Source organism: Nycticebus coucang, chromosome 12 (assembly GCF_027406575.1).
Source record: "Nycticebus coucang isolate mNycCou1 chromosome 12, mNycCou1.pri, whole genome shotgun sequence".
In the NCBI taxonomy this organism is placed as follows: Eukaryota; Metazoa; Chordata; class Mammalia; order Primates; family Lorisidae; genus Nycticebus; species Nycticebus coucang.
The window spans coordinates 56041893-56618608 of record NC_069791.1 but is presented as its reverse complement, the minus strand read 5'-3'; the positions used below and the strand labels follow the sequence as shown (position 1 = coordinate 56618608).

General features: G+C 43.0%; 4 protein-coding genes, 1 long non-coding RNA gene and 1 other non-coding gene across 16 annotated transcripts; 2 read left to right on the top strand and 4 right to left on the bottom strand.

The window, feature by feature from the left end:
• Nucleotides 1-131398: 131398 nt before the first annotated feature.
• On the bottom strand, nt 131399-138603 carry LOC128561270 (uncharacterized). 2 transcript variants are annotated; one of them, XR_008373227.1, is made up of 3 exons: nt 138418-138603; nt 136815-137080; nt 131399-132980 (listed from the first exon to the last, which is right to left on the bottom strand). It is a non-coding gene; the product is annotated as an uncharacterized LOC128561270 (long non-coding RNA). The 2 variants fall into 2 exon arrangements; XR_008373228.1 differs by lacking the exon at nt 138418-138603 and adding an exon at nt 137859-138377.
• PRMT8 (protein arginine methyltransferase 8) lies at nt 133077-231665 on the top strand. 5 transcript variants are annotated; one of them, XM_053555252.1, is made up of 10 exons: nt 133077-135464; nt 182669-182854; nt 191918-192073; nt 195444-195507; nt 208754-208896; nt 209500-209587; nt 216732-216847; nt 222089-222176; nt 230044-230165; nt 230786-231665. In XM_053555252.1, exons 1-10 carry the CDS (start codon nt 135267-135269, stop codon nt 230867-230869), a joined length of 1245 nt encoding a protein of 414 aa, XP_053411227.1. In that variant the 5' UTR covers nt 133077-135266; the 3' UTR covers nt 230870-231665. The 5 variants fall into 5 exon arrangements, with proteins under 5 accessions (XP_053411227.1, XP_053411226.1, XP_053411229.1 ...); XM_053555251.1 differs by having other exon boundaries at nt 222026-222176; XM_053555253.1 differs by lacking the exon at nt 133077-135464 and adding an exon at nt 136956-137358 and having other exon boundaries at nt 222026-222176.
• A 14931-nt stretch (nt 231666-246596) lies between these two features.
• CRACR2A (calcium release activated channel regulator 2A) lies at nt 246597-441726 on the bottom strand. 4 transcript variants are annotated; one of them, XM_053555623.1, is made up of 20 exons: nt 441679-441726; nt 362132-362342; nt 361769-361943; nt 319553-319785; nt 310895-311006; nt 309638-309806; nt 304160-304306; nt 292852-292942; nt 289078-289173; nt 287041-287228; nt 281857-281928; nt 278808-278853; nt 276725-276831; nt 274005-274341; nt 269751-269883; nt 264403-264484; nt 264205-264319; nt 256203-256304; nt 253876-253952; nt 246597-252296 (listed from the first exon to the last, which is right to left on the bottom strand). In XM_053555623.1, exons 4-20 carry the CDS (start codon nt 319748-319750, stop codon nt 252212-252214), a joined length of 2157 nt encoding a protein of 718 aa, XP_053411598.1. In that variant the 5' UTR covers nt 319751-319785; nt 361769-361943; nt 362132-362342; nt 441679-441726; the 3' UTR covers nt 246597-252211. The 4 variants fall into 4 exon arrangements, with proteins under 4 accessions (XP_053411598.1, XP_053411596.1, XP_053411597.1 ...); XM_053555621.1 differs by lacking the exon at nt 361769-361943; XM_053555622.1 differs by lacking the exons at nt 361769-361943; nt 441679-441726 and adding an exon at nt 382361-382391.
• On the bottom strand, nt 412084-413133 carry LOC128561424 (14-3-3 protein sigma-like). Its single transcript, XM_053555628.1, has one exon. The coding sequence runs from the start codon at nt 413047-413049 to the stop codon at nt 412303-412305; it is 747 nt and encodes a 248-aa protein (XP_053411603.1). The 5' UTR covers nt 413050-413133; the 3' UTR covers nt 412084-412302.
• Nucleotides 441683-500204, bottom strand: PARP11 (poly(ADP-ribose) polymerase family member 11). Of its 3 annotated transcripts, XM_053555625.1 has the most exons (10): nt 500075-500204; nt 499326-499614; nt 466928-467056; nt 465975-466095; nt 463610-463685; nt 460586-460658; nt 460375-460505; nt 443679-443830; nt 441886-442151; nt 441683-441785 (listed from the first exon to the last, which is right to left on the bottom strand). In XM_053555625.1, exons 1-10 carry the CDS (start codon nt 500134-500136, stop codon nt 441732-441734), a joined length of 1353 nt encoding a protein of 450 aa, XP_053411600.1. In that variant the 5' UTR covers nt 500137-500204; the 3' UTR covers nt 441683-441731. The 3 variants fall into 3 exon arrangements, with proteins under 3 accessions (XP_053411600.1, XP_053411601.1, XP_053411602.1); XM_053555626.1 differs by having other exon boundaries at nt 441683-442151; XM_053555627.1 differs by lacking the exons at nt 465975-466095; nt 500075-500204 and having other exon boundaries at nt 441683-442151; nt 499326-499463.
• Nucleotides 500205-536403: 36199 nt separating this feature from the next.
• LOC128563045 (small nucleolar RNA U13) lies at nt 536404-536507 on the top strand. The gene has a single exon (XR_008373712.1). It is a non-coding gene; the product is annotated as a small nucleolar RNA U13 (small nucleolar RNA).
• The last annotated feature ends 40209 nt before the right edge of the window (nt 536508-576716 follow it).

Sequence of the window (576716 nt, the reverse complement as noted above, 5' to 3'; positions counted from 1 at the left end):
ATATTTTGGAAGAGTTTTAGTAATATAGGCACTAGTTGTTCTTTAAAGGTTTGGTAGAATTCTGATGTAAAGCCATCTGGTCCTGGGCTTTTCTTTTTGGGGAGATTTTGTATAGTTGATGCTATTTCAGAACTTGATATACGCCTGTTCAACATTTCCACTTCATTCTGGCTAAGTCTTGGTAGGTGGTGTACTTCCAGGTATTGGTCAATTTCTTTTAGACTTTCATATTTCTGAGAGTAGAGTTTCTTGTAGTATTCGTTAAGGATTTTTTGAATTTCTGAGGGGTCTGTTGTTATTTCGTCTTTGTCATTTCTGATTGATGAAATTAGAGATTTTACTCTTTTTTTCCTGGTTAGGGTGGCCAGAGGTTTATCTATTTTATTGATCTTTTCAAAAAACCAACTTTTGGATTTATTGATCTGTTGTATAATTCTTTTGTTTTCAATTTCATTTAATTCTGCTCTGATTTTGGTTATTTCTTTTCTTCTGCTGGGTTGGGGGTTGGCGTGTTCTTCCTTCTCCAGTTGCTTGAGATGTCCCATTAAGTTGTTAACTTCCTCTCTTTCCATTCTCTTGAGGAAGGCTTGCAATGCTATAAATTTCCCTCTTAGGACTGCCTTTGCGGTATCCCAGAGGTTCTGATAATTCGTGTCTTCATTGTCGTTTTGTTCCAAAAATTTGTCAATTTCCTTCTTAATCTCATCTCTGACCCAGCTATCCTTCAGCATAAGGTTGTTTAGCTTCCACGTTTTTTTATGGGTATGTAGGTTCTTGTTGTTATTGAGTTCAACTTTTATTCCATGATGGTCTGAGAAGATGCAAGGAATAATTTCTATTTTTTTAAATTTGCTGAGGTTAGATTTGTGGCCCAGGATGTGGTCGATTTTGGAGTATGTTCTGTAGGCTGATGAGAAGAATGTGTATTCAGTTTTGTTGGGATGAAATTTTCTGTTGATGTCTGTTAAGTCCAGATGTTGAATGGTTAATTTTAAATCTAAAATTCTTTGCTTAGCTTCCTTTTGGAGGATCTATCCAGCACTGCTAAAGGGGTGTTAAAATCTCCAACTACTGGCCGGGCATGGTGGTTCACAACTGTAGTCCCAGCGCTGTGGGAGGCCAAGGTGGATGGATTGTCTGAGCTCAGAGGTTCAAGACCACTATGAGCAGCAGTGAGCCAGAATAAGACCCCGTCTCTACTAACAACATCAAAAACAGCCAGCACTGCCAGAGGAAGAAGAAAATGAACTAAACAGGTGTACTTCAAACAAAGAAGAATGAACAAGCAAACTGAAATTAAAAAAAAAAATCGCCAACTACTATGGAACTGGAGGAAATCAAGTTGCTCATGTCTGTTAGAGTTTCTCTTATAAATTGAGGTGCATTCTGGTTGGGTGCATAAATATTAATAATTGAAATCTCATCATGTTGAGTATTACCTTTAACAAATATGAAGTGTCCATCCTTATCCTTCCTTATTTTGGTTGGTTTAAAGCCTATTGCGTCTGCAAATAGGATTGCAATGTCTGCTTTTTTCTGCTTTCCATTTGCCTGGAGTACAGATGACCATCCCTTTACCTTGAGTCTATATTTGTCTTTTAATGTAAGATGCGATTCTTGTATGCAGCAAACATCTGGCTTGAGTTTTTGTATCCAGTCAGCCAACCTGTGCCTCTTTAGAGGACAATTTAAACCATTTACATTAATTGAGAATATTGATAAGCCTTTTGAGAGTCCGGTGGACATTTTTAATCCTTTTGTGACTGTGGAAGTTGGAATTTGATCAAAATTTTCTGGATGGGGTTACTTTTGTGGTGGAGGATTACGCTGGTCTTTATGGAGGATAGGTCTGAGAATATTCTGGAGAGTTTAGTTGTGGCAAATTTCTTCAACATGTGAATGTCATTTAAGTATTTAATTTCTCCACATAAATGAAATTCAGTTTAGCTGGGTACAGGATCCTGGGTTGAAAGTTATTTTGTTTTAGGAGATTAAAAGTCAATAACCATCCTCTTCTAGCTTGAAAGGTTTCAGCAGAGAGATCTGCAGTTATTCTAATATTCTTGCCCTTGTAGGTGATGGTTTTCTTTCGTCTGGCTGCTTTCAGAATTTTCTCCTTCGTATTAACTTTAGTGAAATTGATTATGATGTGTCTGGGGGATGTCTTATTTGGGTTGAGTCATGCTGGAGTTCGGAAACTGTCTGTTATCTGAATTTCAGAATCTCTTGGCATGTCTGCAAAGTTCTCCTTCATATTCTCATGGAGAAGAGACTCTGTGCCTTGTGAAGCCACTTTGTCACTTTTGGGGATCCCTATAAGATGAATATTGGTTTTCTTTGAATTATCCCAGAGGTCTCTGAGAGAGTGATCTGTTTTTACCCTCCATTTCTCTTCCTCTTTGAGAGTTTGGGAGCGTTCGAAAGCTTTGTCTTCAATGTCAGAAATCCTTTCTTCTGCTTGTTCCATTCTGTTACTGAGGGATTCTACTGTGTTTCTCTGATCTTTGAGGGCTGCAACTTCTTGTCTCAATGTGTCAAAATCTTTGGTCATTTGGTCTTTGAATTCATTGAATTCTTGAGACATCTTTTGGGTTACTGCTTGGAATTCTAATTCTATCTTATTTGCTATCCAGATTCTGAATTCGATTTCTGACATCTCAGCTATTTGTTTGTGCATGGGATCTTGTGTTGTGTCTGCCCCATTGATCCTTGGTGGAGTTGATCTACTCTGATTATTCATATTGCCAGAGTTTTGCTGTTGATTTCGTCTCATGATTTTTTTCACCATTGCCTCTGGCCGTCCTCAGAGTTGGGGAGGTGTCTCTCCAAGATTAGACCCCAGCAAGATCACTCTATTGTTGCTGGATCTTTGCAGGGAGTGACCTTGTGTAGTTCCTCTGGGGCTGCACCAGCCAGGGAGTTCTGGTTGTGGAAGCAGCTCCGAAGTGTGACACACCCAGATCCACCAACAGGGCGGGAGGTGCTGTGCACGGTTCTGGGAGTGCCTGGTGCCCAGTGACTTTTGCACAGAGAGCCCAAGGCTCCAGCAGTCTCTGGCCAGAAGAAGGGCTCTGCGCAGAGACACAGTGGGCTCTGGAGGGCACGCAGCTACCAGAGTCCCTGGCCAGATGAGTGGGCCGGTGTGGAGGCACAGAGGGTACAGGAGGGAGGATGCAGGGTTGCGCGGCTCCCATAGTTCCTGGTCAGGGCATGCAGAGGCCCTGTGGGTGCGGGTCACGAGTTGGGGGTCGTGGTGCAGCTTTATGGAGGTCCAGGTGGTGCTAAGCCCAGGAGTTTGAGGTTGCTATGAGCTGTGACACCGCTGCACTCTACCCAGGGCAACAGCCAGTGTGCCAAAGCCGGTCTCACTCTGCCCTTGAGGGTTAAGGCTGTAAGGCAGCTCAGTCCCCGCCTTTAGGCTGCTCAGTCACTAGGTTACTAGCTCCTGCCTGATCCTTGCTCTATGACCCTGAGGGCAGAGCTTGCCAGGGCAGTTCTCTCACAATGGCTCCCTGCGGCTCACAGCTGAACACTATTAGCTCTGTTCGGCTCAGCAGCTCAGTCTGGGGCCCTAGACAATGTCCATAGTTCTCTGCACTCCTGGTCAAGTTCTCCCTAAGGCAGTTCAACTGAGTGCCAAGTCCAAAAACACTGAAACAGTTCACAGGTAAGGCCTTTCCGGTTTGCGGTCTCACTGCTGCTTGTACTTATGGCTGCCCCTGGGATTAGGTTGATCGAACACACGCAACCACTTGCCAGTTTTCCACTGTTTTTGTCCTTCTCTTGGGGTCCAGAAGTCCCTTGCTGACTTCCTGAATCCTAAAAGGGATGATTATAGGCAGATTCCACCAGCCAGAGATGTCTAGAGTCTTATCTCCCCAGATTCACCGTGCCCTGTTACAGGGAAGCTGTTACTTGGCCGCCTCTTGGATTGTTCTGAAAAAAATATTTTAGACATTGTTTGAAATTTGGCAGTCCACTGTGACCACCAGGATCAGTTGCATAGATTGCACACCTTTAGAAATTAGCACTCAGTGACAATCCAAAAATCTTAGAGCTGGAGGAAGGCTTAGACGTTCCTTGGTCTAGCATCATTTACCATCAGGAAAACGAGACCTGGAGAGGGCAGTGATGGTGTTTGTACCAGGGTGCTTGGTTGAAGGGGCAAAGGGGACCAATGCTCAGTTCTTATATCCTCACCAGACTGTGTGCCCACTGGACTGCATGTGCCCAGATCGATTTTCCTAAATTGTATAAAATGTATTATTTGGACAAATGGTGCTCCAGCTCAGGGCACCCTGGGTGCTGGGGCAGGTCAACTGGGAACTGCTGGAGGTCAAGGACTGGATCCTGTTCCTTTTTACTTTCCTAGCACTCAGTACAATGGACAAGTATAGACCTTAATAAATGTAGAATAAATTAGAAAGCAGTCAAGAGCCTCTGCCAATGGTGCATGACATGTTTTGTCTTGGTCTGTAATGTTATCAATATAAAATTTCCAACATGGTCTGCTGGTGCTCTTAAATTTGGTGTCAGATATACTGGTGTGTTGTGGTGACATCATAGCTGTCCCCTATCCTCTCTCTCCCAGCCCCCAGGAATCATACATAGCCCTGGATCCTTCACATCTGTGCTGACATCAACATCCCCGGGAACACGTCAAGCTCTCAGCCATTCATCACCCATGCTGTCGTGGAGAGAAAGGCTAGGATCTCTCACACGGACATGATTCCTTCTTATCAAGCAGGAATCCCTGTGGTCTCTCTCCCTCTCTTATTTCCTATAGAGCACATATGTGATAAGCATACCTTTAGAAATTAGCACTCAGTGACAATCCAAAAATCTTAGAGCTGGAGGAAGGCTTAGACGTTCCCTGGTCTAGCATCATTTACCATCAGGAAAATGAGACCTGGAGAGGGCAGTGATGGTGTTTGGCCAATGGCTGGCCCACTAGCAGCTGGAGCCCAGGCGGAGAAACCTTCCTCCTGTGGTCATGTGTGCACCTTATTCCTTCCTGTCACCAGGTCTTCAGCAGTTTCACTTCCCCATCTTCCCCCTGGGCTGCTCCCTAAGGCATTCCCCAATCCCAGTCTAAGAGGTGGCAGAGTGGGGCAGGTGGGAGTGGGAAATGACAGTAGGGTTTATCTTCTCAGCCAGCAGCACCAAGAACCAACCGGGGCTGTCTGGAGACATCACATTGGCACTGTTAGGTTTTGTGCTAATGAAGAGCGCTTTCAGCCTGCTGCTCACAGGACAGAGGCAGGTTGGCTGAGTGGGAGGCTGCCACTGAAGTAGTCAGTGACTTCTAAACATCTGGCCGTGTGTCAGGTGCAGCATCCAGAAGCAGAATCCACATTCTGTCCAGTCAGGGAATCCCCCTGCACTCCTGTGTCTCAAATATTTATTTCTGGAGTCTCAGGGAGCAATGTGGGACCAGCACATGTTCTGCAACAGAATCTTCCTGGAAACTATGGAGGGAGTCTGGCTCTGCCCTAGGTTCAGCATCTGCAGGGGGTCGTGCCCTTTGCCACTCCGTATTAGTCTGGCCCAGGGGTCTGCCAGCCTGCTGTGGGACACTCCAAGGACATCTGGGCAGCACAGTAGATCTCTGGAGGCCCATCTGGGACCCCAGAGACTGTGCCCTTCCTTCTACTTGGTAGATGAGAGATGTTGAGGTTTTTGGAGAGAGGACGTGATTGCCAAGAATCATAAAAGGAGTACACCCCTGTGTGAGAGCCAGACCAAGGGTTTCCTGCAGCTCCCTCTGGGGCCCAGGACTTCCCTGGCTCCTGTCTCTTCCGTGATCTGAAGATACCGGCTCTTAAGGTTATTGGCTTGTGCTCAGGGTCACAGACAGGAGGGCTGATCTTGGAGGGCATGGGTTGGGAGGGACTGATAGCAAGGCAAGACAGTGAGTCCTTGGGCAAGTAATTGTTTAAAGGTGGCGAGAGAGGAAAATGAGGTGGGAAAGCTATGATGTCTACAAACAGCTGTGGTGGCTCCGGGCCCTTCTAGAGACACCATCAGGGAGGGCTGATGCTGACTCTCACAGTCTAATGGACACTTTCCCCCCCACATTGTTTTCTCTGTTCTTTTCCATTATAGCCCTTATTACAACTTTTAACTACCTATTTCATTGTGTGTTTTTTCTTGTTTCATAGCTAACTAGCCCGCTATACTATAAACTACATAAGGGCAGGAAAGACAAAGTTCATTTGCCCCCAGACCCAGAAGTGCCCTGCATGAGGATTAATAATGATTTTTTTCCTAACATTCCTGATTCCTTCTGGACAATGCTATGAACCAAATACCCCTGAGCATTGAAGAGCTGCCATTTGTTTCTGTGAGTCGCTCACTCACCATTAGGTGCAAATTTAAAACAAATATGAATTGTCAAAATGATTTTTTGATCATTTATTTTTTTAATGCAGAGGCAGACAATAAAAAATTAACATATGCTCCAATGGACGTGGCTTAATTAAAAGTACAAGATTATTTTGAATGTGATTACTTCTCACATTTACTTCATGATATAATCAACACTAATGTGTAAGGCATAGTGATTTGCATTTATCTTACTTTTGTGTAGAAAAAGAATGTTAAAGTTGTTTTTATTTGGATCCTTTGATGAAGGTACATCAAAGGGTTGTAAACATCTCTGAGAATCATTGGGACCCCAAAACCAGGCCCACCAGGCACAGCTTTGGAGGGCGCTGTTCCTTTCATAGTTTGCGTGGAGACACCCCTTCAGTTGGGCAGTGCACAGCCCACACTGCCATGCAAGAGCAGCCTGGGGAAAACCCAGGCATAAAAACTCATCTGCCTGTTTTCCTTCTGTCCTTTGTATCCAGGGCAATCTTTACAAAGCTTAAGTAGAGCCTGGCACTTGTCTCCTAAAACCCTTCAGTGAACTTTCATCAAACTGAACCCCAAACCAAACCCCTCTCTCTGGCTCCCTGGCCCTGCAGGACCTGCCCTTGGCCTGTGACTCCCATCTTGCTGCATAGTAACCTCTCTCCCTTGCTCACTGAATGCAGGCCCCACTGACTTCCTTTCCCTTCCTCATTTAGTCAAGCCCACATTGGGCTCAGGGCCTTTGCATCTGCGTATCCTCTGACTGGAGCCATCTTCCTGCCTGGATTCCTACCTTTGACTGGCTATTCTCTTCTCATCATTCACGTCTCAACCTAAATCCCACCTCCAGCATAGTGCTTCCCTAACCCTGATTCTAAAATACCCCCCACCCACTCTTCATGTCAGCTCTGTCTAGTCTCACTACAGATCTCATCCCTATCTGAGGTGGGAGAGCCGTGATGTGGCTCCAGTCCTTTTTACAGACATCATCAGGGAGGCCTGACCCTCTGAGTTTAAAGGACCTCACAGTCTAAAAGGCACTCCCCCCTCCTATTGTTTTCTCTGTTCTTTTTTTTTTTAATCAAGTGATCAGCAATGAGTATTCTCTTGCTTTCTCTATTCTTTTCCATTATAGCACTGTTTACAACTTTTAACTACCTATTTCTTTGTGTGTGTTTCTTCTTGTTTCATATCTAACTAGCCCACTATACTATAAAATCCATACTTACCTTTGCTGTTGTTTTTTTTTTTTTTTTTTGGTTGAGACAGAGTCTCACTCTGTCATCCTAGGTACAGTGCCATGGTGTCATAGCTCACAGCAACCTCTAACTCTTGGGCTCAAGCGATCCTCTTGACTCAGGCTCCCAAGAGCTGGGACTATAGGTGCAAGCCAGCATGCTGTGCTAATTTTTCTATTTTCAGTAGAGACAGGGTTTTGCTCTTGCTCAGGCTGGTTTCAAACTCCTGTACGCAAGCAATCCTCCCAGAGTGCTAGGATTACAGGTGTGAATCATTGCACGTTGGTCCTGCACTTCTGGTGCCTAGGACGGTGCCGGGCCCACAGTAAAGCTCTCTAGAAATACTTGTTAAATAAATGAATGAAAATTCAGAAGGAGATTTGGTGGTGGTGGCTCTGCAGCCTGGCTTGCTGGCTGACAGGGAGAGTCCACCTGAAGACTTGAAACCAACAGGAGAAAGAGCTCTCAGAAAGAGCAATGGTCTAGAAGTCAGGAGTCCTGAGTCCGAGTGCCTTTTCATGTGGCTACCACTAGCCTCCCTCTCAGGGTCTCCCTTTCCTCACCTGTCCTGTGAGGAGATTGGGCTGGGAGGGCTCTGAAGTCGGATGCCAGAAGTCTTTGTGACTCCAGCGCTCTGCCCTCCAACTATGCATCAAGGGCCCGACTCTCCCCTGAGGACCAGAGGCTGGGGGTAGCTGGGCCTTGCAGCACCTCCACGTGCCATTGTCACTATGACAACCTTTCCATGGGATCCTGATGTTGGGGGAGATGCCTGCTGTTTTTTGGCCTGAAATTGAGAGTTAAACATAAAGCAATACTTCTGGAAGAAAGGAGATGGACTGGAAAGGGTTACTGGCATCGGGACACGCTGGGTTTGTGTCTCAGCCTTTTGCTTACCATCTCTGAGATGAAGTTTTGGCAAGTAGGTTTGCTTATGGATTTGCTATGAGAATTGCAGGAATGACTGTATATGCAACTTCATAGATGCCGGTTCCCTTCCCATCGTCTGAGAGAGCTTGAGCACGTCAGGACTGGCCCAATGCCTGGGGCACAGAACCCGGCCTGGAAATGGTTCCCACCGAGGCCGGCGGGAGCTGCTGGGCTGTGTCGGCTGCAGAGCTGAAGTGAGAGATGGGCTTCTCTTGGTGGAGGGAAACCCAAAAAAACCTCATTTGCAAAGATAGCAAAACAGTTTGTTTATTTTGTGCCAGATTCTTCTGGTGTGTAAGCAGAACTGGGAAGGCTAGAAGTGCATTTATCACTCTTTCCTGGGTAAACCTCATTTGCATTCCTAGAGAGTGTTGATTATAGAGTTCCAAGAAATGAAGTCCTTTGGTGGGCTGGCATACCTCATCCCCTGAACAAGTCACTTGCATTTTTATGTGTGTGGAGGCACAGGGCTGCTCTTGGTTAAGACTCTGCTATGTGCCAGAGATGGTGCTAGTAATTTTAAGTACTGTGGTAGACACAGTAGGTTGGCCCACTCAGCACCCTATGATCTACTTTCTCCCTTGCCTTCCTTCCTTTCAGGGCCTGGAAGTCTAACCACTCAACTTCCCAGCATTTTTCAGGTGGCCGTGTGACGTAGTTCTGCCCAGTCATGTGCACATGCAAACTATTAGAGAGGGCATCTTCCCAAGAAGAGACAACTCTTTGTCTCCTTCCTACTTCTCTCTTCCTCCTGCCAGGATATGGATGGGATGCTCAGAGATGCAGCAGCTGTGTTGCAACCAGGAGGCAAGTCAAGAGGATGAAACGAGGCATCCACCAGGGTGACGATGGAGAAGATCAAGGACAGAAAGAATCCAGCTCCTGATGACATGCTGTCTTTCACTGGAAATACAATATTGTGAGACGTACCATTATTTAATAAAGCACCATCGGGAAAGGCAAAATGCTGTGAATTAAACTACAACTTGATGTTGTTTTGAAGATGCATCCAGATTCCCAAGATGTTAAAATGTGAAAAACAAATGTGTTGGGAAATCCATGAGATTTGAACAGGTGCATGAGCCCTGGAATATCTACCTTTAGACTTCTTATGTAAGAACAACAAATCCCTAATTCTTTTAGGAGTAGTTGTTAGGCTGTTTTATTTGCAGCAAAACATATTCCTAACACTGACTGCTCACAATCACTTCCTAGTTGGGTATTAATATTTGTGTTTTACAAACAAGAAAACTGAGGTACAGATGGGCAATGGCTTGCTCTAGCATATCATCACACAGGTCACAAATGAGAGCTGAGCCCACAGTGGGCCTCCAACCCTGCTGTTCAGTCCATACCTCATCTGCCCCATTGCTCTTCCCATCTTAGGGCTATGAGGACCGATGAGTAACTGTAGCCACCCATTGCCCTCATCCCCTGCTTAGGAGGATACTTCCTGTAACGCACCAGGGTAAGAGATTTGGTCCTGTAGCTGGGAGCCAGGACCGAAGAGGTCAGTGTCCATTCTGGCAAGAGGTTTCTTTTCCTCCCTCCCTCCCTCCCTCCCTCCCTCCCTCCCTCCCTCCCTCCCTTCCTTCCTTCCTTCCTTCCTTCCTTCCTTCCTTCCTTCCTTCCTTCCTTCCTTCCTTTCTCTTTCTTTTCCTCAGTAGAATGCTATGGCGTCATAGCTCACAGCAACCTCAAACTCTTGGGCTCAAGTGATCCTCTTGCCCCAGCCTCCCAAGTAGCTAGGACTCAAAAATATCCTCCACAATTCCCGGCTAATTTTTAGAGACCGGGTCTTGCTCTAGCTCAGGTCGGTCTCAAACTCCTGAGCTCAGGCAATCCACTGTCCTTCCAGAGTGCTGGGATTATAGGTGTGACCCACTGCGCCTGGCCCACAAGAGGTTTCTTAGTCATTTGGACAGTTTGTTTCCTTGATCCTGCTGCTTGCTTTCCTTCTCTCTGTGCCCTTCCCCAGGCCCTGTTGAACAAAAGCTTAGTAAATGGGAAAGAACAATTTATATCCGGAACAAGTACATATTCATACTCTTCCTGGCTCCCTGCTGATTTCCTATCAGCCGATAGACTTCCAGTTTGTGGGGCTGCTGTGCTCAGGCATGGTGGCTCTGACCTGTAATTCTGGCACTTTGAGAGGCTGAGGTGGGAGGATTACTTGAGGCTAGGAGTTCAAGACCAGCTTGAGCAAGAACAAGACCCTATCTCTACAAAAGTAGAAAAATAAGCTGGACGTGGTGGTGCACATCTGCAGTCCCAGCTACTCAAGAGGCTGAGGCAGGAGGATCACTTGAGCTGGAGTTTGAGGTTGCTGGGTGCTAGGCTGATGCCTGAATGAGTGAGGTCCTATTACAGGAAAAAAAAAAAAAGAAAGAAAGAAAGAAATAGTTTGGGGAAAAGGAGTCCTTGGGTAAGAGCCTCTTGCCAACGATTCATTCAACTTTCCTTTGTCCCTGTGAACCTGGCCTTTGAGGACAGGCCTCCTGGAGACCCAGTCATGGGGAGAGGTTTAGGACTCCTCATCAAAAGTCATAGAGGTAGCGTTTTTTGTCTGTGGCTTAAGGCAGTGTTCCCTTCTCTGATTTTTGTTCCCTGAAGCAGGAGGAGATGAAACTGTTAGAAGGGTGTTCACGTTACTAAGTAACAAAGAATGGGCTTTCCAGATAAGTTGAAAACAGTTAAGGACAGATTAGATGTGATATTGGTCAAACTGACACATTAGAACGTTATTTTTTTAGTGTGTGGTTTACAGAATCACTTGAAATGCCTAAGCAGCACATTAGAAAGAGAATTGTTCCTTTTGGGAGTGACTCAGGCAGTGACAACACGCCCCTTGCAGAAGCCAGGGTGAGTGGGCGTGGCAGCTCTCCAAGGGGCCAGGAGGAAAGGCAGAGCCACTGCTCAGAGTGTAACCTGGGCTTTCTCCCAGGGTTGGCTTAGGAGAAATGGGGGTGGAGGGAGCCGTGGGGGTCCTGTGCTATCTCCTCTGCCTCCTATCAAAGGAAGGAGCAAAGTGGAAAAGTCCTGTGGGGCTTTTCTTCTCTGGTACAGGGGAAACACATGCAAATGATCTTTTTTTCTGAGAAAGACCCTTTGAGAGCAGTTTCCCCACCCACACTGCAGGTCCACACAGTCCAGCCTGCTGGCTGGGGAACTGACCTTTAAAACCCTTGCTTATGTACAACCACAACTTCAATTCAACTCTAGCCTTTCCTGGCATCTAAAATCAGAGAGTTCCCGTAAGAAATGTTATTAAGGGTCTGTGTACCTCACAGGAAGCCTTCAGATTGCAAACATATGTCCAAAGTGCTGACTTGGAGTAAAAGAATCAGATTACTCAGTGTGTGTTGGAGAGTGGGGATTTCTGCACCAGGAAGCCTTGCTATTTGAATGTGCGCCAGGTCGAATGGAGTCTCTGGCTTCAGATGGATTTGGACTGAAAGAGATTTCTTTTGTGAATCAGCTTATATGGTAATTTCTTTCCTTTCTTCTTTCAGCAAGTGAAATATCAGTGCACATTTATCTTGACCCCAGGTGGGGCTGTTGGCTCTTTTGCTTTCATTCACCTGCAAGGCCTGTTCTTGTCTCTGTGTCTAAGTCTGTACCACACTGCTCTGGGTTTCCTGGTTCAACAAACTTGTTGACTGCACTCTGGTACAAATGCAGATTAAACTTTTTATCTTGAGATAATTATAGATTCACATGCAGGGGTACAAAATAACACAGAGATCTTCCATGTGCCCTTTATCCAATTTCCCTTAACTGTATTGTCCTATAAAACTATAGCACAATAAGACAGCTAGTATATCTACATTAATACAGTCAAGACACAGAACGTTTCCAGTCCTGGGATCTTTAATGTTGCCCTTTTATCACCAGAGACACTTCTTCCCTCTTACCTCCTTTCCCCTTGGCAACTGTTAATCTGTTCTCCATTGCTATAATTTTGTCATTTCAAAAAAGCTACATAAATGGAACCATGTAGTACATAACCTTCTGGGACTAGCTTTTGCTTTTTTTGTTTCACACAGCATAATTCCCTAAAGATACATCAAGTTGTTGTATCACTTGTATGTTTATAGCAGCACAACTCACAGTCATAAAGAAATGGAAACCACCCAAGTGCCCATAAATACATGGATGGATTAATAAATTGTGGTAAATATATACACTATGGAATGCTACTCAGCCATAGAAAATGGCAATCTAGTATATTTTTAGACAACCTGGAGATCATTCTTTTTTTTTTTTTTTGAGACAGAGTCTCACTTTATATCACCCCTGGTGGAGTGCCATGGTGTCATAGCTGACAGCAACCTCAGACTCTTGAGTACAAGTGATCCTCTTGCCTCAGCCTCCTGGGTAGCTGGGACTATAGGTACCTGTCACAACACCTGGCTATATAATTTTTTTAGAGATGGGGTCTTGCTCTTGATCAAGCTTGTCTCCAACTCATGAGCTCAAATGATTCAACCACCTGGGATCCAGTCCTCCCAGAGTGCTAAGATGACAGGTGTGAGCCACCGCACCTAGCCTGGAAACCATTCTTCTAAGTGAAACATCATTAGAATGGAGAAACAAACACATGGACTCAATATCAGGTTGGAACTAATCAATCAACACTTAAGTGCACATACGGAAGAAAATCTCAATGAAAATCAAGCTGAGGGAAGAGGGGGGATGGGCAATTGCACACCTGTTGGGTACAGTGCACACTACCTGGGTGAAGGGCACACTTACGTGTGGAACTTTGACTCAATCTGCCCCCAAATAAAATATGTAAACAAAACATCTGTACCCTCTAACATTCTGAAATAAAAAAGAAAATAGTTCCTTCCTTTTTATTGTTGAATAATATTCCATTGTGTGGATGTATCACCGTGTGTTTAGCCATTCACTTAAGGAAGGGCATCAGGGCTAGCTCTAATGTTTTGCTTTTGTGAATAAAGCTGCTATGAGCAGATGTGTATAGGTTTTCCTGTGAATGTAAGTTTTCATTTCTCTGAGATGAGTGCCCAAGCATGTAACTGCTGGGTCATATGGTAGTTGCACATTTAGTTTTTTGAGAAACTGCCAAATAATTTTCCAGAGTGGCTGTACCCTTTTACATTTTCACCAGCAATGTAGCAGAGATCCAGTTTCTCTACATCTTCATCTGTGTTTGTTGGTATTACATTTAAGTAAGTGTATATAAGGCTTAAATTTGCATTCCCTAATTGCTCTGACCACTGAACGTCTTTTCATGTTCTTATTTGCTATCCGTACATCCTTTCAATGAAATGTTTGTTCATGTTTTTGCCCATTTTCTAACTGACTTTTTTTTTTTATTTTACTTTTGAGTTTTAAGAGTTCTTATACATTCTAGATACTAGTTATTTGTCAGGTATGTGGATAACATATATTTTATCTCTGTAGGTTGTTTTTTTCATCTTCTTAACAAGGTCTTTTGCAGAGCACAAGTTTCAATTTTTTCTTCTAAGCCAAACTGTATTCAGTTTTATTATACTTTGCATACCTATAGGACTTAGGGCAAGGTAAGTTTTTCCCCCCATAAATGTCCCTTTGTTCCAGCACCATTTGTTGAAAAGATTCTGTTTTTTCCATTGAATTGATTTTGCACCTTTTCCAAAAATCACTCATGCTTATTTGTGCGAGTCTATTTCTGGGTTCTCTATTTTGTTCCAGTGGGGTCTGTGTCTATCACTTCACCAATATCAGCCAGTCTTGGTTACTGTAGCTATATATTTTGATATAATAAGGTTTGAAATTGAGTACACTGATTCCTCCCACTTTATTCTTCTATTTCAAAATTGTTTTAGCTATTCTAGTTCCTTTGCCTTTCTATATATGTTTTAAAATAAACTGGTCTGTATCTATAAAAATCTTGCTGAGATTTTGATAGGAACTGTGTTAAACCTGCATATACATCTGAGGGGTAATTAACATCTTTCCTCTGCTGAGTCTTCTAAACTATGAACACAGTATGTCTCTACATTATTCAGATCTCTGATTTCTTGGCTTTCTAAACTATGAACACAGCATGTCTCTACATTATTTAGATCTTTGATTTCTTTCAATAATGTTTTCTAGCTTTCAGCACTCAAGTCTGCTATGGGCTTAATGTTGTGCCCTTGCAAAACATTCCCAATGCCCCACTGTGGTGGTATTAAGAGGTGAGGCCCCTGGGAGGTGATTAGATCTTGAGGATAGAGCCTTCACTAAAGGATTTAGTGGCCTTATAAAAGAGGTCTGAGGAAGCTTGTTTACTTGGATACAGTGAGAAGACGGATGCCACATCTGAAGCAGAGAGTGAGTGCTCACCGCACACTGCACCTGTTGATGCCTTGCTCTTGGACTTCCCAGCCTCCAGGACTGTGAGAAATACATGTCTGTTGTTTTTAAGTTACCCAGTCTAGGATATTTTGTTATGGAAGCCAGAATGGACTAAGATAAAGTTGTGTACATATTTTGTTAGATTCATACCCAAATGTTTCTTTTTTTCTTGAGTGATTATAAATAGTATTGTATTTTTAATTTTGGTATCTGTGTGTTCATTGCTAGTCTATGGAGATATAATTGACTTCTGTGTGTTCATTTTGTATCTTGCACCATTTCTAAATTCATCTTTTAGTTCTAGGAGGTTTTTTTTAGACTCTTTGGGATTTTCTACATAGCTATCATATGCAAATGGGGAGGGTTTTAGTCCTTTCTAATCTGCCTTCTATCATTTCCCCCCTGTTTTTGTCTTATTATACTGAATAGAACTTTCAGTACTATGTTGAATAAGAGTGGTGAGAGAGGATATATTTACCTTGCTTCTGATCTCAAGGAGAAAACATTCAGTCTTTTCCCACTAAGTATAATGTAATGTTAGCTATAAATATTTTTGTATGGTGGGTGGGTGCTCTTTATGAGATTATCCTTTATTCCCTTGGACTTTCCCATAAGAGTTCCTTTTTTAAAAACATCAAGAGTATAATAACAGCTGCGTGACACAGGGCAGATAGACAACATGCGTCTCATAAAAATTTGGCTGATGGGGCAACTGAGGTTCCTACCCAAGATCCCGGGTGGAAAAATCCACCTGGACAAGCAGGAGAGGCTGGCAGAGCAGCCAGGGATTACATACAAATCTGCCTTGTAGAAGGCATGCGGGTTATACAAGTATAGCCAGTTAACTTTTCCAAGTTCTGAGCTGACCCAATAGAAGGATAAAAATCCAGCATCTTTTAGTGCAGTGGTTCTCAACCTCCCCTAATGCTGCAGGAAGGTTAAAACTGTATATGCTGCAACCCTTTAATATAGTTCCTGTGGGTCACAACCCACAGGTCGAGAACTGTTGCTTTAGGGGAAGACTAGTGGAAGCAGTACACAAGAGTACCAGCTTGGACCCTGAATCAGCAGAAAGGAGAATTGTGCTTCTTACTCATTTTATTAAGCAATTGACCGCTGATATCTTTAGGAAATTTCAGCACGAGGCATCAGGACTCCAAAGTGACTCAAACAAGGTACTAAACTTGGCCACCTTGGTGTTTAACAACTTCAACCTGGAGGAGGCAAGTAAAGAATGCGAAAAGGTTAAATTGTTAGGAGCTGTCTTTAGGGCCAATCCCTGTGGTCCACTATGAGTCAAGTGAGAGAGACAGCTGTCCTCTGGCAGTTGTATGAAGTCTGGCCAGATGTGTTGCAACTGTGGCAAAGTGGGCCATCTGAGGAGAGAGTGTCACCAGAAGGGGCCTAACATGGATGGCAGAGGAGGTAGGGAATTCCCCCGCCCCACCTGCTTCCACTGTGGTAACTGGGACACCAGATCCCTGATTGTTCCAGGAAAGTAGCCAAGCAGACGATGGTGAAGGGATACCTGCCTTTAGAGTGATGGGGCCCAGGCTCTTCAAACAAGAAGGCCGTGGGTCACAGTGGACATTGCTGGTAAGCTTGTCAAATTCCTATTGGACACAGGAGCAGCTTTTTCAGTTTCAAAGCCTTTGGTGGTTACCTACCTGCTCCTCTCACTTTGTGGTTAGCATTCACGGGTACTTAACTTCTCCTTGGCTTTGTAGTTGGGACATTAGATGTTCCACCCAATTAATATGGACTGGACTCCCCTATGGATTCTGAGACAGTCCTGGAATTATGGGAATTCTCTGAGTAAACTTTTCAGAGAGCTGAACTAGGCTCCTCCAAGTGCCTTCATTCAATATGTAGATGACTTAGTAGTCAGTAGCCCTTCATATAAATCTTGTTGAGGACACTCCACAGGTGTTAATTTCCTTAGGAAGGGAGGATTTAAGGTGTCAAAGGAAAAGGATCAATTGTGCAAACCTGAAGTTACTTACTTGGGCTTTGTTCTTTCCTCTGGTGAGAGGAGGCTCTCAGATGAGAGAATCGAGACAGTTTGTTCCCTCACTAGCCCCTCTACAAAAAACAACTCAGGGAGCTCCTGGGAATGACAGGGTATTGTTGGAATGGATCCCTGATATGGAGACCTGGCTACGCCTCTGTATGAGCTTCTAAAGAGGGAAGAGATGGAAGCGCTAACGTGGGGTAGAGAACTAGAAAAAGCCTTTCAAATCTTACCTGGGGATACCTAATTCAGAGAAACCTTTCTTTCTAAATCCTTTCATTGGGCCTATAATTATGATCATCTTTTTCTTAATGTTTGGACCATGCCTGTTCAACCTGTTTAAGTTTCTGTCTTCTGGACTCCAGCATTTCCCAGTTAAGATGATGGTGATGCAGGGATTCCAGCAAATACTGATGGAACCTGTTGACCAAGTGGCCAGAAACCTCTGAATCCCAAAACCCTTTAGAGTAGGGAATCCGAGGAGAGTCCCTGATAGGTAGGCCAAGGCCCCTTTCTGACAGCAGGAAGTCGCTAAGAACAGTCATTGTCCATTTTCCCCTCAAGATTTCAGGACCGTATCTCCTCAGGGGAGAATGAGAAGCAAAACTAAGAAGGTGGTGGGAGGAAAGCCCAACCTGTGGAACCAGGAGGTCTGGAGGGTCCACAGAACGTAGATATGAAGTAACCTAGGTAACCAATGACTGACAGAAAGAAGTCATCAATGACCTATAGAAAAGGGCAATACTGCCTGGAGGCTCAGAGAGGCCAACGAAAGACTTAAAACTTATTTCAAATTGCGAGGAAGAGCCTTTTGGTCTCCATCGTTCTACCTTCTCTCCATCATGAGAGGGACCCACTTCCAACTGTCTTTGAAAGTGCTCTAAGCTTTCTTTGTTCTTCTTAAATGAAATTTATTTTTGTGTACACTGAAAAAAAAAAAACATCAAGGCTGAATGTTGTCAAATGCTTTTCTACATCAATTGACATGATCCCATGATTTTTTTTTCTTTTGCCTTCTTTAGGCCAGATAATGTATTATTGAGAATGCTTTGGGCTGCAAATAATAGATTCAACCAGACTAAAAATTGATTAAATTAAAAGAACTTTATTTTTTTCCCTGAACAAGACATCTGGCTGAGGGTTGGCAGTTCCAAGGCTGGCTAATGCAGCAGCTCAATCACGTCAGGCTCTGGGAGTTCTCTGTGATTCTCTAAGCTTTCCATTCATAGTTGCAACTCGGCTGCTGAGGCTCCAAATGCCTCAAGTAGACAGGAAGTAGGGGATGCACTCTCTTTTTTTAATTGTGAAGAAAATCTTTCTTAGATATCCAAAGAGCTTTTATATCTTGTTGACCAAAATAGGCCCATGTCCAAGCCTAAACCAGTCTGGAAAGGGGAGTGGAATTTCCATGAATAGTTTAGTCCAGTATTTCTCAATAGGGGTGCTTTTGTTGTTTTATATGAAAATTTGTTTTGTGCAGGATTGTCTTGCTCATTACAGGACATTTTGAATCCCTAGCTCTCATTTTTTAAATGCCAGAGGAGCCCGTTAGTCACTGTGACGATTTCCAACTTTTCAGGAATGGGATAGGGAGTGGGAGATGGGGTGCATGGGGTGAGTAGCGGGTGGAGAGTACAGGATGGGGACTGGGGTGGGGGGTGGGAATACCACTTCCCACTGAGAACCATTATGATCTACCCCAGGGGAATAGGCCCATTTTTGCCTTATAAGATTTCAAAGAAGGAGGAAATGGCTATTGAGTGGACATTCAGCAGTGTTATCCACTGTAGGGGAAAAACATTTTCAGGGGAAACAGAAACATAAATGGATGGGAGGAGGGTCTTAACACTCTCTCCCAGGGCCTTGAAATCCAGTGGGACTTACTTTTTCTGCCATCAGGTGCCTTCAAGGTAGCAAATGGGCCAGACTTCTACCAGCTCTGGCTGTATGGTGAGAGGAAGACTTCAGTGGGAGAGATAACTTGTTCTTAACCAGGCTTATCTCTCTTTCTTTCTGGTGTCTTCTTCTGGAAGTGAAAAATCTTAGCCTAGAAGGGATCTTGGAGATCATAAAAATTATTTTAGAGAGATGAAGACACTGAAGCCCAGAATGATGGAGTGATTACCTCAAGGTCAGCCCATAGAGTGACCAAGCCAGGACTGACGCAGTTGAACTTTGTCTTTTGAGTTCCCAGTCAGCTGCTTTCCTTTTCTTTTTAATTTCTCAGTGATGTCTAATATTTATTGAGTGTTTTCTATGAGATACAATGTGCTAAACTGTTACTGTCCAACCAGGTTCATCTACCATCTGCCCAGGAGGAAGCCAATATCCAGAGACAGCAGGGTTTACAGCAGAGAAAGAGTTTATTCCACTTAACACTAAGCAGGGAGATGGGAGAAATTTCTCAAATTCATCTCCCAGAGAATCAGAGGAGACAGTGTTTTTGAAGACAATTTGGTGGGCAGAAGATTAGGCAGTCAGGGTCTGCTAATTGGCTGGTTTGGAAGAGGAACCATTAGTGTTTTGGTATGGGCTGCTGTCTGGGTGGGTCAGCCGATCCACTGGAATGCAGTTCCTTGGGTTGGGGATGTGTGTCCCAGACCAGTTGAGTCAGTTCCTTGGTCTGGATGGGCTAGTCACTGGAATGCAGGAGCTGAAAGATATCTCAAAAACTACCCCCATAGGTTCCTAACAGGTGTTTTATAAGGAGAAAGTTCAGAATCTTTATAACCAACAACTATGCATGACTCCAGGGTAAAGAAGCAAATGAGGGAACAGAGATTTTATTTTTTTTTAAATCATAACTGTGTACATTTATACATTTATGGGGTACAATGTGCTGATTCGATACACAATGTGGAATGCTTACATCAAACTGATTAAAATAACCGTCACCTCACTTACTTATTTGTTGTGGTAAGACATTTATACTCTATTCTTAATAGTTTTGAAATGTGCCATTGCCTCCTTCCTTGTGCCTTCCCCCTCCCCCTCCCTCCTCTTCCCTCCTTCTTTCTGCACTATAGTTGGGTTTCATCGTTCATATGAATGTGTAGGTGATTATATACTGGTTTCAGAAGAGTATTGAGTACATTGGACACTTTTTACCTCCCCCCCACCTTCTTGAGATACTTCACTAAAAAGAATATGTTCCAGCTCTGTCCAGGTAAACGTAAAAGATGTAAAGTCTCCATCCTTTTTTTTAGTATTAAATCATAGCTGTGTACATTAATGCAATCATGGGGTACAATGTGATGGTTTATATATAATTTGAAATATTTTCATCTAACTGGTTAACATAACTTTCATGGTATTTTCTTAGTTGTTGTGTTAAGACATTTATATTCTACATTTAGTAAATTTCATATGTACCCTTGTAAGATGCACCATAGGTGTGGTCCCACTAATTACCCTCCCTCCACTCATCCTCTCTTCCCTATCCCCTTTCCCCATATTCTTGGGCTATCGCTTTCATATGAAAGCTATAACTTGATTTCATAGTAGGGCTGAATACATTGGATACTTTTTCTTCCATTCTTGAGATACTTTGCTAAGAAGAATATGTTCCAGCTCCATCCATGTAAACATGAAAGAGGTAAAATCTCCATCTTTCTTTAAGGCTGCATAATATTCCACGGTGTACATATACCACAATTTATTAATCCATTTGTGGGTCGATTGGCACATGGGCTTTTTCCATGACTTAGGAATAATTAATTGGGCTGCAATAAACATTCTGATACAAATATCTTTGTTATAATGTGATTTTTGGTCTGGAATTGTAGGATTGAATGGCAGGTCAATTTTTAGATCATTAAGTGTTCTCCAAACATCTTTCCAAAAGGAACGTATTAGTTTGCATTCCCACCAGCAGTGTAGAAGTGTTCCCTTTTCTCCACATCCACACCAACATCTCTGGTTTGGGGATTTTGTGATGTAGGCTAATCTTACTGGAGTTAGATGATATCTCAAAGTAGTTTTGATTTGCATTTCTCTGATGATTAAGGATGATGAGCATATTTTCATATGTCTGTAGGCCATGTGCCTGTCTTCTTCAGAGAAGTTTCTCTTCAAGTCCCTTGCCCACCCTGAGATGGGATCACTTGTTCTTTTCTTGCTACTACATTTGAGTTCTCTATGGATTCTGGTTATTAAACCTTTGTTGGAGACATAACCTGCAAATATCTTCTCCCATTCTGAGGGCTGTCTGCTTGCTTTACTTACTGTGTTCTTGGCTGTGCAGAAGCTTTTTAGTTTGATCAGGTCCCAGTAATGTATTTTTAGTGTTGCTTCTATTGCCCCGGAGGGGGTCCTCCTCATAAAATATTCGCTGAGGCCAATTTCTTCAAGTGTTTTGCCTGCACTTTCTTCTAATATTTTTATAGTTTCATGCCTTAAGTTTAAATCTTTAATCCAGTGAGAGTCTATGTTAGTTAATGGTGAAAGGTGTGGATCCAGTTTCAATCTTCTACAGGTCACCAGCTGGTTCACCCAGCACCATTGGTTAAATAGGGAATCTTTTCCCCATTGAATGTTTTTTAATTGGCTTGTCAAAGATCAAATAACAGTAAGTAGATGGGTTCATTTCTTGGTTCTCTATTCTGTTCCATACATCTGCCTCTCTGTTTTTGTGACAGTACCATGCTGTTTTGATCACTATCAATTTATAGTACAGTCTCAGGTCTGGTAGCATGATTCCTCCTGCTTTGTTTTTATTTCTGAGTAATGCCTTGGCTATTCGAGTTTTTTTTTTTTTTCTGATTTCATAGAAAATGAAGTATTATTTTTTTGAGATCTTTAAAGTATGACAGCGGAGCTTTAATAGGGATTGCATTAAAATTGTATATTGCTTTGGATAATATGGACATTTTAACAATGTCGATTCTTCCCAGCCATGAGATCTTTCACATCCTTTGTTAGGTATACTCCCAAATATTTCATCTTCTTTGGCACTACTGTGAATGGAATAGAGTCCTTGACTATTTTTTTTAGTGTGACTATTGTTGGTATATATAAAGGCTACAGATTTATGAGTGTTGATTTTGTAACCTGAGATGCTGCTGTATTCCTTGATCACTTCTAAGAGTTTTGTAGAAGAATACCTGGTGTTTTCAAGATATACAATCATATCCTCTGCGGAAAGTGAAAGTTTGATCTCTTCTGACCCTATGTGGATACCCTTGATTGCCTTTGCCTGCTGAATTCGGTGGCTTAGACTCCCATTACAATGTTAAAAAGCAGTGGAAACAATGGGCAACCTTGCCTGGTTCCTGATGTAAGTAGAAATGATTTCAATTTAATGCCACTCAATATGATATTGGCTGTGGGTTTGCTGTAGATGGCCTCTATCAGTTTAAGAGATATCCCTTCTATACCCATTTTCTTAAGTGTTCTGGTCATGAATGGATGGTGGATATTATCAAAAGCTTCTTCTGCATCAATTGAGAGAATCATATGGTCTTTGTTTTTTAATTTGGTTATGTGATGAATTATATTTATAGATTTACGTATATTGAACCAGCTTTGAGACCCTGGGATAAAGCCTACTTGGTCATGATGTATAATTTGTTTGATGTGTGGCTGGATTCTGTTTGTTAGGATCTTGTTGAATATTTTTGCATCATTATTCATTAGTGATATTGGTCTATAATTTTCTTTTCTTGTTGTGTCTTTTCCTGGTTTGGGGATCAAGGTGATTTTTGCTTCATAGAATGTGTTGGTTATATTCCTTCTTTTTCTATATTTTGGAAAAGGTTGAGTAATATAGGTTCTAGTTCCTCTTTAAAGGTTTGGTAGAATTCTGATGTGAAGCCATCTGGTCCTGGGCTTTTATTTTTAGGGAGATTTTGTATAGTTGATGCTATTTCAGAACTTGATATCTGCCTGTTCAAGATTTCAACTTCATTCTGGCTAAGTTTAGGAGGGTGGCTCTTCCAAGTATTGGTCTATTTCCTTCAGATTTTCGTATTTCTGAGAGTAGAGTTTCTTGTAATATTCATTCAGGATTTTTTGAATTTGTGAGGAGTCTGTTCTTATTTTGTCATTACCATTTCTGATTGATGAAATTAGAGATTTTACTCTTTTTTTCCTGGTTAGGTTAGCCAAAGGTTTATCTATTTTATTGACCTTTTCAAAAAACCAACTTCTTGATTTATTGATCTGTTGTATAATCCTTCTGTTTTTAATTTCCTTTAATTCTGCTCTAATTTTGGTTGATGTGTTGTATAATCCTTTTGTTTTCAATTTCCTTTAATTCTGCTCTAATTTTGGTTATTTCTTTTCTTCTGCTGGGTTTTGAATTGGAATGTTCTTGCTTTTCTAGTTGCATGAGATGTCCCATTAAGTTGTTAACTTCCTCTTTTTCTGTTCTCTTGAGGAAGGCTTGTAGTGCCATAAATTTCCCTCTTAGAACTGCCTTTCCAGTATCCCAGAGGTTCTGATAATTTGTGTCTTCATTTTCATTTTGTTCCGAAAATTTGGTAATTTTCTTCTTAATCTCATCTATGACCCAGCTATTATTCAGCATAAGGTTATTTAGTTTCCATGTTTTTGTATGCGTATGCAGATTCTTGTTGTTATGAAGTTCAACTTTTACTCCATGATGATCTGAGAAGATGCAAGGAATAATTTCTATTCTTTTAAATTTGCTGAGGTGAGACTTTTGACCTAATATGTGATCAATTTTGGAGGATGTTCCATGGGCTGATGAGAAGAATGTGTGTTCAGTTTTTTTAGGATGAAATGATCTGTAGATATCGATAAAGTCCAATTGTTGAATGGTTAAGTTTAAGTCTAAAATTTCTTTGCTTAGCTTCTTTTTTGGAGGATCTATCCAACACTGCCGAAGGAGTGTTAAATCTCTGACTATTATGGTGCTGGAGGAAATCATGATGCTCATGTAGGATAGAGTCTCTCTTATAAATTGAGGTGCATTCTGGTTGGGTGCATAAATGTTAATAATTGAAATCTCATCATGTTCAGTGTTCCCCTTAACAAATATGAAGTGACCATGCTTATCTTTCCTTACTTTTGTTGGTTTAAAGCCTATTGCATCTGCGAATAAAATTGCAACACCTGCTTTTTTCTTCTTCTTCTTTTTTTTTTTTTTTTTATTAAATCATAGTTGCGTACAATAATGCAATCATGAGGTACAATGTGCTGGTTCCATATGCAGTCTGAAATATTTTCACTGAACTGGTTAACATAGCCTTCATGGCATTTTTGTAATTATTGTGTTCAAACCCTTATACTCTACACTTAGTAAGCTTCACCTGCTCTCTTTGAGAGTTTGGGAGCATTCAAAAGCTTTGTCTTCAATGTCAAAAATCCTTTCTTCTGCTTGTTCCATTCTGTTACTGAGAAATTCTACTGTATTTCTCAGGTCTTTGAGGGCTGCAAATTCTTGTCTCTATGTGTCAAAAATCTTTGGTGAGTTTGTCTTTGAATTCATTGAATTCTTGAGACAACTTTTGAGATGCTCCTTGAATTTCTAATTCCAACTTTACCTCCATTCTATTAATCTTATTTTCAACCCAGATTCTGGATTCGATTTCTGACATCTCAGCCATTTGTTTATGAATGGGATCTTCAGTTGTGTCTACCATATTTTTCCTTGGGGGTGTTGATCTACTCTGGTTATTCATGTTATCAGAGTTTTTCTGCTGATTCCGTCCCATGATTATTTTACACCGTTTGGCTAGATGAGCAGATGATGTGAAGTTGGGTTGGGGGCTCCTGGAGTAGTGATTTAATGAGCCCTTTGCCTCAGAGCTGGGACTGGTATCTGTACCTTTTCCCATAGAGCTTTGCCAAGGACTCGTGCAGTGCTATGGCCTGAGACACTGGGGATTTACTTGGTGTGATGGGGCTAAGTGGCTCTGTCTTGTTTTCAGCTGGCCTCTGTCCTACCCTAGTGAATCAGTTACTCTGGGTTGAAGTCTCAGCTGTGGAGAAATATCAGCCATTAGGTCACCCTGTCCCCCACAGGCAACAACTGGAAAAGGAAAATCAAACCTTCCCACAACCACACACCCAGGGTAATACTTTGGGTAGTCCTCAGGTGATTGGCCCAGTTCAAGAGGTCCAAATCAATTGTCCCAGTTCAGCACTGGTCTCAGGTAGGAGAGTTCTAAAGGCCTCTGGCAACTAGATAGCAGGGGTCTGCTGGCAGCTCAAGTATGACTACCTCTAGTGCTCTGTGAGGTCAGAAGGAGCCACCCAGCAAATGAATTAGTCTGGGAAGGTTGATGCCTCCTTCACCTTCTGTCACACTCAGTCACTGGTAACCCCACAGGGCTGTGACTCAGTTCCCTCCAATGAGCAGGTGCTTCAGGGGTTTGTGACTGCCTGAGTCACAGGGAGATCTATGTCTCCTCAGCCAGGCCTCTATCCTCTGCCACCATCCAGCAGGGGGAAACTGAGGCCTCACAATCTCAGGTGCTTAATGGAGCCTGGGGCAGTTCACGCAATTCCAGCCCAGCCCCTGATCGATGTTGCTGACAGAACAGAACAATTTTGCAGAATTTGTTTCTGTTCCATCTATATTCCCCTATGCATCAGATGCTTTTTGAGTTCACAGAAACTGCTACTCAGCCCCAGTCTGTGCTGCTGCCCAGAGCTGTCTGTCTGTCTCAGCTGCAGTCTGCTGCCCAGAGCTGGCATGTCTGTCTCAGCTGCAGTCTGTGTTGGGGCAGGCGCAGTTAGAGCTTTCGGTTTCTGCCTCTTACCGCCTGCCTTTGTCTCAGCTATGATCTCCTGAGGGCTGGGTGCATCTTAGGCTCACTAAAGCAGTCCTCTGGCTCAGCTACCCACTGGGAGTATGCCGTCTCTGTGCACGTGTCTTCTTGTCTCCATCCCTGTTGCACCCTGTCCAGGCAGGTACCGCCTCAAGCATACCCTTTACTCACGGGGCCTGCATTTCCGTCCCAGATCTTCTCCACCAGTAGCTGCCACCAGAGAAGATGCCTGGCTTCGTCTGGTTGCCCAGAGAGTCAGAGAGTGTCTCTTCAGAATATCCCCAGGTGTGTGAGCCCCATTGTTCCCCCCACCCTCCACTGCTGCTCTGTGCCACTGGGGACCCCACCTCTCCCTCTTGCTTAGGGTTTCCTCAGCCTCAGTTCACCATCTTCTCCTTACTCCTGTGCTGAAGAATCAGCACAGACCAGCAACAGCCCATGCCCTGTTCACACCTCTCGAGAACATGCCCAAGAATCTGGACTCTATGGAGGACAAGCTTCCAGACCTCAGGGTGAGAGTGGAGGGGAGTTCTTGGAGTTTAGAATTGCAGGTAGAGAATATATACAGTTTTATTCCTGGTGGGAGAGTGCCATGGCACATTCGTAAGTCCTCTCTAGAGAAGGAGTTCTGGGTTTTAGAGGGTTTCTCCCATGGGATAAAATAGGAGGGGATCTGAACTCTGTTCACTTGTTTGTATAGAGTATACTGTAAGCGGTTCTCATGGGGGAGGGGACTCCTATCCTCTTGGCAATGGATTTTGTACCTATTGTTTGTTACCTTGGGGTCGCAGCTCACCTCAGCAGGGTTGATGTGCATTCTTCTACCTTCTCTCTTGGCTCAGCTCCAAATCATTGGCCTACTTGCTAAACTTCTGTCCTTTAAGTCCCCTTCTGGACAGGAACCATTGTAGAAAGCTGGCTCCAGTCGACCATCTTGCCTCTGCCCCCTCTCCATCCTTTTGTATGCTTCATAGTATTTCATGGTGTACATATACCACAATTTGTTAATCCATTCATAGGTGGATGGGCACTTGGGCTGTTTCCATGTCTTGGATATTATGAATTTGGCTGCAATAAGCATTCTGGTGCAAATGTCTTTGATGTAAAATGATTTTTGATCATCTGGGTATGTACCTAGTAGAGGAATTGCAGGATCAAATGGTAGATCTACTTTTAGTTCCTTGAGTATTCCCCAAACTTCTTTCCAAAAAGGTCATATTAGCTTGCATTCCCACCAGTAGTGTAGAAGTGTTCCCTTCTCTCTACATTCATGCCAACAACTGTAGTTTTGGGATTTTGTGATGTGGGATAATCTTACTGGAGTTAGATGATATCTCAAAGTGGTTTTGATTTACATTTCTCTGATGATTAAAGATGATGAGCAGTTTTTCATGTGTTTGTAGGTCATGCACCTATATTCAGAGAAGCTTCTGTTCAAGTTTCTTGCCCACACACACAAAAAGGGGGGGGGGATTATTTATTCTTTTCTTTTTTTTTCTTTTTTTTTTTATTGTTGGGGATTCATTGAGGGTACAATAAGCCAGTTACACTGATTACAATTGTTAGGTAAAGTCCCTCTTGCAATCATGTCTTGCCCCCATAAAGTGTGACACACACTAAGGCCCCACCCCCCTCCCTCCATCCCTCTTTCTGCTTCCCCCCCCATAACCTTAATTGTCATTAATTGTCCTCATATCAAGATTGAGTACATAGGATTCATGCTTCTCCATTCTTGTGATGCTTTACTAAGAATAATGTCTTCCACTTCCATCCAGATTAATACGAAGGATGTAAAGTCTCCATTTTTTTTAATGGCTGAATAGTATTCCATGGTATACATATACCACAGCTTGTTAATCCATTCCTGGGTTGGTGGGCATTTAGGCTGTTTCCACATTTTGGCGATTGTAAATTGAGCTGCAATAAACAGTCTAGTACAAGAGTCCTTATGATAAAAGGATTTTTTTCCTTCTGGGTAGATGCTCAGTAATGGGATTGCAGGATCGAATGGGAGGTCTAGGTTGAGTGCTTTGAGGTTTCTCCATACTTCCTTCCAGAAGGGTTGTACTAGTTTGCAGTCCCACCAGCAGTGTAAAAGTGTTCCCTTCTTTCCACATCCACGCCAGCATCTGCAGTTTTGAGATTTTGTGATGTGGGCCATTCTCAGTGGGGTTAGATGATATCTCAGGGATGTTTTGATTTACATTTCTCTAATATATAGAGATGATGAACATTTTTTCATGTGTTTGTTAGCTATTCGTCTGTCGTCTTTAGAGAAAGTTCTATTCATGTCTCTTGCCCATTGATATAAGGGATTGTTGGCTTTTTTCATGTGGATTAATTTGAGTTCTCTATAGATCCTGGTTATCAAGCTTTTGTCTGATTGAAAATATGCAAATATCCTTTCCCATTGTGTGGGTTGTCTCTTTGCTTTGGTTATTGTCTCCTTAGCTGTACAGAAGCTTTTCAGTTTAATGAAGTCCCATTTGTTTATTTTTGTTGTTGTTGCAATTGCCATGGCAGTCTTCTTCATGAAGTCTTCCCCCAGGCCAATATCTTCCAGTGTTTTTCCTATGCTTTCTTGGAGGATTTTTATTGTTTCATGCCTTAAATTTAAGTCCTTTATCCATCTTGAGTCAATTTTTGTGAGTGGGGAAAGGTGTGGGTCCAGTTTCAGTCTTTTACATGTAGACATCCAGTTCTCCCAACACCATTTATTGAATAGGGAGTCTTTCCCCCAAGGTATGTTCTTGTTTGGTTTATCGAAGATTAGGTGGTTGTAAGATGTTACTTTCATTTCTTGGTGTTCAATTCGATTCCAAGTGTCTATGTCTCTGTTTTTGTGCCAGTACCATGCTGTCTTGACCACTATGGCTTTGTAGTACAGACTAAAATCTGGTATGCTGATGCCCCCAGCTTTATTTTTGTTACTAAGAACTGCCTTAGCTATACGGGTTTTTTTCCGGTTCCATACAAAATGCAGAATCATTTTTTCCAAATCTTGAAAGTACGATGTAGGTACTTTGATAGGAATGGCATTGAATAGGTAGATTGCTTTGGGAAGTATAGACATTTTAACAATGTTGATTATTCCCATCCATGAGCATGGTATGTTCTTCCATTTGTTAATATCCTCTGCTATTTCCTTTCTGAGGAGTTCATAGTTTTCTTTATAGAGGTCCTTCACCTCCTTCGTTAGGTATATTCCTAGGTATTTCATTTTCTTTGAGACTATGGTGAAGGGAGTTGTGTCCTTAATTAGCTTCTCATCTTGACTGTTATTGGTGTACACAAAGGCTACTGACTTGTGGACATTGATTTTATATCCTGATACATTACTGTATTTTTTGATGACTTCTAGGAGTCTTGTGGTTGAGTCTTTGGGGTTCTCTAAGTATAAGATCATGTCGTCAGCAAAGAGGGAGAGTTTGACCTCCTCTGCTCCCATTTGGATTCCCTTTATTTCCTTGTCTTGCCTAATTGTATTGGCTAGAACTTCCAGCACTATGTTGAATAGTAAAGGTGACAGAGGACAACCTTGTCTGGTTCCAGTTCTAAGAGGAAAAGCTTTCAGTTTTAGTCCATTCAGTAAAATATTGGCTGTGGGTTTGTCATAGATAGCTTCAATCAGTTTTAGAAATGTGCCACCTATGCCTATACTCTTCAGTGTTCTAATTAGAAAAGGATGCTGGATTTTATCAAATGCTTTTTCTGCATCTATTGAGAGGATCATGTGATCTTTATTTTTGCCTCTGTTAATATGGTGGATAACGTTTATGGACTTGCGTATGTTAAACCAGCCTTGCATCCCTGGGATGAAGCCTACTTGATCATGGTGAATGACTTTTTTGATGATAAGCTGTAATCTATTGGCTAGGATTTTGTTGAGAATTTTTGCGTCTATATTCATGAGTGAGATTGGTCTGAAATTCTCCTTTTTGTTTGGGTCTTTTCCTGGTTTTGGTATCAGGGTGATGTTTGCTTCATAGAATGTGTTGGGGAAGATTCCTTCTTCCTCAGTTTTTTGGAATAATTTCTGCAGTACAGGAATAAGCTCTTCCTTGAAGGTTTGATAGAATTCTGGAGTGAAGCCATCTGGACCAGGGCAGTTTTTAGTTGGAAGCTTTTTTATTGTTTCTTTGATCTCAATGCTTGAAATTGGTCTGTTCAGGAGGTCTATTTCTTCCTGGCTAAGTCTAGGGAGAGGGTGTGATTCCAAATATTGATCCATTTCCTTCACATTGTCAAATTTCTGGGCATAGAGTTTCTGGTAGTATTCAGAGATGATCTCTTGTATCTCTGTGGGATCAGTTGTTATTTCCCCTTTATCATTTCTGATTGAGGTTACTAGATATTTTACTTTTCTATTTCTAGTTAGTCTGGCCAATGGTTTATCTATTTTATTTATTTTTTCAAAAAACCAACTCCTTGTTTCATTAATTTTCTGAATGATTCTTTTGTTTTCAATTTCATTGATCTCTGATTTGATTTTGGATATTTCTTTTCTTCTACTGAGTTTAGGCTTAGATTGTTCTTCTTTTTCCAATTCCATCAGATCTCTTGTGAGATTGTTGATGTGGTCTCTTTCTGTTTTTTGAATGTAGGCATCTAAAGCGATGAATTTTTCTCTCAAAACTGCTTTTGCAGTATCCCACAGGTTTTGGTAGCTTGTGTCTTCATTGTTGTTATGCTCAAGGAAGTTAATGATTTCCTGTTTTATTTCTTCCTTCACCCATCTGTTATTCAACAGAAGATTGTTTAGTTTCCATGCCTTTGGGTGGGGTCGAGCATTTTTGTTAGAGTTGAGTTCCACCTTTAGTGCCTTATGGTCTGAAAAGATACAAGGTAAAATTTCAATTCTTTTGATTCTGTTGATATTTGTTTTGTGTCCCAGGATATGATCAATTTTGGAGAATGTTCCATGGGGTGATGAGAAGAATGTATATTCTTTGTCTTTGGGGTGGAGTGTTCTATATGCGTCTATCAAGCACAGTTGTTCTAGGGTCTCATTTAAATCTCTTATATCTTTGTTTAATTTCTGTTTAGAGGATCTGTCCAGCTCTGTAAGAGGTGTGTTAAAGTCCCCTGTTATGATGGTATTATCAGATATCATATTGCTCAGACTGAGTAAGGTCTGCTTCAAGAATCTGGGAGCATTTAAATTGGGTGCAATAAATATTTAGAATTGAAATGTCTTCTTGTTGTAGTTTTCCCTTGACCAATATAAAGTGACCATCTTTGTCTTTTTTGACTTTAGTTGCTTTAAATCCACATGTATCTGAAAATAAGATTGCAACTCCTCTTTTCTTCTGAATTCCATTTGCCTGAAAAATTGTCTTCCAACCCTTGACTCGGAGCTTTAATTTGTCTTTTGAAGCCAGGTGTGTTTCTTGCAGACAGCAAATGGATGGCTTGTGTTTTTTAATCCAGTCAGCCAATCTATGTCTCTTCAGTGGGGAATTCAAGCCATTAACATTTATGGAGATAATTGATAAGCGTGGTAGTATTCTATTCGTCTTATTTGGTGAGAGTCCATTGCTTAGTTTTATCTTTTGCATCAGTGTGGAGGTTAGGTTTTGTCCTTTAATTTCTGAGTTCTTACTTTGCTGCTGATCCATTGTGGTGGTCAGTGTGCAGAACAGGTTGAAGTATTTCCTGTAGAGCTGGTCTTGTTGTGGCGAATTTCCTCAATGTTTGTATATCCGTAAATGATTTGATTTCTCCATCAATTTTGAAGCTTAGCTTAGCAGGGTACAGAATTCTGGGCTGAAAATTGTTCTGTTTAAGTAGATTAAAGGTAGATGACCATTGTCTTCTTGCTTGGAAAGTTTCATTAGAGAAGTCTGTGGTCAATCTGATGGATTTGCCCCTGTAGGTCAACTGGCGCTTACTCCTGGCACCTTGCAGAATCTTTTCTTTTGTCTTGCCTTTGGACAGGTTCATCACAATGTGTCTTGGAGAAGCTCGGTTAGAGTTGAGGCGACCTGGGGTCCGATATCCCTCTGAAAGCAGTGTGTCAGAATCTTTGGTGATGTTTGGGAAATTTTCTTTTATAATATTCTCTAGTATGGCTTCCATTCCTCTGGGGCATTCTTCTTCCCCTTCTGGAATTCCTATAACTCGTATGTTGGAACTCTTCATAAAGTCCCATAATTCTGACAGTGACCGTTCTGCTTTCTCTCTCTTCTTTTCTGCCTCTTTTACTATCTGAGTTATCTCAAGAACTTTGTCTTCTACCTCTGAAATTCTTTCTTCTGCATGGTCTAACCTGTTGCTGATACTTTGCATTGCATCTTTAATTTCCTGATTGACTGTTTCATTTCCTTCAGCTCTGCTATATCCTTTTTATATTCTTCATATCGTTCATCTCTGATTTGATTCTGTTTTTGGATTTCCTTTTGGTTATTTTCCACTTTATTAGCAGTTTCCTTCATTGTTTCCATCATTTCTTTCATTGTTTTCAACATGTGTATTCTAAATTCCCTTTCTGTCATTCCTAACATTTCTGTATAGGTGGAATCCTCTGCAGTAGCTACCTCATGGTCCCTTGGCGAGGTTGTTCTGGACTGGTTCTTCATGTTGCCTGGAGTTTTCTGCTGATTCTTCCTCATGAGTGATTTCTTTTATCTGTTTCCTTGCCCTAATTTTCCTTTCACTTCCTCTTGCTCTTTAAGTTCTTGTGCCTGTGGAAGTTGTGGGCGGGTTTAGACGGATTGAACACATGCGACCACTTGCCGGTTTTCTACTGTTTTAGTCCTCCTCTTGGGGTCCAGAAGTCTCTCGCTGACTCCCTGTATCCTCATAGGAGTGATGCTAGGCAGTTCCCACCAGCCGGAGATGCCTGGAGTCCTATCTCCCCAGACTCACGGTGCCCAGATGCAAGGAAGCTGTTACTCGGCTGCCATCCTCTTATTCTTTTCTTATTAGTTTGAGTTCTCTGTGGATTCTAGTTATCAGACCTTTGTTGGAAACATAACCTGCAAATATTTTCTCCCATTCTGAAGGTTGTCTGTTTGCTTTACTTACTGTGCTCTTGGCTGTGCAGAAGCTTTTTAGTTTGAGCAGATCCCAGTAATATATTTTTGGTGTTGCTTCAATTGCCAGGGGGGGCCTTCTCATAAAATATCTTCCCAGGCCAATTTCTTCAAGTGTTTTCTCTGCACTCTATTCTAGTATTTTTCCAGTTTCATGTCTTAAGTTTAAATCTTTTATTTGGTGAGATTCAATTTTTGTTAATGGTGAAAGGTAAGGGTTCATTTTCAGTCTTCTACAGGTTGCTAGCCATTTCACCCAGCACCATTTGTCAAATAGGGAATCTTTCCCTCAATGAATGTTTTTGATAGGCTTATCAAAGATCAAATGATGATAAGTGGCTGGGTTCATCTCTTGGTTTTCTATTCTGTTCCATATATCTATCTCTCTATTTTTGTACCAGTACCATGCTGTTTTGATCACTATAGATTTATAGTATAGCCTGAACTCTGGTAACATGATACCTCCTGATCCTATAACTGGAAAACCCTAGGGACTCAACAACATAACTCTTTCTTTTTTTTTGAGACAGAGTCTCATTTTGTCATTCTTGGTGGTAGAGTGCCATGGCATCACAGCTCATAGCAACCTCAAGCTCTTTGGCTACAGCGATCCTCTTATCTCAGCCTCCCAAGTAGCTGGGACTACAGGCGCCAGCCAAAACGCCCGGCTATGGCAATTTCCTTCTTAATCTCATCTCTGACCCAGCTATCATTCAGCATAAGGTTATTTAACTTCCATGTTTTTGTATGAGTATTCAGATTCCTGTTGTTACTGAGTTCAACCTTTATTCCATGGTGGTCCGAGAAGATGCAAGGAATAATTTCTATTCCTTTAAATTTACTGAGGTTAGACTTGTGACCTAAGATGTGATCGATTTTGGAGTATGTTCTGTGGGCTGAAGAGAAGTATGTGTATTCAGTTTTGTCGGGATGAAATGTTCTGGAGATGTCTGCTAAATCCAAATGTTGGATGGTTAGGTTTAAATCTAAAATTTTTTTGCTCAGCTTCTTATTGGAGGATCTATCCAACACTGCCAAAGGAGTGTTGAAATCTCCGACTATTATGGAGCTGGAGGAAATCAAGTTGCTCATGTCTGTTAGAGTTTCTCTTATAAATTGAGGCGCATTCTGCTTGAGTGTATAAATATTAATAATTGAAATCTCATCATATTGAGTGTTACCCTTAACAAATATGAAGTGACCATTCTTATCCTTCTTTACTTTTGTTGGTTTAAAGCCTATTGTGTGCTATTGTGTCGGAGGGGTAATGAAATAGAGTACTTTCATTAATAGTGTAAATTGTGACTAGGAAATCAAGTACTGTTCATAGGAACTTACAGGATTTTGTCAACCGTGGTTAGAAATGTTTCAAATTAGCCATGTAGTTTATGCCCTTAAGAAGTGAAAAGGACTGTCACTATGCTGAGCTCAGCACCTGCATTTCTTTACTAAGAGACTGAACAAAGGTATACAGGACATATAATCCTGTTTGGTATGGCTTTTATGTAAGTTGACTCCTTTAAATTAGGCACAATATTAGATTAGAAAAAGAAGAAATTGCTTTGAAAATGATGGTTTTATATTACAATCTAGCCCTATTTTTAAACTTAAAATCAAATAAGTTGATGTAGTTGACAAGAATTTGGATTGTGTCTGTCCCACATTTGCTAATTTGCCAAGGAAATTAAAGGCAACGTTCCACTATGTGAAAAAAAAATGATTTTTATCCTTTATCCTTTTCATCTTTATAGCAATGAGGTAGGCACTCTTATTACCCCCATTTTACAGATTAAGAAATTAAGGGCTAGAAAGATTAAAGAAGTTGTCTAAGGTCTGTTTTCAGAATCAGCATGATTAGCTGTTACATCATACTGCTCTCCCAGTAGAACAGCCACTGTTGTCTTCTGATGACATTTATTCTGGAGGGCAGCAAGACATCTTCACAGGGCAGGTAATTCCTCTTGGACTGTACCCACAAGCTCAGTGCCTCCCTACCAGTTGGAAGAATCATGGAGGGAAGATGAATAAATTTACTCTAGTTCTGTTTGACTGAGAAGGGGTAAGAGATCAAAAGCATGATTCAGCCATATTATTTTGCTTTTTCTAAAAAGAAAACTCCTTATTAGATCAACAGTTTAACTATTAGACTATGTCTTAATTATAACTTAGGTTTTGCAGTTCTTAAGAAAAGATATGATTAAGGCAAAATTAAAATATGGCAATGAGTATAAGTTGTCTTATGCAAGTGCTGTTTTCAATTACTCCTTATCTAAGCTTTGGCTTTCTTTCCTCTTTTACATTTTCTAAGTGATTCCAGGCATTAAAAAAACTCTTTTGCCTGTGCAGTGTTCCCAGAATCCAAAACTAGCCACTGGCAGCTTTGGCGTAGACACATTCTTTTTTTTTTTTTTTTTTTTTTTATTGTTGGGGATTCATTGAGGGTACAATAAGCCAGGTTACACTGATTGCAATTGTTAGGTAAAGTCCCTCTTGCAATCATGTGGCGTAGACACATTCTTAAAGAGACAATTCCCTGGGCATTTCTACTTTGCTTGTATTTGGAATTATTCATGACTGACATCTCCATCTTTTCTTCTGCTCTTCCATCCATCCATCCATCTATCCATCCATCCACACAGCTGTCCTTTCATTCAACAATGACTTACTGTGACCCTACTATATTTTACATGCCATACGATGCTTATGTAAGACTTTTACTTAAGAGCTGGTTTTTAGTTCTAGACTGCTTTTATCTTGTTCTTCAACTTTTATTTTTGTAAGTCAGAACAGAAAATCTATAGAAAAGATCTAGCTACCAAGATGTGGGCCGCTCTGGCCTATGGCAATGTCTTACTGCCTTTGTATCTTCAAGCTGACCCATGTGTGTCTGCAACATGGTGTGCGCTCACAGAACGAAACTGTGTTGTTTCTCTTCCAGAAAGTGCTATAATCTTCTCTTTTTGATTGAGAGTAGGTTTACCTAGGTGATTGTATCACCAACATTGTATTCTTCTGATTTCTTCCTCTCAGCCGAAAAGATTCATTGAAAAGCCAGATATTCTTCCTTACATTATAGTTTCCTTGAAGATGCTTTTCATCCCAGATGAAATATTTCTGGTCCTTCAACATCTACTTCAAACATCAATAAACAAATGGCCTTTTCCCCAACCTCTTAAAGTCTTCATGTGGAATTGGTTATTCTCTTTTGGTCTCCATGTCATCCTCTCCATTCTTTTGTCTGCCCACTCGTCCATCCATCCATCCCTCCATTCAGCTAGTCTTTCATCCATCAATGACTTAGTGAATATCTTCTTACTATGAACCTATGGTGCTTTCCATGTCACACAACGTTGAGCAGAGAGTTCATGTGGTTTGTCTGCTTCTTGATTATGTGTATTTTTTTTCTCCAATAGGTTATAAAGCCTTCAAGCAAAGACAGAAAAGAATCTTACTGCTCTTTTCATCCCAAGTTCCCAGAGGAAGATTCAATCATTGATCTGAGAATTGTATTATTCTTGCAATACAGCCTGCCTTCTCTTTAAGCCTTCTTAAACAGGCATTGCTTTCCCCCCGTTAAGCTGTATAGGACATTTAAAAAGCATGAAGCAACAATAATTTCATCAGAGCATGAAAGAGGATGCAAAAAGAGAAAAATAAACCAGGGCAGAGTTCCTGGGAATAATCAGAGGGTGTCACAATCATAATTACAGGACAGTGGATTGAGGTATCCCCACCCCATGGGAGTACTTTGATTTCCTCATTGTATGTGTAATCTTTATCATCCTCTCAGCATCCCTTCTGACATCTCTCTTGCTCTATAGATAGGAATACTTAACCCCAGAATGGGCCAGAGGCTTGAACCATCTCACATGGAAAGTCAGAAATTGAGATGTTGAGAATGGAAAAGGCATTGTTAGATTTCAATAGTTTCAATCAAATCAAGATATAATCAACAGCATATCACATCTACTGTTTATTGAGCGCTTATCATGTACCAAGAGCTTTATGTGCATTATCCTTTCGCCTCAATCTTTATTTTTAAAACATTAAAAACCTGCGAAAAATTTGCAAGAATATATAATGAAACATCATGTTGCTTTATTTCTTACGTTTCTTAGACCTAGTTTCACATTTTTGATTTACTTCTCCCTCTCTAGGTGAGCCATCTGAGGGTTATATGCAGACATTATGACACATCACTCCTAAATATTCTGTTATATATCTCTTCAGAATGAGAAAATTCTCCTATATGAGTAAAATACAATGATCACACTCAGAAAAGGTAACATTAAAACAATTCTACAATTATTATGTTAATATAATCCTTATTCAGTTTTACCCTATTTTTTCAATAGTCCTTCCTGCCTCCCTTCTTCCCTTCTTTCCTTCCTTCCTCAATTATTTCTTTCCATCTAGGATCTGATCAAGGATCACACATTGCATTTACTTTTCATGTTCTTTATGTCTCCTTTAGTTAGAATAGTTTCTCAGCCCCCACCCCCATGATATTTACAATTTTAAAGAGTACAAGATAATTGTCTTGCAAAATGCCCTTAGTTTAGATTTGTGTGGTCTCCATGGAGAGATTCAGGTTAGATGTTGTTGTCACGAATATAGCACATGGGATGTTGTGTCCTTCTTAGTTCATCACATTGGGGGACGTAAAATGTCAGTTTGTCTCATCACTGACGATGCTATGATCACCTGGCTAAGGCAGTGTTTGCCAGATTTCTACACTGGGGAGGTACCATTTTCCTTCGTAATTAATAAGTAATTTGTGGAGCAGTACTTTGTGATTGTGTGAATACCTCCCATCAGTCTTTCGTCCAGTGGTTTTAGCATCCACGGGTGGTAATGTTGCATTATTGTTTTAAACACCCACAGCAATCCTGTGAGGTCGCTACTATTATTACTCATATATTCACAATGAGGAAGCTGAATCTTAGAGAGATAAAGACACTTGCTTTAAGTTCCACAGCTAGGAAGGCACAGAACTGGGCTTTCAACCCACATCTAGCCACCTTTAAAGCCTGTACGTAACTCCTACTATATTGTACTAGCCGGAGGAAGAATTTTTCATCTCTTTTGCTCTAGGCAAGACAAGGAAAAAGTGGTATCTCTCAAGTCTTTTCCTTCTTACTCTTTATGTATTTTTTTTCCTCTGAAGCCCGATTCCTCTCAATTTACCCTTCTCTGACTGTTACCTGAAATGTGGTGAATAAATTGTGCTTTTGTCCAGTGGACTCTAAACTGTGGAGTTCTGCTTTGATTAGATCCCAGGGTGCCCGGGACTGTGCCTGGTGGACGGTAGTACACCATGAGAGAGGCAATTACGTTTAGTAATGGTGTGTGAGAGCGTGAGAAAGAACTCTCCTTAAATCCCCAGAGAAGATTTCAGAGAATTTCTTTCTGGGTTCTTTCATAAAAGGGGACTTGGGGAACTTGGAGATGGGGGTGAGAGATAGATTTTTCTATTAGTTTAAATTTGCCAGTCAGGAATTAGATTCAAAGTGATAATATATTAAGACTGGAAGAGATCACCAAGCCTGAATCCCTTCCTTTACAGATGAAGAAACTGAGCCCCAGAATGGTAAGCAGACTGCCCAGAGTTGTAGCTGTGGGCCCATAGATTTGGGACCGTAACTACGGATTTTATGCTTATGCTGAAAAATCACTAAGGTTATGCTCTTGTCCAACTCTTGCTGGGAGCCAAGAAAACCCACTCACTTGCCCAGAGTTTGCTCCTACTTCACCCTGTCCCTTCTTGGACTTGGCCTTTGAAAGCCATTTACTCATTCTTTTCTTCCTTCCTTCACTGTGTTGTTCATTCTTAAGCAACATTTATTATCCTCTTGCATGTGCAAGGCTCAGGGGGTATGAAACACAAAGAAACAGTGTCCACCTTGAAGGAGGTCACTGTTTAGGTGAGCAGGGAAATAGAACCTTACACCATGAAACAATACGCTAAGTACTAGAGTAATGCTCATCTACTGCTCCTGGGACGCTGGAAAGGAAGGATGCCTGGAAATTATGTGGCCACCTGGGAACTGGCTGGGGAAGGTGGGACCACAGAAGAACAGAAAGAAAAGCATGGGAAGCAAAACGGGGCAGGAGGGGCTTGTGGATGCGTGTGGAGGAGATTCTGGACGGGGGCTGGAGACACACCCCATCACAGACGCAGGATTCACTAGCACAGCTGGGGAGGCTGCGTCTGTCATTAACCCTTAGAAGCCTAAGGCTGGTTATTGGCTCAGCGCAGTTCGAAGAGCCTGAGCCTCCTCTGAGGCTGCCCAGTGTCCAGAGCTGCTTGTGCTTGTGGGCAAGGGGGAGAGCCCCAGGGGGAAGGAGTGACAAGGCTGCTGGGCAGCCAGGACATAAGTGTCCTAGGGCACTAACTGCAGCTCCGGCCACAGGAGGCCCTGTGATCTTCCTGCTGGCTGCTCGGTATACTGCATAACGGACATTTGGTTATAGGATCTAAGAGGCAATTTTTGGTTAGTGGGTAGAAGTGTGGGTTCAAAAATCGTATTGCCTGGTTTATCTCTGGTCCCTCTATTTATTAGCTGTGTGACCTTGGGTAAGTAACTTAGCTTCTCTGACCTTTGGTTTGTTCAGTTTCTTCCTGTGCAAAATAAGAACCTTATTTAAAAAAATATAGTCTCACTTTGTTGCCCCAGATTGAGTACCTTGGTGTCATAGCTCATAGAGGTGTCAACCTCTAACTCTTGGGCTCAAGTGATTTTCTTGCCTCAGCCTCCCAAGTAGCTGGGACTACAGGTGCCTGCCACAATGCCTGGCTATTTTATAGATGGGGTCTTGCTCTAGCTTAGGCTGGTCTTGAACCTGTGAGCTCCATCAATCTGCCCACTTTGGCCTGCCAAAGTGCTGAGATTACAGGCGCAAAGTAAGAATCTTATTAGTGGCGGGGCACAGTGGCCCAGCTCCTTGGGAGGTTGAGACAAGAGAATTGCTTGAGAATTGCTTGAGCCCAAATTATAGATATCATAAATTATAGATAGCAGTTTGAGGTTGTTGTGATCTATGACACCATGTCATTCTACTGAGGGCGACAAAGTGAGAGTCTGCCTCAAAAAATAAAAAAAATAAAAAAAAGAATCTTAATAGTACCTAATTATTGAAGTTACCATAAGGATGAAATAGGTAATCCATTAACAGACTGGCATTGTAAAATGTCATTTAATTGCCATTGTTGTTAGGGGAAGAAGGACTCACTTGGGAGGTCCAGCATAGTCCAAAGTATGAAGATGTTATCTGCTCACTAATAGGTAAGCAGATGTTTCCTAACTGGCCTGAATTGTGTTATTGGTCAGTGGCATGAACAGAAAAAAGCAGCCAGAACTTTTCACTGCCTTGGTCTAATTGGTCTATCAGTACAATATACACCTTCCTTCCAGCTTGTGATGTGATTATTCCCTGTGCAGAATAAGATTCCAGCTTTGTTTAGACCAGTGGTTCTCAAGCTTCCTAATGCCTCCTAATGCAGTGACCCTTTAATACAGTTCCTCAAATTGTGGTGACCCCCAACCATAAAATTATTTTCGTTGCTACTTCATAACTGTAATTTTGCTACTGTTATGAATCATAATGTAATTATCTGATATGCAGGATGTATTTTCATTGTTACAAAGGTGTCACAACCCACAGGTTGAGAACCACTGGTTTAGACTATAACCAAGGATCCATTACGCAGCGTACTGAGCAGCACGCAGGAAGATCACAGGGCCTCCTCTGGTGGGTCTTGTAGGTCCTTGACTTTTACACTGAATGAGATGGGAAACCACCAGGGGATTTCGGCGGAGGAGGGGGCATAATCTGTCATTCCACCTTATCCTGTAATGTAGCTAATTGCATGTCTGTCTGGGCCCATGCATATGTTCCTAATGCTGAATGTAGTGACTGGAGAGGTTCTCTGGGCCATAGTAATGTCTCAATACATGCCATTCAAGTAAATGAACACAAGTACAAAAGAAAAAAGTTCAATTGGGATGTAGATGGGGGCCTGAAGGACAGACTAACTGCACTCTGAATTGAGAAATGAGGAGCATTTTATGGAGCAGGTGTCTTTTAATCTAGGTCTAGAAGAATGAGAAGGAGAGAGAGAGAAAGAGAACAGGAGTGAAGGTTTGGAGACATGAAGGTGCAGGGCAAATTAAGAAAACACAGATGATTGTGGCCTGCAGGGTGAGAGGAGGCATGCCATGGTACTGGGATCCAGAGTTATAGATGGGGACCCAAGCATGGAGTGACTTGCCTGTTATGCCAAGAAGTCAGATCTCACACTACGGGCAATGGGAGCCATTGCAGGATTTTACAGGTGTGTTTCTGTTTTGGAGGGCAGGATGAAGCCCTGCTTTTGGCCAGTGAGGATGACTGGGAGGGCCAAGACTGGTCCTGAATAGGGCAGGTGGTATCTCTCAGTGCAGCTACAACATAGCACTGATTGCATATCAGTGAGGTCTCTAGAAATAGTGTTACGCTCAGAAGGAAAGAGTTGATCTGACACTTCACAGCAGCCATTGGGGATTCCCCTTCTTGGTGCTCCCTGACATGCACAATGAAAGATTGAACAGTACTCAGGCACACTCCAATAGGAACCTATCCCCAGCTCAGCAGCAGCAGTGATTTCATTATGCTGCTCATCCAACCTGTATGGCCCCATGTAAAGTCAATTAGCTGTAGGTTCCTGGGTTCATTTCATTTTTTCTTCCATGCTAGAGGGGACATGACCAGCTCTGCCCCTGCATGGCATGTAGCTCCACTACTGTCTAGTCAGGAATGACTCTGAGAGGCTTCTACAGCTCACCAGGTAGGGGAAATGCAGAGGCAATCATCTGATTAACCTGGTATTGAGCCATTCTGACTTCCATGTCTATGGTAGGGGTGCCAGTGGTGGCGGGGAAATGGCCTTCAGGAGGCCCTTTTAAAATGGAGATGAAAGTCCACAGCAAGATGTGAGCTGTCAGTCATTGCTTTGTTCCTGGGCTGGAGCCCAAGGCTCCCATCTTCCTGCCCTGAGTCAGCACTACTGGAGGCCACTCCACCCTGCTTTGTCACCATTCAGTCTAAGTTGACCCAAAGGGCTTGCTGGCATCTCTCAACAACTTCTGCTGCTCTGTGGTAAAGCAGGCCTGAGCACAACTCACAGGTGAGTTTCCAACCCAGGGTTACAGTCTCTGTAACTGTCCCTGGATTGTACACTTAGATTTCATGGATCCATAGGACACAGATGCAGATGAGTGCATAACTTGAAAGGGTGAGGAATAGGGGAACTAGGGCAGGGGTGAAACAGAGTGGCTTGGAGAAGCCCCACTGTCAAGCTTTCAGGAGGTTTAAATCAGAAATTAGCAATTTGGGGAGTAGAGGGAGTAACCTTTACCAGGAATTCTCAGTTTCCTTTCAATTGCATGCAGGTAAGGAAAATCAGTATTCTTCTGCTGAGAAGCAGGTTTGTTGGTAATTTAGTGAAACTGTGTGGTAGAAGGAAGCTGGGCCCCAGAGGCTTCATGAACTTTTCATGTACTTAAAACCTTATGAAGAGTAGAGCTCTACCCACAGTGACTCATCCAAGGACGAGTCAATGTTGTGAATCGTGCCCTCTCACACTGATGATAGTAACTACCTCTAAAGTATCTCCTCTCTCATTCCCTTGGGAGATTCTCTAATGACCCAGGCTTATTATCTTATTATCTATATGCAATTTGTACACATTCAAGGTTAGCTTAAGCTGGATGGGCCATTAGCAGAACTTTCAGACTGATTAGCTGTGCAGATTGGGGGAAGAGCACAGGCTAGAGTGGATATATGGGTCTGACTGAGAATAGATATATCCCAGGGCCAGATAGAAAAGATTATTTTTGATTTCCACTCTTCTGTAAGGGTTAATGAGTACAATGTTATTATGAGTGCCAATATCTATTAAAGGCTTTAAAAAATGCTCATAACTCTTGACTGAAGGAATTTAATATGTAGGAATGTCTCTGAAGAAATTATAGATATCATAAATATTTAAGTAATTATAATAATACTTATAGTAGTAAAAAAGTCATTAAAAGTTATTATTTCAGAATATCTGATGACATGATCACATATTTAAAACTTGAAAAAAACGAAGTGTTTTTGTATAGAAAATTACAGTAAATACAGCAAACATACACATGCCCTGAGGCCAAACTTAAAAAATGTTGACATTTTGTTATATTTACTTAAGATTGTTTTAAGCAGTGGAGCAAGATGGCCAACTGGAGCCAGCTTTCCACAGAGTCTCCTGTCCAGAAGGGGACTTAACAGACAGAAGTTTAGCAAGTAAGCCAATGGTTTGGAGCTGAGCCAGAGAGAAGGTTGAAGAACACACATCAACCCTGCTGAGGTGAGCTGCAACCCCAAGGAAACAAATAGGTACAAAATCCATTGCCAAGTGGACAGGAGTCCCCTCCCCCATGAGAACGGCTCACAGTATACTCTATACAAACAAGTGAGCAGAGTTCCGATCCCCTCCTATTTTATCCCATGGGAGAGACCTTCTAAAACCTGGAACTCCTTCTCTAGAGAGGAGCTACGAATGTGCCATGGCACTCTCCTGCCAGGCATAAAACTGTTTAAAACTGTATATATTCTCTACCTGCAATTTTGAACTCCCAGTACTCCCCTCCACTCTCACCCCGAGGTCTGGAGTCCTGTCCCCCATGGAGTCCAGATTCTTGGGCATTTTCTGGAGAGGTGTGGACAAGGTGTTGGCAGAATCTGTGCTGATTCTGTGGCACAGGAGTAAGGAGAAGATGGTCAATTGAGAGGGAACCATACAGGAGAGGGAGAGGTGGTGCCTTGAGGCACAGAGCAGCAACAGCAGTGGTGGGAACAATAGGGCTCACATTCCTGGGTATATTTTGGAGAGACACTCCCTGTCTCTCTGGGCACCCAGAGGAAGCTGGACATCTTTTCTGATGGCAGCCACTGGCGGAACAGATCTGGGATGGAAATGCAGGCCTCCTGAGTAAAGGGTTTGCTTGAGGTGGTACCTGCCTGGGTGGGGCACAGGGACTAGAATATGCATGCAGAGATGGCATACTCCCAGGGTGGAGCTGAGCCAGAGGACTGCTTTAGTGACCTTAACATGCACCCGGTTCTCAGGAGATCATAACTGAGACAAAGGCAGGCAGGAAGAAGCAGAAACTGAAAGCTGAGTGTGAGCTCAGCTGTGCCCTCCCCAACACAGACTGCAGTGGAGATAGACACACCAGCTCTGAGCAGCAGCACAGACAAGAGCTGAGTCGCAGTTTCTGTGAACTCAAACAGCATCTGATCCACAGGGGAATATAGCTGGGACAGAAACAAATTCTGCGAAGTGGTTCTGTTCTGTCAGTAACATCAATCAGGGGCAGGGCTAGAACTGAGTGAACCGCCCAGCCTCCATTAAGCACCTGAGGTTGTTCGGGACTCAGCTTCCCCTGTCAGATAGTGCCAGATAGTGCAAGAGAGTGGTGGACTGGCTGAGGAGGCATAGATCTCCCTGTGACTCAGGGAGGCACAAACCTCTAGAGCATCTGCTCATTGGAGGGAACTGGGTCACAGCCCTGCAGGGTTACCCGTGACTGGGTGTGACAGAGGTGCAAGGAAGGGAAGGAGGCATCAACCTTCCCAGACTAATTCATTTGCTGGGTGGGTCTTTCTGACCTCACGGAGCACTGGAGGTAGTCATACTTGAGCTTCCAGCAGACCCCTGATATCTAGTTGCCAGAGACCTTTTTACCTCTCCCATCTGAGACTGGTGCTGTCTGAGACAATTGATTTGGACCTCTTGAACTTAGCCAATTGCCTGAGGACTATCCAAAGTGGTACTCTGGGTGTGTGGTTGTGGGAAGGTTTGATTTTCCTTTTCCAGTTGTTGCCCTTGGGGGGCAGGGTGACTTAATTGCTGGTATTTCTCCATAGCTGAGACTTCAACCCAGAGTAACTGATTCACTAGGTTAGGACAGAGACCAGCTGAAAACAAGACAGAGACACTTAGCCCTACCACACCAAGTAAGTTCCCAGTGTCTCAGGCCATAGGACTATATGGGTCCTTGGCAAAGCTCTAGGGGAAAAGGTACAGACACCAGTCCCAGCTCTTGGGCAAAGGTTAATCACTACTCCTGCAGCCTCCAACCCAATTTCACCTTATCTGCTCATCTAGCCAAACAGTGTAAAATAATCATGGCATACGGAATCAGCAGAAAAACTCCAGTAACATAAATAACCAGAGTAGATCAATGCTCCCAGGACACAACTGAAGATCCCATTCATAAAAATATGGCTGAGATGTCAGAAATCGAATTCAGAATCTGGATTGAAAATAAGATTAATAGAATAGAGGTAAAGTTGGAATTAGAAATTCAAGGAGCATTTCAAAAGTTGTCTCAAGAATTCAATGAATTCAAAGACAAAATCACCAAAGATTTTGACACATTGAGACAAGAATTTGCAGCCCTCAAAGATCTGAGAAATACAGTAGAATTTCTCAGTAACAGAATGGAATAAGCAGAAGAAAGGATTTCTGACACTGAAGAGAAAGCTTTTGAATGCTCCCAAACTCTCAAAGAGGAAGCGAAAAGGAGACCAAAAATGGATCATTCTCCTAGAGAGCTATGGGATAATTTGAAGAAAATATTCACCATATAGGAATCCCTGAAGGCAATGAAGTTGATTCACAAGGCACAGAGGCTCTTCTTTGTGAGATAATGAAGGAGAACTTTCCAGACATGCCAAGAGATTCTGAAATTCAGATAGCAGATAGTTTCAGAACCCCAGCACAACTCAACCTAACTAAGACTTCTCCTAGGCACATTACAATTAACTTTGCCAAAGTTAAAATGAAGGAGAAAATTCTGCAAGCAGCCATAACCTACAAGGGGAAGAATATTAGAATGACTGCAGATCTCTCTGCTGAATCCTTTCAAGCTAGAAGAGGGTGGTCATTGACTTTTAATCCCCCCAAACAAAATAACTTTCAACCCAGGATCCTGTATACAGTGAAACTGAGTTTCATTTATGATGGAGAAATTAAACACTGTAATGACAGTCATATGTTGAAGAAATTTGCCATAACTAAACCAGCTCTCAACGATATTCTTACACCTATCCTCCATAACGACCAGCACTATCCTCCACCACAAAAGTAAACTCACTCACAAACTTTTGATCAAATTCCAACTTTCACGGTGGCAAAAGGATTAAAAATGTCCACTGGATCTTTGGAAAACTCTATACTCAAAATTCTACCAGGCTTATCTTTACAATTAATGTGAATGGCTTAAATTGCCCTCTAAAGAGGCACAGATTGGCTGACTGGATACAAAATTCAGGCCAGATATCTGCTGCGTACAAGAATCTCATCTTACCTTAAAAGATAAACATAGGCTCAGGGTGAAGGGATGGTCATCTATATTTCAGGCAAATGGCAATCAGAAAAAAGCAGGTGTTGCAGTTTTATTCACAGATGCAATAGGCTTTAAACCAACAAAAGTAAGGAAAGATAAGCATGGTCACTTCATATTTGTTAAGGGGAACACTCAACATGATGAGATTTCAAGTATTAACATTTATGCACCCAACCAGAATGTGCCTCAATTTATGAGAGACTCTAACAGACATGAGCAACGTGATTTCCTCCAGCACCATAATAGTCAAAGATTTTAACACTCCTTTGGCAGTGTTGGATAGATCCTCCAATAAGAAGCTAAGCAAAGAAATTTTAGACTTAAACTTAACCATTCAACAGTTGAATTTTACTGACATCTACAGAACATTTCATCCTAAAAAAACTGAACACACATTCTTCTCATCAGCCCATGGAACATCCTCCAAAATTGATCACATTTCAGGTCAAAAGTCTCACCTCAGCAAATTTAAAAGAATAGAAATTATTCCTTGCATCTTCTCAGACCATCATGGAATAAAAGTTGAACTCTATAACAACAAGAATCTGCATGCTCATACAAAAACATAGAAACTAAATAACCTTATGCTGAATAATAGCTGGGTCATAGACAAGGTTAATAAGGAAATTACCAATTCTTTGGAATAAAATGACAATGTACACATGAATTTTCAGAAGCTCTGGGATACAGCAAAGACAGTCCTAAGAGGGAAATTTATAGCACTGCAAGCCTTCCTCAAGAGAATGGAAAGAGAAGAAGTTAACAACTTAATGGGACATCTCAAGCAACTGGGAAAGGAAGAACATTCCAACCCCAAACCCACCAGAAGAAGAGAAATAACCAAAATTAGAGCAGAATTAAAGGAAATTGAAAACAAAAGGATTATACAACAGATCGATAAATCAAAAAGTTGGGTTTTTTTTTTTTTTTTGGTTGCAGTTGTCATTGTTTAGCTGGAACCCACCAGCCTCACTGTATGTGGCTGGCGCCCTACTCAGTGAGCCACAGGTGCTGCCCAATTAATTCTTGTCCCCATGAATGTGGGACACCAGCCTATAAATCAGCTGCCTCAGGCACATTTTCTCAGGACCCGTTGAGGCCATGCGCTTGGACTGGTCACACACATTCAGCTCAGTATGAAACTATTTGACAAATGTTGGGGCGTTTTCCATTAACACTGGTCATGATGGACAGGGAGGTTTTTTTTTTTTTTTTGCAGTTTTTGGCCAGGGCTGGGTTTGAACCCACCACCTCAGGCATATGGGGCCAGCGCCCTACTCCTTGAGCCACAGGTGCCGCCAAAAAGTTGGTTTTTTGAAACGGTCAATAAAATAGATAAACCTTTGGCTAACCTAACCAGGAAAAAAAAAGAGTAAAATCTCTAATTTCATCAGTCAGAAATGGTAATGATGAAATAACAACTGACTCCTCAGAAATTTAAAAAATCCTGAATGAATATTACAAGAAACTCTATTCCCAGAAATACGAAAATCTGAAGGAAAGAGATCAATACTTGGAAGCACGCCACCTCTCTAGACTTAGCCAGAATAAAGTGGCAATCTTGAACAGGCCCATATCATGTTCTAAAATAGCATCAACTATACAAAATCTCCCTAAAAATAAAAGCCCAGGACCAGATGGCTTCACATCAGAATTCTACCAAACCTTTAAGGAGGAACTAGAACCTATATTACTCAAACTTTTCCAAAATATAGAAAAAGAAAGTAATACTACCCAACACATTTTATGAAGCAAACATCACCTAGATCCCCCAACCAAGAAAAGACCCAACAAGAAAAGAAAATTATAGACCAATATCACTAATGAATATTGATGCAAAAATATTCAACAAGATCCTAACAAACAGAATCCAGCAACACATCAAACAAATTATACACCACGACCAAGTAGGTTTTATCCCAGGGTGTCAAGCCTGGTTCAATATATGTAAATCTATAAATATAATTCATCACATAAATAAATTATAAACAAAGACTATATGATTCTCTCAATTGATGCAGAAAAAGCTTTTGATAATATCCAGCACCCATTCATGATCAGAACACTTAAGAAAATGGGTATAGAAGGGACATCTCTTAAACTGATAGAGGCCATCTACAGCCCACAGCCAATATCATATTGAATGGAGTTAAATTGAAATCATTTCCACTCAGATCAGGAACCAGGCAAGGTTGCCCATTGTCTCCACTGCTTTTAACATTGTAATGGAAATCTTAGCCACCGCAATTTGGCAGGAAAAGGCGATCAAGGGTATCCACATAGGGTCAGAAGAGATGGAAAGTTCACTCTTTGCAGATGACATGATTGTATATCTTGAAAACACCAGGATTCTACTATAAAACTCTTAGAAGTAATCAAGGAATACAGCAGTGTCTCAGGCTACAAAATTAACACTCATTAACCTGTAGCTTTATATATAGCAACAATAGTAAAGCTGAAAAAACAGTCAAGGACTCTATTCCATTCACAGTAGTGCCAAAGAAGATGAACTGTTTGGGAGTTTACCTAACAAAGGACATGAAAGATCTTTATAAAGAGAACTATGAAATCTAAGAAAAGAAATAGCTGAAGATGTTAACAAATGGAAAAACATACCATGCTCATGGCTGGGAAGAATCAACATTGTTAAAATGTCCATATTACCCAAAGCAATATACAATTTTAATGCAATCTCTATTAAAGCTCCACTGTTATAAAGATCTCAAAAATATAATACTTTGTTTTGTATGGAATCAGAAAAAACCTTGAATAGCCAAGACATTATTCCGAAATAAAAACAAAGCAGGAGGAATTACACTACCAGACCTCGGACTACACTATAACTCACTAGTGATCAAAACTGCATGGTACTGGCACAAAAACAGAGAGGTAGGTGTATGGAACAAAATAGAGAACGAAGAGATGAACCCAGTTACTATTATTTGATCTTTGACAAGCCAACTAAAAACATTCAATGGGGAAAAGATTCCCTATCTAACAAATGGTGCTGGATGAACCGGCTGGCAATCTGTAGAAGACTGAAACTAGACCCACACTTTTCACAATTAACTAAGATAGACTCTCACTGTATTAAAGATTTAAACTTAAGGCACGAAACTATAAAAATACTCGAAGAAAGTGCAGGCAAAACACTTGAAGAAATCCGCCTGGGTCATATTTTATGTGGAGGATTCCACCCCTCAAACCTCCAACCCGGCAATTGAAGGAACACCAAAAACACACTACTGGGAATTGATCAAACTAAACAGCATCTGCACAGCCAAGAACACAGTAAGTAAAGCAAGCAGATAGCCCTCAGAATGGGAGAAGATATTTGCAGGTTATGTTTCCGACAAAGGTTTAATAACCAGAATCCACAGAGAACTCAAATGTAGTAGCAAGAAAAGAACAAGTGATCCCATCTCAGGGTGGGCAAGGGACTTGAAGACAAACTGCTCTGAAGAAGACAGGCACACGGCCTACAGACATATGAAAAATTGCTCATTATCCTTAATCATCAGAGAAATGCAAATCAAAATTACTTAGAGATACAATCTAACTCCAGTAAGATTAGCCCACATCACAAAATCCCCAAACCAGAGATGTTGGCATGGATGTGGAGAAAAGGGAACACTTCTACACTGCTGGTGGGAATGCAAACTAATACGTTACTTTTGGAAAGATGTTTGGAGAACACTTAGGGATCTAAAAATAGACCTGCCATTTGATCCTACAATTCCTCTACTAGGTATATATCCAGAAGGCCAAAAATCACATTATAAGAAAGATATTTGTATGAGAGTGTTTATTGCAACCCAATTCATAATTGCTAAGTCATGGAAGTGACCCACAGATGGATTAATAAGTTGTGGTATATGTACAGCATGGAATATTATGCAGCCTTAAAGAAAGATGACGACTTTACCTCTTTCATGTTTACATGGATGGAGCTGGAACATATTCTTTTTCACAACATATCTCAAGAATGGAAGAAAAAGTATCCAATGTATTCAGCCCTAGCATGAAACCAATTTATAGCTTTCATATAAAAGCTATAACCCAATTATAGCCTCAGAATATGGGGAAAGGGGATAGGGAGGAGAGGGGAGGGTTGGTGGAGGGAGGGTAATGGTGGGACCACACTTACGGTGCATCTTACAAAGGTACATGTGAAATATACTAAATGTAGAATATAAATGTCTTAACACAATAACTAAGAGGTTGCTGTGAAGGCTGTGTTAGCCAGTTTGATGAAAATATTTCAGATTGTATATAAAACCAGCACATTGTACACCATGATTGCATTAATGTACACACCTATGATTTAATAATAATAAAAAAGATTGTTTTAAGAGATAAAAGGTTGCAAGTATAGTTGAGGCCTCTTTTGTACTCCTCTCTTTCCTACTGCCCCATGAATAATAATTTTTCTGAAATTAAAATTTTCTCTTCCTGTTAAGAAGTTATATTTTACTACACATATTTATCTTCATTAAAATAACAGCATCTTTTATAATTTACACAAATTTTAACCTCCTTCAATGTGCTGTTTTCATTCAACACAATTTTCAAGTTTTACCCATTCTGATACATGTAGATAAAATTATTTATTCCTATATGTAGTATTCTAACTACACAAATATATTTAATAAAGTTTGAAAAATTGAATTTTAATGGTTTCATAAGTTATATCTAAGTGAACATACCCATCTAACTACTAGCCACATGAGGAAATAGTCCATTATAGAATATTACCCATATCCCAGAAACTTCCCTCATGCCCTTTTCCAACAATTATGCATTTTTTCCTGATAAGTAGTCATTGTCATGATTTCTAATAATGTCATTTCACCTGCTTTTTAATGTTAAATACAAGGAATTATGTGGTTTACTATATTTTCCAATTAGCTCATTTGATAATTGTATTGTTTAGTTCATTTCTTTCCTTATTGATTTTATGGGGTCCGTTATCAGCTATTGATGGAGATCTATTAAATTCTCCCACTGTGAATGCAGATTTATTGCTTCTCCTTTAAATACTGTTGGTTTTGCTTTATGTATTTTAAAAATAAATTGTTACATGTATATAGATACAGAATTGTGATAGCTTTCTGGTTAATTGACCCCTTTATGATTATGAAATATACCTCCTTATTTTTAGTAATATGTTTGTCTTAATGTGTATTACTCCTCTATTAGGATAGTCATACCAGTTTTTACTTGGTTAGTCTTTGGATATATTTTTCACTTTTTGGTTTTCTTTGGATATCTTTTCCATTCTGATTTATAGAAGATAGTTTTTCTTGGCTGCAGTTTTGTTTTGTTTTTGTTTTTCTTTTTTTCCCCTTTTATGCAACAGATGTTTATTGAATACCATCCATTTGCTAAGAACTATTGTAGATGCTGGAGATACAAAAGTGACAGGAAAGGCAAGGTACCTGCTGTTTTTTCTTTCAGCATTTTGAATATATCTTCTCATTCTCTCCTGGCTGGCAAGGAGGAAAATCCAAGAAATCTGCTGTTATCCTAGTGGAGATTCCCTAATATGTAACTTGATGCTTTTCTCATGCTGATTAATTAATTTTTTGAGACAGGGTCACACTTTGTCACACTTGGTAAAGTCCCATGGCATCATAGCTCACAGCAACCTCAAACTCTTGGGCTCAAGTGATTCTCTTGTCTCAGCCTCCCAAGTAGCTGGACTACAGGTACCCACCACAATGCCTGGCTATTTTTTCAGAGAGGGGCTCTTGCTCTGGGTTGGGCTGGTCTTGAACTCGTGAGCCTACCTGCCTGGGCATCCCAGAGTGCTAGAATTGCAGGCATGAGCCATCTTGTCCAGCCTCTCTTGATGATTTTAAAATGCTCATTTTGTCCTTCACTTTTGACAGTTTGATTATAATGTACCTTGAAAAGGAGCTCTTTGGGTTGAATATGTTTGAGGACCTTTGAGCTTGACCAGCCTGGATATATCTTTCTCTCTCAAGACTTGAGAAAATGTCAGCAATTATTTCATTAAATAAGCGTTTTTCCCTTTCTCTGTCCCTCCTCTGTTTGGAATATCCATCAGGCAAAAGTTTGTTTACTTAATGGGGTCCTAAGGGCCTGTAGGCTGTCTTCGCTTTTAAAATTCTCTTTTATTTCCGTCAGACTAGGTAATTTCAAAAAAAATTTCAAGTTTACAAATTGTTTCTTCTGCTTGATTTGTTCTACTTTTGAAGTTCTCTATTGTATTTATAATTTCATTCATTGAATTCTTCAGTTTCATGATTTGTTTGGTTCCTTTTATGATCTAGATCTTCATTGAGTTTTTCATTCAGATCACAAAGTGTTTCCTTGATTTTGTCAAATTGTCTATCTGTATCTTGGATCATGTATTTTATTTTATCAAGTTTTCTTAAGGACATTATTTTGAATTCCTTTTCTGGCATTCATACATTTTCTTTTCTTTTGGGTCAGTTGCTGGAGATTAGTGTGTTCCTTTGGTGATGCTATGTTTTATTGCTTTTTCTTTTTCTTTCTTTTTTTTTTTTTTTTTTGAGACAGAGTCTCACTTTCTTGCCCCTGGTAGAGTGCCATGGCATCACAGCTCATAGCAACCTCAGACTCTTGGGCTCAAGTGATTCTCTTGCCTCAGCCTCCCAAGTAGCTAGGACTACAGGTGCCAGCCATGACACCTGGCTATTTTTAGAGACAGACTCTCACTAGCTCCGGCTGGTCTGGAACCTGTGAGCTCAGGTGATCTGCCCACCTCAGCCTCCCAGAATGGTGGGATTACAGGCATGAGCCACTGTGCCTGGCCTATTTTATTGCTTTTTCATGTTTCTTTTATCCCTGTGTTGATGTCTGTTCATCTGGTGAAACAGTCGCTTCTTCCAAACTTTGCAGAAAGGTTTTTGTAGGGAAAGACTTTCATGTACAGTTGGGTCTTAAGGTGCTAGTTGAGCAGAATGTGGTTGCTCTGGGTCCAAGTGGATGCAGTAGTAAGGCCTCTGTGCAACTTCTTTAGCTGCAATCAATGTCCGTTATGATTGTAGGTACCTCAGTGGCTGCCTGAGCTGCAGGAGTTTGTGGCAACAATGACAGCAGTGTGAGCTGTTAAAGTTCTCAGTGGCAAGAGGGAGTCCTCCTGTTTTCATTTTCTCCATGAGAGGGAATCTTAGAAGAGGGTATCCTTTTTGGTTTGGGGTCTGACATGGTCCAGAAGCAGCTGCAGTGGTGCTGGGTACCAGGGCACTGGTGCTCAGAGTGGCTATGAAGCCTGAGTCCTGGGCTCAGGGTTTCACAAACATGTGGCACCTGGGTTCACTCTCTGAGCTAGGGTTAGATGCAGATTGACTACGGAGCTGGACACTCCTCCAGCAGGTTGGGCCCTAGGGACTGTATTGTATCTATGACTCTAACCCTGGGGGCCAGGACATAGTACTGGTAAAGCTTCAAGGAAGAAGGGGTGCTCTAGAGGTTTAGGTGCAGGAAGTGGAGCAAACTGTAATTTGAGAACCAGAGCCAATAGGTCACAGCAGCATTCAGGCCACATAGGACGAGGCATTATGTATGGTAACTCTGGGCCCTGAGAGTGTGAGACAGGGCATTAGCCTAGGCTCTGTGAAATAGCAAGGACCTAGGAGTGGTAGAGTTTAGGTTTGCTCAGGGGGATGGGCAGCAGCACAGCAATGACTCTACTCCCTAAGGGTATAGGATGTCTGAGCATCACAGAATCTGGGGGGCTAGTCCAGTTCCAGGGAGGGAGGGTTCTATAGTTGCTTGGCAGGGTGTCTCAGTTTGTCCATACTTTGTTTTCCTGGAATGCAGGATACCACATCAGCTCAGCTCTGGGAGGTGCAGATGTTCTGCTCATCAAGGCTCCAATTCCCTGGGAGGTAATACACAGCTTCAGCTCAAGTGCCAGGGCAGCCAAGGGAGGCACAGCTCCAGCCCTGGGGTGGGATGGGGTGTGTGATTGCTGTGAATAACCAAGGTATGGATTCCCCAAGAGAAGGGAATCTTCAGTTCTGCTTCAGTTCTGGCCATGAGGGGCAGAGTGTAGCAGCAACTGGGAGTGGTAGGTGGAGTGGCTTTGCCTCCCTGGCAGCTTGTTACCTCTGGTGAGCTCCTTACCCTGAGGTGTCCAGAGACCTGCAGATCCTAATTGTAATCATTGATGTCATGAAACTGCCAATCATTGATGTCATTAAACAGCCAAAATTCTCTGCTTAAAACTCCTTCTCTGGGAATTTACAGAATTGGGCAAATATATTGAGGTAAAACCAGACCATATTTTGGAGCCTCCTCAGGTGCCCAAGTTTTATCACTTATGCTTCTTGAAACTTCTGAAGCTCTGATGATTTCTCAGTCCCCTGGAGTTGACTCAGTGCCTGGGCAATGCCTTCTCAGCTTTTTACATATTCACAGACTTGACAGAGACCACCAGGGAAGGGGCAGCCACAGACCAGAGCTTCCTCATTGCTGTTCCTCCTCTCCGGAATCCTATTCCATGTAGTCCTCATTGATTCTCATGCTCTTTGGTGACTTTAAGCAGGATTTTTGCATTTTAATCTGATTTATTTTTGAGACAGGATCTTGCTCTGTCTACTGGGCTAGAGTGCAGTGGCAAAATCATAGCTCACCATAACCTCAGACTTCTGAGCTCAAGTGATCCTGTCTTAGCCTCTCAAGTAGTTGAGACTATAGGCATGTCTATCATGCTTTGCTTCTTTTTTTCTTTTTTTTGTAGAGAGGGGATCTTGACCTTGCTTGGGGTGGTCTTGAACTCCTGGCCTCAAGCAATACTCCAAACTGAGCTTCCCAGAGTGCTAGGGTTACAGGCATGAGCCACTGCACCTGGCCATTGCATTTTATCTGCTCTTCTGATTGCATTCTATAGGGCATTGGACTGCCATAGCTATTTCCCGCTAAACTTCTTTATTATACATCTTTGTGAGTGCCAAATATTGTGTTGGAAAAATTACAGAGACATTTTAATTGATGTTCTCTTGTTCTGTGGAGGATATGGTCTTGCTTCTAGATGTTAGCTAGTCCAAGGGAAGGTCATCTTGATTCAGGCAGGAATTAACATGATTTGAAGACTGGCTTCAGTCTTTGTGAGGTCTGGTTTATTCTAATAACTAGACCATAGCCCTTTGGAGGCCCCAGCATTGAATGTCTGGGGGTTTACTTGGCTTCCTCCTCCCCAGTGGACCCCGAGCACCACTTTGGTTGGTGCAGTCTCTCAGGATTGCTAAAAGCTCCCCAGTTTCTCCAGCTTTCAGCTCCTGTTCTTGTTTGGGGAATGTTTCTGTTGCTTTGAGGAGTAAAAAGGCCCCAAATTCTGGGTTCCTTTCTCTTGATCTTCTTCCTCTTTCGGACTGGAGCAGCACAAAATTTCACTGCCTTGGTAATCTTTCAGATGCCTTCAAGCACATTTTGTTAACTTGTGTATGTTGTTCAGCTTTTCTAGTTGTTGGTGGGAGCACTGATTCAAAGCTCAAACCAAGGTTGAAGCTAAAATGCTCAAAAATACATTTTCACCAGAAAGAAAAAAGCAGCCTTCAAAACAGTATTGCTGTATGGTACCAGTTTGGTTAGACGAAAAACTCATACAAGTAAATGTGTGCTACGGTTTGAATGTGTCCCCTACTTCAATGTGTTGGAAACTCAATCCCCAGATTCTTATGTTGATGATATTTGGAGCTGGGGCCTTTGGGAGGTAGTTGGGATTACATAAGGTCATCAGAGTGAGGTCCCCTGATTAACTGGTGGCATTATAAAAGGAGGAAGAGAGACCTGAGCTTGCCATCTTGCTGTGTGATTATGGGATGCCTTCGGCTGTGTTGTGACAGAGAAAGAAGGCCCTCCCCAGATGTTGGCATCTGGTATTAGACTTTCCAGCCTCCAGAACTTAATAAATTTATTTTCTTTGTAAATCACACACTTTGGGGTGTTTCATTGTAGCAACATAAAATGGACTTAGACAATATGTATGAGTATGACAATTAAGTTGGTGAAGTCATCCTAGAAAATGTGCTACATACCTCATTGCTGAGTATTGCTATGGCCGCCTTTGAGGCACTCCCCTTGGGAAGCTGTGCACTGATGCCAGCACCTAGTCCATCCTTCAAAGCAGTGTGGGAACTCTTCTTCTGAAATTACCAGAAAGAAAAAAGCAGGCTTCAAAACAGTATTGCTGTATGGTACCAGTTTGGTTAGAGAAAAAGCTCATACCACCAGAGATATGTTATATAAAGTCTGACAAGTTTGCAAACTTGCCAACATGCCCTTACATTGGCAGCACTGTACAAACAACTCAGATTTTATAACCTTGATACATCAGTGTCTCACAGTTGTGTTGGTGTCAATATGTGGTGTCTTGCTGAGTGTTCATTAGTGTTGTGTGTTTTTCTGTGACACACAATAGCTCTGATGGTCATCCCAGAAAAAGAGTTCTGAAATTGCTTTGAAGGGCGGAACAGGTGCTGAAGTTGGTGCAAAGCTTCTTTTTTTTTTTATTGTTGGAGATTCATTGAGGGTACAATAAGCCAGGTTACACTGATTGCAATTGTTAGGTAAAGTCCCTCTTGCAATCATGTCTTGCCCCCATAAAGTGTGACACACAACAAGGCCCCACCCACCTCCCTCCTTCCCTCTGTTTCCCCCCCCCATAACCATAATTGTCATTAATTGTCCTCATATCAAAATTGAGTACATAGGATTCATGCTTCTCCATTCTTGTGATGCTTTACTAAGAATAATGTCTTCCACGTCCATCCAGGTTAATACGAAGGATGTAAAGTCTCCATTTTTTTTAATGGCTGAATAGTATTCCATGGTATACATATACCACAGCTTGTTAATCCATTCCTGGGTTGGTGGGCATTTAGGCTGTTTCCACATTTTGGCGATTGTAAATTGAGCTGCAATAAACAGTCTAGTACAAGTGTCCTTATGATAAAAGGATTTCTTTCCTTCTGGGTAGATGCCCAGTAATGGGATTGCAGGATCAAATGGGAGGTCTAGCTTGAGTGCTTTGAGGTTTCTCCATACTTCCTTCCAGAAAGGTTGTATTAGTTTGCAGTCCCACCAGCAGTGTAAAAGTGTTCCCTTCTCTCCACATCCACGCCAGCATCTGCAGTTTTGAGATTTTGTGATGTGGGCCATTCTAACTGGGGTTAGATGATATCTCAGGGTTGTTTTGATTTGCATTTCTCTAATATATAGAGATGATGAACATTTTTTCACGTGTTTGTTAGCCATTCGTCTGTCATCTTTAGAGAAAGTTCTTTTCATGTCTCTTGCCCATTGATATAAGGGATTGTTGGCTTTTTTCATGTGGATTAATTTGAGTTCTCTATAGATCCTAGTTATCAAGCTTTTGTCTGATTGAAAATATGCAAATATCCTTTCCCATTGTGTAGGTTGTCTCTTTGCTTTGGTTATTGTCTCCTTAGCTGTACAGAAGCTTTTCAGTTTAATGAAGTCCCATTTGTTTATTTTTGTTGTTGTTGCAATTGCCATGGCAGTCTTCTTCATGAAGTCTTTCCCCAGGCCAATATCTTCCAGTGTTTTTCCTATGCTTTCTTGGAGGATTTTTATTGTTTCATGCCTTAAGTTTAAGTCCTTTATCCATCTTGAATCAATTTTTGTGAGTGGGGAAAGGTGTGGGTCCAGTTTCAGTCTTTTACATGTAGACATCCAGTTCTCCCAACACCATTTATTGAATAGGAAGTCTTTCCCCCAAGGTATGTTCTTGTTTGGTTTATCAAAGATTAGGTGGTTGTAAAATGTTAGTTTCATTTCTTGGTTTTCAATTCGATTCCAAGTGTCTATGTCTCTGTTTTTGTGCTAGTACCATGCTGTCTTGAGCACTATGGCTTTGTAGTACAGACTAAAATCTGGTATGCTGATGCCCCCAGCTTTATTTTTGTTACAGAGAACTGCCTTAGCTATATGGGGTTTTTTCTGGTTCCATACAAAATGCAGAATCATTTTTTCCAAATCTTGAAAGTACGATGTTGGTATTTTGATAGGAATGGCATTGAATAGGTAGATTGCTTTGGGAAGTATAGACATTTTAACAATGTTGATTCTTCCCATCCATGAGCATGGTATGTTCTTCCATTTGTTAATATCCTCTGCTATTTCCTTTCTGAGGATTTCACAGTTTTCTTTATAGAGGTCCTTCACCTCCTTCGTTAGGTTTATTCCTAGGTATTTCATTTTCTTTGAGACTATGGTGAAGGGAGTTGTGTCCTTAATTAGCTTCTCATCTTGACTGTTATTGGTGTACACAAAGGCTACTGACTTGTGGACATTGATTTTATATCCTGAAACATTACTGTATTTTTTGATGACTTCTAGGAGTCCTGTGGTTGAGTCTTTGGGGTTCTCTAAGTATAAGATCATGTCGTCAGCAAAGAGGGAGAGTTTGACCTCCTCTGCTCCCATTTGGATTCCCTTTATTTCCTTGTCTTGCCTAATTGTATTGGCTAGAACTTCCAGCACTATGTTGAATAGTAAAGGTGACAGAGGACAACCTTGTCTGGTTCCAGTTCTAAGAGGAAAAGCTTTCAGTTTTACTCCATTCAGTAAAATATTGGCTGTGGGTTTGTCATAGATAGCTTCAATCAGTTTTAGAAATGTGCCACCTATGCCTATACTCTTCAGTGTTCTAATTAGAAAAGGATGCTGGATTTTATCAAATGCTTTTTCTGCATCTATTGAGAGGATCATGTGATCTTTATTTTTGCCTCTGTTAATATGGTGGATAACGTTTATAGACTTGCGTATGTTAAACCAGCCTTGCATCCCTGGGATGAAGCCTACTTGATCATGATGAATGACTTTTTTGATGATAAGCTGTAATCTATTGGCTAGGATTTTGTTGAGAATTTTTGCGTCTATGTTCATGAGTGAGATTGGTCTGAAATTCTCCTTTTTGTTTGGGTCTTTTCCTGGTTTTGGTATCAGGGTGATGTTTGCTTCATAGAATGTGTTGGGGAAGATTCCTTCTTCCTCAATTTTTTGGAATAATTTCTGCACTACAGGAATAAGCTCTTCCTTGAAGATTTGATAGAATTCTGGAGTGAAGCCATCTGGACCAGGGCATTTTTTGGTTGGAAGATTTTTTCTTGTTTCTTTGATCTCAGTGCTTGAAATTGGTCTGTTCAGGAGCTCTATTTCTTCCTGGCTGAGTCTAGGGAGAGGGTGTGACTACAAATATTGATCCATTTCTTTCACATTGTCAAATTTCTGGGCATAGAGTTTCTGGTAGTATTCAGAGATGATCTCTTGTATCTCTATGGGATCAGTTATTTCCCCTTTATCATTTCTGATTGAGGTTACTAGAGATTTTACTTTTCTATTCCTCGTTAGTCTGGCCAATGGTTTATCTATTTTATTTATTTTTTCAAAAAACCAACTCCTTGTTTCATTAATTTTCTGAATGATTCTTTTGTTTTCAATTTCATTGATCTCTGATTTGATTTTGGATATTTCTTTTCTTCTACTGGGTTTAGGCTTAGATTGCTCTTCTTTTTCCAATTCCATAAGATCTCTTGTGATTGTTGATGTGGTCTCTTTCTGTTTTTTGAATGTAGGCATCTAAAGCAATGAATTTTCCTCTCAAAACTGCTTTTGCAGTATCCCACAGGTTTTGGTAGCTTGTGTCTTCATTGTTGTTATGCTCAAGGAAGTTAATGATTTCCTGTTTTATTTCTTCCTGCACCCATCTGTTATTCAACAGAAGATTGTTTAGTTTCCAGCCTTTGGGTGGGGTCGAGCATTTTTGTTAGAGTTGAGTTCCACCTTTAGTGCCTTGTGGTCTGAGAAGATACAAGGTAAAATTTCAATTCTTTTGATTCTGTTGATATTTGTTTTGTGTCCCAGGATATGATCAATTTTGGAGAATGTTCCATGGGGTGATGAGAAGAATGTATATTCTTTATCTTTGGGATGGAGTGTTCTATATGCATCTATCAAGCACAGTTGTTCTAGGGTCTCATTTAAGTCTCTTATATCCTTGTTTAATTTCTGTTTAGAGGATCTGTCCAGCTCTGTAAGAGGAGTGTTAAGGTCCCCTGTTATGATGGTATTATCAGATATCATATTGCTCAGACTGAGTAAGGTCTGTTTCAAGAATCTGGGAGCATTTAAATTGGGTGCATAGATATTTAGAATTGAAACGTCTTCTTGTTGTATTTTTCCCTTGACCAATATAAAGTGACCATCTTTATCTTTTTTGACTTTAGTTGCTTTAAATCCACATGTATCTGAAAATAAGATTGCAACTCCTCTTTTCTTCTGAATTCCATTTGCCTGAAAAATTGTCTTCCAACCCTTGACTCGGAGCTTTAATTTGTCTTTTGAAGCCAGGTGTGTTTCTTGCAGATAGCAAATGGATGGCTTGTGTTTTTCAATCCAGTCAGCCAATCTATGTCTCTTCAGTGGGGAATTCAAGCCATTAACATTTATTGAGATAATTGATAAGTGTGGTAGTATTCTATTCGTCTTATTTGGTGAGAGTCCATTGCTTAGTTTTATCTTTTGCATCAGTGTGGAGGTTAGGTTCTGTCCTTTAATTTCTGAGTTCTTACTTTGCTGCTGATCCATTGTGTGGTCAGTGTGCAGAACAGGTTGAAGTATTTCCTGTAGAGCTGGTCTTGTTGTGGCAAATTTCCTCAATGTTTGTATATCCATAAATGATTTGATTTCTCCGTCAATTTTGAAGCTTAGCTTAGCAGGGTACAGAATTCTGGGCTGGAAATTGTTCTGTTTAAGTAGATTAAAGGTAGATGGCCATTGTCTTCTTGCTTGAAAAGTTTCATTAGAGAAGTCTGCGGTCACTCTGATGGATTTGCCCCTGTAGGTCAACTGGCGCTTACTCCTGGCAGCTTGCAGAATCGTTTCTTTTGTCTTGACTTTGGACAGGTTCATCACAATGTGTCTTGGAGAAGCTCGGTTGGAGTTGAGGCGACCTGGGGTCCGATAGCCCTCTGAAAGCAGTGTGTCAGAATCTTTGGTGATATTTGGGAAATTTTCTTTTATAATATTCTCTAGTATGGCTTTCATTCCTCTGGGGCATTCTTCTTCCCCTTCTGGAATTCCTATAACTCGTATGTTGGAACGCTTCATAAAGTCCCATAATTCTGACAGTGACCGTTCTGCTTTCTCTCTCTTCTTTTCTGCCTCTTTTACTATCTGAGTTATCTCAAGAACTTTGTCTTCTACCTCTGAAATTCTTTCTTCTGCATGGTCTAACCTGTTGCTGATACTTTCCATTGCATCTTTAAGTTCCCTGATTGACTGTTTCATTTCCTTCAGCTCTGCTATATCCTTTTTATATTCTTCATATGGTTCATCTCTTATTTGATTCTGTTTTTGGATTTCCTTTTGGTTATTTTCCACTTTATTAGCAGTTTCCTTCATTGTTTCCATCATTTCTTTCATTGTTTTCAACATGTGTATTCTAAATTCCCTTTCTGTCATTCCTAACATTTCTGTATAGGTGGAATCCTCTGCAGTAGCTACCTCATGGTCCCTTGGCGGGGTTGTTCTGGACTGGTTCTTCATGTTGCCTGGAGTTTTCTGCTGATTCTTCCTCATGGGTGATTTCTTTTATCTGTTTCCTTGCCCTAATTTTCCTTTCACTTCCTCTTGCTCTTTAAGTTCTTGTGCCTGTGGACTAAGGGTTACAGGACCAAAAGGGTGAGATGGTTTAAGAGCAAAAAAGGGATGAAAGAAAGGAGGACCGAGTGATAAGGAAAAAAAAAGAAAAATAGAGAAAGGAGAGGGGGTGGGTAAAAGGAATATTGACAAAAGGAAGAGAGGCACAGAAAGAGGGAGACAGAGCAATATAGGTGTACAGTAGGGTACTTTGATACAACCCTAAAAAATAAAACCACCTTCTGGGGGTGCCCAGTTGGGTGGTTCCCTTGAGGTCAGCAGCTCTTTGCTAACCTGATCAGACACAGTACCCCACCTCCACCAAGTAGAGAGGAAAGACAAAAATGCTATAAATCAAACCAAAACAAGCAAACAGAAAACTTTACGGGATAAAATTGGCTGGAAAAACCAAATAATAGCGGTAGAAACACTAACAAAAATGAAGTTCTAATTATTGAAATAGGCAGCAATGGGAAATTATAATTAAACTAGAAAAATGGAGAAAGAAAAAGGATCTGTATGGAAAAGGTTGAACTTAAAAAGCAAAACAACAATCAACAAGATCAAAATAAACAAAAAAAACAACGAAACCAAAAAAAAAAAAAAAAAACAACCAAAAACAAAGCAGTATGTATATGTTATTGAATATTGTCTGGGCAACACGTGGTCTTCTGGGGTATGAGATGTTAATCACAGTTCTGATACGACTGGAGGCTGCTAGTTTCTCAAACCCCAGCAGGTAGACACCCTAAATCTCTCTTCAGCCCATTTAAAAGGCAATTTGAACTTGTTGACTTACTGAGCAGAAGCTTTCTCAGGGAAGTGCTTGTCGCTGGAATCACTGCTGAAGTGGCTATCCACTTACCCTGTGTGCCAAAACTGGTCTCACTCTGCCCCTGAGGGTTAGGGCTGCAAGGCAGCTCAGACCCCGCCCTTAGGCTACTTGGTCGTTGGGTTACCAGCTCCCACCCAATTCCAGCTCTGCGACCCTGAGGGCGGAGCTTGCCGGGGCATATCGCTCACAATGTCTGCCTGTGACCCAGAGCCAAACACTATTAGCTCCGTCTGGCTCAGCGGCTCAGACTGGGGCCCTAGACAAAGGCCAAAGTTCTCCGCACTCCCGCTCAGGCTCTTCCCAAGGCAGTTCAGCTGAGTGCCAAGTCCAAAGACACCAAAACAGTTCACAGGTAAGGCCTTTCTGGTTTGCAGTCTCGCTGCTACTGAACTTACAGTTGCGGGCGGGTTTAGATGGATTGAACACACGTGACCACTTGCCGGTTTTCCACTGTTTTAGTCCTCCTCTTGGGGTCCAGAAATCTCTTGCTGACTCCCTGTATCCTCTCAGGGGTGATGATAGGCAGATCCCACCAGCCAGAGATGCCTACAGTCCTATATCCCCAGACTCACGGTGCCCAGATGCAAGGAAGCTGTTACTCGGCTGCCATCTTGCTCCGCCTCCCTCCTGGTGCAAAGCTTCTGAAGGGGAGTACTTAGAAGGTGACTGTCATATTCGTTAATGAGGTATGTAGCATTTTTTCTAGGATGAGTTGTCAAACTTAATTGTCAGACTTCACACGTACAGTTGGCCTTTGTATCTGTGGGTTCTGCAACTGTGAATTCAACCATCTTTGTATTGAAAATACAATCACGCATTGCTTAATGAAGGGAATACATTCCGAGAAAGGCGTTATTAGGTAATTTTGTTGTTATGCAAACATCACAGAGTGTGCTTACATAGACCTAGATGGTGTAGCTTCTGAATACCTAAGTGACAGTGTACAGCCTGTTGCTCCTAGGCTATAAACCCGGACAGCATGTAACATGCTACAGAAAACTGTAACAGAATGATATTTGTGTATCTAAACATAGAAAAAGTACAGTAAAAATGTGATATAAAAGATAAAAAACAGTATACCTGTATATATTGGGCACTTACTATGAGTGGAAGTTGCAGGACTGGAAGTTGTTTTGGGGAGTAAGTGAGCAAGTGCTGAGTGAATGTGAAGGCCTAGGACATTATTGTACACTACTATAGACTTTATAAACACTGTGCATTTAGGCTACATTAGATTTCTAAAAGAAATTTTATTTCTTCAATAATAAATTTACCTTTGCTTACTGTAACTTTTTTATTTTGTAAAAGTAAAAATTTATTAAAACTTTTTGACACTCTTGTAATAAGACTTAGCTTAAAATGAACACACTGTACAGTTGCACAAAAATATTTTCTTTCTTTACATCATGTTTTATAAGCTAATAATGTTTTTTAAAAAACATTATTTATTTCTTATAAGACAGAGTCTCACTATGTCACCCTTGGTAGAGTATCCTGGCATCACAGCTCACAGCAACCTCCAACTCTTGGGCTTAGGCGATTCTCTTGCCTCAGCCTCCCAAGTAGCTGGGATTACAGGTGCCCGCCACAACATCCGGCTATTTTTTGGTTGTAGTTGTCATTGTTGTTTAGCAGGCCCAGGCTGGGTTTGAAGCTGCCAGCTCTGGTGTATGCGGCTGGCGCCCTAGCCACTGAGCCACGTTTTATAAGCTTTTTTCAATTAAAAATTATTTTTTATTTCTAAACTTTTTTATTAAACACTAAGTTGCAAACACACACATAAGCCTAGGCCTGCACAGGGTCAGGATCATGGGATCACTGTCTTCCACCTCCAAATGTTGTCTTACTGGAAGGTCTTTGGGGATGGTAACACACATGGACCTGTCATCTCCTATGACAATAATGCCTTCTTCAGGAATACCTCCAGAAAGACCACCAACACGAGTAATGTGTCGTAATGCGCTACACTGTTACTACTACAGCTATGGTGTTGCTAGGCAATAGGCAATTTTAGCTCCATTATTTATTTCTTTTAAACACTTTCTTTTCTTTATTCCTTTTTGTTGCAGTTTTGGCTGGGGCTGGGTTTGAATCCGCCACTCTTGGTATATGGGGCCAGCGCCCTATCCACTGAGCACAGGCACCACCCCTTTATCTCCATTATTATCTTATGGCACAACCATTGCATATGTGGTCTGGTGTTGACCAAGACATGATTATGAAATGCATAACAGCATTAAGAAAAAAAAATTAAAAGCAATACAAATTAAATAATACAGTGTTAACAACCATTTATATTATGTTCATGTAATGTAACTAAATTATACTAAATGAGTTAATGCATGTAAAAAAGAATGATAGCAACATAGAGATGATTTAAAATACACAGGAGGATTTATGGAAGTTATATGCAAATACTACACCTTTTTTTTTTGAGAAAGAGTCTCACTATGTTGCTTTCAGTAGTGTGCTATGGCATCACGGCTCACAGCAACCTCAAACTCTTGGGCTTAAGAGATTCTCTTGCCTCAGCCTCCCAAGCAGCTGGGACAACAGATGCTTGCCACAACACTTGGCTATTTTTTGTTGTTGTTGTCATTGTTGTTTTTAGCAGGCCTGGGCCATATTTGAACCTGCCAGCCCCGGTGTATGTGGCCGGCATCTTAACCACTGAGCTACGGGCGCCGAGCCAATACTACACCATTTTATGTAAGTGACTCAAGCCTTCACAGATGTTGCTATTTACAGGGATCCTGGAAACAATACCCCATAAATACTGAGAGACTCCTGTCTATGTGTAGAAAGACCAGAAAGATCCAGGTCAAATTGCTATTGGGGGTTCTCTTTCAATGACTGGTGGTAGGTGATTTTCTATGCTTCTGTGCTTCTTGTATTTTCCAAAATTGTCCATTATATATGAGTTTTTCATATTTAAAAAATGCTAACTTTGAAAAAGATCTTTGCCAGAAAAAGAGGAAGGAAGAAAGTTGAAGAAAAATGAGATGATACCTTCAGAGAATATAGGAATGACATGGTTAGTTTCTTCCTGTTGAAGAATGCTTCTTCCACCAGAGGTGTGAACTTCCTTCCCACTAATAAGCATGCAGTCCTCTGCAGTGGACCCCAGTTTGGTGTCCTCCAATTCGATTCTATTTGGAGATAGCATCAGATCCCACAGGTTGGGGGCTCAGTCCCTCAAGTCTTCCCTGGGGTTCTAGGTCATCTTTCTTGAGTTTCTGACACATCAGCTATAGATTGGTTTCCCATGACTCTCTCCTTGGGTTCAATTAATTTGCTAGAGTGGCTTACAGAACCCAGGGAAACACTTATATTTGCCATTTTTTTTTTTGTAAAAGATGTTACAAAAGATACGGATGAAGAGTTAAAAGGAAAGGTGAATGGGAAGGGGCACAGAGCTGCCACATCCTCCCTGGGTGCACCACCCTCCAGCAACAAGAATCTCCATGTGTTCAACTATCTGGAACCTCTCTAAATCTAGACTTTCCGAGTTTTTGGGGAACTTCATTATGTTGGTGTGCTTTACAAAACCATTGGCCATTGGTGATCAACTTAACCTGCAGCCTCTTTCCCCTCCCTGAGGTTTGGGGGTGGAGTTCAAAGTCCCAGCTCTTTAATCCTGTCTTGGTCTTGACTACCAGCCCCTTTCCAGAGCTATGGATGGGCAGCCAGCCACCAGTCAACCATTTGGATATTCCAAGGATTTTAGGACTATATGCCAAGAAACTGGATCAAGACCAAATATTTATTTCACAATATCACAAAACCCAAGAAACTGAAAAATAAGATCTCCTGTGAGACTCACAGTATAGCAGAGGAAAGAAGATGGGGCTACAGAGAGACCTAAGAGCTGGAAAGGAGTCAGGACGTCTTGCCCAGACCCCTCATTGTTGCCGTATGCCATAAGACACAGAAGCCTGTGGAGCAATATGGTAGTGACAGCACTGTGGCAGCAGGCATGATTCCTGGTTTCCAGGCTAGTGCTCTTCACAGAGGAGTTTGTGGGAGTCACAGGCAGGACTGGAGCCTTTGTCTGGGGTGAGGGTGTCAGGTACAGCCTGGTCCAGCTGCACCTTCTTGGGCAGCAGAATCACTAGAGTGTAACCTTATCATGCGGCCACATTACAGTTTCACCCCAACACCAGCCATGGCTGCTGGGGGTTGGCCTCGCCACCTTCCATAAGCAGTGGCACTGTCTACAAGATGCCTGTCCAGCATAGCACTCAAAGGCCTCCTCAGCCTGCTCAGGTATCCCCACTTCCATGCACTCATCTGGCTTCTACAACTCCTCTAAATTCCCACCACACTATTCTGTTCATTCCATGCTGAGTCATGAATTTACTGTCCCCAGATGTGTTTGTGTCTTTGCTCACATGATCCCTTATCAGGAGGACATTTCCCATCATGCTCTTTGACTTGAATTCTGTCTTAAACCCTTCAAGGTTTAAGCTCAACCCTTGACTTCTTCAGCTAATTGAGTCTGTGTCCTTTGGAAACGGTTATCCAGGCTTTGCATTTTATTTGCCTAGTGTCAAGTGTCCTTATAGAGACGACAAGGTCTGGAAGGCAAAAGTCAGCTCTCCTCGGTGGTGGCATGTTCTGAAGCACAGGGGACAATGTCTTGCATGAGGTGGACACTAAGTGAACACTTGTGGGGTGTTTGAAAGAAATGTGCTTGCGAGAGTCTGGGGCACATCTCCAAAGAGCCACCAGAGGGTTTTGAAAAGTGTCTGGGAGAGGCATGGGCAGCACAGAGCTCCTTACAGGAGCCTGGCAAAGGCTTTCTGTGGGCTTGCTTTTCTGTTTTCAGTTTCAGAAAGGTGTAAGAGGACCCCCAAGTCGGGAGGAAGCAGATATTGGAAAGAGAAAATCAAGCCATGCTGTTTGTGGTGGAGGCAACGTGAAGAAGTGGCCTGCGATGGAAGCCTGGGTCTAGAGAGACTGGGGACCACCCGGAGAGAGATGGGGCCTCTGCAGGTATAAGCATGTTTTCTTGGGCGTGGGGTGAGCCTGTTAGGGTGCTGCTAGGGGAGGAGGATGCCTAAGCAAGGAGGTGCATCAGAGCCAGAGTTTCCTGCACCCAGCAATGGTCAATGAAGCAAATTAAACAAATGACTCCATCGGATCAAACAATAAGAAAAGGAATGATTAACTACAATGGAAAGTTATGGTTAAGTGACTTTCCCTGGCACAAAGCACATACATTAGTAGGAGAAGTGTGATCTAGTGTAACCTTATGATGTGGCTACATTACAGTTTCACCCCAACCCCCAGTGGGTTTTCAGAAAGAAGTCTGAAAAACCGTGACACAGAGAGTGGTCTCCACCCCAGTAGCCAAAACATGTCCATCCATAGTAAAAAGAACAAACCCTGTATTCTGCGGGATTGTTCCCCACTCATGGGGATGAACCCGTCTCTTCTCCAGGACATACTTTCTCTTTGGAATGAAAGGTTGCTTGTGTGACTTGCGGGCTTGTGGCTTCCTAACTGCTCTGTCTATTGTACCTCTGGCCATGATTCTTTGGGTGGGAGGTTAAAAGTCAGTCATCACTATAACAAGCTGGCTTCAAGAACCAAAAACTGAAACGTGACTTTGGGCCAAGGACAAACAGTATGTGAGATTTTTGTTGGCAAATAATAATGACAAGCCAATGTGCTTGGACTTTGGGAAGAAAGGATACTCCAGTTCTTTAGCAGAGAGAGGCTTAGTGAGGGAACTGTTATATTGATCTCAGGCCAGAGGTTTTCAGGGTTTTAATGGCTTCTGCTAGGTGCCTGAACAGAGGCATGTAATTGAATGAGGAAGTCTAGGAGATTTATAAACCAAGGATGTTTGAATGGGAGAGCTGGAGTTCATAAATTTTGGAGTCTCTTCCTTGCAGCCCTGGCGTTTATTTGGGGGGAAGGATTTGAAGTCTATCATATTAGAATTAGCTGGCATAACAATCAAATGTCAGACAACAGCATAGGGGTGGGGTGGGTGAGGGAATCTCCGTTAGTAGATTCTCAGAGGCTAGACTCAGAGGAGTTAATTTTCAGAAAGTCATTGGACATAATCTAATTTAAGAAATTATTGGGAATTCAGAGGAGTGTACAGCTCCCACGTTACTCACCAAAAAATAAGCATCATATGGATTTTGGAAGGAGTTTCTAAAAGGCATCCAAAGTGTCTCATTTTGGTGATAGAAATGTTTGGGAAAGATGAGGGAAGAGGAGCTAAGTAGGGCAGGATGAACTTTTTTTGTTTTTAAGAGACAGAATCTCACTTTGTCATCCTTGGTAGAGTGCCGTGGCATCACAGTTCACAGTAACCTCCAGCTCTTGGGCTTAGGAATTCTCTTGTCTCAGCCTCCCAATTAGCTGGGACTACAGGCGCCCACAACAACGCCCGGCTATTTTTTTTGTTGTTGTTGTTGCAGTTTGGCCGGGGCTGGGTTTGAACCTGCCACCCTTGGTATATGGGGCCTGTGCCCTATTCACTGAGCCATAGGCGCCACCCAGGGCAGGATGAACTTTATGCATCATTTAAGTAGGGTGACATAATTTAAAGGGGAATAGTAATTTGGCCCAGCTTAAAATACAACCCCCTCTTAGGAGCCACAGTTCCTGGGACTTTACTGTCAGACATTCATTCGGCTTTGTCATTCAGACTTTTCTCTTCTTCTTGAAGGGGCTTAGAATGGCATCTGGGAAGCCGTGAGACAAAGATCCTACCTACTTGCCTTATTTTGTCTTGAGAGTGACCTTGGGTGTGCTTTGTCTTCAGAAAGATCTTATTTAGGGTAACCAGCCTGGTTTCAAATCCCAGCTCTGCTGGTTACTAGCTGGGGAACTTAGGGCCAGTTATTTAATGTCTTTGTACTTGGATTTCTTCATCTATAAAATGAAGAAGAATAATCGTGTCTACTTCACAGGGTTGTTGTGAGGATCAAATGAGTTAATGCATGTAAAATACTTAGAATAGTTCCTGGCACATAGTAAATGCTCAACAAACATTTCCCATCATGCTCATCCACCATCTCAAGATGGTGGCACTTGCTGTTTTCAAAGAATTTCCCATCTAAGCCCCATCCTAGTGCGGAATAACCTGTGGCCAAGGCTGCCAAGGGAGGCGATCATTTCTGAGTTCTCCATTCTCAGCTGCAAACACTTTGAAAGGCTCCCCAGCCTTTTCTTTAGCAACCCTCTTGGTGTGTTCCTCAGCCCTGTGATTAAGAACTTGGAGTTTCTAGATTTTTAAGAGGCAATTTTTGCTTTTTAAAGGTGGCATGAACTGAGTGTGGCTAAGGCAAATGCTTCCAACAGAGCAGTGTAAGCTATGCATGGTTCCAGACACTCCTTGATGAGCTTCTGGCCCTGAGGAGCAGGAGCACGGGCTGGGACTCCAAGCAGGTCCAGCCCCATGGCTGCTGATGCTAGTGTTCTAGCCAGCAACCAGAAAGGCCCTGCAACCCACTCTGCCATCAGCATCCTGCACCAATCTCCACACCCCGCACCCTCTAGGGCTTCAAGCACACCGTGTGTGGGTAGATGGGAAATTATTCTAACCATCCACTTGGCCTCTATTACTGGGTCCTAACTTCCCCTCTCCTCCCCTGCTGTGCTCTCCCTGCCCACCCCCATCCTGATATGTTCTGTGACTTCTCTTTTAGGACTTGGCTGGACCGGACCCAACAAGGCAGTGTCTCTGCTGGCTCCTGGCTTCTCTGGAGAAAGAGTGGGAGGGGCTGGGCTGGTTACTTGAAGAGGAAAACCATGATGGTGTGCTGGGCAAACAGGTGACAGAGAAATGGTGAAGTGGCTTGGAAGATGGAGGGTTTAAATGTTAAGGGGTGGGTAGAAAATGTACCAAGATATTTTGAGGGCTAAATTTGTTCTGGAAGTTAAATGCATAGAATGTGATGAATCAGAAGAACAAGAGCCACTTAAGATTTTTAAAGCCGTTGGGTTGCCCAGGCAATACATAGACATTTTGTAGATGGTTTGTTATTAGCAGTAAACATTTATATAGCACTTTACCTCCTCCAATATTCAACCATGAAACCCTGGAATGTTAGTGATGACCAGGAAACTGAGGCCCAGGGAGGATTTGCTCAAGATCACACAACTAGTTTGCTGCAGAGATGACAAGAGAGCCCAGGTTTCCTTGTTCAGTGTTGCTACCTGCCAGGGACCTGTGTCTTGCTCAGTTAGCTCGCTTCTCAGTACACAGCAAGGAAGGCTACAGGTGTGTGGCCATGGCCTGCAGCTGGGGAATCAGAGGTGAGGAGTTCCACACTGATTAAGCAAGAGGCTGGACATGACCTTTCTGCTGCCAAACCTCCTTTCTGAGCCCTCAACCCCAGAAGCCTCACCCTTTCTTCTACCTGTTCATCTCCCGGGGTCGTCTCTCCGGCAGCACGACACCACTGAGTTTCCAGCTGGAAACTTCCCCACCGCCCTCTGTCTAACCAATCACCAAGATCTTTAATACTGTCTCTTGAACATTTACCTCTCCCACTTTTCTCTGTCCCCACTATAGCCACCTGTCTACCTTACAGCCTCTTCACATTCCCTGTCTCCTGGTCATCCTCCTACTTCCTAAAACTTAATCAGGCCACTTTCATGCTGAAAACCTTTCCAAGGCTGACAGTGGCCTCTGGCTAAAAGAAGTCCAAACACCTTATCCCAAGGCTCCTGCCCACCTCTCCAAGCTTGTGTATTGCTTGGCCTCACACACAACTCCCCAGCCAGGAGGACATTCCATTCCCTGGCCTCTTTGTGCCGTGAGTACTTTGGCAGGGGGGCCCTAGGGAGACAGCAAGAGCATGGGAATGGGAAGAGAGAGGGAGAGGGAGAGGCTTAGCTTGGCTGCACTGAAACTTTTGCCCGCATGGGAGTAGTACCCTCTTCGGATACTCTTAACTTAGCATAGGCATCACACTCCATCAAAGCAAGACTGCAAACTCAAACCTTTCTCTCTCCACCCAGCATGTCCTGATTTGCTGAGCAAAGCACAGTGACCTTTAAGAGGCATGCCATTTCTTATTGGCTATGTGACACTGAGCAAGTCACTTCATGTAATGAAGCTGTGGGCCTGTTACTTTACCTGTGAAATGGGGACAGCAGCTGACCTCCCATGTGGGTATTTGGCCTTGTTCATTTTGGCCACACAGGGCACCATCTACTTACTATGCTGGGGACCCCACACTGTGTGATGCTCTGTGGGGGGCGGGGAGAGGGCTTTCTCCCACTGAGTAGCTGAAAAAGTGTCTGACAGTTTTTCAGGCCCAGGTGAGAGTCCTGCCAGCAGAGGTGGCAGTGACCATGACAGTGGTGGTGATTACTGTGGTGTCCAGATCAGACTCTTTTTGCAGCATGAACTTGGTTACTTTCTTCCATGTCTTCTAGTTAATTTTGGGAGCAGCTTGATTTCCTCCCCATAAAGTCCATTTGTGCTCTTAAGTCGACCAGAGTCAGTTTCCGTGGATGGAACCAAGCGTCTCAGCTCAAATATTCACTTCTTTCCAGGGCAGTTAGGGTGGAATGGGACATTTAGATGGGGCTGCGTCAGTGATGCTGGGGCGCAGCTCAGTGGGGAAGGGCAGTGTCCTGGGACTGGAATCACAGTGTCTTCTGCACGTAAGTTTTTACTAAAGCTGGAATTCTAATGCCTCAAAAGACTGAGTCAAAAAGCATACAAATATCAGGTATTGCTTTGTGAGGATGAGATACTGTGACTGTGCTTTGTAACGGACAAGGAAAATGTAAGGCATCCTCCTGATCTTCCCGATAGAGAGCCCTCCCACTCCTCCTCCTTCATAGCTTAAATTTAGCTTAAAAACATAATTTTTTTTTAAAAAAAATAGGGAAAGGCACATGTCCATTTCCATAGACTGTTAGCATGGAGGAGCAGACACTTATTTCCTGCACCCTCCCTCTTAGGTCTCCAAGTCCAGCTTTGGTAGCTCCCATGTCATTGTTATCTGGCGTGATATCAGGTCCTCCCCATCCCCGACCCCTGCCCCAGGCTCTTGTGCCTCAATGTTTCCTGAAGTGGCCAAATAACAGCACTTGGGCAACACAGGGACAGACAGACACGCCTATTAGCCAGGCTGCGGTGCAGGCTTCCTTTGGGGGTGGAAGCCTCCAAGCCAGGGCCTCACTTGGCATAGCAGCAGCAGATGAACTTGATCTCCTGCCCTGCCTGGGATTGTCACTGGGCTCACATCTGTCTAGATCCTCAGCCCTCAGGATGCTGGCGCCGGGGCCAGCAGGAGGCCAGGCTCCAGCCAGTCTGTCATGTTAACCAGTCTGGGCTGGTTATAAAAATTATGGCATTTTCATACCCTGTTGCTCCAGTGCTGTTATTTGGCCACTTCAGGAAACATTGAGGCACAAGAGCCTGAAAGGTGCACCTGGGGGTAGGAAGGATGTTTACATGCCTCACTCCCCCCCCACCCCCCCACCCCGTGCCTCCTCTGGGAAAGAGGCATTTTGAAGACACAGTATTTAGTTACAGCATTTGTTTCTAGGATGTTTTTTTTTTTTTAACACTTTGAAATAGCTAGTTGTCAGGCTGACTTCTGTGAAAGCAGAGCCATTAACCTCATGAAGAACCCAGAGCAATACACAAGGGACCAAGGCCCAGGTTGCTGAGGAAAGTTTGCGGGATCTCTCTCTTGTCTCTGCAGGGAAATGGACAGCCAAACTGCAGGCCTGTGCTGCAGGGGCTCCAGCTCAGGGGGCATTCTGAGGTCACCCTGTGGGCAGCCTGGTGGAGGCTTTGGGTGCCTGGGTACAGTTGGGGTGGGGGTGGGGAGGGCCTGAGCCGGGTTTCTGCACGTGATGTGTGCCCACCTGAGGTTAGGGAGCAGCCTGGCAGCCAGTGTTCCCTTCAGCATTCCTGACTTACAAAATGATCCCGAGCTCATTTCTAATTCTATATTTTCTCAGGTGTGTCTATATTCCCCATAAGCCTCTGAGGTGTCAGGCCGCTGGGCTGTTGTTCTGGGCTCCAGGCCACCGCCCTTCTCTCCTTTGTCAACCATTTCCATGGGCAAAAGCTGCAGTCCCCCCACGGACTTCAGAACAAGTTTCCCACCACCTCAAAGGAATTGCCTCTCTCAAATTGTATGGGTTTATCCTGGTAAGAACCAAGGTAAGCTGGAGGAACAGTTCCTTGGTATCTGTTCTACCTAGGAATTAACCAGCCACCTGCTGTGATGGAAGACTAGATGGAAGAGGGGACCTGAGCTTTGTTTTGTGACCCATTAGAGACCCATTCAAGTGGGTCAGCACCGAGGGCTTGCAGGGAGGGATGTGCCTGATGAGGCCCCTTCTGGAAGCTTCTATCTGGCTGTCCACGGTCCTGGACAAGGGGCAATGAACTGGTGCTGTCACTTTCTACCTCTTCAGGCATCCCCTTTCATCTTTGCCAGAAAGTTCTTCCTCATAGACAGCTGAAATGTGACTGCCTGTAATATCCTTCTAGAATACATTTAAAATAATCTTTGAAATGGCACCAAAAATAAAGGACTACCTTTGTCTACCCCATTGCCCCAGAAATCACCTTCACTCTTCCTCCTTTCATCTGCACATCCAACGGAACATTGGACTGCATAATGTTGCTTTAATGGAGCTTATACAATCTATGTCTGTCCCAGTGGTCCCCATGTCATTGTCCTGCTGAGGTTTTCTGAATTCCCATGACACTTTCACAGTAGCCTCAGCCCTGGCCTCTCTGCCTCCTCCTTCTGCTTTTCAACCTTTATGGTTACCTTGGTAGTCTTTTGGCATGGGGTAGTAGGAGAGGTTCTGAGGGGACATGGGATCCTCGGTGTTTCAGAGAAGGCTCAGACTGGAGAAAGGGGCTTTGGCAGAGGCCTGGCATGGCTGGGATGAAGGTGGTGGCAGGGATAGGGCTGCCCCAATAGGTGTCACTACCAGCTGGGGCTCCTGCCTTTCCTTTGGATTCATTTTCTGTCTTGCAGGAAGCAAGCTTGCAGGAACTTCAGCCTGTTGAGATGGACCCAACTCTATGACTCTGTGTTCTGGTGTGTTGGCCAACCGTGGAGTAAGACATGCTCTCAGAGAACTTAGTCTTGCTTATGCAGAATGGAAATAACTTTGAAGTAATGATTCAGAGATTTTCAATTGGAGAAAGAGAAAAATAGAGTCAGAATACAGAGGGCATTACATGCAAGTCCTGTTATCCAAAGGCAGTGGAGAGTACCTGAGATTCCAAAAAAGAGAAAGGGCTGGAAGGAAGGCCCAGAAAGGGCTGAAGAGAGATCACTTGAGAGGCTGGTGGGGCTGGAGAGCAGAGAGGATGAGGGAGGCTCTGCTGGGCACTCAGAGCTAACGTGGTGCTTTTCATTCTAGGCTCTCATTGATTTGAATTGGCTTCTAGCTATAGGAAAAGACTCTTCCTTTTTTTTTTTTTTAAAGTAGTATATCCACTTGGCATTCAACACATGGAAGTGGGGTGGTAAAAGGATGGAGATGGATTAAAAATAGAGCAGGAGTATTGAATCAACAGGTAGAAGGAATCATCCTACTCCCCAAAGAGATGGCTAATCAGTAGATACTGGCCCCTTGTCCCCAAACCAATCTGGAGATGCAGGACAAACCATGGGGAGGTTGGTGGGCCAGAGGAATTTGGGGTAAAACAGAAGAAAATCAGATCTCAGTTGGGTGAGAAATGGGAAATAGTATTTATAAAGGGGGCAGGACACACACCACTGATTGGGCCTCAGCTGGGGGAATAAAGGCCTTTCCAGGTGAGTCATGTTCTCTCCCTGTCTTTGCCCTGGCTGGAGCATTGCCCACTGCTTTTCACAAGGCAGGAAGACTGTAGACCCCACCCCATGGCAGCCAGAGCAGGGAGATTAACATTAGGACTGAGATGAAGCCAGGCTGGGCTGGAGTGAGGGCAGAAGAAACTGGTGATTGTTAAATCTTACCCATCTAGAGGGCCCTGAGGCTGGGCAGTCACAGCTAAGGGAAGAAGCACCTCAGAAAAAAAGAAATGCTTAACTGTGATATTCTTTGGGGGGCAAGGTCTCTGGGATGGGGGGAGGTAGGGCAGCTTAAGCCCAGATTGTCCCCCTGGAAGATCTTTGCCTGGGCAAGGCTCTCCTCCCTCCAATTCACAGCAAGAACACAGTCATGGCCTAGGATTTTACTTTTCCTCCTAAATCTCTATGACTTGCCTACATGGTTGATAGTCTAGGGGAAATAACTTCCAGGGAAAATTATCAGGGCATCTACAGAGAATAAATGTTGGAGGAAAAGGTTTAATAAGTCGAGTGAACTGTGTTAGATGGGGTAGAATTAAAGTATCAAGTAAATATGAATTCAAAATAAACATTATAATTATCTTGAAGGAAGTATGAGGAGATGTAAATATGAAGCATAAACAAGAAGTTATGAATAAACAACTATAAATATTGGGCTTAAAAATCATAGCAGCTATCTTATAGAAGCTATTGCAGAAAATAGAAAACTTATTTTTTATAATGCTGTGTACCGTTGACTCCAAGATCAGATAAAGAAAGTAAAATAAAAGAAAATTATAATTGTTTGGATTTCCTAAATAAATATAGTATAAACTCCATGGTTGAACACTTCCCTGTGTTGATTTAATTTTCATAGATCAGACATGCACCACCTGTATGTATTGGTACCCCAGGCGTAGGTCCTTCTGTTGACCACCACCATACGTTGACCAGTTTGTTATAGTTCCTGGGTGGCCGACTTAAAGTCAATGACCATAAAGCTAGAAATAGAATTTTTAAAAATTTGACAAAGTCTATGTACCAAGAATTCACTGTGAACTTACATATTAACAGAGAAACTATTAATTACTTCAAGATCTGGAGTAAGCCAAAGTGCCTACAAAACATTGTTACTTTTCAATATACTAATGGAGGTCCTGGCCAATGCAATACTCTATGAAAAGGGAATAAAAAGATTAAGGGTACAGAGGGAAGGATAAAAAATCATTTGCAAACGTGGGAAACCCAACAGAATCAAAAGACCAACCATTAGAACTAATAAGAGATCTCAGCAAAGCTATTGGATATAAAGGCAACTTACAAAAGTCAGTAGTGTTTTAAAAAACTGATTAGAATGTAGAATAGGAAACAAAGAATAGGCAAATTTTGTTGCCTTTTTCAGAGGCAACAAAAATTATGAAGTGCATGAGAAAATGTCTAACAAAGAATGTAAAAGACCTTTAAGGACAAAAATTTTGAACTGTATTAAAGATTATACAGAAAGATAGACCACTTAATGCTGAAAATGAATTCTCTGAAAATTAATTCATAAATTCAATGAAATTTCAACAAGAATCAAGGTAGAATTTGGGAGCTGTCTTAACAAAGGGATTCTAAAATGTATATGAAACAATAAAAGTCCATTAGTTCCTAAGACAATTTTGAAAAAGAGAAAATAGAGTAATGACATTATCATCTACTGTCGACATACTATAAATCCCCTACTAATACAATGACTGTGCTATTGGTGCAGAATCAATCAGGCCAATGCAGCCGAATAGAGTACAGAAATAAACCCATGACCTGACTGTATGTCAGTTTATATGAGAAGGGACATATATATCAGTGGGAAAAGGGTGGCACAGATATAGGTGACATTTGGAGAACTGGCTTACTATTGGAGAAAATTTTTCTATCATATGTAAAATCTAACTACAAATGTACACCTAAATATGAAAGGCAAAATTATTGAATTAAGAAGATGAAGAAGATTGTGTGTGCGCGTGTGTGTGTGTGTGTGTGTGAGTGACCTGGGGTGGGGAAAGATTTTTAAAGCGCTACTCATATAGCACAGGTCACAAGGGAAAAATTTGATCCACATGACCACATTAAAAATTTCTCTTTAATAAAGGATACTTTGGACAGATTGGTGATGCATTTGAAGATATTTGCAACTTTTAAAGTTAATGAGGAAATTTCTAGAATATACTGGGGAACTATTGCAAAGGAAAGACATGAGCCTTTCTAGAAAATAAGACAAAGGGAACCTGCTTGCCAGAACCAAAACCACAGGCACCGTCTTTGTGCACGGTGCCATTGGTGTCAGGCGCCTGGGCGATTCCCCATGAGGTAACCAGGCACACAGCTCTGCCTCTATCTGTTGGTCACCTTCCTGCTTTGCTGATCCTCTACACTGATGAGGCTCGGGCACCGGCATTCACCCCTGAGTGTGTGCACAAATGGTATCTACGGCATGATACCAGCGTTCAGAGAATTTTTCCCAGTAGCCGAATATCCGAAGGGGGTGATGGGACAAATGTTCCATGGAGTCCGAGGGGATATGGCACAGACTAATGGGCACAGTTCCTCGAGTTCCTGATGAGGGACCCCATTGTCTTGGCTTCTATCATGCTATCCAGCACATTATGATAGCGCTGTACCGTGATGCATGAGATGGCTCCCATGTATGTGCTGCAGAGAACAGGTGTGACTGGTGAGATTCCAAATTCAGAGAAGCGTGAAAGGTGCTTGAGAACAATGTAGGCCCACTGTGGCTTCCTTAAGCAAAAGCATCACGTCATCCTGATGCTATGAAGAGAGCCAGGTTAGCATTTCCACACTTAAATAGGCAGCACCATCTCACACATCTGAAACATCTACCACCATGAAGAATCGCCACCAGGGTGAGCCTGTGCTAGGTGGAATCCTGAGTCAAAACTCAGAGAAGCCTTTAAGAAGAAACTGAAGCATCTTTCAGGACAGAACAATGGGCCCTTCTGGAGTTACGTGGCTTGTCACGTGAAGCTGTAGCTGCCGTTCTCTCTCCAAAGAGATGTCACCACGAGCCTATTAGCTCTGGCATAGAATCTAAGAAATCCAACCTCCAAGGCAAAACAACCACCATGTCCAGTACACCCTAAATAAGCCCAAAGGCGGCTGCATCATTCACACCACACTCTGCCCCAGCGGCACCCAACCACAATCTACAAACACAATGTAGCTGACTCCTCCAGGCGTAAAGCCAATACCCAGGCACACTGTCTGAAAGCTCTTCACCAAAAGTTTGAATCGGGGATGTGGAGACTGAAGAACCAAAGTGTGCCGAGTTAACTACTGAACTACATAACCTTTGGAAACCCCTCCTGGATTTGAGTGTCTTATGACATTGAATAACGAAGATCCAGTCAAGGAAATTGAGAACTTAAGAGCTTCAACATGGATTTGAGACTATCAGTCGCACAATCAACAATCTTCAGTGATATCGTGAAAGTGAATTTGAACAACTCAAGGAGCAACTTAAAAAGCTTCAACTTGATGTTTCATTTATTCACTCTTGTTGTAGTCAAAAGAGCTGCACCAACAGCACATATCTGTTCCAACTTAACCTGTTAGAACCTGTTGGCAACTTCAGTCGTTGCCACACAAACAACCCAATCTAAGACCGAGTCTTCAACTGAGGTTGACAACTGACAGGCTGGTGGGACTCATCCGGATGGTTCCTAACGCAAGCAATCAGGCCCACACCATGGTCCACCACTGAGACCTCCCAATTCCCAACACTCCATGGTCACCCAAGCACAGAACACCCATAAAACCTTTATAGTCTAATTTTAGGTATAAATAACCTTATAGATTACAAAAAAGAAAATAAGACAAAGGCTATGAATTCAGAGGAGGCTAGGTGCTGTACAAAGAGATGCTCAACCTAACTAGTGATCAAAGATGCACGAAAGGAAATAAGATGCCACTTTCCATCCATCCATCAGATTAGCAGCCATCGGGAGGTTAGATACTACCGAGTATTGAAGAGGAAGTGGGGGATGAGACCTCTCCAGACTGCTGGTGGGACTGTTAGAAACTGGACATTGTGGAGAGCAGTCTGGCATTTCTTCATGAAATTATTTACATACTCTAAAAAGTTATTTAGGTATAACTCTATAAGGTTATTTAGGTATAACTTTTGTAATCTATACCGGCATTCAGAGAATTTTTCCCGGTAGCCAAATATCTGAAGAGGGGTGATGGGACAAACGTTCCAGGGAGTCCGAGGGGATATGGCACAGACTAATGCACACAGTTCCTCGAGTTCCTGATGAGGGACCCCATCGTCTTGGTCTCTATCATGCTATCCTGCACGTTATGATAGCACTGTACCGTGATGCATGAGATGGCTCCCATGAATGTCCCTGTGTATGAAAGAACAGGTGTGACTGGTGAGATTCCAAATTCAAAGAAGCATGAAAGGCACTTGAGAAAGATACATCTTTCTCAAGCCACCCACTGTGGCTTCCTTAAGCAAAAGCATCACGTCATCCTGATGCTATGAAGAGAGCCGCGTTAGCATTTCCACACTTAAATCGGCAGCACCATCTCACACATCTGAAACATCTACCACCATGAAGAATTGCCACCAGGGTGAGCCTGTGCTGGGCGGAATCCTGAGTCAAAACTCAGAGAAGCCTTTAAGAAGAAACTGAAGCATCTTTCAGGACAGAACAATGGTCCGTTCCCGAGTCACGGGAAGCCGTAGCTGCTGTTCCCTTTCCCAAGAGATGTCACCACGAGCCTATACCTAAATCACCTTATAGAGTTCTGCCTAAATCACCTTAGAGAGTATGAAAACCTTACGGAGTATTTACATACTCTGTAATTCAGCGATCCCATGGGTGGCTCTGTGTCCTGGAGAAATTCATGGGCAACGCTAAGAGCAAACATGAACAAGGATGATCGCTGCAGCAATGCTATGGTAGCAGAGAGCTGTCTGACCAATATCATATACCCTTCACCAGGAGAATGGAGAAGTAATAATAATGTTAGCTAGGTCTCTGTTTTCTTGAGCACTTAACTATGTGCTAAGCATTTTTCAAAGCTCTTTGGGTACATCATTTAATCCTCATAATCACCCAGTGATGGAGGCACCCAAGGCACAGAGCAGTTAAGTAATTTGCCCAAAATCACACAGCTAGTGAGTGGCAGAGCCAGGATGTGGTAGAGGTGGAACACTCTGTGCCAGTTACAAACCTTAAACTAGATTTAGAAATAAGATCTTAAAAAATGTGCACGAAAAAGTGAGATGCATAATCTTACACCACTCCTTTAAAAGCATGTATATTCATAAAAAATTAAGTATCCTTCAGTGAAAGGGTGTAATTACAAGTGCATTTGAGTGGGTCTCTGTAGATGGGAGCAGGAAGGGGGAATGAAAGAAAAAAGGAGGGGTCTTGCACACAACAATGACTGTCCTTTGCCGTGACCTGGAGAGGGTGATAGACTTTGTAAACTTGAGGTCCAGTCATTAATAAGGAAACCATCACCATTAACACCAAGGGTGAGGTAGCCCAGATAGGGGAAGGCTGACACCGAGGTGGCCAGAGTGGGCCCTACATGGATTCATTCACCAAGTGCTACTAGGTACGAGCAAGGAAAGATAGTAGGGGATGCAGATTTTGTCAATTCCCATTCACTTTGTGGTCTATCCCCATGCACAAAATTAAAAGCAGGCCAATATTCTCCTGTCTACAAAAGGTTTCTGGGCCACCCTTCTTCACTGCTATTTCCTGGACATACTAATTTTAACATAACCCTAAGGAACATGAAATTAGGGAGCAAATTCTATTTAAACACACACACCATAAAATGGCACTGTGTCCAGATCCCCCGCAGACTCTTTGGTAGCTCACGAGGGGACGTGGTTGGGAAGGTATGTGTTGGGGGGACGGTGAACGTATCTCCCATCTTTTTTCTATTTATTTATTTATTTACAGTACTCTTTTAGTTTTTACACCCATTATGCTGTGAATTCATAGGGAATAGGTTCCAGCAGCTCAGGCTCCTTTCCATGTGTTCTCACACAGTGTGCTTCTCCGGGTGGAGCCAGCTGGAGCTTCACATGAACCCAGGTACCTTTCTCTTCGGCTTCCTTCTTTCGATTATTTTTCCTCTGTGCATTTCAGGAAGCTTGTTTACCTCTTAGAGCGCGTAATATGCTCCATACGCACATTAGTCGCTTTGGCAAGAATCTTGCCCTTAACTTGTTTGTTTACAACAATGCCAACATTATGCTGTAGACTCTTCCAGTTTTGTCACGGTGAGATCTGTGCGGCATGCCTTTTTGAATAGTACACATTCCTTTCATGTCTGCAATATCACCTCTCTTGTAGATTGGCATGTATGTGGCCAAAGAAATACCTCCGAGTTGTTTTCTAAAAGGCCTAAAGCCTTTAGAAAGGGGTGCTTTTAGAAATGGGGTGCCTCTCCTCTCCCTTTTTGCTCATCATTTTATGAAGGTGGCATCTCTGGCTGAAAGGAAGGGTCTTTTTTCTTTTTAAACTCAGATTCCAGCTTAGACTCCCTCAGGGTGCGAGGGTTTACATGCAGCCACTATACAAGGGCAGGATTGGCTGGGGGCGGTGGCTCACATCTGTAATCTAGCACTTGGGAGACTGATGCAGATAGATTGCTTGAGCTCAGGAGTTCAAGACCAGCTTGAGCAAAAGCGAGACCCCTGTCTCTATATAGCTAGGGATTGTGGTGGGCTCCTTTGGTCCCATCTACTCAGGAGGCTGAGGCCAGAGAATCGCTTAAGCCCAAGAGTTTGAGGTTGCTGTGAGCTGTGACCCCACGACACTCTACCGAGGGTGACTTAGTGAGACTCTGTCTCATACACACACAAAAAGGGCAGGACTGATTGGACGGCCTCTAGGAGGACGCAGTGTCCCTGACATGGTGCTTGACTGTGAGATCTGTGCGGCATGCCTTTTTGAATAGTACACATTCCTTTCATGTCTGCTCTGTGGCTCTGTGGAATTCCTCACTCTCAGGCCAGGCAAAGGTCTCACAAGTAGAGGCATCTCAGAGAAGTTCTCTTTGCTTTGCCCTTTAAGTACTACAGAAAGACAATTGGGCTGGGGGAGAAAAGAGCTTCTAGGCTTGGCTCCACCCATTCCCAGCTGTTTGAGTCTCCTTGTGTATTAAACAGAAAAAATTGGGTCTGCTTACTCCTCAAGGGAAGAGGGGAGTGGCTGGTGAGGTTGATAAAAGTCCAACAGGCAGAAATGCTTTCAAAACTACCAAGTGCCGGATGAGATAGAAGTGACAAGGTTGCGTGTTTCTATCCGTAACTCCTCTGAACCTCACCGGTTTGTGGGTCCTTTCCTATGCTCATTATAGTTTGTCTATAGGAAATTGAGGGATTGGTCCAAGATGATACCTCATGTCAGCAAGGAAACAGAGGAGCAATCTGGGTGCTGGGGGAGAGGGTGCATGTTCAGGAGGGAGAGTTCACTCTTGTGGTGTGGTTGGCTAAGGCCTGGCCTCCAGTGACCCATGCCTTTGGGTGAACGTTACTGGGCCCCTCCTCTACCCACCTATGAAACAAGTCAACGAGCTCCCCTCCCACTTCGTGCTTTAGTGTGGATGATTAGGATCCAATTATGCACGGTGTCCACCTCCAAGCCCTAGAGAAATACTTTGCATTTCTTGTTGTTGTGTTTCCACCACATTCGTTTTTGATACACACTTGCTTTTAAAACACCTTAATACAGTTACCACAGAAACACTGGGTGACTTTCAAGTTCATGTCTTTGAAAGGCAAAAGCTCCCCATCTTTTTAGCACCAGCAGCCTCAAGTAAGCCAGGGACTGAGCTACTGTGATAAAATTCTGGTTTCATCCATCAGAACTCCGATAGCGGCTTTCATTTCTTTCATTTTTTAATTTTTTTTTTTCATGAGCTGCTATTGTCAGAGTGCAGGAGATCTCTATTAATAGACTAAAGATTTCATGCCACCACTGATTTTTTTTCCAGGAGGAGGCAGAAATGTATCCGGCTGGGCTCAGCTATCCCCTTTTGCGTTAAGAAGTTTCGGCTGGGTGCATGGCCATAATTGGGTTATGGGGCTGCAAATATGATTGTGCTGCCTGGAAATGCAAAAGCCATGAGTCAGTTAAACATCAAGGTGAAGTTATTTCCAGCCAATCGATTGCAGCATCTCCCCAGCAGCATCAAGGCCCCGGGTGATAGGGAAATGGATCCAGCAGGCAAGGCTGCCCTTTCTCTCTGCTGGTGCCCTTGCCTGGGTGGCAGAGGGACCCTTTATCTTTGGAAGCACAGTCTCCACATCCCTGCTCCTGAGCAGCCTGTCCAGCTGGTGGGGAGTCCCAGTGGGTGAGTAGAGTTTGGTAGGTTCAACTTGGCTCAATTCATTTATTCACCTCCTACTTTGTAACCAATGTACACAAAAACAAGGGTCTTCTTTCTTTTAAATTCTAAAAATGAAATATTCTTGTCTTAACAATTCAAATGGTAAACTGGAAGGTCATCCCCCCTGCCACCCCTCAACTTCATCTCCTTCATCTCAAAGTCAACATTGAATTTGCACTATAGCCTTCCATACGTTTTTGATGCTTCTACAAACATATTTGCATATGAAGGACATTTATCACAAGAAAAATGCAATATTATGATGTATATTTTCTGAAATTTCCTTCCCTCCATCCTTAACCATTTAACATTGAAAGTTTCTAGGCTAATCCAGTTCATTGAGCTCATCTCTTTATAATAGCTGTGTACAGTTCTATAGCCCGGGTGTCGTGGAACTTAATCATATTCTTTTTGATGTATGTTCAGGCTGTTTGTAGCTTTTTCTTTTCTTCTCAGCTACTCTTTCTGGGAGTGCAGTGTACTTAAAATGAGGCCTTCGGGAGTGGACAGATATGGATTAGAATCTCAGCTTTGGCCACTTCCCGTGTGACCCAGGGACATTCCGTAAGCTCCTCTCGCTTCAATGTCTTCAGCAGCAAAATGGAGGCACACGCAGTGCACAGTGACGCAGCGAGGCCAGACACACAGAGAGCGCCCGGTTAACTAACTCTAGTCTTTCTGCATCTTGCCAGAATGCTCCCTCCTGGAATTTAAGAATGGGACTCCACGGGGTCTGGGGCTCCAGGGTGGAAGTCATTGGAGAAATGTAGATCCAGCTTGTTCCACGTCTGAAACAGACATTAGCTGCAGACATTAGCAGGGGCTCCTTTGAGGGTGGCGCCTGAGGAAATCTTGGTGGTTCTGGGAAGGGGGTGGCTCCCTGCCTCTGCTCTGTCTGTGAGTGGCACACTTTGGAGGGCTCCTGCTTATCCTTGGTGGGGGCGCTGTGTTCAGAGAAGTGGAGGGCAGTGACTGTGATGGAGGGGCCTTAAGCAAGGTCCTCATGCAAGGACCCTGCCCAACTTAGTTGTGCTTTCAGACACCTTGCCCGTCCTCTGCCCTGTGGCTGGTGGGCAGCAGCCATTACCACCACTTGTGTGAAGAAACCACAGCCACTGACAGTTCTCCTTAAGGACTGTGATTGTCACTTTCCTAGATTGTCTCAGTGCTCTGCAATTATAACTCTCAAGTACCTTGGTCCATCTGCTTCCTCTGCCCTTGATGACAGTTTGCTGCCCTCCAAGGCAGGGCTTTTTTCTTACCACATCTGCTCTCACAGGCTGGCTTGGCCACCCACCAAGATCTTGGCTTGGCCTTCTGGTATAGCCTCGTTTTTCTAGGGTCCAGGGGTGGGGAACCCCACAGGCTTCTCACTCTTTCTCCTGGGAGGCTCCAAGGCCATCCCTTTGATGTCCTAGCGATCCTGAGTGTTTGAGATTAGGTCCCCTCAACCAGTTTGCACAGGCTTCTCTATTTACCCAGAATTTTATAGGTCAGTGGTTTAAATAGTGGTCCACAGAATGGTCAGATTAGTTATTGGTCCATGGTCAAATGAGAAACAATGAGAACAGAGTGGTTAATTTTCATAAAGCTAAGAATATTCGATTCATGGTGATGTCCTTTTCTTTTTTTGAGACAGAGTCTCACTATGTCACACTCAGTAGAGTGCTGTGGTGTCACAGCTCACAGCAACCTCAGACTCTTGGGCTAGCAATTCTCTTGCCTCAGCTTCCCAAGTAGCTGGGACTACAGGCACCCACTACAACACCTGGCTATTTTTTGTTGTTGTTGCAGTTGTCATTGTTGTTTAGCTGGCCTGGGCCGGGTTCCAACCCACCACTCTCAGTACTTGTGGCCGGCACCATAACCACTGTGCTACAGGCGCTGAGCTGATGGTGTTCAGCGATTTACCCTTTGGGGTTCAGAGATTACTTTTTTGGCATTAAGATGTCCTTTTAAAAAATAATGGTCATTTTCCTTAATTTCTTTTTTTTTTTCAAATGGAAGCATTTAATTTTCAGCAATATTTTAAATTAATTTCTCTGGTTTTTCTGCACGAGAACTTTGCTCCTATTTACACTGTACGTTAATGTTTTTCATATTGATTTGAAAGGTATTTTGTATTCTAAAAAATGCTGACCCCTAATGAAAATGCTTTTCCGGTTCCATTTTTATGTATTCATATTTAATTCTTCTTGCATCTAAGTAACAAAAGGGGTAAAAAATAAATCTAATTCTACATTTTTCCCCAAATCTGTTATGATTTGTTTTCACTTAAGCTTTAATACATGTAAGTCTTACATTTATGGGCTTCCTCCATCTATTTATCTTTATGTCCTTATTTGGACAGATTTAAGAATAGGCAACCCTATGTGGAGTCCCAAATTTTTAGAATTTTAATGATCTGTAAAATCCAAATGTCTGGTGAACGCTGCTCCAGATGGTCTTTTCCCTCCCTGTGACTCCCGGGTCCTGCTGGTCTCAGTGGAGAGGGCTCATGGGTGCCGCCGTTGACACGCCTCATGGCTGTGTTGCCTGCTATTCTGATTCACTGAAAACAAACAAAGCTAATGTCTCTTTTTTAATAGCGTCTTCATATCTCTAAAGCCTGAAACTTACCCTTTCTCAGCTTCTATCCCAGTGTCCTTCCTGGTGAACTCATTAGCACGGAACTCTTGTGCTAGCTCACCACTGCCCTGTTCAGCCTCAGCCATTACTGTCATCACATGTGCTTTTCAATAGTTACTAATTCATTGTTACAACCTCCCATTACAGCAACTAGTGTTACCTTTTGACTCAAGAGTGGTTCACCTGAGAGTCAAAGGTGGGGGTGATGCGATGGGCCCCAGCCTTAATCTGATGGCAGCCCCCAAATGATGCCTTCTACGTTGCCTTTACTGCTGGGTAAATTCACTCTCGCCCACCCGTTTGCTCCAAAGTGTGAAACTGTTGCCTTAATTCTGGAGCATTCATTGTATTCCGTGAATCAGGGGTTCTGAAGCAGGCTGGCAGTGGAGAGGACAGCCTTGGTCATGCGCCACGGGGGTATGGACCGAGCGTTAGGTCCCGGGGGCTCCAATCCCGGATGTAACGTTTATTTGATCATGGGACCTGAAGCAAGTCACCCCTTCTCTGTGCCTCCCTTTTCTGCCTCTGGAAAACAAATAGGTTGGTCTCTACATAAGGTGTCCATACAAACCATGGAGGAGCAAAATGAAGATATTACATGTTCTACTGATAATTATTTTATCTTTTAAAAAATCAATCTGGATAGTCTCTGGTGCCCTATGACAGCCAGTCACGTCAAATTCATGTTACTGAGTGTTGGGAAAGTTCACTGGGCAAAGGCGTTGACTGGGGTCTCCTGACTAGTTTGTTAGCGTTCGGTGTAAGGCCAGGTTTGCGACTGATTTACCTGTGTCCTATTAAAATGTATTATCTGGTTTGAACCAAACTGACTCTGGCAAAATGGATTCCTGTAAAGATATGGGTGGGTGGGAGGTAACAATAATTATGCAAGGACAGAGAGGCAGCAAGAAGATGGCAGAATCAACCCTCCTTCTGCACCGGGAAAAACCTGTCAGTCATCACTCCGTAAAACAATGAAGATCTAATTGGATCAGACAAGAATTTGCATTAAAACGCCCAGTCCTCTAAAGACGTGGGTTCGCTTCCTCTCGTCCCATTGTACCTTTCTGTGGTTAACTTTTTCAGCTCTGACAATCATTAAAAGCAAGCATAGAGATAAAGGAAACCTTTGGATTGATGTAGCAAAAGTCTGATCTTTGAATTATTTGAACTGATGTATAGTATAATTCCAAGATTTTAAAAAGTGGTATAAATTGTACCACATTGCTCTCACTAAAAATGTGATTATGGATAATATTTTAATAAGGGCAGACTTTTTAATATAATGAATAACTAAAGTTAAATATGTTAAGAACTTTATTTTCACATCACCTTTTAAAAGTATTTTGTTTGTTTTATGATGACTATGCAAGTAAGTACATATGTATAATTTATATATAAGGAAATATACAGCTATATGGGGGTGTGGTTTTATTATTTTTATGGGTGGAGATATCCAATCAGAGAAGGGTGAAGATGTGGTTCAGGTGGTTATTAAGCAGTCTTTTTGGGGTGATAGTCTCCCTGGAATCCTTTTCAGAAGTCCAGTAAAAGTTATAGAAAGAAGAATTTGGGGGTTCTTGAAGCTTGACTTTAATCACTGTTTCAGTTACTCTTTTTATCCTATTTGCAGCCCTCTGTCTGGGGATAATGAGGTTTCTTTTTGGCCTCCTGAGTTCTCAATAAATGATCAAGAGCTTTTAGTACCAGGGACAGAATCTGGCTTTGGGAAGAAGAAATGTTTTTTTTCCAGCTTTTCTCAAGTTCTTGAAATCACTTTCTGTAGGTCTCCAGCCTTCCTCTGCAAGGCTCATCTTATCACTTGCTCCTGAACCTCCCTTGCTCCAAGTCATGATCTGCTTTGACAGCTCATATCCTGAGAAGCTCCATTTCTTTCTCTTGAAAGTCACTTCATTTACTCTCTCCTGAGACGTCTGATCTGCACTTCTAATAGAGCCTTGCTCAGCCTCTATTAAAGAGGTGGCTTTTCTTTTTTCTAGCAGTGTCGGGGTAGAATTGATTTTTCTCTCCCTCTTGGGGGTTTAGATGGTGCCCTTGACTTTGCAACATCAGTCATTTTCCTCCTGGCTCCATCCTCAACATGGTTTCCATCTCCTGATTCCAAGTTGTCAGCCAGGGTCTGATCGCTCATGGATGCTGCCAGATCGCTTATCTTTAGCAAATGTTCTGACAGGGGTTTCATCTACCTTTCCAGATGGTCCTACAGACCAGAATGGAGACCTCAAGTATTTCTTCAGTTGCCTTTAATAAAGGTAATAACAGCTGCTGTAATTGGAAGTATGAGGCTGGGTGCAGTGGCTCACGCCTATAGTCACAGCACTCTGGAAGGCCGAAGCAGGTGGATTGCTTGACCTCTGGTGTTCTAGACCAGCCTGAGCAAGAGCAAGACCCTGTCTTTAAAAATAGCTAGGCATTGTAGTGGGTGCCTGTAGTCCCAACTTCTTGGGAGGCTGAGCCCAAGGGTTTGAGGTTGCTGTGAGCTGTGACACCAAAGCACTTAATCCCAGGGCAACCGAATGAGACTCTGTCTCTACACACACACACACAAAAGCAAACAACAACAACAAAAAAAACCCCAACAAAAATTAAAGTATGGTTTAGCCTCTCCCACTTGAGTGCTGAAGGATTTGCTTTCTTCTTTCAGAACTTGGATCTTTCTTGAAGTAACAGACATGTGCTCTTCTTCATCTGAGCCCCTGAAGTTCTTCTGTTCACAGCTCTTTGGCTGTGAACAGATATGATGCACCAGGTTGGGTGTGTCCAGGGCATTGGGCACTTCCGGGCTTTCATCTTTTTTCCATTTCAGGGTGAAACTTGGGAAGAGTTTAGCATTTTACTGGAACTATTGCTGAACTGACTGCTAACAACAAATTCATCTCCCTGTACAGAAAGTCTTTCACCAACGGAAAAGTTCTGTCTAAAATCAAAAACACTGTTAACACAAAAAGAATCATGACACACTCCACCATCTGTCATTGATATCTAAAGAGAAAGACTAGATGCCATTGTCAGGTACACGTATTCCACAAAACTGCAGTGTCTTTTGGGCTCACCAACAGAATGGGTTTATAGCATGACAGTTCCTCTGGAGGGCTCCGGGTTGCCACAGAGCACCTTCTAGCCACTATGGCGATCTGAATTACAACAGTCATGGAGATCACTCAGCAGAATTTCACCCAGAACCAAGCCTGTACCAAGCAACTAGGGCAGAACACCCCTGCAGAGAGTGTAGAGGACAGAAAACGATAAGGACTTGGAAGTCAACCAACTCTGCTCAGCATTCCCTATTTCCAGAGCAACCAACCTCCCCAGCCTCTGCATTTCCTGTTTCTTCTACCTGGAAAGCCTCTGTCCATGGCCCATGTGGCAAGCACACGTCAACCTATAAAAACTGGGCCTCATCACCCGTGTCTCCCCAGAGCCCAGTGAAGGGCAGGCGTTGAGTGGTGGGTGCTCAGTGCTCCACATGTCTGTGGAATGAATGAATGAATGAATGATAAAGGGATAAAGCCATCCAGTGACTCTTGACTTTCCCCCAATAGTCACACACACGATGCTTTGCTGCTCAGCAGATGGTTCCATTAAAAGAGTTTAAACCTCTGGTGGAAGTCGAATATCTGTGTAATGTAATGTAATCAAAATATTTAACAAAGGACCATTTCTCAAAATTCACCTTTGGACTACAAAGTAGACCTCAAAATTGTTTGAAATAGAAGATGTTCTGTTGAAGTTCATTTTCTATAATCACATTTCAGTAAATTTAGAAACAGGTAACAAAAATTAAAGTAAAAACAGCAACTGCAGAAATCACAAGGCTCCCCTCTACAAACTTTGGATCAGTGAATCCCCAAAACCCAAAGAGAACAATCATTTAGAAAATACTAACAATGAGAAACATGACACTTCAAAATCTTAGCGTGAATGTTACCCACAAGGAAAATTCATAGCGTTTAATTAACATAGCTAAAAATGAAAGTGTAAAAATGAATTGGACAATTCAACATCCAGCTAAAAAAGTTAGTGATAGAAAAAAAGGGACCCAAGGAAAGAGGAGCAATGGAAATAGTATGTATGGAAAAAAAGGGACCCAAGGAAAGAGGAGCAATGGAAATAGTATGGTAACAAAATGTTTTAGAATTCAGAAAATCTGAAGGCTTGGTAATGTAATCAAGAGGCTAATTATAGGGTGGCTACTATTTTCCCGCTGAACAGAAAAGGCAGGAACACAAAGTTGAAAATGAGAAAGAATTAAAAACCAAGACTAGAGGAAAATAGTTTTTCAGAGGCTCCCTTCCAGAACTCTGTGCAGGGAGGTGAAGAAAAGGAGACCTGGCTGGTTGGCAGCTCTGGCCTGGGCTCCTGTTCAGCCCCCTCTCACATCCTAACCTGTCACTCACCCTCCCATGTGAACAGCCAAACCCCTCCTGGTGTGGCCGCTTGGCTTCCTGGGACACAAAATACAAACTTCCCATCTAGACTGCAAGGGCGAGGTGATGCCGGGGCTGAGCCTGGAGCAGGGGTGAGGCCAGGGAGCCTGGGCTGGGGCCATCCTTAGATGCATTTGCTCAGGCCGCGGACTTATTTGTACTTTCCTGTGTCTATATCTAGTCAAAAGGTAGTTTTAAAAAGCAAAATGTCAGATTCTAGATCTACAGGCCTCTGTAGGTTGTTATTCTAGAACAGTGGTTTTCAACCTTCCTAATGCCGTGACCCTTTAATACAGTTCCTCATGTTGTGGTGACCCCCAACCATAAAATTATTTTCGTTGCTACGTCATAATGGTAATTTTGCTACTGTTGTGAATCGTAATGTAAATATCTGATATGCAGGATATATTTAGGCGACCCCTGTGAAAGGGTCGTTCAACCCCCAAAGGGGCCACAACCCACAGGTTGAGAACTGCTGTTCTAGAGATTGAAGGATGTGCACATCTTCCTTCTGGAATACATGTGTGTGTGTTTGTGGCATGAGCAGATCCATGAGCCACCCAAGGACAAAGCCACTGTTCGCTGACCTTGATAGCATATAACACTGTGGGTGCGGCTGATGTTTCAAGGCTTTTCCCAGTGGAGCTTGAAACCTCAGTGAAACGGCCAGTTCCTGACTGTAAGGGTTCTTTTCTTGCCTTTTTGTTTTTTTTTTTAAAACAAACAAGTTTCCAATAGTCCACTGCAGCCTCAAGCCTCAAACTCCTGAGCTCAGATGATCATCCTGCCTCAGCTGGGACTGTGGAACTATAGGCTCCAAAACGGCATTCTGAATGACTGTTTTACCTCCTTCTCTGATTAAATGGTCCCACCACCCACCCAGAGTCACTCAAGTCAAACCCTAGTGGTCCATCCTCAACTCTGTTCTCCTGTCTAACTTACACCCAGTCTTCCGTAAAGTCTGGTCAGGATGACACTCCCCGATCGATGCAGCTCCTTCCTCTCTGCTCCCTCTAGCCTGGTCACAGCCACCACCATTTCTGCCCTATCGCACTGCAGTTCAGCCCTCGTATCTGTGTTCTTTCCCACTCAGGGTGGGGTCCGTAGGCCATCTGGTGTTGTCTTTCTAAACGTAACTTGATCACATCATCTTCCTGGTTAAAACCTCCTAAGAGCCGTCCGTCAGATTTGTAACAAAATCCGACTTCTCTCGGTGGCAGTCTGCACAGGCCGGGCCCTTGATGACTTTGTCAGCCCTGCCCTCGCCCTGCCCCAACACGGTGTGCTTTGGGCGCAGTTGCTTTTGCGTCCGTTCCCCAAGTTTGTTGCTGCCTTACAGACTGCTCCTCCTTCTGCAAAACATGCCTCCCAAAAGATAATGAATTTCTTTTTGTTGAACTGTCTGATTTCAGCTTAAGCATCATCTCTTTGGACCTAATCTCGGGTTCCTCCCACTATTTCCTCTATTGCACCCCCCAATTATATTTTCCATATATAATGTACAAGGCGATCAAAGGGTTTTCACGAATTTCCGCATGCGTACTGAAATGGCCTGTAATGAGGTTCATTGCCCTATTTTCTCTTAGCCTGAAATGCAGATGAGGATTTGGGTTAATTTCCTTTTTTTATCAGATGAGTTATGGGGCTTTTGGTCAACTATTATAAACTAACTCACGTCCTATTCCCAGTTGCTTAGTAGACAGATACTCCTATCCTGTGGGCAATGTCTTGACCCTCATTCCTCTAAACAAGACATCGTTGCCATTCTCACTTTGCCATTTGCTTTCTGTACTAATTGGTCTGTAGGACTCTTAGGGAATGGGGACCGTGGGTAACTGCCTTGGGACCACTGTCTTCAGCATCCCTGGAACAAGCCTTGCTAAGGCAGGATTGGAAGGACAGGCCAAGTAGATTTCCTCCAAAGTCACCCACTTTCATTCTCTTTGCAAAACCTGATTTTCTAGATTTATTCTCAGTTCTTTCTTGGCATGTTTTGTGATCAGTAAATGTTCAGTGAAATTCTCGATCAGAGGAGACATTGAGAGGTCAAGTCTATATGACAGGGGAAGGGGGAGGCATCAGGGTCCTGCCTATTTAAGGAGCTGGGCTGGTACATTTAGGAGAAACTGTGCAGGTCACTAGCCATCATGAGACAAGAGCAGGGCAAAAGCCAGGCATTTCAGTGGTGGGTCTGCCGTCTGCCAAGAGTGCAGGGGCCCAGCATGGAGGGCCTCTGGCCAAGCCCAGCAAAGGGCACCTGGAATTGCCCTCAACATGCCCCTCTTTGTGGCCCAGAGCAGACAATGCTTGAGCTACAGCACTGCAGGGAAAAAACAGAGGGTAATCAGAGTCCCCGTCACTTGGAGCACAACCACCTGCGCACCTCCTGTTCCCTTTGGGAGAGGTTAGGGAAAGTGGGGGGAGGGAGGACTTTGTGCTACAGAAAGGAAGGACGGGTGGGAAGGAGAGATTGTGAGGGAAGCATGAAAGGTGATTTGGAACTGTGGTGTTGAGAGAGCCTGTCGGGATGGGGGTCCTCCCATTCCTGCTTTTATTCAGATCAAGAGAGCAAATAATAAATCCAGAGTCAATCTGCATTGTCTCATATGTCTGAGAGCAGGTGTCTGGGGCAGGTGGCCTGGTGCTGCCTCCCCCGGGAGGGTGGTGGGTTCATGCCATAACCTTTTTGTTTTATTATTAGTCACCAAACACAGGTCATTCACTTTATTGATATAAGTTGCTTATCAAATACCATATCAGCTATTGCTAGTTAAATGAGCTAATATTTGTAAAGAGCTTCGCACAGTGCCTGGCACAGTTAGCTTTATATCACCGGTTTGGTGTTGCAGCTGCTGACTTTCGGTGGCCTGTGTAAATAGCCAGCCTTCAGGGTTACTCCAGGGGGAGCAGGACAATGCTGATCAGCTCAGTTCACTTGCCTGATGGGCTTAAAAGGCATAAAAGAGAAAAGGCTGAGGGAACAGCTTCTGCACACAGTTGTTTGTTCTGACAAAATATCTGAAATGCTCTCCAGTGACATGCATATGTTACAGGATGTGTGCGGACTGCACATCAGCTGGTGGAGCAGGCACCTACTTGTTTGCAATGATGGACCGCACACCAGGGTAGGGTCACTGGGGTCAGCTGTGAGGCCATCTTGGAGGCATCTAGCTTGGAGCCCCTTTGATGCGCAGGGTGCCCATGTGATTCTACTTGGATTTAGAGATCTGATTGATGAGCCTTCACCATCAGACCTCCTACAGCATCCCGGCTGTGAGGAGAGGGAAAGCCTTGGCTCCCTCGGGGACATGTGGGCCACTTCCTCCCAGCCACCCTCCACTGCCTTCCCGTCCCTTGGCCCATTGATGTTCACAAGGCCCCTTGAGTGACCTAGACCACTGGATTACTGGCAAGAGGGTTTAAGCTCAGGTCCCTACTAAGAGTAAGATCCTTTATGTTTAGCTTGTGAGGATGGATTACCTCCCCTCTCTCCACTCTGTCACCTCTCCTGCACTATGTGTCCTGGTCTGCTCTGAGAGTTCCACCTCACCCCGAGCCTGAGCCCCCAGCTTCTCCTGACAGTGTCTTACTTCTGTTTGTAGCTCACCCTGACCCGCAGACTCCCAGGGCTGGCTGGGTGCTCTCCTGCCACCTCAGCCCCCAGGGTCTTGCCGGGCTGCACTGCCTCGGCTCGCCCTCTTCAACTGAGGTGGTTTCAATCAGACTTCCATCGGAAGTGCTGTGTGTCAGATGGGCTTCTTCTGCCACCTCCCAGTGCCTGCTGGAAAGGGCAGGTCCTCTCCAGGGGCCCTGGGCAAATGTCAGAGTGTCTTTGGATCAGTTCTACCTTTGATGAAGGCTGTCGGTGAAAGCGTGGGCATTGATTACTATCAGAAAATGTTCACCTTTTCTCTTCCCTGTCCTCTTCCATTTGACAAAACTAGCAGGGACTCCCCCGTCCCAGTGTGCTTTCAAATAGCGCGTGGCCTCTGGTATTCAGAGTGGTGCTGATCCGCTGCTTCTGATGTGAACATTCAACCACCCTGACCGACTCCTTTGGTGGGAAAAACAATTTCACATGCCGCCTCATGAGCTGGCCACTTAACCCTTTTCTGCACCACGCAGAGTGAAATCCTGGGGGTTCACTCAGATGAGCCTTAAGGGAGTGGCCTTTCCTCCTCTTCTGCCCCCCAAGGATTTGTTCACCCAAGATCATCATTCTGGGCAGTCCTTATAAGCCAGAGCAAAGGCAGAAAAGTGCCTAAAAGGAAAGAAGATGGCAGGAGCGTTGCACTTTATAAGATACAAGAGCAAAGCCTCATTTTCGTTTTCTAAAACAGGTACTTTGTACAGGTCTATTTAAATTACGAACTAGCTTATTTGCTTCTACAAACAGAACAGATATTTGTTGTTATCAGAGCTGCTATTTCTTAATTTTTTAAAAATATCAATTTTATTGGGTACATTACACTTATTTGTTTGGGGAAGGGCTGGCACATCTAGTCTGTTTTTCATTTTCTCAGCCGCCTTTCACATCTTCTGTTTCCTAACTGTGGGCCTTTGCATAAACTGCTCCCACTGGAGCAGTTTACCCTCTGTAATGCCACCCTCTGTAATGCCTCTCCCTGCTGGTCCTACAGACTTCCCTTTCTCCAGAAAGCCTTCCTCGGCCCTGTGCTCCATCCCAATCCTTTAGCCTGAGCTCCCCTCCCCAATATCTGGTGCATATATTTCCTTTTTTCCTACACATATTTTAAGTAGAATTTCAACCTTGTCTCTCTTCCCTTCTAGACAGTAAGCTTCCTGGGAATAGTGAACACATTTTCATCATGGTTGCATTCCTCGAAGTCATCACAAACCCTGACATGGAATCTGCGCCTGAGTTGGTGCCGTTTACCTCTGTGCTGGCCTCTATATACTCCACCTTCCTGCAGGCCCGCGGGCACACCAGCCATGACATTTATAGCATACAGCTATAAAACACTGCATCTTTGTACAGAGATATAGCTGGAAAAGGGAGAAGTGTTGTAGTAACTTCTTAAGGTGATGGTGCTCAGTACGTTCAGCCTTGCAGTCTCTGCTCTGTTGTCTTCCTCAGGACAATAAACTCTCCTAAAGTTTCTGGACTCTTTGTAAACTGCAAAGTTACTGAGGACACCAGAGAGCTTTTGTTTATGTGGGTTATAGCTATTGATAATTTTACAAATTAAAATGGGAATACTTTAAGAACTATTAAATCATTTAAAAATAACGATAATTTTTAACACATGCTAATACAAGTATCATGTATTTGTATCAGGACTTCTCAACCTTGGCATTATTGAAATTTTGGACTAGATAATTCTTTGTTGTAGGAAATCTCTCTAGTGCACTGCAGATAGTCACCTGCCTCGGTGGCCTCTGCACACGAGATGTTAGCAGTACCCCCTTCCTCCCAGGTAGGACAACTAAACAATTGCCTACTTCCCCTAGGCTGTGGGAGGGAGAGAACCACATCAATCCGGAATGAAAGCCACTGTTGTATTATTTCGCAAATATTTTAAATGTCTTATTAATCGAAGACAACTGGATTCTTACATCTGCTTATACCTGCAACATTCAATCTGTTGCAGTAAGTTATTTCGGTTGAAGCATATAAGGAAAATACAGCTTTGTACAGAGATACAGCCGGAAAAAGGAGAAGTGTTGTAATAACTTCTTAGGGTAATTGTGTATATTCTTCTTTGATACGACACCAAAACTCAGCAAGTGGTGGTTTCTTAAAGATTAGATGCAACGCAGAATTTGACACTGTGTCAAGAAAATTTATTGGTCTGTACATTAAAATGTACTGGTTTATCTTTGACCTTGAATGGATCTTTTATCCTGTGAGATTTTGTAACATCATACACCAGTCATCTGGAAAACAGGCGGATTTCTTAAGTGTTGATACAACATGTTATATGATATAAGAGAAATTATATTAATTCTATTAGAAACATTTTGAAGTTCTGAGATGCTATGAAGAGGTCACCATAGAAGGTGCAAGTTTTCTAAAATTCTCATTTCATCTTAAAAGCTCAGATTTTATCACCAGCAAAAAATGCTAATGACTGTCTTCCTTGAAGTGACCAGCTCACTTGGTTTTGAGAAAATGTCTCTCAAACACCAAAGTCTACACAAGTGTAGATTATAAATTGTTCTTCTGAGTAAAAATAACATTTCATGCAAAAAGTGGTTAGTTTATCCTGCAACTCAAACAAGTGCACCGTGCCTTTCCTCAAGACACCCACTCTTCTTTGATATGCAACCCAAGAGTTTTATGCATACTTCTTTTATTGTCGCAAGAGAATATTTTAATAAGTGTATTTAAGAGTTGAGATTCAATAAAGTTAAAAATGTTTCCTGCTTCACCAAGGACATTTTTATAAACCAGCTTTCTTTTCCTTCTGCAGCACTCGGCTATGAAGAATACTGTGCCCGCGAGGAAGACAGAACACTTTACCCACCTTTGCTTTTGCAACACGCGTGCAATGTCAACACAGTGGCAAAGGCAAATAACATCTTTATTATGAAAATAATTTTGATGGTGCTGGGCCCTGGAAGGGTTTGGGACCCTCTGGGGCCAAAGACCAAATTCTGATCTACACCAATGTCGTTTTATTAACAATTTCAAGTGGGAACCAAAACTCCTGTGGGAGTCAGCTGTGAGAGCTCAGGAGCTCTGTTTATGTGACTGGCTCACAAATTGCCAAGGAAATGGTCTTGGCTTCCGATTTTAGGCTGGAAGGGCCCTGAGAGACTGTCCATTCTAGCCCCTTCTTTTTGCAGACAGACAAGCATACTTAGACCAGAGGAAGGAGGGGACGAACCAAAGTCTCACAGCTAGTTGTGTCAGAAGCAGATCCAGAACTAAGGTCTTCTGACTCCCAGTCCAGTGCTCTTTCTCCCACCCCTGGATGTGCCCAGGTGCTCTGTGTGGTGTTTATAATAACACATGCCCCTTGTTGTGCTCAAAGTGAGCTGTTTTTTATTTTTGTTGGCACATTTCACTGTTGGTGAACTCCTCAGTCTAGTCCTGTCTCCCTTTTTTACAGGCATGATATGATTAAAGATCCTCTCTAGGACTTCTGGGGCCCCCTCCCGTGGTCTCAGGGGTCATTTAGGGAGCCCAGCAGCAGATCACCAAGGCTTGCAAATGCCAGCTGGGTGTCTGCAGGCAGCAGGCAAGGGAGCTCACGGGGAAACACAGACTCCTAGGCCAGCCCCTGGCAAGCCTAAGTGAGTCGTTTGGAGGCCCCTTCTGCAGGGACTGTCAAGGGGGTTTGGGACATGGCTTCTGGCCTCAAGGACACTACTTCCTGGGGAGAGAATCCAGACTGTCCCTTACACGCGCCAGTGTGAGCTGGACATCAGACTGGGAGTGATGTGTCAGGGCCAAGAGCTGGTGAGCACAGAGTCATGGGGCACCTTGGGAGCGGAATTCTCCAGCTCACCCCAAAAGCGCTGCCATGCCTTGTTCTAACTAGTCCAACAGCTGAGTCCCTGAACTTCCCCTGGGTGTTAGGGCCCAGCCACTCTGGCTTTGTCTCCCTCTCCACCCTACTGGCATAGTACATGTGTCCTGTGGTTTGTGTCCTGACGTGACCTAACTGTCCTCGTCCTGTTGTCTGTATGTCCATTTCTCAGCCCCATACGCAAGCCTGGGTTTTGGTGCCTTCCTTGGAGACTGAGTATTCTACCTCTGGTGGGGCTCTGTCTTAGGTGCTCCTTGTAAGGTGCCTCGGGCAACCCTCAGCACACTCCCCAGGGCCTCTTTCAGGTATCAAGAAGCAGTGATATCCTCAGGTCACCTCAAGGAATGGGGCCTATTGTAAGGATCTGGGAGGAAACAGGCAATGTGTAATGAGCTCCTGCTGCCAAATACCAGCTCCCACCATGACCTCTGGCACCTGCTGTCTCTTTCGCCTTTTAGTGCCTGCCCCAGTGCACCTTGTGACTTCTGCTTTGACCTCCTGTGAGTATCTCTTTAAATTTCCTTTTCTATGTAACCCGCTCTGAGGGAGGATGTGACTGGCTGGGGGCCTGGTCCGCAGCAGAGCTGCCATCAGAGGCTGCTGCTTAGCTTCAAGGTGGCTGCTGTCACTCAGGCTCTCGTCCCAAGTCCTGTCTGGACATTTGTGGCTAGGGTGGTGGTGTCGCAGGGTACAAAGCATGGTGACCTGTGTCTGAGGAATGGCCAGTGGCTGCTTTCTTTGGGTTGGGGAAGAGGTTTAAGCCTAGCCTGCTCAAAGGCATAGGAGGACAGCATCTCCTCAGGGCCGAGGCCACACAGTAGGCAGCAGCCCCGTCGGGGGGCAGAGCCTGTCGGAAGCATTTTCTGGTAATGTCCCTAAGTCCTGGGACATTGCCACAAATGTTCCTCTGCCTGTGTGTGGAGAAGCTCCCTGGATGCTCCCTCATGCTATTAGAGCTCTTCACATATGCCATCAAAGGCTCTGAATAGACTTGTCAAACTTGGAGTTAGAAGGGACCATTTGGGGCCCCAACAACCTACCCTGTGCTGACCTGCCTGCTTTAGCTGAGGATGCAGAGCTTCCTGCACCTGGAGGCCTGCACGGCACCCCCCCACTTCCTAGTCGCCCCAAGTCAGGCCTCTTCCACTTTTCCAGGGCCTTGTATGGGGAAAGGCAGGAGGCAGGGAGCTGCCCATGGCTCCCCTGAAGTCACAATTACTCACTTCAGAGTGGAACATTTAAAGTTTGATGGGAAATGAATCACATTTTAATGAAAGGCCACATTATGCGCCAGTGCTTTGGAGGAGAGGGTGTAGGGGGCTGGCAGGGAAGGGGAAGTGACCACAGAGGAAGTCATTCATTGCTTGGCACTTGCAGAGGACTCTGGTGCAGGGCCCAGGAAAACAGGGTGGAGCGGAGCAGAGGAGAGCAGCCCTGACAGTGATGCTTCTCAGATGGGAGGCTGAGTTCAGAGGGAGTGCCCCCTCCCACGGTCCTGGGAAGTGGAGGATGCAGGGCAGGGAAGGTGCCCTCTAGCCTGGAGGTGCCCCTAGGACAGAGGGAGGTGAGTGAGTTCAGAGGGGTGCTGCCTCCACTTCCATGCTGTCCTCCTTAGAATGATCTGACTCAGCCCTGTGTGCCTGCCACCCGCAACAAAGCCGCTGAGACACTGCTGTTGTCCTAGTGGTGAGTTGCAGGCAGGAGGGCCGGTGGCCTTGCCCTGCCCCAATGTGTACAGGACGGTGGCCCTGGCCTGCTCTCTGAGCTCCATCCTGAGGACAGGCTTGGCCAGCTGTGCTGTCCTCCAACCCCTCTCCTGATGCTGGAGGGTCGGCAAAGAGGGGAAGTGGGGTTGAGCCTGCTAAACTGAATTTGGCCAGGTCCTCCTGGCCTGTTTAATTGCTATTTAAAAAATAGCCAGACATGTGGAGGGAAGGATGGCAGACTGCATTTCCATTTTGAAGATATGAGACCCTGAATCTCCTAAGAGACACATCTGTGACCTGTTCCTGCCGGTTCTCCCAGTGACACGAGAGATGGGACGGGGCTGGAGCATATCTTAGAAAGAACACCCCCCGCCCTCTTGACCATGCAGTCCTAGTTCTAAAACCAGTTCTGTTCTGTCTCTGCTTGCTGTGTGACACAGAGGAAGTTCCTTAACTTCTCTGAGCCTGTTTCCTCATCTGTAAAATGAGGATAAAAAGTGCCACCTCACAGGGGAACTGGGAGGCTGGATAGAGATGCATATAAACTGTTCAGCAGAAGGCATTTAGTAACGGTTTAGCCCAACCTGGCCGTGAGCTGGGTGCTTTCCTTCCTTCTTTAAACCACACTTCCCAACGACCACATCCAAGTATACTGGGGCTGCCCCCCCATGCACCAGCCCCAAGGAGGAAGTGGCACCTTCCCCTTGGCTGCACTTTTTCTGGCCTCACAATTTTTGGGGGGATGATTAATTAAGGAGATAGAGCCATTAAATAAAGCGTTACGGCCATTTTTCTGGACCAGGAACCCTTTTGAGAATCTAATAATGAAAGCTATGGATCCTCCCAAGAAAAAAAAATCAGCATTCACACATCTGGCATCCATATTATTGTCTATAGACTTTCAGGGGACTTCCAGAAACTCTGAAACTGCAGGCAAAAATCCTCTGACAAGTGGAAGGTCAGGACACGAGAGCATGCACTTAGCATTAGGAGGGAATTGATGCATGGCCGACTCATTGCCCGGTTTTTCCTTGTGAAACGGCCAGGATGATCCTTCTGAATTACCTGACGGGGTTGAAGATAAAAGGTCAAGGGTGGTTGGGAAGCTGATCCCAGGTTGCAGACTTGAGCTGGGTTGGGCTGGAGGGGGGATGTCAGTGAGGGTGGGAAGGGAGAAGGCTGAGACACCTGGAGGGGCCGCTACCCTGTGATCCCTTGACGAAGGATTGAACGAGAGAAAAAAGAAATGTTATCAATAGAAAGAATCCAAACCCACTAGCAGGGAAATCAGGTGAACAACACAACAGAAGCTGTGGGCTCTGTCAACTCAAAGGCTCAAAAATGCAGGATAGGTTGAGACTTCCTTGGTGTGGCTGTGGTCCTCACAGAATAAGGGAGAGGGGGTGAAATGTCAGGTCTTGCTGGCCATATGTGCCATGAAATAGGCCAGAGAAATACAGTCCCAGTGGGACTGTGGCACCACCAGTTTTACAGGACAAAAGATTCCCCCCCTTTTTTCCCACAGAGGGCATGTCTCATAAAGATGAGATGCTCCTTGGTGTCTGAGTGAGGTCTGCACAGCCGTGCTCCCAGAGCTCTGGGACAGGCCTGTCCCACCCTGATGGTGCCCCAGGTTAGCCAGTGTGGGGCTGCCACATGCTCTGAATTCTCAATTCTTGTTCTGGGACAAAGTCCTTATGTTCCTAAGTATACCAAGTACACCATTGTCTTGACAGCCATCTCATTCTTGCTGCCTTAAATTAATATATATATGTATATATGATTTCAAAACGATACACAGTAGATAACTTGGAGACTACAGAACACCAATACAGAAACATAATAATATAGAAAACCAGTACAGAAAAGAAGAAAATAAAAAACATCACTTGCAACACTACCACCCAGATTTCCACACGAATGACTTTTGATTAGCTCTTTGTAGTTTGCCTCCCCCCTTATTCAGCAGTATTTTAATTATATATCCCCAAATTACTGGATTTGGGGCTCTGTGCCTTAGTTTCCCTGTTTAGAAAATAATGATAGCCACCTGCTAACTCAGTTACCCAGCTGCTTTCCTTCTCTGTGGCTAGGAGTTCTGCGGATCTGTCTGTAAGCGGCAGTGGGGATAAGAGAGAGTTGGAGCCAAGAAATCATTTTACCTCCACAAGGGGAGGCACACGTGCCAGGCTGCCAGAGTCACACACAGCAGATCAGGGTCTTCCTGAGAACTGTGCTGGTGTTTCTGCGGCTCCAAATCGGAACAGCAACCAATCCCCAGAGATTACAATTGGCTTTTTGAACCAATCAGAAGTGTGAACAAAACTTCCTCCTGTGCACACTGTATCAGCCTTGTTACCCCTCATTTCAGAGAGCCATCCTGACCTTCTCATGAAACAGAGCCCTCTCCTTGTTAGGCAGACGGCAAACTCAATGTCTGCTGTAGACTGCTTCAGTGGTCCGTATGTTTCCGCCCTGACATGGGTCTCATTCCAGCCCACCCTGGGTGCAGGGGACAGTTACTCCCTTTCAGAGTGCTGTTACTGAAATCCTCTTCATAGACGTTCATCAGGGGAGGTTTGCTCAGTCCTCCTGGGGGGAGGAAGGTGAGTCCTGCTTTCTCTTCCAGGTTGATCCTGCTCAGAGGGGTGCTACTCAGGACTGATTGGCCTCATTCAGTTGCTGCCCATTCCCTGGCTTTTCTAGTTGGAACTTTTCCTTCTCTTAAATTGTTTGTGGTTAGTAGGAACTGGCAGACAGCTGATAGAAGGGCAAACCTTCCAGCCTCTGTCTTTTAGCCAAGTACCTTCATTTCCTAAACTCTTCTGGATTTAGACTTATTTTGGAAATCAGATCCTGGTTTGGCTCACTAGAAATGTAAGAACTTCCAAGTACATTACTAAATATTCACCGTTTGGAGGGAACAACTCCGGACTCGGGCTTGTCCTCTGTCCTCCTTTCCCCCATCTTGGATGGAAAACATGGACCCAGACTGCTCCCGTCTCCCCTATCTTCCCCCATGGCTGAGAAAGTTTTTTTTTCTTCTGCCTATTAGTCATAACACAGAGTGCCCTTCTCAGCACTCTATAGCAGGTCAAGTGTGCTCTTCTGAAAGCCTTCCTTGACCACAAATGCAGTCGCTGTGTTTTCTCTTACATAATTGGAATCAGGGCCTCCTGAATCCTATCTGCAAATGCAAACAATACACCAAAAATAGTGACAAAAATTGGCAAAGGAAGAGCTTTTGCAGGTGAAGTGCAGCTAATAAGGGGCTGTTTGGAGGTGAGGGCACAGGAGGGAGCAGAGAGGGACTCTGTTGAATCTGCAGCAGTGATGGAGGATGTCGGACCTTCTTCCTACCTTGCCTTCCAACTGGAAGGTGGCCAGAGAAGAGCAGAGTCAGGGGCTCCCTGTTCCTCTCTTACTGTAGGGGCAATGTCAGAGCTGGGCTGACAGTGGAATCTATCAGCTTTCAAACTGCTCCAAATGCTGTGGCTGGCACAAAAATGAATTTGAGGGGCCCTCGAGCCCTCCCACCGCCCCGTGCTATGACATTTACAGCGTACTGTATATACCACACTGTCACTGGCTTTCACTGTCCAGTGAGAGGTCAAGCTTTGTGGATTTTTCTTTTCTTTGACCACTCTGATTCGTTTAAATGACTGGAGCCATTTAAACTTTAGGGTGGGGCTGGATGACGATTTTGTGAGGACTTTTTTTTTTTTTTGCTTACCTGTGGTGTAGGATATTACAAAAAGTATGCATGGACTTTTTTTTTTTTTTTTGCTAATCAGCTTTTGTTAGTGTTTGTGTATTTAATATGTGCCCAGGACAACGCCTATTCTTCCAATGTATGGTGGAGACAAAAAAAGAAAAAAGGGTTGGACACTCCTGCTTTATGTCTTAAACATGGAAGATTCTTCAGTGAATATCTGGTCTAGTCCCTTCATTTTGCACGAGAAGGGCCTAAGACACTGAGAAGAGCCTTGTTCCAGTTTGCAGACCTAGTGTCTCAGTCACACACCTCTCTGAGTCACATTACTCACTGGATAGCATGCCCTCACCAATCTAGGTGCCCTTTAAGTATCCTGGGGGAGAAAAACACTTATATTCTTTGAAAGGGTCAGGAGTTACTTCAGAAATGCCCCACCCCTGTCATTCCTTGGCAATTATCTGGGCTTATGGACATCACCAGCTTCCAACTGTGCTATTCTTTACTTTTTCTGGAGACAGAGTCTTCCTCTCTTGTCCCAGGCTAGAGTGCCACAGCATCAGCCTAGCTCACAGCAACCTCAAATTCCTGAGTTCAAGTGATCCTCCTGCCTCAGCCTCCTGAGCAGCTGCGATATAAGCGCCCACCATGAAGCCCAGCTAATTTTTCTTTCTACTTTTAGTAGAGGTGGGGTCTTGTTCTTGTTCAGGCTGGTCTCGAACTCCTGAGCTCAAGAGATCTGCCACCTTGGCCTTTCAGAATGCTAGATTACTAGGCGTGAGCCCAGTTGTGCTTTTCAAAAGTCCAGGCAAGTGGGGCAAACCACAGATGTTACTCTCAGACATAAATGACTTCTGGGCTGTCCCATTCTTCCATCTGGCTGTTCTTAGGCAGTGATAAGTTGGGGTTACAGGGAGGAAAAGAAAAGAAGGGAATTGTAGGGTGGGGTGTGAGAGTAAAAGATGAACATTCATTGAGTGCTAACTATATTCCGGACCTTATGCACAGTCCTCCACCCAATGATTCCCATTTTACAGATTGAGGAAACTGAGGTTTAGAGAGGTTAAGTAATTTGCCCAAAGTCTCACAGTGACTAGGAAGACTAGGAGTGTTCAGACTTGGGACTTTCTGACTTCAGAGCCCAAGCTTGTCACCACCATACCCATGGGGTGGTAAGAGAAAAAAACAGGCCAGATCCAAGAATGGCCTTGTTATATTCAGGATAACTGGCTTTGATGGGACTTTTAGCCATCACAGTGGAAGAGAAATCAGGCAAGAAGGAGGCAGTTCTCTGGATTGGCTAGGACTCCATCTTATCCACTTTTTTCCTGGGGCTGACAGGAATTTTTCTGCCAAGTGTGGCCTAAGGGTGTTAGAACTTTACTATTGTGCTAGTGAAGGCAGTTCTCAGGCTCAGATAAAATTTAATGAACTGTTTATTTATCCACCCAATAACCATTTCTTAGACACTTCCTCTGTCAATTCTTGAACCAGGGGGTAGGCACAGTCTGTGACCTGACAAGTCTAGCTCAGATTCAGAGGTCTAGAACTTAACTCCAACAAAGCTTTCTGTAGATGACCTAGGGCCATTTTTACAATCCCTTTTCTTTCCCTCTTCTCAGCTATTGCTTTACCCACAGGAACCTCTGCCACGGAGGGATGGGTAAGAGATGGAAAAGTTGGGTTGCTTAGCACCTGTGCTAAGGTTTTTGGGAAGGATATGGAAGCCAAAGACTAACAAGAAGCTTTGGCTTTCTTTGCGAATATCCCTTCTCCTTGCTACTCCATTTCCTTGGGCTCTTAACTGGACTCATAACTTAAGGGCCAACTCTTCACTTGAAAATCCATCCCAGCATCCTCTGCTCCAGCTAACTGCTAGGTGGCTGTCCCAACGGAACTAACGGAATCTGCCAACGGCCCTCCCCGATCTTACTGGACAGAACATGCCCCTAGCAGATGTGAGCTCCTCTATCTTCTGAGATAGTTCCCTCCACTCATGTGGAGTCTGAGCTCCAGACAGAGAAGAAGTGAGGCCGTTAATTTATTACCATCAGGAACCCCATAGTTTGTTTCAGTATGAGTGTCAGGATTGTTCCTTTGAGGAGCTGCTGGGAGGGACAGATGGAAGCCAAGGAGAAGCTGTGCAAGGAAATGAAAGTACTTGGAAAGGGCCAGTAGTCCCCTTACTGCTACCATCATTAAAAATCACTAACTTCAGGCTGAAAGTGATAGAAACCAATTTGTGAACTTACACAAGCTTGTATTAGAACTGGCTGGCCTTTTCCCTATAGATCCTGTCACTTGGCTGCAAGCAGATGGAAAAGACACAGAAAACATTAATTGTTGCACCAGTTTAGGGACCCAGTCCCTTTGGGACGATGGTGACGCCCGAGAGAGACACATTGAAAGGGTGGATTTGGCAGAAGGAAGGCCCCCAGGTTTAGCGTTTGGTTAGGGTAAGATCACCACCACCATCTGTGACAGTGGAGACATAAACCCCAAACATGACTGGTCCTGGAAGTGAGACTTCATGACTGACAAAACAAAAGCATTACCCTGAGAATTTCTTTCTAGTTCCTGGCTTCAGATTTAAGGTTTTGACTGATGTGTGAGTGCATACATGTTTAGGCAGGCACGTGGGCCCATCTTGGACTTTTGGAAGATTGTCTCTGAGCTGAAGATTTTTGTTAGCTAGGTTAAAATATCAAGGAAGGTTATAGTTGCTTTTTCTTCCTATTGTCAAGAAGTTGGACTTTCCTACATCTCTAAGTGGAGGTTCTCTGTAGCACAGAGAGAAAAACATTGGGTTGAAAGTTCACTCTTGGCCCAGCTCCAGACAAGCTTGTGTGTTCCAGGACAAGCCATTTAACCTTTCAGTTGTGCCCTAGAAAGATTCACACCTATCTTGCAGGATTCTTTTAATGATTAAGAGGGAGAATAACCTGGAAAAAGATGTGAACAGTAAAGAGCTGTCATCACCTTACCCCTAGGATAGTTGGTGCACATTCCTGCCCAGAGTAATAGGATCCTCTCCATCTTCACGATTCTCCAGTAAAGCTAAAGGATACTGATATTTCCTGATATTTAACATAACCAGACTCACCATCTACTGCTTAATATGGGAAGATTAGGGGGTACTGAGGATCTTGTTTACAAATGAGTGGAATCCATAAGGGGGGCGGGGAGGTCTTCAGAAACCTTGGAGAGCAATGTGAACTGCAAGTTATTTTTGTTCTGAAACACAAAGCAAACCACATTAGCAGCAAAAGGGATGCAAACCACATCTTGCCTATTTAGAGCAATAAAGGAAGGGAACAAAATTATACAGGCAATGAGGTTCTTTTGTTTCCCCAGCCATGAATGCTGCTTACAAAGTGCACACACACCACAAAGATAGTCGATAGCTATCATTTCAACTCCTAATATAATGTTTCTTAGTGTGTTCCTTTAAGAAAAAAAAAAATCCTAAAAATAAAGCAGCGTCACACTTTCTTCAACTCACTGTCTTATTTGAGCATTATGTTTATATCCTGTTGAGAAAAATCTCAAAAGACACTACCCATTTTCTCTTCAGTAGTAGTTGATTCTTCCCAGGCAAGGAGTAAGGGAGGGGAAATGTAATTTTTCCAAGCACACACTCATTCATTTACTTGGCATTTATTAAGACCTACCATGTGCCAGGTGAGGATAACAAAAATAAACCAAAGAGGTTCTGCCCTAAAGGGAAGAAAAGACGCATCCCCTGCGTTTGGGTAGAGGGCTTTGTCAAGAGAGACATAAGAGGTTTGGGGCTCTGAAGAAGTAGCAGTCACTCCTAAGAAATTTGACCTTGGAGGTTGAATGAGCATCTGATGAGAAAATAGTGGGCAATGCAACTAGACATAGTTTTAAACCAGATTCCATGTGGCCGTGGATGATGGGGGACAGGGATTTGAGACTTCATTTTGAAGTCACAGGGAGTAATTGAAGTATTTTGAGCAAGGGAAAGAGATGATGATCTGGCTGTAAGCAGATCCTGAAATTTGGAATCTCTTTTTGAGAACGAACTGAAAAGTATAATGACCCGGGTGGATTTAAGGATGACTGAAGAACGTTTCAAATGGCACGGATTTCAGTTTGCCTCTGCTGGTGTCCGCCATGTTGCTTCTCACTCTGCTGCCATTCAGCACGGAGGACTGTGCCCACATACATAGGAGAACTCAGTTTCCCTGCTTCATCTCTGTGACACTTAAGAAATCTAGATGACACTCCTGACTGAAATGGCAAGAGTGGAATTCAGCATGTCTGAAAGGGAGAGGCCACAGATGTTTCTTGCTAAGAGGAAGGGGAGTAAAGCAGAAAACGGCAACATGCTTCTGTGATAGGATCATCTGCCTCTGCCAACCTCTGGCAATCTCAGTTCAAGTCTGGGCATTTCCACCAATTTGTTGTGTGACCTTGAACAAGTTGCCTTCTTTTCTGAGCCTGTACATTGACAAATGAGGCTGGGTGGTCTCCAGAGTCCCTCTGAGCTCTGATGTCCTGTGGGCTTACAGGACTGAGTGAAACTGTTGGCAGCTCTGGCACCACGAGTCTGATGGTTCCTGTTTCTCTTCTCCTTGGGGCAGAGAGGCAACACAACTAGATGTATTTTGCTCAGACTCCCCCAGTCCCAGAGCTCTCGGAGTGCAAGTCCTGGTCCTGATCCATACCAGCAGTGTGAACTCGGGCAAGTCACTTAACCACTCTGAGCATCAGTTTCCTTTTCTAAAAAATAAATTCATGTGCGAATGGCATCCAGACCAAGGCCTTTCCTTCTGGCCGATAAATACAAAGTCTAACTGTGGACTTTGTGGTCCAGATCTTGACCACTGCTGAATTTCTGTTGATCAGGATCAGGTGGTGGGGGCGTCCAGAGAACGTGATGTGTAGCTGGACTAGGGTCGGTATCTTCTAGCCCAGCAATAGAGATCTTGGGCAGAATACCCCAACCAACTGCCACACACACAGAGGCAATTATTTAGAAATAAAAGAATTATTCGTGCCTGTAACAGGCCTGAAAGGCGGGGGGCCTAGATTATGAAACTCAGACAATGAAAGCTTGCTCCAGAATCCATCTGGGTCTGCTTTAGAGAGCCAGGTGGCTTTTACCCTTACCGACTCACATACTTGTCTGGTACCACTGACATAGAGATGGCAAAGTGTGTTGTTGTAACACGAGACAAAATTAAGGGCCATCCGTGATTAGCCGACTCTGGCTAATGAAGTCTGAACCGATTTGCTGTGTCTCTACAACAGACGCTGTGTCATTTATGATGTCTGTTAGCATCACAGACAAACTTGGACTACCCTTTTCAGTTGTGTTAATGCCTACTGTGGGAACATTACCCTCAGAATTAGGACGTTCTCCCCAAGTACTCTACACTGCCCCTTGTGGAGGTTCTGAGTATTCTTTTCAGGGAAACTTGATCCAGTGGAGGGACTGCAATTTGAAACATCTGATCTCAAACAACAATCCTCAGGCACAGGATAAATAATGTGTCAGCAGATGTGTTTAAGCCTGATGTCTGTATAAGGAGTAACGTCCTCATGGGGCACAGAATGTTTAGGGAGAATATGCCGCATTTGCCTCAATAGGAGTCAGCTTTTTTTCCTCCCTTGAAGTGAGTAGATTCCTTGAGTAGAGTAAAACAGTTTCTGCAAAGCAAGAGATTGACTAGTATAGCTAGGAGAGCTATATTCCTGATGGGCTAGGTTTGGCCAACCTCAGTAGAAGCATATTGTTGATGTGGGGTTGGAGTTCAATTTTGTCAGACTCAAGTTTGGAATTATTATGTGAGGGAAATTTAAGAAGCAGAAGGGATCTGGAGAAGGTAGTCTGCCTTATGTGCTTAACGACGAGTTGCTAAATGTTGTCAACAATCAGTTAAATTTAGAAAAGCAGCTAAGGTTGGAGAAAAACACACGTGATTTTTGCTTTTTCTTGAGTGGCAGAAGACCATAGAGAGTGACAAATAACAGGATGAATGAAGGGAGATCTTACTGAGGAAACAGAGGATGTCGAAGTACAATAAGAGGCAATGGGTGACCTTGAACCCAAACCCCCAGGCCCTCTGAACACCCTCCATATAAGTCATCATTATTATTACCTTTAGTTGAATATATTTTGTATGTATATTTATAATTTTTATTTTTAAACGTATTATGGGAACTGTATAACTTAAATCATAATAGCAATGTAGGAAACTTAAGTTCAAATGGTGAGAACTTTAACTGTGGTCTTGTTCAAAGCAAGAGATTGTGCTGACATTATTTGTGTACAATAAATTAATCTTTTAAAGTTTTGAGTGAAGCCAAAATCTTGCACGTTGGAGCTAAAACATTTTATTATTTCCTACACAGGGTAAAAAGATTGTTATGTGAGTATCCTTTCAAAGTTCACAAAAAGAAAAGCAGTTTCTTTTTAGACATTTTTGACTGTTTACCGAGACTCGATGGTTCCAGAATGAACACATAGCAGCTAAATGATGATTTTGACCCATTATCCTTAAAGGTTTCCAAGAGAGGGGGAAATTGAGTGATAGAAAATAAACATATTAGAGGGAGCTGGTGTCCAAGAAATTTGGAATTATTACTATCAGGCTAATTAGATTCCTTTTGCAAAAAGAAGAAAAGCTAGATATAGAAAAATGGATTTTGATACATATGCTCGAGGGCTAGTGACTTTATATTGTTTTTGACAATATCTTGGACCTTTGACAGTTTCACCAAGCTGTTTGATAAAAAGCCAGCTCTCATTAATTTCTGAAATATGGAAACAAAGGAAGAGGGATTGTGTGTCTCCTACGTTGAGTAAAATGATGTCCCTTTTTGATGAGACAAGCTCTTTAAGGGGGTGCTTTACTTTCTGCTTGACCGCATCAGGTGAACAATCTTGTTCATGTCAAAATTCCTCAGAGTGGCCACGGCGATTCCAAATTGTCTCTTAAGAAATTGTGTCAGAGGAACACGATAGTGAGAAAATCTGAAAGCAACAGGTGTTTGGCTCAGAAAAGTGCCTTTTTAGATTAATCAGGTCCTATGAGAACTCAGCAGGCTGTAAGGAGACTTCATGTCTCTGGACCTTGATCAAAGGCCAGAGGCTGACCATCCCCAGTCCTGAATCCAAGCAGATAGAACTCTAAAGATGGCCATCTTAGGAGCAATGTGAAAACACGATTGAGGAGATTCTTCCCTTCATCAGGTTTTGAAATGGTGACCTGGAGGAAAATGTGTCCTCACAGAGGCTGGTCTGAGGAGCCTACTGAATGCCATAGCTGGAAACCTGTTCAATGACCAACTTCTTAGGCCTATGTCTGCGCTCTTTCCTGTCAACTTTCCCATATGTAGACAACGCTTAAGTCATTAGACAAGCAGATAGAAATGGGAGCTGCCGTTAGGAGGCTAGACAGCAATTTCACAAAGGAACAATGCAAACCCGATTAGTTAACCAAGAACAACCTTGTAGCACCTCATTTCTTGAACAAAATAAACCAAAAGCTGAAGAGCCTCAAGGAATGTCACGACTCAATTTGGCCCAAACTTATTGACTCCCAGCTATGGGCCATGTGGTGCTCAAAGAGGCATAGACACCTGAGGCTTCAGATGTGAACACCACGACTGAGGGGAGGGGTTCTTCGTCAAGGAGTGGGGGCTGCAGGGGGCTCAGTGGAACCTCTACGTTTGCCAGTGCTCCTCAGTTAAAAACCAGGAACATAATCTTCAGTTGAACCAAGTTGGGTTTATCGACTTGTTGCAAAAAAGGCAGAGGGTATGAGAAAGAACTTATTACAGGTTTGACCTTGCCTTGCATCTGTTGGTTTGGGGGAGGGTTTGGAAGGGGGGCCTTTTTCTGTGTTAGATATTACCAGTAAGCAGGTGCAATGCTATGATTATGTATCTGAATTATTCTTATCTAGATGGTGAGAAGGATGAAGCAAGGCTGGGAAAAAAGCCAGCAAAGGGCTTCTTAATATTAGCCAGGATGGGGAGATGTTTGCTATTTTTGTGATTTGCACAATCTTGTCTGTGCTTAGACAAGATTATGAAGTGGTCTCTTTTTTTTGTCTCATATTGTAGTCACTTGGTGACTACATCTCTTGGTGTTGACCTATGAGACTTGTGTCCAACAGAACATCATGGTCAGGTGCCTATGCTGGCTCCTCCCAACACTGAGGCCCAGTTTTTGTCATTGGGTCAGTTCCTGAATATTAGAAGCTGCCTTTTTCCTTTCCTACATACCAGTTCTTGAGTACTGATGGGAAATTCAAAACAGAAAATAGTTATGAAAGGCTTTATAAAGACATACAGAATAAGGAAGATGAAATGAATGATTCTTAGTTTGATACTTTTATCTCAGAGCCACTTGTCCAGAACCTTTAGTCACTGAGAAAATAGCGAAATTAAGAGCAAGCAAGCAAGGTTTCTGAGCACTTGAAATAAAAGTCCCTTGTTGCCCCACATTTTTATAAGAAGTCACAGTTTTACACAGGATCTATATAGGCCGTTTATACTCATTTCTTGCAAATTTTGTTGTTATGGTCGCAGAACATTGGAAATGGAGGAGTACTCAGAAGTGGGGGCCTCCAGGGCTAGTGTCTGCTGTAGCACAGGCCTTGAAGACGTTATGCCAAACGAAGAAGCCAGGCGCAGCGGACTGCAAAGCGCACGGTTCCATTTCTGTGAGAAAGCATTTGAGAGAAATCCGAGGTTTAATCTCCAGAAGGTGGATTAGTGGCACCAGGGCCTAGGGAAAGGAAGAATGGGATGTGACGATGAATGAGCATGGGATTTCCTTTTGGAAGTGATGAAATTATCTGGAATTAGACAGTAGTGAAGTTTGCACAACTTTGTGAAAATATAAAAACCACTTTAACAAATCGTGCTTGATTTGTTAGCTACATAGATAGTACATGTGGAAGGGCTCCTCTCCCAGAGAAGCTGAGGAAGGGGATGCCACTGTATTGGTAGAAAGGCAAACACCCTACACATGTACCCCAGGAACCCCGGGAGTGGGTGAGTCTGAGGGTTTCAACCCCGTTAGTCCTCATCGCGCCTGCGTCAGCTGTCCCGGCTTACTCAGGGTCTCTGTGCTGAGCCAGGGCAGAGGGAGAGGGGTGGGATGGGAGGCTGTGGTGTGGGAGCTTCCCTCTCTCCAGGCTCTTTATCATTTTTTTCCTCAGTAAATCGGAGGTCCACAGGCTGGCATGGATCTATTCACTGGAGTTTGGCAGGTGGGGACACAGGGCACAGTGCAGGAGCTGTGTGCCCTCCAGACAGTGTGTCTTGAGGATCCTAAATGGGAGCCCCAGGGATAGAGAGAACTGAAGCCCTCATCAGCTAAACAGCATTCTTGCTGTTAGGCTGTAAAGCACCATTTCTATACCCAGACGATTTTAAGGAACCCTAGGTTCTCGGTTGGCACAGGCTTTGGGACAAAGGGCCTGCTTTTTAAAATAAACATTCTGGGATTTTTAAAGACATAAATTCAGACCTGCTATTGGAAAAGATAGGTTTAAAGGGACAGCTCCCATTCTGCTATTGTGGCTTTTCACGGGGGCCATGCATGGTAGAACCCAGGCCTTGAAAATGGATGGTGACCGGAGTCTTGAGTTCGGGGAGACTTGGAACCGAGCCCAGCAGGGGTCAGAAGAGCAGAACCAGGTGGTGGTCTCTTCATGAAGAAGCAGGTGGCACTTGTTTCAGTGGTTGCGATTTAGGGGATTGGCCAGCAAACCAGAACCCTGGCCCCAGGCTTCTGCCTGGGCTGCTGCAGTTTGCTGCTATTTTGGCCGAAGTGAGAAGGGCAGAGTGGAGTGAAAAAAGTGAATAGTGTGAATTGCGTGGCTCACCTGTGTCTCCCTTACCCCCGCCCTGGCCCCCAGCCACCATACCCTGGCGTTTAGTGCCGGTGTCTTAGCCAGGCTCTCTGAGGGCTGCAGAAACCCTCTCGGGTTACCTTAAGCACGGGTGATTTATTGTAAGGCTATCTCTGGAAATTGGGAGGCCAACAAGTCCCAGGGTTACAGAGACATTGATGGAAGACTGACTTCTCAGGAACAGGACTCCAGTTCTCCTTCGGCTCCCAAGATGACATTCTTCAGCCACTCCACCTGCCAGCGAGGGGAGAGATGCTTGTTACCTGTGATTTTGCTCTTGTGTCTTTTAGCTTCTAGTCACTACAGCTGCCTTTTCGGTCACGTTCAAACTTAAGAGAATTCTGTAGGTGCCAGATGGTTGTCACGACTCATGCTAATAGCCAGTTGTACACCAGGCCACCACAGACTGGCTGAGAAACAGGCTGTCCTCATGGCAGGCACCACCTCTGGTCCAATCGGCTGCATGTGTGGGACAGCAGGTGGCAAAGAACAGCCTCATTTCCTGTGGGGAAGGGACTGTTGGCAGTGATGCGGGGTGTGGGGGGTGTGCAAGGAGGGAGACGGTGAATAAGGGAATAGCAGGGTTCCAGAGACTTAGCCTGTCTGAACTTTGGTTCTAGCAATACAAGTTATGCAGCACTCTGGGTGTGTGTGTAGGGGGGTGGCTTTGAAAAAACTCCAGAGGCTTCTACAGCGTGCGTGGGAGAGAGACATCAATGCCCATAGTATTGTTTCCTGAGTCAGATCTCCCCGTCAGCCTGCAGCAAGTGTTAGGCTTGGAAAGTACTGCCTCATCCCCATCCCTCTTTTTCCCTTTCTGTGGTTCTGTAAATGAGAATAAGAAACGGTGCTTGGGAAGGTGTATGGCGTGCTTTCTGGCTCCAGGAGCTGATGCACAGATTGCCCTCAGAAATGGGCGCCATGTGCCCCTGCTTGTCTGACCCTGCAGCTCATCCAAACCTTTCCCTAGTTACGCCAACCTTGATATTTCCAAATTTCAAGGTAATATTTGGAGGATTGTAAATGCTTAAATGTTTGATAAATAAACAAGCTAATGGATGAATGAATGAAAACGTGAATTTGCTTTCAGCTTTCCAAGAAAGGCCAGACAGGAGAAGGTTGAGGTGCTTGGCTTTGGTGTAAGAAAGGCCTAGGTTTGAATCCCAGCTTTGTCCCTTGTAAGCCATGTGGCATAGGGACAAGTTACTTAACTTCTCTGAGCCTCCCTTTCCTCAACTGTAAGGTTACAATAATGCCTACTTCAAAGTTCTTTGGGAAGTCCAAGTGACTTTATATTTCCTAGCACAGGGCCTGACACGGTGTGCTTTAGTTTTGATAACTATGATTATTAGGCTGGTTCAAGGGGATAGGCTGGTAGGAGCAGCTCAGCCCCAAATGTGGCCATAGGTGCACAGGCATGGTGGAAACACAACTGCTTGACCGTGGTCATGGAGAGAGGAAAATGAAGCGGAGGCCCACCCCGTAGCTGCATATCTGTCTTCACCACCCTGGGAGTCAGGGAGGCTGCAGGGCCAGGACTGAAATGCCAGTGACAGCCAGGGCAAGGCTGGGGAGTCTGGCAGGCAGGGGCTGTGTTCCCTGGAAGCCAGGCTTTGGGGAAGAGGAATGGAGGGAGGACGGGGATCCAATATAAGGGTGATTTCACCAGTGGTGTCAAAATCTACACAGTGTAAATGAAGGCTTAGGGTCAGAGTCTGAGTCTGTGTGTCAATTTGGGCACAAAAGCCAAAAACCAAGAGCTAGCAGGACCTCCCCTGCTAGGGGTGGTGAGAGGGGAAGGAAACCACTCTGCTGGGGAGGGTGGCCTCTGGTTGGAGGCCAGGAAGGTCACTTTGGTAAACCTCAGCCATCTTCAAGACGCAGCCCTGGAGTCCGATGTGCACCAGCCCACTGCCAAGCTGGTGCTTGCAGTCTGAGTGCAGGCAGGGGTGCAGCGGTGAGGAAGAGGGGTTCTGGGCATGAAGAAGCCACTGGGTATCCAGGGAGGCGCTGCTTATGGTCTTTTGCTAATGGGACTGTGGCATGCTTCCAAGCCACGGCAATCACCCTCTTCCCACTTGACACCTAGAACTGCCTCACTTCCTGAAGTGGGCATGCCACTGCCTCTTCCACGCCAATTTCTTGTTCTTGCATTTCTCTGCCTGGTTGCTTCAAGGCCCTGTCGGATGTCAAGGACCCAGCCTTCCCTTTCCCTCCCCAGACTCCCTGTGGGTCCCGGAGCCTTTGCACTTGTTTCTCCAGGGGCCTCAGCCACTTCCACCAGCCCTTGGCCCCTTCACCTAAGCTTGGCCCTGTCAGTGGTCAGAGAAGAACTGATCTTGACTCACCTTGACCCAGCCATCTTCTCTGCTCCTGAGTGGGGAGGCCCACATGGGCTCTCAGCCTTTGCTTAGTCCTCAGAGTTGCCAAGAAGTCCTTCTGTGGTCTCTGGCCAGCTGTGTGTCCTGCTCCCCACAATAGCTATTCCAAATCCTCACCAGTATCCTTCAAATCCAGTTCATCCCTCCCCAATCTCACTTCACCCTCAAGGCGAAATTCGCTGTGTGGGAAGGACCTTTCCCCCTCTCTGGCACCTGCTACACTTTGTTGGCCCCCCCACCCCGCAGCCCTGCTTCTTAGGAAAGGTAATACATCCAAGGGCTCTGAGCCAGCCCCTCCGTTTCTCAGGGAGCTGACTCCATCTCCTGTCTTTCTCTCCTATTTTAAATCTTTTCCTCACCACCAGCTCTTTCCCATTGGCATCTGAACATGTTCCTGCTCTTCTGTTAGAAATGACAAGACCCTGGGTCCCTGTGAAACTGGCTGCGTGTCACCTCCTCTACAGACAAAGTTCTTGAAAGTATTGTCTGCATGTATGTCTCCATAGTGCCCTTCCCACTCATGTCTCAACCCTCCAATCCACCTGTCCCCCTCCCCCTGCCCACCCTCAAAGAACACTCTGCACAACCCCTTGGGCTGAAATCACTGCTGACCTCTGGATCATGAAGCCCAACAGACACTATTTCTTAGGCCTCATGGATCTTGCAGACTCCTCCATCACCCCCCACCTGCACTGCCTGCCTTTCCTGCCCTGATGGTGCTGCCTCCTGCTTCTCTGCCTCTCTAGCTGGTCTTCTTCGGCTTCCTCCTGAGATCTTCTTCCTCTGTCTATCCCACTTAGAGGTCGGGGATTTGCAGAGTTCTGTGGTCTGCTCAGTCCCCAGCCAACACTTTGTCCTGGGGTGAGCTGACTGTCTTTGAAGGTTAACTACCACCCAATGCTGGTGGCTGACTCCCAACCGGGATCTAGAGCCCAGGTCTGTCGTGAGGCCCAGATCTGTATAACTAGCCATCACCTGGGCTTCTACCCTTGGCTACACACTCCCTTATATCTGTCCCTTCAGCTCTATTCTCTATCTGGGCAAACATTGTCTTCGACCACGCAGTTGGCCAAGTCAGCTGTGTGCCTTCTCGGCTGCCACCCCTCCCCCACCCCTCGGCAGCTCTGATTCCATTATGGCCGCCCCCAGCTCGTCTCTAATCCCGCTGGTCTGCCTTTTTGCCATTTGTAGAGCTCATCCTTCTCTCATCCCTGCCGCTCCCATTGTACCCTAGACCCTACCATCTCCTGCTGGGGCTAGCACGGCCGCCCACAAACCTCTCCTTTCCCCAGGCCCATGGTTTCTTCCCATGCATTCTCCACGCAGCTCTGGAATCAGCTTCCAAAGGTGCAAATCTGCTCTTGCCCTCTCCCTGCTTAAAATCCTTCAGGGTTTCCCCCGACGACTTCAGGATAAAGTCCAAACTCCTTAGCGGGGTGTCCAAGGCCCTTCACATCACAGTGACCATGAAAATGAAGGGTGGGACAGACTGACCCAGGTTCAAATCCCAGCAGCATTTTTGCTGTGTGACTTTGAGTAAGTTACTTAACCTCTATGAGCCTCTGTGTTCTTATGTATATAATGAGGGCAATACCTCTCCTGCTTCGTGGGGCTGCGTGTGTATACATCTTTGTTCTTGTACTTGCCTTTTTACCTCTGGCAAAGGGCCTCATTTATTGCGGACTCGCTGTTTCTGCTTCCCCAGTAGGAGAAGCTCTTTCCCCCAAGCTCTCTGCTCCAGCCATCCTGAGGGCCTCGACCTCCCCAGGCTCCTAATCTCCACCAGGTGACACTCTGCAGCCCTGCCTTCTGCTCACCCCAGCGCCTTCTTCCTCTTTACCTGGGTAGCTCCTCACGATTGTTGAAGGTTCTCAGGAATCATCTGCGGGAAGTTTCTCCTAAGCACAGAAAGACCAGTTGCTGCTCCCATGTTTCCATAGCAGTCTTCGCATGCTGCCCTGGGCCCTGGCTTTCTTATCTTGCAACTGCCTTCCTTCTCCCTGTGCCAGGAGCCTCCTTGAGGGTAGGGATCGTGTCTTATTTATCTTTATAACCCTGGTACCTAGCAGAGCACCTCAGACGTACTAGGCTGTGAAAAAATATTTGCAGAATGAACAAAGAACAATCCTAAACGTGGAGTTGTGTCTAGGTGGCCTTCAAATGCTTGCTTTCACTGTTTCTCGTTCACTCTTCTGCTCCTCTGCAGAGCAGTGGCTTTCAGCCCATCATCAGATTGTAAGATCCCGAGGGTGGGCTCCCCAGCCTCGAGGGGTCCTGTAGAGTTAGCAGGCATGGGACTTTCATCACATATCCTGTTGCTGACTGCCTGACCCCTCCAGGACGGATGTCTTAATGTGAGGGGACTGGGTTCTCATCTCCTCTCACCTTGTATAAGTCAAACCCAGCGGCCATGGAGTGTCCTGTCCTGGTGTGGTGGTGGTCACGAGGGAAGAGGAGACTTCAGTGATGGCAGGCAGAGGAAAGTTGTAGCAGAAACGCATGGTCTCCCATTCTGGTTGGCTGGGAGAACTGCAGACATTTGCCCCAGGGACTGCCAGACAACGACTGACTTTTACTAGCAAACTCGTTTTTAGATTTTGTTTTTTAAATCAATTTCCAGGCAGATCGGAGGGTCTCTGAATGTCACTGTCCATCAGTTCAGGGGGTGAGCCTGCCTGTTTTTTGTTAGAGGGATGCTGTGGATTTCTTCTGCCTTGTGCGCGGGGTCAAGTCTGCTGGCCCTGTGCCTGCAGCGACCTCACGGCTCTAGTACTCTGCCACCTCCTGAGTCGTTAGAGATTCCCGGGGTAGTCATTGCCGTTGGCCTCTAACAGAAGTGGAGACAGATGACAAGAGTTCTGCAAACAGCCTCCCCTGCCTGTCATCCTGCCCTCCAGAACGCTGGTAAAGCAAGACCACCTTCTGCCCTCCCAGGACCAGTAGTTAGGGCCGCGGAGGTGCAGAGGCTGCCTGGTGTCTCCAGAACACTCTTGTTTGTTACGCTCACTCTCTTCTATGTCCTGTGGGTGTACGAATGATGTATATGGAGAACAAGGGGCCAGTGAAGAAAGAACTTTGTGCCTCGAGTTCTCTTTTTAGGCACTGTGTTCCACGTCAGAGCTTTTAAAGTTGTCTTTCTTATAATTTGCCAAGAAATGGGGATGGGCTGGACACTTGGCAGGTTCCTTAGGCTCTAGGCATCTTTACAGAGGGCAGGCTTTGCTCAGGTAACTGGTCCTAACACTGACTTTAATAAAAATTGCTTCATCCTTCCTCCCAACCCTGTGAGTTTCTGGGCCAGAGACCCCAACGCTTTCTAGTGGGAGCCACATAATGTGGAGTGGGCTGTGGCTGCACGTGGGAGTGGTGTGGACACACCCCAGCACTTCCCAGTAGGAGTCAGGATGTTTGGGGGCAAGGTGGGAAGATGTGGCCTTTCCCCCTGGAGGTCTTTGTGGGGTGACAGGCACGTGGGCTTGTAGGGTGTTTGGGGGATGGAGTCTACTGGTTTCAGGCAGAGCATTTTCTTCCATGGGGTCTGAGTCTCTGCTTGAATTAGCTTCTGTTATTGGCAGGTACATAAACAGTGAACCAGGGAAGTGCCGGTGAGCTGATCTGAACCTAGATGAAAGATTAGTGGGTGCTCCAGTCCTCTCCATAAGAGCCCCTTCCCTGGCTCATTAGCACACACATGTTCCCTCTCCATCTCCTGTCTCTCTCTTGGGGCGGGGTTTTTGCATATCGCTGTGCAGAAAGGTCAGGAGACCAGGGAGACTGATGAATCCTTGCAAGAAAGCTTTCTCAGCCAGAATCCTTGATGGGCTGGGCGAGTCAGAATGGCCAGATGAGTGATGCCTTCCCTGACAGTACAGACAGTAACTCCTGTATTCTTTTCTCCCTTCTGGCCAACAAGGGTCTGCTGCTAAGTTTGTGGGCTCTAGACATGAGCACCCAAGCGTGCGGCAGGACTGGTAGCTAAACAGGCACTCCTGGTTAGGCTACCCAGGTGATGGCAGGTGGAGGGATGAGGCCCCTCAGGAGCTGGGTCTGCAATCTCAGGCCTTGGAGAAATCAGGCAGCATTTTAAAGAGGAGGGGTATCCTGCGGTGTTTTGTTCAAGGACTTACATTTGTAGGGTCTGCCTGGCGGTGAGACCTGGCTTTCCTCATCATCATGCTAGAAGTGAGGAGGGCCAGGAGGGTGGGGGCAATGAGGACCATGGGCTCCAGCCCAGCTGATGCTCTTAAACTGTGGTTCAGTAACAAAGCTTCCTAGTTCAGACTTTATTTTTTGAAATCCACTCCCTAGTTTTTCTCTAGAATAATGAAAGTCAGTGGGGCTAGAATAAAAGTTGGAGGAAAGAATCAGAACTGAGGTGTGTTCATTCATTCACTCATTCATTCATTCCTTTAACCAGTATGTATGCTCAGCACTGGGCTGGGTGTTGAGACCTCTGGCGTTCATGGCTGAGAAACCAATCATGAAATGACTGAGCCCCTGTGCAGGATGGCAGGGGGAGAGGGTTTGAGTTTCTTTTAATTGAACTTGGTTTGGGGGCCTAGGTTGCTCCTGTGGTGGGTGTTCCTCCTTGGATTTTCCTAGAGTGAACACACTTAACTGCCTTCACATTCTGAAACACTTTATTGTGAACACTTCTGACAGAGATCTTTAAAAAGATATCCCTTTGCTGTAGAAAACAATTCACAGAACCCAATTTTACCTCTTTTTTTGATGGTTTGGGCCTGATTTACCCTTTCCTTGAGCATTCCTCAGCCTTTTATGGTTGTTGATGCTTCTGTCCTCCAAACCACTGGCGCTCATTTTTTTGCTGTTTTCAAGTTCTCGCTGCCAAGGACCCCTAATTGGCTGTAGCCATTAGGTGAAGAGTGACTTGGATGAACAGGTAAAGGGCTTTTGTTTAATGAACAAACTTTATATCAAAGTCAAGGTTAACAAGCTTTGGTTTGGGGGGTGGGTGTTTCACGGATGATGTGACTGACAACTATTCTCCTGAACTTTCTGAGAGTTTTACCCTCCTTTCTCTTAAGGTGTGTTCTCTAGGTCACAGTCATTGGATGTAACCTTTGGCTAACAGAGGACAATACGCTATAAGATGCGTCAAAGCCAGTGGCACTATCTATAAAATACTGTAAGAGTGGAAAACAATAAAACAATTCCCTACAGGCTAGGAGGCCCCAGGAAAGGTTTTATGCAAATAAAACTTAACTGGGCCTGAGGATAAGACAGGGAGAGCCTGATTGGGTTGAGAGGAAGTGACCACATCATTATTGAGACTGGCAGGTTGAATTCTCTGGTGGAATCCGATGGAGTTGTAGCTGTCTCTGTGTAGCTGTTTACGTCTTCATGAGGCTACGTGTGATGCTATGTCACCTGTCCTGCCAGCCACTGCAGGGATTTGTTGCACAGAACCTTGGCTTGGTCCCCCCTACATGCTGTGGGAAGCCATGATTGACTTGCCAGATGTGACACCTTCCTGGATGGTGAGGACAAATGGCAAAATAGAACCTTGCACCCTGGCCTTTACTCAGATGACCAAAAGTGAGACAGTGTCGTTGCGCTTCAGCGTGTCCTTCACAGGAGGCAGAGGAAGAAGATTGGTTCTGTCTTCTTGTGCTGGCAAAGGCCCAGCTCGTTCCCTAGAATCTGAATTTTCCTACAACTTCAGAAGCGTCATAGAGATTAATTTGAGCCAACGGTGGGTGTTAGCTCCTGGGGGCATCTGTTATTAATGAAACATAGTAGGGTCGTTTTCCAACTTGTCAATCCTTGGGAAATCTGGAGTAGCAAAGAGGGGTGAGTGAGAGCCACTCACCTCGGCCTAAGATCCTACCATCCGAGCCAGTTCTGCATTGACCTGATGTGGTGGTGGGGGGAGCATGTTGAAATCAGTCACTAAGTCAACAATGATTTTTTAAATGTAAACAGTTTTAAAGTAAAAGTTCCAGGGAGGCATTAGAATCCATTCATTCATTGAACAACTATTGGGAACATGTCATGTCTTTTGGCTCAAGATGAGGCCTTGAGAAAAACTGGCAAGCCCACCTTCCATCCAAAGTCCCCAGGAATGACAGAATGTATACTTTGAAAATACAAACAGTGCTAGGGTGGTGCCTGTGACTCAAAGGAGTAGGGCACTAGCCCCATATACTGGTGATGGGGGGTTCAAACCCAGCCCTGGCCAAAACTGCAAGAAAAAAAAAAGAAAGAAAGAAAAGTTGATAAAAAAAAAATACAAACAGTGCTAGAAAACAAAAGTTATCTTTGGTGCATCAAAACTGTGAGGAATCCCTGAAAGATGGAAAGTAGGTGAGATCAGATTGATAAAGGAAGCCATTGTTCCAAATGCTCCTGTAGAAGGATCCTTGGGAAACGTGTTACAGGTGTGTGAGGGATGGATGTGGGGCAGAAGGGGCCCCAGGGTGCATTGCAGGACAAGTAGTTTGGGTTACCAGGAAGATCAGACAGGCAGGTGAATCCCTCCATAACCCTACATTTGACCCTCTTGGGCACAGGCCATGGGCAAGAGAGATTGTTGGTTGCTTGCGTCAGAGAGCCAGTTCTATAGGCAGCCAAACACAACCCAGGAGAAGGTCTCCACTCTACATTCCCTCCAGGTTCACTCTACCAACAGCAGGTGCCTTCTCTTGAGTATGTAGGACAGGCTCAAGTACAAGCTGCCCTTAGGACATCCCACTCTCTCCCTCTGCTGCCAGGTTAGCAGGGATCATCTAACACACGAATAAGCACGCATCTAGGAGTCACTAAGGATGTGTGAAAAACCAACATTGAATAAAGCAGTACTGATTTCTGTAAGCACAAATTCCCACCAGAGGAAATGTTAATAGTGTAAGATGAATAGGACTTTCAAACAAGGACTGCTGTCGGATTCATAGAGAATCAGTCAGAGATGTTGGGAACTGAATTGTTCAAAACAAAATTTAAAAACCATACTATGCAGCCTTAAAAAAAGATAAAAAAAAAAAAAAACCTCTTTTATGTTTACATGGAGGGACCTGGAACATATTCTCCTGAGTAAAGTATCTCAAGAATGGAGGAAAAAGTATCCAATGTACTCAGTACTTCTATGAAACCTACTCATATTTACTCACACTTTGTTATGAAAGATAGGACACAACTATAGCCCAGAATAAGGAGAGAAATGGAGTGGGAAGGGAGGGGTGGGGGGGGTCTGATAGAGGGAAGGTAAAAGGTGGGACCACACCTATGGAGCACATAGCAAGCGTACAAGCCAAATCTGTCAAATGTAGAACATAAATGTCTTAACAGAATAATCAGGTAAATGAGGTGAAAGCTATGTTGATTAGTTTGATGTAAACACGTCAGATTGTATAAAAAAAATCAACACATTGTATCCCACATATGTATAAATGTATTCACAATCTATGTGCATTTGACTTAATAATAAAAAAAAAGAATGAAAAACCAACGGGTGGGGTAGGCTGGCAGAGTGGACCTATCTGAAGAGTAAATTGGTGATATGGAAGGCGAAGCTGAGGAATTCTCTTAAATATGCAGTCTAAAATGATTGTAAGATTGAAATGTGGAAAGAAAAGTTGAGATATGGAGAATATATTCTCACATTCCAGCTTCCATCTGCAAAAAGTTTCAGAGAATAGAATGGGTGAAATGGAGAGAATAAAATATAAATAGTACAAGCAAATTTGATAGACAGTAGAAAAGAAATAATACAAGACAAAATCCCAAGATTAAATAGGATGACCAAGTGCTAAATAGAATGAATGAGAAAAGACTTAAGACTTCACGGTACCACAGAAAAAGGAAAATTATTAAAAGCATACAAAACTTCCAAGAGAAAGGAGGAAAAAGATTATCCTAGAAAGGAATAAGACTAAGTAACAAAAGACCTCTCAATGACAGTATGAGAAGCAAAAAGGCAATGGAGCTCTGTGCTCAAAACTCTGGGTGTGGGGAGATACTGTACACCCAGTAAAATCATTCAAGTGTGTGTGTGTGGGGGGGGGGAAGAGCCACTTTAGACATCATAGATTCAGAGAATTTACCATCCACAGGCTCCCACTAAGAAAATTAGTGAGGTCATAATAAAAAGCAAAAGAAAACAAAAGAAGTGAGAGTCAAGAACCTATTTTTTTGCTAACTGTACACACTTCTGCCTTAAAGAGAGCTGATCAGTTTACTCTTGGTTGAGGAGCAGTGAACTAATCTGTCATCTCCCCAGGACGAATGGCTAGGGAGAAGCCAGAGCCCACAGAAAAGGTCTCTTAGTCTTGAGCTGCCCCTGTGGGTTCATTGTACCACAGTGTGGAATGGCATGACGTCTTAGCTCAGAGCCCCAGCTTTTCCCTTTGTCAACTAAAGAGCTATGGCTACCTAACTGGGGTTGCCACCATCCCACTAAATGTTTCCTGGCCCCCAAATGCAAATGCTCAAATCCATCCCGTGAGCATTCAGAGGAGATGAGGCTGGAGCAATTATCACTCTCCCCAGACTGACATTCTGGACTACAATAAACACACCTCTGTGACTTTTTCTAATTGAAAGCAGCACGATGGCAGACGTCGATTGCTTGGAACAATAGGTGGTATGTCCAGCTGGTCAGGGAAGCATGGCCTGGACCTCTGGGAACTCTGCCCAGTGGTCTGGCCTCTTGGGATAGTGCCAGCCCTGCTGGGTGGGGAGGGAAGGCCAACCAGGAGGAGGCCCTCACAACCTTGGGAAGGGAGAAAATAAAAGTTGTTATAGGAGGCTGCAGGTGTTGAAAGTGGAGTGGTGAATCCACGAAGTGATGCTTTATTAAACCTCCTGGGCAGGTGTGAGAGGAGGCTCACGGGGCTGCCCCACAGGTCACCAGAGTCTGAGCTGTGGCCCAACAGGCTCTGAATGGACAATGGCCTGGATTCTGAGCAGGCCTCTCCACAGAGGAGGGCTTCAGAGCTCTGTTAAAATTCATGTTATTAAAGTAATTCTTCCCCCTCAAATTTCTATCCTCTGTCTAATTGGGTTTGGGAAAACCAAGTGGGGCTAATGTTCCCAGCACAAGTCCATGCTTTCCTTGTGGCTCCTCCAGTTCTTAGGACTGGTCCTCCTTCACCTAGGTGGGCACTGGTCCCTAGCTCTGCAGGTGGGAGGAAGGCTGGACACCATGCTGAACTGATTATGTCAAAAGGGCCCATGAAGTTGACTAATGCTTTTCAGGCCTCTAATTATAATCATAGGCTGTGCGATCTTAAAAAGGCCTATCTCCTGGTTCTAGGATAGCTTCAGATATAACCGTCTTCTCAACATTTAATAAAAAACTACTTCCAAAGAAGCAGCTTCTGTAGTATGTCTTGGGAAGGGTTTCCTGCATTTCTTGCTGTTGGCCAAGAGCGGTTAAGACATTCCCCTGTAGACTCACTATAACCTGTCCTTAAAGAGACGACCAGCTTGAGAATTCTCCCCATACCCCAAGAGCACTGAATACACATGGCCTTACTCCATCTTTTCCAGGGAATAAGAAGTCCTCTTGGTTTTTAAATTTGCTGCAGAGAGCTTTTATTTTTTCTTCATGCTTCAGGCAGCATATACCCATTTAAAGGCATCTGAGCAAACAGAGTAAACTACAGTAGAGGGGACAAGGAATGAGATGAGCAAAGGGAGGATGGGAGAGAGTAGGCTTTGCCCAGGGCTGGCTTCCTTTGAAGATACTCAGAAGCAGCAGTCCACAGATGCATCTCACCACACGTCTCTTCACGGACATGGGTAATGGATGAACCCTAGTGGGCATATTTCTCCAAAAAATCTCCCAGCTGGAGAGATCTTCTCTGCAAGCCTGACTTGAACACAATTATTTTGAAATGGTTGATTTCTACCAGAAGACCACAGACCTTTGAGCTCCTCAAAGGGAGGAGGTGGCAGTGAAAGCTCGTCTTTTTTTTTAAGAAAACCAACTTTGGAGATAGGTAGGGTTGAGTATTCTTGAGACCCAAATGCCCAAGCCTTCACTGCACAAACTTTCCCAATACTTTTTCCATCTTCCCCTCCACTCGTTCAGATTGTTGGGGACAGTATCTCAACTCTGCCAGTCACAGGGTTCATAATAGCAGAAAGGAAGAGTTGAAAGTGACCCACAAATTCAGCTTGTCCAAATTCCTCATGTCACAGAGGAGGAAATGAAAATCAGGAACACAAAGGACTTTAAGGACAGGAACAGACAGCTATTCTCTGCCCCCACTTCTCAGGGTCTCTGTCTTTTTTTTTTTTTTTGTGGATTTTGGCCAGGTCTGGGTTTGAACCTGCCACCTCTGGCATATGGGACCGGCGCCCTACTCCTTGAGCCACAGGCGCCGCCCAGGGTCTCTGTCTTGACACTCCCTTGCCCTGGGGTCATCAGTAAAGCTTTATGTGTTCTCTGAAGGTTGTAGACCAGGGCACAACTTAGTGGCAGACATAAGAATTAAATACCAGTGTGATGTGATTTTACAGCATGCCAGGAGAACTTCTTTTTCCAAATTATGCTCCTCCAGCCTGCAATGGATGCTTGACTTCCCACCATTAGAGATTCATTCTTTTGTAACTTGGAGGTTTAGGCAAACTTCCTGAGTCTCCTTGAAATGCAAATAACTCTGTGAAGGCCACCAACAGCCATAGTTGGAAACCCAGAGGGAAAGACAGGGCTGCACACCCATGTGCCATTGGAGATCAGCCAGCCCAGTGTTTTTTGTGTGACCAGTGTCCTCTCTTCTCCCCCAAGGCTTCATGTGTGTGAATTGGCCTGTATGGGCACTTTTAACTACTACTAAAGAAGGGAGAAGTTCATCTTATTATTCCATGAGTGGGAGACAGGGAAAGAGACTCAGATAATAGCAGTGATAGTGCATCATCTGCATTCTATCCTGACCCTGGGTTTTGTGCCCTTCCAGGGGAATGGAAGACTTAGGGACAAACTGAAAGGGCATTTCTCTAAGAGACTTGACGAGACTCTGAACACAAGGAGTGAGACTTGGGGGCTCATCTGATTTACCCAGAACTCTGCATAACATCCAGCTTTGCTGGGAGACAGCCACCACGGCACAGCCCACGGCCATCTCGTGAGGGACATTGTCAATGTGGGCAAGAGCAAGGCTCCTGAAAGCAACCTCAAGGTTACTGGACAATGACTATGTGAGGCCAAAGATGAAGAAGAAGATGAATAAACGTGAGTCCATACGATGGGGCCCTGGAGTCCCTTGGGGGAGGGCTTTTACAGGGGACTAGTGGTAAAAAATTCTCTGTCACAAGAGAAGTCAAGAAGAGGAACTTGAACAATTGTTACATAGGTGACACTCATGGTAGCAGCCTGGTGAAACCTGAGTTCCTTTCAGGTTATTAGAGCTCTGCCTGAAATGCTGATGAACAGAAATGGTCCAGTAGCTCATTGGTCCAATCTCCTTCCTTTCTACCCACCCACATTTAGAGTACAGATCTACAGGACCAGAAAGACTGTTTCAAACTGTGTCTGGGGAAAGGTAGTGACAAGAATAGTCTCAGGGACTCCATTATCCAATCAGGAGAAGGGAGACGCCTAGTCTTTGTCTTAACTTGAGATAAAATGAGGCAGAAGGAAGAGGGCAAGGTTCTCTCAGAGCTGTTCAGCTGGACATCACGACTCCTACCTTCTAGGGCCTGCTTTATGGCCCAGGAGGAAAATGTACATATATTCCATTTAATTAATCTCAATGTAGCATAAACTATCCTGTGGGGGATGGCAATAGATTGATTTAAAAGAAAAAGAAGAAAAAAAGAAACAAAGGACCATCTTTGCAGGTTGGAAAAAGAGCATATTTGCAAAGTCCTTCTGGTACCATTCTCCTTCACCATCCACTTGCAAAAGTGCTGACTCTTTCTTTCCTTCTTGTGATTAATCCCACATTTGCTCAGGATGCATTAACTAAGTCCTGATGTGGTGGTATGAAGGGCTTAGGCACTGTGTAAGCTGAGTTTTCCAGAAGGTTAAAACAAAACAAAACAAAAAAAAGCAGTGTCTTCCTGCCTACAAATATGGTATGCAACCCAGAGTGACACCACTTAGAGAAGTCACTAAGTGAATGTGACAGAAAGAGCTACAGAAAGAACACAGGTTGATAGGTGTCATTTAGGTGGAGTTGGCCTGTCTAGAACCGTTGCCACACTGACAGATACACTCTGGCCTTGGTGGCGGGGTGTACTTTTTATATTTGTGTGTGTGCCTGAGAGTCTATCAGCAGATGCAGTTTTGCCGAGTTAAGCCCAACATGTCCAGCCATATGTCATATGTCACTGCTCCTATTTATTGAGGATTATAGGGAGCCTAATTCTGGGTTAGGCACTTTACAACAGCCTAGAATAGTAGGTTTTACAGGAGCCGTCCCTTTTTGCAGGTGGGAATTTGGGGGCTCAGAGAAGTTAAATAGTGTGCCCAGGTTCACAGAGTTAGTTAAATGTCAAGAGTCTGGACTTAAAACCAGGTCTCTGTGGCTCTAGGTCTAAGGTCTGTGTCTTTTCATTGGTGGAGTTGGGAAGACTTGGGGTTAAGCAGGGTTCAATCCCCATTCAGTGTGCTACCCCAGCAAGTTCTGTAACATTTGTGAGCCATCCTTTCCTCATCTATGAAATGGGCGCAACAAGGCAACTGACTTCAGGGGCTGGTGTGAGGATTCGGTGCACAATGTGTGGAGCACACTTAGCACTGTGCCTGGTCCATCATGACTAGTTGGCCTGCAGTCACCATTCTGATGACACCAGGCTCCCTTTGCCTTCTGCGAAGCTCTAGGAGGCAAGAACCGCAGCCTGGGATACATCTCTCAGATCTGCCAGTAGGATTTCCAGCGTAGGAGAAGGAAGCCCTTTCTTCTGGAAACCACCCCTCTATTTGAATTAAATGGATACCTGGAAGGTAGGAGAAATGGCAACCGCTCTTCTCTTGCTGTGTGATTTTAAAATGTCCCCTAACTATTATATAGTTTTTTTTTTTCCTGTCCAATAACTTGAACACTCCTTTACCCTACTTTATTTAGACCTCAGGTTGAGAGTTATGCTAGGATGATAACTGATTTTTGTTTCTCTCCCTGCAGGTGAATTAGCCACAGAGTGGACCAAGCCTAGCAAGGTGAGGACTCTGCCTGTCTTCTCCAGCAACCCAGCTGGCTGCTTTTAGGACCTTTGTCTAGGGCCATCACTGTGTACTTCAGAGAAGCACGGTAATTTAAATATGTTTTGAAATCAAGACTCATTAGGCAGGGAAATTCTATTTGCATGTATCTAGATATGTGAAATGAGTCAAAGAGTGTTTTTTAAAATAACCTAACTTGCATTATTTGTGTGTCGACATGGATCTCTGAGAGCTGATGGGGTTAAGCTGACTTATATTCAACAGCCTGTATTATGGAGAAATTCATTGGTGTCCCATCAAGCTCTGCCCCCTGCCAAGCAATGAGGAAACCAAGTGATGACTATTTATAATGGCGAGTCAGTCACTGTCTTTGAGGCTGCTGGAGTCAAAGAGAACTCTTTAAAAAAAAAAAAGGAACTCCTGTTGATCTCAGGAAAACCCAAACCACAGCCCAGAGGTGGAGCGAACACTGTTATCAACGCTACCCACAGGCCTCCTTTGTCAGCCTAGGGCCCTGCCTCGAGGGAAGGATAACTTTTTTTAATCACTCTTACAAGTGGGGGAAAGAGGGTGCTCTACTCTTCCACTTTTGTTTTGGCCACCAGAATTGAGTTTTGGTTTGAGATGCATCTGGTTAGCCCTATTATCATTTGGATGTGATTGGAATCATAATCCACACCATGCATAAAAAGGCAAGGCAGAAAAGAGATGTAGGGCTTGTCCGAGGCAAATGCCTTCTTTTAAAGAGGAGGAAATGGGCCCAGAGAGGTAAAATGACTTTCCCAGGCCACTCAGCTATTGAATGACAGGCCTGTGACTAGTGCACAGGTGCAGTATGACCCATGCTGTGGCTCTCTGTCTCCACTTTACACTCTGTCTCCATCTCCTGGGGATTGATGTGGTCATCCATGAAGAGGTGCTGAGAAGGAAACTCACCTGTGTTAGAACACGACATCCCAGGAGCTGTGCTCGGTGCTTCATTCTGCACTGGCTCATTTTATCCTCATAACCCTCTGCCAGGCAGTGATCACCACTAAGCCATTTGTACATGGATGGAGAGGTTCCCCGTAGGAGTCACTACAAGTCCTTTCTCCCAGACTCTGTTAAATGTCTCCTTCCTCTCATCTGCTTCCTGCCTTGGCCTTTCTCACACGCTGAAACACCCATTGATAAGACTCAGTTGGTAAGGTTTCTTTGAGTCAACGGGTGATGAGGGGTCACATCAGACGGGTAAGTCTGAATACAGAAAATACTATTTTAAAATTGGATCAAACAAGACTCTTATGAGAAGTAGAGACTGTGTTTCCAAAGTAGTGGGGTTTCTTTTAGGCACTGGGTACAAGCAGAGGTGGCATGCTCCTAGCAACCCAGTCTCTCCTTCAGCCACAGGCTTCCAGAAGAAAAGGGAACTGAAGGTGCCCCCTCAGCTCCAAGTATTCTTTGTGGCAGCTCTACTGAGGAGACAAGTAATTGATGCCTTAAAAAAAAATCTTTATTGTTTTTCAGATCCTAGAACTTCTTGGTGACATCAAATTCATGTTCTGTTGCACACCACTTGGTTTCTGTAAAGACCTCAAGGGGAATTGCCCCATGTCTCAGTATCTCACATGAACTTTCCCCCAGGCATTGGAAGGCTCTTGGTATAGAAATGCATTTGAAACAAGATTGTGTCTTTTATTTCATGGATCTTACTATTCAAGTGCCTGACCCTGGGCTTTGAATTCAGTAGGTGTTTTTGCATTGATGTTGAGTAAGAAAGGGAAGGAAGGTTGGATTTTTCCCTTCCAAGTGTTCGGGCAATAATTCTAGAAATCACAGTTTAGTAAGGAATGGGAAATATATACCTATGTTAATATCATTTTTGGAAAATTATCATATGGAAATAAAAGCCCCTGTTCATATGGGTACATGTAAAATAATTTATTGTGTTATTTTATTATATTATTTGTAGTAGTTTATGGTAATATTGCTTAGTCACAAGAAACTAGGAATGGCTTGAAAACACATCAAAGGGGCAGTTTGTTAAAAACTAAAGTTTATCCATACAATAGAATGTTATATTGCTTTTAAAAACAACTTGGATCTACATATAACAACCTGGAAAGAGGCCTATAATACACTGTTTAATGAAAAAAGAAAATGTACCAGTAATGTAAATAACATGATTCCATTTATATACAACATATACCCATAGCACACACTTGTATATATATATATATATATATATATATATATATATATATAAAACTTATGTCTTATATATATTTGCATGAGAAAAAATAGAGGAATATACAGCAGAATGTTAACTTTACCTTCAAGAAGTGAAATTTTAAGTTTATTAACTTTTTTAAGTTTAAATTAAAAAAAAAAATCCTCTGGACAGGGAAGAGAGCAGAGTGGTTGTCTAGAAAGGAATCAGAATGAACGACAACTTCGTTCAGCCACCTCCATTCCTTGTGCACTTTCAGGTGGGGCTACCCCTGAAGCACAAGAGATCAGCCCTGTGCTAGGATAGATCACAGTGTGGTGTGCCCCAAGTGATAACAATAAACAGTAAACTTGGAGAGTCAAGGCTGAGAAACTTCTCATCTGTAAAAGTTTCAGAGCACATCAGAATTTTGGTATGTTGATAAAGAACGTGTCCAAATCCATACTGTAAGCTACAATGCTTCTGGTCCAGGCCTTATAGCCTCCAGGGTCTCCCTGTCCACATGAAATAGATACTTCTTACAAGACTGCACCTGACTGTAAGTCATTGATTATAGTTACATTTAACCTATCAGAATCAATCCATAAGGCCCCTGATAGTATCTGAATTTACTATAGCCTCATCACATTAGTCATTTCCCCAACTCTTCATGGAAAACAAGCATGATGAGGCAGGGATATCATTTTTCATCTTTTAGTCCAGAATATCTAGCACGTGGCCGGCCCACAGTCATTGCTATGTAAGGGTTTATAGGGGGGAAAATGTATTGGGTTGAAATACTAGATAGATTGGTTTCTAGCTGAGTTATTATATTAGATGGCAGAATGGTTTCCAGCTGGCTTGGGGTGGGGGATTCAGGAGAGATTTTCCATGAAAAGGTAAACCTTTATGAAAGATTTGAAAAGGAGGAGAGAAATGGAGTGTACGACCTCCACCAAGTAGAAAAAGCGAATCGTGTTGTGGCAGCCTTTTAGAATATTTTAGAACCTTTAGGGATCTGCTACTGAATCCATTTTCCCTCTTCTCCAGGGAAGTTTGGGTTCCCTTATAGGACACGGAGAAAATGTCTGTATGTCTCTGGGTCGTTCTTATCCTTAAAGAAAGGTAAGTAACAAGAGTATTCAATTTTTTAGGAGAATAAACCACCAAGGATTAAGCTGTTAATGCAGAACTACTAAGGAAATTTCTCCCAAATATTGTTAGAATAAATAAACAAATGAAATAGCATCATATCCAGCACAAAACCACAATGAATTCATTTAATCAGGCATTATCAGAGCAAGAAAGAAATAACATTCTGGTTGTAATGGCAAAAACAAACCAAAACAAAAACTCTCAAATTGCCTTGCAGGCACTGATCACTCTGTAAGCAAGTTGTTGTTTGGAATATAGTTTAAGAAATATTGAGCCTTGGGTTAGGGAGGAATAGGACTGCAAAAGCTTTTGTACAGGAGAACTGTTCGGGTGTGGGGCTGTCTGGATGCTCAGCCAGGTAGCTGGCTACGCGGTCTTGGCTTGGCTCCCATCTGGTCCTGAAGAGCACTGCTGGATTACCTGCCACGAGGTGGTGATGGATCATGGCTGCAGCCTGATGCCCGAGGAGCTGTGGATACAGTGCGGTATGCCATGGGCACATGTGATCACCGGCCATGTGTGAGGTCACCTGGGAGGATGAGAAAACCACATGACCCACCTTCTACGTCTCCCCTTATTGCAGCAATCAGATTGGAGCAAGTCAGAGCCAGGGCTTTCCCAGGCAGCATGGTCTGCATGTTAGAAATGCTGCATCCTGATTCCAGGGGCACTGGATTTGGGAAGCAGCAAAGGAAGTGCTGGTGGGCCCCAGAGACCACCCAGTCTTCACCTCCTGGGGTTGCAGCGTGGGTTCACAGATGAAAGGAGAATAACATGGTCCCAGTACCAGGTGGGTAGAACCTGAGAGGCCTTGCTCAACTTTCTAGTGTTTGTAGCTCCTCTACAACATTTTTGCCAAATAGTCTAACTGAACACTTTCAGTGACAGAAAACTCATTTCTTCTATGGCATCTCATAAAGCTGGATAACATTTCCAATTATAGCCCTCCCCAAGAGTCTCATTCCAACCTTTGTGCACTAACTAGTTCAGCCATCAACATAGCTGCCCTCCACTCCGCAGTCCCCAAGAACCTCTGTGTTAGAGATGGACCTTTCTACAGTGTGGGGGGTTTATAGTTTTGGGGGCCTGTTTCTGTAACTTAGGGAATCTCTTTCCCCTGTAGATCTTTTTTAGCTCCAAATATCCTTATGCAGTCATCTTTAACCGTGACTATCTACTAGAATTAGGGACTTTGAAAAATCCTGAGGCTCAAACCTCCTTGAATCATACCCTCTGGGGGTGGAACCAAAGCACTATTATTTTTCAACCTCCCTAGGTGATCCTTTTTTTTAGCCAAGCTCAAGAACCACTGTCCTACTCCCTGAACCTGGTTAATTTCTTGAGGGTTATGGCATAGAATTGGAAATCATTGAATTCTGACTCTACCATTTAAGCGATTCTCTGTTCTTTTATCTGCTTTGTGGGGTAATAGTACTTACCTCAAAGAGTTGTTGAAAGAACTACATGAAAACATATGTAGGTCTGGAAGAGTCTCTGGAATGTAGTAGGTTTAACCCATGTGCCCAGGACAGGGCTTGGCAAGGGTTAATGTTTGTGTTCTTGCCATGAGATAGGCAGCAATCTAATTTACATGTGCAATTTGATATATTCTGTGGCATTGAAGAGCTAATGTAAGAAAAATGACACGAATAGAATGTGTCTTCAGGATCTCTTTAGCTGGTAGAATCTATGTTCCAAACTACCCACTGAATTCACACCCTGGTGAACTCTCCAGACCTCTTGTCATCTCATGTGTCTTCTTGCCTCCTCTCAAAATCTTTTCCAAAGCTCTATAAAAGTTCCGTACATGTCAAAGCAGGGGACTAAATTAAGCCTCAATGGTCGGTCCAATATCTTGTTGCCTCTTGTCAAACCTAGTGCCTTTTAATGAGTTACGCTGATAAAAGATGCCCACTTAAGTTCTTTGTGGAATGACTAAACCGATTAATCTGGTAAAAGACTATGCTAATATGTTTGTAGGAAGGAGATAAAGACTGAGCTTATATGAATGGTGGGGATGTGAGAAAATTATTTTACAGTCAGAGGTGGGGAACCTGCGATCTTCTGATGTCAAGAGGGTTCTTTTTTAAGCATCAAAGGATGGAAGAAAAGCTTCATACTTCTTTGCCGAACCCCTTTTAATAAAAGGATTTGTTCTATAAAATTTGGGTTAAGTCAAAAGGCTGAAGTCAAGGATCCAGATGACCACGTGTGGCCCCTAGGCTAAAGGTTCCATCACTGTTCACGCCTCGTGATCATAGGCGGTGGATACTCAGCTAACACCTGACTGAATGACAAATCGTCCCAAACTTAGCCTCTTAAAGTAACAATTATTTTGCTTTTGAATTTGTCATTAGGTGGTTGCACAGTAGGGACAGCACCTCTCTGTTCCAAGGTGGCTCAATGGAGTATCCACGGTTGAGATGGTTCAATCTTGTCCTCCCAGCCTTAAGGAACCACACAGGTAGCGTAGGTTCCTCACTCCCAGCCCCAGGCTGGCTCTGGGTTGGACAGGGTAGAATGGAAAACTCTTGCCATGAAAATACAGTTCTCCATCTCAGCCTCTCCACTCCCTATTCTAAGGGGAGCCGTGTCTGTGCTTGGGGAGAAGCCAAGCCAAGCAAAAGATTTCAACAGCAAACGGAGGAAACACACCCACTGAGGTTCTCATAGCAACATAATCACGCACAGGCAGCAGCCTATTTCGGTGGGAGCTTGTTTCAGTTCCCCTCCTCCCCAGTTAGTCACGGAGTGGATGCAGAAGCTGTGTGGGGTGGGGGCAGAGGGTTGGACCGAAAGTCGGAGGCTGGGAAGCAAGCTGAGGACCACGGACAAATGTCCTCTTGTCTCTGATTTTGGGGTCCTTATCTGTAAAAGAAGAGGATTGGACCAAAGACCTGGGAGGATTCTTTCTTCTCTGATTTTCCTTGTACACACACTGAGCCTCTTTATGGTAGGAGATCAGACATCTTTCAGAATCTTTTGTCTCTGAGAAGATGCTTAGCGAAAAGGGGTTTTGAGAGGGTAAAAGTCGTTCTTTAAGTTTCTTGCTATGTTTTCTTTGATCCTCTCACCCTTCATCCTCTCTTCTCTCCCCACCCCTCCCTTTTCACCTCCACTTAGTAAAACGTATCCTCTCTAAGGACCAAGGGATGGGTGCATCTTTAGCACTGAGCACTATCCCGGCCCTTTCCTTCAACGGACTCTGGGGTTAGTCCAGGACAGTCAGGCTCCCACTTCCTGGATGTCAAAGGTGATGATGAAATCAAAGAGGGCGTTTAGACTGATTTCCCCAAATAGGTGCAGAGATGAAGTGACAGAGGGAGGTTGCTCAAGGAGCGTCTTTTAGGTCCCTGTCCTTGCCTTGTAGGTTGAAAGCTCTGAAGTCCAGCTGTTTGAAGGAGTGAGGCTGAGTGTCCTCATGCAACAGGAGAGGCAGAGTAGGGGTCCCCCCCCCCTTTGTTCTATCTCCCCCTGACAGATGGTCGGTAAGACAGAGAATCGGGAGCTTTCAAAGTGAAGATAGGAATGCATTGTATAAAAATTCACACCCCCTGCTGCCGCCCAAACTCCCTTAAAAAAGGATCAAGAGAATCCTAATGGGTATGCGACATCCTCCCTTTCTCCCATAAAAGGGACTTCAAAATCTGGTGTGTGGGGGGAGGGGTGAGGAGAGAGAAATGTGTGGGCAGGGGGCTACCGGGGAAGACTGGTAGGGGAGCACGACTTCAGTCTCAGCCATTTGGCTGCCTCCCACCCCCTTTCCCAAGCCACCTCTGGCCGCCACCTTTGCCCCACCCTCTCATCCTGACAGGGGCTTAGAGTCCCCAGAGCCTTGGACAGGGAGAGCGGGAGAAGAGGATCGATAATGATACCATACATGGTCCTCGGATGGAAGGAGTTGAGGACCCTCCCCCATCCAGACACCCGTCCCTCCGTTCCCCCGAACGGTAATTCGCCAAGGAAGGATCCAGGAGCGAACTAGGGGCAGGAGAGTTGGGGTGAGGAGGTTTGGGGTGGGAGCGAGGTAACCGTGGCCCAGTCGTGCCCAGAGGTTGCCCCAAGTTGGGAGGACGCAGACTAGGTCTACACCTACAGAAGCCTTGTCCCGGCACCTGCTGTCTCCGAGCCTCCCGCGCGTCCCCGCAGCGTCGGCACAAGTTGTGCGTGGCGCCAGGGAGTGGAGGCGGCCCCGAGACCCTCGGAGACTGGGGGAGGGGGCGGGCCCGGGGGCGCTGGGGGCCCTCGGTCCGCTCCCGGCAGCCGCCTGCTCCGCCGAACCTCCTACCCCGCCCCCACTCACCCGGCTCAGCCCCTAGGAGAGACGCGCAGGAAGCGTGTTGCTTCGCCCAGCCGATCGGCAGAAGTTGAGAGGAGTTGGTGGCTGCCTCCAGCCGGCCGGACTTTGCAAGCAGCCGGGAGAGGAGCCGCCGCGCCGCCGCCGCCGCCGCCGCCGCCGCCGCGGAGCCTTCGGGGCTGCTTGCCTCCAGCTCAGCACGCAGCGCGGGTGGAGAGGGGCGGGGAGGGGGTCGGGGTACGCCAGAAGAACTTGAAACTGTGTGAAGGAATCTGAAGCAGATGAGAAGGGAGGAAAATAAAACAAAGTGGAGACTGCAGAAAAGACTCAACCGTGGTTGATTGTATCGGCTGACGCTCCAGCAGAGGGGCTGGGTTGGATTTTTTTTCTCCCATTCTCTCGCTCTCTCTTTTAAAGCTACACCAGCTCTCTCTCTTTCTCTACTATCTCTATCACCAAACCCTTGCTGGCTCTTATGGGCATGAAACACTCCTCCCGCTGCCTGCTCCTAAGGAGGAAAATGGCGGAGAACGCTGCTGAGAACACCGAGGTAAGGAGGCGAGAAAGCCGGGGCTCTCGGCGACCCCGCCACCCACCCGGACCACCGCGCTGTCTCCGCCGCCGCCGCCACCGCTGCTGCTGCTCAGCGCCTAGTGCCGAACTTTCCCCAGCTCCATCCCGCTTGCTTCAGCCGGCCGAGCGTGTGTGTGTGTGTGTGTGTGTGTGTGTGTGTGTGTGTGTGTGTGTACGTGGTGGTGGTGGTGGTGGTGGCTGGGGGGGGGAGTGCATGTCTCAGGTCCCCTCCCTCTTGAAAACGCACAAGAGTCGCTCTCACTCCCACCACCCTTTCCTGCCACCCGCTGCTCCCTTCTCCACCCCACCCCCCCACCAAGTCCCAAACCCTGGGCAGCCGCGCTCCCCTGCCCTCTCCTCTGGGCTCCGTTAGGGCTCCCGGGTCCAGGCTTTGTGCAGAGCTGGGGAGGACGATCCTGGGGCCAGGTCTGCGCCCTGCAGAGCCTGGACCATCTCCTGCCGTTGCCTCACATTTACCCTTCAGGCTCGAGTCAGTCCCTGAGCTCTCAGTCCCAGCAGCAGCGCTGAGAGCTCCTGGCCGCGGGGGCCGAGCCAGTGGTAGGACTTGGGCACCTCCAAAAGACCTCCATGCCCCAGATCCGAGCTGGGGAGAAGTCTGCAATCCTCGGATGTTAGAGCCGCCTCGGGGGCGCTAAACCTGCGTAGGGCGCACTGGCCGCGGCCACTTTCAGCACCAGGGACAGCGCCCGCTCTTGCCGCAGCCAAGCCTGCGCGGGTGGTGGGGGCTGCACTCCGCCGGCTGCGGAGAGAAATGGGTCTGCAGCTTCTTGTCTCGCAGGAGGAGAGGAGGTGGTTCTAGCTCCGCAAATTGGGCTCTTGCCCCTCCGCCGTCGGCAGTCCAATAGCTGCCCTTTCTCTACTCTCCAGCTGGCCCTGAGCCTCAGAGAGCCCTACTGGGCTTTGCCGCTGTGTTTCCTCGCCTCGCACTGACCCTGGCTGTCTTTACTACTGGACGATTCCGTAGGCTCTGGGCACCTGTAGTCACGAAAGGGATCGGCGTGGGCAGCCCCCTTACCTTCCTGGAAAAACGGTGCGCCGAGGTGGGGGCGGAGTGGGGTATGTGTGTGAAGATCATCCCTTACTCGGTGGCAGGAAAAAGACACAGAGAGCAAACTCCCAGGCTCTATTAATAGCTGGGAGTCTGGCGTGGCTGCCGTACATTTCACATATGTTTCCCCTTATGCAGCAGGCGGGTGGGGGATGGGGGCGGCGCGGGGACTGACCCTCCGTGTTGCCGGAATACCAGAGGGTGTAGAGACCCTGATCTTCTTTGGAGATCTTAAGTCTGCAGCTAACCCCTACTCCACAGCGTAGTCAGCAAAGCTTTAAACATCTCTATTCTCTGAGAGACTAGAAGCAACATGCAACTGTCGATTTCGAAACATACACGCTCTGGGACGTGAAAGCAGGGGGGCATTCAGTAACTACTGCTGTCTCCTTGAGTTAGGGCAAAGGCAGAACACGTGCCGTCCCCTCAGCACTTCGTCTTCCCCACCCCCCACCCGAGAACAGACGTTCAGAGGATCGTAGTGCAAGGCGCCTGGCTTCCCGGCAGAGAGCCAACCTTACCAATCCCCTCGCCCTCCGCCCTTGGATAACCCTTAGGCAGAAAAGATTTCTAAAAATAGCTCAGTCTCAAGGCCGAGCTTGTGTAAAGTGTTGGGCGAGCGGCACGCAGCAGTCCCTGCAGCCAAGTGGCTGGAGCTCTGGAAGCGAGAAGGCACTTCCCCCTTTATCACCTCCCTCCAACCCCAGCTTGTTTTCTTAAAAAAAGTTTCTGTGGGTCCCTTCCCACCGTACCCCCGCGGTGGTGCGGGATCAGGTGCAGACCCTTGCCGGGTTCCGCAGTGTGCAGGGGCGGCTGCTGGGCTCCCAGTCTCAGCGAGGGTTCAAGGCGTCCGGAGCAGGCAGAGCGACCAGCGCCAGGCTATTTTTACCTGCTTCCCCCGCCGCTCCGCGCTCCCCCCTTCTCAGCAGTTGCACATGCCAGCTCTGCTCAAGGCATCAATGAAAACAGCAGTAGAGGCGGCCCAGCTCTAGCAAGAAAAAAAAACAAAAAACCGCCACGCGCTGTGCTGGGCACAAAAGAGGGGGAGGGGAACAAACCTAGCTGGGGATCCTTGCAGAGGAGTGAGTCCGGGTGAGGGGTTCAGTTCTTGGCAACTTCCTTTGAGAAGTGGTGGCACCCCAGACTTGGTCAAACGTGCCCAGAGGAGGCATCCAGGCAGCGTGACAAACACTTGGTTTTCCTCCAGGAACTGGCTGTTTTTGGAATAAGCCAGGACTAGAGCAGTACTTCCAAAAGTGGGGTATTGTGGGTTTGCCTGCATTTATGGGGGGAGGAAAGAGGCAAGAGCCCGCCTCTGTGTCCGTGTGGGTGAGTGGTGCTGATGGTGGTAATGGTCCTTGTTCTTAATTCAACACATTTTTATCAAGCACTGACTCTGTACCAGGAATAACTGGTACCCTAAATCCCAACATGAGGACCAACTGGTCTCTGCCCTCAAGGGACTCACAGTCTGGTGGACAATTGTGTGAGATAATCCTGTAGCCACCTTTTCCTGCCTTCTGTTGCTGTTGTTTGCAAGCTCTGAATCTCATTTCATTCTCACAGTAATCCTGTGAGGTAAGAAAAGGCTAGTATTTATTTCTTATCATCATTTTATGTTTATCCTACACCCGAGGCTGAGGCCAGGGCTGAGGTCAAGCAATGCCTGAAAGTCATCTTGTCAGTCAAGTCTGCCTTGAAACCGATTCCCCCCACCTTCTGATTCCTTGCTCTTAGTGCTACCCTTGCTATTTCCAAAAAGATGCCATGTGTGAATGGGAGTAGATGAGGGGTGGGAGGAGAGGACTACTTTGGAAGGGAGCGATGCAGTGACAGGGTAGGCAGGCGGGTGGAGGAGGTGCTCTTTCACAAGGTAAAGATTGGGAAAGATATTCCAGCCTTTGGGCAGGATGGAGAAAGTGAGGAATAAGAGTACTTTTATTGCTACCAAAGGTTCCCTTCACAAAGTGAAGGATCAAGCTAGGCGGCAGGGGTATCAAGGTCGCAGGCTTGGTGGGCACAGGTGGGTGCACTCTTTAACTGCTTTGACTTCAGTTTCCTTCTTTGTCAACTGGAGTTGACTCTCCTTATGGAATAGGGTAGGGGTGCGGTATCAGGAAATGCCAGGACAGCCCCTGACACATGGTAAACACACGGTAGTGTCAGTTCCATGTGGTGTTAGTTCCAGATGTGCTTCTCTTCCTTGGCAAAGGGCCTCACCCCTTCCCTCCCCACCTCACTGTCGGCCTTTTCTTCTCCCCTGCTCCCAGGTGCCATCTGAAACCTCCTGTGTCTTCAGAAATGTGTGAAAGCCTCTAGTCCCACTCTCCTTTCCAGCCCACTCCAGTGCCTGAGCTGGTCATCTCCCCTCTGCCCTCTGTGGTTAGTGCTTGTCAACTGCTGGTCTTCCTCTATAATCCAGCCTCATCATCACTATTGTACTGGATTGGGCTTTCAGAAGCATAAATCTGCTCATGATCAGACATGTCTAAAAACTTGGGATGTTGCCCTATTGCCACAGAATGAAGCCTGATTTCCTTACCATACCTTACAAGGCTCTTTAATAACCAGCCCCATGCAATTTTCTGAAGAGATCACTAACTTCATACCTGAACACCTTTGTGTACCCTTTAATGGTGTTGCTCTTTTTCTCTGGAAAAAATCTTCCTCAGCCTGCAAGACCCAGCTCAAATGTCACTTCCTCTGGGCAGTCTTCCCAGATCTGCCACATATCCTCTCTTCCCGGGGAGACTGATGGCTCCTTCTTACACTTTTCTATCACCCGTCCCTCACTTTCCCTGTTGGAAGATAATTGGCTTTTTATATGTCTGCTTCTCCAGTTAGATAATGAACTCTGTTTTTGCTATTGCCTGTTCTAACACACAGTAAATAATAAATGTAAATAAATGTTGGCTCAATTGATTCGTGTGATTGTGAGTAGGTTCTTAAGGCTTCTGCGTTTTAGTTACTCACGGCTTTCTGAAAATTTGGATTTCTGTCTTCCACCCCTCTGCTGCGCTTATGTTACTGTGAACCTTTAAAACTCAAAATGGGTAAAGATTCTGGGACTCAAGGTGCTGTAGCCACTCAAAGCATGGGTACCTTTCAGTAATTCGTGAACCCTATTCAATGCTCAGTAATTGCTGACTCTTGCTATGGAGTGTTCATCTGGATAGCAGTTAAAGGGATTAATCACAATGCCCAATTATGAACTAGCGGGGATGATGGACTCTGCTGCACTGTTGCTTGCTTTACTGATTCATGGTGAAACGCATTATTTATGGGGATGAATCTCTGATTGGGGTTTTAGCACCTCAAAGGAGAGCCTCTAGGGGTGGGAAAACAGTTTTAGCTAAGAGTCATTTTTGGAGACTGGTTTTTGAATGTTTTGTTGACTTGCTGGCCAGGGAGAGGGAAGAATTATGGGTTGGGAAAAATTCTGTGATACGGCAGCGGCATTAGGGTTGCAATGAGTTAAAGGGATAACTAAGTAGACTTCCTTCACAGTATATCTTGGGGGTTTGGGCTAATGGATCCTTCTTCTTAGGAAAGTTAATTTCAGTTGACTGTGTGGTCCAGTTACATAAAAGTTGAGGACTTAAGGAGGAGGGGCAAGCAGAGGCAGGACTCAGGCCCACTTGTCTGAGGATGGTCTGCAACTGTGTCTCTTTCTGAAGAGTCTGGACACTAACTAACAACACAGGCTCTGGTGGCAGACTGCCCAGCTGTAAATTCAGCTCTGGTTTTACTAGATGTATTGCTCTGTTGAACAGTTGCTTAACTTTCTGAGCCTCATAAAATTGTTGATGATTAAATGAATCAATTCATACAAAGGAATGAGGACATTGCTTTGTACGTGATGAGCACTCAATAGGCATTTATAAAAATTATCCTGCTGACTTTTAGGAGTCTTGCCAATAAAGTGCGAACTGGATGAATTCTCCCACTTCCTCATTTCTCCAGCTCCAAGGACCCTCAAAACCTTAGTCCTCCCTTGGTGAACACTGATTTCTGTCCCTAAGTGAGCTCAGGAGAATTAAGAAAACATCCACATTTTTCTCCCCCCTGGAAAATTTGGCTTTTCAGAGAGTCCTAAATTGGCTTTTGGCTGTCAAAGAGGGTGAAGCACAACACTCCTGTCTCCAATTCAGGAGTGGGTTTCATTTCCTCCTCTTTGCTAACTGCAATGTGAAGTGATTATCACATACCAGTGTGGAACATGCAAAAATCTGTAAAAACAGTCCTTACACCTTGGAGTTGATGCTGCCAACAGGGGGAAAATGGGCAGCATGAAAATATATGAACTGCCAAGGTAATTGCAAGCAGCTACTGCGTGTGTGAGAAGGAGGCAGGTGGTGCTGTTGTGAACTGGCTTGGTCACAGGATAGAGGGAGCCCAGGCAAGAAGGAGACTCCAAAAGGTCGTCCTTCCGTCTATGCTTCTGCCTCTGAGCACACTTGACCCAGGTGTGTAGTTGGCCACTTGGTCTCTTGTTAAACAGCGTCAGAGAAGGCAGGTTCCCCAAACTTCTCAGGCATTTCATAGTCAGAAAATTCTTCTTGAAGTCTGAGCTTAATCTCTTCTATTGCAATTAGAGTCATCTCTGTTTACATTCTTCTAAAAGGAGATGAAAACTGGCTGGTTACCTTTCCATTTTGGGTTGTATTAGGCTATCTTATTCTCTTTATTAGTTGTCTTTGTTCCAAATGATTCCAATCCCTTTCTCTGGTATTCTGGTATTATCCTTTTAATAGGAGTATTTAGGAGAGGAGTGTTTGAGAAAATTTGCCTTGAATATTATTCAGCCAAAAATATACAAAATATCCGCTGGGATATTTCACACATCAAATGTCTTTTCTTACTTCACTTGTTATAAGAATTCCCTCAAGCATCACAGCTCTTCCCAGATTTGTAATGGGTAACCCAGAAGAACAGATCTCTTTTTAAAGTGTAATTTTATAAGAGCAAACAGCTTGGTATGCATATTTTCATAAAGTCATAGAATTTTAGAGCTGGGTTGAAATTCAAATCATTTAAACCAGGAGATAGGGACACTTGTCCAAGGTCACAGAACCCTTTAGTGTTGGTGTCGAGACCCTAGGAACCCCTAGGACTGTGTTATTTATACCTCTTTTACATGGAGCATCTGATCCTTCCCTCCCTTCCTTCCTTCCTTCCTTCCTTCCTTCCTTCCTTCCTTCCTTCCTTCCTTCCTTCCTTCCTTCCTTCCTTCCTTCCTTTCTTTTTTTGTGCTGACTTTCTGGTGTATCCTGATATAGATCATCTAAAACCATTGTTTCTCTACATGAAAGCTAGAAATTGTGTATAGTGAGAGCTCCCTCTTTTTCATAGCTAAAATGCTCATTTAATATATATTGTCACACGGAACACCATGAGTTGCTTAGTGTCCCATGTACAGATCAATTAACGGGAGCATAGAGAGTTAGTGTTCCTTGCTCAAGATCCCACTGCTGGTAAGTAATAGAGTCTGGGACTCAAATGCTGGTTTTCTAGCCACCTAATCCCTTCTTTTCCCAGTCCTCTAGGCAGGAGAAGAAGCAGAATAGAACTTAAAATGTGAAGAGAAAGAATGGAGAAATTAACAGGAGAAATGTGGGGTGGTGAATTTTCAAGAAACCTAAGAAGACAAACCAAACTCACTTTCCTTTTCCCAGACTTCTGCCACCATCTTGCCCGATGACAGGCTCCTCACTTCTCCTTCCCCTCTAAGACATCCCCATGCCTGGAGTCCCAGCTGGCCGGCCAGGGAAAAACACTTTTGTCTAACATGTATACCCCTTCTGGAAGCTTGACCCAAGGCCATCCATGTTAAATTTGGATTCTCATCCAGCTCCTTTGTTGGGATAAAATCAACACTAAAGACTTCAGCACAGGAATTTCATTTTTAAAATTTATTTTTGTAGTCTCATCACCTGTATTACTTTTCCTAATGTTGCTCTTAATAAAATTACCACAAACTGGGTAGCTTAAAACAACAGAAATTTATTCTTTTCCAATGCCGGAAGCCAGAAGTCTGAAATCCAGGAGTCAGCAGGGTTGGTTCCTTCTGTTGGTTCTGGGGGAAAATCTGTTCCTTGCCTCTCTCCCAGCTTTGGGCAGTTGCCAGTTATGCTTAGCATTCCGTGGCTTGTAGACGCAGCCTCCCGGTATCTGCCCTCCTCTTCACATGGCATTCTTCCCTGTGTGCACGTGTGTCTCTGTGTCTTCTCTTACACAGCCAGCCGTCATGTGGTATTAGGGGCACCCTAATCCAGCATGACTTCCCTTTAACTCAACTGTACTATAAAGATCCTCTTTCCAAACCAGGTCACAATCACAGGAACCAGGGGTTAGGACTTCAACACATCTTTTTAGGTGACACAATTAAACTCACAAATCACCCCAAATAGCACCTGTTACACAGACGATGGCTGACATATAACTGAATGAGAACACAAATAGACCTCAGAATAGTTGTGAAGCCAACCACGGTGTCTGTCCATCCCTTCCTCTTTCCTGTTGCTCTCTCTGCTGTACAGCTGCCCACTGCCTTCCCAGGTCTGTAGCATGGCCTTTTCCTTAAGCAGGAGCAATAATTATAACAAAAATTATCATTTTTCATGTCCATATTATGGGGTGGGCACAGTGTTAGCCACTTCATAAGCATTGCCTTATTTCATTTACACAGCAACACTACAAAGCAACTCTTATTAATTCCATTTTGCAGTTGAGGGAACTAACATTATCTTACCGAGATAGTAAGTAGCAGAGTTGGAATGTTCTCAGCTGTCGATGTGGCCTCTCTCCTCTCTTTTATCCATACTCCTAACCTCAGTCTTTTTTTGCTCCATCCCAGCTCCTTTCCACTGGGAGATGTGGGGAGGCGCTGATAAGCTTCCATCTGTGGGGAATGGCCCAGAAACCACTGGAGCTTGTGGCCCTGTTGTAGCAGGGCGCTCCTCCCAGGGAATTTGCTTTGTAGTTGTCAGAGGAATTATTTTAGTGGTAGAATTGTGAGCCTACCACCAGCTTATTTGAAGGGCTATCCTGGAGGACAAGAGGGACACTGAACAATTAAGCTGGGATGGGTGCAGACTTCTTGGCCTAAGGCAGTTTCGTGCAGAGGTTAAGTGTGCAGGTTCCAGGACTGCTATGCTGGGCTCCTGGCTCAACTGTGCTGCTTACTTGCTTACTGAATTTATCTGTGTCTGGGTTTTATCATCTATGACACAGGTAAGGGTGCATTGTCCTGTAAGGATATTGTGAGGATTAAGTGGGTTATTTCACATCCAGCATACATCTGGCGAATGGTAAATACTCACAGAAGATTAGCTACTATTAATAATCTGGGTTTATCTGGCAGTGTCCTAAAGGGAGAACAGATAAATGAAGGGGCTTTTTGGTGGCATAATGTCCCTGGAAGAGGCCAGAGCAGAGCAGCCAAGGGAAGGCCTATTTGATTGGGGCAATTCATTCTCAGTCAGCCCAGAAAGAGCCAAGGAAACAGCTGAGGACAGGGCCCTGTAGCACCCCTGCCCAGGGGGCCACTTGTCCCCTGGTGAAGGGCTGCAGTTACAGGAGGGACAGGGATTCTCTGTGACTTATAGGCTCCCTACCCCAGCTCACACTTAGCTCTGGGATTTGCAACTCAGGTGTCTGGCAACTTGTATAGAATGGAAGTGAAACCTGCTGAGTCCTTACAAAGGTGAGAACCCTGGGTCAGCTGTGCTAGACCACAGACTTCCTAAGTGCAGGCTCGGTGTCGCAGGCTTCTTGTCCCCCCAACCTCCCATCCTTGTTCCTGGAGAGAGCTCAAGTCCTACTTGTTGATTATTGGATTGGTTGGTGACTTTTCCCACATTCCTACTGAGAGAAACTGAGGTGATGGGGAAGAAGAGAGAGAAAGAGAGGGAGAGAGGGAGGAGGGAGACAGAGGGACATGCCTGGGCTGACATGACAAATTGGGTGTTTAATTACCAAGTTAAACTCCCTGCCCTCTTGGCCTTAAATCCTGCAGAATGTGTACTTGGGTGAGTAGTACAACTGAGATTGGATGCCACTAGGAATGGATTGGCCATTAGCAAATTCACCAATTAAGGCCCTATTTGTCCCTGTATTGTGAAAGATAATCTCTTGTTAGCTGAAGTAAAGTAAAGTGGTGGCCTTTCAAGGAGGGGCCTCCCAGAAACTGAAAGACTGTAATTCCCACCAGATGCATTAAATTCAAGGAGTTCATCTCTCCCTGACAAGCAGTTATGACAGCAATTCTCAGAGGAGGATCAATCTGAGAGTTCCGCAGATGATTATCACTCATCAGGAGTGCAGGCACATCATTAAGGCACGTCCTCTATTAACATGCATGAGTTCAACTTTTGCCTACAGATTCATAGTAGAAACTTGATGACTGTTTATTGAATGAATAAAGAAAACAAACCTGTAGATTGTATATACCATACTAATTTCCTTTTGTTAGAGGCCCTTTCTACTACTCCTTCCCCCAAGTTAAAGTTGTTGATCTCGTATGGTATAGGGAAGAGTTTTGGAATCAGATCTGAGTTTGAATCCATTTTCACCCCTGTGGGATTATAAAATCCATTGTTTGGGGCCATGAGGATTAAATTCAATAATGGCTTAAGACCGACAAATGTTTTCTTCTTTTTCCTACTGTTATAACTTCACTTGCCAGCTTTTGTTTTGCTTTTAGGAGAAAATTTATAGTTTGAAGCAGGAACAGTCGCTTCGGATGTTCAATGAAAGTAGATATAAATGACCTTGCCCAGGCAGACCGCAGGGTGTGTGGAGATGCTGTGTGTGGGAACGTGTGCACACACATCTGAGTGGGTAGGCACAGAGACATGTGCTTATGTACTTATTCTATGTGGTTTGCGATTCATATCATGCAATTCATAACGTATGAATTTTTTATGTTATTTATTGGAGATGGAGTTTCATTCTGTCACCCCAGGGTAGAGGGTAGAGTGCTCTGGCATCTCAGCTTATAGCAACCTCAAACTCTTGGGCTCAAGAGATCCTTTTGACTCAAACTCCCAAGTAGCTGGGATTACAGGTGCCCAGCATGATGCCTTGGCTAGTTTTCCTATTTTTCTTTCTTTTTTTTTTTTTTTATTAAATCATAGCTGTGTACATTGATATGATCATGGGGCATCATTCACTAGCTTAGTTTTCCTATTTTTAGTAGAGATGGGGTCTTGCTCTAGCTCAGGCCGCTCTCAAACTCTTGAACTCAGACAATCCACCCACCTGTCTTAGCCTCCCAGAATGCTAGCTAGGATTATAGGTGTGAGCCACTGCTCCCAGCTCATATGATATGAATTCAATTATTGGCCTAGAACTTCTGAGATAAGCACAGGGTCTAATGTCTCAATATAAAGGAGGATATTGCATGTAGGACAGACGTGAGGGTGAGGCCTGGTGTAGGATCAGTTGAAGGAGAGTCTTGTAGAGTAGATCCTTATTTCAGGGTCAGCGGTGTGCATCATTTACCACATGACTCCTGGTGCTGTGGTCTTCCTTGGGCTGGGCTCTAGGTCCCTGTCTTCTCCACATACTCTTTCTAGGAGATGCCATCCACTCGCTCAGCTTCTTCACTAGTTCATATGCCAGTGATTCTCGAGCTCTCCAGAGCCTGACCCCACACATCTGACTGCCGCTTGGATATCTCATAGGCACCTTGGGGCCTCTGCATCCTCTGGAGTCCTCACCTCTTGCCCCCTCCTGCCAGTAGCCAAGGTGACAAACCTGAGCTCTGCGCTCTCCTTTCTCCACAACAAGGCCCGGTGATTCAGCGTTGTGAGTGTCTGTCCTCTTTGTCCTGACTGTCCTTCTCCTGCCCCACCCCCTGTGGTGTCCTGGTCTGTGTCTCTTCATCACTTGCCTGGATCTTTGAGGTGAACTTCCAGGTGTTCTCCACACACCCTCCCTTTCCTTGCTTTGATCTGTTCTCAGAGCAGCACAAATGCACGTTCTCAAATGGAAATCGGATTATACTTCTCCCCTGCTTAAACCACGTCAGTGGCTTTTCCATTATTCTTAGGATAATGACCCACCTCCTTAACATAGCTCATGGAAAAATTATGCCCCTGAATACTTTAGCATCTTCATTTCTTAGGAATCCTTCCTTTCAGAAGATCAAAGCTCCAGCCATGCTGCTCAGCTGCTCACCTCCCTTCCTTACCATACAGCCCACTTCTTCCAGGAAGCATTCCCTGACACCACTCCCTTAATCCAAGTCTGGGTTAGTTCTCCCCCCATGGTATCCTGTAGTACTCATGCTGCTTCTGTGACAGTGACAGTGACAGCACAAACCACACCGTATTTACTTCCACATTTCCTTGTTTATGAACCAACCATAAGCTCTTCTTTCTTCCTCCCATTCCCTGGCCCATCTGTGTTGTTCACCATTGAATCTCCAGTATCTACCACTGTGTTAGGGGACTGATGAACCATTTCTTCAATGAACAATCTTTGCTACATGTATCTTTCCTGCATGAAAAGTGCTCTATGAATAGCTGGGCGTTGTGGCGGGCGCCTGTAGTCCCAGCTACTCCGGAGGCTGAGGCAAGAGAATCGCTTAAGCCCAGGAGTTGGAGGTTGCTGTGAGCCGTGTGATGCCACGGCACTCTACCCGAGGGTGGTACAGTGAGACTCTGTCTCTACAAAAAAAAAAAAAAGAAAAGTGCTCTATGGATGCTAATAATGAAATGAATGTCTATTGCTTTCTACCCTTTCCAGTATGCTGGTTGAGATGATATTGGTCATGTACTTCTCTCACCAGCAGAGTAAATCTCTGAGGTCATAGCCATCCGTCCCTGACCTAAAGTATGGCTGTAGTTAAGCTGTCCCAGTTAGAAGAACTGAGTCAGAGCTGCAGGGAGAAGGCTCATAGTCAATGCAAACTCAGTAAGGGAAGATTTTCAGATAGATAAGAGTAGCTGGCATGATGTAAGACTTAGAAAGGGCTGGAAAATCAGGGTTTTGCCTGGGGAAGTTGGGAATTACCTGGACCTTGGCACTGTTGAGAAGCAGCAGAGATGTCTTAGAGGCTTCCCTGAAAAAGCTAGGTTCAGGTAGAAGGTTGAGTTTTTAGATCAGCCAACATTTTCCCCCTTCTTGATCCAATCCATCATCATTGGATGGTCCAGGAAGAGATCCAGTAGGGGATGTCCCTAGACCAAGAGCAGGTATCTAAACTACACTGGGGCCCGGCCTTAACCACGGGGCTCAGGGGCCCAGGCTCCTGCTCTGGGGAGCGCCCTGCATTGCAGACCCAAAACACTCCCAGCCTGGCCCAGGCTCCTTTCTCCTGAGTGCTCTTGGTCCAGCCCTGCTGTGTACTCTTCCATTGTAAGGTTAAACCTAAGTTCAAGTGTTCTTTACCATCACAGGATGACTAGAATTAGCAGTAACATAGTATACATTTTCAATTAGCTAGAGAGAGGATAGTGAATGTTCCCAACACAAAGAAATAATGAACATTTGAGATGAAGAGTGTGCTAATTACCTTCATCTGATCACCATACATTATATGTATTGAAAATCACTATATATCCTATGAATTCACACAGTTGTTATTTTTCAACTACGAAGAGAAAACAATGTTTTCAATATATAAAAATAAAATGCTTTGTCCTTCAGGTGATAAAGAAAATGAAACCAAAGGCTTGGGCTGCTAGTAACACAGGGCTTGGGGCTTTGTCCGCACTGCTGCCTCTGGTGACTTTTCTTGGAGGCTTACCTGAAGCTCTGCCAAACCCTTTCTTTCTTTCTTTCTTTTTTTAAAATTGTTCTTTATTAAATCATAACCTTGTACATTGATGCATTTATGGGGTTCAGTGTACTGCTTCAATATACAACAAACCCTTTCTTCTTCCAACTTCTCTTCAACATCAGAGATCTGGAGTCTGAGAGCTCTTACGGTGTCGCCTCCACCACTGGAGTGTACTCTGTGTGATCCAGTCAAGACAGCGGAGATCCCTCTGAGCCCCAAAGAGGGACTTGCTCAACTCTCCTTGGTCATTCCTGCCAGTTCCTCAGGCCCTCAGCCGATGCCACATAACACAGCAACAGTTGAGAATCAAGGGCCAGGATCCATGATCCTGACTCTGCTGTCAATGGGGCAGCTGACAGCTCCCCACCTGAAAAGTGGATCAGACGGGGCTGCCCCTGACGGAAATGGGGACAGTGGGTGTAGGGCACAAGGAGAAGGCAGGAGGTGCCCCACAAGTCTGAAACCCGGCCATCATTAACTTGCCATCTCCAGTGCTCCCAGGGTGGCTTCCTGGCTCTCCCCCGCCGTGTTCAGTGGAGTTGGAGGCTGGCACCATGTGGCTGCCTCTTCCACACTAGTCCATGTGTGCTACATTTATGCTAGGAAAACATCTAGGAGGCAAACAGCAAAAAACGCAGAGGTCTGGGGAAAAGCAGGAAAGGAATCAATCCGGGCTCTGGCTCAGTGGGGCACTGAACTCCTCTGGGGCCCTGACCTGGACAGGGGATGGAAGGGTAGGCAGCCTGCAGGCAGTTACTTTTCTGGAGAAGAAGAACCTTGCTCCAGAAATCTCCGCCTTCATTTTTGCTTCCTGCCTGCCAGCTCAGTCTTCTCCTTTCTTTCTCCCATTCTCAGGCCTGGGCATCTGTACTTGCAGGAGAAAGAGTGCTTTCTGTATCAGGCAGGAGAGACTCTGCAGGGCTCACTGTCCAGGTGGCAGCCCCAGGTTCTCTGCCCTGGGCCCCGCGAACCCAGGTGTTGGAGAGAATCCAGTCTCTGGCAGTCGTTCATTTGGTGCCTGCTTCACCGGGCAGCTGATGCATAACCTCACAGGTTTCAAGGCTCTCGCCTGTTCTGAATGTGAAAAGGGCTAAAAGAAAAACAAAAACAGGAAGATCTGAATTTCCTATCTGTTAAAGCCATTCTTCTCTGGCCTTCATCAGTGTGTCTTGCTGGGTCATTATTTCTAAAGTGCTAAGGCCTGGCTTATTTCCCAGGACATAGGGTGTTGTATTCTTCTGGGTCCCCTGGCTGGTGCCAGCAACTGAGCTCCGCACTGGGACCTTGGTGGTGGTGATTCTGTGGCCATCCCTGCAATTGCCCTCCTCTCACCTGGCTCTTGCCACCTGACTTGGAGATCCCCTGTGATTCACACAATGGACTCTCTCTGGTCTCATCTCATCTGGCCAGTCAACAGCATTGGACCCTGTAGGTTGTTGCTTTTGAACTGATCTTGTCTGCTGTTTGGTCTTCTAAGCCTACTTTGTCCTGCATCTCCCACTGCTCTGACTGTTCTCTCTTGAGATCTCAGGTGGATTCTTCTTCCTTGCCTCCCCGGATGATCTCATGATCTTCCATGAGTTGGTACATCCAGACTATACTTCTGGCTGAATTTCTCTTCCCCAGTGTTCTGCAGGCACCTCAAATTCAGCGTGACCCAGGCTGAACTCTCTGCCTCTCCTCTCAATTTGTTCATTGCTCTAGCTGTCTGCCTGACGGTATGAAGGGCACTGCATTCTCCCCTTATGCTGGCCAGAAGTCAGGATTCTGGCCAGAGGCCTCGCTTACTCTTCCCTCCCCTCACCCAATCCCAGTCAACTTATATGCAAATCCTGCCATTTCTTAACATCATTTACTTCCATCTTCTATCCATCCACACTGTCTTAGATCAGCCCTTTGGTCTGGGCCACTGCAGGTGGGTCTGCCCCTTCTCCACACTGTACGCAGCACAATGCCTGTGCCACAGGAAGACTCAGTAGATGTTGGTCTCAGAGTGAATGAAGGAGTAAGTGGATGAGTTATGGGTAGCAATTCCTTGCTCAGAGGAGTAATGCAGGGCGGCTGTTCTGCAGCGGGTTGGTACTGTGAGTTACCGTCAGGGATCGCCATTCTCCTTCTCAGTTAGTCTTAGGGGTGATGCTTGGGCATTAATTTCTTTTTTTTTTTTTATTGTTGGGGATTCATTGAGGGTATAAGAAACCAGTTTACACTGATTGCATTAGTTAGGCAAAGTCCCTCTTGCAATCGCGTCTTGCCCCCAAAAGGTGTAGCACACACCAAGGCCCCACCCCCCTCCCTCCTTCCCTCTCTCTGCTCTTCCTTTCCCCACCCCTCCCTCCTTCTTTCTCTCTCTGCTCTCCACTGGGTATTAAATTCTTTTAGCATGAGACTCATGTGATTCTGGAGCCTGAGGTTATAGTTCAGCCCTTACAACTTGCTTACCATGTAAAAGGTCTTTTCTGAGACCATTTCCGTCCCCAAGAGCACTGCAAAACCAGGGACCAAGGAGGCTGAGGTGTTCATTTGCTCTGCATCTGCCGTGCAGCTTTCTTCTTGGGGAGGGAGAAGGACCAGGATGATGATGGGTTCTGCAGAAGGGCCAAAATCCATACATGGTATCTTAGTAGTTTTTTTTTTTTTATTAAATCCTAGCTGTGTACGTTAATGCAATCATGGGGCACCATACACTTGTTTTATAGAGCGTTTGACACATTTTCATCTCACTGGTTAACATAGCCTTCCTGGCATTTTCTTAGTTATTGTGTTAAGACATTTACATTCTACATTGGTAGTTTTTTAATGTAAAACGTTGTTCAATCCTCCCATCATCACTCAGTCCCCCCAGAAAGTTCTAATGTGGACCTCCAGGCCTCTCTGTTACTCTTTCCCTCATTGCAAAATGGACTTGGTCTTGGGGATTCTGAAAGCCCCTTTGGAGAGCCCTGACACCTAAACCAAAGGTAGTAAGTACCCGCTCAACAGATGACTCCTATCTCACTTTCCCTTATATTTTGGATTGACTAGAAATTCTATATTCAGGTTGAGTAGCTGACTGGGTGACCCCAGCGGGTTCCTTGGGATCTTTGGACCTGCTTTATGACAACTTACCTGGAGATAGGGTCAGGGTCACATTAGTTCCTTCTGCTAATTCTACTCTTCCAATTGTAGCTTTCAGTGAGTGTAGGTGTACCCTGTGATAAGGTAGCCCTGTCTTTCCTTGGTAAATACCTGGACATATCTCCTATTCTCTCTTGTACCTGGATCTTTTTGGAAAACCAGCTATGTGCCTCTTCTATGTCACCTTTCCCATCCCCTGTCCCTTGTAGATGTTCTGGAGACGAGAACCAGCATACGAATAAGGATAGCCTCGGAAGTTAGCAGTCTTGGACAAACGTTCAATAGCAACTATTTTAGCTCAGTTCCTTGCCTCAGCAGATTCATTCCCCACAGCATATTATTTTGCAGCACTTTATCCTGTCCAATTTTAGACAATGAATAATAACAATTATACCAGGTGTTGCTCTAGTGATTTCCTCTAAGGAGCCAAAGGTGACTTAGCACATCTTGGAATCCTTCTCCAGCGTTCTAATCCTGAGAGATCAAGAGGATCCAGGGAGAGTAGGGGCCAGGAGTGATCATGACTGGGGAGGGAAGCCCTGGGGAGGGAGACTTTGTCAGGGTCAGAGAGTTGGCTTCAGGGCCAAGGCCAGGCCTAAGCCCCGGTCATCCTGTGCCTTAGGTTGCTGTGTTGATTTTCCAGTTCCTGCTAAATTCATCATGATTTTCTGTCCCCTGAGGTGCTCTGTTGTCCCCTACAGAATGCCAAGGAGTTCCATTTCCTCTAGGGTTGGTGTCTTTTTGGCTCAGTGGCACAGCCTTGGCTGGTCTGGCAGCCAGACCTTGTAGTTCGCCTTGCTGGGAGTGCCAGGACCAGATTGCGGTTGGGTGTGGCCTGCATTTCAGGCTGCAGGACGTGGCTTAAAGAGGGGCTGCTCACCCATGCCTATGGAGCTTTTCTGAATCCATCTGTTCTTTCATTAAAGATCACCAAAATAAACGGGTCATGGGTCACCATGCCCCCACCTGGAGGCAGGGAAGTCATATGCAGTGTTTTCTAAGTGTGCTGGCACCTCACATTTTCACCTTCAATTTGCTCTCTGCCCTTCTGCAGCCTGCTCTGTGGAGCTTTCCTTGGAAAGGTGACATTCCTGGCTGACTGAGTCCCCCTGTGGGGAGTGCATACAGGTGCATCAGCAGGAGGTCAGAGAAGGGAGAAGGGAGATAGAGAATGAGGTCAGAGTGTTTATTTCTCCAGCTCTTTCTCTACAAGGTCACTGTCAACTGGCTCCTCCTCTGAACTGTAGCTTTCATGTAGCGCATCCCACTCAGCGTTCACCATCTCTAGGTTCCCCTGATACTTAGGGATCATTGAGGAGCTCTTCTATTGCCAGTCCTGGGCAACTTCCACTGTAGCTTCCACTGAGCTACTCGGACAAACAGAAATTACTGATATCATTCACTGAGCACTTGCTATGTGCCAAACATCAACTATCTCATTTAAGTCTTAAACAGTCTGCTGAGCAGATCTGATAAATATCCCCAATTTATAGGGGAAACCAAGACACAGACAGGCTCGGTAAATTTCCCTAGGTCACAGGTGACGTAGGTGGGTAGGTGGTTTCAAATGTAAGCAGCCCCCTTCCAGAACTCAGACTCCCCTTAGTTACTAATGTCCCTAAACCAGTCACCTTAGCATCACTTAGGAACTTGTCAGAACACAAATTCTTGCCTCATCCCAGACCTGTGGAATCAGAAATTCTGGGAGTGGGGCCAAAAATCTGATGCCCAGGTGATTCTGAAGGACACTTGCTTATGTCACCACACTACAACAAACCCCAGCATGTGCTTTGTGAATTCTGCACCCCCTGAGCCTTGTGTGGCTGAGCCAGCATGAATGATTCCATTCTCTATGGACTGATTCCATTCTAGTAAACAGGCTGCTTGTAGCACCCATGCATTGCCCTTGGCTTTGGAGTCCCTCTTTCCTAGCACCCATGCATTGCCCTTCCTTTGGAGTCCCTCGATCTGGTGATCGAGACTAGCCAGAAGCCCAGATTCTCACGATTGCTTTCCTGGGCCTGTGCACCATTTCCCTGGCTTTGCCTTTCACTAATCTTTTTCTGGACCTTGGTTCCCTAGTTGTGAGCACATGGATATATTCTATTTGGCCTCATAGAGGCTGACATGTAATAATTAGGAAATGCCCGATCAGAGACAGCTGCATGGGACATTGGCCCCCTCTCAGAGGAGGTGTCACTCTCCACCTGGCACAACCACCCTGCTGGCACCCGGATGTCACCATCACCTGCATCCCCACTCCATGGGCTCACATCACCTGCAAGGTCCCCTTAGACATGCTGGCCTGATCCTTGGGATCAACAGCATCTTATCCAGTTCCTCCTTTTTCTATACATTGGAGTCCAAGGCCAGAGAGGGTAGAGGTTGAGTCAGGGACACCCAGCAAGTTAATGACAAAGCAGGGACTAGAAGTAAGAACTCCTGGGGCCGTGTGTGGGCCTGTTTACCTCTGAGCTGTCACAGACTGCACAGTTAGAAGCTTTCCTCTTCAAGATCTTTTTGTAAGTCTAGAGAGAAAGAAAAGTTCTCTCTAATTTGTTGGCGATGGGTTCCAGTGTGGGGTGATTCATGACTAGGGCCAAATATTTGTGTTCAATTGGGAAAATGACAAGGCACTTAAGAGCAAGTTCAGAACACTACACCATGGGACCCAAAAGGATGACTTTTAACTGGAAAACATTCTAGCCAGGAACTGCTATCATTGACCACTTACACCTCATGGTCTTGACCCTGGAGTGTCTCTGACTCTTGCGAATCTGTGTTAAAATATGGGAGGCAGTTCCTTCAGGCCTGAGTCCATGTTCTTCCAGTCTCTAACTCTATCACCTGAACCAGTTACCTATTTTCCCTGGGCCTCATTTTTCTTGTCTATAAAGTGGGAATCATACACGTGTAATTCTTTCTTCAAAAGATTAGTGTGAAGATCAAATGAAATAGTAGTAAAAATGCACTCAGCATAGAGCCTGGTCAACAAACGGTGACTGTTGTTTTGTTTGTGATGGTGACTGTTGATTTGGATTGCTAACTACTCATCCATTTGGGATGAATTCAGAAAAGCAGACCTGGTTTGCATGTTAAAGTTAAGATCAGAGAAAGCAGAGAGCGACTTATGGGCCCGGGTCTTCTGGGAAGATGCCTGGGGGACGGAAAGGAAGCTGGACCCTGAAGAAGCACTCTGAGTGCTCTGCAATCCGGCCATGTGAAGCCATGAGTGCTGTCATTTATTGACATAATGGACTTGAGGTGAAGCCACCTAAACTCTCTGGGTTTCAGTCTCCTTTGCGGGCTGTTTGTCCATCCAGCCATCTATCTATTCATTTAATCCGTTGTTCCTCCAACAGAGAACGTGCTACATTGCCATCCTAAGCTGTGCGTTAGTGTAAGCCCTGGGGATGCAGTCGGGGTCAGAAAGGGTCCTTGCTTTAGCAGGGGAGTTGGGCAAGGGCACCAGCTGTGACAGGGTGCAGGAAGGACTCCAAGGGAGGACTTTCAGAAGAGGGTGATTGGGAGGAAAAGCTAAGACTCCGAATTGAAAGTAAGACTTCACCTTTTACTAGGAATAGCAAGGCAGGAAGAAGGGAGGCAAAGACATACCCCTTGAAGGCTGCAAGCTTCAATTCTTTAACATTTCTTAATAAGCAAAACTGCAATCTTTCTTTAGACAGAGAGAAAACTTAAGAATTGCCTGTGGTTAGCTAGGGAGAAGGAATTTCAGGAAACTCCCCATGAGGAAGGGACTAATAATGCTCATGGAAGAGGAAAACCCATGGTATCTAATAAGAAATCTTGAGACCCTCTGACTAGCAAATTCAAAAGGCTTGCCCTAAGAAAGGAGCCTGGTAGACACGGAGGACCTGCCGTTCTTTTGGGATTTGCCTTTATCCCAATGGCAGAATACATGTGTTGTGATTGATTTCTTCATGAGGGTGCTTGACTTGGGTGGGGGGAAGGCGATTGAAGCAGACTTGCCAGAGGGAGTGACACCTGAGGAAAGAAGCCTGAGAGGGAACCCAAGGAGCAGGCAGGGGTTTAGACCATGGTTGGCAGTGGAGGACTTTCAGTAAGTCTTGCTAAAGAATTGGACTTTGTCTGGAAGGACTCTGGTAGCTACAGTTAATGCTTTGGCCTCAGGGATAAAGTGTCTGCAAATAGCTGGCCCACGTTCCTAGGCTCTGAAGTACCCAGCCTCATTCTGAGATAAAGCAAGGCAGAGTGGGGGCTTTATGTAGGGGGGCATCTCAGACCAGCACCCAGCGGGCCAGAGTCAAGCTTGGTGGTTGAAGAAATGCCTTGCTTCACTGTGGGTCCTAGGGGCTCTCTGGTGTGCACTTGCCTGGTAGGAGGTTGAGAGTGGGTCTCCAGGAGGGGCCCCCAGCTGCTCTGTCGCTGTGCTTCTCAGCCCTTTTCTCTGTATAGACCCCCTCCCCCCATGCGCACATACCTTGGCAATTTGTTACGGGATTCATCCATCCATTCCTTCTCTTGCTCATTCATTCATGCACTTGACAAATATTTATTGAATACCTGCCAGGAGCAAAGCACAGTTCTATAAACTGGGATTATCGTGGTGAGAAGCCTGGCACTGCCAGCAGGTACAGAGGAGGAGGCAGACAATAGACACCGTGTGAGGCATTGGTAGGAACCAAAGAGAGTGCTGAAGAGATAAAGCAAGTAAGGGGCTAGATGGAGGTGCTGGGGGTGGGGTGTTTGCAGAGAGGGTGGTCTGGAGGGGGCACTCTGAGAAGGTGACATTTGTGTGAAGACCTGAGTGAGAGGGAAGAGTGAACTATTCAAATGTTAGAGGAAACAACTGGTGTGTAGTCCCCAGGCGGGAACCCCTAATTTGGTGGTGTATAAGGAGCAGAATGAAGGCCAAGGTGACGGAGGCTGAATAGCAGGAGGAGGGTCGGAAAGGGTGCAGTCATCAGGGGATGCAGATTATTGGGGGTTAAAGTTTAGAGCCCCGGAACACGGAAGGGATGGCAACTGGGACTTCCTATGTCTCTTTTTAGCACATGGCTTTCCTTTGCTTCTATGTATTACCTTTTCAAGGCTTCATGACCCATACAAATTCCAGGGAAAATGACCTTTTGGACTTGTCTTTTTTCTCTCTCTTTCCTATCATTACTAAAGTGTACTTCCCCCTCCTTTTAGGAGTGAGGGGACCTGATAAGTGAGTTCTCACTAAAGTGTTAATTTGACAAGTATATTCTTAAGAGTCTTTGATTTGGGAGTTTTGGAAGTGATAGGACAGATAGAAAGGGAAATACTGCATCTAGATTTTGTAGGCTTTAGGTCCAAGGATTGCTTATTTTAGAAATAATAGGATTTGTCTATTATCTTTCTAAATTTTCTCTCTGTGATGCCATCAGATATTTTTTTCCTTTTAAAAATTTTTATAAAATACACATACTGTAAAATTTACCTTATTAACTATTCTCAAGTGTACATACAATTCATTGGTATGGAGCACATTTGTGTTGCCGTGCAACCATCAACACCATCCATCTCCAGAACTCTTTCTTTTCATCTTGCAATACCAAAACTCTGTACCCATTAAACAATTACTCCTCATTCCTTAGTCTTCTCAGTTCCTAGCTGACAAATGTAATTTTTGACTACTCTATCTCATATAGGTATAATTGTACAGTCTGTCTTTTTGTAACTGGCTTGTTTCATTTAGCGTAATTTTTTTGAGGTTATTCCACATTGTAGCACATGCCAGAATTTCCTTCTTTGTTAAGGCTGAATAATGTCTCATTTTATGTATAATTGATATTTTGTTTGTCCATCATCCATCAGTGGAGGCCAGGTTTTTGTTCATGTTTTAACTATTGTGAAAAATATTGTAGTGAATATGGTAGTACAAATATCCCTGTGAGAACATGCTTCCAATTATTTTGAGTATATACCCTGGGTGTTATGGTAATTCTGTTTTTAATTGTTAAGGAACCACCATGCTGTTTTCCACAACAGCTATACCATTTTATGTTCCCACAAACAGTGCACAAGGGTTTCAATTTCTTCACATTCTTGTCAAAATTTGTTCTTTTTCATTCTTTTAAATAATATATATTAGCTCTCCTCTGAGTGCAAGGTAGTGTCTCATTGTAGTTTTGATTTGCATTATTCTAATGGTTGGGTCTATCAGTTTTTGCTTCATCTATTTGTTTCTTTTATTAGGTAAATAAACATTTAGAATTATGAGCCCTTTATCACTAAGGGCTCTTAAGTGAGCCCTTTATCATTATGAAATGATACTATTTGTACTAATGATATTATTTGACCTGAAATATATATTGTTTGATGTTAATACAGCCATTTCAGCTTTCCTTTCATTAGTTAGAATTAACATGATATCTTTTTTATCATTTTACATTTAAACATTTTTATATGGAGAGTAAATTTCAAATAGAGTGGTATATGTATGTTTTTTAAATCTAATATATTAACCTGTATCTTTTAATTGAGGTGTTTAGACTGTTTACATTTAATGTAATTATTGATGCAGTGGGGTACAAACCTACCATCTTGGTATTTATTTCTATATTACTTATCTATTCTTTGTTACCTTTATCTTATTTTTCTGCATTTTGGGGGTTCTTATAAAGTAGCCACTTTAGGTCTTAAGATATATGTATTGAACTTATAGTCTACCTTCAAGTGATATTATAGCATTTCACATACATTAGTCCCCCCCCCTTAACTGCAGGAGAACCATTTCAAGACCTCCAGTAGATGCCTGAAACCAAGAATAGTACTGAATTTTATGTATACTATATATTTTTTGGCATAACAACCAAGACAGCTACTAAATGACTAACGGGCAGGTAGCATATATAGCATGGATACACTGGACAAAGGGATGATTCACTTCTTGGGTAGAGGGAAAGTGGGACAGCACAAGTTTTCATCTTACTGCTAAGAACATCTTACTATTCAGTGTGCAATTTAAAACTTACCAATTGTTTATTTCTGGAGTTTTCCATTTAGTATTTTCAAACCATAGTTAACCTTAGGTAAATAAAACCATGGAAAGCAAAACCATGGGTATACTTACAACATGGGTATACTTTCTCTCCTTCGGGCCTTTCTACTATTGCTGTTATACATTTTGATTCCTACATATGTTATAATTCCCACAAGATGTTTTTAAAATTTAAATAGTTAATGATCTTCTAAAGAGATTTAAATAATAAGAAAAAGGTCTTTTGTATTTACCACATAGTTACCATTTCCAGAACACTTCATTCTTGGTGTAGAAACACATTTCCATCTGGTATCATTTTCCTTCTGTAGTGATGAATGATGCAATCTTTCAGTTTTTGTATGTCTTCAAAAGTCTTAACTTTGTCTTTATTTTGAAAGATATTTTCACTGGGTATAGAATTTAAGTTGGTAATTTTTCATTTTTCCTTTGGAAAAGATGTTGTCACCTTGTCTTCTGACTTGTGTTGTTTTTTTGTATGAATTTGACTGTTATTGTTATCTTAGTTCCTTTGTGTGTAAAATGTCCTCTGCATCCCTGCTTCCTGCCATTTTTAATATTTTCTATTTATCAGTAGTTTATTTTTTATTTATTTATTTTTTACTAAATCATAGCTGTGTACATTAATGCAGTCATGGGGTACAATGTGCTGGTTTTATATACAATTTGAAATAGTTTTATCAAACTGGTTAACATAGCCTTCATGGCATTTTCTTAGTTATTGTGTTAAGACATTTACATTCTGGTGGCGCCTGTGGCTCAGTGAGTAGGGCGCCGGCCCCATATGCCAAGGGTGGTGGGTTTAAATCCAGCCCCGGCCAAAACTGCAACAACAAAAAAATAGCCGGGCGTTGTGGCGGGCGCCTGTAGTCCCAGCTGCTCGGGAGGCTGAGGCAAGAGAATCACATAAGCCCAAGAGCTGGAGGTTGCTGTGAGCCGTGTGATGCCACGGCACTCTACTGAGGGCAGTAAAGTGAGACTCTGTCTCTACAAAAAAAAAAAAAAAAGACATTTACATTCTACATTTAGTAAGTTTCACATGTACCCTTGTAAGATGCACCATAGGTGTAGTCCCACCAATCATCCTCCCTCCACCCATCCTCCCGCCTCCCCTACCCTCTCTTTCCTCTTTCCCCATATTCTTGGGCTATAATTGGGTTACAGCTGAAAGCTATAAATTAGTTTCATAGTAGGGCTGAACACATTGGATACTTTTTCTTCCATTCTTGAGATACTTTGCTAAGAAGAATATGTTCCAGCTCCATTCATGTAAACACGAAAGAGGTAAAGTCTCCATCTTTCTTTAAGGCTGCATAGTATTCCAGGGTGTACATATACCACAATTTGTTCATCCTTTAGTGGGTCTATTTATCAGTAGTTTAAAACAATTTAACCATCACGTAACGTTGGTGCAGTTCTTTTTTTTGTTTTTAACTCATATTTCTTGTTCTCAGGGTTTGTTGGGGTTTTTGACTCTGTGGGTTTATGATTTTCATCAATTTGGAAGATTTCAACCTTCATTTTAATATTTCTTAAGATTTTTTTTCTGTCTCTTCCTCTTTTGCATACTACGATTACGTGCATACTTGGGCTACTTGAAGCTGTCCCACAGCTCACTGATACTCTGCTTAACTTTTTGGTCAGTATTTTTTCTTTCTGGCTTTTATTTTGGCTAGTCTTTATTGTCTTGCATCAAGTTCACTAGTCTTTCCTTTTGTAATGTCTAATCTTCTGAGAACCTTATTCAGAGTATTTTTAAAAATCTCATACAGTTTTTATCTCTAGAAGTTCGATTTGAGTTTTTTTTTGCAGTTTTTGGCTGGGGCCAGGTTTGAACCCTCCACCTCTGGTATACGGGGCCGGCACCCTACTCCTTGAGCCACAGGCACCACCCAATTTGGGTCATTTTTATATTTTTTGTGTCTCTACTTAATAGGCTCAGTGCTTCCTCTAGCTTCCTGAAAACATGAAAGGAAGTTATAATAACTATTTTAATGTCCTTGTCTACTAACATTATCAGCTGTGCTACTTCTGGTTTAAGTTTTAAATGACTAGTTTTTCTCCCCCTTAGAGGTAGTATTTTCCTGCTTCTTTCAAGCTTAGTTATTTTGGACTGGATGCCAGCCATTGTGAATTTTACCTTTTTGGTTGCTAGGTATTTGTTGTTGTTGTCATTGCTGTTTAGCAGGCCCGGACTGGGTTCAAACCCACCAGCCCCAGGGCATGCGGCTAGTGCCCTAGCCACTGAGCTATGGGTGCTGAGCCACTCGCTAGGTTTTTTTTTTTTTATTTTTACTGTTTGTTGTTTGATGACCTCATCTTTGTTTTATTTTTATTTTTATTTTTTTCCTTTTATTAAATCCTATACACATAGATCATGAATATGTTTATACTTTTGTGGGGTATAATGTGTTGTTGTTTTTTTAATACAAATTGGAATGGTTACATCAAACTAATTAATGTAGCTTTCACCTCATTAACTTAATTATTGTGTTAAGACATTTATGTTCTGGGCGGCGCCTGTGGCTCAACGGGTGGGGCGCTGGTCCCATATGCCGGAGGTGGCGGGTTCAAGCCCAGCCCCGGCCAAAAATAAAAAAAAAAAAAAAAAAAAAAAGACATTTATGTTCTATACTTGGTGGATTTGACTTATACCCTTACAATATGCTCCATGGGTGTGGTTCCACTGTTCCTCTCCCTCTATCGAATCGCTCCCCTTCCTCTTCTTCCCCTCTATTTCTCTCCTTCATCCTAGCCTATTGTTGTGATCTTTCATAAGAAAATGTGAGAAATTATAAATTGGTTTCATAAAAGTATTGAGTACATAGGATACTTTTTCTTTCATTCTTGAGATACTTTACTAAGAATATTTTCCAGCTCCATCTATGTAAACATAAAAAAAGTAAAGTCCCCATCTTTTTTTAATGCTGCATAGTCTTCCATGGTATACATATACCACAATTTATTAATCCATTCATGGGTCAGTTGAGATGCAATGAGCAATCTGGTGCAAATACCTTTATTGCAAAGTGATCTTTGGGTCTTTTGGATATACACCTAGTAGAGGAATTGCACAAACAGCAGGTCTACTTTTAGATCCCTGAATTCTCTAAATTTTTTTCCAAAAGGAACATATTAGCTTGCATTCCCACCAGCAGTGCAGAATTATTTCCTTTTCTCCACATCCATGCCAACATCTGTAGTTTGGGGATTTTGTTATGTGGGCTACTCTTACTGGAGTTAGATGATGTCTCAAGGTAGTTTTGATTTGCATTTCTCTGATGATTAAAGATGAAGCAATTTTTCATGTGCCTGTAGACCATGCGCCTGTCTTCTTCAGAGAAGCTTCTGTTCAAGTCTCTTGCCCACAATGAAACGGGATCACTTGTTCTTTTCTTTTTGATAAGTTTAAGTTCTCTGTGGATTCTGGTTATCAAACCTTTGTCAGATAACCTGCAAATATCCTCTCCCATTCTGAGGGCTGCCTACTTGCTTTACTTACTGTGTTCTTGGCAATGCAGAAGCTTTTTAGTTTGATCAGGTCCCAGTAATGTATTTTTGGTATAGCTTCAATTGCCCAGGGGGTCCTTCTCATAAAGTGTTCTCCCAATTTCTTCAAGGCTAATTTCTTCAAGTGTTTTCCCTTGCACTCTCTCCAAGAATCTTTATAGTTTTATGTCTTAAATTTAAGTCTTTTATCCAGTGAGAGTCAATTTCTGTTAGAGGTGAAAGGTGTGGGTCCACTTTTAGTCTTCTACAAGTCACAAGCCAGTTCAACCAGCACCATTTGTTAAATAGGGAATCTTCCCCCAATTTATATTTTTGATAGGCTTATCAAAGATCAAATGATGATAAGTGTCTGGGTTCATCTCTTGGTTCTCAATTCTGTTCCATACATCTACCTCTCTATTTTTGTGCCAGTACCATGCTGTTTTGATCACTATAGATTTATAGTATAGTCTGAGGTCTGGTAGTGTGATTCCTCCTGATTTGTTTTTATTTCTGAGTAATGTCTTGGCTACTCGAGGTTTTTTCTGTTTCCATATAAAATGAAGTACTAATTTTTCCAGATCTTAAAGGTATGACAGAAGTGCTTTAATAGGGATTGCATTAAATCTGTAGATTGCTTTGGGTAGCATGGACATTTTAACAATGTTGATTCTTCCTAGCCTTGAGCATGGTATGTTTTTCCATTTGTTAACATCTTCAGCTATTTATTCTCTCAGTCTTTCATAGTTCTCTTTATAGATATCTTTCACATCCTTTGTTAGGTACACTCCTAGATTAGATTTTTTTATGTATTTTGTATTTCTAAGCTTTGTTTTGGGGTGGACTTAAATTACTTGGATAATTTAATCCTTTTAGGTGTTACTTTTAAGCTCTGTTTGGTGGTATCTTTGGTCTAGGGTTAATTGTCCACTATTGAGGGAAAAAAACAATAACAAAACATCTCTTCTGAGTATTCACTAATTATGAAGTTTCCCACGCTGGCCTAAGGGGGTCAAGAACTCTTCCTGGTTCTGTGAGTGCCACAGATTAGTCCCTCTTTCTTTTCAGTAACTTTTTTTTTCTTTTGCAGTTTTGGCCAGGGCTGGCTTCGAACCCGCCACCTCCGGCATATGGGACTGGCACTCTACTCCGTTGAGCCACAGGTGCTGCCTTCAGTAATTTTTTTTTTTCTGGATTTAGGTAGCTTTTTTCCATACTCGTGGTTTGATTAATGTCAGCTGAAAACTTGAGGGAACTCTCTAAAGACCTCCAAAGTCCCCTCTCTGTATACTATGGTATGCAGTATTCTAATCTCCAAGACTGTGACTTGCAAACTTTTGCTGCCTTGCTGGCCTCAGGCTCCCACTTCCATCTCTTCCACTGAGAGGTATTACTGGGTCTGCTTGGGTTTACTAGGTGGAAGCCTGCTTGGATCCTCTCCATAGGCACAAGCTGGGACAATCACAGGTTTCATCTTATTCATTTTCCATCTCTTGGGGATCTTGGTTTTTTATTGCCTGATGTGCAATGTCTCAAAACTGTATTTTGCCTGGCTTTTTAATGATTTTTGGGATTGCCTGAGGGTGCTTAAAAAAATCCAGATTCCTGGAATGTCTATTGGCTAATGTGAGGCCATCTTTGGTAAAGACCTGGAAATTACCCTGTGGCTAATGTTATTCCCTTTCTAGCTGAAATGCTGGTAATTTCTGTGTTCGCACTGGAATCTCTGATGAGTCAGTGACTTCTGCTGAGAGTCTGAGTGGAAATATATTTATTTGGAGTAAATGGGTTTACTAGAACTAGGTGGAAAGTATCTGGAGGAGTCTGTGGACACCAGGCGAGAATCTAGATTAAGCTGGTGTGGCTGTGGTCTTTGCAGAAACTTGTGATTTTCTTTCTGTCTTATAACATGACTTTCAGCTTGTTTTCTCCAACTATCATCTTAATAGCCAGATGAAGGGCCCCAGGCTTTCTGAGGGGTCAGCTCCCAGCTACTCACCCGTCACGCTGTGTGGGCTGAATCAGTCAGCTTCTTGGAGCCATGGCAGTATTACCTACAGAGAGGCCTGGTACTGCCTGGGTGTAAAGAGATTGTTGGGAAAATGTCTAACAAGTACCATTGAATCTGCACTTGAAGCTACTTGTCGTCTACATGGATGGAATTATGGGTGCTTAGTAATTGTATTCTATATTTGCAAGGTACTTTCTTCTCCTAGGATTATCCTTATCTCCTGGGAGATAAGGCACTTCTTGGTAAAGACTTTCAGAGTGCCATCGAACCCTCCAGGAGTATGGAGTATTATTAGGATTCTGATGCTTATTCTTCTCAATTTCGTCTTTCTTCTTGCCACCTCTCTACCCTCTGAAGGGGAGTGAAAAATCTCTGATAGTGTGGCGAAAAGAAGCCTTCTTCACTCTACTTTCATGATATACATAGGGTGCCCCCAAATGTATACACATTTAAAGAAAAAAAAGCTACTAAAATTACAATACTTAATGTATAGCGATAACGTTTTGTTATCTTATATATTGTTTCTTGTGTCCCTTGTAATTGCAGAAGTCAAATGTGACTTGAATATTACAATTTTTTTCTTGTCTCAGGTTTATTTGTACAAATAGCACAGGAGGACCCCAGCCCCATGTGGACGGCAGCCCAGAGGTCACACCAGTTCTTTTGCCTTCATGTGAGCAGACACATGCCTTCACTCTGGAGCCTTCGAGAGGGTCTGGCACCTTTGGGAGCCTGAGCTGGAACTAAAGCTGGAGCTGCAGATGAAGCTGCAGATTGAGTTTTGGTTTGATTCATGGCATTGGCCTTTGGCTGGCAGAGCCTGAGACCCTTGGCAATGCGTGCACGAGCACGCTTCCCAAGTGGGGGTTGGGAGAGAACATAGGCACGTCGACCGAGCTTGTGGCTGGCACCCTTTGGGGCCTTGGTCTTACCCTCCTTGGGCTTTCTGAGGGCCTTGATAGCTTCAGCACATGTCCTCATGGCCTTGGCATTGTCAGCCCGCATCTTCTTCAGGCCCTTCTTGTTGTCCTTCTTGGTAAAGTGCACATTCCTCAGGAACTTGAGAGTCACCCCCTTAAGAGATTCTTGTCTTTGTGATCGGGGTTTCTTGATGCTGTTTCTGTGCCACTTTGGGAACTGGTTGTGTGCGGTGTGGCTCTTAGACTTGGCCAGGTCTGCACTATGACCCATGGCTGCTGAAGCACTTGGGGCTGGACAATCTTACAATTTTAAAACAGTTTTTTTCCCTTCTTAAAATGTGTATACATTTTGGGGGCACCCTCTGTATTTATGAAGGGCTGTGTTGATCCAGGCGAAGTGTAAGGGTACTGTAATCCACACATCTTTATTGAGTACTAAGCTTTTTTTTTTTTTTTTTTGAGTACTAAGCTTTATACCAAGCATAAAGGTATACAGGGAAACAAAGATATATGTGATCTGATTATTGGTCTGAAGGAATTTACTTCTTGTTGTAGAAGTAGCACCTACAACTGCGAGACATAACACAATTTGCTGATAAAACAGTCATAACCAGTAGCATCAGAGCAGCAGGTGCCGTGAGTGGTCAAAATAGAAGAAGAGACCTGGGTGTCAGTGGCTGGAAAAAAATGACAGATTTCCAGTGATGGCCGGCTTTCTGGAGATGTCAATCCTGTCACACTCAGAAATCTGGGAGGAAGAGGGACAGAGCCAAAGCCTAGAATGTAGACAATGTGTAATGTGTGGAGGCAAGATCAAGCCGTCACCAGAAGTCTAAGATCAGCCAAAGCCACCGTGTCCAGGGCCAGCAAAAGACCCAGGGAGCATTTGATGAACGAAGGTGAGCTAGCCAGGGATCCCTGGAGCCTGTGCATAAGATGACAACTGTCCTGCAAGGCCACCTGCCCTAGAACAGAAGATTATAGTACCCTTACACTTCGCCTGGATCAACACAGCCCTGGCACAGGGTCAGACAGCGAGTGCTGGACTCCTTATACTCCTGAACCACACCTGAGAGGGTCCTCTGAATGTTTACACATGCGCCGTCTTGCAGTCATCACCATAGCCCCACAGAGGAAGCAGCACACAAAATTATTGCCATCAGTAGAAGAGGAAACTGAGGGTGGGGAAGGTTTAGCATTTTGCATAGTGGCAGGTGAGTGCAGAGGAAAGAAGCGAGCACGCGGCCAGCAAGTGCTCTGTCTGTGTAGCCGCCAAGGGGGTGCAGAAGAGGCTCCTCCGCTGATGACCCCGGCCTGGAGCAAAGATAGTCATGAACTTAGCTCAGATCCCACAGCAATGGTTTGACCCAAATCTGAGACTAAAACCGTAGTCTAACTCCAGACGCAGAGAAGGTGTGAGAGGACTCTGGCTGTGTCTTTCTGCTGGTAAAGCAGAGCAGAGAGGGAAGCCAAGAGCTCATTCATTTCCTTCAAGATGAAAGAGAGAAAGAGCCTCCCTTGCCTCTGGGAGGGAAGCGGGAGGAAGAGGAGGGTAACGCACAGGGACTCTGCTTTTAAGCCCATTAAGGAGGAAGAGCTAGGCGCCAAGCATCCAATTAACCTGACATCTCTTGTAGCCAAAATATCTGAGGATATAAGAAGAGAATTTAATATGTGGAGGCTTGGGAGACAAGTGACTAATAGTAGAAAACAGCCTTAGTTTATTTAAATAATAGGCCAGGCCCAACAAATCCAATGGATTCCTTTCTAGCAGTTGCTGATCCAGGAGGCAGAGGGAGTGGTGTGTGGGTGCACTGCCATTTTGATTTGAAGCAGGCATCGCTGTTGCACCATAAAGAAACAGCCAGGGCTGCAGGAAGGTCCAGCACATGGTACACTGCTGCCCAGGGCTGGGGGCCTTTAGTGGAGCCACACAGGGCCCTAGTACTGACTATGAGTCAGGGCTTGCTCAAGATCGCAGAACGTACACCCAATCCCAGCTCTTTCACAGAGTGGAGGTGCTCTCTGTGACCTTTGGCTGTCTCTCTTTGGGTGTCCCTGCCCGGTTCTGGGAATCGCAATAGTACCCAGACAACAGCTCAGGGGGTGAGAGGAGACTGGAGAGGGCAGTAGTTGTCCTTAGCACTGTCATAACCAGGGTCCTAGGCATGACCCGGGGAGCTTGTTGGACATGCAGATTTTGGGTCTTACCCTACAGGTCCTGGTTCTGTTGGTCTGAGGTGGGCCTAAGATCCACTAGCAATGGTTGACACAGATTATAAAACAGAAATCCTGTTCTAAATCAGAATCCAGATTGTTTTCCTCAGAATATTAATTCCTAGAGATGTTTATAGAATTCCCAGGAAAAAGGGTGCCACAGCCATAAATTTGCTAGCACTAGACACTCTAATTCTCTTTTGGAGATTCCTGATTTATTTTTGCATATTAAAGGCTTTAAAGTATTACAATTAAGAAGTCTCTTTAGCTTATCTGCCTAAACTTAATTGACAATGGAACTTTTTTCTAGGAGTGCCAATTCTGTGGAAGACAATGTGAAAAACATTCAACTTTAGACCAGTGGTTTTCAAAATTCATGATGGATCAGAATCTCTCACTGGCCCCCACCCCAGAGTTTCTGGGAAGCCCTAGGAATCTGTATTTCTTATAACCCACAGGTAATGCTGATGCTGGTGGTTTGGGAAACACATGTTGAGAACACTGCCCTAGACCCCTCTTAAGCCCCTGGCTCAGCTGAAGGTCTTGGCAGGCCTCCCTGGCAGCAGCCCCCATGCAGTACATTGAGGAGAGGGGTGGTGAGGGACTGACTGTAGTTGGTGGCAGAACCTAAGGGAGGGAGCTTCTAGGGGGCACAGCCTCTAAGGGAACAAAGCTGTGAGAAGGGGCTCTGCCACGATCCCACAGTGATAGAGAGACTACATATGGGGACACAGTGGGAGGGGAAGGCCTAGTGGGGCACAGCAGACACTCTGTGACAGGTGTCAGAGGCTGGCCTTGTGGCCCACATTTAGTGCAGATGGCCACATTAGAAAGGGCAGATGTAGACAGCATCTGTGCTAAGAAGCCAGCTTTTGTGACGGGCATGAGGTTAACTATTGATGAACGAAGGCGAGCTAGCCAGGGATCCCTGGAGCCTGTGCATAAGATGACAACTGTCCTGCAAGGCCAACAGCATCCACCTCCTTCCCTGTGCCCCCAGACTCTGTGTTTTTGGCACCCAGGCTAAGAGGCAGTGAGCAAGGGCCACCTGCCCTAGAACAGGACTTCCCTCTGAGGAGGCGGCTTCAACATTCAGCCCAGATGATAAGATGCGCGGGTGTAGGACAGTAGGTGGAGAGTAGACCGAGGGCCATCTTCAGCCAAAGGCAGACATGACAACTGTGCAGTTGGAGTGAAATCATAGGCGACAGGTGAGGTCTAAATGCCCAGCAGAGCCTTGTGTGCCCTGTGGCCACCTGACATTCCACATTAGAATGTTTTCTCTCTATGTAAAATTCGGGTTCCTATCTAAAAGCAGATAGATGGTGCTAGAAGAGCTAACTCTCTGTGTGATCACCAACTACGTGGATCATGGTTTAGCTCCTAGATGGAATGGAGAAAGGCGTGGTGAGTGTCTAGCAGTGACCCTGGGTGGAGGGGCGAGTGTGAAGTTGGGCAAGGCGGGACATGGGTGAAGGTGGGGTGTGAGTGGCCGGGGTGGAGTGACCTGATGAGGCCTGGGCAGGAAGCCACCCTGCCCCTGTCCCTCCTGCTGCTGTCCAGTCCTCTTTTCTCCCACCCTGGGCCCTCCAGGCCAGGCAGGCAGCTGCTGAGGACAGACGACTCAGGTTAGAAAAAGCTCTCTTGACATTTGGAGAACAGAGCAGGATTTGGCTCCTCTAGTGGAGCCTCTTGTTCTTGGGAAAATGGTTTTAAAGCTTGGGCTGGAGCCAGCAGGAGCCATTTATAGCCCAAAGGGCCTGGGCTGTTTCAGCTGCCTGGTGCAGAGCTCTGGCGCCTCCCTGCCCTGTGTGGCCTACTGTCCCTCCCTGTGTCCAGCACCTTCCCTCTCCTGCCCTAAAGCCTCTTCCTCCTCTCATCACCTCCCTGCTCCTATTTTCTTGGAGGTTCCCATTCTAGATCCACGTCTGGCTTGCTGGTAGGACCCTAGACAAGTTCCTTTCTTCTGTTGGCCTCAATTTCTCCATCCATGGTCTGGAACCGAGTGGGGAGGTGCCTGCCTGTGCCGACCTCCACTGAGGCACTTTCCTCCATCCAGTCACTACCTGTCGGCCCTCTTTCTGTCCCCAGGACTGGCCCCACCATGCCACCGACTTTGAGCACAGGGCCTGGCTCCTGGTTGTAGCTCAGAGAGGCTTATTTGGATGGAGCTGAGCTGCTTGTAGCATCAGTATTTAGATCATGGGCTTCGCCATCAGATGTTGATAGCGATTGACATCCTGGCTGTGTCACTTGCTAGCTGACTGACCACCTTGAGCTTTGGTTTCCTCTTCGACTTATTATGAGGATTTTATGAAAGGGTATTTGTAAAGTGCTTAGCACTATGCCTGGAGGGCAGTAGGCTCGCAGTCAATGGTAGATCTCGTCACCATCATCATCGTCTGTCACCTACTTTGTTTTCAGCTAGATGTGGGGTTAAACCAGATGTGCTCTCCCTGAAGCCCGACTCCTGTCTGTGGAAATCCTCCCCTGCCTCCCAGGACCAGCTCATGTGCCCCTTCCTCAGGAAGCCATGCTTCCTCCTAACCCCCAGCCCTGGTGCTGCTACTTCAGCCCTTGCCTTCAGAAATTGTGGGGGGACCTAGGCCTGCTCAGCTCAGCAGCGAGCACAGACTAGGAAGACCACAAATTATTGGAGGGAAGAAGCGTGCTGAAGACACCCTTGGAAAGGCCAGCCAGCAGGCAGGAGGCAGTGTGGGCAGCGTCCTGATCAGCAGCTGGCAGTAAGAGCAGAAGACAAATCATAGACCCTGACCCGTGGAAGGAGACTCTCAGCAGATCAGGGAAGCAGACAGCATCAGGAGATGTCCAGCAGGTGGCAGCGCCCTGAGTTTGGGCCCATGAGCAGAGGTGGCAGAGAGCAGGGCAGCTGTTCCCAGTGCTGGATCCCAAGGCACCCCCACAGGAAAGGCTGGAGGCCTCAGTGCATAAGCAGGTACCAGAGCTGGACTCCAGGGCATAGCAGGCAGGCCTAAAGCCTAGAGCTCCAGGGTGATGCAGGCACAGTTCATGGAGGGGTAGGGCCTGGGGAGGGACTGACATGTCCAGGAGAAAGCAATTTGGGTACAAGGAGCCAACTACAGGGAGCTGCTATAGCTGCAGCTGATGGGGAGACCAAGATGCTAAAGTTGGGGGTCAGTCTGAGTCCTAGTCCTTTTGCTGACTTCTCAGCCTATAGACACAAGATTGGCGTTGGAAGGCTGCCATCCTCTGGCTGAGCCACTGGCTATCCACTGTGGCCTAGGGAGGAGTTTGGCCTTCTGCCTTTACAGAGAAGACCACCATCCTCCCCCGAGACCCATCCCCTGATGCTCTCAGGTCTCTTCAGGGCCACAGATGGGAGGCAGATGGACCAAAGGCCAAGTGTTCAGATCTCCTCTCAGCTGTGGCTGAACTATCTATTATAGCTCTCAAGAGACACATCTGAGTTCCTGTAGGAGTTTCTATTTGCCTATGGAGTTTCTCTCATAGGACCAGCCTGATGACTTGCTATCATTGATGCTGAGTAAGTAGTTGTGGAATTAAAAAGCATGTAGCTGGATATGCAGGGACCGTGGGCCACTGCCACTTTCCACTCATTCCCGGCCTCCTGGGAGAGGGTGCACCTGTTGGCAAATGGGCAGAGTGTAAGCCCCATCTGCAGGAGGTGGAGCTGGGCTGGCAGCCTTCAGGGACTGGGCTATAGTAGCCTCTTTGTTGATCCTGTGACCTATGGCTATTGAAGTGAAAGGCCCCCAAATCCATTCACCCCTTTGCCTCACAGTAGACACTTCATACATTGGCTGTTGGGGAAAGACTTGTAGGGAGCCCCATGGAAAAGCAGACCTTGGAATCAGAGAATAAGAAAGCTCAGGGGTGCTGGAGGAGACCCTTGTGACTTTGACCATGCACAATGCCCAGACCAGCTAGGACTTTTTCATCTCCTTAATATATTTAAATAGAGTCAATATTGAGGTCGGCTTGAAGCACAAAGCTTTCTTCAGCCCTAGAGGCCACTCTGCACAACTTCCCAAGCCCAGTGTCCTGGATAGCTGAGGCTCAGAGGGCTCTGGCCAGGCTGCATGGAGGTTGGCTCGGTTCTGGAGCCTGTGCTCAGACACCAGAGTGTAATACTTGGTTCACACATCCTCTGAGGATGAGCAGTGGCAGACCTGGGGTGAAGGAGTGAGGACAAATCCTCCCTTCTTTGTTGTTTGTTTCCCTGTCCCCAAATCTCTCTCCCTGGTTCTCTGGTGCCTCCAAGATCCTCAGGGGAGGATGTCTCTGGCTCTTCTTCCAGGCCCAGCTTCACTCCCCTCTCCCTCCTTCCCTTGGGGTCTCCCCAGCTGAAGCCCTTTGGCAGTCCCACCCCCTCAGATGATTCCCAAATCGGAGTACCAGCTTTGACTTCTCTCCAGAGGTGTGGGATTATCCTTCATCACCTTTTTTCAATATTACTACTTTCTGTTACTCGCAAAACTGGTACATGTTAAAGGCATGAATTTTAGAAAATATAAACAAACGCAAGAAAGAAAAAAATTAATTCTTCACAACCCATCACCCTGCAACAATCACTGACAATTCCTTCCCTGAGACTTTCTTGCCTCTTGACACACAGGCATGAATATGTTTTAGTTTCTAAAATGTGGTTCCACTTTCCTTTCTTCTCCCATTTGTCCTCCTCAACAACAATTTATCACCATCTTGTCTTTCTGTTACTAAATGTCATTACTCTCCATGACATTTTACATGGCTGCATAGCATTCTATCAGGTGGATAAGCCATAGCATCTTTATTCACTTTGGTTTTGTGGACCATGTAAGTTAACACCTATTGTTTGGTCATTTTAAACAGTGTTGTCCTAAAATTCTTATAGCTACATACTTACAATTATCCATGATTCCCTTCTTCTGGTAAATTACAAAAAAACTTTGATTGCTGGGCTAAAGGACTTGTGCTCTTTAACATTTTTGATGTGTTTTGCCAAGCTGCTTTTCAAAAAGTCTTGACCTTTTAACCTTCCCATTAAAAATGCAGGTAGTTTGGGGAAGAGAGGGGCTTATCTGATGTTTAATAATTATAAGGTTTTTAAATTTGCATTTACCAGATTTCTAGTGAGGTTAAACATTTTCACTGTGTATTAGTTTTCTATTTGCATTCGTTCTCATGGAAATAGATTATAAATGAGATCTTTTGTCCAGCATTACGTGGGGGATGTTCTCTTTCTTATAGGTTTATAAGAGCTCTGTCCATAACTGTTGTCTACCATATATGTTAGAACACACTTCTTGGTTTTTCACTTGCCTCTCACATTTGTTTATGGTATTTATTGACAGGAAGTGCGTTAATGTCTGCTTGCTAGATATCTTGTCATATATGACTCAATGGCATTTCAGACTCCGCAGATCCAAATTGAAATTCATTATTTCCCCCCACCCCAACCTGTGCTTCCTGCTGACTGGCTTATTTTTGTTAATGTCATCACCATTTCCCTAGTCACCCAAGCTTGAGATGTTGCAGTCATCTTAGATTCCAGCTCCTCTCCCTTCCCCTACAATTTGTCAACTGCCAACGCCTGTATCTTCTATTTCTGCAATTTCTCTGGCAGACAGCCCCTCTGACACCCCGGGAGTCCAGGCTTTCATTATTTCTTGATTGGACTTTGAAAACAGACTCTGAATTGCCTTGCTTCCCCTATCCTAGTGCCCGCACTCTTTTCTCCTCCCTGACCCCACCTGGACCACAATTCATCTTCCAAAAGCAGAGCTCAAACACAGAAATCCCTGCCTACAGCCTGGAGACAGCTCCCCATTTTCTTTTGTATTTAATGATAATCTCTTAGCACGGCCACAATCTCCTTTCAGCTCAATCTCCCACTATCTCAGCCAAACTGCTCCCAAACAAACTTACTGCTTTCCCGCTTCTTCACTCTGTTGCTCGAGACATCCCTTCCTGGTAGGATTCCATCCCACCATCTGCACCTACCAAAAGCCAATCAACCCACCCACCCTCACCCCCCAACCTTACCCCACTGCCAGCTGTTGGGGCTTCCTGACTCTTTGTATTGAATTCTCTCTCCTTTGAATCCCCAGAACAATTGGCTTGAACTTCTCTTGTGGGACAAGCATCGTTCTAACCTCTAGTGGAGCTGTGGAGGGTCTTAGGGTCTAGAAAGCAGTGTCCTTGTAGGGCACAGTTCCTATATGTCTCTGTTTCTTCCACAGGCTCTGCACAGTCCCTTGCTGTCATAGACATTGAGTAGGTGCTTTTGGAATTAAATGCAACACCCCACATAACCAAATGTGCAGAGATCATGGACCACCACTGCTTCCCGCCCATTCCCAGCCTGCTGGGAGAGGGTGCACCCGTCAGCCTTTGGGCAGAGTGTCAGCCCCATCTGTAGGATGGAGCTGGGCTGGCAGCCTTCAGGATGGGAGACTGGGCTACCATCACCTCTTTGTTCCTGAGACCTGTAGCTGTTGAAGTGAAAGGCCCCCAACTCCATTCTCCCCTTTGCCTCATATAGTGCATGGCTAATGGCAGCCGCTTCATAAAGTGGCTGTTGGAGAAAGTCTCAAGGAGCCTGTGGAAAAGGGGACCTTGGGGGAGAAGACAGGTCAGGGGTGCTGGAGACCCTTCTGACCTTGACTATGCATGATGCCTGGACCAACTAGGACTTTTTCCTTTCCTTAATGTATTTAAATAGAGTCAATATTGGGGTCAGCTTCATGCAGAGAGCCTTCCTTGGTTTTAGAGGTGATTCTGCAGCCTGAATGGGAATGTGCAATTGACACAATCTATTTTTAGCCTCCCAGAAACCGTGACCAACATCCAAGCTGAGGGTGGGCACACCTGCTGCATTCTAATGAGACATACATCCCTGCCTGCCTCTGCCAGCCTGCCCGGGATCTTGCCGACCTGAAATCTGATGTTGCTAAACTGGGAAGTCTGCTTATTTCCCAGGGGTGGTAGCCTAGATACACTGGGAAATGGGACCATCAAACTCCCCCCACCACCCCCAGCTCACTTCTCTCCAGTCCTGGACACAGGATGGTCTTGGGTCTGTGCCCACAGCATGATGGAGGCAATGGGATCACATGGATTTCTTGATCTTGCTTCATCCTAGGATTTCCCTGTTTCCCTTCCTAGAAAGGAGATAGTAAGTCTGAGCTGACCCAGTTCACAGATAAGGAAACTGAGACATAGAATAAAACCATAATTTATTAGCAATCATAAAGTACTTACTATGTGCCAGCGTTCTAAAGTCTTTCTGTATATTAGTTCACCCAAATTTCTTGACAATTATTTCAGGTAAGTTTTACTTTGGTCTGTGTTTTACAGAGGAGGAAACTGCCAAGTGACTTCCCAAGGTCACACAGCCAACTAGTAGCAGAGTCGTAAGTTCTAAGTCAAGCAATGTGGCCTCAGGGTGTGCTCTCTCAATCACTCTGCTCTCTGCCTCTCAGTGTCTATTTTTAATTTTCCTAGAGTCAGGATAGGATCCAGGAGCCCCGACTTCCAGCCCCAGAGGACCAATGACTAGATAATACTCCTTTAATTTTTAAAATTCTGCCCTGCTTTGAGACCTTTCCCCTGCCTTGCACACTTGGGTCTCCTGCACACTAGGGAGACTCTTCTCCCTGGCATAACTATGCTTCTGCAGTGGTGTTCAAACTTCTGGGCTCCAGGAGCTCTCTGGGCCTCCATCCCCTTCTCTCCATAACCTGTGGAGGAGCAGGGGGCAGGGAGGGGCAGCAGCCGTGGGTCTAGAGCTGGGCTGGGTATCAGGATTGGCACAGAGGCAGGAGGTCAGCCTTCAGTGTGAGTATCCACAGTGCTGAAGTTCAGGGTAAAACTGTGAGTCAGAGACCAGGCAGGTGAGACAACAGATGGGAGACCCCAGCACCTGTGACCCCCGCAGTTTGGAGGCCCAGTCCTATGTTAGCTGGATGCTACCTGTTGAGTGAAGAGAAGCCCACAGGCTTGATCTTCCTAAGAATGCAGGTGGGACTTATTTTAGCATAATAAACACTATGTGCCTCGCCCTTTTCTAAACACTTTAAAAATATTAACATGTCTAACCCTCAGGACAACTCTAGGAGATAGGGACTGTTTTATTCCCATTTTTATTTTATGTTATTAATTAATTAATTAATTTAGAGAGGGTCTCTCTCTGTCCCCCAGACTGGAGTGTTGTGGCATCATCATAACTCTCTCTCTCTTTTTTAAAAATTTATTTATTTATTTATTGTTAAATCATAGCTGTATACATTTGTGCAATCAAGGGGTACAATGTGCTGGTTTCATATACAATCTGAAATATGTTTTTCCATTTGTTAACATCTTCAGCTATTTCTTTTCTTAAAGTTTCATAGTTCTCTGTATAGAGATCTTTCATGTCCTTTGTTAGATAAACTCCCAAATATTTCATCTTCTTTGGCACTACTGTGAAAGGAATAGAGTCCTTGACTGTTTTTTCGGCTTGGCTATTGTTGGTATATATAAAGGCTACAGATGTATGGGTGTTGATTTTGTAGCCTGAGCCATTGCTGTATTCCTTGATCACTTCTAAAAGTTTTGTAGTAGAATCCCTAGTGTTTTCCAGATACACAATCATGTCATCTACCAAGAGTGAAAGTTTGATCTCTTCTGACTCTATGTGGATACCCTTGATTGCTTTTTCTTCCCTAACTGCAATGGCTAAAACTTCCATTACAACGTTAAAGAGCAATGGAGACAATGGGCAACCTTGCCTGGGTCCTGATCTGAGTGGAAATGATTTCAATTTAACATTCAATACGATATTGGCTGTGGGTTTGCTGTAGATGGTCTCTATTTAAGAAATAAATGTTTCTTAAGAAATGTCCCTTCTGGAACACTTTTACACTGCTGGTGGGACTGCAAACTAGTACAACCTTTTTGGAAGGAAGTATGGAGAAACCTCAAAGCACTCAAGCTAGACCTCCCATTTGATCTTGCAATCCCATTACTGGGCATCTACACAGAAGGAAAAAAATCCTTTTATCATAAGGACACTTGTACTAGACTGTTTATTGCAGCTCAATTTACAATCGCCAAAATGTGGAAACAGCCTAAATGCCCACCAACCCAGGAATGGATTAACAAGCTGTAGTATATGTATACCATGGAATACTACTCAGCCATTAAAAAAAATGGAGACTTTACATCCTTCGTATTAACCTGGATGGACGTGGAAGACATTATTCTTAGTAAAGCATCACAAGAATGGAGAAGCATGAATCCTATGTACTCAATTTTGCTATGAGGACAATTAATGACAATTAAGGTTATGGGGGGGGGAAGCAGAAAGAGGGACGGAGGGAGGGGGGTGGGGCCTTGGTGTGTGTCACACTTTATGGGGGCAAGACATGATTGCAAGAGGGACTTTACCTAACAATTGCAATCAGTGTAACCTGGCTTATTGTACCCTCAATGAATCCCCAACAATAAAAAAAAGAAAAAAAAAGAAATGTCCCTTCTTAAGTGTTCTGATCATGAAGGGATGTTGGATATCATCAAACGCTTTTTCTGCATCAATTGAGAGAATCATATGGTCTTTATTTTTTAGTTTGTTTATGTGCTGAATTACATTTATAGATTTACGTATGTTGAACCAGCCTTGAGAGCCTGGAATAAATCCCACTTGGTCATGGTGTATAATTTTTTTGATGTGTTGTTGGATTCTGTTCTTTAGGATCTTATTGAGTACTTTTGAATCAATATTCATTAGTGATATTGGTCTATAATTTTCTTTTCTTGTTGGGTCTTTCCTGGGTTTAGGGATCAAGGTGATGTTTGCTTCACAGAATGTGTTGGGTAGTATTCCTTCTTTTTCCATATTTTGGAAGAGGTTTAGTAATATAGGTACTAGTTGTTCTTTAAAGGTTTGGTAGGATTCTGACATAAAGCCATCTGGTCCTGGGCTTTTCTTTTTAAGGAGATTTTGTATAGTTGATGCTATTTCAGAACTTGATATAGGCCTGTTCAACATTTCCACTTCGTTCTGGCTAAGTCTTGGTAGGTGGCGTACTTCCAAGTATTGGTTGATTTCCTTCAGATTTTTATATTTCTGAGAGTAAAGTTTCTTGTAATATTCGTTAAGGATTTTTTTTAATTTTTGAGGGGTCTGTTGTTATTTCATCTTTACCATTTCTGATTAATGAAATTAGAGATTTTACTCTTTATTTCCTGGTTAGGTTGGTCAAAGATTTATCTATTTTATTGACCTTTTCAAAAAACCAACTTTTGGATTTATTGATCTGTTGTATAATTCTTTTGTTTTCAATTTCATTTAATTCTGCTCTGATTTTGGTTATTTCTTTTCTTCTGCTGGGTTTGGCGTTGGAATGTTCTTCCTTCTCCAGTTGCTTGAGATGTCCCATTAAGTTATTAACTTCCTCTCTTTCTGTTTTCTTGAGGAAGGCTTGCAGTGCTATAAATTTCCCTCTTAGGACTGCCTTTGCAGCATCCCAGAGGTTCTGATAATTTGTGTCTTCATTGTTGTTTTGTTCCAAAAATTTGGTGATTTCCTTCTTAATCTCATCTATAACCCATCTATCCTTCAGCATAAGGTCATTTAGCTTTCATGTTCTTGTATGGGTATGCAGATTCCTGTTGTTATTGAGTTCAACTTTTATTCCATTATGGTCTGAGAAGATGCAAGGAATAATGTCTATTTTTTAAAAATTTGCTGAGGTTAGATTTGTGGCCCAGGATGTGGTTGATTTTGGAGTGTGTTCCGTGGACTGATGAGAAGAATGTGTATTCAGTTTTGTTGGGATGAAATGTTCTGTAGATGTCTGTTAAGTCCAGATGTTGAATGGTTAAATTTAAATCTAAGATTTCTTTGCTTAGCTTCTTTTTGGAAGATCTATCCAGCACTGCTAAAGGGGTGTTAAAATCTCCAACTACTATGGAACTGGAGGAAATCAAGTTGCTCATGTCTGTTAGAGTTTCTCTTATAAATTGAGGTGCGTTCTGGTTGGGTGCATGAATATTAATAATTGAAATCTCATCATATTGAGTATTACCTTTAACAAATATGAAGTGTCCATCCTTATCCTTCCTTATTTTGGTTGGTTTAAAGCCTATTGCATCTGCGAATAGGATTCCAACGCCTGCTTTTTTCTGCTTTCCATTTGCCTGGAGTATAGATCACCATCCCTTTATCTTGAGTCTATATTTTGTCTTTTAATGTAAGATGAGATTCTTGTATGCAGCAGATATCTGGCTTGAGTTTTTGTATCCAGTCAGCCAATCTGTGCCTCTTTAGAGGACAATTTAAGCCATTCACATTAATTGAGAATATTGATAAGCCTTTCAAGAGTCCGGTGGACATTTTTAATCCTTTTGCGACTGTGGAAGTTGGAATTTGATCAGAATTTTCTGGGTGGGTTTACTTTTGTGGTGGAGGATTATGCTGGTCTTTATGGAGGATAGGTCTGGAGAACTGGTTTAGTTGTGGCAAATTTCTTCAAAATGTGAATGTCATTGAAGTACTTAATTTCTCCGTCATAAATGAAACTCAGTTTAGCTGGGTACAGGATCCTGGGTTGGAAGTCATTATGTTTTAGGAGATTAAAAGTTGATGACCATCCTCTTCTAGCTTGAAAGGTTTCAGCAGAGAGATCTGCAGTTATTCTAATATTCTTCCCCTTGTAGGTCATGGTTTTCTTTCATCTGGCTGCTTTCAGAATTTTCTCCTTCATATTAACTTTAGTGAAATTGATTATGATGTGTCTGGGGGATGTCTTATTTGGGTTGAGTCATGCTGGATTTCTGAAACTGTCAGCTATCTGAAATTCAGAATCTCTTGGCATGTCTGGAAAGTTCTCTTTCATAATCTCATGGAGAAGAAACTCTGTGCCTTGTGAAGCCACTTCATTGCTTCGGGGGATCTCTATAAGACAAATATTGGTTTTCTTAGAATTATCCCAGAGCTCTCTGAGACAGTGATTTGTTTTTGCCCTCCATTTCTCCTCCTCTTTGAGAGTTTGGGAGTGTTCAAAACTTTGTCTTCAAGGTCAGAAATCCTTTCTTCTGCTTGCTCCATTCTGTTACTGAGGGATTCGACTATGTTTCTCAGATCTTTGAGGGCTGCAACTTCTTGTGTCAATGTGTCAAAATCTTTGGTCATTTGGTGTTTGAATTCGTTGAATTCTTGAGACATCTTTTGGGTTACTGCTTGGAATTCTAATTTGATCTTATTTGTTATCCAGATTCTGAATTTGATTTCTGACATGTCAGCTATTTGTTTGTGCATGGGATCTTGTGCTGTGTCTGCCCCATTTTTCCTTGGGGGGAATTGATCTACTCTGATTATTCATATTGCCAGTTTTTCCTTTGATATCGTCTCATGATTGTTTTTCACCATTGCCTCTGGCCGTCCTCAGAGTTGGGGTGGTGTTTCTCCAAGATTAGACCCCAGGGGGATCACTCTATTGTTGCTGGATCTTTGTAGGGAGTGATCCTATGTAGCTCTACTGGGGCTGCCCCAGCCAGGGAGTTCTGGTTGTGAGAGCAGCTCTGGAGTGTGACACCCCCGATCCAGCAACAGGGCAGGGGGTGGTGCACACGCTTCTGGGAGTGCCTGGTGCCCAGTGACTTTGGCACAGCCAATGCCTGGTGCCCAGTGACTTTGGCACAGAGAGCCCAAGGCTCTAGCAGTCTGTGGCCAGGAGAAGGGTTCTGCGCAGAGGCAGGGAGAGCTCCAGAGGGCACGTGGCTATCAGAGTCCCTGGCCAGATGAGCAGGCAGTGTAGAGGCAGGGAGGGTATAGGAGGGAGGATGTGGGGTTGTGGGGCTCTCGGAGTTCCTGGTCAGGGTGTGGGGAGGCCTGGCGGATGGGGTAGCGGGTCAGCACAGCTCTTACTGGGGTCCAGGAGGGTGCCGATTGTGGGTTGTGGCGCAGCTCTTCTGGAGGTCTGGGAGGGTCCCGGCACAGCTCTTCCAGAGGTCCAGGAAGGTCCCAGCGCAGCTCTTGCTGGGGTCCGGGAGGGTGCCGATGACAGGTCCTGGCACAGCTCTTCTGGAGGTCCAGGAGGGTGCTGATCACGAGTCCCGGTGCAGCTCTTCCCATCATAGCTCTCTTGTCTCAAGTGATCCTTCCACCTTGGCCTTCAGAAATGCTGGCATTACAGACACGAACCACCACATCTGGCCTTTATCCCCATTTTAGAGATGGGGAAACTGAGGCCCTGAGAAGTTAATAACTCAGCCCAAGATTGTACAACTAGTAAGTGGAGATCTGGGGCTCAAGACTCAAGGAGACTGACTCTGGATTCCATACTCTCCCTCCATGCTGTGCTATGCATCTTTACCTTTGTTAAGTGCTTCTTGTTTGCTTCTAAAGGAAGATGTTACCCTCCCCATTTGACAGATATGGAGACAGAAGCCTAGATTGCTGAGATCACCCAGCCAGTAAGAGCTGGAACTGGGTGAAATTCAGGTCGACATGGCTCCTAGAAGCCTGCCACCTCCCCACAAACCATAGCCGTCAGCCTGGCTGCAGGGGGTTAGAAACTCACCTACCCTGCAGGAAGGGCTGCTGCAGCTGGCCAGGGCCAGGCTCAGGGAGCGAAATCTCGGTGGGTGGGACCTCATCGCCTCTGCTAACATGGGCCCCCCATTCCTTCTCTTCCCCTCAGGTGAGCAGTCCCCCCTCCCACCCCCCTCAGCCTGTCGCCCCACCCAAGCCTGTGCAATGCGTCCACCATGTGTCCACTCAACCCAGCTGCCCAGGGCGAGGCAAGATGTCCAAGCTGCTGAACCCAGAGGAGATGACCTCGAGAGATTATTACTTCGACTCCTATGCCCACTTTGGAATCCATGAGGTAAACTAAGGCATCCAGAGTGGGTGGCCACATGGGCGAGGTTGACCCTGCTGTCTTGTTGTTTCAACTCCTTATCATCATCATGTGAATTCTCCCAGTGCTCCAAGATCACTGACCCTTTCACCAACTCACAGGCCCCTCTGGGAGGGGGTCTGGCCAGTCCTGGGCAGGTGAGCAGGTGAGTCACAGCCAGAGAAAGAGCAAGCGGTGCTTATGGTTTATTAGTTTTGCATTCCAGCACTGTTGGCTGTTCCTGACCATACACCCCGCTCTCCAGTGTGGGCTAGATGGAGTTGGTCCTTGCATCAGGAGCTCCAATGCTTATAGCCAGAGTCTCGAGGCTGCAAGATCTTTTGCAGGGTCAGGATGCCTATTCTTTAGACCAGTGATCACCTCCAGGGGAAGAGCTGCAGGAAGCTTCCTTGAGGTCCTGGCCTAGCTCTGACACCCTGATTGATTCTCTGGAAATTCTCATGTCTAAATGCTTATCTGACATCAAAGCAGGGAACAGAACAGAGCTTTGTAACCTGAGCTTCCTCCAGCACTCTCGAGCTACCCCAAACAACTAGCATTTACTGAATGCTTGCTGAGTGCCAGGCACGCGCCGAGCACATTACATGTATCATTTCATTTGATCTTAGTAAGAACTCTCTGAAGAAAATATTTCCACCATCCCCTTATAGTGTGAAGAAAATATTGAAAAAGGGAAAAAAATTTGCTTGCTGTGCAAATGCATTTTCCAAAGAAGTCTTGAAGCCCAGCCTTCTAATCAGATGCAGATGCTGCCGTCAACTCTTCCTGTATCAAAATAACCACAAAGCCATTGCCGAAGGGTGTTTAATAGTAATGACCAGCTCTTTTATTTTTATTTTTTAGTGATTACTATCTGTTGGATGTTGTTCCAAGCATTCCATATTATTGGCTCATTTATTCTTCATGTCAACCTTGTGAGGTATTGGTATATTGGTATTATTGGTTGTCCCCATTTTACAGGTGATCTGGGCCTTTAAGAATCAGATTCTTGCTGTTTCCTTTGCACAAGGCCCTGGAGCTTGTAGACAGCAGAGCCAGAAATTAAACTTTCCTCACCTTTTGGCTCCAGGAGCTTCATTCCTAACCATCATGACATACAGCCTTTAAAACAAGATTCCTCTTTTTTTTTTTTTAATTTCTGGGAACCTTCAGAATCAAATTGCCTTATTTGTTCCTGTTGGTTCTTTTGTTGTCCACATAGAGGTAGAGGGTGGAAGAGGGGCCCCTCAGTTACTTTTTGACTTCGGGGCTCAGCTTTATTTAATCCAGGGAGACTCAAGATTTGGTACCCCGAGGACTGCTCTCTGAATAAAAGCACCAGGTCTGGGGCCTGCAGGGGTGGGACCCTGGGGTCTGTGCTCTGTTCTGAGGATCCTGGCCCAGGGGGGCCTAGGCAGCCACGCCTGTAGCTCTTAGGAGACCGAATGCCATCTTGCCTCCTTGACCAACTCCCCACTGGGGTGGGTGTCGGGATGGTGGGAGGAGTTCTATCCTTGGCCTGTGAGATGCTCTGGGAGGCAGAAGAGACTCCTCCTTCTCAAGATCCTTCTCCTAATTGAAGAGCATGTCATCCATGTGACAAGCTCTAATGGACCTGTGGCTCTGGGTACCCATTTTAGGGAAGATTCCTAGGAATAGAGAACAGTTCCAGGGACCCTCAAAATGCCTCTCCTTGGGTCTGTATGAAAACTAACCCTTTAGAAACCAGACTACCCATGATGTGCACTTCAAGCCTGGCCTTCCCTAGACTTGACACTCACCTTCTCACATGGAGCCCGCCACAGATTGCTTCTCCAACACCTCCCTCTGAGATGCTAAGTACTTACTGAGCCACACCTTTGGCTTAGAATGTGTTTGCCTGTGTTGTCATTGATCTCTGTAATTTCTTCAGGACTTAATGTCCCCAGCCTGTAACCGAGGCATTGGCACATTGCCCGGTTTGCAAAGGCCTGTTGATATGGCAGCTAATATAGGTCAGCGCCATCACCCAGCCCCCAGAAGGGCACGATTTTCACTTGGTGGAGGATACCAAGGACCACCAAATAAACACTAGGCCAGGTTCCCTTGATATTGTGTATTGGTAGAAAAGTCAGATTTGTGCTCAAACATATATAAACAGGACAGATCGAGCAGGAGACTTAGAGTGAAAATCTGTGAATCATAGATGATATTCCCGTCCTATGAGAGTGCTTAGCAACCTTCTCATTGGGAAGTACTTCTGGATACCGAGCTTAAATCTCTGCTGCTGCTGCTGCTGCTGCTGCTATAGGCCATCTTATAGGTCCTTTAATACAGGGGCAGCTAGATAACATTTCCTTCACTCCTAGGTCTCCCTCCACCAGGTCATCTGGCATGAAAGAGGGTAGGGCATGTGGATGGACTCTTAACACTGTTCTTTGCAGAGAAAGGGCTGCTCACTCCTCATTATCAAGCACCAGGGATCTCTGTTCTGAGCCAGACGGCTTGCAGTGATGCCTCTGCCTCCCTGGTCCAGTTGAGACCCCTTTCTCACCATCAGGAGCTGAGCTGTCCATTTGGCAGGCTTGTCCCCATCATTAACAAGATGCTCACATGGGCAGGCAGCAGCACTGCCAGCTTGCTGGTTAATAGTGATCAGTAAGTGTTGAGGAAACATGGCAAGGTGGGGTTGGGTTCAATTAGTCTGTAAATACAAATAGGCAGTGCTGAGTAGGGGGAAGGATCTGCAGAGCATGGCAGAAGACAATTCTGGATACTTCTGTTCTTCCCAGACCTTGGCCTACCCAGAGATCATTGCATACAGAGGGCAGGGGCTGGGAGAAGCAGACCGGGGCTTGTAACCTAGGCCTCTCTAAGGAGACAGAATCTTGGAGAGGAGCCGAAGTGATGATATGTCCTTCCCAAGCTCTCCTCCCAGAGATGAGGGGGTGGGCTCTATGACCCTTGGATTCCAGCTCTGAATTCTCAGCTTCTCTGACAAGGGCACTGGGCTTGGTGCCTCGGCCACAAGAAGAATCCCTGTTGAGGTGTCTGTACTGCCAGGCCCTGAGCCCTGGGTGCCGAACCTCACTCTGGCCAGCTCCTTTCTTCTGATGACCTTGCTGCAGGTTCTTTTGAAATAGATCCTTCAGGGCTCATTTCCCAGCTTTGAGTTAATGTGCTGTCATGTGTTTAACAGGCAAGAAAAGTGGGAGACCAAAATGGCTAGGGGCTGGGAATTGTTTTCAATAGAATGGCCAGTTCTTATGTGAAATGTTTTTAGAATTCTTTGGGCTATTCTTCCAGAAATGCTTCAAGCAGCAGAGGAGGAAGGGGAGAGAGAGAGCTTTTTCTTTTGACAGGCTGGGTAGGAGAAGTCTTGCTAAGCCACAACTTCTGTTCTCCCAGATGTGTTCTTCTGACCTAACTCTGAGGTCTGGGACCTTAGGAAAGGAGGGATTGGCCAAAGAAGTAACAAAAGGCAATTGAATGAGAGGCAATGCAAGAAATGCAAGACCTTTGTACTGGGAGAGCTCCCCAATAGCAAAAACTGGATCTCCAGAGGTAGTCGGTCAATCTGATTCCATCCAAAATAGGCAATTAGGACTTTTCACTGTGGTTATGACTAAGTGATTTCTTAAACTGTTGTCATTATTTTGCCTCCATTCCCTGCTCACTCTCAACCATTTCTTTGCATGGATGAAGAAAAAGGGTTGAAGTTATCACAATTTCATTCAGAGCTAACATTTTTGTGAAACTTACTACACTATATAATCATACACAAACCCCATTTTCCAGATGAAGAAATTGAGGACTGAAGGCAAAAAGATGGTCTGGAGTCCGAGAGCTCAAAAGCAGTGGAGGTATGATCTGAACGCAGGACTTCAGGAATTGAATGCTCTGGGGTCTGGGTGTATAAACCCCATGCTGTGCTGTTTTCCTATTTATGGAGAACCTACTATGCACCATGCCCCATGTCTGGTTCTGGGAAACTTTCAGTCTTGTGGGGTTTGGTCCCAGAGATCTCCTGGAAGGAGAGGCTTAAGCTCACTTACAAAGTATTTAGAATGAGAATAGAACTCAATATAACCAAACTCCCACTTTATTCAACTTCAAATAAGGTAAAGGCTATCAGCTCTAGGACAGTACAGGAAGTCATGACTTGGCTTCAAAATGGCTCCTGCCTCCAATTCAACTTATGTATCTCACCAGAGTCTCCCCTGTGATCTATTCTAACTGGAAACATAAGAGAGAGAGAGAATTCTGAGAAATGTAGCCCAGCCTGACCAAGTTACAACATATTTGCCCAGAACTCCAAAGAACATGAAGCAAATTCTACAAAACTAAAGGGAGAATTGTAATGAAATATTTTTAGAACTTATCGCTTGGTAATTGATCAGGCAAATACACAAAACATCAGTAAGAATGTAAAAATTTTGAATGATACAACCAAATAACCTGAGCTAATTGACATTTATAGACTGTGGTTTTGTATCTCAAAACCATGGAAAACATGTTCTTTTCAAGTGCATGTAGAAACATTCACTAAGATCAGATCTTGAGCTGGGTCACAAAATAATTTTAATAAACTTTACAAGGTTAAAATCATGCAGATTTTTTTTTTGTTGTTTATAATTAATTAAATTAGAAAGAAAAAAACAATAAGTTATTCAGAAAATCTCCAAATATTTGGAAAGTAAGCAACACTCTTCCAAATAAGCCATGGATCAGAGAATAAATCACAAGAGGAATGAGAAAATATTCCAAACTAAATGATAGCAAAAGCACAACATATTAAAATTTGTGGGATGCAGTTAAAGCAATATTTGGAAGAAAATTTATAGTTGCAAATAATTACATAAAGAAAAAGAAAGTCATAAAATCAATGATGAAAGCTTCCACCTTATGAAGCTAGAGAAAGAAGAACAAAGAAAACCTAAGTCAAGGAAAGGAAATATGTGTAGTAAAGATGAAAGCAGAAGTCAATGAAATAGAAGACAAACCAACAAAGTTGGTTGTTGAAAAGACTAAATTGATAACACCTAGCTAGGCTGATGGAGGACAAAAAGAAAACAGAGAAAACACAAGTTGTAGTAGCATAAATGGAGGCAGGGACACTTTTACAGATTGTTCAGACATTTAACAAGTAATGAGAGAATATTCTGACAATTTTATGCCTAAACATTTGACATTTTATTTAAATTGGATAAATTATTTGAAAAAATACCTTGTCAAAATTGACAAAAAATGCATAAAATTTAAAAAACTCTTTATCGACTAAATAAATTGAATTCATAGTTAAAAGTCTGTTCATAAAAAGAAGTCCAAGCCCATATGGTTTTATTGGTGAATTATCACAAAAATTTAAAGAAGGGAAATACCAATCTCACCCAAACTTTTGCAGAAAATATATGAGGAGAGAATATTTCCTAACTTATGTGATAAGCCCAACAAAACCTTGATTACCAGAGAAGGTAAGAGAAAGTTACAGACTAACATTCTTCATAAATATAAATACTGATATGTGTGATAAAATAAATAAATAAAATACAGTAATATATATTTTTTTTTTGTAGAGACAGAGTCTCACTTTATGGCCCTCAGTAGAGTGCCGTGGCCTCACACAGCTCACAGCAACCTCCAACTCCTGGGCTTAAGCGATTCTCTTGCCTCAGCCTCCCGAGTAGCTGGGACTACAGGCACCAGCCACAACGCCCGGCTATTTTTTGGTTACAGTTCAGCCAGGGCCAGGTTTGAACCTGCCACCCTCGGTATATGGGGCCGACGCCTTACCGACTGAGCCGCAGATGCCGCCCAAAATTCAGTAATATTTAAAAAAGAGAATACATCATGATAGAGTGTTGGGTAAACATTTAAAACCAACCTATGGGGTTCAACACCTTAACAAAATAAAGGAGAAAAGTCATATATCATCTCAATAAATGTAAGAAAAGCATGTGACAAAATTCAGTACCAATTCGTGATACACATAAAAGCTCTTTCCAACTTAAACACAGAAGGGAACTTCTTCAGACTAATAAAAGGCATTTATAAAAAGCTTAAATTACATTTAATGGACACATTATTGGAACAAAGGAAAGATTTCTGTCTTCTACAGTTCTATTCAGGATTTTACTTATAGTCTTTGCTAGTACAAAAAAGCAAGAAGAACAAACAAAAAAATACAAGGCATAAATACAAGGAAAAAAGAAATAAAATTGTCTCTATTCATAAGTAATAAGGTTTTCCACATAGAAAAATAGAAGAATGTGCAAAAAGAAAAACCCTGCTAGAATTAATATGTAAAGTGAGCAAGGCTACAAGACACAAGGTCAATATACATGTCAACCAACATGTTGTAAAATGAAAATTTTTAAATGCCATATATAGTACCATAAAATAAAATAGTCAAGAATAAATTTTAAAAAAAGTGCAAGGCCTTTGTACTGAAATCTATATAAGATTTCAGAGAGAAATTGAAGGATACCTAAATAAATGGAGAGATATTCTTGGATTGTTAAACTCGATGTTGCTAAGATGTCAATTCTTCCCAAATTGATCTATAGGTTCAACACAATTGCAATCAACCTCAGGAGGCTATTCTGAATGAATTCATAAGGTAGTTCTAAAGTGTATGCGGAAATACAAAGGATCCAGAAAAGCCAAAATGACCTTGTTAAAGACAAACTATGTTGGAAGACTCACTAGTTTATTTCAAAGTTAATATACAGCTATGGTAATCAAGTCAATGTTGAACTGGAACAGACCAGAGAAGCTGCATGTGTACTGTTGATTGATTTTTGACAAAGGTGGCAAGGTAGTTAGTTTAATGGGGGAAATGTTTGTCTGCTTAGCAAATGGTGCTTACAGTGTTTATTTTTATGGCAAAAAATGAGCTCAAACTTCTAAGCTACATCATACACGAAAATTAATTTGACTTGTAAAAGTCACGGCTATAAAACTTTCAGAAGAAAACATTCAATATCTTTGTGATCTTAGGGTAGACAGGATACAAAAAGCACTAAGCCTAAATTAAAAAGAAACTGAAAAAATCATCTTTATCAAAATTAAAAACTGCTTTTCAAAAGATAACATTAAGAAATGAAAGGCCAGGTGGAGGGTGGTGGCTCATACTTGTAATCCTAGCATTCTGGGAGGCTGAAGTGGGAGGATTGCTTGAGCTCAGGAATTTGAAACCAGCCTGAGTAAGAGTGAGACTTCATTTCTACTAAAAATAGAAAAATTAGTTGGGCATTGCGGTGGGCACTTGTAGTCCTAGCTACTTGGGAGGCTGAGGCAGAAGGGTCACTTGAACCCAGGAGTTTGTGGTTGCCATGAGCTAGGCTGAGGCCACAGCATTCTAGCCTGGGAAAACAGAGTGAGACTCTGTTTAAAAAAAAAAAAAGAAAGAAAAGAAAATGAAAAGGCAAACCATCGGAAAAGTTATTCACTATACACACATACATGATATTTCCAACAAAAGACTTCTTTCCCAGAATGAATAAACTCCTACAATTCGATTAAGATGAGACAAATAATTCAAGAAAAAAATTGGCAAAGGACTTTAATAGACACATCACAAAAAAGATAATATAGCCAATGTTTATTTCAATAAAACTATTTACATAAGTTTATTGAATAGCCAATAGCCCTATGAAAAATTATCTGTATCAATAATCATCAGAGAAATGCAATTAAAACCACAATGAGACACCAGTTCATATCTGCTGGAATGGCTACAGTTAAAAAGGTGAGTAATACTAAGTTGCCAAGATGTGAAGCAACTTGAACTCATACATTGCTAGTTGGACCATAAAATGGTACAACTATTTTGGAAAATATTTTGGCAATTTCTGATGGAGTTAAATATATACCTACCCTAAGCAAGTAAGAAAACTTATTTCTAGGCATTTACCCAAGGGAAATGAAAATGTAATCCTCAAAAATACTATGTGAGAATGTTTACAGCAGTCTTGTTCATAATAGCAAAAAACTGGAAACAATCAGCACCAGCAAGTGAAAGGATAAATAAAATGCACTGTGGTATGTTCATACAGTGGGATGGTATTGAACAAGAACAACCAAAAGAACAAATCTTGTACCCAGGCAATAACATGAATGAATCTCAAAAACTTCATGTTGCACTAAAGAAGTCTGATGCACAAGTGTACACACTGTATGATTCAGTTTATCTGAAGTTCTAGAATGGACAGAAGGAAGCTTTGGTGATAAAAATCAGATCATTTGTATTATGGGGTGGGATCAAGTACAAAGGAGCATGAAGAACTTTCTGGGATGATGGAACTATTCTGTGTCTTGGTTATGGTGTTGGTTACACAAGTGTATGTTTGTCAAAAACCTTGCACTGCACAGAACCACACACTTAATATCTGTGCTTTTAGTTGTATGCAAATTATACTTTGATAAAATTGATTTCTAAAAAAAAATCACCCCAACACTTTTGGTGATGAGTTAGTCAAAAGTGTTCTCTAACACCCTGAATGGCCAAAGATCCCTACCTTACAGCCATACACAGATTAATCATGCTTTCCTTGGGTTGCTGAAGACAAGAATAATATGTAATCTGGTTTCGCTCTCACTACAAAGCATTTATACTGGACAGAGGAATATATTTTCTAGTCTTACAAACAAGCAAACGAAACAAAAAGTACACTCACAAAAGCCTCCTTTAATGACCTGTTCAATGGCAAGTCTCTCACCATGACAGAAGGTTCTGCTTCAGGTATAACTTAAATCTTTCATGTTGTATTGTACTGATCTTTCCTTTTGTTCTTTGCTAAGTTGGAGCTTTCCCAGGTTTGGACTTGAGTTTCTCTTCACACAGTACATAGTCATCTTTCTGGGCAGAGTTTTAAGGTTGAGGTACTTTGGAGTGACACATGAAGCCCCTGGTCTAGCTGCCCCACAATACCCCTCCGTGGCTCTGCCTAATGGTATCATTGAAATTCTTGAAAAATTTGCTGGCATGATCCAGGGGCTCATGACCCCTATGTACTTGCCTCCAGGTGCCTTGAATATAGTGACATTCCCTGTCCTTTCCTTCCATCACAGGAAATGCTGAAGGATGAGGTGCGAACGCTCACTTATCGGAACTCCATGTACCACAACAAGCACGTGTTCAAGGACAAAGTGGTGCTGGACGTTGGGAGTGGTACTGGAATCCTTTCCATGTTTGCTGCTAAAGCAGGGGCCAAGAAGGTGTTTGGGGTAAGCATGCCCCTCCCTTACTCACTTTGGCTTCTGCAGAGTCGGCCCCTTGCCTTCTGTCTTCCCCAGTCCATCCCGAAGTTCAAGCCCAGATCATCCCTTTGCTTGGGTCATACCTTTTGAGGAGCAGCAGAGAAAATCAAGTGTGTCTCTTAGGAGGCAGGGCAGGCTCCCTGTCACCTAGGCGTTGCTCCTGGATCCTTGCCCTGGCGACCGTCAACATTTGCAGAGGATTTTGGCTTTCCTGAGATCACTCCTGAGGGCATGATTACCTTACAGTGCTCAGCCCTGCTGTCAGCTTGAGAGGCAGTGCAGTGTGGTCACATGTGGGAGTTCATCCACTTATTAGATGTGTCACCTTGGGCAGCTTACTTCTCTGTACCTCAATTTCTCCATCTGAAAAATGGGTATAATAACAGTCCCTTGCCCATAGGGTGATTGTGAGAACTGAACAGTTTTAATACACATGTAAATGGATGCTTAAGTCAGTGCCCAGTATATGGCAAATGTTTGGTGTCTGTTCTTACAGTTGAGATGGGGTTACTTAGAAGGTAACCGGTAAGTCCCCTTCCTATTTTCTTTAAATATTTATTTATTTATTTTTTGAGACAGTGTCACTCTGTTGCCCAGGATAGAGTGCCAGGACATCAGCCTAGCTCACTGCAATCTCAAACTCCTGGGCTCCAGTGATCCTCTTGCCTTAGCCTCCCATGTAGCTGGGATTATAGGCACCTGCCACAAGGTCCAGCTAATTTTTCTATTTTTGGTAGACACAGGGTCTTGCTCTTGCTCAGGCTGGTCTTGAACTCCTGAGCTCGAGCAATCTTCTTGCCTTAGCCTCCCAGAGTACTAGATTACAGGCATGAGCCACCATGCCCACCTTACCTTTCTGTTTTTGTTAAAGGAAAAGTTGGTAGACTTAAATTTGACTGCTGTGACTGCTGCAGCCTCTCCAGGCTAGATGTGGAGGATGACCTTCTACGAGGCCTCCCAGCTGTCCCTTGGCAAGGCAGCTGTGTGCAGCCTGATGACAGAGGGTCTGGGAGAGTCTAGAGCTAGAAAGAAACTGTTAAAAAGAACTCTGAGCTGCTGGCTGACATTTGAAAAATGCAGTGGGGTCAGGGCTGGGAAATAGACATTAATCCTAGTCCAGAGGAAAAGCAAACTGCAGTTAGACTCCCAGCGTATACACGAGCTGGCCCATTTGCAGAGGCCTCATGGCTTGGACATACCGCAACCTGCCCTGAGAAGCCCCAGGCTCCTGGGTTGGCAAGAGCCCTCCAAATGTCCATGGCTACCTTCTGTCTCTATACACTTGCCCCTAAGTTTCCCCCCAAAGAGAGCATTCCTCCTCCATGCCTGACTTGGGAAGCACTTAGCCATGGCTATTGAGGGTCTTCTGGAGGCCTGGGCTGTCCACAAGCTGCTGTAGACACAGCCTTGTCTGGGAAACTCTGAGCCTTTCTTTCTCAGAAACATTCTTTCTCAGTGACATTCTCAGCTGAGGCACTATTGAGGGGAGGGTCCATCCCAATGCCCAAAGGCAAGCCACACTGTCATCACTGATACCATTGCTGGTCCACAGGGATGGAGGCCTCAGGCAAGGGACAGAAAACTCTCAGTGAGTTCACAGGGCAGCAGAGCTGGACTTTGGGCCACCCAGCGACCCATGTGCTTTCTCTTCTAGTGCTGAGCGTAGTGTCCCTGGAGCCCAAGTCTTCCAGCCAAGCTCCAGCCAAGGAGCTGTTAGGAGCTCCCACTCAGCACCTTCCAGCTGCGGTGACTTGGCTATCTGTCTGCCTCCCGCCCTTCTCTCTAACAGCTCTCTTATAAATGGCTCCGCCACCCTTGGCTGGCTGCCTTTCCGGATGGATCATTTCACAGGGCCCCCCTCCACCCACCCCTGTCCTTCAGTGGGGAGGAGCAATGACAGGAGAGAGAGAGAGAGAGAGAGGAAGACCATCGTTGGCGATAGAACATGGAGGTAGAAACAGAGAAAGAGGCAGAAAGAAAGGCTCAGAGAAAAGCTAGAGAAATGAGAGAGCGGTTCAGAAAAAAAGAAAGAAAACAAAGTAGAAAGTACTAAAGAAAAGAATGGGAAAAATGAAGTGGGGGGGGGAAAAGGTGAAGATGGGAGGCAGAAAAGAGGAGGGAATGATTTAGCCCGGCACCCCGGGCGACTCTGGGGAGTCAGTGCTCTGGTGCTGTGCACGGGGACACGGTTCACCCAGCACGGCCACAGGGGACGGGGACTACAGCTTCGTCCAAGGAGCACTGAGCCACAGTTAGACAGCTGCAGAGGCCAGGTGTGAACCTGGGCTGCTCTTGCAGGTGGGGTGACAGCACAGGAAGAGGAGAGACGAGGAGACACACCCCCACAGTCAGTGGGACCTCAAGACAAAGGGCCTGCACCCTGGCCAGGGTCTGCCTCCTTAGTGACCCCTTCCCGACCTTGCGGGTGCCCTCGCCCTTCCTCAAGGCAGTGTCATCAGCAGCTCCCTCGGTGCCCCTGTGTGACCGTTTCTCAGGGAACGCTCCATGTACAGGTCCCAGAGGAGCCTGAGGGGGCCCCCAAACGTGAATGTGTGTGGAGCCCGGGGCCATAGCACAGGCCGGCCTCTGTGGAAGGCCGGCTGAGGGGACAGCTGTCCCCCTCACTTCCAGCGTCCCTTAGTCCTCCCCTCACAGCACCCTCTAGGTCTCCCTCCCAGGATAGGGCTTGGGCTCCCACCATTCCCAAGAGGACTTCCTCTTAGCAAAAGTCGGCTGATCTCTCAACTCCCCTGGCCCTTTGCTTAGGAGATTTTGGGAGCCTGGAAAAACTTTCAGATGAAAAGGAGTAAGTTCTTTCAAAGGTGGAGCCCATGGTAGCAGTGAGACTGAATTTTGTATGTGTGGGGGTGAGGGGGCGGATCTTAGGACCAGCCTTGGGATCCTGATTTGGCATTTTCTAGATGTTCTCATCCTGGAAGTTGCCCAGTTTACTGTGGGAGGGTTGGGGTGTGGAGAAGAGTGTTGTGAGAGGCTCACACGGTGCTGGCCTGGCTCTGCCCTCTCATACCACCCCGGGAGGACAGGGGCAGTGCCGCTCTCCCCACCTCGCCTGCCAGCCCCTCCTGAATCTATGGCACGGAGATCCAGTCCTCATCACGGGGTGGCAGCTGGGCCCCATCTCTTGGCACAGGCTACACTGTTTTGTGGAAGGCGACTGGCCTTCTGTTGGGAGGGCTGGGTCTTTGTGCAGAGTCTGCCGTGATGTTTTTTGTGGCCACGGCCCAGTCACCGCTCCTCTCTATCCATTCCCTTGGTGTTGGATGTGCTGTGACCTTTCTTGATGCTTTGCTCCTTCTCTGTTCTGTGCCCTTTCTAGATCGAATGCTCCAGCATCTCTGACTACTCAGAGAAGATCATTAAGGCCAACCACTTGGACAACAGTAAGACATACCTCCGAGTATTTTCCCATGGACGGAGGGGGTGAGGGGCTTGTACTTTCTTGTTGGGGTACACAGGGGGAAGAGTGTGGAGCCCTGGGGCTTGGGAGGTGCAGCATCCAGCTGAGTTCCCTGGGTGGGACTGTGGTCATGGGTGCTGAGGTTCCCCCTACACCATGCCAGCCAAGGGGTACGTTTGTGCCCCTCAGCTCTCAGGGAGCCCTGCCTGTGGCTAAATTCTTAGCTGCCATGGCCTACTGCCTGGGCTCTGACTCACTGGGCCCGGCCATTCCTGCCCACACTTCAGCACTCTGTGCCGACCTCAGCAGGTCCAGGTGGTGCCTGCCTTCACACACTCCTTCAAACCCAGGCCATGTGGCCTGGGCCCTGCTCCTGGCCTGTGTGCTACTTGACACACTTGCTGCCGACCCTTTGAAAAGGCAGGAACATGACTCGCTCGGCAAACTTCTTTGCCTGCTGCGTGAGCCAGACTCTGGGGACAAGACAGGTAAAGCCCCTGACCTCATGGAGTCCACATTCTAGCTGGGGGAACAGGGGCTACAGGTAACGAACCAAGAAGTAGATGCTCAAAGGAAAATGTCGGATGGTGGTAAGCGCTTTGCAGTTCACAAAGGAGGCTGATAAGACAGAGAAGGACAGAGTAGCAACTGTCAGGGCACATGCTCTCTGAGCAGGTCACATTCAAGCTTAAATTTGAATGACATGAAGGAGACAGGCTGACAAAGTGGGGAGGAGAGAATCCCAGGCAGGAATCACAGCCAGTGCAGAGGCCTCTGGGCAGGATGGAGCTCAGTATGTCCAAGGCCTGTGTCCAGAGTGTCAAGGGCAAAGGGATCAGAGGGCCACAGGGGCTGGATCCCATAAGGTTTATAAACCAGGATAGCAAGGTTGGATTTTATTCTCTGGGTGCTGACGTTTTGGGATAAATTTAAGCAAGGGAGGTGTCTTCTCCATGGAGAATGGGCGGGAATGAGTCCCAGCCAGAGCCGCCAAGGAGCAACCGTGGGAGGAGAGAAGTGACCACTGTGGGACAGGCTTGGAGATGGAGGCTTGAAGACCTGCTGGCGCATCGGGTGTGGGGATGAGAAGAAAGAGAGGGCGAGCCCTAACTCTTTCTGGCTTGAGTGACTGGGTGTTGGTGGCTTGCTGAAGGCCACTCACGGGGTGGCAGAAGAGAGAAAGAGTCAAGAGCTCCCTTCTGATGTGCTAGTCTGAGATGGCCACTGGCCATCCAGGTAGAGGTGTGGAGTCAGATTGGGATGTGTAAGTCTAGAGTTTCAAGGAGACTCAGCAGGAGATCCATTGGTGGGAGTCATCAATATGTAGATGTCAGTTAAAGCTGCAGAGTGAGGTCACTTAGGGGCAATGTGTAGCTAGAAGAAAGGAATGAGCCAGAGATAGGGCTCTCAAGCATTTCAACACTCAGAGGTCAAGCCCAGGAAAAGGGCCAGTGAGGGGGCTGAGAACATGCAGTCAGCAAGGCTGGTGGCTGTTTAGGAGCATGATGACCACCAAGCCCGGGAAGGAAGGAGTGGCCAGCGGCTCCTTCCTGGGGAATGCTATGAGCCCAAGCAAGGTATGAACAGAGAAGTGCCACCTAGAGTTCACAGGAGCAGGCTCATTGTAGGGGTGGGGATAAAAGTCCAGTTAGAGTAGGTTCAGAAGAGACTGAGGCAAGGGCCGTAACTCTTCTTGCTGTGACGAAGAGCAGAAAGATGGAACATTAGCAATTGGGGATATGGTATGAAGGTGGGGTGTGGTTAAAGATAGGAGATGAAGAAAGGTGTGTATGATTCAATGGCACAGTAAGAGAGAAATTGCAGATACAAGAAAGAGTAAATTCAGAAGCAAAGACCGTAAGGGGGTTGACAGGTTCCTTTGCTTTGCACAGGAGGGGGGGGTGGCCCTTGCCCTGGAGTAGGGACAGTTCCACCACAGCAACGGAGGGAAAGTGGGAAGTAGGGTCCAGATGAAGGTGGCTGGTGGTGGGAAGGCCCTGGTTTGCTGCTTCCATTTGCTCTCTGAAGGTGAGATGGAGGGCCTGCTGGGGTAGTGAGGACTGCTGAGAAGCACCCTGCGTCAGTAGACAGTCCTAGACCAAGTCCAGTCCTGATCGTTCCCTTCCCACGCTCAGTGGCTGGGGTGTGAGTGGAGTGGAAGGTTGCCTGGGTCGGGACTTTGCTGGGAGGACATGACAGGGGAAGGGAGAGCCAGAATTGATGAAAATGACGGTTAGAGAATCTAATCTGGGTGGGGAAGGGTTGAGAAAGGGGGGCTGGGATTGTGGTGCAAAGGCCAGGATGTGATGACAGGCAGCATCTGTAGGTGGCCGAAAGCAGAGCACAGTCCCCAGGTCCCCGCAGGGAATGCGGCTCAGATACCTCCGACCTCTGGCTTGGTTTCTAGCCTCTCTGCGCTCACTTCGGGACCCAGGGCTCTCCTGTGCCCTCGTCAGAAAAGCGCTTGAGCTGGGCTCCCTGTCTGCCTAGTAAAGATGGACGAACAAGACCATTGGACTTTCTCCACGTCCTCATGTTTTCATCTGACCTCCTCCCTGGCTCAGACGTGGACACTGAGACTAGAGAGGCCAGTAGCTGAGCTGGGGTGGAGTCCTTGGGTCGGCCCTGGTCCCTGTACTCTTTCCTCACTTTTTCCTATGGACACAGAAGGGCCACTACTGCCTGGCGATCCAGAAAATAAACCTCGTAGGCAGGTGTCCTCTTGGGGGTACTGAGTCCCATCCCTGAGTTCTGAGGGGCTTCCAAACAACACTTTGCCCATTTTCCTCCCAACCTACACCTGAGCAGTATTGCCTGCTCACTGAGGTGCTAGCCAGCCCCCTAACACGGTCTCTCTCTCTTTCTATCTCCTGTTGATGACTTATCCCACACTCAGTGGGATAAGCGTTTGGGGGCTGTTTGGGGTCTACAGGCGTTCCTAGCAGAGTGTGGGCCAGGCCTGGAGGGGGCCTGGAGCTGTGGGGCAGGAGGTGGCTAATGCCTGATGAGGAATCCCTGACCGTCAGGCTCCATCCAATTTCCATCCATCTATCCACTCATTCATTCATTCATTCATTCATTTCACTATGGATTCCTATTTTATTTAATAGGTTACACCTGTTATCACTATTTACTCTGACACTCAAATTGTGCTTCATTCGGTAGCTGGGAGCCCCTGGCTTCTGTCTCCCTTTGACATACCTCTGTCCTTTTGTATGAGTTTTCTGACTTTCTGGCATAAGACGTTCCAGGCATATCCTGAGCTTTCCATGCCTCTGTTCTGGAATTGGCCACTTTTCCCAATTCCATTTAATGGACAATAGCATTTAGAAACTAAGATTGGGACTAGATATGCTCACCGATTTTAGGGTGTTGACGCTCCCGGGCTGTTTCTCTGGAGAAAGCTGGGGAGTATATGTGTCTGTTTGTGTGTATACATTTACATAATCTTTATTTCTGTATCTACGTATGGTGAAGTAGGAACTCACACGGCGCCTTCGTTGCTAACCAACACCACCGGGTTCCCTCTAATTCTCTCCTTTCCATGTTTGCGCCTCGTTTCTCTCACGCTGAAAAGCCAGGCCTCCCTGTACTCCTTCCTCACTTTTTCCTTCTGACAGTTGTGTTTACTACTCACCTGGGTATGGTTCCACCCCCCTGTATGAAATCAATCTCCCGTTGTCACCACCTCCTGTCCCTACGGATGCCATGCCACTTAGTATTGGGCTCCATGCTGGGCAGCCTTCACCATCCCCCACCAGACTGCCCTTCGGGGGCTGCCCTTCCTACTGCCTGGGCTCTGACTCGCTGGGCCCGGCCGTTCCTGCCCACACTTCAGCACTCTGTGCCGACCTCAGCCCTTCCCTGGGCAGCAGGGCTGTCCGGTTTGCTCAGGCATTCCTAGCAGAGTGTGGGCCAGGCCTGGAGGGGGCCTGGAGTTGTAGGGGAGGAGGTGGCTAACTCCTGCTGAGGAATCCCTGACCCTGGCTCGGCCCCACCTCATGGCTTCAGAATGGAGTCATCCTGTGCTCTGACTTTTGATAGTGCAGGGTCGATTTTGTGTATTGAGACACAGGCCCTAAAAGGGCCAACCACTGTCCCCCAGAGACTAGCTACCCCTGTGCCCTGTGCCTGTTCCTCCCCCTCACACACACACACTTTACCAGAGAGGAGGAGCCCCAAGACCAGGGGCCTTCATAAAGCAAACCTGTTTTTATTTCTTCCTTCCTGGGGGTCACAGCAAGTAGGAGCCGGTGAGGCCGCCCATGGCCCTCCACTGCTGCCCCAGGCGCCTCAGCCCTGGCACGTGTACTCAAAAGAGGACAGCTTGGCTACACAGACGCTTCCACAGAAATGCTTTTGAAATGCTGTAACAGCCAGTTGTGTGGGTCTTGGGAGTGTAGGTGTAGCGACATAAATAACAACACGGACATAAAATACCTGCTTCCCAGAATCAATCCATCTCTCTTCCTCTCCACCTCCACCCGGCCTTGGATGGAGTTATTCACAGGTAGACACACACCCACAAGAAGCATCCACAGCAGACGTGCCGGCTTCACATGGCTCCGTCCACGCGCGTGGCTCACTCACACGCATGGCTCACACACACGCTTCCATGACTCTTCTTTGACTTAAGCCCTAGCAACTATGATTTCCTCTCCTTAAGATGAGGAAACTAGTGGGCTGCCAAGACGCTTAAAAAGGTAGGTTCATTGTGAAAGTTGACATAGGAGCTCAGAGATTGATAGAATTTTTATACTTCTAGAAACAAAAAATTATAACCCATTTTCTTCTCAGAAAACTAAAGGAAAAAGTATACCCTTCCTTCCTCTTCTCCTGCTTGGGCATGACCTAAAGCACAAATAGCATGGGTGGGACAGACCTAACAATTGCCTGACATGAGGCAGTGACAAAGGACAGAGGAGCCTCTGCAACTTAAAGGTGGGAGGACTTGGTCAAATAAGCTCACTGTTCTGCGCTGCTTCGTGCTCCCCTGTAGAGGAGCTAAGCCGGTGCCCAGCTTGCAGGGTCACTGGGGGGTTAGAGAAAATGCAGGTCAAGGGCCTAACCCAGGGCCTCACATGTAGTAGGTGCTCAGGGAGCTACGGTCATGCCAGGTGCAGTGGTCTAGTCCTTGATGATTCCTCCACATCGTGCAGCCTCCCAGGCCTGGCAGCTATGGGGGCCCCAGGACAGCCGGGATTGTCAGAAGGCGCTTCTTGCCACCAAGGTGGACTCTGCTTCCCTCCCACATTCCCAGCGCTCCCTACTGAGTGAGGGGACTCCCGCTCCCACATCTCGGGTGGCACATGCCCAGTTCCTTCCCTTTGGCTCAGAAGGGCTTTGGTTGGCACCTTCTATTCTGTTCATGTTTTAGTATCTCTCTCACCCACAGAGAACCAGGCTAAGAAATAAATACTGTCAGTTGATGGGAGGGTTCAGATGCTGCACTTCTGACAAGGCAGCTTGTGGAAAACGCCATGTCACATGACCTGACCGGGAGATCGGCTACGATCTGTCATGTAGCCCTGGACGGCCGCCAGGCTATATACCTCCTAACCTGCATCTGCTGGTGGATATTTTACATCTGAACTGAGAGTCTTATTTTCTATTTGCATTCCACATCATCTTGTGGATTTGGTCCTTCATTACAAACGACTAAGACTTCCTAGCTCATTGCTCTCCAGGGGTCATTGTTCCTGGCCTTGCCTTGCCTTATCTACGCAGGTGCTCTGTAGTGGGTGTGGACATCCAGTAGGTTGGTCTACATTCAGTTCTTAATCAGCTCCCTGGAATTTGCTCATGTAGTTGGTCATGAATCCACATTTTGTCATTCCTGTAAGGATGCCATGGAGGTGGGGCCGCATCCAAGTCTCCACGGGCTGCATTGCACACGCTAGCTCTGCAGGCACACTTTCTGGTTCATACCCAGCTCTGCCAGATTTTGCTTGTGATCTTGGGTGACTTACTTTATGTGCCTTAGTTTTCTCACCTGTGAAATGGGAATAATAGTGATTCACATTCATAGGGCTACTGAGGATTATGGCATGTAAAAGTGAAGCATTCTGGAGCAGGCTCCTTCTAGGATCCTGAGAGCTGATTAGGAAATTTTTGGTGAATGTGTAGAATACATGCAGCCACTTTGGTGGCTTGAAATTGACCACAGTGGAAATCAGCAAAGACTACTGGCCAGGACTTCTATCCTCGGGAGAGCTTGTTAAGTGTCTGCAGCACACCCCTGTATAAAACACAATAGTATCCAGCATGTGATGTGCAGCCCGTAAGTGTTAGCAATTGTTATTTTTATTATTTCATTTATTAACTTGACTAACAACCGAGTCAAAAGAAGAAATGAGACTAATCATACATAATTGCTTTTAATGAGCTTGTACTAGTGACTCCTGGCAATTGCCACTTCTTTTCCTAACTGCTCGTGAAATGACCCATTAATAATCCCAGAAGTGAGTTTCATTTATCCATTCCTTCAAGTACTATTGTACCACATCCTAGGCCCTGTGCCAGGTACGGGGGCATCAGCGGTGTAGCCGACACAGACAAAATCTTTGCTGTCATAAAGCTTACAATCTCACAGGGAAGACACGTAAAGGAAAAGGAACAAACAAAATCATAATGTAATCACAAGTAGTGAGAGTGGAGTTGTTGAGAAGGCCGGGGCTTGCCCTTCAATCCCATGGTCATAGGTGTGTGGAGCCGGCTCTGCCTACTTGTCACGAGCCAATTCTGCACATGCTGTCTTCTTAACCCCACCTGGAGTGACATTGTATGTGTCAATGGCTTCACATTGGCCATGGTGGAAGTATTTACATTACAGACATCAGTAAACATGACAGATCAGAGTTTTCTTTCTAGAGCTGGTGTTAAACATTTAGCAGCACAACAGTGGTGCTGTAAGTGAGAGGACACTTTTCTGAGGGGAGGGCATTGAAGCTGAGACCTGGAGAATTAGGAGCTAACCATGCTGAGAGTGGGGAAGGGTGTTTCACCTGCCTATACAAATTCCCCGGAGGTGGGAGGACTGTCCCGTGTGAGTGAGAATGAAACCCGGAAGGGTCTGAACACCCATGCCTAGGGAAGCTTTGCCTTTTACATTCCCACTGATCTCGCTCACTCCACCTGGTACCACTCTCTTCTTCATCATCCCTGCCCCCTTGGCTGAGCCTGTGCAATCACCGGCCTGTGCGCATGGTGTCAGGTATCTGCCAGGCTGGACCGTGCAGAGGGTTCTAAGTGATGGGTGATGATTTGGGGTGGGGGGAGAGTCCTGGTAGGGCTCTGATTAACTGAGCCTTATTCCCATCAGTGCCTCAGGGAGAGAGGGGAGAGTCCCTGGTAGGGCTCCGATTAACTGAGCCTTATTCCCATCAGTGCCTCAGGGAGAGAGGGGAGAGTCCCTGGTAGGGCTGCGATTAACTGAGCCTTATTCGCATCAGTGCCTCAGGGAAGAGAGGGGCCAGGGAAGGTCACTGGCAAAGCTGGCGGGGCTTTAGAGCTCCAGCTAAGCAGAAGGTGCTCTGAGCCATCAAGGGAGCCAGAGCAGACGAAGGCATGAAGCCAGAAAGAGTATGTGCTGAGGACCAGGCAGACCTTGAAGCACTCTGTGAATAGGGGGATTTGGGGAAGGAGAAGGGTACGATGCTGTGGGACCTACTATATTGAGGATCCCTGGCCTGCAGGGTCCCACCTGATACTGAAGGCAGAGATATTGATATTAATGTTCTCTTTCTCCCATCACCACTGGTTTCCAGATGGGCTGATTCTGATGTTGTGAAAGAGGTCTATCCATGTATCTGGGTCCTAGAAAAGACAAGGCAGGGGCTGACGTCGGAAACGATCGACAGGTTTTGGTCTCACCCTGGAGGCTCTTGATCATTCTGTCTCTCCACTTCCTACCACTTCCTACCAACCAACATCCTTCAGAGGAAGGATGGCTTGGGTCTTTTTTTTTTTTTTCGCAGTTTTTGGCTGGAGCCAGGTTTGAACCCACCACCTCTGGTATATGGGGCCGGCACCCTACTCCTTGAGCCACAGGCACCACCCGATGACCTGGGTCTTTGCCTTCTCTGATTTCTTTTCTCTCAATATCCCGTGTGGTTGCTTGCTGTGCACAACAATCCCAAGTGGCAGGGAGATTGGGCATTATGATGTCTGTTCACCGGTGGAGGAAAGGAACCTCAGGGAGGCTGAGGGACTCGAGCAAGTTTACCTAACAGGCCTGGGTTTGGGCTCCGTGATTGACTTCTCTAAGTCTAGTTCTCTCAGGAGGCAAAATGGACCATCCACCAATCACACCTGCCCCAAAGGAGGATTATTGCCATATATATAAAATCACCCTGCAAGTTCTTATTCAAATGCTAGTAGTTTTTTACTACCATAATTAGGATCTTCTAGTTGGAAGATCTTTTGTCTCTTAACCGAATGCTCTTTTCTTCAAAATTGCCTACTCATCCATCCATTCATTCACTAATGACTTTTGAATGTTTGTGAGGAGTCAGGTGCTCTGCTAGATCCTGGAGATAGGAAACTAAAATAGACAGCCAAGAGGAGGAATTCATAGGCTGGAGGTGAATCAAGTCCTCCGAAGGTATGTGGCAGCTGGTGTGGGTGTCACCAAAATAAGTGTGTGAGCAAAGCGCCAAGGGGGTAGAGAGAGGCAAGGGAGGGGCTTGGCTGTGGAGCGGGTGGCACTGGGGGCCTCCCTGGTTCATAAGGTGCTCCTGTCCCCATACGTGTGACCCTCATGTCCACTCTTCTGTGGGACAGGGTCTGCTCTCGGCAGCAGTGAGGATTCTAAGGTGGAGAAGTCACTAACTTCAGAGCCCATGGGGTCAGTGACTCTGATGGACACGCTAGAGCAGCAGTTCTCAACCTGTGGGTCATGACCCACAGGAACTGTGTTAAAGGGCCGCAGCATTAGGGAGGTTGAGAACCACCGTGCTAGAGGCTCAAACGAGGTTTTACTGGCCTGATTTGTTAAAAAATTAAAAAGCCAACTAAAATGATTTTAAACCAGAGTGACCATATTTCTGTAATATCCACTTAAAACTCAAACCAAAAAAAAGAAAAAGAAAACTGCACTCAAAATAATTTTAAAAACCCAGGATGTCTCATTTGCAAACTTGAAAGCTACAGGGGCAATTTTCCCAATGTCGAGTTTATTGCTCCCTGTGGTGCATTTAGTTATGATTAATCGTTCTAAAATTTACGAACCATGGTCCTGTCATCATTAGTTGAACAAACTTTCCATCATCCTTACGGAATAAAGACAGTTTCAGATAGCGACCTCCATGCAACCTTGAGTGGTTACGGTCTTAGGGATGCAGCGTTCAGATGGGGCATGGACTTGTGCAGTCTGTAGCTGCCCACAGCCTTAGCATCCGTGCCTCTCCCTCCTGCAAACCTCGACGTGGATGTGATGGGAGGACCCGGGTGGCGCATGCCCACACAGCTCCTTGAGCCAGGCTAACAGCGAATGTCACCAATAGCCCTTAATGAATTGGCATAAACCCTGGCATGAGAGGCAGCATTTTGCAGACTGGAATACTGAATCTGTAATGGTGGTGACTACAGACCACGGGAAGTCTATCTTAGTTGATTCGACTGAACAATTGTATTAGGGGGCCCACAGGAAAAAAGTGCCCTCTTAAAACAAAACAAACAAACAAACAACAACAAAAAACACGCTCCAGAAATTGTTGCAAATTAGAGCCAAAATGGACATTGCAGCAGCACTTCTTTATTGGTGTCAGCTGCCCCTGCCAATAACCCCCACAGAATGCGTTAAGTATAGCAAGTGCCCAGTACATATTTGAAGAATCACAGTATTTTGGCGTTTTGGTGCTGCAAGATCAAGGTTAGTCTGTCAGCTGGAACAAGAGCATAAAGTTGTGCAGGTTGGGCACTGCACAAAAGTACCTGGGCAAGAGGATGAACGGGGTGTGAAATCTAGTCCACCACTGGACTGAAGGGAGGGGTGTCTTTTAACTTTCACAAAGGGCCCATCTAGTCACCAAGCCAAGTGTGAGGATACATCTGCTCTGAGATCTGTTTGCACTTGAATAGATGTAGAAGGGTGATGTTAAGTGAACAGAAGTCCAGACTGTCAAGGATTTTATAGGCTTAACTGATTCCTTCTGCCTTTTTGCAAGCAGAAACAGTGTGATATCTGCTGTTCTGTAACTCACTGTATGTATGTATGTATGTATGTATGTATCATAATCCATATTGGCTGGGATCCAGCAGCTAATAGATAAGCTGGCCGGCACAGAGGCAATCACTCACTCTGGGAGGTACCTGATGAAAACACAACAAAAGCAGACAAACACTTCAAGTCTATTTGTTTCCTACAGCTCCTAATGGAGTCGTGTCCATGAAATCATCATGGGTGGAGACTTGTGCTAAACACCCATGGTGAAGGTCGTGGGGCCCAGAGGCAGAAGAAGGCTGCAGCAAAGCCATGTGTTCCGCATAACACAGGAAGAGGAACTGACCCATAGTTGCACGGATACATGCAGACCTAGGAAAGGGCCTTCAAGAAACGAGCAAAGAATAAAAAAAAAAGCAAGGCCATTAAAGATGTTTTTTAAAAGTTTACAAAAATAGGGCGGCACCTGTGGCTCAAGGAGTAGGGTGTCGACCCCATATACTGGGGGTGGTAGGTTCAAGCCCTGCCCTGGCCAAAACTGGAAAAAAAAAAAGAAAAAAGAGTTTACAAAAATAAGACAAGCCAGGCTTTGCATGCAAATGATCAGGCAGGTAAGTCAGGAGCATATTTGTCTGTTCTTTTTTAGAAATAAATCAGGCTCTATATTTGCATTTTTAAAAATCCTTTTCTTTGTCCTCTTATGAATTCTCTTAATGTATCCCGGACCCTAGGCCTTGAGAAATAGAGCTTTAACACCTACTACCCTCATCCCCTCCAAACCTTTTGAGAAGACGAGCCCCTCTTGCTTTTACTTTTTGGTGATAGGGACTCATGAACAGTAACCAGGAGGGCCACACAAGCCTGGGCCTCACTCCAGAGTGATCGGGGTCAATACATGTGTACAAAGTGTCTGACTCCCTATAAAGGAGGCTCTATCTGATTAAACCTCGATTAAATACCAGATGGTGGAGAGTCAGCCGTCATTAGAAGTTGCTAATGGGCACCCCATCACCTGCATTATCCAGTGTGCAGCCACTAAATAAAGCCAGTGAATAGCTTGCTCTTTGCCGTCTAGGAGCCTCCAGTCCAAATTAATTTTCATGACACTCAGATTCAAGACAGATGAGGAGTTTTTTGCTTGTTTTTTTACTCCTAAGTATAGGCCATTGTTCAATTTTCCCAGCAAAGGTCAGGCATTGTGTAAATTTTCAGAGGATGTTACAGAATGAGAGTTTATGAACATGAATATATGTAACCTTTCTGAAGAAATGTTCAGAAGGAACCAGCTGACCAATACATCACCCTGTCAGTTTATCAGCAGTGTCTAAGATGGCTTTTGTTCTGATCTTTACAGCAAACGAATGCAGAGAAAGATTCCAAAATTATGTGTACAACTATGTTAATTGGTCCAAAACTCATGTAAGAAGTTCCTCCTGCCTGGGGACACCTGAAGTTCTTGGAAATGACCTGTGAGCAAGGCTAGCTGCCCAGGGGCTTTATCCCAGCCCTATCCCCTTCTCCTCTCCATCTCCCAGTCAACAAGGAGGAATATGTCAGGCGATCTCTCCCTTCTGCTGAGTCTCAGCAATGGGCCTGACACTTTACATGTATTATTTCATTTAACCATTACAACCATCCTCTAAGTCAGTGGTTTTCAGCTTTTTAAATCTCATGGCACACTCGAACCTATAGTTAAACTTCCACGGCACACTTAAATTATGTTGATAAAAAAAAAAGAGTAAAATAAAAATAATATATTTACTGTGCTTTGAACTTCTTTTGAAAATAATTTAATTAATGATCTTTAGAAATTTTTCATGGCACACCTAAGATCCTCCCACTACACACCGGTTGAAAATCACTGGTTTAAGTAGATGCTTTCCATGGTTGTTCTCTGGAGAATTAGAGTCTTGTTCAAAGGTCAAATAACTTGTGTAAAGTCATATAGCTAACAGTTAGAAGATCCAAAACTTAAACCCAGGTTTCTCTGACTGTAGAACCCATGCTCTTGTCAAAACCCCGATTTGCCTCCTTCACAGACACCAGAAGGGAACCCAGTGGGTGCTGAGCCCTGGCTGAGCTCAGATGCAAGAGCAACAGAGGAGGCATCTCTGCTTTCTCTGGGTTTGAATCTTCTTGGTAACCTAACACAGGGTGAGGAACCATGATAGGAGTATTAGACTCATATCATATCAGATCTGGGCTGTTTCCACGGCTGCTATTTACCCTCTTTAAATCTCAGTTTCCTTAGCTGTAAATGAAAATAATAATATAGTTCACCTTTGAACATTGTGGAGGTTATGGGCACTGACTCCATGTGCAGTTGAAAATCCATGCAGAACTTTTGACTTTTCCAAAACTAAGCTACCAATGGCCTACTGTCAACTGGAAACCATATCAATAACAAACAATCAATTAATACATATTTTGTATGCTATGTTTAATTACATACTGTATTTTTACAGTAGAGGAAAGAAAATATTACTAAGACAATCCTAAGGAAGAGAAAATATATTTACTCTTTTCTAAGTGGAAGTGGACCATTATGAAAGTCTTCGTCCTCAATGTCTTCAAATTGAGTAGGGTAGGGAGAAGGAGGAGGACGAGGAGGGGTTGGGTTTGCTGTCTCGGGGTGACAAAGGCAGGGGGGCAGAGGAGGTGGGCAGGGATGCAGGAGAGGCAGGAACACTCACTAGGTGTAACTTTTACTGAAAAAAAAAAAATCCTTATATAAGTGGACCCAGGCAGTTCGAACTCGTGTTGTTCAAGGGTCAGCCGTAAGGGGCTTACTTGGCCGGGGTGTTGGAGGCATGGCATGATGCTGTGCACGTGATGGGCTCAGCACAGTGCTGGGCACATCGCACGGCTCAATACGTTTTAGAGGGAAAACACCCCAGCAGGTTTCAACTATCTCCGTATGCATTGGCTTGGCAAACAGTCAGCTATGCCACATCCTAAAAGTAGAATTGGAACAGAGCTGAAGCCTAGAGATGGCCCTGACATGGGGTGCTCGTGGTTCCTGGGTGGGGTCCCTGCAAAGCATGGCCTCGGGGTTCTTATTTTCCAGTCATCACCATCTTTAAGGGTAAAGTGGAGGAGGTGGAGCTGCCCGTGGAGAAGGTGGACATCATCATCAGCGAGTGGATGGGCTACTGTCTGTTCTATGAATCCATGCTCAACACGGTGATCTTTGCCAGGGACAAGTGGCTGGTAAGTGTCCTGCGTGCTGTGCTCGCGGTGCTCTGCTGGCTGTCTTGCTGCTCCACTCATGGCTTACAGACCAGGACGAGTAGGAGGACTTGGGAGAGGACTAGGGCTAGGAGGTCACCACTCCCAGGCCCCTCTCTTTAAAGCAGATCTGCTCCCGGGGATGGAACAACCACCATGGGCCCTCCATGTCTAATGCTGGACTGTGCATCTGCAGATCTAACCTCAGCCTCTTCTGGGATAGTTGACACCCATTCTCCCTTGTCAACATAAAAGTCCATTCAGGTCAACAAGTCCTTAGGAGCCGTGTACGCTACTCACCTTGGCTTCTCCAGGCTAAGAGAGCCTCATATCTTTCTCTGCTCCTCATCGGATTGAACTTCACACTGATTCATTTATTTTATTGACTCCATCCACCTAATCCCTAAAATTCTCCTGCTCCAAAATAAAAACTGAGCATTGCCATCCTAGCCCTAAGGTGAGAGTCCACTGTGAGAAACGCTGGCAAGGGGGTGCTTGTCTGGTGACTCTATGTGCAGTTCAAAATGTGATGTCTTTGTCAGGTGAATAGATTACGAGACCCATTTCCCCACAATTCATCAACAGAAACCTGGAGGGCTTATGTTTCCAGACCGGGCGGCTTTGTACGTGGTAGCAATTGAAGACAGACAGTACAAGGACTTCAAAATCCACTGTAAGTCCCCTTTTGATTCTCCCATGGGCTTCTAGCGCACATTTGAGGTGGGAGGCACTTGGATGGGACTGAGACAAGCGGGCAGAATCATGAACACAGGTGCCGTCCCTGTGGAGGAGTTCACCCTTTCTGACTTCTTCTTTCTGACTGCCAAGGGCGGGAGGTCTACAGAAAGAAAATAAGCAAAATGGTTTGTATGAGATAAATGTCCTGGGGTGAGGGAAGGACTGCAATGTGAATAAAAAAATGGATGGAAGCAGCAGAAGCTGAGATTTTGCAGAGAAAAGCAGGACAAGAGGCTAAAAACCCTGTCAAGTTTCAGTCATCCGAGAAGTTCAGAGCTAGGTTCAAAGGCATGTCACTAGCTGGCCGAATCATTTTGAGTCTTGCCTTCAGGCCACTCAAATGGATCAAAATAATATTGATTCTTTTTCACATTAAGTAAAATATGTATTTTCTGAGGTTCTTTGGGGGAACGGATAGCAGTGGGGGTTGGAGGAGTGGAAACTTTGCTTTGAACAGTTAAACACGTGGTCCGCGCACAGGTGTATGTGTGTGAGAGAGAGAGACAGATACTGGGGCTCAGAGTTAATGTGTATTCATTCATAATGCCTATCGGTTCCCTTAGAAAAAATAAAGCTGAGGCGACGCCAATGTTTTGCTGGGTCTGAAAAGGGTTGTTTTATTCTATTTCACTTAAAGGGTAACGTGTCTCTGTGACATGTATAATGAGATTATACCAAATGTGTTTTCATAAGGTTGGACGTGGCTGTGTCTCCTTAATCAGAACTGAATATACATAAGAGAAAAGAACCCCTGAAATCAGCAAGCACACCAAACAATTGAAACAAAAACCAGAGGCAGGAGCTCCAAACTGGCTCAAAGACTCAGGAAATCCTAGGGTCCTGACCCAATAGAGGTTGTCAATTCTTACTTATCCAGATGACCATGGAGGTGTTCACAGATGGAATCGGTGAATAAATACCTCCTGTCCTGAAGGGCTAAGACTCCGTCCGCAGTTCCACGATTGTTGTTCCACTGATTGAAACAATTGCCATCTAACTGCCCTGCGTGGCCCTGGTGATAGATCCCTGGACTGACTTAGCTTGGAACGTGTGTATTTATGTACGTGTGTTCTCCTTTCTGGGAAGGTAAGAGTGTGAAGTTCAGAGCTAGGTTCAGAAAAAGACAGAACTGGGACAGTTGTTTGAGGTTCTGTGGCCTGGAAACCCTCTCTGAATGCCGTCTGCCTCCAGCCAGTCTGGTGTGATTTCTACACCTTGATTCCTAGGGAGGTGGAGGCAAAATTCCAAATGAGAGTCATGAGAGGTAGAGTGGCCTACATGAAATGCTTAGCAGTCTTCCAGCCCTGGGTTTAAATCCTAGCCCTGCTGTTTCCTAACTGGGTAACCTATCTAACAACTTTGAGCCTCAGTTAAGGGATCATCTCCTCAATCCCACAGGCTTGTCGTGAGGATTAAATGAGATGACGTATGTTAAAAAAAATTTAGTAGTCTGGGTGCTACAATGGGACTAGATAGGGTCTGGTCTCTGACTGTGTGACTAAGCACTTCTCTGCCTGTGAGTCTGGGGAGGGATCAAGACTGCCAAGCTCCTGGTCATCCAGAATCTAGGACAGAAGTACTCACAGAACATTACATACCCCACCCAACAGCATGTGGCGTATTGATCAAATGCATGTGTAAATAGGACATGCTTTGCCCTGGAGCTGCAGTTTGGAGTTGTGGCCATGCAATTGTAATAAATAATGTATCCAGGAGAACGTTCAGGTACATTCTTCATTCTCACATCCGCTTGTATATTTACTGAGCTCCAACCCAAGGCACAGCTCTTTAGAAACTTCCTCATGGTTTCCAGAGCAAACATAGCTTGTTCCTGGGAACTTCTGGGGGTATGCATGTACCATTGAGCCAGGCTGCCACCAGCACAGCAAGGGGTGTGGTGGTCCTTGCTGCCACTCAGCCACTAGCCCAGAACTGGAGATCGTGTCATTTATTCTTGTGATTCTCACTGCAATTTCACAGCTTTTGGTAAAGAAAAGAATTTTAAGTCAGCCCCATTTGTTCTTGCAGTGTATGCTTGCTCTGAAGTCTCTGTCAAAAACTGATCTGAAAAAAACCTCACATAAAGAAACAAAAATAAAACAAATGCTTAGAATTAAAAAGTATACACTGTCAGGTTTTCTATTTATTTATTTACTTTTAGTAAAGGAAACAAACCCACTTAGAAATACATTTCAAATATTGATGCTCTGCCTTTTGGCTAAGATCAAGTGACATCCATTTCAAACAGAGATTTACTGTGAGTTTTAAATCAAAAGTAAAGCCCAAAGGTTGCTGGTTGCTAAGGGAACAATTGTAAGCAAATTTTTATTGGCTTAGGAACAAGCTAAGAAGGAAAAATCGTAAAGTGGGGCAGGAGAGTGAAACACGCCAAGCTGTTTCGGAAAGTAAATTGTTAGGGAAAAGCTTCCTGTCCTGTCCTCTCCGCTCTTTTTCCTGCTTTTCGGGCCACCTCCCTTTTCTCTCTTAATCACTTTCAACGGGAGAGTAGGAGAACGTGGTCAATGCAGAACCTGCCTTCGATCTGTTCCCCAACTAATAGAGACCACATAGAAAGAGAGATAAAATGAATGGCATGGACAAGGCTCACAATGCATATTTTTGTTGAATGAAGGAATAAAAGTAAACCAGCAGAGGAAGGTACAGGTGTGGTGCTTAACTCTGAGAGAGGAGCAATCATTTAAACACATTTTTGAGTATTCAGGAGTTTTCCAGAATTCAGACACAAGGAAGGAAACTTGGTGGGTATTCTATTCAATTTCAAGAACAATACATGAATCTACAGCCTGTTACCCTTGAGAGTCAATGGGATGGGCGCCAGCTTCCTAGCTGCTGAGAAGAGACAAAGAGAGACCTCCTGTGGAGGCAGCTGCACCCACAGCCGGACAGGCCGCCTCGGAAGGCTCGGGTGCTGTCAATGGGATTCTCCTTTGCCTGCACCCTAACATCTAGAGTCTACCTCTGGCTCTAGTCCATTTTATCCAAGGGGCCAACCTTGTTCTTGAGAGCCTAAAATGTACAAAGCTCTTGTAAACACCTGCCCTTGTGCACAGAGAAGAAAGTGTAAGTGGCATGGGTGGTACTTCTTATTTTCCTGTGACCACCTTCTAAGGCAGTCCCATGAACCCTAGCGGAGAGACTCATATCTTTGGGGCTAATGCAGCAAGGGAGGTCATAGCTACAGCTCTGTCCAATAAAAAGTCAAATTTGTTCCCTGGTATTTAATATTTCTTTTTCCTCAAGCTATTTTTTCATATTTTTTTCTTTATTTTAATTTTTAGCAGTTTGACTCTTACACAACTAGGTGTGTTTTTCTTTTTGTTTAGCCTACTTGGAGTTATATAGAATTATTAAATCTGTGAGTTAATTATTTCATTAGTTTAGGAAAAAATTTCAGACAGTATCTCTATAAATATTTTTCTTTGCCTGATGTTTTTCTTCTTTTTCTTCTTCTTCTTTTTTTTTTTTTTACATTTTCTTGCCAGGGCTGGGTTTGAATCCGCCACCTCCAGCATATGGGGCTGGCACCCTACTCCTTTGAGCCACAGGCGCCACCTCACTCTGCCTGATCTTCTTTCTCCTTTTCCTTCAAGAACTTCTTTTGCACATTTATTGGATATTGACCCATGAATCTTGAATATTCTTTTTTCCATAGTTTTTTATCTTTGTATTTAAGTTTGGATCATTTTTACTGATCTGTTTCCAAGTCCATAGATTATTTCCTCTGATAAATCTATTTGAAAATCCTTCGTTTTTGATATTGTGATTTTGATTTCTAGCATTTCTATTGCCTTTAAAAAAACAGTTTCTATCTCACTAATGAAATTCTCCATCCATTCATGCAGGGGTTGTCCACCTATTTACTAGATTCCTTAACGTATTTATTACAGTTAGTTTTAAGTTTCTGTTGGATAATTCTAACATCTGGGCTATCTCTGAGTCTGGTTTTATGACTTTTTTCTTTCAATGAAGAGGTCATACTTTTTTCCTTTTTCACGTGTCTTTTAATTTTTTATTAATGCTGGGCATGGTGAGTAAAAGAACAATAGAGACAGGTGAATAGTATTTCTGCCCAGAAAAGAGCCTTTTCCTTTTCCAGTTTATTACAATGGGAGTTTGAGTCAATCTGGTTCATACTTGTATAATAGCTTTGGACTTTGTTTTTGCTTTAGTTTAATTCATTGCACCATAGTGCAATGCTTTTTTTTTTTTTTAATTCAGAAGTGTTTTTTAATCCATAAACAAAAGATTTATAGTCCCTTCTGATGTTATCCCTAGATAATTAATAATATTTCTTGATGGCCAATGGTCTTTACTTCACATTTACTTATTTAATAGATAATACATGATTGCAACAACAAAAAAATTATGTGTTTAGTTTGCATCCTCTCTCATTTTTGCTCCACTTCTGGTAAAAGGGTCTAGGGGTAAATGAATGGTTAGCAGAAAGGAGAAAAAAGTCTAATACCTTGAATGATCTGTCCTCTGAATAACTGAAGGTGGGCCAGTCTAGCTGAGGCGATAAGGCCTGAATAAAGTCCTAGAAAGGTAACTAAAACACCAGGCATTGCAAAGATGCACAGGCATTAAATATTTGGAAATAAATTCCAATTAAAAAAAACATCAATGGCCAGTGCAGGTGGTTCATGCCTATAGTCCTAGCACTTTGGGAGGCCAAGGTGGGAGGATTGCTTGGGCTCAGAGTTTAAAACCAGCCTGAGCAAGACAGAGACCCTGTCTCTACTAAAAATAGAAAAATTAGCTGAGTGTGGTGGTGTGCACCTTTAGTCCCAGATACTCAGGAGGCCAAAGCAGGAGGATCACTGAGTCTAGGAGTTTCAAGTTGCTGTGAGCTGTGATGATGCCACTGCACTCTATCCAGAACAACAGAGAAACTCTGTAAAAAAAAAAAAGAAAGAAAAAGAAAGAAAGAAAAGCAAGCAAACAAGCAAGCATTATCCGGAGACCTACACTGTGGCAAATGCTATGCTAAAGGCACTGAGGATATAGAAGCAGAGGTCATATGGTCAGGGGTGGCTGCAGAAGCTTCCACAAGGCCTTGAATCTTTAAGGTCACTGTATCAGGACTTTAAAGATAATATATCCAAAGATTTCCAAACTCTGATTGAAACTGCTGTACTATACAGATTTGGGAAAATCCAGCTCCCCAGGTCTGGCTTGGGCCCAGGAGTCTGCATTTTTAAGTGTCTTAGATGATTCTAGAACATAGACCCACTGAACCAAACTCTCCATTTTACAAATAAGCCCAGAGAAGGGCACTGATCTGCACGTGGTCACACAGCTTGGACGACTGCAAAGCCAGAGCTCAGATCTCATAAGGATACAACTATTATGTATCAAGTGCTTTCTGTGTGCCAGGCCCTGTCTTATGCTCTTTATAAACATTATCACATTTAATTCTTATAACCACCCTGTGGATTAGCCGTCATTATCATCAGCTCCATTTCAAAGAACTCTCAGACACCAAGGCTTAGAAAGTGTTACATTCTTGCTTAAGATTACACAGTAAATAAATGGCAGAGCTCAGATTTGAACTCTCAAACCTAGGTCTTTAACCATTATACACATTGACTCTCATATTTTTGCCCAACGCTGGCGTTGAACTTAAGTTGGGGCCCAGGGGTGGAGAAGAGCATGTTCATAGCTGCAGGTCTCTTAATGAAGAGTTTTCTACTGAAGGCAATGTGTTTTAGTATGTATATTACTGGGGAGTACATAGATACACAGTATCATATATATACAGAGCAGGATGGAAGCATGGATAGTTCTTTCCAGATTCTAGAAGGGGGTCTTCTCTGTAGCCTGTCCTGAGCAGCTTCCTCTCCCCTGTGTGGGTTTCAAGTGGGAATTCAGCATCAGTCTCAGATGATTTAATGGGATATAATGGCCGTCTCATCTTTAAGCCAGAATTTTGCAAGTACTCATCCTCTGGGAGATGATTACTTTCTTTGCTTTCTTTTTCCAAGGAAGGTCTTTGTGTACCTTAGGAAAGAACTTAAGCTAAAGGAGCCCAGTTTGCACTCACCATTCACACTTCCCTCCTCACACACCTGCTGTCCTCAGTGCACACACAGGGATGTAAGTTCCTTAAGGAACCTTTCGTTTGGTGAATTTTTTAAAAGAAAATTTAATCCCGAAAGATTTTAGATACAAACATTTCTATCCTTCAAGGTATTTATAAATCCATCTGAATAAACAAATAAATGAGATTCAGCTGCCCAGTAACTGAAATCTCTGCGAAGTCCATCCTCTCTATGGTGGGGACAGAAAGATGGCATTCTGGGTTGCTGTCACAGCTGGGGCAATGCAGGTGAGGGGTTAGGGGCTTGGGCTGGGCTTGAGCCCACACTGTTCCCCTGGTGTGTAATAATGGGCCAGATACTGTGTGTGAGCCAGATGCCAACTTCTCCCCGCCACAGTTTTCTCATCTGTAGTATAGCAAAGTCCTCATGTGGTTTCCAGATAGATGAAATAAAGAGTCTGCTCTGGGCGAGATGACTAATCAATGAAAGCAATTATCACCATCCTTTAAGGACAGTCTTGAGCTATCAGACTTGAATTCAAACCATAGTCTGTTTCACGTTAAAAGTTTAGCAGGTGGGAGAAGGAAAGACATCGGCCTTCTAGGTGTGGAGAACAGCTTGGGCAAAGGTACAGAAGGAGGAGCGCAGATGGTGTTCATAGAAGAGCCCTCTGGCTTGGAGAAGGGACAGGAAGGCAGATGCTAGGACTAGTCGGACAGTTTGGCTTCTATCTCGCCAGCCCTCCTGTACTCCAGCTGTGTGAACATGGAGAAGTCTCTCAGCCTCTCTGAGCTCTAGTTCATCTAATCATAAAGTGAGATCCGCCTTTTCTAGAGCTACAGATAGAAAACATGAGTGAGAATTTGGCACATGGCAAAGCTCCCCACCCAAGTAAGTAATTCTTACCCTCTTCTCAGGCAGAGGAGCATGAGCTGCCCTTCCCTCTCTCAGGCAGGAGGGTCAGCGAGTTTTGGGGGGCCCTGCTGCCTGCCCTCATGCTTCGCTCTATTTCCGCAGGGTGGGAGAATGTCTATGGCTTTGACATGACCTGTATCCGGGATGTTGCCATGAAGGAGCCCTTGGTGGATATCGTGGATCCAAAGCAAGTGGTGACCAATGCCTGTTTAATAAAGGTCTGGAGACTTGTCCTGGTTGGGCCTGGGCATGCTGGGAACCCAGCTGTGCCACCCTGGAAAGCCAGGCCGGGGTGGGCCTGGAGTCTTGTGAGGCAAGGCCACCCTGGCTAGAGCCTGTGGTGCTCCATGGCAATAACTCAAAAGCTGGCACTGTCACTGGGCAGAGCCGCTGAGAGAATGACTCCCTGGTGGCACAGCTGAGGGCAGGGGGCCCAGAGCAGGGCCGTTGGTGGTGTGAGGGAGACCGGGGATGGAGGGCGGGGGGGGACATCGGAGGAGAAACACCTGGAGGCAGAAAGATGTGCTCAGGTTGGGCAGGCTGATGTGTTCAGAGGTAGCTGTCCTTAATAAGTCGTGTAATCATCATTGCACTCCTGCCTCCAAGCACACACGTGGCCTGGCAGACAGGGCTGCCAGTGACCCCTGCCTGAGTGTCCTTGTTTGTACAGGCTCTAAACACCTTTTCTTCCAAGGCTTTCTACTGTGCAGATGAAGGACGGCTGTTCAGCACAGCCTCGCCACGCCAATCCCTGAGGCATTCTTATTATTGAACACTCAAGCACACCCAGTTAGATAAGGCACAACTCCCCTCCCAACCCATCCTCCTGCAGACAGAACCCCTGCTTGGATTGTTCTTTCCAGTCCCTTTTCTCTGCATTTGCATTTATATATGCTAACAGAGTACGTTGAACCCCATCAAACTACTGATAATTTGACCTTTTTTCAGTGTAGAAAGACATCAAAGTCATATGGTTCAAGCTAATTTTTTAATTTAAAAATGTGGGCTCATTATGTAAGTATTCATCAGCCCACCCACCTCTCGTCTTGCTAAAACATACTTGCCTACTCTGGTCTTGTACAGATCACTTTTTTCCCCCAGAAGTATTGGGGCAGGGGACTGGGCTATTTTATAGTAGGGTAAAGGGGGAAGAGCCCTGGACACTGAGGATGAGGGCAAGTTCTGAAAGACTGATACAAACTGCTTCTTTGCCCGTGTGAGAACTGTCCTTTGTCCCTGGGCAAAAACATTCTTAGGAAGTATCACTGTGGGATTTAGAAGGGATCTTGGGCAAATAAAACTGGGAAAGCCTCACAGAGGTCTCATCAGACATCTTCTCCTTTGGTGACATCCTGCCTAAGAGGTTTGGCTCTCCATTTTCAAGGCTCTCACTGCTTTATTCAGCCTATTCTGGGTCCAGGCAGGATAAATTATCAGCAAAAGTGTCCCTTGATTTCTTTCTCCTAGCCCTCTCTCTCCAAAGCCTCTGGTCCCCCAAACAAGAAGAGAAGTGTACCCCCAACAAGAAGTTCACCCATAGTGCAAAACATTTCTGTAAATATTATAAAACAGATGGATGTCAACTGGTGCAACTGAATTTGCCAATAGGCCAAAGTACGGTTATCTAGGACACTAGGCGTCTGCGTGTAATGGCTTCAGCTTGGGGGTAAAATTCCTTCATTGTTCTTGGACCCTAGGTCACTTTCTTCCTTGACTCTGGCCCCAATTTGCAGGTATGATGCTTGTGCTTCTGTCCATCTGTACTGCTGGAGCTGACAGAGACTGGCCTGGCTCTGTCCCCCCATGTCATACTAGTCTCCTTCCTCTTCCCACCACCAGACAGGAGCTAGCAGGATCCTTTCCCTAAGGGTGCATGGAAGGGCCACAGCAGCCCAGTTAATCAAGTAGGGACAGGATGGGTGTGTATAGCACTCTCCTCATGAGAACTCCCAAGGGCTCTGATCAGGTCGTTGCAGAAGGCCTGCCTCTCCTCCACCCGTAAACTTTCTCCTTCCCGTTTCTGAGAAGGATGGGGATTGTCTGTGTTTGCTCCTGAAACCAGGAGAGCCTTTCCATCAGCTCTCTCCCAAATGTGCTCAGCAACATCTTGCTGAGCCTGTTGGGAAAACACTTGCCCTTCTTCACACACTTAATTGCTGTTTTCATCGCTATTAACGTCGTGGAGTGTGACACTTTATTATAATTAAGACTCTGTTTTGACCAGACTTCTTGCTCAGAGACATTCATTTGTAACATTATTTAGTGGTGGGGATGGCAGTGGCCAGGGGCTCTTCTGAGTAATTTCTGCAGCAGCAGTAAAGCCCTGGGCTCCATGCATGTCACCTGAGGCCAAGCCAGGGCGTCTCCTGGAGGTCTGAGAGCTGGAAGAAGCCTTCCAGAAAAGGGATCTGGCCTCTGGGGCATCAGGATAATTGGAGCTGATCTGTAGGCTTCTTTGGGTCTGGGAGGCAGGGAGCTGAGCCTAGAGGGCCTTTGCTCTAAAGCCTGGCCACAGCTGACCCCATTCTCACAGATGGCCCAGGGACCCTCATTCTAAGAGACAAACTGTCCTCATTGGTGCATTATAATGTATGGCTTTTGTTCAGTCAGAGGGCCCTGTTAGCATGCAAATGTCTCAAAGACCTATTGAACACTGTTGGTCAACACAAGAGTTGTTAGCTGACATTTGGTTGCTGGACATCTGAGAGCAAGACCCTCTCAAGATGGAATTCCTGCTAGATGGAGGGGGCAGGTGTGTTGCACACACAGATGCTGAAAGTAGTGAAGAAGCGAGGGCCACATTAGAAGTAACCAGGTCCAAGGTGGCAGACCACAGGGAGTCACTGAAGGTTGTAGATCCAGGGAGTGAGACAGTCTAGATCAGCGGTTCTCAACCTGTGGGTCGCAACCCACAAGAACTGTATTAAAGGGACGCGGCATTAGGAAAGTTGAGAACCACTGGTCTAGATAAATTGTAAAGTGATTAGTCAGTTGGTGGTTACGAAGGAGAGGCCTTGGAAAAGAACTAAGTCTTCAAGCAGGAAGAGCTGTCTGAGAAGACTGATGAGTCAGACACACAACGCTGCGTATCAGGTGCTATGTTATACCCTGAGGACACACAGACCCACAAGGGGCAGCACTGGCCCCTGGAGGCAGGGGCAAGGATGGAGGTGGCGAGGCTGCTGAGACTAGAAAGAAGTGGGCGAGGCTGGGCTGGTGGCAGAGAGGGGAGCTGGAGGGTTGGAGTCTGGCTGGCCCTGACTGAGAAAGAGAAGGACAAGTCCTTGAGTCACAGTGATGCTTTTAATAAAAATATAAATAACACTGGCTTGCTCTAACTTTTTTCGAGCTGGGGGGAACCTGTGGACAACATGTGAATATTACATAGGCTGACAGATACCAGGTCAAGAACAGTTTCTCAGACCGGAGCAGTGGCCCAAACAAATGAACCGATAACATGTATTGGAGGCTACTTACGGGAGGTGGTAGAGGGAGGGACTGGGGGGCTGACGTGCAGTCTGAGCCGGCAGGTGCTCTCTGATATCCCAGGCTGCTAGACATCAGCCCTATCTGGAGGGTGCAGGACCTGGTGTGGTCAGCATTACACTCAGCTTTGAAAGTGAACCATCCAGAAGAGAAGGGCCAGGATAATGAGAAGTCAGAAATCATGACTGAGGAGAAATGGATGAAAAGCCTGAGGCAGTTTACACTGGAGAAGGAAAGGTTTAGGGGACCTATGTGAGATGGAACAGGCCTTTTGGCTGCTTCTGTGGTGAAAGTTAGAGACATGGGAGTGGGCTGTCTGCATTAGCTTTGAATACAGACCTAGTGGCTGGAGGTGCTGGGAGCTGGGTGGAGCTGCCTGGTACCAGCTGAGCGCTCAGCAAGTGCTAGCTGGCCACTGCAGAGGGGATTCTTGCCTTAGATAAAAGGCTCAACACGAGGGGGCGGACTTTATAATCCCATCAAATTCTGCATGCTTGACCCAAGGCTTCTCACCAATTAGTTCTTGTTCCCCATCTTTGGGCTCTAGGAACACAGTGTAACTGGACTTTGGCCTTTGATAGTGACCTTACTAAGGGGCTCCCACAGTCCCCTGGACCTGTAATTCCACCCTCTTCTGAGTTAACGGTCAGAGAGCTTCATTCAGCATTGCCAGAGAAAGTGATGGCTGCTAACCCTGGACCCCAGCTGGACTCTGATCTGATGGCTCCCTTGACCACTGCTTCTTCTCTCCACCCCTGTGGAACCAAGACTTCCCTTTGAAGGCCCCAGGACACTTGGCACTCCTAGAAATATAGAGAGATAAAATCCATTTCTGCAATGCCACTTTATCTCTCTGCTGTTCTTGTTTTCCTATCCTCAGAGCCCTCCCTCTCAGACGACTGACATATTCAGTCTTCCAAGGCTCCAGAGGACCCTCTGGGCTGTCCAGACACACAAGCATCTGTCTGGCTCTTATGGAGTTTTCAGGGAAGAGGTCCTTGCTGATCAACCCTGAAAAATGAGAAATTCTTCCTTGGGCCTCACTGGAACTGGGGACCCCCCCGGGCTCTGAGCAGGTTTGCCCTGCCCCAAGGGAGCCAGCAGACAGCAGGTTGGCAAGTCTTCACATGGAAAAGAACAGCTCGGTGCAATTAGACTTGGTCCCCACGCAGGGTTGATTTTCAGCCACTTTCCAGCTGAAATTGTGAGTGTTATTAGTTCTTCATGTTCTACATTCCCCAGCCAGAACTGAAAATTCTCACTCGTATCTTCCCCTCTTTTTTATTTTTATGAACTGTCCAGCCTTGTTACAAATGGCCAGCAGAACGCCCCTAAGTCAGTCTGTGACTTTGCCGCCTCAGGTCCTTACTCCTGAGATAAGGCTTGATGCCTCTTATTGCCGGGAACTGAAATGTCAAAATTTTTTTTTTCGTTGAAATGAGTAGTCTGGTTTATCCAAAGCCCTGGGAGGGCCTGATAAAACACAGATGGCTGTTTGATTTGGTAGGTCTGGCCCCCTCCGAGTCCGCTCTGGACGATGTTGTTGCCGGTCATCTGGGGACCACACTGTGAGAATCACTAGAGGAAGGCAGCCGTGCTTCAGGACCACCCCGAGGGATCAGGAGCACGTCCTCATCTCTTCCCTGCTACCCCACTCGCCCCCGCCCCCACAGATTGGCCTTCCTAGGTCTGTTCCCCTTTGGGTTGTGATTCAGATCTGTTTGCTCCTGTCTGAGCACACTCCAGGCTAGAGAGGATGGAGAGGAAATTGTGAGTGTGGTAGGCAGGCCTGGGAAGTCACCCCCAGAGTGATGATGATCCCCCAGGGAGTCTGCCCACCCCAGGCTCTCCTGGGCCCCAGGGCAGTGGAGGTGCTGAGTCCCCAGCATTCTCTCTTCTCTGGGCTGCAGGAGGTGGACATTTACACAGTGAAGACGGAAGAGCTGTCGTTCACATCTGCGTTCTGCCTGCAGATACAGCGCAATGACTACGTGCACGCCCTGGTCACCTACTTCAATATTGAATTTACCAAGTGCCACAAGAAGATGGGGTTTTCTACAGGTGAGCTGTGAGTTGGATTCTCAGAGCCTCTGCTCCTGTGCTTCCTGGAGGCTTTGCAGGAAGTGACTGGGGCCGGTCTCAACTTGGGGAGAAGGTTCTGGACTTAAATTGTGGATGCTGCAGTGTGAGCTGAGAGAATGCGGGGGGTGAGGGAGAGGTAGGTGGTAGGGACCCCCAGGCCCTTCAAATGCATATTTGTTCAAGTTGATTTCCTGAGCAGATTCGGTGCAAGGGGACTAAGAATAGAGTGGAGGAGGTCTTTCCTCTCTCCACGGGCACGCCTCTTAGTGGACTGCAATCTGGTCTCTACGTTCCTTGCTTCCACCCCAATCCCTCCTTCATTAAATCCCGGCCAGTGTTCCCCAAAGCTCAGCCCACTCCCACTTCCCAGCTACATCCCAAGGTGCCTCATTGCCTCTGGTTCTGAGCCAGCAAATGGGGACTCTGTGAGCTGGACTAGCCCACGCTTCCTCCTGTCCAGCCTTGTTCCTCATCCTGTTGCTGCCACCCAACGCACAGCCTGGCTACCCCAAGCTCCTGCTGGGCCCTGAGCTCAGCGAGGCTTCTTCAGTCTCTGGGCCTCCACTCACAGCAAACACCCCGGGTCTATGCAGGGAGTGCCGTGGGGCAGGGGGGACCTTTGTCAGAGGCTGTCATCATCTCCTCTCCTCCTGCATCATTAGCTAGGCCTGCCAGAACAAAGTGCCACAGGCCCGGAACCTTAGCAACAGAAATTTATTTTCTCACAGTCCAAGATCAAGGTCTCAGTGGGTTTGGGTTTGGGTTCTCCTTGGTGTGTAGATGGCCACCTTCTCGCTGTGACAGGTCTTCTCTCTGTGCTGTTGTGCCCCTGGTGTCTCTCCATATGTCCTAATCTCCTTGTCTTATAAGGACACCAGTCAGCTTGGGTGGGGCCTGCTGTATAGACCTCATTTCAACCAAACTCCCTCATTTAAGGCCCTATCTCCAAATACAATCACTGTCTGAAGTACTGCAGTTTGGGACTTCCGTGTGACAATTCAGCTGACAAACCATCCTGTCCCCACGTGCTCACCTGCCAGGTGTCATCTCTCAGCTCAGATATTACCTAATCCTCTGTTTCCTTGGGTCAAGGTTAGGTCTCCCTCTCAGGGCTCCCTCACTTCCTGTGCATATGTCTATCACGGTGACATTTAAAGTGACATCTATGCACAATAACAAGAAAAAATCAGTACCAAAGGGTGTAAAAAGTCAAGGAGAGGGTGGTGCCTGTGGCTCAAAGGAGAGGGGGCCGGGCCCATATAACAGAGGTGGTGGGTTCAAAACCGACCCCAGCCAAAAACTGAAAAAAAAATATAAAAAGTCAAGGAGAAATTTCTCTGTGCCCCAATCCATCCCAGTTCCACTCTTCAGAGACAAATAATGATTTCTTTTGTAGCCTTCCAGAAAATTTCAGTAGGTGCACAAGCACATACCTACCTATATACACCTCTTTTTTTTTCTTTTTGGCTTTTTATTTTGAAATAATTATAGACTCACAGGAAGTTGCAAAAATAGTAGACAGAGTTCCATGAACCTTTTACCCAGTTCCCCCCATTGGTGGCATCTTATATAATTGTAGTACAATATCAAGACTACACCTTCAAAAAAAAAAGGTGGATCATACTATCCACACTGCCCTGTGCTACCCTTCCTTTATTGAATAACATGGCTTAGAGATACTTTCATAGCCTTGCAAAGATACCTATTTCCTTTTTTTAAACAACTATGCAGAGTCTGATGCAGAGAGTGCAACGTTTCTACTCTTTTTGTTCAACGTTTCTACTCTTTTTTGCAATCATCAGTCTCCTCTCTGAGTAGGGATCACATCTCATTGATCTTCACATTCTTGGCTTCTAAAACAGAAATTCTAAAGAAATCGTATGATAAGCACAGGATGATGGATGATGTGACCCCTGCCCTCAGGAACGTGCTCGTGCTGAGTCTTCCCGGGCACTGGGAGCGTGGCACGGGCAGAGGTGGTGTGCATGGCAGCAGGTGTGGTGAGCTTTGCCAGTGTTCGAGGGTAGGAGTCTTCACGTCCTGAAGTCATGATGGCTATGCTCTTTTTTTTGCTTGTGGGCAGAGAGGGCAAGAGATTTATCTAATCTCTCACAGAAAGGTGTTTTCCAGAGCCAGTGTCTCCTGACTACGAAAGCCAGGGTCTTCTGGTCTCCACTGGCCAGGCCAGGGTTGGTGCCTCCTACCCCGGGCAAAACTTAGAACTGTGATCTGGGTTGTTATCAGCTGCTACTCTCCTAAGAAGGGCTGTAGGTGAGGTCATCATCCCATGGGCAGGAGCAGCCAGGAGGTGAAGGGAGATGATTTCACTTTGACCTTGAAGGATGGGTAAGACCCAGACTAGCAATGATGAGAGTGGGGGTAGCAAGGGAGCTAAGGAGAGGCCTGCTCAACTGGAAGCTGAGGATGGAGCCTCGCGATGGTGTCTAACCCAGGGCCTTCCTTGCTGCCATGGGCAATGGTGCTCCAGACAAAATTCTGGGTTTCTCAGAGTTCTCAGCCAGGGTTTTCTCTTCTTTGAGATGCTCTATTTCCAGTCCTCAGAGCTAAGTAGATGGCCTGATGAAGCCCTGTGTAGAGATGGCAGGGATTGCGTTCTTGATGGCCCCAGGTGGACTAGGTTAAACTCAATTCCATAATCAGAACGTGGGCTCTAGGCTTCCTGAAAGGTGGGAAGGTCAAGTGCTGGCGACTCTAACCCAGTGCAGAGCTTGTTTCCTTCCTAGTCCTTGGTCCCCATCGCCTCCCGCCCCCTCTCCCTGTCCCCCACCCACAGTGACAGTCCCACACAGCTCAGCCCAAGTCCAGGTGTGAGCCTGCTACCCCACGTTTTTGCAAGCTTGTGTTATGTCCCCCTTTCCTTGTGCACAAAATTCACAAACTTAGGTTCTGAAAGGGCACTGGGGGCCCTGCAGGCCCCGCAACCCCTGAAGCTTGTTAGCTTGGATTCTCAAGCCTCACTCCAGGCCGTCTGAATCAGAAACCCCAGGGCTGGGGCCCAGCACTTGGTGTCTTGTTTTTTTTTTTTAATTTAAGGTTAATGTGAAGGTACAAACAACCAGGTCACAGTAATTGAATTTGTTAAGTAGAATCCCTCTTACAGTTGTGTTCCCCACCCAAAAGGTATGCCACATACCCCTACCTTGTGTGGTGTTTTGTTTTGTTTTGTTTTGGAGACAGAAACTCACTCTATCACCCTGGGTAAAGCACAGTGGTGTCATCATAGCTCACAGCAAATTCTTAGGCTGAAGTGCTCCTGCCTTAGCTTCCCAAGTGGCTGGGACTACAGGTGCCTGCCACCATGCCCAGCTAGTTTTTCCTTTTTTTGAAGTAGAGTCTTATTCTGTCACCCTGGGTAAAGTGCTATGGCATGAAAGCTCACAGCAACTTCAAACGCTTGGGCTCAAGTGATCCCCCCCTGCCTTAGCCTTCCAAATAGCTGGGACTACAGGTGCCCGCCACAACACTTGGCTAGTTTTTCTATATTTAGTAGAGACGGGGTCTGTCTCTTGCTCAGGCTGATCTTAAACTCCTGAGCACAAGGGATCCTCCCTCCTCAGCCTCCCAGAGTGCTAGGACTACAGGTGTGAGCCACTACTCCTGGCTAGCACTCAGTGTCGCTACAAACTTCCAGGTGACCGTGATGCATGCTGAAGTTTGAGAACTCCTGCCCAGAGCCAGAGGGCGGAGAATTTGACCAATGCTGACTTCTTTCTGGAAAGGAAATTCCATTTCTTCATGGACTGTGCCCTCTGGTCTCATCCATACTCTGTGCCTTCCGGCTGGCACACTTCCCTCTTCCCTGCAGCTCTTGCCTGACTCTGCATGGTGAAAGGGAACTGGGCTTCTTGTTTAATGCAGGAAAGCTGATGAGTGAGTGGAAGGGCAGGCACCCCGGTAGAAGCAGGCCTGGGTGCAAGTCCTAGTGTTTCCAGGCATCGCAGGTCGTGTGGCCAGATGTTAGAGATGACCTTGAGTGACTTACTTTCTGGGCCTTTGGGCTTAGGCAGCCCTTTTCTGGCTTTGACATCCTGGGACATTGAATCATTTTCTCAGGTTAAAGAAACCTCTTGGTGCCTAGTCTTTAATTCTCCAAAAAGCTTGTGAACTCCCTATGGAATATGATTCCAAATTTTCAGCTAGAAAAATTACTGTATCTCAGAAAGGAATACCAGCCACTTAGCCTTTGGGAAATGAAATAGGAAGCAGGATTCCATTCCCTTTCTGAAAGCACCAGGAAAAATGTTCCCGTGAGAGACCCCAGTCATCTGTTCCCACAGCTCCCTGTGGTCCCAACCCCATCCTTGGTTACAGCTCACACCGTGCTCTGTCACTATTTACCTGTGTGTCTCCTCACTGAGGCTGTAGGATCTGGGCAGGGGCACGAGCTGTGCTCATCTCTGAACACAACAGGCATTCTAAATAGAAGTTTGTTGAATGAATGAATGAGCGAATGAATGAGGAATGAATGTACTTGCACTTGGAATGCTGTGGGCAGTACTGGTTGTGCTCACTTCAAAAACACAGAACAAAAGCTGTCTGTAATCTGGAGCCCAGCAGTGTTGTGATGGGGGGTGCTTGAGGAGGGAGGCAGGTGCGGTAAGAGCAGGGAGGTGTCTTCACAAAAGGGAGAGCCGAGAGCCACTTGTACAATCCTGGGCCAGGGGAGGGGAAAACTAGTTCATGGATAAGGAGTACTCTGGATGCCGTCCACAGCCTTTTGTTGAGTGTGCACCTTTGGACACAGCACATTCTAGACTCCAGGACATTCTAGACCACTAGAGCACCTTTGCAGACCAGAGTCAGAGTTTAGGGATAAATAAAACCATGCACCACTTTATATAATGATTAAAGAACTTCCTGATGCAATGGTTTAGCAATACCCTAACATGGGCCTCATGCACTATAGGCAGGGTGACCACATCATTTATCTTTCCATTAAGGACACTTCCGTGAGGGAAGGGGAGAGCTATCGATAATTTTGCCAGGAAAACAGATATGAACTGGAACAGTCCTGAGCACATCAGAAGGTTTGGTCACTCCATATATGATGCCCACCCACCCCCATCTCATCTCCTCCTCAAAATACCTCAGGAGATAATACTGCAGGACCTCATGCTACAGAGGTAGAAAGTGAGCCCAGAGTGGACACTGGGCCTCTGGTGGTTTATTTATCTACTTATTTTTATTTTTTATCTTTTGCAACACAGTCTCACTTTTTCTACCCTGGGTAGAATGCTGTGGTATCATAGCTCAAGCTCACAGCAACCTCAAACTCTTGGGCTCAAGCAATCCTCCTGCCTCCGCCTCCCAAGTAGCTAGGATTACAGGTGCCTGCTACAACGCCTGGCTAATTTTTCTATTTTTAGTAAAGATAGAGTCTTGCTCTTGTTCAGGCTAGTCTCAAACTCTTGAGCTTCAGAAATCCACCTGCCTCAACATCCACTGCACCCGATGGCTGCCTATTTAAATGCCTTTCCCTCTATAGCTACCCAAGAGATGTCATGAGCAGCACAGCCATTTTAGCTACGGCTATGTTTCTGTGTTACCTGGAAGAGACCTGAAGTCTTGGCAGGCCTGCCCCTACCTGACTCTCCAAAAATACTAAATTTAAATCTCTTGGAGTAGAGACAAAACACTGGATTTTGATAAATTCTCCTCAGCACTTTGGTGGAGAACTAGGATTGAGAAAACTGGTTTAGACAATTAGTCCATGGCTAATGCATCCGTCACGGAAATGGGATGTTCGCAGAAGTTCTTAACATTTTGTTGTTGATATCCAGGAAATAAGTCATCTTCTTCCGACTTAGAACAGACTCCCGGGTTTGATGGCCAGCAAATTTGAAACCGTGAAGCCGCTGGGATCCCCACAGAGCACTTGATTAGATGACAGAGCAAGGCTTCTTGGATCCACTTGCCTGAAGGCCTTCAGGAAAGGAGAGATACCTGTCTGAGCTGCTGTAGGTGGCCATGGAGGCGAGAGTGCTGTCAGTCATCCACTGACATTCTCCACACACAACCAGAAACTATCTTTTGACAATTTATTTAGAGGTAGTTGGCAGGGAAGATGCCGGGAGCAGGTGGACTTTGTCTGCAGACAGCTGCCTGCCTGGGAGGTCTGGAAGGCTGGATGTGTTTAGGGACCCAGACTCTGAACAACAGAGATTGCACATTCATGATCCCCTTCTCCCCGTGACCTTGAGTTTGCAGCGATTTCCCAAATGCACACACTGAAGGCTACTTGATCCTCTGCCCAAACCACTGATATTTGATCAGTCTAATTCATTGCAAAGGGCAGAGAAAGATAGACTCCTCACCACTATTAGAATAGATCTTGGGGTTTTGAAAGATCCTAGAGACCATGTGGTCTCTAGAGCTGGTGCGTGATAACCTTCCATCAGTGGTGTGGGAATACCTGTAAGGGTGGGCCTCAGGCGGCTCGTACAATTTCAGGGAAGCTTTTATTCTTCCTGGTTAATTAAAAATCTGCCTTCTAGTAATCCCTGGTAACAACACTTTGTGCCCCTAAATCCATGTATAAGTCCACTTGCGTAGTATAAAGCCTTTCCCTGTGACAATGTTTGAAAGACCCCTATCATCTTCTCCCCAAGTCTTCCCATCTCTAGCACCGGTCCTGAGCACAGAGGAAACCCAGGTGGAGGCAAGCAAGAGGTCGAGCCAAGAGGAACTTACTATAAAATATAAAAATGGATTCTTCTGCAATCTATAGATCCCAAAGGCCCAATGTGATTATATGTCTATGGGTACATTACCCATATACCTGCTCTTTGAGTTCTCACTGTCATTCATGCGTTCAACACTTACAGACCTACCAGGTGCAGTAGTGGGCACTGGGGCTGCGCTGGTGCAAGGCTGGCATGATCCTGCCCGCCCAGAGATTGCAGTCTTGAGGAGGACACAAGCAGGCAAGGGGAGGGCATTTATTTATATTGTGGTGTGATACACACCACGGCAGCAGGAGCTCAGGGTCTGTGGGAGCCCTCAGTCCAGGTTGGGTGGTCAGGTGAGGCTTCTCAGAAGATGAGGAAGACAAAGGCTGGGGAGGATGACAGCTCGTAAGGCAAGACCCCTCATTCAGCCAGGAAGCAAGTCACGGGCTAGAGGGAAAGGAAGGGATTCAGGGGCAAAGACTGGGGAGACACAAGCATCACTGTGGCATAGGCTCACTCAGCACTTGCGAGGGGTGGGCCAACATTGGGGGCCGCAGAACAAGAGCATTCCTTATTTCTTCCAGGTTTAGTTAGGAAGGCACAGCTGAAACCCTCTAGCCGGACTGGACTGAGGTGCTGGGGGTCAGCTCCCTGGCACAGAGAAGCAGGCAGGGGAAACGATTTGCAGGATTGAGGAGTACCTGCAGTACCAGCGAACTGCGGAGACAGGTTTAGCTGTGGACTTTGCACAAATAAGGCCATTCAAGGGGAGATAAGAGGACCCCCTTTACAAATCTCTCCCCCACACTGCTTGCAAGTCTTCGCTCTGTTGAACTGATGGTAGACAGTCGTATTTTGAGATCCATTTGTGCTAGTGGTGGGAGAGCATTCACCACCCCACCTCTTGGTATGAGTATCAGCTCTTTTCCTTCTGATCTCCAGGGAAGGGGCATAGGGACGTGATGGGAGGAGGGGTCCTTGGGGTTGAGCTGGAGGTCTGGTCAGGGCTGGGGGGTCAGGCTACAAGGACTGGGCATCTGACCCATGCGAGTGTTGGGGTGGGTGGATGCAGAGAGTCCTACGCAGAGTCCCAGCCTCTGCCTTCTGGAGACATCCTCTCCGACTCCTCCTCTCCCTCTCCTGCTCTGTACCCTCAGCCCCTGACGCCCCCTACACCCACTGGAAGCAGACTGTCTTCTACTTGGAAGACTACCTCACTGTCCGGAGAGGGGAAGAAATCTACGGGACCATATCCATGAAGCCAAATGCCAAAAATGTGGTGAGTGCTGAGACCGAGTCTGTGTGGCCAGGGTCACAGAGAAGGGACGCACGGAGCAGCTGCTAGGGAGCCTGGGCACCCACTCGCCCCATTCCTACATGTGACTAGGTGTAATCAAAGGGCTCCACTTGTGGGCCCCCCCAAAGCTCAACAAGCAGAGACTTCTCTGGGTTCCCTCTGGGTTCTTAAGAGAGCTCCTCCTGTGAGGGGCTTTGAAATCAGAGGCTGTTGAGGAAATGGGTTCTACCTCAGGGAACTGGCAGCCTGGTTGGCATGTGGCAGGCACTTCTCTGGCAGGGTGGAGGCTGTCTGGTTCTTAGCAGCCCCAAGTGGGGTCACACGTGCTCAGAGTCTGCGGAGTGCTTGGGGAGTGGGGGTGTTGAACCACCTTGCTTTATTTTCTCCCAGGGTGAAAGCAGAGGGAACATTAGAAAAGGCAGGATTTAGGTTAGAAATCAGAAAGCTTTCTGGGACATTAAGGAGGAAGCAGTACAGGCTCCTGAAGGCTGTTCATGGGACCCCTTTGCTAGAAAACCTCGACCACGCCTGTGGCGACAGGAGGATGGGGCTGCAGCCACCTCCCCAGACTAATGCCCATGTCCTCCAACCCCTCTCTGCAGCGGGACCTCGATTTCACAGTAGACTTGGATTTTAAGGGACAGCTGTGTGAAACATCTGTATCTAATGACTACAAAATGCGTTAGCACACGTGGGAAGCTGCAGAGAGCGAGCGAGAAAAGGAACTCTCACCTCGATCTGCCGCGCCGTCCCAAAGAATACTGTTTGTAGGACTACACACTTGAAAACCAGAGTTTCTGACTCTGCCTTGAAGATTGGTGGACTCGCCAGGGCCCCCATGGGCCCCGCCACTGGACAGGGGGCCTCCAGTTACTCCGCTGCCCCTGGGAGCCCTTCACGAAGGCTTTGTTGTCGCCAACAAAGAGCAACCTCGTGTGCTGTGGCTGGGACCCTGAGGATGGAAAAGCACCCATGTCTCCCCGTCGTCCTCCCTAACTGTGACTCTCTGGATCTTCCAAGTTTTGCATGCTGCAGGCGTCTAGGACAGATCGCTTCCACTAGAACCTGGAGACATAGTGTCTTTGATAGCATAAGCCAGATTGCCTGTCTGTGCAGTGGTGTGTGCGTGTGTGTGCGTGTGGGCAGCATAGATACTAGTTTATTCACTCACAAACACCTGTATATGCATGCATATACAACCGAGTGGGTGCACCTGCGTGTTCACTCAGAGGGGTGTGTGCGTGTGTGCGCGTGTGTGTGTGTGCGTAGAATACATATTACTCTCAGAGGAGATTCTGTTGCTTTTGAATAGGAATTTGTTTTGTGATTAGTTCGCCCCTTCCCCCTCCCTTACCAGATGTTAAGCAGCTATGAAGCATCCTCTGTACTAGCTCTGGTCTTCTTTTGACTAGACCGTGGCTCTGAAACCTGAGCACAGCACCACGGACTCCGTGGGCACTCAATAAACACACATGAGAACAAGGCGAGGGGATGTCTGTGTTCCTGGGGCTCTGAAGTGGGAGGGCTGGGGGTGGAAGTCAGAGGCCACACCTGGGCAGAAACTCAGGCCCGGGCCCTGGTTGTGTTCACCTTTGCTCCTGGGCAGTAAGCACCTCCGTAGAAGCTGCGGGGAAGTCAGGGCAGCTCTGAGAGCATCCCCACTGCAGACTCGCAGCGGTGCTGCCCTTGGGGGTCATGGAGCTGGGGTGAGGGACAAGAGCTAGCAGAATGGGATGCCGTGCATAGCCTGGGAGCTACACATAGTCTGGAGACCTGTCAGGAAAATGTTTAGCCTTGGTGGGAGCGTGGTCATCGCCTCGATAGGATGGAAATACAACGTGCCTTGACAAACTTGGTGAGTGTTGTGTTTTGGTTTAGGCTTAGATTACTCTTTAGTTTCCAAGATCATCTATATCATATTCCCTGGAACAGGTATGTCCCGGGTGCTTGGAAGGATGAGGGGCCATTTAGAAGAGGTGGGTGGAGCCGATGGGGCCAAGAAAGGGGAGGAGGCAGAGGGTGCCTCGGGGCTGACTGTGCATGGCTGGGCAGTATGGGCCACAGCAGGGGCTCTGGCTGGTGGAGATCCAGCAGCAGTGGCCCCTTCCCCTCCATACCCTTCTGGTGTCTGTGTACTTTGTCAACTTCCCCAAAGCGCAAGAAGTTTGACACAGAGGTGTTACCCCAGGCACTCAGTAGCTGAGACAAGGTGGACCAAGACCTCAAACCCCAGGTCAACATGTCTCCCTTTCTCTGCTCTGATTCTTTTGAGCCTATGGCCCTGAGGGTCAGACTTTCTGTACCTGGAGAAAAACACAGGGAAAGTTACTCAATGTTTTCTGTGTACTTGTGTCAGATAAGAAAGATGGAGAAACTTCAGAGGGGATTAGATTAAACATTTTGGAAGAGGAAAGAGGATTGAAGAAGGACATTGGGGTGGGCCCCCTCAGAGGCATTTGAGGGGAACTCTCGTATGAGTTTCTGTGGTGGGAGTAGTTGGGAGCCTGTGGCAGGGAGCCCATCTAGCCTAGTCCAGGGGTTCACCCCCAGTAAGTAGGTAAAGTCCCACTTTGCTGGGAGCTCAGGGAGCAGTGAGGTGATGACCTTCTGGGAGCTCCAGGCATTTGGTGCCTGCAGGAATCCCTGACACCCCAGGGTCCAGGGAAGGGGCTGGGGAAGCCTTCTGGCCCCCTAAGCCATTAGAGGAGAGGAGGGTTCCCCAGGGGCCTGATCTGGTCTTCAGCCTTCTGGAGCTGCCCAGCCACTGTCCTGCCTGCCACCGGCCCCTCTCGGCTCCTGGGCTGCAGAGGGAAGCCTGGGAGGTACGAGGAACAATCGCCCAACACCTCCTCCCTCCTGCTCGGGGAATGCGCCAGTGGGAACTGTAATTTCCTTCTGATTCAGTGGGAAATAGGCAATATTTGCTTCAAGCAGGCTCTGAATGGAGTCCATGTATGAGAGGAGGTGTCAGTGTGACTTCACTCCTGAAAACTATTTTTTTTCCCTGACTCCTTGCCTTTTTTTTTTTCCCTTTCAGGACAGTATAAAACCTGTTAGAGACTTTCTTTCCTGTCACTCCTCTCCTTCTTTGGGAAGCTCACCCTCCCATTCCCAATCCATTCTCCCCATACGTGCAGCCGTGAGTGTACACGGCCACTCCGTGCTTGTTCTGAAGTCCCTTGCTAGACTACAAGTGCCATGGATAGACACCTGCCTGAACAGAGTGGGGTGCAGTTGGCCAGTGACAGGGCAACAGCTGACCCCAGCACTACCTCAAGTACCATGGAATGTGCCCAAGAGACCCCCAGGACTGGCAGGCTCCAGCCCCTTCTATCTGGGCTCCTCAGGAGATGCCAAATTTTCTTGCCTCTCACAAAAGCCACCCCATGGAGACTTTTTCCCTTAGATAGCCACAAGCCTCCATAAACTGTATGGGCAGAAACAAGGCCTTAGCCAGGCCCTCCCTGGCCCCCTGTCTCTGAAGCCTTCCTCTCTTCTTGGCACTATACCTGGCACCCCACTTATAGGCTCAGCATGGCCACAGACCTCAGTAGCATCATGAAATAAAGCAGACATCTCAGCCCATCCCTGTGCTGTGCTCTCCCTGCCTGGAGTCTATCGCTGGCCCAGTGGCAGTTCTGATCACTGGGTATCTACCCTGTTGTGAACTCTCATCTTAAGCCACATCCATCCACGTCCCATATAGTGTGTGAGAGTGCCGTCTTATTCTTCCCTACTATGCCTAGGGTCCCCAGCCTGGCTTCTGGGGACCTCTTCCTGAAGAAACGTTTTCCGGGATCCTGCTATCTGCCTGTGGTCTTGCACATCACCTCCTTGGAGAGCTTGTTTCTGAGTGAGCCCTTCCCGTGGGACGTTCTCTCCATGGAGACTCTTGGGCTGTTGCATGTTATAGCCGCCCCTCGGGCTGTTGTCTAGCAACTCTCAGGATAAGCCTGGCATCCTGAGCACAGTGAGCTCTGCAGTCCCTGTCTAACCACATGGATATGCTGGCTCCAGGCCTGGAGCCTCCAGTGTCCCCATCACGACATCACCAGTGATCAGAAAACCAGGAGTGGGTACTTCATAGGCCCAGGAACACAGCCTACTTCATAGGCAGGAACAGGCCCTACTTCATAGGCCCAGGAACAGGCAGCAGCGATACAGTCGAGCCAGTGGACATCGCCCCACCTGCCTGGACCTCACGGGTTGCTAGTCTCCGGGTAGGCTGGGCCTGCTTTTGTCCGAGTCCTGAGAAATGAGGTCCTTCTGCCTCCTGTATCACCAGCTCCAGTTTTGTCCATCCCTGCGTTCTTGGCCCAGCTTTGCAATCTGACCTCTGTCAGGGGGTGGTGAGGTGTGTTGTCCTCAGCATGTCCCATCACTAAACCCTAAAACGGAAAGAGAGCGTGCTTGAATATCATACTATTCCATGGGAAGGCCCTGCCTGTCATTTTCAGAATGACAGTGTTCCAGGAAGCCTAGGACCCTTTTAAGGGGCAATAGGTCATCTCTCACAACACAAGTGTCAAAGGAACTTGACCGAGCATTAGCTAATGCCTAAGCTTCAAGGGCAGCCAAAGCAGACTGGACAGAGAAAACTCCTAGCCTGATGGCTCACTAGACCCAGGCCCCTGCTATGCTATTTCCAATGGCAGCAATCAGCCACTGGACAGCTCCGCCACATGTTGTGAGTTTGGAGCCAAAGGATCTAGTCAAATCCCAGCACTGCTGCTTACTAACGATGCGACTATGGGCAAGTTATTGGGTGCCTCTGAGACTCAGTATTGTCATTTGCCAAAAGGGAGATAACTCAGAATGAAAAGGACAACTATGAAACCTGTTGGGGAACTGCAAAGCACAATGGGAATTCCATGGTAACTGCCGATTCAGTCGATGCTCTGCCCTGCTATTGTTCAAGTTCCATCATCCAGAAGTGCAGCTGTGTGCCAGGGCTGAGGCCTGTGCAGCCAGACCCTGGGGCTGCAGGCTTTGGCTCAGAGTCTGGAGGAAGCACTTTGAGTGACACATGTGCAGAGTTTTCCAAAAGCCCTGGGCAAATGTGGCCTGCTTCATCACTCTGCTTCATTAGCTCTTTAAAGGCTTCAAAAGTAGCTTATGGAGATCTTAAAATCCATCTCCCAGCCTCCTCTGGCAGGGAGTGACTAAGTGGCACCGATAGCCACAGGCCCACCTGGGCACTTGGAGGAGGGTCTCACCTTCCACCTCCACATCTACTCTGATTACAAGACTTCCTGGTGACCTTGAGACTGAGTCTAGGGTGCTAAGTCTAGTGGAAGTTGACACATGCTGCTTTTCCCATGAGAGCTTCCTCTGGCCATATTTAGTTTGGGTTAGTGATATAATGAATTTGTGTACTCAGAGTACCTATTCTCTTTGATGGCAAGAATTGGTGGCTTGGAGGCACATTCTGGGGAATGTTGGAGAAAGGGGAGCAGGATGGGTACCAGGCAGAGAACCTAATCTTGGTCACTAAAATACCCACATTGGTGCTTGGCTACATTTAATTGGAAATAGCCAGCCACTCACCACTGTCATGAACTGTCATTAATATGCCAGAGGCATGTGCCACTATGGCATTGTGAGTCGGAAGGCACTAGAAGAACAGAACTATAAGGATCCTTCTTGGTGCCTAGGGGAGGATTGCACCCCCACCCCCAAGAGAACATCTGTGCAGGAAAGAAAAGCGAAACCTAGAGGTCTGGAAATAGCGTGCTGCACACACTGCTCTGTGTTCTGGGAATAGTTTGTCACCTCGAAACACGGAAGATCTATTTGGAGGCAGAGGGGAGACACACAGCCTATTCCCTGGATGCTGGGCACAGCTAGCAGATAAAGCGTGGGGTGCTATTTCATTTTCAGCTCAAAGGCCCCAGTTTCAGCCCCAGTTGGAATCAGGAGAGCTGTGCGAGTGGTCCATTCAATAACTATTTCTTGCATGTGTGGCAGACTCTATGTCAGGCACTGGGAATACAGCACTGAACAGAGAAGACCTCAGACTCTCCTTTTGGAATTCACAGGCTGCAGGAGAAGACGACGCTAAACAAGAGTGGTAAATATTATGAAAGAGGAAGTGCGGAAGCCGAGGGAGTAAGAGAGTATTATTTAGGACATGCAGTCACGGGAGCCTCCCTGATGATATGACTTTAAACAAAAACTTGAAAAATCAAAAGAGGAGGGGACGGTGGTGGGGTGGGAGGGTGGCGGGAGGAGGAGGAAGCATCTAGAGGAAACAGCCAGCACCAGGGCCCATCCCGGAGGAGCCCCGAGAGAGCCTGACACATGTAGAAAGGAAGAGAAAACAGGGGCTTTGGGGAATGCAGCGAGAAGGGAGGCTTTGAGATGCAGTCTGGGCCCCATGGTCAAGGGCCACCTTAAGGACACTTTTTTCTTAGTCAATGAATGAGAAGACACTTGAGGGATTTTAATCAGGAAAGTGACAGGACAAGATTTGCATGCCACACATGCTCACCATCTAATGAGCTCAATTTGGCAGTCTTTCCCTTGGAAGATGGTAACAGACTTAACCCGTTGCCTACTTCAGAAAATCAACCACAGAACAGGTCGCTGTAAAACCAGCAGCATCTCTAGGAACCACGAGTGGAAGCTGAGGGTCGATGCTTCTCCGGGTTGCTGTTGTTGAAGACGGCTTGAAAATAGATGGCTTCGTTTTAAGAATAGCCTCATTCACCCATAGGGAATCTGCAGCGGGCCAATCTGGGCAACTCAGAGATCATTGCATTGTCCTCTCTGGCGTTGTGTCATGCTGTTCCTCCCACGAGGACGGCTTCCTCTCAGCCCAGAGAATGTCATCATCTCAGGGGCAGAAGCGGCTGCTGGTGTCTGTGCAAGGCTGGTTCTGCTGTCTTCAAGCCCCCGGCAGGGCCATGATGCTTGGCATCACTTTCAGCTTGTGGAATGCATTCTCGAAGCATCTTTCAGAGGCTCCGTGGGTCGTAATGGGTTTCTGATATTATGACAATTGCTTTCTGGCTGTGGTTGGTTAGCTCAGCTGGATAGAGCACAGTAGTACTTGAAGCCAAAGGCACAGGCTTCTCTGGACGCACAGCCCAGTATCATGGGCATGGATGATGCCTTGCCGCTGCCAGCCTTGGAGATGAACAGGCCTGGGGTGGAAGCCTGGCTGCCGCAGTGAATAGCCGTGACACCTGCAGTGAGTTACTTGGATTGTCTGCACCTCTGCAAACTCTTTCCCTGTCAGATGGGGATAATGACAACTTTTGTTCTAGGGCAGTTACCAGTGTCAAATGAGATCTCTGTGGCAACGCACCCTGGGGCTGAGGCAGTTGTTACACATGGTAGCTCTCCTGCTCTTGGATCTGAGGGCCCCAGACAAAATGTGCAGATGACACTGAGCTCTCCCAGGGAAAGAGGGAGAAATGACTCCAAGTAGAGGCCCTCTTCACGGTGGGTCAGAGTGTTAGCTTCATGCGGCCCACGAAAGGGAGGCATATGCAATAGTTCTGAAGGTGACCTTGGAGATGCCTAGATTAGAGATGCCACGAGAATTCAGAACAAGGCCAGGACTTGCCGGGGTCTGTGGTCATTAAACATGGCTCGGGACTTAGGGCGACTTGTTGCATAGTGTGAAATTGGCCAACTGGCAAGAGCTTGCCCGGGGCGTCTTAGACCCAGAGTCGCCCGAGATGAGAGACAGCATGTGGCAGCGGTTAGTGGACTCTGGAGCTGTAGGGCCTCCTTCAAACCCTAGTTCTCCTACTGCAGGCTGTGCCATCTTGAATAACTTATTTTTCCTCTCCGTACAGACCTTTCCTGTACACCGTTGTAACCATATTGTCTACCCATAGAGCTGTGGAAAGGATTAAATGAGAAATGTGCCAGGCATGTGATAAGCAGTACGTGTCCTATAATAATTACTATAATCACGTGCAACTACCATGAGTCATGCTAGTCTTTGGATTCCTCCAGGACTTGGGCCCTGTCTGAGCACCAGAGCTTTGATTCCCATGCTCTCTGGGCCTTTCTGTGTGCCCACGCTAACGGGGCCGCGCTGTCAGCATCTGTCTTTGTGTCTGTCTCCCGACCAGACTACATCTCCTTGAGGGCAGGCTCTGCATCTCATTTATGTTTGCATTTTAGAGTCAAGTGCAGTCCCTGGCCCATCATAGATGTTCAGTAAATATTTGTCAAATGAGCAGAAGACGACTTGTTGCCATGATGGCCATGGCCATTGCCAACATGCCCGTTGCTCCTAATCTCAAAACCTGTTGTGTGACCTTGGGCTATTCACTCTCCTTTTCTGGGCCTCAGTTTTCTTATTTATGAAGTGAGGATATTAGCTTAGAATCATCTTCAGGTCCCTGCCTGGCTTGAAGAATCTGTGATTTTCTGATTCTATAGCTCTTATTTTGTGAGCTTGGGCGCAGAGCCTCCCAAGAAGATCTTGCCCCCAATTTTTAGCAGAGGAGAGAAGAATGGCTGCTTGAGCTTTTTGAGGGGGCAGGTTGGAGGTTGTGGGGATGGGTGAGAAAGCAAGGTTCAAGGAGGAAATGAAGGTCTTGTTAGGGGCTGCTGCGGGAAGAACGCGTGGAGGTTTTGGCGACGAGAAGCAGGAGGAAATGGAAATGTAAGCCAAGGTTTGAGTTCGGTCCCAGCGCTTGACAGTAGGGAGTCTATGACTCCCCTGAGATGGGCTATCTCTTGGAAAATCATTTTAATAACTGAGAGGAAAAGGAATTAAGGGTACTGGCTGGCAGCTGGCCAGGATGGGTGACCAGGCAGGGAGTTAATTTGTCTCTGCTAATGCTGCCTACTGATTATCTCTGATTAGAGTAGAGTCTCTGTCAGGTGTCACTCTGCAGAGGGTTTCTACTGAGGTGGCCTCTGGCTATGTGGCTTCTGACAGGCTTTGTGGGGGGAAGTGGAGGGAGCAGAGCCGGGAGGTGTCCGGATCAGGGGAGGCCTTGTGAGCCATTGCCAAGAAGCTGATGGAAACTGAGGACAAACTACGTGGTGCATCTGGCCGCAGTGACCATGGCCGTGACCCGAGGGTCTTAGGGCAGGTAAGTCTTGGCTCTACCGCCTGCTAGTCTTGTTCTGGGGGAGGTCCTCACTGTCACTGGGGCTTCTGCAGTGCTGTCTGGATGGGGGTTCTCTCATTATCCCTTCTAGTCCACAAACCACAGCTTTTTAATTCTTCACATTCACGGAGAAAACTATGGCCCGGAGAATTCAAAATAATGAATGACACAAAACTTAATTTGGCTTGAGGTTTGTAGCAGGTAATCCCCTGCCCCACCTCCTTCTGAGAAATCCCCTTCTCTGAAGCTCTCTGGATTTAATTTTTTAAAATTCATCATGTGAGATTTAAGGACCTGAAGTATAGAGTGGGGGAAGTACCATTGGGCAGCCTGGTTGGCCCAGGGGAAGGCTGAGGTTAATGATGTGCCCTCACTCATAGGCAAAAAACATAGGCCAACCCTGCCCCCTCAAAAAGCTGAAACACAGAACACGTGGAAAGTAGAGGCTGGTTGGTCACAAGGGTCCCCACTCTCGTGAGTGTCCCTGCTGTCTACCACCCTAGGGTGATGTTCCATCACCTCTCCCTGGCCCCCATCCTTCTACTCCACGTTCATCTGACCCTGTAACTCTCTGGTTTAAAACCCTTCAATGGCTCTTTGTTACTGACAGGCCGGTATTGAAACTCCTTCTGGCTTAGCAGAGGCTCCTCGGTTCTGGTTTCCTGTATTCTCCCATTCAAACTCTTGAAGACCCAGCTCCCTTCTACCCTGGGACCCTCACCCTACGCATTGCTGGTTTGCATGAGGCGCACGTCCAGTACTTGTGATGCCCCCATCAGTTTCCGCTCTCTTGCTTTCCCTCCATTATTTCCAGGGACCAGTTGTTGAATCCTTTGTTGGAACAGGCTGCCTCCAGCCCTCCTCCATCTCCATCCAGGGGCAGCTGAGTCCTGTTCAAGTCTCACTGCCCAGAAAACAGGCTGAGTCCTCTTATCTGAAACAGCTGGGATGAAAAGTGTTTCAGATTTGGGAATTTTTTTACTGGATTTTGGGATATTTGCATAAATATAATGAAATATCATAGGGTTGGAACTCACGTCTAAACATGAATTATTTATGTTTACTATATGCATAATCTGAAGGTAATTTTTTTTTTTTGCAGTTTTTGTCCAGGGCTGGGCTTGAACCCACTGCCTCTGGGATATGGGGCTGGCACCGTACTCCTTTGAGCCACAGGCGCCGCCCCACTGAAGGTAATTTTGTATAATATTTGAAATAATTTTGTGCATGAAACAAAGTTTTGCCGGTGACCCATCACAGGAGGTCAAGGTGTGGAATTTTCTACTTGTGGCATCATAAAAGATGCTCAAAAGGTTTCAGACTTTGGAGCATGTGGTAGTTTGGATTTTTAGATTAGGGATGCCCAGCCTAATCTATGCAGTCCCTCTCTGGTTCTTTACCTGTTGCTAGTACGGCTCCTTCACTGACTTTGAGCTCCTTCAGCCTTGATTTCTTTGTTTTCATAGGTAACTCAGCACCTCAGCATATACTCAAACTTGGGTGGGAAATATTTTAGACCCTGGATGGCAGGGCTGTCAGCGATGACACTGGCACGGGTAGTGTATGTGCTCTCATCAGTCTGTGTGTGTGTGTGTTATGCACCACAGACACAGGCACAGGCAGCCCCCGAGCCTACCCACCTCCCTCCTGAGTGTGGGCAATTGGACGCTGACCATTGTCCCAGCCTGGCCTCCGAGAGGGTCTGGCAGGACTTGGGAAGCCTCGGCTCCCTGTGGGGCCATCTGCCTTTCTAGTAACCTGCTTTGTGGCCATAGGCAAGTCACTGAAATGCTCCTAAAGAGAGAGCTGCGTGGGTAAAAGCACAGAGGCACCAGAGAGCAGAGCCAAGGTCAAGAGTGTGTTCACATGTGCCAGCGGTGGTGGCTTATGCCTATAATCCTAGCACTCGAGGAGGCTGCAGCAGGAGGACTGCCTGAGCTCACAAGAGACCTCATCTCTACTAAAAATAGAAAAACTAGCCAGGCATAGTGCCAGTACCTGTAGTCCCAGCTACTCACAAAGCTGAGGCAGGTGGGACCCCTTGAGCCCAGAAGTTTGAGGTTGCTGTGAGCGGGGCTGATATCATGGCACTGTTGCTTGGGCAACAGAGTGAGACTGTCTAAAAAAAAAATGGGCAGCACCTGTGGCTCAAAGGAGTAGAGCACTGGCCCCATATACTGGAGGTGGTGGGTTCAAACCCAGCACCAGCCAAAAACTGCAAAAAAAAAGGATGTGTTCATACACTTGTGTTTTCACTATTGTTCTATTCTATTAATGTTATTGCTAATAATAATACTGTTAAACAATTGAAAAAGAAAAAAGGTTTTCCAGCTTCTAATTAAATCAGAATTTCTAGCAGTAGTGGGGGGGAACAAGGCTGGATATTATGTTTTTGAAAAATAATAAAATGATAAAAAGTAAATAAATAAAAATAAACTAGTGAGAAGAGCTCCTCAGGGGATTGAACCTGCATCCCAGGTTGAAAGCCCAGAGCTGGCCCATCTCAGAGGCTTGGGAAGGTGGCGGGGGTGCAGCCCTGCTGTGGCGGGGCCTCTAGTGCCATTTCCAGGGGTAAAAAGCTCTCCTGATTTTAATGACTGCAGTGCTGGCCAGGCAGCTGACCACCTGCCCATAGGTGAAGGATGTGTTGTGGATCACTTATCAACCCTTGAAGGCAGGGTGCTCATCTATAGCTGGAGAAAATTGGGTTAGGTCAAAGGAAGTGGAGCAAGGCCTTTGTGAGGAGAGGCACCTGGGAGCCCTGCTGCATCCGGGGCTGTGAAACTCTCACAGATAACCTTATCTGAAGCTGTAGGACTCTGGGGGCAGTGACCCCCCTCCCCAAACCCTAAATAGAAAGACTTTGGAAAGCTTTCATGGCAAAGGTGGTGGGCCAGGAGATAACTGGCTGCAGTGCTGCAGTGTTGGCCAGGAGATCACTGACCATGGACCCCGGATGGCTCCCTCATCTTACCTGGGTCTGCGTCACAGTCCCCTTCCTATCAGTGAACTGAGGGAGGGAGTATGGTGAGCCTGCAGAAGACCCTGTCTGTCACGTGGGGAGCAGCGGGATGTGAGGGTCCAAGGTTTGCACTGGGGAGGGGGTTTGCTATTCTCCTGCTGAGTTGGGGAGGGAACCCAGACCTCCTGCCCAGGCTACAGGTTTCCAGTGTCAGGAAGAGGGTGAAGAGAACAGCAGAGTGTAGGGGTGGGCAGGGCAGGGCAGGGCGGAGGGGCCTCATGAATGGAAGCTGCTCAGGGAGGGGGAAGGTGGGACAGGGAGGGATGGGGAGGGCACAGAGAAAGGAAAAATGCAGCTTCATCTGCTTGTTTGTGTTTCCTGTATTTAAGATGCCGACTTCTAGCATATTTTTAAATCCATCAGACATGAAAGGCTGATTTAAATAGACCCGCAGTGTGGAGCTGGTAATTTCACTTGCCACAATAGGGAAGCTGGCAGGGCTCTGGCCAGGATCCAGCACCTTTCCCCACCAGGGAAGCTGGAAGCTGGAAGCATGAATCTCTCCCTGGACTAGACTTTAAGGCCAGGTGCTTCCACTCCTTGATGGGGAGAGAGGGTGCTGCAGAGAGAGGAGAAGGGACAGGGATGGTAGGGGAAGCAGAGGAAAAGAACGGCAGAGAAGAAAGTGAAGGAGAAAGGTTAAAGGAGGGAAACCGAGCTAGAGAAATGAATTCCCGGGGCCAGGAGCCTTCCTGGATTGGCCCATCTTAACTCCCCATGCCCCTGCATCCTCTTACTCGCTCTCAGGTCTCAGGTTAGGGTGGAGGTAGGGGCCTTGTAACCCCCTGCACCCAGTTTCTCACTGCCATTCCAAAGGGCAGAGCGCCCGGGAGCTCACTACCTATGGGGCGCTTTCCCTTGCTGGACAGTGATCTCTGAGATAAACGTCTTGGGATAAATTGAAATCCTATGCTCTGCCTTCACCTGTTCTAATCCTACCTCCTGAATCACTCAGAACAATCTCACAGCAAAGCTGGCCCTTCATCCTTGCCGAAACAGCCTTCTCAGGTTCCATCTTCCTCTCCCATCCTTCCATGCAGAGCTTCTCACCCTCACTGTACCTTAACACAAGGTAAATCTCTGTAAAGCCATCCTATTCTTGGGTGCTAATTAATGTACTTACTGGCTAGAGTCAATGCAAGGAAATTCCAGGAACAACAAAAGGATGACAAAAGACTTTTGCCATTTGTTTTTATTGTTGCCATTCGACACCTTCTTTCTCTATGGGATCTGGGGCCAGGCCGGTGCTCCTGCTGCCACACAGGACTTGGAGGCCCCCAGCAGGAAGCACAGGGCAGCCACACTCACAGAAAGGAGGGGCTCATGGGCAGGTGGGGAAGGGCAGAGGCACTGAGGACCCTCCCAGCAGGGTCCATGGTGTGGGGCGTGGTGGGGTCCTGGGGAAGGAGGCCAGGGCATCACAATGTGTAGCTGCATTTGTTTGGCATATTAATTTATACTGTGGATTTCTAGGTGTTTCTTCCCCTCAAGTACCTTGAAGCCCTAAAGGCTATAGTGCGTTTGCCTCCTTTTCAGCTCCCCCAATCTCTTGGTATAATCTGAGACCATTGCTAAGCATCTTGGAGCCTCAGTTCTTGGGGAGCAAAGACAATCAAATCCTTTATTTATTCGTGGAACATGAATGTTGGTGAAAGTGGTTTTTAAAATAAATTTTATTATGGTAAAATGTATATAACATAAAATTTACAATTTTAACCATTTTAAAATATGCAATTCAATGAAATCAAATACATTCACAGTGTGTGTGCAACCATCACCACTGTCCATCTCCCGATTTTTTTTATCATTCCAATGTAAAAGTGTTTTATGAACCCAGTGTGTAAAGGTTGGTCAAGGAGGAATATACTCTCTGAAGTCTTGACAGAGCAAAAAAATTCATGCACCCATCCACTTAGGGTCTGTTATGTATTGAACCTCAGTAAATGCAAAAATGCATGAGACCAGAACCCTGCTGCTAAGAACTGTGCAGCCTGCGATGCTGCCACCTGTCCAACTGCAAAGCAGAATGGAAAGATGCAAGGAACACAAGTTTTACTTATTTTTCTTTTCTGAGGGAATGGGAGGTGCTCTTACTGTTGACCCCAATTTCCCCAGTTACCAATAAGTATGGGATTTTCTTGTTCTTTCCTATTTTATTTTGTTTTGGTCTCTTGCATGTAAAGACAGATGATGATGTAATAACTATTATTGGTTTAGAGCCTTTCAGCTGACTAAGCTCTTTCCCCAGAGTTGTCATTTGACCTTCACACTCCCCTGCAAGGAAGGCAGAGAGATTATTTCACAGATTTAGAAACAGGCTCAGAGCATCAAGCAGTTGTAGGCTTTGCCTAGACCTACACAGCTGTGTGCAGGCTCTCGTTCTGAGCAGGTCTTTGGGGGCTAGAGGAAGCTTTGGGAGGGCAGCCAGGTAAGGGTAAGGGTGACTGGTTTCACACCAAGAAGGAGAACAGCATAGGAAAGAATTTTTTATGCACAGAAGCATGGAGCCCAAGTCAAATTGAGTTGTTGAGCCACCTGCAGGTAATGGAATGCTACTAGCGACAGCTGGGGAGGCCACAGGGTGCTCAGATGGATGCTTTGATGGGCATCACAGCGTCTAAAAGGCAATTGAGTTGTAGCAGCTGGAACATGCCAGCACTTTGTTTTAAAAGCCAGAAGCAGCACCTCATTTGAACCAGCGAGGCAAACCCTATGGATCTTCCTAGGCCACATGGGCCAGTTGTCCAGCCTCTGGAACCTTGGGCTCCAGAGGAGTGGCTTACCAGGGGGTGGACCTTGTTCTTGAGGAATGATGCTCTGATCAACCACTCCCACAAAGCAAACATTGTTTGCCAGGCATTGTACCAAACATGAATGCTCCTAGCCTTGGCTCCATCCAGTATGTTTAGCTCATTAAAGTCCTATGAGCAGTGTGTATAAATAAGTACCACCCAGAATGGTGCAGTTAGCATCACTGCAGAGCAGTCTGGGGGAGCCCATGCATCTGATATTGGGGCACATTCTGACACTTTGGCCTTGACCTAGGGCTACACATGCTCAGGGAATCCAGGTTCCTATCACATTTCCCAAATTCATTTTGAGTTCCACATATTTCAATTACTATTTCCAATTTAAAAAAATATCATTTTCACTGTCCGTGTTCTTTGGGCATTTTTGCTTAGCATGGCAGTGTTGTTTATGGGGTGGTATTTATTAATATAGGTCAGATGGATCCAGTCACAATTCATTATCATAGCATAGGCCTCCCTGGTACTACAAGTCCTCATTTGTTGGAAGAAGAGTGTCCTGGTGCTATGACAAGGTCTCCAAATACCACTTCTGAACCATAGCCAAAGGCTTCAAGAAGCCCCAGCTTTGTGAGGAGGTCAGTTCTTGGCACTGACTCAGCTCTAGACCCAGGATGATAAATGACACACCTCCCTCGCACTCCTTTCCACATCGATTTCAGGTCCTCTGCCAAACACCATATGGTTTTGAAATCCCCATCATTTCCAGCAATGTTCTCCCTAAGTAGGGCACTTTGATTAAATTGGCTCCACTGAATTGTGTAGAAGGTGGAGTTATTGTGTTCTTTGTCACTGTTATTGCAGGCAATTAATCTATTAGTGGAAACATCCAGTTAGGAAGTGGGGGAGAAGGTTTAGAAAGTATCTTTGTATCCTGTCATCCACCCCACCACCACCAGATAAAAAGGGAAGGAATAACCAATAAAGTAAAATCCTATGGATTTTGGCTAAACTTGGTTGGAGTTTGTGCAATCTTTCTGTTCCCCAGATGAAGGGAGTGACAGTACTCCCAGGGCCAACCCCAGGAGCCAAGTTGTGGCTCTCATCACAACCAGCAGCAAAAGGCCACTTAAGCTTGGTTTTTGTATGCATGTATGCTATAATTTCATTACTTTGATGTAATTAAACTATCTTTAAAAAAAGCTTCGGATTTGCCCATTTACAGTCTTTCTCCTGGCTTTATTTTTGAGTGAAGCTTTGCAGGAGATCTGGATTCTTGACAGAACATGGAACATTGGATGAGGAAATCCAGCCTCTCTTCATTTCCCCAAGGAACTGGACACCTCTTTGGCAGCTCATCTCCAGTGGACCTTCTAGAAACTCAGGTAGAGGGCAGGGTTTTTCAAATCTAAGGTCTCCTTCCTCTTACGATTCAAAAGAAAGGAAATACTTTTGGGGAGAAGATTAGAGGTAGAGCTAAGGAATGAGAACAGAGTGTGTGTTCTCTAGTTGTGATGTGTGGGGTGTGAGGAAGGAAGCAGGGATGGCAAGCAGGGATGGAAGCAGGGATGGCAAGAACTTGATTTGTGTACAAGGGCAGATGACTACCAATTGGATGTCTTAGAAACCGTAAATCTAAACCATTTTACATATGTTTAAAGGAAATCAATCATATCTAAAGAACTAAAGGAAAGTATGATAAAATGTCTCACTAAACAGAATCAAGAACGGGAAATTAAAGAATCAGATAGAAATTCTGGAGCTGAAAAGTACAATAATGGAAATGAAGGTCCAAAAATATATTTGAGCAGGCAGAAGAAGGAATCAGTGGACTTGAAGATAGGTCAATTGAGATGATTGACCTATTTTGTGTGAGGAATACACACAAAAATGGAAAAATAATAGTGAATAGAGCCCCAGAAACCTGTGAGACACTATTACACATGCGAAATACACATAATGAGAGTCCCGGAAGGAAAGAAGAAGAAGAAAGAGGTATTATAGAAAGCATATTTACAGAAATAATGACCAAAAACTTCCCAAATTTGATGAAAATGATTAACCTATTTACCCAAGAAGCTCAATAAAGCCCAAGTAGGATAAACTCAAAGAGATTCATAGCTGGACACATCACATTCAAACTGCTCAAAGCCAAAGAATGTTGAAAGCACAAAGAGAAAAGCAGTGCAAGAGACACGAGGGATCCTCAATAAGCTGAACAGCTGACTTCATGTTAGAAACTACAAAGGCCAGGGAGGCAGCACAAAGTGCTGAAAGAAAAGACCCTCTCAACCAAAAATTCTGTATCTGGCAAAACTATCTATTAAAAATGAAGGTTAAATACCTGGATGGAAGTGGAACACATTATTCTTAGTAAAGCATCACAAGAATGGAGAAGCATGAATCCTATGTACTCAATTTTGATATGAAGACAATTAACGACAATTAAGGACACGGTGGGGTGGGGGAAGGGGAGAGCAGAGAGAGAAAGAAGGAGGGAGGAGTGGGGAAAGGAAGAGCAGAGAGAGGGAAGGAGGGAGGGGCTGGGGCCTTGGTGTGTGCCACACCTTTTGGGGCCAAGACAGGATTGCAAGAGGGACTTTGCCTAACAAATACAATCAGTGTTACCTGGTTTCTTGTACCCCAATGAATCCCCAACAATAAAAAAAAAGAAGGTTAAATGAAGACATTTCTAGATAAACAGACACTGAGGGTTTTTCACAGGCCTGCCTTATAAAGTATTCTCTATATTAAAGAGATACTTCAGACTAAAATGAAAAAGCATGAGATAGTAATCTGAATTAATAAGAAGAAACAAAGAGCACTGGTAAAGGAATTACATAGCTAAATATAAAAGACAATGTGAATTTATTTTTTGTTTATAGCTTCCTTTGTTTCTATCTGGTTTACAGGACAACTGTGTAAAGCAATAATCATAAATGTAAGTTGGTAAGAACAAAGTATATAAAAACATATTAGTAATTTGTGACATAACATCAGGGAAGGGAGAATTGAACTACATAGGAGTGATCTTTTTGTATACCATTAAATTGGTATTACTCCAGATTATTATAAATTGAGATATTGGTAATCCCCAAGGCAACTGCCAAAACAAACAAACAAAAAGAAGGTATATAGTACAACTGGCAGGATCTCACCTAATGTGCACAATGTGAAGATGTTCAGCATATCTCCTGGATGAAGGGCTCAACTACAACTTCAACTTTACCTTAGAATTGAAAACAATGTAACCTAAAAATTTGTACCCTTGTACTAATTTGAACTAAAAAAAAAAAAGGTATATAGTAAATGAAATAAGAGGACTAAAATGGTAATCTATAAAATATTTAACATAAAAGGCAGTAATGAAAGGAATAAAAGGAGGAATAAAAAAGATAAAGCTGTATAGAAAAGAAATAGCAAAATGGCATACAAATCTTACTTTAATTATATTAAATATAAACGGATTAAATTTTCCAACTAAAAGAGATTGGAAAAATAGATTTTAAAACATGACCCAACAATTTTCTGTCTACAAGAGACTCATTTTAGATTCTTAGGCACAGATAGCTTGAAAGTAAAAGGATGCAATAGATACACAATGCAAATAGCAAGAAAAAGAGGGCTGGAGCAGCTATACTAATGATGGACTTTAAGGCAAAAATTGTTACTACACACAAAGGACATTTTATAGTGATAAAAAGTCAATCTATAGAGAATACATCACAATTATAAATATACTTGAACCTAGCAATAAAGCCCATAAATACATGAAGAAAATTGAGGTCTCTGAGGGGAATAGAGGAGAAGGCAGCTCTGTCCTAAATATTTTATCTCATGACCCATTTTGGTGCTTAATATCCTACCAGTAGGGACTAATTCCTGTGGGTTAAAGGCTTACCTCCCTTAGTGTCCTTTTTTAAGGTGTAAATATGGCCCCAAAGCTGCCATTTTTATTAATACTTTAGCTGAAATTGGCTTAAAACTCCTTTGGAGCAGTGACTGCTAGTGACAGACAATGAGTTGAGCCATTTTTGATAAAGTGTACAGCTATGACCTGGACTGGGCCCAGGGGCTTGGAGGAGAGAAGTCCAAGAAGAGAGGTGGGGAGTTCAAGCATTGGGTGGAGGTTTTAAGAACAGAGTAGGCTACAGGAGAGATAAAGCTAGGGTATCACAGGGCAATAAAAAGATCCCCAAAGAGACTGAGAAGGGAAACAAATGCTCGATAAGGAGCAGAGTGACTAGGGCATTGGTTGGGTGATGAGGTTCCTGATTTGGCAGCTTGGGGATGAGAGCAGCAGCTGACTCCAGAAGAAGTAGAAGGAGTCAGAACAGGGGAGCAGGTGGGGGACAGGCATGGCAACAATTATGGTCATTCATAGGGAATACCCAGGAGCTGTGACCTAGTCTGAGCTACTGTATGAGTCCTGGAGAACCGTAGAGAGGGAGGGAGAGTGGATGGGGGCTGAGGTCTGGCAATAGGCACTGGAAGGAAACAGGCACTGATCAGGAAACCAGGGAAAAAAGATGGCAAGGCTGGAAATGAGCTCAGAACCCAGGTGAATGGGCTGGGCAAACAGATGCATAAACAAGGTGTGTTTGTCCAAGTGCCCAGTTCTGGGTAGATGCTTAGTAAATGTTAACTGTTTCTAAATATGAAAGTGAAACCAGGCAAGTGGTCTGGGAAGCAACTTAAGTGTTGACAACTAAAACAATCCTTACTATTTACACCTCTTAGGTTCTGGGCACTGTACTAACTACTTTATCTACACGACTTTATTTAATACTTAAACTGTCCTTGTGAAGCAGATATTGAATGCTCCAATCTACAGAAGAACATGAAACCTGGTGAAGGACCTGCTCAAGGTCTCTGCAGCAATGTCAATGGGACAGAGCCAGGTTTCTGTGCAAGCCTCTGTGCCAGGGTGACAGCCACTGGGATGGCTCTCTGATCAACATGGCAGCTTAAAAGGAACAGGAGGGGCCCTCAGAAGTTCCCATGCTGGGTTCTTTTTTAAGTGTGGAGAAGAGAGCTGCAGAGGCCTAAAGGCCCTTCCTGCCTGGCCCTATTAAGAACAATGGGATTTACTCCACATGCCCGAAGCCAGGCACCAGGGTCATCCCACCTGCCCTAAACCTTGCATGCCTTGCTTCTGTAGGAAAAATGTGGCCCCAAGCCAGGGACAAGGTGCTGGGTATAAAGGCACCTGTGGGATTAGGTACCCCAAGGGATAGTCAATTGCCATTTCTTTACATGTCAGAAGCAGGAGAGCTGGTTTACTTTTTGCATGGCCATCCCTGCCTTCCACTCTGCTCTTAACACACTCATGGAGATTGGGGGGTCACCTCTGGGTGACCCATGCATACCCTCTTCCTGCCACACCCTACTAATGAGACCACCACCACTGCCCTTTCCTAGGGGAAAGGAGTTTCCTTGAAGTTCTCTTTCACTTTGGGCTGGAGTTCAGGAGCTAGCCTTCCTTAGAAAGTGAATACGTCCTCACAAACATCTCAGCAGGAAAAGCCTGAAGAATTAAAAACCCACCTTCACTCTACTGGTTATTTGGAAGCCCAGGAAGGAGCTGGCTTGTTCTAGCACTGCGTGCCTCCTGGTGCCTCATCCTTGTTTTCATTCAGCATCCTCCAGGGGCCCCCTGGTCCCTGCAAGTGCTGGATGAGAGAGAGAAGTCTGTAACAAGGAGGCGGGCCCTTGCCTGGTGACCTGTAGGGGCTCTGACTCTTTTGGGAAGAGCTCTGGCAAGTGGCTTCTCCCGTCATTTAGTTATGCATGGGTTGTCTTCAAGAATCTTCTTGGGGGCCTGTGGACATTTTCTGCCCCTCTCCCTCTCTGCATACCCCACTTGGGTGTGGACTTCCATTTTCCTGCGGGAGCTGGGTCAGCAGTCCTAGAATTTGTAATTAGCAGTGATCTTGTGATATTTTCCTCCAACCTATCACCCAGGGCAAGAAAGCCCTGACAGCCAGTGTGGTGCCAGAACTGGCTGGGAACTCATCACCGCCTGCTATAGGGAGCCCCCGGGGACCCAGATCTTGCTCTCTGTCCAAGTGCCCTGTGCTGCTGCTGTTACAGGGGTGCTGCAGACAGTGGCTACTCTCCATTCACTTTTCAAGCAAAAGCACCATCACAGCCCCACTTTTAAAAAAACACACAATTTTCTGGAATAAAGGAAAATAAAATAAAATGAAGTCGGTAACTGTGGACCTCGTGTTGGGCCTCACTGCCTGCATGTCAATCTACCCCGTTAATCATCATGTATGATTTTTCGAAGAGCTATTTTGAGAAACATTTAGAAAATGGCTTTATATGGCTATATATACCTTATTTATCCCCTCCAGAAATGGTTGCTCTGTTTAGCAGCAGATGGTTTTTTCCACCAGTTTTCTTTTCATCTCTTAGTCAAAGTTAAGTAGGAAGTAAGCCTACTCCCTAACCCCAGGCATACATTTTTCACTCACCATCCACCTTGGAGTCTGGGTTGAAGGTGGGGGTGAGGAGGAAGGGCTGTGGGTTCTCTGTAAGGCACCATTGCAGAGAACCCAAGGGGTGAAATACAGTGGGCCTGGTGCTGCAGAGAGGGTGGGAGGAGGGTGGACTAGAATGTGGCTGCCCTGGTTTGCCTCACTGAATGATTCAGGTGTCTCAAGGTCCATGAAACATGTATCAAGAGCAGCCATTTGGCTTCCAGAGAACAGGAGCCAAAGCTAGACAAGCCGTGCCTGCATCACCTGAGTGGTGTATCTTTGGCCTACAGGAAGCAGCAAGTCAGGCTTTGCATCGTTGCCATGGCAACGGCAGTGCTCCTGAGGGCAAGGGAAGGAGAAGAGAGATGGAAAAGACACATGGTAGCTTTTCTAGAAAAACCCACCTGTTTCTTTGCCCCAGGAAACCAAGCTGGAGAAAAAAAAAAAAAAAAAAAACAATAAAAAAAGGGATAGGCATCTGGGGTCTAGACAGAGAAGAGTGAGACAAGACTCCAAGGTGCCCCAAGAGCAGCTCTCCTGACTGAATGTGTTTCCCTTCCTTTTTTGGGGAGGTGAGTGACCAACAAGGACAAAGGTCTGGGCAGGCCTTGGTGGGTGGCATCCATTCAGGGGCCTGTGCGCAGGTCACCTTGTGACCTCAGGCTTGGGTGGGGACAGTCCTGGAGGCTTTCTGTCAGCCACAGCAGGATTTCTTCTTGGCAGGGTGGCCGACCTGAATGGTGTCCTTCCTTGCTGTGTCTTCTTGCTCCTTGAGAAACCTGGGAAGGGGAAGGGATAGTGTCATTAGTGGAGAGGCTGCTACTCCTGGGAGATGACCAGCTGGAGCAGCCACTCTCCGTTTGGGCAAGATGGAGAGAAAAACAACCCACCACGGCATCAGGGAGAGTACTGAGCATCGCCCCCTGGGCAGGGCAGGTGCATGGCTCTGACCGTAAAGCCAGAGAGCTTCGTCAGCCTAGATCCTTCAAGACACCTCCTCTGGGGAGCCTCCCCTGATCCTCTGGGTTGGCCTAAGTGCCCCTGACACAGCACTCCAACCACATCCCTCTGTCATAACCCATGACCCAAGTCATAATGTGCTGCGTTAGGTAATTGCCCCCAGAGAAAGCTCCTCTCCCAGAAAGCCCCTTCCTGTTTTCTACAAAGTTACAGCTCCATTACCCACTGAAAATTTCAAACTTATGGCCTCTCCCTCCTGGCTTTCCCCCGCCTTTCACGCTGTGTCCTTGGCCAACGGGCTGCCCGGGGACAGAGACTGTCTTCTGTCTCTGTGTCTCTGCAGCCTACTGCAGGAACTGGCACAGAGGAGAGGCCCCAAAATACATTAGTTAACTCCACTCAGGGCTATGATGTGTGGCCACAGCTCCAGATTAAATGTAGGAGGTGAGGGACTAAAAATGATGGTAAGCAAGCCCCTCCGCTCTGCTTTCTCCTTGCAGCGTTTCACCACAGGCCTCTCCTTTGATTCTCACGACCACCTGTGAGTGGGCAGGGAAGGAAGGTACTATTGATGTTTCCAGGTAACCAACAAAGCTTAGAGAGGTAGGATGACTCGCCCAGGAAGTCAGTGGCAAAGAAAAGCCTAGAACTTTTCCTCAGGGTACCCCACAAGCCCATAACCTCTCTCATGCACAGAGGAGTTGTTCTTAATTACTAAACTAAAAATATTTAAATGCCCTAGAACAAGTGCTGAGCATAAACCAGGCGCTGTTAAGTATTAGATGCATGGATGAAATGAAATGAATGCAAAGCACTGACAGTGGGTCCCAGTGTGTTTCTGTAGTCTTAACTTCTGGTGTAGGCAGTCTCAAGGAGCCAGTCTTTGCACATGACTGGTCTTTTCAGCACCATTACCTTGGTTACCTCTGACAGACTCCCCATCACAGCCCTTCTCACTTTTCCTGCCCCCCTCCCCCAATCCATATTATAACCCATTCTTGCTCCCAGCTGCCTGCCACAGAATCCCTGCTAAGGTATTTAGCTAGTGTCAAGCCCTGTGATCTGACCTTTCCCAAGACAATTTGCATTTAAAAAGAGAATCCCTGGGAAAAGGCAGCCTGCCTTTATAACTCAGAAGACGGCAGTTGGGGGGGTGGGGAGGGGGTGGCGACAGGCAGGGATGCTTTCTTTCTTATTATCACTATGTTTCAGAAGGTTGCCCCTGATCACTGAAATCCCACACAAAGGCCTAGGCCCCCACGGCCTATGCTCAGAGTGCTTCGGCAGACAGGGAGAAAGGGGGCCCAGAGGCGAGGTCTGGGTGAGGGAAACACTGGGCCCACCCAGCTGGCCTGGCTGGATCAGACAGAGCCTTTACTGGTCAGTGTGTCTCTTTACCTGGCTAGATGGAGCAGGGACTCCTTGGTGTTGTGACCTGAATAGGCACTGCATTCATAGAAGATCAGATTGTTCTCCTAGAATCACGAAACAGAGGGAATAAAACAACAGCCCTGGGAGCAAGAGGGGGCTGTGGGGGTGGGGTGGTGGGAAACCCTGTCTGCATCTGCCTGCAGGCCCCCAGCCCTCCTGGGGCCCCTCCTCACTCTATGCATGGCTGATTTCTATCTAACCCCCTCCCAGGTGAGCTGTAACAACTGTTAGACAACAAAACCACACACTGTCTCAGTGCCTCTTGAATGTGTAAGCGTGTGCGAATTCTTATTCCCTGTTTACACAGCCTGTGATGTGCTCAAAGACACAAAGGCGGGCCAGTTAATATCTTCCCACTTCATAGGCAGGGAAACTGAGGCTAGAGAGGGCACACGTTTAGTCAATGGCAGAGCTTTCTAGTGGTATCCTTTCCCCAGGACACTAGCATTGTGTGGGCCTTCGGGGCTGTAGCTGCCCAGGCTGTCAGCAGCAGTGCCCAGGATGACTGTCCATCACCTCATTAGGATGAGGCTGTGCTGTGTGCACGGTGGGGGTGCCCTAGGCTCAGACTCATCCTATGCCATTTATCACTTCCATTAAAAGATCACTGGCTTCACTGCCCACCGTGCTGACGGCAGGGAGCCCTTGCTTTTAGATGGTCTCTCCTGGAGGCCGTTGCCCTGTGGGGAGTGGGGCTGCTGTGGCGGGCTCAGGAGACTCTGCTAGCTTCCCTATCCCGCATTGCAGGCCCAGCACCATACTCCCTCTCTACCCTGCCCCCCAGGCTCATCTCTCCCTGTCCACACTCTATTGGGCCTAGATTCCAGTTCAGTCTGTCAAAGAGTAGAGGCTGCATTGGTGGGGGAAGAGGATGGAGAGAAGGGCATAGGACTTAGAACTGGAAGACAGGGCTTGCTTTCAGCTTCAAGTTCTGCCCTCACCACGGATGAGCTCTGGGATCATTGAATGTATCACCTAACTCCTGAATTTCAGTTTTTTTCACTGGCCCCATTCAAAAAAAGAAAAAAAAAAAGAAATGAAAAATAAAATGGGAAAGTAATAATATAGATCTTCAATTCCTTAGCCAAAGACTTTGGTTCCAGATGTATTTTGGAATTCAGAATTTTTTTTTTTTTTTTTTTTTGTAGAGACAGAATCTCACCTTATCGCCCTCGGTAGAGTGCCGTGGCATCACACAGCTCACAGCAACCTCCAAATCCTTGGGCTTAGGCAATTCTCTTGACTCAGCCTCCCAAGTAGCTGGGACTACAGGCGCCTGCCACAACGCCCAGCTAGGAATTCAGAATTTTTTGAATTTGAGAGAAGTAATACATGTGTATGCTACATATGATATAATACTCTCAGTGAATTTAGGACAGCATTCCATGACCAAACATATTAGTCTTTCTTCAGTGAGACATCTGAATAGTCTCTCAAAGTGAGGTAAAGGCCATCGGTTGCCTCATGTCATTTCTGGTCAGATTTTTCTGCCATATGTAGAGCAAACACCCTTTTTGTTTTCATAGCTTGTTGGACTTTGGAATTGTGGACATGGAACAGTTTAGGGACCTTCCACAAAGAAACCTGGCAGGCCCGTCTTGCTCCTTTTTCCTTGAATCTTACCAGCCGTGCTCATTTTCCCAGGGTCTGAGCTCAGCAGCGGCTGTTTAGGGGTAGAACATTAAGAATTACAGAGCCATAGAGCTGGTAAGAATCCCCTCCTCCCACACATACAGTTCCATGAAAACCAAACGCTGAGGCGATGAAGGAGCCTGGGAGCCCCTGCTTTGTTGTCTGATTTCCATTAAGTACGCAGATTCCATTCCCAGGCAAGGGGACTGATGCTTATTTTAACAGTAGGCTTTCTAGTGTATCTCCTGCACTTATCTTGAGTTAAAGGCTTTGAGGCTCAATCTTGATGGAAAGGATAAACTCTTTAACAGAGTGGGCCAAAAAAGAACACGCTGCCTTGCGGAAAGGGAGTGCTTCATCCCTGAGGGCGATCAAGGAGAAATACAGATGGTGGGATTCAAGTGTCAGAAGGGGGATTGAAATAAACAACCTCTTACTGTCTCAGAATGTACAATTCTGAGTTCTAAGGAAGAGGGTTCAGGATAATCCCCTGTACCCTGGTTGTCCCTGACCAACTCCATCCTGCAGTCTGTGGCTTTCTATTGGAGGACCAATGTGCGCAGGAGCTGGGCCATTCCCGTGGTGCTGGGACACCCAGCTTGCCCAGGTGCTTCCTCCCCACACGGCTTCCAGAGAAGGTTCCGGGCTCATCTGCTCTTTACCTTGGCGAGCTGCTCTCCGAGGCCCCGGGGCACTTCCCGCTCCTTCTCGTTGTCCAGTTTGTTGCCCAGCAGAAGAACAGGAACCTGGTCTCCCACAGCCTCCTGCAGAACAGATGATGCTGCAGCTGAGAGGAACAGCCGTAGTGCAGCCCAGAGGGCAGAACTATGGTGGTGGCTGGACAGATGCCATCCGGCCTGAGTTAACTCCTGCTGCCACAATAGGCCAGACCATAATAGAGTTACCCCCAAAGCTGAGAGGGATGGCCACCTTCTCTGGGAGCCTCCATTAACTATGCTTCTGCAAGGTGCCAGAGGCTTGCCCCAGGTGTCTCCTTGTCCTCTGCTGTGGCATGATTGACACCTCCCCCCACCCCCACCCCCGCACAGAACAGCAAGCCCACAGGGTGTACGGTAAGCAGGTAGCAGGGACAGGTGACGCTGATGGACTGTGTGTCCTTTGCCAGGGCTTACAGCACCCTGAAGGCATTCCTAAGTGACCAGATTTCATCTGACAGACCGAGGGTGTTAACGCACCGTGCTTTGGAAGCTGCTTTGTTAGCAACAGCATCTCCAGAGGCCTCACATTGGCACATAAGCTCCCAGTGGGTTGAACCCGAATCTGCTGCACAGTCCTGAGCCCACAGTGCTCCCCACATGACTGTCATGTGCCTGGCTGGACGTGGGCACCACAGATCCCTGCCACTGGATGCTTCGGCTCTGAAGAAAGCCCTGTGCGAGGAAGAATTGTGTGGCCAGAGCAGCTGTGGTTTTGGGGCCAATAGTCAGAGGCTTATTCAAAGTGTCACCCCATTTATTCCTCCAATGTCTACAGAATATTAGCCAGGGGCCTGCATCCTGGTCTCCTCCCCTCCCCTGTGACAGGGGACCCAACACACGCTTCCCTTGAGTGTGGTCAAAGGGCCCGGGGTGCACGGATATTCAGCGAGTAGATAAGGAAATGTTCACATGTAGGAAAGCTTTTATTTTCACTTTTGAAATATTTAATTAGGGGCTTTTAATCATAATTTGGTAACAAATAGTTACTCATTGCAGCTAAGGCAAGAGGGGGCCGTGGGCTAACAGAAGCTGTAATAAACAGCAGTCATGCTTCTGCCAACACTTCAGCTACTTTACCGCCGCAGTTCAAATGCCTACAGTCCATCTGATGGGGACACCTATTTTAAGTTTATATGAAGTTACATCTGAAATGAAGCCTTCATGTTTCCTTAATCTGCACATTCATTTAAATTACAGTTCAGTAGTGGAAAAAAATTCTCCTTCATTAAATGAGAAAGTTAAGGCTCAGAGAATCCAAAAGAACATTCATCAACAAAGGCACTGAATTCTGAGGACTCTTTAGCATGTGAGCCCCTGGTTTTCTAATCCTTTTCTCTAGATTCCTTTTTCCAGTCAAATCTCTGCTACTTTGTATCTTATTAACTAGAACTCTGTAACGATGATATCTCTTGGTAAGACGGTAATTAATGTTCGTAATGATGACTTGAAGGCCCTATAAGTTGATCTTCCAATGTTTTCCGACCCATCAAAAATAGATTAAATTCTGGACACTAGTTGATGTATACTAACTGGATTGTGTCATATTGCAATTACTTGAAAGTGAGAAACCCCCTTGAGGGGGTTTCTACAGAATTCTGTGGCTCCCTATTAGCCACAGCACTAGTTAATGAGAATACCCCCTTGTCTGTGCTGTGCCACGAAATACTCATGTGAAGAGTTTTTCACAGAAAAGGAAGAAAAGAGGAGGAAGCAGGGAAATGGGCCAAACAGCTTGCTGTTTAGAGCACAGCAGAGAGAGATATTTGTAGACTTATGTGTGAGGAATGACTAAGCCTTGTGGGATTTCTTGACATGGAAACTCTGAAAATATGAGCATCAGACTTGAAATCCCAGAGCAGAATTCTAACCCGGATTTTGTTGTTATTTGGAATGGGTGGATGGTGGATATGGGTGGATGGTGGATGAGGTAGGAAATGAGTCATAAGCCCAACATCTGGACCCTATGTACCACAAACGGCGGTGCTGTCCCTGGGGAAAGAAGGGGCAGTCTTCTTTCTTTCATTATTTTTTTTTTTAAAGCAATTCCTGGATATACAAATAAAGGAGCTTAGAAGGAGCCAGTCTGGAGAATGTGCTCACTTGCATGGGCCCTGGCCTGCCGCTGATAAAGGAGAGTTAGGCCCATCTCCTAAGATTTGACCCAAGAGAGAGAAAGAAAGAAAAAAGAAAAAAAAAAAATGAGAACAGAGGGAGTGAGCTATCAGGGGCAGTCAATCATCGTCACTCTGGCCCAAGATTAGCCTCTGACATCTTGCAGTCTTTTCTGACTTTGGCACCATGAAGTCTTGAACCATTGCCCAAACTTGTCCCTTCCTCATACCTAGCTAGGTTTTTAGCCTGTGTACTACATGGCACAAAGATGCTCATAATTAGCCACCATATGAAGCAACTCTTCCTTTTCAAAGTCCAAAGTGCACCTCCTTCAAGCCACTGGGGATGGTGAACAAGTCTCAGGTCCAGCAACCTCCTTGGTTAATATTGCTAAAAATCCCACAGGCATGACAGGTAAGGGTGACGACATCTCAGCTTCTTTGCTGGGCACACAATCTCTCCTTCGGAGAAGTGAGCTGTGCCCTGGTTCTGCCTCCATCTTTCCACGTGACTTAGCTTGGATGAGCCTCCTCTCTGTGTCTCTCGTCTAAAGCCAGTTTCTGTTCTGCGATCCTTTAACAGAGAACTCTCCCTAGATCTTTAATCATCTTAGCTGCCTTTCTCTGAACTTGAGCTTGTTGGGAGACAGACTTGTTGAAATTCAAAAGATCACCCATCTCTGACTTTAAATAACAAGAGCTGTCAACTTGGAGCAGAGGATTGGCATTCAGCTCAGAATGTGCAGCTGTAGGGTTTGGTTGGTTGTGTGTGTGTGTCTGTGTGTTTTAATATCTATTTGCTGGGAGGCATGAAAAAGCACTTAGCTGGGATAGTGCTGCTATTTCTCTGGAGCCAGAACAAAAAAATTTCTCAGCACATTAAAGCATGCAGTTATGCTAAGAAAAAAATGACTGCAAAATTATATCTTGGGGGTTTCCATATTTATCCACCCCCTGGACTATGAGTCAAAACAAGATTTATTTGTGTAGTTCGTTTTAAACTGCCAGCACTTCAAGCTCAACTTGGAACATGGGAAAAAAAAAAATCAAACTGCTATTTTTTGCTCCATGCTGCACATTGTCACCAATGACAAAGATCACAGAAAGAGATTTAGCTAGCAGCCCAGGAAGGAAGAGGGAAGTGGGCCAGCCCCCCTTGAGCTGAAGAACTATTCTGCTTTGAGACAGAAGCAAGAAGGACTGAAAAAGAATTGAACACCTATTTTTCAGTAGCAGATCCCAGTCATGGAGCCTGGGATAAGACAGAAGCACCATGCAGTGGCAAAGCCCTAGATTCTAGATCTGGCTGCGTTACTGACAAACTGTGGGTTCCTTCAGACAAGTCACTTCCTCCTTTTCTATCTTAGCTTTTCTTATCTATGAAACAAAGTGTTGCATTAGCTTCATCTCCAAGTTTTTTTCCAGCTCAGAGACTGGTCCTTTACTTCCCTGACTTCCAGGCTAACAGTGTAGTGCTATCAGAATGACAAAAGGATTTAAACAAGAAGTGCAGTGTCCCAGGACTACAGATATTGAGGACCAACAGTCTACATCTGGGGGAAATACCAGCCCATACAGGCTGGTATCAAATTCTCTTTTCTCTTCCTGATATAGGTGCCAAATCTTCCAATGTCCAGTTGCCCTATGGTCAAACATGGGGCCCTGAGAACTTGACTAGTTTCTTCTCCAGATTGCAGTGGTTAAACCAGTTTCACTCAATGGAAGTGGTTAAAAGGGAGTACAGGGAAGGATTGGGAATGCTGAATTGGCAGGAATGACTAACTTTGATCGCTCTCCATAAGGTACCTGGGAGAAACAGCTCAGAGTGAGTCTGGGCCCTGTGTGAGCCCCAGATGCGGAAGGCCTGCAGGCAAGGTAAAGCAGCTCAGCTGGGAGGGGTAGAGGACATGGTGACAGCAGGACTTTCCATCTCATCAGGCAGGGCAGATGTTCTCTTATACCAAAGAGTTTTGGTTCTCTCTGGGCTAGAAGGGATCCCCCAGGGTCCACCCATCCATACGCACTCCTGCTCCATCCTGGCCCTGCTGGGAGAGTCAAATGCCATACACTGTAGAACTGAGGGCTTTGGTCCACTTTCAGAGCGTTTGGTCCACTCCTTCATTGAGCAGTTGGCCAAAGTGTTACCACCAGGAAGTGGCTGAACTGGGATGGTAAGAAATTCTTTTCAGGGAGCTCCACTGCCTCCCCCCAGCATGCACTCCTGTCCCACACACCCCCTTCCCCAGTCCATCCTTCCCGGGTACTGCAGAGGGCACGTATGCAAAGCCCTGTTGTCTTGTGTTGCTTCTCAGATGGAGGGAGGAAGGGGCGCTGAGAACAGCTGGCCACCACACACCTAATGAAAAGACTGAACCTTGAAGTCTGTTATTAAAGCTCCCCCTCCACCCTCCCTTCTCCAGGCGAGGGAGTTGGTAAAGTACTCAGAGCTCTTTGGAAAAATAAGGCGCTCCGCAAATATAAAGTACTTATTATTTTCAGTTCTCTTCAGATCAAATTAGGTGTCAAGTTTTAATCTATCACCTGACACCTCTGATTGCTGGTTGCCAAGGCAGAATGACTTAGCTTTTCAAGAATCTGGAGAATGACTGCATTCATGATACCACTCTTCCACACCTTTAGCACACACGCGGCCGTTTGGCGCAGCCTCCTGCACGTGCTCCTGACACCCTCTGCCACTGAACTGCACACATTTCCTGGTGAACCACACGGAGTCCTCCAGAGGGCCTACTGTGCGCCGGATGTGCCGTAGATGCTTATTAAGTTCTTGGTGAAGGATTACAGATGTCCTTGAAAATGATGCAGGGCCTTGCTACTGAAAGGGTGGTCCCCGGGATAGCAGCATCAGCATCCCTGAAAACTTGTTAGACATGCAGAATCTCAGACCCCAGCTCAGCCCTGCTGGATCTCAGCCTGCACTTTAACAGGATCTGGAGGCTGCCTCCTGTGGTAAGAGTTTGAGAAGCACTTGTTTAGTCTGGGAACTCTGGTGGTTGAGAATCAAACCCTCTCCTGGGAAGCTGTTGATTTTTTTCCCCATGCCTTGCATCATTATATCTGAGAGCGAAGACTTGGCCTCTGTTTTGTTTAGAGCTCTACAGATGATCCTGAAGTTCATTTAGGTTTAGAGTCATCATTTATAGTTTAACTGTATCTTCTGCTAAAATTGTAAAAAAAGAAAAAACCCAAACTACAAATTATACAGAAAAGTCCCGTCTACACACAGACAATTCTGAGTTAACCACATATGGATTCACCATCTCATCCCAGCCTTCTGAGCCCACAGATACACCAAGGCCTCCATGGGCACCTTACCAGCCACCTGCTATGATGCTTTTCAGCCCCATCCCACAGAGGAACATATCTGGAGCCTGACTCATACTTCAAGCTGCGATGATAGCCTTCTGCAATTTCTGCACCTCCACCTCCAAATTCAACCTGAAGTTCCACCTCTCCTGCTAGATCTAAGGCTATCTGTGCAAAACAAGAGCCTTAGAAATTACACTCCTTAATGATGGCAGGGAGCATAGTACCATAAAATTATCTCCATCCATTCGCATTAATCCCAGACCACTTGGACTTCTGCTGCCCAGCTCTGGTATACACCAAAATTGGGATATTTGGGCATAATTAAATGTCTGTGGCAGGGAAAAGAGCAGGTGACCCTGGAGAAGTTAAGGCTTTGATCTCTTCACTTTTGAATGAGATGACTGCACTAGATGGGTAGTTTTCTTTTTTCTTTCTTTTTTGAGACAGAGTCTCACTCTGTCGCCCTTGGTAGAGTGCCATGGCGTCACAGTGAACAGCAACCTTCAACTCTTGGGCTTAAGCGATTCTCTTGCCTCAGCCTCCCGAGTAGCTGGGACCACAGGTGCCCACCACAACGCCCGGCTATTTTTTGTTGCAGTTGCCACTGCTGTTTTTTAGCTGGCTGGGGCCGGGTTTGAACCTACCACCCTCGGTATACGGGGCCGGTGCCCTACCCACTGAGTCACAGGCACTGCCCTAGCTGGGTGATTTTCAAAGGGAAACCCTTTTGTCCAACAAAATTGTACCTGGACCCCCAAAATATAAAGCCGAAATGAGCAGGACAGCTCTGACTGAGACAGTGGGGTGAGGGACCCAGAACTGTGACCACCATACCTTTCCCTGTCCACTCCAATCCCCGGGGAATATCAATTTGATTCCAGGGCTCCAAGGAAGGAACTCTAGATACCACTGAAATAGGTAATCTCTAAAGTGTCTCCTGGTCCTTAACCTCTGTAAGGAAGACAAATCAGCTGTTGCTGCTGCTAACAACAACAAAACGGAAATAAAGAAAAAAAATCAGATCATAAATTCTGAAGTTTAAATAAGAATTATCGTCAGATTTACTCATACCGTTTAGTTCCATTACCAGGTTGGTGTACAGATAATCCACTAGGCTTCAAAACTTACATTTTCTCAGTTGCGAATTAGTCACGGTAAATTTTGTGTAATAATTTGGATTAAATAAATTTTATGTAATACTTTGGATTAAGCAAATTTCTGAGAACCCCTTGAATCTGGCTTGCATTCTGTTCTGTATTTTTCTTGGTAATTAGAAGGATGCAGATTAACAGTGGCGAAAGGGAGTGGTTTAGGCAGTAAAATTCTAAGAGAAACAGATTTGAATGGAAGGAATCATAGCTTTTAGGGCCAAAAGGGATGAGGAAATTGACAGGTCTAGTGTTCTGCCTCCACAGAGACATGGTATCCACGCGTCCACCCAACAGCTGCCAAGCACGGGGTTACAGTGACAAAGATGCAACTTCTGTTCTCAGGAGGCGCAGAGTTCAACAGGGCACACAGGCTGGTAAACATGTGATTTGCAGCAGTGTGATAAGTAAGTGACGGGAGGATGCTAGATCTTATGGGCACGGAGCAGAGGGTTGAGTGTCAGCTCCGTGAGAGCAGGAGCTTTGGCTCTTTTATTCACTACTATTATAGAATCCCAGGCCCTAGGATTGTGCCCGGCAGCATTTTGAACCAATCTATGAACAGATGATGAATCCTGCTGGCAGAAGGGGTTGGGACATCCTACTCAATTGTTTTGTGAGAGAATCAGCTGAGGGCCTGTGAAAAGCAGTAAGTGGCTTGTCCACACTGCCCTTGTCCTTGAGAAGCCTGCATCAGAGTGGCAGAAGAACAGGCAGGTAGCAGCAGTAAAAAGTACTTGCAAAGCAAAATATTGCCAGTAGGATTCAAGAATGTAGAGTCTTAGAGATAATTCAGAAGGCAAAGGGAACCCAGTTGCTCTTGGGCCCTGCTAAGACCCTTGGTCTTGGGGTGAGCTTGGAGCCCTCACATTGGTGGATCAACCCCACCTTGCGAGAAAGGCTGTGACAGGAGCCCCCAGACCCTGCATGGTGTGGCTCCTAAGCAGGGCACAGCTGAGCCCACTGGGGCTAGAAAGCTCCATGGGATAGGGAAGTGGTGGCGAGACTGAGGTTAGAATTCAGTGGGGACTCATTCTAGATAATTATTTCTCTTGACATTCCACTTGGTGCCCTTTTCCCCACCCAAACTCACTCACTCATAAAATACCATTGTGACACAATTACTAGTGTAATCTATATTTTTCATGTCCCCTCTTCCTATGAGGGTAGGGACAGTGTCTGTCTTGTTTACTTCCGGATGTGCAGTAACTGGCCTGGTGCTCGGAACTCAGCTGAATTGGTTGTTTGGAGAAGGTGAGTTCTGAATGAGGTTTGAGAGTGCAGAGGCCTGGGTGGGAACGGGCCGAGAAGAAGAGGTAAGCAACGGTTAAGCACAAGCGTCCCAGGAAGCCAGCTCACCTCCACACTGCTCAGCCACTGCCGCACAGACAGGAACGACTGCTTGGCTGTGAGGTCATACATGACGATGACACCATCGACCTTTCTGAAGAACTGCTGGGTGATGCAACGATACCTGCCACCAAAGGGCCAGGGGTCAGGGGTCAGGGGTGGGTGGCCTTCCCTCTGCAGCCCAGGAGTTCAGGGGCAGCTCCTCACCTCTCTTGGCCAGCCGTGTCCCACAGCTGCAGGGCTACCTGAGAGTCATCTACATTCACTGTCTTCACTTGGTAATCGATGCCTGTAAGGTGGAATGGGCCTGTCAGGGCCGCCCTGGGCCAGAGGCACCTCATTTCTAAGTTGGGAAATGATGCTTGCAACATGTCTGGAATCACATCAGGCCCAGGGTAACAGCCCTCCCTGTGCAGCTCCTGGGAGGGAACGTGGGGACACAGACAGAGAACTAGACAGAGACGTGTTAGACCTGAGTTCTGATCCCGTCTCTGCCATTTATTGGCTGTGGGACCTTAATCAAATCACTTAGCTTTGTTGAACTACCGCCTCTTCACTGTAAGGTAATCCATACTTCTCCTACACTACATGAGGCATACTATAGTGTAAAAGGATCAGCTCAGATCACACACATAAAGCAACACACTAACACCAAGATGATTGTTACTATTCATGAATTTATTCTTCACTGGGAAGATGGAGGAAGAGGAAAGACTGTCCTCAGATTTCTTTATTCCCTCCCTCCTTCCCTCCTTCTTTCCTTCTCTCCTTCACCCTTTCTTTCCTTTCTCTCTCTCTCTATCCTTTCAAAATTCCCCTAATAAAATTCAAATTTCCTGAGGGGGTGGGTCATACATCAGCCAATTCAAAAGCATGTGGAGGAGGAGGGGGAACCAAGAAGGGGAGGAGCAACCAGAGTGGGGGAGGTGCAGAGGAAGGGTTAGAGCAGAACGGGGAGCGCGGGAAGGAAAGGCCAGGCTCACTTGAGATGGGTTTAAAACTCCTAATCTACCCCTGGGCCCATCAGCCCCAGAGAGCTGAAACAGTGAAATGCATTCTGTGCCCCACGGCAGCCCTCAGAGACGAGGCCCCTAAAGCAGGTGTTTTGATGCAGACATTCCTCTCTCTGGCATTCTGTAAGAATGTTCACAAATGCATAAAGATGCTGCAAAATCCTCCCTCCTTAACACATTGGACCTGAGAACTTTAGGGCATCTCCTCCGACCTTCAGAAAGGCCTCTGAGGTCCTTGCCCTGGAGGGCTGAGGACGGGGAGCAGCACCAGCAGCGTGGACAGATGGAGACGGAGGAGACCGAGCAGATAACCAAGAGGCGGGAAGTGGAGAAGGTCGTTTCAGCCACTGCAGCCAGGCAAAGGCTAGTGCATTAAGGACCTGGGAGTGGAGGAGAGGTGGGAGGATCATCCATTTCTAGAATGTCAGGACCAGAAGGGAGTCAAGAGGCCCTTTGCTTCACAGGCAAGGGCAGAGAGAGGAGTGGATAAAAGGAGTGATTTCTCTCATTGGTTGACACTTTATATTTCCTTCTTCAGTGTCCCCATGACATCCAGGAGAAATGTTATCTGTGCGCACAAGCACGCACACACAGACACAAACACACCACTGAGAGATGAGGAAGCAGGAGTTGAGAGTGGTCACTAGCAGCCGTGGGCACTGCAAAGCCAGCTCTGAGCTCCCTGCCCCTGGTATGACAGTACACACAACACCGGACATCAGCAGTTTCATTTCACCTAGAAAGCCCAGGCCAAGTGCTCTCAGCTAAACAGATTATAACAGCTGGGAGCTGAACCTGAGCGTGCGTTTTCTTCCCGGCTAAAAGCAGAGGGGCTTCCCTGATCTGTGCTCCAGGAGACAAAAGGGGATGCCTGTTTTGTTAACAACTCAGGAAAAAGTCCACCATGGTCAATCCCTCCAGGTCCAGATCTGAAACCAGCCAGTGGGGCCCAATCTCCTGAGGACATAGCCCTTTGCTTCTGGCACGGCTTGCAGACAGAGGGGCAGGGGTGCTGCTGGGGTGGCTGGGTCCTGACTGTCTTCAGCATTCCTGTCTACCTTACTGGCGAGGTGCTTTGCTGGAGGATGGATAGCTGAGTCTTGCAGGGAGCCTTGCGGGCACAGGAATGCTGGAAAAATGTGTTCTGGGCTGTGATGCTCTTGGCGAGACTCCCCATTGCACACGCTGACGGGGGCTGGGTGTGAAGGACATCAGGAGAACACAGGGCGGAGAGGAGGGAGAGGCAGCACGTGGAAACACGAGGTCGGGAAACACCAGGGTCCAGCAGAAGCAGCAGCAGCACAGAATAATGTGGCTGGAATGAAATTGGTTTTCAGATCACCAGTTTTAAAATCCCAGGAGTCAGGAAGCTGGTGTTCTATGTCCCTGTCTGAGCTCTGCTACTGACCAGCCACATGGCCTTGATGACATTACTTCCTTTAATTTTGGGGTTCACTTCCCTTATCTCTAGACCAGCAGTTCTCAACCTGTGGGTCGCAACCCCTTTGTAAAAATGAAAATACATCATGGCATTAGGAAGGTTGAGAACCACTGCCCCAGACTGAAGTGAGGTTGGAGCTTTCAAGGGGCTAAGCTGGGTGCTTCTGCTCTCTAAGCTCCCATAGCATTCACAGATCACACGAGGTGACCCTTCTCTTGCATCCTAACTGGCTCCTGAGTGATGGCTAAGTTAAGGGCCACCACCCCTGGGGACTGTTTGGGGGCCATGGTATGGGTTAGAGCTGGGCTGCTGGTCTCCAGGAAGGTGATGTTAACCTTCCCCTAGAAGATAGGCCCATGCTGTCAGGAGGGATGTGGGGGCAGGAAGTGCGACCAAGCTGTCCTGGAGAAAATCCCTTGGGGTCTCTGCAGAACTCAGACTAGTGGTCAAGAAAGGACAGAGGCCATTCTTTTGAGAACAGCCTTGGAAGAAACATCTTGGGTTCTGGCCTGAGGTTTAAAGTTGGGGTGGTGGTGATGGTGGTGTTGTGAACCACTGTGTAGTAGTGAAAAGAGCACTGGATTTGGAGTCCTGGGTTCTAGAGAACTTTACTTAACTCTACTAGTCAGGCTCATTGTAGACCTCAATTTTCTCACTCATAAAATGAGAGGATGTGAATAGACTATTTCCAAGGTTCCTTCCAGCTCCAGTGTTCATCAGAAACCATCATGTGATATTTCCAGAATGCCCAAGGACCTGCTTGTGAAGGAGCAGGCTTGTAAGAGGGGGCAGGCAGCACACCCCGAGTCCACAGTGGCAGTGCAGCAACTCACGTAACACACAAGCCAAGGGTCCAGCACAAACCATATACTTGTGAGGGAGCAGGAGCCAGGAAGTTAGTGAGGCCCTCTGATGATGGAGCCCTGCCTCTGGGGTCCAGGGGCTGCTGCCCTCCACCACAGACTGGGCAGAGCCCTGATCTGGGGCTGGGCTGCTTTGGGCTCAGGGGGCTGTGACTCTGTGGCTGTTATATAGAGGGAGAGATTTGCAGGCTGGTGTGATATCCGCTTACTGACATGTGTCCCAGAGCAAGGCCAGTTGCATGGCAAGGAAGCTAATATGATCTGCTGCTCCAGCGAGTGTTGAGCGTGTGATGAAGGGCATCCTGATTTGGAACCTTTGGGTTATTTTTTCTTCTTCTAAATTGTAGGTGTTTCATAATTGGCCTCCTGGGAAGTGCAAATTAGTCTGATTTTCAGAGCCCTGAATCTCAGGGGCACAAACTGGAAATGTGAACGGACCCTGATCTCATTGTCAGGAGAAGCACACCACATGCACGAACTTTGGGGACACGCTTTGAGGGCCTGAGGTCTGGGCATCAGTGCCACTGACGCCTGCAGGCCTGTGCTAGAGCTGTGACTGAGGGCCTCCAGGGAAGTGAGTCTCCCTCCTGTGCCACCAGAATCACCATGCTCAGCTCGCTCCCAGCTGCTGCTCACTCACGCCACACAAGGCCAGGCTCTTCTGGCCTTGGTTCACAGGTCCTGTCCTTGTTCCCATCAGGGTCCCATTTTTTTTTTTTTTTTTTGTCTTGGAATGCTCTCAGTCTTTGGGTGGAGTGGGGAAGAGGGAGGGCATGGAAGGATGTTCCCGATGGTAAGGATGGGACACCTGACACATGTGGGGGAGACCCATGAAAGGAGAAATGTTGATAGGGCAGTTTAGGATAAGAGAAAGGAAATGGAGATTCCCCAGGCAGCACTCTGAGCATGGGAAGTTTGTCCTGTAGAAGCAGCTGGTCAGACAGCCAAAGGTCAAAGATGGTCTGGTCAGAGACCTGAGTTTGGAAGCAATCTTGGGGTATGCAATCCAACTCTCTCATTCCTTATATTAGAGAAAACTAGAGCCCAAAGAAAAATCATATTCTCTTGAGGTTACACAGCTGGTCAGTGGTGGGGCTGGGATGAAGAGCCAGGATTTCTGATGATATAAGGCACTTCTACAACCTCCTCTCCTGCACCAACCTGGGCCCACCTCCCATTGGGCATTACGTGTATACAACTCAGTGTTCTTAGGGATACTGTGGGATGGGCGGCAGGAGTCAGCTCTAGCCAGCTGATGGGAGGGTGGACAAGCCCCTTAACCTCAGCTGCCTGATCTATTAGGCTAATAACAACACCTGTTCCCCAGGATTATGAATATAAATTGAAATGATTACTATGAAAGCTCTTGGGAAATACTCAGATTATATCAGCGGTTCTCAACCTGTGGGTCGTGATCCCTCTGTAACAATGACAATATATCGCGGCATTAGGAAGGTTGAGAACCACTGGATTATATGTTTTCAAGTATAGTTGACTTATCAGCTGGGTGAAATAGGCACTCACTGTGTTTATTTTTGGTTGAGTGATTCAACTTGGTTGAAGTGAAAAGATCCATCTGCTCTTGGTCTTGCCTCATATTCCAGTGCAATGTGCAACTCTAGGTGAAGGGATCAAATAAAATATCCTCCAAGATTGAGAACACATTAAGCCATGATTGTCATTTATCTCTGAGCCTGATGAGCTTCTGTGATTAACTCCAGCTGTCATCCAGCAGGCTTAGGACAGGTAAAACTTGATGGGGAAAAGAAGCTGTTCAGAGAACTATCCCCATACCTCCCTACCCTGAATGGCCCCAGAGAGAGGGGCAAGGGAGGAAGTAGCAGGCCATGAGGAAGGCAGGGGGATGTAGTAGCCAGCCGGGAGGCTCAGGAGGAGTCCTACTCAGTCCTGGGGGAGCATAAGGATCCAGGGCCCTGCAGACAGTGGAGAGGAGTGAGTGGGGGAGGGGAGTGCAAGTGGAGGAAAGGCTTCAAATCTACCTCTGCCAACTTTAGCTCTATAAACCCAGTGCTGGCTTGACAAAGCAATCAGGGGTCCCACCACACAAAGAATGAGCTTAGCAACTAGGGGTGTGCCGGAAAGTGAGCTTCTCCTGCCTTTCCCAGGCTCCCTCATGAACGAAGCAGATACGAGTGTCTGTACCAGCCTGGGCCTCTTACTTCCCATCTTCCCTTCCCAGAGGTGGGCCTAGGACCAACTTGAGGGACAAGGACTTACCCACAGTGGCCACCATGCCAGGAGAGAACCGGTCCTCACAGAACCTCCTCAGGAAGGATGTCTTCCCCACCGCAGAATTGCCCACGAACACAATCTTGAAGAGCCGGTCAGGGGTGGAGGGAGCGCTCTCCTCCTAAGGATAGCAGACAGTTTGGCCAACCCCTGGGCATGGTCACGAGCCCCGGCTCTGGCCACAGGAGGGTGGGGACAGGCCTCCAGACTAACATCAAGGAGGTGACAGCAGCCGCAGAAGGCGATTAGTATGGCTGGGTGTTGAGGCTGCTTCTAGCACCTGTAGGATGGGAGGAATAGCCTCCCTGGGCATCTGCTGCCCACCTGCTGTGGCCCAGGGCTGAGGAAGCCAGGCTAGCCCTGGTGTGTGGCGGGGTGGAGGAGACAGGCACAGTAAGGACAGCACCAGGTTCCAGGTGCTGCGGGGCATGGGGAGGAGCCAAGGATGCACAGGGGCTCTGAAGTGGGGCTTCAGGAGGAGGCAGGAACTCCCCATGTGGGTCAGGACAAGTTGGGTGTTGGCAGGAAGCAGGGAAGAATGACAAAAGACTTGTCTGTATCCCAGGGTCAAAGACCTCCCAGGTTGGGACATGGAGCCGCTTATTCCTGCCCTGTCACTGGAAGCCTGGATTGCATGGAGGGTGTGCTCTGTCTCATCCCCTCAGCTTCCATGTAGGTGTTGCCATCTTCCATGGGCCATGGAGGCAAGACAGTCTCCACTCAGTAAGCTGGGAAATAGGTGATGCAAGAACCTTGGGGCAGAGCTGCCCAGCCAGCCGGTTACTGTTGCTCTGTCTTCTGGCCTGGACCACTAACATCCAGGACAGAGTGAGCGTGGCCTAGGGCACAATGCACCCCAAGGTGGACTAAGGAGCCCCAGGCAGCACAGGCTCCTTTCCGCAGAATGACTGTTCCTTCCAGTGAGCTGCTTGCTCCCCAGAATCTTGCCTTCATGCCCAGCTCAGCGCTGCCTGGTCAAATGAGGAGGCTCTTTTGAATCTATTTTAAAGTGGATTTGAGGGAATTAGCTCCTCTCATTGAGCAAATACTATAATGGAGTGGCAGCTGATATTAGCAGTACTTGAGTTTCAGAGAAAAGCCATTAACAGCCTTTTGGGGAGAAATCAATTCCACGCAATACTTAGGGGGAATTCAAGGTCAACTACAGGAATTTAAACTAAAAGTAAAAAAGAGCCAAACCCACACTCCAAGACTATGCTTCTGCTCCATTTTCTTTATCCAGGCGATGAACAGAGCATTGCTTCTCTGCTGGTCTCTTGTCTCTGTACCTTTAATTGTCATTTGTTTGAGATTAAAACCCAGTGCCCTAATCCATTATCCCCAGGCACAGGTGCAGGATGGGGAAGGTGGAGCCCAGGATAGGAGGAGGTGGTCCTGGTGCTGGAGGTGTTGCCTGACTCTTAGCCCTTTGGCCACTTCCTCCTCAGAGAAGTAGAGGTTTTTTTTTTTTTTGCAGGCAAAAACCCATAAACACATCAATAGCTCTGCTCTACCAGGACCTACCTCCCAAGAGCAGCAAACTCTTAAGTTCATGCACTTAACCCTGTGTCCCCTCTGAAGGACAGCCCACCAGTTGCCTGCACGGTGTAACTCAACTGGATTGTGATGAGGAGGCTGGAGAGGGAGCCCTTGGCTGGCACGTCAGGAGATCTCTGCTTGTCCTCCCTCCCTCCATACCTTTTTGTTTAAAAAACAAGCTTGTGAAAAGTAAAATATATGCTAATTTTTATAATTAGGAAATATAGAAAAGTAGAGAGGAAAATAATTCTTCCTAATTTACCCTGCCACCCTGAAATGATCATGATTCATATCTTTTTTTTTTTTTTTTTTTGAGACAGAGTCTCACTATGTTGCCCTCGGTAGAGTGCCATAGTGTCCCAGCTCACAGCAACCTCAAACTCTTGGGCTTAAGTGATTCTCTTTCCTCAGCCTCCCAAGTAGCTGGGACTACCACAGTGCCTGGCTATTTTTTTGTTTGTTTCGGTTGTCATTGTTGTTTAGCTGGCCTGGGCCAGGTTTGAACCTGCCAGCCTCGATGCATGTGGCGGGCACCATAACCACTATGTTATGGGTGCCAAGCCCATGATTCATATCTTGATGCATTTTCTTCAAGTCTTTTCTATACAAGTATATGAGTGTATTATTTGTTTATAGAGATTTGAGATATGTATATACGGTTTTATCCTACCAAAGTAGGATATGTATTATTAAATTATAAATATTTATGAGTCACTAAAGTCTTTTGAAAGAGTGATTTTTAACAGCTGTATACTATTCTACTGAATTAATAAAGTATGATTTATGTCACTATTGTTAGACTTTTTTTTTTTTTTTAACTGTTTGCTATTATAAATAGTTCTCTCATTCTGAAGTTAAATCTTTGTCTGGCTTTGGTTATTTTCTTAGGAAAAACTGTTAGAAGTGGAAGTACTGGTTGAAAGGATATGGTACTTTTTTTTTTTTTTTTTTACTCATCCTTACTATGAAACTAATGTAGGACCTTCACATGAAAGCTATAACCCAGTTACAACCTAAGAATAGGGAGAAGGGGGAGAGGGAGGGGAGGGAGGGGGGAGGTAGGTGGAGGGAGGGGGATTAATGGGATTATACCTGCAGTGCATCTTACAAGGGTATATGTGAATCCTAGTACATGTGGAATGTAAAGGTCTCAGCAAAATAACTAAGAAAATGCTATGAAAGCTATGTTAACTAGTGTGATGAAAATGTGTCAAACGATCTATGAACCAAGTGTATGGTGCCCCATGATCATATTAATGTACACAGCTATGATTTAATAAAAAAAAAAAAAAAGGAAAAAAAAGTAAAAAAAAAAGAAAGGGTATGGTATTTTAAAGGCCCAGATTCATATTGTCAAATGACTTCCTGGAAGGGTGGTACTAATTCATGCCTCTCCTGCCTTATATGGCAGGGCCTGGCTCAAAGCAGCCTTCAAAGAAAGCAGACCCTCTTTTGGAGTTGTGATGTGGCTGCTAGTAAATCATATTTGCTTTCTGCTACAATTTCTGTCCCAGTACAATGGCAGTACAGCCTTGTAGAGAGATCAGTGAGAGGGCTGGGCCTGTGGCACTGTGGGGCCAGGCCTCTCCCCTCTGGGCTGCAACTTTCCCATCTGTCAGTGGGAGAACAAATGCCTGGCATGGCCCATCAGACCACTGTGAGGATAAAATGCCTAGCATATAGGAATGCTCGGCCTTTTTTCTTTACCATTTTTCTCAACACTTTCACATTTTAAAGGGGCAGCTTGGGGTACGTAGGACGCCCTTTGCGCCCCCTGCTAGCAAGTGTAGGTCTGTGCCTTGCAGAGGATATGGAAGGGCATGTGGGGGGCGTCACATTTGTGCTACCCAGGCCCCGACTTGTCCCTTGTACTAGGGACTTCCCAAGGAGTGATATGTAGAGATGAATCTCAGTCCTGGCCCAAGACTGATAACCTTCACCAAGAAGCTGGGGTCCTAGCACATGTACTAATATAGCCCCTGGGTGAAATTCAAGGTGGCAACCACTCATTTCTCAATGGCTGCCAGAGAGTGCAGGAAAGAGCCTCTTTCACATTGTCCTGGGCATTCTGAAGCTGATTTAGAGGGCTAAGTAGAGGATAGGGGCTTGAGGATACTATTCCAAAGCCTGGGTCACATACAAGGTGGAGAGCATCATTACCATGAGCAAGAGGACTTTTATATGGTCTCCTGTCTCCCCACAGAATTTGGCCAGAAGACCTAGTGAGGAGTGAGGGGTCACGCTGAAGGGAAGAGGAGGCAGGGAATTTGGGAATGCAAGGGTGACTAGCTGATTAAGAACCAAGAGAAAAATGATGGTATTCAAGCTTTTAAAGCAGGGACAAAAGGTTTTTACAAAAAAGACAACCTTAAAAGAATGTGGAAATTTATGCTAAGAGCCTAGCATACAGCTTATCTTAAGTAGGTGCTCAGGTAATGCTCTTGAATCTGAGTCAGGAGTGCACAGGGAAGTGATGGGGGCAACCAACAAAGGTTATAAGGGGAATTTATGAGAACCTCTGGGTCTCTCCCCAAGACATTCTGCTAAGTAGAGGAAGGTGTTATTAGGAGGACACAAGTATGGTGACTCACAAGACCTGTAGCATCTGACCTCCTGAGCTCCTTCTTGGGGCTCTTGGGCTCAAAAGCAAGGGGGCAAATCACAGGAGTGAAGTCCATACAACAATATGGGGCGTGCCCTTACCTTAGATAGGGCTTCTTTCCCAACAGGCTGCCCTCGCGGCGAAACAGGTGTGAGTTTCAAGTGTGGGGCTCCCTGGATGTATCCTTCTGCCCTCTGACTGGAAACCTCTTCCTCCTCTGGGCATTTGGTCAGTGGCTGCTCGAAGCCACCCTCCAGGAGCTGGGGCAGAGGGTCTTCTTCAATGGAGATGATTCTGGGGAGGGGTCGGTGGGATGGGCCTCCAGCTCCAGGCTCCCCAGTCGTCTCCAGCTCCTCTTCTGTCAGAGGATATCCATTCAGGCCCAGGGAACTTCTCCTCCTTGGAGGGCCAAACACATCTTCCTCCTCCTCTGACTGGCTATTGGGGTGGGGAAGAAGAGTGGGGAGAATATGGTAAAATCTATCAGTATGGAGGCTGGAGGGCTGCCTGACAGTGCTGTCACAGTCATCCATGACTAACAGATAACTGAAGAGCATCGTGCCTTCAGAGAAGAGAGCTCCAGGAAAGGGAGAAACAAAGCAGAGGCAGCATCGTTCAGCTCGTTCATTCAACATGCTCACCAAGAGCCAGGAGAAGACGTGGGAGATTGAGGGAAGTGGGTACCTGGAGGGAGGACCAAGGCACAGGCTGGATTTTCAGAAGGGTTGGGGAGCAGAGGCCTTCCAGATACTCTGAGCACAGAAATTTCTCTTGGGTGTTTGTGAGCAATTCAAGAGGAGAATTGTCTTAAGGGGGTGGAAGTTTGATAAGGGAGGACTTTAAGTCTTCAACTGAAAAACACACATAAACACTAGGTGTGCATGGATTAGAAAAGAAAATGAACAGGATGAAGAAGTGGGGCCACAGGGCCGAATGAGAAGGGCACTGTGCAGGCCGGAGAGGCGCCCTTGCTTCCTGGCCTATAACATTCATTACTCCTAAAAACCAACAGGAGGAAGGAAAATGAAAAGCCAATGTGTGTACCGCCATTCTGAAGATACCTGCAGTTCTATAAATTGGGATAAATAAGAAAGACAAATTAAAACACAGTGCTTGCTCACAAAAATGGTGAATTTGTTTGGATCCCTTGATAGAAAAGAAAGGGTTTCTAGCAATTCAAGCACCTTTCTCTTGACTTATAAAAAAAATAATTTTTTAAAAAAGCTGAATATCTTCTTTCCAACAAACTTCCTATCTATCATTTAGAGTCTATTAACTTTAACTGCTTGTCTGCTTTAAAACACAATTAGTGTTCCCATCCACTTTCATTCTGCTTATCTACACAGGATGAACACTGTGTGCATGTGTGAGCAAGTGTACACACATGCACAGCATGTTTTTCAAAGGCTTTGCAACCAGAAAAGAAATGGTCACTTAAATTAGGTCTTAAAAGGAAGCATTTCTTGGAAAAAGCTTTTTATTGGGGGAAATTCTCCAGCACTACTGACATCCTGTAACACCCTCATCTTAGCATGACTAAGTTCATTTGTGGTTTCACCAGCAAGTGGTCTCCACCAGCAGTAGAGAGAGCAGTTACTTTTGCCAAAGTCAGTATTAGAATGCTGGGTTCATAATGTGCGGCTTCCTCTGCTCAACTGTGAGCCCCGAGGGACAGAGATAGGTCTATTTTGTCCACCACTGTATGTCAGCAAAGCACAGTACCTCATTGTAGACACTCAATAAATATTTATTAAGTGAGCTTTTAATAATTTGGATATTACTGGTATGATCTGTGTCTAATTTATCTTTGGAGCCTTCAAAGAACTCAAAAGAATGTCTGGTACAGAGTAGGTAATCAGTAAATGCTGTTGAATCAATCAATGAATGAATACATTCAGTTCTAAGGAATCAACAGGCCAGGTACTATCGCAGACACTCAGCCCTCAAATTGTATCTCATTACTCAGCTATTTAGAAAAGGAATTCATGATGATCAGGCCCAAAGATTTTACTGATGAGCTGATTGACATCCCTAGAGTCTCTTTCCCTCTACGTGTCTTCCTGTGTGATACTTGCAGTCTTCAGGGTCTCCTCATGAGCAAGTTTACACACTTTCTCCACCAGTCTAATACTGAAGGATCTGGATGCCCCTCTCTACGTGGATAGAGCACCTGCCAAAATGAAGAGGGGCCAGGGGACTGGCCTGTCTGTCTGAATGAGCAATGAGCCAACCCTTTGGGTATGCAAACTCAATCATGTGCTGTCCAACAGCAACAAAAAGATGTTATCTTTCAGTTAATGAAATATGAATCACTGAAATGATCTGTCAAGCACAGGCCCCTGTCTTGTCTACCAAGGGAGTTCAATTATTGGAGATTGCATATGACACTTTAATTAACCTTCATAGCCTATGCAGTCATGTTCCTATAAAACCAAGCATGCCCATTCTGCCCTGCAGACAACAGAACGTTGTCCAGTCATGCCCTCCACCTCTCTCCCCCTTGACCCCACTCCTTCTCTCTCTCCTCTGCTGACCCACAGCACCCCTCTGCAGTCCTTTCCTCTCTGCAGACACACATGGGTGAGGTGGCCTGAGAAGACAATGGCTGTCCTAGTGGTTTGCTCTGCATAGTCCACCTCTGGCTTAGATGTCAGAAAAAGGAGGGGCATGTCCTCCAAGACTCAGGGGAGTGGGTGCAGCTGACCTCAGCTTCCCCAGCAGAGGCACATCGCAAAAGGCCGGCATGCACGGAGCCTGATCCCAGAGTGGGCGCGAGATGAATGAACCGAATGAGTGCATGAACCAGTGAATAAGGACTCACCTTCTAAGAATCCCTCTGCCGTCCACATATTTGCCTATCACAGAGCCAGATCTCCTTTTCCAGCTTGCCTTGGAAGCAGCTGTGTTTGCCTTGGCTGCCTTATCTTTCTGTAGAAACACAAAATGCCCTCAGATCCACACCTGCTGATTCACCTTAATGTTTGAGGAAAAAAGGGCTCACTGTTTCCACCTCACAGGTCAGGCTGTAAACAGACTTTGAAGTAAGCAAGCAGTGTTCTGTTAGCCTTCCTCTATTAACCTTCACCTACTCTTCCCTTTTGCCATCATCCCTCACCAGAATCCCTCTGCCGCCTTTCCCATAATCGAATCAAATGAACGCACACGGGCTCCACCATGTTTTTCTCTATATGAGCCCTGATAATTTGCAAGAGGAGAAAGAAGAAGAGAGAAATGTTTAACACCTAGGAAAAATATTTATGGGTATAAAACACTACTGTGCATCTTTCATGTGTACTCTTTTGTGGGGGTCTAATCTGTCTGTATTTCCAAAGCCCTGATGTAATAAGAAAGGGACCAGCCCAGAGGATCAATTAGCCCAGGGCCCTGTCCCTACCTCCTGAGCTAGCATGAGGTATTTCAGAACTTTTGTGGAAGTAGACTGGGTGTAGATAAATTGCTCAAACATCTGCATCAGAGAACTCAGGCAGTGGGAACTCAATGCTCCCTAACAGATGTCTTCTGGGCGATGAGGGGGAGTTAGATCACAGGAAGAAGCTCTGGTAATCAGCCATCCCATGATTCCTAATGATGCTTAATGAGGGGAGGAGGAGCTGCAAGCTCCCAGAGCCCCTGCAGGTACGTGGCTACAATGATTCAAATTAATTATGATTCAGCATCAGCATGATCTTTGATTCCCCATTACAGTTCTAATTCCATCCCCCTTTCAAAGCAGAATGAGTTCAGCAGGTAAAGGGAGTAGAGGTGAAGGCATTCGGGTGATATTTGGCTGGGAGTTTTAAAATAAATTCAGTGTTACTTCTAAAACAATTAGAACCATTATCATCATCAAACAAACATGTGTAGGCTTATGCCTTGCTCTAATAGCACACAGAGGTGGGTGGAAGAGATGCTTGCTGCCAGTCAGGGACATAAAATACATGATGCTAGAACAGGGTCCCTCAGGGCTTTGCAGTTCTAACCCAGATGGGACCTAATTCAGGGTAAACAAGCTCCCTGCTCTGACTATATTTAGGTCACTGTTCAGCTAAGGGTCCAGGCACATCACCCTCGTTCCAATAATTTTTCTCCAAAATCTCTCTCTCTCTGTGTGTGTGTCTGTGTGTGTATGATAGGAATTCCCTTTCCTTGTGTGACCGCTGGGGTCATGGTCCATGTGGCTAATGACTTGCCATGGACACTTATGAAATTCATTTTGTGACAATCACGACAGTTAGGAAGTCACACCAATCAATCCTGCCTCTATCTCCCTTCCTTTCAGAGTACCAAAGGATCCTCTTTACAGGGGAGAGTGAGCAAGGCAACACGGAATCCTATGTTTTATTTAGAGTCACCCATAGCAAAACACACTATTTGGAAAGTATATAGACACAGTGCTCAGGTATGGAGGACTAGGGCTCCCCACAGGGTAGAAAAAAATGTTCATAAGATCAACTGTGTAAATAGTAAGATACCCATTTTTTAATTTGTTCTATGACGGTGTAAAAATGCAAAATTTTCAAGAGATAGAAATTTAAATGATGAAGAAACTGTGAGCACTGTGATTTAAAAGTGGTAATGACATTTCAACTGCGCCATCTCATGGATACAACTATCATTTCTGCATCCAAGAAATGTGTGACCCTCCCAAATATTTTTGTTTTGTTGTGCCAAAAGGAAAGTATGTTACTTCATGGAAGATCAATGTACTGTTACCTAGGAGGCCACCCTGCATTTTTATTATTTGAAAAAAAAAAAAAAAAAAAAAAGGTCTTATGCTATTGTCCTGCCCAAATAGATCCCAAGTGTTAGGATATTCTTGGGCCAATCCCAGCATGGATCTGGCTGTTCCTGGGACCACAGTCCTTGTCTTCCCCACTCTACATAAGGGAGAACCAGCCAAATACCTGAAAACATAAGTCCCGTTCATCCTGAAGGTGCTTGTTCCTTTCCCTGTGGATGACAAAGAGAAATCTATTCAATCATGGGGTCTGCAGTGGACAGATCCAACAGCAGCCGATTTGCTAGTCAGATGGATACAGGGAAAGGCTTGGTGGAAAACGCCCAGGGAGTGTGTGAACTCTCTTCCCTTAGGGATGAGACTAAGGGCAGAGGATCATTTGTATGCACATTAACTCAGAGGCTGGGGAAGAATGAAGCACCCCTGACACCCACAGGTTTCAGGATCATTCACAACCTCTCCAGTCACGGGGGCGGGGTGGGGTGGTGCCTACCCTGTGACCTGGTCATTCGTTCCCACGTGCATCCTCTCAAATGTCTCCTGAGCACCTGCTACATACCCGGCTCTGTTCTAGTGTTATAGCTGTCAAGGTCACACTGATAGAACAAATACTTCCTACCTCAGGGAACTCATATTTTAGTATGTGTGTGTTAGATAATTACGCTGAGAAAATAAAGCAAAAAGTAGAATAAGGAGAGCCCAAAGGTCCAGTGGCATTTCACCCAGATTGGTTGGAAGGCTTCACTGACCAGGCAGCATCTGAGCAGACTTGGACAGGGGGAAATTGCAGTCTCAGGGAGAGCATTTCAGGCAGAGAAGACAGCAAGGGCAAAGCCTTGAGTTGGGACATGCCTGGTATGTGTGAGAAGTACAGAAAGGAAACAGAAGAGTGCTCAAAGGGAGAGCAGTCAGGAGATGAGATCAGAGAAAAAATCAGGGGTGAGTGGGAACCTGTCCCTTCACAGCCTTGTGGGCCACCGTACAAACTTGGGACGGGTGGGTGGGAGATGGAGGCATGTTGAGACCTGACTCCAGTTTTCAAACTATGCCTCTAGATGTGGTGCTCAGAATAGATTGCTGGGGACAAGGGTAGGCCTGAGACTCACCCAACTGTTTTAGCAACATGGAGGTCATTGGCGACATGGACAGAAACTGTTTCCATGGAACAATGGTAGAAAAAGCCTGACTGCAGGGTTGGGAATGTGAAGACAAGGAGTGGAGACAGTGAGTGTGAACAACTGTTTTGAATAGTTTTTGTTGTAAAGGGACCAAAGAAATAGCAAGTAGGTGGATGGGGCAGTGAGGACCAGAGATATTAGACGAGGAATATTCGAGTGAATTTGTAGGTCTCTGCAAAGGAGACAAAACTGACCGTGGAGAAAAGGGGACAAATGCTAGAAAAGTCCCAGGGGAGGCAAAAGGGCATGGGATCTCCTTCCAGAACGATAGCTGGGAACAGTGGGGCCGGGGTGGCCACTGCCAGGAGCCTGCGGAGGCCGTCCACCACGGCAGAGAAGAAGGCAGGACACGGACACAGAGGGGCGCAGGAGGAGGGGCCTGGGTAGGAGCTCTGGTTGTCTCTGTGACACTGGAGCCAAGCGTGAGGATGGAAAAGGAAGAGGTTTGAAGAAGGAGCAGACTACAGAAGTGAGTGCCTCCGACATGGACTTGAGAAAACTAGGTTTCAAATTGGTTACAGCAACCGCCCAAGGTCACACAAGCTAATGAAGGGCAGTGCTGGGTCTTGAACCAGATCCAGCTCCACAGTGCACATTCCTTACTGAGTGTCCCAAAATTGATTCTGTTTACCCCCCTTTGTGGTAGGATGGCGACCCTCCTCACCCAGTCCCATTCACCACTGCCCTGATCTCACCACCGTCCCCCTCATGCCTCCTTCCACCTTCTCACCACCCTCCCCACTCCAACCCAGTATCATTGCTCCCTTGATCTGCCACAGGGCCTTCCCTCTGCCTCTCAGCTTTCAGCAGCTGGCAGGGCTCAGGCTTGGTAATGCCGCAGTCTATGGTACAGAAGGGCCTCAGGCATGTGATTCTGCACAGATGCTGGTATCCATTAAGAAGACCTGCAGGATTTACAGAGAGCTGCCTTGCTATTCTCCCTTGCTCATTCTCTTTGGATCTGCCTTTTAATTTTTTTTTTCTAAACACAATAGAAAAAAAAAGAAGAAAAGACTCAAAAACTTGTCCTTGTACATCTTGTTCTCTTCCTTGGACTAAAGCCTTCCAAAGTATCAAGACCTTCTCTCAAATGGATCAGAGCTGGGCCGGAGACGCACTCCCTTGCATCTTCCCACTCTGGGGTCCCGCCTGAATCACAGCTAAGTTCGGTCAATGTGAAATGCATGCTGGCTATAGTACTTTTCAATTTGGTAGCATCCTGGATGCCAGAAGAGTGACCTTGTCTTGCTCTCATGAAGACAAAACCAAAACCAAACCAAAAAACTTAAGGTGGCTGGGAAGTGATTCAAACCCACGTGCCTTTTAAAAACCAGATCCCAAAGTCCTTCTGTTTCATTCCTATTCCCCAAGAGGTGGGCAGCAGGCAGCCAGAACAGTCACCTAGACACCTCATGGGCAGAACTAAAACTCCATCTTTCCTCACGCAGGTGTGTTTGGGGACCCCATTCTAGACCAGTGAACTTTGAGTTTGTTGCAGTGAGTTTCAGAAGGCTAAAGAAACTCCATTCTTGGTGCTCTGTTTGTGACTCCACTACTCATTCAACAAACATGAAGAGAATATGGCCAAGCAAAATGAATCAGCCAGATATGGATCTCAATTCGGGCTCCATCAGTGAGTAGCTGTGTCACGGGTGGTAAATTACTTCATTTCTCTAACATCTACTTCCTCATCAGTTCATTCTGAATTAACAACGGCCCTTCTTAACAGTTTGTTGAAGATGAAAGAGATAACTTATCTGAATAGGTTATATGTGCAGTAACTCGACTTTCACTTCTCTTGAGTGAGTACCAGACACAGTACTGTGAGAGACGTAAGTAGAAACGAGGCAGAGCTTACGCAGGAGGAGGAGGAGAGGGAGGTGGGTAATCAGTGCTCTGAACACTACCTTAGGACCAAGGGAGTAAGGGCCCTTCCAGCACCCACATGTAGGCAGAGAAGACACTCTCAGACCAGCCCTTCCAACCCTAGGCTTCTGGAAAGCGGCCTCAGAACTCTTCCAGGGCCCACCCACACACCTTAGGAAGTCCAGCTGCTTCAGGAGCCCGGCCTTCTCCCGCTGCATGCTCTCCGTCACGCGGTACACCTCCCTGAGGAGGAGGCAAACACAGCCAGGTGAGTGTGGTGAGGCACCGGGTGGTCTGATGCCTGGGACCCTCATGCTTGAAGCCAGCAGGAGAGGCTCACGGAGGACAGAAGGGAATAGAGGAATATGGCCTTCCTCCGGCACCCACCTGCATGTAGGTGCTTAGAGCCACTATTTCAGTCATCACAGATGCCCTGTATGGGAGGTGAAATTGTCCCTGTGTTACCGAGCCTGGAGTCAAAAAAGCTCCACGGCGCCTTCCAGGTCACACAGACAATTTGTGACTGAACCTCGGTCCTCGCCTACACCTCCAAAGCCAGTGCATCCCACAGCTACTTCAAGATGCCGCCTGGGGTATCGCGGGATGATAACTGTACCATTTTCCCAGGCTCCAAACCACCCTGCCCTGCCCAGACTTCAGGGAATTAGAATCAATATTCTTCTTCAGCTGGATCCTGGAAGATGAGAACAGAACTTGAATTACTTCTCCCCAACACCCCCACCCAGATGCTTGTTCAGTTTGTTTCCAGGAGCTCTGGAAGAGGTCATTTCCCCTTTCCCACCTTCCCCCCAAAGTCTCCAATCTGTTTCCAGATTGGAATTCCCACCGTTGAACATTCATTTCTTTGACTTAGGATTTCACCTCTCTGCCTCTAATGCAATGATGGAATGAATGAATGACTCAGTCATTTCTAATAGTTTATATCAGGCTGTGAATGTATCAATTGTCATGAATTTGAGGAATAGAAGAGAGAAGCAGAGAGGCTATGGCCCAGGGTGACTGAGGGCAACTCGGCTGCAGGGGCAGGGGCTGTGCCCGACTTGTTTATAACTGTGTCCTCAACACAGTGCCTGCTACAGAGTCAGCAAACAGTGTCAGGAAGAAAGAAAAGAGAGAGGGAGTAAAGGAGCCGAGGAGGAAGGAAGAAGGGAGAAAGGGATGGGGGAGGAGGGAAGCAGAGAGGAAGGGAGGAAGAAAGGCAAGCAGGCAGGTGTGAGTTGGGATGGTCTTCAGCACCACTCAGAGAAGAAGTTAAAGAAAGAAAAAACAAAGCAGAATTAGGGGAGCTAGGAAACTTGCTTAACTTCACAATTCCATCTCAGTCTTTTCCTCTGTGCTCTATACCATGCTTTAGAAATTTCAAAATCACCCTCCAATCTTACTGTAAAGGGTCCCTAGTTCCACGTTTCTAAACCACAGCACAGCTTTTAGTGTAGGGAGCACCTTGCACCCTGATCACTCTGTCTCTTTCTGTGGGCTATCCTGGCTGTGCATACGCCGGGCTGGGCAAGGGCAGCCACCCCTCTGCCACTCCAGTGACACCATCACCGAGCTGGTGTAAACAGAACCAGGATGCCGGGTCCATGGGACTCTCCTGGCAGGATCCTAACAACCTGATTCCTTAAATGCTATCTGTGTTTCTCCGCCCCCCCCATAGAATAATTATAAAGTCAATTTATGGCGATAACAGGCTGAATCAAATTCCAAGTTCACCTCAGACAATCCTAATTAAGCAACAAAAGTTCTCTCGCTCCTGCAGAGCTGTAAATTCCTAACATTTTATTACCAATTATATTTAATTTCAACTTGAGGAAAACAATGTATTTCCCATTATCCAAACTGGGTCCCCAAGCCCCTGTCTAGGACTCTGATAAGGGCTGGGGGAGCACCCTGCTGGGAGCTGGAGGTCTCTTGCACTGTGCTTTAGGCTGCTCCAACCCCCACCACCCCCTCCCGCCACATCCTGCTTCTCTCTGGGAGTGGTGGGAGTATACAGCTTCGCTCTGCTGAGGAGAATCATTCGCTGGGGACTACAGGCCAGGTTTCACACAGTGTTTGACTGAGCAGCCAGCCCCTGCCTTCTGGGTCTTCTCCACTTCCCTTGCCTGCACAGCACCAGCTGACCATGGGCACTACACAAATAAATACACATATACTGGGTTTTACACAGTGTATCTGTGATACATATCAGTGTATCACAGATACATAGAAGAAATAGATGTGACGTACCCATTTGTCCAAGAAATATGTCTACGAGGATATTTGTGCATATGTATATACACACCTATATGTATAGGTATCATGCATATCTATCTATCTATATATATATTTGTGTCAACAAAAAGAAAGGCATTTCTGAAAAAAAAACAAATGACTCTTGGGTATTTGAGTAAATGACCTCCAAATGCCTTCTAACCTAGAGGTTCTAAAAGGCTATACATTAAAAAAAAGTCTATACGTGAGTCATATATGAACTGAAAGGTAAAAACCTGATGGGTTTTTGGAGTGGTAACTGGTGAGAATTTCACGGTTACCTTTAGAAACAGCTATTGGCTTTGACTTTAGGAGAGGGATGAGTTATGGAGCACTTTGTAGGACATGCTGTCAGGTGATAAATTCAAGGTAAATGCAGGACTGTATGGTTAGTATGCTGTATGGTTAGTATGGTTAGTATGCTTAAAATAAGACAGTGTCTTATTTTAAGGTGTGCTCCCAAAGATGCTCTAGGTCTTATTTTCAGGGACATCTTATCTTTCCTGTAAGTAGGTCTTATTTTCAGAGGATGTCTTATTTTCGGGGAAACAGGGTAGTGTTTTGTCGAGGAAAATAGTGAGTGTGCATATGTGTGTGTGGGTGTGCTTGGGAGTGTGTGTGTGCGTGCACACCCAAGCACATGCATACTTTGGAAAGAAACTGACTGGTGGCTTCTGGGCGACGAGACTGGGCAAATGCTGGGGAGACAGACTGCTTTTTGACTGTATGTCCTTTTGTTCCTTTTGAATTTTGTGCCTCGTCATAACTACCTACTCAAAATAAGAGTTAATTAAAAAATAAATAGAGAGGTATGGTTTCTCGGCTGACTGTTATCTTTATATTATCTCTTGATTGATAGTTCTTTATCCCATTTTAAAATCTAGTTCTCCTACCTTGTGCATCTTCAGAGAACAGAAAAATTAATTTTGCCTGTTCGGAACTTTTGCTGATAAATGACTGAGTCTGTTTATCTCCTAGATCCACTGTCTGCCTCCCCACTGCTCCGCGGCAGCAGAGGGAACAGGGCCCCGTCAGGGAAGCACAGGAGCACCAGGAGAACTAAGGCTGTGCTCCTGTTTTCTGGCACTAACCAGCTGTGTGGCTTTGGGCTATTCCCCACACCTCTCAAGCTTCAGTTTCTTATGTATTAAATGAAGGGGGTGGCTCAGAGCATTGAGGTGCTCTCAGTCTGTGAAGCTGAGCTCTTGCTGCATTTCCCTCCTGGCCTCTCTGGACAGGATACACTGTCCTGGGCCTTGGCCCCGTGCTATCCTGCTCCATGAGATACTGTAAGCTTCTTGAAAACAAGTCATGAAGGCTCTGGACTCATATTTCTCTCTTCCTCCCAACCCTCCTTCCCTCCCTCTTTTTCAATTCCCAGCCCCCAGAGATTGTGTCTCTGGCTTGGTTAATTAAGATAAGACTTCAGAAAGCTTTGAATCCTCATGCTGCGATGTGCTACTCCAGCACTGGGTGTTTATTTCCATTTGCTGTTCTAATGCTTGTGCTTTCAGATGTTTATTGCTTTTAGAACTTGATTGAATTTTAAGAGCCTGAATCTTTAATTCTGTTTGTAAAGTTAAGTGCCTATACCTTGTTGACCGGTTCTCAATGAGGAGGAACTGATTTTGCTTGTTTGCAATGAAATACACTGTCCTTCCACAACTGGTCATCCAGGAATTGGAATGAATGGGATTTGTTTTGTTTTGCCATCAGTTTTTTGGGAGACTTTTTTTTTTTTTAAGGTGGAAAGATCTTACTAGGGTAAAATCCCCAATCCAATCACATGTTCTCCCTTTCTTACCAGGCAGGTGGTACAGGATTCCTTACATGAGCCAAACTGGCAGACTAAGTTTACTTAGATGGAAAGACCAAAGTGTCACTGGTGATCACACAGTTAGGGCTTTCTTTTACTTTTGAACAAGGAAAGTTAACATCTGTCAAACATCAAGCACTGGTAAGTAACACTGCTCCTTCCCCTGAAGTCAGACATGCAGCACTACCTGGTACCTTTCAGGATCAGACACACAATTACTTTTTGCAGAATGAATGAATGAATGGAGAGTACATGAATCAATGAGTATGTGAATGGTGGCCAGTCCCACTCTTGTGAAAATATTTTCTGGCTGCCTCATGATTCTCTGGAGGGAGTCAGCAAAATGTGTCTAGGACTTAGCATCTTGGGACGGTTACTTAAACCTCTGAGTCTCAGTTTCCTCATCTATAAATTAGAGTATCTGCCTTATCAGGATTCTTTAAAGGTCAAAGGAGACAATGTTGAATTATCTACGTACATGAGATATGTCGAATGCCCCAAATAGTACCTAGCACAAAAAAAGTTCCAATGAATGTTTGTCAAATGAACAAGTTAATGAATGTATGGATAAATGAGTGAGCAAATGAACAAGTGATGTTCTTTGCCATGTGCATTTGTTTTCAAACCTAAGACTCCAAGACAAGATAAATGGCTAATTCCTCAGTGACTCCTCCAGCTCAAGGTACAGACCCAGTCTTGAGTCTTCATCAGGTGTGCCTCTACCTAGCAAGCTGAACCCAAGGGCTGGACATCAAAAGCAGTTCACTGGGAAGTCAGACCCTATGGGATGTGGGGTTTCCCCAACTGGGCCCACACAGCCTAATCTGAGTAATGCTAGTGAAAATAATGGGCACAGCGGCAGAGAAGATTCCAGGGCACTGCCCCATGCCCCGTCAGATTGCATGCTGACCTCTGAAGCCTTCCTGTTTCCCTCCAGTCCACCTAGGCTTCCTATGACAGCCACCGAGGGTTTGTCTGCTCAAACCCATCTATCTGCTCACAGACTGCCTCATATTTGTTAGTGGAATAACATGTCTCTCTAATCACATAATAAATTTTCCAAGAACAGGGTGGCAGATTTCTTGCCAATCCTAAGCAATGCTTGGCAGAGTACTAACGAGTCTGTTCAATAGTGCTAGAAGGTGTCTCAGGGAGCAGTGAGCCCAAATCCCCCACTTTACAGGGTCTCCAAGAGGGAAAGGAACAGCTCACAATGGAGGATGGGGCTGGAGGATAGCACAGGGGTGGACAAAGGCTGGACTCACATCTCCTTCTCCTGGTGGAGTTTGCAGGCCTCCTTCTGGAGGCCCTCCAGCTGCTGCTGAGCATCCTGGAGCTCCCGGGAGGTCCGCTCCAGCTCCCGGGCCAGTTCCTGGTTAGTGAGCTTCAGCTTGGTATTCTCAGCCTTGGTTTCATGCTTGTCACTATGCAGGGCTGTGCACTGACCTTCCAGCTGAGAAGAAATGGGGAGCAGAGGGAATGAGGACCAACCACCGCCATCATGCTGGCCCTGGCCTCTGTGGAGGGCAGGAACTGTCACTGCCGCCTCTTACCACCCTCAAGCCAAAACCAGCATTTTCCTGCTCCTTAATTTGTACGTATATACTTCTGTAGCACATCTCATCTCTACTGTTTCCACACAGGACCACTGAACAGTCTAGAAGGAGCCACCCTCTGCAGAAAGATCACCCAGCAAAGGAAATTCCACAATTCATTTGTGTCTCCCATCCCAAAGTCAGGACAGTCTTGAGACCTAACCTCAATCTATCTTATTGTCCTTTAAGCCAATTTCTTTTCCTTGGTCCTTGATGGAGATGGGGAACAGATAAGTGGTTTTTTCATAAAACCACCCTTCCCAATTTTGCATGCTGATAAGTCTATTTATTCTCTTTTATCCTATAACTAAGTCCATTTTTTTTTTTTAAATCTAGAGAAGCATTTTAGGGTTGCCAGAAGCCATGGAAATTCTTAGGGAATACTAAAACAGGTCAAATAGAACATGGACCTTTTCTATGTCCCTAAAGCAATCAAAATCCCTGCATTTTTATAACTTGAGCTTTCCTTGGCTGGCGATTATGCTCTGCAGAGCTTTTGCCCTCCAAGTACATATATCATAATAAATTTGGTTTAATGAATGTGGCCAGTAAGGGGAGGAAAAAGCAACAACAAGGGATTGCATGTGACTCTCGAGAGGCCCCTGTGTAATCAGCAAGAATGCAGTAATTAAATCGAGTGGCAGTCATTCATTGAGGGATAAATCTAACTGGCAAGAACTTAATGCAGAATAGTGGGGAGGAGAGAGAGTAGAAGCGAGAGTGACTGGGGATGGGGGGAATGGAAAGGAAACTGGCAGTTACTGGTGTGGACATCACCCCGCTACAGAAGGAAAGAGACCCCAATCCAAAGCTTGGCTAGTGGCAGCAGAGGAACAGTCTCTAGTCTTAGCAGGGGAGTCAGCAAGCACATTTTGACAAGTTCCTAAAAATAGCTCTCTCTATTCAAATGGAAGCAATGTGTCTGAGTCTGTCTAGGGCTGGATTCCCTCCGGGACCAGGCAAAAGAAACTAGGAGGCCAGTGGTGTCTTGGCCTCTCTCCTCCATGAGCCTTGCTAGGAAGAGCAGGCTGCTGATAGGAGGTTTGCCTGGATGATCAATCTTTTGGGCATTCCCAGCCACAGAGGCATGGGCCTGCAGAGCTCACCACCCAACTTGCCTCCTGGAGGCTTAGGACATTAGAGAGGAGTGTTGGGTGTCTACACTCTTCCTGGTTATGGGGAATGGTTATGGGGTTATGGGGACAGTCACCAAAGAGGGCAACAAATTTCATCCAGGTCTTGCGCAGACAGCGGAGGGAGAGATTGACCTTCGAAGGGGCTTTTCCAGTTGGAGACTTCCATGGTCATCCTGGAAGGAATAAACTTGTCTGCAGTCTCCCCCAAAATATCAGTGGTTGACAACGTCCTTTGAACCTCAGCATTTCCCTCCTGTCTTATACAGGAGGCTGGAAACAAATTAAGTTTTGGCTTTCTGGTGGCTCTTGGGTATAATTGTATGAAAATGTTTGCAGACACCTTGTAGGGAAATGCTTGGCAACTTTTCCAAGTTTAAAACCTGGCATTGGAGAAGTAAAGGCTTTATCTGAGGATCACTTGTGATTTTCAGTGCTATCCTTTGTACACCTAAATGGTTCCTCTCAGATGAAAAAAAAAATCCTTAAGTGAATGGCAGGGAAAGTGGGCAAGAGCCAGAGAAGAGAACGGGGCGAAGAGCCAGGTACTCTGAGGACATTGCCAACAACATACCCTTTTCTGCTTCTGGGTGAGCTGTTCCAGCTCCTGCTCCTTAGATAACAGTTTCTGTTCCAGCTCCTGACTGCGGGCCTGAAACCTCTCCGTATCCTGCCAAGTAGGAAAGAGCGATACATAGGACCCAAATGTACCACACACGCGGATTATAGATTTCTCCCCACCTTGAGCCTACTCAACAGCAGGGACATCCTTTTGGACCTCAGGGCTCTTCCTGTAACATTCCAGTCTCTGGTGACCTACCTGTCCAGTTAGGGAGGATGAAATGAGTCAGAGATAGTGCAGGTACTCAGTGAGGCACAATGTGACGCCCACCAAGTGTGACCATGTCTGATGGCCATATGCTACCACCCTATACCCCACCAAAAACAGGGTCAGCCAGTGGTGGAGTGTTGAGCAGGGAGAACAGGGGTCTGAGTTCCAGTCTCAGGCCTCAGTGTCCCCCTCTGTAAATTGAAGGTGGAAGGGGAAGGCAGATGACCGGCCTCACTCTGGATGCACAGGGGTATTGCTTCTTGCTCTTGAGAGTCCACATGCTCGGTATTTTCTCATGGTGCCCAAGGTTTCATAGGCCCTGGTCCTTACCATGCCTCTGCCCCTATGCTTTATACCCCTCCTCTCCTCCCCTGGACTGGCTTCTCTATGCAGATATGCTGAGCCCACATATGCAGGTGTGAAGGGAGCCAGCAATGGGATGAAGAGGAAAGTGTGTGGGCTGTTGGATGTCTGATACTTTCAGTAGAGCTGGGTCTGGCACAAGGGCCCTGAACCAGGCAGCACAAGACTTGGGTTCTAGACCCACATCACCCAGAACAGAAACAAAAATGCCCATACCACCTGCAGTACTCCACTTGCCTGGAGGCACACAGGAAGTATAGAATATGCAGGAAGAGAGGAAGAGAGGATCACGGCTAGAGATCCCCAGGCTTCTTTGTGATATGGAATGACTCCTTCCCAAGGACAGCTGAGGAGGGCTGCACTGGAGGGGTATCTTGGCTAGGTTTGGATGACAGTGTCAGCAGCACAGCCGTAGATCACAGCTGCTCTCCAGTCAGAGGCCTTTAGACACCTCCATTCAAAGACTCAGGATGTTTCTACCTCTTTGCAATTGTGAATTGTGCTGCTAAAAACATTGGAGTGCAGGTATTCTTTTTAATAAAGAGTCTTATTTCCCTTCGGAAACAACTCAAATACCTATCAATAGATGAACAGATTAACAAAATGCGGTGTATTTATACCACGGAGTACTACTCAACCATAAAAAGGTGACCTAATACATTTTATAACAACCCAAATAGAACTGGAGACCATTCTTCTAAGTGATAGAAAAACAAACACCATATGTACTCACTATTAAATTGGAACTGATTAGCACTTACGTGCACGTACAGAAATAACACTCACCAAATTCAAACAGGTGGAAAGAGGGGGAGGAGGGGATGTTTAAATTCACACCTAATGGGCACCACGCACACTGCCTGGCTGATGGACACACTTATAACTTTGACTCACATAGTACAAAAGCAATTTATGTAAATAAATTGTTTGTACCCCAGTAATATTCCCAAATAAAAATAAAAACCAGTATTTGTCCAAATGTGGAGTAAAAATGAATGTCTACTACATAAAAACGATTATGTCCTGGTGTTGGAGTATCATATGTTTTAATGCATTCTAGCATCATGTTAAGCTTTCAATACTGTGATTTCCACATATTCACTCATGTTAAACTCTTTTCTATTTTGATTTTTTTTTTTAAAAACCCGCAAGTATTATCCTTCAAACGTAGCAGGCTATATCCCTGTAATCATTTAGACCCATGCACCTGTCTTTTCAGTATAATTTAGTTTACCTGTTTGAAATCCATTTTATAATGCTTACCTGTTTGTGTTATATAAGTGTTTTGGATTTTATTCTTTTTCATTAGAATAAATCCATATATATATATATTTATTCAGACAGTTCCTGCTCCCAGTGTTTGTTTCTGGAGAATTAGCACCAGGAATCTGCCTCATTCTGCTTCACTGTTGGTCACAGAGCTGTGACCAATGCTGGGAATGGCAAGCAGCTCCAGAATTCCCATGGGAATGCTGCCAACCCTACAAAGGCCTGTGGAGTATCTTACTCCTCCCCTGCCAGGACAGAACACGGCAGGGGCTGGGAGGGTGCAAGTGATGAGGTTCTTCCTTCACGGCCAGACAAACTGGTAAGTGTCAAGCCAGGATCCAAACCCTGGCCAGGGGGTTCAGCCTTTTCCATGATGTCATAAATTGTAATGCCACTATCCTCACTCCCTTGCCAGGGAAAATCTTGTGTATCCAAAGGCTTAACAGTGCTGCCAAAGACATCTTAGCAGTTTCCCTGGTCACACAAAGGAAATCTGAGCACTGAGCTTTAGAGGAGAGAAAGGAGGAGAGAGCAGAAGGGCATAGGTGGGCCTGGTCACCTTCAGTGATGCTAATTTGTCCTTCAAGTTTTTCCTCTGATCTCTGCCCACTTCTAGCCCCATGCCTTGGCCCACCTTTTGCTTCTGGAATCATGCTTCTTTCTTTAGCTAAGACCTTTGACCTGTAGTCTGGGTCCAGGCAGAAGGGACAAAATCAGCCTTTCTTTGGCTGATGTCATATGGGATAAAGGGGGTGGCTCTCCTACGGCAGGGGAAAAAGCTGCTGTTCTCAGAAACTGTTTTAGGGTCTGCTGGTGAGAAATGCTAGTTCTGTCTGCCATGGGCTCATTGAACTGTGAGGGTCGGGTCAGCCTGGATGTTTTAAGGTTATACAATGGAATGGGGGAGGGTGGGAAAAGCTGACAAGCCTCCAGAGGGCACTATTTGGAGAAAAGCATCTGAATCCCTCTCTGAATGACATCCGTGGTGTGGGAAATCTGAAGCAGCATAAAACTAAAATTTGGTTCAAGGGAAGGAGCTGAGACTATAGTCCAAGCTTAGCACTGACAGGCAGGGAGCCCTCACCCAAGATCAAAGGCCTTTTGCTGAGAGCCCAAGTGGACAGTCCAAAAATGGTAATAGAGTTCCCTGTAGACTTTTTTTTTCTTTCTTTTTATGAACATATTCCACAAAGGATCCTGCTTAGCTTGGCAGTAAAAAGGGTTTCACCAGTCCTGACCTCCCAAGACAGATGGCAGGCCTTGGTAAGGGGCTGAGGAAGGGCCAGACTGGAATCAGGGATGGGTGTTTTATGTTTCCCCCACGGTATCTGAGGAGGGTGGAATTTATTTTTTTCTTAACTATTAAATTTTCTACATGTCTAGGAGGGAAGGATGGGTAGCACAGGCTCTACCAATCACCTCCTTAGGGGAGCTGCTGGGCATGGGGTGAACTGGGCTGGAGCTTTTGGGTGAGGCTGCTGACCAGCCAGTGTCAGGGCCCCCTTTCCAGGGAAAGCATGAACCTTCATCCTATCATTCCATTAGTCCCTTATTCATTCATTCACTAACTCAACAATATTTGCGAAGCATCTGTTATGTTCCAGGCATGGTCAAAACACTAAGGATACCTTACTAATTAAAAGATAAAGATTCTTGCTCTTGTGGAGTGTATGTCTACTACAAGGAGATAGACAAGCATCAATGAACATTACGTGCTATGTGTGAAGGTGACAAATGCCAGTAAAACAATTAAGCAGAGAAAGAGGGACTCGATAGTGTAGTGCCAGGGGTGTGGGCATTGTAATCCTTAAGTTGGGGGAGGAAGTGAGAGCAGACAGGCCAACCCAGCCTTCCGAGCCAGGCCTGGGGAGGGCACACACTTACTTTCAGGAGAAACCGCTCCTTCTCGCTTTTGATCTGTTGTTCCATCTCTTCATACAGATGCTGGATTTCTTCATCATAAGCAGCAATTTTCCTACAGAGGTGGCAAAAGAAGAGTCTGTTGGGGTCTGCCTTGAGGTTCCCCTGCTCCATATAGCTGCTCCTGGAGCTCAGGCATGAGCACCCCCTCTGGAGCTGTGGGTGGAGAGATGCCCATTGAATCAGCTCATCTACGCCTTCAGGATGAGCCCTTCAGGATCAGCCGACCTGGCAGGAATGCAGGCCACAGAGGGCCAGCTAGACCTGCCTGGCTGCTGGGAGGTTTCTTGTGTCCTCTCCTCCCATCCTCCAACCATCACTCCCCAGTGGTCCATATGCTCTGGTAGAAGCTTCCCTGGCCCATCATCCTTTACTCTGCTTTATTTCCACACCCCATGCTCCAACAGACGCAGTCCCTATTCCCTGGACCATCATGCAAAGGTTCCTTCCCTGTCTGTTTCTTGGTTTATCTTGTCCCTCTTGGATGCTCTTGCTCTGCTTGCCTCCATCAGCACTGCCTGCTGCTGCTGTCAGAAGACTTTCCCAGACACCATGTGCTGGAGTTTGAGTGATCTGTTTTCCTTTTGTTTTTCATTATTTTTTATTTTTAAATTTTTTTCTTTTGGGTGCCAAATCCAAAGAAAGATCTGTGTTTCTTTTAAGATTCTCAAGAGATTCCATGACAATGACAACAGCTATGGCACCTAAGTGCCTGTGCCATCCCAGGCGCGGGGCTGCAGGCAGAGTGTGAGAAGGGCAAGGCTGGTTAGGGGATGGCAAGGACAAGGTGTTTTCCTCCTCAGTCTCCCTTTCAGTATCCTCTTCCCACACTGCAGAGCCCCATGGGACAGGAAGTGCATACCCAGGCACTCTCTTCTGTACAAAGATTAAGCTATGGGGACCAGGTTTGTAGGTTATCCTCAGGGATGACCCTATTCCGTTCCTCCTTCCCTCTCTGTACTAAATCTCCCTTCCATTGCTCCTTCAAATTCAAAGAGAAGGCTCTAGTGTTAGTATTTGAACTGAAACTGGAAGGTATCATGCCTAAGGGTTAACATTTCCAGGTAATTGTATTTTTAAACCATTTCTCTGACCCTCTCTCTGCCCCTTGCCCTTGTCCTCTCGCCCTTCCTGTTAAGGAACTCCAGCCTCTGTGAGCAGGTAGATGTGGCTCTAAAGCAACATAACATGCAACATAACCACACCCTCCCCCCCAATTTTGGCCCCTGCCATTCTTGACTCAAATGATAGCAAACTCACCCTGCCTTTTATTCAAAAGATTTCAATAATTGACCTAACAGCCATGGTTCTCAGGTTCTCTATTGAGGACATTTCTGAACAAAACATAAAGAATGAGAATATATTTACTTTCCTGACCCCTCCCCTACCTCCCATTGAGGATTCCAATCCAGGGCCAGACTTTCCCTGCTATTGGAGAATTGGCTGCAGCCCAAGCCATGTTCCTTCCTCACTTGCTACCTACTGGGGGAGCATTTTCACCCTGTGCACAGGAGAAATGTCTCCAAACAAGGAGACATTTTGATTAGTGTCGTCCCTATTTTACAAAAACCACCAATCCAACCACCCAGGCAAAGAAAATGGCGGGAGACTCCATGGTTATGGTCATTTGTAACAAAGCACCAGCCTCTGCGTTCTCTTTCTTGGCTTTACTCCCAAGACCAAGAAACTTGACTTTGAACAATTATAGAACAAAGGGCCCAGGCTGTGCTCAGCAAAACGTATCTTCTGTGAGCCTTGGTCATCTTTATGAATGTGTTCTGTGCCTCTGTCTAACAGATATCTTTTTGGCTAAGAGGAAGAAATCTCATCTTAAACGACAGCTGTTTGGGATTATTACTTTTGTTCTCAACTAACAATTAACAATTAAGAGAAAATCTTGGAGGGAAAGTAAGGAAAAAATGCCCATGCTGTTGAAGAAAGACACACCTCAGGGACTAAAATAGGTACAGTTTGAAGGAACTTTTAGAAAGCAAGATGGTTTTCTCTTGGTATCTGGAATTATCTTTCTGTGTTTGAAAAAATTCAGATGCTATATGGCAAATGGTATCAAAAACTTTAGACAGTGATTCCACGTATATAAATACTTGAAAACTAATAAAGTAAGATGAGAGACACTTTAAAATTGATTTACTCTGTTAAAGCAATACTAATTACAGTCATTCATACAAATTGTTTACTGTTTATGCCCAATAACCATGCAGGGCATTAATTCTATAGTATTATTTAAATGTGTTATATTAACTTTGCTCTAAGTTTTAATTGATTAAATTAATACATTGTATGTCCTTCGTGTGCACATGTCAGTTTGTTAGTTATGAATTAAGTTGTTTTACAAACCACTTATAACTGGAGGGAAGACAGATACAGCCTCTGAAAGTGCCTATTCTAGTTTTCACCCACAAAGGCAAGATGGACTGCACGGAAGTCTTGGGTGGGCCCGACCAGACTTTGGAAATTCTGGCCTCCTGGGAGACTCCCTAGGCCTGAATGACATTCAGGGTCAGAACATACCAGTCCGAGGAACAGGGAGCATTAGATGCTATTCACACCAATCACATGGCCAAGTCTCATGGATCAGAAGGCCTGGCCTCTGATCCCAGAACCAGCTCGTTTCCTCAGTGTTATCTTGGGCAAGTGCTTTGACCTCTTCGTGCCCAGGGGTAGCACCTGCCTTATGCTCCTCACATGGTTGTCATAATGAATAACAAGAAAGTAGATGTCAAAAAGTGTTCAGAAACCCAGAACCCTAAATACCTGTAAGGGATTATTTATTATTGTAATTATGATCACAGGTAATGCTCCCTGAGGTGAAGAGAGTTTGGGTTTCAAGGATAAAGAGTTCCTTGGGTTTGCAAAGGCCCAGAGGCAACCAGGAAGATGAAGATGAGATAGCTCAGCCTCTAGAAACTCCTACTGGACCAATCCATGAGAGATGCAGGCTGTGTGTGAGTAGGATCTTCAGCGCTCCCAGCCTGTGTCTGTAGGAGCCCCATGGTGGCTGTGTGGGCAGTGGTGACAAGAGATGGTCTAAAAAGATCTGCACATATGGCATGGCATGTTCCAGCAAGTCTTGCCATATTCTGCCATCAAAGGAAAGAGACAACTTATCATGTTTGCTTATCATATACATCTTGGTTGCTAAAATTTCTAAAACCACTCCTATTGCCTAATGCCCACAATCTGACTTTGAAGTTTTCTCTCTGAGAATTTTCCCATCTATTCCACTTCTCACTGACCTCTTCTCTGAACTCTGATGACAGGACATGCCTTCATCTGACCACTCTACGTTCAACCTTAAACAGTCCTGCACGACTATTTCATTTGGGTCCACGTTGTCTCAACTAGGTTATGAACACTTAGCAGACATTTATGCTACCCACAGGGCCTATGCTGAAAATGTTAATGCTGAAAACCTATAAACACTCAATTTACAACTTTGGGTACAAAACTTGGAGGCTCATGGACCATATTAAAGGAACAGTAGATTCCATGGGAATTGAACAATTTCAGGATTAGAAGTTTTATCTGAGCCAGCCACCTATTTTTCCAAGGTTAAAATTCTAACCACGATAGCTGCATCAAGTATTTACCTAGTATAGGTTAGATCTCTGTCTCTCTAAGCCATTTTCTTCATATTTGGAATAGTCTGGCTCACAGAAGTCTGCCTTTCTATGGCCTTACCCCTCTCCTGCAAAAAAGTCCTCCATATGTACATATTTGAGAACTGATTGAGACTTTCAGCAGCAGCCTTGGGTTCAGGTCAAGCTTCTCCACTTCCTCTAACTCTGTCTTACGTGGTAGAGACAGGGTCTCGCTCCGGCTCAGACTAGTCTTGAACTCCTGAGCCCAGGCAATCTACCAGCCTCGGGCTCCCAGAGTGCTAGGATTACAGCCGTGAGCCACTGTGCCCAGCCAATTTTTTTTTTTTTTTTTTTTGATAGGACCCTTGGCAATTCCCTTCATTCTTCTCTGGCTCTAATTGTCTTCTTCAAGCCATGAAGCTCCAAACCAAATACCCAGCGTATGAGTCTGATTAGAGCAGATTAGAACTGACTATTGTCTCTCTTATCCTAGATGCTGAGTATCTAGTCAAGCAGCCAAAAAATCACATTAATGTTTCCTGGCACCCCCATCATAGTTGAGGAATACTAAAGCCATTTGTCAACTGAAACCACTAAATCTTGTGTCTGTGATTGTTTTTGTTTTAAAGATAGTATTATGGAATCGTATCTCTCCCACTTTGTGCTTCTGCCATTGGCTTTTTGGACACAGAATAAGATCTCAAATGTAATTCTATTAGATTTCATGTTTCTAGTCATCCTGTGTACTCAATGACCTTTAAGTTGTGTTGATATTTTAAATTTCTAATTAGAATGTAAACTAACTAATCTATAATGTTGGTTTTTAGGATTTAATTCATCTGAGAATATTTAGAAGATTGTTTTTAAAATATACAAACTATTGGTTTCTAGTTTTATCCTATTAGAATAAGGGAGTGTAGTGGTAATATATTTGGTCTTTGGAATCTATTAACCTTTTCTCTACAGATAAAAATATTGTCGATTTTTATATAACTTCTATGAGAAGAATGCATATTTGATGTGTAAGGCACAGAATTCTATATTCATCTCATGGATGGTTTCAAATACTTTATAGCCTTCATGTACTTTTGCCTGACTAATGTGTCAAATCTGAGATGTCCGTTAGTCTTCTAAACTCTGATTTTTATCAGAGTTTCTTCTCTTTCTAAAAGCTTCTGTCTTATGTAGCTTGCTGCTATTTTCTTTGGTGTGTAGAGCTTTATATGTGTTATATCTTCTTTATGGATACATTATTTTTATTACTACAAAATATTTCCTCTCATCTTCCTTTATTCATACCATTGGTAAAAATGGTGAACAAAACAAGGACAGTAGCCTGTAGTGGAGCTCTCTGAGCTATTAATAACACGAGCACATGACTATTCAATCTATCTTACATTAGCCATTCTTAAAATAGTTCTCCTCCCCCCAACCCCAGACAATGTCTATTTAATTATTCCATTTTCTGTTCTCTGACCCTAGCCATTTTGAGCTCTATGAGGAAGGGGAGACAGAGAAGAGGTAAATGAAAGAGAAGGGAGGGAAAGAGACATGAGTTCTCAGTGGGAGAAGAGGACAAATGTGCGGAGGAGCCAGAGTCAGCAACAGTCGTGAGCACTAATGTCTATCCTCTTCTCTTTCTTCCCTCAAGACGGCTGGCTGGTTCCTTTAGCATGCTCCAGGGTGATCTAGGTCATAAACCCCTTGCTGACTCAGAGTTCATCGGACCTGAGCTAGAAGGCCTGAGTTCAAATCCTGGTTCTGATATTTACAAGCTTTCTGGCCCTGGGGAATTCATATCACCTGAGTAAGCTAGAAGTTTTCTAAATCTGAAAAATCAGTTGGTAATACCTATTTTAGGGAAAACATTGTGAAGATTTAAAAAGATACTGCATGTGGAAGTATGCAATGTGTTTCTGCCTCCTGTAGTGGATAGAATGCACTTAATACATTCTAAATAAGTAAGTTCCCTGATTCTCTGGTGGTTGAGGACCCCATTTCGAGAGTCACTGCTTCAGACCAGGCCAAGGAGCAAGTGGAAACAGGAGGGGAGCCTGTAGCAGCTTGGAGTACAGGGGGAAGAAACGTGTGCCGGAATTGTGAAGCATTATGGGCAGAAGACACAGGATGGACGAAACCTGAAGTGGCTTGGTAGGGAAGGGCTAAACGTGGGAAGAGATCCAGACGCGACCACTGACATTAACAGGTGTCGATGAAGCCCTTCTTAAAGTGTCACTCTGGGCAAAATAATTCAGACTTCAGTTACATGCATGCTCCCTGTATACCAGGAAGTTGGCATCGAAAGAACCAAGTCCATTGCTATAGCGGAAGGGAGGAAGGGACAGGCAGGAGAAGAAACCAGGAAATAGATCCCAAAGTACCTTCCGGGGCTCTGGCTGACAGTGACCCTGTAACCTGCTGGAGGAAAGTGGAGGAGGCTGCCTGCCCTGGGAAGTAGGAGGATGGTTGAGTTCCCGGGGGAAAAATTAAGAAAGGCTGAGTCCAGACGAGGAGAAGGAATAAGAAGATGCCATAAGGGCAGTGATGGATCTGAATGAATTAGCCCTGTTGAGAGCTAGGATGAAAAACCCAGGGAATTAAATGCTACCCAGGATGTCCAGCACTGGCATCCTCTCTAAGGATGACCATAAGCACGTGGGGGGTGTGTGTGCGCTGCTGGGATACTGGGGTACTGAGGACTGGAGGAGAATGGGATAGGTGGGAGGAAGTAGGGGTAGAGAAATCATGATTCTCATGTAAATACAAGGCTTAGGTTCTGAGAGGCTTTCCAGATAATTTGCAGGCTACTGGAAGGTGAGATGTAGTTAGCAGTAACTTATCCTGCTAGCCTCCCACAGAAACTGTGAAAATTAATTAACCTTCACGAAGAGCGCTGCACACCGAGAGTGAAGGCCCTTCACTGGATTAAAGCATTAATACTCAACACGACCGGAGCTCAGCTAATGGCACACCGGCCAACACCTTCCTGCTACAGCACACTGCTTGGTCGAAAAAGTTTTTTTCCTGTTCTTGCTCTTCTTTGCCTTCACTTTTGAATAAAATATGTTGGTATTTCAGAGGGTCTTAGCATATCTAGGATATGCTGAAATCGTTCTAAGAAAAAAGTAAGTAGCTTCTTCCTTTCCTAAGTGAGAGTATAGTCCTGACCTTAGAGAGAGGAAATGGCATTTCTGTACATTTTACATATGCTTCAGGAGCTTGAACTCAAGGCAGAGTTTCAGAAATGGCCACTGGCTTTGGACACCTGCTGTTCTGATTTCATGTGTGTCTTAGTTGGTGGTCAGTGGTCTGATCAACGTGTCTCCTCCTGAAAAGCAAATGCAAAGGAAGAGAGATTCTCCCTTCCCCATCACAGACTGAGAGCTTTAAAAGCTCATGTGGAATGTAAAGGTCTTAGCAAAATAACTAAGAAAATGCCAGGAAGGCTATGTTAACTAGTGTGATGAAAATGTGTCAAACGGTCTATGAACCAAGTGTATGGTGCCCCATGATCACACTAATGTACATAGCTATGATTTAATAAAAAAAAAAAAAAAGCCCTTTGTAAAGCCCTTTGTTTTTGATTTTTTTAGTGTTAAGATTTTTAAATTCTTTTCCTTTATTAAATCATAACTGTGTTCATTGATGCATTTATGGGGTACACTGTACTGATTTGATATACAATGTGAAATGTTTACATCGAACTGTTTAACACAACCATCACCTCACTTACTTATTTGTTGTGGTAAGACATTTATACTCTATTCTTACTAGTTTTAAAATATACCATTGCATTATGCACAGTAGGTGAGGTCCCTCCCTCCAAATACCCTCCTTCCTTTGCAAGTAAAGAAAATGAGAGTCCAAACAACAAAGTGACCAAATGGCCAAGGGTCAGAGTAGGGGCAGGGCCCAGGCTTTGACTCTAGTTCCCACAGTTCCATCCACAATACCACAAGGTCTTCCCAAGCGGTCCATGCTATCAAACTGACAACTCCGAGCAGCTGCACTTAAGATTGTCAACATTCCACGTTCCATCTGGACTCTTGTCAGTGGGAAATAAATATGAACTAGAGCAAGGAGGGGGCTGGCTGACTACAGGGGGGAGTTGTACCCTCTACCCCAAAGCACTGATTACAGAGTGAAGATCTTGGACTGGCAAAGTCTCAAACAGTCTGCCATCTGCGGAAGAAGAAAATGGAAGTACGTTCAGCCTCAGCCAGCCCTGTGCTTGGGATGAGAACAGCTAAGTAGGGATTCGGACTCCCCACTGCCCTCTGCCACCTCCTTCAGGCAGCTGCAAGCCCCTGACAGCAAACAGCAGCTCTCGCTAGGAAAATCCTGCCTAGCGTTTTCCTATTCTTCTGAAGTAAATCTCTCTGTAGCTCTGTACTTGTCTGTCTCTGTTTCTCTCTCTCTCTTACGATTAGAGTTCTCTCTCTCTACTCCATAGAGTAGAGCTGAGTGAAAGGAAAATATAAGAGTTTGTAGAAAATTCTGCAAAGGCTGTTAAATCACCAATTGGATTTTCAAGATGGATAGTTTCTTCCAAATTAGATTCTGCTGCCTAGTATAAACCAACTTTGCAGCTTTATCCCATCCTATACAGCAAATCATTTTTCATTACTCATGCCCATGGAGCTCACAGAGCACAAACTGTCCTCACCTTTCCATTTATTCTTGGTGCGATGTTAACAATGTGCTTCTGCCTCCAGTAATAACATACCCATAAAATACATGCATTTTATTAAGCCATAGACTCATCTCGTAGAGCCCTCACTGAGAACTTCTTCATCCTAGGAACAGGACTAACGTTACAGATTGCAATGGCACCCTGGGGTGTCCCTTTTGTGGGCTGATACATTCTGGAGGAACTGAGTAAAACAGCATTTCTTGAGCATGGTCTGCAGCCTGCCTGCATCAGAACCACCTGGGATGTGTGCTAAGACGCACATTCCTGGGCCCCTCACTAAGACGCACCAATGCACCTGTAGTCCTAGCTACATGGGAGGCTGAGGCAAGAGAATTGCTTAAGCCCAAGAGCTGGAGGTTGCTGTAAGCTGTGACACCACGGCACTCCACCAAGGGCGACAAAGGGAGACTCCGCCTCTAAAAACAAACAAAAAAAGAAACCAGTGGAACTTATTTGCTTCCTGATCTAGAGGAAAGGTCAAGGAATTGATGACATCCCTTCCCTGCAAAGGTTTCCCTGGCCCCTAAGCTGTACTCCATGCAATGCCAATTCTTAGGCTTGTGTTGGGCTGTTGGCTATCATAGTTGGGGCTGCCTGTCAGGCTGAAAGACACATTCATTCCTGCTTTGGACACCCTGCCAGAGCTCAGGGAAATCACTCTAGACAGGAAGTGCCTAGATAATCGCTACCTACATGGTGCAACGTAAGGGGCCCTCTGAGCTCCAAAAAAACAGTGAAAAGCCTGATTCAAATGGACAAGGTAAGACGTGCTGATGAGGAACCGATTCCAAGGAAGGCGTGGGGCGTGTGCTAAGCTTGTCAAGGCCAAGGGTGGTCTGCTAGTGATGCTAAACAGGCAGCCAGGGAGGCATTCCAAGGCTGCTGAGCTGCTCCCAAAGCACAGCCTATGCTGGGCCTTTGATCTAGAAAGTTCTTTCCTTCAAAGAGCTCAAAGCACTCCCCAGACACTGCCTTACCACATAGTTTGCAAGGATAAAGAGATCCTTAAACTTCACCTCTGATAATATCAAGGCTCAAACTCTCCACTTCAGTCAGACTAATCTCCAAGACTGACAAAGATATTTAAAATAATAATTATTATTATGACATTGGTTGAAAACTTAAGTGCCAGCACTATTCCAAGTACTTACATGCATTATCACACTTAATCCTCGCAACTTTGTCAGATGGATACTACTACCCTCCCTAACTTACAGGTGAGAAACTGAGACTCGGGTTAAGTAACATGGTGCAAGTTGCACAGCTAGTGAGTGGCAGAATCAAGATTCAGACTCCACTCTGTCTGATTCCATGGCTTAACAGCTAAAGGCTACCTAGAAGTATAACCCTCAACCTTTCCATTCTCTGACCTTTGAGAGCCTCTTCCCAGACCCAGAATGTTCTTAACAGTCCTCCAGCTAAGCCACATTTTCTTCAGCAATACTTGGTCTCAATTTCTTCATAATGCACAGTCCTAAAGGTCCTTTTATTCAGACCTGTGTATACCCATTGGACATCAATGAGCTATTTCTAGAATTGATGTTGGGGAGGCACAAGATGAAAAGGAGCTGGGGTTCAGAGCAATGTGCAGGTGGATGATCTACACAGCAAGGCTGTGTGCTTTCTCTGAGACCGGCTCAGCATAGTCTCTAAAATGCTGCCATCTGGGAGGCAGCCCTAAGGTTTTCTGGAAGCATCTGAATGGCAGGGCAAGGTGCTCTGTGGAATCATGTGGCCATGGAATTGCTGAGCATTCCTACAGAATATGAGCAAATCTCCAGGTGTGGACAAGAGTGCGTGGCAGAGGCACAAAGGAGGGGCCCGGGTTCTCCCTGAACTCACCCTGTGTTTTGGCCTCACCTCCAGGTTAGGTTACATCACTCTAACTCCATGTGTCATGAAATGCAAGCTTGTGGCTGTGCCTGTATGTTAACGGACTGTGAGCAGCTCAGTCCTAATAATCACATGCCAATTCCATGAAGAGACTAGGGTCTGTTGGGTTTACCCCCAGTTTTGTGATATACCTTCCTGTGCTGACTCGGGTTCGGGTCTGCAGCAGTTTCTTTCTGTGCTGCTGTTTAACTTGTCTGGTCCTGTCTCCTGAAGAGGCCTTGGAGGCAAAGAAGGCAGCAGAGGAGATATGAGGCTATGGTGAGAGGGAGTGGCCAGGAGGGGGAAATTCAGCAGGGCTACGGAGAATAGAAACAATACCTCTATAAGGTGGGCCAATTAGAGTTGGGGGAGACCCAGTATGCAAGGGCCTCACTTCCCAGAGGCAGGCACAGTGATTTCCCTTCTGGTTACAGGCACCAGGCTATCTTGCGCTGAGTCCTGGCTCTACTATTTACAAGCTGTGTCTTCTGGAGCCACTGAATCTTTCAGGTATCAATTCTCTCATCTGCAGAACATGCACAGTGATAAACAATCCCTACCTTAGAGGGCTGTGGTGAGAATTAAATGAGCTAGTGTATTTAGAACAGTGCCTGGCCTATGGTGAGTGCTCATCAAGGTGGGCAAGGACTTAAAAACAGATGCATGGCCTGGCATGCTGGCTCACATCTGTAATCCTGGCACTCTGCGAGGCCCAGGTAGGCAGGTCAGTTGAGCTCATGAGTTCAAGACCAGTTTGAGCAAGAGAGAGACCCCATCTCTAAAAATGGCCAGGTGTTGCAGCAGGCACCTGTAGTCCCAGCTACTCAGGAGGCTGAGGCAGGAGGATCACTTGAGCCCAGGAGTTGAGTTTGCTGTGAGCAGTAATACCCTGGCACTCAACCCCAGGGTGACTGAGTGAAACTTTGTCTTAGAAAAAAATAAAAATAAAAACAGATGCATCATGACAGCATAGGGCCCAGCCCCACGGTGGCAGACAGTGGTACGGTGCCATCACAGGAAGCTGTAGCATAAGATACAGAGAAAGTGCACTTTGTGGTTCTATTTTTTACACTGGTACAGACAGTGGCTGACATCAGATACCCACTTTTTTAGGGCGCACTCCAATTCATTCTTCTCCTCGTGAGCTTCTTGGAGCTGGGAGAAGATTCTAGTCAGGAAATCTTCAAAGTTGGACAATAAGTGAGGTTCGTCCTTCTTCAGCTTCAGCCAGAGCTGTCTGACATCGTTTTCACTGCAAGAGAAGGCACGTCAGTGTGGGAGAGTGGAAATGAGGCTTACTGGGAAACACAGAGGTTCCTGGGTGGAAACCAACAGCCAGAAACGGCACCGCTGGGATCAGGATACGGATGACAGTAGCTAACAGGAAACAAGGGCTTTCAGCTGGGTAAGCACTTCACGCATGCCAGCTCAATTCATCCTCACAGCAACCCTCTCAGGCAGGTGCTGTGATTAGCCCCTTTACAGATGCGGAACCAGGCTAAGAGAGGTGCAGTGAACTAAGATCACTCAGCAGTAAAGGATGGAGTGGGGGGTCCAACTCAGGGCCGCCTCACTCCTGTGCTGGTCACTTCCCTCTGCTGCATCTGTTCTCCTGTGTCTTCCAACATGGGCTAGTGGCGCTGAGCTGAGCGTGCACAGCAACGTGCTCGGGCGCATCTCAAAATGCCAGGAGGGAGAGAGGAGACCGGGAGCCCAGTGCACATGAAGACAAAAGCTATGGAGAGAAAGGAGAGAGCTTGTCGCCCCCAGGAAGGCTGGTCCTCACTGCTGAGAGGTAAAGACATGCCTCTGATGGATGGCAGAAAGCAATTGTCACTGCAGGAATGGAAGCAAATATGCATCACCCCACGAGGGCCCAGTGACACGGGGGATGACTGACAGGCAAAAGAAAGAGAAGAAGCAAGTCTGAAAGATGTGTGTGCACAGGGAAAGACAAGTGGAGTTGGAGACGCGGAGGCAGGCGGACAAAGACACAGAATGACCTGCTCAGAAACATCCCCCTGGAAACAGGCACGCTGGGGCATGTGTGTGCACAGCACAGTGGCAGAAACACGTGGGCTCAGGCCGACCCCAGGGCAGGAAGGAAGAGCCACACACCATGGACCCCATTCGCCCTTTCTGGAGAAACTGAAAAAATCTACAGCCAGTGAACAAACTAAGTCAAACATTAAACTGAGAGAGAATAGGGTTAATGATTTATTGCAAAGACAGAATGAAAATTAATTGCTCACAGCTAACAGGCTGTGAGAACGCTGTGGCAGGAAGTTTGAAAGTTATATAACAATAAATAAGTAGTGCTAAAGGGAAATCTTACGGTCATTTATTACAAATAACCAGTTCAACTTTATTCTAGCAATGTGGAGGATAAATATAAATCTTACCCCCCTCAAACAACCAGCCTTTTGATTATTTTAATATATAATCACATATATTTTTTCTAACACTTCATTCATACAACAGAGGTTTGTTCACTGTCTTCTCAAGTCTTGTGTTAAAAATTCAATTTCTTAATCTTTCTGATTTCTAGTTATTGATAATATAAATCCTTCCCCTCCTTCCATCCTTTCAATATATAGTAATCACATTTTGATTTTCAGTTTTGTTAAACTCTGAGAATATATTTAATGTACATTTCACATTGAATTAGTTTAACTTAATTACAGAAAATATCTTATGACCTCTGTTCTATGACAATAAAGATATCTGTGTACCTACACTTCTCTAGAAATTGTAACATTTGCTTTCCTGTTTCAGTTACCTTGTATCCATTCCTTTTTGCTCTGTAATTATTTTTTATTTCGATACATTTAGGGGATATAAGTGTTTTTTGTTACATGGATGAACTATATCATGCTGAAGTCAGAGCCTTCAGTGTATCTGATACTAGAATAGTATACATTATACCCAATAGGTAGATTTTTATTCCTTGTTCTCCTCCCACTCTCCCCCCTTCTTAGTTTTTAATGTCTATTACACCACTTCATGACCACATATACCCGTCACTTAGCTCCAACTTAAAATCAGAACATGTGATATTTAGTTCTCCATTCCTGAGATACTTCACTTAATGGTCTCCAATTCCACCCACATTGCTGCAAAAATCATTACTTCATTCCTTTTTTATGGATAATACTCCATGGTGTGTGTGTATGTGTGTGTGTGTGTGTGTGTGTGTGTGCGTGCGCCATATTTTCTTTATCTACTCATCAATTGATGGGCACTTGGCAGTTGATTCCATATCTTTGTAGCTGTGAGTTTGTACTGCATTAAACATTCGCGTGCAGGTATCTTTTTTCTAAAATGACTTCTTTTCCTTTAGGTGGATATCTAGTCATGGGATTGCTGGATCAAATGGTAGGTCTACTTTTAATTCTTTGAGAAATCCCCATACTGTTTTCCATAGAGGTTGTACGTTCCCACCAACAGGGCATGAACACTCCCATTTCACTGTATCCACAACAGTTTTTTAAAGTTTCTTTCAATGTTTTCTAAATTTATTTTTATTTTAATAGAGTTAGGGATGTACTCTGTAATTAGTGCTAAGTTTCAAAAACTCTGTACGCTGATTCCAAAATATGACAGTAAATAAAATGTTTATGCTATCTTGACTATACAAATAATATCCACTGGAGAAGCAGGGCTTTTCCTGAAACTGCACACATCTTTGCTTTACTTTCTTTCCTTATCCTGCCTCCCCAAATCCATTACCAGTTTCTCCTGGGTGAACTACCTTAAATAAATCACTTTAAAGCAACAAACAAAAACATAAATCTGATTTGTCCTCCACTGAACTCTAAAATCGGGCAGGGCAGCTACGACCAGGAACCCTCAAGATAAAGAATGAAATCCTCTGTGCTTGTGTAATAAGCACTGTATTTGAGAACTTTCCTCAGGAGTGGTATTTGATGGTGCTGTGTTAGCAATGTTCTTGGGGGCATGGACATTACTTTCCGCACCCAGCAGAGAAGAGGCCAACTGAGAGATGGACCTACCTCTAATTAGTTATCGAGTCATCTCTCCAGCCCTCTCTCTGTTCCTCTCCCCCTCTCTCTTTCTCTCCTTTTTTTTTTTTTTGGCTCCATTTCTTCCACTCAATCCAAACATTAACCTACTCATTTGGTCCATCCATCCATCCACCCACTCCCCAGTTCACCCAACAAGTATTTATTATGATCTCTAATAAACCCACCACTGTACTGGATGGCAGGAATAAATCTGGGAAACAAGAAAATGGGAGGTAAGGAGCCTCTCTGTTTCCCAGAATGAATTCTATTTCCCCACACAGAACATGGCCTGAGTGTCCACTTCATCATATAGGTAGAATACAGATGTCACCAAAGGTTCCAGAGGCACCATGATGACTTCCCATCCCTGTGGCAGGTTGCCATCTAATGTGGTCTGAATGTCCTTGTCTCCCGCTCCCACCACCAAATTCATATGTTGAAACCAACTCCACAAGGTGATGGTATCAGGAGGTGGAGGTATTTGAGATCACAAAGGCAGAGTGCTCATGAATGTTCTTAGCGCTCTTATAAAAGAGGCCGGAGGAAGCTTGTCCATCCTTTCTTCCACATGAGGACACAGCGAGAAGATTGTTTATGAATCAGGATAAGTGACCATACCAGACGCTAAATCCAAATCTGCTGGCACCTGATCTTAGACTTCCCAGCCTCAAGAACTATGATAATTAACCTTTTGTTATTTATAAGGAACCCCATCTATGGTAGTTTGTTACAGCAGCCCAAATGGATTGAGAAGCCCCCTCATGAAGTAAACACATTATAAAATCCAGTCCACCTTGCTAGCCTAGGTCTGCCCATCCCGGTGGAGCCTGGCAGAGGCCAACTGAGCTAAAGTCCTCAGTGAGACCAGCAGATGCTCTGGTCCTCCTCCAGTGCTCTTTGAAATACTTAGTCTTGGCCATTTCACCTCTTCCCCAGATTTCTGGAGAAGGAAAAATTCTCTCAACTTTTTGATGAAACACAAGCCAAAGCCCACTAAGCTGCCAAGTCGCTTAGCCAATCAGACCACCAAGAAGAGCAGGGAGGCCCGATGTCCAGTCTACTACTTCTAGACCACACTGAGGCAGCCCCTCATGAAAGGATAGGCTGGGAAGCTGGAATTATAAGCTAGAAGGGATTCTGAGAGGTCAGTCTATCCATCTCTCTTCTGCTTCTAGAACAACACATAAACCATTTGGTGAGCAAAGTTTTTAAAGACCTCTGAAGTTCTCACAGCTTCCTCACAAACCATTTTGATGAGCAAAGTCTTTAAAAACCTCTGAAGTCCTCACAGCCTCAACACTCACGAATGCGTCCCTCATGCTGCAACATAATAAGCCCACTTCAGCGAGAACAGAAACCACTGGTCACACCATCTTCTGTATATCAGTTTCTAGACCACTCTTGAAACTTCCCCAAAGTCTTTCCTTCTCCAGGATATCTCATTTTGGCCCATTTCTGTACAGGACTTTGACATAGATTCTCAGAGCAACATTTGGTGAACTCTCATTTGAGACCCCTGCCGGGAAGGTGGCTGCACACCATCACTGCCGTGATCACTGTGTTTTGGGGTTCTGTCCTCGGAGAAGCTAAGTCAGGCACCTGATAACGAGCTTCCCACTCCCCTGTGCTCCATCCCTGCCCACCCTCTGCTGACCCTGCCTGCCCAGGTGCTTTCTTCCGCCACCGCCATTGATACTGGTCAGCAGCTACACACGCAACCCAAGACCTAGAGACTCCAAATTGAAAAGGCCAAAGGCGATAGGAAAAGGGGCAGAAGGTAGTACATGTTTTTCATGCCCACTGTTTGGTTTCTATGAGCTATAAGATCACTTATTTTATTTTTGTTTATTTATTTTGTTTTGTTTTGCTTTACCTTACTTTAAGTACCAGGGCTTAGATCCATGTGTTTCTTCATAACAGAGCACTTTTTGGAAAAAAAAAAAAAGTGTTGTGATATTATATTTTGTTTGAAGTTCCAGCCATCTAAAATTTCAGCTGAGCCACTGATTATCCAAGTGGTGGGCTGGTAGAAGCTGGTTAATTTCTCACTTCGTCCTCCTGGCAGGTTTGGTTTGCTCAAGGATACAAAGTCCCACATGTGGGGACTTTGCCAGGAATGCACATGTGGCTGGGGGCAGCTGGGATGCACTGCGGTCCTAGACACCCAGCTTTTACCGGGGTGAAAGGACTCTCAGGGAGAGATCCCTGAAAGCCCCTGAGGGCCTGGTATAGACCCCTGATGTGTGAGCACACCCAGTGTGTGTGTGTGTGTGTGTCAAGCCTGAGCCAGGGACTGTGAGGAAAACCCAGCAGGAAGAGGAGAGTGGAGAGAACGGGAGAGGAGAATAGGAGTGTTTCCCAAGGAAAAACTGTGAAGGCAGAGACAGAGCCCAGCACAGAGACAGGTCACTGTAAAGGGAAGGCTGTGAGGAGCAGTGCTCCTGGCTGGCAGCACCACTCTCTGGTGCTCCGTGTTTAACAGAAGCTAACTATTGAATGGGCACTAAAAGCCTCTTCCCAGGCTAGACTCCATCCTCCAAATCTCTGTCACTACTTACTCTTCCAAAACCTTTTGGGCTCCAAGTCTGTCCATTAGCATCTGGAACTGGGCTTCCCCATCTTCCTCTGTGCTTCCCATGGACTGATACACCTGCTCTTCTTGGAACAGGGCCACCTGCTCGCCTGCATCTTCTTGACCTGGGTTATTCTGGCTGAAGAAGAAGTGACCTGCAGGGTGTGAGGCACAAGGCCTGGATTAGACCATACTCACCTGGGAAGAGCTCAGCTTTCTCAGTTGCCTGGGATCATCTGAGAGTCCTCTGAGAGAAGATCAAGGGAAAATCCTAACAAACATCCATGGATACCACGTTCTGGATTTGATGTCTTTTCCACTTCCACAAGCAACCTGCCACAGAGAACCTGGGGAAGGCAGAAGGCATGGCAGGTACAGTGGCTCCTCTGTGGTCCTCGACCTGTGACAACCTGGCTTACAGTGCATCTTTCTGTTGGTTTCCCCCCAGGGCCCCTAGCCACCTGATTGCCAAGGCTCTGTGTTACATCCTTTTTGGTCCTCACTAGCCTAGGCTTCACATTTACACGTTCCTGAACAGTTTCCAGTGTTCTTTCTCCATGTTCAAACTCCTAGTATTAAAGCAATACATCTTATCCTCCCAAGTTAATTATAAGCTCTTGGAGGTCAGAGAAGGATCAGATACTCCTAAGAAAATTATATGCTCCTTTTCATGAGGCAAATGTATGATAAAATTTGCCTGTTGATTTATCTGATCTGACAGTGCGTCTGGTTTCTTTATCTTGTTCCACAATCTCAGTTCTCCGTCGTCCTCATTACTTTGAGAATAAATGGTCTGTTCAAACCCTCTAGAAACTTCTGTGATGGCTAGAATCCTGCAAACTGGAAGATGCAACCAGACTCGGGTTGGAGTGGCCACCCAGACATCCCATGATTTCTCCATGTTTTTGTCTATCAAGGCAGAAAAGGAGGGGCTGCAATCTCATCACAGCTCCCTTTTTTGCTAAGCCTCTGCCAGATCTCTCATCTCTCCCCCTTGCCAGTTTTGGGTGGCAGGGGTCCCGGCAGTGACAGTACAGGCTGCAGTGCGAGAGCAGTGATGTAAGCAGGTGAATTAGCCAAAACAATCCAGAGCCTAGAGACCTCAAGCTCTGGATCTCTGAAAGGAGGGCAGGAAAGCTTGTACTACTACATGGTCCCCCAGATCCAGAGGGGGCAGGAATGTACATTACACAGCTTTAGGTAGATCCCTGACCTTGGGTCCCCAGTATCTATCCGAACTTACTAAATCCAGTAGTGAACTCCTCTGGGGTCAGAAAGCCGTTGCCATCAGCATCCAGGGCATCAAACACATCCTCCAGTTCTTCCAGGCTGAGCGGCAACTCCTTATGAAGCCTCTGAAACAACCCAGACTGCCCTAGTTAACAAAGCCACGCACAGGAGGCTGACCTGGGATTTGCACAGACTCATGCCAAAAAATCTCTAGAGTTTACAAAATCCAGGAGCAAACTTCTGCATCCAGACTGCTTCACACCCCTTCTCCTCCTGTGCATATGACAACAGCTGCCACTGGTTGGGTGCCTATTGATGTGGTAGGCAGCTTGCTGGGTGATTTATAAAGAAATAAATATATTAGTATCATTTGTATTTAATTCTTATGACAATCCTTTGATGTAGGCATTATTATTCCAATTTTACAGATGACATTTGAGGTTAAATTAGTGGCCACAAAGTTGCATGGCTAGTAATGACACAGCCAGGAGTCACATCCAGGTCTGATTCCAAAGCCAGCGGGATCAACATCTGTAAAAGACAAAGCTTTACAGGAGCAAATATTTGCAGGCTAATAACCACACGGTGTGGGGTTGGAAAATTAAATGAGATAATGAGTAGAAAGCATATGACATAGTGCCTGGCAGGGAGACAGAATTCAATAAAAAGGAGTAGGGCAGGAGGAGGGGAGAGAGAGAGAGAAGTTCACTGATTCTCAAGGCCACTCAGGGAGAAAGGGAAGAGCTAAGTTCCATATCCAGTCTTCCTGGGTTTTCCCAGGCCCCTTTCCTCTGCTGTGCTGCCCCCTGCCAGGATGCAGGTATGGGTGACTGACTCTCACAGGTCTTCCCTGCTGGGGGCCCCTCCTGCCCTGCTGCACTTACATGTTTCTGTGGATACATCTTTTGGTCCTTCAGCTCTGAAGGGATGCTGAATCACCCCAGTGACCCACATCCAGGCCCTAGTCTGTGCCTGCTCCCTGCAGGCTGATAACTAATTCCTGATAAAATGCCAACTGCCCGTGGCTTAAGGTATCAGGCCCCCAAAATCGTGTCTTAATGGACTGGACAAGATGATGTGAGCAGGTCATAGATAAACACAGAACTTGAGTCCTGGGCTGACGGGGACCCTCCAAGGAGGGATGGGCAGAGGCCAGTAATAAGGACAAAGAGCAAAGTGGCTGAGTGGTGGATGCTTGCCTCTGGCCTTCTGCCAATGTGCAATGGCCCCAGACTATGGCTAATTTGAATTGCTGAAACAAGCATCCTTTGTACCCTAATTATCTAAGTCTCCAGATGAGGGCTCCCCGAGGGAGTTCATTATATCTCAGTTGACCACTCCCTTCCTCCCAGGTACCCACAGAGTATCTGCACAAACACATCTGTGTGGAAGTGACAGACAGCTGAAGACAATGAACGTGGGGCTTTATAGGAAGGAAGGTATATAGCTGTCTGAACAATCAAAAAAGCTGGCAGGTGTGAAAGCCCAGACCTAACCGGCAAGAGCACTTGGCTTGATCAGATGGAAGGTACATGCATTAAGAAGACCGTGATGCATTACAAAGGGAGAAGACAGGATGATGTGGAGGCCACCTGGAAGCAGTGAATTAAATATGAATGGGCTTTTCAAAAAAGGAAGGAGAGCAAGGGAGTGTGCAACAATGCTAGAAGGGCGTCTGCTTAGCATTCAGCAGAATCTCTGGCTTATCAACAATCCATAAACCAGCTGTCTCAACAGCCACAGAAAGAACAGTGGGTGAGGAGGGAGTCCATTTTGCAAGCAGGAAGTTCATTAGCTCCGTTGGAAACAAAGGCATCACCTGGGAGGTAGGGTGAAAACCGGAGCTCCTGCAGTGCCTAGATTCTAGTCCTTTCCTTGGGATAATCCTTCCTCCTTTCCCACCCTCAGCCTGAGATTGCTGGACTAAAACGTGGTGGTGTAGCTACTGTGGAAATGAGCTGGAAGGAAATTCTAGATGTCAGAGGTCAGTGGGACCTTCAATTTGCCTTTCACCCAAACTACCCAACACACTTTTCACCTGTTAGTGTGAGCCAAGAAAGGCTACCTCCTACCTCACCGTGGGCACCATTCCTGAACCTAACAACACTTCTAACCACAAATGCCCCCTCTTATCTAATCCCAAGCCTTCTTTTCCATCTCTCAAGCTAGTTACCTTTTTTTTGGTAGTGATGAGGAAAACAATATTATATGTTCCCAGGACTTCTTACTCCACTTGTGCTGGTAAATTAGCTCTGCCTGCTTCCTCAACCTCCTCTGCAAGCTGTGCAGCACAAGACTCTTGAACCTTCTTTTGTTGGCCCTACTTGAAAAGTCTTTTAGTCTTAATAACCATAATTATCTTTTATTTTTTATTTTATTTTATTTATTTATCTCTCTCCTCGGGCCTGCAGAGCCATGTAAAACCAACTTATCGGAATGTGGTTGGTCTTCTGGGCGCCTGGTGCTGTCTATATTGTGAACTAAGTTACATCAGCAGGGTAGAGGGCAACCAGATTATTGCTTCCACTGTGCAACAGGCCCGTAAGGCTCTGAGACGTGCCTGAAGTCACTGTGGAGACCAGAGCTAGGAAAAGAACCAAATGGGCTTGAGCAGCAGTCCAGCATGTTCATTCTACAATCCCTTGCCCTTCCTCACCTCTCCGCACCTGCTCCCACCCACCACCGGCACCACCACCATCAAAACAAACCATTGAGAACCAGCCTTCCAGAGATCCTGTTTCTTTCACAGCATTTCCACGTGTCTGGAGGGCAGGCAGCAGCAGCAGAGACACGGGAGACAGCTTGCCCAGTTCCTACTGCCCGTGGCTGGAGGAGCTCTGCCAGCCCCAGAACTCCATGACTTCTTTTAACACCAGCTATCCCTCTCTGTCCTCAACTCCCAATTCCTTCTTCATTCTCCGCTTCCACATCACTTCCTGGGTAAGGCCTTTGCAACTCCCTAGGCTAGGGGTCAGGTTACAGAGGCTCCCCAAACTACATTTCTCTCATTCGTAAGTCTTATTTCAGTTTGCATTTTGAATTTGGATAGATGCATTAACTAATGAATGTCTGCTCCCTCAGTGCTCTGACGACAGCCACCTCACTTGTTACTTCCCACTGTGTCCCCAGGACCTAGCCCAAGGCTGCCACACACAGAGCATTTAGGTAGTGCTGAATGAAGGCTTAAATACTAAGTGCATGCTTAAGAGTGACCGTGGGAGATCCTGACCCTGTCTACAGAGCAACTCTATCTACAGAGTATGGTGACACCTCACACACACTAGGTCCCCACCAGCCCACCTGCTAATTCCTGGCAAGGGCTGATGGACTGGGGACCTTCTAGGTCCTGGAGCAGGAGACCTCCTGTAGCAGCAGTGTTGAGGTCTCAGGCTCTAGACCAGGCGTCCTCAAACTTTTTAAACAGGGGGCCAATTCACTGTCCCTCAGACCGTTAGAGGGCCAGACTATAGTTTAAAAAAAAAAAAACAAACTATTAACAAATTCCTATGCACACTGCACATATCTTATTTTTAAATAAAAAACAAAATGGGTGAACAAATACAATTCACACGGCTTCATGTGGCCCGTGGGCCGCAGTTTGAGGACGCCTGCTCTAGACCCATGGAAAAATAATTTTTTCCTTGTGCTCTAGCCAGACCTTTTTACCTTCTTGGTCACCAGCCCAGTAACATACCCCATATAGCTTAAAGCATATGGTTGCACAGTTTAAAACATGCTCAGGTGAAATTTTCACTAAAGAGATAACCAGAGGAGATCCATCTTTATGGCCAGAATTGAATTCTCTCTCTTTGTGAAGCATCTACACCAGACGACTCTCCTCCCTCACATTTAGCTCGACTATACCAAATATTTTCAGAATGTGTGTGGGGTCTGGGAGGTCCAGGACTACCTTTATCTTGCTTTGTGTATTGACGTGCTCAGCTTGGGTTGATTGCTTGATATAGACCAGGGTTTCTCAATCTCTGCATACTGACATTTTGAAATGGATAGTTTTTGTTTGGGGAGTGCAGGAGAGGGGAAGGCAGCGGAAGGACCGTCCTGTGCATTGTAGGATATTTAGAGGCACCCCTAGCCTTTACCTACTAGGTGCCAGCAGCACCTCCCTCTCTAGTCATTTCAGTTACAAATGTCTCAGACATTGCCAAATGTCCTCTAGGAGGCAAAACTGCTGCCACTCATGTAGACTGGACACAAACAGGAATAGCAGCGGGTGCAAGGTGCCCCTTTCAGCAAAAATGCCCTTTAGCTGTAAGGCAGGAAAGATGACTCACACTTAAAATCACAGTGGCTACTGTGGAAAATAGTATAGTATTTCTTTAAAAAATTTTAAAAATAGAATTACTATGTGATCCATTAATTTCACTTCTGGGCATATTATATGCTTAGAAGAATTTCAAGCAAAGACTTGAACAGATATTTGTATACCCATGTCCATAACAGCATTATTCATCAATAGCCAAGGTCTCCCCAGCAAGTGTCTATCAGCAGATGAGTAAGTAAACAAATTATGGTCTGAACATACAATGGATTATTCAGCCCTAAAAGAAGAAAAATGCTGCCACATGCTACAACATGGATGAAACTTGAGGACATTGAAGTGAGCCAGTCATGAAAGGACAAATATTGCATGAATCCATGTACATGAGGTGCGTAGGGTAATCAGATTCATAAAGATGGGAAGTGGAATGATGGTTGCCAGGGGCTGAGGGGAGGGGTCTGGGGAGCTGACTTTAAGGATGTTTATAAGTTTCTGTGTTGCAATGAAAAGAGCTCTGGAGATGGATAATGAAGTTACACAACATAGTGTACTTAATGCCACTGAGCCGTACACTTAAGAGGGATTGTGATGGCAAATTTGGTGTTATTTATATTTTACCACAATTAAAGAAAATCGCGGCGCAGAGGACACCAGGGACTGGGCTGAGATGTGGTACGGGCATGGTGTGTTCATGGAGGGATTTCCCGGTCTGTCTTAGAGCTAAGTTCTCTACATGCTTAAGCTCATTTAATTCTCTTCTAAGCTGGGAGGTAGCTATTAATAATTCACAGCTGAGAAACTATGGCCCAGAGGGGTTAAGAGCCTTACACAAATCCACATCACTCGTAAATTACAGTTTCAGGATTAAAGCCCAAGTCAGTTTACTACAAAAATCTTTCAAAATTTTCTAGTTAATCTAAGTCAGGAGCCAGGTAGCTTCTTCTGTAAAGAGCCAGAGAATATAGAGAGTCCCTGAGTTGCAAACATCCAACTTATATAAAACTTGTACTTACCCAACAGAGGCTATTACATTACGTCCCTTAGTTACAAACATCTGACACACAACTCGTGCTTATGATTGGAGGCTATTACAGGTAATAGGTAAATGTCCAACTTACATACAAATTCAACTTAAGAGCAAACCTACAGAACCAACCTTGTTTGTAACCTGGGGCCTGCCTGTACATATTTTGGCTTTGTGGCCATTTGGTCTCGGTCACCATTACTCAACTCTGCCACTGCTGGGTGCAAGCAGCCACGGGCAATGTGTAAGGAAAGAGCACAGCTGTGTCCAATTAAACTTTACTTATGAAGCAGGTCGAGGGCCAGATGTGGTTACTTTGCCAACCCCCAAGTCAGGAATCCTAGGCAGTGTTGGAGTTGGTAGACAGCCATTTTATTCTTCAAAAAATCAGGGAAGCAGGGTTTTGAGGATATAGCCTGTTGCAAAGCCATCTCCTGCCCATCCTTTCTCCACCTCCCCCTCCCAGCTGACAGAGTCCCTTTGTGCTCTATCCAGCCTGGTCCACTCATGTCCTTCTTTCCCTCTGAGGCAGGCCCCATGTGAAGCCCCATGTGAAGGCCCCATGTGAAGCCTTTGGGGTACTGTACCAGTCCCAACTCGCAAAGCAACACCTACTCCAATTCTGCTGGAGTGGTCCCATGAAACCCAGAGAGGTTTCTCATAGAGGCTGGTGTGAGACTTGAGGGGCCACTAGTGAAGCCAAGGCCTCTGTGAACCACCACCTAAATTTCGTTCACTCGGGGCCACAGCCACCATCTGCCTCCCTGGAGCAGAATGTCTGCATGTGGAGCCCAAGCGCAGGGCTCATTCAGTGCAGCTCACTTTTGGTTCTTCCAGGGTTTCTCAGGGAATTCCAATTAAAAACAGCTCCTGGACCCTGCTCTTTCTTTCCTGTGGACCCTGCTCTATTTGGGTGGGAGAGCACCAGGGCAGGAGGGTCCCTCCCTCACTCCTTGTTCAGCACAATCACAAGCTCTCCCTGATTTTCTCCCAATGCTGCTTTTCTGCCAGCTCCTCAGCCCCGTGACCTCTCTCCCACTTGGCCTTAGCCTCTCCTTCCTTGAGGTCCTTCCTCGGCAGTAAAGAATTTTCCTGGTTGCTAAGTTTGTGTGTATGTGAAAAATGTGAGCTCCTCTCTTTCTAGTTCCCACAAGGTATAAAAGGTGGAGGTGGTCTGGTCCAAAGAGCTGGACACCAATCAAAAGGGGTGATTGTACCCACAAAACAGCTGCATATGCAAGTGATAAGCCAATGCTCAGATGGCTGGAGGACCTGGCCCAGGAGACCCGAGAGGGATGGGGCTTTTCACAGAAAGCCGGCAGTGGCTGTGAGAGGGCCACTTCTCTTCTCATGCCTCTCCTATCAGCCCATCTTTCTCCAGACACAGCCAGTGAAAGGAGCCGGAGAGATGGCACTTAAATGATGTGCTCTGTTCCTGCTCTTGACAGAACTTTCTTAGCCTGGGAACTGAATATTTCAAATGCTTCCTTATCCACAGGTTCAGGAAAACTTTAGAAACTTAAGCAGACGGAGGAAATAAATACCTCAATACACAAGTGTCTGCTTGGTGGCTTGTCCATACCCTCGTCCTCCTGCCTGCATCAGGAGTGAGGACTGGGGAGGATGCTGACTAGGAATCTCTGGGACTTGAGATTTCCAACCACATTCCAATTCAAATGCAAATGATTTCTTTAAACATTTACACTTGACTGTTTTAAGTTCACCATAGTCCTTCCTGCCTTCATTAAAGAGTAGAGCTCAGTGAGTTGGGGTATGCATGGCGGGAGAGTGTGAATTGTGCAGTGCATGTGGCCCATAGCTGACCCTCGATAAATGTGAATGACCTTTTTTTTCTTTTTAGAGGGGATAATCAAAAGTTAAGCATGCTATTAAAACCACTTCCAACGACCACTGAGACTCCAGACCTGTGAATAACAATTATGAAGTTCATAGACAGGGGTCTGTCAGTGGTTTCCTAAAATCACATTGCATCTGACCTTCCACGTAGAGGGGGCCTTTGGGAATGGGTTGCAGCCACAGAAACTTACTGAGGAGTCAATTACCACAAATAAGGATGGGCCAAGCTAACTTGCAGGCTGAGCTGGTGCTATTCCTGACGTTTTTTTCCTCAATTCATACAACTGGACAGTGGACTAGCTCTAGCAGATGCATGGGAATACCCTCCCACGGGGCCATGGAGAGAAAGAATGGCCCTGTTTTTTCCTGGTGACAAGGCCCTCAGCCTCCACACCTTACAGCTTACATCTGTGAGCAGAGATAACACTGATACTAATGAGGGACTATATTTCATTGCCCAATTTTAGTGTACTCTGAAAACCTAGACTTATAGAGTTAGTGGCTGGCCATGGCAGGGCTTCCCCCAGCAGCACAGGTGTACATCCCAACAATTCATGCTCTTGAGGGAGTGACAGAAAGGCTTGGGGGAAGGAGTTGCTTTCAGAGTACTCTTATGGAGTCTGAGTTTTATATATCTGTGTTTGGGTTGCAGCATGAGAGGTTTAAGTAAGACACTGAGAAACCTTTGACACTAATGGCAGAAAGGCACCAGAACAGGGTTGGGCAAATTCTGTGCCCAGGCTAACCCTAGCCATCACTTGTTTTGCATGGCCAGTGAGCTAAGAATGGTTTTAATACATTTTTAAATGGTTGAGATAAATACCATAAAAGGATTAATATTTGCTGATATGTGAAAAGTATATACAATTTAAATTTTATTGTCCATAAATATTTATTGGAACACAATAGGATTGTTGGTTTACACATTGCCTATGGTTGCACAGTTGTATAGCTGCACAGTTGTAATAGAGACTGTATAGCCCCCAAAGTCAGAAATAATTATTCTCTGGACATTTATGGAAGAGCTGCTGAGCCCTAAGGTAAGCAATAGTGTGCACTGAGGTGCTATACACCATCTCTCTCGCTGGACGTGTTTTGAGTGGGTTCAATGTGGTTGGATTTGAGAGAGAGAAGACGACCTCCAGAAATGTCTTCCTCCCAGGTGTTACACCTGATACTATAGCTGTTTCTAAGGCATACCCAGCAGGAATGATGTATCTTGCTTAAATTCCTCATGTTATTAACATAATTTCCCATAATCCTGAGGGGTTACTGAGTCAGAGTTGGGAAACAAACCCTGAGTCTGACAGCAAGTAAAAGCGAGAAATAGAAGGAACCTAGGAGCTCTGTTCCCCAGTAGTGTTTTATAAAATGCTTACTTCTGGGGCAGAAATGACAGTATCTTTTCTGTTAAGGATATCACTTGCAATGGGGCAAGCCCTAACCCAAGACAAAGAGACCCATGCCATTTGACATTTCAGGTGGAAAAGCCTTCCTGGGCCACCTCTTACCTGCATATCCCTCTTGGCAATGAAGCCCTTGCCTTCAGCATCACAGGTCTGGAAGAATTCTTGGGCCTTCTTCAGCATGGCCAGCTGGCCTGGTCCCTGTTCCTGGGTCTCCTTCTGCTCCAGGCTGTCCAGGGGTGCCTTTGGACCTGGGCTAGGTCTCTGGGGTCTGGAGACCATCCTTCTATCAGGGGTAGCCATCCAGATTTGTCAGTTTCCTCAAGTCTTTTCAGAACCTGATCATGGAAGATGGGAGAGAGAAGTGAGTGTTTTGGAGATGGAGTAAGATTCAGGAATAACAAGAGCAGACAAGAGTGGCTCATAGCCACTCACCCCTGTGTCCAGACATCTCTCAGCACCCACGTCTTAGTCAGAAGAAGCTCAGTACTTCACTAATAGATTAGCCAGCCCATCAAGGGAAGAAGAGTGTAGAAAGAACAGTCATTTCTGGATTGAAAGAAGATAGAGTAGGGGAAGACTGAAAACCATTTCTCCAATTTAAACAACCAAACAACAACAAACGTATCTTGTTAGATTAGCAGCCATTTATTATTGACTTAGAGGCAGGCACCATCCCATCTCCTCTTCTCCATATTTGCTCATGTACTCTTCACATCCCTGGAGATAGAGATTTTCATCTCCATTTCACCGATGAGAAAATTCAGGTTCAATGAGGTTAAATGACTTGCCCAACATCACATCAAAAGCTAAGATTTAAAATTAAGCTCTCATAATTTGTATTTGACCTAAATCTCACCCTGTTCTGACTCCTCAACATTGTCAAGGATGGAGAACTCCCCTCAAGTAGATGTATTCTCCATCAGGCACAATCAACAAGTTCTTGGTGAGCTCTCACTGGAAGGCAAAGACCTATGCCAGGAATGTGAACTCTGCAGTTCATGCAGGAGAAAGTGTGCCCCATCCTCAAGGAGCTTCCACGTTGTAGAGGACTTGCCAGGTCTGGGTTGGTGACAGTCTTAGCCAAAACTGAGTCACAAATCATATACCTCCATCAGATACTTAAAAGCCGTGGAGAAGTGTTTTCAGAGGGTGTCTTGTAACATGTTGTGTTACACTCCATTACACTTAGAGGACCTTGAAACAAGTCAGTACCTGCCTGGACCTCAGTGTCCTTATCTGTACAGGGAGAAGGCTAGATTTGTTTGTCTTTAAGGTCCCTTCTAGCTCTGACAGTCTGTAAGTGTGAAATCCTCAAACCATAACATTTTATTAATAAAAAATTGGGTTAATGTGATAAAAAAGAAATAAAAAATATCCTTGAATTTTTGCACTTGAAGATTTTATGGAAGTAGAATAGGTCTGAATTTTAAATAAGTTTTAAATAATGTTTTAATATAAAAATATAGATATGACCTGTAATGTATTCTGTGAAGTGCTATAGAATGTGATAGCTTAGACCATATCTCCTGTGTCTACGTGAGCAAAAAAGGTGCAAACCACTATTCCAATAGGCAGGTTTCCTGATTACAAGGCCCTGGGTCTCTGGCTCAGCCATACCATGTCTAAAACAATCTAAAATCTGTTGATTTCAGTCAACATCTTCCACCTACCATATCTGTCAAGAGCCATGAGCCACAGTTGGAAGACCTGCTGCCATCGGGAATGAACTCCATATAACAGTGCCGTGACAGAATGGGGCAAGCTGCACCTCTTGCTCTATGAGGCTGGCATGCAATTTCCACTCTGGCTCCTTTGATCCATCCTACACTGGGGAAATGCTCTTTCTAGTCATTGCTGTGTGGAGTGTGCTGAGGTGAGCTGACCATCACTAATCCTATGCAGGTTTAACATTTTTATTCTGTCTTCCCCAGAGGGAGCAGCCTTGGGTATAAGTCCTGAGAGGCAGGGCTATGTCTTTAAGACTTTTATGGGCCGTGCCCAGCACACCTACACCCAGGACTGACTTTGGAAGGGCTTTTAGATAATGACGGTGGTAACATGTGAGCCCCTGTAAATACACTACGGAAGCACAGCAGACTGCTATCTTCCTGGTGCCAAGCAGGACTGTCTGCAAGGTCTCTGCACCATATAGGCCCCGCCCCACTCCCACCTGCTGCTCCCAGGAGACCAGACTAATAATACCTGACATTCCCTGAGGGCTTTCTCTTGCCAGGCTCCTAGCATACATCATCCTATTAGAACCTGATATTCTCCTATAAGGCAAGTATAATTAGGATTCTCATCATACAAATGAGGAAACTGAGTTTTGGAGAGGTTATGTGACTTAGATCAAGGTCTAGCACAGAGATCTAGAACAAGCCCACAACTGAGAATCATGAATCATGATCAATTGCCTTTCTATCATGATTCCCAGTTGTGGGCTGGTTCTCAATAGTCTACTCATCCTCAAATGATAATAATGTAAGTCCCCTCCCAGGCACATCTTTAATTCACTCCTATATTCATTTCCATCCTATCCATCACATAGCAGGGTGTGAGTTAACACTGAGAAATACAAATATGAATAGAATATGGCTCCTGCCCTTACTGAATGGATCACTGATGGTGGTATTTCAATAATGGTGACTGACAATGAGGGGAAGTTGTTTTGGATTGAGTCTTAAATAGACTACCTAGCAATCAACTACTACTTACTACTTGTGTGAGCTTAAGTGAGTCATTGAGCCACGATGGGCCTGAGAACAAGTAGAGATGATGTCCCAGTTTCAGATCTGACTTTTGATGGCTTTCTACCTTCCCTCGACCACTTTACTTCTGCCCACCTGGTTGCAGGTGATGCATGGTATGAAAGAGCCGATCTGTTAGTTCTAAGGAAACCAGCTATGAGCAACTGGTAGACAAGTACCATGTCTTATTTGATTTTAACTCCTGTTTCTAGCCTAGAAAATGATATACAGTAGGTGCTCAGATCATTTCTGGGCCTACTGGCTAAGATTAAGTGTAGTAGGTGTTCAGGTAGCAACCTCAGGTAGTTCATTATGTGTGATTTTTATCTCAGAACAAGTATGTACAAGTTTCTGTTTCCAGAAAAGATGGAGTAACAGGGACTGAACTGACCCTCCTAGTTGACATAACCAATAATCCAGACAGAATATATTCTTAAAAATGGTTTTTAAGAAACTACCCAATAGGCAATGAAGGACAGTGATCTTTAAGCAGGGTCAACACTATAGTGAGCTGAGAGAGGTCCTTATGGTGCAAAATTAAAAGAAGCATTTACTCTCAGGTGCTAAACCTGCACAACTCTAAGAATGAATGCCTTCTTAAGAATGAGGTTTCTAGGGTACAAAGTCTAAGGAGGAGGTATTCCCTCCTAAGTTATACATTGGATAGTGATTATTGTCTTAATTTTTTAATTCTATATAAAGTCCTGTTTCTGAGAGATTGGAAACAAACAAAATTTGCTCCATCTTGTCCCATTTTATTGTCTGAAGAATTTTTAGGTCATAATATAGGGAGGGAAGCCCCAGGCAGAGAATGGCAGACTATCTATGTTGAAGAAACCTCAAAATATACTGCCTACAAGAAATGTACTTTAAATATAAAGACACAAACAGGTTAAAAGCAAAAAGTTGGAAAAGATATACCACATTAACATTAGTTAAGAAAATGCTGTATAGTAATATCAGGCAAAGTAGACTACAGAACAAAGAATATTAATAGTCATAAAGAAAATCATTTATGATGATAAAGAGGTAAATCCAACAATAAGGTTTAGTAATCCCAAAACATTTATGAACCTGATCATAGAGCTTCAAAATACATAAAGCAAAAACTGATAGAACTACAAGGAGAAATAGACAAATACACAATCATATTCAAAGATTTCAATAAACCTTTCTTAATAATAAAAGTAGACATAAATCAACAAAGAGAAGATTTGAATAACACTATCAATCATCTTGACTTACTTGACGTTTATAGTATACTCAACAACAGCTGAATATACTTTCTTTTAAAGCATACAGTATGGAGTATTTACCAAGATAATCCATATTCTGTGTCATAAAATAAGCCTTAGCAAATTCAAAAGAATTCAGTTTGTGCAAAGCATGTACTCTGACCACAATGGAATTATATTAGAAACCAATGATCTGGAAAATTCCAAATATTTGTAAATAAAACAACACACTTTTAAATAATCCATGTGTCAAAGGAAAAAAATGAAAGGGCAAATGAGCTAAAAAGTAATAGCATAATATATCAAATTTTGTTTGACACTGCTAAAACAGTATTCAAGAAAAAAATTACATTTAGGTATTTATGCATATTTAATTGCCTTCTTTCCTGTATTAGGAAAGAAGAAAGGTCTCAAATCAATGACCTCAGAATCTACCTTAAGAAACTACATGTTAAATTTACTAAATGTAGAACATAAATGTCTAACACAATAACTAAGAAAATGCGGTGAAGGCTATGTTAACCAATTTCATGAAAGTATTTCAAATTGTATATAAAACCAGCACATTGTACCCCATAATTGCATTAATGTACACAGCTATGATTTAATAAAAAAAAAATTTAAAAAGTAAAGAAACCAGATAAAGAAGTGCATATTAAACCCAAAGTAAAGTAAAGAAAAGAAATAAGATCAGAGAAGAAATAATTGAAATGGAAAACAGACATAGAGAAAATCAACAGAACCAAAAACTGGTTCTTTAAGAAGCTCAACAAAGAGATAAGACACTAATTACAATATTAGGAATGTAAGAGGTGACACCATTACAAATTCTACAGACATTAAAAGGCTAAGAAGAGAATGTGGAGGGAGCCAAGATGATAGTCAAGCAGCAGCCCCTTGCAGCCCCTGACGTAAGTGGGGAGAAATGTGTGCAAACACCTCCATTTGGACCACACTGCTTAGAGACAAAGCTGTGAGGGAACTGAAGTGACCGCATGGGACACCAGGAAGGGAAGACAGGTGAAGGAGAGGTGAGAGAAACAGGAGGGGAAAACAGGCAGAGACTCAATTTGGGTATTGCAGTGCTGTGTGGGCTGCTGGAAGCCCAGTGCCACTCCCTGCAAGCTCCTGCTAGAAGGTGAGGGGAGGGATGGACCTGAATCCCGGACAGATCAGCTCTACCACATGGTGAGCACAGAGGGGAATGGGGGAAGCTATTGGATACATCCTGCTGATCTAATTGGGGTGGGTATTATGCCAGTCTTGGGGTAGCATAACCCATGGCCAGTGATCTGTTGCTGTGTGCTTCCCTCATGGAGCATGGGTGGATCTGAGTGCAGAAATAGGGGAGGAGGGGACACTGTGGGAGACCTTGCACTGGGGAGTCAGTGGCTCATGGTCCCACCTCAGTGGGGTGCAAGTGGGCTGTGGGGATCACAGTAGCCCTGTGATTGTTGTTGTAGGTGTTGACCCTGCCTCTGCCCTCCAGGCTTGCCCAGCTGCCACCAAACTGGTCCTGCTCTCCCCACCTCTGTTAGGTCTCCAGGCACTACTCAGGCCACTGAGTCTTGGTCCTTGCTCCAGTGCAAACTCTGGTGCCTCCTAACCTCAGTGGAGTTCAATGGCTGTCCCAGAATGTTTGGCACTTCCCCCATAGGCCTGCAGCAACAACCCCTGAAACTTCAGTTCTGTCCCTGGCCCCTAAGTCAGCCCCAAATCCTCCTCTTTCAGAGCAGGGCAGTAAATCCCACCTCCAAATTTGAAGTTAACAGGGCAACAAAAACCTCAGAGAATAGAAAACTCAGCAGATCACTGCATCCAACAGCTGCTGTTATTTCTAATCCTAGAGCACCACCTACTGATCCTTTTCTTCTTTCCCCCCCTACTTCTTTTCCAAGGCAACAAAGCAGGTTTTAATAATTATAGTCAAAAATTGTTTTCTTTCTTTTTCTTCTTTTTCTCTATTATACTTTAGGGCCAGCTCAACCCAAATAGCCTAGGGTTAAGGTGAGAAAAGGTAAAGAGGAAGGAGGGATAGAGAAAAATGGAAAAGAAAGAAATAAAAAAGAAATTACACCTGAGGAAGAACAGCAAAAAGAACTCTGGCTACATAAAAACCAGATCAACTCCCCCAAAGGGTCACAGAAAATTTCAACCATAAAGAAACTGTTGAAATGACAGATATGGAATTCAGAATATGGATGGAAAATAGGACGAATGGAATTGAAGATAAAAGATAAACAGAATTGATGAACCCTTGCCCAGATTAACCAGAAACAGAAAAGTAAGTTCTCTGATAAGCTCACTCAAAAACAAAAAAGGGGAAATAACAAGTACCACAGAAATACAAAATATCATTAGTAAAAACTGTAAAAATCTCTATACCCAAATTTCTATACCCAGAAATTTGAAAATGTGGAGAAAATGGACAAATTCCTGAAATCACATTACCTTCCTTGACTCAACCAGGAAGAAACAGACCAATATCAAGCACTGAAACTGACTAAACAACAACAAAAAGTCCCAGACAAGATAGTTTCGTACCAAATTGTACCAAAACTTCAAAGAAGAGCTTGTACCTATATTGCAGAATCTATTGTAAGACATTGAGAAGGAAGGAACCCTCCCCAACTCTTTCTATGAAGCAAATGTCATCCTGGTAACCAAACCAGGAAGATACAACAAAAAAAAAAGGGAAAATTACAGATCAATGTCATTAATGAATATCGACACAAAAATCTTAGAAAACAGAATTCAGTTACTCATCAAAAAATAATTCAGCGGGGTGGCGCCTGTGGCTCAAGGAGTAGGGCGCCGGTCCCATATGCCAGAGGTGGTGAGTTCAAACCCAGCCCTGGCCAAAAAACCAAAAAAAAAAAAAAATAAAAAAATAATTCAGCTACTCATCAAAAATAATTCAGCACAACAAAGTGGGCTTCATCCCAGAGATACAAGGCTAGTTCAACATAATGCAAACTGATAAATGTAATTAATTCACCATATAAACAAAAGTAAAAACAAAGACCATATGATCTCTCAATAGGTGCAGAAAAAGCATTTGACAAAATTCAGCACCTTTTTTTCATAATAGCATTGACAAAAATTGGCATAGATAGGACATTCCTTAAGCTGACAGAAGCCATCTATAACAAACCCACAGTGATCACCTTAATGAATGGAGAAAACTGCATTCCTACTTAGAACTGGAACCAGATAAGGATGTCCACTATCACCAGTACTATCAACATAAAGCTGGAAGTCCTTGCCAACGCAATCAGACAAGAGAAGGATACCAAGGGCATCCAAATGGGGACAGAGGAAGACAAACTATTGTTCTTTGCTGATGATATGATCTTGTACTTAGAAAACCCCAAGGATTCAGCCATGAGATTCCAGGAAGTGATCAAGAAATACAGAATCGTCTCAGGATATAAAATTAATGTCTTAAATCAGTAGCTTTAGTATATGCCAACAATAGTCAAGCTGGGAATCAAATCAAGATACAATACTTTTCACAATAACATCAAAGAAAAATTGAAATACCTTGGAATTTTGTATTTAACAAAGGATGTGAAGGAGCTCTACAGAGAGAACCATCAAACACTGAGAAAAGAAGTAGGAGAGGATGTTAACAGGTGGAAGACTATGTTGTGCTTGTGGCTTAGAAGAATTGACATTGTTAAAATGTTTATACTACCCAAAACAATCTATAGACTTAATACATTCTCCATTAAAATACCAATATCATACTTTGAAGATGCTGAAAAAAATAGTTCTATATTTTGTGGGTAACCAGAAAATAAATCCAAATAGCCAATGCAATTCTTGAAATAAGAACAAATCTATAGACATCGCTTTACCAGACTTTAGGTTACACTACAAGTTTATAGTGATTAAACGAAGGAGGAAGCAAACTCCCCCATTCCACATTCTCATTTCTGAGTTGGGCCCTTTCCTCTTGGGTGGGTCAGTCCTAGTTGATGGTTTACACAAGAAGGCATATTTTCCCACTTTAGTAAACCTTGAGTCTGGGATGACAAGATAGGACTGGTCTTGAGAACAGACCTTGGCTACAACCACCTGGGACCTCTCAGTTCCCTCTTGGAGAACCTCTGTCTTCCGCCGGCTCTAGCCTGGCTCTGGGGAGACACCCATGTGGATTCACAGGCCTCCCTTTCAGGGCCCCCTGCCTTCCCTATATGTTTAAGTTGGGTATATACAGCACAGCCAAGTGTTATTTTTCTTTTGTTAGTGATTTTATAAAGTAAATTTTTTAAACCAAGAAAAATAACAGATTACTAAGTCCAGAAAGAGTATATAAGTAGGCAGCCAAAATCACCCTACTTCAAACAAAGCAAGTGTTATTTTTTTAAATTTCAGTTCTAAGTGAATTTTTAAAATGCTTTACTAATAAACTTTAAACTGTGTAAAGAAAAAGAATATTATAAACTACTTTATGCTAACCAAATTGACAATTTAGATGAGATGGAAAAAATTCCTTGAAAAACAAAGCTTACTCAAAGAGAAACAGATACCATAAATAACCCCAGCTCTATTAAAGAATTTGAACTGAAAAAAAAAAATCTTTATACAAGAAAATTAGGCTCACATAGTTAAACTAATGAATTCTACCCAAAATTTAAAGAAAATTACTACCTATTCTATACATACTATTCCAGAAATTTACAGAATAGGAAATGCTTCCAAATAGATCACATGAAGTTAATGTTACCCTGACAACAAAACTGAACATAGACATTATGAGAAAGGAAAAATAGAGGCCAATATCCCTTATGAACATAGATGCAAAACTTCTTAAGGAAATCTTAGCAGATTGAACCCAATATAATGTATAAAAAGGATGATACATCCTGACCAAGCAGGATTTAAGCCAGAAATGCAAGAATGGTTTAACATTTGAAAATCAATAATGTAATTCACCATAATTATAAATTTAAAAAGATAGAACTTATGCTCATCTCAGTAGGTGCAGAAAAAGCATTTGAAAAAAATTCACTCTTTATAAGAACTAGGAATATGAATAAACTTGCTCAACATAAAAGAAAGCATTTACCAAACAAACAACAACAACAACAACAACAAAAAACACCAACAGTTAACATCATACTTAACGGTAAAAGACCAAATATTTTTTTCCTAGGGTCCAGGAAAAAACAAGAATGTCTGCTCCTTCCACTTCTATTCAACACTTTGTTGGAGATTTAATGAGGCAAGAAAAAGAAAAAAAAATTCAAATTGGAAAGAAAGTAATAAAACTGTCTTTATTTCCAGAAAACATGATTATCTATGTAAAAAAGTCTGATGAAATTCACAAAAAGTTACTAGAACTAATACAGTGGTTTGATAAGGTTGCAGGACATTTCTACATAAACATCAACTGTATTTCCATATTCTAGAAATAAAAAGTTGAAATTGAGGATAAAAATATCCTTTACAATAGCATCAAGAATATGAGACACTCAGGTATATATCTGACAAAGGACATGTAATACTTGCACACTGAATGCTATAAAATATTGATAAGAGAATTTAAAGAAGACCTGAAAAAATGGAGAGATATGTTATGTTCATAGATTGAGAGACTCAATATTATTAAGATGTCATGTCTTCCTAAATTTACCAGCTTCATTTCAATCCCAGTCAAAATCCCAGCAGGCTTTCTTGTAGAAATTGACTAGATGATTTAAAATTCATACAGAAATATAAAGAACCTAGCTCTTTATACTGTTGCCAAACGAAATTGCCAGAACACCTTTGAAAAGAAGAACAAAATTAGAGGACAAAATTCATGTCTTGTACTATTTACAAAAATTAGCTCAAAAGGTATGATAGACCTAAGTGTAAAACTTGAAAGTATAAAACTTCAAAAAGAAAATATCTGTGTTTTAAGACCTTAGTTTAAGTAAAGATTTCTCTGATACAATAATAATAATACAATCCATTTTTTTGACCTGGTAAATTGTACTTCACCAAAATTTACAACTTTTGTTCCTTGAAATACATCACTTAAGGTAATGAGAAGCAAGCCACAGACTAGGACAAAGTATTTACAAAACACATATCTGATCCAGGTTTTCAAAAATATATACATTTTATTATATTCATGTATGCATCTTTGGAGCGCTATTTAATCTCTCAAATCCTAGAATCATTTATGATGCTGCCACTCTTGCTTTCTATTCTACATTGATTTTCACATGGTATTTTCTTTTCATCACAATAACTATAGAAAACCCAGCTTTGCAAAGATGTAATATTATTGAAAGAGAATAATAATCTTGTCAAAACTGTGAACCACCTTGTGCAAGCAGCTTTCCTGATGTGTGAGTTATGTTGAGTATCACTTTGTTGCCCTCAAAAATTAAAAATATCACATGATGCCTTGTGAGTTCACTGAGGTACCCCAGGGTTTCTTGGTGCAGTTTGAGAACTGGGAGACTATCAAGAATTTTAAAACTCCTTAGAAAACTATACAAAGTTTTAATACATGCAGTGCTAAACTGGATGGCCACATGGAAATATGGTAGGATTTCAGAAATGCCTGGAATAATCTAAGAAGTCTTCAAGGAAAAAGTAAAATTTAAGTTTAGCTTTGAAAAAAATAGTTTCACTAGGTGGCAGAAAGAAAGAATGATACTCTACATGCATGTTTGTAAACAAATTCTTGGAAATAATCTATTAAACAATTGATATACATATCAAGTTTCAGTTGCATTTCTCGTAATTAATGATACTGAACATCTCTTCCCGTAGTTGTTTGATATCCTTATGACTTTGTAGAAAAGTGGTGGTGGCATGGTGGAGGTAAAGAAAGAAATCAAGCTTATATCAATTTAACAGTCAAGTAAGCTTGATTTCTGTCTTCGCCTCCACCATACCACCACCACTTTTCCTCATAAGTAATGACATCCGCATTGCTGGACCAATGGTGACGTCTCCGTTCTCATTTGTTCAACCCATCTGCAACATCTGTTGGGAACTTTCCTCTCTTTGAAATGCTTGTCTTTTTTCCACGTGGCTTCCTGCATACCACAAGTGGTTGCTTGTTTTCTTCCCACCTTCCACTCCTTCTCAGTCTGTCCTAGTTCTTCATCTCCCCAGTCTTTAAATGTGGGCAGGCCCAAGGACTTGATTCTTGGACCTCTTCTGTCTTTGTTTCCTAAAAGATCTCATCTAGTATCATGTCTTAAAGACCATCTGTATTCTGAAGCTTCCCTAGTGAAAGATTTGCCGATTTAGAATTTTCCAATATTCTCCTTCATGAACAAATGTTCTTTCATTTTTCTCCATGGTAACTGCATTCCTCAAGTTATTTTCCCCTAAAATGCTGGTGATGCCTTTGAACTGTCTCTTTATTTCAAGAGCAACGTATAAGACTTTGATCCAGAACACTTCAAGAACTTTCAAAACTCATTAATAAGAAAACAATTTAGTTTTTTAAAATGGGCAAAACATTTGAACAGGCACTTCACCAGAAAAGATGTCTGGATATCAAACAACTACGGGAAGAGATGTTCAGTATCATTAGTTATAAGGAAAATGCAACTGAAAACCACTTGAGAGACTATTAAACACTTAGTAGAATGGCAAACATTAAAAAGATTGACTATAACAGGTCTTGGCAAGGAGGAGAAGCACTTGGAACTCTCACACATTGCTGCTGAAAATGTAAAACAGTACAAACCCTTTGGAAAACATTTGGTAATTTCTTATAAAGTCAAACAAACTTTTACCATATATATGATTTAGAAATTCCAGTTCTGTGTATTTATCCAAGAGAATAAAACCACATGTAGATACAAAGGCTTATACATGAATGCACAGTGCTTTTATTTGTAATAGTCAAAAACAACAACCCTTATAAATGTTCATCAACATTTATTTGAATGAATAAACAAATTATAGTATATATATACACTATGGAAAGCTACCCCGCATTAAAAGGAATGAACTATTGATCTTAAGCAACAGAATGTATGAATCTTAAAACAATCATGTGCATGAAAGAAACCAGACAAAAAATATTGACTACATGATTTCATCAAATTCTAAAAAATAAAAGTTAATCTATAGTGACAAAAAGAAAATAGGGGAGGTTATGGAGGGATGAGAAGAAAATATGACAGAAGGGAAAGAGGAAATGTTTGAGGGACTATTTTAATTTCAAGAATATGATATATGGTACCATGACAGTTTCATGGGTTATTTATTTATTCATTCATATATACACACACATATACATGGTGTACCAAAAGTCACCATACATAGAGAAAATTAACAAATTCATATATTACACCTTTAATTTTACATTCGTATGCATTTATATACTTGTGGAGCCACTTAAAAGCCATCATAGAAGGAAAAGATTAGAAACATGGATCATTTAAAAGAATGCATTCAAAATGCAATTACTTGCAGAACAACAGATACCTTGGAATGTTTTCACCATAAGTGGAGAGAAAACTGTGTGTATATGTAGAAAGAGGTGGCCAACACGCACAGAATATTTTGTAAATAGAGGTCCGTCTTGCTACAACATCCCATTTTTTCTAGGTATGGTGACTTTGGGGATACCCGAAATTTATTAGATTGTACACTTTAGTTATGTGTAATTGACTAGATGCCAATAGCTCAATAAATCCTTTTTTCTTTTAATAAAGAATAGATTGAACCTTCCTCTGTCTTCAGGGCCTTGCAAATCCAGACCGTATTATTGGAGCCTAATTTTACCTTTTACATTCAACTCTGGAAAGCAAAAAATATCTGAAAATTAATCAATTTCCCTGTGACAACCTTCAGTCTGTTTGCGCAGGGAGACAAATGAACCCTACAGATAAAGAAAGAAGGCAGAACCCCTCCTGAAGACCACTGACCTATGGTGAGTTCAGCTTCCTCTCTCTTTCCCTGTCTCCCTGGCGCGGACTGCAATCTCTGCAGAGCATCTGCGGCTTTTTCAAAGGCAATGGAAAACAGAACAACAGATGCGCTTCTTTTATTTCAAAATAAAATGGAAGCCCTGTCCTTAGTTCTGCTGCCTCACATTTGGATGGAGCCCAAGGATGCCTTAATCTTGGGCCTAGACAGCTTTTTGTTTCAGAGATTTTCCATTAGACCAGCAGACAGTACATGCATAAAGGGGGAAGGCAGAGGTGTACAAAGGCATAGGGGAAAGGCCATCACAAGGGGAAAAGAGAAAATACTTTTCACTGTCTCTGTGAGAGTTTCCAAACCACTTTTCTCCCTCCAGAATAGTTCCATAAAAGCCTTTGCATGCAGGTGGAAATTATCCAGCTCGCAAACGTTTCCAGGAAGATTTCCCAGATATCCAAAGTAATTCTAGCAACTTAATAACTGCTGTAAGGAGTAAGTTCATAGATAAACCTAAATCCCTCCTAAGGGTTCTAGGTTAATTTTCCCCTTACTCTAGGCTCAGTGGAGATAGAGAACAGCTGGTACCTCCTTCCACACCACACTGGTTACAAACTTGAAAGTAGCCACTAAGTCAACCTTATTTCCCTTGAATCCCTCCTTAAGCACACAGTTAGGAAATCAAAGGCCCCTAAAGCATCTCCAGAATCCATTCAAAGCTCTTTAATTACTCAGGCTTCAGTGGGAGGAATACTCCATCTTCTGGAGCACCCCAAAGTCTCAGTTGTTAGCTCTGAGCTGGCAATGCCTAATGAAGGTAAAGAGCTAGGTGGGTCTTGCCAAACTGCAGAGGGGTGGGGCAGGAGGGGGTTGCTGAGCAAAGAGTTTCATAGGCAGCTCTAAAGCAAATGGATGTGGGATGCTTGTCAGGGAATGGTCCCTGGGAAGCAGCAGGTTAAGGAAGAATCAATGCCTCTGATGTAAGGTGTATTAGTTCCCTAGGACTGCTGTTAACAAAGGACCACAAACTGGGGGTCCTTTCTTAAAACAACAGAAATTTATTCTCTCCCAATTCTCTCCCAATTTCAGACCAGACAACTGAAATCAAGGTGTCAGCAAGGCCATGCTCTGAGACTCTCGGTGGGATCCTTCCTTGCGTTGTCCCAGTGTTTGGTGGTGGCATCAATCCTTGGCATCCCCTGGCTTGCAGCTGAATCATTCTAATGTCTGTTTCTTTTGTCACATGGTGCTCTCCCCTCATGTGTTTGCCTCTCTTCACATCCTTTTTCTGTTAAAGAAAAGATTAAAGGCCCACCCTAATGACCTCATCTTAACTTGATTACATCTGCAATGACTCAATGTTGAAAGAAGGTCACATTCTGAGGTACTGGAGTCTAGGACTTCAACATGATCTTCTTTTGCAATATGATTCAACATATAACAAAGACAAAGATACCAATGGAAGTGGTTTTCTTGGAAGGGACAGGAAACACTGTACAGGGAACAAGAAGTGAAACGGAGAAGGGTAGGCAACCAGTACCAGGTATCATATCCAGCCAGCTCCCAGATAACCACCTATGGGTTATTAGAGCTTCATATCTCTGCAGAACTCTACAACTCCATGGAGAAAAGTTATCTTAGTCACCCAATCCAAGAGGCAAACAGCTGGGGTGCTTATATATCAACTCCTGTCAGTCACCAGGTAACAGTGCCCCTAAGGGGTGTTAACTTCACAGCACTCCAGCTTGCCATGTGTGGTACAGCTCTGGAGAAATCCCCTGGCAGAGGGACAGATAGACACTGGCAGCTGGAAGTCGCCAAAGGAACCAAGGACACTGACGTGGTCAGGCCCTAGGGACATGTGTCTTATCTCTTTCTTGAAGGCTCTCTGCCACATCACAATAAATCTTAGCAGGTATAAAATTGATATTTGACCATTTAAATAAACAAATGTCCTGCTGATTCCCAGCCTGGTACCTTGTGTGCAACTGGCACTCAATATATGTGTGCTGACTTCTTAACTGACCCTTGAGAATGAGGGCTGAGACTGGCCGATATTAGTGGTATAATGAAAAACATCTATTTGATTTTTTTTTTTTTTTGCAATGTAGTGCAGTGGTGTCATAACTCCTAGTAACCTCAGACTCTCAGGCTCAATTGATCCTCTTGCTTCAGCCTCTCTATTTGATCTTTGTCCCTGGTTCTTGACACAGCTCCTTGAATCCTTGGAATTTGCTGAGTAATATGAGTGCCTTTTTTTTTTTTATTCATAATGAATCCTTTTCAACTACATCTGAGTACGCTCATGAGATGAGTCAGGGTGGGATCCTAGATGGCTTCAGGATGGGGGCTGATTGCCAGAGTAAATCAAACAATGCGATTAGGAGGTTGGAAGTCAGCTTCACCCTCTGAACTCTGGGGAGAGTGGAGAGGCTGGAGCTAGTCACTAATGGCCAATGATATTGTTACTACCTAATCGGGCTCACCTGTCCACTGCTCATGAGGAAGCCAATACCTAGAGACAGCAGGGTTTATGACAGAGAAAGAATTTATTCCATATAGCACTAAGTGGGGAAATGGAAGGAATTCCTAAATCCACCTCCCTGAGAATTGGGGAGAAAGGGCATTTAAAGGCAGTTTGGTGGGCACAGGATTAGGCAATCAGGGTCTGCTAATTGGCTGGTTTCAGGGTGGAACCATCAGTCTTTGGTTGTGGGCTGCTGTCTAGGTGGGTTAATTATTGGAATGCAGGACCTGGAAGATATCTCAAAAACTACTCCACGCAAAAAAGCAAACAGAGGAAACAGTGATTATTATCAAGCAAACAAGGGGACAATGGCTGGTTATTATCACTACTTCAGCTGAGCTTGCTCCTTTGCAGAATTCTGGGGGCCCTTACTCTAGTTCTTGTCTTGTACACTTTCATCAATTTGTAAGGGCAGTTTCAACATAAACTCTCAAAGGTCTTCCTGATATGTGAACATGCAGAAGCATGGTATGCCTGAAGCACACAGGAATTCCACCCCTCATCCCCTTGCCTTGTGAGGGGCAGTTGGCTGTTTCTGAGTTTAATCCTTTATAATAAAGCAGTAATAGTAAGTATAGCACTTCTCTGAGTTCTGTGAGTCATTCTAGCAAAATACACTAAAATACACTATATATTCTAGCAATATAAACTAAAAATAAAATCCTCAGCACCCTGTCAAATAAACAGACCCCCTCTTGGCTAAGGGGATTCCAGAAAAACCTTAAAACTGGGTTCTTACCCATGAAATGAAGGGATGTTGAACACTTCTTGTGATACATCTCTCTTTTAGAGTTTAGTCTAATTGCAAACAGGGCATAAGGTCATGCAAGGTGAAGGTTAAGCATTCCCGTAGGTCATCAATTTGCTTAGCAGACAACCGAATCAATATATTGTGGCTTGCTTTATCATTAACAGAATTCCTCATCTTAAAACAGTCCTTTCTACTGATTCCAAGCCTTTATAGAAAGCTTTCTTTTTAGCCACTTATAAATCAAAGAATCTCTAAAACCACCTATAAACTATAGACCTGCCCCCCATTCAGAAGTCATGCCTTTTCAGGCCAAACCAATGTATACCTTCCCTGTATTGATTTATGATTTTACCTGCAATTCTTGTCTCTCTAAAATGTATAAAAGCAAACTGTAACCCCAATGCCTTAGGCACATTTTCTTAGGACCTCTTGAGATATGTTTCCTTCGCCGAGGTCACTCATATTCATATCAAAACAAACCTCTTTAAAATTATTTTTCACAGTTTGGGTTTTTTCCATTAACATATGGAATATGAGGAGGGGATTGTGGGAACCCCTAATTTTATAGCTAGTCAGTTCAGTGGATGGGTAGCCACTCAGGACTTATGATTAGTGTCTGACATGGGAGTCCTGACTGAGCCTTCCACCTGCGGGATCTACACTAACTCTAGATAGCATCCAAGTTGAAGTGAATGATAGGACACAGAAGGGGAACCAGAAAAAAAGACACTGCAATATTTAACAACCAATTTTCTGAAGTGGAAGGAGTTGGGGAAAACCCTGATTTACAGCATCTGCCTATTTCTGTAGTGTCAATATTCCCACCATGGCCAATTTCAACCATCAATATTCAACTGGCTCTCACCAAGAAAGAAACTGTGAGGCTGACATGAGACGGGAATCTCTGTATCTCCAGTACTGTGTGCAGAGGCAATAGTAGTTATATATTTTAGATGGTATCCCCTTAACCCTAAACTTATAGGGCAGAATCCACTATTAATACATCCGAGTACTTGGGGGAGATGTGTCTTAACAAAACCCCACAGGTGGACCTAACTCTTTGTGTGCATGCCTCTCCTATACTCCCCATGGCCTAGCCAGCCCCTTGAGCAGGACAGGGAGATGAGGCAGATGTAAAGATCCTGTCAAGGAAGAATGAAAATGCTGAGCTGCTTCTCACAGGGTTCCTTTCACTACCCACTGCCCAGGATAAAAAGTATTCAGCACAGGAAGCAAACCAGACCAGAATGAGATTTTTCCCTGTTCTGTATGAGATTGATATTTCTTTGACACATCATGAAAGAGCTGAACAAATATCACCCCTTCTCTGATAGGCCTCTTACCATGGTGGATAAGAACACAAATTCCAAGGCCAGAGGGCTGGAGCCACTAGCTGTGTGACTACAGACAGGTTTCGTAAGCTTTATGAACTTTCCTTTCCTCATCTGTAAGATGAAGAGCCAAAGTAGTTCCCTCAGAGTGTTAGCTAATGTTTATTACATAGTATAATTGGCTTCCTCCATCTCAGATTATATTACATATAATAATAAAAACAAATGAAAGAACAAAATACTCACACAAAATGACATGAAAAGATAGTTAAGAGGCCCATAAATCTGCCACTGACCCCTCAGTTGGACGGGACTTCATGGTGTGATCTCACCTACCCTGGCCACCCAGGAAGGCAGATACACCCACTGCTTCATGTAAAGGGGCAGGTGTGTGGAGTTGCCTTTGATTGCCTTTGCGAAGGGCAATCTTTCCACTCTGCAGTCAGCTGTAACTTCTGCAATGCTCCATCCAGCATCCTCTCCACTCAAATTAGGTCTAATTTCCTTGTTCTAGCCTCAAGGGAAATAGGGAACAGCTGTCTCTTACGTCTATAAACTAACTCTTCCAGGTCTGGACAACCATTATTAAATATCCCCCTTCACACTTACCTTGCTCTATTATAAGATACATTAAAGGCTTGATAATGGTCTCAGGTCTCCATGAGATGGTTGCCCTTCACCCTAATTCCTCTCATAATTAGTAGTTGTAAACCACTTTGAAGATAAAAGGCATTTTATAAGAACCAAGTCCTATTATGATTAGCTTTTCAATATTTCCTTGCTGAAGCTGATGAGAACATCAAAGCCCAACATAGCCACAGCATGATATCTGGTGGTTAATTAGACGTATTTCAAGGCAGCTGGTATATATTAAAGAAACTGCTGCAAAATTTATCAACGTTAAAAAAGCGTCTGCTTTCTTCCCAACATGAACAAGCTCCTTTCAAAGGCTGTCACTGCTGATTCCTGCAAGACAAGTGCCTGGAGAGGATCAAGAACTAATGTATACTCTGGGCCTGGAAGAAGACACAATAATAACACCTGGCTTTCTACAATGTCTTATCGTTGTCTACATGATTCTGTACACCACATCTTATTTTGTTTTGTTTTTCCAATCATGCCGTGATATAACCACGTAAAGTCACACTATCCCTCCTTTACAGATGGGGAAATTGCATAAGATCATTCATGATTTTTAGAGGCATGTGGTACCTGGACACAGAGTTGTAGATCTGTTATCATGGTGACATTATCAATACTTTGTCCAGATACCCTGGGGCATTTGTGCACCTTCCCCCAGCTTCTGGGTGCCTTTGCTTCTAACTCTCTATACCTGTGATTTTTAGAAGGTGGACCATTGGGCTATTGCAGACACTTTGTCCACCTGGACAGAGCCAAAAGTCCCTGGAAGTTTCTCCCATCCCTCTAAATAGCCCATAACCAATGATGGACTGGGGCAGGATTATGAACACCCCGCATTCTTGCCTCCAGTGGGGACAAATTCTGTGTTGTGATTTACACTTCAGAATACTTTTGTGGAACCAAAGGCTGGAACTTTGCTGAGATTTCACTCTGTCTAGCTTCTTTCTCTCCCCTGTCCTGCTTCCCCACACTTACCAGGTTCTTCTGGGACTATTTACTTCCTTAATAAATCACCTGCATATGAATCTTCTTCTCTGAGTTGGCTTCTGGGGACCCAATCTGAGACAACTCTTCTGACTCAGCACTAATGGGAACACTATATATTTTCTACAGATCCAGATTCTCCCAGATCCCATTAGTTCCAAATCTTCCCTTTCAAGTCTCCAGCCCTAAATATCTATCTTTTCTGTGTCTGCCCCATGCTCTTAACTTATAGCCAAGTATTCTCAAAACCCCCTTTTTTCCTTAACACATGATGTTTCAGCTGCTTCTGGAAAAACTAGTCTTTGCATTCTCCCCAACCACATGGATAGCACTAAGCCAGGTAGTGCTGTGGAGGATACAGAGATGTATTTACAACCAACATTTTCTCAATGAACTTATGATCGATCTAGTAGTGGGACAAGGTATAAACAGTGGAGATAAAGGATATGATAAGAGCCACATGTACCCAGTAAAAACTACAGGAGCAAACAACTCTCAGAGTGGACCCCAAAATGAAGCCACTCTCCAGTAGCTCTTCATACCATGTGGTTCTGACTCATTTACTTAATTTTTTGAAGCAGAAGCTACTCTCAAATATTTAAAGAGAATGAAGGTTAGCTATGGCAGAGATAATCCAAATGAGTGGATAATTCAATAAAGAGGAGCTTTTATTTAAATCTGGTTAGAATTTTAATTTTTTAAATCAGGAAGGTGTTTCAGGAAAGTTAAATATTTTTCATAAGCAAACAGCTAACTAATGACAGTGTGGGATATAACCTTAAGTCTGCCTGACTCTTTAAAACCTCAATTCTTTATTTGTAAAACAGGGCTAATGATTCTCACTTTGGAGAACTGTTGTAAGGCTTACAAAAAATGATGTGCACAACATATCAAAAATACCTGGTATAATAAGCACTGTGTGGTAGGCGATTGTTATTATTATCCCCAGGTGTAATATTATGATCCAAAACATATTTTGTATGCACATTTTAAAGGCTCTTAAGACATATTACCAAACTGCTCTCTGGATAACGGTTAAACAAAGCTGTGACAACATCTATCTGAAATGCAGACCTGATAAGGCCTCCCCATTGCTTTCAGGATAAATCTTGAACATACAGGACCACTTCTTCCATCTCTTAGAGTCATCTCCCATCTCCCCTACCACATTCTCTTCATTCCAAATTAATTCCTATTCTCTCAGCTGTTCATGCCTTGACATCTTTAAACATATCATTGCTCACTCATCTGGCACGCCCTTTCCCTCTGACTATGCTAAGTCTTACTAGTAATGTCTTAGTCCATTTGGGCTGATATAAAAAAATACCATGGACTGGGTGGTCTATGAACAATAGAAAATTTAATTCTCACAGTTCTAGGGGCTTGAAGTCTGAGATCATGGTTGGGCTGTGATGAGAGCACCCTTCTGAGTTTGCAGACTGGGCCTTCTCGCAGGCTTCTCATATAGTGGAAGGGAGCTAGGGAGTTAACCAGGACCTCTTTTATAAGAGGCCCTATTCCGGGGGTTCTCCTCTCACAACCTCCTAATTGCCTCTCAAAATCCTCACTTCCTAACACCATCCACCTTGGGGTTTAGGTTTCAGTAGAGTTTTACAGTGACACAATTATTCAGTCCACAGTATTCCACCCCTTGTCTTCCCAAGTTCATGTCCTTCTCAGGTGCAAAATATACTTAATTCACCCCAATAGCCCCAAAAGTTTTAACATGTTCCAGCATCAACTCAAAAGTCTTACATCCAAAATCTCATTTAAATATCACCTAAATCAGACACGGGTGAGACTCAAGGTATTAGTCATTCTGAGACAAATTGCTTGCTAGCTATGACCTATGAAATCTAACAAGTTACGTGCTTCTAGAATACAATTGGTGGCACAGGTTCCAAATCTTTAAGTTCTTCTTCTCTTTTGACTAACAATTCCTTCTTTAAGTCTTTTCCCTCTTCCTATATTTTACTGTAAGTAACTTCTTCAACTTTGCTTCAATTTCATCACTCACAAGTTCTACCTTTCACAAAACACTAGGAAATGAACACAATTCAGTCATGTTCTTTGCCACTTTATGACAAGGAGGGCCTTTCCTCCAGTGTCTAATAACATGTTCCTCCTTTCCATCTGAGACCTCATCAGAATGGCCTCTATCATCCATATTCCTATCAGTGTACTGCCCAGGATCACTCAGGGATTCTCTAGGAAGTTTGAAACCTTCTCTGCAGTTCTCTTCCTCTCCTTCTCCTCTGAGCCCTCAGCAGAAGCTCATGGTAATATAGGCTTTTTCCAGCATGCACTTCAAAACTCTTCCAGCCTCTACCCCATTAGCAAGTTCCAAATCCACTTCCACATTTTAAGGTATTTGTTACAATAGCATCCCAATTCCTGGTACAAGAATTATAATTTAACATGCAAGGTGCTAAGTTGAGGTGGGGTAGAGGAGCCACCCAGAGGGCTAGAGTCTAACATTTTCTCCCAAGTCATAGTCTTGTACAAACCACTGTAAGTTTGGAGAGTATATGCTTATCATGAATTTTTGTAGGTGGTAGAAAATGAAAGAAAAGCAAGGAAAGCAATGAATCTAGCCTGCAGAGAAAACCCCACATGGTATCTTTCCAAGTTCCCCACCATTTCTCCATCCATCCTCTAGTTGGCATTCCTTCTTCCTTCCCTATGCTTGTTCTATTACATCTTGCTCTGTCAAGAAGCCAGCAGGAACACAGTACTCTAGAAAGGTTCTGGCCAGGCATAAAAAAATCAGGTTCAAATGCAACTTTACCACATTGTCACCGTGGGGAGTTGGCCACTTTTCTGAAAAAGTAGGGACATCAGTTTCCTCCCTGCCTGTCCCAGTGGAGGCCTAGATGACACTGGATGTGAAAGTGAAGAGTGACATATACATCAAACATCAAAGCAGACACACCTCCTCATTGCCATGGGAGAGTCTGGGGAGCAGGGAAAGGAAGGCAGAGAGGGGGCACGCTCCACAGCGGAATCAGCTCCATCAGTGACAGAGGCTGCAGAGTGGATCTTCCCAGAGAGAGGCCAGCAAAGTTCCAGGCTCTTCAGCACGCACGTAAAAGAGCTGGGTAAAGTGCCAAACCCCTCTTCCAGAGGTCTCCCTTAAAAGGACCAACTCCCTGGCATCTATTGTAGAATTTAAAAAATTGTCTTTCTTAAGAAAGGACAAGGCTTAAGGCTGGGAAAAATGGCCAGTCTGGTAAAAACTATTCTTCTTAAGGAAGGACAAGTCTTAAGGCTTGGAAAAATGGCCAGTCTGGTAAATTCTGTTGCTCACATCCAAGGGCCCACTGCTGATGCTCATGGCCATGAGAAATGACTTCGGCGGTGCTGACACAGGCAGGGCCTGCAGCCAAGAGGCCTTGGGGGCAGATTCAATGCTCACAGCCTATCTACCTTTTGTTCTCTCACTCACCTCTCAGTTTTTGTCTCCTTAAAGGACCTGTGATTCTTCACACATAGAAGATACTTTTACCACTAGTGATTTGAACCCACTTAGGAAATGTACAAGAGATGAATTGTACCTTGTTTTCTGCTGAGGGCCAGAGTGAAGGCGCTGTATGGAAACATCCCTCCTCCCAGGTCTCAATATTCTAAAAGAAAACAGGTCTAGTCTCATCCTTTTCTGGATGTTAGAGAAGAGGGGAAACGGAGAGATAGCAGCGGTAAGTCTGCTTAGTGACCCAAGTCCAGAGATAGTGTCCAGCCTTAGAAGCAGACTTTTGTCTGTATGAGTGTAGGGTGGCCTCAGGGCTAACTGGACACCCCTTTCCAGAAGCCCCAGGTCTCAGCAGTGCTCTTGAAATTCTTTCCATCCACAGATGTTATCTGCAACATGGAAGCTCACCTTTGAGGACAGAGATGCAGAATTGTGGCTACAGTCCCTGCCCTCCCTAAGGAAGAAATGCAGTAGCATTTGTAAGAAAGCCTAAGGGCCCCATAAGGAAAGTAAGCTGAAAGGCCCTGAGGGTGGGGAGCAGGCTTTGGGACGGGGAGAATGGGGGCCTCCTTGCACAGGGCAGTTTGGGAGTGTCAAGACTGAAACTGGAAAGGAACGCTGCAAAATGTTTTGGCTACATACTAAGTAGCGCAGTCTGAGAGCATACTTGAAATGACCAGAGGTAGCAGAAGTGATTGCAAAGGAGCTTGGGATTGTCTGTTGTCCGAAGTGATTGCAGAGGAGCTTGGGACTGTCTGTTGTCCTTTTTGATGAGACCAAAGCTCTAAGTATAGATAATAGATGTGTATATTAGTAATGAACCTGGCCTCTGTGATTCTCATACGCGTAATACATCAGAGGCAAATATTCATCATGTACTTCCTATTCTATAGGAGGTAATACAGTGCTTGGGTGTTCCTATATTCATCTGTTCAACCAATCTTCACTATGTGCAGGGGACTCTTTTAGGTGCTAAAGGAAGCCATAGGCAAATCCAGCAAGCTTTGTCCTCATGGAGCTTATATTCCACTGGGGAGAGACATGGACCAAGTGAGCACTTTCGGATACTGAAGAGTTCTGGGTAAGATAACCCCTCTCTAAGCCACCTACTGGGTCCCCATCCCCTGTCCCACTGGCACTGCTATTGGGATACTGAAAGTAAACAGAGTGGGGAGACTCTGCCCTCTGGCAGTTTCTCAGGCAGCAGCCTTCAGCAAGGCCAGTGCAGAGGGAAAAACAGGAGAGGGAAGCTGCTCTATTCCTCCCCCAGGCTGCTGACACCTTGAAAACTCACTTAGAAAAAATTGATTTAGGCTATAAGTAAGATATAAGCAGTATCAGTTCTAGGTGGTAATCTTAGGAGATGATTTTGATTTTCTTTTGAATGCTCTAATATTTTTCTTACTACAATGTATTGTTTATGCAATAAAGAGAGCAGGTTAGCCTAGCTGAATTAAATTAATAAGAAATATATTTGGATAAATAGGCAGGGAACAGATCTTAGGGTGATGATGAACATCTAACCATGTCATTGTATGGTTTACAAAGCAATCTCACGAAAAATATCTCCTTCAAGCCATTACAAGACTTTCTCAAGGTTATATAGAAAATAAACCTTAGTGCAGAAAAATGCCTGACCTTCAGGTCCCCGACTTCTTAGCAAATGCATTTTCCATTATCCCACAGCCCATGGGCAGCTGACCTCACTTCTCTTCACAGCTAAAGCATTCAGAAAACTGCTGAGCCTCAGACCCTAACTCTCTTGTCCTCCAGTGACCAAGCTGATACCCTGAAGCATAACTAGTCTGTACTAAGCCCCACAAAGTTCTAGGCACTGTGTATGGGGAATACAGTGAAGAACAAAATAGGTTGCCCAGCCAAGGGGATGAGGCTTTAACAAATGAGTGAACTGCCTAGCGCTCTGGGAGGCAAAAGTGAGTGTATTGCTTGAGCTCAGGAGTTCAAGACCAGCCTGAGCAAAAGTGAGACCCCGTCTCTAAATACAGCCGGGCATTGTGGCAGGCGCCTGTAGTACCAGCTACTTGGGAGGCTGAGGCAAGAGGACAGCTTGAACCCAAGAGTTTGAGGTTGTTGTGAGCTATGAAGCCATAGCAGTCTACCAAGGGTGACAAAGTGAGACTCTGTCTCAGAAAAAAAAAAAAAAAAAAAATGAGCGAACATGTGATATAAATCATGGTAACTGCAGTAAAAGAAAAGTAAAGGGTATTATGCAAATGACTCCATGAGAGGGAGCTAATTTGCATTAGGGCAGCAGTCCTTCACTCAGTATCCAGCAATACACTGTCCCTGAGCACACCCAAGGTTAAATCAGGAAGATTCTAAGATATAGGCTGAGGCCTATAAGACAGCAGGCTTCAATCTCAAAGGACATGCTCTGGATGGCGAGGCAGCTTGCAAAGCCAAATGAAAAGTTAATTAAGAATACCACCTGCAGTTATAATAATGGAAGAGGTCCCTGAAACCCTGTCTGGAACAAGGTGGGGTTTATCAACCAGATCATCAGAGATATTCCACAAATGTCCACAAATGACTGTCAGGAGGAGAGGTCATAGAAAGCTGAGAATGGGCGAGAAAGGGCATAGCCAAACAAAAAATATGTAACTAATAATATAAGGGGACTTCAGAAAGTTTGTAGAAAATGGAATTAAAAGATAAAAATTAAGGCTCAGTGCCTGTAGCTCAAGTGGCTAAGGCGCCAGCCACATACACCAGAGCTGGCAGGTTCGAATCCAGCCCGGGCCTGCCAAACAACAATGACAACTACAACCAAAAAATAGCTGCGTCTGTGGCGGGCACCTGCAGTCCCAGCTACTTGGGAGGCTGAGGCAAGAGAATCACTTAAGCCCAAGAGTTGGAAGTTGCTGTGAGCTGTGACGCCACAGCTCTCTACCCAGGGCAACAGCTTGAGGCCCTGTCTCAAAAAAAAAAAAAAAAAGATAAAAATTAAAATGTATAAACTTTATTTCTCAGCATATGCTCTATCAAGTTCAAGCCATTTTTGTAAATGATGATACCAGCCATTTAGTTCATCCCTAAAGAACAGAGGGTCCTGGGAATTTAACCGTATCAATACAGTCTTTTTTGCATTATTTGCTGAAGAAAAAAATGAGATCCATTTAAAGATTTTTTTTATGATTAGGAAACAAAAAGAAATTAGAAGGAGTAAAATCAGAACCATTAAGGTGGATGTCTAATGATTTCCCATCAAAACTCTGAACAAATTACATTTGTCTGATGGGAGAAATGAACAGGAGCATCGTCATGGTGGAGAAGGACTCTCTGGTAAAGCCTTTCCAGGTGTCTGTCTGTTAAAGCATTGGCTTACTCTCTCAAGCCTGTCTCATTATAAGCAGATGATATGTTCTTTGGCCCTCCAGAAATTCGCATAAAAAATGCTTCGAGCATCTCCCCAAACTGCTGTCATGACCTTTGGTCTTGATCAAGCTACTTTTGCTCCGACTGAACCACTTCTACCTGTTGGTAGCCACTACTTTGATTGTGTGTTGTTTTCAGGATCATACTGATAAAGCCATGTTTCATCTCCTGTTACAATTCTTTGAAGAAATGCTTCTAGATCTTAATCCCATTTCTTTAAAATTTCCATTGAAGGCTCTGCTCTTGGCCGGGGGTGGTGGCTCATGCCTGTAATCCTAGTATTCTGGGAGGCCGAGGTTGGTGGATTCCCTGAGCTCACAGGTTCAAGAACAGTCTGAGCCAGAGAGAGACCCTATCTCTAAAAATAGCTGGGTGTTGTGGCAGACACCGGTAATCCCATCTAATTGGGAGGCTGAAGCAAGAGAATCGCTTCAGCCTGAGAGTTTGAGGTTGCTGTGAGCTGTGATGCCATGGCACTCTACTGAGGGTGACAAATTGATACTGTCTCAAAAAAAAAAAAAAAGGAAAGAAAAGAAAAGAAAATAGAAAAGAAAAGAAAGCTCTGCTCTTGTCTGCAGCTAACCTCGGCATAACAGTTTTTTCACCCATTGAGCGGAATATTTGATCAACTTGAATTTGCAGTGAGAATTGTGTAAACTGAAGCAATTGAGATGTCTAAGGTGCTGGCTATTGTTTCCCGTTAATTGATGAATTATTTGATCAAGGATTGATGTGGATGATCTGCTGTGGGCTTCACCTTTAACATTGTTTCATACTGTTTTAGAATGAGTTATCTATTTGTAAACTACTAGTTTCTTTGTGGCATTGTCTCCATAAAAGTTTTTTTTTTTTTTGTAGAGCCAGAGTCTTACTTTATGGCCCTCGGTAGAGTGCTATGGCGTCACACAGCTCAAAGCAACCTCCAACTCCTGGGCTTAAGCAATTCTCCTGCCCCAGCCTCCCGAGTAGCAGGGACTACAGGTGCCCTCCACAACGCCCAGCTATTTCCTGGTTGCAGTTCAGCCGGGGCCAGGTTCAAACCCACCACCCTCGGCATATGGGGCCAGCGCCCCACCAACTGAGCCACAGGCGCCGTCCATAAAAGTTTTGTAAAGCATTCATGTTTTCACCACTCTTCCACGCTCCACACGAGCTCCACCACAAATTTTATGCTCGCTCAGTTTTAGCAGAATTCATGTTGCTCTGATGGGGGATTTCTCAAAGTGATATCTTATCCCTTTTAGTGTCTCAAACTAGATCCTGTTCAGACATTTTGTAATAAGTTAGCGTGAGTTTATTTGGATGCAAAAAAAATTGACATCCATGCGCATTCTTTTCATAATACATATCTCCATGAACTTTTTGAAGTCCCTTCCTACAAGGCAGGGTACTTCAGTATTTAAGTGGGTGGCACAGGCATTCAATACCACAGGACTTCAGAGGTGGTACAGGACAGGAGTACACAGCTAGGCGTCAGGAAAGGCTTCTGTGGAGAGGTGGGACTCGCTCAGGGTGAGTGGATTTAGATGTCCTGGAGGTACTCCCATTTGGCAAGGTCCCGAGGAACACCCAGGAGACACACAATATGGCCTGTGTGCTCTTTATCTGCCAGGTGCTGGTGGCTGGCTTCCTGGCCTCTCCCCTGTCCTGGGACTTGAGAGAGGGAGCCAGAGCCCCTTCTATCATGTCTGTGGGTTTCCAAGTGTCCCTCCAACAATGGTCTGAAGAACCAGGAGTGATGTTTGCCAGCAAGGCTAACATGAAGCCTGATTTCAGTACCAGGCAAATCGGCAACACCTACCTAAACAGCTGACCTGCACATTGGGTTTTGCTGCCATATAACCATAAGTGAAGCTCAAAAACTCCAGGTGCTGGGACACAGAGGAGGCAGGAAATCCAGGTCAGGTTAGGGTTTCAATTGCCATTTGACATTACAGGCACCACCGCTGTGATCTGAGCTAGCTAGGGTGAGCTTTCCAGACACACCACCCACTGAATGATAACAAGAGTAATAACCATATTTTGAAGAGTGCAAACTTTTACATGGTGCTTCAGAGTCTACAAAGATTTTTGTAATCTTCCTCTACCACTTACGAGTTCATATTTGCAACACACAAACATTATCATATGGCTTTCAAAGATTATGCTATCTTATTTGTAATAAGAATATATCAATAGTTATATATCCTGGTTGACAGCTGGTGAAGGGCTGGGCCTGGGGTCGCTAGACGTCCTTCATATAATCCTCCTCGTGACACTTAGTCATCCTCAATGAGACCTTCATCTCCAAACCATTCGGACTTGGCAGTGTGGCCTTTGAATAGGTGAAGAGAGCTCTACAGGGAGGCTGGGGAGCTGAACTCAGTTCTGGTGTTATCCCCAGTGCTTTCTCTGTTTTAAAAGCACAAACCTTTAGCTTTAGACAACCCTGGGTTCAAATCCCAGGTTCACCACTTACTAGCTTTGTGACTCTTGGTTCCTCTTCCGTTAAACATGGACAGTTGTTGTGCTGTTGTTGTGAAGACAGTAAGAGGCACAGCACATGAAGAGCTTAATCACAGGGCTTGGTACTTAGTGCTCACCAAGTGCTAACTATTTTCTTATCATCACAGAGGACATCTCAGTTTTGCTCCCTTGCTTGAACCCACAGACAAGGTCAGAACCCAAGCGTGGGCGCTCTTCCTTTCTGCATGGATTAGTGTGCTGCAGCAGGATGGGGCTGAGGGTCCTGAAGAGGCCACCTTTGTTGGGCAGGCAGCACTCCCCACAAGTTGCTGAGCTTGCAGTGAAGTGCTTCCCCCAGCTTCTGTCATTGGATCACAGGGACAGAGGGTGGAATCTTGCTTCCAAGCCTTCGAAATGCACTGTCCAATACAGGAGCCAAAAGCTGCGTGTGCCTATGGAGCACTTGAAATGTGGCAGGTCTGAATTGAGATTTCAAAGACCGAGTTCACAAGAAAGGAATACAAAATATCTCATTAGTCATTTTTTTAGATTGAATACATGCTGAAAGAATGTGTTGAGTATATTTGGTTAAATAAAATGTTAGTGAATTTCACCTATCTTTTTTGCTTTTTCTTTTTTAATGTGGCTACTAGAAAATCAAAAATTATACACGTGGCTTATATTGTATTTCCATTGCACAGTGCAATGTAAGCTCCATGAAGACAAGGACTTTGTCTCTTTCATTCATGCCTGTGTCCCTGGTACCCAGAGCAGCACCTGAATGAGTGAGTGAGCCAGCGAGTGCATGAGGTCAGAGGTCATTCTAAAGTGGGGTCATGCTTGAGCAGATGGGGACAATGCCTGGGCAGCCTGGGTCATGTGCAGATGAGGAAACCAAAGCTGAAAAGATATTAAACACTTGCAATGGAAGTAAGATCACTGATCTAAGAAAATGTGGGACTCATGAGCGAAATTGAAGCAAAGGCTTAGGCTCACATCAGAAGAACATATCCTAGTCACTGGAACTGGGACACAAGACAGATACTTGTTTTAGAAACAAAGCACCAATTCAAGGGCAATAGATCATAGCAATAAATAGGCAGACGTTCAGGCTCCATATTGCATCTTTGGAGCTACTAATCATAATTTCTGGTCAAGAGGCAAGTTAAGAGCCCTAGATACCCTGAGGCAGGCTAATAGCTGGAAAAAAAAAATAAAAAAGATATTAAACACTTGTCCCCAAACAGCCAGGACTCAAGCCAAGTGCATCCCAGACCTATGCTTTCCTTTGAGTCTACCTCCCACAGGCAATGTCAAAGTGCAGAAAGAAAACTAGATTTGGAATTGTTTTACAAGCAAATTCCTACAAGTTACCACTAATGTCTTAATCTCAGGCAAGTCACTGGACCTCCCTGGGCCTCAGGCCCTCTTGTCGTCATTTGTACTATGTCAATCCCCAGACTCCAGTGCTTTCCTTTTTTTCTAATGGCGTATAGAAATAAGAAGTCCCATTCTGGGATGTATTCTCCAGGGCTGAGCCCTACACAGTTCCCCACTCCCCTCTCCTCTTCTCCGTCCAAAGGAGGCTCCCTGACTGAGCTGTCCTTGCATCACCCAAATCAATGCTTTGTTTGTTTAAGGGTTCTCTTTGATTTAACTTGGTTTTAGACGCTTTTCATCAGAAGCCAAAACCTTGCAGCCTTTTTCCTTGATCTTGTAATGAAATTCCCTCAGAGATATTTAATCCTAGAAACAGCCTCTGCTATCTCATATTCTCTTTAAAGAAAAAAAGACATCTAAATAAGAAACATCCCGCCATATTCAAATAAAAATCTCAGATGGCAAATGGGCTTGTCTCCCTCATGTCTGCATTCATTATTCTGTTGCCATCCATACCAATGAATTTCCTACATTTTGTTACAAAAATGAAAGGTACTTAATACACCACCTGCCTCTTGTGTCTTCCACGTGAATCTTGAAGGGATCCTGGTGCTTTATTAACATTTTCCGTTGTGTTTACTCTACTAAAACATTCTCTCTCGTGTTCCCCTTTTCCTTAACCTGCCAATTGAATGCCCCTCCTGACCTGGTCCCAGCCTCCCCACCCTGAGCTTTTTGAAAAAGAGCCTGTGTTATTCCCACTTCCAACCCCAGCTCAAGAGCCTCTTGATTTTTAATCTAAGCAAAGACTATTTTAGAGCCAAAACTGACTTCTCAAAGATGAAAATCTCACCCACTCCTGCCTGGGTGAAATGCCAGCACTATTTTTGATCAGAAGGGATAAAGAAAGATTTGCCAGAATCAACTGTGTCATTCTAAAGCGCGACAAAGTCGAATAAAGGGTAGAGCTGCTTTCCAACCACCCCGGTGTGGGATGCAGAACCCACTAATCACCCTCCTATAGCTCAGCCACTTGTGGATGTGGAGTCCCTTCCCTCAGCAGAATGGTTCACTGGCCAGGAGCGACTGTTCAAGGACGCCTACGAGTTTTAAACAGGCAGCAAAGCTCCAGTGGCAGGACAACAAATCTACTTTCTCAAAAATAATCACACGCTAAATTCCAAAGCCAAACCAATTCACTTATGGTGCTAATCAGCTGGCATTGACAGAGTGACTCCTAGTACAAGACGCTGTGCTAGGTGACACAGATAAAAAGCCAGAGGTGCACTGTCCTTGCCCTCACATAGCTTACAGTCTAATGGAAACAGACGCATGTGACAAACTAAAACGTAAGGGAGAGTGAGGACAGGGCAGGAAGAAGGGAAGTCTGAGTGTGCGAATACACCGTAGAAAGACCAGGAGGGAAACACTATGATGTTAATGGTGGTTATCTTGGTTTATTGCGTTTTGGGGAATTTTATTCTCTTGATTCTCTTTAATGGTTTCCAAATTCTTGGTGTATTTTTTTTTTTTTACAATAAATAGATATTGCTTTTATGTTTACCTGGATAGAGTTGAAATATATTCTTCTTAGTAAAGTATCATAAGAATGGAAAAATAAATTTCTAATGTACTCCATACTATTACGAAATCAATATATAAAGAATTACATGCTCATAAGAACAATAAAATATAGTCCAGTTTGGGGGTTGAAGGAAGTGGGAGGGGAGGAGGGAGGAGGGGAAGGCTGATTGGCAGAAGGAGGGACGGCAGGAGGCGGGATCTCACCTACTGTGCGCATCGTGAGGGTGTGTAACACGCCCCCTGGGTGAGGGGCTCTTCTACAAAGGGAACTTTGCCCTGGAAGTGAGAACAATGTAACCCCAAAGTTTGTACTCTCATATTAATTTGAAATAAAAAATAAAATAAATATATATTGCTTTTAGGATAAAATATTTTTGTAAGAAAAATAGAACAAATGATAAAGGACACTGATTTGGGTGATAAAATCAGACTCTGTGGAGTAAGGAGTATGTAAACATGGTAAAACTGGACAGTGAGGAGAGGAAGAAGGTGATTCTAAGCAAAAGAAACAGCATGAAAGGGCCCCAGACTGCAGGGAGGGAAAAGATGATGGAAGAAGTTCAGGATGTGTGTGTGGGAAGTCTGGGTAGACAGCAGTGTACACTGGCACTGGGACAGAGTGAGAGGCAGGCAGGAGGGCTAGAGAGCCTTGAACGCCAGGCCAAGCAGACGTGGAAGCTCGCTCCCTGTGTTCCCCTGGCCCATTGTGACAGTTGCTAATACAGCAGTCCTCACACTGCATTACACTTGGCTGCACACACGTCTACCTCACTACCCAGTTAGCTCCCTGAGGTCAGGGATCACGGCTCATTCATTCTCCAACCATAGTACCCAGCATAATGACTAGCACATAACAAAAATCAACAAAATCTTCTTGCATGACTTGAACTTTCACAGGCTTGTTCCTTACCTTGTAAGTAATAAGGAGTCATCATGGGGTCCAGGACCTAACATGCTTTAGGGAGCTAATATGTGAGTATGTGCTAGGCACTATGCTAGGTGGCTCTCTGAATTGACCCTACCTAAAACCCTGTGTGGTGTCGTACACACTCAATTTACACTTGCCTAAGGTCATACAGCCAGTAATCAGAGATGCCAGGACGGTCTGAAGACGTGTGGAGACTGGAGTCAAAGGGAAAGAAGGACAGAGACTAGACCATGAGAGCTGCGGGGCCCTCGGCCAGCACAGCCACGTGGAGGATGGGAAGGAGGAGCAGGGCGGAAGGGGCCTGTGGAGGCAACGCTGACAGCCGAGGACGGAAAGGTCCCTTAGCCACGGTATCAAGCACACTTATCATTTCTGATGTCAGAAGGGGACACACAGCATCAGCAGGGACTTGCCCTTTCCTTATTAGATAGTATCAAAAGCAGGACCTACGGAAAGAGCCCTCCCCCATGCTGGGATCAGCCCCCTTCCCATTCTCTTAGCCACTGGATTTCTATAAAAACTCTTAGACCCACAAAGGGCTAAAAGTACACCTTCCATTTGATCCTGCAATCCCATTACTAGGTTTCTACATAAAAGAAAAGAAAATCATTTTTCCATCAGGACATTTGCACTCAAATGTTTATAGGAGCTCAATTCATAACCTCAGAGATGTGAAAACAACCCAAGTGCCCATCAACCCATGCATGGATTAATAAACTGTGGTATTTGTATACCATGGAATACTGTTCAGCCATAAAAAGATGGAGACTTTGCATCTTTTGTGTTTACTGGATGGAACTGAAGAACATTCTCCTTAGTAAAGTGTCTCAAGTATGGAAGACAAGCAGCCCATGTACTCAACACTAATTTGAACCAGTAGATGAACAACAACAGGCCCACATGAAAGGAAAAACACAATTAAATTCAAGTGGGGGGGAGCGGGGAAAGGAGGGAAGGGGCTCAGTAAGTTCCCACCTAACATGTACAGTGTAGGGGTATTTGGGACACTTCCTGGGTGAAGGACTCACATACAACTCAGACTTTTCCTAACAAATGCAAACAATGTAACCTAATCATGTGTACCTTTCTTGCATTATAAAAAAAAAACAACAAAAAACTCTTAGACCCAGACATTTCCATGAACTGTTGATACAACTGGCCCTGTCCACAAATACAAATCAATATCCCCAGACCCAACGAAAACAGAACTGAGAGTCAGAAATGGTTTCCCATCCTGTCTCAGTCTCTGCCTAAATAGGCAATCTTCATCCACGTCCTTCCCCTCGCTGAGCCTCGGTTTTCTCATCTGTGAATTAATGGAGCTAGATGAGATGATCTTTTAAGATGCCCAGACTAAGTCCGCAAGCATTTTTGTGGATTTTGTACTCCTCCTCAGCATTTATGCTCATTGTTATTAAATAATTCCTTATGTAATCAGTTAATATCTGTTTTTCCTGCTGGACTGTGAGTTTCCCGAGGCCAGGGCTGCCTATCTTGTTCCCAGTAGAATTTCCAGTGCTTTACTAGAGTGCTGGGCAGGAAGCAACACTTCACGTCTTTGGCCAGCTCCATGCCCTTCCTCTGGGTTGGAACCACGCATAAACAGCAGCTGAACTTAAGACTTCTCATCCTGGCAGGACTTCTCTAAAGATACTTGCTTCCTAGACTTAGAAACACCAGTAATGGTCCTCCATCCTGCTCCCTAGCCTTGGCCCTGCATCTTGCTTTACGCTGCCCAGGGCCTCTCCCTCACAGCCCATGATGGGCAAGGATGCTAGAGCTCCTAGATGCAGGGGATAACTGGAATGACCTCTACCAGGTTGCCCTGTCCAGAGGACCCGAAAGCTAGTCCTTGGGGTTAACAGCTACTTTTTGGCATGTGCTCAGCAATTTATAACATCTTCATCAATATTGAAACAGTAGCCACTGATCTAACAGTGTCACACGGTGGTGCCCATGGGAGGAAGACACCTTCTTTGAAACATGTTTAGTCTCAGAAAATGAAATGAAGGTGTTCCTACCCTCTTCATTCATTTCAAGGCCAATGGGTCCCTGACAGATCTGATGACTGAAGACAGAGAATAACCGGGCTTCAGTTGTTCCCCTCTGTTTCCTCTTCTCTCTCCATCCAGTCCAGGCCTCGCTCCTCCCTCCCTGTGCTCAGTGCACTGCGGGCCCTAAATGCTTCCTGTCAGGCAGCAGTGAATCTCTTCTCCCCCACCCATATGGCAATATCATACTCAGGTGACCTCTCTGCTCCCACTCTATTGGCCCTTTCTGAGTTAGCTGTTCAGAACAACACCTGGGAAATGCATACAAAAGATCCACTAGGGAGGTTAGTGAGTTCTTGTACAAGCACTCTAACACCTTCTCAGCTCCTGCTGAGCCTTCTGGGAAACTCAGGGAGGACTCTGCTTTCATGGGCATTGTTAATGACAGTGTTGCTTGCCTAAGTTGCAGAAAGTAGGGCCTGGATGTGCATTTCCTCACGCAGTGCCCCATGAGATGATTCCACGACACAACTGGCTGGTTATTAATTAAGTGCAGTTGGCATCATGTGTGTTTCCATGATGGCTCCTCCAATGTGATGCTTTCAGAATGGCATAAAACCGTCCCTTTGGAGGTGTTTATCAGAAGTGATGGGACTTAGGTTAGGGATCTGCTGACTGGGTTACCTTCCAAGACCTGGACAGAGCCACCCAATGATGTCAGCAACATTACCCAGACCTTTCAGAGGTGGAAACCCACGGCTTAGCTCCCACTCCTGAAACCACCACTACAAGGTGGGACTGCTGTTATAAAGGAGGGGCTGGACACAATGCAATCGAATAACAGGGTTCACACACATGGCCTCAAGCCTCGCAGGCCTCCTTGGCACCCTTCATTAGTTTCACTGCTGTCGAATGGTTTGCAAACTCCCTTCACAGGCTTCTCGGGCCTTTTGTGATCTAAAGACGTGCAGCAAATGCTATTTTATGAAGTAAGACAGGACAGAATGGAGAAGCATTCACCTTTCCTAGAAAGAAGAAATTATTTGTAGCCAGAGGTCTTCTGGTGGGTTATCTACAGAATTAGTCTCCACTGCACTTGGAAAATCACTCCCTACTCTAGTTAGTCCTGCCTTCTATTTCCCCTCCAGACTTTTTGCTTTCACTGATGTTGCTTCCGTATCTGAAAGACTCTCCTGTATTCTTCCCATCTTGTCAAATCTTATCCACCTTTTAGGCAGTCTATTAGACACCAGGGTTGCTGCAAGAAATTATCAAAAACTAGGTGTCTTAAAACAAGAAGAATTTCTTCCCTCACAGTTCTGGAGTCCAGAGGTCCTCAGTCAAGGTGACTACTGGGCTGTGCTCCTTCCAATTCCCTCTGAAATCTGTTCCTTGCTTCTTCTGGCCTCTGGTGCCCTCAGGTACTCCTTGGCTTGTGGCTACATCACTCTAGTCTCTGTCTGTCCTCAGATGACCTTGTTCTCTCTGCATCTCTTTTAAAGACAATTGTTACTAATTTGAGTGACCACCTGGACAACCCACAATGATCTCATCTCAAGATCTATAACTTCATGACATCTGCAAAGACCCTTTTCCAAATAAGGTCTGGCACTGAGGACACGGACCTGTCTTTTTAGCATTCACACACTATAGACAGTGATTCTCAATCCTCACACTGCATCAGATCATCTGGGGATAGTTTGAAACACTCCAGATGTTTGGGCCTCGCTTCAAAAATTTGATTTCAAGTGATCCTGGGTAAGTATTTTTTTAGTCCTGGAAAGATTTTTTTTTTTTTTTTAATTTCCCAGTTTCTAAATTGCAGCTAGGAGGATAGGGTGGGGGATAAAGGGACCCACGTCTCTAAGATGATAACAGCTTTCACTAATCACTTTTTCCTCCAGGATTCTTTTTTCCAAGAATCAGACTGTCATCATGAATCAGACTGTCATCTGCCAGAGTGTCAGAGACCTCGAAGATCATTTCATTCAGGGGGTACTCCATCCGATCAAAGCCCCGTTTTTATAACCAAATATTTAGAAACACCCTCATTCCCACCTGAAATACATTTCCTAGATATGCATAAATCAGCTCTAATTATAAAGGAGAAAAAATGTAATTTTAATAAAATAATATATGTTTCAATATGGAAGTGCTCACGCACGGCTGCACAGGAATGTACAAGGAAGCAGTCAGTGTTCACCCTCCTCGTCCTGGGCAAGTTTAGACTTAACAGAAGACAAAGGGAAGCCCCTCTGGATAAGAAGTACAAGGAAACAAGTGAGCAGGGGGATATACGAGGACAATAGAATAAAGTGATGTTAGGGTAAGAAACACAAACTCACTTTCTTTGATGTATATAATAACAGGAGGAAGGAAACGGCCTTCGCTGAGCACAGATAACAAGCCCAATCAAATAGCAAATGTGGAAGCAGAGAAAACAAGGAAGCACATTATTCTTGCGAATGAGCTAAGCCTCACGTGTGAGGTGTAGTGTCTTAATAATTTATTAGGCTGTGACATGGGCCAGGGTAGTGACACAGTAGCATGCAAGATTTGTCTCCAATCTGGAAAGCCCACCCACAGTGCTGGGGCTTACTTTCCGTCTCTAACATTGGAAAAAAGCCTTGAAAATTGTATCTTTTCATTTGAGGAAGTGGGGAGAGGTGGATAGATTGGAAAAAGTTGTTTGACAGATCTTGAAGGAGATTATCAGGTTAAGGGAAAAGAACAAGAGGAAACCTCAAAGTAAATAATCGTGATATCTAACTTTCACTTCTTATCATTGTGCCATGAATGTAAAGGTATCTGTATATACATAAAAATACAAACTATTTTAAAAGCAGCTTTTACAAAGGTGTTCATTGATACTTCACGTGCCTCTGCTAACTTAATAGCATTGAATTCTGTGTCTGTTAGATGAAGTCTCAAATCTCTTCTTTCAGATCTGCAAATGGTTTCTTTGCTTTGCAGCAACTGCATGCTGCACTGGAACCCATTTCAGTTAAATGTATGTTAGGAGATGCCCTGATCTAGACGCATGAATTGGGAAAATAGTCTCATCAGTTCAAGGCTTTGTCTTTATTTCATTTAGGTGTCTCTTCCCTTTCCAAACAACTGTTTCTTAAATCGCTGGGGTTTGGGCATAACTCTTTGAAAGTTTGTGAAGCCTTACTCCAAGAGACAGCACTCATCCCGTTAGGACTACTGACCAAACCCAACCCTATTCGTTTTTCTAATGAGGAAACAGGCCCAGGAGGGTAGGTCAATTGTAAATTTTGCTCCTCTTCCTGTCACTAAGTTCCTTTAGGACAAGGAGGGTATGAGATGTGTCCCTTTTACCTTTACACAGCTGTCAGACAGAGAAGCACACACACAGAGTGTGTGTATGAAGACTGGATTCTCCTTTCCAACCTGAAAGCCAGTCACTTCTAATTACTCATCCACAGAAGCACAAGTGACATGTTCCCAGCAGTCACTTGGGACTGAATTTCAACACCTCAGTTTTGTATAATTTCACCACTTGCACCAGCTGCAACTGAAGACCACAGCATTAGCATGAAAAGCAACTGGCTCTCTCCGCAGCCCCCTCTGCTGTAGGCTGCTGTGTTAACATCACAGAGAAATAACAAATGAAAAAGCAAAAGCCGCAGTTGTCCTAAGATAACCACAGAGATGACAGATGCTGCTGCGTGCAAACTTAGGGGAGGAGAAAGATAAACAGCAATGATCATAAGCCAAGAAAGCACGATGATAAGAAGCCTCGGGCTCCAAATCCTTCTGCTGAGGTGTGATTTCAGAACGAAAGGGATGACCTATGAACTGTGTCCTCCTGGTCCTGTCTTTCCCCCACCCCTGCACGCTCCCCCCTCAGCGGGCTGCTTTGGAAATCCTTCACTGGGAAAGAGGATTCTGCCCCTCTGGTGGAACATTAACTCCCTGCGTGTGTGCCCCTCTGGGAGACCACCTGGCTTAGAAGTGAAACAGATGGCCAGGAACGAGAAAAGCTGAGGCGGAAGCAACAAAGGGAGAGGCGGTTTCCTCAGCCCACCTTCAAGCCTGACTGGACTCCTCTCCAGAGAGCTGCAGCTGCTGTCACGTTCACCCTGGGCTGTGGGCAGAAGGATGGCTCAATCCCTCAGCTCACAGCCTCCACTTCCGGGCCTTGCTTCCTTTCTTTGTGAAGCAGTACAAAATGATGAGGACCCAAATGAGCTGAAACCACCCACCTTGTTGCTCCATCATGAATTTGTCTCTTTTGTCACGTTCAGGGCCTGGCCCAACACATCCATGTCACTAATGGCGCACCTGCCCAGTGCACTGCAGCTTTCTGTTGACATCTCAGAGCTGGTGGGCTCCAGGCACCAAATGTGGCTCCTTCATCTTATCGCTCACAACTGGCACAGTGCCCAGCATTCAGAAGTTACTCAGTAAATCTTTAGGGGCTGAAAGAGCAAAGGGCACAGGGGAGCCAATTCTACTCTATAAAACAGGAAAGGCCATCAAGGAGGAGTCATCAGTTTGTTAGGAGAACCAACATGCACTGTCATCAGCCTGTTTTGGGTTAGGCAGCCTGTCGCCCATCTTCGGAGATGCCCTTATCTTCATCATGACCGTCACCCCCATGGCATTAGCAACGACAAACTTAACTGGTGAGTGGTGTAACTATAAACCACATCTGTTTTTAAAGACTTTAGAAGTAGCATAACATATCATCTAAAATGTCAGGTTCTAGAGCCAGAAAAACCTGGGTTCAGAGCCTACTTTTACTACGCAGGCGTTATGAATCTTGGTGAAACTTCTACATTCTGTCACTGTTTCCTCATCTATAAAATGGTGACAGTAATGCTTCTTCCTTTAGGGGTCCTGGTGAGATAATACATGTGACTCTCTTTTCCTTCATCTTTATTGCTAATCTCCAAGTGGTTACACAGACAGTGCTAAAGCCGGCAAGAGAGCAGCATTCCTTCCCTTCCATTTTTGAGAGGTGAGAAAGGCCTGGCAAAGCAGAGGCTGCAAACTCAGTGTCCAAGCAAAGAACAGGACGAGCCAAGGACGAGGGAGGAACAAGGATGAGTAAGTGAAGCAGAATGGTGGCCATACAGAAATCTGCCCGCTCCCTTCTGCTGGAAAGAGAAAGCCCTTGGCTTTCACTTTTCACATTGAAGAGATGTGAGTCCAGGAGTGATTTCTCCTTCCTCCTTAATCTCCAAAAAACCCCCCAAAACCCAGCATAATTGTGATGACAAATGGAGGTCTATACCCAGGTTCAATGGAGAATCAGTGCGACGTGGTGGGGAAGGCGTCAGGTAGGAGCAGGTCACCCTCCTTAGACAGACATCTGCCACTCAGTCCAACCAGCTGCCAACATACAATGATTAGAAGCCAGTTATTCCAGTCTTCTGATAATTCAAAGATGTATCAGAATTTTTAAATGCTTTACACATTCAGGGACAATACAAAATGACAGGCTTATTCCCTGCAGCATTCTTGTAATAAAGAGCAAATAACCGAGAACAACTTATGTTTGTTTAAATAAATAATGGCACACCCATAGAATGGGATAGTATGTCCTTATAACAAAAAGAGTGGAGAAGCTCTCAATATATTGATAAGATTGCCAAGATAAATGAAGCAAAAAAAGGAAGGTTAAAAAAAAGTGTGAATAGTATGCTAGACATAGGGATGGAGAAAAAGGAAAAAAGATATGCTAAAAATAGAATATTTATTTAGTGACCAGTATTTGCAAAAAGAAACACTGGGAAGATACATAGGAAACTAATAAAAGTGGTTATGGAGGAGGGTAGGGCCGAGCAGGCAGATACAGGCAGGAGTAAGATTTCTCTAGGGATTTGATTTTTGAACCATGTGAATGTATTGCCTATTCAAAAATAACATGAAAACACTGTAAACCACCTGTCAGCCTCCAGTTTGCAACCTGTGCAATAAAGGCTTTGAGACTGGACAGGTAGAAAAAGTTGGTAGCAAAGGGTCCAAGTTTTACTAGGTTTAGAGACAAGCAAGTTGTTCAATATCCAGCATCTGGAGTTCTTTCTGGATTGCCTGGCAATGAGCTAGTTGGGCCCAGCAGCTCCCCGTCTCCCAGGAGAAAGGGGTGCTACTCTCATCCTCTTGTGTGAGAGGCTGTCCCCAAACTCTCAGCTTCCCCTGAAACTGAGGTCTCCAGGTGCTGATAGATGGAATTTCCCTGCGTTCTTCCACAGTTAAGGCTGTCAGGAACCGAAACGGTCAGTGTGTTCCCCTTTGTCAAGGCTCTGTCCCACTCATCCCATACAAAAGAGAGTGACAGGTGGGTGCAACTCCCCCACTAAAGCACAGCACCGTGGCGTGCCCAGCCGGGCCCAGCTCTCAGCACGCTTCCCTGGGGAATGCTGAGAACAGAAGCCATACAGCCCTGCTCACCTCCCCCACCAATTAGAGGCAGCACCAAGGGATGCTGTTTGTATTCACCCCAGCCCTGCGTATGAATTCTGACAATTTGTTTGCGAATTCATCCCAGAAACAATGCTACATACCTCATTGTTGAATATCACTACGGCCAGCCTCACAGTCCTCCTCTTGGGAAGCTGTGCACTGACACCAGCACCTAGTCCACCCTTCAAAGCAATTCTGGAACTCTGTTTCTGGAACGACCATCAGAGCTGTCATTGAACAGGCCTGACGATTAAGTTCGCAAACTTCCTACTATGTGCTTATGTTGGCAGCATAGCACAACAACTCGGTAAGGTTTCATAACCTTGGTATAGCAGGGTCTCACAGCTGTGTCTGTGTTGACATGTGACGGTGTCTTGCTGAGTGTGTTTATTATCGTTACCGAGTGTTGTTTTTATGTGCTGTATGATGACAGCTCTGATGATCATTCCAGAAAAATTCAAAATTGCTTTGAAGGGTGGACTGGGCGCTGGCATCAGTGCATAGCTTCCCAAGGGGAGTAACTTAGAAAGTGACTGTTGTGATAATCAATGAGGTATGCAGCACTTTTTCTAGAATGAGTTTGTGAACTTAACGATTCCTAGGCTTACACGGGCATGAGCTCACTTAGTGTTACGGATTGAACTGTGATCTCCAAAACAAGATCTATTGAAGTCCTAACCCCTAGTACCTCAGAATATGACCTTGTTTGGAAAATAGATTCCTCCAGTCTGAGGTCAAACTGGAGCAGGGTGGGTCCTTAATCCAATATAAGTGATGTCCTTATAAAATGGGGAAATGTGGGGACAGACACGCACAGGGAATGCCATGGAATGATCATGGCAGAGACGGAAATTACACGCTGCAAGCCGAGGAATACCAAAGCTGGCCAGAAACTAGGGAGAGGCACAGAGGAGCCTCCTACATATCAGAGAGGGGGCGTGATCCTGCTGACACCTTCATTTCAGACCTCCAGTCTCCAGAGCTGAGAACCACAATTCTGTGGTTTTAATCACCCAGTTTGTGGTACTTTGTGACAGAAACCAATACATACGTAGTACCAGTGGGCCAACTCAACTGGCAAAAGTACCTGATGCTGCTCCTCTTTGTACATGTCCACAGATACTGATGACAACTCTACCCAAAGGAGTGAAAATTCTTGGATCTTGTCTAGTCAAGTTTATTGGTCAAATCAACCCAAAAGCAAAGACTGAGTGCTGAGAAATAAAATAGTCTATTATTGCCCTCAAGGACCTGACAATCAAATGGAAGAATCAGGAAAGACACATGAAATGTAACAACACATATCATTACGGCCAAAGCATTATCTCCCCACCCTCTGTGGATGCCATAGAGGTCACGCTTAACTAAATCCCGCTGTGCCACCGGCCAGATTCAACCTTCTACTGCATGTCACTTTACTGCTCCTGATGTGCGTGTCTGGAAGGACCACTTTCCTGGTTCTTTAGGACATTCTTTACAATGTCAGGCTACTAGAAAACTTCTAGCAGCTGTTACCACTGCCCCTGCCATGGAGTATGAGCTTCCTGGCTACTGGGGCTGCCCGCTCCTGGCCATAATCTTTACCTGTCACCCTTGGTGATGCCTCTCCCATCAGTTTCTTATCAGCTCTCTTTCCCCTGTATGAGGGGCAGATACTGGTGGGATGGTGCAGTTCTCAATGAACCTGACAAGCCAAAACCATAAGATCCGGTGGTCTTTGAAGTGCCTTTGGTGAGCTGACAGAGTTTTGAAGAAGGAACTAGAGAAAATCAGACACTCTTAGTAGAGATGGTGCTTTCCTTATCCTCACTGAGAACATCTGTTTATCTGGCCCAGCCTTCTTGCAGGAGGCTGTTCCCTATACACCCTACATCTAGGAAGCTCTGGTTCTTATCCAGGCTAGTGTCATGTCCAGTCATATCCCCAGGGGAAGAGAAGGGAGCCTACCTTGAGGAGTCCTCCTGGAGCTCCCTCTGGATTCCAGTAGTGCTCTAGAGTGTGGCTTGCCAGCATGTACTAAGTGCCCAGTGGAGGCTCAGGCTGGGCTCACAGAGGAAGAGTGGCAGGTTGCTGCTGCCCCACCCTTGACAAGCAGCCTGATGATCTGGCTATGGCTCTGTGCCAGCCTCCTGAAAGACAGCTGTAGTCAAGGCATGACCTGTGGGAGGAAGAGAGAGAGGAAAGGGCTCCTCATCTTGACTTCAAGCAATGCATTATAGATTCTCTGGGTCAGGTTTTGAGGCAGACACTGCCACCTGCTTAAGCAACATCTGCTTATCCCTCCTTTCTAGTACAGGTCCAGTTTTCTTTACCACTTGTGATCTTATCTCCAGCTCCAGGAGGCTCATCTGGTCAAAACAAATGCAGGCCCCCTTGCCAGTGGAGAGGTTGAGGTAGGCTCTAATCCACCTTGGCTATTGATATATTGGAGGGGGACTTCAGGGGGTGCTCCTGGAAGTGTTTTCCTGGCTCTTTTCCTCTGCTGATGTTGTGCTGTCTAATACGTTGACTAGAATTTCTGTGGCCAGGTTGTGACCATGAACAGGAAGCCTGAGGGCAGAGCAAGAAGAAAGATCACAGGTTCTTGAGGGCATCACTGACTACTAGATTAGACAGTGGTCTAATAATAGTAATTACAAATTATTATGCCTGTAATAAATATCCTTATTGAAATCCTCTGAGTTGGGGTTTTTGCTACCTACAGCTAAGATTATCCTAAGTGATGTGCACTCAGGTGTTCCTAAGACCACAAAACCATATTCCTGAATCACAATCCCACTATCCTAAGGACAACATACCATCCTTCCATGTCATGTATATGTAAACACTCTTCTCTCCCTTCCTCTTCCTGGTATGTACCCAGAGGGCACACATTTGACCATATTTTCAATAGATTCATAAATTCTACAACATATGCCAATTCTGTCATTTAATCGAGGAATTTTTTTTTTTTTTGAGACAGAGTCTCTTTGTCACCCTCAGTAGAGTGCCATGGTGTCATAGCTCACAGGAACCTCAAACTCCTGCGCTCAAGCGATTCTTTTGCCTCAGCCTCCCAAGTAGCTGGGATGACGGGCACCCACCACAACACCTGACTATTTTTTAGAGATGGGGTCTCGCACTTGCTCAGGCTGGTCTTGAACCTGTGAGCTCAGGCAATCCACCTGCCTTGGCCTCCCAGAGTGCTAGGATTACACCATGGTGCCTGGCCAAATTAAGGAATATTTTTGACCTCTCCTGATATATCAGACCCTTTACTGGGCTCTGCAGACTCGAAAATGAAAACAGTATGAATATTCATCAAAAAATTAAAAATAACACTACCATATGATTCAGTAATCTTACTTCTGGGTATATATCAAAAGGAAATGCAATCAGTAGCTCAGAGAGATGTCTGCACTACCATGCTCACTGCAGCATTATTCACAATCACCAAGACATGAAAACAGCCTAAGTGTCCATCATCAGATGAATGGAGAACTTCTAGTGTGTATATGTGTGTATCCACATACACATGGAATGTTATTCATCCATAAAAGAAGGAAATCCTGCCATTGGCAACAACACAGATGACCTTTCAAGGTAAAGAAAGACAAATAGCACATGATCTCACTTGCAGAGTGAGAATCTAAAAAGTTGAACTCAGAGAAATAGAGAGTAGAATGGTGATACCCAGAGGTTGGTGGGGGCAGTGGAGGAGATGGGGAGATGTTGCTCAAAGGGTACAAAATTACTGCTTTAAGGTGAATAAGTCCAGGGGATCCCTGAATGTGCATCATGGCAAATATAGTTAACAATGCTATACTGTATACTCAAAATTTTCTAGAATGTAGATCTTAAATACTCTCACCACAAAAATGGTAACTAGGTGGGGTGATGGAAGCTTCAACTATTACAACTTAATTGTAGTAATCATTTCACTATACATACATACATACACACACACACATATATATAAATTCATATGGAACATCTTAAATTTATATAATTTTATTTGTCAATTACACCTTAATGGAGCTGAAAGAAAATGATGGCTTGAGGAGGGAATAGAGTTGATATTCAGCAGTTATTTTCTTTTCATCTTTCCTGAGCTTTAAAAATATTTATGTTTTCTCCATCTAAGAAATGTGGTATGTGTACAAACAAGTCTCAGGAATATGCCCTGGATTCCAGTTTGCCTCACAGTTTTAAAATAATTTGTGGCCATTTTTATGGGATCATAAAATATGGGCTGGCCCATCAGTAGTGCCAGCTGACCTGTCCTGTCCAGCCTCCTTCCCCACACCCTAGGCTTGCCCAGGGCTCTCCCTCCATCTAGGAGATAGTGACACACATATGACCCCCTTGCACCTTCTGCCACCCCAAACTCTTCAAGCTGGAGGTACCCGCCCCCCAACACCTTCCATGACCTTACTCTTAATTTCATTAAGAACTTAAAAAGAGAGGGGGAGGAGACAAGATGGCTGACTGAAGCCAGCTTTCCACAGAGGCTCCTGTCCAGTAGGAGAGTTAAAGGACAAAAATTCAGTAAGTAACCTGGTGGATTTGAGTTGCACTAAGAGAGAAGGTTGAAGAGCGCACGTCAACCCTGCTGAGGCGAGCTGCGACCACAAGGATACAAACAAAAGGTACAAAATCCATCGCCAAGCGGATGGGAGTCCCCTCCCCCATGAGAACGGCTCAGAGTGCCCCACAAACAATCGGGCAGAGTTCAAAGGTCCTCCCACTACACTCCACGGGACAGACCCTCTAAAAACAGGACCTACCTCCCCTACTAGGGTGCCACGGCATCCTCCTGCCAGGCATAAAACTGTATAAATGGTATATAGTCTCTACCTGGAATTCTGAGCTCCCAGGACTCCCCTCCACTCACACTGAGGTCTGGAGGCCAGTCCCCCAGGAGTTCAGAGTCTTGGGAGATTTCTCGAGGGGTGTGAACGGGGCCTCGACTGCAGCTGGTTGGCGCCAGCTCCGGGGCATGGGAGTGAGGAGAGGACAGTAGGCAGAGAGGGGGCCGCACCGGAGCGGCAGTTCCCTGAGGCACAGTGCGACAGCAGTCTTTTGGTGACAATATGTCCAGGCATAAAACTGTAAAACTGTGTGTGTTCTCTGCCCGCAACCCCAGGCTCCCAGTGCTCCCTGCGCTCCCCTCTGCTCTCGCTCCAAGGTCTGGAGGCCTGTCCCCCGGGGGTCCAGACCCTTGGGCGATTGCTCGAGAGGTGTAGACAGTGGTGGGCTGCAGCCGGTGGGTGCAGACTCTGGGGCATGGGAGCGGAGAGAGGACAGTTGGCCGGAAGGGAGCTGCACCAGAGCAGTGGTTGCCTGAGGCATAAAACAGCAGCCCTCTTTTGCTAGCAATACGGCTCACTACCAAATATTCTGAAGCCACACCCCCTGTCTCCCTGAGCAACCAGAGACTCTGAGTATAGGATTTGCCTGAGGCAACTCCAACTTGCAAACGGGGGAAACTCCAGGGTGGGGCTGACCCAGAGGTCCGCTTTACTGAACCTAAGACACATCTGGCCCTCAGGGGATTGTCAGCCTATAGACAATACAAGAGCAAAGACAAGCTGATTTGGAACTCAATTCAGCTTCTCTTCTGGAGGGGAACCGCAAAGTTATTCTGTTCTGTTCTGTCAGTAACATTAATCAGGGGCGAGACTGGACCTGAGTGAAAACCCCCCAACCTTCATCAAACGCCCGAGGTTGTCAGGCCTCACCTCCTCCTGCTAGAGAGAGGCAGAGAGCAGCGGCCTGGCAGACTTCCTTGTGATTCAGGCAAGTGCAAACTCCTGGAGTACTACAGGCAACTGGGTCAGCCAACTGCAGGGCTATCAGTGACTGGGTATGACAGCGGTGCAAGGTGGGAAGGAGGCATCAACCTTCCCAGACTGATCTATTGGCTGGGTGGCTCCTCCTGACTCCACGCAGCACTGGAGCAAGCCACACCAGAGTAGTCACCAGACCCCTGTGATCCAGTTCCCAGAGACCTCTTAAACTCTCTCACCCAAGACAGGTGCAGACTGAGACAAGTGATTTGGACCTTTTGAATTGAACCAATCGCCTGAGGACAAATCCGGTGGTGCCCTGGGTGCATGGTGGTAGGAAGGTTTGATTTTCCTTTTCCAGTTGTTTGCTGGTGGGGGGCGGGGTGACTTAATTGCTGATATTTCTCCACAGCTGAGACTTCAATCCAGAGTATCTGTTTCACTAGGGTGGAACAGAAACCAGCTGAAAACAAGACAGAACCACTTAGCCCCACCACACCAGACAGGGCCCCAGTTTCTCAGGCCACAACATTGTACAGGCCCTCGACAAAGCCCCAGGGGAAAAAAAATAAAAGGGAGTAAAACAACCATGGGGTGGAATCAGCGGAAAAACTCTGGTAACATGAATAACCAGAATAGATCAACCCCCACAAGGAAAGATATGGCAGATGTAATTGAAGATCCCATTCATAAACAACTGGCTGAGATGTCAGAAATCGAATTCAGAATTTGGATTGCAGACAAGATTAACAAAGTGGAATTAGGAATTCGAGGAGAAATTCAAAAGTTGTCTCAAGAATTTAATGAATTTAAAGACAAAACTACCAGACACACTGAAGCAAGAATTTGCAGCCTTCAAAGATATGAAAAATACAGTAGAATCCCTCAGCAACAGAATGGAGCAAGCAGAAGAAAGGATTTCTGACATTGAAGATAAAGCCTTTGAACGCTCCCAAACTCTCAAAGAGGAAGAGAAATGGAGAGCAAAAACGGATCATTCTCTCAGAGAGCTCTGGGATAATTAGAAGAAGGCAAATATCCGAATTATTGGAGTTCCAGAAACAGATGAAGTGGCCTCGCTGGGCACAGAGTCCCTTCTGCATGAAATTATGAAAGAGAATTTTCCAGACATGCCTAGAGATTCTGAAATTCAGATAGCGACAGCTTCAGAACCCCAGCACGACTCAACCCCAATAAGACATCCCCCAGGCATATCATAATTAACTTCACTAAAGTTAATATGAAGGAGAAAATCCTCAAAGCTGCCAGGAGAAAGAAAACCATTACCTTCAAAGGGAAGAATATTAGAATGACTGCAGATCTCCCTGCTGAAACTTTTCAAGCCAGAAGAGGGTGGTCACCAACTTTTAATCTCCTAAAGCAAAATAACTTTCAACCCCGGATCTTGTATCCAGCTAAACTGAGTTTCATTTATGATGGAGAAATTAAATACTTTAATGACATTCATATGTTGAAGAAATTTGCCATAACCAAACCAGCTCTTCAGGATATTCTCAGACCTATCTTCCATAATGACCAACCCAATCCTATACCACAAAAGTAAACTCACTCAGAAACTTTGGATCAAACTCCCAATTTCCACACTGGTGAAAGGATTAAAAATGCCCACTGGACTTTTGAAAAACTTGATACCCAAAACTTCACCAGACTGATCAATATTCTCCATTAATGTGAATGGCTTAAACTGTCCTCTAAAGAGGCATAGGTCAGCTGACTGGATACAAAAACTCAGGACAGTTATTTGTTGCATACAAGAGTCACATCTTAACTTAAAAGACAAATACAGACTCAGGGTGAAAGGATGGTCATCCATATTTCAGGCAAATGGTAATCGGAAAAAAGCAGGTGTTGCAATTTTATTTGCAGATACAATAGGCTTTAAACCAACAAAAGTAAGGAAGGACAAGAATGGTCACTTCATATTTGTTAAGGATAATACTCAATATGATGAGATCTCAATTATTAATATCTATGCACCCAACCAGAATGCACCTCAATTTATAAGAGAAACTCTAACAGACATGAGCAACTTGATTTCCTCCAGCTCCATAATCGTCGGAGATTTCAACACTCCTTTGGCAGTGTTGGATCGATCCTCCAACAAAAAGCTGAGCAAAGAAATCTTAGATTTAAACCTAACCATCCAACATTTGGATTTAGCAGACATCTACAGAACATTTCATCCCAACAAAACTGAATACACATACTTCTCATTAGCCCATGGAACTTACTCCAAAATTGATCACATCTTAGGTCACAAGCCTAACCTCAGTAAATTTAAAGGAATAGAAATTATTCCATGCATCTTCTCGGACCACCATGGAATAAAACTTGAGCTGAGTAACAATAGGAATCTGCATACTCATACAAAAACATGGAAGTTAAATAACCTTATGCTGAATGATAGCTGGGTCAGAGATGAGATTAAGAAAGAAATCGCCAATTTTTTGGAACAAAACAACAATGAAGATACGAACTATCAGAACCTCTGGGACACCGCAAAGGCAGTTGTAAGAGGGAAATTTATAGCACTGCAAGCCTTCCTCAAGAGAACAGAAAGAGAGGAAGTTAGCAACTTAATGGGACATCTCAAGCAACTGGAAAAGGAAGAACATTCCAACCCCAAACCCAGTAGAAGAAAAGAAATAACCAAAATGAGAGCAGAATTAAATGAAATTGAAAACAAAAGAATAATACAACAGATCAATAAATCAAAAAGCTGGTTTTTCGAAAAGGTCAATAAAATAGATAAACCTTTGGCCAACCTAATCAGGAAAAAAAGAGTAAAATCTCTAATCTCATCAATCAGAAACAACGAAGACGAAATAACAACAGACTCCTCAGAAATCCAAAAAATCCTCAATGAATATTACAAGAAACTTTATTCCCAGAAATACGAAAATCTGAAGGAAATTGACTGATACCTGGAAGCACCTCACCTTCCAAGACTTAGCCAGAATCAAGTGGAAATGTTGAACAGGCCCATATCAAGTTCGGAAATAGTATCAACCATTCAAAACCTCCCTAAAAAGAAAAGCCCTGGACCAGATGGCTTCACATCAGAATTCTACCAAACCTTTAAAGAGGAATTAGTACCTATATTACTCAACCTGTTCCAAAAGGTAGAAAAAGAAGGAAGACTACCCAACACATTCTATGAAGCAAACATCACCCTGATCCCCAAACGAGGAAAAGACCCAACAAGAAAAGAAAATTATAGACCAATATCACTAATAAATATAGATGCAAAAATATTCAACAAGATCCTAACAAACAGAATCCAACAACACATCAAACAAATTATACATCATGACCAAGTCAGTTTTATCCCAGGGTCTCAAGACTGGTTCAATATACGTAAATCTATAAATGTAATTCAGCACATAAACAAATTAAAAAACAAAGACCATATGATTCTCTCAATCGATGCAGAGAAAGCTTTTGATAATATCCAGCATCCCTTCATGATCAGAACACTTAAGAAAATCGGTATAGAAGGGACATTTCTTTTTTTTTTTTTTCAGTTTTTGGCCGGGGCTGGGTTTGAACCCACCACCTCCGGTATATGGGGCTGGTGCCCTACTCCTTTGAGCCACAGGCGCCGCCCTAGAAGGGACATTTCTTAAACTGATAGAGATCATCTACAGCAAACCCACAGACAATATCATATTGAATGGAGTTAAATTGGAATCATTTCCACTCAGATCAGGAAGCAGACAAGGTTGCCCATTGTCTCCACTGCTCTTTAACATTGTAATGGAAGTTTTAGCCACAGCAATTAGGGAAGAAAAGGCGATCAAGGGTATCCATTTAGGGTCAGAAGAGATCAAACTTTCGTTCTTCGCAGATGATATGATTGTATATCTGGAAAACACTAGAGACTCTACTACAAAACTCTTAGAAGTTATTTGATCTTTGACAAGCCATCTAAAAACATTCAGTGGGGAAAAGAGTCCCTATTTAACAAATGGTGCTGGGTGAACTGGCTGGCAACCTGTTGAAGATTGAAACTGGACCCACACCTTTCACCATTAACTCTCACTGGATCAAAGATTTAAACTTAAGACAGACTCTCACTGGATCAAAGATTTAAACTTAAGACATGAAACTATAAAAATACTAGAGGAGAGTGCAGGGAAAACCCTTGAAGAAATCGGTCTGGGCGAGTATTTTATGAGGAGGACCCCCCGGGCAATTGAAGCAGCTTCAAAAATACACTACTGGGACTTGATCAAACTAAAAAGCTTCTGCACAGCCAAGAACACAGTAAGTAAAGCAAGCAAACAGCCCTCAGAATGGAAGAAGATATTTGCAGGTTATGTCTCCGACAAAGGTTTAATAACCAGAATCCACAGAGAACTCAAATCCATTAGCAAGAATAGAACAAGGGATCCCATCGCAGGCTGGGCAAGGGATCCTATCGCAGGCTGGGCAAGGGATTTGAAGAGAAACTTCTCTGAAGAAGACAGGTGCGCGGCCTTCAGACATATGAAAAAATGCTCATCATCTTTAATCATCAGAGAAATGCAAATCAAAACTACTTTGAGATACCATCTAACTCCAGTGAGACTAGCCTATATCACAAAATCCCAAGACCAGAGATGTTGGTGCGGATGTGGAGAAAAGGGAACACTTCTGCACTGCTGGTGGGAATGCAAATTAACACATTCCTTTTGGAAAGAGATATGGAGAACACTTAGAGATCTAAAAATAGATCTGCCATTCAATCCTGTAATCCCTCTACTGGGCATATACCCAGAAGACCAAAAATCCCATCATAACAAAGATATTTGTACCAGATGTTTATTGCAGCCCAATTCATAATTGCTAAGTCATGGAAAAAGCCCAAGTGCCCATCGATCCACGAATGGATTAATAAATTGTGGTATATGTACACCATGGAATATTATGCAGCCTTAAAGAAAGATGGAGACTTTACCTCTTTAATGTTTACATGGATGGAGCTAGAACATATTCTTCCTAGTAAAGTATCTCAAGAATGGAAGAAAAAGTACCCAATGTACTCAGCCCTACTATGAAACTAATTTAGGGTTTTCACATGAAAGCTATAACCCAGTTACAATCTAAGAATAGGGGGAAGGGGAAAAGGGAGGGGAGGGAGGGGGGAGGTGGGTAGAGGGAAGGGGATTGGTGAGATTACACCAGCGGTGCATCTTACAAGGGTATATGTGAAACTTGGTAAATGTGGAATGTAAGTGTCTTGGCACAGTAACTGAGAGAATGCCAGGAAGGCTATGTTAACCAGTGTGATGAAAGTGTGTCAAATGGTCTGTAAAGCTAGTGAATGATGCCCTATGATCTTATCAATGCACACAGCTATGATTTAATAAAAAAAAAAAGAAAGAAAGGAAAAAAAAGAACTTAAAAAGAAGAAAAAATGCCAAATCAATAAAAGGTGGCTAAAAAAAATTAATTTATTCCGTTTTAAGGTCACTGCCCAGTTTTCATTTGGAAACAATTTTTCCAAATTGTTTCCTCCAATTGGGGGGGACAGATAAACCCAGACCCAGCCTTCCCTTTATGGCATCAAGGGAATAAAAAGCAGTGGTCCTGAAGTTCTAAGACCTGAGATGTGTCCTTACTCTGTCCTTTGCAACTTACACATCCTCTGATTTTATTTATGAGACAATAATTATATCATATGTGTAGAGCATTTTACAATTCACTAAGTGCCTATATAGTTATAATTTATTTAATAATTGAGTATATAATACTCAGTATTAATTATTATGCTGCTATAAAGATTCGAAAGCAGAGTCTGAGGCTGCAAGGTGAACTGCAAACAGCTTCTTCACCACGAAGGATTATCACCAGGATACCACATCTAACCCTCTTATTAGAGTGGGCTTTGCAGTCCAAGTACCTGGATTTGAATTCTAATTCTATAGAATTAGCACTACTGATGGGCCAGCCCATATTTTATAGTTATGTAACCTCAAGCAAGCTGCTTAGCTACTATAAGCTTGAGTTTCCTCACCTCTGAATTAAGGAAAATCATAATTCAAGTAGCTCATAGTGCAGGGCTTTGCATATGATGGGCACTCAGTGAATGAGAGTTGACATGAATCTACACCATGTTGAGTGGACACGTGTCTGTCCACACATGCCTATTCATGGACAGACATTCTCCTCCTTCCTTTCTTTTTGGTGGTTGCCTCCACCCTCCACACCCCTGGGCAAATATTTGCAAAGGGAGGACAGAAGCTCCAGATAGCAGGACACACCATGGATTATTGTTTCTTGGAAACGACAAAGCCTCATGTTAGCATTATGCAGGCTTTAATTCCCAGTCTGTTTCAGGGGTGTCTCCAAGCTTGGGAGGAAACACAGCCCAGGCTTCCCAGGGTTCCAGTTCACCAGGACCCCTTTCCACTTCCACCAGAGAGTCTTGATTTGACTGGCTGGCAACTTCTGTCCTGTGGGGCAGTGGCTGAGCCTGAATCCCCTAACTCTACTGTACAGTTTGCTTTATTGATAGAAGTTACTGCATTGACTATAGAGTTGGTCTATAAATGGATTTGTCATAATGACCTAAGAAGAAAATGGCTAATTGAGGCCAGCATGATGAAAGGATAGAAACTACTCAGCAGCAAATAATATAAGCAACTCCCATTTAAAAGGCTTTATCTTCATGAAGGACTTCCCCATGTCCACTGTTTATCCTATCTTTCTAAAACCCCAAAGAGACATGAAAGGCAGCTCTTTTATAGATGAGGCAACCAAGACTCCCAGAGAACTGGTGAACCTGACCTAGAACATGCCATTCCTGCTATGCACGTTACGCTGCTGCCTAGAGCAATGTCTCCACCTGAGCTTTCTCAGCTGCTCACTTGTCTGTCTTGCTTCTGTGGACCCAGATCTAAGAGAACAGTATCAGGACTTGCATTACATTGACATTTGCATTCAGAACGAGACAAGAGGATACAAGACATGACTTAGTCACTTGTGCCCCCAGGAGTGCTCATTAGGCTCAGTCAGCCTGAAGTTCACAGGCTGTCATCAGCAGTGGAGCAGGCACATATGTAAGGGCAAGACCGTCAGCTGGGACTGTCAGTGTGCTAGTTAACATGTCTTCCTGAAGCACCTCTAGAACAGCCCAGCTCCAGGAATTTCAGGGCTACAGAGCCCTTATTGCTGCTTGGGTTGTATGCACAAGTAAGGCTGGGGTAGTGAGGGCTGGACTAAGCTCATTATCAGGCCTAGAACATGGCCAAATTGTGAACTGCTGCCTTTGGCCCTGTAACCAGGGCTGAAAAGAAATCAGGCAGCAGGCATGAAAGAATTCAAAAGAGTTACCAGAGTATGTGTGGCGGGCTTCTCCTCCTGTTCTGTTTTGATTGGCTTTTCCTTATGGATAACTAGAATGAGTCTCCGAGGGGGTCACACTTGGGTCCACCATAGCTCTACAGCATCTTCTGCATAGTTCTGAACACCATCTCCAGCCTGATGGAACATGCTCCCTACATATACACACCCAAACCCGTGCTGATTCCAGAAACCTTCCACAGTATGCACATAGGCAGGGCCAGCTATGCTGGTGTCTACACAAATCCCGTGTCTGGATGAAGGAGGAAGCATCAGAGAATCCAGAAATGAATCCTAGCTTCCTGCTGGGAGAAGTCTCACATCCTTTTAGATTGCAAATTGAGTCAGTGAAGGCCAGCAGGGGAGGGCATGACCCTTAGAAATACAGGTAGGGTTAAGGCACATTTTATGGCCTGGGCAGAACTTCACTGGTTTAGTTTCCAAGCAGAATAGTTCTTTGACACTGTCTATTAAGATGGACTAAAGGATCCTCAGGGAACATTCCTCCCTGGGCTTCCTGCCACCACCTACCTGCTAAACTTTACCTTTCTATGCTGAGACTCAACTCAGTTCCTGCTTACTTAGTTAAGCCCTCTCCAAAGCCCAGTTTCTTTCTAGAGCGTATACAGTCTGTTTCATCCCCTTGGCAAAATTCACATATGTGGTCTGGGGTGGCCAGCTCTCTTTGCCTGGTAGGTGCTCAAAACAAGTATTGTGTCCTTTGTTCTTTCTCCCAGTACAGTACGTTGCCCACAATAGGTGTTCAATAAGTACCCACTGATCTGTTCTGTTTTTGTTTTCTTGGCATTAACATTCAATAAAATTACACCCACTTAATCCCCAAAGTGTCAGAAAATTTAGATGTGGTGTGTATTGTAAACTGATTGCCATTCAGTACAAATTAGAATTTCTCATTCTATTTCTAACTCCAGTAAATAGGGCTCATGTGTTAAAAAAAAACACTTTTACTTTGCAATGTGTGATTACATAATGGGAGACTAATAATTTTTCTTTTTCCATTAGTACTTCTTTTACCTGGTGGCTCCTTTTTGTGTGTTTGTTTCTGATTCAAATTGTGGTTCAATGTGTTAAAATTTAATCCCATAAACAAAAAGTTCCATATTAGGCTTTTTAACTGGCCTTTCTAACCGCTGTATTTCTAGATGACCTGTGCGTTGGGTAGCTCACCTAGCATGGAGTCAAGGGATGCTTGCTTCCATTTTCCAGATGTATTAACAGAGCTTCATTATCAAGCAGACTCTGCAATCCAAGGAGTCAGCCCTTGGAAGGCAGCCAATCTGGGGCCAGGGAATCAGCAGCCCGGGTGAGGCACCCATGATGCAGACATCTATCCCAGGACCTAACATGTGAAAAGGGTCAAGTTGTTGATCCTCTTTGAGCTTTAGTTTCCTCATTTATAAAATGGGGGTGCTAAGACCTAGATGGGAAACAGTGCCTGGCACATGGAAGGCACACAATAAATCATCTTACTATTTAGCATAGGGCATCATGAAAGTCTATTGGGTGCCTTGCTGGTTCCCAGCTGACTTTATTCCCAGAACCATCTACTAGAGTCAGAATCTTGAGGCCCAAGCAAAGTTGAACCCTAAAAACCTAGAGTACTGAGAGACATAGCAGGGTCCCCCATGAAGGTAAGGACAAGTAAAAGAAAATGCATCAGAGGACACATCACAGAAGATGCAGATTCTAGAAAGAATACCTGCTGAGGAAACAGGAAATACAGACGTACATTCAGCAGAATCTGTAGCCAGAACAGCCATGGCCCAGGAACAAACTGCCTGTACCCTGAGTAAATGCAGAATCAAGCTACAGTGAGACACCAAGAGGTAAAAGAAAAGCAAAAGTGATCATGATCAAGAATAAGAACGGACACAGTGACCAAGCCCCGCTGGCCAGAGAAGATACACCAACACTTTGCCTTGAGAGGGACCCACAGTCAAAGCCAAACTCACAATTTTACAGTATGTGTGGAATTAGTTGAAAAGCTTAATTTAGAAGTTTAGTAAATTCCATTAGCAGTTTATCTATGGTATGTAACTAAGCTATTTCCAAGCAAATCCTTTTTGGCTAAAGACGCTTAAAAATCCTAATGGAACATGGTTCACATAAGACATGCCCATATCCATACAGATTCTAGAAACTTTCTAGAGTAGACACTAATGGGCCCAGGCAGGGTAGCTGTGCTTGACTTTACAAAGATACCCCTACCTGGATGAAGAAGGAAGAATCAGGGAATTCAGAATGGAATCTGACTCTGAAGCAATACGGCCTTGGATCTGTTACATCTGTGATGCTCAGTCTCCTCATTTGGAAAGACAGGGTAGCAATAACTACCTTATAAGACCTTGGGAGAAATATAGGAGGTCCTGTACAAGGTGCTTTGTCCACAGGAGGGCAGTCTCACAGAAGCTTTTGATTGAAACAGAGAATTAAAAACACAGATGTTAACACAAAATGGCAGCAGAAAGATGACCCAAGTGGAGAGGACTTCTGATAGCGAGGCGTTGGTGCAGAGAGGGAAGCAGAGGCAGAGTATGCTGCTGTAGGACTTCCTGGAGCCAAGGTTAAAACCAAACCCTCTGAGCCTGAGAAGATGGAAAAATCCACAATGTGAATGTGGAGGTCATGCCACTGAACTATATGCTTAAAAATGATTAAAATGGTAAATTTTCTGTTATGCATATTTTATCACAATAAAAAACACAAAAAACCCCCAAAACTCCAAATCCCAACTTTTAGACACTAAAATAAAAATAATGTAAAGGAGAGTTGGGATGACTTTCTCTCTGTGGGATTCTTTAGGAAAGGCAGTCTCCACGCACCCAGGTACCACACTGAAGGCCTTGTGAGTGAATATCTACATCCTATAGATATGACCTTTATCCAGGGTGTCTATTCAACCCGAGTTCCCAAAAAGCCACCACGGGCCGAGGCATCACAGAAAAATCTAGAGGTTCTTAAGCTGAACAATTTCTCTTTCCTGATGGTATCTCAGCATTTTCTGACCACAACTCAGAAGATGCCATCCACAGAAGTGAAACTCCCCCAAACCTCCTCCTCCTCCCTCACCTCCACCATGTCCTCATCTGGGAACAGCAGAGCTGCTGTTTTGCTCAGAAAACCTTTGTCTGGGAAAGAAGGCCTCTAAAATTTCAGTACTGCTCAGGTCATAGAAAGAGTAGCACTGACAAACCACCTCCTCCTTCCCCCAGGAAAACAAAATCAGGCTGAAGACAAGGAAAAATCATTCTAGACAGCATCTGTAATCCCCTTCCCCCTGACTTCCCTAACCCAGTCATGTCCCCAGAAGGCCATGCCAACCTGGCATGGCCATGATGGAGGGGCAAAAGTCTGCCTCTATGCCTCAGGAAACTCCTGTTGCAAATGCCTCTCAGCCTGGGGTGTACTTCTAGGTCCAGCTCAAATACCACCTCCTCTGTGAAACCATGAGAAATACACTTGACTCACTTTCCCACAAACACCAACATCACTGGCTGCCTTTTTAGGTCACCCCTTGCTATGGGCCCCAAATTCATATGTTGAAGCCCTAAATTCAATGTAATGGTATTTGTGGTATTTGAAGTGGGGCCTTTAGGATTGTGATTAGAGGAGATTATGGGGGAGGGGGGCTCACAATGCATTAGTGACCTTATAAGAAGAGACACCAAAGAGCTTCTCTCTCTTTCTCTTTCCTCTCTTCACCCTTTCCCTCCTCTACTCCCTGTCATGTGAGGACACAGCAAGAACATGTCTGTCTGCATGCCAAGGAGAGCAGGGAAAGAACCCTCACCAAGAAAAACAGTACTGTGATCAGAGACTTCCAGCCTCCAGAACTGTGACAGAATAAATTTCTGTTGTTTAAACCCAGTCTATGGTATTTCCCTCCAACAGCCCAAGCAGACAAAGACATTCCCCCAAGGGCAGTGTGCATGCCTGTTACAGGGACCACCCTTCTCTTCTTAAACCAGACCTCCTGTAGGATGGTTAAGATTCTGCTTCTCCTGGGAAATTTCAGTCCATGACGGGCACACTGAGAAGAACCAAGAAGGGGGAGAGTATACTCCCACACAGAACTCAACAGCAAGCTCTCAAAAGAGGTAAACGCACCACAACAGGTGGGGGTCATGCAAGCCTTGACCATGTGCCTTCTCATAGCCCTTAGTTTACCTGGATGGACCAGCAGGTAACTGCTGTTCTTATTTTAATGAAGAGGAAAGAAACTCACGTTTAGAGGGCTAATCCTGAGGACACATGCCTGGTTAGAGTCAGAATTGGGCCCTGATAAGCATTCAGAGAAGACAGGCTGTGCAGTAGTTCAGGACGTGACCTTGGAGCCAGGCTCTCTGGGTTCAAATCCTAGCTCGGCCTCTTATAAGGTGTGTGTACTTATAAGTACTCAGCCTCTCAGAACCTTGGCTTCCTCATCTGTAAAATGGAGGGAATGATGATAACAGTGCCTGTCTCATAAGGCTGTTATAAGCATTGAATGAGTCTAATGCCAAGCTCTTGGCCATGCCTGGTGCATTTCTGCCCATTAAGCTCAAGGTGCAGTGGGACGAAGGTCACTGGCCTTTTGTGTTTGGTCAGGGTGGGGCTTCAGGCAGTTGGTCTCCCTCCCACGTCAGCACCAATCCAACCTTCCGTCTCTGTGGGTGAGGATGCCTGGTTACGTGGGGTAGATGCTTTCTCCAGCTGCTTACCAGGAGAACTCTGGCCTGCTGCAAATCCCAGAGCTCAATGCTGAGCAATCTCCAAAGTAAATAAAATGAAAATAAGCCAATAGCCCAGGTAATAGGAGATTTTCCTCTTGTCTGCACTGGTAATTGGGCCACTGCAGGCTACCTCCTATTTCCTCTGGTGAGTTAAAAAGGGAGCAAAAGAAGCTGCCTGGCCAGAAACACAAGCGCAGGTTCCGGGAGGAGGGCAGCCACACCCGCTGGGTCCTGTGTGTCTTGGCGCACCTACAGCATGTGTGCTAAGTCTCACCCTTCTCACCTTTACTCTAACTAAGCCCGTGAAGGCACAGAGCTCCTTGGACCAGTGGTGCACTGAGAGCAAGGGCCGAGGGCTAAGCCAATCCAGCCTCCCTGCCCAACTTCCCTTGGGCAAGGCACCATTTTCACCTTCCCACAAGTTCTTAGGCTCAGCCTCATATTTTTCCAGACCCAGGTAGAGCAGCTCCATTACATGGCTAAGGGATCTTCCACACAGATGTGGTGGGGACAGAGGCCATTGGGGTATGAACTACATGGAAAGCCTGCCTGTTCCTACCACCCTGCACCTCCTGGAACCTCCTGGAGCTTCACCTGCCACTGAGCCTGCTGCCCCGTAAATGCCTCCCAGGCCAGCCCTGTCCGGTATGTGTCAATAACAGGTAAAGGAAGAAAGAGTCCCACCATCATTCTGAGAAAGCTGAGGCTGGGAGCCAAAACACGTTGACAAGGGGGATGCACTGTTTCTGGAAGGATCTGTCACAAAAGAGAATTCTACACTCCTTGAGCTGACAGAGGCCCCTGAGTGTATGCTGGAACTTTCTAGGTGGCCCAGGCAGATGAGGTCCCTAAGGAACCCATTCCTAACATTGAACTTCAAGACGTCCTTCCTCCATGTAACCTGGCCTCAGTGACCTAGTCTGAAAGGGCAGAGCAGTGACAAGGCATGGATGAGCTAAAATTCCAGACCTGTTGCCAAGAGCAGCAGACAACCCCACCGACTGCTTCCTCCCTATCACCTCCACCTTGGCTGCAGACCTGCTTTATTTTTACGGGTTTTTTTATTTCTCTCTTTTTCTTTTTGTAGACTTGTTTTCGTCTGACCAGATTGCCTAGAACACTTACTTCACTTACACCTCTTGTCCCAGCATGATTATTAACCTCCCCTTTTCACTCTCATAAGTGTCCTAGGTTGGAGGATATTTATAAGGCCAACTAGCTTGTGTCTTTCTTATGATTACGTAGTCATCGTCTTGCTTCATATTGCCTCTCTGAGCTTTGGGGAGTCCAGATCCCTAGGGTATAGATCCCCATATATGCCTCTGGGCAACCACTGAGGTGTCCACACCATGAACTCAGTTTCTGTTCTTTCCTTTTTTCTCCTCACTTTGCCTCTCCTTCCTCACCTCCCACATCTCATCTCTCCTCTCCTCTCCTCTATTCCCCTCCCTACCTTCACTCCACTCTCCTCTCTCCTCTCCTCTCCTCTATTCCCCTCCCTACCTCCACTCCACTCTCCTCTCTCCTCTCCTCTCCTCTATTCCCCTCCCCACCTCCACTCTCCTCTCCTCTCCTCTTCCTCTCTGTGCCTCAGTACACAGAGTACCTTTTGACTTTACTGGAGGTGCCCCTAAACCCTGTCCTTGGATGGGACACTTTCTAGCTCTCTAACTACACTGTGCCTTATCAAATTTTTCTTCAAGCAAAGGAAACAATTTGAGAAGTCAAAGAAATAGCCAATAGATGGATGAGTAGAAATAATCCACTGTTGTGTGAGTATGTGTGCATACTGTGTTGCATAAAGGGGTCAAAAAGAGTCAAAAAGAGCATACCAGTTTGAAACAGTCTATCCAGTACCAGAACCTGTCTATAAAACAGCCCCTGGGGACAGCCTAGAAGCTCCTCCCCGGGTCAGCCGCCTCACTGTGTGTTGGTAGAGAAAGCAAACTCTGAGAGTCAGGAGCATCAGGAGCACCAGGGCCTGGACTCATTTCTGCCACTCACTAATAACTGACAAAGATCATGATTTTCCAGATACTCAGTTTCCCTATCTGCAAAATAGGGCAGACCTGTCCTTAGAATACCTTGATTCTATAGCACCATGAGGCCCTGGACCTGCTCTTAGGATCTTGAATTCTATAATATTCTGTAATATTCTACAACCACACCTTTTGAGTTTTCTATGTGGAACACATAAGAGGGAACCAAGGCCTGGAAAATACAATGACCTGAACTAATTCTCACCGAAGGTGTCATGCCAAATGCTTGAGTCCTCTGTACATCACAATAGAATACACACTGTTCTGTGTAGAAGAAAAGCAAGAGATGTGAACTCAGGAACTGACTCACCAGGCCCTGGAGACCCTCCTTCCCCAGAGCAGGCCCAACAAACTGTCACAACATGGAGCCACAGGGCAGAATGGATGCTACTGTGGCCCTGTCCCAGTGCTGTGGCCTGCCTTTTGCAGGTTCGCCACAGGCTAACGCATCTCCAATCACCTGCCACCCAAGCACTGGGAGCTAAATCTCCATTATATCTCCTCCTCTGCTCTGTTTCTTGACATTTATTCAGTTACCAGACTGGATCTATTCCGTCCTTCCTTGGGTTCAAAGCCCTGTTCCACCACTTATTTCCGGTGTGATCGTGGACAATTTGCTTAATCTCTTTGACTCTCATTTTCCTCCTCTATATAAAGGGGACAATAATAGTAATCTCATAAAGTTGTCAGGAGGATTAAATAGGATCAGATGTGAAAATCCCCAACCACATATCCGAGCACAGAGCAGATGACTTTTCCTTCACCCTCATGTCATGCCTTACAGCAGCATCTCTGGTCATGCCTCTTCCTCTCCATTCCCACCAGCCCTGCTCAGTCCCACGTGGCCACTACAATTGTCTCCTTCCCTGATTTTCCTCCTCATGCTTCCTTCGCTGATGACAAGTTCTTCTGAACCCAGCTCCAAAAAAATATCACTTTCTCACAAACCATCAGAATATTCCCAGGCCTAACAATGAAGTTCAAGTTCCCAAGCCTGACACTCAAGGCCTTCTGCCTTCTGATTCCAGGCAACACACCTCACAGGATTGTCCACTTTGTCTTTGACCCACGGAGCATTCTACCCCGCTGAGTTTGCTCAGATGACCCTTCCCTTTAAGTACCCAGCCCCAGCCTCCTGCTGAAGGCCTGGCCTCGGTGCCTCTTCTGATCTTCTCCTTACAGAAGTAACCTCCCTCCTCTCCCTGAATTTCTTACAGTATAGTACTAAGAAGTGAAGGGACCTCAGAGGTCATACAAGAAGCCTCTCAATTATCACAAAAAATATGTGTAAAGTGGCTCTTATGGGCAAATACTACCCTAGGAGGTCATGCATGTCAATTTTGCCTATAAGGGGCATCAGCCCTGGATCGTCCAACTAAACTTCTGATTCTCTGTGGAGCAAGCTGCTGTGGTATGTGCTGGTTTCTTCCAGAGACAAGGAACCCACTACCTCTTGAATTAGATCACTCCTCCTGTTCTCTCCCCACCCTGGGTACTCCACTGAATGGGCCTTCCTGCCCCAGGAGCCACACATGGATAATTCACTGGGGACTCCTGGTATCCTCTGCAGAGCCAAATGGCAGGTTCCCAACAAGTGTACTGTGTCCACCTGGAGGATACATGGATTCAGAGACCTTTCCCCTGTGCGAGGACAGAGGCATGGTGTCTGGTGCGTGCATGTTTTCACTCTCTCTCTCACACACCTGGGCCAAGTCAGCACAAGGCTGCTGAGCCACCCAGCCCGACCGCAGCACATGAGAGGCCGGGAGGAAGCCAAGCCCCAGCAGCCGCCCATTTCCTGACCATCTTCCTTTGCTCTGGGAGGTTCTCTTTCTCTTCGTGACTCTCTTAGTTTTGTTTCTACACTGACAAAAGTCATGGCCACCGTCTTGCCACATGGACAAGGGTTCTAGCAGCCTTGACTGGCAAGGCAGAAGTTTTGGTTTGTAGATCTGTGTCCTTCATTCACCTCTCTGGGTCTCAGTTTCCTTATCTGTGAAATGAAGAGGCTGGATGTGGCCAGAAGGTTCCTGAGGTCCCTTCCTGATCAAAACTCTAGTGCTTTTTGGACCCCCTCCAGTTCCCCTCGGGCTCCTCGGGTTAATTGAGCAGAGACACAAAGGCCTGCGGGGCCTGGGGCCCCAGCGACGCCCAGCTCCAGCCAGGCTCCCTTTGAACTCCACGTGTGCTCACACTTCGCCGCCGGGGGCGCAGACAGGAAGCGCCAGACCCGGGCCGCCCAGGGCAAAGAGGGTAGGGGGAGCGCCCGCCCGCAACCCGCCTCATTACCTTGGGCGTCGCCCTCCCTTGGACCTGCTCGGCTCACAGCTGTCAGGCAGCCGGAGGCCCCGCTCGCTGCTCCGCCCCGACCCGCGGGCCGCACCGGCCCCCCAGCAGCGCTGAGGGGGGAAGTGGCGCCCCCTGGGCGCTCTCCTGGATCTGCGGCGCTGCCGCCGCCGCCCCCTGGGCGCCCTCCGGGATGTGTGCCGGCCGCCCGGTGGGGTCGGAGCCCGCCAGACGCGACCCGAGACATCCAGGGAGCCTGGGTGGTGAGGGCGGGGCTGCTGCTGACATCCTGCCTGACTGGTCGGGCGTCTTGGGCCCCTCTGTTCTCTAGTCCCCCTAAGCCCCTAGCCCTGACTCCCGAGTGTTTACAGGTTCCAAAGGCGAGTGCCAGTCGGGGGCCTTGCTGGCCCACCGGAGATAGATGGCGTCTAGGTGTACACCCTTGAAAACCACGCAACAAGCATGCTTAACTTGACAAGTTATCTCCGGGGACAGAAACTAAAGGGGATTTTGCCCTTTATACTTTTTGACTCTTTCTTCTGTATGTTCTACTGCAGGCACGAATGCCTGTATAACTTTTAAAAATCCAATACATATGTATTAATAAAGCACTAAGCAAATCTTCAAAGGCCTCCCAAGGTGTTCGGACCACAGGATAACCCCGCAGTCTCCCTGCACACTTGCTGGCCACAGATAATTATCCAGCCTTGCATCTTCTTCCCCTAAAACACGCACATACCCCTGCTCTGGGCACAGTGGCTGCTGCCAAATCCCATCTGGGCTTTGTGACCACTGGGAGCCCTTGCTCTGCCTGTAATGTCCCTCCTCCTTCATCTCTGCCTGTTGAAATCCTGCTCATACCTTGAGGCCCCTCTGAAATGCTGCCTTCTCAGGGAACCCTTCCCCAGCCAGTCCCTTCTTGGTGAGCCCATTGTTCTTCTACCGGTGTTCATTGGAGCATTCCCTCTCACACACGCACTTAGCCCTACTCAAGATGGACAGAAACTAACACTGAGCAGCTATCACATAACCTGCTATGTAGTGTCCTTTCTTGTCCGTGCAGCCCAGCTAGCCACTAGCCCACGACCGTCCTCGTCCCCACCAGAGTTTCAGAAGGGTATTGGTGGGCTCCCTGGCCCTCCCTCTGGAGTGCCCCCACCCTGTGCCTTGGCTTTTCCATTTCTGTTCTGGGGCATGCTTGCTTGTGTCAGTCCCCAAGGTCTGTGAGCTGGTGTCTTGCCCTTCTCTCAGCCCTATTTGAGCACGGGAGGGCCATTCATTATCATAATCCAAGAAGTGGTAGGACCCTCAAAGACGATCTGATGTGAAGCCCACCCAGCTAGTGCCAGTTTACAGAAGAGAAAACTGAGGGCAGAAAGTTCAAGTCAGAGGCATCAGAGGTACCTCCCATTGTTGCTGTCGTTGCTAAATTAATACAACCTTGTGGGTTGAGATCATCTTTCACTTCTACAGCAATTCCACATGTTGTCACTCATTTGCCCCTCACAGTCGCACGAGGATTAAGCTATTCGACTCGGGTCTTGCCATTCTGAGTTTGAATCTCCGTGTTCCAACTTGTCAGCTCTAGCTTTGGAGTGTTACTAAACCCTTTTTCACTGGTAAAACATGGAGAGTAATAGTTCCTCTGTCCATGGAATTGTTCTGTAAGAATCTAAACACGTGTGTTATCTTTAAAAGGCTTAGAACATCATGAAAATGCCAAATGTGTTTGCTCTTATTGATGCTTTTGTTTTGTTAATCATATCATTTCACAGATGGAGTAACTGAGGTTTGCAAACGCTGAGACTTATCGAAGGAATTGTTGCGATAGGGGCTGGTTTTCTCACCAAACTCCCTGCAGTCTTTATCTCTAAACGACATTCTGATCTCTGTTCCCATGTCTCTGGCTCTCATTACACCTATTTCACAGGGCAGAAAAACAACTATATTTTAGTCAATCTTATAACATCTAGACATTTCACGGTACAAATATCAACCAAAAGTCTTCTGGCTCTTATGTTAGTGTCCCTGAGTGGCTGGAACTTTTCTTTCACATAACATCATACCTCGTGACTTTCCTGGGAATCACAGAACTATCACATGTAAGAGCTGAAAGGTCAGCTTGTGTACTTGCACCTCTTTTACTGTCAGCCCACAGCAGAGAAGAGATGGGTCAAAGATAATTGTTCCCATTTTTGGATGCAGGGAATTGAGGCACAGTATTCACTGATTAGCCCCAGGCTACGTAGCCAGCCTGAACCACAGGGAGGATAAGAATCTGTATTTCCTGTTCCCCCAGCTACTTGGCTTCCTGATCCAGTGATGCAGGAAAAACTCAGACTCATTTATTTAATGAATATTTGCTGAGTACCTATAAGATTTAGGCAAGGTTGGCTTCACAGGTGTGTGACCTATCGAAGTTGCATGGACCCCACACTTAGAAGGGCTTCATGCTTGGTTTAAGGCACTGCTGTCACCTTCTCAAAATCTTTAATAATTTTTAAACAAGGGACCATGTGAATTGTATTTTGCACTGGAATATGCAAATTGCACACCTGGTTCTGGACCTAGGCTCTTCCCCAGGAGCTCTCAGTCTGCAGGGAGTCAGCCAGGGAGCTGACAATTGCAGCGCAGAAGGATGAAGGCTATGACAGAAGCAGGGAAGCTGTGGGGGATAGGATGGAACCTTGGCCAATACTCAGCGCACTTGGCCATGTTCCGTTGGCTGTGCAGCCTACTCAGCTGCCAGTCACATCTCACGGTGCTCCTGCTGGAAGAGTGGCCTTAGTTTAGTCCCAGGGTCTGCAGCTCCATACAGCTGCTGCAAACCCTGTCACTCTGGCAGGCTACCGCTAGTTCTTGGGGATACCAGGAAATGGGTGTTGTTAGAGCCCTAAGCCTTCCTCATGTCCCCCGCCCCTACATCCTTGATCAGCAGATTCCCACTGGCCTCTGGTTCTCCCTGCCGGCTCAGACCAGCTGACTCCAGGCAAAGGGCAGATAAAGTCACCCACACTGAAAAGCAAGTTACAGACAAACTGTCATGGCTATCCATACAAAGGATACTGGATTTTATGAGGGGTATATGTGCCTGACATGTAAAAGGCATTTAAGTCATCATAGTTGAAAGAACCTACGAAAGGTAAACACATATGGCAAAGCCTGGAATTGGTGGTTCAAAGGTCATTGGCCCAAGAAAAAGATATTTTTGGTTGTGTTGTATTTTTTTTTTTTTTTTGCATTTCTGTTTTGGAGGAGCGCTGGAAGCTCCAATACAGTGGTTTGGTAGTGAACAGAAAATGAGGAAATGGGGGCATAAGGAAGTATGGCTCTTAAGGAGCCTGGCAGCAAAGGGGGGAATAGCATAAGAGCAAAAGGGGGGGGAACTCCAAGATGTTTGCAGAACATCTGATGAAGAGAGAAAGGATGCAAAGTGAGGAGTGGGTCAATGGCCCTGGATCAAGAGGCTGCAGGGTGGACTGGAGGTCACTTAGGTCTCAGAAGCAGGGAAGAGATAAAGATGGGTGCAGATGGGAAGTGAAGTAACAGGAGGAAAGTGGATGAAGCTCCCAGATGATGGTCCCTGTTTTCTCTATGACACAGGAAAGCAGGTAATCCTGGAGGGTCTGGGCAGGCCAGTGTTGCCCTGAGTTGTTGTCTCCTCTGGGACAGGGTGCCTGGTACTCAGTGGGGGAGAGAAGTAAGTCATAAGTAGGCTTAAGGGGCACAAGGCCATTTCCCAGGAAGTGTGCTACTCTCTTCAGAACCACCTTTATGGTTCATGGCATCCTTCCTCTTGGCATCTCTGAGTTTCTTTGTTTTTTCTTGCTCACTTGCTGCTCTCAACTGTAACTTAAAGCTGACTCTTATTACTTGGTCCTTTCAGAAGGACAGTGGAAACATTCACTGTTCCAGTACTGGAATTCCCTTACTGCCCTATCTACCTTATTATAAATGTCAATGATTATAGAGTTTCCAATAGGTGGAGGCCAAGAAAAACAAACAGATCTTTCAATGTTGACTTTCCCGGGCTCCATGCGTAATGTCAGCACCTGCCCCACCTCCCAGACTCACAGCCTCACCTACAAAGGCCAAGTCAAACAGCATCTGAGGGTTAGAGGGCTGGGCAGTAGGCAAAGCAAGCAAATTCCAGTGGGGAAGTAGCTCTGGATCCACATCTTCCATCTTTTCCCCCTATTAACACATTAGGCTTGGTTGGAGCTGATTCAGGCCACATGCTCATAACTATTTTTGAAAAATTAGCCTAGAATGTAGGGCCTCTTTGACAATATTTACGAAAGTTGTGTACTTCATGGATTCACAAACCTGGAGTCCTTCAGAAGCAGAATGAGTAAGGTATGTGCAGGGACTTTCTATTCCCCATCCAGCAGTGAGAGTGAACTTACTTCCTCATTCAGATGTAGTTAGAGAACTAGAAGTCCCAGAGCCATTCCCATGGAACTATGGCTTGAGTGACTTAAGACAACAGGACCCCTCTAGGCTTTGAATGCAGGATTTCATCCCCTCCACCACAAGTGGCCTTTGAGTGATGGGGTACCTTATTTTGCTACTTTATGTAAGATATTGATTTTGCTATAACAAATCTCTGAATCCCATGTTTTATGACACAGGGAAATAAAAGGCACCAAAAGAGTAGCAGCTAAATAAGCCATATCATTACTTGACCTAAAAAAAAAAAAAAAAAGTAAAAACTTTCCAATGAGTAGTAAGTTGCCCCCAAAGTATAGGAAAACAGGGGAAGAGTTAGCTCCCCTGGCAGTGATGAAATTAATATTTTTTATCTACTATTTTTCAGTTTATAGAAAGGAAAATACAGATCCTTACAATTTTTCCTTATAATTTTTTCCTTATAATTTTGCTTTCTCACGCTTGCACGTGCATATACAAGACCCAAACCAATATCCTTAATGTAATAAATAAGAAGTAAAGGAAGGTAAAAAAGAGGGAGCTTAAGTCAAAGAATCTTCCAGGCCTAGAGTTTGGTGGAGCAAACCAGCACCTCTAAGTAATTATGACAAAGAAAAGCTGCTGGAAGTTGCATTATGGGATGGTTCCCAATGAGCTAATTTTCCACCATCAAAACCTTGTGAGAGAACATCACCATTTTTAGGAAGATACTTTATTTTGGTAGAACAACATTTCCAAGCTTGTGTCTCACTACTCACCCACAAATAGTCTATAAAGAGCCCAGCATTTACTTTCTTGTATCTGAGTCTTACTAACTTTGTTTTCTCTCCCTGGCTGTCATCTCTATTCAAAGCCTAGGGCCAGAGCCAGTTCTAAGGCTGCCTACTGCAGAAAGACGTGCCTGGTGTCTCCCAGCCAGGAGGAGCCTTCTCAACTCCCGACCACTTCTCTGAGAGACATGACGGCATGCTGCCATATATCCAACTTATCTGTGGAGGTGACACCGTAGAGTAGGAGATTGACTAAATATTTAACTTTAAACAAGCCAAGAAGTTTCTCTGTTCTTCGGTTTCCTTAAGGAAAGTACCTATCTCATAAGGTTGCTGTGAGAAGTAAATGAAATGATTCATGTCAAAAGCACTTAGTACAGTGCCTGGTACATAGTCAGAGCTCATAATGTCATGAAGGAAAAAAGGAAAGGAGAGAGGAGGAAAGGAGAGAAACATGCAAAAGATACCCAAAGAGAAAAAGAAAGAAAAAGTAAACAATATTCTTTTCTTTGTACTGGAGTCAAAAGCACCATGCCTCTTCTTAGATGGAACATACATAACCTTCCCTAGAGACAAAATTTTATATAAAAATGGCACCAAGATCATGGGAAGGGTAAGACCAATTAATTTTTAAGATACCCTATGTCAAGTTATTTGCTGAATTCTGAATTCTATTAGAAACTCAACATTTTCAAGATGGAAGCAAATGCAGAAATCAACATGTCTAACTCCCATTTCTCTTCAGCTACGTAAATTGACATCGGCAAAGAGCCAGTGAACAGCTGAGTCTTGACTGGAAAGCTCCTCCCCTCCTGCACATGTCCTCTCTGAGCTGGGAAAAGACATCATAAAAACTTGATGCTCAGAGAGGAACTTCTGGCATGAGAGTGTGAAGAGGTCGATAAACTGTTTCCTTAAAAAGCCACTATGAGGCTTGCTCAAAACTGTCGACAGCAACCAGTTTGTTTCTTTGGAAATTGACTGAAGGGATGCAACAAGCTGAGAAGTGTTTGTTCATGAAAACAGCTGAATTTAGAGTAAAGATCAGCATGCATCTGTAGTGTTCTTGCCTGGAGCTGTTTCTGCCCACCCCCGGTTCTGCTGTTGGATAGTTCAATCAGAGTGAGTCAGGTTGTAAAAACCAGTGGTTTTCTATCACTGCTCAATTGATTCGGAGCAGTATTAGTTTAATTAATAATCTCAGAGGCAAGTAAACAGATAGGGCCAGCAGTTCCTCTATGAAACTGCAGAGGAAGCAATGGACTGGTGATTATCTTGACACTAGTTCCAGGAGGTGAGGCAGCACAGGGAGGACGATTTTTAAACTTCTTTCACTTTATCATAGGTTGACCAAAGGCTGTATGCATGTGCTGCATACAGGAGCAGACTAAGCTGCCCTCATATCCCTGGCCAATGGAGCCTCCCACCGTGTGCAGGGGAGATGGAAGGGCTCAAGGACAAGCAGAAACCTGAGCAGATTTGGTGGGTGAGAGATTGAAAATTGGATGGCCTCTCCATTTCATTCACAGATTTACCAGCAAAGATTGGAGGTCTTACTGGCCTTTGAACACTAATCCAGGCAGACACCAGGTGACTCTAGGAAGCCATGTTTAAGAATAAATAACAAGTAAAACAAAGCAGGAGAGACATTCACCTATGTGCATTGCAGAGGAGGTAAACATCACAGATTTAGTATAGACAAGTTATTAAATAAACACACAAAACAAAAAAAACAATAATTACATTCAGGAGAAAATGAAAATCCATTGTTAGAATATACTGGGTAAAAATATCCAGTTTTCAACAAAGAAATGAGAAAACAGGCAAAGCAACAAGAAAGTATGATTATATTCAGGAAAAAAGCAGTCAGTAGAAACTATCTCCGAGTGTACCTAGATATCAGGTTCAATAAAGTCTTCAAAGCAGCTACTAGAACTTTTTTCAAGCATCTAAAGGAAAGGATGTCTAAAAATTTATGGAAAGTAGGGCAATGATGAATTAAAAAACTCAATAAAAAGAAATCACACAAATGAATTAATTCTGAGACAATGGGATGCCACAGGGCAGTGAAATTATATACTCAAATGGTGAAAAATATCTATCAACAAAGGATTTATATCTAGTAAAACTATCTTTCACAAAATGAAGGCAAAGTAAAGACATTTCTAGATAACAAAAGACGGGGTGAATGTTTTGCCAGGAGATGCACCTCACAAGAAATGTTAAAGGATTTCCTTTGGGCTGAACTAGAAGATATTTAAATCCACAATATAAAATGAAGCATTCTAGAAATGACAAATATGTGAGTAAATATAAAGCTCTGTAAACATATTTTTCTCATCTTTTCTCTTAATTTCTTGAAAAGGCATAACATTTTATACAGCAAAACTTATAACACTGTATTGTTAGGTATATAATACACATAAAAATTGATATGTTAATAGTGGAACAAAGAAGGGTAAAGGAAAGGATGATACATTGCAATGAATATCTAGAATTAATATAGTCTTATGATGAATTAGCTTGCAGTAAGTTAAGATACATACTGTCATAACTAGAACAGCCACCAAGAAAATAACTCAAAAATATGGCAAAAAAATCAATAGAGAAATTAAATACTACACTAAAAATACTCATTTAACATAAAAGAAGAAAATAAAGAATGAGCAAAGAAATGAGAAAAATTGCAAATGCAAAATTTGCAAATGCAAATTTGCAGATGCAAATCCAACCATGACAGTAATAACACAAAATATAAATGGACTAAACCACCCCACTCAAAAGGCACAGATTTCCAGACTGGATAAAAAATAACAAGACTAAATTTATATATGCTTGTATATGCTGTCTACAAGAAACACAGCTCAGATTCAAATAAAGACATTAAAAGTATAAAGATGGTGCTTGCTTTGGCAGCACATGTACTACTAAAAGTAAAAGAATGGAGGATTTTCAGTTTCAGCTGTGACATGTAAAAAATGTAGAAGTCATCACTCCCATTCTTATAAGAGAAAAGCTGAAAAAATTGAAAATAAATGACTTTTCCTTAGACTTATCAGAAAATTGACATCAGAGAGCAAAGAATCACCTTGAAATTTAGAGAGAGAGGTAAATGCAAAAAAAAATCACAGCTTAGATCAGGTATCCTCAAACTTTTTAAACAGGGGACTAGTTCCTGTCCCTCAGACTGTTGGAGGGCCGTACTGTAGTTACAAAAAAAACAACTATGAACAAATTCCTATGTGCACTGGACATATCTTATTTTGAAGTAAAAAAAACAAAACAAAACAGGAACAAATACAATCACAGCTCTGCATGTGGCCCACGGGCTGTAGTTTGAGGACCCCTGGGTTAGAGCAATTCTTCTTGAGCAGAAGTCTCTACAGCCATAAACTGATAGGAACACTTCAATGGTAATTTTAATGGATTGCTGGAGGCTGTGTGGATTTGCTTGAGAGTAAGAAACTCCTGGAAATGCAATTTTAGCCACACCCCCCCCATGGATTTTATCTTCAGAAACTTACCAGATTCTCAAAGCGAAGATACAACAACAACAACAACAACACCCTTCATACCTCATACAGAGGTGAGGGGAAAACCAATCATTTAAAAATATGCCCAAAGCATTCTCCATAACAAAGCCCTGCTTTTCAATGGAACTAACTTTATCAGAGAAGCATCTACCTGAGGAAGGCTAGTTAACTCTATCATTTCTATCTCATTTAAAGAATGAAGAAAAAAAGAATAAGAAAAACTTCTGAAGGTTACTATCCAGAGACTCAAGCCTACTAAAAGACTGAGATTTAATCATAAGATTATAGGTCACATCACCTCATCAATACCTTACCACATCCACAGAACTCCAGTATGACAATAGTAGATTATAATTGAAAGAGCTAAAAAACACAAATTCTATTTGAGAAGGGTTTCTTAGGGAAGCCTAAAGACAATCAGAGAGGGAGGGAAAAAAAATAAGGATGCTAAAGAGAATTGAAGCCCTGGCATCTCCACCCCCAATACATGTTAAACATAGCCCAGCTCCTAATCAGATAACATAAAAACTCATACAAAAGGTTTATTTATTTTAGTTGCTACTATCTAATATACCATGTCTACTTTCAACATAAAATTACAAACCATGCTAAAAGGTTAAAAAAAAAAAAAAAAAAGCAGCCCGAAGAGACAAGTTTTAGAACCAGACTGAGATATAACACTGATTTGGGAATTATCAGATAAGGAATTTAAAATGACTGTGATTAATATGTTAAGGGCTATAATGGAAAAAGTAGACAACAGGCAATAACAGATGAATAATGTGAGCAGAAAAATGGAGATTCTAAGAAAAAATCAAAAAAGAAGTGCTAGTAAGTAATATACTGTAGCATAAATGGAGATTATCTTTGATGGGATCTCAGTAGACTGGACAGAGCAGAGAAGAGAATCAACGGGGTTGAAGACATGACAGTAGAAACTTCTGAAATGGAGATGCAAAAAGTAAAACAAAAAGAGCAGAAAAAAAGAAAAAGAATATCCAAGAACTGTGGGAAAATTACAAAAAGCGATTGTCAGTTACAAAAAAGTAATTACAAATTACAAAAGGAATACAAAAGGGAAAAGAGAGAATTGAATGGAAGAAATTTGAATAATAAAGGCTGAGAATTTTTCAAAGTTAATGACCAATACCAAATTACAGGAAGCTCAGAGAACATCAACCAGGAAAAACCCCCCAAAAGTCTAAACCTAGGTATATCATATACATACTACAGAAAACCAAATGCAAAGAAAATTTTGAAAGAAGCCACGAGGGGTAGAGGAGAGGGCTGGACACCTTGCCTATAGAAGGACAAAGATAAAAATTACATTGAACTTTGTATTAACTCGGGTTCTCCAGAGAAATAGAATCAATAAGACACACATAAAATCATTATCTCTCTCTCTCTCTACACACACACACACATACACACACACGCGCGCGCGCGCGAAGGTGGGGGGGATTTATTATGAGGAATTAGCTCATGTAACTATGGAGACCGTGAAGTCCCAAGGTCTGTAGTCAATAACCTAAGATTCAGGAGAGCTGATGTTATAGTTCCAGTCCAAGTCTGAAGGTCTAAAAACCACAAAGCAAAGGCAGAAGACCAATGCTCCATCTCAAAGACAGGCAGAGAGATAATTATTCTCTCTTACAAACTTTTCGTTCTATTTAACCTTCAATGAATTGGATGAGGTTCACCCATGCTGGGGAGAGAAGTCTGTTTTACTCAGTCTACAGACTCAAATTATAACTTCATCCAGAAACACCCTCATAGACACATGCAGAACAATATTTAACCAAATATCTGGGCACCCCATGACCCATGGCCCTGATAAGTTAACATCAAATTAACCATCACAGACTTCTCATTAGAAACCACACAAGCAAAAGAGTGAAGCGAAATACTTAAAGCATTGAAAACGAAAACCCTCCATCACTCTAGAATTATATATCCAGTAAAAGTATTGTTCAAAAGACAAGGGGCAATAAAGACTTTATTTGACAAACAATTAATTGGCATAGAACTGCCCTACAAAAAATGTTAAAATACAGTTTTCAGAGAGAAGGAAAATGACATATTGCACCTATATAATAAAAGGAAGAGCATTGGAGATGGAATAACTGAAGCAAAATAAAATCTTTTACTTTTCTTGGAGATAAGACTCCAGGCATCTCTGGCTGGTGGGATCTGCCTATAATCATCCCTTGGAGGATACAGGGAATCAGCAAGGGACTTCTGAACCCCAAGAGGAGGACAAAAATAGTGGAAAACTGGCAAGTGGTTGTGTGTGTTCAATCGACCTAATCTCGCCGGCAGCCATAAGAACAAGCAGCAGTGAGACTGAAAACCAGAAAGGCCTTACCTGTGAACTGTTTGGGTGTTTTTGGACTTGGCACTCAGTTGAACTGCCTTGGGGAGAGCTTGCGCAGGAGTGCAGAGAACTTTGGATATTGTCTATGGCCCCAGACTGAGCTACTGAGACGGACAGAGCTAATAGTGTTCAGCTGTGGGTCACAGGGAGTCATTGTGAGAGAACTGTCCCAGCAAGCTCCACCCTCAGGGTCGCAGCGCAAGGATCGGGCAGGAGCTAGTAACCTAGTGAATGAGCAGCCTAAAGGCGGGACTGAGCTGCCTTACAGCCTTAACCCTCAGGGGCAGAGTGAGACCCGTTTTGGCACACTGGAGCCTCATGCTATTGCCCTGGGTGGAGTGCCGTGGCGTCACAGCTCATAGCAACCTCAAACTCCTGGGCTTGGCGTGGCCTGGACCTCCATAAGAGGTGTGCTGCAACCCCCGACCAGTGCCCCGTACCCTCCAGGCCTCCACATGCCCTGACCAGGAACTGCCAGAGCCACGCAACCCTGCGTCCTCCCTCCTGTACCCTCACTGCCTCCACACTAGCCCTCTCATCTGGCCAGGGACTCTGGTAGCTGCGTGCCCTCTGGAGCCCTCCCTGCCTCTGCACAGAGACCTTTTCCTGGCCAGAGACTACTGGAGCCTTGGGTTCTCTGTGCAAAAGTCACTGGACACCAGGCACTCCCAGAACTGTGTGCACCACCTCCCGCCCTGTTGCTGGATCCAGGTGTGTCACACTCTGGAGCTGCTTCCACAACCAGAACTCCCCGGCTGGGGCAGCCCCAGAGGAACTACACAGGGTCACTCCCTACAAAGATCCAGCAACAATAGAGTGATCCCGCTGGGGTCTAATCTTGGAGAGACACCTCCCCAACTCTGAGGACAGCCAGAGGCAACAGTGAAAAACAATCGTGAGGCAAAATGAACAGAAAAACTCTGGAAATATGAATAATCGGAGTAGATCAACTCCCCCAAGGATCAATGGGGCAGACACAACACAAGATCCCATGCACAAACAAATAGCTGAGATGTCAGAAATCGAATTCAGAATCTGGATAGCAAATAAGATAGAATTAGAATCCCAAGCAGTAACCCTAAAGATATCTCAAGAATTCAACGAATTCAAAGACCAAATGACCAAAGATTTTAACACATCGAGACAAGAAGTTGCAGCCCTCAAAGATCTGAGAAACACCGTAGAATCCCTCAGTAACTGAATGTAGCAAAGACAAGAAAGGATTTCTGACATTGAAGACAAAGTTTTCTAAAGATCCCAAACTCTCAAAGAGGAGGAGAAATGGAGGGCAAAAACAGATCACTCTCTCAGAGAGCTCTGGGATAATTAAAAGAAAACCAATATTCGTCTTATAAGGATCCCTGAAAGCGACAAAGTGGCTTCACAAGGCACAGAGTCTCTTCTCCATGAGATTATGAAGGAGAACTTTCCAGACATGCCAAGAGATTCTGAAATTCAGATAGCAGACAGTTTCAGAACTGCAGCACGACTCAACACAAATAAGACATCCCCCAGACACATCATAATCAATTTCACTAAAGTTAATATGAAGGAGAAAATTCTGAAAGCAGCCAGACGAAAGAAAACCATCACCTACAAGGGCAAGAATATTAGAATAACTGCAGATATCTCTGCTGAAACCTTTCAAGCTAGAAGAGGATGGTCATCGACTTTTAATCCCCTAAAACAAAATAACTTTCAACCCAGGATCCTGTACCCAGCTAAACTGAGTTTCATTTATGATGGAGAAATTAAATACTTCAATGACATTCACATGTTGAAGAAATTTGCCATAACTAAACGAGCTTTCCAGGATATTCTCAGACCTATCCTCCATAAAGACCAGTGTAACCCTCCACCACAAAAGTAAACCCACCCAGAAAATTTTGATCAAATTCCAACTTCCACAGTTGCGAAGGATTAAAAATGTCCTCCAGACTCTCAAAAGGCTTATCAATATTCTCAATTAATGTGAATGGTTTAAATTGTCCTCCAAAGAAGCACAGGTTGGCTGACTGGATACAAAAACTCAAGCCAGATATCTGCTGCATACTAATTGCACCTTACATTAAAAGACAAATGTAGACTCAAGGTAAAGGGATGGTCATCTATATCTATACTCCAGGCAAATGGAAAGCAGAAAAAAGCAGGCGTTGCAATCCTATTCACAGATTCAATAGGCTTTAAAACAACCAAAATAAGGAAGGATATGGATGGATACTTCATATTTGTTAAAGGTAAAACTCAATATAATGAGATTTCAATTATTAATATTTATGCACCCAACCAGAACACACCTCAATTTATAAGAGAAACTCTAACAGACATGAGGAACTTGATTTCCTCCAGTTCCATAGTAGTTGGAGATTTTAACACCCCTTTAGCAGTGCTGGACAGATCCTCCAAAAAGAAGCTAAGCAAAGAAATTTTAGATTTAAACTTAACCATTCAACACCTGGACTTAACAGACATCTACAGAACATTTCATCCCAACAAAACTGAATACACATTCTTCTCATCAGCCCATGGAACATAGCTCCAAAATTGACCACATCCTAGGCCACAAATGTAACCTCAGCAAATTTAAAAAAATAGAAATTATTCCTTGCATCTTCTCAGACCATCATGAAATAAAAGTTGAACTCAATAACAACAGGAAACTGCATACCCATACAAAAACATGGAAGCTAAATAATCTTATGCTGAAGGATACATGGGTTATAAATGAGATTAAGAAGGAAATCACCAAATATTTGGAACAAAACAACAATCAAGACACGAATTACCAGAACCTCTGAGATACTGCAAAGGCAGTCCTAAGAGGGAAATTTATAGCACTGCAAGCCTTCCTCAAGAAAACAGAAAGAGAGGAAGTTAATAACTTAATGGGACATCTCAAGCAACTGGAGAAGGAAGAACATTCTAACCCCAAACCCAGCAGAAGAAAAGAAATAACCAAAATCAAAGCAGAATTAAATGAAATTGAAAACAAAACAATTATACAACAGATCAATAAATTCAAAAGTTGGTTTTTTGAAAAGATCAATAAAATAGATAAACCTTTGGCCAACCTAACCAGGAAAAAAAAGAGTAAAATCTCTAATTTCATCAATCAGAAATGGCAATGATGAAATAACAACAGACCCCTCAGAAATTCAAAAAATCCTTAATGAATACTACAAGAAACTCTACTCTCAGAAATATGAAAATCTGAAAGAAATTGATGAATACCTGGAAGTACCCCACCTACCAAGACTTAGCCAGAATGAAGTGGAAATGTTGAAGAGGCCTATATTAAGTTCTGAAATAGCCTGTGGCTCAGTGAGTAGGGCACCGGCCCCATATACTGAGGGTGGCGGGTTCAAACCCAGCTCCGGCCAAACTGCAACAACAACAACAACAAAAAATGAAATAGCATCAACTATACAAAATTCTCCCTAAAAAGAAAAGCCCAGGACCAGATGGCTTTATGTCAGAATTCTACCAAACCTTTAAAGAACAACTAGTACCTACATTACCAAACCTCTTCCAAAATACAGAAAAAGAAGGAATATTACCAACACATTCTATGAAGCAAACATCACCTTGATCCCCAAACCAGGGAAAGACCAAACAAGAACAGAAAATTATAGACCAATATCCCTAATGAATATTGATGCTAAAATACTCAATAAGACCCTAACAAACAGAATCCAACAACACATCAAAAAAATTATACACCATGACCAAGTGGGATTTATTCCAGGCTCTCAAGGCTGGTTCAATATACGTAAATCTATAAATGTAATTCAGCACATAAACAAACTAAAAAATAAACACCATATTATTCTCTCAATTGACGCAAAAAAGCTTTTGATAATATCCAGCATCCCTTCATGATCAGAACAATTAAGAAAATTGGTATAGAAGGGACATTTCTTAAACTAATAGAGGCCATCTACAGCAAACCCACAGCCAATATCATATTGAATGGAGTTAAATTGAAATCATTTCCACTTAGATCAGGAACCAGGCAAGGTTGCCCATTGTCTCCATTGCTCTTTAACATTGTAATGGAAGTTTTAGCCATTGCAATTAGGGAAGAAAAGGCGATCAAGGGTATCCACATAGGGTCGGAAGAGATCAAACTTTCACTCTTTGCAGATGATATGATCGTATATCTGGAAAACACTAGGGATTCTACTACAAAACTTTTAGAAGTGATCAAGGAATACAGCAATGTCTCAGGCTACAAAATCAATACCCATAAATCTATAGCCTTTATATATACCAACAATAGCCAAGCCGAAAAAACAGTCAAGGACTCTATTCCTTTCACAGTAGTGCCAAAGAAGATCAAATATTTGGGAGTACACCTAACAAAGGATGTGAAAGATCTCTACGAAGAGAACTATGAAACTTTAAGAAAAGAAATAGCTGAAGATGTTAACAAATGGAAAAACATACCATGCTGATGGCTGGGAAGAATCAACATTGTTAAAATGTCTATACTACCCAAAGCAATACATAATTTTAATGCAATTCCTATTAAAGGTCCATTGTCATATTTTAAAGATCTTGAAAAAATAGTACTTCGTTTTATGTGGAATCAGAAAAAAACCTCGAATAGCCAAAACATTACTCAGCAATAAAAACACAGCAGGAGGAATCATGCTACCAGACTTGAGACTGTACTATACATCGATAGTGATCAAAACAGCATGGTATTGGCAGAAAAACAGAGAAGTAGATGTCTGGAACAGAATAGAGAACCAAGAGATGAATCCAGCTACTTACTGTTATTTGATCTTTGACAAGCCAATTAAAAACATTCAGTGGGGAAAAGATTCCCTATTTAACAAATGGTGCTGGGTGAACTGGCTGGCAACCTGTAGAAGATTGAAACTGGACCCGCACCTTTCACCATTAACTAAGACAGACTCTCACTGGATAAAAGATTTAAACTTAAGATATGAAACTATAAAAATACTTGAAGAAAGTGCAGGAAAAACTCTTGAAGGAATCGGCCTGGGTGAATATTTTATGAGGCGGACTCCCCAGGCAATTGAAGCAGTATCAAAAATACCCTACTGGGACCTCATCAAACTAAAAAGCTTCTGCACAGCCAAGAATATAGTAAGTAAAGCAAGCAGACAGCCCTCAGAATGGGAGAAAATATTTGCAGGTTATGCCTCCAATAAAGGTCTAATAACCAGAATCCACAGAGAACTCAAACGTATTAGCAAGAAAAGAACACGTGATCCCATCTCAGGGTGGGCAAAGGACTTGAAGAGAAACTTCTCTAAAGAAGACAGATGCACGATCTACAAACACATGAACAAAAGCTCATCATCCTTAATCATCAGAGAAATGCAAATCAAAACTACTTTGAGATATCACCTAACCCCAGTAAGAGTAGCCCGCATAACAAAATCCCAAAACCAGAGATGTTGGTGCGGATGTTGAGAAAAGGGCACACTTCTACACTGCTGGTGGGAATGCACACTAATATGTTGCTTCTGGAAGGATGTTTGGAGAATACTTAGAGATCTAAAAATAGACCTGTCATTTGATCCTATAATTCCTTTACTAGGTATATACCCAGAAGACCAAAAATCACAATATAACAAAGACATCTGTACCAGAATATTTATTGCAGCCCAATTCATAATTGCTAAGTCATGGAAGAAGCCCAAATGCCCATCAACCCACGAATGGACTAGCAAATTGTGGTACATGTATACCATGGAATATTATGCAGCCTTAAAGAAAGATGGAGACTGTACCTCTTTCATGTTTACATGGATGGAGCTGGAACATATTCTTCTTAGCAAAGTATCTCAGGAATGGAAGAAAAAGTATCCAATATACTCAGCCCTACTATGAAGCTAAATTATAGCTTTCACATGAAGGCTATAACCCAACTATAGCACAAGACTATAAGCAAAAGGCCAAGGAAGGGGAAAGGAGGTGGGAGGTTAGGGTGCAGGGAGGGTAGTGGGTGGGGCCACACCTAAGGTGCATCTTAGAATGGGTACAGGCAAAACTTACTAAAGGCAGAATACAAATGTCTACATACAATAACTAAGAAAATGCCATGAAGGCTACGTTGAACAGTTTGATAAGAATATTTGAGATTGTATATGAAACCAGCACATTGTACCCATTGATAGCACTAATGTACACAGCTATGATTTAACAATAAAAAAAAAAATCTTTTACTTTTCTTATTCCTTTTTTTTTTTAAGACAGAGTTTCACTTTTTCACCCTCAATAGAGTGCTGTGAGGCTTACAGCAACTTCCAACTTTTGGGTCCAAGCAATTCTCTTGCCCCAGCCTCCTGAGTAGCTAGGATTACAGGTGCCCACCACAACACCCAGCTATCTTTAAAGATGGGGGTCTTGCTCTTACTCAGGCTGGTCTCGTGAGCTCAGGTGATCCACCCACCTCAGCCTCCTCAAGTGCTAGGATTACAGGCATGAGCCACCACACCTGGCTTTCTTTTCTTATTCTTAATTGATCAAATTGATAATTATTTGTTCAAAGAAACAATAGTAACAATATATTGGGTAATTATAGCATATAGATAAGTGAGTAACAGCAATGTAACAAGGGGATGAGAGGGAGGAATTGAAACTATATAAATATAGATAAATATTTGAAAGTTGTAAACATTTATAATTAACTCTAGACCAACCACTAAAATATTTTTTAAAACATAATTGACATTCATATAGGAGTGAAAATGGAATCACATAAAATGATCAATAAAAACCAGAGAAGTTGAGAAAAAAGGGAAAAATTTTAAAAGGAAATAAAGAATAAGTAAAAAAACTATAAGGCAGTTATAAATGTGGTATATACTAACCCAACTATGCAAAAAAATCACTTTAAATATGAATGATCTAAATAAAATAGACAGAGATTACTCATTCTGGGTAAAAAGTACAAGACTCAACCATATGTTGAAAAAAAGAAACCCACTTTAACTATAAAGACACAGATTTTAGTAAAGGGGTGGAGAAAGAGATAGCATGGTAATTGTAAACAAAAGAAATTAATTATTTTAATTTCAAGTAAATGAAAACACAGTGAGATACTATGTTGCCACTATCAGCATGGGCATTATTAAAAAGTCAAAAAACAACAGATGCTAGTGTAGATGCAAAGAAAAACGCATGCTTATACACTATTGCTGGGACTGCAAATCAGCACAACCTCTATGGAGACCAGTATGGAGATTCCTCCAAGAGCTAAAAGTAGACCTACCAGTTGATCCAGCAATCCCACTGCTGGGTATCTACTCAAAGGAAAAGCGATCATTTTATCGAAAAGATACCTGCATTCCTATGTTTATGAGGCACAATTCACAGTTACAAAGATATGAAATCAAGCAAAGTACCTATCAATATATGAATAAAGAAAATGTGCAAAAAAAAAAAAAAAGAAAATGTGGCGCGCACGCACGTGCGCACGCACACACACACACACACACACCGTGGAATACTACTCAGCCATAAAAAGGAATAAAATAATCTTTTCTGTAGCAACTTGGGTGGAATTGGAGACCATTCTGTTCCTTAGTGAAATTTCTTAGGAACAGAAAACCAGATACCGCATGTTCTCACTTTTAAGTGGGAGCTAAACAATAGATGCACACAGGCACAAAAAGATGTAAAAGACGTTGAAAACTAAGAAGGGGGAAAAGCAGAAGGGAGTAAGTGATAAAGACTTACCTATTGTGTATAATAAACACTGTCCTTATGGTGTGCACACTGAAATCCCGGATTTCAGCATTATAGAGTGCATCTAAGTAACAAAAAACTTTGGTATCCCCTTAATATTTTAGATTTTAAAAAAGTATATTGATTTCAGATAAAGCATACTTCAGAATAAGAAAAATTAGTAGGGATAAGGAGGAGCATTACACAGTGAGAAAGGGATCAACTCTCAAAGGAGACTACCATCCTTGATATGTATGCATCTAACAACAGAGGGCCAAAATATGTGAGGCAAAAACGAACAAAAATTCGAGGAGAAATGGGCAAGTCCGCTAATACAGTTGCAGATTGCAACCCCCCTTTCAGTGATTGATAGATTGAGCAGGCAGAAAATCAATAAGGATATAGTTGAACTGAATAGCGTCATTAATCAACTGATCTAATTAACATTCATAGACTATTTCGTCCAACAAAAGTAAAATATACATTGCTATCAAATTGACATGGTACATTCATCAAGACAGACCATAGTCTGGGCCATTAAACAAACCTTAACAAATTTAAAAGGATAGAAATCATACAAAGTATGTACTCACCACCATGAAATTAAACTGGGAATCAATAACACAACAATAGCTAGAAAATGCCAAAATATTTATTTATTTGCTTATTTATTTTGAGACAGGCTTTTTCTATGTTGCCTGACTCTCATGATCCTCCTGTCTTAGCCTCCTGAGTAGGGATGCCTGGTGTGCACCACCATGCTTGGTGAATTTTTAAATTTTTTGTATATACAGCATTTTCTATGTTTCTCAGACTGCTCTTGAACTCCTGGCCTCAGCAATCCTCCCACCTTGGCCTCCAAAAGTGCTAGAATTACAGGAATAAGCCACTGCACTGGGCCCCCAAACATTTAAAGCAGTGTTTTTCAACCTTTTTTTTTTTTTTTTAATCTTATGGCACAATTGAACCTATAGTTAAACTTCTGTGGCACACTTAAATTATGTTGATCAAAAAAAAAAAAGGAGAAAAAAAGAATATACTTACTGTGCTTTGAACTTCTTTCAAAAATAATTTAATTAATGATCTTTAAAATTTTTCATGGCATACCAGTTGAAGATCATCACTGATTTCAAGATTAATCGACATGCTTCTAAATATCTCATGAGTGTAAGAAGTTCAAGAGAAGTTCAGAAATAGTTTGAACTAGATGAAAATTAAGTATAACTTATGAAAAATTGTAAGATGCAGTGAAAATAGTGCTTAGAAATTTATAGCATTGAATGTATATATTAGAAAAGAGGAAAGATAAAAAATCAGTAATCTAAGTTTCCAGGAGAAAATGAAAAGCAAATTAAATCCAAAGTGAGATCTTAATAAAGATAAATTGCTTCTAGACTGGAAGATAAAATACTGTTAAGATGTCAATTCTCCCAAAATTGATCTCTCGGATCAATATATTAAAATCCCAACAGGCTTTAAGTAGAAATTAACAAGTTGATCCTAAAATTTATATAGATATGCAAAAGACCTAGAATAGCCAAGACAATTTTGTAGAAAAAGAAAAAAGTTGGAGGATTTACATTACTTAATTTCAAAACTTATTATAAAGCTACAGTAATAAAAACAATGAGGTATTAGATGAAAGATAGACATATAGATTATTAAAATGGAATGGAGTCCAGAAATAAAACCTTATACATTTGTGGCCATCTGATTTTCAACAAAGTAAGACAATTCAATGTAGAAAGGATAGTCTTTTCAACAGCAAGGGCTGGGGTGGGGTATATCCACATGCAATAAAATGAACTTAGATCCTTCTTTCCCATCATACATAAAGATTAATTCAAAATGGGTCATAGTCTTAATTAGAAGAGCTAAAAGTATAAAACTTTCACATGAAAACATAGGAGAAAAGTCTTTGAGAAATCTTGTATAAATATTTGTGACTCCAAAACATGAGCCATAAAAGAAAAAAATTGATAAATTGTACTTTCTTAAATTGAAAACCTTTGTGCTTCAAGAAATAACCCTAAAAGATAAAAATACAAACCATAAAATACATAAAATACAGTATTTGCAAAACATCTATCTGATAAAGATCTTATATCTAGAACATAAAATATACTTTTACAACCTGGCAAGACAACCAACTCGATTAAAAAATGATAAAAGACTTGAATAAATATTTCACCAAAGAGACATGAATAGCTAACAAAAATAGGAAAAGATGCCCGGCATCACTAGTCATTAAGGAAACTAATGTGCAAATTAAAATCATAATGCAATACCATTGCACACTCATTAGAGTGCTATATTCAAAAAGACAGATAATACCAAGTATTGGTGAAAATATGGAAAAACTGGAACACTTGCATGTTCCTGGAGGAAGTGACAATGGTACAGCTACTTTGGAAAACTATTGGGTTGTTTCTTTAAGTTAAACATAAACTTACCTGAGACTTAGCAATTGTATGCTGAGGAATCTATTCCAGAGAAAAGAAAACATCTTCATACAATGACTTGTGAGTGAATGTTAATAGCAGTATTATCTGTAATAGTCAAAAACTGGAAATAATCCAAATGTCTCCCAGCTGGTGAATGGATAAACCCAATATACTAATTCAACAGAATCCTGTTCAGCAATGGAAAGGACTGGATGTTACAACACAAATGAACTAAAAAAAATATGCTTAAGGAAGCCCGATGCAAAGACTATATACATATGTTATATGATTCTATTTATACTGAATGTCCCCAAAAGGCAAATTATAGAGACAGAAGGCAGATTAGTTATCACCTAGGGATGGGAGAGGAGTTAATTTGGACTGAAAATGAGTTTTTAGGATGATGACAGTGTTATAAAACTCAGTTGTACTGATGGTTGTAATATGTATTTACTAATAACCATTAAGTTGTACACTTGCAATAGGTGGGTTTAAGGTATAAGGCTATTTAAAAAAAACAAAAAACTGAAACAAACAAACCAGTACGGTGTTTAGTATTGATTCATCAAAGGAGGCATGACCTCTGGAGGACTGAAACACGGAGTGACAAGCTCCTCACTTGTGCAGATGACATCTGTTGTAACATAAATTCTCTCCCCCTCTTTCTAACCCACACTGACCGGATGTGGCTCCTGTCAAACCCAGTCCTGCTAGTCCAGGCCTTTCCAACTGTCCATTGTTCCTGTGCCTTCTCAGATTTGTTGTCAGGATCCTTGCAACAGTGTGCCAGATTTCCAGATGCCGGTACTACTTTTCACCATCACCGAGTGAGGTATTTTTGATACCAGTAATGGTAAACATCCAACTGAAATAGATTCTTATCTACAATCTTGGCTTTACCAAAAAAAGAACTGAAATGTACATTATACACACATACCACTATTCCCATTTTTCCAACATATACTACCTGAGGAGGAAATTCTGGATGACATTTTCTGCCTAACCAAGAAAACTCACCAAGCTTTTACAAACACACTTGATGTTCATCTCCCAGGTATGAGCGCATGTGTCATTAAGATACCCAATCGCAGAATTACGCCCACAAACCCCTACTGCTTTGGCCCCTTCCTGCCAGCCACGGCAGCTCAGATCTTTCTTACACTGCCTCACTCCAATTTCCTTTTCTGCCTCCTTCCACTGCCTTGAGTATGTTCCAGAAAATCTGGATGGAAGATAGGGAGTTAGGATGTAGTAATTTGGTGTCTGAGCTACTGAATGTCACTTGAGTGGCACATCTGTGTAGGAATGAGAGGTTGACATCATCATATCCTCTGCCAACTTTGTTCACTGTTTTTGGTTTTATTTCATTTTTTAAAGGAAAGAAATTTCTCCTGGGCTGCAGCTGGCTGCCTCTAAAGAGAGATCAAACCAGCACACTTCCTGCTCTTGCTTTTCTCTTTTACTCTGGAGCCAGTCACCGGCTGAGATTTTCAGGGCTCCAAAATTTCTTAACTATTCATTTCATGTTTCCTTAACTACTCATTTTGTGATTCTCATTCACTTCCCGACAGATGTTTATTGAGCTCCTATTAGGTACAAAAGGCTTTCTCAGAGGCTGTGGGGGATACAGAGATGAAAAAGAAGGACCCTGTCCACGGAAGTTTACAAACTAATTGAAGCAGGAGGTAGATAAGGTGTGTACACAAGTAACTCAATTATTATGTAACAAGTGTCAACAGGTATATGAACTGGGCTATCAGAGTTTTGAGGAAGCGGGTAAGCCTTCTAGCTAGAACAATCAGGAAAGTCTTCATAGAGTCTTACTTAAATCAGGCTTTAAGGAGGAATGTAATTTTGATTGGAAGAGTTGCAGGAATGGGGAATACAGGTAGAAGGAAAGACATGTCTGGAGGAAGAGTTTAGAAATCGGAAAGCACAACGTGTATTTGAGAGGCAAACTGTATCATTTTGATAAAATATAGAATACAGATTAAGGAGCAGAAGCATATATGTCTATAAATATAACCTGGAGTCAAATTATGTAGGACACTGAATGTCAGTTGTGACTTTGACTCATCTCCAGACAGCCAGTGTTAACATTTTCTTGACTCAAAAAGCACTTAAAAAATGGAGACATAGACTTGGGCTCTATCTAGACAAGGCCCATGAGTTAAACCTGGAGAACCTTCCAGTATGATCATAAGAATATAAAGGGTTATACTGCATGACCTTCAGGCCCCATCCAGTTCTAAGACTGTAAAGTTTGGTGGTCTCTGGGGGGCTGTGAGCAGAAAATGAACTCTGTCTTTTGGTGCCCTGGGTAGCCAGAGGTACATACAGCTCATAGGGGAAGGATGTGTCCTCCTGGAGAGATGACAAGGGCATGGTTTGCTTAGAGAGTGAAGGTGGCTTTTTGTACAATGCGTGATCCCGTCAGATGGGTGTTTCTGTTTAGTGTTTCTAATACTGGGTGGGCTGCTCTTCACTGCTAGCACAATGAGAGACAAACAGGGATGTGCACCCATGTTGCATTAGGATCTTTCAGATCAATGTTTATGCCATAGTATAGACAAAGATTCTTGAGTAATATCCCGTGGAGGAACAATGAAGCCCCAGGCAGACTGTCAGAAGAACTTGAGAGGGGCTGGGCACGGTGGCTCATGCCTGTAATCTTAGCACCCTGGGAGGCTGAGGTGGGCTAGAGTCTGAGCAAGAGTAAGACCCCGTCTCCACCAAAATAGAAAAATTAACCTGAGCATTGTGCCAGGTGCCTATAGTCCCAGCTACTTGGGAGCTTGGGAGGCTGAGGCAAGAGAATCGCTTGAGCCCAAGAGTTTAAGGTTGCTGTGAGGTATGACACCATGTCACTCTACCCCAGGGCAACTGAGACTCTGTCTAAAAAAAAAAGAAGAAGAAGAAGAACTTGAGAAGGCTGAGAAAAGCAAAATTGTTATCAGCTTTCCCTTCCAATGGTTATTTCCCAGACTATTTGGGCTGGCTGGTGTAATGAAAATAAAACACCCACTCGAGCCAAAAGTCCTGCAGTGGGAGCAGAAGGGAAAAGAGAGAGAGAGGTATGTAGCTTAGAAAGAGGAACAGAGATGGAGATGATTATAATAAGTCAGATGAGGGTAGGAGGAGGCTAAAAGTGTCATGAAAAAACCAAAACACACATTTTTCTAAAGGCAGTCATTTATCCAGAAATCCAAAGGCAGCAGCTGGAACAGCCCTGCAGTGGAAAATGACGAGGCTCATGCTGTCTGTGACAGTCAGAAACCTCAACTAAACTAATGTTTGGGACAAGGGAAAATAGCACAAACATGTCACTAGTGTTCTGCAAACTTTGTCCACTGCAATCAGAAGCTGAAGTTCAAATTCAGTGCCACTCAGTGGGCTTGCTTAATTAAATATCTCTTGAGTTCTTTTCCTGGTTCAGCCACTTGGGAAGCTATATTTAACTTGGGCATTTTTCCCCCTCAGTTGAACAAAATGTCCTCTGAAGCCCACCTGCCTCTAAAACTTGATTGCTTTGATCCAGTAAATTTCACTACCTGAGCTCAAAGTATGTTAAGGATCTGAAAAAGTCAGTGGTTCAAGAGGTTCTAAATGTTTTCAAGCCAAACAATTTTATATTAGAAATGATGGGGGGGGGAAGAAAATCTTGATCAGATAATTAAACTGTAATATTCAATTTCCAGCATTTTCTTTGATTATATCATAATAAACATAGTCTAAGGAGCATGGAATAGCATTTTGGTCTTCAGGTTGGAGTTGGGAACACTTTATAAGTGCAGCAGGAACCAACTGATAGGTTGTAAGCAAGGGAGTGGTGTGATCTGACTTCTGCTTTTAAGAAATCAGTCCGATTTGTGTATGGTCAAAGGGAAGGTAGGGGTGCAGTTAGGAAGGTACTGCAGTAATGCAAATGAGAGCTAATGGTGGGCTTGGGCTAAGGCGATGGTAGAAGAGCTGGAGTGAAATAGATGGGACCAAGATATATTTGAGAGATAGACCAGACATGATGGATTGGTGTGGGGTGTGAGGGTAAGGGAAGATGTCTCACGGAGAGTGGTTTGGGTAAATAACTAGATGAATGGTGGTGACATTCACTATGCTGGGAAAGACAAGAGAAAGAACAGGTTTCTGACAGCCAAGTGAAGGCTGGGAAGTCTTTCAGATGTAGGATGCAGTGGGTCTGGGGAGAGTTCTGGGCTGTGGTTATAATGTTGGGATCACTTAATAGATCCTATTTAAAATAGACAAACTACGTAAGACCACGTGCCACAGCAGAGCAAGGTGGGGTATAGCTAGAGACAGAAAGAGAAAAGAAAGACAGAGAAGACCTGGGAGTGGGCCTGGATGAAATTCCAGCATTTAGAGGTCAGGAAAATGAGGGAGAATCAGCAAAGGAGCCTCTAGTCTTCACAACTGTAATCCATCTATCACATTGAGGCCAGAGTGATGTCTCCAATGCTCAGATCTGAATCATGATGCTGCCCTGCTTAAAACACCCTGAAGTTCTCAACTGCCCTCTCAAGAAAGTCTAACAACCTCTTAGCACAGTATACAAGCTCCTTCATCATCCAGGCCTAATTTAACTTTCCAGGTTACTCTTCCTTGACTTTCATCATAGCACTTTAAAATTGTGTTATGATGATCTGATACACATCTGTCTCTGTTATTAGATGTAATTTAAGGAGCAGGATTTGTCAATGTCTGACACACAGTAGGTGCTCAGTAGCATTTGAAGGAAGGGAGCAAGCAAGGAAGGAAGGACCATTTGTGTAAGAACCTTCACAAAAACTAGAGGACATGGCAATTAGCATCTGTTCCACCTTCTTCATTGGATTTTTGGAGACCGTGAATCTGGGATGAAATGAGAAGAGCCCCATCTAGAGGTAGAAAGGCATAGGAATGGACTTATGCTTCAGAAGTTTTTCCAGAAATATAAACCACCTGACCAAGCAAAGTGTAACTTACCTACATCAGAGTCAACCTTTTAAGAAGCCAAATAATAACAACAATACCTAGAAATTGATTCACAATAAGAGATATTTCTCAAGTGCTTTATGGTAAAATCTTGAAAAAAACCCATTGAATAATATGATTTTTGAACTTAAAAACTGCTATTCCCCTGTGACTTCATATAATTGGACATCGTGAACTTACTGGAAGGTTCTAGCTCTTTCACATCATAGCATATTAGTGATAAAAATGATGCTTCTCTGCTTGAGGAAATTGTTTCCATCATGACTGCACTTGTAAGAGAAATGTCTATAAGAGAAGAAGAATGGGTGACTGATATCTCAGAATCAGCTCTGTATCTGTCTGAACTTCACAACAAACCCAACAACAACTCTGCTGATTAACTGTAGGTTGTCAACCAGAGTTCCTATCTTATTATTTGAGTGGTTTTCTTTTACAATTTAACAAGGGGTGGAGAACATTATAAAATGTAAATTGCAATTTTAACACTATGCTGTGGCCTACGTGAGAGATCATGGCAGGGGATATATTTATTTGGGTCTCATGGTTGCAGAAAACAGGCAAGTTTGGTTTGGCTCTAGAGCATCACATTACGTTTACTTATAAAAGACAAACTTATGTTGTGTTCCACGGTTCAGTTGAAACCACCAAGTAGCATATTAAATAGAAAAAGGAGTGGAACGGAAGTGAAAAGACTGAATTCTTATCCCAGCTGTGTGATCTTAGGCAAGTCACATAATTGATTTGAACGTTGGATTTCTGAAATGTGAAATGGGGAGTTTTTCTTGCATTCCTCTCTCAAGTAGTTCTGAAGATGCATATGAAAGCATGTTTTTTAGTTTTAAAGAAAAATTTTTGTTTTGTTTTATTTTGTTTGAGACATAATCTGACTCTGTTGCCCTGGATAGAGTGCTGTGATGTCACGCTCACAATAGCTTCGAACTCCTGGGTTAAGCGATCCTCCCGCCTCAGTCTCCTGAGTAGCTGGGACTATGGGTGCCTGCTACAATGCCCAGCTAGTTTTTCTGTTTTTAGTAGGGACAGGGTCTTATTCTTGTTCAGGCTAGTCTCAAACTCCTGAGTTCAAGCAATCCACCTGCTTTGGCCTCTCAAGATTCCAGGTGTGAGTGCCCAGCGTAAAGACAAATTTATTGAGGTAAAATTTACACACAAAGAAATTCACAGATCTTGAATGTACACAAGTGCATACAGCTATGTAACTCACATTCCAGTCAAAGTACAGAATACTACCTACCATCCATCAAAAAAGTTACCTTGGACGTCTCCTCTGTCAAAACTTCCTGGCCCCTGCTTCCAATGCAGGCACATCTTTCATTTTTTTTTTTCACTGTAGATGATTATTTGCCTATTTTAAACCTTGAATAAACAGAATAATATGGTATGTATTCTTGTGTCTGGATCCTTTCACGCAAGATGTCTGTGAAATTTATTCACATGGTTACATGTATCCATAATTTGTACCTTTATGGTGCTAAAAAATGCCATCATTTATCCATTCACCATTTTAAAAGCGAAGTTTGGTGAGTTTTGACAAATGTATACACCCTGTAACCACAACCACAAGCAAGACAGATTTCCATTACTCATAGAAGTCTCTTGTGTTCTTATACAATCAAGCCCTTCTCCGAATCATGGCCCCAGACATTACTGATATTTTTGTCATAACAGTTTTTCCTTTCTAGAATATCATATAAATGACATCGCACGTTTGTGTCTGCTTTTGCTTAGTGTATTTCTGACTGTGTCCATGTTGCTGCATGATCAGTAGTATTCCCATGAATGAGTAGCATAGTACTCTAACGAATGACTACATCCCAATTTGATTATCTGTTAATTAATTGGTGGGCATTTGGGTTGTTTCCAGTTTAGAGCTTTTTCATGAATAAAGGTGCTAAGAAAATTCATGTATAAATCATAGTGTGGACATATGTTTTTATTTCTTTTGTGCATATATGTAAAGAGTGGGATTGCTAAGTCATAAAGAAACTTTATGAGAAAAGGTCAAACTGTTTTCCAAAGTGACCATCTCATTTTTTGCATTCCCATCTGCAATGTAAGAAAGTTCTGGCTGCTCTACATCATTGTCAACACTTAGTATTGTCAGTATTTTTACTTTTTTTTTCTTTTTTTTAGAGACAGAGTCTTACTTTATCGCCCTCGGTAGAGTGCCGCGGTGTCACAGCTCACAGCAACCTCCAACTCCTGGGCTTAGGCGATTCTCTTGCCCCAGGCTCCCAAGTAGCTGGGACTACAGGCACCTGCCAGAATGCTCGGCTATTTTTTTTTGTTTGTTTGTTTGGTCAGGGCTGGGTTCAAACCCACCACCCTCAGTATATGGGGCCAGTGCCCTACCCATTGAGCCACGGGCACTGCCCTCCAGTCTTTTTACTTTTAGCCATTCCAGTGGGTATGTAATGGTGTCTTGGTGTGGATTTAATTTGCATTTTCCTAATAACTAAATAGTGTTGAGCATTTTTCATGTGCTTGTTTGTCATTCATATATTCTCTTTGGTAAGTGTCTGCCACATACCAAAAATAGGTGATTTTTCTTCTTATTGAGTTGTAAGAGTTCTTTTCATATTCTGGATACAAGTCTTTTATCAGATATACATTTTACAAATATTTTCACTGAAGCAGTAAATTGCTTTTTAATTTTCTTGATACAGTCTTTTTCTTTTTTGAGATGGAGTCTTACTATGTCACCCTTGGTAGAGTGCCATAGCATCACAGCTCACAGCAACCTCAACCTCTTGGACTTAAGGGATTCTCTTGCCTCAGACTCCCAAGCAGCTGGGACTATAGGCACCCACCACAACGCCCAGCTATTTTTCTGTTGCAGTTGTCATTGTTGTTTAGCTGGCCAGGGCCAGGTTTGAATCTGCCAGCCTCAGTGCATGTGGCCAGTGCCATAACCACTGTGCTATGGCACTGAACCTTGATATAGTCTTTTGAAGGCAAAAGATTTGAATTAATTTTAATTCATCAGTACTTTTCATTTGTGCTTTTTGTAACCTATCAATGAAATCTTTGCCCAAGTAAAGAACACAAAATTTTTCTACCAATGTTTTTTCTAGAGTTTTACAATTTTATATGTATATTTAGGTATACAATCTATTATGAGTTACTTTTTATGAATGGTGTCATATAAGATTGAAGTTCATTTTTTCCATATAGCCATCCAATTATTCCAACACTATATGTTTAAAAGATTATCATTTTCTTTTTCTTTTTTTTTTTTTTTGTCACAGAGGAATTTTATTGAGAGGAAACATGGTCACACCCAGCAGACATGCTTTCGAAAGCTCTCACTCTCACATACAGCCACATACACACACACCCATGTCCAGCTTCTGCTACACGGTCCAGTTCTCAGCCACCAGGGTCGGACACTCCTTATTTCCTAAGATCCAAAGGCTGCAGGGCCAGGAAGGAGGCAAGGAGTGGGGTAAAAAGTGGTTGGGAAGAAGGGGGTGCGGAGAGCTGGGGTGGGTGGGATGATCAAGGGTTAGGAGCACTTGACATCTGCATGAAGTGTGGGACCCCGACCCTGGATGGCCTCAGCTCTGCAAGTCCTCTCCATAGAGCCTTGGGGAGAAAGGGTGGGGCCTCCCACCCCACACTAGTCCTCTCCACGGGGTGGGTGACTGGAACAGGCAGGGCAGGGCAGGGCAGGTGGTGACTCGGCTCAGCTCTGGGTCTCCTCTGGAGCCTCGCCCCCCTCTTCCCCGGTGTTGTCAGCTGTCCACAGTGTCAGGTTGTCTCGCAGCAGCTGCATGATGAGGGTGCTGTCTTTGTAGGAGTCCTCGCTGAGGGTGTGCAGGTCAGCCATGGCCTTGTCAAAAGTGGTCTTGGCCAGCGAGATGGCCTCCTTGGGGCTATTGGCAATCTCGTAGTGGAAGACGGAAAAGTTCAGGGCCAGGCCCAGGCGGATGGGGTTGGTAGGCGGCATCTCCTTCTTGCTGATGTCCATGGCCTCCTGGTAGGCTGCCCGGGCTGAGTCGATGATGCGCTTCTTGTCGTCCCCGGGGGCCACCTCAGCCAGGTAGCGGTAATAGTCACCCTTCATCTTTAGGTAGAAAACCGGGCTCTCGGCATCCCCGGCCTCCTTGATGAGGTACATGTCCAGCAGGCCCAGCACAGTGTCACACACACCCCGGAGCTCAGTCTCCAACTTCTCTCGGTACTCTCGCACCTCGGGGCCCTTCTCTTCTGAGCCCTCCTCATTGCTTTTCTGCTCAATGGTGGACAGGACCCTCCAAGCAGCCCTCTGGCCGCCCACCACGTTCTTGTAGGCTACTGAGAGCAGGTTTCGCTCTTCACAGGAGAGCTCCTCACCCTTTTCCATGGCGCCCTTCATGAAGGCTACCATGTCCTCATAGCGTTCGGCCTGCTCTGCCAACTTGGCCTTCTGGATCACATTGGCTCTCTCCATGGCTCTGGGGACAGACAGACGGGCGGCGGGCTAACTTGCTGCCTCTGCACCAATGCGGGACTCTGTGCCTCTCTTGCTCTCAGCCTGCCTTTTGGCTGGGTCAAAAGATTATCATTTTCATCGTTGAGTTGGTAGCTTTAACAAAAATCAATCGGTCATATACATGTGGGTCTATTTCTGGGTTTTCTTGTCTATCTTTATTCTAATAACATACTGTCTTGATTATTATAGTCTTTAATGTCTTGAAATCAGATAGTATAAACCCACTCATCTAAATTTTATTCTCTTTCAAAATTGTATTGGTTGTTCTAAGAATTTTTGTGTTTCCCTAGTGTATGGTGCCCCATGATCACATTAATGTACACAGCTATGATTTAATAAAAAAAAAAAGAATTTTTGTGTTTCCATATAAATTTAAGAATCAGCTTGATATTGTGAATCTATAGAAAAATTTGAGTACAAGTGATATTTTAGCAATATTTAGTCTTCTGATTCACGAACATATAGGCCCCCCTCCCCCAGTGGTAAGATAGGATTTATTATACAGAAAAGAATACAGAAAAAGCACTAGAGCTATCCAAGTCAGAAAAATCTCTGTCTGGTTCCTTTGTCTAGGGGTAAAGCATCTAGTTTGTAGTGTAAAGGTAGGTCTTCCATGTATCTTAGTGAACTTATTCCTAAGTAGTTCATGGTAACACTATTGTCATTTACAATATGTAAATTGACATATTGTAACTATGTCATTTACAATTTTCAATTATTCATTGCTGATACATAGAAATATGATTGATTTTTGTGTTGTCTTAGTATCATACAATCTTATTAAACTAATTCATTCTGTGTACTTTTTTGTAGGTTCTTTAAGATTTTTTACATATAGGATCATGTTGACTGTAAATAAAGATGATTTTACTTCTTCCTCTCCAGTTTACCTCTTCATTTCCCTTCCTTTCATTTCTTTTTCTTACTGTACTACATTGTCAAGAACCTACAGTATAATGTTGAGTTGAAGTACAAAGAACAGACACCTTGTTTTCTATCCAATCTTAAGGAAGATGCATACAATTGTTATCACATGAGAAACCAATAGCTAACATCATACTTATTAGGATACTATTCATTAGTTTGAGGAAATTTCATTCTCTTCCATTTTGCTGAGGGGTTTTTATTATGAATGAGTTTTTAATATTCTCTAATCCTTTTTCTTCATCTATTGAGATGATTCTTTAGTTTGTCTTTTTTGTCTATTAGTGTGAATTACATCAAATTAATATTGCACTCCTGGGATAAATTCTTTTTTGTCATGATGTCTTTTTCTTTTTATATATTACTATGTTTGACTTTCTAATATTTTGTCAAAGGTTTTTGTGTCTAAGAAACATTGATAGCTTTTTAGTAATACTTTTACCTGGTTTGGTTATCAGGATAATACTAGATTTATAAAATGAGTTAGGAAGTATTCATATGAAGTTTTTTACTTCATAAAAGCATTTGTGGTCAGGCACAGTGGCTCATGCCTGTAATCCCAGCATTCTGGGAGGCTAAGGCAGGTGGATTGTTTGAGCTCAGGAGTTGAGACCAGACTGAGAAAGAGGGAGACTCTGTCTGTAAAAAACAGCTGGACATTGTGGTGGGTGCCTATAGTCCCAGCTACTTTGGAGGCTGAGGCCAGAGGATTGCTTGAGCCCAAGAGTTTGAGGTTGCTGTGAGCTATCATACCATAGCACTCTACTGGGGGCAAGAAAGTGAGACTCTGTCTCAAAAAAAAAAAAAAAAAAAAAAAAAAAAAAAAGCATTTGGGTAAGATTGGCATTGTTTCTTCCCTAAATATTGGATAGAATTCACCAGTGAAGTCATTTGGGTCTGACGTTTGTCAGCAGGTTTTAAATTATAGATTCAAAATTTAAGACAGATACAAGCCTTTTCAGTTTATCTGTTTATTCTTTCATTCTTTATTTTTATTTTTTTGTAACAGGTTCTCACTCTGTCACTTAGGCTAGAGTGCAGTAGCCTCATCATAGTTCACTACAACCTCAAATGATCCTCCTGCCTGAATAACTAGGACTACAGGCAAATGCCAGTATGCCCAGTTAATTGTTCTATTTTTTTTTTTTTTTTTGTAGAGACATGGTTTTACCCTTGCTTAGGCTGGTCTTGAACTTCTGAGCTCAAGTGATACTCCTGCCTTGGCCTCCCAAAGTGCTAGAATTACAGTGGATCTATTTATTCATATATGGCCTCCGTTAGTTTGTGTTTTTCAAGATATTTTTCATTTCATTTGTCAAGTATATTGGCATAAAATTGTTCATAATATTCTCTGATTATTTTTTAGGGTCTGTAGAATCTGTAATGATGTCCCCTTTTTCATTCCTGATGTTGGTTAATGTGTGTCTTCTCTCCTTTTACTGTATCAGGCTAACTAATGGCTTATTAACTCCCTCTTAAACTCACTCCCTTCCTCCTTTCTTTCCTCCCTTTGTAGAGACAGAATCTTGCTGTGTTGCCCAGGCTAGTCTCAAACTCCTGACTTCAAATCATTCTCCTGCTTTGGCCTCTCAAAATGCTGGAATTACAGGGGTGAGCTACCACACCTTGCTAATTTTATTGATTTATTTAATGACTCTGCTTTTGGTTTCATTGATTTTTCTTTATTGCTTTTCTGTTTTCTGTATCATTGGTTTAAGCTTTTATCTTTACTATTTCCTTTCTTTTGCCTGCTTCAGGTTTAATTTGCTCTTCTTTTTATAGTTTTATAAAATGGAAAATAAGATTATTAACTTAAGATCTTTTTCATTTTCTAATATGATCATTCTAGACAATACATTTTTCTCTAAGTACTATTTTAGCTGCATCTTACAATTTTTTTCTTTTTTAGAGATAGATCTCACTACCTTGCTCAGGCTGAATTATATAGAACTCTTGGACTCAAGCAATTTTCTTGCCTCAGCCTCCCAAGTAGCTGGGATTATAGCTTGCATCTCACAATTTAAAAGTGCACTTTCATTTTCATTCAGTTCAAAGTATTTTCCAATTTGTTTTTTAAATTTCTTTTTGGCCATAGGATATTTAGAAATGTGTTAATTCCCAACTATTTGGAGATTTTCCTGATATATTTATGTTATTATTTTTGTTATGACCAAATAACATACTCTGTATGATTTCAGTTATTTTAAATTTATTGCAACTAATTTTATGGTCCAGTTTATGGTCTACCTTGGTGAATGTTCCATATGGACTTGAATAAAATGTGTATTATGCTCTTGCTGGATGGAATGTTCTATAAATCTCAATGAGATCATACTGGTTAATAGTGTTGAGTGTTCTATAGACTTGTGGTTATTTTCTACTTGTTTCATTAGTTACTCAGAGAAGAGTGCTGAAATTTTCAACTCTGTGTATTTATTTATTTCTCCCTTTGTTCAATAAGATACATATGGCTTCATGTAGTTTGAATTTCTATTATTAGGTGCATGTACATTTAGCCTTGTTTTTCCTTCTTGAAGAATTTACCCCTTTATCATCATAGAATGTCCCTTTCTGTCTCTGATGATATTCCTGGTTCTTAAATCTACATTGTCTACCGTTAATATACGAGTAGTTACTCCAGCTTTCTTTTAATTCGTGTTATCTCTTTTTCCATCTTTATATTTTAAACCTAATTATGTCATATGTCTGTGTGTGTATGGGTTTTTTGAATACAGCATATACGGGTTGTGCTTTTTCATCCAATGTTACAATCTTTGATTTTTAATTGGGTTGTTTAGACATTTACATTTTATTTAATTTTTTTGAGTTTAAATTTGCCATCTTGCTATCAGTTTCAATTTGTGCCATACTTTTTTTTTTTTTTACCTTTTAACTATTTTCTAGCCTCCTTTTGGGTTAACTGAATAATTTCTTTATAATACCAGTTTATTTCCATTTTTCGATTACTAATAATTCTTTTTTTAAGGAGCTGCTCTAGAGTTTACAGTATCCAATTTAAGTTTTCATAATCTACCTTCCTATATTATTCCTCTTCATCTGTAATAAAAGACACATATGTCATACTTCCACTCACCCCTTCTTTCCTTTTTTTATTATTGTCATATTTTAGAAACTTCATGAAACATTGTTTTTATATTTGTTAGGTTATTTACACATTTTGGCTATTGTGAATAGTACTGCAATGAACATGACAGTGCTAATATAATATCTTTTTGAAATCCTGGTTTCAATTCTTTGGATAAATACCCAGAACTGAAATTGTTGAATCATGTGTTATTTCTATTTTTAGTTTTTTGAGGAAACTCCCTGTTGTTTTCCATAGTGGTTGCACTATTTTACATCTTCATCAACAGTGTACAAGGATTGTCTCCACATCCTTGCTAATTGGTTATCTTTTTTTTTTTTTTTGGAACTGAGTCTCACTTTGTTGCCCTTGGTAGAGTACCATGGCATCATAGCTCACAGCAACCTCAAGTGATCTTCAGCCTCCCAAGTTGGTGGGCCCATAGGCATCCACCATAATGCCTGGCGATTTTTTTTTTTTAGAGATGCGGTCTTGCTGTGGCTCAGGTTGGTCTTGAACTCCTGAGCTAGAGCAATCACCCACCTTGTCCTCCCAGGATGCTAGGATTACAGGCGTGAGCCACTGACCCTAGCCTGTTTTAGTTTTTGATAATAGTCATCCTAACAAGTATAAGGTGATAGCTAATTATGATTTTAATTTGTATTTCCCTGGTGATCATTGACGATAAGCATGTTTTCATACACCTTTTGGCCATTCGTATGTCTTTTTGGAGAAATGTCTATTCAGTTCCTTATCCACTTTTTAATTGTAATTTGTTTTCTTGTTATTGAGTTGAAGTCGTTCCTTATATATGTTGAGTATTAATGCCTCTCTTATCAGATACATGGTTTGCAAATACTTTCTCCTACTCCATAGGTTGCTGTTTCACTTTGTTAACTGTTTCCTTGCCATGCAGAGCTTTTTAGTTTAATGTAGTCCAACTCACCTATTTTAGCTTTTGTTGCCTGTGCTTTGGATGCTATATCGATGAAATCACTGCCAAGACAAATATCATAAAACTTTTACCTTATTCTTTCTTCTATCAGTTTTACAGTATCAGGCCTTATGTGTAACTCATTAATACATTTTGAGTTGATTATTGTGTATGGCATAAGGTCCAATGCATTTTCTTTTCTTTTTCTTTCTTTCTCTTTTTTTTTTTGCATGTGGATAGCCAATTTTCCCAACACCATTATCCTTTCTCCATTGTATAGTCTTGGCATCCTTGTAAAAAATTAGTTAACAGTATATGCTTCTAAAAAATTAGTTAACAGTATATGTTTCTAAACTCTATTAATTTCCATTGGTCTACTATATATCTACCTTTATGCCAGCAACATACTGTTTAAATTACTGTAGCTCTGTAATATATTTTGAAACCAGGAAGTATAATGCTTCCAGCTTTGTTTTTCTTTTTAAAGATTATTTTGGCTCCTCAGGGTCCTTTGTTGTTCACTGTTAATTTTAGGATTTTTTTTATAATTCTGTAAAAAATGCCATTGGAATTTTGATAAGGATTGCACTGAATCTCTAAGTTGTTTTGGGTAATATGGACCTTTTAACAATATTAAGTCTTTCAGTACATGAACACAGGATATCTTTCCATTTATTTGTAACTCATTTAATTTCTTTAATCAGTGGTTTGTAGTTTTCAGTGTGCATGTCTTTCACCTCATTAGTTTTTTCCTAAGTATTTTGTTATTGTTGATGCTATTGTAATGGGATTGTTTACTTAATGTCCTTTTTGAAAAGTCATTTTTAATGCATAGAAATGCAACTGGTTTTGTGTGTTGATTTTGTATCCTGCATCTTTACTGAACTTATGAGCTCTAACAGTTTGTGTGTTGAGTACAGAGGCTTTAGGGTTTCTATATGTAAGATTATGTCACCTTGAAAAAGAAATAACTTTACTTCTTCCTCTCTGATTTGGACACCTTTTATTTATTTTTCTTACCTGATCACTGTTTGCTTTCATTTTTGAAATATTTTTCTCCCCTTGTTCTATAAATTTAGGTTGACCCTTTTTAAATCCTTTCAGCAATTTAAAGGTATTCTGAACCAATGTGTCTTCTCTCTCTTTTCTCTCTTTCTCTCTCTCCTCTCTTTTTCTAGCTGCTTCAAGATTTTTCATTCTATCACTTATTTTCAGAAATTTTATATAGTGTGCCATGGTGCAGCTTTCCTTATGTTTATACTGCTTGGGCTTTATTGAGATTCTTGGTTCTGTGAATTTATTGTGGAAACTTTTTGGTTGTTATTTCTTCAAATATTTTTTCTCTCTTTTTTTCTTTCTTGGATGTTCTTCTTTATATGTATTTAAACCATGTGATATTGGCCCACAGTAAACTCGAGATTTGTTCTTTCTGTTACTTTTTTTCTATATGTTTCAATGTGGATAGTTTTTATTACTATGCCTCTACAGTCACTACTTTTTCTTCTTCCATTTCCAATCTGTAGTTAATGCTATTCAATGTGTTTTTCATTTCAGATATATTTTTCATCTCTACAAGTTCCATTTGGGTCTTTGCTATATATTTCATTTCTCTCTTGTATTTATATTTTTCTTTATGTCTTTTAGCAGCTTTATAATGGCAGTTCTACAGTCTTTAATTAGAATAAGGTCTGCAAATTCTATCATCTCTCTCATTTTAGCAATCTATTTCTATTGATTTATTTTCTCCTATTTATGGATCACATTTTCCTGCCTCTTTGAATGCCTGGTAATTTCTTATTGTGTAACAAACATTGTGAATTGTATAATGTCAAGTTCTGGATTTTGTTGTATTCTTTTAAAGACTGCTGCATTTTTTCCTGGCATATGATTAAGTTACCGGAAGATATATTTATTTCTTTAGAGGCTTTCTTTCAAGCTTGATACAGTTAGGTCCAGAGCCAACATACACTATAAAGGTATGATTATTCAAAAAACTTTGCCCAGTGCTCTATGTATTACAAATTTTTTCCATTCTGGCTTGTGGAATGGGAACTATTCCTACTCTTACGTGAGTTCTGGGATTGCTTGGCCTACTGCTTTCTGCCTTGTGGATTTTTGCCCCATGGAAGTGTAGATCTATACTTAGCAAAAGAGTTGAGGAAACCCCTCTGCACTTGTCTGGAATGCCTTCTCTTCAGCACTGTGAGCTGCAAATTCTAGCTGCCTTGGGCCTCCCTAAACACTACTATCTGTCTCCTCAATTTAGTGAGACTGCTGGACTCCCTTTGGATTTACCTGCCTTGCATTGCAACCTATAAGCTGCCTTGTCAGTAAGCTGAAGCAATGATTGGGCTCACCTAGTTTGTTTCTCTTCTTTCAGGGATCACCATCCTGTACTGCCTATTGCCCAATGTCTTCCAATTCTTAGGGGGAGGAGGGTAATTACCAAGGCAGTTGATCCTACTCTAGTCTCTTTCATGAACATTAATTCTCACAATAGTCCACTGAAATAGATACTATTATTATGATGCTTATTAATAGATGAGGAAACTAGGCATGGACAAGTTAAAAATCTCACCTGAATTAATAAACCTAGTAAATATTTGAACTAAGATTTGAACCCAGGAAGTCTGGTCCATGCTTTTAAACACTATAGTTTTTAGTGTTTAGAATAGTTACTGTCTCACAGCTAAAGGTAACAGACCCAACTTCTAACTTAATTTTCACATTGAGACAATTGTCTCTATTCATCATCCTCTTAAGCTTATTCTTTCTGGCAGTGAATAGGGTATTCTCAGTTCATACTACACTGACTCTCAAGGAAGGATTAGAAAAACAAAAATCTCTAAAATACATGAAGATATTTGAAAAAGTAGTATGATGTATCCCTGATCTCAAATTCAAAGAAGAAAATGAATGCAAAGCTATGAGCTATAGGTAGGAGTTATTTTCATGCCTATGGAGTAGTTTGAGCTTTGACTCAATCAATGCTGACCAGGTAAAGGATGGGAGGGGTGGGTGTTCCATAAATACTGACACCTATGTCAGTGGACACCACTGCTAGGGTAGGCAGGAGGGTGAAGCATGCTTTCAATATAGAAGAATGCCCCTTGGACTAACCTCGATAACGTCAGCATTCAAAGAGTGATATGTTCAATTTTCCCAGTAAGGCTGAGAGTCAGCAGTTTGCAGGACAGAAATGATGGTCTACAGATGATACTTTGCAATTAGAGAAGCTAATGGAGGAAGGAGAGTCAGGGTTCTATAGATAAAGAAGTAACTGCTGACTGTATAGAATAGTTACTGTCTCACAACTAAAGGTAAAAGACCCAACATCTGACTTAATCTTCGCAATGAGAGAACTGTCTCTATTCATCATCCTCTTAAACTCATTCCCTCTGGCAGTGAATAGGGTATTCTCAGTTCATGAAATCTATGCCCTTGCCTCTACAAACATCAGTCTTCTCCCAAAATATCAAGAGTTCAGGAAGCAAATGTTATTTTGCATAATGAAGGTTTATCACATTCCTTTGGAAAGTAATAACTAAGGAGTTTCCCTAAAGGTTGACCTACCCTTCCACGGTTTATTGTTTGGGTTTTTTCTTACTCAATTTCTTATAGGCCAAATTTCTCAGCTATATTAACGTTATACTGGCATTTTCTCAGTTGAAAACCTCTCACTTCTCATATTTTTTCCATAATAGGCTTTATAACACCTTGTCTTGCTTGAAGGCAGACTGCTCTACTCCAAGAGATGCGATCCTACAAACCTTCAGTTTTTTAGGTTCAAATGCCTCTCTTAGTCAACCTGTCTTCCTTTTATATAATGATGTTTGGAGCTTCTTTCTAGCCTTGGAATAAAAGATGTAGTTTCCACCTTGGCCAGTTATTAATTTATCGTTTTTCAGCTCCAAATCCAATTTTTTTCATTCTGCTTTATAATACTGGAGCTGGGCTTTATAGGCCATACTTCTCTTCTGCCAGCTGGCTTAATGTTAGGTTTTGACAATAAGGAGTGTGGAAGTAACAACGCAAGGCTGGCAGAGAAAGAGGGGCCTTTTTCTCCACCATCCAATTCTCTGTTTTTCCATGCAGTGGCAAGCAGATCAGCATGCAGTTACCCCAGCCAAGTTTTACAGCAGCGGCCGGCTGCCCTTTGTGGGTTCAACAGTGATGGCCTTCCAGCCAGTTTCTTCAGTACCAGGACAGCAAGCAACATGTTCTTGTGCCAAACAGGAACTCTCCTCCAAGCCCTTTCCTCTGAGTTTCTAACTCCCTTTCTTGTTCTCTTTTCCCTTAGTCCAAGGTATAGTAGCCACATTCTGCAATTAATCGAGAGTTCTTGTTTACCCCTATTAGTAGTTAACAACACTTTATATAGTCAACAATTCTTACATTAAAATTTCCCTATCTCTTGCCTGGACTCTAATTGATATAACATTAAAAAACACTTTGGCCTTTGCTTGCTTTATTTTTAAAAGATAACAAAAATAAAGGAGTCTTTTATTAGTGTGTGTGTACATGTGTACATGTGCGTGTATCTGCCATTGATATAAGTTTAAAAGTGACAATATAACAGTGGATAAAAGTACAGGTGCTGGAGCCAAATCAGCTTTCCACGTCCTAGCTTTCTGCCCTTGGGTAAGTAGTCTCTTTGTGCCTCAGTATCCTCATTTGTAAAATGGGAATAAATAGGGCTTCCAGGTAAAATACAACATATCAGTTAAATCTGTACTTCAGATAAATAACAAATAATTTCTTAGTATGCATTATGTCCCTAGTATTTCATGGACATCTGTCCACTGTTTTTATTTGCTAAATCTCTTATAATTGTAAAAGTCAAATGTGACTTGAGTATCATAAATTTAATATAACACTTTTCTTTTCTTAAAATGTGTATACATTTTTTTGGCACCCTCTGCATTAAAGATAGTGAAGCCCAATGTCTCCACCACACCTGTAATGTATGAAGAAACCAGGCATCTTCCATGTGACAGATCACATTCATGTTTCTATGACTCCTAAATATCGTGAATGGCTAAATTACTTTTAGCCAAAGGCTTGGGTTTACTTGAAAGAGGCTGAAGAAGCATAGGGAGTGAGGGAAATGGTAGTGTAAGAAGCAGGCACCAGTAGGTAAAAAGTCATACTTGGGATTTTTGGCTAGAATATTACCTATAAGTGGGTGAAGCTAGCACACCTATTGAGAAGTCTTTGTTTTTTTTTTTTTTTTTTTGAGACAGAGTCTCACTATGTTGTCCTCGATAGAGTGCTGTGGCATCACAGCTCACAGCAACTCAAACTCTTGGGCTTAAGTGATTCTCTTGCCTCAGCTTCCCAAATAGCTGAGACTATAAGTGCCCACCACAGCACCCAGCTATTTTTTTGTTGCAGTTGTCATTGTTGTTTAGCTGGCCCAGGTGGGGTTTGAACCCACCAGCCTCAGTGTATATGGCCAGGGTGGTAACCACTGTGGTGCGCGAAGTCTTTTGAGTATTTACTGGTTCAAAGTATGTCAATCTCACTGCTAACAAACCAGCTGAAAATTAGCTGCGCCCCCTAGTGGAACTCTGTGAATTTGTTTACAAAATGGATTAACCCAGTTATAACCTAAGAATATGGGGAAAGGGGAGAGAGGGGGGAGGCAGGGGGGAGGATGGGCGGAGGGAGGGTGATTGGTGGGATTACACCTGCGGTGCATCTTACAAGGGTACATGTGAAACTTGGTAAATGTAGAATATAAATGTCTTAATACAATAACTAAGAAAAGGCCAGGAAGGCTATGTTAACCAGTGTAATGAAAATGTGTCAAACCAGAATGGAGAAGCATGAATCCTATGTACTCAATTTTGATATGAGGCCAATTAATGACAATTAAGGTTATGGAGGGGGAGGAAAAGCAGAGAGAGGAAAGGAGGGAGGGGGGCGGGGCCTTGGTGTGTGCCACACCTTCTGGGGGCCAGACATGATTGCAAGAGGGACTTTACCTAACAAATGCAATCAGTGTAACCTGGCTTATTGTACCCTCAATGAATCCCCAACAATAAAAAAAAAAAAAAAGTGTCAAACCATCTATAAAACCAGTGTATGGTGTCCTATGATCGCATTAATGTGCACAGCTATGATTTAATTAAAAAAATGGATTAACACCTTGTACATATGAGCAGAAGCCTACTGTTGCTTTGTTTGAAGAATTCACAGTGCTGCTTTCTTCCCAGAGACCTCTTTGTTAATGTGCAGGCCTATACGTGGAAATTCCTGACTCAGGAGAGTCAATACTATTAAGAATATCCTCCAAAATATTTCATTCCCTCCTTAGTCACTCTAATTGTCAACCAATTTTCTTTCCAGAAATTTATCCCTACCTTTTTGATCTAGTGGTAATGATAACCATGACGGGATTATTACAGGTGAGTAAGGAAACAGTGCTATTCATTCACAGAAATTTATTGAGCCTGCTTAATGCCAGGCACTGTATTAGATGTATGGTACTTACTATGGCCCAGGCTGGGTCCTGAGCACTCAACATACATCAACTCATTTAACCATTACAAAGGTACTGGGATATAGGTACTGTTTTACTGATGAGGACGCTAAAGTACAGAGAGACCACACAGCCTGCCAGGTCTAGAGGCAGAAGTTAAGCCCAGGTGATCTGGCTTCAGAGTCCATATTCCTAATCACTATGCCATGCTACCTTGGATGCAAGTATCTAGCATAGGCCTTATGATTCCAAGTTTCAGCTGCTCTGATTTCTTAAGCATGGAGGATGGTAGTGGTGGAAACCGAGACAAAGGCCACTGGGAAAAACCTGTATTTCCTTTTCAGCTTCCCACTGTAGAATAGGCCAACATCCACTCTAAATGATAATTAGATGATCTTTGTGGGCTCTGCAATAACAAATCTTCAACTGAAGATTGCTTTAGGGCAATTTATTGGATCCAAGAAAATGATGTACATATTAAGCCACACTTTCCCAGTAAATTACACTATAATTGCAGGGAGGGAATTTATTACTTTCTTTAAAAGAAGTCTGGCAGATGAACACATTTGACAGGAAAGCAGAAGATATGTTGGGAGAACTCAATGCAGAAGGCCGGTGGGCAGTATGCACTACAGGTTTAAATATTTGCTGGTTCTGAAACAGCACCTGAACACACTAAGCCTTGGTTTTCTATGATCCAAGTCTGATGAAAAATTTTTCCACAGTGAGTGCATGATCCAAGATGAGAACAACATGCAACTGAAGAAGTAAAAATAAATGTTCAGACTGCGGTGTTGACAGAGAGATCCTATTTACAGTGGTTCAGAGACCAGAAAGGGAAGAATGAAAATGAACTCTGCAGATGTAAGAAATGCTTGATTCCCAAGGTTGCAAAGCAATAAACAAACTCAAATATCATGGCCGTGAGCACTTCTATAGCGTTTGGTACCTGGTTATCTCTCATCTCAGAAGGCAATCTGTGGAACTGCCTGCTTTTTGCAGGGTCTAAGCACTGGTTGGGGTAGGGACAGATAGGCTTGGGCAGCAGGGTTGTCAGGGCTGATCTTGAACACAGATAAGTATTCAGTTCCTCAAACAGTTCAATTTTTGTCTCCCTCATGCCAATAAACAGGGTTTGCTATTCTTTTGTTGGCAACTAATGCGCTTGGGCTCTCCTCCTTAAGAGTCTTTTTGATTTCTTTTGGTAAAGTTTTGTATATTCCTGAGTGAGAGAACTCATGTAGCATTGTGCTTAGGCGTTGGGCTTTAGAGTCAGACAGCTATGTGAGTTTTACGTACTTATTAGCCATTTGACCTTAGGCATGTCACCATCTCTGTAAGTTTTAGTTTGCTTATCTCTAAACTTGACATGATGATGCCTAGTGCACTGAACTGTGAGGGTTAACTGAAACGATATATATTCTTAGAAGTCATTATTCTGTCACATTCAGGTTACTTGCAAGATCTGTTTTTCCAAAGAAAGGTACAAATGGTGTAGTAACAACACAAGTAAACTCAGATTACTAACATTTCTGAGCTGGAAGAGATTTTGGAGATCGCCTTGGAAAGGAAGGCTGGTGATAAAATGAAGAAGGTGGAAAAGGAAGGTGAGGAATTGGAGAATGCCAAAGACAAATTTCACCTGAACTTAATTCATTCACTCCAAAAAACTCTTTCGAGTGTCTACTACATAGAAGGCATCAATGCTAGACATTGTCATTGCCCTAAGAATTGTTATGGCTTAGTAGGGGAGATAAAATGTGAACCTACCTTGTACTAGGGCTCATGAAAAAGCAGTTCTAAGGACAAGCATGTGTGCCTACAGGGAAATCACCAAAGGTAGTTTCTGTATCATCCCTACCCTGGGAGGTTGCCTCGTCCAGCTACCTGCCTTTCCTTTGTGAAGGATCTCCCCAAACAAGGAATTTCATAGCTGTCTACGTCTCAAACTCTAACAGGCAATCTTTGTAATGTTTAACAAAAATATGTTGTACTGTAGTTTAAATCCAACTCCTCTGTTCCCAAAGAAGATGGAAAGCAGCTGGCCACCACCCTTACATAATAACCTTCCCAGGAGCTTGGGGACCATTATTAAGTTCCTCTTGTGCTCTGGATACAGTGTCCATCACAGATGGACTGAGAAAACAAAATGCAAACAATGTGCTTCATTTTTATGGCAAATGGGTTTCTGTGCAAAATAGGACATGGAGGGTGGTCAAGCTGCCTTTGGCCACAGTCAAGACGCAGATGTAGGCAGCTGAGTCAGGGATAGTCTCCCAAGCACAGTGTGACTATGATGCTGTCATAGTCATAGCTAGGGAACACTTCATCACTTTGAAAACCCATGGAATTCATTCTAAAACTTCACTTTTAGAAAACAAGGGAAGTGTGAGCCTCAACCAGTCTCCCTAAAGAGGGAGAACCAGGTGGCAAAATTTTGAGTAAAGAGAAATCAAGACTGTATTTTAATTCAATCCTAATTTGATCTTATACTGTCAGTTACTTTAAAAGACACATCTATTGATGCATTAATCATGTTTTTTATTTTCTATATTTTATGGTGCTTTGACATCTTGGGAGCCTTGCCAGCCACGGAGAGACTTGCCCCTCCCAGGGCTAGCTAATTCCTAGAGATAGCAAAAGATTCCAATGAGGGTGCCTCGCATATGCAAATCAGCCAATCCAAAGGCTGTATCTCCCTCCAATCATGCCTTTGTCTAACTTTCATCCAGCAAGCCAATGTCTCCCCTGCCCTAAATCACCCCAGGACCAGGTGCCTATTAACCATCCTTATAACCCAGAACTTGCTGAAAGGATTCTAAACTACCCAATCCTAAGCTTGCTTGCCTGGCCTTACCCATTCCTTCCCTCAAAAGCTAAAGTAAAGGCTCTGGGCCACTGTTTCCCCCCTCTCCTTCCTGACTGGACCATGCTACTTCCCCATGTGGCATCCCCCTGCCCCATTCTCTTGATTCATTCAACAGTGTTGACCTTTCTGTGTCTGTCACCTTACCGTACTTGATTAAAACAAAGCCTGGGTGTCTTAGTCCATTTTGTGCTATTATAACAAAAGACCTGAGACTAGGTAATTTATAAACAACAGACATTTATTTCTTAGAGTTCTAGAGGCTGGAAAAGCCAAGATCAAGGTGCTGGCATCTCGTGAGGGTTTTCTTGCTGTGTTCTCACATGGCAGAAGGCAGAAGGGCAAGAGAGAGTGAACTCACTCCTGTAAGCCCTTTTTATAGGGGAATTAATCCATTCTTCAAGGCAGAGCCTTCATGATCTAAATACCTCTAAAAAGACACCACCACCCAACACTGTTGCATTGGTAATTAAGTTTCCAACACATGAACTTTGGAGGGGACAAAAACATTCAAACCATAGTAAGTAAAAATCTTGAAATGATTTATCACCTCTTAAATCACTTGGATAATATGTCTCAAATGGTAGTAATTTTAAACCACATAGTACTAAAAATTGTTAGAGTAATATTGCTGAGTTAGTAACTTCCAATCCAAGAAATGCTTTGTTATTTGCTAATAGTAACCATTAAGCTTCCTTGATTTTGTTATACTTCTCTCCCAGAAGCTCAACATTTTATAGACAGCAACTTTTAAGAGGTATTCAGAAGGTAGCTCATTCATCATTTCCCTGTCTAATAGCATTCAGACAGATGAATATCTTCTATCCTTCAAGAACTCCATGAAAAGAAACTGGATTTTAGTTAAGTATAAACAATATCTATATGGTATGCAAATGTATTATTCCTCTGTTATCACCAAAAACATCATGGACATGTGCATCAATTTCTTTGTCAAAATTTCCATCTTCCTTTTATGTTTTCCTCTCTTTATTTTCCATATTGTGCTGCCAGTACTCCTCATTTTCATCTGAGGTTCTTTCCACGAATTTAACCTTTATGATGAAAAGGACTTTGTTCTAATCTGCTTTCCTCCTCCTGCAGCAGAATCCAACTATATCTTGTTTGTATTATAGCTTATCTACTGAGAACAGACTGACATGGGGATGGTCACATAAAGCAAACCCCATTTTGCTGACAGGGGACGCAACCTCTTAGTTAAGTGACTTGGTCAAAATCACATGTTGAGGCACAAACTGAATTCAAGACTTTTGAATTCTAAGCAAGCAATAGGAACTTTGGGCAATAATGTTCGTTATGGACTAAACGTTTGTGTCTCCCCCAAATTTATATGTTGAAATCTTAACTCCCAATGAGATGGTATTTGGAGGTGGGATTTGGGGGAGGTACTTAGATCTGTCTGAGCCTTGATCTTAGTCTTCCCAGGCTCTACAGAACTATGAGAAATAAATTTCTGTTGTTTAAGCCACCCAGCCTGTGGCCTTCTGTTGTAGCAGTCCAAACTGACTATGACAATATCCTTCCTAAAAAGTAAAATATCAAGTCTGGCTAGAGGGGGGAGAGATGGATAAAATGATCTTTTAAGAAATTTTTATTCTGAACGTATTTTCTCATATCTTGTTAGAGATTAAAATATTAATTAAGTAATATATACAGGTAGGTCTGGGTTACTCAAAATTCAATACATCCCTGGATATTTACTGCAGACCTCTATACTTGCCCAATTGTACAAAAAAAATTTTTTTTCTTTTTTTTGAGACAGACTCTCACTATGCTGCCCTCTGTAGAGTGCTGTGGCGTCACAGCTCATAGCAACCTCCAGCTCTTGGGCTTAAGCGATTCTCTTGCCTCAGCCTCCTTAGTAGCTAGGACTACAGGAACCTGCCACAACGTCCAGATATTTTTGTTGTTGTTGTTGCAGTTTGGCCAGGGCTGGGTTTGAACCCACCACCCTCAGTATACGGGGCTGGAGCCCTACTCACTGAGCTACAGTCACCACCCTGTACAAATACTTTTATCTCCTATTTGGCAGATTAATTTTTGAATGACATAAGGAGTGAGGGATGGCTAATAGTTGGGCAGCAGAATTAAGATCAAAAAAACATTTCTGAAGATGAAATAATGGGTAAGTAAAATAAAATTTAACAGTAAAATAAAATTTAACATTCTCTCTCTTCCTCTTGAGTCCCTTTTCCAGTGGAAGGACTATTTCAGTTTATTACATAGGGTTTAAACTCTGAATTTTCCTTAACATTATATTAAGAGCACTTTCCCATGTCATTAAATACTCTTCAGAAAGATCATTTTCGGACACATGATAGTCCATCTGATGTATATGTTTAACATTCCTCTATTTTTGGCCAGATATATTGTTTCTAATTATTTAGTCATATATTATACTATAACAATCTTTTTTATATCAAAAATAATTTAATAGAGACAAATATAAAGGCCTTTGTTAAGGTCAAAACTGCAATCATATAATTATAGATTCTGCTTTTTATGGTTTTCCAGAAATTTCTAGAAAAAAAATCTACCTTTTTTTGTTGGTTACACGAGCAATATTGCTCAATAGTGCAACTAGTATGAGGTTTATATCAGAAGGGCATCAGTTACATTGGATCATAAATACTGTGTCTGCTCCAGATGTCACCCTTCACAGCAACATGGACAAATATTTAGAAGAGTTCAATAAAATTTGATAATTATTAGATAAGTATGGTTAAAAGAAGTGAGAGATATAATCCTGAAGAAAGGTTATGAGATCTCAGATTTCAACTATAGAAAAGAACATTTTGGAGAAGATTAGGTTTATTCCAAAGCCTGAAAGTTGTATGTGGCAGATTTTCGAAGATGTGGCCTAAAGTAGTTAAAAAACAACAATAATAAAAAAACCTAAAAGCTAGTGACGCTATAAAGGACTTTACTAAGACTGCCTTCTTCCCCACAAGGACCATGAGGTTGGAAGAGCTGGTTGTGATCAGAAACGACCTGAATGTAGGACCGCTGGTTCCTCCTCTGTGCACTCCTGGATGTTGGCATTCTCCCAGGTCCTATCCTGGCCCTCTCCTCACTTCCTACACGTATCTTAGGTGAACTCAGTGACTGCCATAGCTTTAACAATCGTTTATCTAAAGATGGCTCTTAAATGTAGCTATCTAGTCCTGACTCTTCTCCTCAGTTCCATTACCATCTCAAGAAAAGTCTTTTCAAATGTAATATAGCAAACTCAGAGTTAATCATCTTCCTGTCATTAGTCAGGATTCTTGGGTGCATGTGTCAGAAACCCAACAATAGCTAGATCAGGGAGAGGAGTAACTTCTGGGTCATGGTCACCAAACCGTGGCAGAATTAAGCCAGTCTGGGATACCTGGACTCAGGAACTACAGGGCCACCAGCGCTCTCATCCCTTCAGTCTCTCATATTTGCTCCTCTGTGTTAGTTTCAGTTTTCCCCTACTGAAGACCAGCTTCTTGCACATATAAAAGACATAACCACTAGCATCACTAATCTGCAGCTTCCCAAATGCACTATCATCTTTCCCTTAGTGATGCCAATTCTATGTAATAAGTGCTGGTCAGACATATGCAGAAATACCAGGGAAGGGCTCAGATTGGGTCACATGTCTACAATTTGATCAAACACTGAGGAGAGGGTATAGAATATGAGATGCAATGATTGAAACCAGCTTGACTCTAGTATCTACCCCTAGAATAATCACCATAGCTAAGGAGATAAGGTCATGTAAAAAGAAGAGAAAGATGGGGGCAAGCAGTTCTCCTTAGGCTCATGTATTCAAGTTGGGTAGAGAAGAACAAGTATCTCTGCTGCTCCCAGGAAAAGGTAGAGCATCAGGTAGACAAAACTTTAATACCCACCACACTCTAACAATAGTCTTCCATATTCTTAATCTCCACTAATGACATCTTTACTTACCAGTCTAATAAAGTGTGCCCCAACTTCTTAAAGACTTTGGTCCACTCCACAAAACAAAATCCAAACTTCTTAGCTTGGAATACAAATCCCTCTCCAACCAGCCCCAAATCTGGCTGCTTTTGCAGCCTGTGCACTTGCTACTATTCTTCAGACACACAGACCCCCTTTCCTAGCTCTGCACATCGGCCTATGCCTGTCCTTTCCTGAGAATGGATCTTCCTTTTTTTATTTTTGTCATGAAGTGTTTTCTTGTAAGATTTAGGTAACCCCCTTGGGTTAAGCGTACCCTGCTCTCTCAGAACAAATGATACCTTGACATTTTGAATTTCCCATGACACTGAATACATTATCTCTGACCAGCACTTATCACAGAGAATTGGCATTTATTTGTTTACATGTGTGCTTTTTCACTAGGCTAAGAGCCTCTGGAAGGCAAGGACTGCACCTTATTCATCTTTGAAGTTGGTCCTAGCACAGGGCCTGGCATATGATGCTGGCACATAGTGAATGGTCAATGGTCAATAAGGGGGTTTAATGATTAAAACAATAATTTAAAATGTCCAATTTTTAAAATCTGGTAGTTTTAGTAACTGATGCCACATAATGAGAAAACTAAGGCTTTCTTTCTAGAAATGTGAATTAAAAGATAATGTATTAATTTGGTTTCATTACTTCCATCCAAAATACTTCAAATTTTATTAAATGCTACTGCAGTACCCACTACTCAGTCTTATAAAGTTTTGAGGTTTTTCTCTGTCATTTTAGTACAAAATGTAGATATATTTTATCTTCCCTGGGTTTGAAAGTATACATAACATCACAGGCAGGTAAATGAATGATGTGCTATGGGGCTGGCTACATGTTATAGAATATTTGTTAAACTATTCAAATATATGTTTTCAGTCATCAGCTTTTCTTCCCAGATGAGTAGATTTCAAGAGCAAAGATCCCAAACAGCTGTGAGTTTGGAATAAGTAAATTGTTATTACTATCAAAGAACCTTTGTGAGTCATATAACTTTGTATACATATTAGAGTTCATTAAAAATTGTGCCCACCCTATCCTCTCCAATTTGCTTTCTCTCACAGAGAGGAAAGCATCAAGTTCTAGCTGCTTCCTACAAGCCCAGCATACTATCTCTGGTGAAAATGGTACCACTCATTGAGTTGTGCCCATTACAACTTATACTTTTATTACTTCTTATGTTTGGAGAAATTCCTCAAAAATCTACAAATATCTAGGAGGATGTTTTTCTGCTTTTGGAGAATGTTTTTCTGTCATTTAATGTATGTGGACACAGGGGATCACCTAAGTGACACTTTCCATCCACAGTCCCAATGGTATTGTTCCTCTTGGAATGGACTGGACTCTCACAGGTCATCTGGCAAAAGAGAAGGTCAACATTCTCTAAAACAACTCTGGCCACACTGAGAACACCTTCAATCTCTGCCTCTTTATCCTTTATTTTTGTGTATTTTGCTTACTGTTTAGCTGTTTGTCTGCACTTCATTTAATGATCCAAGTCTGATCCTAAACTGGAAGGACTATGAACATGAATTCCTTTGTGAAATCAGTATCTTGTTTCTACGGTGACAGCACTGAGATAGTAACAAGGGAGCAAAAACCATGTATCACAGAAAGTTAGAGCTTGAAGGGACCCTTAAACCAGCCCCTCATTTCATAGATATGGAACTGAGGCCCAAGAGTAGGTGACCTGCCAAGTAGGTAGGAGAGCTGGGACCAGATTCCATGTTGATGCAGCTATTTGTGAGACCAACAAACATAAATGTGAATGTTTAAGGCATTGGAACAGGTGCCACCAGAAGACTAGAATAAATTACAATCTGGCCCTGAAGGACATTACAGAACAATAATGGCCAGATACTGCACCAAAATCTATGACAATCTAGATAATGCAAAAGCATTAGGTAGTTATTGTAGCTTCTGTTGATATTGGCAGTATAAAGGTACGGGCTAACTAAAATCATACTATCCTTATCCACAATCCTGTCCTGTCTCTAGCTCACCAAGGGATGTTTGAAATGAATAAGATAAAAATCTGTCTGGAAGCTAGGGGCAATGGACATTAAAAACTCTAAATCACAGATATGGTCTCATTTATGCTGCTCAGCTTTTCTGTGGCCTAGTTCTTCTCTCTTGCTTCCCAAGTTCCTTGTGTTTCTTGAGAACTGAAGGATGATGATGAGCCCTAATGGCAAAGCACTGTAGCATGACCTCCCCTTGGGCATTTAACCATAGCCCCACAGAGACTGTACTCTTAGCACAACCCAGCTACTAATAATTATTGTGTCTTAAGTGCTGAGCCATTTGCATGTGTCAGACACTGTGCTAAGTGCTTTATATACTCACACAGCCTCAGGTAATTCTCATAACAGCATTAAAAAGGTGAGAAAACAGCAGGTCAGAGAAGCAGCTCCACTTTTCCAAAGTTACATTGCTAGAAAGTAGCAAATCAGGATCTGTAACTAAGATGGTTTGACTCTAAAACCTATGTTTTTCATTAGAGTACATTGCTTTCTAAACACAAAAACCTGTGACATGTTATCTTTTTACATTGCAAATATCCATGATCCACAAATTTTTTTAATGAATGATATCAGTGCTAAAATCTTGCATATATAGCCCCAGGACAACAAAATGACATTGAAAGATGCTTCACTGGCCTGGGAATCATAGTACATGGGGTCTGTGCCTGGCTCTGACATGGAAATACAACCTCAGGCACTCAGTTCCTCCTGTTCTCCACAACAACAAATTATTACCTGATCTCACCTCAATTTTGTAGGAACAGTATAAAAGTTACTTAGAAAATTTGTAGTGCACCAAGTTCAGCTCCTCAGACATTGAGAGAAGTATTCCAGAAACAGGATATCGATATATTCTAGGTTCTAATTTGAAGCTAAGCTTATCGCCCAGTGTTTCCATCACATTTTTTGCAAAAGCATAGAATATCATATTTCAGAGTTCATATTGTATTCCAAGGTGTTAACTTTACAATTGTAAGAATTTTGATTTTCTTATTTGTGCCAAAGAGGATGGCAAAACTTGGGGGCTCCATAACTTGAGAATAACGTGCAGTGTAGCCAGGAGGTAGTACCAGATACAGAGAAGGAGTTGCAGAGTAAGGCAAGAAAGATGCCAGAGGGTTAACAATATCTTTTTGGTGGGATCAGGGGAGGGTGCTGAAGAAATAAGGTTGAAAGGCTGACTTGTTGATAAATTTCTGTGTTTATGGACGCAGAAAGGACCCAACATTTGTTTGCTAAAGTAAGTCAAATCTCATGTGAGGAAAAAAGGAAAACAATTAAATAGCAGTATGTGACGTAGTGGTTTCACAGGCCAGATGTAAAACATTAGAATAGGAAAGGACCCGTTTTTCCCAGAAATTATTATAACGCCTACCTATCTAGGTGGATTTGGCCAGGGATTATCCCACCTGGTGGCAGAGGAATCTACTAGACAATTTCTAGAAGATCCTCTCTCAAATTCAGTCTGAACTGACGAGCTCCCACATTTTGTTGAGTCAGATCTGGAGTAAGATACTGCCATCTAGTGTTCATTGTTCGCACACTCACTAGTACCTCACTGCCTATATACACTGGTCTTATCAGGAAACCCCCCCAATAATGTAGTCTTTGTCCTTCAGCCGGACAAAATAGACCTAAATATTAACGCTATGTAGAAAAAGGAATCAACATTAAATTATTTGTTAAATTACAGTATCATTTTGACAAGAACATAAGAAAGTAGTCACTACAGCATTGAGATGTGAGAATCCAAGGTTCACTGACACTGTCCTTGGGTCAACTAATAGAACACGCAAGGAACTTGGTCTGTGCGCCTTTAACCGGTAGACATAGGCCTAAGTGGTAGAATGTAGGCAGAGAGAGGTTACGTACAGATCAAGGTAAGAACCAATTCTCTAACATTCAGGCTTGTCTGCTGCAGGTAGGAATGTCTTATCATTAGGAGTATCCAGACACAGGCTGAGTACTTTGTGGAAAGAAGACATTTGAACAGCAAAACAGTTGGTTAAAACAATCTCTCAATCTCTTTTTATCCTAGAATTTGAGTCCTAAAGGTGGGGTTTTACTACTGTGCCCTACATTAAGTGTAGCACCTGATAGCAAATACAGGCACTCATTTGGTATTTCGTTAAATGAATGAATAAATTCACTAACAATTTCCCCACAGGAAGAAAACTAGCCTAAATAAAAGTTAGACAAGTTGAAAAAGAGAAGAGTCCATCCTTTGATACTGGTACTCACAACTGAGCCATGTTATTCTGTTGAACCGAAACTATCTCACAGAAAACCAACCCCGACAAGGTTATTCTGGGACCACAATAAAATGAGACAAAACAAGGCCACTTCATAATTTTGTCTAAGCACAGACAAAAATAAGGTCACTGTGCCACCCACAGAGTACCAAACGCCCTGTCTCTCCGCCACAATGAATGACTGCTTCTCCTTTACCAATTACAGCTTATCTTCAGGTGCTCTCCTGTATAGACGGGGTTCATAGACATACCAAATCACAGAATCGCCCCTGCTTTCTGATAGCACCCAATCTAGAGTGAAATCTTGATTCTGCAGGCCCTCCCCCAAATCACCAAACCAGATTCAAACTCCTACAGAAAGTTCTTTCTGGTATTCTCTTACTGAGACACCACATACTTCCCCATGGTGTGTGTTTTCCCTTGTTGCCATGAGTAATAAACCTAACCTGTTTAACTCACAGGGTTGCTCCTGATGGTTCTTGGCTGAAGAACCTTATACTCATTCGCATTTACTGAGGCTGACTACAGGCTGGGCATTATCCTAAACACACTGTGGATAATACTTCATCTAATTCTCTCACTAACCTTCTGGGGTAGACATTGTTATTATCTCCATATTACAGATGAGGAAACAGAAGCACAGAGAGGTTATTAATAAATAAGCTTCCCTGGGTCAAACAGCTAATAAGTAGTGGAGCCAGGAATCAGCCTGAACATCTGACTCCAGAGTCCAACCTTCAAATAGAGCTTTCAAGGTGAAAGGGAGGAATCTGAGTGTGAGTTCTGGGAGAGAAAAAGGCATAAACAAAGGCACAGAGGCAAGAATGAACTCCTTTATCTATAAGCATCTTGATTCTCTTAGTAAATTATATAAAAAGCTACACAATCCCTTCCTTTCACTGCATACACCCATTGGTGCTGGTCCCAGTACCCTTAAAGCTGACCCCATGGCCAGGTGCAGTATTGGGAGCAATCCATTTTGAATGGTTTTGATTCTGCCACTCTGGAGTTTTATAAAGATTAAAAAAAGAAACCCTTTCAACCTGCTTCTACTCATATAATTTTCTTTCATCTTCTCAAAGCCTGGCATGGCACAGATGGGTGTGGCCAGGAGACATAAAATCCTCCTGCCCCTAATTCGCACCTACTCATCTCCACATTCAAATGTCACTCCCTAGGGAAGCCTTCCCTTATTCCCTAGGATAGGTGAAATCTCTTTGTCAGAGCCCACCACTCTTGTCATTACAGTTCAGTACAGTTCTCCCTGCCAGACTTTCCGTTTCCATGATAGCAGAGGCCACGTGTGGCTTGTTCACTGCCCGCTACACCACAAGAACTCAGAATTGTTAACTTCAATGGGGATGAGCATGGGAACTAATTAGTGGCAGAGTTTCAGGGTGAATCGGGTCATTTTGTTTTCCTTCCTACTCTAAGCCATTGCTTCTTTCTTCTTAATGCATCATGATCCCTGCTACTGTATTTTCTTGACCCAAACTAAAAAATCAGTCAGGTCAGTGATTCCTAGAGAATTCTAGCTATGCTCAATCAAGTATTTTTCTTTTAACAAAAGCCTGATTAGTCTTTCATAAGTTGCACCTTCTGAAAAGCAAAGCTTCCCCCTTGGGTGAGTTATCCAAGGTCACACTGAGTTAAACAGTAAAGCCCGAAATAAAAATCAGTTGGTGCTTGATCTTCTTTTTAAAGGAATAAAGTAGAGGTAATGGGCTTGAACACTGATTCTTTGATAGTGTTAATCAAATGTGGGCTTATAATGCTTGCAGCTTCCACATGCTACCTATCAAACATTAAAGCATAATAAGCCCTTCAGGAAAAGGTTGTTTTTTTTTTTTTTTTTTGCAGTTTTTGGTTGGGGCTGGGTTTGAACCCACCACCTCCAGCATATGGGGCCGGCGCCCTACCCCTTTGAGCCATAGGCGTTGCCCATGAAAAGGTATTTTTAAAGAAGGAATAGGAAAACACAAGAAGTATGGGCTGGATGTATAATTAATATTGTAAAAATGATTTGAATTCTGATTGTGACTTTGCTTAAGCTGGTTTGCCACGGTGAAGTTAGCATAAGTCAGAGTCAGAATCAGCTTACTGTACAAGCTCTTGGTAGAGGGTACAGCAAAGCTAAGAAGCTGAAGAAAACACAGATGTCTGTGCATAAAACCTATGTTCCAATCTCATGAGAAGCCACTTAAAAATGAATAAGACCAGTGCTAAATTCTTAGATACACAGCCACACAGTGAGAGAGTTCAAATAAAAGTCAAGTTCTTAGCCTGCAGCGCTAAAAACATGAAGGCCAATTAAAGCTGAGAAAATGGATTATATAATCATACAGCGGGAGACTTAGATCAGTTACAGCAAGGAATTTACTGTTTGGGTGTTAGGAAAAACAGAGCATCTTTTTACCTGGAATGGATTCAGCACAGTTCAGTATAGGAAAGGCACAGAAGGAAAGACAGAGACTACATAAGCTCTCAAACCACCTTCCATCCTGGAATTTCTGAAAATGTAAGAAGTAAACCACCTCTGCAAAAAAGAGAAGGTTAAGGGATAAACTCTGAACACCTCTCTAGATATTTAAGGCTCACCTCTCCCTATATAAATTACTCAGACTAACCAGGTAGCCCCCGAATAATCATGAATTTCTTTGAAATGTTCATTTCTTCCATCTGTGGTGCCCTAAGCATCATTAAATTACTCAAAGGGAAGTGCAGCAGGCCAACTCCTATCACCAAAACTTCCTGCATATAGCGTGAAGGCATAAAAATAAGTAGAGTCACTTAGCTAGTTTCTCATCAAAAATAATTTTTGACAGCCTTTTTGCTATTTTTCTTTGCCTTTTATCTCTTTTAAAAGTACAGAATATATAATTATATCTAGAAATTGACCATCTCTTTGTTTTAAGCAAAAGGAAATATTTTAAAATAAACCAAAAAATCCTTCCCCCAGGAGAAGAGAAAATCCTTCTCCAGGGAGAGAGGAAAATCTGGGGTCTAAAGCACAATTAGCAATGCTACACAATTGTTTCTCCTGTTATACCTAGTCATCTGGGAGGTGGCCAAAAGTACCTAAAGGGCCCAGGAACAAAAAAGGACAAAATTGTCACATTTCTATACCATCAGTCAAAGCTTAACTGCATTTTTATCACAATGAGTATTAATAATTAGTCCAACATTTAGACAGACTGAGACATGATTTTAGTGAAGGGAAAATTTGACTTGTTTCCACAGGTAAGCCTCATTCTGGCCTCAGTTCTCTCCACTCTAAAATTACCATAGCCTTTGATACCTTCCTTAAACCAACTGGAGCTTTAAGGCTAAACAGAATGTTTAACAGGCTTCAACAGGAATAACTATAGACACAGTGGGAATGGTGGGAGGTTGCGTGGACTGCAGGAAGCATGCTCCTGGGGTGAATGCAAATATCCCCTCCAGAACTGCTCCCCTGAGTAGGAAGCACACCAAGAGTAAACCAGGCTACAGGTGTGAGGCCTTCACCAGTCCTAGCATTTTTCGATAGCAAAGAGTGAATGATTTTCCCCACATAGGTTATTTGATCAACTCACAATGATTCAAACTCAAGGGACTTCTCCCATCTGCAACTGGAGTACTTAAGAGTTACAGGAAACATACACCTTAAATTTCCATTAAGATGGAGCTAAAAACTTAAATAATGCAAGATGGAGAAGAATCACAGAAAACATAGAAACAAATATACGGTATACACAGACAACCAAGAAAGTTTTAATGTCACATGTAAAACAATATATTCACCTATCAAAAAGGCTCCAAATTCTTTATCATCATCACCATCAACAGTCTAGAAATGATGCACTAGTTAAAACCTTCCTGTTCACAACTGAAGGATTTATAAACTGCTTTTTATAAACACATTATTTTTACCCTGAGGCTGATACCATCAAAGTGAAAAAGAAAAGTCACCATTAATTGGAATTTATTCAATACAGAGTTTGAAAAAAACAATTATCATCGTTGTGGAGTGATTTCTATTCATTCTCCTCACTCACACTATGTGATGACAACAAGAAAAAATGGCAAATGGTTGCATCCAGTCTGATTATATACTGATCATACGATTCTCAGCTAATCTATTGACTAAAACAAAAAAATAAAATTTCAACATCCATTAACTCTATCTACACTATCATATTTTAAAACATGTATTAAAACCAGTTCTTTCTTACAAAAGGAGAGTTGGCAGTACATTCTCAGATAAAAGTAACAGTACAGTGCTTTCTCATACTGGCTACCGCAGTGTACCCTCCATGTTTCATATAAACCAACTAGGTAAGTTCAGAGTTTGCCTTGAGATAAGATCGCACACATCTAAAAGAAAAGAAAAATAACTCCCAAATGCTACAACAATTATTCAAGTGCTGAGACAGGTTTGCACATTAAATTGGAAAAAAAGCAATGTAGAATGGGGAATGATTTTAACATCTTTTGGTATGGTGTGCCACCTCTCTACAAGGCAGCCTAGCGACTGTGCCTCCAGTTATTTCCATGATGATCTCTGTATGTTTTTAAAATGTGCTCTTTCTAAATATTCACAGCACTTCATCTAAATCCTGCAATTAGGCTGCACATCTGAGTCAGGAAATCTTTATTGACACCTTGTTTCAAAGTACTGTACATGCAATTTCCTGGGGACTACTTACTTTCCACTGCACAATTACATATGTGGTAGGCTATAATGGAAATCTGAGGATTTACAGCACTTGGAAGAATTACCATCCCTAACCCTATTGTATGCTCTACGTTGATTATTTCTAGATGCCTTCCCAATTCAAATGATTTAAGTGAACAATATCGGCATGGACACTTGCTGGAATTTTGATGGAGAAGTCATATTGTATTCACTAACACTGAGCCAAAACTAGGTGCAGATAATGAAGAGAGAATTCAGTATTAGAAAGAGTTAGAAAAAGATTTTCTGCAAAGGCTTGGTATACATGCTTTCTTTCCCAGGCAGAACCATGGAAAATCAATGTTTGAAAGACTCTTAACGATCACATGGAGTTCAATCACTTGAACTCCTGTACAGCAAATCTACCAAGTTGTTGTCTTGCCTCTATTAGAATACCTTTAGAAGCAGGAAACTCTTCCAATAATACTTATTCTTCCTTAGAATAGCAGAACAAATTGAATAGGTAAAGAAACTTCCTTTAAGCATGATTATGAATGCAATTTTTCAAAACAGTTAGTAGATTGTAAATAGCTACTCCAAAGGATAGAAGATTTGTTCCAAGCATTGCATGCTTTCTGTAATGATTCAAAATGGGAAAATACAACTTTGAGACGTGAATTTTAGAAATCGTTGAATTCTTGAAGGGGAACAAATAAAAACATTTTAGAGTGATCATTGTAGGGAGTCCACAACAAAGGAAAAAAATAAATGTTTTGAATAATAAAAATTTCATTTGAAGATGCAATAAACACCTTGCACCAGGTGCAAGAATTAAAGAGCCCCAGTGGATGAAGTGCAGGATAATTACGGTCTGCTGCAGGAGACAGACAACGACAAGGGCAAGTCGGAGGCTGCCGCCTGCGACCCTAAGGCAGCTGGTAGCAGGGCGCTCCACTTAGATTTTTGTCCTTCTGGCTTATCTGACAGAACTTCAAATAATTCTTTTTGTGATTTCTCTCAAGGTGCTCAGAATATTTCGGGGTTTTAAATCTCTCCCTGAGAAGACCACCAAAGCCACATGTTGACTGGTAGATACTACTACCAGAATTCAATTCATAAAGGACTAATTCTTCTAACGGGACACATTTATGTCTATATTTTTATTTTTTGAACATCTATGTGAATAAGTCTGTTGAACCAAGACCATTATCCTGAAAACACACATGTAAACGTAAAGATTCTGAATGACCCTATTAGTTGAAACTCAGCTGATTCCATTTTGAATGGTATCTTTCACCTTGATGTGTTAAAACGGCAACAGTATCAATTTTTAACAAACAAGACTATGAGAAATGGTCAAAAACAAAACAACAAAAAACCAACCTTAAAGTCAGTATGTCTTTTTATATGGAGGCCACTTTTTCTTTCGTATTTTTTCAAAAGTACCAGATAATTAACATAGTGGCTAGCTGATGGGAGAGCAAATCTTCCTGCAAAAAAGAATAAAACTTCCTTGACCACTGACATTTGGAAGTAAAATCAATGAAAGTCTATCAAGTACTCAGGATAGATTTGGTTGGCATCAAATACCACAAAGATCTTTGGATTCCAGGTATCATCCACACAGCTGTCATATAAATTCACATAGCTCCCGTCTTTGGAAGGAGGTCGCATGTATTTGGAGTCTCCATTTATGTAATCTCCAATTAGCACTCGAGCAAGAAACATAGATTTATATGTTCTAAATAGATGCCGCTGTTGCAAGCTGACACCATGAATTTGGAATGTGTTTCCATGCTTTATATCATCTTTGCAGAAGCGACTGGAGTAAGCAGCGTCTCTAGCAAAATAGGTTCCTTAAACAAAAAGGACCAGAAAAGCCAAGATTACTCCTAAGAATATATTAAAAACAAGCAAAAACATTCTAATTGCCAGGAGAATAGATGCATGGAACTGGATAATAAAAATAGATGTGGAATCTCCTCATCTGCAGATCTTTAAGAAAAGAATAGATCCATCTGTTATGGACAGCTGTGGTGCAGCCTGCCTTAGGAATAGATTTGCTGGTATAGAATAGTCCTCACCGCCAACACCATCCCCTGCCCATGCCAAAATGAAGCTATCAGACTTCCGTATTTCAAAATTTCAAAGGAAATTTTCCAAAGACCCGAATAAATAACACAGTTAAAAATAGCTCAGTGATTAAAAAATGGTGGCAGGACCTGAGTTTTTACTGCTTGGCCTCCTTCCCATTTCTGTTTCCTTCTACCACTTCCTCACCCCACTCTCTTGCCTAGTATCCAGCAAACCTTTGGAGGGCATAATGGAAACTATTGGTCTATTGACATTCTTTCGAACCCCAAGAAACCATGATACAGGGTAACAATTCTACATTTCTGGAAAAATAGAGTTTCATATCTGGGAAAAGTCTTCTGACAGAGAGCAATGCTATTTGTATCTGAGCTCTCAAGAACAATTTCACTGGCTGACTGCCTGCACGTGAAAACTCAGTAAAGCAACCCACTGCTCCGAGACGGCAGACATGAGAGACTGAACATTACTAAGGGAATACTTACTCTAAAAAATTTTGGAAACAAATTGCAAAGTCTCTTATTCACCCAGTATTGCTGGGATTGATATAACACTTTCTGACCTTTACAGTTAAATAAAGGTCTATATAGACTTTTTAATAGTCCATATAAATAAAGACTTTTGCAAAATACAGAATATTCTGATCTTAAGTGGTCAGTCAGTTCTCTTACTGGATGTAAGATACCAAGTAAGGACCAGGAAAATAAATGCCTATCCCTTGCCTTTTCCCTTCACTTCTCTCCTTAATTTTCTCAAGCAGTGGGCATAAATTGGAGAACTTAGTCTTTTACAACATTAGAAATAAAATGACATTTTATCCCACTATTCCTTATTGGTCATTAATATTCTTGCCCATAATTTTTTTAAAAAATAGAACAAAAACACTAGTACCTATACCAGTGCACAATATAGTTATTATTAATTTATTCTATCATTCTCTATAGACTTTCTATAAAGCAATTTAGCATATAGACTTATATGTGGAAAGGACTTATTGAAGAAAATTAAATATATTATGAAAATTAGCTAATACAGGTATGATGGTCCATCTGGATGGCTGGGACTTGGAAAGCTATTTAATCTGGTAGAAGCCTAAGAGTCTGAATTCCATCGTGTACATGTAAGAAATGACTTTTCTATGGCACAGAAATTCTTTAAGATATGCCTGAAACCTAGCATAGTAAATTTTAACTTAATGACTACCAAAACCCTGAATTCCAAAACAATTAATTATCTCAAAAGAGGAAACACTCTCATAGGACTCAAACTGCACCTAGAATTCTGATAATTACCTTTTCCAAAGACAGCACCATGTATACCATTTATTCTCCAGTCAAAGTTATGAATGCAAATTGCTTCCACAAATTCACTGCTGGTACCATGAAATAGCATTTGTTCATTAATCTGAGGCACACCTCTTTTTTTCTTGAGCTGAGCCTTTTTCCTAAAAACACAAGACATACAGACCAAAAAAAGCACACAGAGAAATATATCATAAATGGCATTTATTAATATTAATGAGCAAAGTTCAATAGAAAGAATGAAACAGAAAATATGTACTTCTTTATTATAAATCACAAGTAGAAAAGCAGATCTGGAAGAGAAATATTTTCAAATGTTCTTGAACACATAAGTCATCTCATCAAAAATTAAAGTTAACATGAAGACTTAAGGTGGAAAATTATACCAGAAACCATAGTTATCCCAGATTATGCCCCATCATAGCAAAGATAACTAATTGCTTAAATCAGCTAAGCTTAACAGATGCTTAGAAATGAGACAAGATGCAATTAAATAATTCGAAGTTCACAGAGCCTTCAGACAGTGAATTTCTTAAGTAGGGATGAGGTTTTATTCTTTTTATCCTCACAGACTAGAAAATGTTAGTTGAATTAAATGAATTTTAAACTGTATGCCTAGCAGCAATATTAACCCATCCAGTTTAACCCTCCTTCCAATGAACAAATTTATTCTAGCACATAGAAGGATATTCAATGCAGGACTCATTGTAACAGAAAAAAGCAAAAACAAAAGACTGAAAACAGCCTAAAATTCTTTCACAGAGAAGTAAATATATAATTATATATTTATATATAAATGTTAAAAGTAATGAACTTGGTCTATGTGCATTAACACTGTAAATCTTACTGGGTATGGTGGCCATGCCTGTAATCCTAACACTCTGGGAGGCGAAGATGGGTGAATTGCCTGAGCTCAGGAGTTCGAGACCAGCCTGAGCAAGAGGGAGACCCCATCTCTACTAAAAATAGAAAAATTAGCCGGGCATGATGGCTGTAGTTCCAGCTACTCGGGAGGCTGAAGCAAAAGGATTACCTGAACCCAAGAGATTGAGGCTGCTGTGACCTACAATGACAACACAACACTCTACCCAGGGGACAGAATGAGACTGTCTCAAAAAATACAAAAACAAACAAAAAACCAAAAATCATAGTAAATCTTGAAAAAAACATATTGAATGTAAAAACAATGTTGCAAAAAGACATATATAGCTCAAAATAATACAGTGTATTATATAAATACAAACACAGGGAGTAACCAATATAAAAGAATGGACAAGAAAGCATCACACCAATTTCAGGAGCAAAGGAGGAGAGAAGACGAGGATAGGTAAATACTTCACCTGTGTCTATGTGAAGAGGAAGAAAATGTGCCAAGTACCAAAATGTTAAATCTGATTGGTAGATACAAGGTAGACAGTAAACTATATGCTGTATTTTCATTTCTGAAGTATTTCATTAAAAAAGATGTTTTGAAAATTAAAATGAATTGCCTCCTTATGCCTCCGATAGCTAGTTATTTAATGTCTGCTTCAATCCCTTCTAGGGTCAAGCACTCACTGCTTTATGAGACAGCACAATCTATTTGTGATGTGTTATAATTGTTGCAAAGTATATCTGCTGCTTCTACTGATTGATGTTAGTCATTCCCTTCTGAACACAGAACAATTCAAATAACTCTTAGACAGAATAACTCTGTAAATCTCCAAACATACCTATGAACACCTACCAAGGCTTTCTTCTCTAGGTTAAACAAATACCATTCCCTCAACTACTCCTGATACAGAATAGCTTCCAGGCCCTTCTCTACCCTGGACAGTCTTTAATTAACAAGTGTCTGGTGGATACCTTCTAGTTTATTAAGTATTGGTAAGAATAGAAACAGTCCAGACATCATCAGACAGCACTGATTTCACCAGCACCACTGAATTCATTTTGGCAGCAGGGGCATCAAACTGCTTATAGAAGGAAGTATATAGTCAGTTAAAACTCCCAGGATTTCTTCATACCAGACCTCCCTTAGCTTGCTGTATATGTACAACTGATTTATAAACAAAATGCAGATTTATTTCAGTTAAGCCTTACTTGATATTGTAAATTTAAAAGGAAAAATTAGGTAACAAAGTAAGATATCCATATCTCAGGCAGACAGATTTTATAAACAACATGGAGCTTAGTGAACATGTGGAGGGACAGAAACTTGCATTTAAATGGAGATAGAAATGAAAATGTACACAATTTTTCTCAAGAGTCATTTGGCAATGAATTAAAATTTAATATGTATATGCTTTGGTCTATGGAATATGCTCTTTTCACACCATTCGCATGACATCAGAAGAATGTGCACTAAACAAAGATTTACTTCACCAAAAGCCAGCTGTTTTCACTAAAAGCAAATTCTACCAACTTTCTTTTTAAGAACTTACGTACTGTCTCACTTTTTAAAATAATAGACATTTGTTCCTTTTGTAACTAAGAAAAAAAAGCATAGTTTTTTTAAAGATAAAATTTGTTTTGACCCACTATTTCAACCTTCCAAGGTCTTTCTGATTCTTGATTCACTCACACAACAAGCTACTCCTTCTGGTTTTGGATCTTTCACAAGTGTGATAAGCAAGCTTTCCACATTTCAATCTATAGCCCTGAAAAAATACTGAGGGACTCAAGAAGAAAGCCTGCATGTCATTCGAGTTACTCCATGCATAAGAACTTTAACTATTAGATTTTCACTTTTTACTATCACCCGGCATAAATTTCTCCATCATTGTCTCTACTAACTACTTTATAGAATCCAAGTTTCTATAAAGACTGTCTGAAGGGCTTACCGTCTCCCACTATGGGGACCTGATTAGTTAGTTTGGCATTTGTGAACCTACACTGGGTTTTCTGAAGTAAACATTTGTTTAATACACACTATCAAGCTTTATGGTCTGTAAGGACTAGAATCCACTACACTCTAGAAAGTCAGGATATTCAATTCATCACTACTTTTCAAGCATCCATTAGAATGAATCCTGGTTTGAAATTCACAGGAGTCTGTCTTAGATATTAAAAATGAACTGTGATTTAAAGAGCCTGGAGTACGGACACTGGCAGATATTGAAAACACTGCTTGGTTACTCTGCTTAGTTACTGGACTGGGTAGAGCAGGCATCCTCAAACTTTTTAAACAGGGGGCCAATTCACTTACCCTCAGACCGTTGGAGGGCCGGACTATAGTTAAAAAAACAAAACAAAACTATGAACAAATTCCTATGCATACTGCACATATCTTATTTTGAAGTAAAAAAATAAAATGGGAACAAATACAATCACAGTGCCTCATGTGGCCCACGGCCGCAGTTTGAGGACCTCTGTTAAGAGCATATATGTAGTTACCAGTTGAAGGCAGAGCAGGGTACAGGGATTAAAGCTTTGCCTCTCCACAGCACAATCTGTTCAAGTGCCCACTACTACAGCACCCATGAAATGTGGACACTCACAGACTATGACCTTGGTGTTCCAGAAAGGCTAAAGTTGAGTTCCAGGCCCTCTTGAACTTCAATTAAACCTGCAAGGAAATGACAAGACTACACTAAGTTCTTCACAACCCTGCCCACCTTTCCCAAACCCACATTCTCTTCTGAACTTACTGAAAGTACTATGGCACCCATTTCTTAAAGATGTCTCAAAATTACTCACCCTCTTAGGAACTAGAGTTCCAAAAGACTAAACTGTATATGCCATGTAGCCTGCACTGGAGCAGGAACATCTTCATGCTCTGAATTAAAATAAGTTTGCCTAAGTATAGACCAGTGATCCTCTACCCTCACTGAACATCAGAGTCACTTGTAGAATTTTTTAAAGATAAAAACTTTAGAACCTAGAAGTTCTGATTCAGTAGATCTGGGATGGGTGATAGCTATTTTTATGTGTTCATAAGCTCCACAGGTGATTCTAACATGCAACCAGGTTTGAGAATCTCTGATGTAAATCCACATTTTGAATAAGTCAGCAGCTTTTGCTACCTTATTCTTCGCGACCCTGGATCAATCCAGCCATCTTCCCTATCAGCTCTGACATTTGTACTGCTAGAGACAGTACAAATTGAACATAACATCCCCATGGTTTCCACTACAAACTCACATACTCTAACTTCAGCTAAACCCTCAATGCTGATAGAAATTCTGTCATTCTCAAGTTCGCAGCCATTTCCCACAGCAGCCATTTCATATCTCCACTTTTCCTTTTTCTTTTCCTCTTATTGACACCTCCCTAACACTTCTTCTCTGTGAGCAACCTCACTTCTTATTTCTCCAAGGAAATGGAAAGTATTAGGAAAGAACTGCCTACCCTAACTCCCTTCTTCAAGCCCTACCTCTACTTCCCTATACTAACTGGACCAGCCTGGCCTGTCTGCTTTCTGACATGTGCTCTCCGAATTTCATCCCATCATACCTCTTCAGAAGTTGTAATCCACCAATTACTCTTCTTTTCTTTCTCCAGTCTTTTAAATTCTCTTTCTCTATAGGTTCTTCCCAAGCTCAGTACTCAGATCTCTCCCATAATTAAATTCAAAAATATTAATAAAACAAAAACCCTCTTCCCAACCTCACATTTACCTATTTTCTCATATCTTTAATCCTCTTTACGGCCAAGCTCCTTGAAAGAGTTGTTGACATTTGCTGTATACACAATATAATGTCTATTAACATTGCTTTCATTAAGCTTACCTTCTTCCTGCAAAAGCTGAAGGACACTCAGTATTTGTCTTACTTGACATCTCTTCTGTATGTGATCTTGCAGATGACACGCACTTGCATAAACCATTTTTTCCTTCCGTTTCTGTGACTACACATTCTACTGTTTTCCTCCACTTTGCTCTGTTTCCTCCTTGAGTTTTCTGTTTCTCTGTTAATCACTTCCAGGATTTGATTCTTTGCCATCTTCTTTTTAAAATAATCTTATGTATTCCTATAGTTTCTATTACCCCACATTTTCTAACTCCAAACCAGTGGTGTCCATCCTTTTTTCTTTTCTGCTGCACATTGGAAGAAGTTGTCCTGGGCCACACATGAAATACACAACGCTAGCAAAAGCTGGTTAGCTTATCTCAGATAAGCAAGAGAAGTCCTCATAGAGTGAGAATGCAGCCCACAGGCTGCAGGTTGGACACCCCTGTACATTCCTCTTCTGAGCTCCATATTAACTGCTGCATATCAACTACTACGCCCTCTCCCCATCCCTAAAGGTGTCCCTACCCATATTCCCTCATCAAATTGAAACAAGCCAGAAACTGGGAGTTATTGTTCCCATCTCCCTTCCCCACCCCATAACACACATTAAATCAAACACCAAGCCCCACAACCTTAGTATCTCAACACTGTCCTCTTGGCTCCACCACAGCAGATACCACTTTGGTTTGCCAAGGTGTCTCAGTCTAATTACTGAAACCATTTCCTCAACTGGTCTCTCTGCTTTAAACTGTCATCCCATTATCTCATGTTTCTCAACCTTGGCACTAATATTTTGAGCTGGATAATTCTTTGTCGTAGGGCGCTATCTTGTGCATTGTAAGATGTTTGGTATCCCAGACTTCTTTCCAGTGGATGCCAGTAGCACCCCCATCCATAGCATGACAATCTTTTTTTTTTTTAATTGTTGGGAATTCATTGAGGGTACAAAGAACCAGTTTACAATGATTGCATTTGTCAGGTAAAGTCCCTCTTATAATTGTGTCCCGCCCCCAAAAGGTGTGTCATACACGGTGACCCCCCCACACCCCTCCCTCCTTCCCTCTCTCTGCTCTTCCCTTCCTCTGCCCCACTCCTTCCTTTCCTCTCTCTGCTCTCCCCTTCCCCCACCATGGTCATCAGCTATGAGAATCGAGTACATAGAATTCTTGCTTATCCATTCTGTGATGCTTTACTAAGAATAATGTCTTCCACTTCCATCCATATTAATACAAAGGATGCAAATTCTCCATCTTTTCTAATGGCTGAATAGTATTCCATGGTGTACATACACCACAGCTTGTTAATCCATTCCTGGGTTGGTGGGTATTTAGGCTGCCTCCACATTTTGGCAATTGTAAATTGAGCTGCAATAAACAGTCTAGTGCAAGTGTCTTTATGGTAAAAGGATTTTTTCCTTCTGGGTAGATGCCCAGTAATGGGATTGCAGGATCAAATGGGAGAGATCTAGCTTGAGTTTCTTGAGGGTTCTCCATACTTCCAAAAAGGTTGTACTAGTTTGCAGTCCCACCAGCAGTGTAAAAGTTGTTCCCTTCTCTCCACATCCACACCAGCATCTACAGTTTTCAGATTCTGTGATGTGGGCCATTCTTGCTGGGGTTAGATGATATCTCAGGGTGGTTTTGATTTGCATTTCTCTAATAGATAGGGATGATGCACATTTTCCTATGTTTGTTAGCCGTTCATCTGTCTTCTTTAAAGAAGTTCTATTCATCTCTTTCCCTATTGATATGTGGGATTGTTGGCTTTTTTCATGTGCATTAATTTGAGTTCTCTATAGATCCCAGTTATCAAGCTTTGGTCTGATTCCAAATATGCAAATATCCTTTTTCATTGTGTAGGTTGTCTACATGCTTTGGTTATTGTCTCTTTATCTGTACAGAAACTTTTCAGTTTAATTAAGACCCATTTGTTTATTTTTGTTGTTGTTGCAATTGCCACAGAAGTCTTCTTCAAAAGTCTTTTCCCAGGCCTTCATAAACACTTTCCCCTAGTGTTTTTCCTATGCTTTCTTTGAGGATTTTCATCATTTCATGCTTTAAATTTAGGTCTTTTATCTATCTATCTTGAATCAATTTTTGTGAGTGGAGAAAGGTATGGGTCCAGTTTCAGTCTTTTACATGTGGTTATCCAGTTCTCCCAGCACCATTTATTGAATAGGGATTCTTTCCCCCAGTGTATGTTCTTGTTTGGTTTACCAAAGATTAGGTGGCTTTAAGATGTTAGTTTTACATCCTGGTTTTCTGTTCAATTCCGTATGTCTATGTTTCTATTTTTGTGCCAGTACCATGTAGCATGACAATCCTAAATGACCCCTGTCATTATCAAATTGCCTGGTGGGCAATATGACTTTCAGTTAAGATCCACTGCATTAACCCCCTTCTCCATAATACAGCCTGATTAATCATTTTGCTAAAATGCAAATAGATCCTTCACTCTCTTGCTATAACAGATTTCCTATAACAGATTTCTAATATCCCAGGAATAAATCTAAACCCCTTAGTTTAGCTTATAGGGGTCCACATAGTCTGGCTCCTGCTAAGTCTGTCTTCCACTCCGGATCAATCCAACTCAACTAAAGTTACTAAAGAAAATCACAGGCCAACCCCAGTGATGCTGCTACAAACTCCTGTATGCTCTGCCTCTTGACCACCATCGTAGCCTCCTCTTTCACCATTCAACCTGTTTTCTGTTCTATCTGAAATTCTCTCCATTTTCTATGCTCGCTCTTAGGTCTAAACTTTGGCTGACATTGCTCCTGATGCTTGGGATGCCCTTCCCCATTCTACTTGTGTTGAGTTTAAGTAATGCCTTCCTAGGCAATGCTCCCTAACACCACCCACTCCACTCCACACAACCTGCTTTTGTCGGCAGGGATGGATGATCACCCTCACTGTGTACTCCCACAATATCCTGTGCTCACTCCTATATGTCTGTTAGAATGGTCTAGCTCCTTGACTAAGCTATGGTCCTGTACACTCTTGTATCCCACTTACCTAGAATATTGCCTGTCACAAAGCAGGTGCTAAAACATAATTGTGGGAAGGAGGAAAAGTAAGAGATACCTGGGCATAATGAAAACTGATGCCAGATGGACTCACATGGGCCTGACTACCTATTGGTGATGCATAGGTTACGTGACAGTGAGATTGACTAAGTTATTTTAGTTCTTCAGAGAGATGTCAAAATGACAGGCTACCCTTATGCTGAGACTCAGAACGTTGTACTGTCATGACAAGGTTCATTTACTGTCACAGCATTTCTACAGACTGACATTACATAAAATCATGAAGGACATCAGCAGAGTTAAATGGTTTCCATTGAAATTCTTAGTGTAAAATGTTATGGGGATTCACTACTACATTTTCACCACTAGAATTTAATTGAGGCCCCAAATTATAAGGGACATGAATATGATCTTCATTTCAGAGGTCTGATTAGGAATAATACATTATGTTTTCATCAGACTATTTTAGAAAAACACACTTTATTCACTGAGAGAATCAAATCAGAGGGGACAGAGACTTCTATTTTCTTTTCTTTTTATTATTATTGTTTTTTAAATAGAGTCTCATTCTATCATCTTAGGTAGAGTGCTATGGTGTCATGGCTCACAACAACCTTGAACTCTTGAACTTGAGCAATCCTCTTGCCTCAGCCTCATTAGTAGCTGGGACCACAGGTGCTTGCCACAATGCCCAGCTAGTTTTTTTTCTATTTTTAGTAGAGAAGGGGTCTTGCTCTTACTCAGTGTGGTTTCAACCTCCTGAGCTCAAGTAATCCACTGGTCTCGGCCTCCCAGAGTGCTAGGATTATAAGCATGACCCACTGCACCCAGGCAGGCTTCTATTTTTTTGTATAGGAATAATCAACATAAGAGCTAAATAACATCTTCTAACCTCAGTTATTGTCAGGCACACATGTTGGTCCAGTCCACAGAATCAAGACTATAAAGAATACAATCTGAAAGCCAATTATATTACCATACACTATTCTGAGACTAAAAGCTGGAATATACTCAGGCCACATTAACTAATTAGTTAGAACCATGAAAGAATTCCATGTACCTTTATCAAACAAAAGTCAGCCTAACTTTCAAGAATATAGAAATGAAATGAGTTATGGTCTAGGATTTGCTTTAACAAACTTTAGCAACAACAATAAATAAAAAGAAAAGAGATAGTTTATATGTGGTAAATCTTGATAAATGTTGAATCAGGATATGGGTTCATGGAATTTATTATTTTTTTTTTTTTAATTTTTTTATTAAATCATAAGTGTATACAATGATATGATTATGGGGCATCATACACTCACTTCATAAACCAGTTGACACATTTTTATCCCAGTGGTTAACATAGCCTTTCCGGCGTTATCTCAGTTACTGTGCCAAAACATTTATATTCTACATTTACCAAGTTTCGCAAATGGAATTTATTATTAATTAGTACGATATACTAACAATCTCTACTTTTTGTCTATTTGAAATTTTTCTGAATAAAAAATTTAAAGTCATTTTGTATGAAAAATATCAGAAGTCAATCTCATGCACAAATGTTAATTAAAAATATTTCAGAGAACCACTTACTGTAAGTAATAATTGTTATATAAAATATATACAATGGGTTAATGTGGACAATACCTTTAAGTTTTCTATAAGGGACTTTAATTTTAGGTTAAGCACTCAGCAAGCTAATGGGTTGTTTCCAACTTAAATCTAGTAACAAATAGAGATTTTCAATCTATAACATAAACTTTGGACTAAGCAGGAAATTTAAAATATATTTTAAAATAAAGCATTCTTGGGGGCAGAGCAAGATGACAGACAAGAAGGATTGTTCGGCTGAGCGCTCCTAGGACGACTGGGGAAAAAGACAGAACCCAGCCATATGAGTCATGGAGACCTTACCCAGAATCATAGCTTAGGGAGCACAGCGATGAGGTGATGAGCTGGCTACAGTGTATGATCTGGAGTGGTGGAAATCTGATGAATTAGGTAAGTGATTATGATTGCAACTGGCTGGGATTGGCTGGCCATCCACAGAGGTCCGGGATAGGAGGAAGCCTTTCCAGAGTTTTCAGTTGTTGGGGAAGCTGTATATGCATTGAGTGGAAAACCTGGAACAGCGGGTGGACTCAAACAGTATATAGCAACCAGATTTGAATGCTGGTTGGAATGGACTTGCCATAGGTTTGGTGTCCAGCAAGGCAGGCATACTGAGAAGGTCTTGGCAGCCAGGAGGCTGCCATTGTGCGAAGGTGGTGAGAAGGTCTTAACAGGGGCCTACAGCACGGCTGTCTTAATTCTGCCTGCTGGGATCAGAATGCCCTTGAAACAGGCTGAGGGACTCCCCGAACCCTCAGGAACTGAAGTGGGGGGGGGGGCATTGTGAGACCTGCCCCTGAAGGATTCTTGTGAGTTTAAAAATCCTAACCCAGCAGGGTCAGAATGTTGAGGAAACAAACAGGTGATCAACAAAGCAACTAAGTTTGGAATAAGGACCATGAGGTTGCTGGCTGCGCTCCCTGGCTCTTAAAAAAAAAAAAAAAAAAGCGACAGTGCCACCTGGTGTCCAGGTGACATATTGCAACATACTGTCACCAGTATGGAGTCAGTGAGAAGTAAAAAGGAGGACAAGGAGATGAACAAGAAAAAAGAACACATGAGGAGGAACGAACAGAAAAATTCGGGCAACATGAAAAACCAAAACAAAAGAACTCCCTCAAGGGACCATGAAGTAGTCATTGCAGAAGACTCCACCTATAGAGAATTAATGAACTTGACAGAAAGGAAATTTAAAATATGGATGATAAAGACAATAAAAGGAATGGATGAGAAAATGGAAAGACAGAACCAAAAGTTGGATAACAGATATGTAGAATATAGAAAGAATATGGGGGAGATTAAAGAAATAAAGAAAACAATCAGGGAATATAAAGATGCAGTAGAAAGTTTCAAAAATAGGTTAAACCATGGAGAAGAAAGAACCTCAGAGCTAGAGGACAAAGTTTTGAGTTAACACAGGTAGAAAAGAGGCAGAAAAGAAGAGAGAGAAAGCAGAACAGGTGCTTCCATGAAGCTTTCAAACTTACAAATAACAGCGATTCCTGAAGGGGAAGAAGATTGTCCCAAAGGAATGGAAGCCCTACTGGAGACTATCACATAAATGAAAACTTCACAAGTTTTACTAAAGATCCCAACACACTCCTTTCAAATGGATATTGAACCTCTTAACTCAAATAGAGCTCCTCCAAGACACATTGTAATGAACATGTCCAAAGTCAAGATGAATGAAAAAATTCTGCAAGCAGCCAAGAGTAAGCACCAACTGACCTACAGAGGCAGAGCCATTAGGATGACAGCAGACTTTTTAACTAAATCCTTCCATGCCAGAAAAACATGATCATCCAACTTAAACATTCTTAAACAAAACAATTTTCAGCCTAGAACTCTGTATCCTGCTAAACTAAGCTTCAAAATTGAGGGAGAAATAAAATATTTTGTGGATATACAAGCAGTGAGGAAATTCATCACAATAAAACCAGCTCTACAGGAAATACTTAGACCTATTTTCAACACTGACAACTACAATGGACCACCAGCAAAGTAAACAATCAGAAGCTAAAGGTCAAAACTTTGGACCAGGTGTAGTGGCTTATACCTGTAATTCTAGCACTCTGGGAGGCCAAGGTGGGTGGATTTTCTGAGTTCAGGTTAGAGACCAGCCTGAGCCAGAGTGAGACCTGGTCTCTAAAAGTAGCCGGGCATTCTGGCAGGTGCCTGTAGTCCCAGCTACTTGGGAGACTGAGGCAAAGCCTGAGTTCAAGGTTGCTGTGAGCTATGATGCCATAGCACTTGACTGAGGGCAACAAAAAGTGAGACTCTGTCTCAAAAAAAAAAAAAAGAAAGAAAAAATTTAAAGCTTCCACAATAGCACAAAGGATAAAACTACACAATGGACTTTCACAAAATAAGATGAATAGAACTCCATAACATTTATCAATTCTCTCAATAATGTCAATGGACTGAATTCACCACTGAAGAGGCACAGGCTGGCCTGATTGGATAAAAAACACAAGCCATCCATATGCTGTCTCCAGGAGACACACTAGCCTTGAAGGAGAAATCAAGATTCAGGATTAAGGGATAGAAAACAGTATTTAAAGCACATGGAAATCAGAAGAAAGGAGGGGTTGCATTCTTATTTTCAGATACAGCGGATTTAAAGCAACTTTAGTTAAGAAAGATAAAGATGGACACTTTATAGTGGTCAAAGGAAAAAAAACGACAAGAAGATATTTCAATTTTAAATATTTATGCACCCAACTTAATGCTCCCAGATTAATGAAACAGACCTTGATGGGTCTGAGCAATATGATATCCCATAACACAGTTTGAGACTTTAACACCCCTCTGACAGAACTGGACAGATCCTCTAAACAAAAATGAAATAAAGATACAAATGACTTAAATGTGACCCTAGAACAAATGGGATTAATATATGTATACAGAATACACTATCCCAAAGCTATGGAATATACATTTTTGGGGGTGTACACATACTCCAAAACTGACCACATGCTAGGATACAAATCAAACTTCCGCAAAATTAAAAGAGCCAGAGTGATATAATCTTATAAACTCCAAAGACTTATACCTTATATCTTCTCAGACAACAAGGCAAAAAAAGTGGAACTCAACTCCAACAAAAACATTCAGCCCCACAAAAGCTTATGCTGAAAGACAGTTGGGTTCAGGAAGAGATTAAAGAGGAAATCGTGATGGGAGTGGTGGCTTACACCTGTAATCCTAGCACTCTGGGAGGCTGAGGCAGGTGGATAGCTTGAGCTCATGAGTTTGAGACCAGCCGAGTAAAAGCAAGAATAATCTGTCTCTACTAAAAATAGGAAAAAAAAAATAAAAATAAAAATAAAAACTGGGACAAGAGGATTGCTTCACCGCAACAATTCCAAGTTGCTGTGACACCATGGTACTCTACTCAGGGCGATAGCTTGAGACTTTATCTCAAAAAAAAAAAAAAAAAAAAGAGGAAATCATTAAATTCCTCAAACATAACAACAATGAAAACACAAATGTCCCCTGTGGGATATAGCAAAAGCATCTTAACAGTAAATTTTATGGTTACATTCAAAAAACAGAAAGATAGTGCATCAACAAACTCATGAACTCATCTTACGGAACTGGAAAAAGAAGAACAATCTAATCCCAAACCCAGCAGAAGAAAAGAAGTAACCAAAATTAAATCAGAGATTAATAAAATGGAAAACAAAAGAATCATTCAGAAAATTAACAAAACAAAAAGTTGGTTTTTTAAAAAAACAAATTAAATCAATAAATCTTCAGCCAGATTAACTACAATCAGAAAAGTAAAATCTATAATCACCTCAATCAGAAACGATAAAGGGGAAATAACAGATGCCACAGCAATACAATAGATCATCTCTGAGTACTACGAAACATTCTATGCCCAGAAATTTGACAATGTCAAGGAAATGGATCAATACCTGGAATCATACCCTCTCCCTAGACTTAATCAAGAAGAAACAGATTTCTTGAACAGATCGATTTCAAGAACTCAGATCAAAGAAACAGTAAAAAATCTCCCAACAAAAAAAAAAAAGCCATGGTCCAGATGGCTTTACACCAGAATTCTACCAAACCTTCAAAGAAGAGCTTTTACTCATACTGCAGAAATTATTCCAAAAAATTGAGAAGGAAGGAATCTTCCCCAACACATTCTATGAAGCAAACATCACCATGATACCAAAACCAGGAAAAGATCCAACTAAAAAGAAGAACTTCAGACCAATGTCACTAATGAATATAGATGCAAAAATTCTCAATAAAATCCTAGTCAATACATTACAGCTACACATTAAAAAAATCATTCATCATGATCAAGTAGGTTTCATCCCAGGGATGCAAGGCTGGTTTAACATATGCAAGTCCATAAACGTTATTCACCATATCAACAGAAGCAAAAACAAAGAGCATATGATCCTTTCAATAGATGCAGAAAAAGCATTCAATAAAATTCAGCATCCTTTTCTAATTAGAACACTTAAGAATTTAGGCATAGGTGGCACAGTTCTTAATGTGATAGCAGCCATCTACAACAAACTCACAGCTAATATTATACTGAATGGAGTGAAACTAAAAGCTTTTCCACTTAGAACTGGAACCAGACAAGATTGTCCTCTATTGATACCCCTATTCAACACAGTCCTGGAAGTTCTAGCCAATACAATCAGGCAAGAGAAGGATATAAAGGGCATCCACAAGGGTGTAGAGGAGTTCAAACTCTTGCTCTTTGCTGATGTTATAATCTTACAGAACTCCAAACACTCAACCACAAGACTGGAAGGGATCAAAAAATACAGCAATGTCTCAGGATATAAAATCAATGTCCACAAATCAGATATAAAATCAATGTCCACAAATCAGTAGCCTTTGTATATGCCAATAACAACCAAGATGAGAAGCTAATCAAGAACACAATTCCCTTCACAGTAGCTGCAAAGAAAATTAAATACCTAGGAATATACATAACAAAAGAAGTGAAGAACCTCTACAAAGAAAATTATGAAACCCTAAGAAAAGAAATAGCAGAAGACATTAACAAATGGAAGAACATACCATGCTCATGGCTGGGAAGAATCAACATTGTGAAAATGTCAATACTATCCAAAGCAATCTACAGATTCAATGTAATACCCATTAAAATACCATCATCATACTTTCAAGATTTGGAAAAAATAATTCTTTGTTTTATATGGAACCAGAAGAAACCCCATATAGCCAGTAAAACAAGGAATTATCATCCTAGTAATAAAAACAAAGCTGGGGGTATCACCCTACCCCAGACTTCCAGCTATACTACAAGGTCACAGTGATCAAAACAGCATGGTATTGGCACAAAAATAGAGACATTGACAATTGGAATCAAATAGAAAACCATGAGATGAAACCAGCCAAGAGTAAGACAGCCACCTTATCTTTGATAAACCAAACAAGAACATATACTGGGGGAAAGAATCCCTATTCCATAAGTCATGCTGGGAAAACTGGGTAACCACATGTAAAAGACTAAAACTGGACCCGCACCTCTCACCACTTATAAAAATTGACTCAAGATGGATAAAAGATTTAAATCTAAGGCATGAAACAATAAAATCCTCAAAGAAAGTGTAGGGAAAAACACTTAAAGATATCGGCCTGGGGAAAGATTTTATGAAGAAGACGTCTGTGGCAATTGCAACAATAACAAAAAAAATAAACAAATGGGACTTAATTAAACTGAAAAGCTTCTGTACAGCTAAGGACACAACCAAAGCAAAGAGATAACCTTAAGAATGAGAAAAGATTCTTGCATATTATGAAACAAACAAAAGCTTGTTAACTAAGATCTACAAAGAACTCAAATTAATCAACAAAAAAAGACCCAACAATCCTATATATCACTGGGCAAGAGACATGTATAGAACCCTCTCTAAAGACAGAAGAATGGCTAACAAACATATGAAAAATGGTCATTGTCTTTAATCATCAGAGAAATACAAATCAAAACTACCCTGAGATATCACCAAACCCCAGTGAGAATGGCCCACATCACAAAGTCTGAATGCAGATGCTGGCATGGATGTGGGACTGCAAACTAATACAACCTCTTTGGAAGTATGGAGAACTCTCAAAGAACTCAAATTAGACCTCCCATTTGATCCTACAATCCCATTACTGGACATCTACCCAGAAGAAAAAAAATCCTTTTATCACAAGGATATTTGCACAAGACTATTTATTGCAGCTCAAGTGCCAAAATGTGGAAACAGCCTAAATGCCCACCAACCCAGGAATGGATTAACAAACTGTGGTATATGTATACCATGGAACACTATTTAGCCACTAAAATGATGGAGACTTTACAACTTTTGTATTAACCTGGATGGAGGTGGAACACATTCTTCTTAGTAAAACATCACAAGAATGGAGAAGCAAGAATCCCATATATTCAATTCTAATATGAAGGCAGTAGATGAGCTGATTCAAGGTGGGAGGGGATGAGCAAGTGAGGAGAAAGGAGGTGGGGGGGATGGGGGGGTCACAGTGTATGGCACACCTCTTGGAGGCAGGACAGAATTATAAGAGGGACTTTATCTAACAAAAATAAATACATAAAATAAAGTGTGCTTTAAAATAAATAAATGGCTACATGCAAGAATATAATTGTTTAAAAAAAAAAAAAATCCCTGGATGAGGTTGAAACACGTTCTTCTTAGTAAAGTATCACAAAAATGGAAAACCAAGTATCCTATGTACTCAATACTAATATGAAGCCAGTAGATGATCTAATACATACCCACACAAGAGAAAAACTCAATTCAGTTCAAGATGGGAGGAGAGGGAAGGAGGGAGGCAGATTGGTGTGCTCCCACTTAATGGACACATTATGGGTGTATATGGCACATCTCCTGGGGACAGAATACAACTACAACAGGGACTTTACCTAACAAATGCAAACACTGTAACCTAATTGTTTGTACCCTCAAATTAATCTGAAATAAAAAAAAAAAGACACTCAATCTACATAATAAAAGGAAGAAAAAAATCCAACAAGGTTTCTAGAGACTGATAATTAAAGCTTGAGGCAATGAAGTCCTACCGATAAAACTAAACAGCTCCCAAGATCCCACTGTAATGATGATTTTAGCCAAGATGCACAGCCATAAACTTTCAAAGGAGAGCACTTCTGACATTACAAGCAGTTTTCATTCACTCCTTGAGAACACTGAGGAATGCTGAGAGACCAAGTCAAAATACAGCAGGAGAAAAATAGCATGTGTACACCCCTGAAAATTAATGCAATTAAACAATATGCTTCACTCTAAGACTTTGAAAGTGTCAGTGGCAAGAAGGTTCAGATTAGAAATCATCTCACCTGCAAAAGAACTCCCACAAGTCTAGGTTTTGAATTCTCTGAATTCTTTTAATTCGGTTGCGATCCATCGTTTTCCCAAAGAGACTAGCAACTTCATTATATTCATGTGTTTGACTGTGCAGAGGAATGAGCTGGAAAAATAAGTTTGCATAGCTTTACTGGGGTCCTTTCCCATTTGTTCCACAGTATAGTCAGTCAGTTCTACCCTTACCTGATATGGTACTTCAGTATTCACGTTCTCCCAGTGAGGTGGCATAGGGATAGCTTCATTTTCACAGATATAACTTTAAACAGCAAAAGACAAAATAAGATATTAGAAAATAATTATAATTATTGATAGTGATTTAGCTTTTCTGCCAAGCTGAATTTCATATTCAGAGTACTGTGACAAATGCAATTAAGTGTAGCCCTTGGTTTCTTTTATGTAAAAAGTTTTGAATGTCTACAGTGTGTTACTTTTTTAGGTGAAGTTTTCAATGTCTATAAGTGTGCTACTTTTTAGGTGCTGAACAGTGAACTTTGATGGAAAATATCCAGCCCTACATATCACCGATTTCAAAAACAGTTGTTTAGTTGTGTTTCGTTTTTACAAAATTTCCAAAATTTCTTTAAAATGTAAGGAAATTTTAAGTAAAGAAAAGAAATTTCCAAGAAGAAAATCCAACTCCTGTTGAAAAAATAAAGCTGAAATGATTATCTATACCGGCCATTGAATAGATTTGAACCTCCTTTATGTTCTCCAAGGTCTAACTCAAAACTAAACCATTCTTTGTTGATTGCCCACTATGCTCTCACACAGTCCACTTTAACTCACTTAGTGTAGTCACTCAGCAAATCTTTTTAAAAAAACTATCAAACATCTTCAAACCACTGGATACAAACACAGAAAAACAGTAATGTTGGGGGGTTTAATAGCAAAAGGCCAAATTGACACACCAGTCACCCTGATGATTGGAGGTTACTAGAAGAAATTAGTAAATTTCAAACCCTTTTTACTTTTTTAAAATTTACTTTAATTTTTGAAAAACTTATACAATTTAAAAATTATTATATATAAAGAAGAATACAGTGAGAAGTTTTCTTCCCACTCCAGTCTTTGTTTTGTCCAAGTCTCATTTCTTGCCCCCAAATCCAGGTAATCACTGCTATTATCTTGGGTATTCTTTCAGAACTTCTTGAGGTTCATACAAGTCAAGCTTTTTCCCCTGCACATAAAGTATACATTATTTTGCACCTGTTCTTTTTATTTAATAAATTCTTAGAAATCTTTCCATACCAGTACTTACAGAGTATCCTCATTTCTAGTATCTACAACACAGCCTGGCGCAGGGCAGACATTCAATAAACATTGCCAGGATGAATGAGCGCATTCTAACTTACAAATGCATATTATTCCATTGTATGGATACAACATAATTCTGAAAGTAGTCCCCTATTGGTGATAGTTAGCCTGTCTTCCAACTTTTTGCTACTGTATTAATATCCTGAAAAGAAATTTGTCCATCTCTCATTTTACATGTCAACTATTCTATCTGTAAAATAACATCTTGTAAATGGAATGAATATAGATACTTCTCAAATGCCATCCTTGAAGGATGTATTTATTAATATTACCACCAGAAATGTAAAGCATGCTTATTTCCCAACAACCATTCAAAAAGGTAAGTTATCAAGCTTTTGAATTTTTGTCAATCTGATAGCAAAATTCAGTCTGGTATTAATTTGTATTTCTCTTACTATGAGTGAGGTTTAAGAACTGTTCAAATTCTTTGCTAGTGTTGGTCTTCTATTGAGAGAGTCCTAAAGGTACTTCATATACTACAGAGATTAGCCCTCTACCTGCAATAAAAATGAATAAAAATATTTTCTCTATTTTTTTCTCACTTTGCCTAAAGTACCTTTTAACCATGAAAACAATTTTTTTTACATTTTTATGTAGCCCACAGCCTTAATTAACTCCTTGCCAATATGAAGCTATTTATTTGCCTTGCATGTAATATATACTCAACATATTCCCACAATAAATATTTCTGTATCAGCACCTACTGACCTTGATCACTTTCCTACCTATTCTTCTCTTTTATTACTATCTTCTTTTTGTCCTCCATTCTGTTTAGGGCTCTCCTTGTCCTTTCTTAGTTCGATGGTTTGTGCATTGTGTGACAGAACAAAGTGATTCTTTACAATAACATTTTCCATTATTATGTCTCATTTTTCTCCCAGATTACATACTCTTTGAAGATAAGTAATTCCTTTATTATATTCCTTGTACTGAGGAATGTGAACATGATATAGCTGGTAAGGAGATAATGTTCTCTGTATTCCATAGAAGTACTAAAACATTCATTATATATGCATTTGAATAACTTTTAAACCATGATGCTAAAAGATAAGCCAAATGACTTGAGAAACAAACCAACAGAAATTTAAAGTATTTCTTTCTTTAATCCTTTCCAAAAAGGTCCTGAGAAAAAGTATTCCCTACAATTCACATGCTATCATTTTTTTATTCAGCTTCATTTTAAATTGTTTGAATAGAGGGAATTTCAGTATTTGCTTGAGGAATCACTCCAGAAAATAGGAGACATGCTCTAAGAATTTTCCCTTCAATTCCATTCAAATGAATAACAAAGATTGATTGTCTTCTAGCATTTATACCTTTTTTCAGACTATTTATGATCAAAGAGAGCAAAAAGAAAATTGGCAACCCAGATCCAGGGAACAGGGAGCTGTACTGTTGTTCCACTGTACTATCTCCCCTATGTCTCCTTCAGGCATCAGAGATTTGAAGTTACTTCTAGTTGACCAACGGAGACTGCAGTGGTGGAAACATAGAAGGTAATTATCTAGGACTAATGGCCCAAATAACTCTATGGTTTTGCCAGAATATTTCTAAGTTAGCAATTCAAACATACCTCAGTGAGTTATTTTAGGTATTTAGAGCAGAGTCCATACAGCATTTTGAAACTATTTATTATCAAGCAAACTGTTCTAAATAATTAACAAATGTCAATATACAAGGAGAAAGGACAAGAATAACATGAAAGGAAGCACTTACAGAAAATAATAATGCTGCTATTGTTAACAATGGAGACATTTGACATTTAAAAGATCAATACTAAGATCATTATATGACCTACCCAAACGTTTCAGTCTGTTTGTTTGTATGTCAAATAGTAAGAAAGAGAAGGGAGAAGAAAACCCCACCCTTTTCACCTCTACTCTCTTACAATACCTGAAAGCACTGATAGAAAAGGGGGCTCTTTTTATTAAACGCTGCTTTCCAGTGGTGAGATTCTTTTGCTTCATTTCTGTATACAAAGACAAAAGATCAAGTTAGAGAAATAATACCCTGCACTATAAAGTGGCATGAAGATTAGTAGCCACACTATATGACAATCAGGAATCGTGGAACTTTCGAAGTAACTGGCAAGCCCAGCATATTACAGATACTTTACCATACATCTGTGAATCACGTCATGAAGGTGCTCGTCAGGGAAGCACAGCTTCACTGTGTGATCTAAGCTTCTACCTAAAGATGCTAATTCATCCACTGATCAGTATGCAGGGTCTATTCCTTTCTGTGTCACACTTAGGTGAAACCACCACTAAAACAGAGGCGTTCCAAACTTAGGAAGGCTAAGAGTGTAATAAAGAGAGCAGTTATGGTACTAAATCTTCAGGCTGAATTATTAAGTAGAAAAATATACTTTGATTTCTCCAAAAACTTTGGAAATGATAAAGAAAATGCATTATTATTATAAAACCTGCACACCTCACAGAATTTCACAAATTCATATATTTCTAGCCTTGTCTTTAAATTATACCACATAATAGAAACCCTGGATAGACCCAATACATACATAAAAAGATTCTAATGATAAAAGACTAATTAACTAAAGGTGTTGCTTCTTTCATTTGTGCCTCAGTCATGGTAGTATTTACCAGGTCTAGTTCTTCATTCCCATAAAATTAAGAAGTGAATCTCAGCGTAGGATATTGACCAGTTTACTGACATCAATCCATTCCAGAATAAAGTGGCTCACCTCCCCCCCACCCCAGGTTAATGCTATCAGAAAGTGTGCTCTGCCCTTTCTGTGCTCTCCAGGACTCTACACACACTGGGGTTACCACTGTTCAGGGAAAAGGTAGATCACCTCAACACAGCACAAGACCTCTGATACCATTTTCTTGAACCATCTCATTTGGAGTTTAATTTTCACCATTTTTTTTAGAAAAAACTTGAGTTAGCTAGTGGCACAATGGTTGGGGCTAATAACATTGCAAATTGTTCATATGAAATGCTACTACTACACCTTTGAAACAAGAAGTATTATATAGACTGAAGGTTGGGAAACATGAATTATTATTGTATGTGACTCCTGTTCTTTGATAAGGATATTTTCTAACAAACTGAATTTTTGACAGGAAGCCATCATGTGACTTAATGAATATCTACCAAGTGCTTTGGCAAACTTCATCCTCTGTGTGAAACCTGGTATCTGATTCTGTTTCAGTACTGCCTCAAAATGTGCACCTTACAGATGACTAAAAATGTCTACTGGACACCTTCAGCCTAGACTAGAGCAGAAGGAAAGATGTCAGAACCCCCTTAAAGGCAGCTTATTTGCCTAATATCATTCTTTTTAAGGGTATGGTTAGTCAGGAGTAAAAATATAATGGTTTTAACTTGATAATAAAAAAAAACAAACAAACAGAAAATCAACTTAGGTGAGACAGTAAACATTAGATATTTGATTGCATCAACCCCTTACTGGAAAAATCCCCTTTACTACTTCTGGGTCTTGGCTCATTCAAGGGAATTTCCTAAGGTTTCACCACCTTACCCAACCATAGCCCACTACTAACACTGTCAGAAGGACATTACTCACAGAAATTGGGAAAGAACAGCTAAAGGACTAAGCTGCGTTGCAACCAAAATGTACTTTTATTAAGAAAGCCTCCCATCTGGGTCTTATTTTCCACTGAGCAATAAACAGCTGATGCTAGCACCCTGAAACTTGAAGGGATGAATCCCAAAACACTGTTCATGGAATACCTAAAAACATGTCCCTACACCACAGATGAAATCCAAAGTGAAGCTGATTTCCAAATTAGATAGCCAATCTGTGAAAGAGTCAAGGAAATGAGAAAAATGGCACAGGCAATGTCCATTCAGGAAGTAGACACCAAGAGAAAGTTCATTCAGCTAAACTTTGGTTTTAAAACTATCATCAGCTACCTTTGACTTTCTCATTTAATGTCTCAGTTTGGTCATAAATAAAAAGGCTCCTACCGATGCTAATACAATTGTTAGAAGGTATTTTGTGTTCTTTATAAGACAAATATTACATGAACTCAAAATATGTGACAATCTTCATGTACATTTATATATAAACACATAAACATGCCTTTATAAAAGACAATGTTGCTTAAGAAGATTTTAAATCCTGAATTTTTATAAAGGTATTTTTGTGTATAACAAAAAGGATTTATTTCACTGTTTGCAAATGTTTCAACTAATCCTGATCTTCAGAGCTGTAGATTTTATCATATCAATATACTAAAAACACACAACTATTAGGGAAAAAAAAACATACCTGCAAAGTCTATCTTGTAGCTGAATTTGGAAGTAGTAAAAGAAATGGAGCCACAAGGGTTTGTTTTGAAGCTTTTTTCGATATCTTCACTGCTAACTGAACACTGAATGTTGGTATCCGGCTTTAAGACAAACCAGAAAGTTTCATTTACCAGCTGTTCACATTAATGACTTGGCCACAGAGGTGGTACTGTGGTCACAGAGACAGGGAACAGAGGGTCAAGGGAAACTTACTAATCACCTGTTCTAGTTCCCAACACACAGGGAGATAATGAAAAGTGGTTTAACGATTTCCAGTAAAAAAACAACTGGTTATAGTCCCCTTCAACAACTGGGTATAGTCCCTCCAGATTACTACAATTTTTACAAATTATTCCAATAATTACTCTTTCTCAGTGGCTCAAATGAAATCTTCTTTAAACAGTTTGGTTAAAAAAAAAAAAATGTGCAGGTTTGTATGGGTTCAAAGTAGCTGTGTGACCCTAGACAAATTGTTAATTTTTTTGAGTTTCACTTTCTTTCACTTTAAAACAGAGTTTGAACATCTGCTTCAGAATGATTGTGAGGGTAAAGGAGAAAATAAATGTACAACACCTAACATGATACCTGGCATACAGAAGGTGTTTAATATGGATTTGTTCTTCCCTTTCTCTTTGTCCACCAAACCAAATTTGGAGTTGCTCAGATGTACTGATACCATGCAACTCTCAGTCACATTCGCCCTCTGTACACAGAGTAAACACATACTGTTTCTTCTAAATAAATGATTGTGAAAAACCTGGGGGAAAGAAAAGGAAAAGGACTAGAAGAATTTCTAACTTTTCTTTTACTAAAGCTAAAAGAAAACCTTATGGTTTGATCTCAAGTTCTGCATTTCATGCTCATTATACACACCGGCAAGATGATGCTAGGTGACTCTAAATCCCTTCTGTGAAATTCAAGAAAAGAAGATACCTGAAACATGTGCCACTTCCCACATTCTGCCAAGTAAAACCAGCCCCACTGGGTTTCTGAAGTGTCCATGTCATCCATTCCACTATCTGTTGTTTTGGATATGAATTCTTCTGCCTTGTGAAACATCTCCTGAAAAGCCAAAAAGAGGTGGAGGAAAAAATAATTTATTTATATTTATAATTATATAATATTAATATATATAATATAATAATATTTATTTATTTATTATAAATAATATATTTATTTTTATTAATAATAAATGTACTTTTTATAGATCATTTTACTTCTTTATAAGAACAGTATTCAAGTGTCTTTCCCACTGTTAACACTTTAAAAACATCATTCTATTAACAAATCAGGCAAATAATCATCATCTTAGGTAGGATATACCAATGCCTATTAACCAATTAAGTAAGTTGGTTAACAACAACAAGTACTTATAAGAACTTATAAAGCTTACAAGTTTTTCAATATTCCCAGAAATTTTCAATTTATCATATGTGCATGTATTTGGTCAAAAGGATCCATGCTTCTTGACTAGTTAAGACCAAAAGCATCTAATTTATGTTTTAAACACTCATTATGTCATTTAATGGCATGGAATAATATATGGTGTTGAATACAAAAGAAGGCTACAGAAATAGCCAATTTTAATAAAAGTATATCTACACTTACCCATGTACATGTATGTGTTTATATATATGTGTGTATATAAGCACACACTTAGAAAAAAGTCTGGATATCCTGTTATCCTTTTTTCTAAGTGTTAGGATGGAAATAGTAACAGTTAAACTTTATATGGCTCTTATTAAGCATCAAGTACAGTTCTAAGTGCTGTATAGATGACAACTCATTTAAGCCCCACAACAACCTATATAAGGTGAGTACTATTATAAATGAGAAAACTAAGGCACAGAGAAGTCATACACTGAGGAAGCGAAGATTCAAACTCAGGCATTCTGGCTCCGGGGCCTAGAATACTTAACCACCATGGTATAGTACCTTATACATCATTATCCATAGCTTTATAATTTTACTATATCAATTAACTCAAGTACACATTATCTATGAAAATTTTTAAACAAAATTAGGAATTATAATGAAGCAGAAGTCCCTAAAAAGGGAACAAAGAGGCCAGTTAAAGAAGATTAATTTTAATCTGGTATTTGGCTTCCTGTCCTTACTCTTTTAAAGTTTTGTTTATAGTAGCTCAATTCACAATGGCAAAGATGTGGAAACAATCCAAGTGCCCATCAACCCATGAATCGATTAATAAATTGTGGTATAAATTGTGGTATATATACATACACCATGGAATACTATTCAGCCATAAAAAAGATGGAGACTTTACAATTTTTGTTATTTATGATTTGGAGAACATTCTCCCAAGTAAAGTATCTTAAGAATGGAAAATCAAGCATCCCATGTACTCAATACTTAATTGAAACTAGTAGATTAACAACCATAGGCCCAAATGAGAAAAAAACACAATTAAATTCAAAAAGAGGGTGTGGGGGTTTGCTAAGTTACTACCTAACAGGTATGATGTACAGATATATGGCACACCTCCTTGGTGAAGGACTCAACTACAACTCAGACTTTACATTACAAATGTAAGCAATGCAACCTAATGTATGTAGCCTCATATTAATCTGAATTTAAAAAAAAATACATATATACACATGTGTGTATATATGTATATGTATGTGTGTATATATATATGTATCTTCAAGTGAGGGTCTTCTGATGAATTATGAAACAAAATAAAAACCTTCTCCTTGAAAATGTAAAAAAAAAAAAAAACCTTGTATCCCCTAAATCTATTTAAATAAAAATTCAATAAAGTTTTCAAATTATGAATTTAAAATCTGCACAATACATGAAAACATTCATTCTGCAAAAAAAAATCAGAACATTCAATATAAACTGAATACTCTTTTGATCATTACTTCTATTCCTGGTACCGTCTCGTAGGTCAACCAATGCTATAAACTATGTATCTTTCAGATACCTCTGTGTGGATGTGTGTGCATGCACATATGTGTTTACATATGCTGTAAAGGGATGGTGATTTATTAAAAATTTGATTTGCTATATCTTTGATTTTTTTTATTGTTTGGGATTAACTGAGGGTACAAAGAATTAGGTTACGATTGCGTTTGTTAGGTAAAGCCTCTCTTGTAATTGTGTCCCACCCCCAAAAGGTGTGCCATACAACGTTACCCCCATCCTCCTCCCTCCTCCTCAATCCCTCATTCCCCAACCTCCCCACACCTTGTATTAGATCATCTACTGCCTTCATATTAGTATTGTATATTAAATTCTTGCTTCTCCATTCTTGTGATGCTTTACTAAGAAGAATGTGTTCCACCTCCATCCAGGTTAATACAAAAGATATAAAGTCTCCATCTTTTTTAATGGCTGAATACTATTCCATGGTATACATATACCACAGCTTGTTAATCCATTCCTGGGCTGGTGGGCATTTAGGCTGCTTCCACATTTTGGCTATTGTAAATTGAGCTGTGATAAACAGTCTAGTGCAAATGTCCTTATGATAAAAGGATTTTTTTTCTTCTGGGTAGATGCCTACTAATGGGATTGCAGGATCAAACAGGAGGTCTAATTTGAGTTCTTTGAGGATTCTCCATACTTCCTTCCAAAGAGGCTATATTAGTTTGCAGCCCCACCAGCAATGTAAAAGTGTTCCCTTCTCTCCACATCCACATCAGGATCTGCAGTTTTAAGACTTTGTGATGTGGGCCATTCTCACTGGGGTTAAGTGATATCGCAGGGTAGTTTTGATTTACATTACTCTGATGATTAAGGATGATGACCATTATTTCATGTTTGTTAGCCATTCATCTGTCTTCTTCAGAGAAGGTTCTATACATCTCTCTTGCCCATTGATATATGGGATTGTTGGGTCTTTTCTTGTTGATTAATTTGAGTTCTCTATAGATTCTAGTTATCAACCCTTTGTCAGATTCATACCTTGCAAATATCTTTTCCCATACTGAAGGTTGTCTTTTTGCTTTACTTGTTGTGTCCTTAGCTGTGCAGAAGCTTTTCAGCTCAATTAAGTTCCATTTGTTAATTTTTGTTGTTATTGCGATGGCCACTGAAGTCTTTGTCATAAAATCTTTCCGTAGTCCAACATTGTCAAGAGTTTTCCCCACATTTTCTTCTAGGATTTTTATGGTTTTCTGTCTTAGATTTAAGTCTTTTATCCATCTTGAGTCAATCTTTGTAAGTGGTGAAAGGTATGGGTTGAGTTTCAGTCTTTTACATGTGGTTATCCAGTTTTCCCAGCACTGTTTAATGAAAGGGGATACTTTTCTCCACTGTATGCTTTTATTTGGTTTATCAAAGATCAGATGGCAAGTAGAGACTGGTCTCATCTCTTGGTTTTCTATTCTGTTCCATATGTCTATGTCTCTATTTTTGTGCCAATACCATGCAGTTTTGATTACTGTGGACTTGCACCATAGCCTGAAGTCTGGTGGGGTGATGCCTCTAACTTTGTTTTATTACTAAGAATAGTCCTAGCTATATTTTTTCCTGGTTCCATACAAAACAAAGTACTATTTTTTCCAGTTCTTCAAAATATGATGTTGGTATTTTGATGGGGATTGCATTGAATCTGTAGATTGCTTTGGGTAGAATAGACACTTTGACAATGTTGATTCTTCCTAACCAAGAGCAAGGTATGGTCTTCCATTTGTTAGTGTCTTCTGCAATTTCTCTTCTTAAGGTTTCATAAATCTCTTTGAAAAGATCTTTCACCTCTTTTGTTAGGTATATTTCTAAGTATTTAATTTTCCTTGAAGCTACTGTGAAGGGGATTGTGTCCTTGTTTTGCTTCTTATATTGGCTATTATTGGCATATACATAGGCTACTGATTTATGGACAATGATTTTATACCCTGAGATGTTACTATATTTTCTGATCACTTCTAGGAGTTTTGTGGTTGAATCTCTGGGGTCTTCTAAGTATAAGATCCTGTCATCAGCAAAGAGCAAGAATTTGACCTCATCTGCCCCATTTGGATGCCTTTTACATCCTTCTCTTGCCTGACTGCATTGGCTAGGACTTCCAGCACAATGTTGAATAATAGTGGCAATAGTGAACATTCTTGTTGTGTTGCAGTTCTAAGTGGAAAAGCTTTCACTTTACTCCATTCAGTATGATGTTAGCTGTGGGTTTGTCATAGATGGGTTTAATAAGCTTAAGAAATGTGCCATCTATGCCTATTTTCTGCAGTAGGCAGAGAGTATTTTCTACCTCATGATCCCTTGGGGGTGTTGCTCTGTTCTGGTTTTTCATGTTGCCAAGACTTTTCTGCTATTTCTTTCTCATGAGTGTTTTCTTTTTGTCTGTTTCCTTGCTCTATTTTTTCCTTCCACTTCTTTCTCCTCTTTAAGTTACTGTGACTCTGATCTAAGATGTTTAAGTGTCCTTTCAGTATAGGACCAAAAGTAAGAGAAGAGTGAATATCAAAAAGGGATAAATGATAAAACAAGAGAAAAGAAAAAGAAAATAGGGGAGGAGTAAAAAGGAAGATTGACAAAAAGAAGAGAGGAACAGAAAGAGAGGGATAGGAGTAATAGTGGTGTACAGCAGGGTACTCTGACTCACGCCCATACACCCACAAATCCCAACCTCTGGGGGGCTGGGTTGGGTGGGTCCCTCGAGGTCTTGAACTCCTTGCCAGCCTGAGCAAATAGAAGACCCCACCTCCACTAAATAAAGAAGAAAAACAAAAATACTATAAATGAAACCAAAATAAACAAAAAATCTTAGGGATTAAACTGAGGGGGAGGGGCTGAATAACAGGGGCAAAAAACTAGTAAAAATAAAGCCTTTATTATTATAGAAGGAAACAATGAAAAATTATAATTACACAAGAAAAATGAAGAAAAAAGAAAAATCTAGGGGAAAGAAGTTGAAAAAAAAATTTTGAAAAGAAAAAAATATATATATAGATAGATATCTTACTGTATGTTACCTGGGCAACAGGTGATCTTCGTGGTATGAGATGCTAATCACAATGCTCATACAGATATATAAGATGGAGATTGGAAGCCTCCTCTCCTTACTGAGGAGACCTGGTTGCATCTTCCTGAATCCTTTGCCCTCTATTCCTGCAGGGTTGGGAGCCGGAAGCTCTCCTTAGCCACTTAATAGACACACCTCGACCTTTCCAAACCATGTCCCTTCGCCACACAGTGGCTTTTCCAGGAAAGCATGTGTTGTTCAGATTTCCCAAGTGGATGTCCTACTTATCAGGCGCGCCAGAACCTGGAGAACCCTGGAGGTTGAGCATGCAAGATAGCTTCCTCACAATGGCTACACCTGGCCTACAGCAGAACAATGAAAGCTCCACTTCACTGAGTGGCTCAGTTCCAGCCCCTGGGCTCTGTTTAAAATCACTCCTTTGCTCACCCAAGCTCTCCCAAGGTAACTCAACTGAGTGTCCAGGTCCAAAAACAAAAAACCCATAGGTTACAAGCCTTCTCTGTCTGCAAACTGGTCCTGTTGCCACCACAAATGGCCAACCTCTGCTGCATGCAGGTACTTGAAGCTTTTCTACTGCTTTAGTCCTCCTCTTGGGCTCCTGAAGTCTCCAGCTGCCTCCCTGTATCCCAAAGGAATGTTTCTGGGTAGAGCCCACAAGCCAGAGGTGCCCAGAGTCTTTTCTTCCCAATCTCACTGAGCATGGCTGCAAAGAAGCTGTCTCTAGTCCGCCATCTTGCTCTGCCCCCATCTTTGATTTTCTTTTACAAAGAATATGTACTTAGTACATATTAGGTTAATTTGGAAAATATTTGGAAATACCTTTAATTTCATTATATAAAATGTCCATTCTATTTCTAGAAGCGTACAACCTGGTGTAAGTTTCCATTACCTTGTCTAGGCCACAGTTGTCTACTCACAAAATAGAAAATTAAGACTCCTTGATTTCTCAATGGGTAATTGTGATAAATGAACGAGATCATGCAGTAAAGTACCAACTGGAGTATTTGGGCTCCATGAAGAAAGTTTTTTTAATATTTTTTTAATATAGTTTTTTTTACTATTTTTTACTCTTTTTGAAAACTCCAAGGAATGTTCATGATTATTTTCGGCAGTCTTTTTTCCTTCATTTTAAAGTTAATTGGTGCTAAAAAGTAAAAAAATAGAGCACCCTAGGTTCAAGAGCTTCAGGTTTAGGACCACTATTTACCTTATATATTTTAACTACATAGTAAAGGTGATAGTTTAAAATTTATGATCAATTATCCAGTTATCTATTCACAACTCCTCCTCCTTCCTTCTATTACTGTCCACATCATTTGGCCATTTCACTATGTGGGAGAGAGAAAGCAAGCATAGAGACTGAAATTTAGTTTTTCTTCTGAAAATAACCAGAAAAATTCAGAAGAGTAAGTCTAAAGCTAATAGTTAAGATAAATATTTCACTTATGAATTCTATATTTATTAGAAAAAGAAATGGAAAAAGAAATGGAAAATAGAAAAGTAGTCTTTATACAGCATATATGCAACATGCGTGCTGTACCTATGACATCATTTTAAGCCACTTTACAAATAAAAAGGTTTTTAGTAAAGTCCTTCAGAACTTTCTGTCTTAAGTAGCTTAAGGGTGGGACCCAGGGACAGACCCATTTAGCCCTCTTTTAGACAGGACAGCACTATAGACAGGAAATACTGTATTGACAATTCCTAAAGCACTTCAAATTTTATGAAATTCTTGGTCAGTTTATACTTTTTTTCCCCTTTAAAACCAATGTACATAAGACAAAAGTCATTATATTCCAATTAAAGTCAGGAAAAAAAATCAAAGCAGAGTATACCGCAATTACTTCGCCTGGAATCACATAGGTAGCAGTGCAGAGAAGATTAAAGAAATACCCAAACCCTTCTGAGCATCAGTTCTTCTCCAAGTTACCAACCCCTACTGCCTCATTTTCACAGACAGTTATTAAGCTAAGGCTTAATTTAATTGCCTTGCTTCATAGATGCTCTGGTTTTCTTTCAAAGATGCACTGCATAAAAGTAAATCTTATAATTTTCATAGTATATTTTCTCTCCAAAGAAAAGGTTATTTTGCATAATCAAGCTTGAAGACTAAGTCAAATTTAAATTAATAATTTGGAAATACTATAATTATAATAATAATGGCTCTAGGCTACAACACATTTATAAGTAATAAAAAGAACAAGCACAAGTTATAGGTCATGGAGTAGGCATTTAATAACATTAGATAAATAAACTAGTTCAGTCACAATGTCATATTCTTCCTGTTTTTAATTGGTGCACAGAAGGCTGTGAAGGAAAGAAAGCTAAAAGAAAAAAACAAGTTTAAAGTGGCAAAGGATTTTGCAAATTTTCAAGTGCAGTGGGCACATGGGTAGAATCTGTCTACAATGCTATTTACAAACTCTGGGAATAGTCAGCCTGGATCATCAAATTGAAAAGCTATTTGGAAAATGATTTTAAAGTCAAAATCCTGGTCTACATGAGGAAAATAATGCTGCCTTCCACATTGGTTGCCTGTTTTCTGATAAGTTTATTACAGCAGAGTATAATTTATTTTCTTAGTATAAATATAATGCCCTGAAGAAATCATATTTGGTAATATAAATTTCCTTGCCCCTGTACAAAGAAGGTCTACAACCTAGAGCTCCAGTGGTACAGTTGATTAGTGCATGGTACTAATAAGAAGGTCCACAGCCTGATTCTAAAAGCAGAAAAAATGGAACAGAACTTCCAGAATGACACAGTAAAGAACCCAGTGGATCCACTCTTGTCAGCAAAACCAATTCTTAAAAACTGGTTAAAATTATGTTTTTAAAAATTCTTAAAGTCTCTAAAAATTGCCCTAAGGACATAAAGTAAGTGGTGAAACATTCATTCAAGCAAATTTACTAAATCTCAAAACAGGTGAGATCTATGGCATTTGAATTACGATCTGTACTATTATCCCCATTCCTCAGCTCCGTGTTACAGAATCTCTCCCTCTGGTGTGTGCAGCCCCCCAAAGGGGGATCCCTCTTCCTCCAGCTCCCGAACTGTGGCTAATTTTACCCAGGGAAGAGCAGGCGTCTGGTGTTTGACATCCCCTCTGCTCAGTATTGCAGAATCTCTATTCTGGGTAGATGACACAGGACCCATTTTCCTGCCTGTACTCATCCCCCCCCTCAAATGTTAAAAGGTCTATTGCAGGACTAGCAAGCTGAGAATACTGGGCCCTGATTGTCATCATCTTTTTGCTTCCAGAGTATAAGGTTCATGCCAGGAGCAACAAACCAAGAAGACCAGGGTCTGTTACCACCACCCTAGTGCCCACTCAAAGAGTGGGTATCAATCTGGGGGAAAAAGGGTCCCAGCCCCAGCTCCAGATACAGAAGCACAGGGATTCTGCTCAGGGGAAAAGGGAGGTCATAAGGGAAAGGAGCTCCACATCTATGCCTGAGAGCACTGACTTTATTTTGAACCCTATGGGCATTACTGAAAACAGTGGAGATCTTGATGAAAAACAATTAAGGAAGACTAGGAGTTCTAGTACTGGGAGTTCTAGACAGGCATAGCAGGCAGAAGTTTAACATAGAGAACTGGAGATAATCAAGAAGAGCCCATGAGATCAACTCCTGGAGTTGCAAAGGGTGTGTAAAAGCACTAGGCTGTATCCACTCACAGTGATCAGAGTAGGTTAAGGGGAAGACTTGAAAACATTCCTTCATTTTTTTGTATAAAATCTCACAAGTACAGGCAACCAAAGCAAAAATAGGCAATCAAGATTACATTAAGCTAAAAAGCTTCTGCATAGCAAAGGAAACAATCAAAGAAGTGAAGAAAACTCACAGAATAGGAGAAAATACAAGTATCTACAATCTACCCATCTGACAAGGAATTTATATAAGGAGCCCAAACAATTCAGGCCAAAAAGAAAAAAAGAAAAAAAAAAAAGAAAGAAAGAAAGAAAAAGAAAACACACTAAAACAAGCAAACAAACGAAAACCCCAGGTAATTCGATTTTAAAAGTTGACAAAATACCTGAATAGACATTTCTCAAAAGACATACAAATGGCCAACAGGTCTATGAGAAAATGCTCAACATCACTAGTTATCAGAGAAATGAAAATTAAAACCACAGTGAGATATCATGTCACCCCAGTTAAAATGGCCATTATCAAAAAGGCAGTGACTAACAGATGCTAGCAAGGATGTAAAGTAAGGGGAACCCTCACATCTTGATAAGAGCATACAGTGACTATGCAAAACTGTATGGAGCTTCCTCCAAAACTGAAAATAGAATTGCCATATGATCTAGCAATTTTACTACTGGGTATAAAACCAAAAGAAAGGGAATAAATTTATCAAAGAGATAATCTGCACTCCCATGTTCATAACAGCACAATTCACAATAGCAATGATATGGCATCACCCTAAGTGTCCAAGCCATATTATATTCAGCCATAAAAAAGAACTCCCAGTAACATGGATGAAACTGGAGGTCATCATGTTAAGTGAAATAAACCATGCACACAAAGACACAAATCTCAAGTTCTCATATGGAGAATCTAAATATGTGGAATTCATAAAGATACAGAGTAGACTAGTAATTACCAGGGGCTGAGAATGATTGAATGAGGGGAGAATTAGGAGAAGTTGATTAAAGGTTACAAATATACAATAAGATAGAAGAAATAAGACTTAGTGTTCTATAGATCAGTAAGTAGAGTTACAACAATTTACAATAATCTACCATATATTCCAAAACGGCTAGAAGGAAATAATTCTAATGTTTCTACCATAATAACAAATATTCACGGTATCATCATTACTCTAATTTGATCTGTACACATATAGATGTATTATCACAAATGTCCAGAAAATATGTACACCTATTATTGTATCAATTTTAAAAATGATGTTTTAACAATTTTAAAAATGTTTAAGAATAGGTATCACCATTACTCTAATTTGATCTGTACACATATAAATTATCACACATGTCCAGAAAATGTATATCTATTATGTATCAATTTTATTTTTTTATGTATCAATTTTAAAAACAATGTGTTTAAATTTATCACTAGGCCTATAACATACAGAATGGTAATATATTTAACAATAGCAGCACTAAGGAGGTAGGTGAGAACAAAGCTGTATTAGGGTAAGGAAATGACATTAGATAGTAACTCAAATCCAAATGAGGAAAAGAGAACCAGAAAGGGTAAATAAGAAGGTTAATATAACAAACATATAACAAATATACATTTGTTATATCAAATTATATGTTTGTTCTTTCTTCTGTCAGCTTCCTTTAAAAAAGACTATATGAAGTAAATATAATAAAAATGTATTGTTAGGTTTGTACATATATAGACATTATATAGTAGTACAGATTGAGCACCCCAATCCAAAAATTTGAAATCAGAAATGTTCCTAAATCAAAAACTTTGAGTGCTGACATTAACACCACAAATGGAAAATTCCACACCTAACCTCCTATGAAGTACTGCAGTCAAAATGAAGAAGCATTACATACAGTTTATCCAAGGAAAAAAGGACCTTCCCACCCTCCTTCAGCTGTAATATATCTTTTCCTGACACATGCCCAGATTCCCCCATGTAAGCAAAGGCTAATTTTAATAAAATGGCACATGTGTGGGCCAGACATGCCAATGACAGTTACCCCAAGACCAAAAAGCATTACTCAGTGTTTTTTGTTTATTCTCTGCTCTGTTGTAAAAAAAGAAGCATTTATGCTTATGTTTATCTTTAGAACAGTCAAGCTGTTGGAGAAACTAAATAGAGGTGTAAGTGTGCAACACTTTACAGAAGAGGATAGTGTCAGAATAGCCACCATACATGCCCTAAAGAAACAGAAGGATAAGCTCTCTTGAAAGTAATGAACTTTCTTGCATAGCATGCTAGCAGCAGTGAACCAGAGGCATGGGTGTGGTTTTCAAAAGGAGCTTAGCATGAAGGATGTCATATATGCTTCTGCCAACACTTGGAATACAGTGAATAAAAATGCAATTGTGCGTGTCTGGTACAACATCTGGCCTGTGACTATCTTCAGTGACAATGATGAGCTAGGTGTGACTTTGAAGGAATATGTCAAATGAGAAAAAATGATGTATGATCTCCTTACAAATGCAAAAAATATATCTTCAGAGTCCACTAGTAAGCTGGAAGAAATGGATATCAAAGACGTTTTTAACATCAATAACAAGGACAATTAAGGCTCCAGTTGTTCATTTATTGACCAATTGCACAACAGCTGAAATGGTTCTGAATCAAGGTGATTATGACAATAGTAATGATGATGTTAACACTGCAGAAAATGTACCTAGAGACAACATTATGAAAATGTGTGATGGGCTGACTGAAGGACTCACACCAGAGTAAGAAATCATGTCAATTTATAAAATCAAAGTGAGACTTCTAAGACAAAACTACTGATCATGAAGCAGATCACTCTGGAGGAAACATCAAAATAGCATTAAAAGTGAATGAATTAATCAATCCAATCAAAAATAAAATTTCAAATTAGATTTTTTTTAAATCCAACTATATGTTGTCCACAGAAATATACTTTAGATTCTACTAGATACAAATAAGTGGAAAGTGAAAGAAGGAAAAAATATGCCATTTGAATAACGATCATAAAAAGTTGGAAATCCTCTAATAAGCATTCCTTTGAGTGTCATGTTGGCACTCAGAAATGTTTTGGATTTTGGATCATTCTGGATTTTGAATTAATTCCCTGGTAAGAGACCCCAGAATTGCATCCCTGTCCCATCCACTATGTAAGGACACATTAAGAAGATGGCCATCTGTAAGTAGACCCTCATTAGACAGTAAATCTGCTTGAGCCTTTATCTTAGATTTTCCAGCCTCTAGTACTATAAAAAAATAATCTGTTGTTTATAAGTCACCTAGCCTATGGTATTTCATTATATCTGAATGGATTAGGCCTGAGTGGATTAAGACAGAAATAGGTTCCAAAAGTAAGATGCTGCTATGAAAAATACCTAAAAATGTGGAAGTGGCTTTGGAACCCAAAGAGTTTTGAAGTGCATGCTAGGACTACATTACCATAAATGGACAATTAAGGGCAATTCTAGTGAGAGACCAGAAAGAAGAGCGCTGTAGAGAAAGCCTCAATCTTCTTAGAGAACCATATTTTGCTGTGTATAATGTGCACTTTTTGCCCAAAATTTTGAGGGAAAAACAAGGATGCACGTTATACATGGGTAGTACAGGTCAGGAGACGGGGAGCCTAGCAGGCCTCCTGGGGCTACTGCACGCTCCCTCCAGAGCCCACTGAGCACATGGGGCTGCAGTTTGGGGAATCTGCAATCTGGTAGGAGTGGGCCAGACTGGATACTACTTAGCACCAAAATGAGTGAGGGGGCAGTGGCAGGGCTGGTGAGGCAGGCCTCTGCTGAGCAGCCTTAACAGCTCCTGCCCTGCTGGGCATCTGCCTGGCTATCTCGGCTGCAGCCCCAATGTGACTCTGAGAGGAGAGGGAAGGGGCAGGCTTCTCAGAATGGAAGGCTGCAAGAGGGCAGGTGTGATCTGCATATTTACCAAGTGAGCATTAGCCCGCCCCAGATTTCTCTCCCGACTGAAAGCTGGCCACTTTCTCAAGGGGTGTATTTCCCTGAAAGTCCGGGTCAAAACGTAAACACGCATTATACACAGCAAAATACAGTAATCCTGAACAGAATATTGGTAGAAATATAACAAGAACAGTCGTTCTGATGAAGGCCGAGATAGAAATAAGGAACATATTAGACAATGGAAAAAAGAGAATTCTTGTTGGCAAAAAAAATTGGCTGAATTGTCCATATTCTAGTGCTTTGTGGAACATAGAACCTACAAGTAATGAAATTGGATTATTTGGCTGAGGAATCTCCCAGGGGTCCTCAAACTTTTTAAATAGGGGCCAGTTCACTGTCCCTCAGACCGTTGGAGGGCCGGACTATAGTTTAAAAAAAAAAAAAGCTATGAACAAATTCCTATGCACACTGCACATATCTTATTTTGAAGTAAAAAAACAAAACGAGAACAAATACAATCACACTGCCTCATGTGGCCTGCAGGTCGTAGTTTGAGGACCCCTGAAAGCATTGAAGGAGCAGCCTAGCTTCTCCTGATCACTTATACTGAGATTCATGAAGAGAGAAATAATGACATGAATTAATGAATTGTTAAGCAAAAAGAAACCAGTACTTAAAAAAGTTAGAAAATTTACAACTTATCCATATTGAAAAGGAGAAAGTCTATTTAGGAGACATTACTAAGGGTGTGGCCAAATGACCATTTGATAAGTTTAGTATGAGTATGAACCATGAACTTAACCACCCCAGCACTGCCAGTTTGAACTGAAGAAAAGTAGATAAGAAGGAATGAAGGCTGCTGGGACTTTCTGAATTTTTTAGGATGGTACCATAGAGATATTCAGCTCCAAGTATGTGCTAATCTTAAATACAATAGAAGAATGACATAGATCATAGATCTATTCATAGATCATCAAGGCTATCTCTTTGGTTCACAAGGGACCATGCCTTGTTTTCAACAAGCCAGATGGCCCATGAGTGTAAGACCTCTCAAAAACCTGGAGTTGAGACCACAACCCCCTAAGTGTGTCTAGACTAGACAGTATCTCCATCCCGTTGGGTCTAGAAGGCAGAGCATTAAGCCAAAAAGGATTACATTTTGCCCTTAAGATCTCATGGAACTTGCCTGGGACTTGTCACCCTCTTCTTACGTTTTCTCCCTTTTGTAATAGGAATGTCTATACTATGCCTATTCCACCATTGTATTTTAGAAGCACATAACATGTTTGGTTTCACAAGGTCACAGCTAGAGAATTTGCTTCAAGATGAATCATATCGTGAGTCTCACTAATATTTGATGTAGATATTTAGATGAGATACTAAGTTGACCCTGGTATAAGCTAAAACTTTTGGACTGATTAGGATGCATGTAAGGACATGAGTGGGGAAGGGACAGGGGCAGAATACTATACACTGAATGTTTGTGCCCTCCCTCAAATTCATACATTTCACATGTTGAAACTAACCCTCAACGTGATATTTGGAAGTACAGCCTTTGGGAGATGACCAGGTCATGAATGGTATTAGGGCCATTTAAAATTTTTGCTAATCTGATAAATAGAGGTGTAGTATTAATAGTTTTAATTCACATTTCCCTAACAATTAATGATGCTGAACATCTTTTCATGTACTTATTTAGGTCACTACCAGAGTTTTAAGACAGACTGTGTTATGGTCTGTCCTTTTACTTCCAAAAAACACTGGCAACAATGTCCTTTCTGATCACCGAGGCAAGTTTCAATGTGCTGGGTTTATTGGTGCTGATGGGAGAACTTCATTTGTTTCCATCTGTGCGGATTTTACATTTCTTGATTTTTATGTATCCTGAAACTTTTGTAATGACCATATTTTCCATCTGCTTGTTTTATTTGGTGTAGTGTCTGTTCAAATCTTTAGCTCATTTTAAAAACTTGGATTGTTTTCCTTGAGATTTGAAAGTTAATAAATTCTAGGTACAAGTCACTTATCAGATATATGCTTTATAAATACTTTTTCCAGTCTGTGGCTTATCTTTTTATTCTCCTAACAGTTATGTTTTGAATCTCGTAAGTTTTAATTTTGATAAAGTCCATTGTTGTTTTATTGATCAGCTTCTGGTATCACAGCTTACAAAATCTTTGCCTAGCTAATGCAACAATGATTTCTCTCCTGTTTTTCCCCTGAAAATTTATAGAACTGGGTGTTGCACTTAGGTATGTGGCCCATTTGGGGTTAATTTTTATATGGTGGAAAATATGGCATATAAAGTTTTTTGTTTGGTTTGTTGGTTGTTTTGTTTGTTTGTTTTTTTGCATATGGGTATCCGATTGTTCCAGCACCATTTGTTAACCTTTTGACTGCAAACAATGTCTATGGGCATTCAGACAAGATGTTCTTTTGGCATGAATGATGCCTTTAGACCAGGAGTCCTCAAACTTTTTAAACAAGGGGCCAATTCACTGTCCCTCAGACCGTTGGAGGGCCGGACTATAGTTTAAAAAAGAAAACTATGAACAAATTCCTATGCACACTGCACATGTTATTTTGAAGTAAAAAACAAAACGGAAACAAATACAATTCACACCGCTTCATGTGGCCCGCGGGACGCAGTTTGAGGACACCTGCTTTAGACTTTCAATACAAGATGCTCTTTTCGTGCAAAAGATACTTGTAGGTGTTGCTCATTTTGCAAACAAAAACTTGAGGACACATGTTAACTTTTATGCTACCTGACTCCTTCACTTTCAATATTTTACAGTTGTGCCTGAAATAATCTGCACAAATAGTAGGAACTGCAGCCAACTTGCATGAATTATTTTGATTAGTAAGAAACCAAATAATGTCCAGTAGTGTGCTGTGTATTCTAACAGTTGTGATTGCTGCATGCCTCAACTGGCATGTTTTGTTTCTGAGGGCTCTGCAGTCAAAGGGTTAAAATAACTATCCTTTTCCCACTGAATGTCACTTTTAGTAAAAAAAAAAAAAAAAAAAATCAGTTATCTATTTTTGCAGGTCTATTTCTTCACTATATTCTGCTCCATTAATTAATTTCTCTATCTTGATGCCAATACTAGTTTTGTTATAGTTTCATACTGAATCTTTAAATCAGGTAGTGTTAGCTCTCCAAATTTGTTCTTTTTTAGAATTGCTTTGGATATTCCAGGTCCTTTAAATTTTGATTGGGACTGTAGTGGATCTATCAATCTATTTGGAGAGAATTGACATTTTAACAAAATTGAGTATTCCAGCCCATGAATGTATTCTATCTCTTGACTTTAGATCTTCTTTAACTTTTTCAGTAATGTCTTGTAGTTTTCAGGGCATATACCTTGCACATGTTTTATGCAAGATTCATGTCTGAGTATTTCATATTTTTGACATTATTGTAAATGGAATTGCTTATCAGTTTCTAGTTGTATGTTGCTAGTATACAGAGATACATTGATTTTTGTCTATGGATACTATATCTAGCAATATTACCAATTTATTCTAGGAGATTTTCAAAGATTCCATCAGATTTTCTATATAAGCATCATATCATCTAAATTAAAAAAGCTTTACTTCTTCTAACATCCAGATGTCTGTTATTTCTTTTTCTCGCCTTTTTTCATTCATTAGAACCTCCAATATAATACTAAAGAATGGGCATCATTGCCTTGTTCCTGATCTTATGAAGAAAGTAGGCAAGTCTTTCACCATTAAGGTTGACAACAGATAATATAGATGTTTTATAGATGACCCTTGTGTCAGCAGTTCCAAAGACACGGATAATTTTCTGGAAGGATTCACAGGACTCAAAAGTTGTTCTACTCATAGTTATTTATTACAATGAGAGCATACAGAGTAAAATCAGCAAAGGAAAATAGCATATGGGGCAAAGTCTGGAAGAAACCACATACAAGTTTCCAAGTGTCAGTTTCTAATGGAGTCAGGTGGGACATATTTCTCTCAAGCAACTGTGTGAAAACATATACAAAGTATTACTAACTAAGGAAGTTCACCTGATGTTAAGTGTCCAGAGTTTTTACTGGGAATCAGTCACATAAGCATTTGGCACCTATGTAACTGCCCTGCTACTGAAGCCCCAGATTCCCAGAGGGAAGGCAGATTTTCACCAGAAATCACATTATTAGTATACTATTTGAACAAACTGGTCCAGCATGGCTCCAGGCCTCAGACATGCAAATACACTCTTATTAAACAAAACATTTCAATAGCTTAGTTCCCTGAAGGTGAGCAAAGGACAGTCATGGAAATAAGCTTTTCTTAGGAACGTGCAGAATTTGAGAAACTTTAGCCAGCTGAGTTAACTGCCTTCCACATAGCCCTCATCAGGTTGACCAAGTTCTCTTCTAAAGTGGTTAAAAATTTTAATCAGGGGCTTGGCACCTGTAGCTCAGCGATTAGGGCACTGGCCACACGCAATGGGGCTGGTGGGTTCAAACCTGGCCACAGCCTGCTAAACAAACTAAAGAGAAAAAAAAATAGCCAGGCATTGTGTCAGGTGCATATAGTCCCAGATACAAGGGAGCCTGAGGCAAGAGAATTGCTTGAGCCTAAGAGTTTGAGGTTGCTGTGAGCTGTGATGCTACAGCACTCTACTGAGGGCGACAAAGTGAGACTCTTGTCTCAAAAATCAGGAATGTATTTTACCAAATCTTTTTTCTGACTGTATTGAAATGATCACATGCTTTTTCATTTTGTTTATATGTCAAATTACACTGATCACTGTTCAAATATTAGTGACTGTTCAAATATTCTTGGAATGAACACCCCTCTGTCATGATGTACTCATCCTTTTATGTATTGTTAGATTCAATTTGCTAAAATTCTATTCAGTTTATCCAAGATATTGGTCTGCAGTATTCTACAACGGTTTTAATATCAGGACAATGATAGTCTCATAGACTAGGCTGTGAAGTCTTACCTCTTCTTCAATTTTCTGAAACTTTAGTGTTAATTAGCATTATTTCTTCCTTCAACATTCATTTGGTGGAATTCACCAGTGAAACCATCTGGTCCTGGAATTTTATTATAGGTTTCTTTTCCTACAAATTCAAATTCTTTAACAGACACTGAGCTATTCATGTTATTTATTTCTTCTTGAGTATGTTTTGGTAGTTTGTGTCTCCCTAGGAGTATGTCCATTTCATCTTAGTAGTCCTGTTGATTAATATATAGTTGCTTATAACATTCCTGTATTATTCTTTTAATGTCTTTAGACTGTGTAGTGACATCACTGTCATTCCCAAATTGGCACATTGTATCTTCTTTTTCTCCTAGTCTGTCTACAGGCTTGTCAGTTGTATTGGTTCTCAAAGAACTAGCTTTTGGTTTTGCTGATTTTTCACTGTTGTTTTCTGCTGCAGTGATTTCCACTCTAACCTTTATTTTCTTGCTCCTGCTTAAGTTTAACTTGTTCTTTCTTTAGTTTTTTTAAAAAGGCTATGGTCATCGATTTGTGGTATTTCTTCTTTTCCAACGTAGGCATTAATTTAGTTATACATTTCCCTCTAAATTCTGCTTTAGCAGCATGCTACAGATTTGAAATGTTGTGTTTTAATACTTCCTGTTTTCTCTTTTTAATTGCCCCATGGGTTATCATAACATGTTACTTATCTGCCAAATACTTGGAAATTTTACAGATACCTTTCTGCTATTGATTTCTAACTTAATTCCATTTTATTGGTCAGAAATCATATCCTATGACTTGAACTCTTTTAAATGTCTTAAGACATGTTTTATAATCAGAATATGCTTTATGTTGTTTTATATTCTTTATATAATTGAAAAATTGTATTCAGCTGTTGCTGGATGGTGTTCCACAAATGTCAAGTAGGTCAAGTGGGTTGATAGTGTTGTTCAGTGCTTCTATATCATTATTCATTTCCTATCTACTTATTCCATCAAAGAGAAAACTATTGAAAATTCCAGGTATAACTGGAGGTCTTTGTACTTCTTAGTATTAGTTAGTGCTATTGTATTAGTTTTGCTCCATGTATTTTGAAGCTCTATTATTAGATGTATACATGTTTAGCACTGTTTCTGAACAAGTGGCCTCTTTATCATTAGGAAATGACATTCTTTATCCATGGTGATATCATTATCTGAAATCTACCTTACCATTAACCTAATTAACATATCACTCACACTTGCTCTTGACAAGTTAGCATCCCTTGTCTCTATTTCATTTTATCCTATTTATGATATATATTCAAAGTGTATTTCTTATAGACAATGTGTACTTGGGTCTTATTCTTTCAATACACACTGACAATCTCTGTCTTTTAATTGGGGTATAGGAAGCACTTACATGCCATATGATTATTGATACAGTTAGGTTTTGAGTTTATATCTTTGCTATTTGCTTTTTCTCCCCATTAGGTCCTACCTGTTCTTTGTTCCCCCTTTTCCTTTCTTATCTTACTTCAGATTTAGTGCTTTTAGGATTCCACTTTATTTCTTTTGGTGACTTAGTATAATTTATTGTCCACATGCTATGTTTATTTTTTCACTTTCAATGTACTCTTAATACTCGCTTCAATTTAACTTGTCTAGTTTGTAACTCAACCTTTCTTACCTCACCATCACATAAACAAATAACAACAACAAAAAAAAAACACTTGCCAGGATCTCTAATGAGCTTGCTGTTGCTAAATCCCACATATTTTCAATCCTCATTTTACTTATCTCTCCGTAACATTTCAGTTTACCCTGTTCTGAATTACTCTTCTCTTGGTTTCTACGACATCACAATCTTCAGACCATCTCTGTGAGGGATATGTTAATCTGTTAATTAGTGAATGGTAAGGTAGATTTCAGAATTTGTGACCCCACAAATTCTCCTCTCTTTTGTACCTTGACTTCTACTCAGCTGGTACCTTTTAGAGCTCCTGGTGGCTCAGTCCTAGCCCCTCTACTCTTCTCTCAGTTATCCTCAAAATATGGTCCTCACAGGCATCTTCAGTGGCAAATGTAGTGAAATAAATTTGTTTACATACATTTTGCAAAGTTGAAATGTAAAATTGAAGATTTTCATGAGACTTCTTTTATTTTCTTTAAAGTTACCACTCACTAGAATACCCCATTATGTTGGTCAGTTCTTATCAGCCACATTTAGCGTTCACTAAAAATGGCAGTGTAAAACCAAGTAAACTTTGAGATCACTTTTGCAGAAAAACCAAAATCCATTTACTTTGTTAATAAAGATAGAGAAGAGACCAAGAGAATTATCCCTTTCTTGATATTGCTGAGAAGTTTGTCAATTCAAATTTAATGCCAAATTTAATGCCTGAGAAAAAAGATGCTTTTGACAAATTTCTTTATTAAATAATTCTGTGATAGGTATTGTCAGTGGCATATGATATAGAAAAGCAATTATTATCACATGAGTATTTCAGCATGTATTTTGTTGTACAAAATTGGACAAACTACTTTTTTCCAGGAGAAAATAGAAATCAGTCCTTGACATATACAGTATATAGCAAGTGATAAGGTAAAAGTCCTCAACAACTTTTTGTTCTGCTTATCAGTGAAAACTCATAGTATAAGGGAAGACAGTTTTTATTTAGACGACACTTGTGAGTTGTGACATAAGCTGAGAAAAGGTACAACACATTCAAAACTGAAAGAGTAGGAGCTATACAAATAGCAACAAAAGATGCTGCTATATTACTATGAGATTCTTTAAATGTATGGAGCAGTAAGGAGTCAACAATATGCTTCCTAATTATAATTAAGTGTTGAAGAAAATAATAGAAATTGAATATCATCGAATCTTGACTACTGAGAGAATGTTCTATCAGATGCTGTGAAAAGAAATAGCAATATTTGCAAGATTACTCTTCCCACTCAAATTTTCTGGCTACCAAGGAAAAAAGCACTGACAAGTTTCTGAAATGAAGGATGAGATAAAAGTCATTTTTTCATGATGCTGATATCAATAATCCTGTTTTCCAGAGGTCTCATTAAATGGGGCATAGCAGATATGTATTTAAAATTTTAAATAATCGAAACCTCCTATTTCAAGGCTAAAATGCCCTGCTTTGAAACCCTTTGACTGCGGGGCACTCAGAAACAAAACACGCCAATTGAGGTGTGCAGTGATCCTAACAATTGTCACAATACATGGCACAGCACTGGATGTTCTTTGGCTTTCTACCTATCATAATAACCCAAGTCGGTTTCAGTTTCAATTTATTTATTAAAAAAAGTCATATGCAAACAAGAAAAATCTAACATGAAATGATAAAACTCTGCCGTATCAATAAAAATTTAATAATCCTTTTTGTATGGTGCAACACAGTTCAATGCATAATCCAACATTACAATGTGTGCATTGATAATCATGTTTTGATTTACTTTTTATGTTTTATGCACACAACACATCTCTGGCAGGTATTTTGCCATATTCCTGTTAGACTGCTATACTTCGACAGAAAATTCCTATCTGTGAGATAGAATGGACTATTACCAGAAACATTTCTTCCTCTATAGTTACTTGTCTTATCAATCAGATATTTTTTCCAGGATTTCTCTAATTTTCATCAGTTGTACTTTTATAGCATTATAAACGGATAAATCAAGCATGTGGAAAAAAGTTTTTGTAACACTTTAACATTTTCTGTATAGTATTTATATAATTTAAGATCATACGATTATAATCTGGTATAATACTTGGCTTCATTATTGGTTTTTCTGTTTTATAGTATATTTTTTTCATTTCTACTAAATAAGCAGAATGAGGGCCAGGCGCAGTGGCTCATGCCTGTAATCCTACCCCTCTGGGGGGTGAGGTGGGTAGATTGCTAAGCTCACAGGTTTGAGACCAGCCTAAGCAAGTGCGAGACCTCCGTCTCTAAAAAACAGCCAGGTGTTGTGGAAGGTGCCTGTAGTCCCAGCTACTCGGGAGACTGAGACAACAGGATCAATTGAGCCCACGAGTTAAGAGCTACAAAGCCACAGCAATCTAATGAGGGTGACAAAGTGAGACCCTGTCTCAAAAAATTAAAAAATAAAAATAAGCAGAATGATAGGTTGACAACGTTAAAACCTCTCTTTTGTCCATCCATTTTAATGCTAATAATGTATCTGTAGATCTATATGTTAGTTCACCTCAATGTAATTTATTAACCATGTGGGCCATTCTATACCTAATTTTGTAAAAATTCCAAATTCATTTGTTTCATTGTTATGTAGAAGCAAATATAATGATGGACCTCGTATGCTAGTTATCAGTGACCAGAATATGACCTTTTTATAGATATGGTTTCAACAGTGTCATAACAATATTCCCCAATTTGCCAATTTTAGCAGAATTTTCAAGATCTTCTATGTACATATGTGACCCCCAGTTTTCCAGTCACATAGAACAAAAGATTTTACCCCAAAATCTACTTCTGTTTGAGGGAATATAACAGACTTTCATCAATACATGTATGTTGAAAAGGATAAATGTGAAAAGGAATCATGTAGTTTATTTACAACATTATGTGTTTTTAGTGGATTCTTGTTTGCTATTTGTTCATTATCATGAAAATGCAACATTTGTAACAATAAGAAATATCAGTCCTTTTTCATGATTTTTATAGAGCTTTCTGTTTGTATTAATATATTAGTTGACTAATATTCATCCAGAAATAATTTTTTTACTCTGTGGACATCAACATTGATATGGCAAAAAAATCAATAAATCTCATCAGCTGTTGTGTTTTCCCATGCATTCAACTGTGAACACTTTTGGATTTTTTGAAATACAATAATTATTGGGTTTTTGTACAATATGATTAACCAAATGTTCTAAGAACAACAGCTGGAATACTTCTAAAATTCATGATTTGTTATGAATAATGGCTTTTATTCCGGATATATTGGCATTAAAATTATACATTTTAGGATTCAAACTGTCTTCTGTCCATTGAGGTTGTAGACGATTGACTTCTTTTAAATTTGAAATATGTCCTACACTTTTGTTTTACCAATCAGATTCTGAAGTACTTGACAGTTAATGTTTTTGTGTGTATCAGAAGTATTTTTAAAGCCACCTCTGTGTCCAAATTCTCCAACAATGATCAGGTCTTCTGAACTTGACAACTCTTTGAATTTATCATACTCCATATTTATATATACTCCCATAGGAATCCACTATGTTTACAAATTATTCCAGGCACAACTGTGAAAAATATTGAGAACAAAGCTATGATACTTACAGACACAAGTCAGGTAACGTAACAGTAACATGTGTTGTCCAGTCTTTGTTTGCAAAATGAACAATGCCTACAGGTGTCAATAGCACCAAGCAACCATATTTTTGTCCACCTATAGGCACTGTTTGCAGTAAAAAGGTTAATGCTGCAAATAAAACACTAGATTTTTTAGTAACCAAACTATGGTCCAAATGGTTCAATGGCCAGAATGTGATTACCTCCCTAAACCTGAGGGTTTCTTCACTCATAAGAGAATGAGACTGATTACACTATCGTGGATACATAAAGAACACATCTAAATGTTACAGCAAAACATGAGAAGATACTTCTTGGAGACTGAAGTAGTCAATTGACTTAAGAATCCACTTGCTCCTATCTTCCAACTTTCAGGCTGGTTGAAAGATTCATCCCTATAGTTGTTTTAATATTATAAGCTTGTCAGTTTGGCAACTGAAAGAGCACTAGAAATAGTCTTCAGGGAGAAATCATCCCATAATTTCTCAGTCTGTGTTTGATCTTCATACACGTATTCCAAAACACCTGAAAGAGCCAGCAAATACAAGTTGCAACTCTTGAAAATTTGTAATTGTGGCGTGGTATTTCCTAATTTAGTAGAAATATAGGGTAAAAAAAATGAAAGTATCTGGGTCTAAACCTACATCTCAAGCTATCTGTCATCAAATTAGACACAAATACTTTCTTTGTAAGAGGTTATTTTGAAAAGTCACCCTTTTCCATGAGAAAAAAGAATTAATTTTAAAATACTGCTTTATTATTTAATTGGTCTGCATGGGTTCTGAAACTTTGAAAAAGACTATCCTAGGGCTCTCATTTAGTCTCACAATTTCAAAGGCCATCTACAGATGCTGAGGCCCAGACTTCAATTTCTAGCCCAGCCTTCTCAATCCATCTGCCTCCCTGACTTTATTACATGAGACCTCCTCATAGGCACATTAAACTTAACAGATTCAAAACCAAACTCTTGATATCCTCCATATATCTTTCCCTTTTCCAATCTCCCTGAAATCAGTGAAAATGTCTCGTTCTTCTTGGCTGCCTGCACTTGTAATCCAAGGTGTGGCCTGAACTATCTACCTCTCTCTCTCCCTACTACTCTCCACTTAGCCCAAGTCATCTTTCTCTCTACCCTGGACTACACAATTGGTCTTCCCACAGCCCCTTATTCCCCTCTGTATTAGTTTTCTATGGCTGCTAAAAAAAATTATCACAGGTTAAGTGGCTTAAAATAACACCAATTTATTTTCTTACATTTCTGAAGAAGTTTTATATGGGTTTCAATAGGATAAAATCAAGGTAGGTTTAATTTCCTTCGGAAGGTTGTAAAAGAGAATCTATTTCCATGGCTTTCGAGCTTCTAAAAGCCATACACACACCTGGGCTTGTGACCTACCTTCCTTCATCTCCAAAACCAGCTATATCTCTTTGACCACTTCTTTTGCCCCTATATTCACTTTTAAGGACTCTTGTTACTTTGTTCTCTGCCTCCCTCCCCCTGATAATTCAAAATAATCTCCCTTGCCATGTAACATATTCACAGACTCTGGGAATGAGGATGTGGATTTCTCCGGGAGGCCACCACCCCTACCATGCCCTCTAATACTGAATTCATTTTCCATATAGCAGCCAAAGTCATCTTCTTAAAAACACCAATATGCTCATGTAACTTTCCACATAAAGTCCTCCGATGACTTACCACTCCTCTAGAGATAAAGTTCAAAATCTCAAACGTACACCACAAAGCTGAGCATGGCCTGGTTCCTACTACCTTCTGGGCATGTCTCTTGGTTCACTGTGCTCCAGCCACACAGGCTTCTCCTTTTCTCAAGCACCAAGTTCCTTTCTGACTTAGGGTCTTTGCTCACACTATTTCTGCCATCTGAATAGCCCTCCCCAGGTTCCATCCAACCTTTACCAGGACAGCTTTTGCTCAGTGCTTCAGAAATCTGTAAGAGCTACTTTCACAAGGCTGCCTTTTCTGATTTAGCAGTCCTGCACTGGCTCCTTCTACACTGTCATTATATGCTTTTTCGTATTTTTTTTTTTTTAACTACAACTGGAGTTAAATGTTATTTGTGCGATTCTATGTTTAATGTTTGCCTGCCTATACTGAAATGTAAACCCATAAAAGCTGAAGTGTGGTCTGTTTTGTTCAGCATTGTAAACCCCGAGACTTAGCACCAACTGGCTTATAATACAGTCCTGGGTAGTAAATTACACTGTCAGGAACACATCATCATGATACTATGTTCTCTCAAGAACTTCCATTCCCAGGAATACATCTTTTTTTTTTTTTTTTTTGAGACAGAGTCTATGTTGCCCTCAGTAAAGTGCCGTAGCGTCATAGCTCACAGCAACCTGAAACTCTTGGGCTTAAGCGATTCTCTTACCTCAGCCTCCCTAGTAACTGGGACTGCAGGCACCGCCACAATGCCCAGCCATTTTTTTGTTGCTATAGTTGTCATTGTTGTTTAGCAGGCCCAGGCTGGGTTTGAACCTGCCAGTCCCACTGTATGTGGCCGGCACCCTAACCACTAAGCTATGGGCACTGAGCCCCCGGGAATAGATCTTGTTTTCATTCTCACCCCAACTTGTGGGTATGTCTATAAAATATACTGCCTGATTCAAGGTAGATATTCTACAGATATTAGTTTCCACTGCCCACAGTCCCTCTGTCTTCATTCTCTGAAGATGCCCATAATGAGACTCTAAACATCAGATATGTACTTTCTCTACTTCACTCCATCCAAACTCTACTTGCCATTCTCTTTCATGGACATTGGTGATTTTGCTTCCTTTCACCTACCCATAAGACCACTTCTATTACCTGATGACCCAGTTTGAGGTTTTACTTTGGTAAAGGTTCTTAGTCCCCCAGACCTCTCCTTGTATCACTTTCTCCCCAATCTATACTGCAAGCCCCCAAGGAGAAGGCTCTGATCTGATCCATGTTCATATCCTCTTTCCTAGTGTCTAGAATGGTGTTTATTTTATATGTAGTAGACACTTACTAAATATTTGCTGACTGAGTGAAATGAATGAATAAATGAATGAGTTTGGTTTAATACTAAGTTTGAACAACAGAAGGACAACCAGTCAAGTTCTTTACCACTCAGCTCAGAAGGGTCAGGACTAAAAATGTACATTGGCTGGAATTCATGGAATTATTCATAGAGTAATATTTGAAATTCATCAAAAAAAGATTATATTGAGAGAAAAAAAAAATTAAAGTTAGAACATTTCATTGCCAGAAGGCAGTGCAGCTAAATCAGGATTATAATTCAAGGATAAATCATAAAAAGAAATCTAAAAGAATACAGTCCCAGAGAATACAAAAAAGGAAGAGTTTTAAGGAAAACCTCTAATGGCATCAAAATTGCAGAAAGACAGAAGAAGTTGAAGGCATACAGATTTCCACTCCATGTAGTAATTCAAAGATTCTTGGTGACCTCCCAGCCAGTAAAGTGTCAGAGGCAGAAGCTGGGCTGAAGGACCTGAGGTATGAGTAAGAATGACAAAAAGTATTAATATAAAACTATGCTTTCAAGAAGCCTGACAGAAAAATAAGAATCATAGCTCTGAGGAAGTTTTAGAAGCAGCTGTGAGTATAAAATGACAGAGAAAAAGATGGCTCTGCAGATAAAGCACGTCACTAACAAACAAATGTTATCATTGCTACCACCAAGGAACAGAATGGAGTAAAAAAAGGACTTGGGTACTCGTACAATTCTGTTGTTTACTCTCTGTGTGATTTTGGAAAAGTCATTTTCCAGTCCTCAGGCTAAGCATCAGATTATTCTAATAATGGTTAATAAATGGAAAATACTTTTAGAAAGGTATATTACTTTCTATAAATAAGGTATTATTGCTGTAATAGGTGGTTTATATTTTTGTTATATAGAGATGTTTGTCATTTTTCAGTTCTACTCATCAGCATGAGATGCTGAAACTCTGTTATATCTAATACTATCTATTTATTCCAATCCCAGCAAAGAGCACTAAGACAAAGAAAATGAGACAGAGGCCGCACCCACCCGTAGCCATGTGGGTAAGGCACTGGCCACATACACCAAGGCAGGTGGGTTTGAACCCAGCCCGGGCCAGCTAAAACAACAAAGACAACTGCAAAAAAATATATAGCCAGGTGTTGTGGCGGGCGCCTGTAGTCTCAGCTACTTGGGAGGCCGAGGCAAGAGAATTGCTTACGCCCAAGAGTTGGAGGTTGCTGTGCTGTGAGCTGTGATGCCAAGGCAGCCTACCAAGGAAAACATAGTGAGACTCTATCTCAAAAAAAAAAAAAAAAAACCAAAAAGAAAGAAAAAGAAAATGAGACAGAGAAAAAAAAGAGTAAAATCAGGGTGTAATGAGTCAAGGCAGTAATTGCAAACTCTCCTACTTCCTCCTACAGATTCTGTCAGTTTCATAAACTGGGGGATATTAGTTACAGGCTACTTCCTCCAAGGTGGAGAACTGCCTACTGCTTCTATTAAACTGGTCTGCCATGGTAGCCTTATGCTTACTCTAAGGCTCCAGGTCAGTGAAAAGCATGAATGGAATCATCAAAGGCCTTACCTCTTTATCAAAAAATAAAATTGTAACCTGAGGTAAAGTTTATTTATCACTCCTTGGTTACCTTGTTTTGGGTTTCTCTCCCAGGGAAATGTTACAGGTGAGTGGCAATTTTCCATATTCAAACTACTTTATGGAGACCTTTCACATGAAAGGGGAGCCTGCTTCTGAGTAGTACCACAGCCAGAGTCAGTATAACCATTTCCTCAAAGCACTTGTGAGTAGAACACAATATCACACAGTAGATATATATGCAATAACAGCAATAGAAAATATATATAGGCTGGGTGAGGTGGCTCACGCCTGTAATCCTAGCACTCTGGGAGGATGAGGGAGGTGGATTGCCTAAGCTCACAGGTTCAAGACCAGCCTGAGCCAAAGTGAGACCCCGTCTCTAAAAATAGCCAGGTGTTGTAGTGGGCACCTGTAGTTCCAGTTACTTGGGAGGCTGAGGCGAGAGAATCACTTGAGCCCAAAAGTTGGAAGTTACTATGAGCTATGATACCACAACACTTTACTGAGGATGACAAAGTGAGCCTCTGTCTCCAAAAAAAAAAAAGAAAAGAAAAGAAAATATATGCATAATGAATGCTACCAAAAATATGTAGGAAGAAACTGGGCTGAACTCTTCAATAAAGGTAGTTAACAATATCCTTCATTTATAAAACAGATTTGATTATCTCAGTCAATTAAAAGAAATAACGAACAGTGATTTATAATAAATTGAGGGTAACGCAAAAGTCATTTCCATTTATCTTTAAGATGCAGGGTAGTTTTGCTGTGTGTTTTAAAATCTTCCTAACTGTATTTGGCTGAGGATAACATTAAATTTAACTTTCATTCTATGAGCACAGCTGGATAGACTACCCTGATGCTAATTTTATTAAAAGAAACTAACAAATTGCTAAAGAAATTTAAATGCAAAATATTAATTTTTAAAATTAAACTATGCTTACTGTCAGCACTCACATGCTCACAAAAGAAAAGCAGAATAAGCAATAATAAAGCATAGTAGCAATAAGATATGGTAAGTGACATAAAAGCAAGAAGAATGTGGGATAAAATGCAGAAGGTTCACTACCATTAACTAAAGTGAGTCTGCTTTACTGAAATCAAGCAAAATCATAAGGGTGATTCCAGAGAACACTGAGCATTTTACAAAGAAATGACATAATGATATAATAAACTAAGTATACAGACATTTGTTAATGTCTTTATAATTCTCACAAACATACAAGTAATCCAATAGCAAATTCTGATGTATGTGTGGTACAGGAGGGAGAATGTAGTGGGAGCAAAGATCTTTCTGTACTATAGTACTGATCAAATCACCATTATAAATGCAAGAAATGTTTACTGAGTGCCTACTATATGCCCAGTTCTGTTCTTTAGTTGAAGACACTATAGTAAACATCGAGAAAAATCCATGACCATATGGAGCTTACCATAGAGTGACAAGGCCGGGTAAGGTGGCTTATGCCTATAATCTTAGCACTCTGGGAGGCCGAAGCAAGAAAATTGCTTGAGCTCAGTAGTTCAAGACCAGCCTGAGTAAGAGTCTCTACTAAGAACAGAAAAAAATTAGCCAGGCATGGTGGTGTGCATCTGTAGTCCCAGCTACCTGGGAAATTGAAGCAGGAGGATCACTCAAGCCCAGGAGTTAGCGGTGCAGTGAGCTATGATAGTACCACTACACTCTAGCTAGGGTGATAGAGTGAGACTTTGTCTCCAAAAAAAAAAAATAAATAAAATATATATGTGTGTGTGTGTGTCTGTGTTATATATATTTGAAAGATTTAAGGCAGGGTGCAATGGCTTACACTGGGAGGCTAAGGAGGGAAGATTGTTTGAGCTCAGGTGTTTGAGACTAGCCTGAGCAAGAGAGAGATCCTCTCTCTACTAAAAATAGAAAATTAGTCAGGTGTAGTGGTGCAAGGCCTGTAGTTCTAGCTACTTGGTAGCAAATGATTGCTACTGAGGCAAATGGATTGCTTGAGCCCAGGAGTTTGAGGTTGCTGTGCAATGCCATGGCAATCTACCAAAGGCAAGAGAGTTTGAGATCCTGTCTCAAAAAAAAAAAAAGAAAAAGAAAGAAAACAAAGATTTAAAACTTGTGACCTTGAGCAAGACATATATTTGGCTGACTAAAGGGTTTGTTATAAAGAAAGCAAGAAGGACTGCTAATAAAAATTGAGTATATATCTAAATATGAGAGATATATACACTATATGTCTATACAGGAATACATATAGTGTATATCTCTACATAGAGATAGAGATACATATACAGATATAAAACAAAGATTGTTGTTGACAGTGAAATTGAACATAAAAACGTATATAAGCAAAGTACATTCTCATAATTCTAAATTATTTTTTGCTAAAATCAAATATAAGCAATTATTTGCCTCTAATATGACTTGTGTGAATCAAAAATTTTTTTCATAATGACCATTTTTACACAATGGATAAGGTGAAACCAAAATGTGCAACTATCAAATCCAGATGAAACTAGTTTCTACTGGATAAAACCATAAGGAAATTTACTGATAGACATTCTTGCTTACCTGGAATACTACTGATTATAGCAAAGAAGTTATTACAAGTACGGAAACTAAGCAGCATTAAATTCAGGCTGTTACCTCAGCATATGGGGTAGTTTCACATACAGCATGCATGCACAAGACATTTCTGTCTACAATGGACCCAAATACGACAATGGTCCCACAAGATTATAATACTCTATTTTTACTGTACCTTTTCTATATTTGGACATATTCAGACACACGAATACTTACCACTTATTACAACTGCCTACAGAATTCAGTACAATAACATGCTGTATAGGTTTGTAGCTTGGGAGCACTAGGCTACATAAAATAGCCTACATGTACAGTAGACTAAACCACATAGGCTTAGTACACTCTATGATATTCCCACAATGACAAAATCAGCTAATGATGAATCTCCCAGGAGGTAATCCTGTCGATAAGTGGCACATGGTTATATTTTGTCCAACAATTGGTGAAATGTCATTCTGCTATTTTTCCAGTCAACTCCTAAGTTGTAGATACTATACTTCTGCTGTCCTACTAGGCAAATTCAACCGTAACAACAGACGAAAATTCTTGGCAAACAGATTCCACTCTTTGAGAGCTGGATTAGGGCTCAGAAAAATGATACCCCAAAGTATGGTACTTTGGCATGCTGAGTACTTTCAACAAATGGAGATCGTAAGTTCTTGGATGCAAAGTCTCTCTGATTTTTTTCTTGCCCTTTTATCTCCTGTTTCTCTTTCCCAAAGACAGAATTTCTCTTCCCCAAGGTAGGGTGTATAAATTAGAACTCCTCTTCTACAAAGCAAGCCATAAAAATCTAAAAATGTTACTGAAATCTTCCCCTTTCTGTGCAAGAGCTGGCCATAAAGAAATTCTCTGGGGACGGGCACAGTGTTTCATGCCTGTAATCCTAGCACTTGGGAGGCCAAGGCAGATGGATTGCCTGAGCTCATGGATTCCAGACCTGCCTGAGCCAGAGTGAGACCTCGCCTCTAAAAATAGCCAGGTATTGTGGCAGATGCCTGTAATTCCAGCTACTTGGGAGCCTGAGGCAAGAGAATCGCTTGAGTCCAAGAATTTGAAGTTGCTGTGAGCTATGATGCCGCAGCACTCTACTGAGGGTAACCAAGTAAAACTCTGTCTCAAAAAACAGAAATTCTCTGGCATCTCTTAAGGCCAAGAATTCAAGATCACCCTGAGTAAAAGCAAGATCCTGTCTCTACAAAAACAAGACAAATTAGCCAAGTGTTGTGATACATGACTGTAGTCCTAGCTACTTAGGAGGCTGTGGCAGGAGGATTGTTAGAGCCTAGAAACTGGAAGTTGCAGTGAGCTCTGATGATGCCTGCACTCTAGCCCAAGCAACAAGGGAAGACCCTGACATTAAAAAAGAAAAAGAGAAAGAAATTCTCTGACCTACCTTGTCTGACAGTAGGTCAAGACCCTTATTCCAGAGGAGTTCTGCCTTATACCCAGGCAGAACCAGCAGGAAGGAATGTTACACAGAGACCAAGAAGAATCTGAACAGACAGGCCTTGCTGGGTTTCCCCCCTCAGTCTATTACCATTAGATCATTCATTCCCTTTGTCCAATCACATTTCCACATGGTTGTCCATTCTTCATTGAACCTAAGCATAAAAACAGTTTTCCATGGGTCTTCGGGTCTTCGTTTATGAAGGCGCTGTATCACATAAAACTTCAATTAAATAATTTTATTATGGTTTTCTCTTGTTGACCTGTTTTTGGTTATAAGGAATGTTGGTCATGTCACTTACAATGAGGAAAGGTATCACACTTCCCCCCCCATAGTTGCACGTCAAGTAAATAAACGTATAAAGACAAAGTAGACAAAAATACATGCAGATATAATGCAAACACCGGAGTCAAACAAGGAAACAGACTTGCGGTTGAAAAGTCCCAGATCATCGAGTGTCTCCACTGAAAGAAAACATCTTAGAACTTCACTAACTACAGGATTAGAATATACAATCCATCCTTCAAGATTTATATGGTTGTCGACCAAGAAGGGAAAAAAAGAATAGCGATGGTTCGTTCCTTTTAGGCCCCTTTAAAACAAGGGAGTCAAATTTCCTCGCTTTAGTTGAGCGGGACAGGGAGGTACACCTGAGAAAAATTAAAACTAACAGTTTCGAAGGCCAGCAACTTCAAAGAAAGCGAAACATAGAAGTTTTAAAAAACGATGAAGGAAGCAGGCCGAGAAATCACAATAAAGCGTGGAGGACCCCACCGAGCCATCTCCACCGCTCAAAAGGGCAGACAGGAGCGGCTGCAAGACCAGCAGCATCTTCGTCCCCGGAACGCAACAGCCAGCCTGAAGCTGGAGCAGGGGAGCAGTCCCGGGAACCCCCTTTCTGCCCCTCTCTCGTCAATCCCGCCCCCTGGGTACTCCCCGTCCCGCCCGGCTACTCACCGGATTCGCTTCCCACATAACGGTGACGAGATCGAGCGGGAAGGGCCCGGGGGAAGGGGCTAGCCGCGGGGCCTGGGTGTTAGGATAGTTCCGCGGGTCCCCGGGCACGGACGAAGAGGCAACCTCAGGGAGGCCTTCCCTCTCTCCCTCCCCGTCACAAGCTAGCGTCTTCAGACCACCAAAACACCCGACTTCCGCCCGAAGCCAGCCAATCAGCAGCGGTCCCGCTCCTCTTCCGTAAGTTCGCCCCGCCCCAGTCTCTCGCTTCCGGGGCTTGCGAGTATCTGGGCTGTGAAATTTAAAGGGTTTGTAGTTAGCCACCCCTTCAAAGCTACATCTCCGTACTACATCCCCACCAAGCAATCGGCAAGCCGCGATGTATTTCCTTCCTAAGAACCGATAATTTATTGATCACAGTGTAGTGACCGAGCTTCAGACTGCCTGGGACTGTCTAATCCCCTCTAGTCCAATGGCATTTAGGACAAGCTTCATAACCTTTCAATTTCCTCATCCTCAAAATGGAGATGATAATGGTATGTAAAAGTACAGTTAGCACAGTTATTTGGCACACAGCTTATTAAGTGGCGATTATGTGCTCAGAAGTGAACACTGACCCATGTACAATTTCTGCCCTCATGGGTTTTAGAATCTAGAAGAAAAAAAGTAAAAAATAAATAATTTAGAAAAATTAAAAGGTGCAATGTGGCCTATAGGTAGTATGACACATATAAGGTTTTACTAATGCTTACCTAGAGTAAAGTGCCTGGGAAGCTCCCTCAAGAAGTTTAAATGAAGACCATGAAGATTTCATTAGGAATCAAGTCAGCTGGGTAAAGAGAGCTTAGGGAGTGGAAGAATTTTCCAGGCAACAGAGTAGGCTCTACCCATAGGAAATGAAAGTGAAACAGCTGCAACAAAGTAGGAATAGTAGGATCTATTCATAGGAAATGAAACTGAAATAGCTGCTTGTTATGTAGCCTTCTGGACTTTTCTATACCTCTACACATTTAAAAAAATAAAATATGATCAAAAAATACTTAAGATTTAGAACTTCTTTCACTTTAAATATGATGTGAATATCCTTACATTTTAATATGTATAAATCTGATCACTTTAAAGTGATTTATAGCATCCCATAACTTGTATGTATGATACACAAATACACATAAACATATATTTGAAACAATCCACTCTGATAGACATTTAAGTGGTCTTACTCTTTATTTCGAAAATATGCTGCATTCCTGTACAGACATTTTTTCACATTTGTCCAATTACCTACTTTTAATTTATTTTTAGAAATAAATTGTTTAGTATGAGGTTATGGAAATTTTTACCAAATGGTTAACCAGTTGCCCCAATATCATTTATTGAGTAATCCATTCTTTCCCCACTACTTTAAAGTGATACTGTTAATCATAAACTAATGCATAAACAGAGGGTGCCCAAAAAAGGATACACATTTTTTTTTTTTTTTGTAGAGACAGAGTCTCACTTTACTGCCCTCAGTAGAGTGCCGTGGCATCACACGGCTCACAGCAACCTCCAGCTCTTGGGCTTACGTGATTCTCTTGCCTCAGCCTCCCGAGTGTAGCTGGGACTACAGGCGCCCGCCACAACGCCCGGCTATTTTTTTGTTGCAGTTTGGCCGGGGCTGCGTTTGAACCCATCACCCTCAGCATATGGGGCCGGCGCCCTACTCACTGAGCCACAGGTGCCACCCAGGGATACACATTTTAAGAAAGGGAAAAAAAATTGTATTAAATTTGTAATGCTCAAGTCACATTTGATTTCTGCAATTGAAGAAGTGCTCAATGTTACTTGTATTCATCTTTTGCTATCAGTATATATTGAGTATATAATTTAATACCTTTTTTCTTAAAATGTGTATACATTTTTGGCACCCTCTATATGCATATATACATATATGTTTCTGCACATTCTCATCGATTTTATTAACTATCTACTTGTTCCCATGCTGTGCTACACTGTTAAAATTATTATAGTTTTGTAATATGTTTACTTTTTCATAAAGAAACTCCTCTACTACATCTCTTCTTACTAAAAAAGTTTCAAAATCATGAGTCTTCCCTTAAGGAACACATCTTTCAGGTATTTTGGTCTTTTATATCTTTAAATACATTTAAAAATTTTTCCATGTAGATTTGCAAAATTCTTACGTAGTTCTTTCCTAGGTATATTTTATAGTTTTTTTTGTGAATGAGATAGTTTTTATTGCTGTGATTGAGGAAAGCTATTGATTTTGTGTATTTGTCATGTATCCTGCTACACTGTGAAAATGCATAATTAGTTTTAACAGCTTGACAGATGATGGCTCTGAATTTTTGTATAAACAATCATATCAGCTTGGCACCTGTAGCACGGTGGTTACAGCGCCAGCCACATACAAGAAGATTGGAGGGTTCGAACCTGGCCTGGGCCAGCTAAACAACAATGACAACTGCAACAAAAAATAGGCAGGCATTGTGGTGGGTGCCTGTAGTCACAGCTACTTGGGAGGCTGAGAATTGCTTGAGCCCAGGAGTTTGAGGTTGCTGTGAGCTGTGACGTCACTGCATTCTACTGAGGGCAACATAGTGAGACTCTGTCTCAAAATTAAAAAAAAAAATCATATCACCTCCCAATAATGCAGTTTTGAATTCTTCTATTGAATTAGCCAAAACCTGAGAAAATTTCTGAAGAATATAGGACAAGACAATGGGTATTCAGGCTTAATGCAGTTAGGTAAGAATGTGCCCCTAGTTGGTACTAGATATTCTTTAAATATAAAGAAATTTTATTCTATTCCTAGTTTACTATAAGTTTTTAATTGGGAAAGGAAGTAAAACTTTGTCAATTGTCACATGAGCGATAGTACTACATTTGCTTTTTACTCTGATTCATTAATAATAATAAATTTCGCTGAGATTTCCTAATATTCAACCCATCTTTACACTTCTGAAATAAACTGTGCTTCCTTATAATATATTACTTTTTGAATATCTTGCTTAGTTCAATTTGTGAATATTCTATTTAGGATTAAAATGTATTTGTCATTAATAAAATTAATCTGTTTTACTGGTGATTTTGTGATTATCTTTAACAAATCTTGGTATCAGAATAATGCTAGACTTGAAAGTGAGCAGTAGCAGTTCATGTATTTAGAAATTAGCTCTTCCTTGAAGGTGGAGTGGATTTTTATGAGGTAAATTTAAGTAGAAGGGTTAGGACCAGTTCCTGGATCTTTTGTGGGCTGAAGCTGTACCTCATTTTCTTGAAGCCCTGAGATTTCTTGGGCTAATGATAGGAGAATGAGATGGAGTGAACACAATTGGCTTGGAGAAATATTGAATGAATTAGATGAATAATTATTTGAAATATACAGCTGTATCCCAAAGGAACATGAAGGGAACTGAAAATAGCTGAGCAAATTTTAGTTATTATGTTTTTGAATGTATTTTTACTGCTTTAGGACTATTGCTTTAAAAAGCCAGTGTGGGAAGGGTCCTTCGTGATTATTTAGTCCTAACATCACAAGCTGACAGCTAATGAGCTTTAGTATACACATAATAGTTAGAATGTTTTGAATAAATTGCCACTACTTTGAAACCAGGAATTTCACAGTTAACAATATGGATTTCCAGCTTCATTTTCACATATGCCAACAACTGGTGAAGACATATTAACTCCTTTTGACTGGGAATGGACTGTTGGCCTCCTTTAAATTATCTACTTGGAGACTACTAAGTATTTGGGTTTTAAGTAACTAATAATCTACTTCTTATCTTGTGGTGTAAATGTAATGGATTTAGAACTTTCTAAAATATCTTCATAGAAAACAACTTCACCTCTCTTATAACTTATTTAAGGTTGATCTCAATCATTGGTGTCTAACCTCTCAGAATCTTTAGTAGATTACAGCAGCGCCTCTCCCCCTCCCTCTTATCTGTGGGGGATACATTGTAAGACCCTACTGGGTGTCTAAAACAACAAATAACACTGGACTCTATATAGATTTTTTAAAGTCTATAACTGAGGTTGTTACCAAGTGACTAATGGGTGGGTAGCATACAAACATTCTTCAGAGATAATTTGGGTTTAGTTTCAGACCACACAATAAAGCAAATATCACAATAAAACAAGTCACGCATATTTTTTGTTTTCTCAGTGCATATAAAAGGTATGTTTATACCATACTTTAGTCTATTAATTGTGTAATAGCATTATGTCTAAAAAAAGTACATACTTTGCTTTTTAAAATATTATTAAAAAAATACTAACAATCATCTGATCCTTCAGCTAATCATAATCTTCTTGCTGGTGGAAGGTCTTCCTTCAGTGTTGATGGTTGCTGACTGAATAGGGTAATTGTTGCTGAAGGCTGGGGTGGCTGTGGCACCTTTTTTTAAAAGACAATGAAATTTGCTACATCAAACTTGCTTTAGGGAAAGATTTCTCTGTAGCATGTGATGCTGTTTGATAGCATTTTACCTTTACTAGAACTTCTTTCAAAATTAGAGTCAATCCTCTCAAACCCTGCCCCTGCTTTATCAACTACATCTATGTAATATTCTAAATTGTTTGTTTGCCTTTCAGCAATATTCACAGCATTTTCACCAGGAGTAGTTTCCATTTCAAGAAACCACTTTCTTTGCTCATTTTTAAGAAGCAATTCATCATTCATTCAAGTTTTATTAAAAGATTGCAACAATTTACTCACATCTTTAAGCTCTACTTCTAGTTCTCCTGCTGTTTCACTGCATCTATAGTTAGTTCCTTCACTGAAGTCTTGTATCCTTCAAAGTCATCCATGAGGGCTGGAATCTACTTCTTCCAAACTCAGTGTCAATAGTGTTGATATTTTGGCCTCCTGCCATGAGCCATAAATGTTCTTAATGGCATCTAGACTGGTGAATCAGTTCCAGGTTTTCAGTTTATTAGTCCAAATCCATCAGAGGATCATCAGAGGAATCCCTATCTATGGTGGCTGTAGTCTTTAAAAATGTATTCCTTAAATAATAAAACTTAAAAGTAGAAATTATTCCTTCATCCATGGGCTTCAGAATAAATGCTATGTTAGCATACATGAAAATAATATTAATGTCCTTATGTATCTCCATCAGAGCTCTTGGGTGACCAAGTACTTTGTCAATCAAAAGAAATGTTTTTTCCTGAGCAACAGGTCTCAAGAATGGGCTTAAAATATTCAGTAAATCGTGCTATAAATATCCTGTCATTCAGGCTTTGTTGTTCCATTTATAGAGCACAGGCAAAGTAGATTTAGCATAATACTTAAGGGCCCTAAGATTTTTGGAATGCTAAGTGAACATTGGCTTCAACTTAATGTTATCAACTGCATTAGCCCCTATCAAGAGAGTCAATCTGTCCTTTGAAGCTTTGAAGCTAGACATTGACTTCTTTCCCCATATGGAAGTCCTAGATGGCACTTCCTTTTACTTGAAAACTAAGAGGCCATTACAGGGTTATCACTTGGCCTAATTTCAATATTGTTGTGTCTCAGGGAATAAGGAGGCTCAAGGACAGGGACACAGATGGAGAATCAGCCAGTCAGTGGCACAATCAATTTATTGATTAAGTTGGCTGTCTACACATGGGTGCAGTTTGTGGTGCCCCAAAACAATTATTACTACAATAGTGATATGAAAGATCACTGATCACAGATCACCATAAGAGATACAATAATAATGGAAAAGTGCAAAAATTACCAAAACGTGACACAGAGACACAAGGCAAACACATTCTGTTGGAAAAATGGGGCTTACAGACTTGCTTACACAGAGTTGCTGCAAACCTTCAATATGTAAAAAACACAATATCTGCAAAGCACAATAAAGCAAAATGCAGTAAAGTTATGAGGCCTGTGGACAACATGGATGTACTGTGCAAAGGGATGACTCCTGCCCTGGAAAAGATAGAGGGAGACGGCAGTAGAGTTTATCATGTTACTCAAAATAGTATGCAATTTAAAACTTATGAATTGTTTATTTTGGGAACTTTTCAGTTAATATTTTTAGACAGTGGTTAACTGTGTATAACTAAAACCGCAGAAAGAAAACCGTGGTGTGGGGATAGTGTACAATTGGTCATTAGTAACCGTGAGTTCCACATTCATTTTTGACCAACCACAGATCAAAAATATCTGAACAAAAATGGATGGTTGCATCTGTACTGAACAGCTAGAGACTTTTTTTTCTTTTTATTACCAACCATTTGCACAGTATGGTATTTATCAGGTATTGTAAGTAATCTACAAATAATTTAAACTAAAGTTTACAGAAGATGGCATAGGTTATAAGCAAATACCTCACCATTTTCTATAAGGGGCTTGAAGGTTTTGACAACTTAAAGGGGTCTTGGAAGCAGTGCCCCTGCAGACACTGAAGGGCGACTATACTTTCTGCCTGTAATGCCTCTGGTTTTCCCTGTACATAGAGTCTGGCATGGGAAAACTTCCCTCTGTATCATAGTTGCAGGCAAATGCTACAACAGTAAAGTGACTATACACTACTTTTCTCAGGAAGACCAGACATTTTACTTCATCTTCTATATTTTCTGTGCATTTTCTGGGTGGAGGTGTCTTAAGCCAGGCTGAATCCAGCCCATGGATCCTGATTGCAGCCTCTCCCCCCCACTCGCTGAAGATTTTTAGATCTTCAAATGCCAGGAGCCTCAGGAATAAATGGGCAAGAGGAAAGGAGAGAAGAAGAGGAAAGCCGCAAAGAAGACCTGGGAAATGTGGAAATAACAACCAGATGGAGAAAACGGGCAGATACATGAGGAGAGTGGCGCAATGAACTTGTGGAGAAAAAAATCAACCTCCCTGTGACACTAGAAGAGAGAATAAAGTAAGTGGAGAGATGCAGGTTTAGTTCAATGTCATTATCATAATTGTTTTTATTTTGAAAGGTCACCTTTAGAACCAGAATTTGAGGAGCTCTAGGTATGGATGTGGGAGACAGACTGGATTAGACAAAAAGAAGAAGCAGGAGATCTTCGGAAGAAGGCGCAAAAGGAGAGCTGAGGGGCCAGAAGAGGGTGAGGGAGGAAAGGAGAAAAAGCTGCATTTGTGCCCATGGGCCCTGAATATAAAGGCCCCAGCCTCAGTCTGAAAAAGAGCCAACAATGAGGCTGCCCCAGCACTGCTGTTGAAGTATGACACATTAACAACCTCAGCAGGAATTAAGAGGTGAAATAAGCAGATGAAACATTCACTGAAGCCCAGATAAGCATTCCTCGGAAGGAATTTTTCAAAAAATCAAAATGAATCCTACAAATCTTCTTAATTAAGAAACATGACAAGAAATGAAATTCGACCTAAAAAAAAAAAAATGAAGTGCTAAATAACTCACCCATCCTACATGGAAAAGGCTCTATTGAAAATACCACTGATTATTAGTTTTAGCTGCTCAGGGAAATTATCTAAGCACAATGATGGGCATCAACATTCAGCTCACAGAGGCAGTCAAAAGCAGCAGCTGAGATGTGTGGCCATCCTAATTAGAGGATGGAGAATTCTGAAAAGGCTCTGGAGCTGTGACATTCCTGGCTGGGGCTTTCCTTCCAGGAATGCCACATTAGGGTTTTGGTTATCACTTTGTAAACAGGACTTAATAGGAATGATCTGGAAAGGGACAACAGAAATGACCTAGAAAAGAGTATGAGAAGCTTTGAGGTTAACGCAGAAAGCAGGAAAACCCTCCCCTAAGAAATAATTTTAAAAATTAAGAGATAAGGAGTAAGAGCCTTGGGTGGTGAAAAGGGCAGCTAGAGGGTGAACTGCCTGGACTTAGGTCACTCCAGACACGTGGGGGGTTAGCCTGTGCCTAATGAGCACACCCAGGGGTGTCAAGAAATTGTAACAGATTATCTAATATGATATGCTTCATCAAACAAATATTTAGTAAGCACCCTTCATGTCCCAGGCACTGTCCCTAGCCTCTTGCATGGATCAGGGAACAAAACAGATAAGCCCTCTGCCCTTATGGAATGTACATGTTAGGAGGTGGGCAGGCCTTGGGGGAGGAGTAGGGAGAGACAGACAATAATATAATAAATAATTACACTGTATAGTATGTTCTAAGTGATAAGAATTATGGAAAATCATGGATCAGGGCAAAGAATATTGGGAGTACTCAGGATGGTCCTTACTGAAAAGGTCATAAGTGGGAGAGCTTGGAGGAGATAAGGGAGTAGATTAATAGATACCAAAACAAAGGGTATTTCATGCACAGGGAGCATCTGGGGCAAACTTCCTGAGCAGTGATGCTTATGCCTTGTGTGATAAGGGAAAGTGAGTTGGAGAGGGGGAAAAAGAGAGAGAGAGATGGGGTGGAGTGGGGAGAGGTAGAAACAGAGAATGAGTTTGAGGAAGAGTATGGGGGAGAGGAGGAGAGGATATGCTTACTGAACAGGACCTGGTATAATAATCGGCAGATACCTGCATGGCATTAAGTATGTGCCCAATACTCTTATAAGCTCTTTATATTTATTAATAAACATAATTCTCACAACAACCCTATGAAGAAGCTGCTCTTATTACCCCCATTTTACATGTCAGGGAACTGAGGCACAAAGAGATGAAGTAAGATGAGAACCTTGGTGCCTCGTTCCAGAGCCTGCACCCCTAACTGCGACCTGATGCCATCTCACAGTGTGGTTTAAGCTATCTACTTCTGATAGCAGCCCTGATTATGATTACTCAACCTTAGTTGCCTTCAAGTGCACTTCTAGGCTACCCTGATGTTTTTCTTTTTTAAAAAGCAATGTTGCTCACCGCTTTATTCCCCGCGACCCTTTCCCTGGCCCTTTATTCCATCCCCTCAACAGCTGAAGAACTGCTCTTGCCTGCAAGTGAATCCCTGGAGTCTGTTGCTTCTGCAAATCAAGCAAATGTCTATGGATAGAGCTTCGGTTCAGTTAGTGAGGTGGTGGGGGTGCTGTTTTTTGTAGATTAATGATGTCCTGCAGATCACAGAAGCAAGATAGAGCATAAAACTGAGTTTAAAAACTAGGTATCACCAATTCTCCAAAAGGCACAGTGTAGCGGGGTCATGCTTGTTACACAACCTTCATTGGCTCAGGCTTCTTGGGTTCTCTGCCCTGTTCCTCAAGACAGCACTTTAATACTAAATCCGATTGAACTTTACATGGGTGAACTGTATGGTCTGTGAATCATACCTTAACAAAACTTTTAAAATAATTAAAATTTTTTAAATGACAGAATCTTGGCTTTCACCTCCTTTGTTTACCATGCTGACCTCTGTCCTTCCTCACACTACCTTCAGAGGCACAGAAAGAAGCTCAGAAAGATGATCACAATTCCTGAAGTCCAACCACTCCACTCAATGTTACAACTTTGTTTTGACTCCAGGGATGACAGCATTATGCCAAGGAAAAGAAATGACTCTTTCCCATTAGACCTTCACTACCAATTTTCCTTATTAAAATAACATTTTTTAACTTTAACTTTGTTATGTTAAAATATGTGTACGTTACAGAGTAGGAGGCAATACTCACCTACAAGGTTCTTGCATGTGGCTAGATGCTTTACCTTGCCAAGGAAAGGGTACCTGTTACCTGCCATTGTGTGTGTTGGGGGAGAGGCATCTTTGCTGGCTAAAATATTCAAGAGATGCAGGGACTGATTCAAGCCCTGGACCTAACTAGCTGTGTGATATTGAGCAACTCTCATCCCATTCTGGGGCCTCTGTTTCCCACCTAAGAAATGAGATGATTGGACAAGGTGATCTCCAGGCTTGTTGCCATCTCTCAAAGTCCCTGATCTGATATCACACTGAGACCAATGAGATCACCAGCAAGATGCCCAGAGATGTAGGGAGCAGAAGATACAGTCCCTGTCTTTGAGGGACTTTTCACATACTGGAAGAGACTTGACGATGAAATAAAGTGAACATACAAACCATCTCCAATTCTTCAAGGAGCAAGCAGCAGTTGAGAATAATGAATGATCAGAACTCAACACTCCGGTTCAGAGCACCTGGCTTTGAATCACCTGTGCAACTAACATAATAAGGAGACTCTTACCCTGCCTGTCCCTGGGCCCTTAGGGCCAGGCCACCCTGACTCCTTATTGATCTTGTGCATGGCCCCAAATCATCAAGTAAAAACTTCTCAGAGCAGAAAAGAGATCTTAGCCATCATCTAACTCAAAACTTCCTGCATTCAAAATTTAGGATAATTCTTACATTGTACAAGTACTTAGACTACCTTGATAGTATAACCTTGATAAAAGGTTCTTAACATTATCCCAAATCCTGAATAATCTTGAAATGGAATGGAAAGAGTTTCCTTTTCTTCAAAACCCAATAAATTAACTATGGAATGTTTTTTTTTAATTTATTTATTTTTATTGTTAAATCATAGCTGTGTACATTAGTGCAATCAAGGGGTACAATGTGTGGGTTTCATATATAGTCTGAAATATCCTCATCAAACTGTTCAACGTAGCTACCTTCATGGCATTTTCTTAGTTATTGTATGTAGGCATTTGTATTCTGCATTTAGTAAGTTTCGCCTGTACCCTATGGAATGGTTTTAAAGGTAAATCTTACCAGGGCCTAGGGTTAACAAGATTTTCCTGGCAATCTCTTCTCTAAAGAATTGCCCTGAAAAAATTAACTTCTGTCCTCTATTGTAGTGTATTTATGCTTTTTCTTATCTCATCTTTTAATTTCAGATCTATTTCTACTCCCTCAGGCTACTGCTGAACATTTCTACAGGTCTTCAGTCACGTGTCTTGGCTTGTCTTAACATGCCGGAAGTTCTAAGAAAAGGGAAACTGAAAGGAAATAGAAAGCAAAAATTGCTTGTGATCTCTGCCATTCAACTCTTTCATTTTTCATTTGTCCTGGGAGGATTTCTTTCAGTCCCAGCTTCCTGGATTTATGCTTATTCTGGGGACTAGAGTGAAAATCTTTACCTCTAGGAAGGATCTTGGGAGTAACTTGCCTGTAAGATATAGGGGCATTAGCTATTTGACCCTTGAGATTTCTTCCAATCCAGATATTCTAGACTGCGGAAAGGAGTAGTAGTCCCTCGCAGATGGTTCAAAACGGTCTCTTTTTGTCCTTCCCTGTCCGGAAAATGTGCTCATTTCTAACACGAGATGGCGCTGGTACACAGGCTAGAATGTCTCTGACTAAAAGAAAACAAAACAAAAATCAAAACACACTGTGATCACAAATGTCCTAATAAACCAGAGTTCCTTTGTTTCTGCGCGGAAAAGACCAGCTTTTGTCAGGCACATTTCTGGAATAGCAATAATCTAGTTGCACTGCTTACCCTAAATCAGCCAAATGGTCAAGACTGAATGAAAGCAGTATAATGTGTACCTAGGAGTAAAGATATTTAAAAAGAACTGTAAATGCCTTGACTATGTATTGTCTTTTTTTTTTTTGGTTTTTGGCCGGGGCTAGGTTTGAACCTGCCACCTCTGGCATATGGGACCAGCACCCTACTCCTTGAGCCCCAGGCGCCGCCCCTGACTATGTATTGTCAAAAATGGGGTAAGTGGTCAGGAGACGTAACCAAGTTCTGTAATCAAAGATATTAAGTCTTAGATTCTTATTCTTACATGTATGGGTCCTTGCTGGTTTAACACTGATATGGATTCAGGTAGCTTAAGCTTAAATGCAATTTTCTACTTCCCAATAGACCAGACTGTTTTCACATTTTTGGATTTATTTGAGAATTATTTGGTGAAGCATTTGATGACTAATTCACAATTTGAATTATAACCACCAATCAAGTTCTGATATCCTAACATCTAAGTTGAGTGTTAGAATTCTGAATTTGGAAAGGAGTTTATACGGCTTCTGTCTTCCTCCACGCTGACAAGTGGTCGACAAGTCTCTTTAAACTCTGGCAGTAACAGCAAACTTGCCACTGGGAGAAGCAACTCATTCTATTTGTAGACAGTTCCAAAGTTAGAATAGTCTTTCTTAAATTGAGTCAAAGTGTAGCACCATGTGATTTTTATGCAGACATCCCCATCCATCATTTTAGAGGGATGCAGAATAAACTGCCTTTTTTTATCCAATGGCTTTTTAAACATGTGATGACATAGGCCTCCTCAGCCCAAAGCACCATCAGTGTCTGTAGCCACTGTTCATCTGAGATGGTTTCTGGATCTATCTTTGGTTATCTTTCTCTGATTTATCTTACAATGTGCTCTGATCGCACAGCCAGCAGCCCCACACTAATTGCATTGATTCAAATACTATGCTTCTGTGAATGAAGTCAAAATTTGATTAACTTCCTTCACAGTCATATCATACTGTGTTCTCTTTGAAGCTTGTGACCAACTAAAACTCCCAGGTCATTCACACGTACGTGACAAGATCTGCCCCATCCTAATATATGAAACTGATTTTCGGAATAAAATACAGGTGGTATGCCCCACAATATCATAAGGATTTTAGCTCATAGCTGTGGTCGGTCAAAATTACTTCCAATCATTTAATTCAGACTCTTGTGCCAGAGACACCTGTCATCTTGGGCAAATGCCTTGATCTCTAAAAACATCTGAGTTACTACTTTCCTCATAGGGTGGTAAAATTTCAGTGTGATAATTTTATAGGAAAAGCATATTTAACACAGTTCATGGCGCATAGTAAGTTGTCGATAAATATTTATTTTTATTACTATTAATATTATCCCATCGTCCTTCATATTAGCTATCCCCCTGCATCTATGTCACATGAAAATCTGACAAGCATCTCCTCTAAGACACAAAGAAATACTATTGGGGAAATGTAAAAGAGAGCCTCTCTCTGGCCCACAGCCATCGTTCCCCTTCAGGCTGCTCTATGCACAAATCAGCACTCTTTAGGTATAATTCTTACCCAAGCCAGGGTTGTACATACTGGCTATCAGCCAGTTCATGTCTTATCACAAGGTAGTTATAATAGATCTTGTCAAAGGCCACGCTGAAAGAAAGTATGGTTTTGATGCCTCTTCTTTCTACCAATCTAAAATCCCTATCAAAAAAGAAATAAATGAAGACATGTTTTGTTTCTGAGATTTTGGGTTGGCTCTGAGTGATCTCTGCTTTTCTAAAGACTTACAAAGAGTCTACTTAATAATCTGTTCAGTTGATGGGTTAAAGTGGTGAAATTGTGGGTTATTTCCCCCTTCGTTTCTATTATTATAATAATGTTTGTGGAGTAAATAGCCTTTTAAAATTCTGTTCTAGAATTCTGCCAGGGATAATTGTCAAGCTGACTGGCTTATCGTTTTTATAATATGCCCCTTTCCCCCTTTTTGAAAATGGGGACAACTCTGTCCTTCTCTTGTCTGTTAACAGTTCTCCTATTCTCCATGCTTTTTCAAAGATTATTGACAATGGTTCTGGGAGTTCTTTGAGCAACCTGGGACGTGATTTGTCTAAGTCTGGAGATTTGAATTTATTAAGGAGGGTGAAAAGAACACCACACTAGTTTCTAGCTCTAGTTTCTTTGCCATTTACTAGCTGAGTGAGCGTGGGCAGGTTTTGATTTTGTTTTAGCCTAAATATCCCCATCTGTGAAATAAAGCACTTGTGTCAGATGAAGCTGAAGGTCCCTTCAAGGTCTTGGGGCCTATGTTCTATGTCTCAAGTAATCAGATATTTTTCTACTAACTTCTCTCCTTTCTCCTGGATTTCAGTTTCTTCTCAATAAAATTTGTTCTACCCTTGTTTATTTTGGTGTAGAATCCAAACACCTTAGTGTGGCACTCAGGATACAACAGTAATTGGGCCTCGCATTTAATCCAACGCTATCACCCCTTCTCGCAGGTACAAATCTTCTCTCCATCGGGAGGGACCTGGCCTCTCCTCCTGAATGGGCAGGTGCACGCTCTTCTCAGTCCTTTTGCTAAGGCCACTTCCCTAGGGTGGGGCACCTCCCAGCCACCTCTCTCAGTCCAATTCTACTCCTCCTTCTTAAGGCCACATTTAGTTGCCAGTTCCTTTTTGGGAAATGGTTCCTGACCACTCCACATCGCGGTGCATGCTTTTCTCTAAATTTCTGATGCATTTGGCATAGATCATCTGACACTTAATCATAACAATGCCTTGTGGCATTTCGGGGTAGACGTGTTGTTATTGATTTCCATGTCGGGCTTCCTTCCTCCTCATGCTTCCCTCCTTTCCCATGTGCAGCACTGTTCAGTGGGTGCTTAACAAACCCTGGAGGAATATTGAATGAATTGGGAGCCATTATCAATTTTTTTCCCCTACTGAGAACATTTAAGTGATTATCTAATACATGGAAATTTCTTTTTCATCTCAGGAGTCTTACAAAGGTGAGTCGTTGCTCAGATAGCTTAATATTAGAAAGCAACTCATTTCAAGACAAGAAAAAGGATTTTGTTATACAATTGATAATAAAGCTAAAACGAGCTCACTTTTCTCCCCACACTACCACAGAGAAGGGATTTGAGAACAGTTGCAGAATATACACAATTACTAATAGGTTCAAGATCAAGCTGGACTCAGTGGTACCATCCTATGCTAATCTAACTTTTTCTACTTTGGCCAAGAAAGCTTTACTCTTTGGGTTGGAGGCCAGGTTTATACTTTGTCTAATAAGCAGCGTAGTTACATTTCTTTTTTTAAAAAATATTTTATATATACATATTTTTTGTTGTTTGGGATTCATTGAGGGTATAAAGAATTAGGTTACACTTATTCCATTTGTTAGATAAAATCCCTCTTATAATAGTGTCCCACCCCCAAGAGGTGTGCCGTACACTGTGATGCCTCCATTCCTCTCTCCTCCCCTCTCCCCACTTGCTCGTTCCCCTTGTATTAGTTCATCTCCTGGCCTCATCTACCCTCCCCACTTGTATTAGCTCTACTGCCTTCATATTAGAGTACATTGGATTCTTGTTTCTCCATTCTTGTGATGTTTTACTAAGAAGAATGTGTTCCACCTCCATCCAGTTAATACAAAAGATGTAAAGTCTCCCATGAGTTACATTTTTGAATGGAGAAGTACTTTTGTGTGTTCCACCTTACACCAAGTATATATCCCCACAAACATGGCTGGTATAAACATATCAATGCATGGAAAGAGAGAATTGGCTTCCCCCACCTCTGATGTTTTTGAAATACTTTCAGCAAGTTATAAGTTGTAAGAAGCAATCTTCAAAAACACTTTAGTATCTAAAAATCACCTGTGTACAGGCTCACAAAGCAGGCCAGAGACAGAGCTGAGACAGGAAGTCATTCATTTGTTCCAGGTGTGCTGAGCATCTACTACGTACCTGTAGGAGACACAGCTGTTGGAAATATGGAGAAATAAAGGATATATAAAAGTTCTCAGTCTTGGGGGCAAGACAGTCAGATAAGCAGACCACTCTGTGAGAAGCAGCACAGTAGTGATTTGGTGTCTTCACCGTGGCTGGGGGCTGACAGGTGAGTAGAGTGCAGCCCGGCACTCAGGAACACTCCCTCTTCTCTCCATTCCAGACACCATGGCACACACAGCAGAAGAGGTTCACTGACTGCTTTGGTGTCCACTACCTCTAGTCTTTGACCACCAGGAAAATGTCTGGAGCTGAAAGGACAAATCGCGTACGGCTGTAATGAACGCTGCAAACTAATGCATCAGTCCAAGGCTTATAAAGCAGCATTTGTACATAACTTGCATTGCCCTGGTCGGGGGGTGATAAGCACAAATTTCCCAGGCAAATATAAGTAAAGCTGACACTTATGAAGCTCATAATAAATGGGAGTTCAACATAATGGTAACATTGGCCCTCTTTATAAGAGAGCAAACATAAATGTACAGGAGGAAACGACCCAGCCGTGTCTGCCTCTGGGTACATCATCAGGCACTGGAACATAAACTCTAGCACCTTGGCTCTCTTTTAAGCAGCAGTCATCCAGACAGTATGCCACCTTAGCCACATCTGCCCCTTTCCACAAAGAGCACTGTCAACGGAGTCAAGGAGAGCACTTGCCCTGAGAGATCCTCTCCCTGGGAAGCCGACCTTGTCCTCCCTCCCTGCCCCAGCGTCCTTCCGCTTGCAAGTTCTAGGTCTGCCCGTTTCCCAGACCTTGGCCTCACTCTGCCTTGTCATCTCCTCTTCTCCTCACTCCTCTGCGGCTCCTTCAGCGAACACCCTGGGATCCTGTGGGGCTGGGCAGCGGAAGTGAAACTGTCTTCTTCAGCCTGAGAAAATGGAGCCCCAGGGAAGCCTGGCTACTTGCTCCAGGTCTATCTTCTCCACTTTTTCTGCCCCACAACTGTCTGCACACGGGCCTCCCACAGCAGGAGGCTGAGCCTCTGCTTCTCTGCCTCAGCTTCCTTCTATCCTGTCTTGGTGAGGCTGAAGAATCTCAGAGGTGATCCAAGCTTCTTTGGAATTGAGGTGTCATTGGTCCAGGAAGAAAAGGACTTCTCAAAAGTCTCTCTCTTGCCGGAAAACTCCTCACCATGACTGCGATTGGGCAGCCATGTGAAAACATGCTCCTTAAGTTGCATCAGATGATGCTAGCTGTACAGAAACGTGCAGTTGATGGAGCAGATTGGGATGGGGACCCCAGCTCTGCCACTTACCAACTTTTGGCATTGGACCTGTTAATATTTGAGTCTCTTACCATGTCTTTAACAGACAGACAACAAATACCTCATCAATTTGTTTTGAAGATTAAATCTGATCCTATGTGTCAAGCATGTGGCCCCATGACAGGCATATTTTATGGACTCAGCAGTATCTGTTTTATTATATGAAAGTGACTTTGGCCTTCAGTGGAAAGGTGATTTTTAAATTTTTATTTTCTAAACTTGAATGCTTTCTTAACAAATCTGTTAGCCCACTTATCAATAAATATAAGTATCCTTAAAGCATAAGAAAAATAGCAATTCCTTTCAGAGTAGACATTTTCACTAGCACTTTGGCTCTGAAGGCTTAATAAGACCTTAAGAGACCTAGTTTGAGAGTACAGGAAGAATAAATAGTCGGAGAAGAGGCATGAAACTTTTATTCCACTGTGGATAATTTCTGGCTGTGAGTGTCCATAAGACCTTTATCAGATGGTAGAGGTAGGATGTTTTAGAGCCCAGTGTACAATGCTCTGTTATTCCCCAAATGCGTCAGTGTCCAGCCCTAAAATCACTGAGCCAAAGAGGAGACTCTTAGACTTATGTTAGCCAGAACCCTGTTAAAACACCTCTCAATTGTGAGGTGTCCAGACAATTGTGTCCAGACTTAGAGACATGTGGGGACAGTAGAGAAGAAAGGGAATGAGGAAAGCAACACCAGACTTCGTAACTGTGTGTTCTGCTTCAGATTGTCTCTTTTGTGCCATGAACCTTACCACTCCAAAGGATGTGGGGGATTTTAAGACACAATGCATCACACTTTCTCGTTCTTTGTTGTGTGCAAGCTTGCCAAGACAAGTGGAACCAGGAAAAATGGGAGGTCTGGAGCTGTCCTTTCCCCAGCCACATGGAGCTTCCAGCTATGCTGCAAGCAGAGCCTAGCTGACATGCTGAGACCCACATGGGTACACCCTACCTCCAGAATCCTGCCCCTACCTCTCGTGATATGGCCCTTTCCACGGCTCCCTTTCCTGATATCATCCTAGAGACCCCTTAGGATTGTTTGCTCTGTCCTCAGAGCCACTATTTGTTCATCTTTCATGTCATAGGAACACTCTTTGAAATAGTGTTCCTATGACATATGCCCAGACTGCTCCCCTGTAATTGCTCTCAAAGCTCACTGACATTCTTCTTCCCAAATCCGGTGACATTTCTAAGCCTGCCCCCCTCCTGGGTCTCCCTGAGGCAGATGATGGCTCCTTCCTTGGGAAATACTCCACATCCAGTCCTCTTCCCTTGCCTGCAAGAGTTGTCTTCACTTCTTTTGGGAAGAAAGTAGAAGACAGAAGTATTTCTGTCTTGGCTGCTACCCCCACCTCAACACACACACACACACACACACACACACACTCTCACTCACTACTCTCTAAGTCCCTGGATGTGGATGTCCTGCAAGGTTCATTCCTGGCTGTGTTCTTCTCTTTGTCAGTGAGCTCACCCATTTATATTTTTAGCTGTCAGCTCTGATGACCACTTCCATCATTCCCAATTGTGACTCTCGGGTGTACCGTGTCTCATAGTGTAAAGCATGTGTCCACTTGGTGTCCCTTCAGATTAACACCTCTCTACCCTTATCATCCTCTTCATGGGCCCTTGGACCTGGTTCTCTGAGTTCCACCCCTCCTGCACACTCCATTCTCAGCTTGTTGGGAAGACTGGCTGTTGCTGTCAGCTTCTGTCAATCCATTTACCAATCTGTTGGTATTCCACTTTTATACCATCACCATGGATGAGCTGGGCTTCTTGCAAAGGCTCTGCCTCTGCATGTATACACGAGATCCCACCTCACATTCACTTATTATACTAGAATCCTCCCCTCTCTACTGAATCATCAGCACTTCTCTCTGTATGGGTTTGTCCCATGAGCATTCAGACAGCATACTTACATCTTAAAAACAAGCAAACGTGCACACAGGAAACCTCTGTTAACCCCACTTCCTCCTCCAGCTGACATACCATTTCTCTTTCTCTACAGAGCAAAACTCCTTTCCATAGTTGTTTATGTTCACCATTTCAGACCTTTCTTCTCCCATATCCTCTGGTGAAGTCACTGTAAATAGGATTGCACAGTAACCCACCCCCTTACTCTCTCCCTAGTACACGTATCACCACCACCAAAACTGTTCTTGTTGAAGTCCCCAGTAATCTCCTCACCATGACATCTGATGGTCATTGCTGAGTCCTTGCTACTCTGGACTCATACTCATCAGTTAGTATTTGGGACAGCTGGTTTCTCCATTCTTCTGTAATATTCTTTCTTCACATGGGTTCTACAAATCCACCCTCCTAAGGGGTCCCTGCACCCTTCCTGGCTACTCTTTTTTTTCAATTTCCTTGCTGATTCCATCTTATGTCCCCTCCTTGTAATGTTAGGATGCTGTGGGCATCAGGCCCCTTCTATTTTCTTATTATACTCTCTTTCTTGGTGATCTTATTCCATCTATAGTTTTAACTACAATTAGAATGCTTACAATGCCTACATTTATAACTACACAAGCACATGCCCAATTGCCTATTCATAATCTCTGCCTGAATGTTTAACAGGTAGCTGAATGTATCCAGAAATGAACTTCTTGTCTTGATGCCAAACTTGATCTTCCCATAGCTGTTCTCATCTCAGTTAATAGCATCCTTTTGGTTACTCAGGCTTAAATCCTTAGTCAGTGTCTCTTTCTCTCTCTCTCTCTCTCTCTCTCTCTCTCTCTCTCTCTCTCTCTCTCTCTCTCTCTCTCCTGTTCACTTTACCTTTAAAATATATATAGAATGAATGACATCTCATCACTTCTAAGACTAGCTCCCCATTCTGGCCCCCATGTGATAGCCTCCCAACTGGTCCTAACTAGTATCCTCCTTCTAATGTTGCCACCTACACTCTATTCTGAACAGAATTTTCAGATTGATCCTGTGATCTTGTTCAAATGTAAGTTCATAATAATCAGAGCAAAAATCAAAGTATTTATATAAGCCCTCCACAATCTGGGCTCCTGACACCTGTCCAATCACATCTCTAACCTCTTTCTCTCTCCTACTCTGCTCCAGCCACACCAGCCTCTGGTCTCTCTCAAACGTGCTGGGTGTGGTCCCACCATAAGCTCTATGTACTTGCTCTTCCCTTGACCTGAAATGTTCTTCCCCAAATATCTACACGGCTTGCTTCCTTCTTTCTTTAGGACTGTACTGAAATATAACCTTCCTGGTGAAAGGCCCCAGTTACTCTATTTAAATGACTCCCTCTCCCACTCTCAAAACTCCCTAACCCCTTTCTCCTACTTGACCTTATTCTACAGCCTTACAATCATTAAACATTATATATGCTTACCCATTTGGTTTTATTTATGGTCTGTCTCTCTTTATTGGAATGCAGGATTCATGATGGCAGAGATTTTTGTTTGTCTTGTTCAATTCTGAATTCTCATTGTCTACGTTGTGTCTGACCTTCAGAGGATGCATAATAAATTTGTATCCAATGAGTGACTGACTGACTGACTGAATGAATAAATGGATTTCTTCCTTCAAAATTATTTTCAGATTCCCTCTATAATCTTCATTCTAACTACAAGCCCTCATGCTAGACTTATCCTTTCATATCTGTGTTATTGTAATGTGCATGGAGTATCCCTGGAAAGCCACAGCCAAGACTGGAACATAAGTTTCCTGATTCTCTTCTATGGTCTCTCCACCGTATGATGTATGATGTGCGTGTTTTTGATGTTATATTTGTAGTGTCCAGTCACAAATGCAGGTTTAGTCAGAGATTCTAGGAAAGCACAGGCTTTGGTCACGCCCAAGAGTCCTATTTAGATGGTCATATAAACAAACTCTTGCTCATGCACACAGGTTTAGAAATCGTAAATAATGTTCTTGTTAGGCACTGTGGCTTAAGAAACACAGTATGGAAAGTGAGCACATCATTGGGGCTGGGGAGGGGGGCTGAGACAAGCTGAGTAAAATAAGTACAGTCTTTCTGGAACCTCGTTAGTTTCTGGGAAGCCCTTTGCCACAGAGAATAATGGTACTGAATTGAATGTAAGAGACATATCTCTGATTTTCATGTTTGCTTCCTTCTTTTCTGTATCTCTGAAACCAGGAAAAACAATGGAGCAATAACATGACCAAAACTCAGATAACTGGTAGGACCAAGTAGGGAATATAAATGGAGGGGAAAATGGGGATTGTGGCAACCAAAGAAGTGTGCTCTCTCCAAGGGGATGGCCACTACTCAGTGTGGCCAATGGTTGCCTTGGGGAAAATGTGGGCCCAAAGATTTTCATAAGCTGGAAACCTACATTTTTATGGAAAGCCTCCTGAATTGTGTATGATAGTGATAGATTTAAATTTTTAAAAATGCTATGCAGTACAAAAAGCATACCTCATGTTGATCTGCCTTGTGAGCTGCTGTACCTGTGAGGCAGGTACAATCATACTGCCTGGATCAGACCCTTGGCTCTCCTTACTGGAGCACAAAGTTGTTTCAAGTTGCCTAACCTAAGCTTCCTTTTTTCTATCTCCAAAATCAGGAAAGTGCTTCCAGGATTGATATGAAGATTAAGTGAAATAATATAGCTGCTATTCAATATTCGTTTCCCTTCTTTTTCTAACCTCTGCCCTCTCTGTCCTTTCCCATTGCACAATGAATTCGAAAGAATAATTATTTAAATCAAGTTAAGCAACACTTTTTATCATTTGTCATATGTTTTTTTGGGAAAGTTTACCGAAATGAGTCTAAATGCATAGTACCAGTTGCTAGCCAGACATCATTTGTAGCTGCGATGTTTTTGTTATGGTGGTCACATTGTTTTGTTTGGTCTTGTTATTTTATTTTTAAAGGATAAGAGGACAGAGGATATATATTAAAGCAATAGCCTTTCCCAAATTAAATTCTGATGATAGAATCTCCAGTGATCCTGACTAGGAAGCAAAAGGAAGGCCGAGAGCCAGCAGGGGAAGCCTATCTGCCCTCTCCTGTTTTCAAAGAGTTTTTACGCCTGAAGGAGGGTGTACGACTGGAGAAGCAAGGCAAAGCATGTCTTATAGTCACAATGTTAGAAAGACTGGGGCTCAGAATGAGCTGAGACATGTAACAAATGCTCAGGAACAGCAAAAAGAGTTTTGTGCAAGTACATTCTCAGTAGGAAGACTAGGAAAGACCAGGCCAGTGCTTGAGGCAGGTGGTGTAATGCTAGCAGATGACAGATACAAAGCAGAATTATGCAACTCCTACTTAGCTTCCATCTTCTCTATCTCCGAAAAACATCTTCAAACAGGACAGGGTTGTATAAACACAGTGAAGAAGAAATTTCAGCCCTACATATAAAGCTCCTTAGAAAATGAATACCTGGGCTTTCTACATACTTCAGGTCTCTCGGCCCTGACAAATTACATCCCTGGGGACTGACAGAATTTGTAGATTTAATCACAGAACCATTGTCAGTAATCTTCCATGAATCTCAGAAATGATGGCAAAGGATTACTGATGGGCAACCACCCGAGTTGTCAAAAAGGGGAACATGTAAGTTTGGGAAAGTTTGCACTGTTGAGTTTAACTTTGATCCCCAACAAACCTGCGTCATTAAAGAGTTAGATTGTAATCACTTCATAAAGGAAGTGGTAACCTCAAGAAGCCAGCACAGGTTATACAGAGAAAGCCATGCCATATTAACATCATTGCATATTTTTTCTTTTTTGAAAGATAACCAAAATGAACCAGAATGTCTCTGAGGCAGTCGATCTTTTAGCAAGATTTCTGACAAAGTATACCATGGTTGGATGAATGGATAGGGACTGGGTGATCTATAGCTTGGTGAAGGCACCACTGGAAAATTATTGTGTCCAGAAAGCATTGACTGATGGAGTCAGGTCATCCCAAAGGGAGGAAGAACAAGATCTTACTGGTCTTTGTTTGGGGCCCTGTTGTGTTAAGAACCCTTCAATGGCACAAAATATAGGCCAATATATAATATGGGCTGACGCAAAATGAAGAAGCATAAGTAATACACTTCATGACAGAAATAGGGTATGGTTTGCCTGAACAGGGAAACAAAATAAAGACAATAAAATTTAATGGGAAAATTGAAAGTTCTTCATTTTGGTTTTTTAAAAAAAAAACAGTTATGTAATCTGCTGACAATAGTTAATGGGAAAAGGCTTGAGGATTTTAGTTAACAAAAATCTCAGCATGGGCTAAAAATTCTGACAGGGCTGCAAAAAACTAACATCTGTCAGGCAACATCGGGGCAGCATAATGAACTGAACAGGGGTGCTGTTGGTTTGACTACATCAGAGCACCAGGGCTTACTCAGCATACTGTGTTTCTCCTTCACATTAAACATGGGGCCTTTGTATTTTTTTTTTTAACTATAAATGTAAAATGCATTCATCATAGAAAACTCAGAAGTGGAGAGAAGTATAAAGAATAAAACAAAAATCATCTAATTCACCGCTGTTGATGACTATTGTTGTTTTGGTATGCGTCCTTTAGATCTTTCTTACGTCCTTTAGGTCTTGCATGGAGGCAAGCAGAGGAAAGTATTTAAAATGTGGACTATGTAGCATTTACATTCTGCATTTATAAAAAATTAACATTATGTCCTGAATTATTTCCTCAGGTCACTATATATTCTTTGAAAACCTGTTTTATACATTATACACTATTGTACAAATAAGACGTAATTTATTTAAATTGACTCATTCTTGGATATTTAGGCTGTTTCCTCTTAGAGGTGGTAACAGGATGGTGGCACCTAATTCTAAAAAGGATATTGACAAAGTAGTCATCAATCCAAGGTGGTCAACCAGGTTAGTCTTAGAAATCATGTCCTGGTACTCAATTTTGATATGAGGACAATTAATGACAATTATGGTTATGGGGGGGAAGCAGAAAGAGGGAAGGAGGGAGGGGGGTGGGGCCTTGGTGTGTGTCACACTTTAAGGGGGCAAGACATGATTGCAAGAGGGACTTTACCTAACAATTGCAATCAGTGTAACCTGGCTTATTGTACCCTCAATGAATCCCCAACAATAAAAAAAAGAAATCATGTCCTGAGAGGAACAGTCAAAAAAAACTGGGAATGTTTATTGCAGAGAAGGGCAGACATAGAGAACCTTAATGTTCAAAGTTCTTGAAAAGCTGTCAAATGGGAAAGAGAGTGAATTAGTTTTGTGTTGCTCCAGAAAATTAAACTAAGACAAGTGGAAAGAGGTTGGAGGGAGTCTGCCTTCCTGCTGACTACAGATGAACCAAGCTGCCTTGTGAGGGTGTAGTGACCTCATCCTGAGAAGTGTGCAAGCAGAGACAAGACAGCCACCCTGGTCAGGAATTTGTAGGGAGAATTCCTACCTGAAATGGGAGACTGAAATAATAAACTCAAAGATGCCTTCCATATGGAAGATTTGGTGTTTTCTTTCTAAGTTATCCAACTGCCCTCCTTTGACCTTGTTTACGTGAAGAAGTTAAAGGTGGGTAAGGAGCAAAGAAGCCAATGTCATTAATTTTACTGCTAGAGCCAGCCTTATCGCTTGGAGGTAACAATATACATCTTCCTACTCTGCGTTAGCTCACATCTAGACAGCTTTTTTTTTTTTTTTTTTTTTGTAGAGACAGTCTCATTGTACCACCCTCGGTAGAGTGCCGTGGCGTCACACGGCTCACAGCAACCTCTAACTCTTGGGCTTACGCGATTCTCTTGCCTCAGCCTCCCGAGCAGCTGGGACTACAGGCGCCCGCCACAACGCCCGGCTATTTTTTTTTTTTTGGTTCCAGTTTGGCCGGGGCTGGGTTTGAACCCGCCACCCTCGGCATATGGGGCCGGCGCCCTACTCACTGAGCCACAGGCGCCGCCCTCTAGACAGCTTTTTACACACAACAAATTATTTTTCAGATAGACCTTATAATTTCACTCTTGTAACAGTTTGGGGAAGTAGCGATTGGCATCACCTCACCTTTAAAGATGAGAGAATGGAGACCCAAAGCGCTGAGTAACAAAGTAACAAAGCCCGGTCCTCCAGCTCCAGCTCCCTGGCATTTCCCATGCAGCCATGCTGCTGCTCTTCCCTATGTGAAAGCTCCTGGTGGCCTCTTTTATGGGCCGTCATGTGAAGGTTCTTTGTCTTTGACACTGTGTATTTGGTATCTCCTCAGCCAGATTTTCCAGCCCTTTAGGGCAGGATTATATGTTATTTTTCTTTTATATCCTTTTCCTGCTCAAAGATCTCTCTAAAATGCAGATCTGATTGTGCCATCCCCCTGTTTTAAATTCTCTTTTGTTTTCCCATTACCCCCATGGTGACTCTTGGCTGAGCTGGAAGGGAACCAGGGAGAAAAGAGTGGCGCACATTTCAAAATCTTGGAAGGAAGTGAAGTATAGTTAGAAGCAAGAGAAGCAATAGAACAGTATCTGGAAAAAAATTCAATTGATTCATGAATACGTTTCCTGCTTAGTAGAGATATGTAGGCAATACAATGACTGTCAACCCTGTTAGGAGAGCACATTATGTTGAGGGTGCAGAGGGGTACATGAGACTTTTATTTTTATCAAAGAAATCATAGGTTTAGAGAACTTTTGTACTGTCAGAAACCAAGGAGTGAATTAAATATGGGTGATATTGAGAAAGGCAAGAATATTTTTGTTCAGAAGTGTGCCCAGTGCCATACTGTGGAAGAGGAGGCAAGCACAAGACTGGGCCAAATCTCCATGGTCTCTTTGAGAGGAAGACAGGTCAGGACAGTGGCTTCTCTTACACAGACACCAAAAAGAACAAAGGTATAACCTGGGGAGAGGATACATTGATGGAGCATTTGGAGAATCCCAAGAAGTACATCCCTGGAACAAAAATGATCTTCACTGGCATTAAGAAGAAGGGAAAAGGGGCAGGCTTGATAGCTTATCTCAAAAAAAGCTACTGATGGGTAATAATTGGCCACTGCCTTATTTATTACAAAAGAGAAATATCTCATAGCTTTTTGTATGTGTACCATAATTTGGTCTCATATACCAGAATTTAAATCACCAATGAGTGACAGAATATTTTTGTTGGACAGTCCTGATTTAACTAAGACTGGCTTGTGTTTAAATGAATATGATCGGTCTTTTGAATTTTGATAGTGATTCAGTAAATGCTATCACTGTTTTTCCTTTCTAAATATGATTAGATTTAATTGATGATTAAATTTAAGTGATGTTTACCTTTTCACAAATGTGGTAAATTGCCATCCCAAAACCTATTGATTGGTTTTATATAAAGATCTATATAACTGATTAGGTGAATATATTTAAATACTGGGGAAATCCCTTCACCAGCTTAGAACCCAACAAGACTCATTGGTGTTTTAATTGGTGCTCATTAGCCTGTTAAAGGTGAGGGCTAGAGAGAGAAGGTAGCAATGTTTCCTTTGTATTTTTGATCTTTATTATGCCAATCTAATTTCCCTGGGATTACTAAAATGTTCCCTTTTATTTATTAAAAGATATATTAGTGTGGTTTATGTGTAATGTCAAATAAAGAATATTTAACACTTCCCTTAAAATTAGGGTTCCTTATTGTTGCTTGCGAGACCCTGACCTCAGGGGTGAGGAGGATACACCTCTGTTGTATCTCAAATTTCCAGGTATGGATGGGCTTGAGTCTGGACGCTCCACCTTCTTCCTTTGGCCTTTGGCTCCTTTGCCAAAGCCATACCATCTAATTACTGTGGCTTTATAAAATGCTTTGATCCCTAGTAAGAAAAGTATCCCCCATTTTTTTTCTTTCCAAAATCATCTTAGCTATTCTTAGCCCTTTGCTCTTTCATGTTAATTTCAGTATGAGCTTTTCAAATTTCTTGGGAAAAACTCATTTAGATTTTGATTGCAATTGTACTGAATTCATAGATTAAAATTGACACAGAGCTGACAATCTAATGATACGGAGTCTTCCCATCCATTTATTTGTGTGTGGCAGGGCTTGTTGATTGCTTACATTATCACATAGCCTGCTCCACTCGCCTTCTTTTTGGCAGAGTGCCTCCCCTGATGGACACTGTTTTCACATTTTTGTGAGATACTTCCCTATGCTCCCATGCTTGTGGGCATGGCCTCATCACTCAATCCTGGGCAGTAGGACATGAGATGAAGTTTATGGAAAAAGTTTGATAAAAATGTGTGTGTGTAATAACATGTGACACTTAGTAAATATAGAATGTAAATGTCTTAACACAATAACTAAGAAAATGCCAGGAAGGCCATGTTAACCTGTGTGATGAAAATGTGTGAAACGGTCTATAAAACCAGTGTATGGTGCCCCATGATCGCATTAATGTACACAGCTATGATTTAATAATAAATTAATTAATTAATTAATTAACTAATAAAATGTGTGCGTGAAATGATACTTGTTTTACTCCCATCAGAATAAGGCCAGGTGAAGAAGACTTCACACATAGATTCTAGTTAAGACATCCATCCTGCAACTATGGGAAGACAAACCTGGATTCACATTACTTCCCTGCTGGAGATAATTCTGCAGAAAGGTGGAAAGAGCCTGAGTGTTAGACGACATCTTTGAGTTGCAGAATTAACGAACCCTGGACTTGCCCATGCTGGGCTTCTTGTTATGTAAAATAATAAATACTCTTTTAAGACATTTCCTGTGGGGTACATGTTACTTACAGGTAAAAATATCCCGAAATGTATGTACACCAGGGAGAGCAATTCAGTCATTAAAAGAAATGGTGAACTAATACCTTTTGTAACAACCTGGATGGAGCTGGAGACCGTTTTTCTAAGCGAAGTATGGCAAGAATGGAAAAACAAACACCACATGTGCTCACTAGTAAATTGGAATTAATCGATCAACACTTGTATGCACATATACAGATAACATTCATAAAATTCAAATAGGTTGGGAGAATGGGCAAATTCATACCTACTGGGTACAATGCACACTGGGTGGTAGGCACACTTATAACTTGGCCTAAAAACAATACAAAAGCAGTCTATGTAACCAAAATGTTTGTATCCTTATAATTTTCTGGGAAAAATCCTAATTAATATATCAGGTCATTTTTCATTTCCTTCAAAAATATTTCATTTTTCATTTCCTTCAATAATATTTCTCCACAGGCAGCTTACAAATTTTTGTGAATAAAACTTTTTTTAAAATTACATTTCTGCTTGTCTACTAATAGTAACAATAACCTACTGAGTAGGTTATTGGTGTTATATCCAGCTGAGTAATCACTCATTAATTCCAGGATCTTATAAAGTTGCTTATAGACTAATGTATCATCCAACAATACAGATAGTTTTGAGGGGTTTTTTGCTTTTAAATTCTTGTATTTATTATTTATTTTCCTTGCCTTATTGCATTAGCTTAGACTTCAGGCATAGTATTGAAAAGGTGCAGTTATGGTGGGAAGCCCTGTTTCCTCCTGATAGCAATGATCATAAATTTCAGTTCCCAGGGCCTCTTCATAGCGCAACTCCAAGGGGCACCATTCATCATACTTTTGCATTACAAATGACTTGAAATATATTTTTATATGTATTCTTTATTAGGGTAAAGTGTCTATGTATCAGTTAGAATTAGGCTTGGTTGCAAGTAACACAAGAAGACTAAAAAGCAGTACATTGTATAAGATAGAAACTTATTTTTCATGCTAAAGATATGCAAAGGTAGTCAGTTCAGGACACAAATAGTGTGCCATGCCTCAGAGATCCAGGACCTATTATCTCATTCCACTATCTTACTAGTAAAGGCGAAAAACCATGCACTTACATTAAGAGGTGAAGAAAAATCATTCAGTTGAATTTCTCATTAAGTTATGATTTTTAAAACTCTTCAGTGGCACCCACAGCTCAGTGGGTAGGACACTGGCCACATACACCCAAGCTGGCAGGTTCGAACCCAGCCTCGGCCAGCTAAACAACAATGACAACTGCAACCAAAAGATAGCTGGGCGTTGTAGTGGGCTCTTGTAGTCCTAGCTACTTGGGAGGCTGAGGCAAGAGAATCACCTAAGCCTAGGAGTTGGAGGTTGCTGTGAACTGTGTGCCACGGGACTCTACCGAGGGCAACATAGTGAGACTCTGTCTTAAAAAAATAAAAATAGGGAGCAAGATGGCGGCCGAGTAACAGCTTCCTTGCATCTGGGCACCGTGAGTCTGGGGAGATAGGACTCCAGGCATCTCTGGCTGGTGGGATCTGCCTATCATCACCCCTGAGAGGATACAGGGAGTCAGCGAGAGACTTCTGGACCCCAAGAGGAGGACTAAAACAGTGGAAAACCGGCAAGTGGTCGCGTGTGTTCAATCCGTCTAAACCCACGCGCAACTGTAAGTTCAGTAGCAGCAGACTGCAAACCAGAAAGACCTTACCTGTGAACTGTTTTGGTGTCTTTGGACTTGGCACTCAGTTGAACTGCCTTGGGGAGAGCCTGAGCGGGAGGGCGGAGAACTTTGGCCGTTGTCTAGGGCCCCAGTCTGAGCCGCTGAGCCAGACGGAGCTAATAGTGTTTGGCTCTGGGTCACAGGGAGCCATTGTGAGCGATCTGCCCCTGCAAGCTCCACCCTCAGGGTTGCAGAGCTAGAATTGGGTGGGAGCTGGTAACCCAGCGACCAAGTAGCCTAAGGGCGGGGTCTGAGCTGTCTTGCAGCCCTAACCCTCAGGGGCAGAATGAGACCAGTTTTGGCACACTGGGTAAGTGGATAGCCACTTCAGCAGTGATTCCAGAGACAAGCACTTTCCTGGGAAAGCTTCTGCTCAGCAAGTGAACAAGTTCAAAGTGCCTTTTAAGTGGGCTGAAGAAAGATTTAGGGTGTCTACCTGCTGGGGTTTGAGAAATCAGCAGCCTCCAGTTGTATCAGAACTGTGATTAACATCTCATACCCCAGAAGACCACCTGTTGCCCAGACAATATTCAATAACATATACATACTGCTTTGTTTTTGGTTGTGTGTGTTTTTTGTTGTTGTTGTTTTTTTGGTTTGGTTGTTTTTTTTTGTTTATTTTGATGTTGTTGATGTTGTTTTGTTTTTTAAGTTCAAGTTTTTCCATACAGATCCTTTTTCTTTCTCAATTTTTCTAGTTTAATTATAATTTCCCATTGCTGCCTTTTTCAATAATTAGAACTTCATTTTTGCTAGTGTTTCTACCGCTATTATTTGGTTTTCCACCCAATTTTATCCCGTAAAGTTTTCTGTTTGCTTGTTTTGGTTTGATTTATAGCATTTTTGTCTTTCCTCTCTAATTGGTGGAGGTGGGGTACTGTGTCTGATCAGGTTAGCAAAGAGCTGCTGACCTCAACGGAACCAACTGGGCACCCCCAGAAGGTGGGGGTTTTTTTAAGGTTGTGTCGAAGTACCCTACTGTACACCTATATTGCTCTGTCTCCCTCTTTCTGTGCCTCTCTTCTTTTTGTCGATATTCCTTTTACCCACCCCCTCTCCTTTCTCTATTTTTCTTTTTTTCTTATCACTCAGTCCTCCTTTCTTTCATCCCTTTTTTGCTCTTCAACCTTCTCACCCTTCTGGTCCTGTAACCCTTAGTCCACAGGCACGAGAAATTAAAGAGCAAGAGGAAGTGAAAGGAAAAATAGGGCAAGGAAACAGATGAAAGAAATCACTCATGAGGAAGAATCAGCAGAAAACGCCAGGCAACATGAAGAACCAGTCCAGAACAACCCTGCCAAGGGACCATGAGGTAGCTACTGCACAGGATTCCACCTACAAAGAAATGTTAGGAATGACAGAAAGGGAATTTAGAATACACATGTTGAAAACAATGAAAGAAATGATGGAAACAATGAAGGAAACTGCTAATAAAGTGGAAAATAACCAAAAGGAAATCCAAAAACAGAATCAAATAAGAGACGAACGATATGAAGAATATAAAAAGGATATAGCAGAGCTGAAGGAACTGAAAGAGTCAATTAGGGAACTTAAAGATGCAATGGAAAGTATCAGCAACAGGTTAGACCATGCAGAAGAAAGAATTTCAGAGGTAGAAGACAAAGTTTTTGAGATAACTCAGATAGTAAAAGAGGCAGAAAAGAAGAGAGAGAAAGCAGAACATTCACTGTCAGAATTATGGGACTTTATGAAGCATTCCAACATACGAGTTATAGGAATTCCAGAAGGGGAAGAAGAATGCCCCAGAGGAATGGAAGCCATACTAGAGAATATTATAAAAGAAAATTTCCCAAACATCACCAAAGATTCTGACACACTACTTTCAGAGGGATATCGGACCCCAGGTCACCTCAACTCTAACCGAGCTTCTCCAAGACACATTGTGATGAACCTGTCCAAAGTCAAAACAAAAGAAAAGATTCTGCAAGCTGCCACGAGTAATGCCAGTTGACCTACAGGGGTAAATCCATCAGAGTGACCACAGACTTCTCTAATGAAACTTTCCAAGCAAGAAGACAATGGTCATCTACCTTTAATCTACTTAAACAGAACAATTTCCAGCCCAGAATTCTGTACCCTGCTAAGCTAAGCTTCAAAATTGACGGAGAAATCAAATCATTTATGGATATACAAACATTGAGGAAATTCGCCACAACAAGACCAGCTCTACAGGAAATACTTCAACCTGTTCTGCACACTGACCACCACAGTGGATCAGCGGCAAAATAAGAACTCAGAAATTAAAGGACAGAACCTAACCTCCACACTGATGCAAAAGATAAAACTAAGCAATGGACTCTCACAAAATAAGACGAATAGAATACTACCACACTTATCAATTATTTCAATAAATGTTAATGGCTTGAATTCCCCACTGAAGAGACATAGATTGGTTGACTGGATTAAAAAACACAAGCCATCCATTTGCTGTCTGCAAGAAACACACCTGGCTTCAAAAGACAAATTAAAGCTCTGAGTCAAGGGTTGGAAGACAATTTTTCAGGCAAATGGAATTCAGAAGAAAAGAGGAGTTGCAATCTTATTTTCAGATACATGTGGATTTAAAGCAACTAAAGTCAAAAAAGGCAAAGATGGTCACTTTATATTGGTCAAGGGAAAACTACAACAAGAAGACATTTCAATTCTAAATATTTATGCACCCAATTTAAATGCTCCCAGATTCTTGAAACAGACGTTACTCAGTCTGAGCAATATGATATCTGATAATACCATCATAACAGGGGACTTTAACATTCCTCTTACAGAGCTGGACAGATCCTCTAAACAGAAATTAAACAAAGATATAAGAGATTTAAATGAGACCCTAGAACAACTGTGCTTGATAGACGCATATAGAACACTCCATCCCAAAGATAAAGAATATACATTCTTCTCATCACCCCATGGAACATTCTCCAAAATGGATCATATCCTGGGACACAAAACAAATATCAACAGAATCAAAAGAATTGAAATTTTACCTTGTGTCTTCTCAGACCATAAGGCACTAAAGGTGGAACTCAACTCTAACAAAAATGCTCGACCCCACCCAAAGGCATGGAAATTAAACAATCTTCTGTTGAATAACAGATGGGTGCAGGAAGAAATAAAACAGGAAATCATTAACTTCCTTGAGCATAACAACAATGAAGACACAAGCTACCAAAACCTGTGGGATATTGCAAAACCAGTTTTGAGAGGAAAATTCATCGCTTTAGATGCCTACATTCGAAAAACAGAAAGAGAGCACATCAACAATCTCACAAGAGATCTTATGGAATTGGAAAAAGAAGAACAATCTAAGCCTAAACTCAGTAGAAGAAAAGAAATATCCAAAATCGAATCAGAGATCAATGAAATTGAAAACAAAAGAATTATTCAGAAAATTAATGAAACAAGGAGTTGGTTTTTTGAAAAAATAAATAAAATAGATAAACCATTGGCCAGACTAACGAGGAATAGAAAAGTAAAATCTCTAGTAACCTCAATCAGAAATGATAAAGGGGAAATAACAACTGATCCCACAGAGATACAAGAGATCATCTCTGAATACTACCAGAAACTCTATGCCCAGAAATTTGACAATGTGAAGGAAATGGATCAATATTTGGAATCACACCCTCTCCCTAGACTTAGCCAGGAAGAAATAGAGCTCCTGAACAGACCAATTTCAAGCACTGAGATCAAAGAAACAATAAAACATCTTCCAACCAAAAAATGCCCTGGTCCAGATGGCTTCACTCCAGAATTCTATCAAACCTTCAAGGAAGAGCTTATTCCTGTACTGCAGAAATTATTCCAAAAAATTAAGGAAGAAGGAATCTTCCCCAACACATTCTATGAAGCAAACATCACCCTAATACCAAAACCAGGAAAAGACCCAAACAAAAAGGAGAATTTTAGACCAATCTCACTCACGAAAATAGATGCAAAAATTCTCAACAAAATCCTAACCAATAGATTACAGCTTATCATCAAAAAAGTCATTCGTCATGATCAAGTAGGCTTCATCCCAGGGATGCAAGGCTGGTTTAACATACGCAAGTCCATAAACGTTATCCACCATATTAACAGAGGCAAAAATAAAGATCACATGATCCTCTCAATAGATGCAGAAAAAGCATTTGATAAAATCCAGCATCCTTTTCTAATTAGAACACTGAAGAGTATAGGCATAGGTGGCACATTTCTAAAACTGATTGAAGCTATCTATGACAAACCCACAGCCAATATTTTACTGAATGGAGTAAAACTGAAAGCTTTTCCTCTTAGAACTGGAACCAGACAAGGTTGTCCTCTGTCACCTTTACTATTCAACGTAGTGCTGGAAGTTCTAGCCAATAGAATTAGGCAAGACAAGGAAATAAAGGGAATCCAAATGGGAGAAGATGAGGTCAAACTCTCCCTCTTTGCTGACGACATGATCTTATACTTAGAGAACCCCAAAGACTCACCCACAAGACTCCTTGAAGTCATCAAAAAATACTAATGTTTCAGGATATAAAATCAATGTCCACAAGTCAGTAGCCTTTGTATACACCAATAACAGTCAAGATGAGAAGCTAATTAAGGACACAACTCCCTTCACCATAGTGTCAAAGAAAATGAAATACCTAGGAATATACCTAACGAAGGAGGTGAAGGACCTCTACAAAGAAAACTATGAAATCCTCAGAAAGGAAATAGCAGAGGATATTAACAAATGGAAGAACATACCATGCTCATGGATGGGAAGAATCAACATTGTTAAAATGTCTATACTTCCGAAAGCAATCTACCTATTCAATGCCATTCCTATCAAAATACCAACATCGTACTTTCAAGATTTGGAAAAAATGATTCTCTGTTTTGTATGGAACCGGAAAAAACCCCATATAGCTAAGGCAGTTCTTAGTAACAAAAATAAAGCTAGGGGCATCAGCATACCAGATTTTAGTCTGTACTACAGAGCCATAGTGCTCAAGACAGCATGGTACTGGCACAAAAACAGAGACATAGACACTTGGAATCGAATTGAAAACCAAGAAATGAAACTAACATTTTACAACCACCTAATCTTTGATAAACCAAACAAGAACATACCTTAGGGGAAAGACTCCCTATTCAATAAATGGTGTTGGGAGAACTGGATGTCTACATGTAAAAGACTGAAACTGGACCCACACCTTTCCCCACTCACAAAAATTAATTCAAGATGGATAAAGGACTTAAATTTAAGGCATGAAACAATAAAAATCCTCCAAGAAAGCATAGGAAAAACACTGGAAGATATTGGCCTGGGGAAAGACTTCATGAAGAAGACTGCCATGGCAATTGCAACAACAACAAAAATAAACAAATGGGACTTCATTAAACTGAAAAGCTTCTGTACAGCTAAGGAGACAATAACCAAAGCAAAGAGACAACCTACACAATGGGAAAGGATATTTGCATATTTTCAATCAGACAAAAGCTTGATAACTAGGATCTATAGAGAACTCAAATTAATCCATATGAAAAAAGCCAACAATCCCATATATCAATGGGCAAGAGACATGAATAGAACTTTCTCTAAAGATGACAGATGAATGGCTAACAAACACATGAAAAAATGTTCATCATCTCTATGCAAATCAAAACAACCCTGAGATATCATCTAACCCCAGTGAGAATGGCCCACATCACAAAATCTCAAAACTGCAGATGCTGGCATGGATGTGGAGAGAAGGGAACACTTTTACACTGCTGGTGGGACTGCAAACTAGTACAACCTTTCTGGAAGGAAGTATGGAGAAACCTCAAAGCACTCAAGCTAGACCTCCCATTTGATCCTGCAATCCCATTACTGGGCATCTACCCAGAAGGAAAGAAATCCTTTTATCATAAGGACACTTGTACTAGACTGTTTATGGCAGCTCAATTTACAATCGCCTAAATGCCCACCAACCCAGGAATGGATTAACAAGCTGTGGTATATGTATACCATGGAATACTATTCAGCCATTAAAAAAAAAATGGAGATTTTACATCCTTCGTATTAACCTGAATGGAAGTGGAAGACATTATTCTTAGTAAAGCATCACAAGAATGGAGAAGCATGAATCCTATGTACTCAATTTTGATATAAGGACAATTAATGACAATTAAGGTTATGGGGGGGAAGCAGAAAGAGGGAGGGGGTGGGGCCTTGGTGTGTGTCACACTTTATGGGGGCAAGACATGATTGCAAGATGGACTTTACCTAACAATTGCAATCAGTGTAACCTGGCTTATTGTACCCTCAATGAATCCCCAACAATAAAAAAAAATAATAATAACTGGAAAAAAAAAATAAAAATAAAATAAAAATAAAAATAAAAATCTTCATAAACTAGGACTAAAATGTGTACTGAGATTGCTAATTTAATCTCTGTATTTATTCTCCCTTTATTCCTGGATAAACAAACAAAAATAAATTAATCAAACAAAAAAAACTCAATCTTTTTTTCTGAATTTTAAAATTTATTTGCATAGATTTATCCATTTTCTCTCTCTCTCTTTTTTTTTTTTGAGAAAGTGTCTCACTATGTCACCCTGGGTAGAGTGCTGTGGCATCACAGCTCACAGCAACCTCAAACTCTTGGGCTTAAGCGATTCTCTTGCCTCAGCCTCCCAAGTTGCTGGCACTACAGGCATCCACCACAACGCCCAGCTATTTTTCTGTTGTAGTTGTCATTGTTGTTTGGCAGGCCCAGGCTGGATTCGAACCTGCCAGGTCTGGTGGATGTGGCTGGCGCCCTAGCCCTTGAGCTACAGGCACCGAGCCTATCTATTTTCTCTGATGAGTTGTTTATTCTCTATTGCAATGTGCTGTGTTTCTGTTCCCTTTATTGTTCCTAATATTGTGTCCTTGTCCCTTTTTTTCTTGATTATCCTTGCTAGAGATTTTTCTTTCATTCAAGAACTCAAATTTTAACTTTACTGATCTTTTGTACTGTTTCCTAACTCATTGATTTCTATTTTATCTTTATTATTTCCTTTTTTTAATACTCCTTTTAGGCTCCTTCTGTTTTCTGTTTTCTCCCTCCATCTTGAATTGACTACAAACTCATTTAGTTTTTATCTTCTTGTTTTATAAATGAATTTTAGATTCTATTTACATTTTTTAATTTTACTTTAACTGTATCACACAGTTGTGATCCATTCATCTTTATCTTGCTTAAGACAGTTTGGACTTTTCATTATAATTTCTTCTGGCACTGCAAAGTTAGCTAGGAAGGTATTTTAAAATATTGAAACATGCAGTTTTTCTCTCTCTCTCTTTTTTATAACTTCTTTTTTATCAACTCTCCCCTTTTGCTGTTTAATCACGGTGATTTTTTTTTTAAGTATGATATAAATTATTTGAAAGGTGTTAAAGTTTTCATGATATGGTCAATTTTGCACATGTTCTAGCATGAAAATATATAATCTTTATTTATTAATGCAGGATTCTACATAAAACTGTTAGTTAAATTAATAAGATATTTTCTTCAAACATTTAAATGGTATTTTAGTTTGATCCATCATATTCTGTTAGAGGAATGTTAAAAATCTCTTATTGTGTATATAAAACTATTAATTTTTGCCTTTTATATAATTGAAACCATGTTAGATTCATGCAAGGTCATGATTGCTACATCATCTTGGAGAATGATTCATTTTATTATCATATAGGGTATCTGCTTTTCCCTATTTATTCTTTTTGCTATAAATTCCATTTTGTCCAATATTAATATTACTGTTCCACATCTTTTGTAATTTGAATAATCTATCTTTTTTTCTTACCTCCCCCCCCCCCCAACTTTCAGATTAACATTGGTTTAGGTGTGTCTTTCTTGTCAATTGTATATGTTTGGGTTGCTCTCTCTCATTAATTTGGATGATCTCTGCTTTTAATTGTTGGCTCTAATTCATTTGCAAATACTGTGTTATTACAGCATCCCTTAGTACCTGATGGAGACAGGTACTAAGGACCCCCTACAGACATGAAAATTCACCTATCCTCAAGTCATTTATGTAAAATGGTATGGTATTTGTATCAAATCTACAATCATCTACAGATTGATCCTTTTGTAGTTCATAAGCATAAAGATTTGGTTTTCCTGAGCATAAGTGAGATGTGCCTCCTACAAATCTTGTTACGATGTTGGCACATTACCCATCTGACATGAAAAAATAAAAAATAAATCATCTACAGATAATACCTAATGCAATGAAAATGCTATATAAGTAGTTATTATTCTGTATTGTGTTTTTATTTATGGTATTTTTGTTGTCGTATTGCTATTTTGATTAGTTTTTAAAAATATTTTTACTCCACTATTAGCTGAATCCTCAGTTGTGGAAACTGCACATGGAGGGGCAACAAAGTTCTCTTTTTTTTCTTTGCTTCTGTTTTTCTGATTTTCTCTATGCTTTTGGAATGATAAAGTTATTTCATAGTTTTTGTGTGTTTGTTTTGAGACAGAGTTTCACTCAGTCACCCTGGGGTTGAGTGCTATGGTATCATAACTCACAGTAACCTCAAACTCTTAGGCTTAAGCGATTCTCTTGCCTCAGCCTCCCGAGTAGCTGGGACTACAGGCACTCGTCACAATGCCCGGCTATTTTTTTTTTTTTTTAACTGTAGTTGTCATTGTTGTTTAGCAGGCCCAGGCTGGGCTCAAACCCATCAGCCCCGGTGTATGTGGCTGGCACTGTAACCCCTGAGCTACGGACACCAAGCCCAGATAAAGCTTTTATAATTACTCTTTTTCTCTGCCTGTATTGGAATGGACAGTATGCATTTTTATTTTAAAATGATTTTCTTTATCTTTGAATATTTAACAATAATATGCTCTTTTTATAAACAAGTCCAAACTATTGCAGTATTTTTACCATCTTCCTAGTTATGCATATTCTTTATCTAATTAATTCTTCCCTCCTCCATTTTATTGTTTTATCCATTTTATCGTTTTGTATGATTTTACTTTTGCTTTTTCAATAAACACGGAAGTATTCTTAGTGTAGTCAGTAGTTAATGATATTTAGTAACGTATTTTATTAATTTCTATGTGTGCAACTATTCCTTTCCCTTTTTTTCCTTACCAAAATATAACTTATAATAGATTCCTTTAGTGAGGATTAATAGATGGTAAAGAGTTTTAGCCTTTTCTGCCTGAAGTATTTTAATTTCACTCTTGGTACTTGAATGCAAACGAGCTGGATGTAAATTTGCCTCAACCTTGTGAAGCTATGACTCCATTACCTTCTCGGTTTCTATTGTGTTATTACAGCATCCCTGTAATATCCCTGAAAAATTTAAGGTGAAAAATTTAAGGTGTAACTTCAGTCTAATTGTTGATCTTTTAGGAATCCATTTTCACCCAGTAGCTTTAAAGATTTTCCATTTATTGATGAAGTTCTGCATTTTAACTGTGATGTGGATATATCTTTATCCCATGAAGTACTCAAAGCACACTTTTGATCTGAGTTATTATATTTTTCTCCAATTCTGGGAAATTGTAAGCTATTATAGTCTTTTCAAATAATGGATACTCCCTCAAACTGTAAGCTACAATCTTCTCAAATAATGGATTCTCCCTCATTCTTTCCAGTGAATGAGGTGCTCAGATTAGAGGTTGGCCGGAGCCTCTCAGTCTATCCTCCATGGCTCTTATCTGTTCTGTTTTTTCAAATTGTATATTTCCCTCTTCCTTTGTAGCAGATCTGCGCACATGTATCAGTAACCTTTTCCAGTTTACTGACTATCCCTTTCTCTGTGCCCCATCTTGACTTCATCTTGTCCATTGAATTTATTTCAAGAATATGTTTTTAAGTTTCAAGATTTCCAATAGAGCCTTTTCTCTATCTAGATGTGATGGCTTGCTCCGAATCTGTCCTATCCCTACATGCACCCTCCTTTGCAATGTGACTTTGATGCTCTCTCCGTCCTGAAAGCTGGTCCTGTCTATGCAGCTTTGGCCAGTGTGCATTGGCAGACAGGATTCAAATCAAGATTTGAGAAGTACTTGTGCTTTGGAGCTTGCTCTTTTTTGTCTGTGGGAAATCCTGCTATCACCATGTAAGCAAGCCGAGACGAGCCCCCTACAGGAGGAGAGACCACAAAGAGAGAGAGATCTTGGCTGTCCCCAAGATCTCAGATGAAACCCCAGATGGGCAAGGGAGGCCATCCTGGACTATCCAGCTCCAGCCACACCAGCTCACATCAGAACTGTCCAGACAACTCACTGACTCACAAGAAATAATACAGGTTTGTTTTTTAAATGGCTAAGTTTTGGGGTGGTTTGTGACACAGCCAAAGGTAACTGACATACTATATATCTTGTTCGATTTCTCTCTGTTTTGTTTCATAATATTTGTTCACTTTTAATGGACCTGATTCATTTTCCATGTCTTTAATCACCTTAAATTTTACTGTTTAATTCTTACTATTTAATCATCTTACTATTTACATGTTTGTCATACTGCTTCATAAAGTTATTTTCAACCAGAGTGAATTATTGATTTTGTTTGTTTTTCATAGCATTCATTTTCTATATACATTTTGGAGAGTTTGCAGCCTCATTTTATTTTTTCTTTCTTTCTTTTTTTTAGAGACTGAGTCTCACTTTATCGCCCTCAGAGAGTGCTGTGGCGTCACAGCTCACAGCAACCTCCAGCTCTTGGGCTTAGCCAATTCTCTTGCCTAAGCTTCCCGAGTAGCTGGGACTACAGGCACCCAACACAAAGCCCGGCTATTTTTTTGTTGCAGTTTGTCTGGGACCAGGCTTGAACCCACAACCCTCGGTATATGGGGCTGGCGTCCTACTCACTGAGCCACAGGCGCTGCCCAACGCCCTGCTATTTTTTTGTTGCAGTTTGGCAGGGGCAGGTCTTGAACCCGCCACCCTCGATATATGGGGTCAGCACCCTACTCACTGAGCTACAGGTGCCGCCCTATAGCTACATTTCAAATGAAGGCATTTTGTTTTATTTCATGTGTTTTGCTTCCTTTTTATCCAGTCGAGAAGACTAGGAGATGCTTTTGCACAGTTTCCAGCATTCTTAGTCGACAGCCAAGTCTTTTTATGGGATTCTGGGGGCTCCTTCCCTAAAGTGGTAACTGAGAATTTTACAGAGCCAGTCACATGTCGACTTTGAATTCTGGTTATGTACCAGCTTTGAACTTCTAATAAGTTCCTGGTTAAAAGGCTGGGTCTTGGGTCTCCCTAGTTCCATAGCTTCTGCAAGGGCTAGACCTGGATTTCAACAGGCAGCCTGTTCTACAGACTCTTGCATAGACACTTAGTTTTTGTCACCCTAGAAGAGCCAGGCTCCTTTGCTCTACTGCCTGGTTTGGGCCCAGAGCCCTGCAAGCCCACAGCTTCGTCTCCACTCACTTCTTTGTAGTGATCCACAAAGATGTTTTTACTTGGTTTTGGTTGGCTATATTCTATTAGGTTTGTTTTTCCTTTGTATACTTTGCCTTTCATTACTCTTAGGGCCCAGGGGATACATAGAAGTGTAAAATGAAGGGGAGCTGATTTGAGTAGAGATCCATTTCATATACATTTTTTTCCCTAAAAATTTAATATAAATTTTTTGGCCAGCATGCAAGAGTTTTCACAGTCAGATCCCCTTCCACTCCACTGCCAGGCACCCTCCACGCCACTCACATCAAGTTCTTTCCTGCTCCCCAAACACAGCCTGTGCTTTTATTCCTCTGTGTATTTGCAAATGCTGTTCCCTCCATCAGAACAGCCCTCCTGCCACACCTTTAATTTTCAAGACCTTGATCAAAAGTCATTTCAGCTGGGAAGTTGGCTCCAAATGCTACGGGTAAAGTTATTTATTCCTTCTCTCTGCAAAGATGGTATTGTTAAGTACCTCTATGTAGAGCTTCCTCTATTCCTCTACGCTCCATTTTTGTATATTGCTTATGTTATCAAATTGCGAATTTCAGTATTTATAATCTCCTGAGTCAGGCACAGACCTTCCTGAAGAACAGACACTGTTTTATTTATATCTGTATTCTTGGAAGTTAGCAAAGAACCTGGCATAAAGTAGCACTCGATGGATGTGTACTGAATTAATGAATGAATGGGTGAGTTGTATGATGTGTAAGGAAAACATGTGATACACGTGGTTTATTCTCATATTGTTACCTCCATGGTCAATTACTGTTTATCTAAGTGTCTGCTTTGAATAACATGAATGTGCTATTCACCACATTTAGAAATAAGGAAAAAGCAGTGGACATGTTTTTTTTCCATGAAGTTTGTCTTATATCATTGCCACTAAGCTAACACTGTATGGGGAAAATTGAGATACCCCAAAATCCTTTTTGTAAAAGTGTGGTTTTTATAACTGTTAAGGCAAAATGAGACAGTCTTATTTCCTTCCTCAATTTCATGGTAAAGATATATATATATATATATTTTTTTTTTTTTTTGAGACAGAGTCTCTATAGAATGTCACAGCATCACAGCTCACAGCAACCTCAAACCCTTGGGCTCACGCAATTCTCTTGCCTCAGGCTCCCATGTAGCTGGGACTACAGGCGCAGGCCACAACGCCGGCTATTTTTTGTTGTAGTTGTCATTGTTGTTTGGCAGGCTCGGGCCGGGTTCGAACCCGTGAGCTCTGGCATGGTGTATATGGCCGGCACCCTAGCTGCTGAGCTCCAGGTGCCGAACCTTCACGGTATATTCTTTTTTCGTTGTCGTTGTTGCAGTTTGGCCGGGGCCGGGATCAAACCCACCACTCTCAGTATATGGGGCCGGCACCCTACTCACTGAGCCACAGGCGCCTCCCCTGGTATATTCTTTTAAGTAGAGGAGAAGGATGTTAGCATGAACTCTATTATTTTTCTTTTTAGCAAAGTTAAAAATATGAAGGAAAAGCTTCATTAATTACTTTAAGCTCTAGCATATTTAAATCCTTTAACTGAGTCTATCCAAACTGAATTCTATCTTTCTATCACTTACGATGCTATGTCAGGAGAAGGATTAAAATTTTGGTCTTTTTTTGGTTTTGTTTTTGTTTTGACAATGAGAAGATAATTTATCAAGGAAAATGGTACCATGTTGTACGAGCAAAAATATTCGCCAATTGTTCCACTTTTCTGGACTCCTTCAGGTTACTGTTTCTTCCTCGGGAACAGAATGAAGTCTCTGTGACAGGCAAGAAACAAAAAAGTTTTCATTCTGGTAAGAGTTACTTGTGCTTTTATTTCCTCCAGCTCAATCGCGTGGCTAAGGCAAAACCAGAAATTCAGCTGAGTAGCATTTTTGTTCTGAAAATACATATAAAATTCATCTCCAATCTGTATCTCTTCTGAGGAGAGAAACGAAATCCATTCAAACAAGTAATTAAACAAGCAAACAAATACCCTAAAACCACAGCCTCCTCCTGGCGCCTGTCTACACCACTCTGGTCCTGAGGTCCCTTGCCTGAAAGTCCCAGCCAGTGATCCCCTTCTCCCCAAGCTCAGGCCCACTGGGTCTAGTGATCAATTGTGGTACAGCTCGTTCTGTGCAGGCATCGTGTTGGGCAAAAAATACATGTGGAAAATGAATGCGAAGTTATCGTCGTGTTTAACTTCAGAACTCTGCTCTCTAATTCCAGTAGTCATCACAGTTTTCTGAAATATAACCTATGGGAGATTTCTCTCTCTCATGATTTGAGAAACAAAGCCTGAAATTCTTCTTCAAATTGATATCCCCCCTCCACATTCCTAATTCAAGCTCTAAAGTATTATTTCTTTTAACTACATTGAACAAATTTAATTACTTACTCTAGTGCAGTATTTCCTAAGGAAATAGACTCCATCTTAAAGCCCTGGGAAAGAATTTAGTGTTTGGAATCAATTTTAATGTCTACAGAGAGGATCCAAAGTTAATTACGCTGCTTTTTCTTCTTGTATGACTAGTCATATCACTGTACTTAAGAGATTGTGGTACACCCTAGAGAAGGGGGTGAAGGAGCGTGTGGAGACTTTCTATTTACAGAAATGATATCAGGAAGTGTCTTTTGGTTTACTGTCTTGATCTTTAATACTAAACAACCACAAATGTTTATAAGAGAAAACAAAAAACAGCCACTAAGAGAAAGAAATATTGCCTGAAGAAAATATGGTTAGGCCCAGCTCTTAGACACATAATTGTGGTTCATCCAGTTTCTTTTCATTTCAGATCACACTATGAGCAGGAAGGGGTGGCCATCTACCCTGCAGCTTGTGACAACCCCTGTTTTTAGATGCTGCTGGACCACAGCCCATAATCAGTGCTATGACTTCCATCCTTGAATTATCAGTAAGTGTGTAGGAGGTGATGTATTTCCCTGGGCCCGGGAGGATGTTGTCTCCTATAGATCACCGGGTTTCTGATGAGCACTTTCTGTCTCTCATTCACTTCCCAGGAAATAGTAACACAACTACTCCTCACCAGGCAATTTCCTTTTACTTTCTCTTTATTCAGTTTCTTTTGATATCTCTGTCGCTGTCCTTGTTTTGATTTCTTTTTCTGTTTATCCAATTATTCTATCTCATTCAAGTTTTAAGAAGAGGAAGAAAAAGGAGGAGGAGGAGGGAGTTGAGGGGGGGAGAGGTATGCCAGGGGGAGGGAAGAAGAGCTCTGCCTGGGGCCTGTCACAGGCAGAGGCATCTGACAGCTCATGCACACTGTCAGCTAGAAATGTTAAACATAGTGTTGACATATATTGAATACTTATAAATGTACTACATGTTTATAAGTAGATCCCAAGATAATGACTTTGACACAGAGTGACAGAATTTGTGAGAGGAAGGATTAATAGTGGAAAGGTAGACATGAGCAACCCCCCTGCCCATGTCCTTGATGCAGGTACAGAAGGAAAGGCTGTCACTGGGGATGCATGACACTTGTCTTTCCATCTTATCGGGACCGTGTCGATCTCACAGACAATTGGATACACAAGATGCAAAGAATATAAATAAGATTTTTTGAGAGTAGCAGAAAATGTTTCATAAACAAGCCATTGAATGTTCCCCTTTTAAATATTATCAAGTAGAAAATCTCTCATTCCAAGAGGTCCCTGACCTTCTCCTACCAGTTGGGAGTCAGCTCAGGGTGGAGCGTATCCCTTGTCATCGACAAAATAGCCACAGTACTAACAGCCCCAGTAACAAATGGCTGCTCTAACCTGTGTATTGTGTAGCTCCCTTCCCACAGGTCAAGTCCACATCATGTGTTCAGTAAGGAGAGTGGCTATACTTTTGACCTGGGACCCACACAACTTTCACACATTGTCATAGAGTAATTTCAAGATTAAGATTTTGAGGAAATCTTTTAAAAGTTAGCCTGCCCACTCAGTACCCTTTTGGTAAACTTGGACTATTGGTCTTCAGATCTTGTTCTTCTATTTCTTCTGTTCCTTTTTATCTCACTTCCCCTTAGCCACCTGCTACTATGCTGGGACTTTCAGGAACCCAAGGTGCAAGGCCTTGAGGGCCTAAGCTGGGGAACAAACTGGGCAGTTAAGGAGAAACACCCCTGAGAAGTCAGAAGCTTTATTTAGTGAGCAACAGGAGATAATGCTCTGAAGGCCATACGCCTGAGCTTCCTTCCCCAGATCTAAGGCTGGATCTGAGTGGAACTGGCAAATAAGTGAGGCTTTCTCATCTACTCTACTGTGATCATCATGGTCTGTCCTGTGCTATCCTGTAACTGTCTAGCTGAACCTGCCAGCCTGCACTCACCGGGCCCTGCCACCACCCTGCCACGCCTCCCTCTCCTTCTGTCTTCCTCTTCTCTGGACCTCGGAGGCTGTCATTTGGTAAGAAGCAATGCACTGGGGGCTGAGGGAGCTCGGTGTGCACTCAGCTTCCAGGAGTGCTCACACTGTACGAAACAGGGAATAATATTTCCTTCCAATCGGACAGATTGGGACCCAGATGGTGGACTGCTGAACTCCGTGGCCAATGGGGCTGTCATCTATGATCATGTAGAATATAGATTGTTCTCCATGTTGGACTTAAAACCAAGAGGATGTGTGAGATTGTAAACTGAGTCTGCACCCCACTCACCAACCTGTGCTCCCTGGCACAGACCTGTGTCATTCTGAAGGAAGGAATACCCTTTTCTAATTTTCACAAAGCTACCTTAGTAACTAGTGGGATCTTTCTAATTAAGAGGGTTTTGGGTGGGGGACAAGGTCTTACCAGTCCCTTTTAAAGCATGTTTTATAGGTGGCCCCCTACATTGTGTTTGTATACGTTCTATGTGGTCTGGAATTGTGATAAATCTTAGGTCTTTACTATGAGATTCTCACCAGAAGAAACAGAAAGAGAACAGAAATATCAACTGTTGTAATAAATCTTATTTTGGGCTCAATGTGAGTCATCTTCCCTCATGACTCTGGCTTGCTGGCATTTGGATGGAGTTTTCTGTGACAGCAGGAGGTTTGGGTGTCTGGCTCATATTTTATTAAGAGATGCCCTTACTAAGAATTGGGAGAGGACAGGGTCACATCCAAATGTAAGAGGCCTTCCGGAGAAAGGTCTGAGGGACACAGCCATTGGGGATCACTTTCCTAGTGTTATAAAAGCTCCCTCACTGTATCATTCTCACTCTATAAACACACCATTCATTTGAAAACAATTTACTCATTTAAAAACAATGTACTCATTTAAGCACCATTAGTAAATTCAGAATATTCCCCTCCCTTCCCTTCCTTTTCCTTCCCATATGCCAATAATCAATCACCAATAAAATGTTTTTAGTGCATACTATGTGCCCGCAGTGACGGAGAGGACAGTCTCTGGTCTCAGACAGCTTAGCATGAGTTTTCAGACTAGTTTCTCCCAATAGGAAAGTTTAGGTCTGAGATGTTATCTAGGAATGTTCAGGTTCTCTCTTCATGTTCTGTAATATGTCCTTAAATGCTAAAGAGAGTTACTTCTCAGGTCATTGATTATATGTCAGGGGAACAAAATGCCTGCCCATAGCTTCCTTTCTACCCCAAAGAAAGGAAGATATGTCCTCCCTGCTTTCTCTCACCATTTAGTAAGTACATTTGGATTTCCCAAAACCAAGTAAAAGACACTGGCCACCTGGGCAGAGCCCTGTCCCCACCCTCACCTTATCAAACCCCTTCTCCAGGCTTCAGTTGTTGAGCATATCATTTAATTTACTCTCCCTTATCAAGGTTTTTATACTATTTGTAGCCTCGCCTTTATTTCTTTATCATCAGATATTTGTTGGGCAGAATTTTCACCGAGTTTGGCTAAAAACAAAGAGATAAGACATAGATTCTATCACTTTATGCTGAAGGAGACCGATAAGTATGTCAACCATTTCAGTTCAGGGTTGTTAGAAAGACGGAGAATAGGACCATTAACTCTAGCTGATGAAACTAGAGAGGCCTTCATGCAGAAGGTGATTTTTGGCCCGAGTCTTAGAGAGTGAATAGGAATTAACCAGGTAGAGAAATGAGAGAAGACAATTGTAGACATAGGGTAGAGCATGTGCAAAGTACCAAGGAAGATGTACAAGCTATCATACAGAGAGAGACACCATTCCTCAAGTGCAGGGCCTCTTTGTCTTAAAACCTGTGAATTAAAGAGAAAAGTTATCCATCCCTCCCCTACTTCCCCCAACATACAATGGTGGGATGGGCATAGATCACTGTTACAGACTCTTCCATTCAAAGAGGAAAAAAGCAGGAGGCATAGAGGAATTACTGGTCCAAAGCAATTCTGAAATCTGTCCGGGCACATGTGGTCAGTTGCTTGATTCAGAACCAAAGCCTAGAATGATTCACTGTAGCTCTTGGTTCTTCCCTCAGTGTTATGCTTTTTCCAAAAAGGGTCATCCACATTTGCAACTGAGATTTCTCAGACCATTCTCAGCCTATAAAAGTTTAAAGATCTAAAGTCCTTTAGTTGTCCTTTTCTTTTTTCCTTTTGTACTTTCTCTATCTCTATTAGACCAAGCTAGGGGTGTTTCTGCTTATAAAATTCTTTTAAAATCTTTGGAAGTTTGCTATGAATCTTATTGTAGTTTGTGCCATCAGGAAAAAAAGTCACACCCACAAATCTCCTCATGATAAACCATTCTCTACCTCAGGAAGCTGCCAAGGAGTCTTAAAATCCTTGTTTTTTTTTTGTTTTGTTGTTGTTTGTTTGTTTGTTTTGACTGAGTAGTTCTATAAGCATTACCTTAAATCTTTCCAAGGTCTTAACAAAGGATTTTAGTCACATTCTTAATATCATCTTTATAGCATGTTCTCTTGACCATTCGTGAACTTTTACTTTTGTTCAGACCATTTCCTTATTTAATATTGCTTTTTATCTATAGAGGTTGGGGATTTTCCCACTCTGCAAATTAAGCCTCTTTTACATTTAACAATTTTTTTTCTTGCACTTATCACTCTTCCTTCAAATTTTGATACAGGGTGGCCATAAAGTTCATGTGCAATTTTAAATAGTTGTCTATTTTAAATTGCACACCAACTTTATGAGACACTAAGCAGCAGGAAGAAGCCTAGGCCACCATTAACCCTGCATGGATCAAACAGTCCATTAGATACATTTTCTGTTTTCAATCACTACAGGCAAGAGTGCTGCTAAACTTCCCATCACTTCATAATGGATTCTCTTCTTTCTAGTTTCCAGCAACATTGTCCTCACTTTTCTTTAATCTTTGACAGACAGACTTCTTGAGAGACATCAGACTTCTGCTAACAGTCTCCTTGAGTTACTTTATAGATTTTTCTTCAAGGTCCTTCCAGAATATGCTCACCACTGTCCCAAAGCACTCCCAAATGTTTAGGTTTCTGCTATAGCAGCTCCACAGTTACCCCCTGCTTTCTGCACCACCACTGCAGACTTTCTTGCCTACTTACATCTCAAACCTGCTTGGGTCCCCATCTAGGCAGAGGGAGGCAATTTTCTTCCCAAACTTCTGTCCCTTCTTAAAGTTCCAGAAAATGACACGAACATATCCTTCCACAGCTTGGTTCCCCAGAGGAACTCTCTTGGTAAATGGCAGAAAGACGGGGGGTTAGTGAATTTTATTTGATGCTGTCTTCAAAACCACCCAAACAAACACGTGCTTTGCAGGACACCAAATATTTTATCTGCAGAAAAGAATAAAAATTCTGTGAGAAACAATTTTGTATTTGCGTTTAAGGGTAAGAGTCAGAGAATGAGATCCATTTATAACATTCTGGGAGAGAAAAGAAAAAAAAAGGTGCTTAAATTTATGTTAGTCTAATGTGAGTTGTTATTGTTTTACTTTTATTTTTAAACACTGTTAGCTCCACAGTGGAAGGAGTTTATGGCAGAACAGGAGAGGACTCACGCAGACCTAGCCTGTGAAACCCAGGCATGTTTCTTAATCCCCATGTAGGCCCTGTTTTCTCATCCCTAAAGTGGACAATATAGCTGTAATTACCTCACAAGACTGATAGGGGAAGAAGTATAATGTATGTGACATAGCCAGGCAGAGCATCTAGCATCCACAAATTATCCTGGACTCATTAATATGGAAACCATACAAATGACTCCTCATGTTTTCTCTGAAGCTTCATTGGCTTTCTAAAAGGTTCTAGAATCAGAAGTCTATTCTCTAGCTACTCCCTGAGGAGGATGCAGTGGCTGGGAAGGAGCAGAAGAAGAGTAGTTCTCTCCTGCCCTCTTAGGAATTAGATTCTCTCCCATACTACAAAAAAATCCCAAATTTAGGACTAAGGAATGTGCAACTCCCCAAGGCCTCATTAAGTATCTTCCCAACTGACTATTTCAGTAAAGAAATAAGACCAATGTAATTTTATTTGGTCCCCAGCCCAAATCTCCCCTATCCAGTTTCAACTCTTCAACTCTTTCTCCCAGGAAGCCCTTGCAGCAAGGGTCCTCCAGGCCAGTTCATCCCATGCAACAAGAAATAAGCCCCCACATCCCACTGTGGTGTCAAGCTGGAGAAAAACATGGAATTAGGCAAAGGAGATTTGAAGGAGAAGGAATTTTAGGAGATTAGAGAGGAAAAGTAGTTAGTGGTCATGGTGACCACTATGTGAGGGGGGAAGGAGGGGGCTTGAATGAACACAGAGACACAAGAAGGTGGCATTTGAGGATACTCCAAGGAAAAGAGCTGTGGCAAGAGTGAGCTGGGAGGATGGCTTCCTCTTCTTGGTCTTCCCACACCTTTACAGTATTATGTCTTTTGAGATAGTCACATCTGCCTTCCTTGCTCCCTTCCAGCCTAGTTCAAGAAGTTGTCCCTTGCCCTGGAGTTGGCAGTAGCCTGTGAACGAAATGTTCCCTACACTCCACACTCTTGAATCCCCAATCTGCTCTACAGCCAGCAGCCTGAGTGACCTCTTGTTCACCCGATCTTGTCCCTGACTACCCTATTCTTATGGCTGGATGGATGGATCTCAGTACCTTCAGGTCATATCTGGAGTCCTCATGCAGGGGTGTGACCTGGCCCTGCCTATCTCTCAGCCTCATCTCTCTCCCACTCTCTGCTCCAACAAGGCATTCCCACAACCCGTCTTGCTTCCTCCTGTTTCCTTTTGCTCTGGCTCTCTCTGCCCCTTCTCTTTCTTCAGTCCAACTTCTATTTCCTTGAAGATGTTATTTCCTCTTTTTATCAAATCCTTTCTCCTTCTTCCCCATCTAATTTCCACTTGGTTTCCATGTTTCATCTCAACCACTCCTTCCTAGAACCCTTCCCTGCTATTACTCACTTCCCAACCCCTTCCCCCTCCAAACATATAACTTCTTAGCCTCACTCCCCACCCCCTGTTCCTGCCGAAGCTGACCTGCACGCTGGGGCTCACTCTGTCTTAGCACTTTATCTCAGCACCACTTTGTCTCTGACACTAGAAGGAGAACTTCTCTGAGACCCTACATATGAGAGTGTAGAATTCCATGCAATCTTGCATGATTTCTGGAAGATCGACAAAAAAGGAGTTCTACCATGTTGATGAAATGAATGGTAGGGTGGATGAGTGCTCACCTAGTGGTAAAGAAGAGGTGCTCAGGAGAGATCCAGTGAAGGAGAAGGGTTTGGTGATGAGGAAAAGTATAACAAAATATAGAGAAGAAGACAATGTTTGGGTACAAGAAATGTTTACTCTTGCTGGAGATTGTAACATCTATTTTAGGAGGGAACCCCCACATCTAATAGCATGTTGGGTTCTTTCTGCTACATTTGAAGGAAGAATAGGGGTAAGAAGAGGTAGGGGGTCTCAGATCTCTTAACTGGCACCACTCAGGAATCATTTCCCTCTCCCCATTAGGGCCTCTCTTCCTGGCCCTCTGAATGTCTAACTTTCTTTCTTGTTCCTTTTACCATCTTCACTGCACCCCTCAGCCATCTCTAGGGACAAGCTCCAAGCCTTCTCTCTTGCTACAATGTCCCCATTTTCTTCCTCCACTCTCACCTTGCCTTATTTCACTTGCCCCCCCCACCCCCCCGCCCGAAAACCTTTCAATTCATGCATTGAAAGGAGTTCCTTTAGGAGTTCCTGCTAATCATCCATTTGTCTACATTCCCCACCAAAGATGTGCTGCCTCCACTTTTCTACTTCCTAACACTACCAAGGACTCCCAAGGTCTGTTAAGACAATCAGAATATTTATGGACACTCATTTTTTTCAAAGCTCCAAGGCACTAAATTGCATCTAACCAAGATACCACTCTGACCGAGCTCCTCTAATGCTACAAGGCCTGCCTTGTAGCTGAAGATTGATGTCTCCGCTTGTTGAGGGTCAATTACTCATGGGGTTTTATCGGTGTAGCCAGAGTGGGAAAGGTAATGGAGAAGCAGATCAAGGGCCTCCTTCCCCCTCCCCAGCTTCTTCCTGGTCCTCTCTCCTTTGGTGCAAATACCACCCCCAGAGGCGGAGCAGCACAGTTTATTTTTATCTGTTTATTTTGCAATTAACAAAGAGAAGGGGCCTCTTTTTGATGTGCTGGTTCAGGGGTTCAAAGTGTCTAGCTACCTTGACCTCTTTACCAGCCTCCGACATCGCAGTCCGGCTGCCCAACTGCGAAAGATTTATACTTATTTTTATATAATGGAAAACTCATTGCCGGACATCAAGTTACTCACTTTGATTTGTTTTCTTTGGAAGAAGTGGCCGGCAGCGGCGGCAGCGCCCCAAGCTGGGTCATTAACATGGCAGCAACAGCAACAAAGACCTTTACAGCCGCTGCCTGTAAACCGTGGATAAAGTTCAAGCATTTATTCTGTTTGAGGCCTCCCAGTGTCTATAAAAGCCCAGCACGATTATATGATCAGTGTCAAGACCCACTTTCCCTTCTTTGTGCTCCGGGATGCATTTCCTTGCCCTGTCCCTCCGTGTTGCCACCGCAGCTGCTCTGGCTTTAATAGCAACCCAAGGCACACACTATTGGAGTGTTCCTTGGGCTTTGTTTTAAACATGGTTTTTGCTTGTGTTAACTACCGCCTGGCTCTCTGACACCCATGAATGGGGCTATGCGGGGCTGTCAATCAACAACAATAATAATGCCATCTGGGTTTGAATAATACTAATGAGAAGAAGAAGAAGAGGGATACTGTGTATTAACATAGCACCTTTGTCCAAGAAGCTCGGAGGGCGTTTAGGATAATAATTCATTCATGCTCCAAGCACCGCTTGGCGGTAGATATTATGATCCCACTGCAGGGGACTGAGACACAGAGAGGGCAAGTGGCTGGCCCCAAGGTCACACAGTAAGTCAGGAGATGGCTTGCAACTTAGCTGTTGTGAGCCCCTCCGCCCATAGCATTGGCCCTGTGGGATCACACTGAACTGTAACTCTCTATGCAACTCTTTTTGAAATCAAGCTGTAAAAAGAGCTGGATGATCTAGGTGCTTCATGCCTTATGGGATGAAGAAAAGGAGGAAATGAATGTTCTAGGGTGGAGGACAGACCTCAGAGATCCTCAGTATTCTAGCAGAGCCCATCCAGGCCAGGGGAAAGGATGGAGAGAGTGATGAGAGGCCCAGTATACCACTCTGAGAGGCGTCTGGGATTTCAATGGGGCAGGAGGATGGTGGAAACACGTTAATTAAAGCCGAATGGATAAAGAGAAAGAGAAATCTCCCAGGGAGGTGAGAAAGGAAGCTAATCACGGAGCCAAAAAGCTCACGGAAAGCCAAATAAGGAGCAGCAGTCATCCAGAAGGAAGGATATTCATGAAGGCACAGAGAATTTCCCTATTTGGTTTCAAGTCCCATTCTGCACTTGATATCAAGGTGCCATGGCCCTAGCTCTCCCTCCTCAACCCCCTCAGTGCACAGAATGGTTTCCACTGACTCTGCTGCTTCACAGAAGGAGAATCTACCTCTCTTCTCTGTGTCTCAGTTTTCACTTTGTAAAATCAATTCATAACGTCAGTTCGCTGAGTCACCTTGCACATTGTAATAACTACTGAATTGATTTTTCCCAACTTTATTGTCTTCCTGGTACCTATCATTGGGTGGTCAAATTAAATACATTAATATATAAAAGGCTTAGAATAGGGCATGACACATAGAGGGACTCCAGTGTTAGCTATTATTCTCATAAATAATGATAAATTGTTGCTGTTATTATCATCATCATCCTTTAGTTTGCTGGCTGCTTATTCCTGGGCAGACAAGAAATAGAATAAGCACCCAGGAAGGGCAAGTTCAGTCATATAAGGACAAGTAATTAAATCACTCAGCACGTCTTCCTCCCTTCTGTGCTTGTTTTGCACCCTGCAGATTAGTACTTGGTTATTCCCACTTGCCTCATGTCTTGATTTTGTTCCTCCAATAGATTTAACAAACGCACAGTAATGCATCTAATTCTCCTCTGTTCCCCCGCAGCACCAGCATTCCACTCGATAAGTAGACTTTGCAATACATTTTACTTTTCCATGATTTCTCGGACACCCGGCAAGAGCTAGCCTGAGCTGAGAGATACAAGGATGTACTGGAGAGAACTCTTATCCTAGGAGAATGTACTTCTTTCGTAGAAGAGATAGTCCATATGTGAATAATGCTCAAAACTTAGTATGCGTCAGAATCTCTCGGAGGGTTTGTTCAAACACAGATGCAGTTAAAATGACTTTACTTTTATTCTTTTTCTCTGGAACTATTGAAAGTTCATAAAAAGGGGAGTAATGTGGTCAAAGTGTTATCCCAGGAAGACAAACCTTAAAATACTACAGGGCAGCAGTTGCCAACTTTTCTGGCACCAGGGACTGGTTTCATGGAAGATAATTTTTCCATGAATGAGGACAGGGGTGGGGTGAGTGAGCAATAGATCTTTATAAAGAGTGTGCAAGCTAGATCCCTCTCATGCTCAGTTTACAGTAGGGATCACGGTCCTGTGACAGTCTAGTGCTGCCACTGATGAGATCGGAGGGGGAACTCAGGGAGGATGCAAAGCAAGTGATGGGAGCAACTGTAAATACCAATTAAACTTTACTTGCTTGCTCTGCAACTCACCTCCTGCTGTGTGGCCTCGGTCCTAACAGACCACCCATGGGTACTGACCTGTGGCCCCAGGGTTTGGGGACCACAGTTGTAGAGGACAGATATGACCAGGGAGAAATTGAAGCTGGAGAAATCATTCAGGAAGTAATTAGAACAGGCTTGTTACAAGAGAAAAGCGCTGAATTAAATAATGAATCAATTCATTGATAATTGAAGTCTTCCAAAACCTCTCATCAAATCAGGACATTTTTGTTTCTCCTTTCCTTGCAGAGAGCTGACACTTTCTGCCCTGTAAAGTTCATTATTTGTGGTATCGTCTGTCCTTTATTTTTTCTTTTTGTTCCTAACCCAGTTTGGGGGCATTTTATCACTGGGACTAAATCTGAGGCTCTCTCTATTCTTTGACAATAGACACAGAGAGTTATAATTACCCCCCAGGCTTTCAGCAGGAAAGACCCTACTTTTACAGCTCTACAAATTGCTCTTCCTCCATTGGCAGAGACGCAGGTCTTCCGACCTTGCCTTTGTCCGTAGTCTCTGAGTTCTCGAAGACATCGCCCACACCTGGTTCCAGAGTGGCTCTCTAATTTTTAGGTTCTGTCGCAGAGGAGATGCCAGAGAAGTCTACTATGTTGAAGAAAAATAAAGACAAACTTTATTAAAAGTATCTAATATTGTCCATGTATTCATATATGATGCCATATCCCATGCAGATATCTGTGTGAAAGCATCTGGCTTACCGAATTTCTCTTTCTGACAGAATTGAGTATATCCATAACCAAAGTCAGTATTTGTAAGGTCTATATTACCGTATTAAAAAAACATATAGCGTCCTTCTTCCCTCTCTCCCTCCTCTTCCTCTTCATCCACCAGGCTCAGGACACAAGTGAAGCATTATACAAGCCACCATGAACAATGGCTTCCTGCTCTTGAGAAGTTTCAACGCCAAGGAAAGATACACAGCCCCAACCCCCATCCTTTTTCTCTATGCATTTAATTTTTATTTTAGATTAAAATAAGGTTTGAACAATGCAGTGCAGGCATGTGGAGGAAAAGGAGAAGAGATCACAGCTTACTGGGAGCAGAATTGGCACTATGTGGGTCAGCTCTAGGTGGGCAGGTTGCATTTTCAACAGACAGAGAGGGAGGGAAGGGGTTTGTGGGCTGCAAGCACAGCTCTGAGGGCAAGGGCATAGGGAGCTCAGGAAGTATGGAGCAGGCCAGGTACTGGCAGGTGAAGTGAGCAAAGATGGAGAGAAGTGGTGACAGATCCTAATAGGTCACAGGGAGGATTTTGAATTCTACTCATAAGCAGAGGACAGTGACTGAAGCCTCTAAACACTGACATGTACCCAGAGTCTAAGTTTGAGGAAACAGTGTTGGCTGCAGTGGCTAGCCAGGGTGTGCCCTGTGGCTCCAGGCTGTGGTATGTCTTGCGCTTTCCCCTGGTGCTGCAGAAGGGAGAACTCTAGCCAGGCATGCTGGCTCCGTGTGCCCTGGGGATTTATCTGGCTTAGGGGTGGAGGTGTCTTGGAAGTGTTTTCTTGAGAAAGGAGTACACTCTGAAAATCCCTCTGACCTCCCTTCCCTCTCCACACCCCGGGGATTGTCCAACTTGAGATCGAGCTCGAAGTCCTTTGATCCTCTCTGTTCTCCCCAGTGGATTGCCTGCCACAATGGGCAAGGAGACCCCACCTCTGGCAGACCCAGCCGGCCCATTCCTCACATGTCATGGATTTTCCTGGAGGGAAACAGTGGATGCCATACGGTCATGGCTTGAAAAGATTCCATGCTGTCTGTACAAACAGAGACTGGAGCCTCTGGAAAGAGCTTTGCTCTCACCTCGCTCCCAGAAAGCCTCCCTGCCCTGGCCCGTGCAAACAGGCGTGAATTGTTGCTCTCGCTTCTACACACTGATGTACTGTGCAACTGAGGCTTGGGGGTTTTGCCTTAGAAAAAATAGATCTCTTCATCTCCTTTCTGCATTGGACATGCTTGTCTCTGGAGAGCTTTCCTTCCCAGACAGCCCTGAGCATGCAGACAAGAGGACTCTTGGGAGGGACCTGACCTAACTGCAGACACCCAGGCATTGCCAGTGTGGCTGGGAACAGGGGGAGCAGACGTCCACCAGTCCCACCCACTCTGTACACCCTCCCACCCAACAACCCCCGACCCTCTCCAGTGAACGGCTGCTTTTCCACATTCTGGCCTCTCTTTCCTGCTCTGCTTGAGTAACTCCTATTCATTGTTCAGTGCTTAGTTTAAGGACCTTTGTGCTATGAAGTTTTCCCTAGCTCCCAAGAAGGTAAGCAGACAGCTCCTGGCTCCCCTCTTATCTGTGCTCTTTGGATGAGCCTCCGTGGGAGTGCTGATGAAACTGAATTGTAATTGTTTGTTTAAATACCATTTTCCCAACTGGACTCTGAGATGCCTGAGGGCAGGTCTAATGAGAGTCTCAGAGGACAGTTGTACAGGTTGAATATTACTCAAGCCTATGGGGTGCCATTTACATTATAGTCTAAATCCTTCTGGCACAATTTTCTTTTTTTTTGAGACAGAGTCTCAAGCTGTTGCACTGGGTAGAGTGCTGTGGCATCATAGCTCACAGCAACCTCCAGCTTGGGCTCAAGCGATCCTCTTGCCTCAGTTTTTCTATTTTTAGTAGAGATGGGTCTCGCTCTTGCTCAGGCTGGTCTCAAACCCGTGAGCTCAAGCAATCCACCTGCCTCAGCCTCCCAGAGTGCTAGGATTACAAGTGTGAGCCACTGTGCCCAGCCCTAAGCAGTAGTTTTGGGGACAGTTAAATCTTATTTCTAATATGCACACAATAAAAAGTTAGTTTGTTCAGCTTAATATAAGCTACTGCTCAGATTTTTATCTTCCTGCCCTTATCACATAAAAGAGGGAAGAAATGGTAGTTAGCTCAATAGCCGTGTAGAGAGAAAATATCCAGCTTCCCTTGGAGACAGGATGCTGATTCTAGATCAAGAAGAGAACTTGAGAAGTTCCTCCTGATCCCCCTTCAAATAGCTCATGGCTGGTCCCGGGATACCACAGGGGATTCATCTTAGGAGCCAAATCGGACTGGGAGGTAGTTAGTCTTCTCATTAAATTGAGAAACCTTTGGAGGCACCATCCAAATGCAGTGGAGAAGAACACCCTGCTGGACTTGTGTAGCCCGTTGTGATGTGGGAGTGGGGCATGGACGCGCGCCTGCCCCGTGGCTGTCTACTCTCTCGTCTGGTCTGGACTTCCAAAGGACCATAGGAGGGAGGCCTGTCTTGTCCTGCCCTCGTGTTTTCAGAGTCCCTGTGCCTCAGGTTCTCATCCACATAAGAAGCTATCTTTCTGTTAGGGTTTTGCAGGAGTAAAGCAGCGGTCACAGGGACGCTTGTAACCCCCTCCCCCAAATAACAGAAAAAGACTATTGCGGAGTTGGAGAAACTCAGGATCCCCTCAGATCATCCAACAACATGAGATACTCCCTGGTCCTAGCTCCAGCACCTGTTTTTTCTCTACCCCACCCCTCCCCACCATTCTGTCCTGAAACTAGGGAAAAAGTGAGGATGGGAGGGAAAGAAAGGAGCTCTGAAAGGAGGTGCTAATAATAACAGAAATAATCCTTGTTATTTGATTCAGTACAAGGGCATAAGAAGGGAGTAGGGAAAGAGTCCTGGTTTACTTGATTTTACTCAGTGTTAGCAAGAAGACAACAAAGAGGGTTGGTGGGCAGGACCCCAGACCCCAGAACTGCGCTGCCTGGGCTCAACTGCCGTCCCTGCTGTGCCTGTGGGCTTGCTTGACCTGACGCTCCAGTTACCTCCTCTATAAGAAGGAGCTAACAAAATCACACTCAGCTCTTTGAATTGTGAGGATTAGGTGACTTCGTGAGTGTGAAGTGCTCAGAACGGAGCCTGGCTCATGGCAGGTTTCCTTCCTTACTATTGCTATTAGGGTGACTGTTGTTGTTCGTCTTGCTCTTTCAGCCTCGTAAGCCAGGGAGACAGACTCGGATGATGTAACGGGGAGACGGAGAATAGACCAAAGGACACACAGAAGACAAACATAACTCTTTCATCACATCAACCCAAACGCCCTCCTGTTACTCCTCTGGAATTACCTGTAGTTTTTATAATCTCATTTTGGAATCCCTTAGCTCAAGGTAGTCTGTGAATAAAGGTATGACCCAGTGCTTACAATATTCTGGGCACCATGCTAAAAACCTGCACGTTTCTTATCAGTCTCAGACATTCTGTCTTGGGCACTAATGAATTAATTAAAATCTCATGGGCAAGGATGGGCACGGTGGCTCATGCCTGTAATCCTAGCACTCTGGGAGGCAAAGGCAGGTGGATCACCTGAGCTCAGGAGTTCAAGACCAGCCTGAGCCAGAGAAAGACCCTGCCTCTAAGAATGGACAGGCATTGTGGTAGGCACCTGTAATCCCAGCTACTTGGGAGACTGAAGTAAGAAAATTGTTGGAGCCCAAGAGTTTAAGGTTGCTGTGAGCTATGATGCTACAACACTCTACCGAGGGTGGCAAAGTGAGACTGCCTGAAAAGAAAAAAAAAAAAAAGAACACACACACAAAAATCTTATAGACACTTGCATGGATAAGGTTTTCCAATCTCCTGGGTAATTCTATGAGGCCCTATGCTGTTGCTATGTTTATTTACTATTCTTTTGGCATATGCTCATTGACTATATGTTAGACGAGAGAGCAGCTGGGGGATAAAAGGAGGTGCTTGTCCATCTTTCATACACTCACACCTTTAGACTCTTATGCCCAGAATTCTATTTCTTCCCTTGTTTACCCAGCACACTCTTATTCATCCTCCAAAGCCCAGCAAAACTAAACTTCCTCCATGAAGGCTTCCTTAACATCCTCCGACCTTCAAGCAGAGTTAGTAACTTTTTCTTGTAAAATTTTTGGCCCACAATTTATATCAGGCTTTCTGACATTATGTTTAAATTATTTGCCATCCTGTATTTTAAAAGCTGAAACACTCTAATTTACCCCTGAATTCCTAGAGCCTGACATAGAGCCTGGTGCATAGTGGGTGTTCATTAGTGTTCTCACACTGCTGAGTGAGGCCCTTTCAGCCTGTAGTAACTCTTTGGCGCCTTGGGCTCCATGAATTTAAGATCTGCTTTCAGGTTGTGAACACCAGGCTGCCAAAGTGATTAAAAGCAAATATGAGGGAAGATTTGCCAAAAATTAGGGTTATAAAATTTCAGAATAACTTACTAAAGATTCTGATTTTTTTTTTCTTGGTTAAGTTTTATAAACGAGAGAGGAAGAATTGGTTATAACCCTCGTTTGGATATGGAGAGTAGACCAGCTGGCTCTCCATTGGCCCTCTCAGTTGTGGGAATGGTTAAGGAGACCCTGGAGCATGTAGATGAGAAGAACCGGCCCATCCCCACTCCTGCTCACCCTTCACCCTCTTTAGGACACTCAGCCCTGGCCTTTCTGTTCAAGTTACCCTCCTTTCCAGCCAGCTCAAGCCCCACCTCCTCCAAGGAGCCTCCTCTGGCCAGCCCAGTCCAAAGGGACTCTCTCTCTTCTGGGCTCTCGGCAATGTGGCATTTACTAGATCTCTAATTGGTTCAGGAATATGTTACTTCACAATGGGAAATTCCTTCGAGAAAAAAAAAGTCTTTCTCTTAGCCTCCTTGTTTCCTCTCCAGTGCCAAGCACAGTTTGGGACACTAGCATGTGTGTGCATGTATGTGTGTGTGTGTGTGTGTCTGTGTCGGTATGGCAACACAATGTGTATAATCTAAATCGGAGGGCCTGGCATCATACATCTGGAACAAAATAAACTCATTTGTGACATCTTCCAGCATGTACAATGTCTCTGAAACACTGAGATCTCGGAGAAACAGAGCAGCTCCCAAGCAGGGTGGAGAGCTCACATTCCTTCCTTGCCTGCCCACTTACCCTGCCCCCACCCCCCACCCACCTCCCCATACACAGAATGGAAACTTTCAGGGGAAAAGAATTTTGAACAGCTGTTGTGAGAGACCACACAGACTTCCCCACATCTGCTAGTACACAGCCGGTGAGCTCATTTCCCTGGGAGATGTAGTCTGAGTCTGTGGGGTCCACTTCAGTGTACCTTGGGAGGGACAGAGGAGAAAAGAGGAAGTGGCCCCAGGTGGAAAGAGAACTTTCTCATGTCAGAAAGTTCACGGGCGACAGCCTAAAAGAGCAGTGATCCTACAGATGCTTCCCCTGACTAGGATAATTTGCTTTCTAGAACGCCCCTTTACCCACTATGGTTAAAAAGAGGATCTTCAAATTTAAAATTTGAAACTTGACTCCCCTTAGATCTTCCACCCCTCCTCTAAAAGCCTAATAAAATACCCTACAAAGGAGTATGGTTGTAGGCAAGGCCCGCACCTATAATTCTAACACTCTGGGAGGCTGAGGTGGATGGATTACTTGAGCTCAGGAGTTTGAGACCAACCTTAGCAAGAGCAAGACCCATCTCTACTAAAAGTAGAAAAATTATCTATGTGTTGTAGTGGGCGCCTGTAGTCCCAGCTGCTAGGAGGCTGAGGCATGAGGATTGTTTGAGCTCAGGAGTTTGAGGCTGTAGTGAGCTATGATGACATCACTGCACTCTAACCTGAATGACAGAGGGAGACCTGTCTCAAAAAATGTATATCTACATGGTACACATATGGTTGTGGGCTTATGAAAGCAATGAAAGCTTCTCCAAAGTTTGTTTCTCTCTCTTTCTTTCTTTCTCTCTTTCTCCTTCTCTCTTTGTCTCTCTCTCTCTTTCTTTCTTTTTTGATACAGGGTTTTACTCTTGCTCAGGCTGATCTTGAACTCCTGGCCTTAAGCAATCCTCCTTCCTTGACTTCCCAAAATATTAGGATTACAGGCATAAGCCACCTCACTCAGGCTCTACCAAGCTTTTTTTTTTTTTTTTTTCCTCTACCAAGCTTTTTAATGTTAAAAATCACATTCTAGTCCCAGTGCTCTGTAGCACACAAAGAGTTCTCACCCATGGTGTCACATTTGATCCTCAGGTAACTCACTGGGGCAGGGCAGAGCAGGGCAGGTATTGCTAGCATTAGTGTTGGTTCCAGAATTGGTCATGATAAGGATATCGGCATTGGCATTGGTATTAGCCCTCATTTTCTAACATTGATGCTGATGTTCATGAAGCTTTCATGAATCGCTCAGGTTCACAATATAGGGCAGAGGTCTTGGACTATTTGACTTGCAAACGCTTTGCTAAACCATGAAGTCATCTCTCACAAAATAATACTTGTTTGTAGGCTAGCTTTTCCTTCTTGCATTTCTAGGAGCTCCAGCCTCATAAATTCAACCAAGCCCTGGGACTATTATGGGTGTGACGCAATCACTTTCCAAGTTGGGTTTTGGCCCCACACCCTGACAAAGATGCAGGGAAGGAGGGCTCAGAGAGAATGCCTATCCCTTTTGGGAATTCCATCATCATCCTCTGGACATCTAGCTGTGGTACCAAAACATGTACCAGATCAGGAAGAGGGAGCTCCAAGTGCTCCGGCAGCCTCTGCCCCCGGCCTCCAGCTGTAGCAAGTCACGTATCCTGGGCTTGGTCTTATCATCTGTAAACTGAGGTGGGGAGGCCAGGTGGTTTCTTCAGACACTCTCAGCTCTAGCTTCTGTGATTAGATGACTCCCTGATCCTGTGACAGTGTTCTATGACTCGATGGCAGATAAGGGACAGGAGTGGAGAGTTTCCCTTGAGGGAACCTGTACCTCTGAGATCCTTCCGGCCACACTGGCCCACTTGCCCCATGCCTGCTGTCAGCCTGGAGCTGGTCTGGCCCTGCCCGGCTTGGAGACATCATTGTGCAGTATCAGTGGAAGGTTTGGGTGAGGGCGGGCTGGGGCCAGAGGGGAGGGGGGGACTCACTGGGGTATTTTTTTTTCAGATGCATATGTCCCCTCTCAGGCAGCCCTTTCAAAACTCTGGACAATGTGCTCTTTTTGTCTCCAGCCCTTTCAGCCGCCTGTTCATTCTCTTTGCATCTGCTGTCACACAGGACATCCCGGCTGGCAGGCGACCACGGGGACACATTGTGCTCCCTTAATGAAGCATGGGGCTGGGGATACGGGGGTGGGGGCGCCTGGCGGAGCTAGGGGTGAGCAGAGGGGCACCCTGTCTTTCTACTCTAGCTCCTTCTGAGGGAATGGACAACTGGCCCCTCAACTACCTGTCACAGGCCAAATGGGTGTGCCTGCAAGAAAAGAACTCATTCTGAGTCAGGGGCTTTGGTGACTGGCGTGGGAGGGGGTGAGCTGGGATAGAAGAGGTCCTCCAAGAAGAGAGGGCTGTGCTGCACAGGTGGAAGGGAGGCTTACCTCTTCCTACAGAGAGGCTCCATACACCACCTAATGCGTGACTGGAAAGCAGAGGATGCTGGGGAATCCCCTTTCATGCCACCAGCCACCTAGGGGTAGTTAGGTTTCAGGAGTGATTTCTGGAGCCTGGAGGGTCAGCGAAATGATCTCTCACATTCTCTTCAGGCCCTGATATTTTGGTAGGCAGAGGCTCTCTCCATCCAGGTAAAGAAGAAAGAAGGATGACTGCACGGGCTCGTGTCAGGGGTCAAAGGCAGGACAGTACATGGCAGAAGGCTAAAGGAGCAGCTGGGTTATATGGTAAGATGGGGGTGGATTCCTCCCCCTCTCCAAATGTTCTTTAAGAATGTTCTCATCCCCACCCCCACTTCCCAATAGTAAAGAAAAATGAAATCGGCACACTCTCTGGGAGGAGAGGTTTTCTCCCTGTGTGGCGCGTAGTGACATGTCTCTGATCTTTGCACCAGGAGATGATTCTACCATGCAATGACTATCGGCAGTGTGTGTGTGGCTCTGGCAGGCAGCCCCCAGTGCAGTCCCCACCGTGATGCCAGCCAGGTAAGGCATCGCTGATGTTCTTAGGCAGGGCTGCCCATTGTAGTGTGCAGCTCTCCAATCAGCACAAGTTCTTTTCCCAGAGAGAGCCCTCCTCCCACTTCCTATCTGCTATGGAGTTACCTTGCAGGAGCCCAGTGTTCACTACAATGTTCTGGCATGTGAGATGCCACCCCAACTCTTACTGCAACTTGGAGTTTGTTTTTTTGGTCTGTTTACTGCACCCCTTACCTCCAGCCCACCCCTCACCCTTCCTGGCCTGCTTACCCGCCCACCACCCAAAGAAAAAAGCCTGGGCCTTGTCCAACAAGGCCCCCTGTCCCCCTTAACAAGCGAAGTGTGCTGGCATTGCAATTGGTGGTCTTCTCCCCTGAAGGTCGTTAATTAGTACAGAATGTAGACTTCAGTTGTCTTGCCAGCCCCGATGAAAACGCAGCTGGCAGGTAGCCGAGACAGAGGAATTTGTCATAGGTTAGATCAGCCCAGGCTTTAAGGACCAAGTGTACAGCTTATGCAAATAGTTTTGCTTAGCATGGATCTTGTGTTCTTAACCCCCCTCCCTCCCCCCAAGACTTTTTTTTCTTAACTGAAGGGTGGGGAGGGAGTGGGGGAACAAGGGAAGGAGGGAGAACAAGCACTTACTTGCCAGATCTCATTCTAAATCAGAAAGGAGCAAATTGCTTTCCCTAAAAAAGAAAAAGGCAGGGAAAAAAGAAGACAAAACACCCATCCTTTGGTCTAATGTACCGAGCATTTGAAAGCTGAATTGCTCAATAGGAAAGGCTTGCAGTGAGTGTATTTGGAGAGACTATTATCCCCATCAAAACCCATTCACACTCTCTGGGAGGCCTGCAGAGCACCTGGGTGGGGACTTGGAACATTGGGGTTCTGTTCCTCTCCCTGCCCTGATGGTGTCACCTCCTCAATCCTGCCTCGGGTTTTCTCAACTCTGACAAATGCTGAGTGCTAGCCTCAATTAGCCAGAGCATCTGGGCATCCACAAATCCCAGAAGAGTGAAGGGTTATGGTGGCTTCTCTCAGTCCATGTAGCAATAGCTTGACATACTATAAAGAGCCATGGTCTCAAACTCTGGTAAGCCAGTTATAGATGTGTGACTTGGGACACATCCCCTTACCTCTCTGAACTTCAGGTCCCTCACCTGTAAAGACAGTAGCAGTCTTTACCTCATATTTAAGTAGTGCAGCTGGTAAGGGCTCAGTTAATATTTGAAGGGAATGAATGGAGAAAGGTAATAAGAGATGGACAGTAGACACTCAGTAAAGTGTTGGCTGAATCTTGACAGGATCCTCATTACCAAAAAATTATCAAGAGAAAAGTTGATTGTCAAAGTTGTAAAATAGCATTGATAGCATCAAGTTGGTCCAAGCCCTACCAAAGATGAGGGCTGGGGTGGGAGCAGGGGAAGACAACCTCAGGGTCAATCTAGGACCTTTTGGATGCCTTCTGGGATGGTTAGGAGCATCTTGAGTTATTAGATGCCGGTAGTACCTTCCGCTGTTGTGACTGCCAAAAATGCCTCCAGACATTTCCAAAGGTTCCCTGGAGGGGAACCTTTCTAAGTTGAGAACTACCACTGATCTAAGATAATCTCCTCCAAGAAAGCTAATTAGCCACCCGGTGAACTTCATACACTGTGGTCATGTGATACATACATTTCAGCTGCTACCCAACACCATGGCAGAAATAGTAATCACTTGCTTAAGCACTGTTATGAATGCCAAAGGAGAGAGTAAGCCTGTGTGTACGAAGGATGGAAGGGGCATCAGAGACTTCTGGTTTCCAGTCAAGCACATAAGGATCTTGGAAGTCGCCACTCTCATCCTAAACAGTAAAAGACAAGCAAACTGAAAAATCAATCATTCTTACCTCCCTCAGAGAAATGAGGGTGCGGGGGGAACTACTGTCCCCCAAATTGGAGAGTCAAACAGGTGGATAGAGAGAATCACAACCAAACCATGAAGTTCATGTGCAGAAACCACTGAGAGACCCAAAATTGGAGGGGGGAAATTAGGCTGTACATGGACACATCACTGCAGACTCTGTGTGGCTGGGGTCATGGTGGTGACCACACTTGCATGAGTTTTACTGCAGGGGCTCCACCAGTTTCTCACAGTATGTATCAATGGAAAAAAAATCCTTTGTGTTTTTGGCAGAGAAAGGGGAAAGGAACCATTCAGAAACATACCAGAGCGCTGTGTTCTTTTTTTTTTTTTTTTTTTATTGTTGGGGATTCATTGAGGGTACAATAAGCCAGGTTACACTGATTGCAATTGTTAGGTAAAGTCCCTCTTGCAATCATGTCTTGCCCCCATAAAGTGTGACACACACCAAGGCCCCACCCACCTCCCGAGCGCTGTGTTCTTCATAATCATGCCTCGAGAGAAACTGTCTTACCAGAACTATACATTACAGTTTTATCAGAACCTAGCAGACCTGGCAGAAGGGAAACATACCCAAGTCCAGACCCACTGGCCATTCTGACCCACCCCAGAGCCGGGTGTAGGGACTGAGAAGCACGGTCCACAGACCCGGGCTCACTAAGAGCCTGAGACCCATGTGTAGGACTCTAGGGCATTTTCCCTCCCCCTGAAGCTTCACCACCCAGTTCATCATGCCCAGCTAGCAAGAAAAATGAAAAGACATACCAAAAGGCAAAAAATGCAGTTTGAAGAAACAAAGCAGGTATCATAAGACTCAGAGATGGCGGGGATGTTAGAAGTTAGAACAACTGTGACTAATACGCTATGGCTATGATGGATGAAGTAGGAAACACATAAAAAAAAAAGATGGGAAATGTAAGAAAAGAGATGGTAATTCTAATGCTAGAGATAAAAAACTGTAACAGAAATAAAGAATGTCTTTGATAAGCTTGTTGTTAGACTGGACACAGCTGAGGAAAGAATCCTTGAGCCTGAGGATATGTCAATGGAAACTTCCAAAATGGAAAAGTACAAAGAAAAAAAGAGAGAAAAGAATTAGAAACCCCAAAGTTGTGGGATAACTACAAAAGGTATAGTGCTCATACAATGATACTTCCAGAAACATAATAAAGAGATAAAGGAACAGAAAATATATTTGAAGCAATAATGACTGAGGATTTTCCTGAATTTGTGTTTGGTTAGATCCAGGAAGCTCAGCAAATATAAGCAGGATAAATGCCCCCCACAAACAAAACAAAACAAAATAAAAATTATATTTAGGCATATTATAGTCAAACTGCAGAAAAACAAAGATTAAGGAAAAATCTTGAAAGAGGCCAGAGGGAAAAACACCTTACCTATAGAGGAGCAAAAATAAGAATTACCTCCAACTTCTCATCAGAAACCAGGCATGGGAAAAGGGAACGGAGTGAAATATTTAAAGTATTGAGAGGAAAATCCTGCCAATCTAAAATTTTGTATCCTGTAAAATTATCTATTATGAGTAAAGAAGAGATAAGGATTTTATCAAACATTAAGGGAATTTGTTGCCAATAGATCTGCCTTGTGAAAAATGTCAAAAGTTGTTCTTCAGAGAGAAAGAAAATGACATAGATTAGAAACTTGTGTCTCATAAAGGAAGAGTATTAGAGAAGGAATAAGTGATAATAAATAAAAGCTTATTTTTCTTACACTTAATTGATCTAACAGATAATAGCAACAATGCATTTGGTTATGTGCTTTCTACATATATGCTGAAATATCCTTATATATAAGTAAAATGAGTGACAAAAATAATACAGGGGATAGGAAGGAGTCATTAGGATTGGTTGTTACAAAGTACTTGTGCAACATGAAACAGTTGAGTGTTATCTGAAAGGAGACTTGCATTAATTGTAAATTCATATGGCAAATTCTAGGGCAACCACTAACCAAGTAAAATAGATAAATAAATATAAATGATATCCTGAGAATGGACAGAAAATGGAATCATATACAATGCTCAATTAAAAACCACAAAGGTAGTGGATATGGTAACAAAAGTACAGACAATAAAAGCAAAAATGTTAATGGATAAGTGGGACTGTATTGAATTTAAAAACACCTGTGCCCAAAAAAATAAATGATCAGCACAATGAAAAGGCAACATATGGAAAAGGATTAAAAACTTGCAAACCATATAGATGTCAAGGCATTAATATTAAAAATATATAAGAAACTAGGTTGGGTGCAGTGGCTCACGCCTGTAAGGCTAATACTCTGGGAACCAAAGCAGGTGGATTGCCTGAGCTCAGGAGTTTGAGACTAGCTTCAGCAAGAGTGAGACCCCATCTCTAAAAAAAGTAGCTGGGTGCTGCCACAGGCACCTGTAGTCCTAGCTACTAGGGAGGCTGAGGCAAGACAATTGCTTTGAGCCCAAGAGTTTGAGGTTGCTGTGAGCTATGACACCACGGACGCTACTGAGGGTGACAAAATGAAACTCTGTCTCAAAAAAAAAGAAAAAAAGAAACTTCTGTAACTCAATATCAAAAAAAGAAAACACCAAACGAACTCCAATTAAAACAGGGAAATAGACATTTCTCCAAAGACATACAAATGGTCAATGGGTATATTTAAAGATACTTAACACTGCTAATGATCAAGAAAATGCAAATTAAAACCACAGTGAAACCTCACATCCATTAGAATTAGATTAGTATTAAAAAAAAAATCAGAAAATAACCAGTGTTGGGGAGGGTGTAGATTGGCACCCTTGTGCACTGTTGGTGAGAATTTAAAATGGTGCAGGTACTATGGAAAACAGTATGGAGGTTCCTTAAAATAGGAAAATCATAGATCCAGTGATCCCATGTCCAAATATTTACCCCAAAGAATTGAAAGCAGAGTCTTGAAGAGATGTTTCTACTTTCATGCTCTCAACACAATAATTCACAATAGCCAATAGGTAGTAAAAAGCTAAATTTCTATCAATGGGCGAATAGACAGACAAAATGTGCTTATACACATATAATGGAATATTACTCAGCCTTAAAGAATGAAGAAAATCCACACTTACGGTGCATCTTACAAGGGTACATGTGAAATTTAATAAATGTAGAATATAAATGTCTTAACATAATAACTAAGAAAATGCTGCGAAGGCTATGTTAACCAGTTTGATGAAAACATTTCAAATTGTATATAAAACCAGCACACTGTACCCCACAATTGCATTAATGTACACGGCTATGATTTAATAAAACAAAAAAAAAATTGAAGAAAATCCCATCATACACTACAACATGAATGAATCTTGAGGACAGTACGTTAAATGAAATAAACCTGCCACACAAGAACAAATACCTATGATCCCCCTTACATAAGTATGTAAAGTAGTTGAACTCACAGAAGCACAAAGTAGAATGGTGGTTACCAGGGATGAGCAGAGGGGGAAAGAGCATGTTGGTGTCCAGTGGTTATAGAGTTTCTTTCATGCAAGTTAAGAAAGGTCTAAAGACCTGCTGTACAACAGTGCGCATATAGTTGACAATACTGTATTGTATATTTTAAATTTTGTTAAGAAGATAGGTTTTAGGTTTTGTATTTTTTTTTTTTAAGTCTCTCGATCCCTTGAAGCAGGGGTGGAAACCTTTTATTTTTTAATTTTATTTTTCTTGTAGTTTTTCGCCGGGGCTAGGTTTGAACCCACCACCTCCGGCATATGGGGCCGGTACCCTACTCCTTTGAGCCACAGGTGCCACCCGGTTTTGTATTTTTTATCACAATAAAAAGGCAGAAAAATAGTGGAAGACAAAAATAACAACAAGGACAACAAATAGAAAACAGTAACAAATATAATAGATATCAATCCAGGCAGCTCCCATAGCTCAGGGGATAGGGTGTTGGCCAAATATACCAAGGCTGGCGGGTTCGAGCCTGGCCTGGACCTGACAACTGCAACCAAAAAATAGCCAGGCCTTGTGGTGGGTGCCTGTAGTCCCAGCCACTCGGGAGGCTGAGGCAAGAGAATCACATAAGCCCAAGAGTTTGAGGTTGCTGTGAGTTGTGAGTTGTGATGTCATGGCATTCTACCGAAAGCAACATAATAAAAAACATAATTATGTTTTTGAGACATAATTCTGTCTCAAAAAAAATAGATATCAACCCAGCTATATCAATAATCACTTTAAATTCCAATGGTCTAAATATAGCAGTTGAAAGACAAATACTGTCAGAATGAGTAAAAAAACAAGATCCAACTAAAGTTGTAAACAAGAAACTCACTTTAAATGTAAAGACATACATAGATTAAAAGCAAAAAAACAGAGAAAGATACACCATGCTAAGAAGAATCGAAAGAAGGCAGAGATACCTGTATTAATTTCAGACACAGAACAATTCAGAATAAGGAAAATTATCAGGGATGAAGGGGGACATTACATAATAATAAGGAGCCAGTTCTTCAAGAAGACATAACAATCCTTGTGCCTAACAACAGAGTGTAGAAATACATGAGGCAAAAACTAATAGAACTGCATTGGGAAATACATGAATTCATTATTGTAGTTGGAGACCTCAACACTTTTCTATCAGGTATAAATAGATCCAACAAGCAGAGAATCAGTAAGAATGTAGTTGAACTTACTGGCACCATTAGTCAACTGGATATAATTAACATCTGTTGATCATTTCACTCAACAACAAGAGAATAACATTCTTCTCAAGGTGACACGAAATGTTCACCAAGATAGATCACATTTGGGGCCACAAAACACACTTTAATGAATATTTAAAAACATAGAAGTCACAGTAAATTAAACGAGAATCATAAACAGAAAGATGAATGAAAAAAATCTCAAAACACTTAAGATTAAATAATGCACTCCTAGAAAACCCAAGGGTCAAAGAAAATAATCTCAAGGGAAGGTTTGAAAACTATGTTGAACAAAATGAAAAGGAAACTTGCCAAATTTTGTGGAAAGCAGAAAAGGCAGTGCTTAGAGGAAAATTTATAGCAGTGGATGCATGTTTTAGGAAAGAAAAAAACTAAAAACTAATTTATGATTTAACCTTGGGAAACTAGAAAAAGAAGAGAAAATTAAATCAAAAGTAAGTAGAAGATAAGAAATAAAAAATATTAAGACATATTAGGGCAAAATCAATGAAATATAAAACAAAATCAAGAAAAAAATCAATTTAACCAAATGCTGTTTTTTGAAAAGATTCATAAATTAATAACCCTTGATTCAGGCTAAGAAAAAAGGAGAGAAGTCTCAAATTACTAATATCAGAAAGACAGGATATCGCTACAGATCCCTCCAACATTAGGAGGATAATACAGAAATACTGCAAACATCTTGTGCACACAAATTTGATAACCTAGAAGAAATGGGACAATTCCTTGGAAGGCATAACGTGCCAAAACTCACAAAGAAGAAATAAACAAACGGAATAGGCTTATATCTATTAAAGAAATGAAATTAATAATTGATAACCTTTCAAAACAGAAGGCACCAGACTCATGAGGGTTCGTTGGTGAATCTTGCCAAACATTTAAGGAAGAAAGTTTATAAATTCTCTGCAATTTCTTTCAGAAGATAGAAGCAGAGGAAATACTTCCAAACTCATTCTATGAAGCCAACATTACCCTAATATCAAAACCAGACAAAAACATTACTATAAGAAAAAACTAGAGATTAATATGTCTCATAAACAGAGACGTGAAATCCTCAACAAAACATTAGTAACTTGAACCCAAAATGTATAAAAACAATTCTATACCAAGTGGGATTTATCCCAGGTATGCAGGGCTGGCTCAACAGTCCAAAAATAATTAATGTAATCAACCACACTAGCAAGCTAAAGAAGAAAAATCACATGAATCATATCAACAGATACAAGAAGAGCATTTGTCTTTATATGTTGTGTGCATGTCACTGTGTACCCTGTAAATCTGTCTAATCATTGTATGTCAATTTAAAATAATAATAAAACCAAAAAAGAGTAAAATTTGAAAAAAAAAAAAAGAATAATGGATTCTGAGTAAGATTCCTGAGTTTCAGTGCATGGGCAGTATGTTGTTCATTTTGACTGCTCTGAATCAAGCCTTCCTAGTTCTAGGCTTGTTGAACTTAAGACTAAGTAGTTCTAAATAAGAGAGCTGTCACTGTATTTAGAGGACAAGTCCTTGCTTTTATAAATAATTTAATTACACAAATGGTCCCAGTTCCAATTGACACAGGGATGAATACCTACCCTTCTTTAATAAATATACATTTTTTTATCCGTCAAACTTATGAATCCTGGATTGAAAAGTCTAACAATCTACCTGGATATTTAAGGCAATAAGAACAATTTGCAAGAGACTGAGAGGCGCTTCTTGCATTCTAAACACCATGGTATCTTCTTTCTTGAAAATGAAGCCAGTTTACTGTCCTCAATGTCCCCTTCCCACCTAATCCATGCTCCACATTGAACTACATTAAAAAGTTACAATCCTTCTAGTCTCTTGTCTACAACTATTTAATGGTTCACTATGACCAGCAGGAGTGCTTTCCTGACATTCCTTTGAACAGCAGCAGTTTTTCCAAATGAGATATTATGCAACCAGCTCATTAAATAGAACAAGTAACAGCTAGATATAGCCTAATCCACCAACCTCTTTATGCTAGCAGCTGCCCCTCGAGCACCTCCAAACCCCTGGGCTCCCATAGAACAGAGACGGAGAAACATTGGCCAAAGGAACGTGATGCAAACTCCTCAGCATGAAACCCAAATTTCTTCACAATCTGGCCCCAAGATTGCCTGCTTCCTGTTTGCTTCATTTCTCCATCCTTCTATACTTCCTTCACACATCTGAGCATCTCTGTATTTTAGCTTCCTTGTCTGTAAAAAAGGGGTAGTAAAACTCACATGACTCTTGTGAGAAATTAGTAACATATTTAAAGCATTTAGAATAGTGCCTGATACTAGTAAGTACTCTATAAATATTACTCTATTAATTTTTTACATTAGCCTTTGTTACTACGTACTACGTACAGCCTTACAAAATTACTTCTTAGCCTCCAGATAGCGTTCTTTACAGCATCTGTATTTTGTACGTGTGATTTCCTCTGCCTAAAACTTCTTCATGGTCTCAAAAACTCTTACTCATCCTTCAAAACCCATCTTAAATGTCTCCTTTGTGAGGCTGTCCTAGTGCTCAAGGCCAAAGTCAATTTTTCATCTGTTGGGCTTTCATAGCATCTAGCACATAGGGTCCATCACAACCTTACTACATGTTGTTGGGAGTCCCTTTGGCTCAAGTAGTGAACTATGCAACTTCATAACCATGGATTGTGACATCTACCAGTCATGAAAGAAATGTGTGTTGGATACAGATGCAGAGACAAAAGGTTAGAAAGCAAAAAGGTCTGACGGCAACCTGGGAAAGGATTAGCTTTAGGTTTTGTTGTAAAGAATGTCCACAAGAGGGCAAGACATGCCTAAGAATGACAAAGGAGGTGGCTCTGCTGGTCCCAGCTGAAAGGTGACATTTTAGCCATGAAATTTTGACCCAGTGGTGACAACTCAGCAAGGACTCTGCTGTACCTGCTCTGAGGATTCACAGACAAGTCATGCAATCAGTGGTTCTTTCACTCCATTGCCTTCCCTTCTGGGGCACATCTTTCAGCTTTTCGGATTGTCCCAGACACCCAATGCCCTTGTTTCCCCTGCTTGCCATCCCCAGTATGTACTGTTGTGACTTAGACCTTCTCTGTCCTTTACTCATACAAACTTACTTGTCCAGTGTTCCATCTCTTTAGAACCAGAGAAAAGTTTAAAGGGAAAAGAGTGTTGGGTATATAGACAGGATGGTGGGCAGCTGTTCATTGGCTGAAGGGCATTTTGCACTCTTCCACTTGCATATGGGATTAGCCCATCCTGTAGGAAATCCTCTTTCAGGGAAGTTTAGAACTACCACTATAAAAGTGGCTTCTTCTACTTCTAAACAAAGATGTAATTAACCCTTCAGACATTGATTATCTGTCAGTTGTCTTATCAGTCTGGGTCAGAATCTAATCACCAGTGTTGGTCCGAAATGTCTTTCTTACATGTTTATTGGTCAACTGCAAAGCAATATTGGATTCCAGAGGAATATATGCTCATTTGTACTCTTGAAGACCTCTCAAACTTCTCTTCTCTAAATGAAGTAATTTTGGTACTTTGTTTACAAAATTCCATGTCCTGTTCATTTAACCATTTTTGGAATTTTCTTCTAGATCATCTATAATCTGTCACCCATACATATACAGTAGTTGCAATCATGTATATCGCCTTCTGACTAGCACTCAAAACAACTAGTCCACCAAGGGCCTGCTGACTCTCTCAGCTCCTATGTGGTAGCCTATGGAAACCCTCTATATGAGTGGATTGCACACTCTGTGATTCTATAGATTGTCCCCAGTTTATGATAGTTCAAATTACAATGTTTTTACTTTACAATGGTACAAAAGCAATAACCATCCAGTAGAAATTGTGCTTTGCAAATCCATACAGCAATTCTGTTTTTTTTTTTTTACTTTCAGTGCAGTATTCACTAAATTACATGAGATATTTAACACTTCATTATAAAATAAGCTTGCATTAGGAAATTGTGCCCAACTTCAGGATACTGTAAGTGTTCTGAGCACATTTAATGTTGGTTAGATGTATAAAATGCATTTTTTTTACTTACAATATTTTCAACTCAAGATGGGTTTATCGGGACATAACACCATCATAAGTAAAGGAGCATCTGCATTTTCTTTGACCTCAACAGCCCTGATTTGCTTTTCCATCTCAGATCCATCAGTTGATTTGTGATCAGTGATGATGCAGAATAATTATTCTATAACCCCGAGCAGAACACGCACACACAGAGATAACCATCATCAGCATTATGACACTCCGTAACAAGAATAGTGGCAGCAACACCAGAACGAAACGAAATGGTGCTGCTTGGATTTTCTTTCTTTCTTTCTTTCTTTCTTTCTTTCTTTCTTTCTTTCTTTCTTTCTTTCTTTCTTTCTTTCTTTCTTTCTTTCTTTCTTTCTTTCTTTCTTTCTTTCTTTCTTTCTTTCTTTCTTTCTTTCTTTCCTTCCTTCCTTCCTTCCTTCCTTCCTTCCTTCCTTCCTTCCTTCCTTCCTTCCTTCCTTCCTTCCTTCCTTCCTTCCTTCCTTCCTTCCTCCCTCCCTCCCTCCCTCCCTCCCTCCCTCCCTCCCTCCCTCCCTCCCTCCCTCCCTCCCTCCCTCCCTCCCTCCCTCCCTCCCTCCCCTCCCCTCCCCTCCCCTTCCTTTTCTTTCTTTCTTTCCCTCCCTCCCTCCCTCCCTCTCTTCCTTCCTTTCTTTCTTTTTTTGAGAAAGTAGAAAATTTTTTAAATTTTGACAATAAGTAAATAGTATCATACAGTGTCTTAGAATCGCCTGGAGGTTTTTATATCTATTTCGGCAGAGTCCCTTTGATTGATTTCTCATTTCCTAGTGATTCTATACATCCCACTGCCTGAGAGAGAGGCTTGCGGTAGATACCTCAACATGACTAAGTTGGACATAGAGGTAATAAAGCAGGCACTCCACCCCTTATGCTGTCTCTCCTCCTGAGGAGAGAAGCTGGCACTGGCTTCCTAATTGTTACCCAGGAGGGAGAGACCGACAGAGGAAATGTCCCTTCCTCAATGAGGTCTTGTTCTTTTGGTTAGATGGCGTTTCCTGTGTCTGTTACTTTCATCTGAAGTCCTACAGAAAGAATGTTACAAGTGTGTGGGAGAGACACCAGGCTGGTTGTGGTAAGTTTGTGGGTGTGGGAAGAGCTATGGAGCACTGAGGTGGAGGATGGGGTTGGGGGAGCAGTTTTGGACAAGGAACTTAGAAGCTTAGAAGCTTAGATCAAGTATGTAACCACTGTATTGGGTTGATTAGAGAGAAAGTAAAAGGCTCTTTACCCCAAAAATATCCTTTCCATCAGCCCAAGAGAATAGATGGAACGTCATCTTTCTCCTTGAATACCAAGCTGCTGATAAAATGCAAAGATTTACTGCAAAGTGTCATCTTATACCTAACTTAAACACTTAGCTCTAAGCCTCCCATGAGGAAATGGGACAGCGGACAGGTGAGTTCTGAGGAGTGGCAGCAAGGCAGGAAGGATGGCCTGGGGAGAGAAGCTTCACATGAGAGATGACGGCCTGAGCAGACAACACAATGTGAGGACAATAGGAGCCTGAGGGGAGGAGGGGGAGCTTTGGGAGGAGTGGAGGGACCCCAAACAAAACTCATCCCGTTCCCCACCCAATTTTCTCTGGCCATCTCCAGCCAAATGGGAATCTCCCTTCATGTGTCATTTACTGAGGGAAACTGTAAAGTAGGTCGGGTCGGGTTCTCTGTGCTGCCTTTTATTCAGGATACCTATTGCAGACTGTAGTCACACTCAGTAGTGAGATTCATTGATTAATTTCTCTCCTCCCTATTCGACTGTAACTTCAGGAGAGTGGAGGAGGGGGACCTTACCTGGTTTTGCATCCCACTTTATCCCCAGCATCTGACATAAGCCTTCTGCACTATGATTGAATGAATGAATAACAAATAAACAAATAATCAAAAAAGAACATATAGATGGCAAAGTGATTGTCAGGTGAGAGGGCAAAAGCAAAAGTAGCCTAGGAATCTGGAAATGGGGAAAAGATCTGGAGCAGTGTCACTGTTAAAGAGTCATAGAATTTCAAAGTTGAAAACCAACTTGGAGACCACATGCATAGTTCAATACGTAACTAACTTGTCACTTCAAATGCTAGCCCATTTCATTGTTGCAAACTTTAGTCTTCGAAAACATTTGCCCTGTTTATTTCTATCTACTGGTCATACTTCTGTCTTCTAGAGTTGACAATTTAATGATAATTTATTCAATCTATTATAGACTATGTGCTAGGTCCTTTACTAAGAAATTTAGTAAAATATATATCAGTTAGAAGCAAAAGTGATTCTACTATTATCTAATTTTGCAGAAGAAAAGACTGATACTCAAAGACGTTGAGTAGCATATGTAAGATCACACAGCTAAGAAAGCATTAGAGCCAGGATCTAAACCCAAGTTTGTTTAGTTATTAATACTTAACTCCAGGGGTGGCGTCAATAGCTCAAGCCACATACACCAAAGGCACCAGCCACATACACCAAAGCTGGCGGTTTCGAATCCGTCCTGGGTCTGCCGAACAATGACAACTACAACCAATGGAGTTATCATTGTGGTGGGCGCCTCTAGTTCCAGCTATTAGGGAGGCTGAGGCAAGACAATCACTTAAGCCCAGGAGTTGCAGGTTGCTGTGAGCTGTGACGCCACAGCACTCTACCCAGGGCGATAGCTTGAGACTCTGTCTCAAAAAAAAAAAAAAAAAATACTCGTCCATCACAGAAGTATAATCTTTTAATATGATACCCTTTCAAATATTTGTCAGTAGCCATAATATCTGCCTTAGGACAATTCTAATTTTATCATCACTCAATTGTTTACTTGCTAAATAACAACCACTTATTGTGCCTTTAATCATATGTTAGGTACTTCACTAAGTTCGTTAATATGTTAGTTCAAAACAGCCTGTAGTATAGATATCTTATTCCCCTTTATTAGATGAGGCTCAGAGATGTGGAGTAAGTTGAATAAAACCTAGTGAATTACAGAGTCAGAATTGAAATCTGACTCTCTCTTATTCCAAAGGCAAGTTTTACAATGTATTGTGTTGTCCCTCAAGTTATCATTTTGACCAAAACCTAAGATCCTTGAGAGAAAACTTTTTAAAACCACAGATTTAATTTAATTAGCACAATAAGAAATTGGATTGTTGAAAAAAATAGTTAAATATATAGGTATTTATCAACTCTATTAAACCCAAAAATAAAAATATTTTTAAAACTTAAGAATTAAAAAGATACACTAACACTATTTTTTAAATTATGAGATAACATCATATATAATTTTATAACAATAACAATAAACTTTAACTCTAGATGAAATGAGTGATTTTCTAGAACACTTACTTGAAAGATACAGAAAACGTGACTAGAGCAATACTCATAGCAAACGTTGAAAAGGTAGTAAAATATATGACCCTTAAATGGAACTTATAACTTTCCCACTTCCAGCAATGGAAGATTATACCAGCCTGTTTTAGACCAATTTATCCCCCTGAAAGCAACTTCAAGAATTAGAATAGACGGTAAAGTGTTGAAAAGCACTGGAGAGCTACCAGGGCAGCAAATATTTGTAGGCACAAGATTCTAGTGGGAAGGAAAGTTCAGATTGGTAATTCCAACATTTGATGTGGTTTCTCCCCTAGAGATATGCAATCAAAGGTTGTGGTTGAGAACTTGAGTAGACTTTCAGCAACCTCTCAAGATTTGGGGGACAAACTATGAAGTTCAGAACCCCCTAAGGGAAACTCTCAGATTGTCAATTGAAATCTTAGAAGACTAGGAGTAAAGATGAGCCAGAACTAGACAGCCCTTACCACTCACAAAAATTGATTCAAGATGGATAAAAGATTTAAATCTAAGGCATGAAACAATAAAAATCCTCAAAGAAAGTGTGGAGAAAACACTTGAAGATATCAGCCTGGGGAAAGACTTTATGAAGAAGTCTTCTGCAGCAATTGCAACAACAAAAATAAACAAATGGGTCTTAATTAAATAAACTGAAAAGATGCTGTACAGCTAAGGAGGCAACAACCAAAGCAAACAGACTGGGAAAAGATATTTGCATACTACAAATCAGACAGAGGCTAGATAACTAGGATCTCCAGAGAACTCAAATTAATCAACAATAGCAAAACAAGCTAACAATCCCATAGATCACTGGGCAAGATATATGAATAGATCCTTCTCTTAGGAAGATAGATGAATGGCTAACAAACGTGAAAAAAAATGCTCATCATCTCTAATCATCAGAGAAATGCAAAACAAAACCACCCATAGTTCACATCACAATGTCCCCAAAGCTACAGATACTGGTGTGGATCTGGAAAGATGGGAAAGCTCTTACACTGTTGGTGAACTGCAAACTAATACAGCCTCTTTGGAAAGAAGTATGG

Bases quoted from the DNA above. Each gene is read 5' to 3' on its own strand.
- PARP11 (XM_053555625.1), bottom strand. From the start codon at position 500,136: ATGAAATCTTCATGGTCTTCATTTAAACTTCTTGAGGGAGCTTCCCAG. The intron at 499,615-500,074 runs GTAAGCATTAGT...TAAATTTCACAG, and splicing joins TCCCAGGCACTTTACTCTAG to CCCAGATACTCGCAAGCCCC. The intron at 443,831-460,374 runs GTGAGATGATTT...TTGTGTTTTTAG, and splicing joins TTGTGGGAGTTCTTTTGCAG to GAAAAAGGCTCAGCTCAAGA.
- PRMT8 (XM_053555251.1), top strand. From the start codon at position 135,267: ATGCAGAAGCTGTGTGGGGTGGGGGCAGAGGGTTGGACCGAAAGTCGG. The intron at 135,465-182,668 runs GTAGGAGATCAG...TCTTCCCCTCAG, and splicing joins ACACACTGAGCCTCTTTATG to GTGAGCAGTCCCCCCTCCCA. The intron at 195,508-208,753 runs GTAAGACATACC...CTTATTTTCCAG, and splicing joins GGCCAACCACTTGGACAACA to TCATCACCATCTTTAAGGGT.
- CRACR2A (XM_053555623.1), bottom strand. From the start codon at position 319,750: ATGGCTACCCCTGATAGAAGGATGGTCTCCAGACCCCAGAGACCTAGC. The intron at 311,007-319,552 runs GTAAGAGGTGGC...GGGTTGTTTCAG, and splicing joins TTGCCAAGAGGGATATGCAG to AGGCTTCATAAGGAGTTGCC. The intron at 287,229-289,077 runs GTATGTTGTTGG...ATTTCTTCTCAG, and splicing joins TCACCCAGAAGCAGAAAAGG to CTGGAAGGTCAGTGCACAGC.
- LOC128561424 (XM_053555628.1), bottom strand. From the start codon at position 413,049: ATGGAGAGAGCCAATGTGATCCAGAAGGCCAAGTTGGCAGAGCAGGCC.